Source organism: Triturus cristatus, chromosome 8 (genome assembly GCF_964204655.1).
Source record: "Triturus cristatus chromosome 8, aTriCri1.1, whole genome shotgun sequence".
NCBI classification, from domain to species: Eukaryota; Metazoa; Chordata; class Amphibia; order Caudata; family Salamandridae; genus Triturus; species Triturus cristatus.
This window is the reverse complement of record NC_140591.1, coordinates 1,185,349,854-1,185,926,569: the sequence shown is the minus strand read 5'-3', so window position 1 is coordinate 1,185,926,569 and position 576,716 is coordinate 1,185,349,854. Positions and strand designations below refer to the sequence as shown.

Genomic DNA, 576,716 nt, shown 5'->3' with positions numbered 1-576,716 from the left:
GTGTATCGAAATAATCCAGGGAGTATAGTTTCCCCCTCTCAACTTGATTCAGTGAGTGCGATTCCTTAGGCGTGTATCCCGAGTTAAGATCATTAACAATATTACTTATCTTGTCCTCAAAGAAAATTGCCAGTCTATCGCACAGTGCCTGACTGGGCACAATCTCGTTCTTTACACACTCTGGATTAATCAGAGTGTCTACAATCCTAAAAACATCCTTAGTACTATTTTGTGCCTTCAGGATAGAGTTAGTGAAAAACTCTGTTTTAGCTATCACAATTTCTTTCCTATACTCCACTATGGCTACCTTCCAGGAGATTTTATCCTTCTCAGTATAGGCTCTGTGCCATTTCCTTTCTGCTTCCTTACAACCAAGTTTCAGGGTTCTGAGTTTTTCAGTAAACCATGGGGCTGACAGTCTGCCAAGTTTTTTATGATCTTTTAATGGGGCGATTTGATCTAGCCTGGTACTAATATTATTACAATAGTTTGCATAATTCTCCTCCACCGTCTTGCCAATATCATACATCTCGGCGGATACAAACACCGGGAGGGCCTTTGCTTTCTTTAAAAGGCCCTTCCGGTCTCTACTTTGAAATTTTCGGTCAGTCTTATAGTTTGAATTATTTGATCCCAGATTATACAGCTGGAAAATAATCAGATGATGGTCTGACCAACATACTGGTAGGGCCTCAATAGGTCCCATTAGCTGTTCATTAGAGAACACTAGGTCCAGAGTGTGTCCCCCCCTGTGGGAAGATCCCATAACCCACTGTTGTAGGTTAAGAATTTCACAGGATTGAATAATATTGTAATGTCCTGAGTCTAGAATCCCACTTGGCCATAGGTTAACATGCACACCATGTTGCTGCTGGTTTTGAAAACCATACTTCTAACCAGTGTTGCTAAATGATAAATTCCCATGTCAACCTAGAAATACAACCCAGCAATTAAAACCCGTCAAGAGCGTGATCAAAAACATATTCATAAAAAACAATGGTGCAGCACTCATTTTTTTTCTAAAGTCTAAACATGTACAAAGAAGTTTACATGAAAGAAAACAATGCTCTACGAATATTTGTACAGTATTTAGATGACATGAAAGTGGCTCCCATCGATGCCCTTTATACAGTTCAGTGTTCCCAGATAGTCTTCATAATGATGTTAAGCTGTTCTCAAATCTTGAATTAAAGGTGCAAACTATCACTGGGAGAAGCATTAAAATTATGTGAAGATATGATAGAATGCACACATTATTATAGTGTTGATAATCATAATTTGTTTGGCTTATGCTCTGCCCCAGTAGCAGGTAAGTTTTAAAATTATGCTTATCAACACTATAATAAGGTGTGCATTCTATCACACCTTCACAAAAGGTTTACTTTGCAGTTTAAACAACTGCACACACAGGCTGCAATGCAATGCCTGAGGCGTTTAAAGTGCTATTTAAGTGGGTGGCACAGTCAGTGCTGCAGGCCCACTAGTAGCATTTAATTTACCTGCCCTGGGCACAGGTACTGTCACTTTACTAAGGACTTACAAATAAATCAAATATGTCAATTATGTAAAAGTCCATCTAACGTGTTTTAAAGAGAGAGCACAAGCACTTTAGCATTGGTTAGCAGTGGTCAAGTGTGCAGAGTCCTAATGCCAGCAAAACAAAGTCAACAAAAACAGGAGGTCTGAAGACACAAAGTTAGGGGGAAATCCACGCCAAGTGCTGAGCATGCACATTAATGAGACTTTTACAAACAGCTGACAACAATAAACAGAATCACCATCACACCAGAGCCAGTTATCTTCAGATTATATAAACCCACTCTCTCCTTCAATTAGCTCTTCATAATTGTGACCTCATGCTTAGTCCCAGAAACTCCTGTTGGTTCCTGACTCCTGCTTTCCCTCGTGCTCCAGGCATATGCTATTTTTAACTTTTGCTGTGCTACTACTTGTGCCTCGGTTTTTATTTATGATCAATTTTGATCCAATTCTGCCCCAGTCTACCTGCCATTCTGCTCACAGTTCTAATTGACACATATGAAACTCCACCTCATCCTCCTGCAGTCCTCCTATATTCCATTCTAATCTGGTAATCCGGTAACAGAAACCATTAATTTTACTAGCTTCTGCAGTACTAACAGCTGCTGTCTTTGGCAGTTTTTCATGTACCAGCAGCCACTATCCTCAGCAGATTCTCTACTATAAGATCAACAGCCACAATCTTTATCTGTTACTCCAGGACTATAAGCCACCGTCCTCTTCTGCTACTTTAGTATCTGTGGCCACTGGCTTTTATTATTTGCATCTACAGGAACTCTTGTGGCTGCTTATTCCTTGGGATCCTGGTACCTTCTTATTAAATATATATTTGCGAGATTCAGAAGTCAGAGCAACAGACATTACATATCTCACCTGTCTCGTGTACTAGGCAGATTGTGAAGCCCAACGAGATAGGATGTAGCCTGACGGCTAGAGCGGTTGACCTCAAAGCTGGGGAACTGGGTTCAAGTTTCGGCAACGACGCTCAACATCCTGTGATTCTGGGAAAATCACGTAATCTCCCCGTGCCTAACAAAAATGAATGTGTCCTTCTGTAACGAAACTGGTGCTCATATAAAGCGCTCTAATACCCGATGTCTCTGGTCTAGTTCGCGCTATACAAAACTCTTAAAAAAAAAATAAACTTTTATTGGAAAGATTCCATTGGTTTAGAGAAAAAAGTTACACACTATGCATGACAAATTAGTAGCATTGGAACTGGGTAGTGATACTCTCAACTGAAGCATCAAGGAAATGCACAAATGCTTCTAGTACTTGACCATCTATTCAATTACCAATGTAAATAAAAAATATTAAACAATCAGTGTTGATTGCAACTCATGTTTAGGGCAGAACCTTTTGCAACAGACTTTTCACAAAGAAACACAAACTCTCTGTAGTGGGGATGAATGTTTGACAATGTTTAGCATTCCATCCATCATCTTTTTGTGTTGCTTTAGTCACCCCAAGTGGGAAGGGTACACCCAAACGTGGGTCCCATGCTCATTATGCCATTAGATTCAAGCTAGCCTGGCGGATATTGGGTGATACCCCGAAACCGGTCTCAGGATGCTTGTTTGTAGTCCAGGTAGGACCGGGCCTGGCAGCTCTGGCTGGACTGATGCCATGGGAAGCAGGGTCAAGACTGATTTGCATATGGCTGGTTCCAAATTGGAATGGCATGGTGAGCACAAAAACAATGGGTTTAGGCCCAGATCTTTGTTCTGGGGGTGAATGTTTGACAATGTTAGGCATTCCGTCCAACTTTTTGTGTGACCTTTGACAAAGGCCAAGAGGCTGGCCTTATATGTTGTTGAGATGACCCCCTGACAAATTCAATAGGCCTGGTTTATTTAAAGTGATGACCCCTTTATTGTGATGTGCTTTTTGGTATAGGTAGGTAGGTACTGTGATTGTGGAGAGTCATGACCCATGAGGGGTCGAATGTAACTCACAGTGTCACTGAGGTATTTCTATCATTTGATGTATTTATTTGTGAATTAATGCATACTATTTAAAAGTGTGGGTGCGTGATAAATGTTCTTTTCCTTTTCTAAAGAAGAAGCACTGACTGGACAATCATTTTTTGTGTTACAATATCATGCCAGCAGATGGTGATTACTAGCCCACACCCTGAGTAGGCCTTGGACTCCTCTGATTCTCTACCCTTAGAGAGTCAAGTGCTATAATGGGGGCCTGGCTCCCAGTAAGGGGACATTGTGAACCTATTACTTGTGCAGGTCTCACATCCTGCACAACTAATAACCCAATTTCTTACATATGCCTATTTACAAAATGGTGGTTATTAAATCATATTGTTAACCAGAAGTGTACTTTGGATCTTTAACATGAGACCTCTTTCCCAACTTGTCCAATCTCAGAAGGAGACCTAATTGAGCTCTTGAGCTTTGTGATTCTCCTGCTATCTTGAAAATGGATTTTATGACGGGGAAGTTAATGTTCTGCAGAACATGCTTTCAGTCCTAACATTCCGATTCCAGAGCCAAATCCACCTGTGATGGAGGAACCCGAGTAAGAGGATGATAATACAGTCCCGATTCTGGATCTGGAGGCATCTCACCCACCCAAGCCTTGGATTTGAGCTTTTAACAAAACAGCTGAAGGCGGTCATAAAACACTCAAACTGCGATCTGCAAAATCTACTAACAGAAAATGTTAGACAGACCTGTTCATCAACACTCATACCACCTTGGTTGTATGACGGTTCCACGCATGCAATTACTACGCATGCCTTTACAACGCCACCTGTACAATGCATGTGTCATTGCCACGCATTTATTTCGTACGAAAAATTTTTCAATGTGTGTGCCTTTACCACGATAATATTGCAGTAAAGGCATACTTGAATTTACCAAGCATGCCTTTACTGTGATATTATCGTGGTAATATTATACTATAGTATAGGCATTGTAAAGCCATCAGCTCGGTAATGGCATGTGTGCAATTGGTGCGCTCTTGCATGAGCATTCTAGATTTATATCATTACTCCCTATGTGATCCGTTCACAGTACTTAATCAACACTGTGAACGGACTTCCTTTTAGTGACGGGACAAAGAGGCCAGTTCCGGAGCCCTGCCCGGCCCTGAACCCTAAGTCCAACGGACCAAGAGACAGCCTGAAGGGACCTGGGGGGCACTCTAAAAAACGTCTCCACTCAGTCAGCCCATACATCACATTCAAACAACACTATAGTTTGAATGTGATGTATGGGTCTGACTGCAGCACAAATGCACTTGAGGTGTGACTGGAGAGGGAGCAAGAGAAAGAGAAAGAAAGAAAAAAATATTCACTAGAGACACCAAAGGTTAAAGTAACATTGTGGTTAGGTGAAATGTTCAGTTATAAACTCTAAAAACCACAGCAATTCACCAGTTACAGTTAGAGTTATCTCAAGTAACTACAACTCGCACCCGCCATGCACAGTGATATTATCAATGATGTCAAAGAAGATGTCATGAGTGATGTAATATGTAGGAAATTTAGCAATGCATGGCGAGGGCATGAGTTACTTGCGATAACTATAACCGGTGAATTTTAGTGGTTTTTAGAGTTTAAAATTGAGCATTTCATCTAACTATAATGGTACCTTAACCTTCTCTTTTCCAGTGAATTTCTACTTTTTTTTAAAGAGTAAAGTAATATTTAATTATCATACGTTAATTCAGCTCCTAGCCCCGAATGCAGACAACTCCACCTCCACAGGGAGTTTGGTCCTGCATGGTGAGAGGCTGGCCAAAGGGCCTGGCCTGCGGCCAATCTCCCACATGCAGCCAACCCTAAGCTGTGGTTGGCCGTAAGGCCAGGCCCTGCAGCCCCTGCCCCCCAAAGCCTTTGGCTGTGTGCGGCAGGGGAGTTGGCCCCAAGGACAGTATTTAAAAATAAGAGGAAGCATACCGTGGCCCCTTCCTATGACCCCAGGGCCCAGCGCATTTTTGGGGAGGAAGGAGGCACGTGGCCCCCCTCACCAAACCTCATTAAGCCCTGGGGATCACATTCTCCAGGACCACTATTAAAATGAGCCTCGTTAGGCCCTGGAGACCCCATCCCCCAAGGCCACTATTAAAATTAAAAGGGAGAGGGCCGGGTGCCCCCCATCCTTGGGGCCACTAATTAGAATTAAGGGAAGGGGGAACTTGGCCCCCTCCCTGGGCCAATTTAGGCCCTAGGGTCCCTTACCCCAGGGCCCAAGGCATTTTTGAGGGGGTAGGAATGTGCCCTTCCTCCCTGGGCCGTTTTTTCTCCCCGGGGACCCCATCCCCTTGGGTCCTGTGCATTTTCTTGGGCGGAGGAGGACACATAGCCCCCCTGGGCCGCTTTTGGCCATGGGGACCCCATCCCCCAGAGCTAAGCAAATTCTTTTGGTAGAGGGAGGCACGTGGCCCCCTCCTTGGGCCACTTTTGGTCCCTGGACCCCATTTCCCTGGGGCCAAGGGCATTTTATGGGGGAGGGCGGAATGTGGCCCCCCTCCCTGGGCCGATTTTGGCCCTGGGGAACCATCCACGGGGCTCGGCCAAACAAGGCTTTCCTGTAGTCAAGGAAACAGTTAAAAATCCACTCACAGCGGGCGGGAGCATTTTTCAAGCTCCCACCCACTGGGAGAAGACGTGGTGTTTGTTCCTGCTTGTCAGGAGATTTGAAATTGCTCCTGCCAAGTGAGAATAAAAACAGGTTTGCCTGCCCGTGCCAGTGCAAGTAGGGGAACCGCTATATCCTGCGAGTGGGCTCTTCGGGACATAACCTGCGCCGGCCCTGGGGGTTGGGGTCCCCATGGCCATTAATGGCTCAAAGAGGGGGGCCGTGTGGCCCCCCTCCCATTTGCATATTTGGCCAGGCGTGGGGTTCCTGGGGCCAAAATCAACCCAGGGAGGGGGCTGTGTGCCCCATGCCCTCATCGCCCTTTATAATGTGGCTGAGCCACGAGGGTTGGGGTTCCCAGGGCCGAAATCAGTGCATGGCCCCCCCTTGCCCAAAATATAAATATTTGATCCCCCGAGAACTAGCCCATGGGGTGGGGGCTTTTGAAAAACAAACATGGGAGATCACACTTGTTTTTTATTACTTTTTTGCAACGGATTTGGGGATCCTCCACAAATTTGTGGTAGAATTGTTTAAAAACATGTTTTGCTTCCAGCAGGGTCCCTCTGGGGTCCTATCACAGGCCTAGGGGGTCAAAGCATTCCTACCCTGCCCCCTTTAGGACTCAGACCATGTCCGGTGTCCCAAAATGGCTGCCACCACTTCCTGGTTGAGGTGGTGGCAGCCAATCAGACCTTAGTTTGAGATCTGTTGGGATCCACAGAGTCTCCACATCCCTAGATATACAAAGATTTTGAACATTAATTGCTCAAAGACTACTGAACGTATACACAAAAACACAAAAAAGCACTCTTTCTGGATCTAAATCTGGCATTCTGCCACATTGGTGTAAATCCATTCAGTGGTTTAGGCTGTAGCTGTGTTTAAAGCTCCTATGGGAAAATGAATGTGAAAAATGCATATGGAGACCTCCCACCATATTTTCTCGGCCATCGCTTGATGGATCTCCCTGAAACTTTCCATGCACCACTGGGTTATATATATAGGTGATATGGGTTGAATGGAAAGCCTGAAGGAGCTGTATACATGTATTTACTCTTAAAGAATATATATATGTATATAATGTATGAGTGGATATATGTGTGTGTGTATACATATATATGTGTATAATATTTGTGTCTGTGTGTACTTTAAAAGTAAATACATGTGTACAACTCTTTCACGCTTTCCCTCCATTCCATGTGCCCTTTCTCAGTTTCTCCATTCCTCTGTTTTACTTGCACAGATGACAGGCATTATGACAAGGACGAGACCGCTGTTAAGTGTAATCCTTGATTTGGATTTATAATGTCTACTACTGACACCTTATCATCTCTCCATAGTAACCTCAAATGCCCCTAGGCTCGAAATGCCTGGCTGAAGAAAAACATGAGATATTTATCCTCAGGAGCATTAAATATTTCTGGGGAGCCTTTCTTTGGCAGTGGCAAATTTTGGCCTAACTATTATTTCCACATCGATTTTATTTTGGCCACATGAATTTTATTTTGGCTATGTAACTGTTTTGGTGTCTTAACATTGTCGGATAAGCACCTTAAAGAACAGCAGCTCTCAACAATGCACCTATTAGAGGAATGTAAACGTGCTTTCTTTTTCCCTGCCCTCTGCTTTGATGCAACTGGATGATGTGTAGTCTCACATCATATCCATGTAAATTTTTGGGGCATGGCAAACTGCGACCGAAGATACCCATCTGAACCAAGGTCTCCTTTAGGGAACAACGTATTTTGTGCAAAATATTCTGTCAGATCAGTATTACTATGAGACACATGGTACTTGGAGATGGGGGACTCCTGGCTGTGCTGGGTGTCAATCAGTGCAGCACCTCATTGAAGTATTTCACTGGTGCAGGTTGAAAAGGATGTTGTTTCGGTCTCCTCCGGTACAGCCACCTGGGAGGCCATAATCCGAAAGGGCGCATGAGGGAAGGTCCCCACACCACAATAAAAGATAGCCAAGATTCCAAGCAGAAGGAGAAATACTTTTTTTCAAAGCACTGGTGAAGGCTGCCTCTCTTCATTCTAAGCCAATCCACTCTAATCACGATAACCTTGCTTCCTAAATTTCTGTATTTACTTCAAAAGGCACCATAATGGGTTCCAGAGAAGTGTTTCAGAAATCTCAATGTGAAAATATGTACGTTACACTAGAGTAATGGTTCCCAAGGATTTTACGAACTACACTTTGCAGAGGGGCATCAGCATTACCAGATATCCAGATATACTACTGGGCATGACAGTTGATGGTTGTAAAAAATGAGTTCCACCCATTTAGTCCACCCAAATTTTTCACTTTTGATCACCCAGTTTTTGAACCATTACTGTGGGTGAGTCTCACTACCTGACTTTCAATCAAGGTAATTGCATTGTAATTGACTGTGGGGCAGCAAGCGTAAGGGACATTGGGTTGGTTACACGTGAACATATGTGAACATGCATCTGCATTCAAGTGCAGTAGAGACTACCGTCATGCACAGCCCATTAATTGCGCACAGGAAGCCTAGCACAGAAGGAACTCTGCCAGGGTAGGTGCTGACGTGGGATAGGCATTATAGTATTAGTGTACTTTCATAGGTTGGTCATTAGGGGTTACTGGAATGTCTGTAGTACTTTGCTGTATTCTACACATAGATGCAATTTGCCTTAAAGTACAGGTATGCTTCTCTTAGGGCTACACAGTCCAGTGAGGTGTCAAACTGGGGTGAAACATGCATACAGAGTCTAAATATGCAGGTCCCAATAACCTATCTGTGCATCTTAGGAGTTGTCAAGAGTTGTCATAGTCCTCTGGCTGAGCTCATAATCAGATTCTGGGACTTTTTCCCCACGCTGGGCCAAGTTCATTACTCTGTTCCCCAGCAGAGGGGAAAAAAGGCCTCCCCACACAAACGGAGCAATGTCAGTGATTGACTCAGTTCCTAAGAAAGGAAGGGGTATGGAGGAAATTTACATCTGATTATTAGCTGTCACACTGCACCTGGGTTGGGACAGCTCGGCCCACTGAACAGAGGAAGAAGCCCAGATATTTGTAGCCAACACAAGAGGGGATCAACTTTGAAGTTTTGGTGGGAAGGTAGCTGGCAATGATGTCAATTAGGGGTGGAGCTGAGGCCCTCGGAGGAGCTCCTCACAGAGAAATCTTAATGACATTTTGGATTGTCCAAAAATGCTGTTCATGAGGGTTGGGACAGTGTTGAAGGGATGATATGGCATGATGATGATGACTGGGTCCAGAACTTTCCACCCACACTTATAAACTCTTTCATTGGAAGAGACAGTGAACAAGGCCCTGTACCTGGACAGTGACCACACCATAATCATGGACAGTTGGAAGGAGAAACCACCTGATGCCCCTGAGGGACTAAGGACTTGCCTACAGCTAGCCCACAGGAATAAATGGGTCTCTCCAGGACCTATGGTGCTGGGTGCTTATGCCCCTTGAGGACTGGTTGGGGGTTATCTGGTCTCCACTGCCACCCATGATACCATGCAAGACAGCCAAGAATTTCTGGGCCTTGTGAGTGTGATCGGGCAAGTGCTCTGCTGGCTGGTAGTGGAAGGGCTGCGCAAGAAGCTCCCATCAGCTGGAGAGGAGAACCAGGAGCCAGGAAAGGCAAAGACTGGCACAAGGAGCCAGTAAAACCTGCTCATCACAAAGTGCACCCATTAGAGGCCCAGTGAAAGTGTGCAACTGGTGCTTCTCCACCTCCCTGAGCCATGTCTGGAAGAGGGAGGGCAGGCACACCAGCCGTTCTTTTCCCACCTTCTCGGAGCAAGGGCGGGAGAGTGTCAGGTGGCGGGGTAGCTGGCCAGGTAGCGCAGGAGTGGGGCCCTGTGCTATCCCCAAATCATGCAAGGTTGTGGTACCCCTGTTGGGACACGGGGATTCATTCAAAAACAAAAGAATGATAAGTGAAGTTAAACGCGTGGCACCAAACCATAGAGCGGGTGAGCTCGAAACTTAAATATGCACTGTTACGACATTAGCACACCATAATGCCCTGCAAGGGCTTTTCATTTGCATATTTTTCTCTCTCATGGTGCCCAAAGGAGGGACAGGGACACCACCAATATGTGTATGGAAGTTATGTTATGTTATGTACACTTGTAGCGCGCACAGATACTCCGAAGAGTGTGCCGGCGCGAACCAGACAAGGATAACACAGCCAAAGATAAGAGTGCTAAAACAAGAGGGTTTTCAAATGCTTTTTAAAAATCACAGGGTCTTTAATACCCCTCAGAGTCAATGGCAGAGCATTCCAAGCCTGAGCCCCCAGCCGTGAGAAAGAGCAGCCGCCCAGTCTTAAGCACTTAAAACGAGGAGTCTTTGCCAAAAGTTGAGAAGACGACCGCAGCTGTCGTACCGGGCATAAAAGGCCAGCCTGTTTTGTAAATAGGTAGGGCCCAAACCATACAAGGCTTTATGAGCGATGGATAAAATTTTGAATTTTATGCAGGCCTTGACAGGAAGCCAATGCAACAATCGCAAGTGTGAACGCACACTACATCTGCTTGAAAGGCCAAGCAGAAGACGAGCCGCCGCATTTTGGATCACCTGCAGTCTGTCCAACAGGTAACCCGGAATGCCAGCATACAATGCATTGGCATAGTCAAGGCGCGAGAGGATTAGCGCCCGAACCACAGTTTCCTTTGCAGCTCTGGGCAAAAGAGGAAGAAACTTCCTCAAAGACCTGAGGATGCTAAAACAGGAGCCTGTTAACTTCTTTACCTGTGAGGAAAAAATCAGGTTCTCGCTAAACCAAATCCCAAGGTTCTTGACAGAGTCACCCTTAGAACAAGGAAGTGGAAACCCAGGAGGCCATAGTTTCCTTCTGAAGTCGTCCGGGAAGGAGCCATACAAGAGGATCTCCGATTTCACCTTGTTACATTTAAGCTGAGCTTGAGCAAGCCAGCGAAAAACCGAGGAAAGACACTGTTGAGCAGGGAGGACACGGAAGTGTTTGCGGGGGTGCAGGAATGCAGTAGCCCTCCTTGGTTAACCTAAGTTGCTGAGGTTCTAGGATGCATGTCCTGATGAGACTTTCCATTCCTTTTACGCATTCCCAGAGCTGGGGATTGGTGCTCTTTTGCTCAGCAGTGCGGAAACCCCTTAGTGGTTGGTCGTAGGGCTGTAATATGTGGCCTGAAGTGGTAAAAGAAATACTCTAATACATGGTTAATGTTGGTTTGACAATAGTTGCTTTATTGAAATTGAATATTGTTGAGCATTGTAATGGTTAAATTCACGAGGAATGCATTTTAACATTGTTATTGAGTTCATTAGTCTTAAGGGTGTATCGTAATCTGGGCTTACTGGTTCAGTGATGTGGCGACTCTTGACAAAGCCAATAGGCCTGCTTTGTGTAAAATAGCACCTCATTATATTATGATGTTCCATCTGGTATAGGTGGTGGGTGTATTAATTTCGGGGGGCATGACACAGTGTTCAAATGTGATTTCAGAATGTCACCAAAGGTATTTCTAGCTAAGTGCTATATATATATTTGTAAATTAAGTGTGTGTGTGTGTGTGTGTGTGTGTGTGTGTGTGTGTGTGTGTGTGTGTGTGTGTGTGTGTGTGTGTGTGTGTGTGTGTGTGTGTGTGTGTGTGTGTGTGTGTGTGTGTGTGTGTGTGTGTGTGTGTGTGTGTGTGTGTGTGTGTGTGTGTGTGTGTGTGTGTGTGTGTGTGTGTGTGTGTGTGTGTGTGTGTGTGTGTGTGTGTGTGTGTGTGTGTGTGTGTGTAATAAAATTTCTTTTTCAAAGAAAAAGCACTAACTGGACAGTTACTTATTGAGTGTTGTTCTTGCATGCCAGCAGATGGAGATTTCTAGCCCACACCACCTCCCCTGGGTAGGTCTTAGGACTGCTCTGCTTCACTACCCTGAGAGAGTCAATTGCTACACTGGGGTACATTGTTCCCAGTAAAGAGCCAATTGTGGACCTATTACTTGAACAGGAATCCCATCCCATGCAACTAGCAATCCTATTCCTTACAGTAGTGGTAAACATCTGGGTATTCACTCCACATGAGGAACCATTCCCCCCGAGTGAAATAGCATGCTTTGGGGGACGTAGGCTTACCCTGCACTCTGAATAGAAATAAAAGGTCACCAACTTCCAACTACATTGGGGGAGGTCTGGAGTAGTAGTGGGTTAAAAACCTTCTTGTGCAATTGCACACAGACAACATTCTTGCTGACAGTGTTTTGATAACTGATATGTACACATTCCCTGAATGTACATATGGTCCCCACCATGTCGGTTGAAGAGTTTTCCCCCCAAAAAGGTTATTTTAACATGTTGCACTTCAGGTTCTACACTACAGCAGTCAGATTACACAAGGTACGCCTGAAGTCATGCTTGCCATGCCACTATAGTATAGCACAATAAGGTGCTAAAGTTTACAAGTGGCATTTAACTTCCAGGCCCTGGTTGCACTTCATACGCCATATACCAGGGTGTTGCAGGCAAGTTAAAAGTGTGAGATAGGATGTTTAAAGGGGGGGTACAGGCAATGTACTGTGCCAAATCATTGGTGAAGTGCATTGAGCCAGTAAAGCTAATCGGGCAAAAATCTGGAGGGACATCACACAAAAGATGGTCATTCATTACACATCCCAAACTACAATCGGAGTTAATAGTGGATGTGAGCCCCATCTGCTTAGGAGCATAACTACAACAACAGCAGCCCACATACACCTGGATGACAGTGGTGTTTGCAGTAGAGCACTCCTTCAGATACAGAATCTCAGTATTCAAAAATTGAGAAAGAGGCCCTACCCATCAAGAGGGGTGCATTCATTTTCATCTTTACTTGTATAAACACAAATGTGATGTTATCTGTTTTAAGTTTAATAAACAGAATTGTTTTTTAAAATGTGATGTTATCACAGACCGCAAACCACTTATCCACTTCATTGTAAGATCCTCTCACCTGCCTAATATACGGATTGAGAGGTTGATTCTCCAACTACAGAAGTACCTATTCACAGTGTCCTACCACCTGATGTACTAACCTCATTAATGTCCTCTCCCATCACACTGGAAGTCCTCATCCTCCTCAACAAGATGATGCAGAACAATACATCAATCGAATAAGACAGATGGCGCACCAGAAGGTGATCTCTAAACAAGAGCTGCTGGAGACCATGGAAAATAATGCTTGCCTCCAGCTTGCTCTATGCCTAAAAGTTGTTTATATCACATACAATCCCAATAGATTGATTGGCAATGTTCAAATACAAAATGTGAATCCAATGCAGATGCAGAATATGCCAAATGCAGATACCAAATGCAGATACCCCAGACTCCTAACCTGTCTGAAGCCCCAGTGATTAAGGTTCCTCAAGACCGATGCCCCAACAGAAAATAGGCAAATCTGAGTGTCAATGTGAATCAGGTTCCAAGGGTGAACCATAACCCTTTTCCAAATCAGGCTGCTTCTTAACCGTTGCCAGTTTTCGATGCTCAGATGGTTATGGTTCTGACTTATGACCATGACTGTCCCTGAGGGGGAGAGAAGATTCCGTATTTGGCGGATTCTTTTTAAAAATTACGAACTTTTGGTTTTCTGCCTGGTAGCATATCTGTTTGTATTGTTACGATACAATGCTCACAGCCACCGAACAGGTGATGAGTTGGACCACACTTAACCCAGACCCTGGGGGCACGCCTTAACATAATTGAGTCATATGTTTATTGTTACCAATAATTTGCTGTGATATTCATGAATAAAAATTCCCTCCCATGGGGGTCACTGGCAGGTTTGTGATCACAGCACGCATGATTACATTACCATTACATGAATGGCACTGAGCCTTGGGTACAGATAAAATCTCATGTTGTACCCTACCAAATAACCATCATCAAGTGCCTGATATAAGTCACAAATATATATCTGTCTTGTTTTTTTTTCTCTGTTTCGTTTTCAGAAAATTCCATTGTTGGTGGATGTCATAAGTTACGAAACCACTCTGCACTTATGCACACCTTAGAGTATGCGGACACGATACAAGCTCAGGGCACATTTCACGGACCCTTTGGGCCAGATCGGTAGAAACACTTACCACTACGGTGTTGGGGCAATAAGTTCCCCACACACACCGGTCTTGTATTTTAATATCAGATAATCCACCCTTCAGAATAAAATTCATTCTGGTGATTATACTGATTTTTAAATTCACTCACTATATGGGCCCCCACTTAGCTTTAGAAGTGCCTCCCTGTCTCCAGGTGTAGGCCCACTCTCCATCAAACCGAACTTTTTAGAGAGCGAGGACTGACGATGATGAAGCATGACACCTGGTGATGTGTAAGGACAGTCCTTAACTTTTTGTGAGATGCCATCACTCATCTCACCCAGTGTTTTCTAGGTTTTAGTCATGCCATTTGGAGCAGCTTCTGTTGTGATTTCATGTTAGATTGGAGGCTAGCTGAGTCCAAACGCCCGCGCCTCTTTTTCCCTCCCCTGGTATCTGCTCGGGTTAGTGTGGTACATGAACAAAATCCCAACCTTCAATGTATTGCAGCACAGACTGGTATGCATTCACAGCATTCTAACAAATAGTAACTATTGTCTCTCCTCACCCCTAATCAATCGACACCCCACTTTTACAATTTCTTCCTCAACTTCAACTTGACGACTTCCCTTTAGTGTCTTGCTTGCTCCGTTATGCTTTTTGTCCTCACTTCAGTGTTTCTTTCTGCCTCACCTGCCTGCCCGCCCCTGGAACAAGCATACCTACCTTTCATTCCCCCATTTTCTCCTTACTTTCAGTTGTTCTATTTCCTGTTAAGCCTAATGTCATCTTTAGCCCCCTTTGATTCGCTCCCTGTAGGAAGCCTACCCTGAGCTGTTACTTCTATCTCCCCTACTTCTGGCTGCTAGTTTTGTTTTCCCACCACTTTCCCAGCAGTTCTTTCACTTTTTCTAGGTAAATGCTGTTTTCCAACAATGATAATCATGCTGGAATTATTATGCACAGTCATAGGCTATGTCCTCATGAAACACTACTTTTATTCCCTTTGCCTCTTGGTCACTGGTGGTTTCTTCGCCCTTCTCCATATTCTCTTGTGCATCGAATGTGTCCACATTATCACTGTCTTTTCTTTTCCCATAGTTTCACTATCCCAAAATCTTTTTCATCATATCCGTTCCATCCCCACTGAATTAACCAAATTGTTTTCTCCTATCACTGCAATATCCGGGCAGTGCTGTCTCCCCGCAGTTCCTACAATGTCTGCATCATTTGACCCCACCACATGCCCCTGTCCCATATCAATGACTTCTCCATCCAGTCCCAATTGAATCCCATCCCTGTGCCTTTTGGCCTGTACTCCAGTCCCTTTAACGATGAAGTGTCTGCAGATCCAAACTTCACTTTTCTACTTTCCCATCAGACTGTGCCTTGTCAATAAAATAAACCTATTCTCCAATAGTTTTCCCGCCCTTCATAGTTTGCATATGCCCACATGCAAGCACGCTTCCACTTTTCCAGCCATCTGATCTCATGCTCTTGCTTCTCAAACACGTAAGTGGCTGCTCCTATTTTGGGGGAGTTGCCCAGTTCCTCTCCATTTCATCCCCTCTGTTTTAGGCATAGCCTCAATACTCCAACACTTGATGTGTTGTTACTTCACCACCATCATTATGCACAAATAATGGGCCTTCCCATCGTCCACCACCCATATCCATTTTTCAATGCCCGTATGTTCTTGTCTCTTGTGGCCTTCACAGACCCCATCCTATTTGCGCCTTTTGAGGATCACCCATTCTTCTTTTTAGTTTATCCACACATCTTCCCTTTGCAAGACTCTATAAACTTAGGCCGCCCGACCTCTCACTCCCTGAATGCCTCTAAAAATAAGAGTGTGAACACGGATCTAAACAGGCATAATTCCCAGGTGACTGTATGGCCTGCTCACCCACCTCCTACAATTTCTACCTGGTAAATAGGTCATCTAAGATCACTCTTCCTCCCATTTCACTGGCCCATCCCATACTTAAAGTATTGACTTCATCAACCTGCCTTTCCTAAAAAGCATATCCTGAAATAGGCTATGCCTGCCAGTGTTCCTTCAGTTGTCACAAGTGAGCATCCATCCCAATCTGCAGGGGCGTAGCTTCATGGGGTTTCTTTGGGGTGTTACACCCCCCAATACATTTATTCTCTAGTAAATAGTTGAGTACAGGTGTTTTCAGTCAGGTGTGATGAGAAGTCTGTCGGATTTCATCTGGGATTATTACATACATACACAGACAAAAAAACGCACAATCTCTCGTCTATGTTTTAAATTTCTTCAAATGTTGTGGTTTATTTGACAAAATATTGTGTTTTAAGTCCCCCTTACAATCTGCACTCTGCTCCTTTTCCATCACATCTTAAACTCCCCTTCTGCACTGACCCCTATAAACGTTTTGTAAAATGCTATGCCAGCATGTTTCTCAGAAAACCTGACGCCCACACCACCTAATCTTACTGACCAAGCTACGCCCCTGCCAATCTGACCCATCACAAATCGAACTGGGTCATCTTTTCTGTATTGCAATCCTTCTCCCGACCTTTCTATTTTTTCGTGCTCCTGACATGACACATTTTCTCCAGGCCATCCAATTTGACAGGCCTGTGGATTCCACAAGTGATTTTTCTATCAGCCGCCTCACCTTTACCACACAACGTCCCTCATCTCGGGAGGAACTGCCATCGCTGCCTTTAGAGCCTCACCACTCAAGCTCACTCACTACTCACTGTGAAAGAGACGGTACATCAGCCACCTGGGTTTCGATTCCAAGTATCAGTCTAGCTCTGAACTGTACGTTCCATTGGAAACATAATCCCACTAATTCCCTCAACAAACACAGCATGTGTGGGTCTCTCGTGGTCTGACTGTTCACTACAGTTACCACTGTTTGATTTTCAATCCTGAAGGTCACTTTTTTGTTCCTCAGTTCTCCTTCCCATAGTCTTACCGCCACAACCACAAGAAAGAACTCCAATAAAGGGATGCTATATTACCTCCATTTCCATGACCATGCCTCCACACAGGGCTCTAAGTGGGATGAAAATACTGGCGGCTTTCTCATGGCGTGGCTTAAACATGCAAGCTAAAAATCTGTGTTTGGCATGGTGTGCCGCCGGACTGATCATTTGCTGTCTCTCTCTCTCTGTTACAGATACAATACAACCACTAACACACGCCTAACTTTTATAGGAAAGTGCCGAAATAAAGTATTTTTGATTGACATACACCTGAAACAAGCCAGGACTAATGGCTTTGTCAATGGTTGTTAGTTGCATAAGTTAAACAACAATGGCTTTGTTGTATATAATATTAAAAAATCTTCAGTGCTGATATGATGAGACTGTGAAATACATTAAAGGCCGGTGAAGGGTGGCAATCTGCTGAGTTTTTCTTTGCACTCTGAGGATGAGGGGAAAATGAAGAGCCCGCCATGGATCCGTCTCAGCACATGCTTTTTAGAACTACCGCACCAGCAGGACCCGGCCCACTTAATGCCCTGCCTCCACCCACAATCTCTCTTTCCAATATATTCCAAATACACCTGCATCTGAAGCGTCCAAAATTATTTCAAGTGTACAGGTCAGTTAGTCGTCAAGCTGTCACTGCATTTGTCAAAAATCTCTGCCATGCCTGTAAGTCCTTCTGTAACCTGTCTGTCATCTTTATCCAGTAATGGACCTTCGATGCTTCCTTCATGATAACAGCTAGTTGTCTACAAAACGCCCTTCCCCAGAACACTACCCTACATGTGAAGCTCAAGTGACCTAATAGTTGTTGGGTGAAATGTAGTTCGTATTTCTTTCTACCTACTGCCTGTGTAAGCAAATCCTATAACACAGCCAATTTATCTGCAGCCAGCAGGCGGATCAGGAGCAGGTCCTAGTGCCATCTCCCCCGTGACAGTTCACATGTTCAGCTTGCCTGCAGTCCGCGACCGTCTGCTGTCTACCTGCTTCCCTCTCTTTGTGCCTCCTCTGCTCATTTCTTGCTGATTTTGCATGTTCTGCTTGTTTCTCTTCCCTCTGTTTGGCTTTTATGCTAGTTTTTCTGTGCTCCATTTTGCCTTTGCTGCTCGTTTTTCTGCCCTCTGTTTTGCCCTCTTCTGCTCTGTTTTGCCTTTTCGCCTCTGTTAGGGCTTTTCTGCTCATTTTTCTGCCCTCTGTTTTGCCTTTTGTGCTTATTTTTCTACCCTCTGTTTGGCCTTTTCTACTTGGTTTTCTGCCCTTTGTTTTGCCCTTTCTGCTCTTTTGCCTTTCCTACTCGTTATTCTGCCCTCCGTTTTGCCTTTTCTGCTATTTTTTCTGCACTATGTTTTGGCTTTTCTGTTTGTTTCTTCCCATTTCCTGTCATTTCCCTCCTCCCACCACCCAGCTCCCTGCCCTCTTCCCAGGACCTTCTTAATGGAGGCCACAGCTCGACCTCATTCAGCAGGTCCTCATGCCAGCTCCCCCATCGACAGTTCTCCTGCCCAGCTTGCCAGCAGCCCACTACTATCTGCTGCCTGTCTACCTGCTGCCCTCTGTTTGTGCTTCCTCTGCTCAATTCTTGCTCTGTTTTGCCTTTTTCTGCTAGTTTTTCTGCCCTCTGTTTTGCCTTCCCTGCTCATTTTTGTGCTCTGTTGTGCCCTCTTCTGCTCAGTTTTGCCATTTCTGCTAGTTTTTCTGCCCTCTATTTTGCCTTTTCTGCCCGTTCATTTTTCTGCCCTCTGCTTTTCCTTTTTTCTGCTTGTTTCTTCTCTTTTCCTCAAGACCTGGCTTTTTAACACAGACCTCGCACCCCAGCACCCAGAAACCCCCAGGGGTGACAGTGCTGCACTCTACAAATGCTTATTGATATGACTCCACTACCACTGGGCCAAGCTCAATGCCCAAAAATGTCAAATAAGGGTCCTGTCTTTTCTTCTGCTAGAGGGATGCCTAGGTATTTTATCACCTTCTTGAAAGCCTCCATCAGTCCAGCACATACTCTTTCTCTCTTCTCCGGCCCCATCAGGAAGTTGTTGAGGTACTGCAGCACTTACATAGACCTCGTCACTTCTTGTACTGCCAATTCCACAAAGGTGCTGAACTTTTCAAACGCAGCACATTTCACTGCACAGCCCATCAGCATGGCTCTGTTGAAATATATTGTGCCTTGAAATAGTCTGTTCAACAACTACATATCTTGAGAGTGATCTCCATGAACCTTCAGTCTGTGATAGGCGGTGTATCATTCGGAACTCGCCCTTGCTCGTTTTGGCCACAACCCCTAGTTTGTCAATTGCGTGTACTGTAAATGGTTCTGCCATCCTACCCCATGCCACCTCTTTTTCTAGTTTGTCCAGCATAATTTGTTCTCTACCCCGACCTGATTTTATGTTTTCAGCCTATCACTCACGTCATAGCACATGTGTAAGGTCTTCTGAATACTTCCGTAAAACCCTCCTCTAAGTATCTTGCAGATGTCTGGTCTGGCGACAATCGCAGCTATTTCTGTAGCACTTCTACATTAATTAGTGTAATTGCCTTTTCCTTCCATCCCGTTTTCATCCCTCCTAGCTTTACCCCCTGCTGACTTATTTGGACACTGCTGGGGTGCAATAATTGGTGTTTTATGCAGTATTTTTGCCACTTAGGTTGGAACTTCAACGCCGGTTACCAGTAAGTAGCATGGCCTCATGTTGTAGTGCCAGCAAGCACCAACTGTGTGTGCCCACCGTCTCCTGCGGTGGAATGCCCCAGAAACTGCTGTATGAGAAGTGGAAACATGCTCACCATACGCAGCCTCCTTAGTGGCCTGGTAGGCGTCACAAACTGTGGCCACTGCTCATTGTCCTTTTCTCTCCATGCCTTGGACGGTTTCTAGCTACTGCAAGATGAGAAATCATCACTGTAACTCAGCCAAGAGAGCCTTCCAAATCTTATACTGGCCCATTTAAACATGTCCACATATTTGAACAACCTCACACTGGCCCCAGGCCTCTTTTCACATATGATGCTGGAGTACATAGTGAACAATGACCTCCGCAAGTCGCACCCTCGGTCTTATGGCCAACTTGCTTTCCTCTGCCTTTGACCCTTTACACATTGTCTCCCTAAGAATTATCATGAAAATCTTTTCTTTCACGCTTGTCAGTAAATAGCTGCCCAGGGTATCTTTCACTCGTATGTGTGGGAGCTTTTTTACCATTTCGCTGCCTCCTTACCGCCCCCTGTCCTTGTCACTTATGTCCGTCTTGTCCTGCTTTATTCTCTTCTCGTTGCTTCCATTTGCTCCACCTTTGGTCCCCTTCCCTTCAACGTCTTTCTCCTTGTCTCCCTGGACTGCCTCCTCTCCTCTATAAATCTCTGCTCCCTCCTCATGTCGTTCATTTTCTAGCTCTCTCCTCTCCTCACTGTGCCCTTCCTTCTTCCATTCCAGGTATTTTCCCATTTTTCAAACAAGGACTTCAGAAATTGGGGCCATCTACAGACCTCCCAACTCCTTCACCCCTTTTTTCTGCCCCTTCCCACCTTACTTTGGCTCCTAATACTGCTCCCTCCCCTTCTCATCAATCTTCCTCATACTCAGGGCCGGCTTTAGGGTAGTGTGACCGGTGCGGCCGCACTGGGCGCTGACCTGGAGGGGGGGCACTGACCTCAGGGGGTGCTGTGTTTAGCAATAACTTACTGATGTAAAAGAACCTGCGGCAGAGTTCCTTGTACGTCCAGCTTTCAGGCAGCAATAAAAAATATCAAGATAACTCTTGTGATTAATGTTCCTGCTAGAAAGAGAGACAGGAGTTTTGTCTAGTGACAGTTTTGACTCACATAAAGTAGGGCAGGGGGTTAATATGCCTGCTGCAAAGAACAGATTTGTGTTTTATGTAGATAGCTGAGTGGATTAGTAAAGTCTGCCTTTAACAGCGCTTGAAAAAGAGTAAAATGTATGTGAGAGAAGGGCTATGGAGCGATGAGGAGCACTTTTGCTTGGTGGTAGTGAGGGAACCCAAGGAAGTGACATGGGGCTGGGGGTGCCAAAAAACATTTTGTCGCACCAGATGCCACCAGTGCTAATTTCAGCCCTGCTCATACTCACCCTCCGTCCACTCCGCATCTCCTTGTCCCTTTTTCTCCGTGTCCTTTTTCAACCACTTGACAGCCTCTCTGCTGTGCCGCCCCTAACAACTGGCACTTGTACAGTGATTGGCCCCCTTTTGCCAGTTTGGCAACCATCATCCACCTTCTTCCGCGTAAGCATCCTTGTTTCTAACTCCCTTTTCCTTTTTTCACCTCTTTCCTATGCCCATCCTCTCCTATCTTACTCTTGTCCCTCTAAAGCTGATGTTCGCTGCTCTTCCGCCTACTTCGCTCTCTTCTTTCAATCATCCTTCTTTGTCTTCCTCTGACTCTTTCTATTCCTCCTACTTCTTACCATGCCACACATCCCTGTCCCTTATCTTGTAGCCTCCTTCTTCCTCTGGTGCCCTTCATTTCGTGCTCCTTTGTACCTGGCGTGTGCGCCATCACTAACGCTGAATGTATTGCTTTGCTGCAACTACCTTCCCCGCAGTGCCCTCATTACCCGTGCCATATAGTGTGAATCCTTCAATCTGGTCTCTGATGCTGATGATCTTGGTGTAGCTGAGGGGGCACCATGTCCTCCTCTGCCATCCCTGACACCTGCCAGCCAGCCTCGCTCTGCCGGCTTTCTTTGCTCTGCATATGGGCGGGGAAGGGTCCTTCTTTCCATATTTGAAACACTACGTCACGGACCATCTGACTCCAACGTTAGGGCCTAGAGACTTGGTTCCAGGGTTGACATTCCAATTTAAATGATGGAAAGCACTTTTAGTTTACTGCTGAATTACTGGGCCTGTAGGACAACACACTTTTGGAATTTTTCCAATAGGGACGGCTGTGCTATGCATCAAACAACCATACTAAGGAAGGCATACTTTTTGTAGGATCCCACATACCACTAAGTGTTACGTTGCCTTACGCGGACGGGTTTCCTCCTGTTACTGCATGATGATGCCTCACTTTTGACTCTCATTGGAACCTTCGCATTTACAACGTTTATTTATTAGCCTTGAAAAAGTCACTGCGTTACAAAACACGTGTCAGCTGTTATCCGTTATTGAACATACTGAAGATTGGTTGTCACACTATGAATACATTGAAGATTGTGGATTCCTGTTTTCTTCAATAAATCACGAGTGACTCATGATCCGCTTTCCTACTGTATGGATTTTTGACTATTGATGGACATCTTATAAAGTGCTATGGTCGTCCTTGTTGTCAACTGAAGTCTTCTTTGCCTGTGGACTTGAAGCTGCTCTGGCTCCACTTCTCCGGCCTACAACTTCTGTCCAAGGTTGATTTTATCTGTCACCCTCCATGCTACCCCTACCCGAGGAGGTGGAGACATCAATTCATTCAACAGCGAAGGTCCACCCCTACAGGACCTTCCCCTATGAAGGAACCTCGGATGTGGTGCTTCCACGTCACTGTCACTGTTTGACCTTGTCTGAGGGCCTGCCTGCTACGTATTGGAGAGCCCTCGCTGCTATGTGTTGCATGCATCAAAGGGGTGGTCAAAGATCCTACTATTAATCAGAATCTACTCCGACCACTTTTATGGGGTAAACCAAAACTCTATACTGTGGCCAAAAACCCAGCAGATGCTGCTTTCTTGGGCCTGCCTCGGGGGCACGCACAGTTTTGGTAGTGTGCTTGCAATCTTCCCCAGAGCAACTGCTGTGGCATGAAGCCGGCACTGTGACTGGGTCATTACACCCGCACACTACTCCTACTAAATCTCCTCTGACAGAGAGGGCGGGGCCCTCTTCTCCACCCGGGACCCTACTTGCATCACACCCAGGAAGAACCACTCAGACTTTCTCCTCCTTAAGGCCGATGAATTGGGTAGTATCTTTACATTTACTCATAAGTAGAGCTTTAACTTGGCCCCAGTCCTTCTGTGCCCAATATTCATGTCCTTAACTTTAGTGATAAAAACACTGATGTTTTTGAACAATGCATGTAAAAAATTGCCATGTCAGCATTTTAGTTCCTGTTTATATTTCACGTTGTACTTAAGCTTGCATTCCCAAAGAGTGTTAGCTATTTCCAGGATGTTGTGTTTCTGTATTATTTTGTGCAGCATGCTACTCTTGTACAATGCACGCTCTGAACTGAATAGTCTCCAGGTGCCGTATTATGTATAGGGCGCATTTTCCTTGCTTGCAATGGGCGCACCTTTTAAAAAGGTGCGCCCTGCGCAATCAAGGAAAATGCGCTGTATTAAGATGAAGCAGCACATTCAGGTGAAAAACGAAGCGGTTCCTTTGAAACCGCATTGTGTTTTCACAGTGCAGGCGGCAACCCTCCTGCACTTTAAGGGGGTTTAGAGATCCCCTTGCAGGCAGGTGCAGTAAGTGACTGCACCCACTTGCAAGAGGATGTCTTGGGAGGTCTATGGGACCCCCTTCACCCCCTCCAGAGGGCTGCCATGAGGGGTGCACTGACAGTGCGCCCCCTGACAGCTTCTTTGCCTCTGCGTCCAAGTCTTTAATACGATGTAGGCATAGAAGCAGAGGGATTACCTCATTTGCTTGGGTCACACCCCCATGCAAATGAGGGAACGCCCCGTTAAGATAGCATTGGCGCTTTATGTGCGCCAGCGCTATCAGTATTACAGATGGGGCCACACAAGCATGTGTGGCCCCTTCTGTAATACCAAAGTGCCCCGAGGGTGCACAAAGCGGGTGCAAACGCCGCTGCGCCCCTGGGGCACCTTGTGTCATACAGCCCCAGGTATTCATAAAAGGCCACGATTGAGAGTGCTGGAACGAGGCTAGGTACAGAGTGAGTTTCTAAAGTGGCCGTCAGTAGGTCAAATGACAGTTCAAAATAAATGGTCATTAAATCCTTGGAGTCTCTGCAGAGCAAGCGGAACAATGCTCCCATATTCCAGTTCCAATGATGATAGCATTGCAAATGTGTGTGATGGAGGTTCACATGTGAAAATATTGACAAGGCAAAAGTAAAATAACTGCCATGCTTACGGGTGAGTGGGTGTGTTGTATGTTTGAGGGTTGGTGAAAGCAGTTGGGAGAATGTGCATTCAGGAGAGAGTGACAATAAGGCGCTAAAGAGGAAAGCCATGTGGTGTAATAAATTCAGATGGACGAAAGGTGTAGAGAAAAAGGGCTTGGATGCGTAACTGAGTGAACATAACGGGAGTGATTGAGACCCTCTAAAGACTGTTAACCCTTTCACAGGCTTCGGTAATGTTTCATTCATAGTCGCGCTATTTTAGAATCTAGATATTTTCAATTGTAATTATTCATAACAAGATCGTTGATGTTGCTGTTCATGTCTCCTAAACAGCTAACAACCATTGCCAAAGCCAATAGTCCTGGCTGGTTTGGGGTGTATGCCATTTATATATCGGGGTGCAAAATCAGAAAGCTCAGAGAGGAACCAAAATATGGTTGGGTGGCACACCATGAAATCACAAATATTTAGCGTACATGTTTAAGCTACAGCCTTGATTATAAAGGCCACACTACTTTTAGAGACATAATACCAGCACACACCCCGCTTTTTTCATCCCTGCTTAAAGCTCTGGTCATAAAATAAGTTTATAAACAGGGCTTAAAAGCAAGAAGACGGTAACATTAAGCTCTTTATAAACACTATCACATTTCAAGTGACATTGTCACCACGCACCACGTTGCTGGGTACTGAAATGCACGATATTTGTGTTTTTTACGAAAACATATCATAGGTTCTATTTGCCTGCAAAACAACACGAAAACACAACCGTAAAAACTGACGAGAGCGAATGCAGGTTTTATTAGTTATGTTGCATTTCAGACATCTCCCTCCCCCTGGTGTCCACACTGAAATTCTGATTATCGCATAAATAGGAACTTATACCCCAAATTCCCTGAAGGTGTCACTAGAGGCTTCAAAATTCGTTCTTACACAATTCATAACTATGTTGCTGAAGTGGGCGGAGCACAATGTTGCGGCATAATGAGGAAAAAGAGTTCCCCATGTGCTATAATTGAACTTGGCAAATATTAAGGATTCTACTAACTCGTAGTGTACCGCGTATTAGCAATTTAATAGGCTCCGTTTTAGGCTCGCGGAAGCATAAAATGGTTTATTGCTGTTTCTCGAACACGCGGTCGACAGGGGGCAGCAGCTCAAAGCAGGTTTTCCAAGCGCGGTGCGAACTCGCCGAGGCACAAACCGTACATATAATGCTGTTCTGCAAATAGAGGGCAGCGCCGCAACTGGGGGTCACGTTATGTTTGTTAGACTGTTTCTTTCTTAATATGCTTTTGGCCCAGAGGACCAGACTTGACGAATGATTCATATTAAAAAAAAAATCGTCAAGACGAAAATGAAATTGTCAGTTGAGGTAAGAGCTTTTTCGCTCCTGTAGGCCCGCTGGATACAGAGGCTTGTTGTGCATGTTATCAACTGTAATTGTTGAAGAGCCCTCGCGCCCTCGCCCATGATTCAAATTACAGGAAACCGTTACAAAACTGAAAAATAAATGCTTTCCCCTGTTGACACAATTCTGTGTTGAGGAGAAGAAGCAAAAATATGCCTTATGCAGTGGATGTTAATGTTACACAAGGGCCCCACTCTGTAGAAAAGCACAGTACTTGTGTGTAAAATTCCTCTCAGTGGGAACTGGTAACATACAAATGGCGTATACAATTTCCTCATTAGAAAAAAGCTGTTGGACAATGGGGTTATTAGTGCGATGTGCGTAGCTCTGCGGAAGAACTTAAGTTGCACACCTCACTGCCAAGACAAAAACCGCCAAAATTGATCCGAGGTTGGTTGTATTACGGTCTGAAGTGGGACTTTGCATGGCTACTCATGCGCACGTATACTTTGTAAAAACCAGCGTTTTTGTTGTTTTTGCAGATTCTGTTCCATATTTGCAACGAAGTATTTGTCTTTTTTGGCCGATGCAGAATAGCATTGGAAAAGCCAAAAGTTTGGGTAACACCATTGAAAGGAGAGGCTTTACAAATGCTCAGTTTTTGTTATTGTTGGAGCCTTCGTAATCTAATCTCTTTTGTTTGGATAAACCAGCAATGTCAAGATAATTCGCCCATCCCCAAGGCCTACATGAAGGTGCCTGAAGGGAAATACATTTTTCACTCCAGAATAAATCATCAGACTGTGCCAGATTGCTACAAATGGACATACATTTGACCTTCTTTTTAGGAAAAGAGGAGAGCTGAAATGTAAAAATGTCATCTGGTTAGGGATCTGAAACTCCTGCCACCATAGCTGCCCTTCAGAATTCCCTTGAGAGCAGTCTGACTGAATGCAGACCAAACAAGCATTTCATCACCCCTGTCCGCCAAGTGGCGCCACCAAAATGTATTCATAGCAAGGCGTTTCAGATTAGCCGCCAGAGCATCATCCAGGTGTTCACCTTTTTATAGACATGTTTGAGATCACTGCACGTTTATGAAATCCATCGTACGTTTGTTGTTTAACCACAAGTTCAACCATTTTCATGTGCCATTAGTGAGTTATGGTGACCCACCATGATTGCTGCAGGGACATTACTGAACAATGATATCTTTAGGACTTTTGTGTCTATGCTGAGCACTTTTTAGGAAGAACCTTGAGAAAGCCCATGGACACACTTTCAAGGCCAGTGGAAACACCAGAAAATATGGCTGCCGGAGCTTCCTGTAACGTGGATTGCAAGGACACCTTAAACTGCCAGATTCCCATTGATAGATTTGATGTATCCTTTCAGTTTCTCTCAACTTTCAAGGATCATGGAATTATCGGCAGGAAATGGCATCTTTTAAGTGGTTACAGTTCCTGCCACTCCAAATGCTACACTTTAATGTGGGTTGCTCCTGGTCATTGTACCTTCTCTGTCCCCAGAACCAATTGCAGTGAATCCCGGTTGTTCATTCACGCCTGGATTCTCTGTAAAGTTTGTATACTACTATGATGCACTGTTTCCAAGATTCCTCACACTGGACTCCCACCAGCAGTAGAGAACTTGTTGAAGGTCACACATGCAGCCGATTCTGACCCCCCCCCCCCCCCCAAGTTAAAGTTAACTGTCACTCCTAGGCCAAGAGGGCCATATTTTCAGTTAATGCCTGGTGAGCGATCCAAGCAGTTGTTCAATGAAGCATTCCTCTGTTCCTGTCCTTCTATGCCTAATATCAACTTTGGAAAACCAGTCTCCGGCAAAGAGATACGGTAAAAACGGCATAGGTCTAAATGCACCACTTCCAGCTCCCGGCTCCCAGATAACCCCATCGTTCCTGCAGCTGGTCTGCATGGCAAGCTCCTGATCCTCTATCCACTGCTGTCCCCCCTTGCTCTTTCTCAGTGCTCTTATTCGTCAGTGAGCCCTGGAGGGCCACCTCTACACGACCTGCTGTTAACACGGCTAGTCTAGCAAGTTCACTTTGAGGATGCTCCAATTTATTGTGCAGCTTAACCCAGCTATATTGGCAAACAATCCCATGTAGCAGAGCTAAGGCAGGTGTTAATTGCTGCGTCAAAAGATGTCTTCCTGCCCTGACTCATTGGATCTCCCCTCCTGTGTAGAATAACTGCTCAGCCGCATGAAGATGGCCAGGACCCAAACAAGGGATATTCATATCTCATGGAGAAGCAGACAGTCCCTCTGCCACTTAGCCAGTCCCATCATGGGAGCTCCCCGTTGCTCCTTATTGCCATCCACTTCCAAGAATAGCTTTGGAAACACTGCCCTGATGAAACCTGCCTAATGGATTTGCTTTACCGTTCCCACATTCTTTCGGTGGAGAATGCATAACAGCGGACAGACCCACTGGAATAGTAACTGCAATATCTGCAACTCTTCTCATTTTCCACTGAAGAGTCACCACCACTGGCAGTGGACTGTCCTATAAATTCACTGTTGTAAGGGATGCCTGGTCCCTGTGACTTTTACTAAAGAGGCTTTACGGCAAAGAGTAGACCTAGGTGTCCATGTTCTGCTGGTCATTGATAGCTGTATGGACCACGGTAGTGGGAAACTGAATAGTGGAAAAAAGGGGATGCTTCTGCTGGCACCTACACCTTTGCTGTATTTTCCTTGAAACATAGACACCATTTCTGTTTGGTTGGGTCACAGGTGAATTGTGTTGCCATAGCCAAGAACCTGGGGATACTGGGAATACACTCCAGAGCATGAGGGTTACTTAGAGTGGCTCTTTGTTATTGTCGGCCAGGAACTGTGCCTCATTTTACTGTTCTTGACCAGCACTCCTTGGTGTATAGCTCAACAAACACCATTCCAGAATGCGCTATGCCCTTTATCATAACCAGCTCTGGGATTTCAAAACCATCCAGAGAGCAGTAATTGGCTTAGATATTTGTCTCAGGAAATGAACTTCGCGCCCTCACTTCTCTCAACCCTGCATTGGTTACTGATGAAGATTCTTTCTTAAAACTGGTGAACCCTCATTCTGCTTACCTAGATGTTTGCGATTTGTGGATCCATATACTTTTCTATTTTCGGTAGGGAAGGAAGACCAGTGCTTTGGATTTCAGGCAACAAAGCTTGGGAATTCTCTTTAATAGACTATCACTGTTTTTTTTTGTTAAAGAGCTCTAATTGCTCACCTTTTTGTTTTGGTGTGCTTTTGTGGACGAGCCCTGGTTCAGTCGGAAAACCTTGTTTTCTGATTGTGAGAAACCATTTAAAAGGTAGTTCTCACTGTGCTGACTCCTGTCCAAGCAACACCCAATATTTCAGGCTCAGCATCCTTTTAATAACTCAGGTTACCTGGTAAGTTAGCTTATGAAATTTGTAAAGTGTAATTATTCACCCAAAGAAAGGTATCTTGGCGCTGGGTAAAAATCAAGCATTCCACCACCAATAAGCCATAAACCATAAAGAAGGGCACCTGATCAGGAGGATTGGGAAAGCAGCCATGTCTTCAGAGCCTTTCTAAACTTGCTTAAATCTGACTCATGTTGCAAGTGGCAATTCAATGAGTTCTGTTTTACCCCCACAGAAGAGAGACAGTCACCTAGAGATTTCTGCAGAAACTGTGGAACTTCAAAGAAGAATTGGACCTTGGATCTCAGCAAATGAGCTGGACTATACCACTTGAGATGTTACCCAAGAGGAGACAGGCTATAAATGTGAGCCGCTTTATGTACCAGACATAGCGAGTTAAAAATGATGCGCTCCTTGACTGGTAACCAGTGCATGCATAATAAATAGAACTCTGATTTGAATTGTCAACAGTGTATGCTAGGCGATTCATCTCTTCAGTAAACGCAGTGTGTAAACCCTAGGGTGTTGGAGACAGGACCAAGTTCAGTTTCAGCAGAACAGCAGGTTCCAAGTTTGAAAGCAGATCAGCTTTTTGGGTCAAGAAGAGCATGTATAGAGCTCAGATGTGAGATCCCTCTCACCCTCTGGGAAAAGTATTTGGTGATGTGAGGTATACCGCCACAGGACCCTTGAAATACAGCAGGTCGCACAGATGCCTCCTGGTTTCTGTGATTGCTTGTTGTCCATGACAAACAAAAGTTAGCCCGAGTGCGTTATTGTCGCTCTAACTGGGAGACACCCCATGATGGCATGCATACGCTCCAGTACACGTTCTATGTTGTGTAAGAGCACAGGCAAGGAAGGAGCCTGATGAAAGAAGCAAGTCTTTTCTCACAAGTGATCTCATAAAACACCTTCAACTCCTTCTTAAGAGCAGATCATAACAGGATAAAAAAAAGGCACATATCTGGTTCCAACGTTTTCATATGCAGGCAGCGAGCATTCTTCGAGTGACGTTTTGTTAATTCTGTAACATACATTAATATTCAGTACTGCACTAGATGAATTAACCAACCTGCACTGTCCAGTTTTATTCACATAGACATTCACAGTTGAGTAGGCTTACATCAGTTGATTCCACTCATCCATTCATTTATCCGTCTTACGGATTGTCGGTCCTCCCACTTGCATGCCTGTCGATTTACCTTGGAGTTTTATAAAGCACTTAGACCCCAATATGCGACCTCCAGTGATCACATCCTGCCTCAGACAAGCTCCCTTGAGGATCTAATTGCACCCTATTGATAACATCGAGCAGTAACTATTACAATGAAGCAGATGTTAGCGGTTAAGAAGTATAAACTGTCACCAAAGCAGGCCACTAAATTGGATTAAAATAAAGAAACCAATTGACAGTACTTTATCTCAAAACTTTTATTTTATAAGCAAATATATTTTTCTTTGAGTGAACCAGCAGACACCCACAAAGCCAAGCCAGGCCCTTCCTGATACACATATTCTAAAACTACCTACTGTGACTGAGTGCACAAAACCCGTTTTTTGGGATCCGTTGTGGTAGTGTTCTTGCCAGAAAGTATGATGTGACTCCGAGAGCCACCAGACACCTTTAAAATAGAACTGTGGGTGTCGGAAATAGTATGCAAATTCCTTCAATTATTAAGAAAAAACAAAGCTAGCTACCTGACGTGAAGGTTGTTGCAGACATTATCCACACTTTATGGGCTGTCCAGCTGATGGGCTGTTTCTCATATGGAAGGAGTGACAGAAAAGGAAACTTAATAGCTGCGCCCTGGAACTGCAGCATTCCATCCCGCTTGGTAGCTTGGGAATGCTAAATTATACCCTCCTTGAATACTCGTTTCCTGGAAGATGCCGTCACATTTTAATGTCTAGTACCACATAATTTGAAGCTACTGATGACAAGGTAACCTCTTCACAAAAACCAGCAAAACTCCATGTCCTGCAACGTAATGAGCTAGGTAATAGCACATGTGCAAAATGTGTCCTAAAATCAATAGTGGAATGCAATATAATGGGGCGGGGTCATGGAAGGGGTCCAATAACTTCCTGTCACCTACCATCTTCCAAAATGTGCAACTGTCAACACTTAGCACTAATTTAGGCTACCTCACAGATACAAAGAGACCTTGGATTAAAGAGGCAGTCCATCGGAATGGTGAGTCCGTACTGCACAGCAGGGGATGCAAGCCCTGTGCACACTGCCAACCTTCGAGTAATTTTCAGCATTCGATCGTACCGCGAGTCCTGCTTAAACAGCCACACTTACCTTCTCCACAGCATGAAGGAACTAATCTGGAGCTACCTCTGATGTAGTGGAGAGGTTTTTAACGGAGTCTAGTTGTCCATGGTATTCCTACCTGTACTGGAAACATTTTCTGTGCACGGATTTCCAGCTAACCGCGTGATAGTGGCTCTTCACCGGGCCACCGTGTGATGATTGAAGAGCCTGGGTGTCACATTGAAGCACCGTGTCAGTTGGCCGATCTGCCTGTGGTACTCCACCTTCTGGACTCAGGAGCAGCTGGAGTTTACAATTGACAGGGAAAGCATTATCTCCACAATGATGATTGCAGACATTCAGACCACTTGCTCAGGAGCTCCATTTATTTGGTCTTCCACACTTCAAGTGGCATGACATCATATAGCAGCAAAGCTTTCTTTTATATGTAATGATATACTGAGTTTGTATTTACGGGTAAAGTGGAAACCCTTCATATGTCTGCCCTTTGCATTGCGCATCCAGTGTGTTATTTGTTAAAAAATAAATATGTGCAGGTGCCCAAAGTTTTTCCTAGGAGGCCACTGGCAGTACTGTCAACTACCAGGGTTGCCAAATACCTAGGCTGCTATATCTTGATCAAACCTCATGCCTCTTTCTTCCACCCTACACATCCTGTCTTTCGATCTCTCTCTTGCAGGTTTCTTTTACCCCTGCTTTCTTCGTTTACCATTGTTATTTTATCTTACTCTTCCTTCCTTCTTTCCTTCCTTCCTTTTTTGCCTCTCCCATTGGTGGACCTGGCTCTTTTTGCAAGGTCTATCCCATATTTTCTTTGCCTATTGTTGCCAAGCCCGTTTTGTTGCCATTAGGTCTTTGTGAACGTTTTCCCTGCTAAACAGTGGTAAAGTGCTTCTGCTCTTTCCCTAAAACATGGTACAGTTGGCATATACCTGATTGGTAGATTTAATTCACTTGTATGTCCCCCTTGACTGTCCCCAGTAAATGGTATTAATGTACCCAAGGCCTGTAATAAAATGCTGCTAGTGGGCCTGCAGCACTCTTTGCACTATGCACTAAATTATCCACCAAATTAACCTTTTAAACCGTCTCAGGCCTTCCACTGCAGCCTGTAATGCAGTTTTAAACTACCATCTCAACCTGGCAAAATAAACCATTTTGCTAGGCTTAAACCTTCCTTTTTAAAACATCTAAGTCGTCCCTAAAGTAGGCCCTAAAGCTCATAAGGCAGGGTGCATTGTATTAAAAAAAATAGGACATGTGTACTTAAGTTTTAGATATTCTAGCAGTGAAAAACTCCTAAAGTCATTTTTCACTGTTGTAAGGCCTATCTCTCCCCTTGACTAGTACTGGGTTACCTTATTGCATTTAATAATTGATAACTGTGGATTGGGAGCAGATATAGACACACTGCTTGCACTCAAATGAATTGTAATTTAAAATCTTCTTTAATGGTAAAATCGGATTTTAAGTCCCAATTCTGGCAGTGCCACTTTAAGATTTATTTTTTTTAATACATATTAGGTTACACTTTATACCCTTGTGGGCCTGGGTAATAGAAATTATCAAGTAGAAATGTCTACAAGAGATTTTGTTTAACCACCAATTACATTCCTTTAAACAATCTTTGTGAGTGCCCTAATGTTAGCTTCCTAGCAAATAAATGTTCAACTTAGATGCAACAACTTTATAATGAATAAATCTCTCCAAAAAAAAAGAAACGAAACAGGGTGTATTTCTTTTTTGTATACATTTATAATCTTAGAGGAAGAAACAAAGAGTACATAAATATCTCATATATACAAGGGTGACAGAGACAAAAATCATATTAATTAATTTATCCTAATCACCGATGTTCTAAAACCCATTTTAAATGTAATTTTGATGAAAACAGCCTATATATCTCTCCCCCCACATCCTAAATATAGAGGCTCTCCCCCAGTTACAGCCCTTGGAAGACCACCTACTAATGGGGGACCTTGGTCTACACAAAATCAGACAAATATATCCAACACTGATGACACACACTCCCACCACTCTCAACAAAACCCGCCTGGCCTGGCAGGCAGACATCCCTGAATTAACAGATGATGATTGGGCTGAAGCGATTGCCAGCCCGAGGGGCGCGGCAGTCTCCACATGCTACAGGCTCATCCAGTTCAAATATTTACATAGAGTATATTACACTAGGGTACGACTGTGGCGAATGGGGGTCATTCAGTCCCCAGTGTGTCTACGGTGCGGCAGGGAGGATGGGTCCTTCTTACATACGGTATGGAGCTGCACAGCTCTGCAGCCCTTTTGGAACAGGGTTCAGTCATGTCTTCATGAGGTGCTGGGGTGGGTGCTTCCACTTGACCCATGGCTGTTTTTATTGCACTCCACTGACGACATTGGGGGGAACCGATACAAACAGCATCTGCTGTTCGTTGCCCTTACTATCACCAAAAGGGATATCGCACAGGGATGGAAGGCGTCTTCTCCCCCAACCATAGGCAAATGGAAGAACAAATTAGATACATGTATGGGAGCCAAGATTGCAGTCTTTGAGGCCCGGGGTTGCCCCAGGAAACATCATATGATTTGGACACGGTGGGTGACATATCATGGAATTGAACTGCCCCCCCTACTCGAGGAGGACCCATGAGTGGCACCCTCTGATCCCTGACTTGTATCACCCCATGCTATATCGTTTGATTGTATTATTGCTTTGCTGTGATGTGATGTTTATCTCGAATCTGCTGGATCATGTGCTGTATTACGGAGATTGACAACTGTCTGCATAATGTTTGTATTACTGTTTTACCTGCATGTTTGGCAGGTATTGTTCATTATCATAGAAATGGTTATCGATGCAAATACTATGCCTATCCTTACATGTGTCATTGTAGGGCTTACGCCCGTTATACTGCAAAATTTGTTTTAAAAAAAAAAACAGCCTATATATTAGACATGATTTTCATGAACATAGAGTTTCTTTGGTATGTTGAAAAGTGGGTTAGTGTGTCGACGTTTCGGTCTTTATTTGTTATCTATCTATAAGATCATCATCAGGACATTAGAATTCACAAAAGACTTTGTCTCCTACACTCAAAAAAGGAATATGACAGCAGGCTGTCACCCCAGACAGTTTAGAGCTTTGGACAGTTTAGGAGGGGAAGAACTTTTCAGAACCAGATCTGGGGTTAGGACAGGGAGTCCCCCGTCACAAAGGTTGGCACCAGGTATAGATTATGGACCTCCAGGGCCACTCGGCAGAACACTCCTGGACCTGTTGACATTATGGAAGGACTGACCTGCTGCCAGAGGACTACCTCGCTGTCTGAAAAGGAAGCTTACCTTCATCCCAGGCTAACTTGGGAGACTCTAAGTGTCTGTTGGCTGACCCCCTGTTTGAGCTACAGGGACATGACAAGCTCCAGAGGCCTCCCTGTAACTGCCCAGGTGACCTGCTGTACTTTGACCTGCCTGGACCTGCAACTGGAACTGCCTGAGTCCTGCTGGAGTTAGTTCCTGATCCCCAAGAGGTGCCCTCCAGGTCCTAGACCCTTGGCAGGCATCAGTCTGCTCTCCAAAGAAGAAAAGGTGAAATCCTGAAGTTTAAACTCTGCGTGACCGTGAACGGGCCACTTCGCACCGAGACTCTACCGCTTGCGACAACCGCCAATGTGAAGCTCTAGTGAGACCTAATCTTCTTGCTACAGCAACCACCAGTGACGGCCGGCAACACGACATCTGCACTCCATGCTGCACCAACAAATGCCCACGGTGATGCCTGACCATCTCTTTGGGCTACAGCAACGCCTGGTCTGCTCTCCGCACTACAGAGACAACCATCACGCACTCCCTGCCTCCTCCATAGCGAACTGAACACTTTGCGCTGGACTTTGACAAGGTAACTCCTTCCCCCAGTCTTGCATGACCAGATGACCGTCAGTGGCACTTTGTGCTTTTAATGGATAATTTTACGTAAAACTTCAAAATGTAATATCTCAGGTTCTCATTTTTGGCTTTCTTTCGCTCTGGTATCAATTTGTTCATTAAAATGTATTCAATTATTCTTGTGTTGTGTATTCACTTTATTACTGTTTGTGCACTGCATAACTACTTTACACTTTTCCCCTGACTGCTTTTATGCCAATCTCCCAGAGGGGTCAGCACAGGTTAATCAAACTGGGGGGTGCCCCCTCCTGGGGGGGGGCTTAAGTATTCTTAGTTGGGGGCAGTGCCGGACAGTCCGTAGCTCCATTTTTTTGGTCTTCCACACTTCAAGTGGCATGACATCATATAGCAGCAAAGCTTTCTTTTATATGTAATGATATACTGAGTTTGTATTTACGGGTAAAGTGGAAACCCTTCATATGTCTGCCCTTTGCATTGCGCATCCAGTGTGTTATTTGTTAAAAAATAAATATGTGCAGGTGCCCAAAGTTTTTCCTAGGAGGCCACTGGCAGTACTGTCAACTACCAGGGTTGCCAAATACCTAGGCTGCTATATCTTGATCAAACCTCATGCCTCTTTCTTCCACCCTACACATCCTGTCTTTCGATCTCTCTCTTGCAGGTTTCTTTTACCCCTGCTTTCTTCGTTTACCATTGTTATTTTATCTTACTCTTCCTTCCTTCTTTCCTTCCTTCCTTTTTTGCCTCTCCCATTGGTGGACCTGGCTCTTTTTGCAAGGTCTATCCCATATTTTCTTTGCCTATTGTTGCCAAGCCCGTTTTGTTGCCATTAGGTCTTTGTGAACGTTTTCCCTGCTAAACAGTGGTAAAGTGCTTCTGCTCTTTCCCTAAAACATGGTACAGTTGGCATATACCTGATTGGTAGATTTAATTCACTTGTATGTCCCCCTTGACTGTCCCCAGTAAATGGTATTAATGTACCCAAGGCCTGTAATAAAATGCTGCTAGTGGGCCTGCAGCACTCTTTGCACTATGCACTAAATTATCCACCAAATTAACCTTTTAAACCGTCTCAGGCCTTCCACTGCAGCCTGTAATGCAGTTTTAAACTACCATCTCAACCTGGCAAAATAAACCATTTTGCTAGGCTTAAACCTTCCTTTTTAAAACATCTAAGTCGTCCCTAAAGTAGGCCCTAAAGCTCATAAGGCAGGGTGCATTGTATTAAAAAAAATAGGACATGTGTACTTAAGTTTTAGATATTCTAGCAGTGAAAAACTCCTAAAGTCATTTTTCACTGTTGTAAGGCCTATCTCTCCCCTTGACTAGTACTGGGTTACCTTATTGCATTTAATAATTGATAACTGTGGATTGGGAGCAGATATAGACACACTGCTTGCACTCAAATGAATTGTAATTTAAAATCTTCTTTAATGGTAAAATCGGATTTTAAGTCCCAATTCTGGCAGTGCCACTTTAAGATTTATTTTTTTTAATACATATTAGGTTACACTTTATACCCTTGTGGGCCTGGGTAATAGAAATTATCAAGTAGAAATGTCTACAAGAGATTTTGTTTAACCACCAATTACATTCCTTTAAACAATCTTTGTGAGTGCCCTAATGTTAGCTTCCTAGCAAATAAATGTTCAACTTAGATGCAACAACTTTATAATGAATAAATCTCTCCAAAAAAAAAGAAACGAAACAGGGTGTATTTCTTTTTTGTATACATTTATAATCTTAGAGGAAGAAACAAAGAGTACATAAATATCTCATATATACAAGGGTGACAGAGACAAAAATCATATTAATTAATTTATCCTAATCACCGATGTTCTAAAACCCATTTTAAATGTAATTTTGATGAAAACAGCCTATATATCTCTCCCCCCACATCCTAAATATAGAGGCTCTCCCCCAGTTACAGCCCTTGGAAGACCACCTACTAATGGGGGACCTTGGTCTACACAAAATCAGACAAATATATCCAACACTGATGACACACACTCCCACCACTCTCAACAAAACCCGCCTGGCCTGGCAGGCAGACATCCCTGAATTAACAGATGATGATTGGGCTGAAGCGATTGCCAGCCCGAGGGGCGCGGCAGTCTCCACATGCTACAGGCTCATCCAGTTCAAATATTTACATAGAGTATATTACACTAGGGTACGACTGTGGCGAATGGGGGTCATTCAGTCCCCAGTGTGTCTACGGTGCGGCAGGGAGGATGGGTCCTTCTTACATACGGTATGGAGCTGCACAGCTCTGCAGCCCTTTTGGAACAGGGTTCAGTCATGTCTTCATGAGGTGCTGGGGTGGGTGCTTCCACTTGACCCATGGCTGTTTTTATTGCACTCCACTGACGACATTGGGGGGAACCGATACAAACAGCATCTGCTGTTCGTTGCCCTTACTATCACCAAAAGGGATATCGCACAGGGATGGAAGGCGTCTTCTCCCCCAACCATAGGCAAATGGAAGAACAAATTAGATACATGTATGGGAGCCAAGATTGCAGTCTTTGAGGCCCGGGGTTGCCCCAGGAAACATCATATGATTTGGACACGGTGGGTGACATATCGTGGAATTGAACTGCCCCCCCTACTCGAGGAGGACCCATGAGTGGCACCCTCTGATCCCTGACTTGTATCACCCCATGCTATATCGTTTGATTGTATTATTGCTTTGCTGTGATGTGATGTTTATCTCGAATCTGCTGGATCATGTGCTGTATTACGGAGATTGACAACTGTCTGCATAATGTTTGTATTACTGTTTTACCTGCATGTTTGGCAGGTATTGTTCATTATCATAGAAATGGTTATCGATGCAAATACTATGCCTATCCTTACATGTGTCATTGTAGGGCTTACGCCCGTTATACTGCAAAATTTGTTTTAAAAAAAAAACCAGCCTATATATTAGACATGATTTTCATGAACATAGAGTTTCTTTGGTATGTTGAAAAGTGGGTTAGTGTGTCGACGTTTCGGTCTTTATTTGTTATCTATCTATAAGATCATCATCAGGACATTAGAATTCACAAAAGACTTTGTCTCCTACACTCAAAAAAGGAATATGACAGCAGGCTGTCACCCCAGACAGTTTAGAGCTTTGGACAGTTTAGGAGGGGAAGAACTTTTCAGAACCAGATCTGGGGTTAGGACAGGGAGTCCCCCGTCACAAAGGTTGGCACCAGGTATAGATTATGGACCTCCAGGGCCACTCGGCAGAACACTCCTGGACCTGTTGACATTATGGAAGGACTGACCTGCTGCCAGAGGACTACCTCGCTGTCTGAAAAGGAAGCTTACCTTCATCCCAGGCTAACTTGGGAGACTCTAAGTGTCTGTTGGCTGACCCCCTGTTTGAGCTACAGGGACATGACAAGCTCCAGAGGCCTCCCTGTAACTGCCCAGGTGACCTGCTGTACTTTGACCTGCCTGGACCTGCAACTGGAACTGCCTGAGTCCTGCTGGAGTTAGTTCCTGATCCCCAAGAGGTGCCCTCCAGGTCCTAGACCCTTGGCAGGCATCAGTCTGCTCTCCAAAGAAGAAAAGGTGAAATCCTGAAGTTTAAACTCTGCGTGACCGTGAACGGGCCACTTCGCACCGAGACTCTACCGCTTGCGACAACCGCCAATGTGAAGCTCTAGTGAGACCTAATCTTCTTGCTACAGCAACCACCAGTGACGGCCGGCAACACGACATCTGCACTCCATGCTGCACCAACAAATGCCCACGGTGATGCCTGACCATCTCTTTGGGCTACAGCAACGCCTGGTCTGCTCTCCGCACTACAGAGACAACCATCACGCACTCCCTGCCTCCTCCATAGCGAACTGAACACTTTGCGCTGGACTTTGACAAGGTAACTCCTTCCCCCAGTCTTGCATGACCAGATGACCGTCAGTGGCACTTTGTGCTTTTAATGGATAATTTTACGTAAAACTTCAAAATGTAATATCTCAGGTTCTCATTTTTGGCTTTCTTTCGCTCTGGTATCAATTTGTTCATTAAAATGTATTCAATTATTCTTGTGTTGTGTATTCACTTTATTACTGTTTGTGCACTGCATAACTACTTTACACTTTTCCCCTGACTGCTTTTATGCCAATCTCCCAGAGGGGTCAGCACAGGTTAATCAAACTGGGGGGTGCCCCCTCCTGGGGGGGGGCTTAAGTATTCTTAGTTGGGGGCAGTGCCGGACAGTCCGTAGCGGGCACCGGGCAATCCCCCGGTAGGCCGCACGGGTGAGGGCAGGTTTTGGGCCCCTGGGGGGCGTTTTTGATACAGGGCCGCAAAATCGGCCCTGTAACAAAATCAGCCAAAAACCAGCCCTGGCAAAGAGCTTGGCGGCACCCCTAACCCCCGGGGGGGCAGCCGAGCACTTTACCAGGGCCGGTTTTGGTTCCCAGTCCGGCCATGTTTGGGGGTACCAGGCTCTGGCCAAGAGAATCATTGTGCTTTGTTATAAGTGATAAAAACATGAGAGGCAGTAAGCCACTTTATAATGGGCCATCACAAACAACTTTTGTCATTTATATCCTGATAGGGAGTGTGTGTAAAAGGGGCATCAGAGATTAACTGCAATGTTTAAATATGTTTAGAGATATTTAAACATTGACAATTTATCAGAATCATTGTGAAAAAATGGAGGGGGAAACGATGATTTGGTTTTTTTTTACAGTGGGAGTGCTGCATTTAGAAGTTTAAAGATCACTGGGTTGATTCAATGACTCCTGTGGTTCATGATCCTGACAAGGATTGTGGTTGTTGCCAGAATGGGGCTTCCACCCCCTCAAATAATATAACCTAATTTATTACACTCTCTGTTTATCAGGGTCAAAGACAGATGATGAAAAATAAGTCCTGGTCCCAAAATGAATGCCGTTGCCCACCACCTGTCTTCCCTAACACCAATTGAGCTCCAAGCACGTTGTGTTGTTCGCTATAGAAACCCTTTGAATAGCACTTGCCTCAATTTCTCAGAAACATGTACTATGAAAAGAGGAGTAGTTGGGGATGTAACAGCCTCATCCAGTCTGAGCTACACCACGAGAACAGTTCCATCTGCACACTCGCTGCCTTCGGAAGTCAGGCACGGCTAATGCCCCTAGGCTTGTCTTTTGGTATTGCGCTTAAATGGCATCGTTGGCCAAATCTCCAACACTGTGCTGCACATAACTTACATTATTTATGGATTCCTCTCTCTTTAACACTATGTTGTTTGCTACTTCTTATCCAATCAGTTTAACGAACGCGTTATGCAATTCTTTAATCCCTACAAGCCTAAAATCTGTTTCACGTTCCTTCACATTCCTTTCTGTCTGAAGAAATATTTGGCGTGTGTTGATGTTTTCAGTAAGCCAGTTGTACAACCAACCTAAGTATTCTAGTGTGTTTTTTTTGTTGGTTTAAACCTTCTTTATTGAAAGAATCAAGGAGGATACAAACCAAGAGCATATAGGAACTACATGCTATCGTTTGGTGTTTGGATTTTAGGAGCACGCAAGGAGACTTTTTAGTCCCGATACTGGGCAGCTTCAATACCCCTAAACAGCAATAACGGGGTGCTGCGCCATGTGTACCATCAAGAACCTCTGTTGGAGGGCCATAGCTTCTGTGGTTTAAGCTATATTAAATGAGAATTGAATACTACCAGTGAGGCTTAGTCCCTGATGTTACATATTTTCAAAAACCTGCTAGAAGAATAAAATCAAGAATATATAAGGGAACTTAGTATACGTCCCTGGTTTCACATTCATTGTTGTGTGACCGCATGAAAAAGGAAACGGTCAATAGGGAGAGAGAGATCCCCTTGCACACACCTTTTTATCTGGTATATGTGGAGGGAGATAATGTGTGAAAACCTTAAAGCCTGAAGAAGGTGGTGAATCCAATTCTACCACCGAAACGCGTTGCTTGCTTTGGTTAAGAAAAGCACCCAAGTAGTATTTAATCTGGATAAATAAGTACAAAAGAAAGAGTGTTATCCAATATTATCTTGTGGTCATCATAAAAATCCACATTTATACTTGCAGTGTTGTTATAATCCATTGTGTTTTGAGAATTGGCTTTCATTAGCTTTATGTATTCTCCCTGTTTTGTGCAATGAAACATTTTTAATGTGTGTATATATATATATATATATATGTGTTTTTTTTATTGAAACAAAAAAAAAATGTTTTAATCAAATCTATAAAAATTTAAGAATAAAACATTTATAGAATTTATATTATGATTTTGGTCTCTATTTGGTGCTAACTAAGGAGGGGTTGAAGTGTGTTTTGAGAGTTATGTTGGTATGCTATAAGCAAAAGAGTCCAAAGGGATTGCTTTTTTGACAGAAGTGTTTTTTGTTGGTGTCCTGTCCCTTTGGCCAAGTAGGACCCCTCTCTTGTATTTTTTGAATTTGTAGTTGGGGATGTAACAGCCTCATCCAGTCTGAGCTACACCACGAGAACAGTTCCATCTGCACATTCGCTGCCTTCGGAAGTCAGGCACGGCTAATGCCCCTAGGCTTGGCTTTTGGTATAGCGCTTAAATGGCATCATTGGCCAAATCTCCAACACTGTGCTGCACATAACTTACAATATTTATGGATTCCTCTCTCTTTAACACTATGTTGTTTGCTACTTCTTATCCAATCAGGTTAACAAACGCGTTATGCAATTCTTTAATCCCTACAAGCCTAAAATCTGTTTCACGTTCCTTCACATTCCTTTCTGTCTGAAAAAATATCTGGCATGTGTTGATGTTTTCAGTAAGCCAGTTGTACAACCAACCTAAGTATTCTAGTGTGTTTTTTTATTTTTATTTAAACCTTCTTTATTGAAAGAATCAAGGAGGATACAAACCAAGGGCATATAAGAACTACATGCATAAAAAACAGAGAGCATGACCACAAGCAAACGGTAAACCAGGGTACATTATAAATAAGCCTCCCAGTTTTCCATAAATACTAATTTTTTTACAGGTAAGTACAGACAGAAAAGAATGTGTTTCATGTTTGTATTTATTTTTAAAAGTGAAAAAATATAGAATATTGCACTTTTTGTGAGTGTCACTTCATGCTGCTCTTTATGAATTCCAGGCCACCAGCTGGGCAGACAGACAGCCTGGGGAGTTAACAACAGGATAGGATTCCCTTAAATACAGGCAAAGGATAACATATATGTATATATCATGCTAATATTTACGTGTAGGTGTAGTGTTATATTTGGCCCTCAATATTCTAAAATGCAACAGGCATAAAAGTATGAGTGCCTGTTTATTAGTTAAATACATTTGGAAATATACCATATTATGACTCTATTTATTCCTAAAACATAAAATAAATATGAATAATTACCAATAAGATGATCAAAAAGATAAATATGGATAAATGCAGATGGAAATGTTAAAAAAATAAATACCGGGAGCCCTATTTATAAACCCTCTGAGCCGCCAGGGGATCCAAGGCAGGAGTGGATCCAGAACGAGAGTCCTGTATAGACGTCAGGGCAGGTCTCCATGGCCCATGAAGAAGATGACCAAGGATCCGACTAGCGATTGGCGGCCAGAGTGGGAGTATCTCAGTGTTTATTAGGTTGTGGGCGTACCAATGTGTTCATCTATTGGCACAGAAGCATTAGTACAAATTTCTGCAGCCTAAGCACTGAAGGGATGTAACGAGGTATGCTTTGCACACTGAAACTTCGCCTTTTCTTACCTTGTTTTTTTTTAATGTTTCTTACAACAGTCAAAACAGTCAGTTATACATTGCATATTATTACGTCAATTCTGTGTAAAATGAAATACCAAAAAATATTGTTTCATGTCTTAAAAATCAGGAGAGCAATAACATATGTGAAACAAAAGTACAAGTGAATAAAGGGGTAATAGAATCCACAATAATGAACCATTCTAGATTGCGGTGTAAATAGGGATGATGAAGTAGTTTTGAAATATCACCTACATTGATCTTGCCAAGAAGTACAAAGCCAGGCAGCCAGAATGTGCCTCAACATGAAGAAACAAAAAAAAAAGTGACCATAAATTCCCTTCACTGGATCTTGGTCGGGTACAAAACACAAACAAAAATACAAAGCAGCAAGCAAAAAAAAACAATGCCAATGGATCCATAGAAAACCCGCCTCACCACCTCTACACTACCTTGAAAATCTGCCAGAATAACTTCAATCCCCAAATACATGGAGGCTGGAACATCAGAGAGTCGGTACAATCACTCTGGAAAACTTCAGTTCCTCACAGCCACAACCTAGCCAGCTGCTTTTGAAGTAACACATTGAAACCTTAGTTACACAAAAAAACCTATGCAACCCACCAGGTTACAACAGGTTTGGCTCTTTGAAGGCACTGGCCTATGGGATCTGTCTCACTAGCATTAAGGGTCTTGGTTGACTCAAGATGAGATTGCAACTCGTTGAAGTTAATTTACATTACTTGACCTGCATAACCATGTCGCTGAACTCATTCATTTATTATAAATTATCTTGGAACCTGTAGTCTATTCCTTAAAACATAAATATTACAAAAAATGTAAATGAGAAATAATTCCCCCAGACTGTGCCTGTAGAAATTCTAGCCTTCAGAAAAATAAGCCAGGAGTCTTATTATTCACAAATAAGCAATGCAAAGAGAAATATTACACTTTAAGATATTAGACCAGGAGAAAATTCCCCCTAGAAAACTGCATTTTTCTTAAAGATTGACTCTTAGAAAATTAGCCCAATATTATCTGAATACAAATAATGTAAAGACTGTGACAAAAGAAGTAATGTCCATCAGAACAATATTGAAGTAGCAAAGTATCAAAATTACTTTCAGTACATTCTGACGAGAAATAATAGCCATGTAAATTACGTTTCTGAGGAAATAATGTCCGTACCTTCTTAACTAAAAGTCTAAACAGCACATCTGATAAAGGCACTTTAAAAGATGTTAGGAGGGCATACCCGGATACTCCTACAGGTGACAGTGCTGCACTCTACAAATACTGATTGATTGATACAAGAAACAAGGCCTGGTGTCAGGAGCACAGGAAGCACATAAACAGAGCACAAGGGAAAGACTGTGGCACACCAGAGAGAGGCGTGTGCATTATCCTGCTGTACTTTGATGACACCATTCTCAGCAGCAGGCATTGGCAAGGCCGTGGAGATCGTAGTATGGTGCATGAATGTGATCTGCTGCACACAGTGCACAGTGGTCACAGCAGGAGAATGTCATAATCCTATCCCAGCACCTGCATGAGTGCTCAGTGGTATTTCACTCATACATGCTCAGTTCTCACTAAATGTGGGATGTTCCCTGAGCCCCCCTCCCCAGTGCAACAGTTGGAATCATTCAGGGTATAAAAGTGAGTCCTTTTTAGGTTGAGCATTCAAGACCAGTTGTAACTTCTCATGTGGACTTAAAGCCACCCCCCTCGCTTTTGATTAGTTTGTTTCACTGTCCTTTAAAAATCTTTGCTTGCTAGTGGTCAGTCGGGCCTCTTTGTCCCTCCTTTTTGTCTTCAGTTCCTCCCACGCAGCAGAGACTAAGTACTGTGTCATTACGCTATGGTTCTTTAGCTGTTCTTTGGGGGAAAATTATATTTCTTGGTTTCCTGCTCTGTTACTGTCTGCCCGTGTTCAGCTTTGGTGCCATAGCTGCTTAGATTTTTCAATAGCATTCCTCCTTTCCACCTTCTCTTAATGCCACAGTTGTGTTAGTGCTGCTTCCGCCCCATGCCTCCTGCTCCTTCGCTTGTGTGTTTTTCGCTTATATGCGCTTTTTGATGTCCATCGTCAGTTGAGCTTTTTTTGGGTAGGATATTCGTTTGATTTGGGCTGCTTTAACCTCTTCAGTGCCCATGACGAGATAGTCTCGTCATGGAGCACGGTCGCGCTGTGCCCATGACGAGACTATCTCGTCATGAACCCCACCCACTAATAAAACGCCCGGCACAGGAGGGGGAAAGGGCGTGGCACAGAAGGGGTTAAGGGAGCTTGGACTTGTTGACGTTTTCTTTGTAAGAAGGAAAGAAGCAGGTGGTGGGGGTGTCACTTACCCGAGATCGCACAGCTAAGCAGTGCCCAGGCTCTTGCCTAACGCTGATGGCACATTGTTCTCCCCGGCTGTATCGCATCCCTCCTGCTTGATAAGCCGTGCACTGCCCAGGGTAGACCCAGCCTCCCCAAACAGGCACCTCCCACTTTCTAAACCCCATATGCCTCCCCCTGCCCTGGTCCTGATGTTGCTCTAACAGCGGCAAAAGACAAGGGGGTTTCTTTTCTACGGGGAGCTGCATCTCCTGTAAGAACAGCTTTAAAAATAATATAGTGGCTCAGCCACTATACTGTCCTTACGAGCCCCGGGAGCATCCACTATAAACAACGAGGGGTGGGTGGGACTTAGAAGGGACACACAAGACAGAGTCTGGAGAAAAGGCTTGTTATCCATTGCTGATAAAGAAACAAAAGGGGCTCCGAGGGAAGGTAAGAGACAGTCAACCTGATGAAACATGTCAGATGACAGCACGCTGCAGGGACGCAGTCTGCCAGCAGTATTGCTTCCGTTGCGTCAGTTTAGACTACCAGCGGACAAGGAACACATGAGCCGCAGTTCCATCGCTCTAGCCGAAGTGTTTGTTTGAAGAACCAAGGGAAATTCAGCGCTGTCTTCGCTCTCCTCTCCACAGCAAGGAACATACACACAGGTTTTCTTTGTGAATGACACAGGGCCCGGCAGCCTAGCTAGATCTACACCAAAGAATCAGGCAGGAGGCTCGCAATAAAACCCCATTCTTTTTGCTTGCGTTGTGTGGTTTTCTAAGATTTCACACATTTTTAATTCAAAGCAAACACTTCAAGCCTGCTTTCAAAATAATATAGTGCCTCTGCCACCATACTGTCCTTACGTGTCCCGGGAGCAACCAATGTAAACAGCGAGGGTTGGGCGTGGCTTAGAAGTTGCACACGAGACAGTGCCTGTAAAAAAGACTTTTCATGCGTTGCTGAGAAAGAAACACAGGGGGCTCTGAGAGAAGGTAAGAGAGAGTCACCCTGACAGAACATGTCAGTTGACAGCACGCTGCAGAGATGCAGTCTGTAAACAGCATGGCTTCGGTTGCGTTTTAAATGCCATATTTCAATTTTCTAATTAAAGTCCTGATGCAAATGCCTTATCTCTAGTTATATGTTCCAAGCTGCATAAAAAAGCTTTCCAGCTCCAAGCGGGGATGACAGTAGGCCGTGGTAAACTGAATTTAGGTCACATTGAAAAGGCTTCTCTTGTAGAGTGTATCCTTAGGGTTCCAACCCCTTGAGCACATGCTTGCAAGCATATGAAAATTGCGCACTGCTGGAAGAGCGCAGTGTTTACTGACATTACACAAAACAGCTTTGATTCTTAACCAGCCGATTACCTGGATGAACGCCACAGACAGCACCCTGGATAATATACTGCATTGCTAAACACTTATAAGGTCCCAAAGGCCACTGTGCTGTAAAGAAAAGCACATAGATAAAATACATTGTCATTTACACGGCCAGTAGCTCTAACTTTCGCAAATGCAAGACCTATTTCATTGCAAATGCTAGTTATACACTGTGGTCTTTCAGGCAGATACTTGCTGCATCTTTTAACTCTCTCCTTTGGCCCAGCTGCTTTTCGTCTTTCATGTCTAGCCACCTTCTCCTCTTGTTTCTCCATGTCTTCAACACTACCAATAGTTTGTGATTTCCAGCAGCCTTCCCCTTCATAGATCCGATGCTGCCACTGACTTGATTCACCCAGTGGATGTAACCCTACGAATGTTCCGCCTCCTCTGTGGCCACCTCTGCCTCAAGGTCTCTTTCCACCTCGTGTGCTGATGTCACAAGGGAGTAGGAGACTGCGGCATAAGGCATGCCTGTCATCGGGAAATGTTTTTTTCAGCAGTGTATGTTTTTTAAATGCAGGTATTTTTATATTGCAAAATAAATGTATTCTTAGACCTTTGTAAGCAACCAGATACTAACTTGTTTTCGGCTAAATAAATGGAGTGAAGAAAGGTGTTCGAATTTGTTATTCAGGATTGTTGCTTTCATGGATATTAAAAGGAGGTGATGGCAAATTTCCACAAACCTAGAATCAACCTAACTGGAGGCTCTAGCAGAGACAAGAGGTCTTTCTCCGCAAACCATGCTATTATCTGCTTAGTGTCTCCTCACCAGGCCCTGCCTTTCCCAGTGAGCAGAGCCCGCAAGGAGAGGAGCTCTATTTTCTCTTAAGATCAAAGACAGTGGCATTTAGCTTGACCCTCAAGGGCCACAGCCGAGTAAAAGCCTTCTTCTAAAGTGAGTGTTAAGGTTATTGCTCATTAGTGTTCTTATGCCACATCAAGAGCAGCCACATCTTATAGCCATTTGTTGGTTGTGTCCTTCTATATGACCTCTATGTTAAATCACTAGTTTGACTCATCCATCCATTAACTCATTCTCTCATTTACCAACTCCCGCATGCACACAACCACTCTCAGCACCTCATCCATCAACATAGAAGCATTTCCAGACATAAAAAAGCCAGACCTACTGGCTTCGTCAATCCCAATGTACGCAGGCATATATTTATATGGTATTTCTATAGAGTGACCCTAGCCAAAAGGCAACAGAGTGGTCTACATGGTCAAAGACCAGCAATAGGAAAGGAAGCTGGGTTATGGATGGTTATTGCATTGTGATTTAGTTTACTTTATAGATGTGAGACGTCAACACTTTCCTAAATTAGAGCAGTTTTGGAGTATCCCTGATGGATACAGGAGTACTTTTCTAGATCCTGCATGTATAGATAGAGTTTATCTATATCATGTTCATCCCCCGGGCTAGAGGGAGTCCTCAGGATGTGACCAAAGTTCTCTTTAGAAACAAAGAGATCTCCAGGCTGATAGAAGCACAGCGAGAGTCCCTGGCAGGATGTGACATAAGCCTAAGCAGGCCCATAAAACCGAAGCCACCATGGCTTCTTGCAAACAACATGCCTCGTCTGCACTCGGCTTCAATATTGTGCACCTCGAAGGGCTCGACTTTCTCTCGGCTTCAAGCAGAACGTGTAACTATTTCAACTGACCATGTAGCCAACAAAATAGTATGCTGCCTCACAAGGAACAGTAACTGAAGTTTACGCAATACTCAAGGGGACAGGTGCCTCCAGATCCCTTCGAAACAAATAACCAACGCAGTATTGAATCTGTGTTCATGGAATGTACCAGGCTTAATCTCCCTTCTAAAGGACACCTTAGCTCTTAAGGAAATATGCTTCAAAGATATAATTTGCCTACAAGAGACCTGGCAATTAGCACACAAGTCCTGGCCTGAACGGATACCATGCACTGGCCTCCCCCTCTACATCAGGGGGTCATGCCTCGAGAGGCGTCTCAATCCTGGTCCACAAAGCACTTGAGATGGAGGGGTGAATCATGGCATTTATTCCAGAAACTTGCATTTTTCTCAAGCTTGCAGCTACATCATCCATTGCCCGAAAAATTAGTCCATTGTTAATCTTAGGAAACATACATATAAATCCGAAGCAACCTAAAAAGAAATTAATCACACTGAAGATTTTAAATTTGATCAAGGCTCTACGCCAACAATATACAAACAAATTCTGGATCTTGGCAGGAGATTTTAATATGTTTCTGCTTGGGACATCCCACACGTCTCCCAAGCAGCAATAAGAGGACAACCAATGGAATATTCCGGAGATTGTGCAGGGCCTACAGAAGCAAGACAAACTCGGACAGAAATTTTACTCCTCATTAAACGCCTTGGATTTACAAACCTTAAACGGAAGGGTATGCAAGGATCAACCAGCCAGTCCTACTCACACGGCTTGTTTTTCCACCTCGCTAATTAATTATATCTGGGTTTCTTCCCAGTATTTCACCTGGATTAGCAACTTCCAAGTCTGCCACTCTCCAATTAACGACCACGCTTCCCTTCTATGTTCCATCCACAGAGAGACTTTTAAATGACCGCAACTACATGTAGTTGGCACAAAAGAGGACACCTGTGGGATACAAAGAATAAAATGGTCTGTAAATCCGGCCCAGAAGGTTTGGCAGAACTAAGAAAAGAACTGCAAAGTAAAACATCAATAAAATTAGCTTCCGTGCTGAGATGGCAAACTCTACTGACTAAACTACTACAAAATTGACACACAAGCGACAAAGAACAGGTAGAGCTCAATACGAAAATGAAACCAACAATCCCATATTGAGGCCCTTAAAAAGTGACCTAAACAAATTCCGGAGGCTGGTCCATAGAGGTTTTGCCATGGGGACCATGCTAATGGAGGTCAGGAAGGCCCGGAGGATGCACAGACAAAAAGTCTGGGAAATTGCTATGACAGAGAAGATCAAGCATGGGTGGAATTGTATGAAGTCACAAAAACAAAGAACCCAACAAAGTTTTGGTCTCTTGTTAAGAGAAAAGTAAATCAAAACAGTGGGAAGAATTTTCCATGCATCGAGCAGTGGAACAATTACATCCATAATCTATACAACCCTTATAAATTAGTAGGCAGCCTGGAGACAATATTTTGAAGAGTTCACGGCAGACACCAGCACACGTCGAAGTACATCATTGTGGTCCGGTGCTACATTCACTATGGATTTAATCAAGCTCGCCTTAGCTTCTTTCAGAGCTGCGGGAGCCCCTAGCCCAAACGGCATCCCCACAAAGATCTCCAAAGATGCAGCAGCAGCTTAGGCTGATCTTATCGATCCACTCTTCAAAAACTGTTTAATGGAAAAAACAGTCCCGGACAGGTGGAGAGTTGCCATACTCAACGAAATCCATAAAAATGGCCCTTGTGATAACCCGGCCAACTTCTGACTCATTGCCCTAATGGATGCGGATGATAAATGCTTTGAAAAATCTTAAATAATTAACTGGAAGAATGGTCCAGCTCCATGCTCCTTATCCAATCACCCAAACTGGCTTTAGGAGCGGACGTGGAACTGAAGATAACTTGATGATTCTCGCTGGGCTCATCAAAATTGCGGACGCCGTTAATTCTCCACTACACTATTGATTTTAAAACAGCCTTCGATAGAGTGCATAGAGGGAGGCTATGGAAAAAGTTTCGATGTGGGGTATACCCGAATGCCTTTTGGGAGCTATCATATGCCTATACTCCAACACATGGTTGCAAATAAAAGTAACATCTGATAGAGCCACTACCCATGAAATTAAGACATCCACAGAAGTTATTATTATTATTATTATTATTATTATTGAGTCTTATATAGCGCGTGGTTACCCTTAGGCATCCCAGCGCTCTGCCAGAGTAACAAAACACACTATCAGCGCGACTAAGCGGGGAACAGGTGAGTCTTTTAAGAGTTTGCGGAATCGCAAAGTACACGTTTCAGCACGAAGGGCATACGGAAGAGAATTCCATAGTGCTGCCACGTTGACGGAAAATCTTCTTCCGCCAGTCTTGGCTTTTTTTACTTTCGCCTTTTGAAGAAGATGTTGGTGGTCTGATCGGAGAGCACGAGAAGCCTTGTAGGGTTGAACCAGATTCCGCAAAATCGGAGGCCCTTTTCCCTGGAGAAGTTTATGGGCCATACAATGTGCCTTGAACTTCACCCTCTCTTTAACTGGGAGCCAGTGAAGCGCCTTCAGCGCTGGTCGAGCTGACTGCCACCTAGGAAGGTCCGTCAGAAGCCTGGCGGCAGCATTTTGCACTTGTTGCAATTTATTAAAAGTTGACTCAGGGGCCCCCAGAAACAACGCATTACTATAATCCAGCCGGGAGATAATAAGGCCCTGAATAAGTAACCTCCTGGAGGCCATCGGGAGGAGGGGTAAGATCTTCCGGGCTGACCGAAGCAGGCCAAAGCACACGCCGGCGGTCTTCTTTGCGTGTGTCTTGAAGGATAAATCCTGCTCAAGCCACACCCCCAAACTCTTGATCTCCTGTTTTGGGGTAGGAGGCATTCCCAGACAGCTGGGCCAGCTACCAAGAGGCAGAGAAGGGGACGAATTCCCCAGCATCATTAGTTCGGTTTTAGAACCGTTAAGTTTGAGTGCTGAATTACACATCCAGGTAAAAATCCTGGTTAAACATGTATGCAGCACGTCAGGTTGATTCACCGGCTGGGGAAGGCCAACCACCAACTGGGTATCATCAGCATAACTAATGATCCTGATACCCAGTGGGAGTACTACGCTCTCCAGTGGGGCCATATAGATATTAAATAGTGTGGGGCTCAATGATGAGCCCTGTGGCACACCACACTGGAGGGGAGTCGAGGTTGATTTCTCGGGTCCTTCCCAAACCTCAAACATCCGATCCTCCAAAAAGGACGTGAGCCATTTCAGGGCCAGTCCAGAAATCCCCGCTCCCAACAGTCTCTGGAGTAACACCTGATGGTCTACGGTGTCAAACGCGCACTAAGGTCCAGGAGGATCACTGCCACCGATCCCGCTGAATCCAAAATGCTCCTGGCACTCTCCACAACTGCCAATAGGGCAGTATCCGTCCCCTGACCCGGGCGGAATCCCGTCTGGGAGTCACCTAGGAGGGAATTGGATTCCAAGAAGCCCGAAAGGCGCCTATTCACCAATTTCTCTGCCATCTTGCTAAGGCCCGGGAGCAAGGAGATGGGCCTGAAATTAGCAAGGTCAGCAGGGTCCAGGCTGGGCTTCTTCAGGAGGGCCTTAACTACCGCTCCTTTCCAACTGGGAGGCACAATTCCTTGGGAAAAGGATAAATTCAAAAGATCCGTCACTGGGCCGCCGATGACAGAGGCTACTTGCTTCAAATATTTCACCGGTACCGGGTCGCTTGGGGACCCACTCTTCAAAGTTATCAAGACCTCAAGAGTCTCGTCCACAGTGACTGGGCCAAAAGAATCCAATCCAACTGTCCTCTCACTAGTCTGAGACCCAAGATTACAATCAACTGATGCGTCTTGTACTAACCGAGGGAGGGACACCAAGATGTTCTCTATTTTAGATTTAAAAAACGTAGCTAGTTCTAAACATTTTTCACGCGGGTTATCATGCGTGACCGGAGGTTCAGGGACATACAGAAGTTCACTTATGACCTTAAAAGACTCTTTCGATGACATAGAAGAGAGGCTTATTCTCTCCTCGTAGAACTTGCATTTTGCTGCCCTGATGGCAGTTTTATAGGAGTTAAGTAAGGTCCGGTATTCTCTCCGGCTAGCTTCATCCCAGTCCCTCCTCCAAATCCGTTCCTGTCTCTTACAGCCCTTCCTCAAGGCTCTCCGCTCTGGCGTATACCAAGGTGCTGAGCCCACCCTCTTACCCCTAGTGAGTAATCTTTTCTTAGGGAGGACAACATCGAGCGAGTTGATCAGCCAGGTGTTTAGATTTGCGTCGGCGACTAACGTGTCACACACGGGAGGGGGACGAGTCGCCTCCAAGTGTGCTGCCCATGTGTCCACTGGGAGCCTAGACCAGGCTCTTGCCACCATATGGGTTCTGGGTGTGGGTGCTGCTGGGACATCAAACTGCCATAGGGCCGGGACCATAAAATGATCTGTCCAGGGCAAGGGCAGCGCAGGCAGAGCTATAAGGTGGTCCGAGTTCGAAAAAATCGGGTCAAGCAAGTGGCCCTTCTCGTGCGTTGCACCTGGATTGATCAAATTAATCTCAAATGCTTTCGAATCACATAGAAAGTCCACTGCCAAAGAGTCCAAGGGGTCCTCAAAATGGATGTTAAAATCCCCCAATGCCACAAAGTTAATTGTGGAAGAGGCAAGAAGCGCAACAGTTTCAAAAAAGGAACTGCAAAAGTTGCCCATAGTCCCTGGTGGACGGTAGATAAGGAGGCCTGCCAAAGAAGCGGTGTGCGAAAGCCGTATAGAAAATTGGCAGCTCTCACAATCGCTTATCCCTCCCTCCTGGACCTTACAGGTTAACGTATCCCTATACAGAATGGCCACTCCACCTCCCCGCCCTGTTGGTCTATCTAGGTGAGATATGAGGAAACCTGGTGGAAGTGCTCTAACCATATCTGGCCCAGAACTGGACGAAATCCAAGTTTCTGTTAGAAACAAGATGTCCAGTTTATGGTCGAGTATGAGAGTATGAATTTCTATCGCATGACTGGGGAGGGATCGGCAATTCAACAAAGCTATTCCCAGCGCACAATAGTCGTTGATTGGTACCCGACCCATATTACATACCCCACAGGGCCGAACCACTTGCCCTCCCTTATGCACGTACCTACATGTAGCATGTTTCGGTGAAGTGAAACAAGACTCTGTTTTGGCGCCGTTGCTGTTTAAATTCTATCTGGTTGACATTAACAAAGCATTAGAGGCAGCTAATGCAGTACCCCCGAAGTTTGCGGGGCATCACATACATTGTCTCCAGTATGCAGACACCTCGACTTTTCGATCACACAGCTGTTGGACTGCAGCGTTCATAGGCGACCCTTGTGGGTGACTGTGTGGAGATTAAGCTTGAAATCAATTATAGCAAAACGAAAATAATGATATGTGGTCTGGAAAAAAAAAAGGCCAGCTAAATTCAATTTCAGTATAAACAACCCAGTGTTCGAACAAGTGACCAGTTTACAATACTTGGACATCTATTTCAACTCCCGTGGCTCACATGCTACACACACTTACACAACCTGAAAATATCCGCCTTGTCAATGATGATGAATTTTAAAAGGCTAGCTTAGTCAATTAATGGGCCAGATCTCACGTGCATGTGCAATATAATTAATGCCAAATTCATACCCAGTCTCACATATGGAACCCGGATTTTTAATGACAATATTTCCGTCTGGCTGGACAAAGCCCAACTAATGTGTTACTGACGACTTTTTAACCTTCCTAATGCTGAGCCGTTCTCACAGGTCCATCTGGAACTCGGGCTTTGCAAACCGATATTAACAGCAAAAGCCAGGTTTCTGAGATATTAGGAAACCTGAGCACTGCAGGCCCAGGGTCACTAAAGGAAATGATCCATCGAGGCATTTTTCATAAATCACTTTCATGGGAATGTTACTTGACGGAAGCAATGAAAGCCTTGGAAACGGCAATTGCCCCACTCCCCAGCCTGTCTGAAAAGCTTTAAGCAAAACTTTTAAAATCGGCGAGGATCCACTCCAGTGTCACAGATGTTCATGAATTGTCTTCAAAGGCTCGCGTTAATTTATGCAACCCCCTATATCAAGACACAGGGAGAGCCGCCTACCTAGCTTCCCACATAAAAATCATAATTAAGAAAGAGCTCATGAGACTGAGATGTGAGCTCATCCCTTTAAAGGCCTATAAATTCGGAAGACTAACTGGGTCTCTCCATCAACAATGTCGATTATGTAACTTCCCGAAGTAAACGCTAGCACACGTGATGTGTGTCTGCCCGGTTTTAAAAAAAACCTTAGAGACTTTTGGCTGAAACCGCTGTTTCGTAATTTAGGCCTAAAAGACAGTAACTCCGCTGTTCTTGCCTTCCTGAGTGGTAGGAATGCACAATTTACAGCCCGGGGTGTGAAATTTCTCAAAGAAACTAAAAAACTACTGGCCTGCATACCATCAAATCCCTAAGTATTCTTTTGTGTTTTTTAACTACGGGAAAGCTTAAGAACCTTATCTTTTAGAAATAGTTTTAATTTATTCACAATCAAAGCACTGGCACTTTATGGGAACAGTTCTTCTTTCGAGCTACTGGACTTTTTATCTGTCATGTTACAATGTTTCATTATTCCACTCTGTTTTAGGGTACTGTTTGGAAACCAGTCACTTGTCAGACTTTTAACCTGTCGCTTTTACAATGTATCATTATTTTATTCCACTTGCCACATTGTGATGGTTTTTAATAACTTGAAACAATAAAAATGTATCAATCTATCTATGCATGTATATATGCAAAATGTCTGCTGTCTTCTTTTAATTATTTTGTTTTACACTTTTTGGGTTGCAGTCTGATGGTTTCCTGGCTGTATGTGTGCTCAGAACCAGCAGTGATGGTGAACCTATCTGCAAGACCAGCAGGTTTGCTGTTTGTGATGCTTTTTTATATGATGAGTCTCATTTTGAAGATGGTATGGGCCGGCCAGAGAGCATCTGAAGTTCCGTCAGTTTGGAGGTATGTGATCCTATTTCTTCAGACCCTGGGTGAGACATGATGTGGCATGTGGGATGCCATTAAGTGGTGCTAGTGTGGAGTCAGGGAGGCCATGGAGCAGGGTACTACCACCATCCAGATGGGAGAGCACAAGGGCTTGATCACCAGCAGTTGTGAGGTCGCTTTCTGGAAGAAACTGTTTTGACTTTCTTTAGAAGAGAGCTATTACCAGGCTGTCTTTGTTTATTGGCAATGTGTTCCTTGAGGGAGAGATTGGCGTCCAGAGTGAATCCAAGTGACTTGGCATTCAGTGAAGGTTTGGGTTTGAAGCCATGGTGGGTCATGCCATTGAGCCAGGTTTGTACTTTTTCTTGTTTAGTTGTTCTTGGTAAATGACAGGAATTCTGTCTTGGATGGATTGAAATTCAGGTAGGCACTGAACATCCAGGTTTGGATGATGTGCAATCAGTGCTGGAGGCATTTGATGTCTGAGACAGGGGAGACTTTTATGTAGAGTTGTCTGTTGTGTATCATTGGCATATTGGTGAATGTTGATGCTCCTATCTTTGAGAACAGCACCAAGCCGCTCCATGTAAGGGTTGAGTCTACGTACACAGCTCCTCTCATCACATACGTACAGTTTCTTAGAGAGCTGTAAATAACAGGTGCTTACTGGTGCTGTTTTGATGACGCACTTTGGGTAGGGCATTGTCTAAGGGGGCTGCCATTTTATAGAATAATTTGTGTGTTTTAAGTGCAGAGTCAGACATAAACTCCACTACAGAATACAAGCGAAAAATGCACTGCATTGTGTGATTTAACTAGCTCCACCAATTACCATCATAAATGTTTATAAAATATAAAACGCATCCAACTGATTCCTTTCAGAATTGTAAAACATTCAATTTCTACTGTTACTGGAGAGAGCTGCTGATTGTTAAATGAAATCACTTAACGACTGGCACTGAGAAGTGTAAATCTCTTGTTAAGGTGCCCACGACGCAGCAGTTTGTCAATACCTGCTCCTTGCATGGCTGATGGGGCAAAATCCATTCCCAGCCATGCTAACGGACCTATAAGACTCACATGCATCATCATAGAAAGCCACACAATGGGGGGTGAGGGGAGTCTCCCATTGTCCACACCGAGCGTGATGACCGGCCAGTCTTTTAAAGAAGATATCCTTTCCCCTATACTTTGAACAGTGCCTCAAACCCCGTTGTATAACAATTCCAGTACAGTCGTTCGTGTAGCAATGCTCTTTTCCAGTCCCCGTTTTTACTTTAATTCTTGTACTTAATCCCACATTTATAAAATGGAAAATAGTCAGATTGCCAGAATGCAATGGAAATAGCAAACAAGACTGAATAGAAAAAGCCCAACTCTCCTTTCTTCTGGGCTCTCTCGCACTGCCTTGATTCCCTGCAGCTAGATAGACCCCCATGGCCGCGTAATGCACAATATGTAGAAGTCTTCTAAGCCTGCGGCGACACAATGAAGTTTATGACGACGGCATTGATGTGTGGAGTTTCTGCAAATCCAGGGGCTCTGACATATGCACAAGCTGCAAGGGACTGGGTATATGAACGGTCTTTGAGGTGTGGCCAACACATGCAAGGCCAGAGAGGAGGTTCTGCAGACAGGAAAGAAAGAGTCCCTAGCTGGGAGACTCCAATTTTATGAATTAAATGCCCGAAGCTGGTAAGCAGGAAGCACTATCTATGCCACGACTGATAGTTGCAGCTCACAATGACTGTAGATTGGGCTGACCCAAAATATATGAATGAGACTTCCAATAAGCAACAGCTAAGGGGTGGTGACCCATTGGCTCTTGCTGTATATATTATGTGTTGCTTGCATAAGCTCTGGCTGACAGCTATAGCTGTGTCTTGCCAACCATACGAAATCGTTCATCCTAAACTGCTGCTCCCTAGTATGGTGTATGTGTGTGATGTGGTGTTTGCATGAGTGGTGGGCGGGCTGCTCAAATGTGGAGGAACATTTGATTTATGGTGCTGTTTGAAGACTGGTCATATCCCGTTCGAGGAATGACCAAGCAAGGAGGAGTGCACTCTCCCGGTCGAATTCCTGGAAACACTTTCTGGATTAAATGTGCAAAGCTGGTAAAGAGGAAAACTCCATCAACATGAGTGACAATCCCAACACCGAGTGGATGTAGAGTGACCTGATCCAAAATGTGAAAGAGCAGCGCTACAAACACTGTGCAGAGCAGTGTATAATGAGGTAGGTGGGTGGCACTGCCTAATGTGAGCACTTACTACTGGGCCGCCCAGCTCCAGATCATACATGATTGGGTATTAACCTAGAGCAACTATCCAATGACAAGACTGTAAAGACATCTTATAGCACCATTTGATACAAACATTACATATGTGGGGAAAGGGGGAGAAAAGACTTACTAGCACTGACTCAGACACCACTGGCTGTCTGGGATAGAGCCACTAGAAGCATGGGATGCTGAGGAAAGGTAATGAATGAAACCCAAGTTGGAATGAAGGAATGCTGAAAGAGGGGCACAAACTGAGGGGATTTCAGCATTGGAACCTGGTAGGGATCTTCAAATGGGAGATATAGTGGACTCAGGGCCGGACAGCCCTTTTTTTTCCACCAGGCATTTCCCGGTAGGCAGTGTTGAGAGTCCAGGGCCGCTCCTGGTGCCTCTGTCACTCTCCCCAGCTCCCAGAGCTTAATTGCACCAGGCACGGGAAGTCTGCAAGAGAGCGCGAAATTGAGAGAGGAAGGTCGTAGATAGTGAGAAAACAATCAGAGAGGGAGAAGAAAGAGGACAGAAACAGAAAAGATGGATAGAAAGAGAGAAATTGCATGAGGAGGTGGAGGGAGCGGGGCTGGTTAAAGTATTTTTGCCAGGACTACCCAGTCCAGCCCTGATGGACATTCTCAGCACAACAGGAGGAATACAAATTCTCGAACACCCAAATTTATAAATACACTCAACTTAGACACACCTTACCAACAGAGAGGGTGAACTGGATGGAGGTACCAGACCAAACCCCGTTAGATGGTAGAGAACCAAGAGGGGAAACAAATTGTGTCTATCTATAATACACTCCATAACAATAAATCTGGCAATCTTAAGAAGCTGAAGGAGTCCAAAAAAAGAGATCTCAGCCTGATGGAAGATATTGATTTGGAAGGCACATTGATGCACCAAAATAGGTGGCCATAATATCAAGGTTTAGTTCAATCCATCTAAAAAATGTGTATATGGCTTGCTGCAATAGTAGTAGGCCATACAAAATGGGCAGAACTGAAACGAACATTGCACAAAATATAGCATGTAAGACAGAACGTTTCTGCATATTATCCTGGAAAATGCCAAATACAAAGGTATTGGAGAGCCACAATACATAGCTGACTGCAGTGTAAGAATATAACATACCATGTATCTCTGTTTGGCACATTAATGATTGTGAATGATGTTGACCTCCGCAGACTTAAGCTAAAGTTCTGCATGTTGGGTTTTATAGTTGCCAAGAAGGACATTGCCAGGGAATGGGGCAATCAGCAAGTGCCAAACAAATAGAAATTGCAATCTGGGATGTATATGTGTTTGGCAGCAATAAAATAGTATGTGAGGGGAATACTCAAGGAAATTTCTTTGTAAGACAAATTCAGCGCTTAATTTGAGCTGGGGGTTTCCGGTGCTCAGCACTGGCATTTAATTGTCCGCACTGGCACTTATTACAGTCTGCCATATGGTGGCGCTGTTTGTCAAATTTAAAGATGAGCACAACAATAGCTGTTTATTAATTCAATAAACATTAAAAATGACTACTACCTGCCACCCAAGCCATTCATAAAGCTTTGGGGGCCTGGAATATTCTGAGTTGTCACACCTGTAGGCGTGTGATGTTTAGTAGTTGTATTGGTACTGTCATTGGCAGTGATGGCAGGGTCCGTAGATGGTGCAAGCTGCAGTGGCCTCCTGACAAGGGCCCTGTCACTTAATTGTTTACAAATTAAGCAGTGGACAAATTACTAGGGGATACCTACCCGTTGCCCATCTCTGCATACTTTAGGTGTTGTTTGCATAAACTCTAGTAGACACCTAAAGTTACTTCTAACCACACATAAACATAACGGAGCAATTCAATTTGCGAACATATTTTCAAACTGTGTTTTCAACGATTTGCTTTCTTGTTTCCCTGTGGTGGGGCACTTATAGAGTACAGTCTCTTTTTTCAAGTCATTCAGGGAGTATTTGTGTTTGTTTAAAGCACTATCATAATTTGCCGTCTAAGAAGCATATTTCCACGCATTCTAATCAATTTGGAGTAATTGATTTGCACAGAAGAGCACTTAACACGGTCTTGTAACATGCGTGTCTTTCCTCAATGTTTCCATATAAAAGGCGCAGCAATAATTCTGTTAGAGTGTGTCATTCGATTAAATGGCTGTTCAGTGCTTGTTTTGAGTAACCCACGTTAGCTCGAGCACTGCTGGAGTCCGAATAATTAGATGCATAAAAACATTAAACGCATCCATTTGCCCTTGCTGTGTTTCTTTGGTTATTGAACAGTCCGCCCACTGAGTCGATCGCAGATATCTTTCCCTTACAACCATTATGGCAAGGTTGTTTGTGATGCGTTTTAATGTTTGGGTCTGTACTCCCAAGGCGTACCATGATGAGGGCTCAAGTTGAGGTGTGCGTGAGAGAATGTGAGGTTGGGCCATACCATCCGAAGGGTTCTCATTTTAACAGATCGTTCCAATCGTGGGGTCTAGAATTAACAATCGTCATGCCTGTTTTCTTTGTTCCTTCATAAAACATATACAGCGTGTTGTATTTTGACAAATATTTTAAATGTGCTCTTTTGGGTTCAAAATGTCCTTTTTTAACTGTGATTTTAATTGTTATGAGTTGAGGGCTCACAATGAAAGGTGTGAGAGCCACACCCTCTGACAAATAAAATGACATTGCCTTCATGAAGATCAGAGACACAAGGGCGAATTATAAAGCCAATTTGTCTGTTGACCATTTGACAACATTTGTGCGCCATCTTTGGACAGGAGGAATAACTGTCATAAAGAGAGAACCTTCTAGAGAAGCGAACCTGATGGTGAGCAGTGGGACAATGAGTGGCAGGTTCTGATTGGTGGAGCATCCTGAATGGAATAGTATCAATATGGAACACCAGTCAGGACTTTCAGTTGGCAGGAAAACAAATTCCACCAGCAGGCTACAAAGGGATGCATGCAACACTAGTAATAAGGAGTAAGACAAATAAAATACATTTTACCATTAACCGCATTCCAATGAAATGACTTCAGAACTTTGGTCACATGCTGGCTTCCTTTTGAACTTTCAACAGCCTCTTTATTTGCTACACCAGCCGCCCTGCAGAGAGCACTTAAGTAAACCAGACGTCAGCTGAGTAAGGTGCCAACCACCACAAGGGAATGGTACATTCTTTGTTTCTACTTCATTTTGATGAAATGACAGCTTAATCACTGCAGCCATTACAACCCTAAGGTTCCCCACCTTAGATCAACAGGCGGTCAAAGAAGGAACCAACATAAGGTGAAGGGACAGTAAAACCAATTACATTCTTTAGATTTATCCACAAGAAGGTTATGGTAAAAATTACCACCTGCAGTGCTCCCAATACTCTAAATATGGTGAAGCATGTGATCAGCATGAGAGAAGAAGATAGTGCCCAACCTCCACCACAGAACTGTGAGAGGTTCCATGTAGATGTTAATTAAGAAAGATGACATTGGGAAACCATGAAAAATTGCCTTGAGTACACTTTGAGAAGCTCCTGGATACCCTATCGGGTGATTAGCCGTGCTTTACAAATACTGATTGATTGAGGATTAAAAGGAGAAAGCACGTCCACGACCTGGCCCAGCATTAAAAAATACAAAAACTGAAACATACATGGGCCACCTCCATGATGCCGGCAATACAATGTAAATGATTTAAAAGGCCCAACTTAACTTGGTAAAAGCAAGGTTTTGGTCACTGTTGGGAGTTCCGACCTACAGGCATTACACTTTTGGTACCATTCACTTGCTGTTTGCCCAACACCAGTCAAAATCATGATCATCCAAGGCTTTAAGGTTGATTCAGAACTTCAGCTCCCCTCCCAAATTTTAATCTCTTCTTGTGTTTTTCATCTAAAGCAACTGCACATAAGAATGCCTTATCTTACCGATGAGGACATATGGCAGCAGTTGCATCTGCTATTCCGACAGTACTGGATTATTGCAATTCACTCATCCTAGGCCCAGTCAAATTCCACCTGACACAACAACATATGTTGGAAAATGCCTGGAGAATGAAAATATTGTCATGTTAACCCCATCCCAAACAAATTGCATTGGCTGTGAATTCATTTCTATTCTATTCTAGAGATTTATAGATTACAATAAATCACCCAGAAGGGTATCCTGGCGCTGGAAATCAGTGGTAAACAAGAGGAATTGATTTGGGGCAATAGGCCTTGGGTAGGAAAAATCTAGGCCCTTATAATCTAAATTTAAATCCTAAGTACCCCACTCTAAAATCAATTGAGTAACAGACCCTCTGTTCCTGAAGAAAGCTGTTATTTAAACTCCACCAAGGACCCAGTGAATATCATCTGCTAAAAGTTCCACATTAGAGAAATAAAACATTTAAAGACAGGACCTCTACCCTTTTATTCTGTAAAACATAGAATTCTCTTACAGCATCTCCATTTGGAAACAGAGCTCGGCCTTTTATAAAACTTCTTTAAAACTTCGTACATCCCTCACAGCTATGGGTAATCAGTTACTCTGTAGATTCTGTGTTCTGTCCATGAACTTCTACAGCACCAAAAAACTATTTGCGGGTGACTGTGAAATTTATAAAAGGGAGGGATCTTTCAATCAGTCAACCATGCGATTTACTTTGCCAAAGTAAAATAGACATAGCCATCATGCCTTCGTCACAATGGATAGAAATAGTTCCTGACATCATCTATAAGACATCCAGCAATGTTGCCAGTGGGGAAGAGTGACTACAGACCTTTATGGCCAATGTAATGCTCGCACTACACCATGGTCAAGGGTATTCCACAGGAATTGTTGGGTTGGAAAACTCCTCTTCATTGTAATGGGCATGAACCCCTGCCCTGAGTGCCCCAACTGTATTGATATCTGGATCCCTCATTCTGATTTGTGTTGTCATTGGCAAACTTGAATCATGCGTGTGCGCCAAGACATAGGCCTGTCTCATTGATTGCGGTCTTGTTGGACCAGGAGGGGATCCCATTGCACTAACCTCATATTAGTGAAAGGCTACTGCCTTTATCAGGAAAAAAAAAGCACGAGCATGGTGGTGGCAGCATCCTTTTTAGATCTCGGCCTGACGTCAGCAGCGCATGCGCTGCTCTCGTCTTACGAAGCTTCTTGGAATCGATCTGATTCCAGAAGCCTCGTCCCAGCTCCACCTTCAGTTGTGATTGGTGCGCGTTGTTTGGTGTCACAAATTATGCCAAAGGCAGTGCAATGATTGCACTGCAGGCATGTCACTCACTGCTTGTTGTTACCCTGTCTCCTTTTATCCACGCCCTGCGGGATTGGATCTCCTACCGGCGGCGCAACACAGTAGGTTTATTTTAAGCTTGCTGCACTTTTTTTTTAAGACATCGCATGCGTTTGTTATCGCGGCAGCTTCAACTAGCCCTTTCGTTTGCTGTAAGCTTTACTTCACGGCGCTTTGTTTTCCGTCGGTTTTCCTTTAAATGTGCATCACACAAACGTATCCTTATTAAATTGTTTAGCTTTGTAACTTCACGGCGCTTTGTTTTCCGTCGGTTTTCCTTTAAATGTGCACACACAAACGTATCCTTATTAAATTGTTTAGCTTTGGATTGTATGTTTCAAGCTAATAAGTGTAAGCTTTCACAGCGCTTTGTTCTCCGGCGGTTTCATTTTAATGCCCAACGGGTTGCCTTCAATGCGCACACACAAGCGTATCTTTTCTGGCGGTTTTCATTTTAACGCCCGACGGGCATTTAATGCACCACCATCACGAAGTATTGCTCTCGAGCCTAGCGCTGTTCATTAGTTTGCACAAATAGCGCCATGTCTGTTCGGTGCCCTTCTCACTGTGTAGCGCGGTATAGCCATGGTCGTCACTATGCACCTCACTCTAGTCAAGCTCACCACTGTGCAGTGTGCTGTGCTATGCTAATCGCTGTGCAGTGCACCATCACAGCCCTTCTCGCCTCAGTGCACTCAACACTAGTCGTGTTATCGGTGTGACCCTTCAGCAGCACCTCCACCCCTGAGGGCCCCATTCAGCCCAAGGACAATGAAGAGCTGTGAGATATTGGGGGGGGGGGGCGGGGCTTCTTCACAATCTGCAGTGGCGGGGACATTTGTTTTCGTGACTCCACTGTGCAGTCCATTAGTCTGAACCTCAGTTCTGTTAAGAGTGTGCAGTGCACCCAGGCCGCCTCGTCGTCATGCAGTGCACATTACGCCACTGCAGTGCACTGGTCTGAACCTCGGTTCAGTTAATTGTGCAGTGCACCCAGACATCCTCGGCATTACGCAGTGCACATTACGCCGCTGTGCAGTTCACTGGTCTGAACCTCGGTTCAGTTAATTGTGCAGTGCACCCAGACCTCCTCGTCGTCATGCAGTGCACACTACACCACGGAGCAGTGCACTAGTCTGCTCCTCTAGGCAGGCAGTGCGTCGCAGTTCCGCTCCATACTGTGAAATGCACAGTAGCGCTGCGCACCAACTCTTCTCTTACAGACAGTGCACCCTCCCTCACCCTGCACAGTGTGCACTGTGCTGTCCTCTGCTTTTTACTCTCCAGTACCACGCACTGGCCACCAGATGGCACCTACCACGACCTTCTGCAGTCTTCAGCTAATGCCTCTCTTACAGTTTCTGCTTTAACTTGAGAAAAGTATCGGACAGTTTGAAGCCTTGAAGCTTGTAACCCCAGGGGCAGGATTCTTCCAGCCCCGGCTAATCATTTGTTTAAGGGGGATGGGGGTGGGACGCTTTTATCTGGAAAAGGCCCTCTAACAAGGCCCTCTTCTCATTGGTCTCACCCGACGATGTGGGCCAGTGAATAAACTATGTCACTTGATTTAGGAAGGGCAACTGGAATTATGCGGCACGGGAAGGTCAAATTATGCGCCAATGTCGAGTCAGTTATGCAGCAAGAAAAGGCATATTATGCGGCGTAATGCGGCACATTTTGTGTTAGCATTTCTTCATTGTTTTTTTATTAGGTCTTGGCCTGACATAAGCAGCGCATGCGCTGCCCTCGTCATACGAGGCTTCTTGGAATCATTTTAATGCCCGACGGGCATTTAATGCACCACCATCACGAAGTATAGCTCCCGAGCCTAGCGCTGTTCATTAGTTTGCACAAATAGCGCCATGTCTGTTCTGTGCCCTTCTCACTGTGCAGCACGGTATAGCCATGGTCGTCACTATGCACCTCACTCTAGCCAAGCTCAAAACTGTGCAGTGTGCCGTGCTATGCTAATCGCTTTGCAGTGCACCATCACAGCCCTTCTCGCCTCAGTGCACTCAACACTAGTCGTGTTATCGGTGTGACCCTTCAGCAGCACCTCCACCACTGAGGGCCCCCATTCAGCCCAAGGCCAATGAAGAGCTGTGAGATATGGGGGCGGGGGGCTTCTTCGCAATCTGCAGTGGCGGGGGCATTCGTTTTCGTGACGCCACTGTGCTATGCATTAGTCTGAATCTCAGTTCTGTTACTACTCTCTACTACTCACTCTCTACTACTCTCTACAACTCTCTACTACTCAATCTCTACTACTCACTCTCTACTACTCACTCTACTACTCTCTACTACTCACTCTCTACTACTCTCTACTCTCTACTACTCACTCTGTACTACTCACTCTCTACTACTCTCTACTACCCACTCTCTACAACTCTCTACTACTCAATCTCTACTACTCACTCTCTACTACTCACTCTACTACTCTCTACTACTCACTCTCTACTACTCTCTACTCTCTACTACTCACTCTGTACTACTCACTCTCTACTACTCTCTACTACCCACTCTCTACTACTCTCTACTACTCACTCTCTACTACTCACTCTACTACTCTCTACTACTCACTCTATTACTCTCTACTACTCACTCTCTACTACTCACTCTCTACTACTCACTCTCTACTACTCTGTACTACTCTCTACTACTCACTCTCTACTAATCACTTTCTACTAATCACTCTCTACTACTCTCTACTACTCACTCTCTACTTCTCTCTACTACTCACTCTCTACTACTCTCTACTACTCTCTACTACTCTCTACTACTCTCTACTACTCACTCTCTACTCACCCTCTACTACTCACTCTCTACTACTCACTCTCTACTACTCTCTGTACTACTCTCTACTGCTCACTCTCGACTACTCTCTACTACTCACTCTCTACAACTCACTCTCTACTACTCTCTCTCTACTGCTCACTCTCTACTACTCTCCATACTACTCTCTACTACTCACTCTCTACTACTCTCTACTACTCTCTACTACTCCCTCTCTACTACTCCCTCTCTACTACTCCCTCTCGACTACTCACTCTCGACTACTCACTCTCGACTACTCACTCTCGACTACTCTCTACTACTCACTCTCTACTACTCACTCTCTACTCACTCTCTACTCACTCTCTACTACTCACTACTCTCTACTACTCACTCTCTACTCACTCTCTACTACTCACTCTCTACTACTCTCTGTACTACTCTCTACGACAAACTCTCTACTACTCACTCTCTACTACTCACTCTCTACTACTCACTCTCTACTACTCTCTACTACTGTCTCTCTACTACTCACTCTCTACTACTCTCTTTACACCACTCTGCACCAACACACTTTGTGCCACTGCACTTTATGCAACTGCACTCAACACCACTGCACCCATGCCTCACTACTCTACCCCATACCATTCTACTCTATTTACTCCTCGCCACTCTACTTTACACCACTGTACTCCTCTCTACTGCACTCTACACCACTCCAGTCTAAGCCACACCAATTTACTCTGCACAACTCCACTGTACGCCACTATAGTCTATGCCACTCTGTAATATTGCACTCTACGCCACTGCACTCCTTGCCAATACACTCTATGCCAATGCACTTTACTCTGTAACACTCAACTCTATGCCCCTGCACTCTTCACTAATCAACTGTATCCCAGTCTTATCTACTCTGTACAACCGCACTCTACACCACTTTACTCTACTCCATTACACTCTATGCCACTGTATGCAACTGCACTCTGTCCTGTACCACTCCACTATATGCCCCTTCACTCTATTCTGAAACAATCTACTCTGCACCACTCCACTCTATGCCACGGCACTCTACTCTTAACTACTGCACCCTGCATCAATGCACTCTACACAACTGCACTCTGTCACTGCACTCTACCCTGCATCACTGTAGTCTATGCCACTGCTCTCTTCGCCACACTACAACACTGCACTCTGACACTCTACTCTGCAAAACTGCACTTTTCGCCATTTAACTCTATGCTATTCTACTGACTCTACTCCACTCTATGCTACTCCACTCTATGCCACTGAAATCTATGCCATTGCACTTTACAGCACTATAGTGTACTTTGCACCACTCTATTCTACTCTACTTTGCACCACTCTACGCCACTGCATTCTATGCCACTGCACTGTACACCACTCCACTCTACGCCACTCCACTCTGCGCAACTGCACTCTGCGCCATTGCACTCTACTATGCACCACTCTAATGTATGGCACTAAATTCTATGACACTGCATTGTACGCCTCTGAATTTAATGCCCCTGCACTCAATACCACTGCACTCTACTCCACTATACTGTGCAACACTCTATTCCAATGCACTCTACACTAGTACCCTATGCTACTCCAGGGTATGCCACTCTACGCAACTCCACGCTATGCCACTCCAATACACATCACTCCCTGCCACTCCACTCTGCAACACTCTACTCTACTCTTCGCCATTCTACTCTAGGACACTCCACACCGCTCTCCTCTGCACCACCAACTTTTAGCCATGCTGAACAGTAGCCAAACTTGTGTACAACATGGCTAAAACACATTGGAAAAGCCAATAGCCACTCTCCTCTGCAACACTAACTTTTAGCCATGCTGAACTGCAGCCAAACTTGTGTACAGCATGGCTAAAACACATTGGAAACGCCAATAGCTCTTGCATAGACGAAACCTATTGGCTTTGCCAATGCTTGTTTACCACCACTGCTGCCACCAGGAGACCTGTTGACTATGAACGACTGTGAAACAAAAATATTTTTAAATATTAATCCTCAACGCCCCCTCAAGCTATCTGTATGTCTTCTGATGATAAACCTTTGCTTTTTGTTCTCGGTTTATTTCATTTCGCGTTAAGGGTCGGTCGCATCCTCGCCGTCTCACCTTCCTCCTCACACAATCCCTAAAAATGGAATGCAGATGGCGCTTGCAGACCGATGGGAATCTGCATGTTGTCACATCCTTTGTTTCTCTAGCTCTCTGTACATTTCAATCAACACCTCTCGCGCTCTGCAAGTAGCCTCGTCTCCTCTGTGAGGCATTTCAAAGCCTCAGCAGCGCCCCTTGTTCATTGACGTTTGTCCCTACGTGTATGACTTCTCACAAGACTGAACTCGACGTCAGTTGCTTCTTTCCAGACCACTTTTATGAATGTATTTAAGTGGCTCTTTCTTCACTTCCTTGGGGCTTTTATCCCTGAGCTGGAACAGTTTGTCTTGCGCAAACAGGCACACTTTGCTATCCCACTTCTCAGAAATGCCATTCATTGAGGAGCACGCAGTCCCATGTTGCAAGAGACAGTGAGATGATGAAGTAAGTGTGAGTAAGTAGAAGAAATGAAATTGTTATGAGAGGATTACATAGGAATGGCACAATACTGGGAATATATTTTGAGCGTCCTAGCTCACTTCCGTCATGATGAGAAAAGGGTTCACTGAATAAATTGCTCATCGCTGACATCCACTGTGATCTGGAGGTCCTGAGTTTGAATCTCAGCAAGGTCAATCCAGTCTTCCATTCTTCAAATATCAGTAAATTGAACACTAATAAACTATTTAATAATACCAACTTTTAGCTGCCCTTAGAGCAGTGAGAAGCATGATATTAAAAGTAGCACAACTGTGCCCTTCGGAGAAAATGTCAACCAAAAATGTAACCCTAGATCGGGGTTGTCCATGATACTTCCTGACCTATGCTAAAGTTTGAGAATTATAACTAATTATGTAAATTAGCCCGTTTTAGATTCATTGAATGTAAATTGTGCCTTATCTGGATATCCAGAAAATATGACAAGGATATGGCACTCATAGACCTGCATTGGACATCCCTCCCAAGTCACTCCACATAGCTTAAATATATATATATATATATATATATATATATATATATATATATATATATATATATATATATATATATAATCTCCAGTTAGGACCTAGTTTCCATTGGAAAAACATTTTTTGTTTTGCTAATAACTTTGGCGCCATTTGCCAAATCTTCACAAACTTTTGTAAACTAATTTGCCACTCACCTCAGCTGCAGTCTGGAAAGTGTCAGGGTGATTCGTCAAGCGGGGGCCGAGAAAAAAGGGCGGTCCCAACACACGTTTTCCCCATGAAATTTCCCATAGGGATTTTTGACACGACTAGAGCCCGAACCGCTGAACGGAATTACACCAAATTAGGCAGAAAGCTAGATTTTGGTCCAGAAAGATCTATTTCTGTAATTTGGTGTAAATCCGTTCAGTAGTTTTGGAGTTACTAAAGAAAAAAGATGTATGTATATCTAGAGAGGCGGATCTTATGGATCTCAAGGTGATCTGATTGGCTGCCACCACTTCAAAAAGGAAGTGTTGGCAGACATCCTGGGACTCGGGACTGAGTCCCAGAAAAATGCAAAAAAACAGAAGAGGGCAGAGTAGGGATACCCTGACCCTTGGACCCCACCAGGGGCCAAAAACTTTTTTTTTCTTTAAATTACTGCATATTTGCAGACAATAGGTGGCAAAATGTAAAAAAAAAATTCAATAACAAGCAAGGTCTCCCACATTTTTTTTTTATGGCCCCCGGGTGGGCCAGGTTCTGGGTGAACATTGATATGCATTTGGGGGAAAGGGGCGCACGTGGCCCCCCCCCTCTACATGCTGATTTTGGCCCTGGAGACCTCATCCCTCGGGGTCCAACTGATATTAGAAATGGGAAGGGGGACTGCGCGGCCACACTCCACTGGCCGATTTTGGCCCTGGGGACCTCATCTCCCAGGGCCTGGCCTGTGTAACAAACTGGGAGGGGGGCATGAGCCCCCTCCTCCTGGGCCAGTGTCAGCCCTGGGACCCCATCTCCTGGGGCTCGGCCAAAGATAAACGGGGGAGGGGGATAAGCAGCCCCCTCCCAAAGCCAATTTCGGCCCTGTGGAACCCATTTCCCAGGGCCCGGCCTTTGTAAAAGAAACTGGGAGGGGGGCACGTGGCCCTCCCCCTCCCAGGCCTATTTCAGCCCTGAAGACCCCATCCCCCAGGGCCCAGCCAAAGATGAACAGGGGGACAGGGGCCACGCAGCCCCCTCCCTGGGCTGATTCCGGCCCGGGAACCCTGTCCCCTTGTGCCCGGCCATTTAAATGAAGGGGAGGGGGGCTGCACGGCACCCCTCCCCAGGCTGATTTTGGCCCCGGGGACCGCATCCTTCAGTACCCATCCCCAATTTAAAAAAGGAGCGGGAAAGCTGGATGCGGACTTCAGATCTGTTTCCCTGCCTGCAGTGATGTGGCCAGGGAAACAGATCTGAATATTGCTCCCTCCTGTAGGGAGCAGCATATTTAGCTTTTCCCTGCAGGCGGTAATAATGCCAGCTCACGCTGGATGCAGGGAGCCGGCTGGGGCCGTGGGGGCCTTGGGCCTCCCCCGCGGCCCCCAAGGTGGATATGGTGGGTGCCCAGGGCACCAAACCTTTCTAGGCTAGGTCCTGGGGATGGGGTCCCGAGGCTAAAATAGGTAAGGGGGGGATGCGTGGCTGCCCTCCCCCATTGCATATTGCATGGGCCCAGAGGGATGGGGGCCTCAGGGCTGCAATCAGTCTGGGGAGGGGGGGGGGCCACGCAGCCCTCCTTTATAGATTGGCCGGGCCCGAGAGATGAGGTCCCTTGGGCCGATATAGGCCCAGGGTGATGGGCAGCGTGCCTCCTCCCACTTATTAACTTTGGTCGGGCCCCAGGGGATGGGGTCCCTGGGGCCATATTTGGCCCGGGAAGGGGCCTTTGTGCCCCCTCTCACATTTTAATTTGGGTGTGCCATGGGAGATGGGGCCCGCAGCACCAAAATCAGCCCAAGTAGGAAGGGCTGCATGCTTCCCTTCCACATAAATATAAAGGTGGGTCCGGGTTACAGGGTCACTGGGACTGAAAATGGCCCGGGGTAAAGGGGCCATGCACCCCCGTCCCCTAAACAAAGTGCACTGGGCCCTGGGGGAAGGGGTATCAGGGGCCAAAATCAGCCCAGGTAGGGGGTCACGTTCCCCCACAAAATATGCAGAGCCCCGGGGGATGAGGTCGCTGGGCCGATATCAGCCCACCCCCACTAAAAAATATGCCAGGCCCCAGGGGATGGGATCCCTGGGGCCAAAAGCGGCCTGGAGAGAGGGTCAGCAGATTGGATGCAAGTGGGGGTTGGCCGCAGGTCAGGTGTATATGTAAGTGCGTGTGTGTGTGTGTGCGTATATATGTATATATATATATATATATATATATATGTGTGTGTGTGTGTGTGTGTGTGTGTAATGTGGTGTAATTCGGTTCAGCTGTTGTGGCTATAGTGCTGTTCAAAAATCCCTATGGTAAATGCATGGGGAAAATGTGTTTTGCACCCCCACCGCTTTTCTCTGCCTCTGCTTGATGGTGTATTCTAAAACTTTACATGAAGTAATTAAGATGGATGAACTTTTTGGGAAATGTATGTATTTATGTGAAGATTCGTAAATGCCACAAGAGCTATTAGCAAACCAAACCATCAGTTTCCTATGGTGACTGGGTGCTAACTATAGCTACAACGTGGTGTCTTTCTCGTGGACTGCTCGCTTTCTTTGAAGGACCGGATCAAGAAACTGGCACAAACAGCCTGTTCCAGGTTAAATTGCTGTTCACTGTTAAGCCCTTCCTAGCAACTATGAACTTATGATCTACACTACAGTCCTGGTCCTCATCCTGTAACACATCACTGGAGCTAACGCTCTACCCACTGACCTCCCAGAATCTTCAGTGACGCAAATTAAAGCAATGTGCCATGGAGAAGCTCCACTAATCACCAACCAAAAATGTCTTCCCACATTTCCCCTAGCTTGAAAGATTTGTATTAGCTTCCTTTTCCCTGCGAGAAGCCACTACCATTTATGGTGCGATCTAAAAAGCACTTCACATGAGAAAACCTGGCTCCATTACCTATACATTCAATATATCAGGTGGCACGTGCAGTATTATTAGCACATCCCTTGGCAAGTTGGAAATCGAAGAGCGTTAAGAGTATACAAACTAACAGACTTTTTCAGCATTTAGACCAAGACTCTGTAAGGACCTCCCATTTCACCTCAAACTTTCCTCTTCATTGTTGTAATTGAGGAGATAACTCAAAATCTAGCTCTTCCCAATCTTTGCACTTTCTAGATTATCACGTCCACTAAACCTCTTTTTCTCGCTGAATTTGTATGCGAATTTATGCATTTTTTACTTATATATCACTTGACTTAATATAAACATATCTACATTTTTCCCAAATGTGGAATATGTATTATGTTGATATGTACAGTGCTCCGCTGCCCACCAGGGCTAGGGACATGCTTAAAAATATCCCTAACTCATTAGAAATAAATATTTAGCAATTTATGTTTCAGTTTTTGCACTTAAACAAGTTGTAGATTTTTTTTTCCCGCCTTTTTGCTACAGATTTCTTGGCACAGCGATTTCACCAAACTCCTGGTAGATTGCTTTAATTTTGACAGGCCTATTTATAGGAGTGTGAAAATCCAATAACAAATGAATTAACAAAAAAGCCTAGTGAGAGTGAGAAATGTGGTTTAACTATGCAATAATCCTTTTTTTCTTGAAAGGGGCGTTATGCATTAAAATACTAAGTGTAGCATGATCTTCAGAGCGACCTACGTGACTCATAATACAATGGCCCCCATTCACGCAAAAAAATGCAAAAAGTACGTTAGGAGACTTCCACTTCCGCTTGAATGTACTTTTGCACTTATTTTTTCAAATGCACAAACCATTCCAGGAAAGCACTGGAAAAGCTGTGTCAGTGACCAAGGGGTCTTTTTCAGGCTTCCAAATTTTTCAAAACTGATTTGTACACACAGTGGAATTCCATATTGGGAAAAGCAAGTGCCAATGTGCAATGACATATTATCTTCCTGTGGGGAAACCCTTCCACCCTACTCCCCCTCCAAGAGTTGGAGGTATTGCATTTCCCTTCCTACTCTTGGACATTCACTCCAGCCTTTTTGTTGGGGGGGGGGGGGAATCTCTAATAATTTGTGGCATAATGAAAGTTGAAGGGCCCCCCCTGCAAGGTACACAGAGAGGTCCCTGCTCCGGATTTAATTCACAGCTCTCAGGCCCGAGTACAGTGCTGAGGGGGGACCTTGCAGGTAGGGGGGGGACGCGCCGGGGACCTGTGTTACGCCCATTTCCAGGGTAGCAGGGTGGAAATGGTTGGAGAGCAGGTTCACAAACTTGTAGGAGTTCACAAACTCATAAGACAAACCATGCCTCTACGCACCCACTTTACACCACTAGTGTCGGATTTACACCTGCATAGCTGTTGCAGTTGTGGCATACAGTCGTCAGGTGTTAAAGGATTTTTTGAGTATCCTTTTGTGAGTACTTAGCGGAGGTAGCACCTGATATTTTCATCTATAAAACATAATTTTCAAACCAAGAATTTGGGAGTCTGGTCCAACGTTTCTAAAAACCAGGACGTGTGCTGGAAAACAAAGTGCTAGTTTGCTCACCACTGTTAGACTGCCGCACTAGCACAGTGATTGAATAAGGAATGGAGCAGGCAACTGATGCATACTTTCAAAGATGCTGAGCACGTTCAAATTTAGGTCGAGGAAGGTAAAAAAGATCAACCAGGTAACTACAATGATTTTGTTTTTTCTTTTGTGCAGCTCTATTACCCATGGTGTCTTCTGTGTTTCATAATTTGGATAGGTTATCGAAAAAAGGTCATCTCGTTACACCTTCTGGCTCATTACCTAGCTCAAAAACAATATACAAAAAGTCTTCCCTTTAAGGAGACGTGAGGTTAGTTTACTAACATCTAATTTGAATGTGAGGTATAAATAAGATTAAAGGGTGTTAGTGAGTGAGTCATCCAGTCGATTGACTAGTGAATACACCCGAATGGCAGTCCCTCTGAACTGAAGCACCTGTGGCCACCTGGGAGACTGCAGTATCTATCGGGCTTGGACTGAGAGTTCCCAGCACTGAAGTCCAGCACAGCAGCTCAGGCTTCTTCACACTGCCTGCTCATCTGCATAGGGGTGACCTTTGGGGCTAATTCACCGAAGTATTTACGAGTACCTGAAGTAGTACCACAGGAGTACTCTTTTACATACTCTCATCCTTTTGTGACTCGTCAGGAAACTTTTAACTCCCTGTTAGTAAAAGTGCAGAGAGTGCACAGTCTTCTTGATTTGTACATGACACGGTCCATTCTATTTGCGCATGAACAGTCCTCAAATATTCCCATTTTTGTTCCCATTTTAAATGTTTTGGAGCCAATTCACAAAGGCACGCAAGAATGTATAAAAGAGAACTACAGGCGTGCTACTTTATGTTCTTCAGCATCCCTTTGTATAGCGCCTAAATCAAGTAGCATCCAGACGCTTGAGGTACAGGGGCTTTGCAGGTGGCGGGAAAATCTCCCATGCTTGACTTACTAGCCTAGAGATCACACAGATGGGTCTTTAATCCTTATCTCTAAAGGCTAGACTTGAGACCTCTCTGATATGTCATGGCAGAGTGTTCCATATTTGGCACTTATCCCAAGTATCTTTCCTCCAAATAGACCATAATAGCCTATTGCTGTTGCAGTGCAAGTTTAATCCTTATATGAGTTTGATGCCAAAGTCACCGGTGCCACACTTGTGCTGTAAAGGGATGCCATGAGGGAGCTGGCACTGCAATTCACAACTAGGCATGTCCTGGGGTAATATTATAACCTAGCCTGAAAACCTTCAACACATCCCCACTCTTTGTTTAATTAATATTACGGTATAGTGGCAGCGCCTTGAAGCAACGGGATTTGCTTTGAGCGTTTTTAGGTCACTATGCTCACTCAAGACGCGCAACAGTAAAATTCTGGGTCTTTAGTGATCTTAAATAGGGTTCTATAACAGTCTATTGCATTTTACAAATATAATTAAAAAACAACGGAATTTCAAAAAAATAGAACTAGTGCTAGAACATTATTGAAAATGTAGTTTTACCTGAGTCCTTGTGAAGATTCCCTCCAAATACAGACAGGCACTTATATGTATTCCTGGATGGTGGTGGCAGAGTTGGAGGTGGCACACGAAGACGGGTTGCCAAAAAAAGAAAAGCGAGGAAATAAAAGCAGGGGAGATGGGAGAAGAAAATGGAGAGGAGAGATGTGGCCCAGAGAGCGCTGCCCTGCCTTCTGCGGGCTAAGCTGGCGCCGAACACCAGGTTGGTTAGTGGTTTGTGAATGAAGCTTTGATGTAGGATAAATGGGCTGGTCACAGGGGCTTTAAGCTCAGCAGCCTGGAGCTAGAGCAGTGACTATCACACTGTAGTAGCGGCTGGGCTTCCTCTCACACGCGCACGTACAGTACAGTGCGCGCGAGGCTGGAATTCCAAGAGTGCCGTCATGTGATGGCGAGCCAGTGGGCCAGGTTTGATTTTACACTTGCAGCCGGCCTTGGGGGAGGCGGGGACGGGGTTGTGCTGAGACAATAGTTACACAAGGAAGAGAGGAAAGTCGAGGTGTTCATTTAACTGAGCAAACTCTGACCGACTCATGACTTTTAGCAGCACACTGTTAAAATTAGCCGAGGTGACGGGGGCAGTGGAGCCGCAGAATTTACATAACGAGGATTCGATCAAACACATACGTGTGCATTGAGCAGAATAAAGCAGAGCGTCTTAAAATATGCGGCTGCGCCAGGGTCACTGCAGGTGTCCCAGAGTTCTAGTGATACTACAAAATGCGTGTACTGTATGCGTGCTGTTTATTTATTTTGATAGATTTCTATATCGTGGGCAATCATCACTTAGATTTCAAGGCGCTGTTCAAATGCTATTTATTAAAATGTACAAGGCACTGAAACCCTACTTTTTAGGTTTTTCATTCATTCATTTAAGAAGATTGTGCCTCGCCCGCCCGCCCCTGAAAAGAGGTAAAGAACAGGGCCAGCTTTAGGGCAGTGCGACCGGTGCGGCTGCACTGTGACCGGGAGGGGGGTGGGCGCTGTGTTTAGCAATAACTTACGATTTAAAAACACCTGGCAGGAATCCTTGTACGTTCAGTTTTCAGGCAGCATTAAAAATGTCAAGATAACTCTTGTGGTTAATGTTCCTGCTAAAGAGAGGGATCAGAGTTTTGTCTGGCAGTTTTGGCTCATCATAAAGTAGCATAGAGGGTTAAGATGCCTGCTGCAAAGAATGCGTACTGTGTAGATCACAGATCTGTATTTCATGTGGATAGCTGAGTGGATTACTGCTTTAGTCACAGAGATCCTTTAGTTACCACAGTTCATAAGATACAACCCTAATATAGAATAGCGACTATTATGAACTGCCATCAAAGAGATGCATGCAAACTGCAAAAAATAGGTTAGGACGTCATGTTTTTTCCCCAGTCTTTCATTATCTATTGCAAATGTTGCTGAAATGGGTGTGTTTGGGTAGATATGCATTCATATTAATAAAGGTAGCCTTTAACAGTGCTTCAAAACAAATGAAATGTGTGTTAGGGGCTATGGAGAGATGGGCACTTTTGTCCTGTGGTAGTGAGGGCATCCCAGGAGGAGGTCAAAGGGTGGGGGCGGGGGTGGGAGGGCGCCAAAAGTGAATTTTGCCCTGGGCACCAACAGCGCTAAAGCTGGCCCTGGTAACGAAGTCCAGAAGGATGCTTCTGTGATCAGTGCTGTAAATGGAAATATAGCAGCACCCATACTCACTCTTTAGGATACCGGTTTGTTTATGAGAAGGACCTATTCTCCCATTAAATATATTGCAGCAATGCTGAGAAGTCCAGGTACTCTCTCTTTCAAATGAAAGAAATACAGTTGCTCAGTAGCTGACAACAGTGCCCATTTGAAACACTGACTGTGACAGAAAACATGCTATCGCTCAATCTTGTCCGTCTGAAAGTAGAAACTTAAATGAGATGTTTCATGAAAGATCTTAGTTCATATTCAGGTTAATACCAACTGAGCCACCTGTTCATACCAACTGAACCAATCAGTTAAGGGGATCCTGTGGGACAATGCAACGCTTCCTGGACCAGGCTTAGGGCCAGATGAACAAAAACCAGTCAACAGAATAGAGGTTGCAGGTTGTAACAAGGCCTGGGCTAAAATTCAGTTCTGGTTGCGGAAATTGCGATAATTTGACATTTTCGCGTTCGGCGGAGAGCACGAAAATGTCAAAATTTCCGCAATCCGCATTTTACCGGAAATTTTTTGCTTGCTCGCGCTGTAAAATAATACATTCTCGCGTGCGCGGGATCGCCTTACCTGAATCCCCGCGTTCGCCAACAAGTTTTCCCGATCCGGTCGCGTTCTCCATGAGATGTTGGATTGTTGGTAGCCATTTGCGCTGTCTCGTGACAGTTCGCGTCCGCAGTGACGTCATTCATCGCGCGATCACGTCTTTCTTCTCGCGATCATGCACCGTGAGACAAGTGAAAACAAGATGGCCGCGCCCGCGAGCAACTACATGGGTAAGTTGGCGAGCCGCGACCATGCAGAAAATACCGCGAACGGGCGGGAAAAAAACGTCCGCATCTTCGCGATATTTCCGCGTGTTTGCGGAGATTTTTAACATTTTCGCAATAATTTGCGAAAGTGAATTTCACAAATTCCGCCCACCCCTAGTTGTAACCAGTATTTTTGTGACCAGTAAAGAAATGTAAGTACCAGCCTATGTACTAATTGGTCTGTTCTTAAAATTCTGAATTGTAGTGTGTGGTAATCCAACCCTCCTCATGAATATTAATGAGGTAGGTCACAAATTCTGACTCGCTGCAATTCAAGGCCATCCCAGGGACGACAGCTTGCTAAGGTCAGCTAATCACCATGTCTATCGCTTTTTAATAAAGTAAACTTTTTTTTTAATGTGACCCATTTTTCCAGAATGGAAATGGTGCTGTGCTTGAAACAAACAAAGTTCGCTTTTCTCCAAAAGTTTGTCTGAGAGTTGGTAGTGATACCTTGGACCACCACTGCCTATTCCCCAACAAGTCTTTTTATTTTTAATTCACAAAGGGAAAGGTATCTCAAGGGAACTGGTAGAAATGGGAGTCTCTAGTTGAAAGGTTGTTACCCTGTCCTAGTGGGAACCCTTCTTCCTAGTCGGAACAAGGGGATACAATGCTGAAATAACCCCTGCTCACCCCCTTGGTAGCTTGGCACGAGCAGTCAGGCACATCTCAGAGGCAATGTGTAAAGCATTTGCACGTAACACACACTAATACAGTTAAAACACTATGACGGGACACCACACAAGTTGTAAAAAAATAGCCAATATTTATCTGTGCAAACAAGACCAAAACAATAATAGACCACCATACAGTAATCAAAAATATGCACTTTGTAAGAATAACTTTAAAATGCAGTTCCTTAAAGCCGGTAGCTCCTTCCAACAGAATCCAACAGTTCCAGCCTACCACTTTGGTGCAGACCGGCGTCAGTGTCAGCAGACTCTTAAACAGTACCTTTGGTACTGGCCGACCGCGTCGGTGTGGGCTGGTCATGGTAACCATTGCTATTACGTGGTGAAGCATAGTGATGCGGTGCCCCCGAGTCACAGTGCAGGGAGCGGCTCGGTGATGGTCATCCAGCGGCGTCAGTGAGACCAGGGCTGCAGTGCGAAGCAGGGTGGTGCTCGGTGCTGACCGGTCACAATTCAAGTGGTTGTGCCGGTTGGTGGGAGCTGGCATCGGTCGGCCCAGACTGCGGTGTGGGATGGGGCAGTGCGTCGTGTGACTTACGAGCCGTGCCCCTAATCCATGGTGCAGACACGGGTGTCGAGATCAGTGGGCAGGGAGGTCGTAGGTGAGACCATGGTGCCAAAGTGAAGCGATTCGGTGCGGAGTGCAGTGCCCACAGATTGCGGTGCAAGCAGCGGCTCGGTGGCGGCCACGAATGTCATTGTTGGTGAGACCAGGGTTGCTGTGCGAAGTGCAGCGGTGCCTTAAAGAAACGGAGCCAGCAGCAGTGTTGGTGACAGTGCCGGCTGATTTCACCCTCTGTGGCAACTGAAACCCACGGTTCCAGAGGCGGTACCCAGGGGTAAGTGAAGTCTTTGCTGTCCCTGAAACTTTGTGAACAAGCTTTATTTCAAGCTCTTGGAGATACTCGGCGACAAGTGAAGAAAGTTCAGTCCAGTCCTTTCACGGCCCAAGGCAGAAGCAGCGACTGCAGGCCAACCAAGCGAAGCAACAACACAGTAAAGGGGCAGTACTCCTCCTGGCAGTTCTTCCAGCTCTTCGTCTTGGCAGGTTCCTTAATCCAAGAGAGTTCTAAAGTTCTGGGTTCTGGGCCCCAATATGTATAATCAGTTTCTCTTTGTTCTTTTAGGGAGAGAGTGTCTGTGCTCATCCCAAACCAGTTCTGTCCTCTCTGGTCCAGCTTCCTGGCAGGAGGCAGAGATCGCATTGTTAAAGGCAGACCAGGCCCATTCAGGTGCAAGGAGTTCTCCAGTATTTGGGGTGTCTTTTATAGATTCACATGCCTGAATCATTCCCCGTCGTTGGAGTGGGAGTCCCACGGTACATAAAAAAATCAATAATCATGCATAAAATAACCAAAAAACTTTGGTAACTGAAACCAGGAAGTAAAGTAGCCTAAGCTACCACGAAAAAACACTTCCACACCTATGAGTATCACAGTCATTATGTACAGTCCAAACGGCAGCCAATCAGGCGACAGCACCCACCAGAATGTTCTCCTCAGAAGCTCAGGCTCTTTTCTACCGCACGTCGTGTGAAGGGAGTCTCCCTGAGCTCTGCTCAGTACTTCACAGTTTTTTGCTTACTTCAAGATGTCAACTTTTAAGAGGTCTCTCTTTAGGCCTTGTGAGTCCTGTGGAAAGCTCTGGCTATTCTCTGAAGATCCTCACAAGAAGTGTATCTACTGCCTCTATCCGGAACATGAGGTGAGGGATTGTAAGATCTGCAGGACCTTCCCTCAGAAAACCCTCAGGGATAGAGAAGGGCACCTACTTCTGTGGCTACAGAAGATTAAGGATAAGCATAACCCTCTATCTGAGGTAGAAAGTGCAACCTCTGGGTCCTCTGTATCCTCCAGGAAGAGGATGGCTGAAGAAGAATTATCTTCACCTGGGGCGAAGGTGTTGAGGAAAGGTCAGCCTGCTAAGGGCTCTGGCCAGTCTTCTTCTACTTCTTCAAAGAAGGCTTCTCCACCTTCCAAATCCAAGCCTACTACGCCCCGAGGAAATCCGGAAAGTCTCTGGCACCTAAAAGATTTCCTGACAAAGATTTACCTCAGGTAAAAATGCCGTAGTCGACGGCATCGTCGACAGCTCCTTCGTCGACGATTATCATCGTTGACGCTACATCAACGTCGACGGTTACATTCTCGTCTCCGAGTCCGAAGATAATTATGACGTTGGCTTCGTCTCCATCGACGCTTGTCTCCGTGGCTGTCAGACCCATCTCGTCGACGAAGGAGGTGTCATCTCTCGTCTCCGCACCGTCGACGGTAAGAACAAAGAAGATCTCGTCAACTACTGCTGCGTCGACGCCCACCTCGTCGACGAAGACTACCGCGCTGTCGACAAAGACTCTTTCATTGACGCCTATGCCAAGGGTTCCCATACCCTCTTTCCAATCTCCCAGACCACCTTCTCCACTGCCATCTCGTCATTCCCAGGACGCAAATACAACTGATGATGACAGGGAAGAGGGAGAGGTGGATGACCATTCAGTGCTGTCGGAGTGGGACGAATATCAAATCCAAACTCAGTCACCGACCGCTCCGGCCCCTGTGGACTCTCCTCCAGTGGCTATCGGAAGTTTTCATCTCCTTATGGAGAGAGCAACAAAGAGATTTCTTATTCCAATGGAAGCAAAGAAAGATGACTGCTTTCTTTATGATTTCAAGGACCAACCGAGAAAACAGATCAGAACAATTCCAATAATAGAATTTATCTGGAAAGAAGGCTTAAAAATCATGGCGACACCAAATTCAATCCCAGCAGTCTTGCCTCTGTTGGACAAAAAATATAAAGCACCAAACGACTCACCGGCATGTCTCATCGGCCAGCCTAAAGCCGACTCTGTCATCGCCCAAGCGGCGCAGAGACTGGCCAGGAACCCCTCGTCTCCTATTTCAGCTCCACCTGACAGGGATGGCAGACGATTGGACGCAATTGGGAAAAAGGTCTCCACGATGGTTGCGACGACGGTTCGGGCTGCAAACTCCCTAGCCATATTAGGGAGATACGATAGTCAAATGTGGTCCGACATCTCCCCCTATCTTAATATGCTGCCGGAGCCTTCAAAATCCGAGGCGTTGAAGATCTTGCAGGAGGGGGAATATACCTCGGCTGAAATCATCGACGCAGCCGTGGATGTGGCATCCACTGGATTTAGACAATTGGCGGGTGCAGCAGTATTGAGGAGACAAGGTTGGCTGAAATCAACATCTTTCCGTCAGGGGGTCCAAACAAAGATCATTGATATGCCATTCGATGGAGAGTCTCTGCTCGGACAACATGTGGATGAGGCCCTTCAGGCTATTAAAAAAGATACAGAGATGGTGAGGTCTCTTGGTAGCCTGCAGTTTCAAAAGTCGTCTTTCCGTGGTGCCAAAGGACGTGGATCCTTCACCAACAGGGGAGGATATAATCAACAGCGTTCTTATCAATCCTCCCAAACTAATCAAAGATTCCAACACTATAGGCAGCAATCTTATGGACAGCGAAGTAATTCCTATTCGCAGTCAAGAAAGCAGCAATCCTTTCATGGACGAGAGTCCAACAAGAAACAATGAGGTCAGCCAACTGCCACCATTTCTGCCGTTGCCCCATACAAGAATTGGAGGAAAAATATCCCACTTCTATTTGAACTGGTCCAAAATTACTACAGACAAGTGTGTTTTGGATATAGTAGCCAGAGGCCATGCTCTGGAATTCACAAAGATCCCCCCCAAACTCTCCTCCCAAGGGTCCACCCCCGGCTCATCTCAAGGAGCTTTTTTCCCAAATAAATCTGATGATCCGGAAGGGGGCAATCGAAAAAGTCCCTCTGTTACAAAGAGGAACAGGATTTTATTCGAGATTTTTCCTCATCCGAAAAAAGTCGGGAGAATGGCGCCCTATTCTCGACCTTTGAGCCCTCAACAAATTCTTTAAAAAGCTGTCCTTCCGAATGTTAACACTTCAAGAAATTCTACAATTACTTTCGGCGAGGGATTACATCGCCACCCTCGACCTCCAGGACGCTTATTTTCACGTGCCGATCCTTCCCACACACAGAAAATTTGTACGGTTCAGAGTGGCTGGTAGAGACTTTCAATTCAGAGTCCTTCCTTTTGGATTCCGTTCAGCACCCCGGGTATTTACAAAGGTGATAGCGCCTGTCACCGCACACCTTCGCCTGCAGGGAATTCAAATTTTCCCATACTTATACGACTGCCTTATCAAGGCGAATTCTGTCAAAACAACATCCGAACATGTTCAGAAGTGCCTGCTCCTTTTCCAGTCTCTGGGTCTTTCCATAAATTAAAAAAAGTCTCATCTGACTCCATCGCAAAGGAGACCGTTTCTAGGAGCAACATTGGACACAAAACTGACCCTCGCCTTTGTCTCAAAAGAAAGGCAAGTCCAGATCTGCAACCTCGCGCGCTCATTCCTATCAAAAGAGTGCGTTTCAGTCCGTTTGTACAAGTCCTTCCTGGGAATGATTTCTTCCTGCATTCCTCTGATTCCCAACTGCCGTTAGAGAATGAGGCCACTGCAGGAGGAGCTCAACCTTCAATGGCTCCAGATTTCCGGATCGTTCGGGGATATCGTTTGCATCACTCTTCGGATGCAGGAAGCCTTTCATTGATGGAGTAAGATAAAGAACTTGAAAGAAGGATGTGCATTTCTAGTCGAAATGCCGGATTTTACCATAACCACAGATGCTTCCCTCAAGGGATGAGGGGCGCACCTTCAGGGGATGACAGTCAACGGCAGGTGGACTCTGGAACAAAAAAGGTGGCATATCAACCTTCTAGAGTTATGAGCCATATTCCTGGCTCTAAAATCTTTTTGAACAATCATCAAAGGAACATCCATACTAATACGAACGGACAGTACGACAAGTATGCATTACTTGAACAAACAAGGCGGGACAAAGTCAGCCCTGTTATCTCGGCAAGCTCAAGAGATTTGGGATTGGGCGATTCGTCACAAAATCAGCCTCAAAGCCATTCATGTCCCAGGAGTCACCAATGTTCTGGCGGATTCCCTCAGCAGATCCACAACATCAAACCACGAGTGGGAACTGCACCAACCATCCCTAAACAGGATGTTTCAAGAATGGGGGCATCCCGATCTAGACATCTTTGCAACCAGCCAGAACCGCAAATGCCCATTCTTTGCAAGTTGGGTTCCCCACAAAGATTCGCTCGGAAATGCGCTTTTGATGAATTGGTCACAAATATATGCCTACGCTTTTCCACCGATTCCGTTGGTTCCACGAGTTCTATGCAAGATCAAGAAACAACCTTGCCGCATGATACTCATTGCTCCCAGATGGCCTCGCCAGTACTGATTTACGGAACTTCTCCTCCTCTCGGAGTCTGAGCTCATCCAGTTCCGGCCAATTCCGAACCTTCTGACCCTCCAGAACGGACAAATTTGTCATCCGGACCCAGCATCGCTGAGATTAGCGGCATGGCTCCTCAACACCTTGAATTTGCACACCTAGATATTCCTCCAGACTGTCAGGAGGTTTTAGCTAATGCTCGAGCACCTGCTACGATTAAAACTTACAAACTGAAATGGAAGAGGTTTTGCATGTGGTGTCAGTCTGCCAATATCCACCCTATTCAGGCAAGACCAGAACAAATTCTACCATTCTTTCTACAATTGGCGAAGTCTGGCCTTTCCCATTCTACTCTAAAGATGTTCTTGGTGGCAATTTCAAGGTTTCGGCAGGATGGTGTTAACTCTCTTTATTCAAGTAGAGTCATTCAACAATTCTTTAAGGGGTTGTTCTGGATGTTCCCCCCTATCAGACGTCCACCTCTTTCTTGGCACCTTAATATAGTACTTGCACAACTAATGCGGCACCCTTTCGAACCTATTCACAAGGGGGATTTAAAGTTCCTTTCTTGGAAGGTTTCCTTGTTACTAGCTTTAACATCAACCAGAAGAGTTAGTGACCTCCATGCATTCACTATTCATCCACCTTTTCTACAATTTACATCCAAATCTGTAGTGCTGCGCACTAACCCAAGATTCATGCCAAAGGTCCCGACGGATTTCCACTTTAATGAACCTATAATTTTAAAGACTTTTTTCCAAAATCCGTTCACAGCTGCAGAAAGGGCTTTGCATTCCCTAGACATCAAAAGATGTCTCAAGTTCTACTTCCAACGGACAGCAACAATACGCAAATCAGACCAACTCTTTGTGGCATATGGCAAACCACGCCAAGGACATTCGGTCTCAAAACCAACCATTGCTCGTTGGATCTCTACTGCAATCTGCTTATGCCATGATCAAGCAGGAAGACCATTACAAGCGACCCCAAGAGCGCACTCTACAAGAGCAATCTCGTCATCCACAGCTCTTTTTGCCGGTGTGCCTCTTCACCAGATCTATAAAGCGGCAACATGGTCCAACAGACACACGTTTACCAGACACTACTGTTTGGAAGCAGCAAGCGAAGCAGATGCATCAGTGGGACAAGCTGTTCTGCGCAATCTTTTCAAATAAGGTGAGCCTCTGTTCTCCCTCCTCCACTATGCTTTTCTATAAGACGCTTTTCCTTACTATTTCTATCTTGAAATTGTTCTGCATATGTTGAAACACACATGTATTTCTCTATAGTTATACAGTTTGATAATATATATTATCTATCATACAAAAGCAGCGTCTTATGAGCATGATGTTACGTACTGCTATTTACTCTGATTCAGGCATGTGAATCTATGAAAGACACCCCAAATACTGGAGAAGAACAATAGTTACTTACCTGTAATCTGTGGTTCTCCAGTATTGGTGTCTTTCATAGATTCACATGCAACCCCCCCACCTCCCCTCAGATGCTTTTAGGCTATTATGTATTTGTTCACTCCTGTGCGAGAAAAGCTGAGAGCCTGAGCCTCTGAGGAGAACATTCTGGTGGGTGCTGTCACCTGATTGTCTGCAGTTTGGACTGTACATAATGACTGTGATAGTCATAGGTGTGGAAGTGTTTTTCCTGGTAGCTTAGGCTACTTTACTTCCTGATTTCAGGTTACCAACGTTTTTTGGTTATTTTATGCATGATTATTGCTTTTTTATATACCGTGGGACTCCCACTCCGACGACGGGGAATGATTCAGGCATGTGAATCTATGAAATACACAAATACTGGAGAACCACAGATTACAGGTAAGTAACTATTGTTCATCTTCTCCCACTATTCTAAATGCATCCCAGGTCTATTCAGCCAAGCCCTGACTCGTCCAGGAAAGGCAGGACACACCTCAACCCCTCCAGTGGCTGTCTGAAGAAAATGCACATCCCCAGCCCCTGTCACTCTAAAGCCAGACAGTCAATCCACAACCCAGCAGAGGCACACAGGATGGCTAAGCAAGAAAATACCGACTCTCTAAAAGTGGTATTTTCAAACACAGAAAATAAAAATCAACTTTACTAAAAGCTGCATTTCTACATTTTGAGTTCAGGCATACTAAACTCTATTTCTCTATCTTGTCCCAATGGCAAGATATACTCGTAAAATGTTACCCAGTACTTCTCGTTCTATGCTATGGGACAGATAGCCTTTTAGCAGTGAAAAGCAAAATACACTGTAGTTCACTATCAGGACATGTCATACACACCCGTACATGTCCTACCTTTCAAATACACTGTGTGAGAAAGTGCCCTCTTTCTGCATGGTTGCCCCCATCTTTTGCTGATATGCTGATGTACTTTGACTGAGTGTGCCCTGGGCTCGTGCTAATCAGAAACCCAGGGCCTATGTTCTTTCCCTAAAACTGCTGAAGCCTACACCCAATTGGCATCTCTGGCCACAGGTCAGTCCCTGGTAAATTGTACCACAGGTACCCAGGGCACTGTGAGTAGAGAAGGCCTCTAAGGGCTGCAGCACTTATTGTGCCACCCTTAGAGGTCCTGTACCACTACACCCACACACTGCCTTTGCAGGCTGCATGTTTTGGTGCAGAACAAAGTGAAGAGTCGACATGGCACACATCTCTGTGTTTTCAAAAAACAACAAGAGAGAGAGGGAGGCAACCACTCTTAGTCCCCCTGGGCAATGAATATCGAAACAACGAAAGAGTGTGTGATACAAAAAAAGGGTTTAATCTTACGTGTATAAATGTGTAAGCACATGACAAATCACTCAGATTTAGTAAAAGAACCCTCACTCACCAATATGGTTGGTGACATGCTTCATCATAGGGTTCCACACATCTCTGTGTGCCATGCCTACAAACCACTACCCTGGCATAGATCAGTCACCCCTCTAGCTGGGTGAACTATACCAGTGGTGACGGTAAAGGTGCATGAGCCCTGTACCCCTACAGTGTCTAAGTCCATTCTTAGACATTGTAAGTGCAGTGCTGCCATTAAGAGTATATGGTGCTGGGAGTTTGTCATTACGAACTCCCCAGCACCATAATGGCTCCACTGAAAACTGAGAAGTTTGGTATCAAACTTCTCAGCACATTAAACCCACACTGATGCCAGTGTGGGATTTAATGAAAAATGCACACAGAGGGCATCTTAGAGACGCCCCCTGAAAACTAACCCACCTCTAGTGTCCTGGCTGAGTGGCTGCTTTCAGCTGCCACAGCCAGACATGTTTCTGAACCACTGGGTCGAGAGCCTGCTGCTCTCTGTGGCCTGAAACAATGCACATCCTGGGAGGAGGTGCCAAGCCTCCTCCCCCAGGATGGGCAGGGTTCACGAAGGGGATGCTTCAAAGGCTTGCCTCCTTTGTGAGCTTCACCAGGCCACTTGCTGTTCTCAGCAACTGGTCTCCACTGGTTCTGACCCCCACTTTGGGCGGGAGAACCGGCGGGAAAAACAAGTGAGGGAAAGAGGTGTGCCCACCTCTGCCAACTCCACCCCTCAGGTGGGGGAGGCAAGGTGAAGCACAACTCTCAGTCCCCACCATCTTGCAGATGGGGGGACTCAGCCTACCAGGGACAGGCTCATGCCCCCCCTCCCACTGGAGGGTGGCATAATAGACAGTGTACCCACCGCAGAGAAGAGACCCATTGGTCCCTGCGTTTTACCTACCTATAACACCCCTAAATCTAGTATTTAGGGGCACCCCTGAACCTTGCTTCCTCAGATCCAGACAAGAAGCAAAGTAGGACTGAACAGCCGTGCAGCAGCTAACAAGAGGAAGATGCCCACTGACTTGGTCCCAGACCTACCGGCCTGCCTCCCCCTCGAACCTGCTCCTGCGAAATCCCGGTGTGTCCTGCAACCTTAAAAACCCGGAGGACATGCCTGCCTTCACTTCTAAAGACTGCTTCTCCCGTGAACACCGGATTTGTTCAACTGCAACCTCTGGCAGCAGCCGGAGACTGCAAATCCCCCACACTTTGCACCCGCCATCCACGGCCTGAGCACGAGTGGGCCAAAACCATGCGGAGGTCCACCCGGCGATCCTGAACCGAGATCCAGTGACCCCTCACCTGCCTCAATCCTGCAGCCGACGTCTGCAGTCTAAATCCAGAAGGCCCCCCTAACCGCGACCAGGAGCTGGTAAGAAGATCCGACCTCAAAAGGCACCCCTGCACCCGACGCCCCACTGCCTTATGTGCCCAAACCAACGGTGCTTAACCAACCCCTAACTTCCCAACTTACCTCTCAAAGTGGTGGTCACACCCAGAAGTCCTTCGTCTCCCTGCCTGCAGTGCTTTTGCAAACGGGAGGCTCTCCATTGGAAACAACAGGGCATCCGATGTCGAAACATCACTATGCACCCGGCCACCCTAGTGCCGCTGAAGGTGCACCTTTGGTGCTAATTTATTTACCAATTTGCCCTGAGCTAAAGTCCAGGAGCTTTGCTCCCACAACCCAGTGGCCTGCTTGCCAACAGCCACCAACTGGAGGCCCCCTATCCCTCATTGGATAACATTGGGCCTCAACACTCTGCACCCGGCCGCCGTAGTGCTGCTGAGGATGTAACAAGAGTGCATCACTGACCCTGGGGGACCCCTGAGTCTACCCCCAGAACCTCAACTCCCACTACCGAATACTTACCTAAAATCCGAAAACCATATTTTCCTCCATTGGATGACATTGACACTTTTTCCTGAAAAAGTTTTTAAGTGTGGAGTTTTGAAACCTTAAATCGTACAATTTAAAGAATTTCTTTAACAAAAACGCTTTTACTCAACTGTTTACAGTAAATGTCCCAGTGCTGCATCCAGGCATACAGCACTGAGTAAGAAAAGTAATCCAAAAGTAACTTACCTTCTATTTTACTGAAAATCTCAAGTGTTTGCATTTCTCTGAAACAATACTGTAAGTCAAACCATAGTACATTTACAATTGCAGTTCAACTGTTTTACAATCAGCATTTACTACTGTAAAGAATTTATTGCTTACCTGTGCCAGGCTTGCTTGGTTCTAGAAATAAAATAACTAAAATAATATTTTTATACAAAAACAATTGGTCTGAAGTTCAGTCTTTGAGTGTGTGAATTCATTTGCTGACTGAGTATGTACAACAAATGCTTAACACTGTCCTCTGATACTGCCTTACTGCTCGACCACACTGCCACAAATAGAGAGTAAGGTTCTATCTAATTTTACCTCTGCCTACCTTTGGGGTTCCACTGGACTCTGTGCACACTATACCTCACCTTGGTATAATATATACAGAGCCATTTTCCTACACACTGCACCTTGCCCACAAGGGTACCTTGGGCCTACCATAGGGGTGCCTTACATGCAATAAAAGGGAAGGTTAGGGCTTGGCAAGTGGGTGCACTCACCCAGTTGACATGGCAGTAACAACTGGGCGCAAACAGATCTGAGGTACCTATACAGGGCTACTTCTGTGGGTGGCACAACCAGTGCTGCAGACCCACTAGTAGCATTTGATTTACAAGCCCTGACACTCCCAGTGCACTTTACTAGGGACTTACCAGTAAATCAAATATGCCAATCATGGCAACACCAATCCATACTACACTTTAAAATAGGAGCACTTGCACTTTAACACTGAGCAGCAGTGAGAAAGTGCAGAGACACTAAACCAGAAAACACTGAGTCAAAACTGGGAGGTCAGGAAGCAAAAAGACAGGGGAAACATGCCAAAAGATGCCAGGTCTAACAGGAACTTTTACCTTTTGCAAATGGTTTACCATGTTCTTTGAGGTCTCTGTAACTGTTCACGTTTACCGATCAGATTTCAGACGCAAAAGCTTGCTGAGTTGGTAATTGGAAGGGATGCCTACAACATGCCACTTTAAGATACTGTATTAGTACTATTCTCAACCCCATTTTAGGAGTCCATGTTAGATCTGGGGGTCTCTAGTTGGCAGAGGTAGGTACCTGAGACCAAATAGGGACCCTTGCTTCTAGTCCGGGTACAGGGACACACACTGTGGACAACCCCCTGCTCACCCTCTAGGTAGCTTGGCACGAGCAGACAGGCTTATCCCCAAGGCAATATGCTAGGTATTTGCACTCAATCCCCACAATGACCCCCCCCGTACACCACAAAGGTAGACCACACAGGTATGTATATAAAAAAAATATATCTTTATATAGTGTAGCAGGAGAAAAGATGATCACATATAGGATCTTTGCACATGAACTTAATGGTTGCACTAGGTTACTAGGAAGTTTCTGTTACTTTAAAAAGACGGTCTCTAGTCTCTACTTGTTATCGCAGGGGGTATCACAGCAGGGCTGTGTGTCCCCGTCAGCTCTTCTCACCGTGCGCTTTATGCTGCAGCCTCAGCGTGGGCAGGATCTTTAAAAACAGCCCCAGCCGATCACGTCCGCCCTTCCGCCCGCTCTCGACAATCCAACGAGCGGCGGGTCGGCAGTACGGCCCTTCTCCTCCTTGGCTTACAGGCTGGGGGCACGCTAAATACACTCGCTGCTCCCTCGACGAAGACGGGTCACGCCGACGACTCGGGCACCACTCTTCCGGCTCTTCGGGTCGTCCTGATGTCGCTGGCCAATCCCAGCGCGGCTTCAGCGAGGGGGCTCGATCCTATCAACCAATGAGAGGGCAGCGGCTTCCCAGGATGTTTCGATGACGCTGGCCAATCCCAGCGCGGCGTTAGTGAGGGGGCTTGATCCTCTCAACCAATGAGAGGGCAGCGGGCTCGATCTTCGTTTTGGAGACGCCGGCAAGGTACGGCGAGATTGCGGGGCGAGGTGCGGCCCTCTGGCAGTGCAAAACCCTCACGGCAACAGGGATTAGAGGGTGCCGGTCACGACTAGGCCGCCCTCGGGGCCTCCGTTGAGGGTGCAAGGCAAGGTTCACGAGGGGAGGCCACACAGTCCTCCGACCCTCGCAAAAAGCTGTGTGTCGATTAACACACCGATTGGGATTTTTAGCAGCTGCTGGCAAAGTCACGCTCTCGGCCGGTACAGCACGATCTAGATAGTTGAGTTCAGTTTCTTGGGAACCTTTTAACCTTGGGTTCCAGGACAGGAGGTCAGCTCTTCTCAGGCCCTTGGAGATTCAGTCAGACACAGCACATAGCAAAGTCTTGTTTAGGTCAAGTAGGTAGGGTCACAGCACACAGCAAGACCCCTTCTCCTCCTCAGCTTCAGTTGCACAGCAGAACAGTTCAGCCCTTAGAGCACACAGCAAGGGAATCTTCCTTCAGTCCTTCAGCGGTCCGTCTTTCAGCAGAGGTTCTTCTTGATTGTAGAATCTAAAAATCTGTTGTCAGGGGTCCTGTACTTATACCCCTAAAAGTCTTTGAAGTCTTTGTGCAAGTGGGTCCTGAGCCCGGTCTGATCCAGTTCTGGGTGTTGCTGGAGCACTTTGTTTTCCTGGCCTCTTCTTTCCTTTCAGAGTGAGGGGCAGGGTCGTCAGCCGCCCAGCAGGAGGTGGAGCCAGCAGTGTGGCAGGCAGGCACAGCCCTATTCACTCCCAGGTGCTATCTCCTCCCTCCACTCTACTTGCAAATGCAGTCATTCAGCAAAGGGCTGACTCATCCAACCTCCTGGGGGCTCCCCAGCCCTGTCACTCTCAAACCAGACAGTCAATCCACAAGCATGCCCAGGCACACAGAAGGGTCAGACAAGACAACAGCTACTCTCTAAAAAGTACTGTTCTCCAACTCAGGATTTAAAAACAACCTCTCCTAAAAGATGTGTTATTAAATGCTGAGCTCAGGGATATCAAACACTCATGTCTTATCTTGTTCCTATGAGAAGATAGGCGAATGGCCATTGGCACCAGTCTCCCTCATGTTAGCCTATGGAGCAAGATAACCTTGCAGCAGTGAACACACAAAATGGCCGCTGTTCACTACCAGAGCATGATACCTGCACTAGTACATGCTCTACCTTTTACATACACTGCACCCTGCCCAGGGGGGTACCTTGGGCCTTCCATAGGGATGACTGATGTGTACAAAAAGGGAAGGGTTAGGCCCGGCCAGTGGGGACACTGGCCAGGAGGACATGGCAGTCCAGGGACTGCAGGCAGGCCTGCGACACCATTTTAGGGCTACTCATGTGGGTGGCGCAATCAGTGCTGCAGGCCCACTAGTAGCATCTGTCATCACCAGCCCTGGCACACACAGTGCACTTTACTAGGGACTTCATGGTGATACAAATATGCCAATCAATATGATATTTTACACTGGGAGCATATGCACTTTAGCACTGATCAGCAGTGGTAAAGTGCCCAGAGTCCTATTGCCAACAACCACAGGTCAGAAAAACTAGAGGGGGAAGAAGCAAAAAGTTTGGGGAAAACCCTGCAAAAAGGGCCAGTTCCAACAACTATTCACAACCCCATTTTAGGAGTCAGAATTTTTTTTTGACTTCTTGAATGGGATTAGTACACGTTCACTAACTGGGAGTGTTGGACTCGACATCCAGGTCATGTTTTTTCAACAACTTTTTGCCTTCCATCCTCCTGTTTTTGCTGGCCTTAGAACTCTGCGCACTTGCTAATCAGTGCTAAAGTGTTTGTGCCCTCTCCTTTAAACAAGGGGAAATTGGGTTGCACTCATTTGGCACAGTTAATTTACTTGTAAGTCCCTGGTAAAGTGGTACTACTTGTTCCCAAGGCCTGCAAATTAAATGCTACTAGTGGGCCTGATGCACTCATTGAGCCACCTACTTAAATTGATTTTTTAAACATGTCTCAGCCCTGCCATTGCAGTCTGTGTGTGCAAATTAAACTGCCATCTCAAGCCAGCAAAATCAACCATTTTGCCAGTTCTAAATCTTCCTTTTCAATGCATTTGTTGCCCCTAGTGTAGGCTCTAAATAGCTCATAGAGCAGGATGCAGTGTATCTAAAACTTTGGACACATACTTTTAAGTTTTGCATGTCCTGGAAGTGAAAAACTCTTAAATTTGTTTTTCACTAAAGCAAGGTCTACATCTCCCATAGAATAACATTGGGTTACCTTATTACATTGAATAAGTGCTAACTTTCAATTGAGAGCAAGTAGAAATTTCAAGTTTGGTGTCTAAAGAATTGTAATTTAAAATCCTTTTTAATGGTAAAGTCGGATTTTAAGTCACAATTCTAAAAATGCCACTTTTATAAAGTTAGCATTTTCCTATTTTCTTGTCCTAATCATTTGGTGCCTACATCCTGTGTCACACAACTAGGTGTAGGTGGCAGTTGGCCTTTGTATATTGCTCCCAGACAGTGAGACAAAGGGGGAATAGGTGTTGACAGGATGGGCCAGCTCTGGCTTGATAAGGGGAGTGTAGGAGAGTAGGATCTGCTTCACATGGGTACCCCCACTTTTTGCTGGTGTTTCACTGTTTTTCGACCTTAGTCTGGCTGTGGCCCTGCTAATCAGGACCACAGCCTAGCTGCTTCCTCTCTAAAATGGTTTGCATGTACATTAGGTACATATATAATTGGATTCTGGAGTGCCTTATATGCCCCTAGTATATGGTATACTATGTACCTAGGGCATAGGTACCTCAGAGGCCTACCAGGGGCTGATGCATGTATTATGCCACCCCTGGGACGCCCTCCAAAATGGCACCACAGGTCTGCTACTGCAGCCTGGGTAAGGGTGTGCTTGCACCCCTTACAGTGGTATAGGCTACCTATATCCACATATATATACAGACACATATAAACCTAAAAGCCACTCCTATGGCAGGCCTTGCCAATCTTGAAGGCAGAGTGCTTGGTTTTATGTGAGAGGGTGCCCAAGCATGAGCTGAGACCCTCTGCAGCTTTTGGAAATACTTCCTTATGGCTGTTCTGTGATACAGCCATACCATATACTCTTAAGTGCATTATAACCTCGCTGTAAATGCTAACTTTGGAATGGCTGCATCAAAACATGTCGTGTTTGGTGTCACACATCTTGGAACACTACCCCCGCCAGTTCTGGCGGCGGGGGTAGCATTCCACCCTTCTAGAGGGAGAGACATGTTCACACTGGTCAAACCCGGTAGGACTTTCCTGAGCCCTGGCATCACAAAATGGATGCCTCTGCCACAGACACGGGTCTGGCCTGCTTCTGCTGACCAAAACTCTGGCAGGGGAGGCCTGGACAATAGGTTTCCTGTCGAAGGGAGGTGTAACCACCTCCCCAGACAGGCAGATGTGTATTGGGGCTGGACGGGAGCACTCTCTGGTGCTCTGAAGTCCTGCACTGGGAGGCACGGTTGCTGTTCCTGTGCATAGTCCAGTTCAAACCGGTTGCAGGGGCTACCTGCCCCTGCTCTGGCGCGAAACTGGACAAAGGAAATGGGTGTAACCACCCCCCTTTCCAAGCCCACCCATAGGTGGGGCATTAGAGTTAGTCCATCCCCTAAACTTAGTATAAGTATAGGAATCCAGTCCCTAGGACTTTAGATTACCCTGAACGAAACTCTGCAACATACATCCTGGACCTTCGACATTCTATCCTGACTAGAAGACTGAAGAAATCTCCCTTGGGGTCAAGGAGTGACTCCCCTGCTTGGCAGGCACCAAAGAAGCAACTGACCAATCTGCATCACTGAAGCTCCCGCCGGACGCCGAAGTCTTTGCATCACCAGAGGTGGATTTCCAGACTTCCCCAGGCTACCCTGAGTCCACAGCAAAGCTGAGGCCCGTGGCTATCGTGGGTGATGTGGAACCTTGACCCCTGGACACTGTGATCTTTTGCAGCAACAGCATCTTTCTGGGCATCCTCAAAGTTGTGCTTTGGGCTCCAAGTAGCCCCAGCCTTGAGCACCTCCTGCACCGAAGATTGCTGGCCTCCACTCCACGAGTGACCCGTGGACCAGTTTCAAGTGCAACTGCTCGAGGCTCCTTTGCAATCACTAGTCCGTTGGCTAGCAGGTCTCCACAAAGGCAACTCCTCTTCTACTTGGGCTTTCCTGGTTGCTCCAGATGTGCCCTGACTTACCCTCACTGGGTGAGTCCTTCAGACCTTGCTGGTCTGCACCGCAGTCCTTTCTCTGACTTCCAGTGACTTGCCGTTGCCAAGGCTTGTTGGGTCCAATCTGGTTGCCGACACCGCAACACTCTACAGACTTCATGGGTCAGCTTGAATCCGGCTCGTGGACTTCGTCGACGCCTCCTGGACCTCGTGGCTGAAGAGTCAAGACACCCGTCAACTCACCTGAAGCACCCTACATCTGTAGGCATTGGTCCATCCTGCCCTCGGTCACTGGCTAGTGACCCAGACTCTGTCCCCTCTGCTTTCAGGTTCCTTCCTTCCTAGATCCAGGCTTGGATCTCTTCGGACACTTCTCCTCTTCACGGCAGCAGCAGTTCTTTGCAGGCTTCTATTGAAATCGACGACGCGACCCGACACCAAAAGACACCTATGCACCCGGCTTCCCTGGGTGAGGTAACTCGAGTACTCCGATGCTCCCGTGGGTGCTAGCCCTAGAACTTAAGTCCAAAAGGGTTTGGTCCTGACTCGATTCTAAGTGTCCCTAATCTTTACATTTCCAACCGCGACATTGCCCATAGAAGCTAACAGGAACCCGCGGTTGTGTTTACACACTGCATACAGTCCCTGTGAGTCACCTGTGTCACTACCTTGGGTGGTTCCTTGGGGTCCCAGCGATTCTACAGGCTCTAGGCCTTGTGTCTAGTTCAGTCGTGGTTCTTATACCACTTTTTTGGTATATGGTTTTGTACGCCCCTAGGGCCCAAATGTGTATTTGTGCTATTTCTGATGCTTGCTCACTTGTAAATTAAGTACTTCAAACTCCAGTCTCATAAAGAGACTAGAGGGGTGTGTTTTAAACTAAATACATATTTTGAATATATACCTGGTGTGGTTGTCCTTTCATTTGATCATTCAAGAGATTATAGACTGGTAAAACAAGCTGCTTTACATTCCTCCATTCCTCCATAGCTACCACTAGGATAGCTTTCAATAAAGGTTGTCTTTAACCTATCACCATAGGGGTTGTTTGGACTGATACAAGGTGCCCACTAGAACTAGTGGTCAGCATATATCAGGCCACCTTCTCACAGGGAGGAGCGGTCACCTATCACACGTGCACATCATAAAGCCTCTTCCTGAGCACGTTCTCAAAGGTTTTGACACAAATCTTTTGTGCCACCAGTCAAGCTGGGGCCGGTCCCAGGGAAGCAGGAAATTCCAAGCACCTATGGGGGTGGAAAGATCCAGAACCTTCTCCTACTTCAAAGCTGGCACCAAGTATACATATTGGACCCTCAGACCCTAATCATAAATACACTTCAGGACCTGTGGAAGACTCAGAAGAACTGATGTACTGCTCTGCTGCAAGAAGGCATCCTACTCTGCTGCCCTGATACTCTGATGCCCTGCTGCCTGAATGAAAAGGACCCCGGACCACCAGAGTGGTTCCAAGGGCTAGTTGGCTGGCATTCTGATCAGAGCCTCAAGGACAGAAAAGGCTCTAACTACCTTGAACCCAGCATCTGGACTCTGTCTGATGTGAGTCCTACCCTCCAAATGGTGCCACCCCAGTCCTGGACCCTTGGAAGTGAGCCTGAAGGTGCTCTGCCAGCCAGACTGTGGTCCTGCGGGCAGAACCGACACAGCAAAATGCATCTCTTCACAGCCCCACATCACAGCCGCTGCTGTGCGACGCATCCTTGATGTAGCACTCAGAATCTCAAGCCTTTCTTCAATTGCAAACTCTACGATGACGCAAGTTGGTGATGCAGGACCTTGCAGCTTCCTTGGAACCACTGCTGGGTGATGCATCCTTGATGTGAGATCTCGCAACGCCCAGCAACCAGAATTTAAGGTACTTTGTTCAGCTGGCCTAACTTGATTCCTGTATCTGGCCAGTGCTCCATCGCCGTCGCCCTGAACTTGTAACTTTGTCCTGGTCCGCACAACCAAATAACCTCAGTTGGCACTTTGCGCTTTTAAGCACAAATTTCACTGAAATCTTTACAATTGCTCCTTTTCTAATGATTGGATTTTTGTCATTTTGGTCTCTCATAATGTATTCAATTTTATGCTATTCTTCTAAATTGGTGTGGATTTTTTTGTGTGTCATGTATTCACTTTATTACTGTTTGAAGTGTTGCATAAATAAATTGCACATTGTCTCCAAGTTAAGCCTGAATGCTTTGGTGTCAAGCTACCAGAGGTTTGAGCTCAGGTTAATTTGGGTTTTGCTTGCAACCTCACCCTTGTAGGAACTGTGGTTGCAGCTTGATTAGGATTTCACTTCATCAACCAGTAACCCAAATTCCTACAGGCAGCTAGTGCAGTGACTTTAAAGCATAGAGTGAGACTTAGTAGGAGTCTGGCGGCTATGTACTTCAGGAATTGTAATCTTTGTGTGCCTGTTTTTGGGAAACTAAGGCACACTATGGAGTTAGAGTAGTCCACCCAGGATATTATAAAAGTGTTTTCAAGTACAGCAGTGCATAATCTATTTTCAACATACAAATCTTGACAAAGCTTGAATTTTGAGAGGCCAACTTTCCATTATCACTTCGCGGGACACTTTGCTTGCGTGGAGACACATTGCATGTTCGGATACACCAGACAATATTTGTTGGTCACTGAGGGTAATAGTGATTTGCAGGGCACATTTTAAGGGTTTCATTTAATTAACCAACTCCTCTTAATCAGGCCCTTTTGAAATATATAACTTGAGGTTATTGAGTCCAATTACTATGTTGTACTGCATTTGAGTTACAATCCTCTTTACATTTCCTGGATTAAGCATTAATTGCTCGGTAATGTTGCTGTTGCCGAAACAAATTTACAAAATTAATAACTCTGTTACACAAATAGAATGAAATAGTCTTCACTAAAACACCAGAGGCATACAACAGTATCCTCCACAGGTATTGCCCAGAAAGCACCTACTTCCACAAGACCTAAAGAAAAGGTCTCACAATCTACTTCTGCCTTTTTCCCATTACATGAATATATTGGGTGAGCTCAATTCAGGCAGCGAGTGCTATTCAAAACACATTGCCTGGACCCCTTACATGGTGGGTAATACACTGGGCGGGGCAGACGTCCCCACGACATGCCGTCAAGTGGGTTGCTTTTACAAAAGGAACTAGGAGACTTGACATTCATCTCAGCTTAACCAATTTACCTAAACATGCTGGAAGTATGGCCTGTCTGATAAATCTGGGCAGGGCCCACAAAACATTGACATTTCACTGGGAAGGGTAGTCCCATGGCCTTGCCTTCATACTCACTGTCACCCCAGTAGTAGTCTAATAGGCTAGTTGGAAACTGTGGAACGTGGTGACATGCTTTTTAATCCAGGCCTTCCCATTTGGCCAAGTTGTTTGCAATATTATTGGACAATCACTTTTTGAATTTATTTGCCTGCTCTCGTTGTTTGCTCAGCTTTTAAGTCTTTAGAATTAATATAAAAGCTCCTATTAAGTGCCTGGTTGCAATAAAAATGCACTGAATGGATGGTGGGGGTAGACAGCACCCAGGTTCATGGTCTATTCCCCAAATTGTAACATGCTGATAAAGTTATGTCCTTTCCAGTAAATAGTATTTTTTTGCTGTTTCGGGTCTCCTAATTTACCAAAAAGTTTCATTTTGGGCAAATTGCCCTCTTTGCCTCTGTGTCCTAATTTGACAGTATGTGAGCACTATGAATCAAGCTGATTGGAAGACATAAATACTAAGGATATTTTCCCAAGACTAGCCCTGAGCATGGTTTTTATTCACTCATCCAGAACTGAATAAACTAGAAATCCACTTTCCCCATTAGCATCTCTTAAAACCAATGTGTTCCTGAAGCTGGTTTGTGCGGGACCCCACCTGTGCTGCAATGGCTCCCTCCCAGTCATCACACAGTAAACAAATGCTTGCTGCAGGCAGGCCTCTCTTAACACCTCATACAGGCCTGAAAGAAAAAAAAGCATTTGCAATGCAATAGGTCTCGCAATGTTTTTTATTTATGTGTTGGCTTTTAAAATGAATAAATTAACCCCTTCAGTGCCCATGACGAGCTGGACTCGTCATGGGCCGCGGTGGCGCTGTGCCCATGACGAGTCCAGCTCGTCATAGACCCCGCCCGCTAATGCAACGGCCGGCACTGGGCGGGGAAAGGGGCGGGCACTGAAGGGGTTAAAAGCATTGACATCTACAATGCAAAAAGCTTAAACTCTCGCAATTGCGAGACCTATTGCATTGGAATTGCTTATTTGTAAAAGCGCCCCATGCCGCGCATTCACTTTAATGGCGGCCGCACACCTTTCTTTAGACAAGCCGCGTCTAAAGACAGGGGTGCAGCCTCCATAAAATGAAAGGCAGAAAGGAGCACTTTAAAACAAAAAAAGTTAATAAATAGAAAGAATAAAAAACATGTGGCCACGTTCGGCGCCGCAAATAAACCAAAGGCACGGCTGCCATTATATTAGCTGACGTGCCTGCAATAGGGGAAAATCATTAAAGAAAATAGTTCTCACAGACTGTAGATAAAACAGACCATGTAATAACACAAGTAAAAAGGCCAGTCCTCATGGTGGATTACAAATGTAGACAAGGCAGGACTAAGGAGGGACTACTAAGCGTATTCATGATTCAAAAACAACCATTTAGAAAGGACATTGACATGAGCGAATTGAAAAGATGGGCGGAACTTCAAGTCCATACCACAATATGAAAAGAAACAACAATATCTCAACTGGTATCATTAAGGGAGTCAATTAAACGAGTATGTGCAATACATCACAAGGAAAGAAGAAGGGAATCTCTTGATACGTTTTTGAAATGTGCACATGGCATCATATATTTAAAGTAACAAATGAACAAGGGTACAGTTGTAACAGCCCTATAGGCATAGAATGCAAAGGCAGCCCGAATTGGACTTGGTGCACAAATGTGATAGTGACACAAATGAGTGGCGATGCAAGTGACAATGTGAAATCAGCGAAAAGGCGCAAGGTGACAAAAAATGTGAAGTATGTACAGTGAACTTTGTGGTTCAACGGAGCGATTTACAATATTAGGGTATGTTATGACTGAGTGATTTAATTGAACCACAAGAGGTTTGGCGCTATTAGTTGCGCTGAGGAGCCGACGATGTTTCGATCCTAGTGAGTCAGGATCATCTTCAGGACCGGGTAGCCAGATGGGCAGTGCTGTATAGGGAGGGAAAAAGAGGGATGAGGGTGGGAAAGGGAAGGGAATGGCTGGAAGGCGCACGTGGGTGGAATCAACGCAGGCGGCCGGGTCTACCTGAGGGTAACGCTGGGTGGAGAGAACAGGGTTGAGGGTGGTCGAGAAGTAGCGCAGCGAACAATGTCTGCGTGGGGATACTTCACATTTTTTGCCACCTTGAGCCTTTTAGCTGATTTCACATTGTTACTTGTGTCACCACTCATTTGTGTCACAATCACATTTGTGCACCAAGTCCAATTTGGGCTGCCTTTGCATTCTATGCCTACAGTGCTGTTACAACTGTACCCTTGTTCATTTGTTGCTTTAAATATATGATGCCATGTGCACATTTCAAAAACGTATCAAGAGTCTCCGTTCTTCTTTCCTTGTAATGAATTGCACATACTCGTTTAATTGACTCCCTTAATGATACCAGTTGAGATATTGTTGTTTCTTTTCGCATACCTACCCAGATCTCAACCTGGTCTATGGGTTATACTCCTGTTGTTCTCACAACATACCACAATACAGCATGCCTCGCTCTAAAATGCGAACCCTGCCAGTCAACTTGTGATATCTTGATGGATAGCCCAAATCCTTCTAATGAGGACTCGCCTGTCCTGTAAGTAGTACAAGGAGGGGCGTTTGGCGTCCTAAGAACTGGAATTAGGGGTGTGGGGGTTGCTGAAGCACCTCCAAAATAACCATGCCTGAGTTAAGAGTAAGCCATAAAGATGCCTAATTATGTTTTTCTTGTGGCACTTACTGTGAGTTCAAACACAGAGGTCAAAGTCAAGCTATGTCTTCTACAATCTGCTGCTTGTTCTTTTGAGATGGTGTTTTCTTTTCTTTCTCACTAACTGCAAAGTGAGAATTTTGTAAGGTGAACCGTGCTACAATGGTGCTGGGGTATTCTGGAATGTGAAAGAAAAAGCTTTAGAATGTGATTTCTTTTTTTGACAATGCTAAAAAAAAATTTAAACTCTTCTCAATGATCTGTACAAATATTATAAATAATCAGCAGTTTGTAACTCACAAGTGTAGCACATTTTTTCTGGGATTCAAACAAATCTAGACACATTTCTTGATGATGCAAAAGTGAGAAATATTTGCTAAACCAGATTTCTACACAATATAATGTATGTGGTACATAGTTTTATCAGCAAAACTGCATGTCTGTGCAAATTTAGTGGTCACTGTGCGGTTTCTAAATGACAGTCAGCTACCATACCATGCTTCATTAATAGATTTGCAACAGCTTGCCCCAAAATGCAGCACCTTCTCAGACCACAAACTTACCATGCTCCTGCTGACTGGGCGTGACTCATTTGTTATACTTTGTTTGACGCTTGGGTTTTCAGAATCCCCATGACCAATGATGTAACATTGATGTCAGTACCCCCACTCTGAAAATTGTTCGAGCACCACGTTTTGGTGTCCAGACTAGCTCACAAGAATGTATGTAATATTTTAACAGGCATAGCCATCTGCCAAGACAGTGTACTTCTAAAAAAAACTTCCTGGAGTTGGCTTTTTCTTTTTGAAGTGTTTATATTAATTTACTGTTACCTGCAACGGCCGTGTGTATACAACACGCTCCTTGAAAAAGTAGATGAACTTCCCGGAATTATCTGCCTTCTGATCCTCACTTCTCTGCCCCATGCCGCACTACAGCCCCCTTTTTCGACTGAAGTGCAGCGGTCTCTCCTCCTCAATTCCCCTCTCTCCATGCTCTGCCCCTGGCCTTTTTTAACCTTGCATCTGAGGAAGCCCAGTACAGGCGGGAAAAGGGCAGATAGGTAAACACCCTGGTGAATTGTAGGTTTGGGCCTTTTACGGTCAGATTGGGCTTAAGGCAGCAATTCTGGCACAATTACCCCATTTCCTTTAATTTGGTGCCTGCCCTTGTCCCCGTCATGTTAATTCCATTTCTGGAACCAAAACCATTTTCAATTGGTTTAGTTAATAACCTACCCTTACCCCGGAGCACCCCTTGCTATCGCTCCTGAGTAGACCAATAGATCATATACAAAGGCCGTATGTAGACATACCATTTCTATTTTTATTTATGTATTTACCATTTTTCTATAGCACAATGCACCAAGTGGTATTAATGCACTCTAAATTGCAACAAGGAATAATGTAATGGGTTGCTCTCTGCCACTCCAAAGTAGACTGCTCATAGCACCTATCATGAGTGAGTGCATAACGCAAATTTCTCAAATGCTTTCGGTAGGCAATTCTGGGATACACTACTCAGAGAGGGTACCATGGCTGCTTCATAGAATGTCCTTTCCTATGTGTTTGTCTCTGCCACTCCTGGCAGCCTAAAATGTTTATATAAGTCAAAGGAAGCCTTTATCACCAAGGAGTGCCTCACACTCAAAGTGGTTTACACTGCATGATACACAGAAGCCTCGAACACCAACCTTGCAGCGCTAGGGGCAGGCACTCTAAGGTGGAGCTGAGCGAGGCGAAGAGCAGCATTCTGACCAGGACAGCTGGGCCACCATCACCATCAAAGACACCCTAAAGACTATGATATCCATCTACTCCAGGGCCCCATGGACCTCTGCCCCCACCACATCTACCACAGAGCCGTAGACATCATTGCCCCGAGCTTCGACTAATCATTAACCGTTCCTTCGAGACCGCCTCCTTCCCTGACGACTGGAAACACGCCAAGATCAACCCACTCCTGAAAAAACCCTCAGCGGACCCCACCGACCTCAAGAACTTCAGACCGATCTCCTTAATCTTGTACCCAGCGAAAGGCATTGAAAAAGCCATCAACAGTCAACTCGCCTCTTTCTTGAAGAAAACAACATCCTCGACTCCTCCCAATCAGATTTCAGGAAAAACCACAGCACCGAAACCGCCCTTCTTGCCGCGACAGAAGACATCCGCTCCCTCCTCGACAGAGGAGAGACTGTGGCCCTCATCCTCCTGGACCTCTCCGCAGCCTTCGACACAGTATCACACTGCACCCTAGCTCACAGACTCCACGACACAGGAATCTGGAGCAAAGCCCTCGACTGGATCCACTCATTTCTCTCAAGCAGAAAGCAGCGAGTCAGACACCCTCCCTTCCTCTCGGATCCCACACCGACCAGCTGTGAAGCCCCCCAAGGATCCTCCATCAGCCCCACCTTGTTCAATGTCTACATGGCCCGCTCACATCCATCGGCAGATCACAAGGACTCAACATCGTATTGTATGCGGACGACACCCAAATCATCCTCTTCCTATCCAACGAACCCAACATCTCCAAACACAACTTTCAAGGAGGAATGGAACCAGTCGTCAGGTGTATGAAAAACAGCTGCCTACAACTAAACCCAGACAATACCAAAGTACCCATCATGGGCCCACACCCCGACGCCTGGAACGACACATGGTGGCCCCCGCCCTCGGGAACCCTACCTCCCCCACTGACCACGCACACAACCTTGGAATAATCCTGGACTCCGAACTCAAAATATACTGCCAAATCAACGCTATCACCTCCTCCTGTTTCCACACCCTCCGTCTTCTACAAAACACCTTCAACTGGATTCCCCCAGAACAAAGGAAAACCTCATCAGCAGACTGAACTATGGCAACACACTCTAAGCCGAGATCAACAAGAAACTCACCTGCAAACTCCAGAACACCTCCGTCAGACTAGTTCTCAACCTACTGTGCCACTGCCAAATCACCCAAAACCCAGGGGCGGCTCCTTCACGTGCACGGAGGAGCATCACCCCACTGCTTTCCCGCATAGCGTGAAGCAGAAACATAAAATGGTTTTTTTATCCACCCATTTATGTTTCTGCTCCTCCCACTGCAAGAAAGCTGAAGGCAGGGTTTGTTTGGGGGCGGGCAGGGGGTGGGCGTTCCTGCTTCAGGCAGGGAAGGAGTGGCTATCCCACTGTTGTGGGCGCTGACTGTTTGGTCGGCCCCAGTGCTGACCAAACCAGTCATGCACACTCTGTATTTTCTCTATGTAGGCTGCATGCAGCCTACATAAAGAATATGGCCTCCCCATAGACACCTGTGGGGTCGGAGTCCTAGCCAATCACAACGCTGCCATTGTAGCGTTGTGATTGGCTTAGGTGAGTGGAGGGAGGCTGCCTACTTCCTGTATGGAGAGGAGAGACGAGACACGACGCGGGACCGGAGGAGATGGTAAGTTTAATTTTAAAAAAAAATAATTAATTAACCTCCCCGCCCGCGAGTCATGCTGGCCGCAACTGCCAACACCTGCGGACACTTCACTAGCTCCCCGTAGAAAAGAGAATCACCTTCAAACTTCTCACCCATGCACACAAAGCCTTCCACAACACTAGACCCGCCTACATGAACCACCACCTCTTGTTCCAGGCACCCCAAAGATCCCTCCCCTCAGCCCAGCTCTCCCTTGCAACGGTACCACACATCAAGAAGACCAGAACAGGAGGTCGCTCCTTCTCCTTCCTCGCGGCCAATGCATGGAACACCCTCCCTCTCCACTTCCGACACACACCAACACTCTCCAGGTTCCTGAAGGACCTCAAGACCTGGCTCTTCGATGAATCACCGTGAACATCCAGGAGCTGCGCGCCCCCCCCCCCCCCATCAGCATCTTGAGACACTTCCGGGTGAGTAGTTGCGCTTTACAAACCCCTTGATTGACTGATTGATTGATTGATTGATACAGACCCTTTAAGATGATGTTACAAAAAAAGAAATGCAGACGAAGGCAATCTCACTGCTAATGCCCTAATTTACAGATATAACAGTGTTGATGGGACCAAGTACTCCTTTATTGTTTAGATTTCTTTGTAAACAGAGTGATTTTACCTAGGATAGATTGTTTAGTATTCCATAATATCAAAATTGTCATCCAAGCAGTAACGTGACTATATTGTGCCTATGTTTTACATTCACTTGCATAACCACAATCAGCAGTGCAACCACCCATGGGTTTTGGTCCAGAGATTTGTGCCAAAATCATAAGCCTCTTCGAGGCAGGCACAGCGAGAAGAAGTGTTTCATTTCTTCTAGTTTTTCTCACTTTGCATGTGTACTGCATTTCTCAGCACACAAATATAGACCTTCTAGATGATTTACTCTTTAGTTTATATTATATTCCAGCACTGATCCATTAAAGGTTTCCAGGAACAGACTCAAATTGCACATGCCGTAAGAATCTACACTGTTTTTAGAACATATGTTTATAAACTTCACCAAACATTCTGTAGCCAAGTGCAGACTTATTTAAGTGAACTGGTCAGCCAAAAACTGGTAAATGTCAAAGTCAAGCCCTTTGGAGGAGACATACATAAACTCCATCTGTTTGCAGATGATAATCTATTAACAATATTAGAACCAAATTTATCTCTCAAGGTCGCACAGGAAATTATATAAATATATAAAATCTGGACACATCTGAACTATTAAGCTAAGTCACGAAATGAAACAACGAGTGGGTGGAGTTTCCCATTTCCAATGGGAAAAGGAGAAGATTAAATATCAACAAGTTTACATTGCTCTATCCCTGGGAAAATTAAACGTGGCTAACTACCCCAAACTCTTGTCCACCGTTAAAGTAGACCTGTGCCATTGATTAACTCTATTTCTTGGCTAGGAAGAATAAACACAGTTAAAACAATGTGAAACCCAGATTCCCATATTTATTTGAGGCCTTAGCTACCCTAATACTTAAGAAAAATATGGCTGATCTTCAAGGGGTGATTAACTCCTTCAAATGGGATGGTAGGAAAGTGAAATTTTCTAAATCGGTGGGAGAAGGATGGGAGTGGTGACTATCCTTTACTAACACTACAAAAACACTGCATATATATATATATATATTATCTACTGGCGGTCGCCAGTAGATAGTTGTAGTTAGGACCGTGTTTCCATAGGAAATCCGCAACATTCTATTTGGAACAACTTTGGCGCCGGTCGACGAATCCTCGTGAAATTTTCAAAACTAATGGGGCGCTACGCTCCGCTCCTACCCTGAAAGTCTCGGGGGGATTCGTCAAGCGGGGGCTGAGAAAAAAGGGGGGTCCCAAAACGCGTTTTCCCCATGCATTTTCCCATAGGACCTTTAGTCCGAGCTACAGCCCGAACGGCTGAACAGAATTACTTGAAATTTGGCAGAGAGGTAGTCCTCAGGTCAAGGATGTGCCTTTTGTAGGTCTGGTGTAAATCTGTTCAGTAGGTCCTGAGAAAATAGCATTTAAATCAATATATATATCTGTAAGCGCGCTCCGTGCGCTTACCGTAAGCTTACCGTACGCGTACGGTGCCGTGCGCGAGCTCAATTCTGATTGGTGGTTACATGACTGTAAACATTCGAATCGGTCAAAATCAGGAAGTGTCGGCCGCCATTTTCTGTCTCTCGCACTGAGAAACAAAGGTGGGGAACGTGAAAAGGGGGCAACGAAGAGAGTTGCAGACCCCCTAGTGTTTGTCAGGGGGTCCCAGAAGGACCCAAAAGTACGAAAAATACATTTAATAATTAAAAAAAAAAATCGCTGAGTGCGCGTACGGTAAGCTTACCGTACGCGCACGGGAAAAAAAAATAAAAAACAAAAATAAAGAAGTAACAATCACATTTATTAAATAAATTAAAGGACCCAAAAGGGAGAAAAAACCAAATGTTACTGTGTAAAAAAAGGCGAGGCACGCACGGCATGGACTGCGCAACGTTCGCGCACCGAGCGCCCACAGCGCGCGCACGGTGCGCGAAGTGCACAGTGCGCGCAGGGTGTGCGCACAGTGAAAAACCAGAAAAAAAAATAAAAAATAAATACATAACTTAGCATTTAAAAAACCGTACAAATTCACTGAAAAAACCATAGGTTTCACACACGTTATAGTTAGGAATTATCATTTACAAAACCTTGCAAATTCACTTAAAAAACCATAGGTTTCACACATGTTATAGTTAGCTGTACATTTCACTCGTAAAAAACCAATGAAATTCCACGTTATAGTTAGATCAGGTAACTATAACTTGCGCGACCGCAATCCACAATGTGTAATTTCAGATGTCATCATTGATGTCATGAGTGATGTCACTGACCATGTCATGAGTGATGTAATATGTGACGTCATCAGCAGTTTATTGTGGGCGCGCAAGTTATAGTTACCTGATCTAACTATAACGTGGAATTTCATTGGTTTTTTACAAGTGAAATGTACAGCTAACTATAACATGTGTGAAACCTATGGTTTTTTAAGTGAATATATATCGGGACTATTTCAGTCGTTGATCTTTCTTTCACCCCCACCACGCAGCCAAATCCCCTTTTGATGAATTCTGGGACCTGTAGTATGCTGTCATGAACTACAGTGGGCGTGATGTCAGGTGACCGTGGGGTGGAGCTCCTTAGCCAATGGGAGCACAGCAGGAGGTTAATGAAGGTGTGGGTGGAATCGTGTCTTGATTGCAGAGGCATCTGAGGAAGGCGCAGGAAAGCGCCGAAATGCATTATGCCTGAAGTGTCCAAATAAAGGCTTCCGACCGGACCCCCGTGTGGACTCTTACTTCTCTTGCCTTTGAGGAGTGTGTTTTGGACATTTTGCACGCGGGCCAGTGGCTTGCTTAAGAGGCCCCGTTCAGTAAAGAGACTGGAGTGTTTGCAGGCTTTGCTGCTTTTTCACTTAACCAAGGATTTGGTAACTCCAGCCCGCCTTGAAGTGCTGACGCAGGACAGGGCTTCTGCCATGAGCAGCTCGTGACTGCACGAGATGACGGGAATCATTGCATCCCGCCCTGTGGCCCGCCTGCTGTTTTCACTATGGGCTTTGAACGTTAGCGGGGACCCAAGGAAGCCAGAGGACAACTTTTTCACAAGAAGACCTTCCATCTTAACATCGCACACCTTGCCCCTAATATCGGGACTATTTCAGTCGTTGATCTTTCTTTCACCCCCACCACGCAGCCAAATCCCCTTTTGATGAATTCTGGGACCTGTAGTATGCTGTCATGAACTACAGTGGGCGTGATGTCAGGTGACCGTGGGGTGGAGCTCCTTAGCCAATGGGAGCACAGCAGGAGGTTAATGAAGGTGTGGGTGGAATCGTGTCTTGATTGCAGAGGCATCTGAGGAAGGCGCAGGAAAGCGCCGAAATGCATTATGCCTGAAGTGTCCAAATAAAGGCTTCCGACCGGACCCCCGTGTGGACTCTTACTTCTCTTGCCTTTGAGGAGTGTGTTTTGGATATATATATATATATATATATATATATATATATATATATATATATATATATATATATATGGGCCTCCTAGGCTGGTTCTCATGGGACGTGGTGTGGCTTCATAAAAGCCTCACACCACAAGTAAGCTACGTCTCGGATATTCTCCAGCCGACTTGAAAGACCTGGGTGCAGTAACGTTAAGACTTGATCTTGCATCCTTTCCCTTGCCATTATAACCATTTTTTCTAAATCCTAATTTCTTCTCAGGAGCAACCCTGCAGAAAATTTAGAAAGTGGCAACAGGTTGTTGAGGGGTTTATTCCACTAGGTTGAATTTAAGACCTTCGAGGAATGTAAAAAGGAAGTTTGATCCGATGAATCGAAGTGCATGCCTCATTTTCAGCTCTGACACTGGGCCTTTAAACCAAGGCAGGAGTGAGGCAGCTTTATTGTTTTGTAAAGCTTCTCTCCACTTATACCTCCATGAGTGGATTGGTCTCTAAAATATACTCTGTTTTATCTGTGGTGAACTCTCCAATAGTAATGGCTCTACATGAAAGAATGGGGCTTAGTTTTTCAAAGCATATTTCTACACGTGACTGGCAAGAACTCTGGGATGGCGTACCCAAATGGAGTCATAGCATACAGAACAGATAAACACTGTGTTATACACCATAAAGTCATGTGTATATACCAATTAAAGCAAATACCATGCATAAAGTTCTAGCTTGCATGTATGTGTCCTAGAAGGGGGTATCCTACATATATGGCGGTCTTCTCAAGTGCTGCAAATATTTGGAATGAAATCATACGCCATAAAAGGGGTGTCATGGGGTACCCATTCCCACCAGACTTAGCAGCATTTATACTTAAAATAAAGCCAGTTACATTTAAGGATCTAACTAAGTCGAGTTGGAGATTGATTGTTATCAGAACCCCTTCCAGAGGGCCATGAGACACTCAGGGACTAATCAGGGACTACTTGGTGCAACCTTGGTAGTTAAAACCCATTACTCTTGATGTCCCAGGCTCGACCTACTAAGGGTCCTGAGCAACTGGACCAAGTACTCCTTCTGCCCCTGACTCTTAGTGGTAGTTGTGGTAGAGCTGTCATGGCTCCTTCGGGGAATGTAGACACAGGTCAGTGATTATGACTCATAACTCAAAGTGCAGACAGTATGAATAATAAATCAATGTCCAGCCAAATACTTGTTTTTATAAGAAAAAGTAGTATTTTATTTCTAGCGCTGCACATGCAAAGGAATACAACATTCAGAAGCAACAACACAATCCCCCTTGAGGTCGGGGCTCTAGTAGCTGTCAAGCAAATCCCTGTCCCACCCTCCTTCATGTAACATGATCAGGGTTGTCTCCATTCACTGCTGACTGCATCAGGGAATTTAAACTATTAGGCCACACTCAAGAATCCCCTTAGGACTCTTCAGAATCTCAATATAAAGTGACTATTGTGCCGCAGTAACTTCAGCAGTGAATCCTCCAGGGCTTCAAAAGGCCAATTTCAGTCTTACCAGCTCTGGATGTCTGACAGTTTTCAGCGGTGCACCGAGTACCTTCTCCTCAGGCCCTTCCAAGTCCGTTTCTTGAATGGCAAAGTTAGGTCTCTTGCGATGGACGCAGCCACACCCGGCAGAGAAGATTCTTCCTGCTGAGCAGCAATGCCAGTCAGTTTCCAGTGATTGGAGCGGCTTCCACGTGGCAGATGCAAAAGGTAAGTTGCTCTCCCGTTAGCAAGAGAAAGGGGAATTCTCTGGCTCCCGACTGGAGCTCTGGCGATCTGTCATGTAATGTATTCCTCTCAGGCATACATACATCCACTACATGTACTAACCACACATATACTGCACAGTACTGATCCATCCTTGTGATGTACCTTTCCCAGGCACACATACAAGTACCACAGTACCTACTCCTGTGCTATGCAGCACTCTACAGCTACCTGATGTAGGCCAAGGTGTCATGTCCTTTAGGTTAGTCCCATCATGTACATACGGATTACATACATTGTGTCCCATCCACACGACATAATGATCTTACGCAGCTGAACTTTTACCTAGTAGCTTACTTCTGTCTCTCCAACATCAGGCTCTTGGTACCATATCTTAATCCCTGTACCTGACGTACATAAACATGTCCCCAGGCACGGTAGATTTATTCTGTACAAAGGTCACCATTTTTTTTCATCCATGGCCAACAGCCAGCTGTGCATGATCATATTTGTTTAGAAAGAATTAGCAGGGGATTAGCGAATGTTTTCAAAACATATTGATTGAAGAAAAACCCCAGAGTGACCACTGTAGTATAAAAGACACTCACTCCCCGTTAGACAAGAAGAGGAGAATTCCCTTCCGAGCTGGACCGAGACTCTGCAGGCTGATCTTTCAACAGGCAGAAACCTGACATCCCTTGCGGGGTGCCATCCTTGACGCAGAGACGGGGTCCTTCGGTCAGAACCACCAGCTGAGGGGTTAGTACTTCCCCGGGGAATTCTTGGCTCTTAGGCTCCATTAGGACATAACCTAGCACTTACACATACATGCTTCACCTACACATCTAGGTTAGGCACAGTTAGGTAGGTTACGCATTGTAGGAGTACGCCAGTGCTATTGTTTTATATAATATGCTTTTATTTATCTTATTAGCACTATGGTAGAAATGTATCTCCTATTTACGATATTGGTACTAGCGATCACATTTGTCTGCTCCTGTCTTTTGATTGTCGCAGCTAACATGTTTCATACTAGACTTACGCTTGACCAATAAATAATTATTGAAACCATTCCTACCGTCATTCTATGTATTCTGAGAAAAGCAAGCATGAGTGACTGAACGAAAGATACCGTATTGTTTCCACGATACCCAAGGGATCAGGGTTGTCATGTTCAGTGGTTATCAGAAACTACATACACCACTGTAGAATGCAAGGGGGTGGTAGTGGCACTGTAGAGCTAGCTCGTCTAATGGCTGACTCATCCTGCGGGGGTGTCCAGAGTCTGTCTGCACACCAAGCCCTCAGTTTAGGTCATCCAAAACGCACATGTCCTGGGGGGTCCTAGGAACTACACGACATGGCGCCGGCAACGTTAGTTTGGTTCTTATATTAACAGTAAAATCTGAGTCGTTTAGTCGTGCTTTCTTAGACAGCCCTACTCACATTTTTCAGAGATGTCTGAAGTGGGAAGGTTAATCCGCCTCAGCGGAGAAGGCACACCCTGTATATTTGCTGAAGGTTTTAGACAAGCTTGTAAGGACTAAAAGTTACCTATCGTGCTAAACCCTAACTCTTAAACTACTTACATTCTTATCCTTTCGAAATGACTGAAGCCGCAAATAGTGGTAGAAGCAAGGAAGGAGGCGAATTTGCTAATGCTAAAAACATTACAGAAAACTGCAGACAGGCAGTTACTTTAAATACAATTATTAGAACATGGATTACCTGCAACAGGTGGCCATGTTACCTTCGTGATTGAGGTACATGAGGTGTTCGGATCAGAGGTATTCTATTCCTGGGCGAAATTCCAACCAGCAGATCCACAGACACATTTATTTCACGAATATATTGAAGTGGATCCACCGGAAGAAGACATCCCATACGAGGACATTGAAGTCCCATTAACTTACCAGCAACATAAAAACTCGTTTAAAGGTGCCCTAAAACACGCCAATTCAGTCGTAAGACTAGGTCCGCTCAGTATAGGAGGAGCAACATGGCCGGTCTCAGCGGCTTACACTCCACGTCCTGAGATAGACACATTCCCAGCAGAGGAAGTGCATACACTACACAAAGAAATAGTCAGGCTATACAGACATATTGTCCAGTTAGTCATGCGAACACTCACATTACAACTTGCGAGAACTGCTCCACCTAGATTGGTCCAGACCCAGTCCACACCAATAATTAGTCCACAAACACTAAAGGTAATAATGGGTACGTTCTCATCAAGAAGGGATCCAGTACCATTCTGCATTGCTCAAAAAATAGCACCGTTGTCAGCAGTATTTCCCCAATGGGAATGGTTCCCTCAATTGAGGATTGTATCACCTGGGGAACAATCTATGCTGCAGTATACATTAGAATACACGGTACCCCAACCACATCAGTTATTCCTGAAGAACTGAAACAGATACAGAATGAGTTCGGGGCAGGATCTGCCCTGGACTTGGGGATGAAAATTATGGGTAATTTTGACTAAGTCTTGGCAATTATGCTGAGCAACATCAAGGGGGAAGCAGCAGCGGCGGCTATACGCCAACGCCTAAAGGAAACAACTCCTGCAAATCAGGAGCGTGCATTACCAAAAATGACTGAAGACACCTATGCTTCACTAGGCAGAGATAGTTTGGGAGCCAAACTCTGGAAACCACTAGTGGTGAGTAATTCTGAAAAAGAGAACTCAAAGTAAGCCCCCACTTCTTTTAAAAAGATATGGGATAACAGTCAACCTAAAAATAATAACAGAAACACTTCACATTCAAGGGGTGGGTCTCTCAAACTGGAGTCCTCTGAAAAGAGGTACAACCATAGGAATCGTGATAACATTAGGAAACCTGACAGGTATCAGGATACTGATACACATTCTTTTAGTTCCTTTCAGGGTTCATCATAAAGCTCAGAGAGGCAAGGACAGTCAGAACAAAAAATTGAAGGTCGACCAAAGGGAAAAAGAGAAACACATCGAGTTTCTGATGACAGCAGTATTGAATGAATACATCACGGTGGAAACACCTGATACAAGAGTGAGTGTCCAACACCGTCTACATGAAATTAATCTCCAAATAGAGGGGGACATCTCAAGAAAAATTAAAGGACTTTTTGGGGAAAATTTGACATTTGGATTTGGCATCCTTTTAGCAGAAAAAGATTGGCTGCCTGAATTTAGAATGGATTGCTCAAAAGGTGAAAGCATAATTTTGCCTGCTTTTTCTGACCTTGTTCCTGTTTCCTTAAGACACTCATACGCGTGGGAGTGGGCGCAAGCACCACCCCGGCATTATACAGCAACCATGTAGGGTGGGACATGGAGTCCAAACACCACGAAATACCATTAAAAACGACTCCAACTTCACAGAGACAGTACCTGATTAAAAATGAGGCAAAGAAACAGATCAGAGAAATCTTAGACCAACTAGAATACCAAGGTGTGATTGAAACTTGCACCTCACCAATGAAGAATCCTTTGTTTCCCGTAATGAAACCTGACAACACTTACCTTTTGGTTTTAGATTACAGACACTTGAACACATGCACAAAAACATTTGCAGTTCAGAATGCACATAGTGCCGCATTAATGAATAACATTGTGCGGAAGAAATACAAAACAACACTAGACATCGCGAATGGATTCTTCTGCCAAAATATAGCTCCTGAAAGCCGATATTTGACCATATTTTCCTCCCTTGGCACTCAGCGTTAGTTTTGCCGCCTGCCCCAAGGCTATAAGAACAGCCCGGGCTATTCTCGGCAAGGGTGTCAGAGCTATTACAAACTTGCGATGAAGAGACAGTGTCCTATGTAGGTGATATTTATCTAATGGAAGATGAATTACCTGATCACTTGTGCAGGGAGAACAACATAATTGTTGGTTTTGCCAATTTGGGCTACAAATTTAACTTCAAAAAATCGAAAATTGCCCATCTCAGCATCCTATTTTTGGGATATGAGCTGTCAAGTGAAGGAAAAGCCAGGCTGCAAACGTTTTAGAATAGTGCTCGCTAATCCAGCCTCCAAAAACTCTGAAGGGTTTACAATCCATTTTAGGATTTTAAAATTTCAGCAGCACATTAATTCCAGACTACGCAGAAGGAGTAAAACCTTTCTATGATCTAATTAGACCAGATTTCACCGCAAACAAGTGGACTGAGAAACATACAGACACTCTACGTTCAGTTCAAGCTGACATGATAGCTTCAAAACATTTGCAGACACATGTAAATGTTCGCAACCTAGCAATACGGGTTGTTCCCGGGTTATCAGGGTATACCTACATCACGTTCAACGAAGATGAGACCGTTCCTATCGCGTAAAAATCTCATCTGTACACAAATGCTGAAAATCGATTTGCAGCAACAGAAAAAAATCTGACAGCAGTACAGACTGCTGTAGTGAGATAAAGAGCACAAGCACAAGGAAAACACATCATTTTTGTAACTCCGATACCGACTTTAGAAGTGGTAACTAAAGCCAGCATTCCAAATGCAAAGGCATTGCATCCACGATGGATACAATGGGCTAATTTTCTTACTGCAACAGATGTACAGTACAGATACGATACAAGACTTGGAACACAAGCATTCCTGCAATACAAACAAGATCTCTAGATCAGTACGAATACATCATTTATACTGACACTTCTGTGCAACCTGCTATAGGAAGTAAACAGCAGTATAGCGCTGCATATGCTATGGTGAAAGTTTGGATGTGGGACGGTAAATTTCACCCCCGCAATACGACTACTCAATCTCTAGGAGATTGTACTGCGCAGCTGGCAGAACTAAAAGCCCTGAGACTAGCACTACAGTATACGGATCAGGAGTTCCCCACACTGTGTGAGATGCGTTTTACTGTGTGCAAACTTACAATGAATATCTTCACTACTGGGGCCAGAATGGGTTTAGAGACACCAAGGGTGGCATGATAAAACATAAATTGTCATGGGAATAAGTGGCAAAGCTGAAAGCATGCCTGCCACGGGTTCAAGTTATTCACACCTTGAGTCATCAGCGTGTTGGCATCAGTGAATAACTTCCCTGAGAACTCGAACTAGAACACCATACCTTGTTAACAATTCTGCATGGACCACACATGATGGAACCTGCACCGGGAAATATGCGTCCAACAGTCGTACTTATCGATATCTGTTATTGGTTACACGATGTATGTTCTAAACCCACTGTCTCACTTGTGTACTTGGAAATTGCCGAATAAAATCTGTTTACAAAAAAAACAAAATCAGCGTGTTGGCATACTTGTTGAAGGGAATTCACTGGCTGATGAAGCCACCAAGGTGACAGTGCGAACTGCTGCCGTTGCCGCAATCACTCGTTCACACACGAGAATAGATGGAGATATACTAGTAGCTATCAATGCCTCAAAGAACGATTCACCCGTCCTGCCAAAAGGCTTTCCCCTCAAGTACTCCTACAAGTTAGATACGCATAACACACTGTATGCTCAAATTCCAGAAGTGGGGGATAGAGTAATACTGAACAAAGATCACAGATTAGGTTTTATACCAGCTGCACACGAGGGTCTGGGCTCAGCACACGCAGGAGCCACTGAAACAAATTCATTATTGAAGCCTTGTTACTGGTGGTCAGGACTGACAAAACAAACGAAGGACTATGTCCTGAAGTGCGACATTTGCCAGCAGATGAAGGGTTCCACCATTCTCAGGCCACCACAGACACCGTTACTGGTTTCAGACAGACCACTCGAATGTGTCTATTTGGACCACTGCTGCCCCTTAAATTCAGATGGGGCTTACAAGTAAATCTTGGTGGCAGTGGATTCATGCTCTAGAATCCTATGGGTTTGACCCTAGCGCTCGGCTGATGCTCGAACTGTTATAAAGGATTTGGGAGTCTTCATCGGGACAATACCAATTGGCACATTACATTCTGACCGTGGTCCTTTGTTTAGCTCTAGGACTTACAAGGAAACCATGGAAAGTATTGGTGTGGCCTTGCGGTACTCCTCCCCCTACCATCCCGAAGGACATTCGGTGGTGGAGAGCAAAAACCGGGACCTAAAGCAATCCTTAACAGCAAGGGTATTAGGCGCGGGTGGTACATGCGTCAGTCACCTATACGGGGTCCAGAGGGCCCTCAACAACATGCTAAGAAAGTCCTTGGGAGGCCGTACCCCTTATGAAATCCTGTTTCGGACAAGAATGTGGGTACCTGATCTCGATTGTGCCAGCACAGTGGCGGATACAAAACCATTTGAACTGAATGACCATTTGGCTGTTTTACAGGAACTCAATGAATTCCAAGCGTTACAAAGCAATGTGCAAGTCAAACGCACTGCCACTGGGGAAGTGAAACCAGTTCCGGCAAGACCTGCCTGTGTTCCGAAGGTTGGGGACCTGGTTAGGGAAAGGATCAGCGACAGAAGAGAGTTTGGGCTAGCTTACAGAACAGCTGTACCTGTCCTGGCGGTTGTAGGAACAAGAACAGTACTACTTCAGCCTCTTGCCAGCAAAAAAGAAAAAGATTTGTCTCCATTGATCTGATCAAACCGCATCATGTGGCCGATCCTCAACAGTAGGCCACGTGGTGTCCTGAGTAGCCACAGACCTCCTCTTGCTACTATACAGGAAGTTCCAATGAAAAGACTAATACCATTTCAAGACTCCACTACGCAATGCGAAGGAGTATCGACTATTGGAGTACAAATCACACCAGCTGAAATTGAAAAAGATCTAGAAGAAACAACAATTTAAGTTGCAATTCGGCCCCAAAATGATGTCTACATTAATGTGCCTTCAAACGACACGTGCCGGTTCTACAAAACCTGCGGTACTACCAAAGATAGATCGAAGTGCGTCTGGCTACTTCATCAACTTCGATGATTTCTCTTCAGATCCAAGTGAACCTGATCAAATGCCATCAATTTCAAAGAAAGAAAAATTTTGCCAATTCTATCTTTTGCTCAAAAAGACTTCCTTAGTGCCACCTTGGTTGCATATTTGGTTTGCAATAGGGGTAGCATACCTGTTAATTTGGATTGGCACAGTAACTGTCTTTTTTCTGCTTCTAAACAGACATTATCTCCCAGAACGCTCTGCAGTGCAATCCGTGAACTTAGTCCTGATACCACATACGTTATCACATCTTGAACAAAGAGACTTGTCCCTGGTGAACATTACTGCAATTCCAAAATCGGATAGTATAGTTTGGGATAAGGTTTCTTCTGATGCATAAGGCCCCACTGAACATTTGAAAATGTCACATTTGTTTAAAATGTCTTTAAACTATTTCATTACCCCCAGTACACTATCTGATGAGTGGGACATGGAGACTGTAAATACTATGCTTACAGATTCAGAACAGTCTGCTGCATTCTCTTACAGGGAATTGTATGAAGGTACAACTGATTACAATACCATGTATTGTTACCAGCATTATGGTCATCATTTTTAGCATAGACCAAGTGTACCATGCACTGCTAATGTGTACCATCAATGGGAACATTGCCCAAACATTGCCCAAAAGGTAGTTCTGCCACATTCACACAGAAATTGGCATATTCTTCAGGGTTCAACACCTCAGACCCAGAATCATTTTACTACAAACTTGCACAAACGAATGCAACTGTGAAGAAAATTATGCTGACAAACACAAAGCTGTTATATTCAGCACCTTTTATCTCCCAACATGTCTTTACAGGGTTTCGACTACTGGAGAGATACCATAGACACAAAATCCATCTGGGGACAAGAGAGTGGCAGGTTCAGGGAGCTAAGGCATTATTTAGAGCTTGCCAATTACTGTTACAGATTATTTTCCTGAACAGAACAGTGCAACAGACCACTTGTTACGGGTTTGCAAAAATCAAAGACCTGAAAACACCAAGCATCCTCTCCCACGCACCGATTAAGGGTATTGCAAATAACACACTAACAAGTGAGGGGAAACATGGTAGACATTCATTCAATTCCTCATCTCCAGATTGAAAGGGTTGGTTGGTTTGGCCCATAGACACAAATATGTGTAACTCAAGATTATAGGGTACTACCGAAGGGCTTAGTATCCATAGGCCCGACCCATGCTATGTTCACATAGACGACCCAGGGGTAGTGACTACTTATAGTGTTGGAAAGTTGTGCCTAGATTGGCTAGAGACCTCGACACTATCACAGGTGAAATAACACTTGTCCCTTTTGTCAGACGACATGGATCTTTGGGATTCTTGTTAGGTCCCAAGAAACCATGTAGGAAATGCTTCTTATATACCATTTATAATGAGGTTTGGAAAGTCTCTCAACAGGAAGCTGCAGAGAGACTATGTGAGATAGATAGAATTAACCTAGAAAAGGCTTTAGCTGTGGTAGACAATGGCATGACCACACTTTCGTCTCCTATTTATTCACTGAGCAACATTGTGTCCTTAGCTATCGATATAATGGAACAAGTTTTGTCTATTTTACAACATGGGCAATCACAGCTACGTGCTATTGTGCTTCTAAGCTGGACTCTTCAATCATTAAGTTCTGACCACGTTCCATGGCGATACATTAAAGACAAAAATCTGTTTTTGGCTTACAATCTGACCGACGGACAATTAACCATGGCACACAGATGCGAAGTACGCCATGCTGCTCATTGAAAAACTAGAGAAGTTACCTTTTACTGTAGCAGAGTCACCGTCTACGGAATAGTTAATCCATGGCTATATCACACTGCCAATCACAACATTTCAATTCCAGTACTGCCTGAAATATTACCCAGTAGGCAGGTATGAAGCGTTGGGCGAAGGGTACATATGAGAAACCTGGGAGTTACCGTACACATATAGGTGCAGGAACAAAGACAAGGACATTTTTCTGAGTGGTTCTAACTGCGAAAAGGCCTTGAGTGGGTCTTTAGTGTGTAAAGAAATATTGCTGCACGGTGCATGTAAAGCGTCAATAGTGAACTTGTCCTGCTACCTGAAGGGTTCTCCAGCTGCCACAATCATCTGGTTTTCGAGTTACTTTCAAATGGGAGTTACTTGATGCTGAATGACCAAGGCTGCTGTGGTATGACACCCGGCATTGCTTATCTAGTGACCGTCAATTCCAGGGTTGTTTGGTGTAAGCAACTATTTTGTTTTCCCCAGCTCGCACAGTTAGGGAGGCACCATTGTGGTCTTCACTGAATGTATCCAACAAAGGGTTTGATTCTCTGAGCAGACTGAAAGCCATGCTGTTTCAGCATAATTTGACCTTAACTTCAGCCCAAGAGACTTTTGATCTCCAAGTGGCAAGGACTTTGGCAGAGATACAGGCGTTGGTCCCTACGAACATCCCTTTTCATTTCGGGAAAATGGTCCATCATATCTTTAACATGTCTGATACGAGTGGTATCGTACACTTATTTAAGAGCATTGGATCAGGTCTGTTAACCCTCTTTCAAACCATTTTTGGAGTGATTCCATCTTTCATGCACTTCGTACTTGGAAGCGTTTTTGGAGGGCTTCCTTTGGTACTGCTTTCGGTAGCGGGCATCCTGATTTTACTCCTATTGCTTCGCAATGAATGTCAGCATCACCCAAAACCTGGAAAGAGCACTGCTGGAGCAACGTTGTTGTGAGCGATTGTTGTTCTTAATTCGGTTATCTGAGCTTCAACAGCTGAGTGAGTCTTGGTTCCTGTATTTCAGACTGGCTGGGCTTGATTGCATCCTACCAGTATTCCGCTGCCTCTTTTGCAGATTCGGATGCGTGTTGGACCTCTGTCTGACACTTCCATTGGTTGCACCGCCGGTCATAGACATGCTCCTGGTGCCTTTACAGGCTCATGTGCACAGTTGTCCACAGAGTATTCCCATGCTGATGATGGCGTTCCTAGAGCCTCCACTGGACGCTTCAGCTCCTGTTGGACCAGATAACGGCTCTGCAACGGATATGCAAGCATCATTCTCAGGCACACAGGCATCTACTTCTTCCCCAACGGCTGCCGTGGGAAACAGTGATGACCACCTCTGCTCACTTGCTATCAAACTGCAGATACTGCTTCATGTGGATGCCATGTACAGTGATGTTCAGTCTACAGTGCAGGATTCTTAAACAATCTGGCCTTTCCTGTGCTGGGAACCGTTTGGCAACATTTTAAATGTACCAAATTGAAGGTCGAACAGACTTTGTTTTATTCTTCTCTGCTCTCTCTGCACATAGTGGCTGTCAATATGCTCAGTGAACAATGACATATTCAAAATATAGAGGACCTTTTATGAATGTTTTTTAGTGAAGAATACCTTTCATATAGACCATTTATGGATGCTTTTTAAAGGCTTTTTAGTATGCTTTTAATATAAAGGATTATTTTTAGAATCATGGCTTTTTTAGCATTTACTATCATTACCTAGCTCACCTTGTTGATCTTTTATGAAGAGTGGGTGTCATGTCCTTTAGGTTAATCCCATCATGTACATACCGATTACATACATTGTGTCCCATCTACACGACATAACGATCTTACACGACCTTTTACCTAGTAGCTTACTTCTGTCTCTCCGACATCAGGCTCTTGGTACTATATTTTATCCCCTGTACCTGATGTACATAAACATGAACCCAGGCATGGTGGATTTATTCTGTACAAAGGTCACCACTTTTTTTCATCCATGGCCAACAGCCAGCTGTGCATGATCATGTTTGTTTAGAAAAGGATTAGCAGGGGATGACCACTTTAGTATAAAAGACCCTCACTCCCCCTTAGACAAGCAGAGGAGAATTCCTTCCGAGCTGGACCGAGACTCTGCAGGCTGATCCTTCAACAGGCAGAGACCTGACATTCCTTGAGGGGTGCCATCCTCGACTCAGAGACTGGGTCCTTCATTCAGAACCATCAGGTGAGGGGTTAGTACTTCGCCGGGGAATTCTTGGCTCCATTAGGCTCCATTAGGACATATCCTAGCACTTACACATACACGTTTCACCTACACATCTAGGGTAAGAACAGTTAGGTAGGCTACGCATCGTAGGAGTACGCCAATGCTATTGTTTTATATAATATGCTTTTATTCATTTTATTAGCACTATGGTAGAAATGTATCTGCTATTTACGATATTGGTACTAGTGATCACATGTGTCTGCTCCTGTATTTTGATTGTCGCAGCTAAATGTTTCATACTAGACTGACGCTTAACCAATAAATAATTATTGAAACCGTTTTAATCGTCATTCTATGTATTCTGAGAAAAGCAAGCAAGAGTGACTGAACGAAAGATACCGTATTGTTTCTACGCTACCTGAGGAATTAGGGTTGTCATGTTCAGTGGTTGCCAGAAACTACATACACCACTGTAGAATACAGGGGGGTGGTAGTGGCACCGTAGAGCTAGCTGGTCTAACGGCTGACTCATCCTGTGTGGGTGTCCAGAGTCTGTCTGCACACCAGGCCCTCAGTTTCGGTCATCCAAAATGCACATGTCCTGGGGGGTCCTAGGAACTACACGCACAGGGTGAGTTAAGCACACAGAAGTGGAATATTTAAAAAGGTGAGTGGTCCTGTAGGCCTGACTAAAGTGACACATTGTAAAAGGGTCTTGATCACTACTACTGATCACTGCACGGTATGCTGTCACCACCGCACTAGTGCTGCTCAACTCCTGATGGTAGCCTTGCCCCACTTTAAGGGTAACACTTAGGGCACCCCTCCCGGTCCAACAAGACCGCAATCCGTGAGCCAGACCTATGTCTTGGCGCACATGCAAGATCTGTGTTCGCCTGTGACAAAAAAAATCAGCATTATGGAGCCAGAAAAAAAGTACAGTTGGGCATTCACAGCAGGGGTACACATCTATTACCATGTAGGGGTACACGTCTCTTTCCGCCCCATTAATTGTAAACCTGTTGTTAGTACCTAAACAAATTATAATTTTTAAAATCTCTTTATTCGGTTTTTATAATAAAACCTTTGTTCGTGCTCACATTGGTAGTGAAAAAGTAGATAGAATGGATTGATAGGACTGTCAGCCAGCCCTTCAGAAGTGCATCATTAGCCAGTCTGTAGGTATAAAATCAACCTTGAAAGCAAGGAGAGGGGCTCCAGTAATCCAAAGGGACAGAGCACCTAGGTAACTTAATAGTTAAAAATCTAATTTTCCCTCTGGAAATCCTTTTTCACTCTTATCCACTCATATACTTGATATTCCACTCACAACTCAATTATTTCCTGAAAATTAAAAATAGAAGCTCTACTCAGAGTGTGTAAGCACTTATGTGCATATTTAATAAGTCATACCAAAAGTTAAATAAAATTGTACAATAAAAACATATATCATCATGAACAACAATCTACAAATTGTTAAAAACATATGGGTTATCTCATAACTCCCAATTCATCTGAAAGCAACAGGAAAACTACACGAGACAATACATTTTGTCTTATAACTGTTAATTCGAGACTTGTTGTAGGCAGTGTCCTGCAGGGGAAGAAAAGCTTCCCTGTCTGTTTAATGGCCGCTGACTCTCCTCAAATTTAACAAAGATAGCGTTGACGTGTTTCGGTGGAACAGTGTAAATAAAGCCACCTTCTTCAGGACTAACACTTTTTCTTATCCCAATAGTATGAGATTGTACAAACCTACCACAGAAAGAAAAAATAGATATACATAAAAACGAGGAACATATCCATTATTTAAAAAAAAAAATTTTTTTAACATTCCTACACATTAAAACCATCTCCATTGATTGACTGATAAAAACACACCCTCCTTATGTGAACCCAACATGTATACTGTTTATTAATACATGGCATTTCATAAACCTCTGTGTGAGGAAGTTCCGCAGTTAACCCCCCCCGAAGCCTTGAGGGGCCAATGGACAACTCACCTTGGTTCCCGTGTGTCACGGATGTGGAGGAGAGCCCCATAGCAATCCAGATGCTAACAATGGACTGTCCTTCCCCTTCCCAGGGCAGAGCTACTGTGGTTCCGGGATCGGAGCCAACCCGAAGCGGGCATGTGAGCAAGGAAGTCCAATCTGGAGTCCTGAGGAGAGACGAAAAGGAGCCGAAGACAGTGAGAAGGGACGTCGCGGGAAACCCGTAAGAGGAGACTGACGGGGAAGAAGACGCGAAGGAGGGCTCCTGTGAAACCAACTCCAACAATGGGACTGGGCGAGAAGGCAACCCCCTGCAGAACGCAGATACCAGGGCTGTGGCGGCGGAAGGTGACGAGACCGAAGAAGACGTGTGGTGGGAAGAGTGGTGGACCCCGGGAGATGCGCAGGAGCCGCCGCAACCCAGGAGGGTTGCAGCTTGAGGCGGTACGTGCTGTGGGCACAAGGGTGTGTTGGTGGGTGGAGGGTGGATCAAGGAGCCTCATCACAACCGTGCTAGAGGGGCTCAAACACCGATTCTGGGTGTTGACAGCCCTTGGGTTGTTTACCCTCCTTCCTTTTCTGCTTCACTACTCAGCACTACCCTACCCCTTTTTAGGGAATAGTTTCCCCGACCGGCACGCCCAAGACACAATTGAACCAGGGAGCACTCAGCAAAAGCCCTATAGTCAAAGCGCACCTTATTTTTTTTTATTTTTTTCTTCCTTCGGCATTACTTTATTTCACCTGGGTGTGGTGGAAGAATACCCCCCCTTATTGATTGATTGATATATGTTCCTGGATGACTTCTAATCATCTCAGACTCAACACTGACAAGACTGAGGTCTTATTTTTTAATCAGAAAACCTTTCCTTCTGCCACTCTGTGGTGGCCGAGTGTGCTTAACCCCCCTCCCTCCCCTGTCCAAACAGTTCGCAACCTGGGTTTTCAATTTGACAACGCTCTTTCCTGTAAGGCTCAAATTAATAAGGTTTCTGCTGCTTGTTTTGGGAAACTGCGTATGATTAGAAAGATTTTTCCTTACCTTCCTTTGGATGCCCGTAGAACTGTCATCCATGCCTTGATTACGACACACTTGGATTATGCCAACAGTCTCTATGCGGTGCCCCCTTGTATCTAATCGAACGTCTTCAGATCGTTCAGAATGCGGCGGCGAGACTGATAGGTAATATCCCCTACCGTCAGTCGGTTGCGTCCTACCGTAGGAAGTTACATTGGCTCCCCATTTCCCGTCGCATTCAGTTCAAAATGCTGACTCTTGCTTTTCGGGCCCTTAATGGGTCAGGCCCGAATTATTTGAGAAAGAGACTGGTGCTTTCCCAATCGGCCAGATCCTTGCGGTCAAACAACCTACGTCTTCTTACCGTTCCTCGCTTCCGCCGCTCCAGAATGGGCGGTAGAGCTTTTACCGTAATGACGGCTAAACTCTGGAACAGCCTACCACTTGATCTTAGGTTTCATCCTTCAGAATCTCTTTTTCGCAATAAACTGAAAACCTGGCTGTTTACCACCCCTTAATTTCGCCTCTCTTTCACAGTATGTAGTCTACAGCGCCGGGACACCCCCTTTGGGGGTAGCCGTGCACTCTACAAGCTTCTTAAATAAATAAATAAATAAATAAATTGACAAAAATACTTACCGCTTCCTTTTGTTGTGTTGTTCCATCCCTCAAAACCTCCCAGGATCCCATCACCCAGCAGGGGAGCATCTAAAAGGAAGAAAGAAGAAGAAGAGCATGAAGAAACGTTCTACAAAACTCTCCGGGCAACACTATGTATATGTATATATAGAGATTTCAATCATAACGAACTTGTATGTGTGAAGAATAAAAACAACCACTATTAACCCATTACGGCCTCCTCGCTTCTGTTTCCGCCCATCTCTCCAACAAGTGGTGTCAGAAGTGGGATTGGGGGAAATGGAGGCCGTTGTGACCAAAATGGTGGAAGGACAAGAACGTTTAGAAAGAATCATGGGACGCTTTCTGGAGGTGGCGGAGGCAGACCGGGCGTCCCTGCACAAAACCCTTCAAGAAACTATGATCGGCAAGTTAGCAGAAACTCTTGGTCAACCTAGAGGACACACCTCTTTGCCCTCGGTAGTACTGCAAAAGTATACCCCCGGAGAAGACCCTGACTTCTTCTTTTCGAATTTTGAGAGAATGGCTAGGGCTGCTATGTGGCCGGAAGAAAAGTGGGGACAATATCTAGGCCCACTCCTGACAGGAGACCTACAAGCAGCTTACCAGGCGGCCAATCCTACGGGGACCACCCCCTATCTGGATGTAAAGCAGAGTATCTTGGAACATATGGGCATAGATGAGGAGTTGTATCGGATTAAATTATGACAGATAAAGGAAGGGCCACAAGAAAACCCCAGAGCTCTGTATTTCAGGCTGAGAGACATGGTAGAGAGATGGCTTAAAACAACGACTTCCTCCAAGGAAGAAATCATAGAGAAGATCTGCCTGGGACAGTTTTTGCAATCTCTGCATATAGCTATACAAAGATGGGTCAGGCAACAAGCCAACCTTACATCGGACAGAGCGGTAGAAACAGCAACGGCTTGCTTCCGGGCTCAAGAACTACAAAGAGGAAGAGATGACACTCCATGGAAACAGTCTGGTGGGGCATCTACTAGACCCTCCAAGGCTCCCTCAAACCCCTGAAAGTCCGAAACAGTGACTCTGGCCCCGGGACCTGTGACCATACCACCACGATCCACCCCCACCCCCCCACCCCCCGGGACCACAGTGTTTTCGCTGCGGTGCCTTTGGTCACATTGCCAGGGCATGCCCACAAAAAGAAGAACCCATGGAGGTGGGGTATGCCTGAACCATGTATTGCCACTACGCAGGGAAGGGTCTCCCTTTTCATAGAAGGGTGCTGGTCAACAGGGTACATCGAAATGCTTTAGTAGATACGGGGTGCCTACAAAGTGTTATGTGACCCCAAGCTGTTCCAGGGGGTGTTCCTCAAATGAGAGGAGTAGTTACCATCCAATGTGTCCATGGAGACAGCAAGAAGTATCCTACGGCTAACGTAACTGTCCAACATCAACCAGATAACCCTCCGGTTACCTTGAGAGTGGGTCTAATCCCAAGGCTACCTGAATCTTTAGTTCTGGGCAACGATTACCCTCATATTGACGATCTCCTCCAGGAGACCTGGAAGGAAGGACGTGAATGGAGATAAACAGTTCCTTTCGCCCAAGACCCGGAACCGGATCTCAATAGAGGCAAAGACAGGAAAAGCCGAAAACAAAAGAAAAGAGAAAAGGAAAATGGATATCCAGCAATCCTCGCCACTCCAGGTCAAGATCTCTGGGACCAAGATCGTAACTTTCACTCCGCTCAGAGGGATGACCCAACCCTTCAAGAGGCCTGGCGACACCCCATCAATCAGGAGAATCCTCACCAAGTAGGTCCCCAGTTTTTCACACATCAAGGCCTTTTGTACCGGAAGGGAGAGAAAACAATGCTAACCCAGTTATTAGTACCCCAACCCTTTAGGGAGAAAGTCCTATTCTTGGCACATAGCCACCTCTTGGGGGGTCATTTCGGGGCAGATAAAACAGAGAAAGCTATTTTAGATAGATTCTATTGGCCAGGGATTTTCCAACAGATCCGTCGCTACTGCCAAGAGTGTGCAGTCTGTCAAAAGCATAGTCGATATGTACCCCCCAAGGATCCTTTGAGAACTCTGCCGGTAATCGACGAGCCTTTTTCTCGGGTGGGTATGGATATAATTGGGCCTCTTCTCCCTTCCCGTAGTGGGTACCGATATGTATTAGTCCTTGTGTACTACGCCACAAGGTTTCCAGACGCCGTAGCCCTCCGACACCCAGACACGACACAGATAGCTAAAGCCATGCTTGACTTCTTTTCACGGGTGGGTTTCCCAAGAGAGATTATTACCGATCAAGGAACCCCCTTTACCTCAAGGTTGATGCGACAGGTATGCCATCAACTAAAAATCGAACAAATCCGTACAGCGGTGTACCACCCCCAAACAGACGGGCTAGTGGAATGATATAATTCCACTCTTAAAACGACCTTAAAGAAACTGCTAAATTTGGAGGCAAGGAAGTGGGACGATATGCTTTCCCTGGCGCCGTTTGCCATCCGTTGCAGGCAACAGAAAAGAACAGGCTACTCCCCTGAACTGCTGTACAAAAGACAACCCCAGACTCTCTTGGACATGGCCAGAGAGGAGTGGGAAGAAGAGAGAGATGACTCAAAACCTCTATTAGAATACGTATCTGGTCTAAAAACTCACCTTAATCAGGTGAGAGAAATTGTTAGAAACAACATGGAGAGAGCCCAATTCAACCAAAAAAAGCAAAACGATAAGAAAGCTAAGGAACGTACCTTGGAGGTGGGAAATAGGGCCCTTCTCATGATGCCCACCTCGGAACAAAAGCTGCTAAGTCAGTGGCAAGGCCCCTATACAATCATAGAAAAGATAACCCCAGTAACATACAAACTAGAACTAGACCCACACAAACAAATACACAAATATATCATATAAACAGACAAAAAAAATGGGAGGGCCCCCTTTCTGTTTTAGTGGGAACCTTCTCCTTCGCTTTGGCCGAACAAAGCATAGACCCGGAATTGCCTGACTCACTGAAGTAGGACTTGACACGTGCTCTACAACCATTAAAAGAGGTCTTTTCGTTGATCCCAGGTAGAACAACGGTCAGAGAACATGAAATTCACACCTTGCCTGGTAAGAAGGTGAGGTTACGCCCATATCGTATCCCTGAAGCTAGGAGGGAAGCGATAGACTAAGAGATCCAGCAAATGTTAGCATTAGGGTTATTGAACCATCCAAAAGTGAATGGAGTTCCCCGATAGTCATAGTGCTGAAACCTGACAGGTCCATTAGGTTCTGCATAGATTTCCGCAAAGTAAACAAGATCTCCCAGTTTGATGCATATCCCCTTCCCAGGGTTGATGAAATGATAGAAAGACTCGGGAACGCCCAGTAAGTTAGCACACTGGATTTGTGTAAAGGCTACTGGCAGGTGCCGTTACGAGAACAGGATAGGGAAAAAAATGCTTTTTCCACTCCCAAAGGTCTCTATCAGTTTTGGGTGTTACTTTTGGCTTGCATGATGCACCTGCAACGTTCCAAAGGCTCATGAATATCATACTACAGCCATATGCCGAGTTTGCAGCGGCCTACATAGATGATATCATCATCTACAGCTCCTCTTGGGAGGACCATCTGCAACACCTGACCCGAGTCATCCAAGCACTAGGTGACAGTGGGCTAACTAGTAATCCCACCAAGAGCCGCTTGGCTGCTAGAACCGTAAGAAATCTAGGGTACCTTTTTGGGGAGGGCTTCATTAGACTGCAAGAGGAAAACGTTGCCGCCATCACCCAGATTCCCTTTCCTAAATCAAAAAAAAACCTCAGAGCTTTCTTGGGGTTGTTAGGATATTATAGACGCTTTATCCCACACTTCTCTCAGATAGACTCTCCCCTTACCGATCTCCTCAAAAAGGACATACAAACCGCATACCATCTCCAGCACCCCTGACCAGAAGAAGAGAAGGCATTCCATCACCTGAAACATAGTATTACATCAAGACCGTTTCTCTTAAGTCCTGATTATACCAAAACCTTCCTGTTACAAACCGATGCATCTGAAAAGGGTCTTGGGGCTGTATTATCACAAACAGATGACCAAAATCAAGAACGACCAATTATATACATCAGTCGGAAACTCTTTCCCTGGGAGGTTCACTATGCAGTGATCGAGAAGGAAGCCCTAGCAGTCAAATGCGCCATTGAATCTCTTCGCTATTACCTAGAGGGTAGAGAGTTCCTTTTTTACACCGACCACGCCCCATTAGAATGGCTATCGCGGAACAAAGGACACAACCCAATAATCTTACGATGGTTCCTCACATTGCAGCCCTTCCGTTTTACCATCCTCCATAGGAAAGGAAAGAATCAAGCCAACATAGACTATCTGTCCCGATACCCTTTAGACCCCTTTCTTGTACACAAGAATCTTAGGGGAGGGGGATGTGAGGAAGTTCCGCAGTTAACCCCCCCGAAGCCTTGAGGCGCCAATGGACAACTCACCTTGGTTCCCGTGTGTCGCGGATGTGGAAGAGAGCCCCACAGCAATCCAGACGCTAACAATGTACTGTCCTTCCCCTTCCCAGGGCGGAGCTACGGTGGTTCTGGGGTCAGAACCAATCCGAAGCGGGCACGTGAGGAAGGAAGTCCAATCCGGAGTCCTGAGGGGAGACGAAAAGGAGCCAAAGACAGTGAGAAGGGACATCGCGGGAAACCCGGAAGAGGAGACTGACAGGGAAGAAGACGCGAAGGAGGGCTCCTGTGAAACCGACTCCAAGAACAGGACTAGGTGAGAAGGCGACCCCCTGCAGAACGTGGATACCAGGGCTGTGGCGGCGGAAGGCGATGAGACCCAAGAAGACCCGGACGTGTGGTGGGAAGAGTGGTGGACCCCGGGAGACGCACAGGAGCAGCCGCAACCCAGGAGGGTTGAGGCTTGAGGTGGTACGTGCTGCGGGCACAAGGGTGTGTTGGTGGCTGGAGGGTGGATCAAGGATCCTCATCACAACCGCACTAGAGGGGCTCAAACACCGATTCTGGGTGTTGACGGCCCTTGGGTTGTTTACCCTCCTTCCTTTTCTGCCTCACTACTCAGCACTACCCTACCCCTTTTTAGGGAATAGATTCCCCGACCGCACACCCAAGACACAATTGAACCAGGGAGCACTCAGCAAAAGCCCTATAGTCAAAGCGCACCTTATTTATTTTTTATTTTTTTCTTCTTCGGCATTACTTTATTTCACCTGGGTGTGGTGGAAGAATACCCCCCCCCCTTATTGACAAAAATACTTACCGCTTCATTTTGTTGTGTTGTGCCATCCCTCAAAGCCTCCCGGGATCCCATCACCCAGCAGGGGAGCATCTAAAAGGAAGAAAGAAGAAGAAGAGCATGAAGAAACACCGGACAACACTATGTATATGTATATGTAGAGATTTCCCTCATAACGAACTTGTATGTGTGAAGAATAAAAACAACCACTATTAACCCATTACGGCTTCCTCGCTTCTGTTTCCGCCCATCCCTCCGACACTCTGTCTGTGCCAATCTTATAAGTACAAACACATCTCCTAAAAGAGCTACAATAAAAAATCCCTACATTCATTCATTCACACCAATTTCATACTTATGTTATTCTGTCACAACCGGTAATCATTCCCACACTATTATACAGCACTGGATAAATCGCTGTATTCACCGGTGCTGCAGCACTCGGAGAGGTGTGGCCCCTATAAAGTTTAGAAGGTACACACTACAATGATTTGGTGTCAAACTTAGAATCCTGTATATAAAGGAAAGAGACGGAACAATAATTATTCCACACTTTTTTAAATTTAATTAAAGTTTGTATTCTCTCTCATTCTTATTTCAGGTACTGGCTCTTTATTATTTACCTTTGTCCATTCTTTTTTTTCCCAATTAGATGGTCTGTTTATTTCATTTGCATATGATTTCGACTGAGTCACCCCTTATATGAGTGGAGAAACACCTCAGTCTTCTAATTTGATATTATTACAGTTAAGCTCCCCACCAACCGCAAATATTTCTCTCCCTCTCTCACCTTTCAATTTATGGGATGATTATAAAGACATGTGAACAATCTTGTCCCCAATTCTAACAGACTTTGTCTTGAGTATCCTAGATAGATTGGAATGCATCTATTTGATTATTATAATAAGCGGTTCTAGGTAATAAACAATAAGGCAATTTTTACACAGAAATTTCAAGATTACACAGTGAGTACACTTGATAATTGTCTCACCTTCTTATCAAGTGGTTGAAAAGAGAGCATGCAGTCACTCTTTTTTTGCAGGTCACCCGGAGCACGATATAGATGACTGTAGAGAAATAAACAGAACTTAATATCTCTCTGTTGGTTCTCTACAGGTGCCTTTAATTGCCCTGACTCGTCCTACCACCTTATTTTGATACCCATTTGGTGAGCGTTAACACAGGACATTGTTTAAAATTTCAGTTTGGCAAAAAACATATAACCTTCTACCGCCCAATCTTCCAATCCGTGACCCCCTGTGTCGATTTATACAATACAGGGGATAGTTTAAATTTGTTCCCTTCGTCTAGATAGCAGGACCGTGTGTCTTATGATTTTGTCTATATGTAACAGGATTTACCCCTCATTTTAACACGGACATTATTTAAAATTTTGTTTTGGCAAAAAACATATAACCTTCAATCCGGGACCCCCTGCGTCGATTTATACAATACAGGGGATAGTTTAAATTTGTTCCCTTTGTCTAAATAGCAGGATTTATCCCTCGTTTTAACACGGGTCATCCTCTGGTTCTGACTAAAATTCCCTCTATTTATCCTGGTAAGACATATCACCTAATATCGATAATGGCTCCTTACCTCCGTCTCTGTGTGGGCCTTGCTTACTCCGGGGGCTCTGCTCGGCTGCTTATTTTGAAATAATCAGCTGCTCTCTTCTCTGGCATCTTTTAATACGTTTCGGCGTATTATGATGACATGCGCCTACATAATTCGGTGCATTTCGATGACGTACGTGAGGGTTTACGATCGCAGCCATATTGGAGTGATACCCACTGACACAGCCAATAGTACTGCCCCTTACTATTATTCCTAACAGAGTTTATATCAAGTTTTAAATATATCAACAGATATAGACTGCTCAACACAAAAGGTACAATATTTCCCACTTCAGAATAAAGAAATGCTATGTGGGGACGTACGTGAGGATTAACACTTTTTGCCATCTCAGAGCGGTGCCCAGTATCATACAAATGAGTGCTGCCCCTCACTCTTATTTATAACGATGTTTATATCAAATTGTATATATATATATATATATCTCTCTCCACAAACGTAAACTGCTCAACATGATGGGTACGATAATCTCTACTCCGATATACAAAAGTGATACGTCAAATTGTATGATTGCACAAAAATCAGGAGTCCTTAGTTAGAGAAATGTACACCATCTTAGACGTCTAATCTTAACTCTAAGCATCATGTCCATAAATTTAAAAAAAAGGCATTCAACATGTTTCTTTAGATGCCCAATGCCTCTTAAATTCTAAAATATATGAACAATTGTTAACCTTCAACACCATAGGGGCCTACTCAGTTGTATTAAGGATAACAATCTGTCTCTCAGTGATTTATATATAACCTATTGCTGTAATACTATTAACTAATTAATTTCATCCAGTCCTCTCTTGTGTTCAGTCCTCGTTCTATAGTATCCAGAATGGAAATATACCATTGTTCCCGGTTTTTCCTCTTCACTTCTGTGTTGCCTCCTGTTTTATTTATGGTTATTTTTTCTATTATAAACCACTCAAACTCAGTGTGTTTATGGTTGAGTGCATTATAATGATCCACTAAGGGTGCATTATGTTTGTTTGTCTTGAGAGCTGACCTGTGTTCTAACATTCTGAGCCTGACCTCTTTTCCAGTTTCTCCCACGTACGCTAACCCATAGGGGCAGCGTATCAGGTAGACAACATTGCAGCTCCTGTAATTGTTCAGGCTTCTAGATATTAAGTTGTAACCATTGTAGGTCAATGACTTTGTAACCAAGCAATGGTCACAAATGGAACATGACTCACATTTGTGGTTGCCCAACACTCTACCCCTCTGCAGAGTACTCTGTATGCTAGGTCGGGAAGTTCTGGAAGTGTTCACCAAACTCTTGCAGATGTTGTCATTCCTCTTAAATGCAAAGAGTGGTTTTGGGAGTTTGATCTCATTTCTTTAATTCAGGATACTCCAGTTGGAATTCACTGCATTTTTCTACTTGTTGCTAATATTAGAAAACTGGCTAACAAATACAATTCTATTGTTTGAAGGCATGTTTTATCAACTTCTTCGGGTATCCCCGATCTAGAAGTTTACTCTTTAAAATTTCTGAATGTTTATAAAACTCATCAAAGGAAGAGCAATTCCTCTGGAGACGGAGGAACTGTCCAAAGGGAATGTTGTCCCTCTGTGCCTGAGGATAATAGCTCCTATAGTGCAAAAGTGTGTTCTTATCAGTTGGCTTAGTAAAAAGCTCAATTGCAAGGACACCCTGTACGTTTTTGATGGTGATGTCAAGGAAATTAACTGAGCTGTTGTTATAGTCAGCTGTGTACTTTAGATTCTGGTCCCCCCAAGTTCAGCCACTCATGAAATTGTACGAGTGTTGCTTCTTCTCCTTCCCAGATAAAGAAGATATCGTCAATGAAGCGGCGCCACAAGAGAATATTCTCATAAAATGGCGCCGCCTCATTGAAGATGTGCTTGTCCTCAAAATTACCTACGTATAGCACAGGTGGCTCCCATGCTTGTCCCTTTACACTGAAGGTATAGATCATCCTTAAACAGGAACATGTTATTCTTAAATTTGTATGATACTGGGTACCACTCTGAAAGGGCGGAAAGTGTTAATCCTCACGTACGTCCCCACATCGCATTTCTTTATTCTGAACTGGGAAGTATTGTACCTTTTGTGTCTAGCAGTCTATATCTGTTGATATATTTAAAACTTGATATAAACTCTGTTAGGAATAATAGTAAGGGGCAGTACTGTTGGCTGTGTCAGTAGATATCACTCCAAGATGGCGGCGATTGTAAACCCTCAAGTACATCATCAAAATGCGACGAATCATATAGGCGCATGTCATCATAATACCCCGAATCGTGTAGGCGCGATGCGTCATTACGCACAAGAAGTAAACATATTAAAAGATGCCAGAGAGAGAGCAGCTGATTATTTCAAAATAAACAGCCGAGCAAAGCCCCCGGAGTAAGCAAGGCACACACAGAGACGGAGGTAAGGAGCCATTATCGAAATTAGGTGATACGTCTTACCAGGATAAATAGAGGGAGTTTTAGTCAGAACCCAGGGATGACCCGTGTTAAAACGAGGGGTAAATCCTGCTATTTATACAAAAGGAATGAATTTAAACTATCCCCTATATTGTATAAATCAAAGCAGGGGGTCACGGATAGAAGGTTATATGCTCTTTTCCAAAACGAAATTTTTAATAATGTCCATGTTAAAACAAGGGGTAAATCCTGTTAAATCTAGACAAAATCATAAGACACTGTCCTGCTATCTATACAAAGGGAACACATGTAAACTATCCCCTGTATTGTATCAATCAACGCAGGGGGTCATGGATTGGAAGATTGGGCGGTAGAAAGTTATATGTTTTTTGCCAAAACGAAATTTAAAAAATGTCCCATGTTAACGCTCACCAAATGGGTATCAAAATAAGGTGGTAGGATGAGACAGGGCAATTAAAGGTACGTATAGAGAACCAACAGATATTAAGTTCTGTTTATTTCTATACAGTCATCTATATCGTGCTCCGGGTGACAGGTAAAAAAAGAGTGTGACTGCAAGCTCTCTTTTCAACCATTTGATGAGAAGGTGAGACAATTATCTAGTGTACTCACTGTGTAATCTTGAAATTTCTGTGTAAAAATTGTCTTATTGTTTATTACCCAGAACCGCTTATTATAATAATCAAATAGATGCATTCCAATCTATTTAGGATACTCGAGACGAAGTCTGCTAGAATTGGGGACAAGATTGTTCACACGTCTTTATAATCATCCCATAAATTGAAAGGTGGGAGAGGGAGAGAAATATTGGCAGTTGGTGGGGAGCTTAACCGTAGTAATATCAAATTAGAAGACTGAGGTGTTTCTTCACTCATATAGGGGGTGACTCAGTCAAAATCATATGCAGATGAAATAAACAGACCATCTAATTGGGAAAAAAGAATGGACAAAGGTAAATAATAAAGAGCCAGTACCTGAAAGAAAGAATGAGAGAGAATACAAACTTTAATGAAATAAAAAAAAGTGTGGAATAATTATTGTTCCGTCTCTTTCCTTTATATACAGGATTCTAAGTTTGACACCAAATCATTGTAGTGTGTACCTTCTAAACTCTATAGGGGCCACACCTCTCTGAGTGCCGCAGCACCGGTGAGTAAAGCGATTTATCAAGTGCTGTATAATAGTGTGGGAAAGATTACCGGTTGTGACAGAATAACATAAGTATGAAATTGGTGTGAATGAATGAATGTAGGGATTTTTTTATTGAAGCTCTTTTAGGAGATGTGTTTGTACTTAGAAGATGGTACAGAAAGAGATTTATGAAATAGCATGTATTAATAAACAGTATACATGTCGGGTTCACATAAGGAGGGTGTGTTTTTATCAGTCAATCAATGGGGATGGTTTTAATGTGTAGGAATGTTTAAAAAAGAAACTTTTTAAAAATAATGGATATGTTCCTTGTATTTATGTATATCTATTTCTTCTTTCTGTGGTAGGTTTGTACAATCACATGCTATTGGGATAAGGAAAAGAAAATTGTTATTCCTGAAGAAGGTGACTTTATTTACACTGTTCCACCGAAACGCATCAACGCTATCTTCGTTACATTTGAGGAGAGTTAGCGACCATTAATAAAACAGGGAAGCTTTTCTTCCAATGCAGGGCGCTGCCTACAACAAGTCTCAATTTAACAGTTATAAGACAAAATGTATTGTCTCGTGTAGTTTTTCTGTCCGGGGGGTTGCTTTCAGATCAATTGGGAGTTATGAGATAACCCATATGTTTTTAACAAGTTGTATATTGTTGTTCATGATGATATAGGTTTTTTTATTGTACAATTTTATTTAACTTTTGATATGACTTATTAAATATACACACCAGTGCTTACACACTCTGAGTAGAGCTTCTAATTTTAATTTTAAGGAAATAATTGAGTTGTGAGTGGAATATCAGGTATATGAGTGGATAAGAGTGAAAAAGGATTTACAGAGGGAAAATTAGATTTTTAACTATTAAGGTATAAAATCAAAACATGCAACATTCTCTAAGTATGATGTACTACTGCATAATTGTTAATCTCTGTATTCAAATCCCTATATTTCTGGCGTTATCAAAACATTTTCAAACCAATATTCAATTTTATCTCACTTGTCTTTTTGTCTACAAAACTAAACTTTATTTATTTTTTTAAATGTTTAAACTCACACCATTTTTCCAACTCTCAGAATAAACAGCGGTAGCATGAGGGTTAACATTCTTGACAATTCTCAGATATCATAAAGTTTACTTTCCTACTTCAGTCTGATTGGGGGAGTGGGGTCGAATTCTCTGTCCGCTTTTAGTTGCCAAACAACTGATTGCTCTGAAATGGAAGATGAAAACATCACCAAGTTTACAAGAATGGGTGTTCAAGCTGTGACTAGTTATTACATTAAAATACTGATCTGGGACCTATTGGATCAGGAGAGATAAGGTGGAGAAATTGTGAAATGATGGAAGCCTGTTGCAATATTTAAATGCAGGTTCTTTTCTGCCTTTGATTACTTCGGTCTTTGAGATTAGAGGGTGATTATTGACCAAGAATTGAAAGACTGTTTCAAAACCTCGAGTGGTGCTTGGACACATGCTGGCAGTGAATTATTTTACTCAATTTTGTGCTTGTTTGACATTGTTGACAGTGGCCTAATGTAAAATGATTTGGTCCGCCTGCAGAATGTTAAGAGGGACCCCGGAAGTCTCCCATATCTCAGAGATATTCATAAGGCTTGGGTAGAATGTGGCTCCTCTGAAGGGTTTTGGGGCGCATGAAGGTTTGCCCCTCCCTGTGCTGAAGGGTCTGCAGGGGCCTGTGTTACGACCCTTACTGTTGATGATATTTTTTGAATGGTCCTGAAACTGGCACGTGGGGTGAGACAGACTAGTAGCTACTAAACAGAAGAATCTGTTTGCCATAGAAGCAAACGGTTGCTTGTTGTAATCATTGTTTCAAATACAATATAATGCTTTCCAAATAAAAAAACCTGGTAAATGGCGGCAAAACTACACTAATTGATATACCGTTGCGGGTCCAGACACTTGGTTTGAGATCGACCATGTTGTACTCTTAGTAACCTTAGTGGCACAGAGAGTAAGCTCCAAAGAATTTAAAGAGCAAAACGCTCCAATGGTTGAAGAGTGGAGGGCAGAGATGAGGAGTATTGTCAGCTGAGTAGGATGCTGTCATGTGGTAACTGGCATCTTTATTAAATAAATTAGTAAAGTACATTGAATAAAAAATGTTAATGCAATTTACAATATGTTTAGAAACACAAATCAAGTATGTGGTTCAAAGAAATGGGAGGTTGTACCCTGCAGACAAAAACAGAACTTTAGTTCAATAGAATTAGTCATGAATCAATACCTCCTTTAAGGAAATGTCCAAGTCCTTGTAAAAATAGATGGCGGCACTCCAACAGCAATCAGCCGATGCAATAAATTTCCGGAGATGATAATATCACTTTCAGACTTCAAAGTGAGCGAGATATGAGCAGGAAAAAAATGGCTATTAGGAAGCAAGGTTCTCCAAGGCAAGTGCCTCAATATGTTAGAGTTCACATTTGGCCACCACATTCTTGTTTACATTTGTTCTTATTTGGAATATGACTCTCAGTAGTTGCACGTCATCTTCATTAGGGAAGAATACACCAAAAACTCACCATTTCAGCATCCATCTACAGTGGCATAGCTAGTTCTTTGCCACCCGGTCGGGACGTTTGCTGCCCCGCGACAGCCGCAAGTGAGAGCGGGGAAAGGGTGGTGACAGTCCCGGCGTCTGCAGAGACAGCTGCAGGTTAATGCGGGGCGGGGTCCGCTGCCTCCAAAACTCGTGCCACCCGTGGCGGACCGCCTCCCTTGCTACGCCACTGTCCATATTAAATACATGAAATCAATATTCAAGATATAAATGTTCTTAATTACTAAATGTAAGGAACCATGAATGTAACTAATGCCTGTGTCTTTGTATCTTTTTATTTTTTATTGGCATTTCACTCTTATACATCTTGGAATATATCCTGGAACAATAATATCAGCATACAAAGTGTACTTTCCATCAATTATTGCATTGTGGTGTGTTCTCAGGCAGTTCTATTTGGTAATTACAGAGATTCTATCGTCTTAACATTTCCATCCTATTATGTATCTTTTAAGTGTCCTCGTATAGTGAATCACCAATAAGCATAACAAACTATTAACAAAATCCCCCCCTAAAAACCCCCCATCCCATCCCCTTAAGTGTCGGTCCGGAATCCCAGCCCTATGCAAAGTATTTCCATTTATTCTGGGTTGTGGTATTATTTATGTGCCATGCTTTGTATCTGATGTAGTTACGGGCCTTCTCTTCCTGTGTTCTCTTGGGAGACAGACTCCTGATCTTTCGGCAGATCTAGCAGCATCTTGTTCCATGCCAGTCGGTCCTCTTCAACTTTTTCATCCTTTCCTACAAATTTCATTCGCACCACCTCTGCGGTTGCCCATTCACTCATATATCTCATCCAGTTTATGAATTTCGGTGGTTGAGGATGCATCCATGATATTGCTACACATCTTTTGGCTAGTACTAACCCCAGATTAACAAAGCGTCTGCCTAACTTTTTATTTTTAGGCGTGGGCAATAGTTCAAGCAGGACCTGGTTAATCTTTTTTTGAATAGTCCAGTCAGCGGCCTCTCCTAAGCGGCTCAGTACCTCCTCCCAATAGGAATATAACCATGAACAGTGCCAAATCATGTGGAGAAAATCTGCCCCTCGGGCTCCACATCTAGGACAACAATCTGAACGAGTATGGTATATTTTATGTAGTGTACGTGGAGTAAAGTAAGTTTGATGTACTACATTATATTGGTTGAGTTTAAATCATAAGTGCCGGCTAACAATGATTTCTCCCAGTTTTCATCGGTATCTAACCAGTGGACTGCATGTTGCAGCAGGGAAGCCACGTAATATCATTCAAGTTGGGGCACCTCCAGACCTCCTGACTCCCATTTTCTCTGTAGGGTCGTTAATCTCACTCGTCTGCGTTTTTTCCCCCATAGTAGGTCTCCGACGAGACTTTCCAGTGTGAGGAAGTAAGATCGAGGAACCATAAAGAGGTTGTGTTGTAATGTATACAGGCAACGGGGCACAACAATCATTTTAATGACTGCAATGCGTCCCATAAGGGATAACGGCACCTCCTTCCAAAATTGAATCGATCCCTTCAAACCCTGTATTACACTACTAATGTTGAACTCATGATATGCCTTGGCCATATAAGCCAGATGGATACCTAAGTATCGTTCTCCTTCTTCTGCCCAAGGTAGCTTGATCTGCGGTTGCAATGCTGGTGAGATCTGAGCTGTCTTACCCAGTGGGACCACCCTGTATTTTGCACGATTAATATGGAGCCTTTAGATCATCCCAAAGCTTTGTATTTCTGTTAATAGTATCGGAATGGATCGATCCGGCTGTGTCAGATAGACTAAAGTGTTGTCTGCATATAACGAGTGGTGTCCCCCAACTGTATTCCCCATAGCTCCATCTTGTCTCTTAGTCGAAAGGCCATTGGCTCCATCGCAATTGCAAAAAGTAAGGGCGAGAGCGGGCATCCCTGCCGGGTGCCATGTCGTAGTGCTAGTTGTTTTGATACCATTCTTCCTATCTGCACTCTAGCTGAGGAGGCTGCATAGAGTAGCTGAATCCATTGAAGATAGGTGCCACCCACTACCATTCACCTAAGGACGTGCCATAAATACGGCCACTCCACAGAGTCAAACGCTTGCTCGATATCTAAGAGTACCACGGCACTGTCCATCTCTATCAATCTAGGGGCCTGCCATATGTGTGCCAATCTCCTTAAGTTATAAGTGGTGGTCCTGCCAGGGATAAAGCCAGCCTGGTCGGCATGGATTAATTGTGACACCATCGGGAGGAGACGATCCGCTATAATGCCATTTAATATTTTCATATCCACATTCAACAGTGAGATTGGTCTGTATGAGGATGGCTGGACAGGATCTTTATCTTTTTTATCTATCATGCCACGAGTGCCTCCCCCATTGTAGGCGGCAACCTACATTTATCAAAGCCCTCATTGTATACTTCTAGGAGCCTGTCTGCAAGAAGAGGAGCAAAACCTCTATAGAACTCCGCAGGGAGCCCGTCCAAGCCCGGCTCTTGGACGTTTTGAGACGGCCTATAGCACTAATAATTTCACCTTTGGTAATCGGGGCACTCAGAATGTCCTGGTCCTCAAGCGTTAAGGACGGGAGGTCTACCATGTCTAGATATATCAATGCGTCTGGGTCCAGTCCAGCTCTACTAGTGTATACTGTTTGCAAGTGATGTGCCAGGGTATCAGCTATGGCTTTTTGCGAGTACATTAATACTCCATTCTCATTACGTATTTGTAGCATCCGAGCTACTGGTGTTTTGTGTCTTATGAGCGGGCCAAGAGCGCTCCGGTCCTGTCGCCTGCTCTGTAAAGTTTCTGCCTATATGTCGTGTGAACATGTTTTTCAAGTCTGCGTAGATCTATCATAAGCGCCTCCCTAGCTGCAGTCCATTCGGTTAACTTCTCTGGGGTCTTCGCCAGCTCAGACTCTAGTTTTCCCAAGACAGTCTCATGTCTACTCACATCTCGTTCCAATTGGGATCTAACCCAGATTAGTACAGATTCCTCGTATAACCACCTCCCAGTCACTCGTACGGCATGAGGCTGACCCCCAGTTTTCCTGAAAGTATATGGTCAGTTCTGTCGTGGCTACAAATGGAGGGTCCATGAGAGCCTCACTATTGAGCCGCCACAGGGTTATCTCCAATCTTGTGCCTCTAGCCCCCAATTCCAACAAGACCAAGGAATGGTCCGCCAGGTATCTCAGCATATACCATATCCCCTCCACACTCCAGCCAAGATCTACAGAGAGAAACCAATAGTCTAACCTACTGGAGGTGCCAGTGGCAGGATAGTAACACGAGTACTGTTTTGTAGTAGGATAGTGCATATGCCATACGTCTTGCAGGTGTAACCCTAGGAACAGACTCAGCAATGCTCCAGTCATTTTACATTTAGTATGGAGCCACGGTGGTTCACGATCAAGAGACCCATCGAGTACACAATAAACGTCTCCTGCCAAAATTATTGTGGCTCCCATACAAGGAGAGGCCGCGACCAGTAGGTCAGCAAAAAAGGAAGCGCGATCAACATTTGGCGCATAGACATTGATAATACAAATTTCTGAGCCGTCCATTCTCCCATGGAGGATTACATATCTCCTGTCCGGGTCAACTACATGATGTAAATATTGAAACGGCTCTCCGGGGGCTATCCATATAAGCGCTCCCCTCACAAACGCAGAATATGAGGTAGCGTATATTTGTGCCCTCCATCTCTTCCGTAAGCACTTAATAGAATCCCCCCATATATGGGTCTCCTGGAGACATGCCACTGCCACCTTATATCTATGTAAGTAGACAAAGATGCGTCTACGTTTTTCAAAAGCAGCAATGCCTCGAACATTCCACCTAATTAATTTACTCATGGTTGCCTATCCAACTTGCTTCGCGTGCCCTTCCTTACGATTTACCTGCGTGCGTGAACTGTGATGCACATTCCCATCCTGACTTTCAATGTTTTGACTCTCCCAGACCGACACTCGTGTAATAGGGACCTCATAAACCGTATCGTAACTTCCCCCCACCCCCTGGGCAATAACGCATTTCCCTTGCCTTCTAAACTAAACCTGGCTAAGGCTTGCAGATGTCACCCCATTCCCTTAACAATGTCCCACCGTTGTAAATTCACACAAGTCAACAACAAAAATATGCACTATTGACCATCTCCCCTCCTCCCACCCTCTCAAAAGAAGTGACAGGCTCGCTAGCAAGATGTGAGAACAAGCCTCTTACTCCTTAACCAGGTACCAGCCTCTAGGGGGCACACCCCCGCCATGTATCTTAGTTCATGTAGAATGTCCCATAAAGAATGAGTCTCTTCCATTTCCCTCCCAGCGTTACAACATAGTACAGTGTTATCAATTGTCACCCATCTGGGGTAGTCTGTTGGAGCTACCAGTTCTTGTCTCGTATCTTCGCCTCGTATCTCTGCTAGACATCTGAGTCTTCGTTTGGGTTGCTGTTCAAGGGATCTCTGGGTGAAGTGGGTCTAGAGTCCGGGACGACATCGGACCCCTGCAAGGTGCCTTCTGGACAAACTCTTATTCTGCTCAGGCTACGGCTTTTGGTTCTGTTTTGAGACTGCACACGCAGACCCCGGTGCCTAGGTTGTCTATGAGACCTAGACCCTCCCGGCGTCATCATTGAGGGTACCAAACAGGACTCTTGTGATCCTCTTGCCAGCCAGTCACTAGCTTCCCCTGCCGAGAAGAAGAACAATGCTTTCCCTCCACACTCGACCCTCAACTTCGTGGGAAATAGGAGACTGTACGTTAGATTCAAGTCTCACATGCGGTGTTTCACCACCAGGAAGGAGCGTCTTCGTTCCTGCACTCTTTGTGTGTAATCCGGGTATATAGAAATCTGATAGCCTTCATGTGTTAACGGGCCATGGCGTCGAGTAAGCTGCAGGATAAAATCTTGATCCCGGAAATTGGGAAACCTTGCTATGAGGGCCCTTGGAGGTACTCCCGGCCTCCGGGGGGGGGTCGGGCACCAATGCTCTGTGCACCCTTAAATACCCAGGTCAGCCAATCCTCGATAAACAGTTCTGGGGACGGACCTTCCATCTTCTCAGGAAATCCCACAAAGCGGAGATTGTTCCTTCTAGATGGTCCTTCCGCACCTTCAGCTCGGTCATCTAGGCGTCCTACATTTCTTTGTAGACCAATAACTGTGTCCCTAAAGGTATGGAGTTCCTTCTGGAGCGTGTCCACCGTCTGCTCAGTAGTGGTGACTCCATCCGAGACCTTCTGCAGATCACATCGCAATAAATTAACATCTATGGCAACTGAGTCAATTTTATTTTTTAACTCCTCTGCCGAGGTGCGTATGGCCTCAAGCACCTCCGATATATAGGGGGGGGGGGTCAATCGGAGTCCTAGGGTTGTCCATCCGTATTAGTGGCCATAGCCGGGTTCGGCGCCCTTTGATCCGGGGGGAGCGTCTGTGCGTAATTTGAAATTTTGTTTGCCTGAGCCGCCTTGCCGCCTTTGTCTCTCACCATATTAATAGTGTATGTATGTCCTGGAGAGGGTGTAAGCAAATCTGCGCACCTAATCCACGTTCAGCGTTATTTATGTGGTCGTCATATGGTATAGCAACATGGTTTAATTGGGCTTGAATCTCTTCCGGGTCCGATTTACAAGGGTGTCCGCACACCACTTGTTAGGTTCCTCACTTAGTGCCAGCAGTCTTTTATCACAGCACTTGGCAGGCTAGAATAGTGGTGAAGTGCAGATAAATCTCTCACCTGTGCTCACTGGATCAGTTTGTAATGGTAGTTCAAGTTCCTGGGGGTGTAGCTCCTCTCTGGGGGAATCAGGGGTCTTCCCCATATAGTATACGTCTTGGGGGGTCCTGGCGTCCAGTCAGGAGCCACCAATATATTCCTTGCAGCAGCGCCCCCCCAGAGGCGCCCCACGGCCTTCTCACTGTCCTGGGTACTTGCGTGTATTATATTCCAGGGAGGAGGGTCTCCCAAGGCACGCAGCCACACATCCCCCAACTCGATTCACAGGGGTGGCCCAGGACCCACCAGTCGTCGGACCCCAACGCAGCAAGGTGGCAAATTATGGTCTCCAAGACAGCAGCATGGAAGCAGTGTGTTTTGCTGCCTATATATTGGGATCCTTACTGCCCTGGTAGTCCTTTCAGGCTGTGTTTACCCCCAGTGGCGCCTTGCTTCCAGCATTCATCCAGCCGCCTGGTACTCTGAGACGCAGGCCCGCGCCACACGTCCTCCTGATGACGTGGCTCCTGTATCCCAGAGGCCCAATCGCGTACCCGGCTTCAGACCTAATGCAGTTGATTGAAGGACGATGCAGCCGGCAGCCGTACCTGTTTTTCTTTGTTTTTCTAATTGAGGCAGCGACCGGGATCGGTAACCAACACTGCATGCCACTAATTTAGTCCTGTCCTTAGCTCTCCGGGTGGGGATCGGGACCACCGGCCACCTTCCAGGAAAGTTCACACAGCTGGGTCCTCCGCTGTGGACTCCAAGATGACCGCACAGCTCCGTCCTCCTCGGCTCCACCGCCCGTGGGTCACCTCAGAGCGCCGAGCCCGATCCCAGACACGCATCGAGGGATGTAGTGTCGCGATAGTATCCCTGACGTGACACGCGATGGCGTGCGCGTCAGGTCATGTGCATTCAGCCCCCAATAAATGACGTCACGCGTGCACGTCGGCAGAAGAGCCACGGCAGGGGTGACGGAGCAAACCCTACCACGAGTGTCCAGTGTCTCATTGACCACGTGTGTCGGCCTGCATCACAGGGGCCCCTGGTAGCTAACCTGACGACACCACAAAGTGGCGACGAGGGTGGGCGTTCCCTCGCTCCTGCTCCTCGCGTTCAGCTGGTGTGGCGGCCGGTGAGCGATCCTCGCTCGCGGTGCTCGTGCCCCGCTGGAACGCGCTGCTGTCCCCGCGCCCCTGGCCTGTGGAGGAAGTGCGCGGAAGCATTGGAGCGCTCCCGGTCGGCTGGGTGTTCGCGTAGGGGACGTCGGCTGCATCGGCGCCCCAGCGCGCTACGGTGAGCACGTGTGCCCCGCCCCCCCCCTGGCCTGTGGTGCGCGGAGCGCCTTCCACACCCTGCCGCCTGCCTGAAGCTGCCTAAAATACTGGTGGCCGTAGCCTCTCGCCGCCAGCAAGTCGTGTGGTCGTGTGGACCCGGGGTCAAGTGCTGCCTGAGGGGTAAGGTCGATTGCCCAGCCTATGCCTGCATGAGAGGCCCTAGGTCAAGAAAGCACAGCGCTGAAGGATCCCCATATCCCTGCCATACCGGAGAGCACCGGGGGAAGGTCTCACACAGCCGGGGGGAAGGTCCTGCCACCCACGTGGGAGCCATCACTGTCAAGGGGTGGAGGAGGTCTCGCCCAGCGCAGGAACACACGGGAGCAGGAGGTCTCGCCCGGCGCAAGCCGCGCACGTGCGACATGGCGACCATCCCGCCAATTGAGCCATTCTCTGTTGAGGGGTCCCCATCAGCGGTAGCGGCCCGATGGAGAGACTGGGAGGATAGAGTGCGCATCTTCTTTGAGGCCACGAAGGTCCACAGAGACCAAAAACGCGCAATGATAATTCACCTGGGCGGGAAGGAGATTCACAACATAGTAAAGACGCTTGCGGAAGCTACCCCCAAGACGCACACGACGCTAATAGCGGCGCTCAACGAATACTTCGAACCGATGGCAAACCGCGACTATGAACGTTTCATATTCTGCCAAGCACGCCAACTGCCGGAGGAGTCGCTCGACAAATTCTACGCTCGTCTAAAGAACCTAGCGGCCACCTGCGGGTTTTGGGATGAGACGGAGGAGATAAGAGGCCAGATAATACAAGGGTGCACGTCCGTCAAGCTGAGGGAAAGGATCTTAGAGGAATCCGGTAAGCCCCTAGCTGATATCTTGACGATGGGCCGAACGAAGGAACTGTCCAAAGCGCGCGCTGCGCACATGGAAGCGGCCCTACAAGTGCCAGTGAAGACCGAGCCGGTCAATGCAGTGGCAGTCAAGCCAAAACAGAGGTGGCACCGACGAGGACCAGGCCCGGCCGCTCAAGAGCAACCCAAGTCCCGTGGGTACTGCGGTGGCTCGCCCCACACCCCGTCTGAGTGTCCAGCGCGAGGGAGTAAGTGCAGGGGGTGTGGACGCTTCAACCACTTTGAGAAAGTGTGCCGGTCAAAGAAATTCCGAAAGCCCCGCCAAGCTGTCAACACGGTTGAGGAAGGAGGCCCGGGGGCCAGTGACATGGACGATGATGAAGAGGAGGAAAAGGTCATACACCGGGTACACATGATAGGCACGGCGGCCCGCCGGACTAGGAGACTGCCGCAATGCAGCATCCGAGTAGGGTCACAGGAAGTCACGACGGTGGTAGACACAGGAGCCAGCATCAATATCATGGCCGCTGCGATGCACAGATCCATGCACCCACAGCCAGCACTCCATCCCTCGACGATCACGGTGTTCGCCTACGGACAGGAGGAACCGTTAAAGGTACAAGGAAAGTTCAGGACTGTGATATCCCATGGGACGCGGTCAATCACGTCGAATATCTATGTTACCGAAGACGGGCAAGGCATGCTCCTGGGCTGCTGAGCGGCAGAAGATCTGGGAGTGGTAACGTTCGCATTTGGGGTACACCAAGAATCAGTACACCACACCTTGGAGGAGTTCGAGGAAATCTTTCACGGGATAGGCAAGTTCCGGGGCAAAGAGGTTCACCTACATATCGACCCCACTGTCCAGCCGATAGCACTCCGGCATCGCCGCATAGCATTCCACCTCATGCCACTGGTGGAAGCTGAACTGAAGAAGCTAGAGGCGGCGGGAATCATCGAGAAAGTGTCCGGACCGACCCCGTGGGTGTCGCCAATTGTCGTAGCGAAGAAACCCAAGCAACCAGGCGCTGTCAGAATATGCGTAGACATGAGGCTCCCCAATGCTGCCATCAAAAGGGAGCGACACATCACCCCGACCATCGATGACATCGTCGGGGAAATGGCAGGCGCCAAATGGTTCTCAAAGCTGGACTTACGCTCTGGGTATCACCAACTAGTACTGGACGAAGCGTCCTGGAACATAACCACGTTCTCCACACATGTAGGTCTGAGGCGGTACACGAGGCTGAGTTTCGGGGTGTCGAGCGCTGCGGAAGTATTCCAGAACGTAATACAAGAGCTCATCGCAGGAATCCCCGGAGCGATCAACGTCAGCGATGACATCATGATACATGCCACGACCGTGGCGGAACACAATGAGAGGCTGGTGCAGGTGCTACGACGCATACGAGACGCAGGTCTTACGCTGCATCGGGAGAAGTGCGAGTTTCTGTGCCGGAAGATCCAGTTCTTTGGCTACACCTTCTCGGCAGATGGTGTCAACCCGGATCCGGACAAGGTAAAGGATATCAAGGAAGCGGCCGCCCCCGCCAACATCACGGAGGTGCGGAGTTTCTTAGGGATGGTGAACTACTGTGGCAGGTTCATCAAGGACCTGGCGAACCTCACAGCGCCACTGAGAGAGCTCACCAAAGAGTCCACCCCCTGGACATGGAACAGTGACCAGAATCGAGCGTTCGAGGAAATCAAACAGGCGCTCTCAGAAGCCACGACGCTGGCCTTCTTCGACCCGGCCAAGCTGACGCAAATCGCCGTCGATGCCGGTCCAGTCGGGCTGGGCGCGGTCCTGCTGCAACGGAAGACAAGTGCCGAGGAATGGGCCCCGGTGGCATTTGCCAGCCGGTCACTCACAGAGACGGAGCAGAGATACTCCCAGATAGAAAAAGAGGCGATCGCCATTCATTGGGGGTGTTGTCACTTCCATCTGTATGTCTACGGCAAACCATTTGTTGTGACCACAGATCACAAGCCACTGGTATCCCTGTTTGCAGGCACGTCCACTAAGCCGCCGCCAAGAATCGAGAAATGGATGTTGCAACTGCAGGATTATAACTGCAAGATTGAGTACCAGCCGGGCGCCCGGAACCGGGCGAACTACCTATCTCGCCACCCTCGCACAGCAACTCCAAAAGAGATGAAGGAAGCGGCGGAAACAGAAGAATACGTCCGTTGCATCACGGCGCGGTCATGTCCCCGGCCAGTGTCCATGGCCAGCCTGTCACAAGCCACCAGTGAAGATGAGTGCCTACAAAGAGCAAGAGTGGCGGTCCGAGACAACAGCTGGACCCGCACCAGAGAGGAGTGGAAAAGCTTGACGCCTCGGGCAAAGCAAATAATGGAGAGCCTGTACCATGTAAGAACGGAACTGATGGAAGACGACACAGGATGTTTGTTGAGAGGCCACCGGTTAGTCATCCCGACGTCCCTCACCCAGAGAGTGGTGGATCTGGCCCACATTGGTCACCAAGGTATGGTCAAGACCAAGTCAAGGCTCCGAACCAAAGTGTGGTTCCCTCTCATGGACGAAATAGTGGAGGCCACCGTTCGAGAATGCCAGGCGTGTCAGGTAACAGGGGAAGTGCCCCGGCCAGCCCCTGTCGTGATGGAGCCTCGCCCTAGGAGGCCCTGGTCGAAGATCAGCGTTGATTTTGGCAGCCTGCCAGACGGACGGCACACTCTGGTGGCCATAGATGATCACTCCAAGTATCCCGAAGTGGAAATACTGACTGCTTTGAGTGCCCAGGAAGTAATCCCGAAGCTTGAGAAAATCATGGCAACACACGGCATAGTCAAAGAGATCAGAACCGACAATGGGTCACCTTTTCAGAGCCAGGACTTCGCGGCATACCTACAGACTCTCTGGGTCCATCACCGGCGAATCACCCCCCGATGGCCTCAAGCGAACTGAGAAGCTGAACGCTTCATGAGGACACTCAACAAAGTGATACGAATTGCCCACGAGAAGAACCAATCTGTGGAACTTGCAATCTTTACATTTCTCCGCAGCTATCGCCAAACGCCCCACTCTATCACGGGAGTGGCACCGGCACACCTGCTGATGGGGCGGGTTGTCACAGACTTCATACCGCATCACCCAGAATGGAAGCCCGAAGCTCCCAATGACAGTGCCATTGATGAGCACCGACGCGGAGCCTTTGCTCAAGTCGGCGCCCGACAGCGGGCTGTGTCCTCACCCCTAATCCCAGGTGACAATGTACTGATCCGAAATCGGATGCCAGGGGGCAAGTTTCGTTTGAACTTTGAACCACAGCCATGGACAGTGGAGAAAGTCAGAGGCACGTGTGTGACAGCCAGGAAAGGTACCGAGAAGATAACGAGGAATGTTTCATACTTCAAGAAAGTTCCAGTGCCCCCTGGAGCGGATGAACGACGCCAGGACGGTCCCCCGAGACACACGCCGCGAGAGGAGAGATTCTTAGAACTTGCGGACCAGGCGAGTGGAGGAGCGGAATCCCCAAGTCATGGACTTGACACACCGCAGCAAAGCCACCAGCCAGAGAACACGCCACCCGAGGCAGCTGGCGTGCCAGAGACTGGAGAGAGTGGCGCAGATGGTGACTCCGGGAGTAGAGGCCGGGGTATCGCGTCGGACCGTGGGGGACCGCGATATGACCTGAGGCCGCACCCCGAGCCCTCCTGTCGGTTACGTGACTACGTCAAGTAAGACTGTTTTTGTTTTTCCTTGTTTGAGTTTCGGACTGCAAATGTTGAGTGCAGGGTTGCGGGATACTAAGGGACCTGTCATCCATACTCTAAAGTGCAGTCACATATTTTGGGTTATCGTTTTGTTTTGTGTGTTGGGGAGGAATGTAGTGTCGCGATAGTATCCCTGACGTGACACGCGATGGCGTGCGCGTCAGGTCATGTGCATTCAGCCCCCAATAAATATGACGTCACGCGTGCACGTCAGCAGAAGAGCCACGGCAGCGGTGACGGAGCAAACCCTACCACGAGTGTCCAGTGTCTCATTGACCACGTGTGTCGGCCTGCATCACAGGGGCCCCTGGTAGCTAACCTGACGACACCACAGAGGGAGGAGAGGTACGTCCTCTGCTTGTATGCGTGATAGGTTACCTTCTATCACGAACAGGTGGGATGGCAGGAGCTCTGTATACACACGTCTACTCCGCCATCAAGCTTAGCCACACCCCCTTAAGTCTTTCTATCTTGATTGCCCCCCGATGAATCCTCGCCTACTCTGATCACAAGTAATGCATACTTTGTTGATGTCCTGACAGAAATGAAGCATGCAGGCAGAGACAAGACTATATATGATTTACCTTCCTTAGGTTCATAAACTGCTGATTTTCATTTTGGATTTGGAGGACTGAATGGTATAAACAGAATAAGTATTGATGCATATGTGTAGATGTATTACAAGTAAATTTACTCTTACACTTTTGAGTAACTTGGTTAATCACCATTAACGTTTGTAAAGTTACTCTAAAGTGTAGACTTACATGTCCCCACCCCCTAAAATGGGATATAAAGTTAGTAATAATGTCAAATACAACTGCAAAGTTATTATTAGTAGAGACATTATGACTGTACTTAATGTTCTGCACAAATGACGGAAAACTCCACAGTTAGGGCGAAGATCTCCCTATAATAAAGAATAGGGTACATCCAAAATTTAGGTGGATAGTAACTCCTTCATTTGGAGCACCCTACAACACCACTGCTGCTCTGTATCAGCTCACCTCAAATGTCTGTTTTTGTAGCACACTTTTTTAGCATAGGATTAATAAAATAACCACAGTGTCATCCACCACGACCGTGTTGTAAAGCCATGCGTTGAGAATGTATGCGATGTAACTTCATACATTCTTTTGTAATTGTAGAGTTGTGTTCCCTCCCCTGACATTTGGGGGTATTCTTTTGAATTCTATAAACTGTAATTTACTGCTATGACTCGAGTGATAATCTTTGAAATAGCTTGCTACTTGATACTGTTTTACCTTATGAGTTATAGCTCACATGTGTTCAAGGACTCATCTTTTACTTGGTGAATAGTGCTGCTCAAAATACAATTTATTGGATGTGCATTTTAGCTCATAGACACAAGCTTTTTGTTAATAAAAAGATTTCTGGTAGTATTTGAGACCACACATTTCTCAAAATCTACACTGTATTTACATGCCTTACGCTTTGCACATATTTTAAAACCTTTCTTTTGATTCTGAAATATTTAAAATATGTCTGTAGTGATCAAATTCCTGCACAGGATTTCTTTCAAAGACCCACTTTCTTAAAAGATTTCAAGGGGGATTATCCAAATACTTTGAATTTATATAAGCAGTGCGGAGAATGTACCAATGTTTGTTTAGGCGTTTCCTAACCTCGTTGGATTTGCTGCTAAAGGTTTAAATAACTCTTACAGTTTCACTCTTCTTGGTGACAGGCAATATGTTAGGTAAGTCCTATCTCTTGATGTTATCTACTCTTGCTAATTCTTTAGGCGGGCCTACCTATTTTCCACTATTAAAAGTAATAAAAGCTAAATTGCTGCCCTGTCTCACCTACGGTAGCGAAGCACTTTGTGGTAAAGACTCAGTACTCTTTTTTTTTTCAAATCTTTTTATTAAACAACACATGTCAGAATGGTAGCATGTAGCAAATTGAAATAGTGCACATGAGAGGAAATCAACAAACAATCACAGTAATAATCATAATTTGGGTTGAACTGAGCTGCACCAGTTACTGAAACACTACCTTTATGGCGAGGACAGGTCTTCAGTAGGGGAGTTGCGCGGTGGGCTACAGATCTCCCCCCGGTATGTGTTCCATGCCCCCCATATCAGTGACCATTTCTTCGGGCAGCCCCTAGCAAGGTACACTGTTTTCTCACGGAACATGCACCAGTCCATGTGTTTCTTCCATTCTGCTACGGTTGGCGGGTTTGTAGCTCCCCACAGCTGAGATGTTTCTTTTTGCCACCATGAAGCCTAGAGTGACCCAGATCCTACCCATTCTGCCCAAGTCCGTGGGTTCCCAAACATTCAAAAGGCACCTTTTCGCCTCGGGGCTGATGTCCAAATCCAATACCTCACTAAGGACAGTATGTATTCGACGCCAATACACCTGAATGAGATCACATTCCCATAGGGTATGCATAAATGTGCCCTCATTACCACACTGTCTTCTGCACTCCCCTCCCAGTGCCCTCCCCATGCGAACCAGGCAGGGTCCAGTGATATACACCCTATGCAATATTTTGAGCTGAACGAGTCGCAGTCTAGCCGAAATTGCTACCTCCCGTGAAGAGGCGAGCGCCTCCTGCCATTCCTTATCATCCAGTTCAAGGCCATCCCCTTCCCACCTTGCCCTGATGCCCTGGAGGGGATTTACGGTGTTGTTTATCAGCTTCTTATACATGAGAGAGATTGCCTTCTCTGGCAGGTATCTGTCGAGTAATCTATCCTCGAGGGGTGTGTATTGTGGGGGGGGGGGTGGAATCTTTAGTGAAGTGAGACTGTAGTGCACGTCGGAATAGGAAGGACTCCGTACTCTTGAATAATGTTATTACCAACATTTTGATGTATTTGTTTCGGCTACCTGTTAATGCATCACCTGCACTAATTAGATTAGAATTTACAGTATGCAATCAGCAAATTGCCAGGATGGGTCAATATATTAAAGTATGGAAACAAATAAAAACGAATACTTCTAATCCAATGAGTTGCTTACTCTGGCAAGAAATACAGCTAAACCAAAGCTGACAATTTTGGAAATATCTGCAACCGCACTGAAAGAGCTATTGCCACATGAGATTTGGGAAATGACAACAACACCAACATCTCTTAAAAAGATGATTAACAGAATAATAAAACGTCTGTCCATCCTGAAAGATAAAGAGTAATTTACTATACGAGCACACGCATGGATGATTGTGAATGAGTACAAGATCCTTAAAGTCCAGCCCTATCTAGAAACACCCTGGACTGCGCAAATAAAAAATATATTTATTAAAGCGAGATTTGGCCATCTTCTAGGATTGGTGAATGCATTGCTATGGTTGCGACCATCTAAGTCGATCCCTGCAGACTATGCAACCAATGGGAAGAAAACATTATTAATTTGATTTGTATATGTACAGCAATGTAGGAAGAAAGAAGGATGTATTTAAAAAATTATTTTAATAAGCGAAGAGTACGATCATGTAGACAAGCTCTGGTAGTCTGTTTTAAACCAATGGATATAATCTTGAATGCAAACTTTACAAAGTTTCTTATTTTAACACCAGAAAGAAAGCCAGCTGGTTCACTGAAGACCTCCAGGCCTCCAAGCAAACCTGCCCGAAAACTAGAGGAAAAACTGGCTCCGTGATCGAACACCGGAAAGCTACGCAGCCTACAAGAACGCCACCCACAGACACCATCACCTCATCAGATCCGCCAAAAGGGCCTCCTTCAAAGAACGCCTAGACAATAACGCACACAACAGCAAAGAGCTCTTCAACATCGTGAAGGAACTCTTCAACCCCAGCTCCAACACCAACGACATCCCGCCTTCGCAAGACCTGTGCGACTCGCTGGCCACCTTCTTCCACTGCAAGATCGCAGACATCCACGACAGCTTGACCGCCATGACCACCCCGTCAACCACTGAGAACTCCGCCGCCACGACCACCACCCACACCAACCGCCTGCTCTCCTGGACCAACATCAACGACAACGACACCATCAAGATCATGAACACCGTCCACTCCGGATCCCCGTCAGACCCATGCCCACACCACATCTTCAACAAAGCCAGCACCACCATCACACCCCATATCCGGAAAGCCATCAACATCTCCTTCAAGACAGCAACCTTCCCGGAGAGCTGGAAGCACGCCGAGATCAACGCCTTACTCAAGAAACCCAAGGCGGATCCCAAGGACCTCAAGAACTTCCGACCAATCTCCCTGTTCCCTTTCCCGGCGAAGGTCATCGAGAAGGCCGTCAACAAACAACTGACCAGCTTCCTCGAGGAGAACAGCATCCTGGACCCGTCCCAGTCCGGGTTCCGCAGCAACCACAACACCGAAACTGCTCTCATCGCCGCCACCGATGACATCAGGACCCTGCTAGACAACGGAGAAACCGCAGCCCTCATCCTCCTGGACCTGTCAGCCGCCTTTGACACGGTCTGCCACCGCACACGACGAACACGCCTCCACAACGCAGGAATCCGCGACAAAGCCCTGGACTGGATCACCTCCTTCCTCACCGATAGAACCCAAAGAGTCTGCCTCCCTCCATTCCGATCCAAAGCCACCAAGATCACCTGCGGCATACCCCAAGGTTCATTCCTCAGCCCGACCCTTTTGAACATCTACATGACACCACTCGCCAACATCGTCCGATCACACAACCTAAACATTGTCTCATACGTTGACGACACCCAGCTGATCCTCTCCCTCACCAAAGACCCCGCCACTGCCAAAACCAACTTCCACGAAGGAATGAAGGCCGTCGCTGAATGGATGAAGAACAGTCGCCTGAAACTCAACTCTGACAAGACGGAGGTCCTCATCCTCGGCCCTACCCTCTCCGCCTGTGACGACTCCTGGTGGCCAGCCTCGCTGGGAGCTGCGCCGACACCCCCCGACCATGCACGCAACCTGGGGTTCATCTTGGACTCAGCACTGTCAATGACCCGGCAAGTCAACACCATCTCCACCTCCTGCTTCAACACCCTCTGCATGCTTTCCAAGATCTACAAATGGATCCCCACTGAAGCCAGAAGAACGGTCATCCAGGCCCTCGTCACCAGTAGGCTGGACTATGGCAACGCCCTCTACGCTGGAATCACGGCCAAACTCCAGAAAAGACTCCAACACATACAGAACGCCTCCGCACGCCTCATCCTCGACATCCCCCGCCACAGCCACATCACTGCCTACCTGAGGGACCTGCACTGGCTCCCCGTCAACAAGAGGATCACCTTCAAGCTCATCACCCACGCCCACAAAGCACTCCACTACGCCGGACCAGCATACCTCAACAAACGACTCACCCTCTACACCCCCAACTGCCAGCTTCGCTCCGATGACCTCGCCCTCGCTACCGTTCCATGCATCCCACCGAACGACCACCGGCGGCAGATCCTTCTCCCACCTCGCCACCAAGACATGGAACACCCTCCCCATCCACCTGCCCCAGACCCAGGAACTGCTGACCTTCAAAAGACTTCTCAAGACCTGGCTGTTCGAGCAGTAGCAGCCCCCCTCCCCCCTCCCTTAGCGCCTTGAGACCCTCGCGGGTGAGTAATGCTCTCTACAAATGTTTGTTTGATTGATATCATCTATGAGTCTAAGGAAGCCACTCTTTGCCTTTTACATAGGAGGATACGTTTTGTGAAAAGAATGGTGGAGCAAAACAAACGCAACATGAAATATTTTCCAATAAAGAACCTATAGATGAACCAATAGGCCTCCTGGGTGGATTTCTTGTGTCCTTATGAAGAAGAAGTAGAAAGGGCTGGAATTTCATCATAATTACATCTACGGCGGTGGGACTGCCACAGGACTGTTGCAACTGCCGGGGATCCCTGTGGCGCAGCAGTGTGAGGCTGTTGTATGCTGATGCGGCACCGCCAAGCATATTACAAGTTTATTCACTGTGCCCCTTTTCATGGTGGTGAGCCCACCATGAAAAGGGTGGCAGTGAGAAAACTAAGGGGGCCCTGGAGGGCCCCCTGTTGCCTCTGGGCCTGGGTGTGCATGCAGGGGGGCATATGGTGTGCCCCCCTGTTTGAATGTACCCCATGTTCCTGCACGGCATGGAGTGCACAGTCCACAACTCTTACAGTTTCACTCTTCTTGGTGACAGGCAATATGTTAGGTAAGTCCTATCTCTTGATGTTATCTACTCTTGCTAATTCTTTAGGCGGGCCTACCTATTTTCCACTATTAAAAGTAATAAAAGCTAAATTGCTGCCCTGTCTCACCTACGGTAGCGAAGCACTTTGTGGTAAAGACTCAGTACTCTTTTTTTTTTTTTCAAATCTTTTTATTAAACAACACATGTCAGAATGGTAGCATGTAGCAAATTGAAATAGTGCACATGAGAGGAAATCAACAAACAATCACAGTAATAATCATAATTTGGGTTGAACTGAGCTGCACCAGTTCCTGAAACACTACCTTTATGGCGAGGACAGGTCTTCAGTAGGGGAGTTGCGCGGTGGGCTACAGATCTCCCCCCGGTATGTGTTCCATGCCCCCCATATCAGTGACCATTTCTTCGGGCAGCCCCTAGCAAAGTACAGTGTTTTCTCACGGAACATGCACCAGTCCATGTGTTTCTTCCATTCTGCTACGGTTGGCGGGTTTGTAGCTCCCCACAGCTGAGAGATGTTTCTTTTTGCCACCATGAAGCCTAGAGTGACGGGGGGCGTGGCTTAACACGCGATGGAAGCAGACGTGCCCGGGTAGAGCACCCGACAGGTGGGACTGAGGCCGCCCTGCTGGACGCGTGGCCGCGGACCGCGACTACGCGAACCCGCGGCGTTGCCTGATCCCTTGGGCCTAACTCTGCGGCCTGCGGGGGAGCTATTGCGGCGCCGAGTGGCGGCCCGCGACCACGGTGGGGGTGCCCTGGAGAGGCAGACGCCACAGTTGGGGACACCTTGAGACCCCCCCTCCCTCCTGCAGAACCAACGGAAGGTGGCGGCGAGCTGGGGACACCACTGAGGACACGCGAAAACGCTGCTGGCGGCACCCGGATTCGGGGTGAGTCGAGTGCCTGGGGCCCTGGAGGCGGCCGGGCGGACCCGGAGGGGTGCGGTGCCTGGTCGCTGCCACGCGTCGGAGACAGCCATCGTACTCCTATTGGGCTGAGAAGGACTTTGGCAAGCGGCAGCGGAGGTCTCCGGGCCTGCGAAGGCGCGCACGGGCTTTGCCTTCCCCCCCCGCGCTCTGGCCTGGCTGCGGCTGCATTGGGGCGCCTTTCCCTCTCCGGGATTCCTGCAGGACTTTAGCCGCAAGGGGTGGACTTGCTCTGGATGGAGGCTGCGCTGCTGAACGGCGCACCGGCACATGTTGCCGCCACCCGTGGACCCTGAGGCCACTATCGGAGCGCTGGACTGGGCCTTCTGGACACACACGTGGCACGATCCCTGCGCCCCTGGCTGTTGCGGAGGGCGACCGCGAACGCGACGTGGGAAAAGGGACGCAGGAGCGACACACATCTTGGAGGGAGCCGTCGAGCGCCGTACCGGCTGCGACTGGACCCATCGTTGGTTGGGACCCCTGGACTCACGGCGACTGCGACGCGTAACACGTGGCCTGGCTGACTGAGGCGGCGGAGCCTGGCGCTGCGCTGCGGTGGGGAAGTGCGCCACTCCTCTCCCTTGGAGTGGGATAGGATCCACGACGAAGGCATTGACGGCGCGGTTGCCGCTTCGCTGCGCGGAACGGACCCCTGCTCCTCTGCGACGGGGGGAACACCTTGCGCACGCCACCGGCTCCATGCCTAGAGGGGCGCGAACGCGCTCCGGACCGGGAGTTGCAGCGGAGAGGGGAAGGCACGAGAAAGCAGCACCCACGATGGATGCCGACCACGTAGCGGCGAAACTGGATAGCGTCCTGGCAGCCATGGAGAGGATGGAGGAGTCCCTACAGCAGACGCGCGCCTCCCTGGAGACCCAAATTGACAGCGTGGCAATCGACTTAACTCACCTCCGAGCCGACCATAAAAAATTGCAAACACGCACCAAAACGCTGGAAGACACTATGGCGGATATCGAGCCAGCGACGAAACGGACGGAAACAAAGATGCAAGACCTCCTGAATAGGGTGGAACCACTAGAGGGAAGGGCTGAAGATGCGGAGGGCCGGGCAAGAAGAAACAACATTCGCCTGGTGGGCATCCCGGAGAGATGGGAAGGGGCGAATCCTGTCCGCAGGGTTGAGGACTGGCTGCGAGACCTGCTACCGGACAATGCACTTTCCCCGCACTTTGTGGTGGAGAGAGCCCACCGCGTGCCCACGAGACCGCTCCCCCCGGGCTCTAACCCTAGACCGTTTCTCCTCCGGGTACTCAACTATAGAGACCGCGATGCCATACTGCGAGAAGCCAGGACCTTAGGGGAAATCACCATTGACAACGCAACGGTGATGTTCTTCCCGGACTACACGGCGCGAGTACAGAGGCAGAGACACTCTTTCCTGGCGATAAAACGAAGATTGCGCGAAGCGGCCCTCAAGTACTCGCTACTCTTCCCAGCCAAACTAAGAGTGGTGGCACGTGACAAAACGCACTTCTTCGCGAGTCCCGAGGAAGCGGAGGCCTGGCTTGATGGCGGGATGCCGGACGCGCCGCGGCGGGCGCTGGGAGCTGCCGCAGCGGAGAGGGTGAGAGGATCAAGACGACGGCACCGCCGCAGGTCGCCCATGCCGCCGCCGGCCCGGGGGGCGACGGGCCACTCCCCACCGGTGGACCTCGTCCAGCAGGAACAGCGGGATGCCTTGCGCAGGGTGGCGGAAATCAGCAACTCCCCGGCGTCGTCGGTCCGGCCGGACGCTAGCCCGACGGTGCCCTCAACGGATGATGAGGCGATCTATGGCGTCCCGGACACGCAGGACTCTGGGGGACCCCCGGAGGTCACACCACAAACAGCGGACCTTTTCGGCTGAGGGGGCCCGGTGGTGAACTGCCGCTTGATACGTGACATTGGCCTACCTGAGTTCCTGTTTGGCTGCCCCTTGCACAGCTAGACCTACCTGAGGCCCCCTGCGCCCACACCGTTGAAACTCTGAGGGACTCGCCCACGGAGCTGGACACTGTAAGTACATTCTCCGCTTATGAACACGTGGTTCGTACACCCACTTTACAGACATGTAGAAGTGTCTCTTGGTGCTGCATCACGGGCTTGCTGCCACAGACACCATTCGGGGGGGGACATGCCCATGCCCCACCCTGGCACCCCTACCCACACTGGCCTGACAACTGGGCGTACAGCTGCTACGGCCTTGAACAACAGACACTAGACGCCTGCCGGCCAGCAGCGACTTGCACACACCACCCGGGAAGAATGCAGGGCGCTTCCAAGACTGCACTGTTTTGGTTACTGTTAAGAGATAAACCACACGAACCCCCTAAGACTGTATAGTTCATAAGCTCACTCGAGTGTTTGGACGGCGACCTGTTGTGAAGCCGACCTTTTGGTATTCTAGACTTCGTTGTTGCCATGTTCAGGCTTTCTATGTTCCCTTTCTTCCCTCTCCCCCTACCCTGCTGGAGATCAAGACACTGCGCACACATTACTCAATTTAGCTGCACGATGGGAGTGGGCTGCTGGACCTGGGGGACCCTTGAGGTGGGGGCTGCGCCCTGGGGGAATGGGGGAGATGCGCGCGCACATGACCGCTATGGCTAACATACAAATATGCACCTGGAATGTCAGGGGGATGCACACACCGGCTAGGCTTTATCATATCTATTCGTACCTAAAGCGGCATAAAATCAACATAGCGCTGCTCCAAGAAACCCATTTGAGCGGAACTGAGGTGCGGGCGCTCCATTGTAGATGGCGAGGGCAACTGTATGCTACGGAATACTCCTCATTCGCTCGCAGAACACTGATATGGGTCCGCCCAGGGACCCCGTGGGAAGCCATTGACACTGTAGTGGATAGTGAGGGCAGATATACAGCTGCGCAGGGCAGGCTAGATGGCCAATTTATTACACTGATATCCCTCTACTCCCCAAATGTTGATCAGGGCGGCTTCCTGGCGCGGCTATCAGCGACCATGGCGACTTGGCATGCAACTTCATGGATCATAGGGGGTGACTATAACTGCACCTTAGACATCACGCTGGATCGTTCCTCCCCGCCCCCAGCTAATGCCCCTACCAGGGGAGCCACGAAAGCGCTGTTGGAATGGGCCACACAATGGGATTTGCATGATGTTTGGCGGCAGCGCAATCCATGGGCGCGGACATACTCCTATTACTCTGGCGCCCACGATTTGCACGTCCGCCTAGACCGCTTCATGGCGTTTGCTGACCTCCTGCCCCATGTGACAGACACGCAGTACATGGGCCGTACGCACTCGGACCACAACCCACACTTCATGTCCATAGCCTGGGCCCGCCCACACCCCCCTGTACCTACATGGCGCCTACAGCCAGCGCTGTTACTAGATGCGGCTTTCCGTGCTGCCCTGCTCGAGCGCGCCGCGCAATATTTTGAGGACAACGCCGGTACGGCAACTGATCCAAGGGTGGAGTGGGACGCCTTCACGGTAGTGATACGAGGACACTGCCTACATGCCCAGGGTCAGGTGAGACACCAGCTGGAGAGAGACCTAACTAGGCTGGAATCGGACTTGCTTGCACGAGAGGGGGAGGCTGTGGATGGGGACGGGGGCCCACTACATGAAGCCCACACGGAGCACGCGCGCCTTTTGGAGCGACTTCGCAATGTCAACTACGCTGCGCACTCGGCGAGAACGCATCATCTCGGCGACAGACCGGGCAAACTTTTAGCGTGGCTGATCTCGCGGGACGCCCGCTCCACCCCGGTGACGGCTATACAGGGAGAGGGGGGGGAACTAATGTACACGCAAACTGGCATCCATGACGCTTTCACTGCCCACTATAACGCATTGTATCGCTCTCGCCTCACAGTCCCTCTGATATAACCGACTATCTCTCCCCCCGCCAATACCGCAATTGACTATTGCGCAGCAAGACGAACTTGGCGCCCCGCTGGAGGCAGACGAGCTCAGAGGGGCCATCTTTCAGCTATCCAATGGAAAAACCCCGGGCCCGGACGGGCTGCCGGCTGAATTTTACAAGGCTGGCTCGGACATCCTCGTCCCGAAGTTACTGCGAATGTACGCAGCGGCGGCGGAGGGAGCTGCTTTGCCCCCAACGTTGAATGAGGCCACATTGGTCTCTATCCTTAAACCAGGCAAGGACAGCACGCGAGTAGGCTCTTACCGCCCGTTGGCCCTGCTAAACACAGACTATAAAATCCTAGCCTCTGTGTTGGCTAGGAGGCTGACCCCTCATGTACCCGCTCTGGTGCACCGGGACCAAAATGGATTCGTCCCCACACGCCACACTTCCTACAACATCCGCCGCCTCTTTCGGATACAGGAATACGCCACGCAACAGTGGCCAAGGGCGGGATGTCTGATACTGGACTTGGAGAAAGCCTTCGACTCCGTCGAATGGCCGTACCTGAGGGCGGTTGCAGAGAAATACCGGCTGGGGGGGGGATACAACGCCATGATTGACCTACTTTATGGCAGACCGACTGTCCGAGTCCGTACGGGCCGCCTCCTCTCTGATGCCATCCGGGTCCGCAGAGGCACCCGCCAGGGCTGCCCGCTGTCGCCGCTGCTGTTCTCGCTGGCCATGGACCCCCTGGCTGCGACTCTCAGGACGCACGGACTGGAATGGGGAATTCCATTGGCGGATGGCCTGCACGCGGTATCTCTATATGCAGACGACCTGCTGCTGTACGTCAGGGACATAACTGCCATCCCCGCCTCCCTCACTGACGTCTTCCGCACCTTTGAGGTGATGTCAGGCCTGAGGGTTAACTGGGCCAAGTCGGGAGCTTATCCCTTTGGTCCAACGACGCCTGAATGCGACGTCCGGCTGGGAGGGGACAGGTTGCAGTGGCATCCCACCACCTTCCGCTACTTGGGGATTAGAATCTATAGAACCCCGGCAGACGTTTTGGACGGGAACCTCCTCAGAGCGATCGCATCTGTTCGAGCACAGGTTGGCTACTGGAACACCCTACCCCTTAATGTGCCTAGCCGGGTGGCACAGACCAAGATGATAGTGCTGCCCCGTCTATTGTACTATTTTGCAAACCTGCCCTTGTATGTTCCCGCCAAGCTGTTCCGCGACCTGGAGGCGCTGCTGCGCGGCCTCATCTGGAACAAAGGGAGACCGCGCGTAGCGTTGGCCAAATTATACATGCCCACGGACTCCGGGGGCTTGGCGGTCCCCAATATGGAGCTGTACTACCTCGCGGCGCAGATGCAATGGGTGGCGGGATGGCTGTGCGGCAAGCAGCTAGAGGACACTGCCTCGCATGCGGCTGCCTGGACGCGGACACAAATCAATACACTGTTTCACCCGATGACCCGCATGCCCTGCCCCTCCCAGGTCTACCTGGCAGTGGCGCGCAGATGTTTCCTGCGGTGCCTTCGCCTCACGCGCGCGACCAAACCGTACGCCCCGGGTTTGCCACTATTGGGCATGCCCGGCCCGACGGGACCGCTCACGGAGGCCCACTTGGCTGGATGGGAACAGGCAGGAGTAGACACGCTAAGCGATCTGTATGTAGATGGCGACTTGCTTACGTTCGCCGCCCTGGCTGAAGACACGGCGCTCCCGGCGGGGCAGTTCCTCCTGCATGCCTCCCTCATGCAAACGCTCGCGGCTTCCTGGGGTGACATGGCGGTGGAGCCGCCGACGCATACCTTCATCCAATATCTGCACGTTATGGGCAATGGCGCGCATGTCATACATTGGCTAGCACAGGCACTATTGGCACATTCGCAACCATCCACTTTGGCACTGAGGGAGCGCTGGGCGGCGGACAGGGGCAGAGACTGGACAGACAAGGAATGGGCGATGATACTGGCCAGCCCGACCAACATTCCACGCAACCCCCGCTTTAAACTTATACAATACTACATCCTGCAGCGTGCGTATCTCACACCTGAAAAGATTAACAGATATTTCTTGCGGGCGGACGCACTTTGCCAGCGGTGCTCGCTACCGGGAGCGGACCTCTTACATATGCTATGGCACTGCCCTGGTGTACAGGCATACTGGAACGACGTGCTGTCACTAATTGAGCGCGGTGCAGATGGACGACTACCACGCACGTGGGATGCATGCATATTAGGCTTATACAAGCGCACAAAAGCAAATAAAGCGCAGGCGCGCTTTTGGGACATGGGTCTCATAACGGCCAAACGCCTGCTCACCAAACATTGGAAGGCAGCGGTCCCCCCGCACATCAGACATTGGAGGGCCTCCTTCGTTAACTGGGCGCAGGCGGAGAGTGCGGTGCTTCTCCGTGAGGAAACTGCAGGGCTCCGGAAGTTCCCCATCGCCCAGCTTTGGGATGACCTCCTCGCAGCCTTTCAGGTGGCCTGCCGGGACCGAGGGATAACCTGAGCCTTTGGAGGCGATCGCTGCCCTGCTAGCTGGATGGCGACATCCCTGAGACCATGACAGAGATGGCTCCCGGCCCCCTCTGCTTGCTTGCCCCCCTAGCGCCTCTCGCTTTTGCCCTGCAGGAGGCTGCTGCCAGGCATTGCCTGCGGTGCGTCTATGGCGCGCGCGCGGGCCGCAGTCTGAGGCGGCGCGCGCGGTACCGGGATACAGGCACAAACGGGAAGATATGACCACTCCGCCCTACTCAGGAGCTCCCTCCTAGGCACAGAGGAACACCTCACTCGTACGAGGGGGTAACCTAGGACTGCGGACGCAGACACAGCGGGCTCTTGGCCCTTTTGACAGCCTCCTGTCCCCCCCTCCCCCCCTCCCCCCGGCCTGCTGCTCGGCGCACCTCTCATGTGGCCCAGCTGTGCCCCACTTGACAGCTGCTGTCTCCTCCTACTCTAACGCAGAATGATCTCCACCTCCCCCCTCCCCCCTTACCCTGGACCTCACCCGAGTTTATGACCCTAGTCCTGATCCCTCCAATCGCACTACACACACGGGGAGCAGTTTAGTTGTTGGTTACGCTCCCTGACCGAACCCCTGTCCCACCACAGAGAGCAGTTGCTGGAAGTGTTATCCGACGCCCCCGAGGCGCTGCCCTACCTAGCGCGCCCTGTGTAGCACTGATGAGGCAGCAATGGCGCGCACTACGTGCAGGCGGCGGTTATGCCCGGAAAACGCGGAATGATCCACTCGAAGCGCACAGCGTTGCATACCAGGCTTACACAGGCGCTCGGGGGCTTGGGGAGCACACCGCTGGGGGGACGATAGCGCGCCACGTATCGCGCGTATAGAGCTGAACTGCGAAGCTGCACACTGGGCTCGCCGGATATACACGCTGACATGTATGTCTTTGTGAGCTATACTGCAACCTCCTCGTCGCGCTCCAGCCTACGCCAAGAGTAGGACACCAGGGCTCCGTTGCCCAGAGACCTTGGCATTTGGGGGTAAACCTGGTGCCTTGCGCGATTCCCCCTACGGGCCTAGGTGTTAATCGACGGCGCCGCAATGTGGGCTGGAACACAGCGCCATCCTCTATTGCAGGCAATGCGCTTCAGATGCGACACGACAAAACACAGAAAAGCACCATAGACCCACTTTCACACAATGTACACACCTGATTCCTATGCAAATGTTCAACTGTTTACCGCCGCCGGACCTCCGGGTTGCCGGCTAAATGGCTGTGTCTCACCATCTGGACATGTGTGTCTTTGTCTTGCTGATTCGACGCTCTGGTTAGTGAATGTACATTGTAAGTTGACGCAACTGCGGTTAATAAAGGTTTTAAAAAAAAAAAATAAAAAAATGAAGCCTAGAGTGACCCAGATCCTACCCATTCTGCCCAAGTCCGTGGGTTCCCAAACATTCAAAAGGCACCTTTTCGCCTCGGGGCTTATGTCCAAATCCAATACCTCACTAAGGACAGTATGTATTCGACGCCAATACACCTGAATGAGATCACATTCCCATAGGGTATGCATAAATGTGCCCTCATTACCACACTGTCTTCTGCACTCCCCTCCCAGTGCCCTCCCCATGCGAACCAGGCAGGGTCCAGTGATATACACCCTATGCAATATTTTGAGCTGAACGAGTCGTAGTCTAGCCGAAATTGCTACCTCCCGTGAAGAGGCGAGCGCCTCCTGCCATTCCTCATCATCCAGTTCAAGGCCATCCCCTTCCCACCTTGCCCTGATGCCCTGGAGGGGATTTACGGTGTTGTTTATCAGCTTCTTATACATGAGAGAGATTGCCTTCTCTGGCAGGTATCTGTCGAGTAATCTATCCTCGAGGGGTGTGTATTGTGGGGGGGGTGGAATCTTTAGTGAAGTGAGACTGTAGTGCATGTCGGAATAGGAAGGACTCCGTACTCTTGAATAATGTTATTACCAACATTTTCAAGTATTTGTTTCGGCTACCTGTTAATGCATCACCTGCACTAATTAGATTAGAATTTACAGTATGCAATCAGCAAATTGCCAGGATGGGTCAATATATTAAAGTATGGAAACAAATAAAAACGAATACTTCTAATCCAATGAGTTGCTTACTCTGGCAAGAAATACAGCTAAACCAAAGCTGACAATTTTGGAAATATCTGCAAACCGCACTGAAAGAGCTATTGCCACATGAGATTTGGGAAATGACAACAACACCAACATCTCTTAAAAAGATGATTAACAGAATAATAAAACGTCTGTCCATCCTGAAAGATAAAGAGTAATTTACTATACGAGCACACGCATGGATGATTGTGAATGAGTACAAGATCTTTAAAGTCCAGCCCTATCTAGAAACACCCTGGACTGCGCAAATAAAAAATATATTTATTAAAGCGAGATTTGGCCATCTTCTAGGATTGGTAAATGCATTGCTATGGTTGCGACCATCTAAGTCGATCCCTGCAGACTATGCAACCAATGGGAAGAAAACATTATTCATTTGATTTGTATATGTACAGCAATGTAGGAAGAAAGAAGGATGTATTAAAAAAATTATTTTAATAAGCGAAGAGTACGATCATGTAGACAAGCTCTGGTAGTCTGTTTTAAACCAATGGATATAATCTTGAATGCAAACTTTACAAAGTTTCTTATTTTAACACCAGAAAGAAAGCCAGCTGGTTCACTGAAGACCTCCAGGCCTCCAAGCAAACCTGCCGAAAACTAGAGGAAAAACTGGCTCCGTGATCGAACACCGGAAAGCTACGCAGCCTACAAGAACGCCACCCACAGACACCATCACCTCATCAGATCCGCCAAAAGGGCCTCCTTCAAAGACCGCCTAGACAATAACGCACACAACAGCAAAGAGCTCTTCAACATCGTGAAGGAACTCTTCAACCCCAGCTCCAACACCAACGACATCCCGCCTTCGCAAGACCTGTGCGACTCGCTGGCCACCTTCTTCCACTGCAAGATCGCAGACATCCACGACAGCTTGACCGCCATGACCACCCCGTCAACCACTGAGAACTCCGCCCCCACGACCACCACCCACACCAACCGCCTGCTCTCCTGGACCAACATCAACGACAACAACACCATCAAGATCATGAACACAGTCCACTCCGGATCCCCGTCAGACCCATGCCCACACCACATCTTCAACAAAGCCAGCACCACCATCACACCCCATATCCGGAAAGCCATCAACATCTCCTTCAAGACAGCAACCTTCCCGGAGAGCTGGAAGCACACCGAGATCAACGCCTTACTCAAGAAACCCAAGGCGGATCCCAAGGACCTCGAGAACTTCCGACCAATCTCCCTGTTCCCTTTCCCGGCGAAGGTCATCGAGAAGGCCGTCAACAAACAACTGACCAGCTTCCTCGAGGAGAACAGCATCCTGGACCCGTCCCAGTCCGGGTTCCGCAGCAACCACAACACCGAAACTGCTCTCATCGCCGCCACCGATGACATCAGGACCCTGCTAGACAACGGAGAAACCGCAGCCCTCATCCTCCTGGACCTGTCAGCCGCCTTTGACACGGTCTGCCACCGCACACGACGAACACGCCTCCACAACGCAGGAATCCGCGACAAAGCCCTGGACTGGATCACCTCCTTCCTCACCGATAGAACCCAAAGAGTCTGCCTCCCTCCATTCCGATCCAAAGCCACCAAGATCACCTGCGGCATACCCCAAGGTTCATTCCTCAGCCCGACCCTTTTGAACATCTACATGACACCACTCGCCAACATCGTCCGATCACACAACCTAAACATTGTCTCATACGTTGACGACACCCAGCTGATCCTCTCCCTCACCAAAGACCCCGCCACTGCCAAAACCAACTTCCACGAAGGAATGAAGGCCGTCGCTGAATGGATGAAGAACAGTCACCTGAAACTCAACTCTGACAAGACGGAGGTCCTCATCCTCGGCCCTACCCCCTCCGCCTGTGACGACTCCTGGTGGCCAGCCTCGCTGGGAGCTGCGCCGACACCCCCCAACCATGCACGCAACCTGGGGTTCATCTTGGACTCAGCACTGTCAATGACCCGGCAAGTCAACGCCATCTCCACCTCCTGCTTCAACACCCTCTGCATGCTTTCCAAGATCTACAAATGGATCCCCACTGAAGCCAGAAGAACGGTCATCCAGGCCCTCGTCACCAGTAGGCTGGACTATGGCAACGCCCTCTACGCTGGAATCACGGCCAAACTCCAGAAAAGACTCCAACACATACAGAACGCCTCCGCACGCCTCATCCTCGACATCCCCCACCACAGCCACATCACTGCCTACCTGAGGGACCTGCACTGGCTCCCCGTCAACAAGAGGATCACCTTCAAGCTCCTCACCCACGCCCACAAAGCACTCCACTACGCCGGACCAGCATACCTCAACAAACGACTCACCCTCTACACCCCCAACTGCCAGCTTCGCTCCGATGACCTCGCCCTCGCCACCGTTCCATGCATCCCACCGAACGACCACCGGCGGCAGATCCTTCTCCCACCTCGCCACCAAGACATGGAACACCCTCCCCATCCACCTGCCCCAGACCCAGGAACTGCTGACCTTCAAAAGACTTCTCAAGACCTGGCTGTTCGAGCAGTAGCAGCCCCCCTCCCCCCCCCCTTAGCGCCTTGAGACCCTCGCGGGTGAGTAATGCTCTCTACAAATGTTTGTTTGATTGATATCATCTATGAGTCTAAGGAAGCCACTCTTTGCCTTTTACATAGGAGGATACGTTTTGTGAAAAGAATGGTGGAGCAAAACAAACGCAACATGAAATATTTTCCAATAAAGAACCTATAGATGAACCAATAGGCCTCCTGGGTGGATTTCTTGTGTCCTTATGAAGAAGAAGTAGAAAGGGCTGGAATGTCATCATAATTACATCTACGGCGGTGGGACTGCCACAGGACTGTTGCAACTGCCGGGGATCCCTGTGGCGCAGCAGTGTGAGGCTGTTATATGCTGATGCGGCACCGCCAAGCATATTACAAGTTTATTCACTGTGCCCCTTTTCATGGTGGTGAGCCCACCATGAAAAGGGTGGCAGTGAGAAAACTAAGGGGGCCCTGGAGGGCCACCTGTTGCCTCTGGGCCTGGGTGTGCATGCAGGGGGGCATATGGTGTGCCCCCCTGTTTGAATGTACCCCATGTTCCTGCACGGCATGGAGTGCACAGTCCATGCCGTGCAGCAACATACTTTAGCGCTCACAATGTGCTACCTTTCTAATGCTCACATATGAGCCTTTGAAAGGCACCGCCGCCTCAGGACCACCCACACCAGATTCAACTCTGAATGCCTACGGGTTTGGCAGTGCAGCAGCTGGCGTGGTGCCCCACTGCAGGGCCACCAAACTCGTAATTAGGCCCTGAGTTTTTTAAATCATTAATCATACTTTTTCAAAATACATCAATAGCATTGTAGAGCATGCAAGGCTAAAAAAAACAACAACTTAGGCCTAAAGCCACTGGGACAACTCAGGTCAATGGGATGGCTCATGTCAGAAAGATTCAGTATAACACCATCATCTGGCACAATATTTTCATCAAGGTCACATAATGTGTGTAAAAGATCAACATCACCTATGCTTAAATTTGTACCTACTAGCCTAACCGTGTCTTGTTTTGTTTAGCAGTGTTCTTTCCTTTCATATTGTACTATTTTTTCAACTTACGTTTTCTGGTAAAATTAACCAGGCCTATGTGGATTTGTCTATAGTTCAACTCAGCGGTGGGACAAAAAGATAAGATGCCTGTATTTCAATCTGGGCAGGAGTAAGATTAAAATCACATAGATTCACCACATTTGTTCGCTACTCCATTACTTCTCCGATGTTTGGCCTCTTGTTTTCATTCCCACAAGGGCTGCATTTTCTTCTATTCTGCTTATTCCTTGTTGCGGGATCTTTTTTCTCCTCATCCTCTTCTTCCTAGTTTTCCATGATTTGATTGTTGTTCCCTTACCCCCTTTGTGAGGAGCCGAAATTCCCTTAGAAATGTGTTCCTTTTCGCTGTTGAGTCTGAATCAATTAATACATCACTATCCGTGGCATCGCTTGTCCCCCTAGTTTCAATGTTGCTCATGTTCACTGGATTCACTTCCTGTGATTGATTCTATTATACTTTGATTTCCCATCAAATGTTGTCTTCTTGGAACAAATTTTTTTGCCAAAGGTCAGCCACTTTGGTAATCGTTATAATCACAAATAACCTTTCTCGTTTTTTTTGTCATTATTACTTCTTCCATTTTTTCTAATTTCAAATTCAATTTCTTCATGGCTTCATCAAAGTCTCTTTTTACCCATAAGTCTCAAAAGTTCAAAAGACAGCTCTCTACATGCATATTTATTCAGTATATGGAAAAAAATACTAATGAGCATCCATGAGCGTTCAATGCCCACTCATCCAGCATTGCTGGATCAGGGTCCTGATATGTTGGACAGTTAATGTTCTCAATCCCCTCAGTATCCTTCCAAAGTTGATGTACTTAGAAAGAGGTTGCCTCCCACCATTTGGTTAGCTCTTTTTTACACAGTTTGTCAAGGTTATCCCCTTGTTGTTTCCTTGCTGGAGTTTCTGGGTAGGGAGTGATATGTAATTCTAGGTCTAGTTCCTGTGGTAAAAATAGTTTGTCAGCTGCTGCCTTTCTTTTTGTGGTCCTTGCTGCTGCAATAGTTACTCAATTATCATATTAGGATATAAAGGTATTTTTTCCTATGTTCCCATTTTCCAGATGCCACTATGCACTCCTCCGATTTGGTTTTTATAGTAGATCCGTGTGTCCAAGTACATTTCTTCCCGCTACCTGCTCCAAACGTAGACCGTGCAGTGCCACAAATCTGACCCAGAGAGCCAAAGTTTGGGTACCTCCCACCCGTATGCCGGATGCTCCAAATAGTCAGTGGGTGGTATCCTGGTCTTCATCCAATGGCACTAATGCTCTTCAAGCGGTACAGGAATTTTCTTCCTAAACTGTGTGTTTGTGCAGGTGTATATATCATAAATATCTTGAAAAAAACGTAAGTTAAAACATATTCCATAAAATACACCACACAAATAAATGTATAACCCAAATAAAAGTAAGATTTATATAACACATAAAAGAGGCAACTTTAACCGCCTATTAAAAAAGGTAAGACTATCTAATGAAACATAGGAACAAAAATAAAAAATAATCATTGAATCAATCCCATTTCAAATCACAACAGTTAGTAAATAGAAAACCACAATTAATTATGAAAGGGTATAAGTAGTAGATGCCATAAACATACAGAGTTGGTACAAAGCCTGCCTTAATAAAGAGAAAAACCTTACCGTGCACAACAGAAACAACTACAAGTCAGCATGAAGTATGTGCATATTTATTTCCTTAACATCCGAAATTAGATTGGCTCTAATAACTGCTGCTCACACATAAAAGTTAAATTATTTATACTTTAAACATTTCCCTTATTATATTCACACTAGCTATACCTCTTTTGAAAATATTTCTAACTGCATATTCTTCAACACAAGGCGTTTACGAAGTTTTGCTGAAAATTTTAAATTGCACAACCAAAGAAGAAAAACAGTTAATAGGCATACATTTTAAATTTCATTATAAATAAAAAATAATGGTGATATCTCCACAATTATGCAAACCTATACAAATAAATCTATTTTATTTAAACGTATACCATTTACAGATTCCACAATGTCTTCCGAACCAACATATAGTACATTCCAAAAATGGGTACCGATGCTGACTTGTATGGCATACATCTACCCGACACAAAACATTACAAATGAACAAATACATAAAAAAAGGTCTGATTACGATGCCGGTCGGACTTTAGTCCGACTAGATCTCGGCTGTCCGCTGCCCGCATTAGGATGCGACCGCCTTCTCGGTGGTCGCACTATGTATACTTTGCATTGCGGCATGTGCTGCGGGCTGCAGCACACGCCGCAGTATAAAATATACACATTTCAAACATCCCTGTACTATGTGGTAGGTACCATGCGGTGCCTGGCACATTGTGCAGGGATGTTTAGGGGCTAGGCCCACAGCAGAGGGCCAAGGAGGAAGGGGTCCCTGCTAGGGGGACCCCAAAGTCACTTTCTGCCTGCCATTTCATGTAGGGTTAACCGCCATAAAAGGGCCTGCGGATAGTGACATCCTAAGCCTTACGGCAGTGCCTGAGCAGGCACCACTCCATTGTAGGGAATAGGATTCCAACCGCCGCATTGACAGGATCCTGTCGGATACAGCGGTCTTTCCCCCACCAGCCTAGATCGGACCGCCTGCATCCTAATGCGCCGGTCGGGTCCAATGGGCTGGATGGTGGTGGGCCTGCCACCGACGGCCTGATGGTGGCGGTCTCACCACCATCGTAATCAGGCCCAAGTGTAGAAAACGCTACTCCATTGGCTGCTACAGGTGTACTAGAACCATTAATGAAGCCATACAAAATGTCATTGAGCACAACCACTATCTTTAATGGCAGAAATCGAAATAAGAAGTGTAGTCCATGACTAAAATCTGTTGCATCAACTTCAACAGCATCTGCTGGCACAATAATAAAAGCCTATGTCCTCCCCTCCAAATCCCAGGTGACCTACGTGGCCAAATGCCACCAGTACAGACCCTCCCAAAAAAAAAAAAATGAAAAATGTCATAAAGACATGTCACACCACCACCCTAAACCTTTGAAGAAACCGAGAAACCCCCTTCCTTTCACCCACAGTAAGCAACAGTCCATCCACTATGACAAAAATAGCTGTAAAAAGAGAATAATCGTTTTCTGCACTCAAAGTAACAAACTAATCTAATACTAAATTTGGATAATAGATGGGGCGTTTCAATGCAGCCGCCCCTTTTGCCAAATCTACATAATACATGGCCAATTTCTCAACAACTATATTCTTGAGGCCATATTCCAGACTACTTAGAAGATGTATCATGCTGGCCGCCACTAGATCAACTTCCGAGATTTCTACCGGATTCCGGACACCCTCTCTGGTACACCACTGCTCCATACTGCCCATGACACCACATTCACTTTAGAATCTTGCACCGCATACTCATCATAGTGCTTCCTTACTGTCATGACTGCCCTGTTAACTACTTCTTATTGCCATGTTAGTAAGCCTTGAAAAAAGCCCTAGGCATGCAAAACAAGGAATGGGCAAAAAATGTGTTGGCTTTTGTTTTTCCACTACCTGGAACCACAAGATGTAAAAGCATAAAGAATCCTGAAAAGCGAAGAAATTAACTAAGAAGAAAAAGTCAAATAAATAAGATAACTGAAAATAGCATAAATCCTGATTCGGGCTTTTATTAGTTGCTCTACCCTGGTCCATTGAATTTATGAGTACACTGTGTAAAATACTTTTGATGTAGGCGTTCTATATATTTTTAACAATATTCTCCTAGACTATGCCTTTCTGCCAAACAAATAAGGGCTTGATTACGATGTCGGTCGGAGTTGCTTCCAACGGACACCATCGTGTTCTCGGGACCGACCGACCTTCGGTCAGCGGTCCCGACACAGCAATCACAATGCGTCCACACATGGTGTAGTTACATACTCCCATTTCTCAATGGGAGCCTGTGCTGCGGCCATAAACCGGCTTCCATAGAGAAACGGGAGATTCTGTTAATCCCTGCACCACATGGCAGGCACCTTAAGGTGCCTGCCACCCGGTGCAGGGATTAACAGGGGGGCACCATAGGTGCCCCCTTGGTCCCCAACCGGAGGTCGCAAGGAGAAGGGGGCCCTGCCAGGGGCCGCCCAAACTCTCTTTCCGATAGGCTTTCCATGTCGGAAAGCCTGGCATGGAAAACCTGTCGGAAACCGAGCATTGTAATCCCAGTGGCGGAAACGATGTCCATTGGAATTACGTGCCGTTTCGGACTGGCTGACGGGCTCCTTGAATGACCGGCCGGTTTCAGTTTCGACCACCTGCATCATAATGCAGCGGTCGAAAGTGAAACCCGCAATGAGGTCCTAAGTCTCCAATCACCATGAATATCTGTCAGTAATACACCAACCAATAAATATACATCTTTTATTTCAATCAAGCTATTTAGCAACATGCACTAAAACAAACTCTAAGGCCCTCATTATTAGTTGGCCGTTATATTCTCAAATGTGCATAACTACTGTTACTTAAAATATTGGAGTGATTAGTCTTATGATTAACATAGTATTCCCTTAATACATTCTAGCAAGTCAATCTTTCCAAGATTTATATGAGGAAAAATGCGTGCCAGATAGGGATTTTGGAGCGGTAAGAGCCTAAACTCTCATGTTATTACTCATTATACTTTATCTAATTTTTTCTTAGATAAAATACGCTTGATTCAGGAGACCCTCACTTCTTGCCCTGGTCCTCCCCTTGCCTCGAGGCCCACTGCTCCACCGCAGGGTGTTTTAAAACACGTGCTGTCAGCTTTTGCCCCTGTGGATCTGGTCAGTTCTCTGAAGATCCTCAAGGGTTTGAAGTCCGGCTCTCCCATGGATCCCTGTGCGGCGAGATTGCTGGCAGCAGTAGCGGAGACTATTAACCCTGAGGTTAATGCTATTATCAAAGCCTCCCTTGGTGAGGCCCGGGTTCCGTTGGAGTGGAAACAGGCCAAAATGTTTCCCCTCTTGAAGAAGCCTACTCTCGACCCTCTGATTCCAGGGAACTATCGCCCTATTTCCCTCCTCCCCAGCCTAGCCAAAGTCTGTGAGAAGGTGGTCACCAGACAACTTACTGAGTTTGTTGACAAATCCGACGCTTTGCATCCGGCGCAGTCTGTATTTCGCACCTCTTACAGCACGGAGACAGCGCTGGTTGAGATCTCTGAAGCCATCCGTGACTGTTTAGATGCCGGTGGTAGAGCAGCTTTTGTTATGCTCGATCTGTCGGCTGCATTCGACACGGTCCCGCACTCCAAGCTGCTCACCCGTCTCACGGAGATTGGTGTCTCTGGTTTGGCCTTGGGCTGGTTGAGGTCCTTCCTGGAAGGGCGGGCCCAACAGGTTTGGCTGCCACAGGCTGCCTCTACCTCGCAGGTGGTTACTACGGGTGTCCCTCAGGGGTCTTCCCTTATCCCCCTTCTTTTTAATATCTATGTTACTCCTCTGGTCTTTTTGGCTGAGGAGTTGGGGGCTAAGGTGATAGCATATGCTGACGACACCCAGCTCCTCTTTACGTGGGGTAAGGATGCAGACTCAGTACTGCCTGTGCAGAAGTGTTTGTCTTCGGTGTTTGGGTGGCTTGCTAGGGCACAACTCAAGTGTAACAAAGACAAATCTGAGATCCTTCTCTATGGCAACTTTCCCCCTGATTTCAGAAATATGATTTGGCCTCCTGGATTTCCCTTTCCTTCTTCTAATGGGAAATCTGCTAAAAATGTAGGTGTTTGGTTTGAGGATAACCTCTCTTTTTCTGTTCAGGTGAAAAAGATTTCAGGCTGCTGTTTTGGCCTCCTTAAAACACTCAGGAGTTTTCTCCCTCTCCTCCCTAGGTCTGCCAAATAGACGGTTATTCGGGCATTGGTTCTGTCTCGCTTGGATTACGCTAATGCCCTGTATATTGGCATCCCTGGTTATTCTATGAATAGACTTCAGGTGATCCAGAACGCAGCCATCAGACTGCTTTTGGGAATTGCTTGGAGGAGTAGTGTGCGTGCTCATCTCCTCACCCTGCACTGGTTGCCCGTGGCGGAGAGGGTCAAATTTAAATCGCTGGTAATTGCACACCATGCACTTTACGATCACGGGCCCACCTATTTACAGAAACGGTTCTCTTTTTATGTCCCGCTCAGACAACTGCGGTCTTCTGCCCTTTTGTTGGCGAGGGTGGCTCGCTTTTCCCATCACAAACTGGGTGGCTGCTCTCTTGCTGTCAAGGCCTCTCAGGCTTGGAATGCCCTTCCATTCTTTTTGCGTAATACTCAAAACCTGTTAGTATTTAAGAAACTATTAAAAACTAATTTGTTCCCGTAATTGCTGGCTACTAAGTCAGATACTACTCTTGGCTCCGCACTGGGACACTCTTTGGAGTAGCTATTGCGCGCTATAAAAGGATTTAACATAACATAACATTATTGGGAAAAACTCGTCATTGGGTGGTGATAATCACACTCATTAAATTTGGATGCAACAGAGTCTGATCCTATTGGTTATGATTTATATTAATCCAATTACCGGCCAACTCATTAATGGCCTAAGGGTGGAAAACTCCCAAACAGCAAATTTGATTTTAAGTTTAAAAAAATCAGTTGCTCTATCTTTCATCTCTTCCAATGAAGTAAGTACAATTACACCTGGTCACCTTCACCACCAAGGTCACAGGTGCCAATCTAGGTTCCACATCCCAAGGCAGAGCTTCTGGGTAAGTGTACAAAGAAGCCAAAACAAATGATGCTACTGAAGGGTATCACAAGTCTTTTTTGGGGACCTGGGGAGAAACCACCCTGCCCCTCACCAATTTATTGAAATTTAAAAAAAGAACTTCTTAGCTATCAGGATCTTAGAGAAAAGTAGTCCCTAGTTTAAACACCCAAAGCATCCAAACTAGCTAAACACATGCAGGATATAATAACTACCAAAGTACAGCGATTTGAAAGCATCAAAGGGCAGCCTACTTGGAGTCAATAGCCCATACCTTCATCTAAACTGGTCCACAAACATCAACAATAAACTAACCAACCAAGCCAAAGTACAATACTACTACTGCTACAAACAGAATGATTATATTTGTATGATTTCACTTTAAGTAATTTACCCAGTACAGTTTTTACCTTCCTTTCCAATTCTTAAACACACCCTTGTTTACATTTTTAAAATAAAACTACATGTCCAATATGCATCAACAAAGCCACATAAAGTAATTACAAATGCACAAACACAACTTTACAATGAAAAATATGCTAAAAGTATTACATACACTTCATGGAAGCCATATATAACTAGTGCATATAATAAACAATTACAAAAGTTACATTCACGATGATCAACAGTAGATGTTCAATTAAATAAAAATAAATATCTTATATATTATGTAATTCATTATACAAGCCTTTGTTACATGTATATGAAAACATTAAACCTTTTAAAAAATAACAAAATTAATTATTGCCGTGAAGACATTTAAAAAAAAAAAGGAAATCAGAACAAGCTAACACTCAAATGAAAATAAAAAATAACAGTGCTCAAAGTCCCCTAGCTGTAGAAGACCCAGATAGAGAAAATACTCCACAGCAGATAATCCATAGGATATTACCCCCAATGTGCAAAAAAGAAATATGTCCAAAAAAAGCCCAAAAATATTGTATGTTGCTTATCACATCCATCTATACTCCCCAAAAACGGGCAAATCAGTTAAAAAAAATCACTGTAAACTGGAAAATGAAAAATATTGTTGGAAATACAAAGTTTCAACTCATTTTCCTGAAAGATGTGATGCATCTCCAAGGGATGATCTTCAGGAAACCTCTCCTGTACCTACAAAAATCAAAACATTATATATTCCAACCCTAAAACAATCGTAATCTTACCAACATATACATTTTCTGTATACCCCCACCTTGAAGAGTAACCCCAGTATATACATTACCTACCAAATAGTAATTTCCATACATTAAAACACAAGATCTCATGCTAATCTTATTTATTATTTTTATTCATTTATTTATTTATTTAAAGATTTGTAAAGCGCCTGGTGACCCGAAGGCATCCCCGCGCTGTAAGAGCTTGAATTAGTCAAGAGGGGAGAGAGGACTTATTTTGGGAAAAGTAAAGTTTTAAATTGCTTGCGAAAACGCAGGTAGCAAGGTTCCAACCGCAGACTGCGGGGGAGCGAGTTCCAGCGGGTGGCCGCCTTAACGGAGAAGCGCCGGCCTCCAGTACGCACCTTCCTAAACCTGGGGACAGTCGCAAGTCCCTCATTGTCCGAGCGTAAAGATCTCGGTGCTTTGTAAGGGGTTACCATATCTCCCAGGATCAATGGACCTTGCCCATTGAGGAGCTTGTGGGCGATGCACATTGCCTTGAACTCGATCCTTTCTCGGACTGGTAACCAATGCAGAGCCTTGAGCGCAGGTCTGGCAGAGGTTCTGGAGGGGAGACCCATCAGCATCCGGGCCGCCGCGTTTTGGGCTCGTTGTAGCTTGCCCAGAGTGGCTTCAGGGGCTCCTAAATAGACAGCATTGCTGTAGTCCAATCGTGCCAGGACCAGTCCTTGAACCAGGAGTTTCCTGGATTGAAGGGGGAGCAGAGGAAGGATCTTGCGGACTGACCGCATGAGTCCGAAGCAGGTTCCCGCTGTTTTAGTCGCCTGGGTCTTCATGGAGAGGTCCGGTTCGAGCCAAACCCCAAGACTCTTGATTTTTTTCTTAGGGGCGGGAACCTCACCCATAATATCGGGCCAGACAGATGGTGGAATTGCTGACCACTTCTTCCCCATCAGCATAACTTCTGTTTTGGACCCATTAAGTTTGAGTGAGGACTCGCACATCCAGAGATGAATTTTCTGGAGGCAGTGCAGAAGATTATCTGGGCATTGCTCAAGATGAGAGAGAGAGACGACCAATTGTGTGTCGTCCGCATAGCTCACAGTCTTGATGCCGAAGGGGGTGACTACGTCCTCCAAAGGGGCCATATATGCATTAAAGAGAGTAGGACTAAGTGAGGAGCCCTGGGGAACCCCACTTGTAAGAGGAAGAGAGTCAGAGCGGGAGTTGCCATCCCAGACCTGGAACGAGCGGTCCGACAGAAAAGACTTTATCCAGGCCAGCGCGGTGCCCCCAAGTCCTGCCCTGGCCAGCCGGTGGAGCAAGACACGGTGGATCACTGTGTCAAAGGCTGCACTAAGGTCCAGGAGGATCACTGCCACTGATCCCCCCGAATCCAAAATGCACCTTGCCTCCTCGATGACAGCGAGGAGGGCAGTGTCCGTGCCTTGGCCAGGGCGAAACCCCGTTTGGGAACGTCGGAGCAGATTGTTAGATTCCAGAAACTGGGACAGCTGGACGTTAACTAGTTTTTCAGCGATTTTGCTGATGCCCGGAAGGAGCGAAATTGGTCTGTAGTTGGCCAAATCGGCGGGGTCCAATTGTGGTTTTTTGAGAAGGGCTTTGACTACCGCCCCCTTCCAACTAGGAGGAACGGAGCCTTGGGACAGTGAAGCATTAATCAGCTCCAAGACTGGAGAGACGATCACCGAGGCGACTGATTTCAGGAACCTCATGGGAGCAGGGTCACCGGGGGAGCCACTTTTCATCTTGGCCAGGGTTTTTTCAACTTCGACCAAATCTAGTGTTAAAAGTTAACCAATTACTTTACTATAGCGCATTACGCTCAAATTAATTTAGACTGCATCAAACCCACCTACTTCAATCAAATAGAAGTAAAATTTAAGTTTACTTACTTGATCCAGCTAACCAAGAACCTGCTGATGTTGTCATTGATGTCTGCTGTGGAATGAAATGAAAAAACAAAAAACAAAAATAATTCTTTGTACTGTATTCAATAATTCAATGTTTGAAAATATGTACAAAACTATTTAATGTAAAATGATGTTAAGCAACGTTAAATGGCATAGTTTGTTTATGCAATATATATTAAAAAAATCTTTTTTTTAAAAACTTGCATATAAAAGTTTTATTTTTTTAAATGTTCCGCGCTTTGAAATATGTATTATTTTTTTTCTGTCTCTTGCCATCAAATTTAATGTGAATTAGCAGTTTTATTTGTTTTTTAACTTTGGAACCGGCCTAGTGATGTATCCCTTATAAATTTACACTTTGGAAAAAACTTGAATGCTTTTATAATAAATTTATAAGTACAAATTTGTAAGTAGAAGTAATTAAGATTTTTAAAATTAAATAACTGTACTATTTGTTTTGCACAATGTGTAACTTTTTGTTTACAACTTAAAAGATGTTATAATTATTATCCTTCATTTTTTAATAAAATTCAAATTGAATTGAAAACTGAACTCATTTTATAATATAACAACAATCTTTTTTTAATAGAATAATTAAATAGACAGGTGGGTTAAAAATTAGCACTCTAACATTGGGGAGATTAATTTGGTGGAGGGAGAGAATATACTATTCTAAATCCAAAGCCCTAATCATTGAAGAAAGTGTGCAATTTGGGCCTGATTCAGAAAGGTACGTTACACTTTTGCACATGTTTACACTTTAAATTAGGCTTACTACTTTCGCTATTCACAAATTATGAGTGTAAAGTTACTACAAAGTGTAAGTTCAATGTCTCTACCCCCAGGGTGAAGCAACAGCCTTAATTTTGTGTGTGGGGGTGATGCTACTCCCTAAACCCTTACCTGCCCCTTAACCCCCTTTACTTTTTCCTAATCCCATATCATATAGACTAAGGGCCTGATTTAGATCTTGGGTTACTCAGTCATAACTATGTGACATATTGCGTCCGCCAAAATATAAATTCTATAGTATATCATGGGATTTATATTTCGACAGACAGGATGTCCGTCACTGTTGTGACGGAGTAACCTGTTCGCCAAGTTCTAATCAGTCCCTAAATCTGCCCTGTTCCCACCCACTCCCCTGTGTCCGTCCCACATTTAATGCTAAAACCTATACATATATGTGCGGAGACTCTGCAGTCAGGGTGGAGAATACCGCACTTATAAGTATAGGTAAAACATGCATTTTGTAGGTTTTGTAGTACCACAAAACATACTGCAAAGTATAGTTTGTGAATTAGGGCCATTATATTTATTATTCCAACTCTAGTTCATCAAACATTGGGTAAAGCGTATCGCTGGAGGAGAAAATATATAATTCAAGGCCTAAATCCCCAAATGTTGGATATAGCATATTTGTGAGGCCTTAGTTTTACTGTCCTAACTCCAGTCCAACACCTATTTGGTTACATGTGTATATATATATAGGAAGTGGTTCTTATGCCCTTTTAACTTTGAAAATCCGTATACTGAAGAAAGTCAGAAGGGTTATAAGGAGTTAGAATGACTTTTCTATCTCCAGTCCAACAAACATTAGGAAATGTATATGTGTTGGGAGGGGGGGGGGCAAAAACTCTGTTCTTAATCCAAACCCTGAACAATGAAGAAAGTGCATAGTTTGGAGGGGTTAGATTTACTATTCTAACTCAAGTCTAATTAATATTGTGAAATGTGAATTAATACAGGAGTTGAGAAATATACTAGTCTTACTCCAAAACCCCAACATTGTAGAAAGTGCATGAATTGGAGGACTTAGATTCAATATTGTAACTTCAGTCCACAAAATGTGGGGAAATTGTACTAATTCAGGTGGTGACAAAAATACTATTCTAACTCAAAATCCCCGAACATTGTCATGAGCGATGTAATATGTGAGGTCCTAAGCAGTGCATTGCGAGGGCGTAGGTTTTTGTTAGCTGGTTAGCTCAGTTAACTATAACTGCTGAATTTAAATGGCTTTTGTATGAGTGAAATCTGAGCATAACTAGAATGTCCCTGTAACTATTTTACATATATATATATATATATATATATTCACTGAAAAAAACATAGGTTTCAGGGACGTTATAGTTCGAAATTAGCATTTAAAAAACCTATGAAATTCACAGAAAAAACCATAGGTTTGAGGGACGTTGTAGTTAGAAATTAGTATTTAAAAAACCTTAGAAATTTATCTGAAAAAAACCACAGGTTTCAGGGACGTTATAGTTAGTTGGACATTTTACTCGTACAAAACCAGAGAAATTCGTCCGTTCTAGTTAGTAGAGCTAACTATAACTCGCGCCCCCGCAATGCACTGCTGATAACGTCACATATTACATCACTTATGACATGGTCAGTGACTTCACTCATGACATCACTGATGACATCTCAAATGACATCACTGATGACATCATCCAGTGAATGTGTGTTTCTGTAAAGATTTTTTTTAAACGGGAAGGGGGCCTCGTGTCCCCCCTCCCGAGGCCAATTTCGGCCCATGGGACCCCATCCCCGGGGCTAGCCTTTTCTTTTTTTTTTTTTTTTTTCATTATTTTTATTAGAGGGGAGGGGGACCGCGTGGCCCCCTCCCGGGCCACTTTTGGCCCCGGGGACCCCATTCCCGGGGCCTGGCCTCAGTGATTGGGACCGTGGGGGGAGTCCCAATGCCTCCACGGTCCCCCCGGCTCCCCACCTCCTGCGGGAGCCGGCATTGCTTATGAGCATGGGGAGCTGCTAACATGCAGCTCCCTTTGCTCAAAAGCAATCCTGCTTTGCTTCCTTGAAGCGAGAGCAGGTTTTCCAAAGCAGAGTTCGCTATGGCAGGGCGGGAGCATGGCTCCCGCCCTAGCAAACTCTGCTAGGGCTGGGCGCCCCGGGACATTGCGGAAGCCAGCCCTGGGGGTTGGCGGTCCCCAGGGACATTAAGGGCTCCTGGAGGGTGGCAGTGTGGCCCCCCTCCCATCATTTGCACAACCCCGGGGAAGTGGTGGTACCCGGGGCTCGGGGGGCCCGCTGGCCCCTGCATATAATTGAAGAAAGCCCTGGGGAGGTGGCAGTCCCCGGGGCTTTGGGGGTCCGTGAAGCCTCCCCCTCAAATTTGTGTCTGTGTGCCCCAGGGAGGTGGCTGTGGGGGGGCCACGTGCCATCCCGCATACAATTTGCATAGCCCTGGGGATGTGGCGGTCTCCGGGGCTGGGAGGTCCCCCGCGGGCCCCCGCGATATAATTTTGCAAATTCAGCCTTTTTTTTAATGCTTTTTTTGGCCCCGGGGTCCTTGTGGGACCCCCTGAGCAGGCCTCGGGTGTTTCTACCCTGCCCCCTTTTCTTGTTTTTTAACCTCTTTTTCCCTGTTTTCTTGTGACTTGGTTCATGTGCACGTAAGGTGCTGCCTCCACTCCTCCCCCTGTGACGTGGGGAGCCCAGTATTGCCTGCCTGTCTCCAACTGCAAGCTGAATACAAAAACAAATGAAAATAACGGAACCTTTATTATTTTATTTTTTGTATTCAACTTGCAGTTGAAGCAGTGGGGCGACGCTCCTCCACCTTAACGGAGGAGCTGCCGCTGCTATAAACACAGCATCATGATAAAAGTACAATGCCAGATTTTAGAGACTAATGCCACCATTACAAGTAGCCACTTAATTCCAGTGTAGCAGGCAACAGGGTATTTAGTTTCATTGCATCCAGATTTATGCTTTCAGTTTTCAGTAAGATAGCAATGTATCCATTTTGCAGCTTGTAAATGTACCCCGTGCTAATAGCTAACAAAATTAATCAGTTCTCTAATCGTTCTTTCTAGAGTTTATATGCATATCGCTGCCAAGCAACCGAAATCAGGAGGGTGCTCTCTTAGACGGGTCTCAAGGATGAAAGGCGAAGAAGGGGTCCAGTGAGTAGCCATTGGCCTCTGCGAGAACTGGCGCACCAATTCAGGTATGTAGGGAAATTCAGAGGATTTCTATGGAGGTGCGCAAGATTAAAAAGAGCTAGGATTTTCTAACTATAGTTCGATCTCATGAAATGTGGTGGGTTGATGTTCCTATGTACTTAGTGAAATTCTGTTTGATACAGTTTTCTTTGAGAGTCCTAAGCCTAGCTTTTCTTAGTTGGAATTGCAGAAGCAATGTTCAACCAGAGCATTTCAGTGTCTAGATAACTTTTCACAATCGCTTAGATGCGCCTCAGGTGATGGCCACTGAACAGTGTTGGGCCTTAAAAATATTGAAATATTTACATGTTGCATATTCACCTACTTGCTTGAGAAGGCAAAACAGCAAATACTTAATTATATTTTATGGTAATGGTCACAATGATAGCAATGCCTCTGTCTCAGTCTAACCTTTTTGTGTTATCTGAAGGAATCCGCTGCAACTATTATGCAGGTAAACTGAATTAATATCTGCCATTTTCATGACAGCCCCTTCAGATATCCTCTTCCGAATAGCTCACTGGTGCTCTCCTATATTATCCTAAGAGCAAAGATGGCACAGACGGTGCATAAATAGATTTATAGGATTGGAATCAATTTGTCACTGTGTACAGCAGAACAAGCTCCTGCTGATGCAACGTATATTGGAAGAGAGACCGACACTCACTGAACTGGTGAAAGATTTGCCAAATGCAAAGCAAGAATGAAGCATGAAATCCAGTCCAAGTCCCATTACTGGATTCCAGGGTGAAAGTGTGAGACATGGGATTGTAGGGCCATTACAAGGCATAATGCTCAAGGCCCCACCACTTTTACAGGACCCTGCAGTTCTGCTAAACAATCTATTTATAGATTTATAAAGCATATTTTTGTTATTATGAATGATGAGGCAGATAACATGAAAAAGTCATTAGGTGGTGCCAGGTTCTGCACAAAAACTAGGAATATCTGTTCTCTTTTTTACCTGAGGATATTTTGATACCCATTAAATCAGGTGCTTGTCACTTGGCATAAATGGAAGAAGTGGGGCCCAGGGGCGTAACACAGACCCCCGCAGCTCCCGTGGTGCAGGGGGCCCCCACGCTCCAGGAGGCCCCCTCAGCACAGCACTTCGGCCAGAGAGCTCCTGATAGAGTCTCGACGTAACTTGCAGCGGGCCCCCTCAATTTTCGTTACACCACTGGTGGGGACCCAAATCTAGTTTAACCCAGGCCTTGCAAAAACTTCTTGCACGCCTGAGGGACTGTATTAACATAAAAATGGACCCTGAAAACAGCCATTAGATCCATTCTGCAATCTGGACTATTTGCCTCCTATTGCAGCAGGCATGCATTCATAAGTTGATGTTCTCACATTAGCAATGGGAGTGTGGATACGGGCTTCATGAAAACAAGAACATTTCAGATTGTAATATAATTTAATTCTGCATTGTTAGACACACTTCATATGAAAACCAATAGGACAAATTGAGTTCCCTTGATATGCCAAAAGGTATTCATATAAAAATACATATAAGAACATTGAAACGTTGAGCTCTGCATTGAAGACCATGGAGTAGCTCTGGGCTTCTAATGGCCGGTAAAAGCTCGGAGCTCCATCACTCCAATATTGGTATTTCACAGCAACAGCTGTGAACAAAGGCCTCATGGAGCCCGTGGGGATTTCAACCCCCTCGGGCTCTGTGAGGCTTTTGTTTTACTAATTAGAACATTATGCCCTGATGGGGCGAAATGTTCGAACAGTCTTATAGCCCGCCATAGCGGGCAATACCAGCTATTAAAAGCCAGCTTCCTTGTTAAAGGCCCTCGCCTTCAGCTCAGGCCTTTATCTCTGTAGCGGGTTTTAATGGCCAGTATAGCCTGCTGCGGCGGGCTATACAGCTATATTAGAGCACTGGAATCTTGAAAGCTACATTGAAGACAATGAAGTTGCAGAAATCTGTAATCACTGGTAAAGGCCCTCTGCAGTGAGTGTTCCAGACTAACCAACCTGTAACTGTTTGTTTAGAAAACGAGGTACTTTTGCTTTATATGTTCTGTACATACTTCAAACGGAAAATATAAACAGAAAGTACTTTTAAATGTGTTGTAGGGCTGTGTTAATGAACCCTGGCTAATTATTAAAGTAAACAAAGGCAGAAGAGTACATTTTCAAATGAATAATTACCTGTTTTTTAAAGTCCTATTTAGTATCATGTCTGGGCCATTACAGACTCTTTAAACTACAACAAACAGCTGGCATATTTTCTTGGTAATATGGCAACCCTACTGGTGGCCTCAACAGAAAGAAGCAAGGAAATTGCATACCGTTTTTATTCCACCCACTTTTTTTATTTTTTATTTATTTTTATTGAATTTTCACAATAAACCGAAATAACCACAAATGACAACATTGGCATAATAGATGTGCGAGATATTCGTGTCAAATTTGTGAACTTACCGCATAAAATTTGTGATGTATCAACAGAGTTCCAAAACCTGAATATACCAAAGATAGAAAGAAAGAGAGAAAGAAAAAAGCCCTTAAAAAAGCAAAAGAAGAGAAAGAAAAAAAAAGAAAGAATGAGAAGAAAAATAGATAATAAACAACAAGAGGAAACCTGTATTAAGGGACTAATAGCATTATTATACATCTATTGGGAAATTCACTATAAGCACAAAAAATCCTGAACAAACCATAAAATATTGCATAAATAATATTACAGGGGAAACAAACTCAGCCTGATTATTCACGGGGGTTTGTGTGTATTGAACTGAAGTGTATTGAAGTAAATGTCCAAGGAATTCCATAGAGGTCTAGACCATGGTTTCCATGGAGAGTTCTGTAGCACAATATTGTCTGCACCCCTAAGGTGAAAAACCCAGTTCATCCATCCCTTATATGAAATTTTTTGTGTGTCCTTCCAATTATTAAGTACCATCTTCACTGCTGACCACTTTAAGGTTAAAAAAAAGGCCCAGCTGGGAATTATCTTGTGGTGATCATTTCTTGTTATGAAAGGCCAACATCCGGATATATGTTTTCTTAGTCCTCATTTGCATTCAGTGGCAGCATGGGAGACGAGCAGCGCGCATGCGCACAGTGCACAGCTCGAGCTGTCACTGGATTAAAATACTTAAATTGTAGAGTGACCTCAGGGGCCCTTCTCCCTCACATTACAGGCGGTGCGTTGCTGGGCCAATGCTCTAATATAGCCTTATAGCCCACCATAGCGGGCAATACCGGCCATTAAAGACCTACTCCTTAGGTAAAGGTCCCAGCCGAAAACGCTGGAGCGGGCCAGTATAGCTCACAATGACAGGCAATAAGGCACAGAAGTTCATCCTTAATGTATTTAGTTCTATGACATGTTTCATCCACAAGTGTGCAGAAATTGTTCAAGGCTCCAGATAATAAGGCAAGTAAAAACAATACACAGAGGAACATTTCACACTCAGCACTACCAGGTACCACGCGTCAGAGGTTAAACTAACGCATTTTAATGCTAGTGTCTGCGTCACTGCATTAAAATGCATTTGTCACGCATACAGAGCTCCCTGACTAGCTTTGGGGGATTAGCAGATTTACTCCCACATTATGCTATGCTGCTGTAATAGTACATGAGTGGATGGACAACTGTAAAGTACAGTTTCCTAATACAAAGTGTGAACTTTCAGTTTTTAAATCATGGCAGTCGCAGGTGTAAGTTCAAGTTACGGATTTAAATATCTTTTTCAACTTGGCCCAGCCAGTCTGAAAGGTTACTTCTGCCCGTTATTTCCACTGGGTGCATCAAACCGCCAAGATATCAGCGGTTCTGCAAGGCATTTCAAAGGCAGTCTACTCTCTAGGAAACCTTCGACTTGCTTCCTGTGATAAGATGGGTTTAATGAGTCAAGGTCAGCTGTGGGAATGTGACCTAATTCTGAGCCTTTGAAGGGGCTGACAGAACTGCAGTGGGGGCCTGCTTTCACGACATTTTCAAGATTTAACCAACCCTTCTTTCTCTTGTGTTAGCTTTGCCCACATTCTTTAAAAAAACGGTTATGCAATAGGAAGTCTATTACATGCAATGCACAGGCAAACCCACCCAGCGGCACAGCAAGGGTGCTAAGGACCCAAATGCAAGCAAGGGAAATGGGCCTTCCCGCCCCCAGGTTTGGTAATAAAAGAGAGACATACCTGGGATACAGGGGGCTCTCAAACCTGACTTCACTGTTCCACTGTACCTGCACCTATCTACACCTCTATAAACGAATGTGTAAGACTTTTACGCAGTAGCAGCTGCTACTCAGCGGTGGTGAGAGGGGGCAGCTCGCAGAAGGGGGGATCAACTAAAATTTAAAAATCATTTATCTGCCTGCTATCTGCCGCCTCTTGATTCTCTTCACCCACTTTCAGGATTCCAGAAGCAGGAACAGGAAGCACCCAGGCTCCCAGACTACTCCTGGTCTGGAGAGGGACTGGGAGGATGTGCATTTTCTCCACCCAGGCTGTACAATACAACTTGGTGGATAACATGCAAAGTTCACATGGCTGTTTGGCCGGCCCAAGACGGCCAGCCAAACCATCATGCGCACTTAAGAGATTGCTCACCACTCCTCTCCTGCTCCTGTCACAGCCCAGCCCCGCCCTGCCCCTAACCAGCTGAGCCATGGAAAAATAAAATGACAATAACAAAGAGTTATTGTCATTTTATTTTTTCCTTTTTGACCTGCTCACAGAGCAGTGGGGCGACTCTCCTCTGCCTTAGCGGAGGATGCGCCTCTGCCTTTACGAGTGCTTTGCTTTTTTTAAACCTAATTGCCCGCATACACGTACAAATTTATAGACTCAAACTTATGCTAGAAACTACACGTTCCAGCATGCTGTTGGCTAAATTGGCATGTTTGGCTATGGGTCTCACATTAACACTAGCCCAGCTTTTATTTATGTACATGCACTATAATCCTTAGACCGCTGTGTTCTCTAGTGGATTCAAATGGACAACATTTTCAAAGCAAAATTTCACTGCAATGGGGAATCTGCACTTCTTGGTGTAGGACAGGGATTGCTGTGCCCCCTGTCCTGGCTACTGTACCTCGCCAATGAGTAAGGAACGGGTTAAAACCTGTCCCTGCACACCCCCACCCCCATCCCCACTCTGTCAATGTGCACTATACTATAGATTCTGATATCTTTCCGAATCTAAATAACTGACTAACCTAGAACTGACTAACCTATCCGCCACTTAAAATTTACTTGCATGTTTCACTATACTAATTCAACACTAATCCTCTATGGGTGCCGGAGTAACGTGCTACTCGCCGAAAAAGCGCTTTGACGCCTCGTCAGGGGTCGTAAGGCACTATATAAATGCAATTATAATTACAATACTTAATACTTTATAAGCGTTTACTGGTGATAATAAATTGTTACCTAGCACCTATAGGATGGGTAATTTTAGGAAAGGTGTATGTTGGGGGGGTTGGTAGTGGTGACTTGGGTGGAAATAACCTGTGCAGAGTAGTAGGATTATACAGTGTGCTCTACCTGTGGAACAAATAGGCCAGTAGTCTTTGTGGCTCAGAGCGGGCACTCTGGTGGTTTCACTGGGGGTACCAAAGAGTAGACTATGTATAAAGTATGGTGTGCATTAGGCTCCACAGCGCTGCTGAGGATCACACATGGACCGAGCAACAGAAAGATCCTATCTGCCCCACCTGAAAAATAAACATGAGGTAGTGGGTCAGTGGGGCCTTACTGGCGTAAAAAGAAGAGGTCTATCAATAATGCAAGGAGCAGATCAATTCAATAGGGCTGCCAAGGATCACACAAAGGCAGGACTCTCATGTGTTATCTCAATTGGTTAATGCAATCACTGCAGAGAGTTTGTGTGAAACCAGCAAGAAACAGAATTGACTCCTGCTTGGTGCATTGGGATATAGTGACTTTGTTTTGTAGTGCTACGTGGTCCCATCCTGCAACTGAAACTTTATGAATTTGCACATTGTTTTAAAATTGTATTACACACAATATAAGACAAGCTGATGCAAAACGTGGAGACATTTAGTGTTCTTTAAAAAGCAAGTGTTATTCTTCCATTTCAGGAGTTTTTGAGCGGTTTCTAAATATTTTTTAGACTTCCTCATTGATCAAAATGTTGTTATTTCTGACATTCATCTCTTTCCATGCACTTCATTGCTTGGTTTTACTTGCAAAATAGTGTCACTCTTGGTGTCACACATTTGGCAGTAGAATGTCACTCATACGTGTACTGAAACCATGGAAATGTCACACATAAGCAATCTGGAAACTTGGCAGCTATGTTCCAGTACTCTAAAAAATGCAAAGCGCTAGCTCGCTTCCTGAATTTAGCTCTGCTGTTAGCTATGTGCTGCATACCCCGTCACTGGAAAACCGGTACGCCTCCTCTGGCAGCAGTGTGGCGTTGTTGGGTTGTTTCTTGGGCTGAATCCGAAAGTAAAGCACTTATGTGGAGACAGCCAGGCTTGTCACCACTTTCAAGACTCTACTTAAAGACACTGCCCTGCTTCTGTGGAGTGTAGACAACCAACCCTGGCATGCACTATAAAGCCACACTAACTGTAGTCAGTTTTACCCAATCGTGACCCCTGTCAATAATCCCTGATCGAACGTTATCAATCCACTTTAATAGCTCCAGGTAAATCCAACCCCGTTTGCCCTTCGATGTAACTACATCCAGAGCGTAACCACACCCTCCTCAAATGACTTCGCTACCTACTTCTCTTCTTTGCCTAGCAAAAGCAATACATTCGTAGTACCTCTCTTTGGCCCTTCTAGGATTACACTGAGTTACTATGTTTTAATTTCCTTTCTCACATTTGAATCGTCGATTTCGTGAAACTGACATAATGGTGGACTTGTGGGGTGATTGCATGTAAGTGTCATAACATGATGTTGCACACAACCATGGCCTGGGTGAGTAAAGCCAGGTACATCCCATATGTCGAAATATAGTCTTGCTGGAAGCCCAGTGGGCATATCAGGAGAACTGTAAACTGCATGATGTGCACATTTTTGTGTCAGATAACACAGTAAAGATAAGTTTAAAAAAAAGAAGTGTCATAACCGCTATAACATATAAAACGTGAAACCTCTGCCTGAGAATACCTACATTTGTATTCAGCTTTCTAGACATCAAGCAAGCTGTAAAACCCATGAATGTATAAGAGTAAAAGTTAACTAAAAAATCTTTAAAAAAATATTCATAAAGTGACCCTTGACTAGTAGGTTTGGAGGGGGGGTGGCTTTACATATCTGACCTTTTCATAGAATAAATACATGGCCTGCATTAAGCATCGAGGATTGGAGAAACAGAACTAGGGACATATATGAGGATGGTGATGGGCTTCAGACAGATCCCTTATGCTCTCTCCCGCTCCCTCCTGCTTGTTGCTCGCTCCTTGTCCCCACAGGCACAGAGGGGCCGATTCACAGAACTAATCTGAGACAAAATCCTAAACTTACTACTTTTGGTATTCACAGAAGGCATTTAGTAGTAGTAAAGTTAGAATTTTGTCTTAAGTTAGTATTCTGTCTTAAGACCAAAAATTAAGACAAAATCCTAACTTAAGACAAAATACTAACTTTACTACTACTAAATGCCTTCTGTGAATACCAAAAGTAGTAAGTTTAGGATTTCATCTCAGATTAGTTCTGTGAATCAGTCCCAGAGTGCTCTCTTGATGGCTTTCTCACGCACTCCTCGACTCTAGTATTGACTCAGTCAATCTCCTCTAATGGCCACCAAAACTCTTTAAAAACATGCCACTCTACATTGATGAGCCTATTGGGTACGACCATACTCACAACACCTGCAGGTTACGGAAAACTCTTTCTTGCCGCAGAAATCATTGTTCTGTTGTGTTAAGCAGTTTGTAAAGCGCTCGATTACACGGAGGTGTCTTGGCGCTAAAAGAGACTTGAGCACAACTGGATTTTGGTGGCCCTAAGGACAAAGCTGCAAACTCCCACTTAGTCCTCTTAAATCTAAGGACAACATTTAACAGACAGAATTCCTAAAATTCATCTGGCACAACTCAGGGAAGCCAGGAGCCAGCTACTACAGTACCCAACAGCACCCATCATCAACAAACGCTATTCACTCTTACCCTCTGCCTGGCAGTAGAAGATGTCACAGCACTCAGCAAAGCCCCCAGTCCCATTGCAGCAGATAGGAAGACGCCATACTTCCACAAGTCAATGACCATGGCTCCATCACCTTACCAAGGAACGAACGTGTACACACTCCTCACTAGATGAATCAAAGGTCTGTGATGGAATCCTCAGAAGCGTATCAGGAAGGCTCCCGAACATCGATTGGACTATTTGGCCACAGTAGAATGTAAACACTGCCTATTACAGGACCCAACCTGTTAATGCAGTGCCAGGTCTTGTGGTTGAGGGCCACTGCTTGCAATGCGAACTGGAAGGTATAAAGAGGAAAGGAGATGCCTTGGTCACTCCAGAACCCCATTCTGCAACCATAGAGAGGCGGCCACCGCAGTCAATGAAAGAAGCTCAGCAGCTTGTGGGATTCATCGAAAGGTTTTTCATTTAAATGCAAGAAAAACAAAAACGGTTCTGCCAAGTGTTTGCGAAGGATAGACAGGAGCTTCATAACCACCCAACCGAGCAGACCGTATTCTACAGCTGATTGTCACAGATAAATATCTAAGTGGTCCAGGAAGGGAATACACATAACTACAGGGACCACTCGCAATCATGGTAATAGCCAGAAAAATAAAATACTGAATCAACCCAGGATGGCACAGAGCAAGCAAGCAAACTGAACGAGCCCAGCCCTGCCTAAGACGGTTTGGGGTTGGGGTACTCCCCCCCCCCCCCCCCCAATGTATCTTTTCAAACATTAAGCAAATGGTGAAATCTATAGGGCACTATTCAAATAGTTTCGAAAGAAAGATAAAGTTAAGAAGCGTTTGGAATTGGGTGTGACGAAATACCTTTACATTTTTTGTTAATCTGCAGTAAGCGGATGCGAAACCTTTCTCAATTCTGCACATGGCTGTCCATCGACAGTGCATCTAAACAGGTTCCCAAAAAAGGGAGCACGTCAGTAGCGTAACTATAGCCCAGAAGGCACCCACGGTGAGGGGGGGGGGGGGGGGCAAGCTTCAGGGCCCCTCTGCAATACTGTGCATGTGTGGCATGCCCCTGTCTTGAGAGCTCCTGACTGGGTCCGGAGCATGGGGGTCCCCCTCCATGCACTTTGCAGGGGGGCACCCTCTCAAGTTTCATCACGCCACGGAAGCACATGCTTGGCGTCTGCCCTTTAGGGTGACCCTGTAGGCAGGTGATGCATACAGACTTCCCTACTGGGAAAGTTGCTTTCAAGAGCACTGCCAGGTGTCTGGAGCAATGGAGTGTTAAAAATAAAACGCAACACATTGGGAAGCCTAAAGTTCAACTAGCGTTTCGTCAAAATAGCATGCAGCCTAGCAAAAGATCAAAGACAATTGTCATTTCAACTGACCAGGGCTCTCGATGGAAAATGATCAGCTGGAGCTGAAAAGTAAAATGTATAGAAAATTAGACCAGTGTATATAAGTTTTCTCTTTATACAAGTCAATGGAACTTCGTCATGTGACAGAAACTTGTTTAAGGTAGCCAATTTGCAGGTGGCAGGATTGTGAATAGTACAATACATTGTTTAGATACGTTGAAAAGAAGATATCAAATTTGTGTGTATTTTCATAAGGAAATCAAGAAAAAGTTCATTCATTTCATGGTATTCCAGATCAGTCTGACCCTCCCCAGGGCTGTTAGAGGGGGTTTATTCAATAAGAACATGTATTAAAGAAATTGCATTGAAGCAGTCAAAAAGCAATAGGATTTAGAAGTAGGTCAAGCAATCTTGGAATACAATTTTATATTTGTGCAAGATATATACCATGTTTTTTCCATTTTAACTTCCACTTTCTGTCACTTTCCATATTGCCCTTTCCACGTAGATTATCAGTCATATACTACGGATGACAAAGGGGGAGGGGGGGATGATATAGAAGCTTGAGAAAACAGCTTGTACGTAGATAATGAATTCCACCAGGCAACCGTGTGTTATGTTTTTTAATGAAATTCCTGTCACCCAAATACCACCTTTTCATTAAAAAAAATAATAATAGTTTGGTCCACAAATACCAGCTTGTCATTTTTCATCAAATGCTCACCTGTTCTACTAACCCTCATGGACAAAGCGTGTTTTTCATACCCATGTACGGCAAACCTGTCTCAGATGCACAGCATCTTGTGTTATCCACTAGGAGTTGATGACAGGTGCCCCATGTAAAAGACACAGTCATACCACACACTATGCCTTTGTCTGGCTATTATACATTTTCGCTTCTGGAATGGGAAAAGTAATGTAACAGCTTGGTTTTTCAAACTGTAAGAAATTAGAGGAGGGGTATCCAACCTTTTCTGTAGTGCTAGCTACTTCTGATCACTAAATATCATTGTGAGCTACTGAAGGCTAAGCAACTCGTGCATTGTTACCAGACACCCTCACGTCAAGCTCCCTTGACTTTAAGCCTAAGGTCCATAAAACCAGATACTATGGTCTGAACAAAATACTTTGACTAGGGTCACTATGAGAGGACTGCCACGTGTATCAGTGAGAATATGGTCTTTGGGGATCATGAACATGTGTGAGTATGGATAAATGTGTGGGTGTCTGAGAGCCTATGTTGTATGTACTTGTGGCATTGGAATACCTTTTGTGATATGTGGCACTGTTACATGTGTAATACAAACATATAACCATTTTTTTTTTTAATGGGAGGAATTTAAAGTGCGGAAAACATTCTGCAAAAACGTTCATAGTGCAGATGCCATATGTATAAAAGAAAAAGAGAGCCATTTGTTTACATGGGAGGAATTTAAAGTGAAGAAACATGCTTCATAAAACATTTAGACATAATTGGCTAAATTGAAAGTGGAGAAAAACATTAAGACTTAATGTTTCATCAAAATATTTTTCTTCACTTTAAATTTTTCCCATTTAATGAAAGAGGACTGAATTTTTTTAGTTATAAATTTGGCACAGTGTCTACTGGCTACTGAGAGCTAGAGGCCTGCTGTTTGCAAATGTGACACTTTGAAATGGGGGGAAAAGTAAAATAAAGAGTTAACTTACTCATTAGGTAAATTGTCATTTATTTAAATTTTCTACCATTTAAAAGCACCCAGAAACATAATTTTCTTCTCCACTCCAATATTGAGTTGACAAGGACTTATTTAAGAGTTAAATACCTCAGTGCTTCATTTCTTCACCTCTGTGACCTGGGTCATCATAGAAAACTTTATTCGATCTTTCTTAAATCAGATCATAAAAGCACATAAAAAATACATAAAAGCAAGGTACAAAGGCATTACAAACCACAAGCAATAAAAGAATCCCCAATATTCATACATGAGACACCTATTTCCTTTTCTGTATGCATGCCCACAAACAGAATGCCACCGCGAGACAGACCAACGGGTTGGGTAATGATTCAAAACAAATACAATGCAACTTGACATAAACAAATGTGGTGCCTCTTTAAAATTGGGATAGTAAATCTCTTTCTCTCCTGGGCATACAAACTGCAGAAAAGTACCAAATGTAAATCAATTTGTCATGACTTAAGATCGCATGGGCACAGGGACAATTCTGAGTACTTGAATCTTCTGGCTGAATACCCCAGCATCAATGGGATCAGGTTCAACCAGAACCTCATCAAGACAAACAAATGGTTTGGGAATGAGACCTCTGCTAAATAAGAGAACTCTCCCTCTACCAATGGGGGGGTCAGTTGATACATACGGACCATCTGAGCTCCGTAGTTCCTCTCCCTGCGTTCATATTAAGCCCGCAAGTTAAAAGTCTCAACCAGTCTTTGCTTTGAGAACTTTTTGCATAAAATGAGATCTTTAAAAAGATTTACCAGGCCTAAGGCGTTAAGTTCCCTCTCAACATATTTTAACCATCCACTCTTAGTGTGGTTTTCAAATTTTAATAAATCTCTAATGATCCTTTGATTTAGGGGAACAGTAACTCGACGCCAGATTGATAGCCATAGCAACAGTGGGGCCATGCGAATTAAGTCGATGTATGGGAGACCCAGTTCTATATGGGAAACATAGTTTAAATATGACTGTGGCTGGGAGCCTAATGATTTAAAAATTTTATTTTCTGTGGACTGGAGAGTGTCAATAGGGACCCTCCCCCATACCCATGCCCCATAAGACACAGCTGATACTGTTTTAGCGTGATAAATCTTTTTTATAGGGTCAAGAGGTTTGGAGCCTAGCCTCTTATAAAATGATTTTAGTGCCGCTAACCTCCTGTCCATAACCATAACCCTGCCTTCCACCAGGTGTGTCCACGAAAGGTTGTTATCAAAAAGAACTCCCAGGTAAGGAAACAAGTTTACCATCTCAATTTTTATAGAGTCCATATGGAAGTATGTGATTTTTTCCTTTTTCCCTCCACTTGCTACTAGTATGAAAGACTTTGCCTGAATAACTTTAAGGTCCAAGGTGTTCATAAAAGCTGCATATGCTGTAATAAGGCGTTGAAGGCCCAGACCTGTTCTAGAAAGCAATACGGCATCATCAGCGTATGCCAAAATGGGGATACGTTGGGAATCAAAAGTAGGAAAGTCCAATGTTTCTCCCATCAGCACCTTCTCCACACCGTTTGTGTGGATTGAAAAAAGAAACTGTGCAAGGACGCAGCGATGCCTTACCCCTTTTCAGATGTTGAAGGGGTGGGTTTGCTCCCCATTCTTCCCAAACCAGACTGTTGCAGTGGCATGAGAATACAGTTACCGGATGAAATCAATTAGGGAGTGTTCAATTCCCATCTCTGCCATAATATTCCAGAGCTTTGGGTGGGGCACGCAGTCGAAAGCTGCGGATAAATCCATAAAGGCAAGATATAGCTTCCCACCCTTGGCTCTGGTATATTTAATCATAATGAGGGAAAGGTTCAGGCACTGATCAATAGTGCCCTTCCCTTTGTTGGAATCCATACTGGGTCTGCATTAGAAGATTCCTGTCTCAAGCCCAGTGTTCCAATTGGGACAGGAGGAGACGACCAATCATTTTAGCTGTAGTATCTATGAGAGATATGGGTCTATAGATTTTTGGATTCCCCTTATCTCCCTTTTTGTGGATAGGGACTATTGCACTCGTCCTCCATGAGGGTAATGGGCCTGTTTGCGCAATCTTATTAAAAACATTTGTCAGCACGGGGACCCAAAGATCCTGATCCATCTGAAAAACATCTATGGGAACCCTATCCGGGCCTGGCGCTTTTCCCTTAATGCAAGCCTCTAAGCCACGCTTTACCTCTGAGAGAGAGAACACTAATTTGCCATGAGAGATAGGCCCTATTAGGTTATGGGTGCTGGGCGTGGTATCAATAAGGGAAAAATACTTGAGTAGTGTGCGACCCAATCTTCTTCACCTACGTGGGACTATAGCGTGGGTTCTTCTTGCATCTTAAAGTAGGGGGCATTAATCGCATTCCAAAACTCTTTACTGTTTCCTGTCTCTGAGGTCTCCTTTAGTCTTGTCCAAATCTCCTCCCTTAGTACCTTTTCCCTAGACCTTCTAGCCATTTTGAACTCCTTGCGCAGTGATGCAGTTAATGATGTGTCTCTAGGTTGAGCCCTGAGAGCAATTGCTAGCGCCTTTCTTGATTTTGAACAGGATGTATCAAACCAGCCCTTTGTCCTTTTGGGTTTATGACGTGTTAACGCTCTACTTATGTTTTCTAGGATCATCATGAACCCTAGTAGTGTTACGCAGGGAGAGATAGTCAAATCCAAGCAGGTTTCGATACTATTAAGAGAGTTAGCCACCATTTCGAGAAGAAATTTAGAGCTCTCAATCTGTGCCCACTTTAGCTGGTATCCATTTCTTCTCGCTATGCGTGGTGGGTCATCACCCTGTGTGGTGGAGACTTCTCTCGTGACAGATCGAAACTCGCAGGTTAAAATGGCATGGTCGCTAAAATTGTAAACTGGGTATCAGCGTTGGAGCAGAGCTCATTAAAAGGGTTGGAGACCAGGATAAAATCAATTATTGTTTCACAATCAGACCGTCTAAAGGTTTTTAACAGGTAGTCTGACAGGGAAGAATGATTATTCATAATCACCAATTTCTTGGCTGATAATGCTGGATTTAGACTATTACCGTAGGTTGAGTGGGAGAAATGAGATATCGGATTACCCATTAGGTCCACCAAACCACATACATTCTCTAAGTTAGGTTTACAAGGATGAATATTAAAATCTCCAAGATTTATTTATTTATTTATTTTAGGAGTTTTATATAGCGCTAGCTGGACCCAAGGGCATCAGAGCGCTTCACAACAAGTAACTTATATGCAAACAGGCATTGCAGAGATCATAGTAGAACATAGAGATTTGTGACTAGTAGAGTTTAAACAAAGGAGTAATTGAGCGAAAGGAAACATGAAGAGTGCAGGTCACACAGAACAAGTAGCCGATAAGTTTTCTTGTTCGGGCGGAGGGAGGGGATAGGATTTCCAGAAGAGGTCCGGGCGGTAGAGGATGTCAATGCCATATGACATGTATGGGTTCCTTTAACCTTGGTAGTATTTCGTCCAATTCCCTATTTACTTAATCTACAGCCAGGTGCATGTTAGCCCCGAAATTGTTATTGTAGAAATTAATTAAAAGCCAAATGCCTTGTTTGGCCAGCTCAAGGATGAGGATGTGAAAATGCTAGCTCTTGTCTATGATGCAGCACCTAAAACCCTGGTAACGGGGAAAGCAAAACCCATACCGGTATCCTCCCCTACGTCACAGACCCAACGTCACACTAACTCATTCACACATGCAGTCATTGGTGGGCCCATAACACCAACACTCACACTAACCATTCACCGATCTGCATGCAATTGGAGGGATGAGCGGTTCGAGCGGTCGACATGTGGTTAATTTACAAATTATACATCAATACTCCTTCCTACATACAGATCTCAATCCTGATCATCAAGGCACTCCTCCCACGTGGTCATTGGACCAGAATAGTTGGATTGTTGATGGTGATCTAGAACCAGCTAAAACACATTTCAAGATTTAGATCTTATCCTTCTTAATAAACCACAAACTCAATTCTTGTTCATCAATATTTGTTTATTTAAAATTTCTTGAAAGGATAGGTTTGCATTTTGAAAGTTTATATCAAATTTCAAGTAAATCGCAGAACATCATATTTACCTAATCTGGCTATCTGAAGTCCTCTAAATCTTTAGGTCTGCATACTCAGATCTGTTATTCGTCTAAAGTTCAAAGTTCTTTGCTCAGCACGCTACAGTCACAAAGAATAGGTAAAGACCAGAGACGTGCAAGCATCTGTCAATGTCCATAGAATTAGGAAAAGTTCGCAGTCGTCAGGTAATTGGGTAAAATCCGGACCATCTAGGAATCAGGAAACGCAGCAGTCACCCTAAGTAGTAGAGTTCGCGTAGCGTCGTCGTCGTTGTCATCGGAAAGAACGATTGCGATAAGCATGTGTCCCTCTCTATTCTACTGCATATTTTTATAATAAAGCAAGAAGATACATTTTGTTATTTTAATGCAGTCGTGATTGGTCGGTTGAGATCGTCCGACAGGAACTTTTTTGGGATATTGGTACAGTTCAAGGGGTGATGTCACACGGTCATTTAATGTCGGTCCATTCTGGTTTTCTGTAGACGTCCATTGTCTTTCGTCTTGGCCGTCATCCCACAGTGACCTTGTTTGAGAACACTAGGATCAGGGTTCATGATGAGGTCTGGAAGGCTTTGTTGCTCCTGCGCACTTCACTCCGTGCCTCGTGGGACAGTGGCCACTTCATCGTGTCACGTTGACGGCCATTTTGAGATTTAGACCCAAACGCCAGCTTAAGCGAAACAAACACAAAAGAGTAATTAATGCATAGAAATAATAAATCTAATGTTAACCCCTTACTAATCCCTCTATGTGCTTGTATTTATCTAGCGTATAGCGACATTTAAAGCATTTAAATTCACCCTTTTGGTCCTCCTCTCGGGCAACATTACCAAGACATCTCAAAAGCAACATATATTATGCAGTATTCTATTTATTACATATACTACTGTTAGTATGCGAACAGATTTTAGTCATAAAGGTTATTTAGCCATGCAATATGCAATCCCACGTGTAATTTGGATATTAGTAATGTTGGTTTAATTATTCATGCAAACTCATTTAATAATATTATAATTAATAGATTATTCGATTAGTATTTTCATGCAGAATGGGAGAGGTATACAACATTTTGTGCTACCCGCTCCATCATCTATAAACTGCTTTATCAGAGCTGACGTATTGGGAATCAATGTTAACAAGCCCCCCTTTGACCTCCCTGATGACGACGGTGCAGCCCTAGTTTGAAAAGAGTGATAGCCATTTAAAAAATTGCGTCTGTTGCCCTGGTCTCTTGGAAGGAAATGATATCACAGTTCTGCCAAGTTTTAACCCACTGATCATCACCCAACTTATGTGTTATACCCTCTACATTCCAGGATGCTAACAAATAAGTGCTAGCCTCACCTGACTTCTGCACAGATGCTCTAGGGGACTCAATGATGTCAGGTGGTGCAGTCTGTAATAGGGAAGAGCCCTCAGGTAGCCTTGGGGCCAGTCAGTCACAAAGGTCCAGACCTGAGAGCGGGGTAAATCTATATGACGTAGATATGCCCATATTTCCCAGGGAGTTTCCCATGGAGATAATAATTTGTATGACCCTCTTTATAGTTTCCTATTGGTTCCAGAGTTCTATGAGGGGGAGGGGTATACAAATGACTCAAAGGGAGGGCTACAATCTGGGAGTTTCTAGATTGAACTCTGTGTAACTGAAACCAAAGCGATCTTGGTATTGATGAACTATTAAAATTAAGTACCACACAGTCGCCTTCCAGATTTTTTAGTTGATCCCACCCACCTAACCCTTCTCGCCATAATAATATGGTTAGCAAGGCGTGACCCCCCCCCCCCCCCTCATCCAGCCTGTTGTATGGGTAGACAGCCAGTGAAGAGATTTATCAATTAGCTGGGTTGTAGATTCAAACTGACCTTCCTTCAGGATGGGAAAATTACCTAAGACCAGTACAAGGGGAGCCGCTGAAGGTGGTAAGTGCAGCGGTTCCGACCTAATATTAGCCTGTCCTTCAATGTTTTCCCCCTGATTTAAGGTAACAGCATTGGCCCCCACGGTTTTACTTAGGTGTGAATTACATACAGCCTTATCCAAGATATTACTAGCAATGAGGAGGGGAATAGTTACAAGTTCAGTGCAATTAGAAGAGTTGCCAGTCCTTTGCACGAAGCTGGTTAGGCCCTGCAGAGCAAGGGATGGAGCAAGAGTACTCAAGTACGTGTTTCGACAAGTTCCCTGAGCCTTTTCTCTGTGTGCCCTTTGCCATTCATCCATTTTTACAGCGGGGTATAATGGGTCATAAATCTGACTTAACCACTGCTAATTATCAGGCCTTGCTGGCTGCAGCCTGAAGAAAATAATGTAAACTGGACACAGCCTTCCCTTAACTTCAAAAGAAAAATGTGACCCTATGCTTTTTTTTAAATGAACTTAAAGCTGTGAGCTACTCTGAAAGTGTCAACCAGCTATTGGTAGCTTGCGATCGACTGGTTGGAGACACCTGGTGTAAAGTATTTACACAGCACTCAAACAGTAATATAGTGTAAAATCAATACAAGAAAAAATCCAAACCAATTTAGAAAACACAGAGAGTAATTTACTTAATTAAATGACACCAAAACAATACAAGTCCAATAAGTAGAACCAGGAACATAGATTTTTAATAATTGACCTAAAAATAGTGCCACAAAACACCAACTGTGGGTATCTGGTTGCGTTGGGCTGGGTCAATATCAAGAGTTAAGGCATAATACGATGGCTCACCAGTTGGATACAGGGACCAGGTTCATCCAGATTAAAAGTTTCCCATCTGCCTTAGAAACTGTTCTGGAGAAAAAGCGGTTGTTGACAAGTAGTCAGCAGGAAAGGCTGGAATTTGGATTAGAAGCAGTGCTTGATGACTGCGGCCTGCTGAAGAGCCCGATCCTGGTGTGGTCAAGGCAGGAAAGTTATGAGTGGACAAAGTCCATGCCCAGGAAGGCCTAGATGTCAGACAGTGGCTACTCAACATTGGTCCTGGTGAAGCCCTCTACAGTCAGACTTAGAAATGTTTCTGGAAGACCAGATCTCTTTTAGCTGGGTACACAAGCAAGTTGAGGCCAATTGGCAATGTGGCATAGATGGTGACCCCGGTCCTTGTTGGTTCTCCAGGCAGAAAGTTGGTGAAAAGTTTCTAAGTTCCACTTCTTGCTTTTTGGGATAGGAGGAGTAGCACACTCTAACACCAGCCAAGCGTCCGGGTTTTGGGGGCACCTCTTTGGGTTTAGAAAGCACTCCAACAAAGGCCAGAAGCAGGGTACAAGGAAGGTCCATTTAGAACTGTTCACCTGGACAGTTGTAGAGAGAAAGGTCTCTTGAAGCATATTGTCTCCATGTAGCTTGAACAGGAGGTCAGGCAACTGCCCTCCTGTCTGGGGTCCTGGGTACAAGACACAAGGATCCAGTTGTCCTTAAGGTTTATCAGGGAGCAGGGCAGTCCTTCTTCTGATTCTTCACAGGTCCATGAATGTTCTGAGGAGGTATGTGGGATCTACATTTATGCCCAGTGCCCTGTGGGTGAAGGGCGATCCTTTGTTCACTCCCTAAGCCAGTCTGGTCAGTTCCTCCCCTCCCACTGGCTTTGGAGCCAACCTAACTAGAGGGGCAAAAGGGAGGCAGGTCTAGGTGTGAGATTCACCTGACAATGACAGGGTAGACACCCTTTGAAGCTCACGAAGGGGCTACGTACAGCCCTCGGGCCATCCTGTCATGGAAGGAGATCCTCTCCCCAAACCAAGATCTCTTTGTTCAATCTCTGAAAGCAATACACTTCTCACCACAGGGAGCCATCAGGGATGAGGAGGCAGCTGGACTCTAGCTGGAAACCCTCTCTGTTTAAGGCAGGAAAATGCCAACTTTCTAAAGTGTAATTTCCAAAATAGTAATATAAAATCAAACCTGATCATTACGCGGAGTTGAAATTACTATTAGGATGAGTCCTTGATATATTTTTCTAACAGTTCCTAAACTGAATTCAGCACTTATCAAATGTAATAGGGTTAACTAGTGTTAACCTATAGAAAGCCAGCCTTGCCACAGTGAATAACTACTTTGAAGGATTTTCACTGAAAGGACAAGTAAACCATTGACTATGCATGCCCTGTTGGCTTTTAAGACCTACCTTAAGGGTGACTAATAAGTATTAAAAGGGAAGGTTTAGACCTGGCAAAAGGTATATTTTATTAGGTCGAACTTGCAGTTTAAACATGCACAACCAGGTTATAGTGGCCACCCTGGAGACATGTACTTAATGGGTGGCTTCTTAGTACAGGGCCTCCATTAATCTAAGGATGACCAGTATATTTGTCTTACTCTATTCCTTCTTCCTTTGTAAGCTGTTTTTTTTTCTTTCACTCTTTCGTCCTTGTCATTTTATTTTTCTTTCATTCATTTTGTCTTTTCTCTTTCTTGCATCTCCCTGTTTCATTCTAAGTACTATAGGCAGTGCTGCATATGTGTCTCTGTTCCCAGTGGTAATTCCTCATTTTTAGTCCACCACCCAGTGCTGCTAGCTGCTTCTCTGGTCCCAGTGGTAATTCCTCATTCTTAGTCCTCTAGGCAGTGCTGCTGGCTGCTTCTCTGGTCATGTTGATAATTCTTCATTCTACGTCCTCTAGGCAGTGCTGCTAGCTGCTACTCTGTTCCCATCGGTAATTCCTCATTCTAAATTCTCTAGACAGTGCTACTAGCTACTACTCTGGTCCAGTCAGTAATTCCTCATTCTAAATCCTCTAGAAAGTGCTGCTAGCTGTGTCTCTGTTCCCAGAGGTAATTCATCATTCTTAGTAATCTAGACAGTGCTGCTACCTGCTTCTTTGGTCCCAGTGGTAATGACTCATTCTTAGTTCTCTAGACAGTGTTGCAGCAGCTTCTCTGGTCCCAGTGGCAATTCCTCATTCGAAGTCCTCTAGACAGTGCTGCTAGCTGCTTCTATGATCTCATCGGTAATTCCTCATTCTAAGTCCTCTAGACAGTGTTGCTACCTGCTTCTCTGGTCTCATCAGTAATTCATTATTCTAAGTTCTCTAAAAAGTGTTGCAGCTGCTTCTCTGGTGCAAGTGATAATTCCTCATTCTTAGTCCTCTAGGCCATGCTGCTAGCTGCTTTTCTGGATTCGTCAGTAATTCCTCATTCTTAGTCCTCTACACAGTGCTGCTAGCTGTTACTCTGGTCCCATTGGTAATTCTTCATTCTAAGTCCTCTAGGCAGTGCTGCAGCTGTCTCTCTGGTCCATCGGTAATTCCTCATTCTAGGTCCTTTAGGCAGTGCTGCATCTAGTTCTCTGGTCCCGTCAGTAATTCCACATTCTAAGTCCTCTAGGCAGTGCTGCTAGCTGCTTCTCTGGTCCCGTCGGTAATTCTTCCTTCTAGTTCTTCCAGACAGTGCTGCTAGCTGCTACTCTGGTCACATTGGTAATTCATCATTCTAAGTCCTCTAGGCAGTAATGCAGCTGTGTCTCTGGTCACAGTGGTAATTCCTCATTCTAAATCATCTAGACAGTGCTGCTAGCTGCTTCTCTGGTCCCAGTGGTAATTCCTCATTCTGAGTCTTCTAGGAAGTGCTGCTAGCTGCTACTCTGGTCCCGTCAGTAATTCCACAGTCTAAGATCTGTAGGCAGTGCTGCAGCTGTGTCTCTGTTCCCAGTGGTAATTCTTCATTCCTAATCATCTAGGCAGTGCTGCTAACTGCTTCTCTGGTACCGTCGGTAATTCCTCTTTGTAAGTCTTCCAGGCAGTGGTGCTAGCTGCTACTCTGGTCCTGTCGGAAATTCCCACATTTTAAGTCCTCTAGACAGTGCTGCAGCTGTCTCTCTGTTCTCAGTGTTAAGTCCTCATTCTTAGTCCTCTCAGCAGTGCTGCTGGGTGCCTCTCTGGTCCCATCGGTAATTCCTCATTCGTCTTCCTCCAGGCAGCGCTGCTAGCTGCTTCTCTGGTCACGCCAGTAATTCCTCATTCTAAGTTCTCTACATAGTGCTGCTACCTGCTTCCCTGGTCTCACTGGTAATTCCTCATTCTACGTCCTCTAGAGAAAGCAGCTGCTTCTCTAGTCCAAGTGGTAATTCCTCATTCTAAGTCCTCTAGGCAGTGCTGCAGCTGTGTCTCTGTTCATGCATCCACTACACTCCAAACCAAAACACATAGATAAAAGACATTATTTTACAACGCCAATAGCTCTAACTCTGGCAAATGCAAGACCTATTGCACTGCAAATACTTGTCTCTCTAATGGTTGTCCTGTTGCTTCCCGCACCATCTTGCTAACATCGGTATGTGCATTATGTGGGGAGTATGGCGATATTTTATTTTATTTTTTATTTTCATTTTATTTTGACTTCACTAGTTTCCACCACAACCCGGAGCTAATAGTATGACATTATAAAACACTATGCAGAGTAAGTTTACTCAGCCTGCTCTGTGATGAGAATCTGCGCTCACTCTGCTGGGGGCTAGCATTAAACTATTCCTGTTTCTTCCTCTCAGATGATAATGGTTTGCCACAAAGGCATCACCACCACAACATGTGACATTCAGGCTCAAAGCACAACGCGTCTGTGATGACGTACGATGCGAAGCATAGTGGAGTACTGTCCTGTGGGACTGCTGCTTTACAATGAGAGGCTGAGCACTGGAGGGGGCGGGGCAGAACCCGTGGCGCGGGGCTCACGTTATGCTCCTTTCTCGGCATGTTCTGAATGAATTTAGTTAGATACTAGCACATCAAGGCAGTCCAGTACAAGTTAAGAAGTGCAATTGTTGCTGCTCTGCGAACTGTACAGATTTCTTCTTCTGGAGTTGGTTTGTATTATAATTGTATTTATATAGCGCTTACTGCCGCTGCAGAGGCACTATAGTGATGCCCAGCTAATAGAACGCTACTCCTGAACTCAAGGTTAGTTAGTGGTTAATCCATTATTGGGTTTAGTCTTGTGCACCCAAGGCCACGTTTACTTCAGTTTCTTAGCTATAAATTCACTGAGTTCATACAAATGATGAGTGGTGTGGGCTAGAAGAGATAAGGTATTGTTAGGTTGCAGGCAGGTGGTTGACCGTCGATATTATGATCTATGGAATGAGGTATTTACAATTCATAGAAACGTATAATAGAATATAAGGCAAACGATTATGCGACTTAAATAAAATTATAACCAAGGAAAGTCGATCGGTCAAAGAAACATAGCTAAGGATACCAGTCAACAGTAGGAGAGGAGACACAAACATGCAAAAAGTTACAAATCAAGGTAATTTTTTCATGTAGGATTTTAGCAATATTGTGGGAGGGCTTGCCGAGATTGCATGGCATATTAATTGCGTAAAATGTAAAAACAGGCAACATTATCCACATGGCTTCAGTTGCTGCAAACTATGAACCTTCTGTAGTATCCTGCGAGTACAGGGTGGAACAAGTAAACACGCTGTATTATTAATATTATTATTATTTTTGCAGTTTTATATGGCACGAACTTGACCTGAAGGTATCGGCGCGTTACAGGAGCACCAGTTGCATTACAGACGGAAATATTCATTTTTAGCCTTGGGGTAGATTAAGTGATTTGCCGAGAATCACAGGATGTTTGAGCCTCCTGCCAGACTGGAACCTGGTTCCCCAGCTTCAAAGTCTGCCCCTCTCGCCCTTAAGCCACATCCTCTCCCTGTGGAATCATCACACACACCACAGTGTTCAATCTATAAAAGAGTGAGTGCTGGTGCCCAAAACTCTGCTCTGAAGCTCTCCATCGGTGCTATTAAAAGTTGGTGCACCGAATACCAAGGCTGCATAGTCTTAATTCTACTTTATGCCTTTTAATTCACTAAATGACAAAATCTGCCCCTTTATCTTATGCTTATCATAACATACCATAACATGCATTTTTGTAAAGCGCACGTTTACCCGGAGAAATCTTGGCGCTGAATGACAGATGTTTATTGTTACCCAACTCAATGGCACTCATTTTATCGACCTCAGATGGATGAAAGGCTGAGTGAACCCACCAGGATGTGAAACCTGTGACCATGAGGTCAAACACAGGTACCTGCAATGCACATTAGTCAACTGAGCCACCAGGTTCCTGCTTTCTCCCTTCCTGGAGTTTTTTCCGACTTTCTCCTCCTCCATCTTTCTGCTCTGTGTGTTTTTCCCTCTCCTATCTCGGTAAACGTCTGATACAGAAAAATAAGTGCTGGTCCTCAAAGATGACAACTACCTGCTCAAATTAAGTGCTGCACACGCATGTGTTCACAGATGCACAGGTGCGCCTTTTATGTGCACGAAATCATGCTGCCTGCAGCTCATTTGCTAACCCGGTAGCAAACAGTGCAGCTCAGAAGTGTCATATTTATTTTCATTTACACAGTGCAAGCAAATAACAGGATGAAACCATGCTTCAAGGAATGACTATGAGAAGGATGCACTGTAAATGGCACAGTTTGTCTCAGACGCTCTTCGGATGCAGTGTGCATTGCTCATCATAATTCACCACCATTAAATCGCTCTAACTTGTTCATTGGTGCGCTCTCTGTGCATGTGATGGCGATATGTCACACGCCTTTGTTTAATGTTTCTTCATTGATTTTTTGCATTCACTGTGGAGGCGGCCGATCCATTGAAAGCTCGGGGTCCCCTTTCAACCTCGAGCCCAAAACGAGCCGAGCTTTCACAAACGGCGACATGGCCTGGGGGCTACGGCTGCCCACCATATGACATGAGGACCCAGGTACGAATCATTGCCTCGCCTCAGCATCCTGTGAATCCTGACAATTCTCCCTGTGTTTAAAAAAAGTGTAACTTTGTCTGTTGCGAAGCGCTCTTATGTCCTCATGCACGGTTTGTGCTAAGTAAATCTGCCAATAATAAAATGTGGATTTTGCTTGTCACCCCACCCTGTCTAATCTCATCCTCCGCGAATTAAGCCTACGATCAGTACCGGCCTTCCTGCTTAACCAAACTGTGTGATCCTAGACAAATACTTTAGTTCATCAACCCTCATTCATATTCACATATCAGAGCACTTTCAAATACGTGCATTCAGTATGTGCCGGGTATAAACACATCTGACTTGTGTTTGAGCTCATAGACTAGCATTTTTCCATTTATAGTCAGAATCTAGGCCGCATGTATGGTACACATGAAACAAACTTGCCTCTTTCTTCAATAATAGCATTGTCATCAGGGCAGGAGAGGGCAATGTTTCTCAGTCCAGGTTTAATAACCATTTCATGTATTAAATATTCTCAATGCAGATATATAATCTGATGCACTAAAGTGAAAATATTTCCACATGTTCAAGAAAGAAACGTTTTTTGTAAACTTCAAGGTACCTCAACATTTTCTAGCATGATCTTTGTTGCATGAATTACATGCCAGATGTTGTGAAGGCTCGGCTCATGCACTGGCTCATAGAGGCAGAACTGCCCCTTGACTTGGCTCTGGCTCAGCCGTCTTTCATTGCCACATCGCGCTGTGCCTTACCTGCGCCTGGAAAACGCCGAACTGCTGCTGCCTGGACGGGGTGCCCACGCTGTGTGTCTCCCCCGCCGCCTCCACGACATCGTAGGCCGCCGTTGGGGGAGACTACAGCTCCCGTGAATCACCGCTGCCCCGCCCACTTCCTGGTGTTAGCGCGCCCGGAGGCGCTTCAAAAGCCGCGGCTCCCTCGGTGGAGCGGGGGGTGCCATCTTTCATTGCCACATCGCGCTGTGCCTTACCTGCGCCTGGAAAACGCCGAACTGCTGCTGCCTGGACGGGGTGCCCACGCTGTGTGTCTCCCCCGCCGCGTGTCTCCCCCGCCGCCTCCACGACATCGTAGGCCGCCGTTGGGGGAGACTACAGCTCCCGTGAATCACCGCTGCCCCGCCCACTTCCTGGTGTTAGCGCGCCCGGAGGCGCTTCAAAAGCCGCGGCTCCCTCGGTGTAGCGGCGGGTGCCGTCTTTCATTGCCACATCGCGCTGTGCCTTACCTGCGCCTGGAAAACGCCGAACTGCTGCTGCCTGGACGGGGTGCCCACGCTGTGTGTCTCCCCCGCCGCCTCCACGACATCGTAGGCCGCCGTTGGGAGAGACTACAGCTCCCGTGAATCACCGCTGCCCCGCCCACTTCCTGGTGTTAGCGCGCCCGGAGGCGCTTCAAAAGCCGCGGCTCCCTCGGTGGAGCGGGGGGTGCCGTCTTTCATTGCCACATCGCGCTGTGCCTTACCTGCGCCTGGAAAACGCCGAACTGCTGCTGCCTGGACGGGGTGCCCACGCTGTGTGTCTCCCCCGCCGCCTCCACGACATCGTAGGCCGCCGTTGGGGGAGACTACAGCTCCCGTGAATCACCGCTGCCCCGCCCACTTCCTGGTGTTAGCGCGCCCGGAGGCGCTTCAAAAGCCGCGGCTCCCTCCGCGCCGCGGGACGCGCGCGGGCGGCGCCGGGCTGAGCCCGGGCAGAGGGCGGGCCGTCTGTGGCCATCAGAGGCCAGAGGAGGCCGGGCTGGGCCACCCCCCTGAGGTGTCACGACACGGATACTGGGACAGTGTGTGAAGGTACTGTTATTAATACTATTTGCAGGTCTGTGGCATCGTGTTGGTTGTTGAGGACGGAAGGGGCTCTATCCACCCCTTGTCTTCTTGTGGCACCACCTGGTAACTGGTTACTGTGGACTGAGGGGAACGCGTGAGAAGTGCCAGGGGAAATAATTGTTTATCTTTATTTATTGATTCATAGCAGTGAGGTGTCAGAGTACCCCATGTCTAAAGCCAAACCTCCCACGACTAAATCAACCATGGACAATTATTTGGTGAAGATGGTCGATAAAATAAATCAGGAGCGGAGAAAATCGTTGGGGCGGGTGGAGGCTATTGAACCTATTCTTGTAGATATCAATCCTCCTTCCCAGTCTTCTGCTACAGACAATGTCAATGCTAACTATGAGTTCAGTAATTATGATCGGACCCATGAACCGACAGATCTGAGTGTGGTTGCCCCCGCCGATGACACCAACATAGTTGACCCATCTTCCGAGGACTTAACATGTACCGTAGACTCCTCAACTGCTGTCCCAGCGGCTACCACATCGCAAAGAATATTACGTTCCAGTCGGTCACATAATAAGACATACAATAAGACTGTGCATTCTAGGAGGGGGGGGGGGGGGAAATTACCTAAGAGAATTGATCCTTTAGCCGTGAACTCTACCCAAACCCCTCCCACTGTGATGGATAGTAATCCGGTCATTATTAAAAGCGGTCAGTTGGACCTTCTAATTAGCATGATTGACGCCAAGTTTGACTTACTAATCAAACCTTTAATGAATAAATTAGATATGGCAATTACTGAGGTGGCTAGGCTGGGAGGTCTGTTAGAATCTCACCTTAAAGCAAGCACTGGTGCCCAAGCGATCGCTGAAACCCCAGTAAACAGCCATGCTCTCCGACCGGCCCCTGAGTTAGTTAACCCAGCGGTCAACCCCACCAAGATCTCACTAGACGTGCAAGTTAATGAAAGTAGAAATGCCATTGATTTCCTGCCGATCCCGGACCAACAAGGATTGTCTTATACCCCTGGTCCTGGCGTAAAAAATGTAGGTACCCCCAGGCCCGACCTGCCTCCAGCCTGCGCTCCGTTCGTGGCGGTTCTTACCAATGTGCCACAAGCTAAAGAAATTGGCCGTAACTTCGGTGAAAGCCATGCTTCTTTGAAAAATAAAACTGTGGACTGGCTGCACCGGGAGTGCGGCTTTCCAGTAGCCTTGGCAAAGGATATCATAAGTACCAGAAGAGCTGATTGGATTGGGAGCTCGCGTAAGACCTGTGGGGGTGATTGTATTATAGTTAATTTCCGTAACCCGCACCTCGCTTCTACAGCTCTGCTAAGAGCGCAATCGTCTCCCTCATTGGACCAAGGGATATCCCTTCGGCCTTTAGGTTATTTTTACAGGCACTATAACAACCGCCCAAATACTGTACATACTGGGGTGAGGGAAAGAGATAAGTATGTTGCCCCTGGTCCTATCTTTACCATGGTAAATCGATTTGAAGCATTAAGCGGATTAGACGGGAATGATTGACTGGGGATTGATCTGTTTGAGTCAACTATTGTGGCTAATATCACGGGAGATAAGGGAGGGTCTGATGCTGTGAGGGTTCCAGACCCAGTGAATGTCAGTGGGTCTGTTATTACCGCTGGAAAGTCTGGCCACTGTGAAAGCGAGAATAGTGCCCCTTTGCTCAGTGACCAGCCCTGCAGTCCCACCCCTTTTGACTCCACTAACCCCCCTTCCCGCCTTAGATCCCGGAGCCAGAGTGTCTGTTCGATCGCTAGCTGGAACATTGCTGGACATTCCTCTAAGTTTACTTGCCCAGGATGGGCTGAATTTATTAACACTTTTAACATTTTATGTTTTCAGGAAACCTGGTGTGTAGATCCAATCAATTACAATGGCTATGTTTCTTATAACCTACCAGCTGAGGCCTCATCCTCGGGTAGAGCTAAGGGTGGGCTATTGGTTATGATTGCTGTTGATATACCTGTAAAAGTCAAAAAACATGTGTTGGTTGGCACACATTCTCAGATTTTATGGCTTCAACAGGAGCAGGACAGGAATATGCTTTTAATCAATTTTTATAACAATGTCTTTGATAATTCAAGGTACCAGGTTGTACTTGCATTAGAATCTGCTATGGAAGATATAGTAACTAAGTTTGATATTGTCTTTGATATCATCTGGGTGGGAGACTTCAATACAATGGTGTGTCCTTTTGCCACCCAAAGGGTATGTGGCTTTATTGATTGTTGGGGGGATGGGGTTCCCCATTTCCCCCACAACGCATATGGTAATTCTTTGAACAAAATCTTAATGACATATGACATGGAAATATTGGCTAATCAGACTAATGACTCAGGCGAAGTTGTCCCCACTTATACGGGAAGGAACGCCAATACAGTGATTGATTTTATCTGTTTATCATCCGGAATCGCTCCAAGGTGCTCTACCCCTGTGGTCGTAGACAACATGATTAGCGACCATAATTGTATTACTGCCGAGTTAATTTTGTGGAAGGAACGACCTGTGTTAGCCCCATGTACCATTACTAATATCGAGCCCCATCGCCCTAACGGTATTCGTATTAGATGGAAAGGCAATAAAGCGGACATTCAGTCCAATGCCATTGTGTCAAAGTGTCTCACAGAAATAGTTACTATATTAGAACGGGAGGAGGGAAATGCTGAAATCTTGCATACTTTTATCAATCTTAACCTAATTATAAATAGCAACTTCACTGTACCGCACAAGGGTACGAAATACCAGCCCAAGGGATGGTTTGACCACGCCTGTACTATCGCACTAAAAAAACTTAAAATTGCATTGGCAGATAAGAAGCGAGATATCGGAACCATCAGGGAATTAAGAGGGATTTATCAGATGGCTACCAAGTCCAGGAAAACTGAACTAAGACAAGAGGCTTGGGAAAAATTAGATCTAGCAGCCTCTACTGCGGATTCTTCTCTATTTTGGGCAACAGTAAATAGCCCTTTTTTGAAGGACGAAAAGATCCCAGAATTAACAGCTAATGTTAGTTCAGAGAGCTGGGTTACCCATTTCTCCCAGATCTTTGATTCGACCAGACTCGAAGATCCCCATGATGACAGATGGCCTGTCATATCCTTGGATATCACTATTGCCGAAGTGTGGGATAGTATTAAATCCAGCAAGGGTGGGAAGGCCCAGGGACCTGATGGGGTCCCTATTGATGTATACAAAACAGTACCTGAATTATGGGGCCCGTTGCTCACAAAAGTTTTTAATACACCTGGGAAGAATCCATTATCGTACCGATTTTCAAGAAAGGAGATAGGGGGGATGCAAAGAATTACCGCCCAATATCCCTCCTGGACTCCTCGGTGAAAGTCATGAGCCGGGTACTCATGGTCAGGCTAGAAGAATGGGCCGAGTCCAATAATATCCTTGCTGATTCCCAATACAGCTTCAGGCGGGGTAGAGGAACATTACAACAATGCCTCAACCTAGATTTAATCATAGGCAAATATACCAAGGCAAAAAAAGGATCGCTCTATCTCTGCTTTGCAGACCTGAGCAGTGCCTTTGACATGGTGGATCACAGTACCCTATGGACTACACTATTGGAAATGGGGGCCCCAGAGGCAATCGTTTACTTTCTAGCAAGACTCTATGCAAAATTAAATTCTAGTGTCCGCTATGGTCAGGCTGGGGAGTGTACCCCCAAGTTTAAGGTTAGACGGGGAATCAGGCAAGGGTGTGTGCTTGCCCCTCTGCTTTTTATTCTTTTTATTAATAAAGTGGACGCAGCTTTAAAGGAGATTGTGGCTGACGCACCAAAAATTAAAGATTTCAGCGTCCCCGTACTCCTTTATGCGGACGACGCTGTAATTCTGTCTAGGACCCCTATTGGCCTACAGCGATTGATGGACAGGTTCTTGCTGTTCATTAACGATAGAAAACTGTTGATCAACAAGACTAAAACCTTCATTATGGAGTGTGGGGTGGTATGTAAAAAACCTCATGCTTACTTTTTGGAAGGTCACAAGGTGTCAACAGTGGAATCTTTTAATTATCTTGGCATCACTTTTTCTAAATCAGGCAGCTGGACTAGTGAGATGAATAATGTCCAGGCTAGGATGGCGAATAGCTCGCATGGGGTGTTCAAATTCGCTACAAACATTGGAGATAAACGGATTAAAGATATGTTGATGATCTTTCAAATGAGATGTTTGTCCGTGGCCCTTTATGGAGCTGGAGTGTGGGGGCATACCAAGACAGGGAACCTGCAAGTAGAGGAAAACCTCTTTCTAAAAAGGTTGTTGTGTCTACCTAAATCTGCCACAAATGATTTGGTTCATAGAGAACTAGGTATCTCCCACCTCTCAGATTTACTGGCATTACGGCCCTTAATGTTGTGGCGTTCTGTATGGTTAAAAGAAGAGACCTCCCTAAGCAGGGCAATTATCGGAGATTGTCTCTCCATTGATGGCCATATGAAAATTGCTTGGATTAAATATGTCATTAATTGTTACTTCGAGATTTATGGTATTAGTCTTAAAAACGACTGTAACGCCTCCTCCAGTCTGTCTAAAAAAGTGATGAAATTAGTTTTTATGAATTTTAAACAAGAGCAAAGGGAAAGAACTAGAAGTAATTTAAGTACATGTGTATTTTACAGTAGTTTCTGCAAAGATGAGGGTTTTCAGTTATACCTGAGTCTAGTCACTCGACCCTCCCACAGGTACGTTATCACCAGATTAAGGTTTGGGATAGTTCACCATCTGGTGGCTTACCCATATATTAAAAAACACCCGGTAGGCCCTTGCCCATGTGATAACGTATCAGCACAAAGCACCATGCACTTTCTTTTGTCATGTAATTTGTATGATAATTACCGTCGTGCCTATCTTAAACCCATCTTTTTAAAATATGGAGTAAGGAACAGGAAAGACGCCATGAAGCTGCTTTTTAAACCATATCCCGATGTATGCTTTTTTACTGCAACCTTCCTCCTATTAGCTATCAAAGTAAGGCCTGGTATGCTTTTTTAATTATTTATATTCTTAATCATGTAACCTGTCTACATTTTAACTATGTATTGTTTGATGTATTTGATGTGTATTTTGTCTTGCTTTTATGGACTTGTTTTAAGCTCCGAATAAAGCCTTCTGAACTGAACTGAACTGTCTCAGACGCTCTTCGTTTGTTGTGCATTACTCATCATATTGCGCCACCAGTGCATGTGATGGTGATATGTCACACGCCTTTGTTTAATGTTTCTTCATTGATTTTTTGCATTCACTGTGGAGGCGGCTGATCCATTGAAAGCTCGAGGTCCCCTTTCAACCTCGAGCCCAAAACGAGCCGAGCTTTCACAAACGGCGACGTGGCCTGGGGGCTACGGCTGCCCACCATATGACATGAGGACCCAGGTACGAATCATTGCCTCGCCTCAGCATCCTGTGAATCCTGACAATTCTCCCTGTGTTTAAAAAAAGTGTAACTTTGTCTGTTGCGAAGCGCTCTTATGTCCTCATGCACGGTTTGTGCTAAGTAAATCTGCCAATAATAAAATGTGGATTTTGCTTGTCACCCCACCCTGTCTAATCTCATCCTCCGCGAATTAAGCCTACGATCAGTACCGGCCTTCCTGCTTAACCAAACTGTGTGATCCTAGACAAATACTTTAGTTCATCAACCCTCATTCATATTCACATATCAGAGCACTTTCAAATACGTGCATTCAGTATGTGCCGGGTATAAACAAATCTGACTTGTGTTTGAGCTCATAGACTAGCATTTTTCCATTTATAGTCAGAATCTAGGCCGCATGTATGGTACACATGAAACAAACTTGCCTCTTTCTTCAATAATAGCATTGTCATCAGGGCAGGAGAGGGCAATGTTTCTCAGTCCAGGTTTAATAACCATTTCATGTATTAAATATTCTCAATGCAGATATATAATCTGATGCACTAAAGTGAAAATATTTCCACATGTTCAAGAAAGAAACGTTTTTTGTAAACTTCAAGGTACCTCAACATTTTCTAGCATGATCTTTGTTGCATGAATTACATGCCAGATGTTGTGAAGGCTCGGCACATGCACTGGCTCATAGAGGCAGAACTGCCCCTTGACTTGGCTCTGGCTCAGCTCTCCCTATTTATTTGTTGGCTGGCCTGCCCCTAATTCAACAGCAGACAAATAACCAAGCAGCAATAAAATAACATGCAAGGTTCATATTAATAAAGTGGCATACTTTGCCTACTAGTACTGACACTGTGCAGCACATCAGAATGATGAACAGGCATTTTTAGCTCGTTTATATTATTAAAGTTGGGCATTTGTCAATATGATAGCTTTTTATTGTCACCATGGGAGTTAACCTAATGTTTAAAGCGGCTTGCAAAGTAGTGCACTACATTCATTTGCACCACTTCCACCCTTCTCTTAAAGAGTACAACACAATTGTTTGAGTTTTTCAGATAAGCTGCTGCCCTTTTGCCATACACTTGGACCGACAAACTAGCCAGTCGAGGACTTTTTTTTCAGTAGATTTAATTTGAAAATGTAAATAATATACTCAGATCCTTGTTCTGAGGGGGGTGGGGGGGATGAATTCCGATCCTTCACAAACAAGAGTTTGAGCAGTGATTGGAATTTTGATTTTGCTGTTGACTCCACACCCCTGCAACTTCCCCCGTCAGATCTCGTTCAGGTGGCAACAGGCAGGCAGGCGCTACTAGGTCTTATCTATGGGTGTTGGGATAATTTTTCTATGATGTCCTGGGATCCGGGGATCACAGCTCTTCAAACTGGGTCAAGTGCATCCCTGTGGCAGGGTAGCAAGAGCAAGCACCCAGGGAATCTCAGGGAGGTAGTGTGGGTGAGAGACAGACTCAGGACTCAGCAGTTAATCAACAGACACAATAATGCACTGCCCAGCCCAGTTCTTATCTCAGTGAAAAGAAAGTACTTCAATGTCACATCAAAACGATTTCCTTAAAAATCGATAGTGGTTTAATTATAAGGTTCTGCGATCCAGCCGATGGGCTCTAGCTAATCGTCACACCAATCACAGTGTCCTATCCCAATTCTAGTGTAACACAAAATATCTACGGTGACTTATTAGGGAGAATGTCATAGGCAAACACTAGGCTCAGGTGTGAGTTCAGTAAGCAGTTACCACGTCTGCTAATCTGTAGGACAGTTCTATAAGTTCTTTTCATAAGTTTTTTCCCATACTGGCAAATGTTAACTTCCCAACAGCAGGTTTCTGTTTGCATGTTCAGGTCAAAGTCTCTCAGTCTTTTGATCACAGGCTCCTTGTTATCTTCTCAGTGGAGACATGGCTGGGTGCACCACTGGACCGTGCACTCGTCGGGATCACACCAGCAGCCCCTTCTTAGTCTTGGTGGAACTGAGGGCAGCAGCCTCCGTCCTCACCGAGCAGCTCGCCAGACCAGGTTGGAAGATGCTCATCTTTCGCAGTTGTGGCCTACAGGCTGGTCCTCCGTTATGGTGGCGATGATAGCTGTCACAGGCCACACCAGTTATTGGGCTGCAGCAGCACAAGTCGTGCTGTACGACACACTGTTCTGGCTTGTAGTTTCTTTACACAGTTTGACACATGGACTGCGCAGGGAGACTGGAGACTGGAAGATCACTGACTTTGCATCTGAAGTCAGTCAGTTTCTTCGACATGCTCCACAAGCCAAGAACATGGGTTGGCATTCTCCTCCTGGACAGTTTCTCCTCCTGCAGGGCCAGGTTTTCGTCTCCTCTCACTGAGCAAACAGACAGGCTCCTAGGTAATAGGGAAACCTACAGCTTCTCTAGCAAGTTGGCAGGCTTTAGGTGAGACTAGCTGTCTTGCAGACACCAGCCCTGAATTACATCAGCTCTTGAGTTCTCTACAGAGCACTCTCTCCCTTGCTCAAGCAGAACCTGAAACTGGAACAAAGTGGGATGGTTTGAATCCCACCTTTATAGGCTTTCCCTAGTCAGGGGATGTGGATTCACTGTCTAACGTTTTCAGAGCCAGCTTGGGTTGGTTCTCTTTTACATGTAATTTTCTGGCTGTTCCTCAGACACATCCTTTGTGAAAGGTGATGGATCTCACAGCAGGTAGAAATGCTGCTGGCTCAAACCAGGAGTGCCCAAAACAAGGGTGCAATGGTCTTTGCACCTGGCGATCATCCGCCTTCCTAAAGCAACAATCTGAAACAGGAAAAGGGGCAGGCCCTGCCTAGAAACGTTCTAACCTTTGACAACAAAATCAGCTGACTCGTCACTCTCTGCTCTAGGGTCCATCGAATGGCAGAGCTTGAGAAGGATTAACCTGCAATTTCCTACCAAAAGATCCTCATAGATTATCTAAAGGCAGACTTGTCTCCATCTTTCCTCACATTTGCGCCTGTCTCTCTACCATCTAGCTTTGGAAATGCAGGCAATACACTTCTGCTATCTGGGTAATGTGTATCTACCTTCCATCTCACACACAGAGTTTTTCTACCAGATATGTACCACATATCTACTATGCAAACACACACTCTACATGCACATGTCAGCACAATGGTAAAGGTGTTACTCTAAGCTGAACTTTACCTGTGTGGTGCTGATAGGCCATACTCACCCACCGATTGTCTGCTCAGGACTATTATTTCACAGAAATTGGTACCCTGTCACCACTGCTTCATGTAAACAATCCAGTACATGGACAGAAGTCCCATATCAATAAAAGAGGGAACAGTTGGTGCACTCATTCAAATCACAAAAAAGATTCTGGACTTTGGCTTTAACATGGACAGGTTTAAATCTCAGCACACATGCAAGATTACTGTATTAGCTTGGCTAAGGAAGAGTCAGGATACCAGTTTAGCCCACAGCCTGGTCACAGAGGGCAGGGGCACACACCCATTTACATTGTAGGGGCCATTCCCTTTCCACCATTCCCTAACACATTATTATTGGATCCCTGCCAAAAGTTGGGGGGGGGGGCTGGGTGGAAAAACTACAAAATATACAGAGATATGATTGGTAAGGAATTCTTCACAAGATTCCTCATTTTCAGATGGCAAATGGCTGTGGGTGAAATGTTTCATTCTGGCCACCTAATTGGTGGAATTTTGTTCCCTTCGCATTACTCTTCAACACAGAGTTCCGTCCGAATTCCAACAATAAGTAAGTAAGTAATATGCTTATAGAGCACACAAATGCCGTGGCATCTTGGCGCTATAGCAGGACAATGAATTAGCACCAGGCGGATTAGCTTAATTCTGTCTGGAAAATAGCCATGTCTTCAACAATTTCCTGAACCGAGGTCTAGAGGGTTGGAGTCTGATGTCGTCAGGTAATTCATTCCATAACCTAGACGCACGATATGTCAGACTTCTTCCTCCCCATCTGGCTCTTGGTGTTCTGGGTACCTGGCCAATCACCGCGTGGTGAATTTTTCTCCCACAAGGCTCCAGAAAGTGCAAGATGGTGAGCAAGATTTGGCATCCCTTAGCCTGATATTCTAATACGGGCAGTCGCAGGCAGTCCGGGTCAGAGGGCTGATCCTTGAGTAGATTTGTTTCCGCTCACATAGATTTTCTACTGGATCGGCAGCAAAATCAACTTGAATGGCCTCGCTCTCTTGCACAGCACAAGGTGCCTTTTGCGTTGATCTTTCAGTGCTGCTCGTGCTATCGGCACTAAATTACAGCGCAAGCTGCATATTTTCTGCCCATTGGCAGAATGCCATAGAACCTTGCTGAGTTTTTATGTCACTTAGCAGAATTCAGCTGAGTGAAAGTCCATGAGTTCTGCCCACCCTTACTGACAAACTGATTAATCAGAGGTATTTTCTGCATCTGGTAAATACCCAACCACCGGGAACTGGTATATACTGGGTGCAATAATTAAAGCCCCCTAGTGGTTGCAACCTCCTCTACATCAAAAATGAGAATTAGACACTTAAGATCCCCTGCTTCTTCACACTACCCATAGAGAAACGGGATCTAGGCTATTATGAGAGGAGGAACATGCCCCAGATCTGAAGGACAAAGGTCACAAGGATATGATTAGCTCAGGAGCCAGAAGGATAGTACAGAGAAGAGGCCAGAACTGCCACAAAAATTACCCATAAGATCAAAGGACATGGACCTACTGAATCGTATTCCAGCAATGTAAGTGTACATTATCCCTGTCATGTCTGGTACCATCCCAGACCCGAGAGATCCCACATCTCTCTGTTTCCCAGCCCTATAGTATTCAGCGGTTTGACCCTTGAACCCATGTCTTGGGGTAGAGTTCTGGTGTGTGTAACCTGTGGCTCTGATTCCAAAACCATCTGTGCCTGTAGTTGTTTCAAATACAGCTGCATTTAAAGGCACAGTTGGACACTGACCCTAAATCACAGATCCTAGTACATACTGGAAAATATTGTGGGTCAAGTGGGTTCCTCTGTCCTACAGGTGCCATGCTACATTACAAATTATGGCCCTATTAAGACATGGACCACTGAAGTCCGGTATATCTGAGTCACGTTGTGGGTACTCCATCTATCCAGAACCCAATCCCACTACAATCATTTACTGGAGACTAGTTAAACCTCTAATTGCTCTCTTGAATTTGACAGTTTATCAGACCCCTTAACTACCCAAACCTAATGGTGTTTGGACAACATATTGAGATTTTTATATTGTGGTCTAACCACTGGCAAACTTTCAGGGTAGCATTCCAATCTATTATTCTTTGCCCACTAAACCACCTCAGTTTGGAGCCGGCTATATGCAAATCAATCAAATCACATATAATCCTTGTTCACTAGAACTAATCTACACCCAATTGAAGAGCCCCAATCAGGGCAAAACTGGTCTTGGGTTGCTTGTGTTTGGGTCCAGAAAGAACCTTGGTTGTCAGTTCAGGCTGGACTGCTCCTATTGGAGCAGGGTGAAGACTGATTTGCATATGGCTGGGTCTAATATGAGGTAGCATAGTGGGCAAGAGAATGATGGGTTTGATTGCTACCCAGAGTGATTGCCAATGATTAGACTTATTGCAAGCATCCTCCCATCACCTTTTGTGTGCTAGATGTAATGCCCTAAGTGGCTAAGGGTATGCCCAGATGTGGGTCCCTTGCTCATTGTGCCACTAGAACCAAGCTACACCTGACTGAAGAGCCCGTATCAGCGTGAAACCAGTCTTGAGTTGCTTATGTTCTGGTTCAGAAAGGACGTCTTGGTAGTACAGGCTGAACTGCTCCTATTGGAACAGGGTCAAGACTGATTTGCATATGGCTGGGTACAATATGAGGAGGCATAGTGGGCAAAAGATAGATGGGTTTGAATGCTACCCTGAGTGATTGTCAGTGGTTAGACTGATTGCAAGCATGCCCCCATCACCTTTAGAGCACACTAGAATGTGCATTTTAATTTCCTTGTATTCTTTGGGAGGTGTCTGGCTCCTGACAACACAGCGACATTTCAGGTGTACAACAGCCCGATTTTATTCATTTTATGTGTTATGTTTTTCACATTTAATTTCATTTTACATTATAGTTGCCAGTAGCAACAACCACCGGGGAGCCTAGAGGTGTTGTAGGGGTTGCAGGGCTCCAGTTCAAAGTCCCATTTGATTTTGCCAAGCATTTTACTTTCATGTTCTGACGCTCAGTCAGGACACGCCCCCTCATCTAAGAGGGTATTTAAATATGGTCGGATCGTGTTCACACCAAAGGCATGCCTAAGGCAGCCCCATCTGTGCCCGTCCGTGCCCATATATGACCCAGGGCCAGGACCTCTGAACCTTTCTCCCCTCATCCAGATTCCTGTATCAATACTCGGGGGAGTCTCTCGTCACCCTGCAACTTCTGCGCTCCCCTCATTGTATCCGCCTATGTCTGACTTCACTGACAGACTCTTAATCACTGATATGCCTAAACTGTAACAAAGCTATTTTAAACCCGGCCCTAAGCCCATGTACCAACTCACATGACCAGACCCCCTCCCAATAGTAGGGGAACTAGACTACATCTTGCATTATAGACTCTTAATCACTGATATGCCTAAACTGTAACAAAGCTATTTTAAACCCGGCCCTAAGCCCATGTACCAACTCACATGACCAGACCCCCTCCCAATAGTAGGGGAACTAGACTACATCTTGCATTAATTAATGCACGCTCCCTGCCAAACACAAGTTCGAAATTGCAGACTTGATCAACAACGAACACTTGGATGCCTTATTTATCACCAAAACGTAGGGAGATGAGTCCTGTAGACCAAACTTTGTGGTAGCCGTTCCCACAGGCTACTCACTTTTTAGGTTAGACAGACCGTGGCGACCAAGCTCTAATATATTGCAGTGAGTTGACGGCTACTTGCAACGCTGCCCCTACTAATGACTGCAAGGCAGTTTTGTTTAGCCTTGGCAGTCAGAATCCGCACTTTTTTAAGGGTATACTTTTATATCGCTCACCAGGCACTAAAATTAATTTTAAAAAAATTTAAATTACTAGCCAAATATAGCCTTCAATCTGATAACTTCTCTTTTCTAGGGGATTTCAATTTTCGTCTGGAAGCGAAAGATGATAAAGAAACAGAAGCCCTTTTCTAAATCTTTAGGGCTGAATCAACTCCTAATGGAGACCACACATTTAGTAGGCAAAACATTAGATGGTCTTTTTACCAGGAACCCTTGTATCAAAATTATAAAGGTATCTCCATGTATCTGGTCAGACCATCATCCCATCATTTTTTTTTTTTAAACTCTGTTTTATTAACATTGCCCAGACCATCAAACAATACAGGATCCCATCATTTTTTACATTGATAGACCAAACAGACCACATCAACAAGCAGCAGAGCATGGAATAATTTGAACACAGATACTTTACCCCAAATTCTTGCTCATAATCAACCCATACTCCCTTCTGATGCAGAGTTAGCATCTAATTACTAATCAGACTGGCTTAATGACACTTTCTGCAATTTAGTTTCTCCTAAGTCCACATACCCCAACAGGAAGGAACCTTCAGCCTCTTGGTTTACGGAAGCTGTTAGGCTGGAAAGTAAGCCTGTAGCAGGAAAGAAAGGAGCTGGAGGAAGCTTTACGACACCCACGAACAAAGCTCGTATAATTTAGTACTAACCAAGTATAAAACTCTTCTCATCAAGGGGAAAAGTAATTACTATACACAGCTGATTGAAAAGGTCTCAAACTCTACCAAGGAACTTTATCAGGTGGTCACCAAACTTACCTTTGCTCCTAAGAACAATGAGACAGTTTAATGTCAACTGTTTTGCGATACCTTAGCTCATTGGCATAACAAAAGTTACTTGGAGGTACTTGGAGGGCCCCCCTCAGGACTATATCGGGAGCTTTCTGGCCAGAGTACTGTGGTGAGGGGGTCCCCTTGAGTTTGCCCCCTCACACCGTGGGGGCTGCAGGGGCCTGTGTTATGCCACTGCCTTAGCTTTCACCTTTCAAGAGAAGGCTAATCACATTTTCAATACATTTCCTAATTCCAGCTACACACCAGCTAAGGAGCAGACATCCCAGTTAAAGCAAGACTATCACCCTTTCTCTGAATTCACTCCCACCTCTCCTGGTCAAGTGGCCACTCTTCTTATGGAAGCTAAATCTGGGTCCCATATAACCCCTGCCCCCTAAGATACTCAAACTAGCACCAGAGATAATCACTAATCTGTCCGATATCTTTAACACAATGTTTTCCACTGGTGTTTTTCCTTCGGGATAGAAACAAGCTTCCATCCTCCCTCTTATAAAAAAAACCCTAATCTCAGCTCAACTGACCCCAATAACTACCGCCCTATATCACGTCTTCTCCTCCCCTCAAAAATTATTGAAAAAATCCTGAACTTAGAACTGTCTAAATTTATCCAGGATAATCGCATCCTGCACTCGACTCAGTTCGCGTTCAGACCAGTACACAGTACAGAAACTGCCCTGGTCAAAGCAACGGAAGAGATAAGTACCTTACTAGACAGAGGGGGATCTGCTACCCTCATTCTCCTTGACCTATCTGTCACATTCGATACGGTGGATCATAAAACCCTGATCCCCCGTTTAGATGAGATAGGGATAAGGCCCTTTCCTTGCTTACCTCTTTTCTTTATGATAGGACACAAACTCTGGCTCCAGGCAAATTTAAGTCCACACCCTTCACACTACCATGCAGGGTCCCATAGGAATTCTCGCTGAGCCCAACTCTTTTTAATGTCTATGTGTCTAAACTGGCCCCTCTCATTTAAAGTTTTAAATTGGCTCTTACCTCCTATGGTGACGACACCCAGTTGGTAGTCACAGCCTTCAACAGCGACATGTCTGGACCTCGACAATGTCAAGAATGTATCAGAGCAGTTAGCCTCTGTATGAGCAAACACTGCTTAAGGCTCAATTTGGGAAAAACAGAGGTGATATTATTTGGAAAACTCGCTCCTGCCTGGTCCCCAACCTGGTGGTCAGAACTGTTTGACCCCCCAATTCCTGTCTCTAAAGCCAAAAATTAAGAGGTTAATATTGATGACAAACTCGACCTCGGAGCCCAAGTCTCGTCAGTGGTGTCCTCATCCTATCATACACTTAGAATGATCAGAAAGATTCTACCCTATATTCCAGACAAATCCAGGAAAACTTTTATAGTACCTTGGTATATATGTTTAACAGTCATAAACTCCTACAAAGTACTTACGCTCACTGGATGGAGTCATCAGTGATGTCATCAGGGATGTCATTTGAGCTGTTATGAGTAATGTCACTGACTATGTCATGAGTGATGTAATGTGTCAGGTCATAAGCAGTGCATTGCGGGGGTTAAGTTATAGTTTTCTAGGTTTTTTGGTGAAGTTTTACATAGCGCCAACTAGACTCGAAGGTATCGGAGCACTTTACATGAGCACCAGTTACGTTACAGGCGGACACATTCATTTTTGTTAGGCACGGGGAGATTAAGTGATTTGCCCAGAATCACTGAATGTTGAGCGGCCCTGCTGAGACTCTAACTCGGTTCCCCAGCTCCGAGGTCGACCACCCTAGCCGTTAGGCCACATTCTTTCCCCAAAAGTTAGCTCAGGTAACTATAGCTGCCGAATTTTACTGGTTTTGTACGAGGGACACCTGAGCCTAACTATAACGTCCCTGTAACCTTTGTTTTTTTCAGTAAATTTCTAAGGTTTTAAAAAATTCTATTTGCTAACTATAACGACCCTGTAACCTTTGGTTTTTAAGTGAATTTCAAAGGTTTCTCAAAACCTATTTCCTAACCATAACGTCCCTGTAATCTTTGTTTTTTAAGTGAATTTCTATGTTTTTTTTAACTCGTAGTCGCATTTGCAGAGTGGTGGACAAAGGGGGCGGAGCTTCTCACCAGATCCTACTGTGTCGGACTTACTGGAGGTAACAGGAGGGCTTCTGGGCCCCCAAGAACTCTCAGAATGCAAGAGGACTTCATCCCCCAACCAGCAGGGCTCCAGGAGGCGCATTTGCAGAGTGGTGGAGAAAGGGGGCGTGGCCTCCGAAGACCTCTCAGCAGTTCTGCTGTGTGGGACTTACTGGAGGTAACAGGAAGGTTTGTTGGCCCCTAAGGGCACTCTAGAACCAAGAGGACTTCACCAACCAGCAGTGTGCCAGGAGGTGCGTTTACAGTGTGGTGGAGAATGGGGACATGGCCTCCGAAGTCCTCTCAGCAATCGCACTCTATGGAATTTACTGGAGGTAACAGGAGGGCTTGTTGACCACCAAGGACCCTCAGCATCCAAGGGGAAGTCCTCCCTCAATCAGCAGTGCACCAGGAGGCGCGTTGGCAGAATGCTAGAGAAAAGGGGCATGGCCTCCAAAATCCTGTCAGCAATCACGCTCTGTGGGACTTACTGCAGGTAACAGGAGGACTTATTGGTCCCCAAGAACAATCGGCATCCAAGGGAACTTCATCCTTCCACCAGCAGGGCGCTGAGAGGCGCATTTGCACGGTGGTGGAGGAAGGGGGCGTTGCCTCTGACCACCTATCAGCAATCCCACTGTGTAGGACTTACTGGAGGTAACAGTAGGTCTTGTTGGTCCCAAGGACACTCCGCAGCCAAGGGGACTTCACCCCCCAACCAGCAGCATGCCAGTAGGTTTTATTAGAAAGGAAGGGGTCCAAGAGGCCCCCTTTCCCTGGGCCAATTTTGGCCCTGAGGACCACATCAAAAACACTGGGCGGGGGCGCGCTCTCGAGCCAATTTTGGCCATGCGGATCCCATTCCCCAGGGCCTGGACACAATAGTAGGTGGCCTGGTCCCACCCAGGGCACGCCAGTTTCTCATGTTTGGGACTGCAGAGGAACCTGAAGGCCCCCGCATTTCCTGCCAGCTCCCTGCATCCTGCAGGAGCCAGCATTGCTTTTGGACAGAGGGAGTTGGTGAACATGCAGCTCACTCTGTCCACAAGCAATTCTGCTCTGCTTCTAGTAACTGAGAGCAGTTTTATTGCTCTTGCTTGCTAGAAGCAGAGCAGAGTTTGCAATAGCTTGGTGGGAGCAGTAATGCTAATCCTGAGCAGCGTTTGATTTCTTTATCTCAGCATTGTTTTTCTTGCATGATTATTTTGGTTAATGCTAGTCAGTCTGAAATTATTCAGTCACTTTGGAGAACCCCTGGTGATGTATTTTTAATAATTTGCCATTGCAAATAGTCTATATGACTTTAAGTTTGAGTGTGTAATAAAACTCCCTAACTTTACTCCTGACAGGAGCTTTCTTGTATGGCCTAATGTGTCATACTGTTTACATTTATTGTTGCTGGTGGGTTTTGGTTTATGGTTCCACCACACTCTATTACTGGATCAAAAGATCCATTTGGCCTCAGTGAGCATTTCATGCCCGTGAAGTGTGAAAAAATGCTACAGCAAATCTGGTAGCAGAAGCTGCTTGGCCCTATAGAGGGGGGGGAGAGCCATTTTGTTTAGTGGTAGGGAGGTAGGATTGACCTTATGCTACTGCCCAGTCCAAAAATTGTTTACCCATAATTCTATCATGTTTCATTCCGAAGAATGATGAAGTTCCAGCGTCGTGCCTACAAGTGACGGATGTGTGAGTATTAATAGGGGTTTGCACCGGCAACGCTTTAGGCTTGAAGGTTGCGGTGAAGTGTGATGTTGTGAAGTGTTTTGAGGAGTCATCGTACTTGGATTGAATGTGGCTCTTTGTGCTCCAAAATGTCCATGGTTGTTGTTGTTGTTAATGGGTTTGTCGTGGCCTATGATCCTGGGATAATGCACAAGAGTAGAAGACACTTGGGGGCCTATGCATCAACAATGCCATTTGCGATTCCTTATTAGCGAAAAATAAGGAATCGCTAATAAGGAATAGCAAAAGGCTATGCATGTAGGAATCGCTATTCAAATAGCGATTCCTTAATATTCCTTATTACCGAATCTGTAATACCGAATCGGTAATAAGGAATACCTACCCATTCATTCCTATGGGCTTGGAGGCCCATAGGAATGAATGTAAAGCCAGTCTGTATTAGCGATTCGGTATTACCGAATCGCTAATAGCGGGAGCACTTTCAAGGGTGCCAGGGTGTCAAAAGGACACCCTGTTGCACCCCTGAAAATGATATGTGCACATATGTTGCACACACACATGCTCTAAGGGCATGTGTGTGCTCAACATGAAACTTTGAAAAATGCACAAAAGTGCATTTTTCAAAGTTTTTGCAAATTACCATGCAGTTCATCTTCATGGTAATTTGCTCCCCCTATTAGCGAAATCGCTAATTTTTTAACTTTGATGCATTGCATTTAAGGAATCTCACTTTGGGATTCCTTAAATGCAATCGCTATTTAAGGAATCGGTATTTAAGGAATCCCTATTTAAAGAATCGCTATTTAAGGATTCCTTAAATAGCGATTTCTGCTTTTGGGTTGATGCATTGGGATTGGGTATTTTTTACTTAATACCGGGAGCTATTACCGAATCGGTATTTTACCGACTGGATTTTGGGTTGATGCATGAGGCTGTTGGTTAATTATTGTCTGCAGTGGGGCACTTGTCATGAGACATCGTTGACCGTGCCAATAGTTTTTCTTCAGTGAGTGTGAGTTATTGGTTGGTATTTAGTGAATCCTGAGTGCACATGGAGGATCAGTATCAACCAGAGTGAGAATTGCTGGTCAAGTTTCACTCATGTGTAATTGTGAAAGCTACAGTACAGCTTTGGAGTGTTTGAGTTCTTGCCCATAGTGCGCAGACAGGTTGTCGGTCTTTGCTCGCAATATTTTGCATTTAGGTGTGTGTGAGCGGTTGTGTGAAAGACAATCACGAAGCAGCTGCAATTGTTGAGAGAAGTGAGTGTGACATCATTTTGTGCCACGCTGGCATAGGTCGGTTAGTGTGAAGTAGCGCTGATATTGGTGGACAGTATCACATTGCTATCGGTTGGAAAAGTTTTTCGGAAGGGATTGTGCGATTGAATTTACTTCCTGATTCCATTGTAATTCATTGTGTTTAATTGAATTTGAGTAAAAAATTAAGTTTATCAAGGCATTGAGAAGTGTGTTGAGGGGGGATGTATTAATTCAAATCAGAGAGGATGCAGAAGCCCCACACGAAGGAACCCCAGCTAATCATTGAAGGGAGTTTCTGCGTGCCTGTCGTTAGAACAGTGGTGCAAATTAACTGAGAAAGACGGTGATTTAGCTTTCCCCCGTTATGGAACATTTAACCTGGGAATTTTAGAAAATTTGAGGTTAGTGCTGTGCGAATCTAAACTGCCTCCAAGACCCCAACAATTTGAAGCCCTTGGTATTTAAGGAACTTGTTGTTAGGCAGACAACCAAATTTGAGACAACAATGCAAGCAGTTAGGACATTAAGAGATACTAGAGGGGATGAAGAACAGAAAATGTGGAAAGCAGATATAATGAGAATGAGAATGTGAATGAGAATGAGAATGTTTCCAGCCATTTCAAATGAAGAAGGTGAAAGCACCAAACCTAAAATGAGAAAGGAGCAGACTGCGAAGGCAGAGCAGACAGCAGAAGATGACAGCAAAAAGACAGTGACTCATGAAAATGATTCAGATGATGAGTTCACAAATCACCTTTTGATGAATTTTCCCCCGCGTTATCATGCAGTTGAGACAGGAACAGGTAGCAAAAGAGTACAAAGTGCGCTCCCTAATGTGCAGACAGCTTCAGTCAAACAGACCCCTAACCTGATAGTTCCAGGAACACCTGTTAATCCAGTGACACAGGGACCTGTGGTTTATCCACCTCTTCTTGATGTGTCTACAATTCAGTCTGAATCATGTCTAGCTGTAAACCAAGTCGTGCCAAGTCCAGTTATGAATCTGGCTATGCAAAATCCTAATTTGAATCAAGTTATGCCAAATTGCAATGTGAACCAGACAGTGCAGACAATGCCAAATATTACCCCGAGCCAAACAGGACAGACTTTCAGTACTGTCTTAACAGGAAAGAGCGCAGGAATTGCAATTCCCCAAATCAGGCAAATCGTAAGGGTTCAGATGTATTGACAGTTCCCGTAACTATAGGTCCAGTTGTTCCCTTGTACACTTCAAGTAATCCTGGAGGTAATGTTCCTTTGATTGGTGGCCAGATAGTTCCTGAAACACCAGCTACATTTGTTGGGAAATCACCAATTACTATGCAGGGATCAGTTTGTTCAAACAATGGAGATCAGCTTCTCTCGGTATGCCATTAGCGCCTACCCAAATTGCAGATCCAAATCAAATGTTAAATCAAGCGGGACCTATTTCTGAGGTTAGTTGTCCGAAAGGAACCTCACTTCCTTACATGCTCACACCTGATCAGATTACAAGTTTACACTGCTGTGCCCCACAAGCAGAAGTAGCCTGAGGAATAATATTAATTTACAAGGTCTTCCAGCACAACATGTAAAGTGTTGCAGGGATTCTGCTCATGCACAGAACTATGCACAGTAAACCAGGACCTCAGTGAATTGTGGTGTACCAAAAAACTCACCTCAGTGCCCAGAACTCCTATCCGACCAGCATCAGTGTCCCATTCGTTATCCGTATTATCTCGGAGGTCCCAGTGTATAGACAACCCAGAACAAGCGTCCTAGAGTATTCTCGGGAATGGTGGGAATCAGAAATACCTGTTCGCTATTATTCATATATCAATCCACAACAGAAGTAATCAGAGACACGGTAAAGTTTAAAAGTTTTATTTTATAAACTACGTGTCCTAAGATGCAGTACTTTAGCTAACATAAGCAGACAAACGATTATAATTAAAACCATCAGCATTGTACAATACCATAGAAAATGAAAGGAGAAATCATAGTATAAATGACAGTGGAATGCAGCCACCTTCCTTTCGCTAATAAACTAATATTATTAGGCTCATAGAAGGTCTCTAGGCTTGAATGGGGAACCCCATACCGTAAAGATCAGCTTTAGGTGAATCACATCACAGGATCAGCTTTGCTCTGCGCATGGAAATGTTCTTCACCATAATGTGTTATAAACGGATGCAAACTGTAATATTAAAGGCTCTCGACATTCAGGTATTTGCAGCTGTGTGCATATTATGACTAGAGAGTGGGCCGATCAACCTGGACTCAAAAACATACATTGTCTGGCAGCTCAGAGTGTTTTGCACACAATGTTCAGACCAAGGTCGCAGTGCACGTCTAGGGATGTGAACAACAGACAGTTCTCATGTGAAGAAAAGGCAAGCAAGCAGTTCTCAAATAATAACATGTCTCAGCAGTGTTGTGTGCAAAAGCAGCAAAAGTGGCAGGATGGCTTTCTAAAAGCTAACGCGCTTATGCTAACATAGCAATGTATGCATCTAAATCGCTACTTGCACTACACCCCCCCTTGATCGGACCGCGAACAAATAGGGATACAAAAAGGAACGCAGAGTTCAAGTCCGACAGAGCAGAACCAAGTGCATGTATTGGAAATCAAAATAAAGAGCAGTGAAAGTTCGAAAAAAACGTTAAAAAAAACAAAATGGTGGGAAAGAAAAAAAAAATGGGAAGTCAATACATCATGCAAAAGCTCAATAAGCCCAGATGTAGCAACACACATAAAAAAAATGTGTGGTTTGTGCAAGGGAAGCTGGACGATAATTAATTTAATCCATAAACGTGTAAGCACAGTACGTAGCAACAGCTTCCAAAAGGAAGTCATTGGAACGAGTTGCAAAAGTGTCCGCCATCCAGTCTAACAAGGTAAATGAACATACATGTTCTTCGACCACTGGAGCCTCTAGCACGTTCAGAGGACAACTGGCGTGTTCTTCTAAATAACTTCGTGCCAAGAAGTCATACACTGCCGTTCCGATGTCCCAATTCCCAAGAACTCCATGTGCCGCTCCACCGGCCATAATCCTAACGCCAGAACAGTCCAACTCATGAGCCACTAATGGACTCATTAGTCGATCATAATCCGGGGCAGGAGACACCGAGTTTGACAAGCACAAATCCAGAGCCCATTCGAAAGGACAATCTAGGCAATGAAAAACAGGTTGTACGCATGTAAAGTAGGCAAACCGGAAGGTTAATCCATAGGCTATACTCAGGGTTGCCAGTGGTAAGGTTCCATAGTATTCAAGCATCCGGTTACGAAGATGGAGCAGCCGGGACAGGCCGTTGCGTGACACACAGTGTGCAGCCATTGCGCGGTACGCAAACCAACAGCAGCACGCCAGCCGCGAGGGCGAGAATCAATGGGAGCCCTTCAAAGACGCTGGAAAAAATAGAATGAAAAAAGGCCGGTATCACACCAAAAATAGTTTGGAAGGAGGTCACGAGGCCGGAGCCCACAATTTTGAACAAATGCACCACGCCAGTTGTCGACGAGGCGTTCAATATAGTTTGAATCAGGGCACAAAAATGAAGTGGGAGATCAGTATTTAAAAGTGCCTGCACCTTGGTACGGGTGTTAGCTACGTGAAGGACAAATGTTTCACGGGACGAAGTCGGAGCGACCTCTTTTTGAGACAATAGAGCCCTTATTCTGCTCATCTTGTTGAACTCTGCTTTCAAGGTTGAAATGGAAGGCCAGATGGATACATCTAGCCGCCCATGCGGGGGTGGGAAAAGGACATTTTTACAGCAAACTACTCTCTGGGATACAGTCACAATGTAGGGAATTCCCACTAGCATTCCGCAGCAAGCCTCGTTATTCAAAAGTTAATAACTAACGTTAGCTAGCAACGTGAAAGAAGGTGTAACAGCTGGCACTGGAATCCCTTTCAGGACGCATGCTAAATTAGGCGCTTGCACATTGCAAGAGCTATGCAATTGGATGTGCCTACAGACTACAGAGTGATCAGGTGTGGAAGAACATTCCTCACCCTTCAAATAAACTTCTTTACCTTCTCTCATGCACCTGTATGTAAATGGGAGTGACCATACTTCATGCAGGAAAACAGTACCCAACGGTTCATATCTGCCTAGGGCATAATGTTTCATGCACGAACTGAATTTAAACAATGGAAATGGCAATGTGATTAACCCGCGGATAAGCCACACAGCTGAGTTCAATTCGGCTACTGAGAAAGGCAAACTTTTCAATATGCAGTAATGAGTATGTTGCATCTTTCATGGACATGAATTGTTGTTTCGCAGTTAGATTAAAAGGAAGGAATAATGATGAAGTATTCATATAGTCCCAGGGGACTTTCCCAGCCTTTAACGTTTGCAATGTCCATGCAAACTGTATTATAGAACGCAATTGATTCTGACCATGATATGAAACAGACACATCATCCTGCACGATATCAACAACAGATGAAACAATATTATCTAATATGTAAATTCTGGAAGAAACGGTGTTAATGCTATAATCTATAACCGCTAGCACTTTTTCCATATTGGCTTGATCAATAGCTCTCAATCTGGAAGCAGCTTCAATTTGTGATAACTTCCAAACCTCGTTATAAAAGCATACACCCATCTTTTGGACCTGCCACCCACGGGACCCTTAACAAAATCATTCAAATCTATTTTGTCATGTAATTTAGATAAATGAACTTTAACCGATGCCAAGGTGGAGTGTTGCAGCCAAGACTGGCATAACTTCGCAACGGAGTAGGTAGTAACAGAATGAGAAGATTCAAAGCGAGGGTCCACACGATCCTGTGTATACCCAGGCTTCAGACCTAAAAAACGATGTTGACAGGAATCTGAACTCGTCTGCCAAGTCAACCATCCCTCAGAGTGCAACTTAGAAATATTGAAGGATGAATTAGTAATGTACGACAGCAACGCATCAAGGGACAGATCAGTATGATTATCCAAATTGGGATAAGCACCCAGATCAAGAATAGAGGGGGAATTTAGTTTTTTAGAAGTAGCCAATCCAAAACAGGTGGTCTGAAAAATAGTCGAATTCAAAAATAACATGTGGTTCGGGATGAGGCAGGCACGATGCAAAGCTTCTGTTCCTTGTACCTGCCATGGTTTAGAACCCCAGACAGATTAAAGATCAATAGTATCTTTCCACAGATCATAACCCCTGACCGCTAAATCATCCATGAAGGATTTGGAATATAATAATTTAGTGTGTGTCAGCCTAACCTTCGATGCAGACTTCGCTGCCATTTTAAAATTAAAGGCAGCAGGTTTTGAAACACTGAAATCAGTAAAATAGGCAAATCTGTTCACCAATGTGCTGGAGCTGTCCAACATTGGCGTTGGACAATGTTCCCATTGTGTATAATTTACAAAATTACGAAACGTATTGGGTTTATGTAGGAAATGATTGCCATATTGTTGATAGTAAAACAACTCTCCGTAATTAGCAGTGTCTAAATACAAATCTTCAGCATCAAAAGCGGCATAGTATTTCAAATCAGAAAACAGTGCTTCTATGGCCTGAACGTCCCAATCATCAGAGCGGATGTTTTGTTTGACCACATCACCCATAGAAACACGAAATACATTAGGTACATTGATAACCTCAGTCGGACCATGAATCTGAAATTTAACAGCATCCCACGCGATCCCATCTAACACAGGCCAGGCAGTAATATTCACAAAAGTCTGGTCTCTCTTCATGATGTATGATGAGGAGTGGGGGGCCAAAGTTGCATCAATTAGTCTAATTGTAGATCTTTCTTTTAGGTAGTGTCCGTTCACAAGACGAAAAAATACCACTACAAATCCGATGGACATAAATAAAAAAAATACATATGAGCATCAGCCAAATGTAAGTCCAAGGGGGAATCAAAAAATTTCTTTGAAACCAAACAGCAAAAACAGAAACTTTTGACGGGACCCTGGAAGTCATAGAGGTTGTATCAAAGGAGAAATGTGACTATGCAACAGCGGTTGATTGTAAAACCGGCAATGACACATCTGCGGGATAAGCATACTCAGTATCTTCAGGTAGACCACCAGCCGGTGGTAGCAATAAAGGATCAGTAACTGTATGCATCTCGATGACAACATCAGGCATGGTGGTAGGAGCCGGAGCCAAAACAGAATTTCTCAGCATCGCAGGGCAAGAGACCGCTGGAGTCATACTAAGAAGAATCGGCCACTCGCTGTAGTTTGACATTTTCAATTGAGATGTGCCTGTTATCCTTGCGACCAGGAAGTGGAGGTAAAATTACTGTTCTTGTACCCTGCACCCCAAGCACTGGACCCAGGGCTCGATAAGAGGGGCCAAACTCCTTCTTGTTCTCCACCTTCTCACGGACCAGGTCACCAACTCGCGGTAGCCAGCGGACTACCGGAATCTGAAGCGCAGCAAGTGTTCCTTCGCGAGACTATCTCTAGTCTCTTGTAGACTCTGTAACACAGCACAATGATCATCTACGTCAAAGGGTTGCGGCAGACGCTGCCATGTCTAGACCATCAAGGTCCGGGACAAACATTTTTATGCCAAAGAGCATCATGTATGGGGTCCGGCCACCCAGAGACCTTCTAGGGAGATTATTAAGTGCATGTTGGACGTTATACAGATGGGTTAACCAGTTCCGGCCAGTGCCTAAAACCCTAGCTGTCAAGGATTGATTTAAGTCACGGTTCATCCGCTCCACTACACTATTACCCTCAGGTCGGTATGGAGACGAAAATTTGACTTGGACCCCCAAATTTTTCATGGATTCTTTGTACGCCTTAGAGGCGAACGCAGGGCCCTGATCAGAATGAAAGGTACCACACGCAAAACTTCCCACAAAGACACGCAAATCCCTGATGACAGTATGGGCATCAGCACTCCTTTGTGGCCATACCCACAGAAAACGTGTGCACGAATCCACTGCAACTAAGATATACTTGTACGCAGTATCAGAGGAGAATGGACCGCAGTGATCCAGATAAACATACCCAAGTGGTTTATTGGATATGTAAAACTGAGTTTGTGGTGGACGCGCAGCAGTTGAAGGTTTAATCTGCTGGCAAATGTCACAATCAAGAACATACGTGCGTGCTTGTTTATATAACCCGCGCCACCAGTAACGTTGTTGTAACAGAGAAACAGTTGCTGCAACGCCGGCATGGGCAGACGCCATACCCTCGTGAGCCGCTGATATCAGAGATGGTCTGAAGTCCGCGTTGGGAATCAATCCGTCACCAACGTCGTTAATTCTCACTAATGGGACTTTATCAGGACTTAAGTGATAATGGTAACGAGAAGGGAAACCCCTTGGGTAATTACTTCCCTTCTCTGTAGCAGCAATAGCTGCCAAGATGTCATCATCGATCTTACTTTTGTATCTTGTAACTGCTGCTACTAAATATGTCGCCACTGCTGTTTTCGCTGCTTCGTCAGCTAAGCTGTTACCGACAGCGTAGACACCAACTCGCTGGTGCCCAAGAGTGTGAATTACATTCACGAGAGGCAGATGTTCTTTAAGTTCTGCCACTCGAACCCAAAGCATTTTATGCTTAATTGTGCTACCTTTGGAATCACGATATTCATTTTGAGACCAAAAGAATAGATTGTCGTTGAAGGACTGAACACAGTAAAATGAGTCACTTACTATAAGAGTAGTGACTCGAAGATCAGCAAACTCCAGTGCAAGCACCAGAGCACGTAGCTCCACCAACTGTGCGGTACAATCACCCAATGACTGCGTATGCACAACATCAGATTGGAATTCACCATTTACAAAAGTACCTGCCACAATTGCGCAAGCTGCTGAATAGGCGTGCTTCGATCCCGTCGCCGGTTGCGCCGAACCATAAGTATAAATGACACAATGGTAATCTTCGAGCGGGCGCAAAGACAGAGGAGCCGGATGAACAAATTCATATTGCAAGTACTCCTGCGTCTGTAATGAGGCATCAAAGATATAAGTGACACCTGGCGATGTCAGAGAAGTGGCCCATTGTATCCAACGTGGATGCAAAGCTTTTGAATTGGATACACTGGCTTTCATCACTGCCTTTAGGGCAGGATATGGTGTGACCACCAACATGCGTTTTCCTTGCTACAGCGCTCGTTCTTTAAGAATCGCCATCTGCACCGCAGTCAAAACCTGTTCGACAGAGGAAAAGCGCAGTTCAGCCGAAGTGTACAGGTGTGATTTGTATGCAATGGGGACGGTGTCGCCCTCATTGAACGTTAAGTACGTGAAACCCACTGCGCCTGGCACAATTCTTATTACCAGTTTTGTGTGGTTATCACGTGTCAGTAAGTATTTTGAAGCAAGAAGATCAGCCTGCAATGACTGCAAAATAGCTGAATGTTCTGGCAGCCAGCTTGATTTGGAAAAAGTTGGTTGTACCAAGGCATATAGCATCTTGATACGCTGGGCATAATCGGGAATGTACGTACGACCGAAATTCAGGAAGCCCAGTAACGATTGTAATTTCTTCAGTGTTGTCGGAGCACGCAAGCATGCGCACTTTTCCAGAAAGTGAGGAGCTAATCCTCGACCCTCATTGTTGAGCTCGTAGCCCAAAAACAACACTGTATACTCTGCAATGTGAGACTTCGCAAAGTTGAATTTTTAACCGAAGTCTGCAAACATAACAATAATGCGATCAACGTGACACAGATGCGTCCACAACTCGTCGTCTGTGAGATAGATATCATCAACATACGAGTACGCATTCGGGTCAATGCTCTCTAACAGAGAGACTACACGTGCGGCAAAGACGCCAGGGCTGTTTTTATAGCCCATGGCCAATCTTTTAAATTGTTTTTGCTTGCCGCCAGATGTAAATTCTGTCCACTGACTACTAATAGAGGACAGGTTATGGCTGTAAAAGCCATTTGATATGTCAAGTGTGGTTTTAAACCTTTTGCGCACAAGACTATCAACTAGGGCAGAACTGTGGGTATTCTGTACCGCACACGTCCGGCAATGAGAGTTTAGGTGCCGGTAATCCAAAACTAGGCGGTACAACCCATCAGGCTTCGTCACAGTGACACTCTGATATTCCAATTGCTCAAGGATTTCCGCGACGTGAGATCTAGCTTCGCAGCGCATGGGATATTGTGGTTGTGGTTGAGGCATAGACCGTAAGGTAATCTCATGGCTGGGGATCAATTTATCCCAGCCTACCGGAGTACGATACAAAGCCAGTGCAAGCACCTGAGCCCACACTTCGGCAAACCTTTCAGCATGCTCCTTTGGCACAGTATGCGCAAAGGACGGGAGGATTACCTCCTCCCCTCTAGGAGCATCTAAAATGAAAGTCGGGGGCCAGTCTGCTTCCGCCAAGAGACTGTCATAGGAAGAGGTCAGATTATCCCAAAAAATCCCTTGTATTGTGCGTTGTATGTCACCTTCAATTAAGAGGACTATGTCATATAGTCTGTCAGGGGGAGCCACTCTAGTGTCCGCAGCTTCTACAGTAATGAACGTGTCAGTTGCTATCATCTCTAGAAATGGACGTAGTGCTTGCCTCACTACTGTAACCTCCGCTACGCTGTCGAGCAGCGTTATCGCCTATGTCAGGTTCCGAAGCTGCGTCCGCACTATCTGTGGCATACCTCGCTGTTAGCGCAGCAACCTTCTTCTTCTGAAACGGGGGACGTTGACGTGCAAACTCGTCTTGCTTTCCTTTACCGTCAGCCTGACGGGGTTGCTCACGTCCTTGTTGGGCACCCCGACCTTTGCTACGTTCTCCTCCACCGGACTGCGAGGCCGATGTTTCCTGTGAAGAACGAGGAGAACGTTCAGTAACCTGAAATCTATCAGGTGACTTAATACTAGTGCGATCGCGCAAATCGTATGTGAGCTCACTAGTATGGGAGACGCAGGACGAGACCCCTGTTTCTGTTGCTGCTTTCCCTGTTTCTTTTGTCGCCAATTTTGCTTTGGAAAAGTTGGACGATCGTCTTTAACAGACGAGCTCACCTTAGTTTGTTGTATCAGGTCAGGAATGACTGTAGTTGGTTTAACCCCTAAACTACTGCGGCCAATTGTTCTATACTCCTCCGCAATAATTTTAGGCAACTCTTTCGGCTTATCGAGTTCATCGACGCGGGCTAAGCCATTAGCCACTTGGAATTGTACCGCATCTCCCTTGAGATTACCAAGGACGAGAGAGGCAACTACGTTGAATACTCCGACAAGTCGCATTCCCAACTCAACAGCCACCTCAGGACGGTGGTTATCTTGAACACGTTTAATGACGGAGGGAAGCACAGCCATAGACGGAGTGCCAAAGCACTTCGAGTAGACCGTGGCAAAAACCTTACCCCAGTTGTCACAATCGGACACTTCTGGGACTAAGTCTTTCGGCAAACTAATGGTGAGTATTCTGTGTTTCTCCACTGCTGTAGAGTGTGCAAATACTGCTTCCAGTTGGTCAAATTTCTCGGCAAGCCAATAAGGCAAATCGTCCTTATTCTGGGGGCGCTTGCCCATTAGCGAATTAAATATGACTGGGCTAATAACAACCGCAGGATGACCAGCTGGTAGACCCGCAACAGCAGGTGCCCCCACCTGCACATTGCATGAAACGTATTGCACCAAAGCCCTATAAACTGTAATTAGGGCAGTATGGAGGGTACGCAATTCATCCACCGCAATAGTCAAATAGTGGGGGTGAGGCGTAAATCCAGCCAGCACCGGCCACGTGGCCCGTGGAATTGACTAAGGGCCGAGTCTAGCCGGTGCAACCGCATGGGGAAGGGCGCCATTAAACTATTAGGTTACTAACAGGTAGATGAAATCCGTCACTCCCGCTATCCGTAAACAAGAGTGAGGGTGTTGTGGACTAATATAAGCACTACTAAGGCGTTTCAAATCAAAAGACCAAACGTTAGGTGCGCCATGTTGCAGGGATTCTGCTCATGCACAGAACTATGCGCAGGAAACCAGGACCTCAGTGATTTGTGGTGTACCAAAAAACTCACCTCAGAACCCCTATCCGACCAGCATCAGTGTCCCATTCGTTATCCGTATCATCTCGGAGATCTCAATGTATAGACAACTTAGAACAAGCGACTTAGAGTATTGTCAGGAATAGTGGGAATCAGAAATACCTGTCCGCTATTATTCATATATCAATCCACAACAGAAGTAATCAGAGACACGGTAAAGTTTAAAAGGTTTATTTTATAAACAACATGTCCTAAGATGCAGTACTTTAGCTAACATAAGCAGACAAATGATTATAATTAAAACCATCAGCATTGTTACAATACCATAGAAAATTAAAGGAGAAATCATAGTATAAATGACAGTGGAATGCAGCCACCTTCCTTTCGGTAGTAAACTAATATTATTAGGCTAATAGAAGGTCTCTAGGCTTGAATGGGGCACCCCATACCGTAAAGATCAGCTTTAGGTGAATCACATCACAGGATCAGCTTTGCTCTGTGCCTGGAAATGTTCTTCACCTGAATGTGTTTCAAACGCATGCAAACTGTAATATTAAAGGCTCTCGACATTCAGGTATTTGCAGCTGTGTGCATATTATGACTAGAGAGTGGGCCGATCAACCTGGACTCAAAAACATACATTGTCTGGCGGCTCAGAGTGTTTTGCACACAATGTTCAGACGAAGGTCGCAGTGCACGTCTAGGGATGTGAACAACAGACCGTTCTCATGTGAAGAAAAGGCAAGCAAGCAGTTCTCAAATAATAACATGTCTCAGCAGTGTCGTGTGCAAAAGCAGCAAAAGTGGCAAGATGGCTTTCTAAAAGCTAACGCGCTTATGCTAACATAGCAATGTATGCATCTAAATTGCTACCTTCACTACAAAAGGAATGGTTAAACAATCTGAGCCCGCAAGGTGCAGCAGGTGCAACAAATGGTAGTGTTAGAACATAAGAGACACCAGAGAGACACAGAACCGTGAATGTGTCCAGATTGAAATTAGAGTTAAATGAATTGATTTTAAAAATGCTAGGCATGGCTCAAATTGTAATTCGTATGCAATGATGTTATACAAAGAGCAGGACAGGCTTATGAAAAATTAGCTGAATTGGCAAAGAAATACGATATGGATTTACAGAAGTCAAAACCCCTACAGAAGAGAAGTTATAGATTAGAGTTCAACACTGAAGACCTTATGAATATAAGATCACCTGGAGTAAGAAAGCACATTAAAGAATTGATTACATGCATACATACATAGGGAACATTAGATAAATGGGTAGGCAGAGGGGCAAAGAAAAGAGATCGGAAGAAATCGAAGCACACCGTGTCTCCGACAGGAGCCAATCAAGCTGAAAACAAAGTAAAAATGCTGCCTATGAGAGAGATACCAGGTGGATGTTATGCACATGTCTCTTGGAATAGTAGGAGTGATATATTATTATTCACAAATGATTACCCAAGCTTGAGAGAGATAAGCCAGTGAAACGGTACCAGCAGGCAGAGAGGTTTGTGAAGCTTTCAGGATGCTTGTGGGAAGACTTGAATACCTTGCTTTATAATGTGGTTCCAGCTGACTTGTGGACTGAGTATAAAGGGAGGGCCGATCGGCCTGATCAAGAACCGCTGAGACTTCTGGTTACAGGTGCTCCGTCTGGAGAGGTGATCCTATGGTATGGGAAAAATTGTAGTGGTAAAACTGAATTGAAGTAGAGAAGGTTCAAGAAAATTTATGGTGATGCAAGTGACAGCTTCACAGAAAGTGAATCAGAGCCCGCAGATGATGGTGTAAACAAGTGGAATGCAAGGTGTGCAACAGCAAGTGAACAATGTGGTTCAGTGTAGAGGTAGAGGACGTGGTATTCAGGTAGATCAGAATGGGAATATGGTTGACGTTCAGTCATGGAAAAAGATTAATTCATGTCATGGGTACAGAAATGTAGGCGGAGGGAATGTCAATATCCTAATGTGAATAATTTGATGCAGAATGGTGGTGTTGCTCTGGTTCCCGGCAATGATCAAGTTCAAATTCAAAGAGTTCAGAGACACCGAACTGTTAATGTGTCTTCAGGACAGCAGATGCAGATATCACAAGCCCCGATGACACATCAGCAGGTGACCGTTCCTCTACACAACATGAATCAAATGGCAAATGCTAATGTGAATCAGATAGCATTACAATTTCCCGTAATTGACTTGATTGATGAGGAATTCACAGAAACATGTCATAGTTATAGCTCTGATGATGAGGATTGCATGCTAGGCACATCCTTTGAGGTAGATCAATGTGGTCTCTATGTAAATGCTAACGTGATGGGACATGGTGTGTCATCTTTGGTTGACACTGAAGCTACACGTTCCACTGTCAGAACAGCTGAAGATCCAAATCTACCCCTTTCAGGAACGAGAATACAGGTGGTAGTAGTTGCAAATAAGCAATTGACAAACCCTGTAACCAAACATATTCCTGTAAAAATAGGTTCATTTGGAGATGAGGAACCAATTTCGGGTCTGTGATTCGAGTCCTGTGAATTTGTTAGGACTTGATCTGTTATGTAAGCTAAATTATTCCATTAGCAACACACATCGAGGAATAGAAATTCAAACCAATGAGGAAGAAGATGTGCCTTGGCAAGTTATAGAACAGTACTCACTGTCTTACTGCACCCAATGATGAAATGGAATGATTTGCCCGAAGAATTTCAAGGGACAGTTATCCCTAAACCTTGGGATTTTTCAGGAAAAGATATAGACTTGTAAACGGAGTTGAACCTGTCAAAATAGCAGTGAAGCCAAATGCAGTGTATCGGAGGATACCGCCTTACAATATGACCCCAGAGACAATTGCAGGAATACCACCCTTGATTGAGAACTTGATTGAGCAAGGTGTTCTGAAAGAAAATCTAGGAAGCCGGTGTAATTCCCCTATATTAGGAAATTACTGCATGGTCCAGAACCTGAGCAAGGTGAAAGAGGGTGTCATTCCATGTTATTCAGTGAACCAAATCCAGCGGTGATTTTGTTTAATATCTTTTGTGAAACTGAGTGGTTTACGGTCAGTTCAAGTAAATTGTCCCAAGAAAGAATCTTAGTAATTATGCAGATGAGTCCCCCAGTTACTCATAGGGAAGTCAGGATGTTTCTGGGAATAGTTGGTTACTGTCGTCAGTGGATTCTGAATTTTTCTTTTCTCTCTAGGCCTTTACAGAAGCTGACACACGAGGATGTGTTGGATCTGGTACCATTTGATGACGCATGCATGCCTTCCACGAGCTGAGAGGAAGCTTGTGCCGAGACCTAGCTCTGGTAACGCCCGACTGTAGCAAATGTTTATCATTGTTTTGTTGCAAAAGGGATGCAAGTGCTCTCTCTGTTTTGATACAGTTATATGAAAAGGCAAACAAGCATGTAGCATTCTTTTTGGCCACACTTGTTCATGTGGCTTCTTCATTGCCCGGTTGTTCAATCCCTGCGGCAGCCTTGAGCATCAGTATTGAACAATGCGAAGGCATTGTTCTGGACCAGCGTTTTTGTCCCCCACTCAGTGGAAATATTGTTAACCCCTACCAAGAAGCAATATTTCACAAATGCACCTTTGACCCACTATGAGCAAGTGACACCAAAAGGTATAATGTATTAAATGTGGCTACACTCTTGCCAAGTTCAGTTTAAGATGATGGGGTTGAACTTGATTGTCTTGATGTGACTGAACAGTACACCAGACCAAGACTGGAGTTTCAAAATGTCCCCTTGGACAAAAAAAATGACTGTCACATTTGTTGATGGCTCCTGTATGAGAGACCCAGATGGAAATCTGAGAGCTGATTATGCAATGAGCACAGTCTCAGGTGTGATAGAAGCTTCTTGGCTCCATGAATTTTTTGTGCCGAAGTAGCCGAATTGATTGCTCTTACTAGAGCATGCTGTGTTTCAGAACAGCCTTAAGTGACTATTTTTACTGACTGCCAGTATGAGTTTGGTGGTGTTCATGTTTCCGGACAGTTGTGATCTCAGAGAGGTTTTATGACCTCTTGGATTCCCTTTCTGATACAATGACAAAGCTTATCGGTTGCTGAAAGCATTACAGTTATTTGTAAAAATTGCAGTTGTTAAACATGCAGCACACCAGAAGTTAACTGATTATATATCTTTGGGTGATACCTATGCTGACAAATTTGCTAGGTACTGTGCCCTGCATTGCACTTCCTTTAATGAGGAGTGGAGTTATGGAAGCAACGTTGAGACAAGTCAAAATATCTGCATGACTTCCATTGATACTTGGGAAGAAGTTAAAAGATTTCAGGAAGAGGTGACGGAGGAAGAACAACAGGGTTGGATTAGAGTAGGAAGTGCTAAAGGAGAAGAGAATGATGTATGGGTTTCTAATGATGGGAAAGCAGTGCTGCCAAATAGCTTGTTGTCCCTGATGGCGAGATATTGTCATGTACAGGCACCTATGGGCAGAGATGCAATGATCAGAACGTTCAGGCAAATGTGGTACAATTCAAGATTCAGATTGGTTGCAGAAGATGTGCGCTGCAGACATGTAACGTGTCAGCAGATGGATGTAGTGAAACCCACAGTTGTCACAATGAGTCATATAGACAGAATGCAGCTTGATTTCATTGAACTGCCAGTGAGCAATGGGTTGAGAGATATTTTGGTGTTGTGGGTATTCTCTAATTGGGTAGAGGCTTGCGCAACTCGAAGGAAGGATAGCCTCACTGTTGCAAAACTGTTATTGAGGGAGTTGATATCTCGATTCTGGTTTTTGAATTTCTGGAGTCAGACTCTAGAACTCATTCTTACATGTGCGGCATTAAAAGTTGAGCAACGATTGCATTGCTATTACAGAGTACAGACCGGAAGTTTTAGGATTTGTGGAGCAGATCAATGAAACGCTGAAGTCCAGATTGATGAAAGTATGTTCATCAACAACTTTGAAATGGCCAGACACTTTGCCTCTTGTCCTGATGAGTATGTGCAGCAGCACCCCTGACAGAAAGACAGTCTTGTCACCTCATGAGGTGCACTATGAGATTGTCAGCAGTGCCTGCAAATGGTCTTGTGAACATTACAGATGACTTGGTACTGGATTGTTGCATATGATTGGCTGGTGTGGTTAGTTCTTTGTCTATCCAGGTTGAAGAAGTGACTGCACAACCGCAACAGGAACTGCACCACAACCTGAGTCTCTGTGACTGGGTGCAAGTGAAAAGGTATGTGAGGAAAACGTGCTTGGAGCTGGGTCAGAACAGGCCTTATCAAGTGGGTTCGGTAACCACTACAGAAATGAAATGTGCCAATCTCCCGAACTGGCTTCACGCTAGTCACACGCACAAAGTTCTATGTCCCCTTGATAAAACAACACCTGTTCCCCAAGGGTCGGTCACAGAGAGAGAGAGCGGGTCCAGGTTTGCCAAGCTGTGGGGTTTGGCCAAGTGGCTAATGCAGAGCACATATGATCTGGTGAAATTCTGAGCGAGTCAACCACCGTGGTAGATGTAGGAGGGTCGAGACAGAGCCAGGTGATTCCTGCTCACTCAGATTACGTTAGAAGTCCAGTTGTGCATGAGATAAGAGTTGAGCTCAGAGATGAGTGGCCTAGGAAAACCCCAGAACCAGTGATAAAGGTGCCTCCGACAATAGCTGAAGGAACTGAAAAGTTGTGTCAAAGCGGCAGTGAAACAGAGGGTCATGTAACAAGGAGGCTTAAATGACAAAGAGTGCCAAGTCGAAGACTTATTTTACAACCAGTGATTGGGAGAAAGAGTTTGTTGCTTTTACTTTGCTCAAAATTTAAAGAAAAGACTGAAAAGAAATGGTGGAATATTGACAGCCTCTTTACATTTTTGATAATTTGATATTTTTGATTTTTCTTTGAATTATAATGTGGTCTGAATCTAAGCAAGCCGTAAAAGCCAATGGTCGAGAGTAAAGGAGATAAGAAAATACATTGCAAACCTGACTGAACTTGAAAAAAGGGCCTGAATAGTGAGACAGTCACAGGTGCATGGGAACCTATAGAAAGAGGTTTGTCAGCCATTGGAAATTGGTTTGGAAATCTGCGAAAGGGAATAGTGGGAACCATCATAAGATCCCTTTTAATTGTGGCTTTGTCTGTTTTAATTGCAATTAGACTTTACAAGTATACAAGAAATGAAAAGAGTCAAGACTAGACAAAGGGGGGAATAGATAGAAGTGGAGACGGGGGAAAGCCTCTTTTATTGTAACCTCATGGGAGTGGAGGATTACAGCAGACCTTATCGGAACAAGTCATTGAAGTTTTGAATTGTCTAATTAAAATGAGAATGTGTTCTTTTGTGATGGCATATATTTTGCCATCAAAGGGGGTATTGAAAACGTGTAATTTCAGTGATGTCCCTCGTGCCACAAAAGTTATTAGTACGTGACAGTTTATTCATCCTGAAGATCAAAGTATTAACAGCTAAACATAGAAGCTGCACTGACACACAATTTGAATGTGCATTTGTTTGTATTGTAGAGTTCAAGTTAGGTGGCATTAGTATTAAATTACATGGTAGAGGTATAAAACTGATGTTATAGTATAATTTAGACTCTAGACTAACAGTGCATATCAAAACAATAATGATCAATGAATTAAACATGCATGCACAAATGTGAGAAATTCCCTTCTCTGTTATAATTAAAGAAATGCACTAACACAGCCTTTTCCATTTGAAATTAAATGTATTACTCATATTAATGAAATATTTTACTCCTGAATTCATAAGTTTGCATATTATTCGTGTTTTACCAAAATGTATTAGTTAAATGTGTTGATTCTCTAGCGTTAGTATAAGTGAGGCCTGCAGAGCTGTTTTCGCAGTAACATGAACATGATGAAACATTACTTTTTAACGTGAAGGCTTCTTTCAGATTTCGTTCCAATGAGAAGAAAACTTCTTGTGATAGACCTCATTTTTAAGGCGTAGAGATGTATCCATTGCACTTGAATGTAATTTATTTGTTTCAACCATGCCTGGAGTCACATAGATGGAGGATGTTCTCGTGGAAAGCTTGGGAAGAAGGAGTATGTGTCAACTCAGAGTTGTGTGATTTAGTTTTTTATTAGGTGTTGCCCCTTCAACGTGACACTGACTGATACTTTTGACGAATCAGAATGTTTTACGATTTTGAGATGACAGTGCTCAGTTGGACTTTGCAGAGAAATTCTGCTTACATTCCTGATCCAGATGCTTTTGCTGATGAAGGGTTCCTGAATGCTGCACCCTTTGGAGAGGTATTTTCCTCTCTGCTGGTGACCCTTCAATGCCCTTTTGAGACCTAGAATTCTTTACCTAATCCCATTCAGAAGACTCTTTATCCAGCTTCTGATGTGCTGGCACTCTTTTTTTTCTTTCTCTTCATTTTTTTTGTTGCCTACCTTAGTTAGTAGTTTACACCCCGAGATTATCCTTTTTCCAAATTATTTTTGTCTTTTTTGTGCTTTTTTTAAATTAGCCCATATGACTAATACCCAGAGATATATTATTTGGGTTGTTTATTACCCCTACCTGGATAACCCAGATATATTTGACTTTTTAAGATTAGAATTGCTGGACTGGGCAGGGGAACTGATAGTGATCCAGCGGCGTAACAACAACAGATACTCCAATACCATATACTCACCTGGACCCATATACACACACACAATTGGGTAAAACCGATGGAGTCAAAGTTTGTTTTTTCGGAATTCAAGATTAGTTACCTTTATTCCTAACTAACCATTCACTGATCAAAAAGTTCTTTCCTCTGGTCGATGGACCATTAGTTGAACTAGTTGATGGTGAAATGACATGAATTAATCCTCATACATACTAATGAAATGAGCACAGACTCTGGAAAGGTTTAAATCTTTATCTAAATTAATTTCATGTGAACCACTTCAAAGTACAGTACAGTCACCATCACTCATAGGAGAGAAGATTCAATTAATCAATCATCAAACACGTACTTTATACTTATGCAATGACTTATGCTCAGAAAGGAGAGGACAGAAAGAAAAGAACATCTACAAACTCACAAAGATATATTTACCTACGATGGTGTGAAGACCAACCCCCTGGCCAAAGGGCTGGTAAGGGTCCCCTAGGATAGATCAGGTGACAAAGGCTTTAAGACACGAATCAGGACAGGATAGATGACCTCTCTAACACCGACGCTTGCGACGCACCCCTCTCTGACACTCTCTTCCTCCTCGAAATTCTTCCGCGATCTTCTTTCTAACCTAATTAAATTAGGATAGTAGGTTCTGCGTTTGGTTCTTCATCAGCATCTCACAGCATCTCTCCGACAGCACCCATGGCTCACAGCATCTCAGCATCGACGTCTCTCTAACTAACTAACACTATCTCAGTTATACCTTTCGATCTTCATGTACACCCACTAAAGTTTCAATATCGTTAAAATACTAACTCTGATTGGTCAGGCAAGGGGGAAGATCATCACACCATGCTTACATATCACTCTTTTCAGTTGGCTCTTTGTTAACAAACACATCCCCTTAATTTTTATTCATGTTTTATTTTCCCACCCGCATTCACATCACATTTGCTGCTATTGTGGGCGCCATCTTAACCTGTCTACATGTAAATGTATTCCAACTATTGTTGAGTATGACTCAAATCAAAACAACAGCGACATGAATTGTCACCGATTGCTGTTTGAGCTTGTAACTCGCGATGATTGTTTTGATTATTAAAGGAACCCGATCCTTATTAATTCAGTTATGAAGGGTATATTTTATCCTAGATGCTTTATAGGCTTGCCTTTGTCACTGGGTTGTAGATGGCATGACAGTATAAGTAACCCTAAATGTAATCAATATTAGGTCAAGATAGCTCAATCTCAGGGGTTGCAGATACATATTAAAGGAACCCTTATCACTAACTGTTCACTAGTCAGTTGTTATATTTAATAGCCTGGTCCCAGGGTATTGCTTGATTTAACCCCCATGTGGCCATTTCCAGAGTAAAAATCCAGAAAACTTCCCTGCGTTTTCTTATTGACTCAGTGGTCGTGCCAGGCTTGCTCTTTATTTTCCCAAGTATGTAACACTGTATTTCTTCTGAGGTATGTTCGTGGTCCACATAATGTTGAACAATGGGGGCTGCTAATTTGCAATTTCTAATTGCAGATCTATGTTCCGTCAAACGTATGCTAACTGCCCTGCTGGTTTCCCCTACATATCCCAGTTTGCATGGACAAATAACAAGGTAAACCACATCGGATATTTTGCAGTTAGTAAGACTAGTGGATGATATCAGATGGCCATTGATTTGAATTGAAGGGTGGAGGATTCAATGGCTGAAGGGCACGAATTACATTTATAATTGCCTACCACTGGATTAGGGCTTTCAATGCTCTTTTGAAGGAACGTGTTTGTATGTTTCATCCTTGAACTAACTATGTGGTCCTTTAAATTCTTATTTCGTCTGTATGCGAAAAGTGGTCTTGGCACTGATGGTATAGCACTAGATTTGTTGATATTGAGTATGTTCCAACTGGAACATACCGCTTGTCGAACTCGCTCATTGATCATTGAGTGCTGTGTAACAAAGACAATGGATGGATTAGTTTTAGCTCGGGTATTGTGAAGCAAATGTTGCCTGTCATAAAACCGGGCCCTTTTGTAGGAATTGCGAACAAGTCGCTTGGGATAGCCTCTGGCTAAAAATGTATTTTTCATGATGTCTGATTTGATGTCAAAGTCTTTAATGCTTGTACAATTACGTGCACGCGTAAAAACTCACTGGGAGGTATGCTGTTCATTTGTGTAGATGGATGATAGCTGCCATAGTGTAACAGCAAATTCTTTGCGGTCGGTTTGGTGTAAAAATCCACGGCTAGAGAGCCCGAATCATTTTTAATGACAACATCTAGATACTCCACTTGACTGTTACTGACAATATTTGTAAAGTGAATAGTCTCATCACACAAATTTAGCCAGTCAAAGAATTCTCCTAGTTTGTCCAATGTGTCTGTCCAAATAAAAAAAATATCATCTATAAATCTGGACCTTTTGACCACAGATTCAAAAAAAGGTGCTATTTCATTGTAGACTAATTTTTTCTCAGTGACATGTGTATGTTCACTACTGTCAGGGCGCTGGATGCCCCCATGCTTACACCTTGTTTTTGTTTATATAGTTGAGTGTTGAATTCAAAAATATTATCTTCCAACACTATTTTCAAACATTCCAATACAAAGATGGTTCGACATGAAATCTTATAAGTATTTATGAACCAGTTTACTGCTTCTATTGCTCCAGTAATAGGAATATTGCTGTAAAGAGCTTCTATATCCATTGTAACCATGTACTGCATGGTGGCACAAAAGGGTGTATCCTCGATCAGATTTATGATGTGCTTCGTGTCTTTAACATATGCAGGTGTTCGAGACACGTGAGGACATAGGATTGCATCGACGTATTTAGAGAGAGGTTCCGTAATCGAGCCAATAGTTGTTACAATGGGTCTCAAAGGTGGATTACCCTCATCTTTATGAATTTTTGGAATGCCGTAAATACTGGCCATCTCTGGCTGTTCCACATTTAGAAAAGTCCATTCATTATCACAGATGTCGCCATCCCTCAGGGCTCCATTGGTAAGCCTACGTATTTTTGTGGCAATGCTGGTGGTTGGGTCTCTTGTTATTTTGCTGTAAAAATGATTGTCTCCCAACATCGTCTCAATTTTGGAGACATAAGTGTGGGTATCAAATAGGATGATCCCTCCTCTCTTATCACACGCTTTAATGGTAATAGTGGGAGTCTGTTTAAGTTCTTCTAAGGCTTTGTATTCCTCTCTGCTTAAATTGAATGGCGTCTTTTGTACATGTTTGGTAATGTTGATGATCTTATTGTAGACCACCTGCTCAAGCCATCAGATCTCGGAGTTTGAATATATTCAGACCTGAGTGAGGAGCAAACGTCAATCCTTTTGTTAATAAAGCATAAGCTGAATCCAATAGGGGGAAGTCAATTAAGTTGAAAATAGGGATGGCTTCTATTCCCTCCAGTATTGAGCGTTTCGAGTAACAAGGTAAATATTGTGATCCATCTGAGGATTTCCCTGGAACCTCGGCTGGTACTGAGGTCTCCAATTGGTTCGCCTCGTAAAGCGCCTCCCTAAAAAAGGCTGCGCGAACCGTTGTCTCCTCAAATTGAATCCATTACCTCTGGATTCATAGTTACTGAACAGACCTTCATTGTCCGAGTCTGAGGTATCAGAAAAAGTAGTAATTTTACGACCATATTGTTTGTTCATTGTCTGGTCATAGTACGTGCCTTCTGATTGATTGTAATAATTTTCTGATAGATACGGATAAGTGCCCTCCTTACTAAAAAAACGGATATCTTTTTTTAGTTTGTCCACTTTCCTTTTTGTTAAATACTCAGTGTACGAATGTAGATTTCTTTCTATATCCTCCAATGTGCCTGAAGCTTTGTTTTTGTTTTCTAGATCTAATATTTCGGCTGCCAATTGATCTATGACCTCCTTGGCAGTTTCAACGATAAGCATCATGAAATCGCGGGAGCATCGATTAGCGATCATTGACCATCTTGTCAAAATGTGTTTGATTTGGACAAACAGTCCAGGAATATTTCTCACTCTGAAGCCTTGGGGGATTACCCCTGCCTTGAGGTATTCCAACATGTATTGTCCATGAAGCTCTACCCTTTTGATCTTTTTTCTAAGAGCGAACAGTGATGCTGTGTCTTCACTTTTATTTGTACTGTTTGTTATTTGATGGCCAAAATTGGCTGTACTCCCCACCATACTTGCAAACTGCTCATCTGTAAACCCAAATGTCTGTAGGTTTGCCATAGTTCTAATTAATTTACAGAAATTGTTTTTTGACCAAGGAAATAACTGAAAACAACCTGTGAAATGACTCCACCATAAGTGTCTAAATATATATATATTTAGTAAAGAGCCTATTAGTATCTCTAACCAAGTGTACGAAAGAGTGAAAAGCAAAGTCAACTTAGACACACCATGGACAATGTATATATATATGTGGTAACTGAAAGTATAAAGTTAGTAAAAACTGAAATACTCCTCGCAGACAGGCTGCGGGACAATCATTTTGGAAAGAAGCGGGCCCCTGAATCTAGGATAGAAAGCCCTGACAGGGAATTAAAGCTATAGGGAAAGAGACACCTGGGCACGGTGGATTAAGCAGAATGCAGGCATATCAATACCAGACATTCATTGAAATAACATTACTTTTGAAAACCACATACAAACTGATATTGTATATATTTCATTTATTTTTTCACTTTTGATAAAAATATATAATCTTTTTTTGAATTACAAAAATGTATCTCCAAATGTTAACAAATTGTTTTGGGGAAACTTCCAAAATGTTTTAGTCTTTTTTATGGTTAAATTGATGTACATATTTTCATTACATTCAGGGAGTTGATTTCACAAAAATCTCACAGTTGTCATATTTTTCTATTCATTGTTATTCACAACAACATTGCCATAATATTTATGGTCATATAGTCAATAATTGAAACCATCCATCAGTTTAACAATATAAAAGAGACTGGCAATCTTATCTAACAAATGGTCATACAATCAATATTTTAAAACCATCCTTCATTGTAATGATATGAGGAGACTGGCGGCTGGTTGACAAACTACGCGAGTTTCGGCATAGGCCTTCGTCAGGACTCCGTCACAGTGGTTATTGAATGTGCCTGCTTGATAATTATAATATATTCTAGTAACCAGTTCCACATTTAAGTATTAAGAAGATACATGTCACAGGTGTATCAAGTTGACACAGTACCAATAGATAATTACAGATGGTGCTCAAAAGATCCAAAGTGAAGGCCACTAAGATGGCCCAAGAATAGAACCAAAGAACCCAAATTGTCTTATATCGTGAGTTAAGTTTAAAGAATCTTATTTCAGTTTGCATTACATCTGCATGTACAGGAGAGAAATTTAGAGAGCTAGTGTAGAGTAGGAGAGTGGCGTGCTCTAGGTCCCTCGACCAACCTTTCATTTATATTATGCTGGATAGTCTCAATCTGTATTCATATACCTCAAAGGCATCTACAGGATGAATGCGCCCTGCTCATCCGTTTTGTGGGGGATATTTTCAGCAGTTACCTTGTTTATGCTGTTTAAAACATGAGTAATTATAGTTGTATAACATTATTTATTATATTTATTAGAATTGATTCATTTTTGGTTGGGAGTGTAACTCATTTTGATACCTGTTCAACTTATATTTTCCCTTCTCAGGTGAGTAGCTCATATTCAATTTCTTTCCTATGGTGCCAGAATGGCTGTATATTCAGCGATCTCCAGGCCGCTAAATCGGAGTGTACAGACATATAAAGTGAATGCAGAGAAGATTTATACATACTCCATCTTTTTTTACCAGTCTACTGTATATCTGAATGCCATATGTAGATTTAAGGCGAAATAAATTAACTCATTATACCGAGATATGACGGGTTCATAGAATTACCTGTTAAAGAATGCTCATACTAGTCCCACAGTATAAAAGTGAAAATTGTGAGGTGCTTGATGCGCTTGTATCAGGCTAAGCTAATAATCTGGAAATAAATAAAAAGGAGGGGAGATGGGGGGAAAAAAAACGAGGGGATGACTTTGGTTCGCTGAGAACCACCTATTTTTTGTATATAGTCAGCAATGATCGCAAAGGTTAGGCTATACTAACCCTTAGTTTTGTCGATGCGGGTCTTGGTATCTATGTATTACTACATGATGAGTACAGTTGGTAGAGCGAATGATTGGGTTACAAATACGCCCTCAGACTATTTCTTCTCTTCATCCAATGCTGAAACAAAAAACGATATTGCGCCCTCTATCAGGTCTCCGAAATATATATAAACGTTTGCTTTTTATCGTTATTCAAGGGGTTTACTATAAGTGGCTTTCCCAAACTATGCTGAAGCAGAGTTAGTTCGCTACGATCCTTGTAGTGTCTGAGAGGAGCTCTATATGGCATTCGCTTTACGTGCATGGGATATACACAGTCTGTGTTGTTAGTCAACTGCACAGCCGACTATTCAAAGGCTAATCCGATCGCAGATTTTTTAAATGTTAACAGAAAGTAAAATATATGTGGCCAGGTTTTAAGCTTTAACGATAGAAAAAACTAACCAGCTGACAGTTTATATGTCTAGTAGGCAAAGAAGTTTCTCTGAGTTGTTCTTATTAGTCTATTCTCTAATATCCTGCTTACCTGCCTTATCAGTCGCTGTACTTCACCTTTTGGGAAACGCCGAAAGAACTATGTTCACACCATTAAATACTGAACGTTGGCCCTGACGTTATAGCATGCAACTACTTCCGGGTTACCTCACGTTGTGGGAATTTGCTGCTATCGTGGGAGCCATCTTAACCTGTGTACATGTAAATGTATTCCAACTATTGTGGAGTATGACTCGAATCAAAACAACAGCGACATGAATTGGCACCGATTGCTGTTTGAGCTTGTAACTCACGATGATTGTATTGATTATTAAAGGAACCCGAGCCTTATTTATTCAGTTATGAAGGGTATATTTTATCCTAGATGCTTTATAGGCTTACCTTTGTCACTGGGTTGTAGATGGCATGACGGTATAAGTAACCCTAAATTTAATCAGTATTAGGTCAAGAAAGCTCAATCTCAGCGGTTGCAAATACATAATAAAGGGACCCTTATTACTAACTGTTCACTAGTCAGTTGTTATATTTAATAGCCTGGTCCCAGGGTATTTCTTGATTTAACCCCCTTGTGGCCGTTTCCAGAGTAAAAATCCAGAAAACTTCCCTGCGTTTTCTTGTTGACTCAGTGGTCGTGCCAGGCTTGTTCTTGATTTTCTCAAGAATGTACCACTGTATTTCTTCTGAGGTATGTTCGTGGTCCACCTGATGTTGAACAATGGGGGCTGCTAATTTGCGATTTATAATTGCAGATCTATGTTCCGTCAAACGTATGCTAACTGCCCTGCTGGTTTCCCCTACATATCCCAGTTTGCAAGAACAAATAAGTAGGTAAACCACATCGGATGTTTTGCAGTTAGTAAGACTAGTGGATGATATCAGATGGTCATTGAATTGAATTGAAGGGTGGAGGATTCAATGGCTGAAGGGCAGGATTTACAGGTATTACATTTATAATTGCCTATCACTGGATTGGGGCCTTCAATTCTCCTTTGAAGGAACGTGTTTGTATGTTTCATCCTTGAACTAACTACTTAGTTTTACACAATACGTAATTAATAACATTTTAGGAGTTAAATGAGTGGATTGCTTCCGAGCAAGTCTCTTTTCTATGAGTCCTTGCTCCATCAATCCCCTCTCTGATAGCATTTTGAGCCATCACAAAATTACCCATCCCAAACCAGATGCCAACTTTAGCATATCTCATTTTCTGTTCATCCCTCTTCGTTCTTAATTTCATCTTTGCTTTTCAAATCTTTCATTCTTTTATATAACTTTCCTTTCATTTCCTCCAACTGAATTTCCACATATTTTCTTTTCTTTCCTTTTCCATTTACTTCATATATTCTTCCCTTCCATTTGTTTTTGCAACATTTGCACCATATCATTATTGCTAGAACTAATTATTATACCAACTAATGGGAGAACTATTTGACCTAAAATACCTTTTCATAAATTAGGAAACTAAGTCCCTATTGAAGAAATACTCTTTGTTGGTCTTTCCCATACACTGTCAACCTCCGGTGGTTTAAAATGTTCTTGAAGTTTTTTAATATTCTTAATATACCCTCTAATTTCCCTGCTTTTATCAGGTATGTAAGTGCAACAATGTTGCACCTTCAGCATTTTACAGACTCAGTCTTCCTTTGCCAATAATATATCAAGCGCAAGTCGATTTTGTAAAACCATAGATATAATTGCAACCATTTCTGTATTAATCATCAAGAAACCCCCAGCAGTATCAGTCGAGAGACAATCAACTACTGTTGACAATTGACAGATTCTATGTGAATTTAGAATAACCCCCACTGAAGGTATCAATGCACCAAATATGTCACCTACTATTTCTGAAAAACTAGCTTTCTTTCTTCGTGTTAGTTCATTCGTGTTTTCATTGCTTCCAGTGATTCTTTTTACGTGGTAAATTTTTGGAAATGAAATCCCAAAGTAGCAACTTCTGTACCACCGTGCAGGCAGCTTATAGTAAGCATTATTACCACACACGTAATAAACCCCAGGAAATACTGGATCAGTTCCCCATTTTAGTCCCCAACCTCCCAGAATCAGGGAGTTATGTTCACATTCACTGGAATCAATAAATATGTCATTATAGTCTGTCTTTAATCTATGGAGGCAGGTTTTCCCTTTCTTCACAAAGTCTAGGGACATCGCAGCATGAGCTTTGCCAGCTGTATAAATTCCCTCTTTCTCAGCCCATGGGTTTTCTATTCTGCAGCTTTTCTTTTGAAATCCTGTCTCCTTTCTTCAACTAAATCAAAACACCTTCTCTTCTTCACGTAATGTGCAGGTTAAATTATCTGTGTGTGCCTATACTATATCTATTGACTTCATTGTTAGGAAAAATTCACCCATAAACTGTGCGTCTGCACTACTAAGCACTAGATTCATATTATTTCGAATAGGAATTTCTGAAAATACTACATCTACGTTTGAGTAATAATATTGAAGTTTTCCTGTTCTATAGAATAGACTTGTTAGGACACTACATGAGATACCATATGTTAAATGTAAATGATGGTATGTGACTCCCTCTGACACTGAAGCTGGTAATTTCATACAAACATAAAAATCACTAATCTCCATTGTATCTACATACTGGAATAACAACTTTGTGAAGACATTTAAAGACGTGTCATTATCTGATACTGTGTGATGCAAATCTATCTCATCTGCTGCTTCTAATTCTACTCTATCTCCTTTCATGGTAGCTGTCTTTTCATTAGTATCTGTATCATTCTTCTTGTCTGTTATCATAAGATAAGGAACTGATACTGTTAGGAATAGCCATACTGTGACCACTAATAAAATGCTACATATGCAAGCTCTACAGCATTTTTGAGTGCAACTTCGTTTTGGTCTTTCGGTAACCCTGTCTTTAGCCATTTTAGTCTAAGAAGATTCCTCTTCTTTTCTTTTTATTACTTGTTAATTCAAACTTTTGAATTCTCAAGGAGGTCTCACTTTTCCTTCATCAATCTGTGCAGCATTTACTTCTTCTTCTGTCTCTTCACTCCGATCTAAATTTTCAAATTCTTCCAATATTATGTAGGTCCATTCAGGACCCTTGAACTTATTATTCAAAATTCTCAGTCTTGGACTGAGTGCTCTTAGACTGAGTTTGACTAGTAACCTCATTCACTTGCTCAGGTCTTTCATTTGTTTTTCTCAAATAGTATTTTAGTCTTTTGACTCCACCTGGCCAGTTGTCACCTTTTCTGACCCTTTTAACCTGTACTGCACTTTCACCTTCTTCGTCTTTTTCAAGAGCTCTTTTATTTTCGTTATGTTTAGGCACAATCCGTTCTTCTTCTGCTTCAGAGTCACTCTCTACCTGTTTCTGTTCAGGGCTTGTTATTGGGACTTCGTCTGCCTGAACCTGTTCTTCTTTCTCTATCTGTTCCTTTTCGGGTCTCATTTCATATTGATCTTCTTCTTCCAGAACCTGTTCTTCTTTTCCTAACTGGTCCTGTTCAGGTCATTTTACAGTTTGTTTTTCTGCTGCCTGAATGTGTTCTTCTTCCCCTATCTGTCCCTCCTCGGGTCTTTTGACAGGTTTGTTTGCTTTTGCCTGAGTATGTTCCTCTTTTCCTGTCTGGTCCTGCTCAGGGTCTCGAGTAGCTTTATTCAACTTTTCCTGAGCGTGTTCCTCTACACCTCTCTGGTCCTCCCTATTTTCCTGTCTTTCTAATCTATTTCTGCTTCTTGTTTGTATAACAACCTCAGGTATGTCAACCACTGGTATCCAACCTTCCTGACTTATGCTTGGTTATTCCTCGTCTATTGTTTCAGAATCTATTACTCCAGATTCTTCGTCTTCCCAACCTTCAGCAGTTTCAAGTGGTTCTCTCAGTTGTTGTTCTTTTCAGTAGGATCTGGTACCCTTTTGGTATGACTGGCATGAATCCAATTGGGTAAACCTGCACACTTCACTGCTGTTGTAGTGACCAGTATGACTTGACGTGGTTCATCCCACCTGGGTGCTAGGCACGACTTTCTGGCGTGTTTCTTCACTGCCACCCAATCTCCAGGATTCAAATCATGCGCCTCTGCTGGTTGCCTGGCAACTGCGTCTTCTCCAACCTGATGAGAGACAGAACGCACTAGGTCAGCCAACCCTTTGCAGTAGTCCAGTACCAGATCATCAGTTATATTAAGCAATTTATGTCCAGGAATAAATGCTTGTCTCATTGGCCTTCCCATAAGTATCTCATGGGGACTCAATCCTGTCTTCCTATCAGGAACACTTCGGAGTCTCATCAATACAAGTGGCAATGCGTCTGGCCAACTCAGTGATGTGGATGCACACACTTTACTTAGCCTTGATTTGATTGTGCAGTTTAATTGCTCAGCCACGCCAGAAGCCTCTGGGCGATATGCACAGGGCAGTTTTTGTTCAATTTTGAATGCTTCACAGATCAATCGAAATATTTCATTAATAAAATGAGGTCCTCTATCTGATTCCAAAGTGACTGGAAAACCAAAATGAGGAATCAATTCCCTCAACAGCAATTTAGCAACTGTAAGGCTGTCATTTCTCCTAATTGAGTATGCCTCCACCCATCGTGAAAACAAACACACTATGACAAGGATGTACTTCAATCCGTTGCTTTGAGTTAACGCCATGAAATCAAGCTGTAGACTTATGAATGGTCCTTCTGCCTTTCCAATTTTTCCCCAACTGACTACTGTTTTCCTTCCTGGGTTCTGCTGTTGACAAATTAAGCATCTCTGGCAAAGACTCTCTGCGACTACCCTAAACCTGGGGTTGTACCAATTTTGTCTAAATAGTCTGATCATGGCATCCCATCCTACATGTGTCTCCATGATACATTCTTGCTATTTGAGAAAGCAAACCATCTGGAATGACTGGTCTGCCATCAGTGTATACGCATACATCATCTTCTCCCCTTCTTTCACAACCTGATCTTATCCAATTTTCCATTTCGCTTGCCTCCACTTCATCCTGCAACTGTCTCACCTCATCCCATGTTTCTAAGGCTGAGAATAACATAAGTTGGCAGCTGATTTCACTTGTCTCAATTTTCCTGTTCAATGCCATATTATTTCTCGCACAATATTGAGCAATATGGTCAGCATATCGGTTACCTGCCGCCACATAGTCATTTCCTGACTGGTGTGCAGCACACTTGACCACTGCTATTTTCTTTGGCAATTGTATTGCTTCCAACAATTCTTTCACATTTTTGCCATTTTTGATGGGGGATCCTGAAGAGGTCAGAAATCCCCTCTGCATCCATAACTGGCCGAAGTCATGCACAACCCCGAAACCATATTGACTGTCCGTAAATATGGTTATTCTCCAATTTTTCCCAATTTTGCACGCCTTTGTTAAGGCCACCAATTCAGCTACTTGTGCAGACTAGACTCCCGGTAAACAGGATGCTTCAACAACCCCAGATACCTTGCATACAGCGTACGCTGCACTAAATCCTCCTCCCTCCATTCTCAGGCAAGAGCCATCTACAAATAATTCATGATCTGACTCTTTCAGAGGTTCCTCTTTTATATCAAGGCGGGGCTTGGTACACATCTCAGTCAAATCCAAGCAATCATGATCTGCTTCATCTTTCACTTCTTCACAACGTGGATCTGGTAATAGTGTGGCAGGATATACCATTGTACATCTAATCACTGTCACATTTTCTGCTCCAAGAATTACTCTTTCATACTTAGTCATCTGACTAGGGGTAAGATGCTGTGTTAGAGTTCTTGTCAAAAGAATCTCGACAGAATGTGGAACATAAACTTTAACTGGATGTCCCATCACAATTGGCTCACTTTGCTCCAGAATCAGACAGGTAGCAGCTACTGCTTTTAAGCAGCCAGGTAAAGCTGAAGCCACAGGATCCAAGGTAGCAGAAAAATATGCTACTGGACGTCGCCTTAATCCATGCATGTGGGTCAAGACTGAAAGCGCACAACTCTCTCTCTCGTACACAGAACAGTGCAAATTCTTTTGTCTAATCAGGCATGCCTAAAGCAGGGGCCTCACACAGACAATTTTGCAATTTCACAAAGGCTTCTACACTTTCATCGGTCCAGACAATCAGATCCTTCACTCTTTTTCGTGTCATCTGAATCAATGACTTTGCCAGCAGGGAAAACCCTACAATCCACTGCCGACAGTACCCAACCACTCCGAGGAAAATTCTTATCTTCCTTTGCGTCTGTGGTAACTGCATTTGCTTGATTATTTTAATTCTCTCAGGGGTCACTTTTCTCACTCCCCTTTCTATTCTGTGGCCTAAATATCTAACTTCTGTTCAACAAAATTGCAATTTCTCTGGAGACACTTTGTTTCCTCCGTCAGCCAAATGGTTCAGCAACGCAATTGAATCAGTAACACAATCTTCTCGTGATTTTGATGCCACTAGTAAATCATCGATGTACTTTACTAGGACTGAATTTCTGGGCATAACTAACTTTTGAAGACACTTTTTCAGTATTTGGTTAAAAATTGAGGGACTTTCTGTATACCCTTGAGGAACTTGACACCATGCCAAAATACGGTCTTTGAACTTAAAGGCAAAAAGATACTGGCTTTCTGGGTGCAAAGGAATAGAGAAAAAGGCTTGGCACAAATAAATTCCTGTAAACCAGCCTGCATTCCATGGTATCTGATAAAGAATCACTGCTGGATTTGACACTACAGGACAACAAGGCACTACAATTTAATTGATATTTCTCAAATCCTGCACTATCCTATATTTTCTGCTAGGCTTTTTAAGTCCTATTATAGGCGAATTACGAGGACTGCTCATTATTTCTTTTAAAATGCCCTGTTTAATCATTCGGTCAATTTCTGAAGCTACTCCTGCTTTCACCTCTGGACTCATTTTGTATTATCTGGTGTTGGGATAAACTGCATCTTCTTTTACTGTCACCTTCACTGGGTCTACATTTGACATTAGCCCCATTTCTTTTCCAGTAAAATCCCATACATCTGGGTTCACTGTTGTTTTCAGTTCTTCTGGTAAATCATTTATTGTCATTAAAGAGTACATTTCCTTGCCAGTACAAACTGTGCCTTGTTTAGCAAGCATTATCTAATATACAATATCTTCATCAGGTGTTTGGAAAGCAACACCATCTGGTGTGCAATAGATTGTGCAATTCATTTTACACAACAGATCCCTTCCCAATAGATTTACTGAACTGGAATCACAAACTACGAATCTATGCAGGTCTTTAAAATTTCCGATGTGCACTTCCAGCGGTTCTGTAATTGGGGTTCAAATTTGTTGATTTGATACTCCGACAACTTGGATGGAATCACCCGAGAGGGGTAGGTTTGGGATGTTTGCTGTTCTCACAGTAGAACGGGTAGCACAGTATCCAATAGAAAAGTGATATAATTGCCTTCCACTTTCCCATCAACAATGGACCTGACTGATCTACCGGTAAGGATGCGCCAAGTACGCACTCCTCTTCCTCCTCCCTCAACCACCGTCCTTGCAGGTGACTAATTTCATCATCGTTATTCTGTAAAAGATATTGTGAAACCACAGAATTTTTTTTGCCACTTCCTCCTTGGAAACTGGCGTCCGCACTGTACTTTGACTGGTTCACAAAATTTGGCATAGGAGCTGATGGCACCTGACACTGTGGATTAACTACCTGCTGCGGCTGATTCATAAGCACTTCATTCTGCGCCTGTGGATTTAAAGTTTGATTTGGCCCATTATTATTCTGAATACTCTTACACTCGTTCTTCCAATGTCCAAGCTTTCCGCACCCATGACAAGGAAACTTCTTCTTTGCATCCTCTCTATTCATTCGTCCTCTTACTTTACCACCATTCGTCGCATGATCACTCTGATTCTGTTCTTTCATCTGACCATCAGTCTGACTATTCAACTTAAGTTCCTGTTGTTCTGCCAATTTAACTTGTGCCCACATCATTTTCTCTTGTAGCTTTCTATGCCTCGCCTCAATATCATCCCCACAATATTTTACGTATTTCAAAATATCATCTATCGTTTTTCCCTGCCAGCACAACATGTGCTGCTGAATCATCTGACTAATCTCTGGTTTCAGACCAGACACAAACTGATACACAAAATGTCCCATATCCTTATCTCTAATCTTTTCAAAACCACTATACTGCTTAAATACTCGTAGCAGTCGTTCATAATACGCATGTACAGACTCATTTGGCTCTTGAGTTGTTCTATCTATCTTTACCCAATCTGTTTCTTTTTTGAAGGGATTTTTCTTTTAAGGAAAGTAATCACTTGATGATATTTCTTCATCACCTCATCTGAGGGTGCTCCTGTTTTCGAGTCCCTCGGATATTCCTCACTTGGCCAATCAATTGTAATTTTACACTCTGTCCATAAATCAGCAGGTCCCACTATGTCAAACAACCCATCCAAATCCTTTAACAGAACCTTCAAAACTTTCACAAATCTTTCAACTTGTTTGTACCATTCAACTGTTTTTTCTCTCAATCTAGAGAAATCATTCGTAAATGACAAAATATCCTGTCGGCTCCATGGAAAATGAACATATCCACCACCGGGTACCTCTCTCATGGGACACAATATCTACCTTTTCTGATTCTTTCAACAAGTATGCATAGGACGCTTCCTTCGCCTGTGCTTCCTCCTTCTTTCTTGTCCACCTAGTCCTCCACTTGTCAATGTCTCCCCACTTTTGCAAAATATTCATCAACTCTTTGACCTGTAGTTTCTTTCCAGACACATTCATACTTTCTAAATCTTTATCCGTAAACTCCACATGATATGGTTTCTGTAATACTTTTGATCTCCTTATATCTATTCCCATCTCTGATGCAAGCTGTGTCAATTTCTCATGAAACAATTTTGCATTTCTGGTTATACTCCTACATATAAACAACAACTCTTCCTCATTGTAATGGTTCAATCTCTCTATTCCCACATTTCCAGCTATCATTTCTTCTACTTCTACTTTCAGTTTGTAAATATCTAAAATCTTTGGGGGTGAACTTTGTTTTTCTATTCCCTTTGCCCATCTCTCCAAATCTTCTGGAGTTACTGCTGTTGAACTTCTAGTTCCTGATGGTACGACTGACCTCCTTCTTTTGGGGTTTCACTTACCGATTCTCTTATCGGTAAATCCATCAATGAAATCCCTGAATCACACTCACTGGCTTGATCGTCAGATATTACAATCTCTTTTCTAGGCTTATTTAAAGGAGTAGTTACAGCTTGGGGTTCTGGGTAATTCATTTTGTCTCCATATAATGGAATAACAGGGTCTATAGTCACTGGAACTGTCATGCTTCAGGGTTTAAATTCAATTGCCCTATTTTCTGTATCACTTCCTCTCTGTTTTTACTCAATGCTTCTTTTTATTTCTCTTATGACGCACCCTATTTACTGATGTATCATGTAAAATTTGTGGGATTAAGGGTGTTCCCATTACTGGTGCACTCACTGTGACTCTATTGGGTCCTTCTTGGTACGGTGGAGGATTTTTAGTTAAAATGTCCTCCAATAATTCATCATTTGACTCACCATATCCTGTCATTTTCATATGTTTTGCTTTCTCCTTACACTTGCCCCCTGTCTGTTCCTCAGCCATTAATACTGGATATAAACCTTCTGATACCATTGCTCTTCTCCATTGCTTCATCTGACCTTCACGTGACTCACATAAATATCTTGGAAAAGGTCTTATATATCTCCCACTCCTCCTGTTTTTCTCTAATTCGAATGACTGAGTCTCCCATTCTTCTAAAGCCTCATAATGCGTTAGCCTAGGTCTTGGGTCTAAATCATTCATCCTCATCCTCAAATTTGGAAGAATTCTCCCATTAAATGTACCATTTTCAGGGAAAGCTAGAACACCATCACCTTTCGTATATTCTATCCAATTCTCCAACCATACACAAGTATGATATCCTCTTTCCATCATCATAAATGAAGCAGGCGTTTTTGGTGGCGGAATAGGAATTTCCTCTCTAGTCAACACAGGCTTATCTTTCTTAAAGAAATTCTTAATTCTCTTTATTAATGACATGTTTCTCCTTTCTCCATACATTCTGGATGCTCCATGTAGGAAACAATAATGCGCAAACTCTCGAGCTTTTGTCTCCGGATGACTCACACCAACAGGCAAATCAGAATCGAACATACAAATTTTTACCGACCAATCCTAAAGCAGCTTGTATTCAATCACCCAAATCAGGTTCCGGCACAAGCTTGTGGTCTGACCAATGCCAACGCGGCCTTTTCGATGTCGTCAGTTCTGCTCCTTACTACTGACCCCTCCTTTACAATCTGCTTCTGTCAAACCCCCGCTGTTTCAACCTATCCCAGCGCGGACCTCTGTGATGTCAGTGCAACTCCGGCAACTGACCCTCCCTTCACAAGGTAATGCGAAAACTTATTTCTTAACTTTACTTCTTTTAAATGAAATTCGTTAGTAACAACATAAAAACATTAGCTACTCTGCCAGTTCCGCTAAACAAAGGATAGATTTCTGACTTATTCTGGAGTCTCAGATTTGCTCATCTACCACTGAGAGTAAAAACCTCTGTTTACCCATCATTCAAGCTCAAGAGAGCCTGTTACTCCTTCAGTGTTACCCTTACTAGGTGATATAAGACCAAAGTTTCACCAGTGAACCTTTCCGCTACCATTCACACTCAACTTTTATATGAAATAGTCCCTAGTTTAACACTGCCAGCCCTGCGTAGCTTCTCAGTGCTATTCCAACAGACGAGTAATCTCACTGCAGTGTGGCTTCTATCACACCCGCTATTCATTCCCCGGGAATCTTCCAGACAACATAAAACAAGATGCTAACTCTTTTATTAAACATAAATCATTAATAAATAATTAATACTCATCACCAAACTAGTCAATAATAACCACAACTCTGCTACCAGAAAACGGATCCAGCGGCGTACCAACAACAGATACTCCATTGCCATATACTCACCTGGGCCCATATACACACACAATTGGGTAAACCCACTGGAGTCAAAGTTTGTTGCTTCGGAATTCAAGATTAGTTACCTTTATTCCTAACTAACCTTTCAGTGATCAAAAAGTTCTTTCCTCTGGTCGATGGACCATTAGTTGAACTAGTTGATGGTGAAATTACATGAATTAATCCTCATACATAATAATGAAATGACCACCGACTCGGGAAAGGTTTAAATCTTTAAATTAATTTCATGTGAACCACTTCAAAGTACAGTACAGTCACCATCACTCATAGGAAAGAAGATTCAATTAATAAATCATAAAACACATACTTTATACTTATGCAATGACTTATGCTCAGAAAGGAGAGGACAGAGAGAAAAGAACATCTACAAACTCACGAAGATCTATTTACCTAGGATGGTGTGAAGACCAACCCCCTGGCCAAAGGACTGGTAAGGGTCCCCTGGGATAGATCAGGCTACAAGGGCTTCAGGACAGGATAGATGACCTCTTTAACAATGATGCTTGCGTCGCACCCCTCTCTGACACTCTCTTCCTCCTTGAGATTCTTCCGCGATCTTCTTTCTAACCTAATTAAATTAGGATAGTAGGTTCTGCATTCGGTTCTAAATCAGCATCTCTCCGACAGCACCCACGGCTCACAGCATCTCAGCATCAACGTCTCTCTAACTAAAACTAACTAAGTTATACCTTTCGATCTTCATGTACCACGCACTAAAGTTTCAATATCGTAAAAATACTAACTGTGATTTGTAAGGCAATGGGGAAGATCATAACACCATGCTTATATATCACTCTTTTCAGTTGGCTCTTTGTTAACAAACCCATTCCCTTAATTTTTATTCATGTTTTATTTTCCCATCTGCATTCACATCACATTTGAAACAATTGTATTTGTTAGAACATATAGTTTTATTCATTCAGGTTCTTCTCTGCTGGTTCCCAGGCTTCAGGCAGACCGCAACCGTGTCCTCTTCATAACCTAATCATCATTGTTCCGGGTGGTCTTTCAACGTCATGCGCACAACCCACGTGTCTCGGCTCACTCTGGACATACCTAAGAGTCCCAAATATGCACTAGTGATAAAGTCAGAAAGACAGATGTTACTTTAAAAAATAAAATGTTTTCACTCTATACCACCCATCACTGCTCTACCCCCATTACTTATTAATACCCTCATTAGCATTTAGTAAAATACTTTGATTTAGTTTCAAGCAAGCAGATGCAAAGCACGCGAGACCTTCAAGACTCCATATTAGTATCTTCTGCTCATGCGCAAGAATTTCCCTCCAAGCGACAGCTCGTCATACTGCGTAGATGCAGTTGACGCATGCACGATAAAGATTTCCCGTTTGCAGCCATTTTAGAAATGAGTTTGAGTTACCCACATTAGTAAACACATATGCAAGCTTCTCTAACCCTCAATTTTATGTGGTGCGCTTTAGTTTTACACAATACGTAATTAATATCATGTTAGGAGTTAAATGAGAGGATTGCTTCCGAGCAAGTCTCTTTAATGCGCGCACAACGTGACACTCTCTCCTCCCCACCACTTCCAACATCCATCTCCACCCACTCCCTGCCATGCCCATGAATTCTCATGATCAGGTTATATTGTCCAAGGCGTAGATTTTATTCACATCAAATCGGGTACTTCACCATAAACCACTACGAGAGTACAAGTATCCTACTTGGATATATATATATATCATTATACATGGCATCACACTCTAGCGACCTTTACATGTCAAAGGCACTGAGAAATTAAAATTGTCATTACAGTTAAGCATAGCATTAAGTTGTCCATACTCTTGAACACTTTGCTGTGCACATTGTGCCGGCAGGCCACAACGCACTACAGCAAACAGTTGCATTACTTGAAATCCAGGGCACCGCATAGCACACCGGCCCTCCGAGGTACCTGAACCAGGGCCTCACACTCTAGCGACCTTCACATGTCAAAGGCACTGAGAAATTAAAATTGTCATTACAGTTAAGCATAGCATGTTTGCGGGAAACAACTGAAATAGAGAAAGAAGCGCTGGTAAGACCATGACTGATGGGCTCCCTGGGCATCATTCCTCCCCTTACACAAGACTGGGCCGGACATACCATTGAAAACATGCCGACTGCCAACGACCCACCCTTTTGATTGCTTCTGTCGGCAGATCCATTGCAGCTGCTGTAGTGGCCGCCCCTATGCGAAAGGAATGGGAGCTGAACTGCATTGAATCCTCACCCAGGTATGTTAACGCCTTCCTACACACCTGAGTGAACTGGTATTGTGTCATTGACATACCATCCTCGTGCACTAGAAGCCTCGTTGAGGCCACCACGGGGCGTCCCTTAAGGTACTCCCTCGCCAATTCTACTGGTTAGTATGCTACCTGGTGCGCCACATACAATTTCACCCATGTGCCCCTCCCTCGTGAGTATGTTTTTAACCGCTGGATCCTAAGATGGATCACTCCCACCTCCAGAAGGACATCCGCTAGTCCTAACCCCCCTTCACCTTTTGTGGATGCTGCTACCAATTCAGAGATACGCATAGCCCCAAAAAAGGCAAGCACGTATGCTAGGCCGAATAGCTTTACCTCATATTGGGACCAGCAGACCTGCTGTAGGGCCCCCAAAAGCCTACCCAGCCTCTCTACGTTTATAGGTCGCCTAGTGTCCTGCCCTCCAGGTACCAAACATTCCCAACCCCTGATGGCCTTTCGCACCCTTAAATCCTTGGTGGGATCTCTGACTCCATGCAACCCAGCAAAGAAGGCAATTGCAGACAATTGCCTGGGCACTAATGACAGCGACTTTCCCTGGTCTTTCTGTCCTACAAGAAAACCCAGTACACCTTCAGGTGTGAATCTGTCTTGCTCCGCACCTGCTCTGAACGTTGCGCTGTATACCCCCCAAGCCCTCTTGTACATACGGTTTGTCTGGGGTGCCAGCGCTGCTGCAATTAGGTCTGCGGCAATGGGGCACCAAGCCTCCACAGCTCCTCTGGGAACTCCGCCATCAGTTCGTCCGCTTGCGTCCACCGTGCCCTGAACTCTGCCAACATAGGTCGAGACAAAGCGTCAGTCACTGTATTATCCACACCAGGTACATGTTTGGCAGAAAAATGCACGTTATGCAAGAGACATAGGCGAATAAGAGTCTTCAGCAGCTGCAGCACCAAAAGACATTTCGCGCTCTGATTATTAATGGCCATGACCGCAGACATACTGTCAGACCAAAAAAGTACTCTTGTGTTCGCTAATGAAGCCCCCCAAATGTGCAAGGCGACAATGATAGGAAACAATTCCAGAAAGGTAATGTTGCGTGTGAGCCCAGACGCAACCTATTCCCCTAGCCAATGCTTCGTACACCACCTAGAGCCAAACACTGCTCCAAAACCAATGCTGCCCGCCGCATCCTTATGGAGGGCTAACTCTCTGTTGCTCCGCGCTGGTTGCTGCCATAACAGTGTTCCTTGAAATTATCTAAGAACCCCCTCCGTGTCTCCAAGTCCTCTCTGACGTCTACAGACAACCTTGTGTGATGGTGCTTAGCCCGTAGGCCGGACATCGCTCTTGCTATTTTCTTTTAAAAAAACTCTCCCCATGGGAATCACTCTCAAGGCGAAGTTCAATTGGCCTACCAAGACCTGCAGCTGATGTAAGGTACCTTCCTGGCTGTTATGCAGATGTTAACCGCATCCCTGAATGCCCTCACCTTCTCCTGTGGCAACCTAACACTCCCCTGCTACCGAGTCTATTTCAATCCCCAGGAAACACAAACAGGTCGTGGGGCCTTCTGTCTTGTCTTCAGCTAACGGAACCCCTAACGCTCGAAGCCTTGCAGTGCCCTCTCGCACGCCCGGTCACCCGGGGGACCCATGAACAAGAAGTCGTCTAGGTAATGCACCACATCGTCACATGACACCAAGTCCTTCACTGCCCATTCCAGGAATCTGCTGAATGTTTCAAATACTGAGCACACCATGGAACACCCCATGGGCATACACAAGTCCAGGAAGTACTGTCTCTCAAAAGTGAAAACCAGCAAGCGAGTATCCTCTGGGTGAATGGGAAGAAGGCGGTAACCAGACTCTATGTCTGACTTGGCCATGAGAGCCCCTTTGCTTAATCTCTGCAATTTTGCAATGGCTTCATCAAAGGTGGTTTACCGCACTGTACATAGTGCCTGGTCCAGCCCATCATTTACTGATAACCCAGTGGGGTGAGATAGGTTGTGAATCAAACGAAATTTGCCTGTCTCTTTCTTTGGAACTAACCCCAGGGGCGAACACACCAAAGATTCACATGGCGGAGAACTAAAAGGACCCGCCACCCTCCCCGCAAGCACCTCCCCCATAATCTTGTCCCGGACCAGCTCCCGTTGCTGCAGTACTGACTGGTGATTCTTCAGTGGGACTGCTGAATGGGGTGCGCGGGAAGGAATGCCGAACCCGTCCTTAAAACTGTAATGCAGCATGTAAGCATCCTTGTGATTATTGTATCTACTGAGCAGGTGCGTGAGAACGTGCATGCGAATTGGTGAAGGGCGCTTGCCATTATTGCTTGGGCAGGAGGCTCTTAAAGGGTCTGTGCTCCCTTTGCTTTTTAAAACACTTGAACTCCGGATGGCCCCCACAGAAAGAGCAAATGTGTTTAAACTTACAGGCTACCCCTTTGCTACATTCCTTTTTGTTGTACTGCCAGGAGGCCAGATTTTTGCTTCCAAACTTCTGTTGAATCGAAAGGACTGAGTCGCCCTCCCAGGTGCTTGAAACATATTGAACTCTGCATGCCAAAAATTGATCTCCCTCTGTTCCCATGCTATCTCAGGCCTGACCGGTTTCATCTGCCTAAATTTAGTGTCGTACTGCATCCACGCAGACCCTTGGAACTCGGATGCCGCATCGTGTGTAAGGGACATGTACCCAAACAACTGCGGGGCTAACGGTGGTGTTTTTTCAGTTAAGATCGCCGCATAAATGGAAAAACCTGTTGCCCAGTTCCTCAAAGACCACTCAACCCACCCCGTTTTTGACTTGAACTCGCCCTCCTTAGCCGCTTTGGGCCTACTTGGGACCACCCCTACATTAATCAAATCAAAAACGTTCACAAATTCCCCCCCTGTGAATTTTGTCCCTCGTCTCCGACGGAACGTGCCATGCAATAGCTGAAGGGGGGCCAACACCAAAGATGTAGACCAAAATATCAATGGGTTCACCAATGGAGGCGATTGGACTACGCTCGCCCCCACTGCCATAAGTGTGGTAGAAGGCTGCGCTACTTCCAGGCTAGCTGACGCCGGAGTCCTACCAGTTTGTGCCCACACTTGTGCCGCCACCTCCCCTTGTGCTCCTGTTACTGAAACTGGTCCGGGTGGTGTGACTGGCGCCCCTCCCAATACTACCGGGGCCTGGTGGGCAACAGAGGTCGCTGCCACTTGCAACCCCCCTTGAGCTCCGACGGCACGCCTGGCCCATTTGTTGGCGGCACCATTAACCCAGCCATATTCCCCAGGGGCTGCGGGGCCGCAGCGCTACCTGGCGCTTGTGTCACTACTGGCACACCCCCCACTTGTGGTGCCCCACAGATGCTGTTGTTGTGGAGATCGCCATAATGCTCTGCCCCCCTGCGCCCACCGACATATTAAGTACGGGCCCCTGCGCCGCCTGCTCAGAGCTGCGCGCAGCCGCACCCTTAGCAATTGACTCACCCTCTATAGTGGCTACTGATTCAGGCTGCGTGCGTGGCTTGACCTGTTGCCCCACCCTATATCGAACCGGGACCTTCCTCTGCCGCTTTGGTGCACTGTCTTCTAGCTGTTGCTCTGGCTCACCAGCCAACTTCTGAAACGCTGCCTCCATGCCATGCCGCTTAGCTGCCTTCCAAAGCTCATTCAGGGCATGAAAATCCTCCTGAGTCCCAGACTTCCCGGAAGTGGGGTGTGCGCGCTTAGGCGCCATGTTACAAACCTGCTAGAGAGAAACAAAAACAACATGTTAAACATCCAATCTCACAATACTGAGCCATCCCCCACCACCTGCCCACAGGATGGATATCACCCCAGGCGTCTACTCTTTCCCAACTTGAAATGGACCTATGCCCAAGGATGTTAAACGCATTCATCGCCAACCAGGATAGCAGTGGTGTTTTGCCAGAGTACTAGGTGCATTAAACATGTTATATCCATGCCAGGGCCGGACTGGGAACCAAAACTGGCCCTGGCAAAGCGCTCGGCCGGCCCCCTGGCAGTTGGGGAGTGCGGCCGGGCTGTTTGCCAGGGCCGGTTTCGGTTGATTTTATTACAGGGGCTGATTTAGCAGAATGGCCCCCCAGGGGCCCAAAACCAGCCCCCATGCTTGTGGCCCACCAGGGGAATGCCCGGTGCCCGCTACGGCCAGTCCGGCCCTGATCCAAACACAGGGATATTGAGTGATGTGCCCAGGATCACAGGATACTAGGATAACACAGCATTGGCCCTGACGGCGGAAAAATTGCTTCCTGAAGTTAGACTGCCAGAACATTTTTGACATGTGTGATTGTAAAGCATGTTCAACCGGAGGCAATTTGGCACTGAATAACAAAGATTTATTGGTACCCAACTAGATGGTACTCATTTTTATTGACCTCCGATACATGAAGGGCTGCGAGAACCTGCCGGGATATGAACCTGTGACCAGGAGGTAGAACCCAGGCCCCTGCAGTGGACGCATTAGTCCTCTGAGCCAGCAAGACCAGATATTCAGAAAACACCATATATCATGAGTCCTTTGTAAAGCAGAACTTCTTATTAATTAAACAAGGTCCTCAGCTGCCACGCGCAAGCGACATAAACTCTAAATAAAGTTTACGTTTCACAGATAAAAAAGGCCTGACATATTTTGCTTTAGCCAAGCTTGTTTTACACGTCGTGACTATGCATTTGTGAAAAGATTATAAACCTGTGAGTTGTATTCAAGCAAATCATAACTTTAGAAATGAAAAGAAATGCAATGAAACCACTCGCACGCTGAATACATGACCTGTAAAATAAATCCGTCCCTCGCCCTGAAACCAGTACATCTCTTTTTTCAGCGTCTTCTGTAAGTAATTTACAATTATGAACGTCACTGTTGAAACCATAACTTGGATGTGCAATATTTTCAAGTGGACAATTGAGCTGATTTTTACCGTGTGCTTCGCAGAAAGCGAGAATCTCACAATCAACAACATGATTAAAGTGCACCGCGCTATATTTACAACAAGCATTTGCAATGCAATAGGTCGCGCAGTTTTACGAGTTTGAGCTATTGGCATTATAAATGACAGTGCCTTTTATTTATGTTTTAAAAAAACCAAACTTAAATAAAAAGCATTGTCATTTACAATGCCAATAGCTCAAACTCCTATAAATGCGAGACCTATTGCATTGCAAATGCTTGTTCAGTCTGATGTTAGACTTGTCCCAAATGTGCGCCACCATTTTAGGATGCCAGGCCGATTTGCGACCCCAATCCAAGCCTATATGTATGCAAAACTCTTCAGTGTAAAAGCCACACAAAGAGCATGAATGGGGGAGGAGGAGAAACAATGGTGGAAGCGTCTGCCTAGTTCTTCTTTAATTAACAGAGCGCCTGTGAACCATGAAGCGTGGCGTCCGTGCAGTGGGGGGAGAGGGCGGGTGGTGTCCGTGCAGTGGGGGGGTGGGGGGAGGGGGCGAGGAAAATAGTTTGAAACATATTTAACATACGAAATGGTCTGAAAGTAGCCAAGTATTTAAAACTCATGAGTACACAACATCTTCACGTTGAAGGCAATGAATAGAAGTACTGCAACGTGAAGATGCTGTGTACGCTTGAGCTTTTATTTATGGACGTTGTTCGTTCTTTAGTAGTTCTCCATTTGTGTTATATTTGTAATTCACAAAATGTCCAAGAAATTTGTTATTGCTTGCTACCCGATTGCTGTCTTTTCATGGCTGATGCCTTTAATCTAATTAGATACCCTGCGGAGGGGGCAGAGAACGTGTGTAAACAACAGGAGACAAAATATGGCCCTTCAGAGCTGCCAACTGTGAAGCCAAGTTGGAGTCTTAGCGTCGGCCCAACACCTATTGAATCTTGGCAAATAAATGAATCTACCCGTGCCTAAAAACATTTAATGTAACTGGTGCTAATGTAAAAGCGCTCCGATACATTTGGGTTTGCGCTACTTAAAACTGTGGGGGGAAAAAACATGGGAGTGTCAGAAATCATGAAAGCCATTGAGCAGGGGCTAGGCAGACAAGCGGGGGAAAGAGCAATAGAGGGGAGGCAGAGACAGCTCACGAGGGAGCGCAGAGGAGGAAAAAGCACAGGGGCAAGGAACGTGTTCCTTGTTTTGCGTTCTTGCTAAATCGCTGGAAAGAACTAAGGCACGCTTACCTTGTGGTGTGTATAACACTACCAATGCACCGCCTAAATTGAACGGAATTACTGTAACTGAGAAGTTTTCAGTCTGATGTTAGACTTGTCCCAAATGAGCGCCACCATTTTAGGATGCCAGGCCGATTTGCGACCCCAATCCAAGCCTATATGTATGCAAAACTCTTCAGTGTAAAAGCCACACAAAGAGCATGAATGGGGGAGGAGGAGAAACAATGGTGGAAGCGTATGCCTATTTCATCTTTAATTAACAGAGCGCCTGTGAACCATGAAGCGTGGCGTCCGTGCAGTGGGGGGAGAGGGCGGGTGGTGTCCGTGCAGTGGGGGGGTGGGGGGAGGGGGCGGGGGAAATAGTTTTTAACATATTTAACATACGAAATGGTCTGAAAGTAGGCAAGTATTTTTAAGCAAATTTGTTAATATATTCAATCTAAGTAACAAGCATTGGCCGCACGCGCGCCTCGCGCTTAAAGTTACAAAAAAAAAGAAAGACAAGCGGAGCGTGGCGAGCGCGCTTGGGGCGGGGGAGCGGACCCTTTGAAGTGCTCCCAAAAGCGGAGTGCATGGCGGCACGATGCGCATGATTGTGCGTGTGCTAGCTATGCAATTCGCTTTTGGGAGCACTTTGAAAAGCCCCTTTAAAATAGTCTCGCTTTGCGATCGCTTACGCGATAGCAAGGTCGAGACCTAAAAAGCATTAGCGGGGCCTCCTTGCAACTGTCTGTTCCCCTGCACGAAGCAAGACCAAGGCTATTTTTATAATGACAGGCAAACCGTAACCACGGTATCACTGTCTACGCACATAATTAATAATAACTGCCTTACAAATGTGAAATGTAAATATTATCGGAGCGACTAATTAGCACCCCAAACCAGACACTACGCCGGCCCCCTTAAACCTACCGTGCTGCCCTTCACGAGCCTCGCCCGGATCTCCTTTTCCGACGCTCCAGCAGCTATCTCAAGGTCCAGGGAGACGAAGAGGACGAGACCCTTAAGGCTCTGGCTTAAATAAGCAACCCTTGGGATTCATTTTCGTTTTCTTCCTTAGCACATCCCAAAACCTTAACATCACTAGCCAGTCTCCCTCCTCAGACCAGCCCCCCATGGGATGCTCAGTCCCTTGGCGCTACTAAGGGCGCCCCTCCTCTAGGCGCGGGGGGCGCCTGCTCATTCTACGAGTCCTTGTTCCATCAATAGTAATGGGTGATTTTAATTGTGTTATAGAGCTGATTCTACTAAGTGACAACCCAATATTCGGATGGCTAAAACCCGGGCTTCAATTGTGGAATTGAAGAGGCTACATAGGCTAGAGGATGCAGGGAGAATTTTATATCCTCATTTACCTGGTTATACTTATCAATCTTCTCGCCACAGGCAATACTCACGTATTGACATGATATTTGTAAGAGGGCAGGTGTTAGATGGGGTGAAGATCGAGATACCCCAAGATTATATCTGATCATAATGCCATAATATTTCACTGCAGATCCCGCAAGTAGGGCAGAGAGTTCAACTACTCTTCTCGTTTCTTCGCCATCTGGTCGCCAATTTGTACTATCGTTTGTACTTAAAAACTGTATTGGCTAAATTTATTCGAATTAATAAGGGCACTGCCTCTATTGCTATCATACGGGATTGCATGAAGGCTTATATTAGGGGGATCACACTGCAGTTTATCTTAAATAAGAATAAGTGTAATGAAGTGGAGCTGGCTCAATCGCAGCAGGCATGTTTAGACCTAGAGTTGCAACATGCTCAGGCAATTTTAACATGCATCCCCCTTGAACAGGCTATACATCTTAAGTTAAGGGAGAGGCAACAAATGGTAAACCCCGGGGGTAATTGAGAAGGCGGCGGAAAGTTATCAGAAGAATAGGACATGCCAATAAGAGTATGGTGAACAAGTAGGACGTATTTTGACCCATCATATAGCTGAAGGCATGCAGTGTTGTTAAATGTATTTTGGGAGATGATGGGGTAGCTATACTTGCCCACAATTAATAGCCGAGCAATTTGCTGTTTTTTATCAAAAGGTTTATGGTAAGCCTGATGGTATTGATAAGCAGATTGTAGCCAGCTATTTGGAGGAAAGTAGGATGCCCCGGATAGATCCTCTACAGAGCTCCATGTTAGAAGAGAGGGTGAGGCCAGGGGAGGTGGAGGCATCTGTATGTGCTCTATCATCTGGTAAAGCCGCGGGAGACAATACTATTCGCTTAGAATTCTATAAAGTATTTATGGATATTGTTGCCCCGAACTTATAGAATTGATCAATTATATCTATAGTGGGGGAGAAGCCCCATAGTTATGGGGGGTGACTAACATTGTAGTCTTTTTGAAGAAGGTCAAACCATCTGAAGAGAGGGGGGGTCGTGGTGTCCGATATCTTGTATAAATGCGGATGCAAAGATCTACTCTAAAGTGTTAGCTACACGCTTTGCCCCTTTTATGCACAAGCTGGTTGCTATACAACAGCACGGGTTTGTACATGGAAGGGATACCACGGCGCACATTAGTACTGCAATTGCAGCGTTTGATGTTGCGTGTCAAACTAGGGATCTAATGGGTATGATAATGTTGGACGCTGAGAAGGCATTTGACCGGGTCACCTGGGAGTCACTCTGGACGATCATGGGGAGTTTTGGAATCGGTGATAGGTACATAGCATTAGTGCATGCATTATATATGAGTCAGATGGTCAAAATCTTAACGTGTGGCAAGTCCTCAACTCTATTTTCCAAATATAGGGGAACACGTCAGTGATATCCACTCTCCCCATTGCTGTTGCTCTCTATATAGAACCTTATATAAGGCACCTGATGCTAAACCAGGGCATACAGCCAGTAAGATGAAATGGTGTTTGTTGGACTTGGCCCTTTTGGCAGGTTCACCCCTAAACTTTTTGCATTTATCCTAGCCTTTGTCCCTATGTAGTGTTAGTGGTTTTAGGCCTCTAGGCACTTTAGCACTGTGTCCCAGTGTAAAGTGCATGCGTTCTGTGTTACATTTAGTGAGACTGGCCTGCCCTTCCATAGGAATGCATTGGGGATGTGTGTGTCCATAGTAATTCCTGGTGTGAGAGGAGTGCAGGGTCAAGTTTAGTATGTGCGAACTCGTAAGAATAAATGCTGCGCAATGATGTGCGCGGATTTATTATAACTATCGGAGAAGTGCCACTTCTAGAAGTTGGCATTTCTGTCTGCTGTGTGTCTGCCTGCCTGATGTGGAGTGCATGTCTGGCTTGTGATTGACAGGTGCTGGATGGTGTGGGGAATTCCAGGAGCCAGGGTGAGTCAGCCCAGTGGTGAATATAGAGATCTGCATGTAGATGGGAGGGATAAGTTGCACCTGGGACCTGAATAGGACTGTGTCTTGCCTCCTCAATGCTGGCTCCACCCCCTGTGGTGCGTCTGAGCACCTAGCCCCACCTGAAAAGGAGAGAGGAGTTGAGCACAACAAAGTGCTCCAAAGCTCCCCCAAACCAGTTGCATCTGGTTTTTCCCCCAGCCCTGTGCCATGTCACAAAGGAAAAGGGTGTATAAAAGAAGGGGCTGTGACCCCATGAAAAGGTGCTCTCTGGTGTGCTGTTCTAACTTGAGGGGGGCCTGCTGCTGCTGCTGGGCTCCAGGAGGAACCGCCACAAAGGACTGCCTCCCTGCTGGAGGACCCTGTGTGCTTGCCTACCTGAGCCCAGCCTTGTGATCCCTGAACTTTGCCATTTATTGGGAAGAGCGCTCCATTTTTGTCCCTGGACTTGGGACTTCAAGAGCCTGTGAGCGCTTTATTTTGTCCTTTTGGAGAAGCGCCTGAGAGCGCTTTACTTTTATTGTGGAGAGCGCTTCTATTTTATAATTGGCAGCGCTGAGCTGCACCTCCCTGTGAGGGACTCACCGGCGTAGGGATCCCCCCATGCTTCGTGGGAAACGGGAGCCCACCCAGCGTATTTGCCATTTTTAAATACGCCTAGCGGATGCCCACCCCGCAGGTGACTTTATTAAAAAAAATAACAGGAGCCTACCCCGTATCGAGGAGATCACCGCCGCAGTCCGGGCCAACCAGGAAGTCAGGCAACCCTCGCCGAGACGTGGGCGGGGCCTGGCCCAGGAGAGCAGGAAGTTCCGGCCGGAGGAGAGAAGGGGCCGCAGGAGTAGCGGAGACTTCGCTCCGAGAAGCACGGCTGGCCAGGAAGCCAGGCAGCTGGGGCCTAGTTGTGGGAGTGGCTACCGGCAGAAAAGCAGGAAGTGAAGCCGCGGCGGCGGCAAAGGAGCCTGGGAATCCCTGTGTTGCCTACCAACATCCCAAGGCATAGAGAGAGAGACGCTCCTCGCCCTGCAGGACGTCCAGTCGAGGAAGGAGAGCGGAGGACACCCTCTGGTCCCAGGACCCTCGCCACCGCGTGAGTAAACGGGAAGCCCTCGCGCCTCCCCCAGTGTGCAGTTGGGGAGGCACAGACGTCAGGAGACAGACTGGGACTGATCGAGGTCTCACACCTCCCCCACGAGGGTCTACATAGTGCGCCAGTCCCCGGTAAGGTCCCGTGGTGAAGGACTACAGAGCAAAAGCCCGGTTCTGCAGTATCCAAGGCTAGGGAGCACGGAGGGCATTTATAGTGGTTAGCTCCTCCTTTACTAAGCCTGCTCTGAGTCACTTTGAAGCTGCCCTGTTCGTGGGAGGCAGCGCCGGGGTTATTCCCACAGATAGAAAGATACTTCAAGGAAGGTCCCTGACCGGCGTTATGATTTCCGGCATTGGCCTCCCCTAAGTGCCGCTGCCCCGCAGGGTCGCGGGCAGCTGCGCGCTTACAAAGCATTGGGGGCATTCTTTTGAGGCGACCAGGGTGAGTGGCATCCCCGCTCCCTCGCATTACAGGCATTTGTTCTTGCTGCAACTGCAGCCAGGGGGGCTAGCGGAAGCCTTGTGAAGGGGCACAGAGTTGAGAAAGCCCTCAGTGAGGACGGGGCATTGATGGGTGAGCCCAGGACAGGGCCCCCACTGCCGAATGTCCTGGTAAAGGGGACAACAACACTGAACGGGGATGCGCCTGTTGAGGGGCTGAGGTTCCCCATATGTTACACAGTAATGAAGGGATCTAGTGATGCACAGTGATGGTGCATTGAGATCCAGATGTATTGGCAGAAGAGGTTACATAGTTCCATATTGTGTTGTTGATGCCTAAATGTGGTTTCATAATACGGTTCATATCAAATGTGAGGGATGCATAATGTGTTTTTTGTCTTATGTGATATAATGCTTAGGTCATTATGGTACCAGTAGTTACTAGGTTGTGATTTACATCTACTACGTGCATTTCTAACGGTTCTGACGGTGGCCCAATTGGCCCTGTCTTGTGTAATATAATCCCCTGTGAATATTGCCTAGTGCCAGTTGGCACAGTGTATATTATGTGATTATGATCTAATGTGTTTATTATAATACAAAGGCTATTTTTATATATAACCTTGTGTGGAGTACCTTTTGTGGTGTCCCTGGGGTGTTGTTCTGTGTGCGTGCGCAAACGCTTTACACATTGCCTCCGGGATAAGCCTGACTGCTCGTGCCAAGCTACCGAGGGGGTGAGCAGGGGTTATCTTTGGCGTGTAACTCCCTTGCCCTGACTAGAGTGGTGGTCTCTGCCTGGCTTTAGCGCAAGCCTTAGCCAAGCAGAGATCCCATTTCTAACAGTGTTGATTTGAAAATATCAGATGTAAACAAGGAAAGGAGTGAAGAGGTTCAATAGGTAGTGGACTTCCCCTCCTCTGTAAATTATGAGAAACCAAACAAAGTCCAACCTTTAGCTATAAAAATGTTACTATCCTTATTTCTTCAGTATTAGAGAAAGCTGGTCAGTTTTCCTAAGTTTGTATAGGAAAAACACACTGTTTTGTTAAAATAACCCTCACCCACCAAAAGGTACCTTGGTGGCATGCTTCATCATCAGGTTCTTCCCGCCCCCGCTGAGGGACGGGGCGTGCTACGACCAACGACGAGGGAGCACTTATTAGTGAAGTAATGCTATGTGAGAGTGGAAGGGTCTGAGTGGATATAGTGATATTAAAAAATACCTGGCTGTGTGGGAACGACATTTTTATATTCCTTGTAGCTGGTATTATTAAAAGTGGGGAGTAGAGGTTTGTGTGCTATGATGGGCTACTACCTCCCTAGTCTACATGTTTCGAAGCGATCCTCATGACTTCTCTTCAGGACCAAAAAGTGATCCCTGTACCACTCTGTTAGAGAATAACCTAGTGGTTTTGCCTGCTCAATTTAGCAGATTATAGTACCTATAGATAAACATGCACTGATACAATACCTAACTGGTATGATCATAGGAGTTTTAAAGACAGCTAATATCAAGCTACGGCAATGGCATTGGCTCCCTTTAAGCAATATCATTAAAATGAGCATCTTACCTAAATTCTTATATCTTTTTTGCTCTATACTAATGCGGGTTCCCAATTCATTTTTCAGACTTCTTGAGGGGGCAATTGGTAGTTTTATATGGGGGTACAGGAAAGCTAGGCGAGCCATTAAGTGTATGAAACTGCCTTATGAGCAGGAGAGATTTAAGCTGCTGGATTTTAAAGTATATTTCTGGGCCTCATTTATGGATCGGATTCAAAGCTTACTGATTGAGCGTAAGCCTAGGGCGAATGCAGTTGGGTATCAATTAGCTTTAGACTTAGATATCAAGTACGCAATGCATAAGCTAACTGACCCCGATTATTTTAAGAGGATGAGATTTAAGGTGATAAGGGATGTAGTCCGAGTATCGTGGGAAATCTGTATGAAGTTTTCCTTACCAGATGTTCATTCTCTCACCCCGCTTTGGGGTAGTCCATTATTCCCCAGTATATTCCACGATAGTGTGGGGCAAACGTGGGGGAATATGGGTCTACAAACTTTAGGCCAGTTATATGACACTCAGGGGCTATGATCTTTTACTTTACTTCAGGAAGCATATGAACTTTTGCAACTATCCTTTTTTTTTTTTTTAAATATCTTCAGGTTAGGGACTACTTTCTCTATTACTGGGGATACAAAAATGAGCATAAGACATCTGAAATTGTTGTGCTACTATATCAATCTTCAAAATGTAACATAAGTAAAATGTACCAAGAGTTTATGTCCTATGTTGAAGAAGATAATGCACAAATAGTGCTAAGGTGGAGTCAAAGGCTAGCAACTACAGTAACTATTCCTGAAGTACCAGAAACTCTGTATACACTAGATGGGGCAGTAATATCAGTAAATCTCAAATTGCAACAATTTAAGTCAGTGTATATGCTGTATTCCACACCAGAACGGATTTCTAAGTTGACTTCTTCTAGGAACTCTTCTCGGGTATATTGTCGCGAATGTCAGTTATTTGCAGCACATATAGTCCATATGTTCATCGAGTGCCCGGGGTTAAAATAATTCTGGGGTAGTCTATTTCAATTAATATCTAAACAGCTGGGGCTGGAATTTTGCTTGAGTAACAAAGAAATATTAATCGGTTTAAAGACCGGAGGGAACCCAAGTCTTAGGGCTCTTATCGCAATTATCATAGTTAGTGCACGCCTATGTATTGCTAGGGCATGGGTTCAGTCAGTGTTGCCTAGAGTACCTGAATTCTGGGCCATACTCCAGCGGACTTATGAATGTGAAATGACTGTTGCCAAGGCCCAAGGACCCAGGGCAGTTAAAAATGTGGAGAAGATCTAGTCGAAATTGCACTGGATGTAGCAGTTTGTACTGAGCGCTCTTGCTGTTGATACATGAAGCTCACTGACCTAAAGTATTGCTCACATACAATTAGTGCTTCTTCTGCTTTTCTCTGTCTCACGTACATTCTTTTTCTGTCCCTCTTTGGGTTTTGTTGAATCAATGAACTACTAGTGATGTGATAATGTTTATATAATTATCTGATAAAAAAAATGATATAAGAATGTTGTCAAAGTTCTGATGGCTCTGACTTATGGGATAAAATGCAATAAAATTTAAAAAAAATAAAAAATGAAATTAGCCCACATGTGTATCGCTCTACACCTGTGTTTCCCTGATTTGGTTAGTTTTAGGGTTTTCCACTGCCCAGCCTAAAGTAGAACTCTGCTGGATTTTAATTGACTGATGAATGCTAATCCTTAGCAGTGTTTGATTTCTGTATATCAGCATTATTTTTCTTCCATGTTTATTTTTGTTAATGCTAGTCTGTCTGAAATTATCCTGTCACTTATGATAACCCCTGATGATTATGTATTTTTATAATTTGACATTGCGAATGGTCTATACGACTTTAAGATTGAGTGTGTAATAAAACTCCCTAACTTTATTCCTGACTGGAGCTTTCTTGTATGGGCTAATGTGTCATACTCTTTAAATGTATTTTTGTTGGTGGATTTTAATTTATGGTTATACCACACTCTACAACTGGGTCAAAAGTTCCATTCGGCCTCAGTGAGCGTTTGATGCCCACGAAGGGTGAAAAACGCAACAGTAAGGGTGAGTATCCAACAGAGTCCGAGATGCCTTGCTGATGCAGAGCTGTATGGCAACAGGATGCCCCCATGAAACCTAGTAAATTCCCTTTTGTAAGGAGTAGCCTTTACATCCATATAAACACTACGCTACTTTTCCCAAATGACAGGCACAGGGTCCATACATTATTCATTTTTTCTTGCAATTTGTAACTCCTTTCGGTCTGCTTCTTACTGTGGTCATACTGTAGAACACTCCCCTACCCTCTCCTCTCCCAAATAACAATCACAATATTTTATCAACTTTTCCTTTGCATAGTTTCTGAAAATGTATGTTCATAAATTAGAGAGGTGTTGGTAGAAAGCATTTGATTTACTGTTGCTTCGAATGACTGAAAATCTTGGCATACTACACTGACTTAAAAAGTCACTTTCCAGAACAAGTCATGCTTTTCAGCTGTTAAACTTGCCAGCTCCTTCCCTATGCTGACAAGAACACTTCATACACTTCATCCAAGGAGAATGATTTACTGAGGAAGAGCCTGGATGCAGGCAAGGTCATTTTCTGAAGGGATTTTCAGTCTAGTGAAATATGGTTTGTTATGATTCTAAATAATGGCTTGTCTGCTTGGAGATGTCCTTGATGTGGTGTACTCAGGGCCACAATGTACTCTTCATTCCAACAATCATGAACTGCAGTGAACGTTTGCACAGAAAAGGTGTGTTATAGATGGACTCTGTCAGGTTTTCTAAATGCTGTTATCCACTGCAAGTACGTTAGAGCAGTCTGAAACAAAACTTGTTTCCAACTGCTGTGACGTAGAACGCCTCTTGCTTACAATCGTCTTATAACATTTTTGATCAAAAGTTTTCAATTCTATGAAGGACATGGAGGCGAGGTTTATCCATTCTCTTTCTCATTTTAATTAAATAGCACCCATGTGACAACAATAAACATTCCACAAAACGGCAAAGAAAATTACAATGGCCATAGTTCTTTGCTGAAAAGCTACAAGTCCCATGACAGCCTAGAAACCAATAGTGTGTCAGACAATAGTAAAAGCATCTAAACAACTATGGCTTTGCCTTTTCTTGCTGCGAGGAGTACATAAACATGTCTTGTCTTAGTAATGTTACTCAGACTTCCGATCTGATCCTGAACTTAGAGGCGAAAGTCAGTAATGTACACAGTGTGATATTTGGATCCTTCCTTCCACTTCTATTGATGAAGAAAACTGAATGGTCACCTGTGTAGGCAGAAGGAGGTGAATTTTCTCTGGATGCTCCATGGAATCTTTGCCATCTGGTAGCTCTGTGTCTTGAAGGGAAGAATATGTCTCCCAAATAATCATTCCAGTTTCGCCTTCATCTGGAAAATTCTCTGGAGACCTGTGCATGGGGTGTGGGCATTCAGATTGTAGATGGCTTTTTACTTCCTTCTTGAAATGTGTTCTTCATCTAGCTTGTACATAGGTTGCCATCTTATCTGAGGGTTCCCACTCCAAAAGCGTGTGTGAATTAAGTCCTCTGGGACAGGGGTATCTCTTAGCAAGTCAGAGGGGGCACCCGCATTGGATGGGCCATTCTCCAAATCCTGGTTGTCCCATCTTTGGCATTTGGCCAAAGGGTTTCAAAAGCGGTTCACCTCCCCATCACAGGCATCAGATTCTTCATCGCCTGGGGGTCCAGTAAAGATAGAGCCTCATCTAAATATAATTCTTCATCAGTATCTAGAGTTTTTACAGGAAGGGAATCCAAATAGGCAAACTTTATATTTTCTATGGCGGCCATCTTAGGCAGTCTCTTTTTTTTTGTTTCTGGAAATCATTGGACGGATTGGTAAGGGTAAACCCAGAGGGAAGCTCATATGCTGGGAGCAGGGAGAAAATAAGTTCGATTGTTGGGTCAAGGGACCTTTGGAGGAAAAAAATTAATTTGAGAATATTTTTGTATAGCCCGATCCATGACAGACTTCTTTCTCTCTAAGCTATGATCGTATACACCCTTGGAGGGGAGTTCAGTGGCCGGTGTTGTGGGACACCCATGTAACTTGGTTTCAACATGGAGGAGATATATGTACGATGGCAGCTCTGTGGAGGAAAATACAATAATAATAGATATTGTTCACCCTGATTTTAAAAACCTGATCACTAATTGTTCCAAGCAGCAGCTCTTTCATCAGTCTAGCATCAACAGGAAAAGGCTTGTCAGAGGTTAAACTGAGGATTTAAAAGGAAGCACCACCATGTGAACCGCCTTAAAGGCTCTATTATAGAAGGGAGGGCACGCGAAGCAAAATAAGGCTGACTGGTATGCGGCAAGAGGAGGAATACCACTGAGGAAGAGGCAGTCAGTCAGGCGGACAGAAGCAAGGCAGGATTAAGGCTCTCATGAACTCAGCTTCATGTCAGGTAAAGCTATAAAAATGGTGCTGACACAGAGCAGGTCCCTGACGTACTCCCCGGGAGAAATGAAAAAAGGCACGAAGCATGTCCCACAGCAGAGGGCAAATGAAGGCATTCAGAGACCCAGACAGCGGTCCAGATGGTACCAATCCTGGCTGCACAGAAAATGCACAATTTAAAATAAAGAAATACAATTCAGGAGTAAATTAAGATAAGGCAAGTAAAGTACTTATCATGACTACTGAGTAGCAAGAAAGAGGCAGAGCCACAGTCTGATATACTATTGGTTGCTATACTGTAAAGCAGAGCCGAATGGAGTTTGCACCATGCAGATCCTTGGTCCAAATTCAGGTACAAACTGCACTCGACTGTATGGACCTTTATCCCGAATTAAGGCTTAACTCCAACAGTTCAACAATATCTCAATGACATTGAAGCACCTTTTGCCTGATAAGTACGACAGAAAATAGTAGAATTATACTAGTAAATTTGCAAATTATGAAGTTTTATTAGCAGATTAGCAAAGTTGCCAACTCAAATAAATCAAATTGCTCATATATCAGTAATCACCTCATTAGAGTACAATTTGGCGTAGTCTAAAGCAAGTCAAAATAGCAAATAAGAAGACAGTTTTTTTAAAGAATGCCATAAGTACATCAAGTAAGAATCAGTTTCCCCTGAAGGAAAATAACCTAAAATTAAGTTAAAGAAGGTCGGGGAAGATTTCAAGCAGCAGGTGTTAGCAAGTAAAGCCTCTAAAGACAGAACCAAATTAAGGTTCTATCAGGCAAAAGGAAATAGATTGGCTTGAGAGTTTAACTCTATGAGCAGGAAATAAAATAAGCATAGGGCCTCAAGAGACTGGAAAGGGGTATTTGCTCTCAAAAGAGTAGAGAGGAGCATCTGAAGCTAACTAGCTCAGCAGCACACCAATTAAAACATAAGATTCAGTGAATGGCTATACTGCCCACAGTTCCCAAGAAGTGGGAGCCAAAACGATTCCAGCATTTTGTCAATAAGATGTCATTGCCTTTTTTACTCGAGCATCACACAAAGGAAGCTTACAGCTGCACAGCCTTTAGAAGATATATCCCACAGGATGGTACATCACTATCAGGCCGTCCCCAACATAGGTGCCAGAAATCAGTTATTCAGGTACAGTGAAACTATACCATTTTCTCATGGAAACTAAACTACTGAAACTGCTTATTAGTTCAAACGACAGCAGTTTAACTTATCTACTGGAACAAGAGAAAAAAAATAAGATAACACAGCAGCCAAAAGCACTGTTTTGATGTTAATTTAACCCCTTCCCTGCTCATGACGGAACCACTCCGTCATGAGCCACGGTTGCGCTGTGCTCATGACGGAGTGGTTCCGTCATGCTGCGGCCGTTGGCCGCCGCTCCGCCCACGCGGCGCTAATTCCCCGCCTGTGCGGGCGATTAGCGCAGTGGGCGGAGACGTGAAGGAACCACTCTGTCATGAGCACAGCTCAACCGTGGCTCGTGACGGAGCGGTTCCGTCACAAGCACAGCGCCACCGCGCTGCCCCCAAACCCCCCCCCCCCCAGCGCCGCGGCGGAATTCCTGCCGCGGCGAAGGGGTTAAATTGACAAACTGAGGCCTTCATTTAGTATGACTAACTTAAAAGTCAACACACTTTGACTATAGTCATCTATAGCGGGAAATTCACTAAGGTCAAACTTAACATGCAAATCACACTTTAGATATATGTATGTAATATGCATTAATATAATTATTAAGCAAAACAAAACAATCTGTCGAGGGACTTGTAGATTTTCAGCATCGAACCATGGGCATTGTTGTGTTTGATGTTTTTGAAATGTTTATTGTTGTTGCATAGCTGCCATTCAATGAAAGCAAGAAAGAGAATGAAGCCTCCTGTCCTGTCATAGAATTTGCTTCAACAGAGGCGGGCCGGTGCCCACCCCCTGGGACATAGCTGTTTGCTATGGCTTGGTAAGGCTTTACCACTCCTGCCAAGTAATAGCAAACTGTGCTCTGCTTCTAGCAAGCGAGAACATGAAAAAAATGCTCTCGCTTGCTGGAAGCGGAGCACAATTGCTTTGATAGAGAGGGAGCTACATGTTCAGCTGTTCCCTTCCTGTCGAGCAATGCTCCCACAGGAGGTGGGGAGGCAGCAGGAACCCCAGGGGCCTAGAGGCTCCCCCTGAAGGTCCCCAACATAAGTAACTGGGTGCCCTGGGTGGGAACAATGCCCGCAGAAGAGAGGCCAGGCCCCGGGTTATAAGGTCCCCTGGGATGAAATCAGCCAGGGAGGGAGGCCATGCAGCCTCTTTCCCCATATTTAAAAAATAAAATAAAAAGCCGTGCCCCAGGGGATGGGGTCCCTGGGGCTGAAATTGGCCCGGGGGGCACTCAAGCCCCCTCCCTTTCATCGGAAAAAAAAAAAAGTCTTGACCCCGGGGGATGGGGTCCCCAGCATCGATATTGTCCCATAATTTTTTTTAAAAAATGTAGGACCAGCAAGTCGCCAGAGGCACCGCCCCCTTTTTCCATCACTCTTCATACGTGCCTCCTGGCGCACTGCTGATTGGGGGATGAAGTCCTCTTGGCTGTCCTTGGGGGGGGCCAACAAGCCCTCCTGTTACCTCCAGTAAGTCCCACACAGCGGGATTGCTGAGAGGTCTTAGGAGACCACGCCCCCTTTCTCCACCACTCTGCAAACGCACCTCCTGGTGCCCTGCTGGTTGGGGATGACGTGCTCTTGGATGCTGAGGGTTCTTGGGGGCCCAGAAGCCCTCCTGTTACATCTAGTCAGTCCGACACAGCAGGATTCCTGAGAGCTGGTTGGAGGCCCCGCCCCCCTTCTCCACCACTTTGCAAACGTAACTACTAGTTAAAAAACCTTCGAAATTCACTTAAAAACCAAAGGTTACAGGGGCATTATCGTTAGGAAATAGAATTTGAAAAAAACATAGAAATTCACTGAAAAAAACAAAGGTTACAAGGATGTTCTAGTTAGACTCAGATTTCACTCGTACAAAATCAGTGAAATTCAGCAGTTATAGTTACCTGAGCTATACCTATAACTTGCGCCCCCGCAATGCACTACTTATGACCTCCCATATTACATCACTCATGACATGGGCAGTGACATCACTGAGAACACTCATGACATCACTTTAAAAAAAATTATTTTTATTGTTTTTAAGGTATGGGTAAGAATTCATTCACAATATTATTTATAGAGATATTCAGAAGTCATTAATAATCATATCATATTACAATAAAATTCACCCCAAAAATTGATTAACTAAAGCACCATCCATATAAAAACAGCTTAATATCAAAACATACAATAAGAGGGGTTAAGATAACGGCATATGGTACAATAATAATAAGGCAGTATAATAGCGACATAGTAACCGTCCCCAGTTTGAATTCTCCTGATATAAAGTGTTTGAAGGACATTAAAGTGCATGTAGTGATTGCCACTAGCCCTCTGAGTGTTATCCGACCTTTGCCAGGGGTTAGGGTTGCAGCATACAGAACAATGACACCACAGCCATTTCACAGCAGCATAATAGCTCAATAGAGTTACACTCTACTGGAATAAAGTGCTAAAAAATACAAACCCTTTGAGTACTTTCTGAGGCCTTAAAGTGACATATGTATAAATATAACTACTAAAACCCCTAAAAACATCTGAATACATCCCTTATTTAAACCCTATCCCTCCGACATTCCAGGGTTAGTCGCTACATTACCATCCATACCTTCCATCCAATCCTCCACTGATGCCCATATCAATCTGTGCCCTGCTCCCTTTTTTATATCGTTTTTCTCCATGTTGTACATACCCAAGAAATGTGATCTCCACTTCATAAAAGTTGGGGGGTCCTGCCTGATCCATCCGGATGCCAGACACATTCGTACCATAGCCATTGCGAAAAAGATTAAATAGACCCCCATCTGGGTAGTTCCTCATCTTCACTGACCTCAGAAAGATTACCTAGGGTGTCTTATTCACACGCTGTTTTAAGATCTGGTCTACGAAGAGTGCTACCTCTTGTATAAAATTTGCCAGCCAAGGACACGTACTAAACCTATGTACTAGATCGGCACTTCCCATGCCACATCTATGGCATTTTGAATCAGCCCTCTTTCCCCATTTAGATAACTTCTTAGGTGTATAATATAGGTCAAAAACTGTCTTCAAATGTTGGCTCCTGAGACTAGCAGTCAGAATTAACTCATTATAAAGCTCCAAAGAGGTCTCCAGTAGTAGTCCCTTCATCCCCGACCTTGACTCCCACTTATCATTCTGAAGTTCCATGTCATCTGGGAGATCCTCCATCAGGGCCTTATAGATCTGCCCAATCCGGCCACCCTGATCCACTATATCTATTACTGGGTATTTGACAACTGACGATTGTTTTATATCTAGCTTACCAAGGTAATCCTGAATCTGAAGGTATTTGTAAAACTTCTCCTTGGTTAGCCCAAACTTTTCCTGCATCTTTACAAAAGAAACGCAGTTGGCCATTATCAAAAGAATCTCCCAGCTTTAAGACTCCACAGGCCTGATATCGGTTGCACATACCATCTTGGAATATGTCTGGTAAAAAAGAGGAATCCCACAGAGGGAAATACTTATTTATTTTAGTGATATGAAGTCTCTTTTTAATCTGGCGCCAAATCTTAAAGACCCCATCCACTGTCTTAAACTCAGTCTTCTTGTAATAGCTCTTCTTTAGGTTCCTTAAAAAACACCCCTTTACATCAGAACCTAACGCGAGTTGATATATAGATGGTGCTATGGCCAGATTCACATCTTGAGTTTTACCAGTTAACAACACAGCAAAATGTTGCATCGTACACGCCCAGTAGTATAGTATGATACTAGGAACCCCCTGACGGCCTCGATTTTTTTGGTAAGATCATAAATTTTGAGGCCCGCCTTGGTTTCATAAACTGCCACATAAAGCTATTACACAAACTATCCAGTTAGGCAGCCAGCTCTTATGTATCTCAAGTGGGATGGTTCTGAATAGATACAATAGCTTCAGGTGTACGGTCATTTTCAATACATTGCACCTCCCATCCACCGTCAGATGCAGATTATCAATTCTATGCAAATCCAGCTTGATTTTGCTGAAGAGTGGTGCTAGATTTAATTCTACTATCTTCTCAATATCAGGTGTGATAACCATCCCGAGATAGGTCACCTCCTTTCCCCAGCGATGGTCGCCAGAATCAGTGTCTTCCGCACTTATCACTTGGGTCTTTCCCTCATTGAGTTGATATCCTGAGATAGCCCCAAACCTGTGCGCTTCCTCCTCAATAAATTTTAAAGCATTTTTAGGGTCTAGGGTTATAATGACTTCATCATCTGCATATGCCAATACTTTATGCTGTACTTGGGACACAACTATTGGCTGAATCGTACTATTACATTCCAATTGTATTGAAAATGGATCAATATATAGAGCGAATAATAGAGGCAAGCAAGGGCATCCCTGTCTTGTTCCTCGGGTGATACTGATTTGATTCGACCTCTTGCCCATTATCTGCAACCTCGCCTTAGGAGCCTGATACAAAGTATTGATCGATTTGATAAAACCCCGACCGTGTCCCTTCCACCTCAATACCTCCCAAAGGTAGTCCCACGAGACTCAGTCAAAGGCTTTCTCTGCATCCAGAACCACCAGCCCAAGCAGTGATTTATCTATTTCTGCTATATCCAATAGAGTGATCACTCTATGCACATGATCAGCAGTGCTCCTCCCTGGAATGAAACTGTACTCGTAAGGAGACACCTGCTTCAAAATAACCTTACTAAGCCTCATTGCTAGAATTGTTTAATAGATTTTAGCATCCGCATTTTTCAAGGATATTGGTCTGTATGACCCTGGGTTCAGAGGATGGGGTTGCCCTTTTTTAAAAATATCACAATATTGGTTTCTTCCCACTATATTGGTATTACCCCTTCTAGCTGTGCTGCTAAGAATATAAGGGACATAGCCTCCAGGAGCTCGGGAAGAAATACTGCATAACATTTCAGAGGAATTTTGTCTGGCCCAGCAGCTTTGCCCCTTTCCATAACTTTAACTGCAGTGACCAGCTCTTCTGCATAGATATGTATTTCCAGAGATGCTTTATCCTCTTCCTCTATTGGGTTCCCCTTAATTGTGGTAAGAAAATTAGGAACACCTGTTTGGCTGTGGTTCTATATCTTCTAAAAACAGGTCAGCATAATACGTGCAGAAAACCTCTATGATCTCAACAGGCACAACCGTTCTCCTCCCCTGTTTACCACAACTAGCCTTGATCCCTCTGGCTGACTCCTTCTGTCTAATGTGACGTGCTAAAAACCTGCCCAGACTGTCCCCATATTCGTAGCACTCTGCCCTATAATTCTGATATCTAGCAGCCACTAATGACATCTCAAATGACATCACTGATGACATCATCCACAGAACCACACACACACCAACTCACACCCCCATACAACCTCCATTCGCCAACTCCCACACAACCACTCACATATCCATTTACAGACCCATACCAGTACTCACACACCTACTCACTCCTCCATAGAGACACTCACTCACCTACTCATAAAGCCACTCAAACAACCATTCACTCACTCAGACAACCAGTCACTCACCCATACAGCCACTCACATAGCCAAACACTCACCCATACAGCTACTCACACACCCACTTATTTACCTACAGTCACTCACATACTACTCACTCACCCATGCAGCCTATCAACACAGCCACTCACTCACACATCAAGCACTCACACTCACTCATTTACCCACACAACCACTTACATACCTATTCACACATCCATACAAGCACTCACACATCCGCTCACTCACCCATACAGCCATTCACACAGGCACTTACTCTCCAATACAGCCACTCACACAGTAACTCACTCAACCAAACACCCACTCAAACAGCCACTCACTCACCCATACAGCCACTTACACACCCACTTACCCACCCATAGAACCACTCACACAGCCATTCACTCACCAATACCACCACTCACACAGCATTTCACTCACTCACACAGCTACTCACACACCCACTTATACACCCATACAGCCACTTACACACCCATACACACAAGGATACATACAGTCACACAGCTACTCACTTAATATATGTTAGAAGTAGTGTCACTCAGTAGTAGTGCACTTAGTATACTAAAGCTCCAAAGTTGCCCACTGGAGAAGATGCACTCTGGCAGCAGCAAATCCCCAATAGACTCTGCCAAACACGGGATGCAGCCTGACGCGTTTTCGAAATAATATCTTAATCATAGGCTTGGTTCTGTGTGATGCACAGCCTTTTACAGCACACCTTTTATTTAAATCTTCTGCCTCCTGATAGGCTTACTCGAATGAGCACATTTGTAGCAGTCCCCCACAGGATTGTGGGATTCGTAGTGAGGCCGATTTCATCCAAATGGGTGCTGTCTCACCTTGGGTCCCTGATTCATGACCCACCAATGGGCCCCGTGAAGAGCACAGTCTTTAATCACAGCGCTGCTCCCCTCGTTAGGAACTGGACATGATTTCCAGCTCTCCGACCTGCTTTCAATCTTCGCGGTGGTGCATCTTCTACGGCAGGGCCTGCCGCATGCAAATTAAAGCTCCAAAGTTGCCCACTGGCGAAGATCCACTCTGGCAGCAGCAAATCCCCAATAGACTCTGCCAAACACGGGATGCAGCTTGACGCGTTTCGAAATAATATCTTAATCATAAGCTTGGTTCCGTATGATGCACAGCGTTTTACAGCACACCTTTTATGTAAATCTTCTGCCTCCTGATAGGCTTACTCTAATGAGCACATTTGTAGCAGTCCGCCACAGGATTGTGGGATTCGTAGTGAGGCCGATTTCATCCAAATGGGTGCTGTGTCACCTTGGGTCCCTGATTCATGACCCTCCAATGGGTCCCGTGAAGAGCACAGTCTTTAATCACAGCGCTGCTCCCCTCGTTAGGAACCGGACAAAGCAGTGCGTTTAAACTCATAGGAGTTTGCCCATCTGAGGGCGATTAATTGTTTAAATAGTGGGAGTGTCAAAGCGCCAAAGAAACTCAAGTCAAGTCTCTGAAGACGAGCGAAGGCTCAGAAACGCGTCAGGCTTTTAATCAAGACATGAGAGCGGCAGACCGGCATGCGGTGATGTCTTTTACGCGCTTGAAACTGTAGTGCTGCTGGATGAGTGCAACCTTGCCTGTGGGCACCTTGGAGCTTTCACTTAGTATACTAATTTAACTTTTGTAGTTGGTTAGTATATATGTTTAACACCCATAAACTCTTAAAGTCTCTTACACTCACTTGATGATTTTATCAGTGATATCACTGACTATGTCATAAGTGATGTAATATGTGAGGTTATAAGCAGTGCATTGCAAGGGCGTAAGTTATAGCTCAGGTAACTATAACTGCTGAATTTCACTGGTTTCATATGAGTGAAATCTGAGCCTAACTATAACGTCCCTGTAACCTTTGTTTTTTCCCCCAGTGAATATATATATATATATATATATATATATATATATATATATATATATATATTCACTGAAAAAACCATAGGTTTCACACATGTTATAGTTAGCTGGACATTTCACTCGTACAAAACCATTGAAATTCCCCCGTTATAGTTAGTTCAGCTAACTATATCTCGCGCGCCCACAATGCACTGCTGATGACGTCACATATTACATCACTCATGACATGGTCAGTGACATCACTCATGACATCACTGATGACATCTCAAATGACATCACTGATGACATCATCCAGTGAATATGTGTCTTTCTGAAAAATAAATATTTTTTATATATGTATATCTAAAGGTTAATGGAAGAATAAATGGGTAAATAAGTGTCTAAATGTATGTTTTTTTTTTGTAAAATTAATTGTACAACTGACTTATTAACAGTATCTTAGTGAATACAGTGATGTAATATGTGACGTCATCAGCAGTGGATTGCGGTCGCGCAAGTTATAGTTAGCTGAACTAACTATAACGGGGGAATTTCAATGGTTTTGTATGAGTGAAATGTCCAGCTAACTATAACATGTGTGAAACCTATGGTTTTTTCAGTGAATTTGCAAGGTTTTTGAATTGCTAATTCCTTTTATAACGTGTGTGAAACCTATGGTTTTTTCAGTGAATTTGCAAGGTTTTTTAAATGCTAATTCCTAACTATAACGTGTGTGAAACCTATGGTTTTTTCAGTGAATTTGCAAGGTTTTTTAAATGCTAATTCCTAACTATAACGTGTGTGAAACCTATGGTTTTTTAAGTGAATTTGCAAGGTTTTTTAAATGCTAATTTATGTATGTATTACTATATTTTTTATATATTTATTTTACAATAAACTACCTATGTATATAGTTAAAGATTGACTGCATCCTGTAATATGGAATGGCTCAGCTCTTTTTTTTTTTAATTTGGATAAAGTTGAACAGCATAGTTAATATCTTCTATAAACTTAGAAACAGTTATTTTTTTAAGGGTTTTTCACGCGACATGCAACATGCTACCCAGTAACATTCAAAAGAGACCGATCAGCTCATGGTTGAGTAGAAGGGACGGTTTCATCAAATGCCTTAAGTGCAAGGCATGTATGTTTGGAAAAAGCACTACCAGTTTCCCAGTAGGCTTTGCTCAGAAGTCTGAACAACAAATTAAGGGACAATTATCTTGTAAAACAGAATATGCTGTCTACGTGCTCCAATGCCCGTGTGGCTTGAAATACGTAGGCTCTACCATCCTTCCTGTACACAAGAGAGTGCTGCAACATTTGCGTGCCATCAAAAATGGGGATAAATCTTACCCCGTGGCCCGACATTTCGACCAGTACCACACCAAAAATGCTGAGGGTCTCTTCTACTTTGTTATTGACGCTATTCCAGTCAATAGCAGGGGAGAGAACCGGGAGAAGAAACTGCGCAAGTTAGAATCTTGCTACATTATTAGACTTAACACTAAGATCCCACATGGTCTAAATATGGAAGAAGATCTACATACTCACCTGTAGGTTCCTCCTGTCTTTGTTCAACCTTTTTCAGGTTTGTTATTATAATTTTTATTTTGGCACTTATTGGACAATGAAAAATTACAGACGATATGTTGTGCATATGGGTTTTTCAATTTAATTCATGTTGTACATTTTGCCCACTGGGGCAGAATTATATGCATTGTCTACTTGGCTAATTATTGTATTGGGTAATTGACTATTTGGTCAAACCAATATAATGTTTATGTCAATCCATGTTGATCTAATACTGATTTTGCAAACAATTTTGTTGAATGCAATAAGTACATGCTGAGAATGGACCACCTGGGTCAAAATTTTGGTTAGCCTTATTCTACCAACAAGTGTACGATAACAACAGATTGTACAAATCAAATTGAATTTCAAAATATAGTGTAAGGAATTTATGTTGTTTTATTTTGCAACAATTCTGACTAATTATGCTTGTCAATTTGGTATTCACCGTTAATTATTTCAACCCGTATGACACACTACATGAAACTACTAGTCTGTTGTCCAGTTTTATTGTTGTAGTTCACCATGTGACTTGTTCACATTCACAGTTAAAAAAGCCATGGAAACTTTATTGAATTGCTAGTGAACAAGCCTGCAGGACAGGCGAAACGCGTCTAGCACTTTCAGCTGGCATTAAATAATTTTTTGCGCACAGACACGGCGTCGATTGCTTTTGTTGAGAAAGTTTGGTGAATTACTTATGACCGTGTTTGGGAGGTCTTTACTTCGACGCGCCCTTTGGTTTGGAGGCAACGGGTGTTCCCATCCATCTGTGGAGTGTATATATATATATATATATATATATATTACCTACTGGCGGTCGCCAGTAGGTAGTTATAGTTAGGACCCTGTTTCCATAGGAAAACCGCAACATTCTATTTGGAATAACTTTGGCGCCGGTCGACGAATCCTCGCGAAATTTTCAAAACTAATGGGGCGCTACGCTCCGCTCCTACCCTGAAAGTCTCGGGGGGATTCGTCAAGCGGGGGCTGAGATAAAAGGGGGGTCCCAAAACGCATTTTTCTCATGCATTTTTCCATAGGACCTTTAGACACAGCTACAGCCCGAACGGCTGAACAGAGTTCCTTGAAATTTGGCAGAGATGTAGTCTACAGGTCAAGGAAGTGCCTTTTGTAGGTTTGGTGTAAATCTGTTCAGTAGATTCTGAGAAAATAGCCTTTAAATCAATATATATATCTGAGCCAGCTTACGGTGCGCTTACGGTGCGCTTACCGTACGCGCACGCCGCCGTGCGCGAGCGCGATTCTGATTGGCTGTTAGATCTTAGTAAACATTCGAATCGGTCGAAACCAGGAAGCGGCGGCCGCCATTTTCTCTCTCGCAGTCTGAGAGGGGGTTAAAAAACAAAGGCCAAAAACATGTAAAGGGGCTGTTTAGACAGCTCCTAAGCACCTAGTCATGTTGAGGGAGTCCTCAAAGATCCCCCAAGGCCAAAAACGTAATTTTAATTTTTTCGATAATTTCGCAGATTACGCTTACCGTACGCGTACGGTAAAAATTAATTAAAAAAAAAAATTATCCATACTCTCTCCACCCAATGTGCAAATGGTGCCCGAAGGGCACCATTTGTGCATGGCATATAACAGATGTGAAAAATTAAAATATTACCTTTCACAACGAAGCGCATCATATGTCCTCCATGTGCGCACGGTGCGCGAAGCGCATCGTGCGTACATGGCCCATGTAGCATAACGTGGGCACGCGGTGCGCATAGCGCACCGCGTGCCCACCGTGCGTGCACGGCACTAACTGCGTAAAGTGGGCGCGCGGTGCGCGAAGCGCACCGCGTGCTCACTGTGCGCGCACGGTGCGCAAAGCGCACCGCTCGCGCACGGAACGAACTGCGTTAAGTGGGCGCGCACGCCACGAATGGCGTAAAGTAACTTAGCATTTAAAAAACCGTACAAATTCACTGAAAAAACCATAGGTTTCACACACGTTATAGTTAGGAATTAGCATTTAAAAAACCTTGCTAATTCAGTGAAAAAACCATAGGTTTCACACATGTTATAGTTAGGAATTAGCATTTAAAAAACCTTGCAAATTCACTGAAAAAACCATAGGTTTCACACAAGTTATAGTTAGCTGTACATTTCACTCGTAAAAAACCAATGAAATTCCCCCGTTATAGTTAGTGCAGGCAACTATAACTCACGCGACCGCAATCCTCTGCTGATGACATATGTGTCTTTATGAAAAAAAAATATTTGTAATATATGTATAGCTAAAATTTAATGGAAGAAGACATGGGCAAATAAGTGTCTAAATACAGTATTAGCATCAGCAGAAGATTGCGGTCACGTGAGTTATAGTTGCCTGCACTAACTATAACGGGGGGAATTTCATTGGTTTTTTACGTGTGAAATGTACAGCTAACTATAACATGTGTGAAACCTGTGGTTTTTTCACTGAATATATATATATATATATAAAATATAGATAGATGTGCGTGTGTGTGTGTATATATATAGTGCACGTGATCTGTTCAACCAACTATGTAGTCTATTGGTTTGAAAGCATTATATGGTGGTTGGCATTCATAATGTAGTGGTAGATTTAAATAACTGCATGGTTTGTATCCAAAATGCATTGCTTTTGTGAGTGTAATATATTGGTTTTAATATACAAATTGGTTTGAAAGCATTACAACCTGGTTTGCATTCATGCCATACTAGTTCCAATGCATACATGGCTGGTTTGCATGAATACTATACTGATTTGCATGTGTAGTATCCTGGTAGACACACAATTATATGGCTCATATACATGATATGTCACTTCATTCTCATTCTTGTAATGGTTTCTGTGTGTGATATATTGGTTAAAATGTATAACCATTGGTTTAAAAGCATATCATGCTGATTTGCAAGCATGATGCGCTGGTTCTCATAGGAAATCTACTTATTTTCTTGTTTCCCATATTGGTTTGCATGTATAAAGTACTGGTAGGCAGGCATCATTATGTGACACAGATGAATAGCACATTGTTTTGTAAGTACAATATATGTGTTTCTATAAACAATAGACTGTTTTCTAAACATCACATAATGATTTGTTTTCAAAATATAAATAAACACATTTTTGGTATGCCCTCTGCACACTACTTATCACGTGCCAGTCACACAGGTTAATGAACAGCAACACCGTTGTTTGAATCGGTTTTACATTGAAGCCTGCACATTATGCATTGGTTCCCTTGCATTAGAATATGGTTTGACTCAGCAGATTTGAGGGGTGGAGACAAATTCAGGGGTCACAATGTCTCTAAGTTGGAAGCTCAGTTTTCTCAAGTCCTTCTAGAAGCCACTTCCTTTGAAGCTGAGAAGCACTTGCTGTTAGCACTCAGAGGTGAATACTTTGGATATTTTGCTCATCTGTTCACAGCTGAAATGTTATGCTTTTAAAAATAATAGTTCACATTTTAAACTGCTTTGGATTTTCCATTTGAAGTTTTATTTAGAAGATTATAAATAGTATTTAAACATGATTTTAAAGATTGTGCTGATGGCTACCATGTTACCAGTGTGTTTGTATGTGAAACTTCAGTCATTTGACCCTTTTTCATGACTGAAACAGGGCAATTATGTCTATATAAAGAGACTGTTTTCTGAAATGATCATCTTTACTTAAATGTAATGGGATCGAAGTAACCTTAAAAGGCTGCAGCAATATGAGTTAGTGATCATGATGAGGAATATAGGGCACATCAGAACTTCTTTCTACCATGACATAGACATTGGTACCTACAGACCGCATGGTACGCACACGCTGACATCTGCAGCTTTCCTTGCTGCATCTCAGACTGTAAAAAGTGAGTCACAGGGATAGTGCACAGAGGCAGTCCAGAGCAGCAGGCTCAACAGCCTGGCACCATGTATCGTCAAAGTCTGACACTGAGAGTCCACTATTATTATATCCTACACGATAATAGCCCTACTGTGAAAGAAATTTCCCCAGTGGGTTCATTTCAGTATTTCAACTACGCTTCAGAAATTGTAGGACACTCCATAATCATCCACCTTAAGATCAAGCTCCTAGGACGCTGGTCCAAAAGGAAACTAAGGTGGTATTCAGGAGACATTATCCATCCTTCAATTTTTACACATCAAGAAACTCCTACCACACTCTTGCCTTCCTCTACTTCCTTTGCCAATCGCTATTCCCACCCTCCCTTTCCCACTCTCTACCATACCTTGCTCTCTTCACTCTCTCACCTGACCCATTGTCCTACTTCCCCTCTACTCACTCTAATCTTTCTTTTTCGTCCACTTACTCCCTTTTCCCACCCTCTCCCCTGCCTTTCTCTTCTCCTTTTCTCCCTCATGTCTTTGCTTCTCTATATTTCTTCTACTCCTTTGGTCTCTCCCTTCGCTTATCAATCCCTCTTTTAGTTTGCACATCCTGCTCCTTTTGAGTCTTGCCTTTTCTCAAACTCCTCTTCATCCTTCTTGTCACTATCTTCCTGTCACCCTCCTCCCATTTTCTTACCCTCCCTTCTCCTTCTCGACCTTTTGTCTCTTCTACCACTTTTAGCCACAACCCATCCCACCTCTTTTTGTGTCACCTTCACTCTCATCGCACACTGTTTACCCGTTTATTCTCTCTTTTTCTCTTACTATGTACTCCTTTCCACTCTCCCCCCTTTTTTTACCTTCTCTCTTCCCTTTCATTCCTTTCTTCCTTTTTTCTGTCTCTCTCCTACATGCTCTTGGGAATTTTTGTACATATACAGTTAGGCCTTGTGCAGTCCGTGGTGGTCCCTCCTTCTGCCGCCTGTGGCGGCGGAATGTAAGAGCACGGGGTGCTGGTGTTTTTCTGCATTTGCCACCCAACGGCCACAGGTAAGAGCGGGGGTTGTAGGCCACCGCCCCGGTTCCCCTTGCTACGCCACTGTACATATATGGTGTTCCGATGCGCTGTACTGCGCTTTCATACAGTGTTCCATTTCCATTTAGCTCTCTACATTGTTACACACTATGGTATGGCTTTTTATACAACATCATATTGCACTCTGGGCAGACAGATTTTCAGTGACTATAGGTGTGTATTTGTGAGAAATTCCAGTAATTTGCTTTTGCGCAGATAGTTGAGATTCTCCCAAAATTGTGCAAAAATATGCAAAACGCAAAACAGGCACTTAGCACTATATTTTAGTGCAAAATGCAGCCTTGTGTCCATTTTGTACGAGAGGACACATTTTGCACTAAAACAAAGCATACAATGTGGCATAATATCGCGATTTGGGGAAATTTGCACACAAAAAACCATAACGAGAAATTTGTGAGGCTATGCCAATATAACAGAAATTCCACCCAGGCCTATTTGTGACATGAAAATTGTGAGTCACATGGGAGTTCCATGCCAGTACAGTGAACAAACACACAATTGTAGATTTTATCAAGCATTGGTAGTGTATTTTTCAGCACATCTATGACTGACTCTAAACTTACACCTACATCATGTAGGCAGACATGATGTAGTGTAGTGTAGTAAAGTAGTCTAGGCTCTTGATCTAAAAGTGGGTGTTAAGAGTGTCCTACAATTTCTAGAGGGAGGCTGAAAACTTAAAGTGAATCTACTGGTGGAATATCTTTCACCATAGGGCTATTATTGTGGAGTAAATACCACTAGTTGAGTCTGATTGTCAGACTTTGACTGTCCATGGTGACAAGAGCCAGGCTCCTTCCAGACTCACCTCTAACTTCTAACTTCTAACTTCTGGGCTCTATATACAGTATTCTTAGCCTGCATGCACCAGTCCATGCCTCCCCTCCACTACTCAAGCACTGCTGGCTCACCACTTCTCTAGAGGCAGACAATGTCTCTCTGGCCACTGCAGGAGCCACATTGTATGATAGTCTAACATATTTGGACCCCATCTTGTACCCCAGATGCCCAGAGTTGCCAATTTTGCCCCGATGATTAAGGTCTCTTTTACAACCTCCAAAGCACTGACCCACCTGGAACCAGTAGTCCTCCAGGCTGGGCAATCAATCAGCATATGTATCACTGTCCCTTGGAACCCACAGCCTTGTATACAATTATCATATTTGGGGTCACATGCATCAACCTAAAAACTTATAGCAAACTGGCAGATCTGCAGAATCTGCCCCTTTGCAACCAGTATTTTTGCATTCGGGATGAAAAAATAGCAAATTAAGTAATCGCAAAAATTGCGATTTCGTAAATTGCGATTGCATTTAAGAAATCGCAAATTGCGATTCCTTAAATGCAATGCCTTAACCTAAAAAAAAATGCGATTTCGCAAATAGGAATCGCAAATTACCGTCAATCTCAAGTTGATGGTAATTTGCGATTTCTATGAAAAATGCACTAAAGTGCATTTTTCAAAGTTCCATCTTACACACACACATGCCCTTGGGGCATGTGTGTGTGCAACATGTGGTAAAATGGAAATTTCAGGGGTGCAACAGGGTGTCCTTTTGGCACCCTGTCACCCTTGAAATTGCATGCACAATATGCGAGTACCTGTTGGGTACTCACAAAATGCGCATGCAATTCCCATTCATTCCTACGGGCCTTTAGGCCCATAGGAATGAATGGGAAGCCATTCCTTAATTGCGAATCGCAAGTGTCTAGCTTCCATGTGGCCCATCTCTGCCCACCCCTTGTGTGCCAGCTGTATGCAGATGGGTGTGGCTATATATGCCCCAGGGTAGGTATTTGGTGTTCTGGAAATAGCCCCCTTGCATACAGGGAACTAATATGTAGTCCAATTGTGACCTGGACCCGTTGGTCCCGAAGCATAGGAGTATTGTCAAGTCATGGAGTGGTCCTCCCTCCGGCAGTCCTAGGGCTTCGGAGAAGTAGCATAGTGTAGTATCCGCTTTCGGTTGGCACCCCCCGTTCCACAGAGATGATCTAGTTCACCCTCCATGGTGAGGCTTAGATGAGCAACAAGCTCTCGTTAGGGCGATTAATTTTGCCACTTGCACTGATGTTACATTAGGTAAGGAGGATGCCTCAAGTGTCTGTAATGGAGCATACTGCATAAGCAGCTCTTAATCCTCCATATTGGTCACTTAAACAAGAACCATCAATGTGTCAAATCTGCCAATTCCAATGGAACTTCTTTTATGGCTGATCTTATTTTGTGCAGAATTCGGTCACCTATATACAGTTATGGTCCAACTTACAATCATTTTCAACTTCCCTGTCTTCGCAACCCTTGTCCGAAATCAAAAGTAATGTTGCTAGATTTAGGAAATTACACTTTCGAATTGAGATATTCTCTGCTGAAAGAACAGTTTGCTCATAACACGTCAATCTACTGTTGTCATGTCCTGTGTTCTGGTCCTTGTCAAAATGATCTCAACTAAATGTGGAACATACTCTTTCCTTTGTTCAATTGCCAGACAAACTGTTGGAGCCAATTTTAAACATCCTGGAAGACTAACAGCTACAGGATCCAGTACACCTGAAAGATATGCTACTGGCTACATAAGTCCTCCATGTTCCTGACTGAGAATTGAAAGTGCACATCCATAATTTTTATGACAAAATAGGAAAAACATCATATTGTATTCAAACATCCCAAGTGCGGGTGCGTGACGCAAATTCTCTTTCAATTCCTAGAATGCAGCAAGGCCCCCATCATCAAATGGTACCAGATCCTGTACATCATTGCATGTCAAACTTTCCAATCGAGGAACAATTTGTAATCTACAGACAACAGTAGCCAACAATTCCAAAAAACATCCTAACCTCGCTTTGGATGGTCGGTAGGCTAAATTTCAGAATTGCAGAAATGCATTCTGTGGAGACTTCCCTCGCATCCTCTCGATATGGTGTCCAACAAAATGTACTTCTTTTTCACAATACTGCATCTTAGTTGGGGAAACTTTATGGCAATTTTCCAGTTTACAGTCCTCGTTTGTCTTAGATACAAATTATAAATATATATATATATATGTATATGTGTGTTCTGCTCGATATGGAGTGTCCCTCTGTATGTGGGGCGCTGGTCATGGATTGAGGGAAGGTGCGCCTATCGGGGCTCATGAGGAGCTTTAATGTGTATTTTATTTCAAGAGAGCATCCATCTGAGGATACATCACGAACTCCATTTCCCAGAATGCCACGTATAGACTCATACAGAGCCTTCCAATCAGGACATACAATATTGCTACAAAGGAAGGTGAAGCTCGAATGCTCTCTGTGACTGCATGGCCTTTGAAGAAGGGAGTTTCCCGAAACGCGTCAGGCTGCGGTCGGATGCCGTAATTGCTGTAAGGTGTTCCTTTCCATGCCAATAAAGTGTTTTTGGGGAAAGCAGACCCGCGCTCAAGTGCAGCTGGTTTTTTGGACACTCCCCATCGAGCAGAACATGTTAAGCGGCCGTCCTGCCGCTGAGTATGCACCACCCCAAATTCAGGGGGTCACTGAGCCTGAGGATTAAGGAGCTCAATGTGGGGCGCTGGTCATGGATTGAGGAAAGGTGCGCCTATCGTGGCTCATGAGCTTTAATATGCATTTTATTTCAAGATAGCATCCATCTGAGGATACATCACGAACTCCATCTCCCAGAATGCCACATATAGACTCATACAGAGCCGTCCAATCAGGACATACAATATTGGTACAAAGGAAGGTGAAGCTCGCACGCTCTTTGTGACAGCATGGCCTTTGAAGAAGGGAATTTCCCGAAACGCGTCAGGCTGCGGTCAGATGCCGTAATTGCTGTAAGGTGTTCCTTTCCATGCCAATAAAGTGTTTTTGGGGAAAGCAGACCCGCGCTCAAGTGCAGCTCGTTTTTTGGACACTCCCCATCGAGCAGAACATCTATCTATCTATCTATCTATCTATCTATCTATCTATCTATCTATCTATCTATCTATCTATCTATCTATCTATCTATCTATCTATCTATCTATCTATCTATCTATCTATCTATCTATCTATCTATCTATCTATCTATCTATCTATCTATCTATCTTTGCCAGTAGATAGTTATAGTTAGGACCGAGTTCCCATAGGAAATCTGAAAATTCTATTTTGAATAACTTTGGCGCCGGTTGACTTATCTTCGTGAATTTTCAAAACTAATGGGGCACTCCGCTCAGCTCCTATCCTGAAAGTCTCGGGGTGATTCGTCAAGCGAGGGCTGAGAAAAAAGGGGGGTCCCAAAACGCGTTTTCCCCATGCATTTTCCCATAGGACATTTAGTCGAAGGTACAGCGCGAACGGCTGAACAGAATTACTTGAAATTTGGCAAAGAGGTAGTCCTCAGGTCAGGGATGTGCCTTTTGCATATATGGTGTCAATCTGTTCAGTAGTTCCTGAGAAAATTGGAGTTAAAAGTACATATATATCTATATGCGCGCACCGTGCGTGCACGGTGCTGTGCGCGAGCGTAATTCTGATTGGTGGTTAGATGTCAGTCAACATTCGAATCGGTCGAAATCAGGAAGTGTCGGACGCCATTTTGTGTGTGGCAGTGAAAAACAAAGGTGGAGAACGTGAAAAGGGGACAGGGTAGAGAGTTCCTGACCCCCTAGCCTTTGTCAGGGGGTCCCTGAAGGACCCCGAAGGGTGAAAAAAACATTTTATTTTTTTTCCCAAAAATCGCGGGGTGCGCGCATGGTGAAAACCCTTAAAAAAAAACAAAAAAACATTTTAAACGAGCCATTCCATATTACAGGATACAGTCAATCTATATCTATATACATAGGTAGTTTATTGTAAAATAAATATATAAAAAATATAATAAAAGATACATAAATTAGCATTTAAAAAACCTTACAAATTCACTAAAAAAACCATAGGTTTCACACACGTTATAGTTAGAAATTAGCATTTAAAAAACCTTGCAAATTCACTTAAAAAACCATAGGTTTCACACACGTTATAATTAGGAATTAGCATTTTAAAAACCTTGCAAATTTACTGAAAAAACCATAGGTTTCACACATGTTATAGTTAGCTGGACATTTCACTCGTAAAAAAACATTGAAATTCCCCCGTTATAGTTAGTTCAGCTAAATATAACTCGCGCGACCGCAATCCACTGCTGATGATGTCACATATTACATCACTGCATTCACTAAGATACTGTTAATAAGTCAGTTATACAATTAATTTTACAAAAAAAAACATCCATTTAGACACTTATTTACCCATTTATTCTTCCATTAACCTTTAGATATACATATATAAAAAATATTTATTTTTCAGAAAGACACATATTCACTGGATGATGTCATCAGTGATGTCATTTGAGATGTCATCAGTGATGTCATGAGTTATGTCACTGACCATGTCATGAGTGATGTAATATGTGACGTCATCAGCAGTGGATTGCGGTCGCGCGAGTTATATTTAGCTGAACTAACTATAACGGGGGAATTTCAATGGTTTTTTACGAGTGAAATGTCCAGCTAACTAGAACATGTGTGAAACCTATGGTTTTTTCAGTGAATTTGCAAGGTTTTTAAAATGCTAATTCCTAACTATAACGTGTGTGAAACCTATGGTTTTTTAAGTGAATATATATATATATAGATATCTCACCAGACAATGTCCATTCATTTGGATACGCACTCCTCCAGCCGGTGATTTGTCAAAATCTTTTAATTCAAATATATATATATATTGTAATACAAGATGGGTTACAGGTAAATTGCCCGGCGCCCCATAGTCTCAGACACTGGTCCCCACCAGTGTTATTTATATATAATCAACACAAACAAATCTGAGAAAACCGCATCTTCATAATCGAGGTATTGAAAAAAGATTCATCTTCTTATTCATTCATCTTTTGATGTTTTATTCTTATTTTCTTTGAAGTCAAATTTACAAAGAGGTATCACAGTAATGCCAACATGTGTTTCGCGCACACTGCGCTTCTTCAGGGCTGTCATACAAACAAACATTGATATACTTTAGAATCATAGAAAAATTAAAACTAATTACTGTGGCTACACATATACACGTTGCTATTGTATTCGTATCCAAATTTACAGCTGAATGAGTCGATACATTTTTCATCTTATTCAACACTAAGAACATCATTCTTGACTTCATTTTATAGAAGTTTCTCTTTTTTGTTTATATATCGTCAAAGAATATATTAAACAAATTAATCAGTCAAACCCCCACAAAAGGAGAGGGGTTGCCTCTCTATTAGATCTTAGGTTTATGTAACCTTTCCATTGTTCCACATCCGTGGCTCAAAATTAAAATTAAAATTGCAATATTGACTTAGGCTGGAGCATTTTTTACCTCTAATCTGTTGCTAGTCCCATTTCTTGAAATGTATCTTAAAGAAAAATCCTCCGTACAGATGTTGAGTCCCCTTTATAGGCATAGGTTCCTAAAACAACATATACTGATTTAAACCAAATTTTTTTGACTTTTACAGGTTTTCACTATTGATATTTAAATTAAAATGTCGTCTCACCTTAGTATTAAATATATTCCACAGTGCTAGACAGGTCTTCAAAGTAAATATTTATTCATGATTAGTCTTCAAGCTAGCGTTCCTTGATAAGATCTGAAATAGTCCAAAACCCAGTGTTTACACAATATTTACAGTTCTGATCAGAAGTTTAGTGTTTTTAACCCCAGATTTAAGGTTAACATGAAGATACCTCAAATTAACCCTGCGACATAGATCTTGTTGATCTTTAAACAATTGAAATCCTCATATAGAGGCAGTCCTCTTATCACTAGGTATATCAGATTTACAATAGATGGTAGAGTACCTATCTGTATTTTAAGGCAAGACTAACATCCAGGAAACTAATGCACAATTCTGCAACGGTTCTAATAGGATCAAAATTCTCGTACTGAGGCCAATTTCTTACCACTAGGCAAACAGCGTCCGTCTGTCCGTATCTCCTACAAGTACCGCGGGAGGCGCATCGATGCCTACTTCCGCTTTATATACTCCGCCCCTAATTACCGTGTTACTTTTTGGGCGGGAAACGGAACGTCATCTACACTCTATCTTAGTATTATATCAAGAATTACAAAGCCATCATATTGATATATGTTAATTATAAACACCATTTATATATAGACAGAGTAAAAAATCGAATTAAATCTAAATAGATAGTTCATGAAATTTACACAGTTTAGAAAAATAAAAAGATATTTTTATATTTATTTATTAGTTTCCATGTCAGGACCGAACCCCCAACGCATACTCCTTGGTAGTTGCAGGTTATAATGCAGTGAGCTATCTTATTTGTCGAATGAGTGTAATTTACCAGCACATTTCTATTCCAATGTTTTACACAGTACTAATTTGTTAACTTAACACACATTTTTCAGATCCTACTTTGTAAATGTATTCATGAACTCGTTTATTTTAGTAGAAAAGATTTGATTTTAGTGATTACAGTGAAACTGAGAAAGAAAAAGATTTTTGTGTATTCTTTTAGACATCTCTGTTGAGAATCGAACCCTGGGTAGTTTCTTGTGCTATCTTGAGCTACATACTTAACAATGCATTCAGATAAGTATTATATGCAATATAGTTTATTAGTATTGTTTAAATACATTATTGGTCCTAATCCTTTAATCCAAGTTTCTTATAGTGCACTGAAGATGTACTTAAACATCTTTTTAGTCACAGACAAATCCTAGTGCAGTCTTCCATTATGTGTCCAATACTTACTTTAAAATTTAGTATTATTTACGCTATATCTCATTAGCTAGTAATTAATTAGATTTACTCACTGTTCCTCAATATATATTTTCGAACCTAGAGTTTGTTTTGATGGTCCATCAACTAAATATAAGAATATACCCAGGGAGTTAATATGCTGCTGTAGCTATTTCTTTAATAAGATCATTTTTCGCGCTATCTTATTAATTCTTTTGTTTTGATAAGAATGCTGTGCCTAATTATCTCCATCTCTATTATAGTTTAACAGGAGGTGGTGATCAATGAGAATCATTTAAATATCACGTTCATAGTAAGGCTAAATACCAATGTGAATAGAAGTATGTTTCATATTCTATCTGTCATGTGACACATAGTCATTATAAATATCAGATTATTAATATCAGGCTTATTGTATATGTAATCTTCTATTTAAGGATGTTATTATGGTACCAATTAACCCAGCAATGTGTATATTTCGCGATCCATGTTTAACCCATATTGTACTGCCTGTAGTCTGTTAATCCAATAAGTTTCTCGAGATCTTGGTTTCGCTTCTAAATCTCCACCTCTTCTGTTGATGTTAACTTGTTCTATACCCATAAATTGAATGTCTCCTAATTCAATCAGTTTATGTTTTTCTTTAAAATGTACTGCCATAGGGTACTCAGGATCACAATTTTTGATTGCTCTAAGATGTTCCATCCACCTAATCTTCAGTTTTCTCATAGAGGAGCCCACATATATTTTACCACATATGCATGTCATTGTGTATACACAGTGACTTGTATTGCAGTTAATAAAGGAATTAATTTTATATGTGTTCTCGTGGGTTTGGTCATAAAATATTTGAGTTTTGTCTACAACGTATTTACAACAAATACATTGATTGCATCTGTAAGATCCTGGTGTTAATGTATTCCTTGTCCTTATCTGTTGTTCGTTATCTTTACTCTGTACAATATATGTGCATGTATCACTGGGACTTAGTATATTTCTAAGTGTTGGTGCCTTTTTGTAAACCATTTTTGGTTTATTGCCTAGAAGTTGTCTAAGGTTAATATGTCCCAATGTTTACAAAGTGATTTGAAAACCCTATTGTTCCCTTCACTGTATGTAGTGATATATCTAATCACTTCTTTTTTATCCTCTCTAGGTCGAGATCTGTCATTCAATAGTTCATCTCTAGTCACTCTCTGAGCTCTAATTCTAGCTCTGTCTACAATTCTATTGTCATATCCTCTCCTTAGAAATCTTTCCGTTATATCTTGACTCACAATTTGATATTCCTTATCCTCACTACAGTGTCTTTTGGCTCTTAAAAATTCCCCATATGGAATATTGTCAATCTGCCTTTTTAAATGTCCTGATTTAGCATGTAGTATTGAATTCGTTGATGTTAGTTTCCGAAAAAGTCTTGACTCTGTGTCCATGTGTGACATACATTTCCACATCTAAAAAAACTATCTTTTTCATACTATATTCAAGAGTGAGGGTTATATTGTAGTTATTAGTATTTAAATGATTATGAAAAAGTTTCAGTTTGTCTTCACTACCTTTCCCAATCCTAAATAAATTGTCTATAAATCTACCCCAGTAGATAATATTTTCATCATAAATTTCACCTAACTTCCATGCATGTTCTCTTTCATAGTGTCCCATAAATAGATTGGCGTATGATGGTGCGAATTTCGCCCCCATAGCTGTTCCTGTTTTCTGGTGAAACAAATTGTCTCTATAATAGAAGAAGTTGTTTGTGAGGACTAAGTTTAAAAGGTCTAGTATCATATTTGAATGTTGTAGGTAACTGGCTGACTTGGTGTATAAAAAATATTTAACAGCTTCAATTCCTTTATCATGTTTGATGCTAGTATAGAGACTATTGACATCCATAGTTACTAGAATCATTCCTTTCTCCCAATTGATATTTCCCATTTGTCGCAAAAAATCCTTGGTGTCTTTGATGTATGAGACAAGTGTTTTAACAAATGGTGTCACAAACATATCAATATATTCTGATATGCGTTCTGTCATGCTGCCTATACCTAATATAATCGGTCGTCCCGGTGGTGTTTTCCCACCTTTGTGTATTTTTGGGAGAAAATAAATTATAGGTGTTTTTGCTTTGGTCACCAATAGATAATTATATTCATCCATATCAATCAGTTTTTTGTCAAGATAGGCCTTGAGTGTATTTTTAATGGTCTCTTTTGAATTTGTTAACTGGGATGAGTTGGCTTTACCATAGCTCTAACGATCTCTAAGTTGTTTCAATGCTTCATTATGATAATCACTATGGTTTAAAACCACTACATTCCCCCCTTTATCTGCTTGTCGAATAATAATACTTTTATCATTACTCAAGTTTTGCAATGCTTGAAATTCAATTTTATTTAAATTATACTTGCACTTGCTTGGTATATCTTTATCAAAATCTTTCATAACAAGATTAGTAAACACGTCAATCACATTCTCTCCTTTCATAGGAGGTACAAACTTTGATTTTGGTTTTAATTTACTTGGTACACTATAGTCAGTTGCCATGTCTAATTCTGATGCAATGTCTTCAATATCACAGTTTGTTTCATCATCCAAATTAGCAAGACATCCAATGTCATTTAGTTCTTTTATGAACATTTGACTAATATCTTTCTCTATACATACAGTTTGTTTCAAATCAGGTTTGTTCAAAAAATATTTCTTCAGTTTCAACGTACGTGCAAATCTATTGACATCAACTTTAGCTTTCAAGTCGTCCCATTTGTGTGAAGGTGCAAAACTTAAACCCTTATTCAGAACACTTTTTTCTGCTTCTGTCAAGGTTTTGTTAGACAAATTGACTATCAAACTTTCTATATCCTCATTCCTATCTTTCTCTGTAGTTGTGACCTGGTTCTTACTCCGTCTCTGTTGCTGTCTTCTACGGAAGGCCCTAGTCCCCCCACCTTTACTGCCTCTCCTCCTCTCATTTCCTGTTCTCGATCTCTCCCTCCTGTTTGAAATTGTACTCTCCGCATCCTTTTGAGTTCCCTTAAAAAAGAAGAGGTTCTTGCCCCAGCTCCTAATTCCTCTCTATTAGATCTGAAAAAGTCCATATTTGATATTATAGTATGATATCCTGCTTTAGAATACAGAGAGGCACTCTGCTATCTACGTGAGAATCACCAATACTAGATATAGAAACTACTTATGCTAGAAAAATCTATCCTTACACCGGATTTCAATTGTTTAAAGATCAACAAGATCTATGTCGCAGGGTTAATTTGAGGTATCTTCATGTTAACCTTAAACTGGGGTTAAAAACACTAAACTTCTGATCAGAACTGTAAATATTGTGTAAACACTGGGTTTTGGACTATTTCAGATCTTATCAAGGAACGCTAGCTTGAAGACTAATCATGAATAAATATTTACTTTGAAGACCTGTCTAGCACTGTGGAATATATTTAATACTAAGGTGAGACGACATTTTAATTTAAATATCAATAGTGAAAACCTGTAAAAGTCAAAAAATTGGGTTTAAATCAGTATGTTGTTTTAGGAACCTATGCCTATAAAGGGGACTCAACATCTGTACGGAGGATTTTTCTTTAAAATACATTTCAAGAAATGGGACTAGCAACAGATTAGAGGTAAAAAATGCTCCGGCCAAAGTCAATATTGTAATTTTAATTTTGAGCCACGGATGTGGAACAATGGAAAGGTTACATAAACCTAAGATCATATGTATTATAATCATGCAACCCCTCTCCTTTTGTGGGGATTTGACTGATTAATTTGTTTAATATATTCTTTGAATATATAAACAAAAAAGAGAAACTTCTATAAAATGAAGTCAAGAATGATGTTCTTAGTGTTTAATAAGATGAAAAATGGATACTCATTCAGCTGTAAATTTGGATAAGAATACAATAGCAACTTGTATATGTGTAGCCACAGTAATTTGTTTTAATTTTTCTATGATTCTAAAGTATATCAATGTTTGTTTGTATGACAGCCCTGAAGAAGCACAGTGTGCGCGAAACACGTGTTGGCATTATTGTGATACCTCTTTGTAAATTTGACTTAAAAGAAAATAAGAATAAAACATCAAAAGATGAATGAATAAGAAGATGAATCTTTTTTCAATACCTAGATGCACTGCTGAGGACGTCACACATTACATCATTCATGACATGGTCGGTAACATCACTGATGACATCACTGATGACATGATGACATCCTCCAGTGATTGTGTGTTTCTGTAAAGTTTAAATATGTTTTATATATATATAGATATCCACACAAGTTCTCCCCCTTTGGAAAGATGTAAGCCGCACTCGCAACACTGGCAATTTGTTATTTATTTAACAGCTGCAGGCAGTCCTGACGCGTTTCGTTCATCACTGAACTTTCTGGAAGGTAAGCTTTGGCAACAGGAACCAATTACCAGCCACAATGAACAATTGCAATTTGAATAATTTCGGCCCTCTAGTGGACATCCTGATAGATGTTTTGCTCTTGCATGTTGGGATTTGTAGTTTGGTAATTAGTCAAAATGAAACCCTCCAGTGGGTTGTGCCAATGATTTTTGCTGTATACAGGGAACACTTTCTATTCCCGTTCAGTGTTGCCCCCTGTGCAGTCCTATTCTCGAGGCTGCAGGGAACCATGCCTTATCCAGTAAAAGGCAGCGTCCGTTACCCTGATCGTTTTCACGTTACACACAAATTTGGTCCAAACTCGGGTAATGATGGCGCACTTAATATATATATATATATATATATATATATATATATATATATATATATATATATATATATATATATAGGCCAAGGTGTATTCAAGAATGAGGGGTGTATAAGTGTCTGAATTGATGATTTAATAGGTGCGTGACTGACTGTATAAGTGAGTGATTAGATGTGCCTTACTGAATGCATGGGTTAGTGATTGATACAGACATTCACACAGTTTAGTTTGTCAGTTGGTGTGTAAGCAGATGCATGGGTTGGTGAGTAGCTAAATGAGGGTCTATATGGGTTATTGATTGGTTGTCTGAGTATCTGTATGGGGGCCTGAGTGTCTGTGGGTGGGTGGGGGGGTGTGACTCTGTACATAGGTGTGTGAGTGGGTGATTCACTGGGTGTATGGGTTCAAGAGTGCATCTGTGAAGGGCTGTATGGGTGGGTGAGTGTGTGTATGGGTGTGTTGGTGAGTGAATGGATGTCTCAGTGATACATGTGTGAATAACTACATATGTGAAAGGCAGTACATGTGAGTGTTGGAGTATATAAATTACTATATGTGAGAGGGAGTGATTGTGAAAGTGGCTGTATGGACGAGTGTGTGCTTGTATTAGTGATTGTATAAGAGTGTAAGTGTGTGTTACCAGTGGCGGCTGGTGACATTTGAAAGTGGTGAGCGGAAAGTTATCGTGGTACTGCACTGAGGCGAGCGAGCATAGCGAGCGAGCCCGAAAAACCTACCGGGGTTTAGAAAAAGAAAAAGAGTGGATAAATGGAGCATTTTCAAGCAAATTTGAGAAAGCAGGATGGTTGATAAAGCACTTGCGAAAGTGTTATGAAATCAATAGTAGAGATTTGACGTAGGTAGCCAGCCGCTTGTTCAGTATAATCAGAGAACTTCACTTTTCAACCCCCAAAAACACAACGCACTGACTCACTTGTAAGCACTGTATTTTCCCTTACAATTGCCTTCTCAATAGTTTGGCAACTGTGTACCTCCTTCACACACAGTTGCACAGAATCACAATCGCAACTTAAATAAGTGACCTTAGCTTTGATTGTTCAGCAGAGAGGCCAGGGGTTGGATGGCTAAGTTTTCTGAACACCTTTTTGACCAACTGACAGGCACTGTGAAAAATTGACACAGCCTTCAGCCTTTGCTCTAAAGCTCTCAATGGTGGCCCATTAAAAATGCCTGAATGCAACTCAGTTCAAAGTATGCACTGTACAATAAATATGCTACACAACAAAATACAGAAATACAGCATCCTGGAAATAGTGGGCACTCTTAAGGAATGCAAGATTAAGTAAAACATGTGAAACATAAACAAAAACGATATCACTGACATGGAATACCTACATGTTTTATGCATTCATTGCTCAGAAATCAGTAATTTCCCAGTTGTGGAATAAATCAAAGACGTTTTAAAACATGGGCTAAGTGGGCAATTGCCCAGGGCCCCCGCCGTTAAAGGGGCCCACTGAGAAGGTGGGGCTCTCACTTCCATCTATTTCTTTATCTTAACCTCTTCCCCTCTCCACTATCATCATGAGGATTTTTGGGGTGCCTAGGAAAGATATATTTCAGCTGTTTCTCCTGATCCCACTTCTGAAAGTTTAATGTATACATACATTCTTGTAGGCATTGAGTGGATTTCAATTTGTTTGCACAAATGGGTGCTAAAATTCAACATTGTTCCAAACAGCGCGCAACCAAGATGGACGCGTAGGCACAGAGCACCCGAGACCCTCGCAGCCTCTCACTATCCTGTTATCTTGAAGGGGCAACACGGGTGAACTGATGCTGAGGTGGCTCCCGTTCTCGGAATTTCGATCGGACTTCGGGAACTGTGCCTATGTGGCTTCCAAGATTGAGGCCAACACCGTGACGCCGCCCTGAACTCAAGTTGGCATTGTTCCGAGTTGCAGTTGAACAACAACGGGCCTGGATCTTTGAGTTGGCTCGCCACTTTAGTTTCACTTTCGGTCTCGGTTCTCCTCCGCGAGTCCAGCAGCGGATGTGCGCAGAGGGTCTGTAACTAGACTGGACGACGATCGCTGGCCTGAGGGGACTGCCAACCACTGCTTGGTGCGACCTCCCCAAGGAGATCCCTGCGCCTCACAGCCTGCGCTGGATTTTGCGGTCCCGCTGAGTAATGACAGGCCGATCAGACAACGACATGCAAAAGTCTAGAGTGACCCGGAGAGGCGGCTATGTTCAAACCAACACCATGGATCGCTACGCACAACAGAAGGGATCCCCCGGTTTATCGAGTGGACCTCCAGACGGGACCAAGGAAGGCTCGTCTTCCTCGACGGAATTGACACTACAGGACGTCATGGGTGCCATTGATGCCATGAAAGCTGCTGTCGGCCAACAATTTGATTCCTTGGCCCACAAACTGGACACCGTGTTGATCGATGTCAATCTGATTAGAGCGGACTTGTTGAAAACTAATGAGAAGGTCAAATCGCTGGATCTCCTGACTTCAAGCCTGACTACTGATGTGTCTGGCCTCCAGACCGAGGTCCACAACCTGCGGACCTCCAACGATCTCTTTGTCAAGAGACTGGAGGATTTTGAAAGTAGGGCCCGACGGAACAACGTGCGCATCATCGGGGTGCCGGAGTGATCGGAGGAGGATTCGACCGCTCTATTTGTGGAAGACCTGATTTTGAATAAACTTGCGCCGAAAGGACTGAGTAAATATTTTATGGTTGAACGGGCCCACAGAGTTCCGGGAGGTAAACCGAAGCCGGGGGCTCCACCGCGGCCTATCATTGCCAGGATCTTTAACTTTAGGGACCGGGACGCAATTCTGCAGACCTCCCGTGTGAATGGCCCGACGAAGTACGAGAATGTGGATATTAGCTTTTATCCAGACTTCGCACAATCGGTCCAAAAGCAAAGAATGGGCTTTCTGTCTGTTAAGCGGCGACTGAGGGACATGGGCCTAAAGTACTCTATGCTCTTCCCGGCTAAGTTGCGTGTTGAGTTAGCAGAACGGACCTATTTTTTTGATCGGCCCGAGGTGGCTGGGGACTGGCTGGGCACTTTGCAACGTCGCCGTAATAATGAGGAGCGGACCGCGGACGAGGGTAGCGGACCGGAAGGACGACTGTGAGCGCTCAAGTGCTGATTCCTGGACGGGATCGTGTTTCACCTCAGACTTTGGTTTGATGTTATTGTATTGTATTGTGTTCTCTTTCCTTCATAAACTTGGGGGCTGCGGGGTAACTGGCGAGACTCTTCCTCCTAAGGGGGTTTTTCTTTTCGTAGAGTAGGTTTGATGTTGGGGCGACAGGCACACTGCAAGTTGGGGGGGCTGATTGGTCTTGTGCAGGGGTGCAGGGTGGGGGGTGTGTGACGGGAGTTGGGTGGGTGGGGGTGGAGTTGTGGGATGGGGGTTGTTTCAGTTTAATACAAGGCAATTAGTTTTCTGTTTCGTGTTCTCGCTGTAGATGGGGGAATCTTTGCATCGGGGATGGGGGGTAGGGGATTACGTGTGTTGACGTGGAACGTCAACGGGTTAGGGGATCGATTGAAGCGGGGGGTGGTGCTGCAGTACTTGAAGCGTCTTTCGCCCGATGTAGTGTTACTGCAGGAAACGCATTTAATAGGACAGTCCTGCCAAGCCATGAATAGGAGGGGCTACCGTTTGGTCGCTCACTCTGGTTTCAATTCTGGCTCTAGGGGAGTGGGGATTCTGGTTAGAGCTTCTCTCCCACTAGAAGTTGATGACGTCATACACGATGTAAGGGGACGCTATGTTGCGTTGGTGGGCCGGTGGGAGGGAAAGGTCTTATTGCTGGTCTCTGTCTATGTCCCCCCTGGGCTGCAAACTACCACCTTTGCCGATTTGGGGCGGTTGTTACTCCTCCTGCTTGTGGGTGGCGATTTCAATTCTGTGGTTTCGGGGAGAGAGGATCGGTATCCACCCAGGGACCTCCCCGGGGCGCACTCTTGGTTGGGTGGCTTTCTCAGCACTATGGGGCTTATGGACTGTTGGAGGTTGCTGCACCCGGGGCTAACCCAATATACGTTTCACTCTGGTGCCCACGGCTTTTTATCTAGACTGGATTATGTGCTGATGCCGGCTGCCCAAGCTCAGATGATTAGGGAAGTTACACACCTTGCCCGAGGCATTTCAGATCACTCCCCACTGTTCCTACACCTGGAGGTTGCCTTGGGGGCGGCGGGGAGGGTGGCGCCGATTAACCCCCGGTATTTGCAAAACCCCAAAACTCGTGCTCTCCTGGTTAAGTCACTGGACCATTATTTTACAGAAAATATGGGGTCGGTCACTTCGGCTGTAACCTTATGGGAAGCCTTGGGGGCGCTAGAGGGCGCACAGCGGAATGGCTGCCTTCTGAGACAGCTCCGCCGGACGGGGGAAGAAAGCGATGCGACGGGCGCGATGCACGCGCCGCCACTGCCTATAAACAGCACCACGGGCGTCGGAAGGTGGCCGCTACCTGTGGAGTGGCTGGAAATTATATAAGCTGGCCGGTTCCCCTTGATACACGGCGCTGACCGCTCCGATGCAGGCGCGCCTAACGGCTGTCAAAATGGCGGCGCCCAGGGAGACGACAGCGAGCTGAGCCTGGAGGAAATCGCGGCGGGCTGTACCTGCGGACTCGGAGACACCGAGTGATGCCCTCGCGGGCGGGAGTGAAGCTGACGGCCGGAGGGCTCCAGAGCGGTATGCGACACGAGAGGCGATGTGGCGCGGAGTGGGGGCCGAGGCCGGAGACTGCCGTTGAGGTAGAGCTGACCCGAGGCGCCGAGCTGAGCGCCCCGCTGGCGTGAGAGCAGTGTGAGTGCAACGGAGGTCGGCGGTGGCATATAGCACTATCCCTGATGGCAAGACGACGAAACAGCGAGACTGCGAGGACGCTGATGGCCTGATTGCTCGACGGGGAGCGGGGAAGCTAGACAGCCCCAGGCTAACGTGGTGAGGGCGTGGGAGCGACTGCCTTTCCCGGCGCGACGTGGCATACCACCTGAACCAGGAGCTGCGGGAGTGCCACGCACCTGGGGCACAGGAACTGCGGCCTACGCTGGCACCCGGTCGCTGATGCTTGCTGCAGACGTGGTGGCGCATATAGGGTGTGGAGTGGTGGCATAGGCGCGCCTACTTGAATCGGGCCGTGAGGCCCTGACGCTGTTGCCCCGCTCCCCTGAGCTGCATCACCGCTGTGCGAGGGTCGCCGCGGCTGGGTGACCCTGCGGGCGGATTCATCGGTAAACAAGGAGGAATAACGCCACAAGATGGGGAAACCAGACAAGACGCAAGCTAAGCTCCACTTCGAAGCCAAGAAACAGGCCAAACGTGCCACTGTGTCGTCGGACTCTGCCACTGAAGCCGGGGAGGCGACACCCCTGGGCATGGAGGGGGCTCTGAGGGCCATCCAGCAAAGCCTGCACGACATTCATGGAAAACTGGACACTATCACGCTACGCGTGGACAACATGGCGGCCAAGCTGGATGGGCACGGTGAGCGGCTGACGGAGGCGGAGACACGAATCGGGCGATGGAGGATGCTTCGCTAAACACGGCCAAGCAATGCGCAGAGGCTGAGAAGTTGCTGGAGGCGCTGCGGAACAAGACGGAGGACTTGGAAGCGCGATCGCGGCGCAATAATGTGCGCATAACGGGGGTTCCGGAGTCCACCAACACCGGCAGGATGGAAACCTACGTTGAGGAGATGATACGCAGCGTCATCGGGGCGGATCAGCTATCTCCGATGTTCCTGATCGAAAGAGCGCACAGATCGCTAGCCCCGAGACCGAAACCTGGAGCGCCCCCGCGACCCATAGTCGCTAGAGTCTTGAACTATAGAGATCGTGATGCCATCCTCAGAACAGCGAGAGAGAAGAAAAAAGTCGCATACCAGGGCAACACGTTAGAATTCTACCCGGACTTTACGATGGCAGTCCAGATGGCCCGTAAGGAATTCAATCCGGTTAAAAAGAAACTTCGTGATCTCGGTGTGGACTATGCCATGTTATACCCGGCCCGGCTTCGGGTCACACATGGGGGCCGGGTGACGCTGTGTCACACGCCGCAGGCGGCACACGAACTAGTTAAAAAAATCGGAGCCAGACACAAAGAACGACAGAGGCAGGAGCAGGCGACGGACACCGACTAGAGGATGGCCAAGGAGAAACGTTTGAGATGCGACCTTAGCACTGCCCAACACGAGCTGATGTCATGGTCACGGCGTGGGCTACAGATGTGTGCTGCTGCAAGCGGCCCCCCTACCCTGGTGGGGGTCGCATAGACGGATGTCATGATTGAGACGGCCCGGGCTCGGGCCAAAGCAGTACCTGATAGCCCTTATGATGCACTCGCCCTGGTGGGCCCACGATGGCTTTTGGTTCGGGACTACAGAGAAGGTACTGTGTTAACTAACCGGGGCCTGCCTGGGGACAATTAATGACAATGTGCACTGTTACTGCCCGCAGCTCAGGGGATGGGGACAATGCTAGAGTACGTCCTGGCTGGGACAATGGAGCCTGGGGGAAATGGCTGGGACCTGAGCCACTGAGTCAGTTGCGAAAGGGCTGGGTGCGGGCTGGTACTCTGATGGGCGGGGTCCATTACATAGCGGGCACTTACTGAGATGGCTGTCGGGAACGGGTGGCGGACCGTGTAAACGTACGTCTAGACATGAGGCCAATGGACCTCACACGTAAATATCCCCCGTCCACATCCATTGAGTTGGATGGAGAGGTGTGCTCTAGGTGGTCCCCCAAAGTGGGTGATCCCCGAATTCAGTTGAGTTAATGTTTGTTGTAAATTGTGGGGAATGTCTTTGGCATGGTTGGGATGCTGAAGTGGGTGGGGGGAAGGGGGTCGGGGCTGGGAAGTTAACAAGTTGGTCACTGTGCATAAGACGCATCGCTGAAATCCAAGTGCTATTAGACGGGACTATTAAAGTTCCCCTGTGTCTAGCTGGTCGCGGAGACGCACCCACTAACAGCGGGCTGCAGACTACATTGCCACCATACATGGTCCATGACTGAGCAACGCTTAGGAGCTGAATGTATCCGACTGCTTACATGGAATGTGAGGGGGCTGGGTAATCCCAAGAAAATTAGGCAAACACTGGCATACCTAGACAGGCTGCGCGTAGATATTGCACTCCTGCAGGAGACACACTGCGCGCCGACGCGCCCAATCACTGTGGGGCGTAGGTGGGCTGAATCGATACACCACTCCTCATACTCATCATATGCGCGGGGGTATTGGTACTGGTTCGAAAGGGACTGAATTACGTGATAGACAAGGTTGAGGCTGACGACATGGGGCGCTTCGTAATATTAACAGGCCTCTTACGAGGACAAATACTAGCTATTGTCAATACATATGGTCCTAATGTGGACGACCCACAATTCTATCAATCACTGTGGGGTAAACTGCGTGAACTCCAAGTCCCCCACGTGATATGGGGAGGGGACTACAACATAGCACTCAGTGACGACATGGATAGGTCCGGAGCGACAACGGAACCGCATAAACGCGCGCTGCGCGTCCTGCGGGACGCAATGGTAGACAGGGGACTTACTGACGTTTGGAGAAGTAGACACCCAGAGGACCGCGAAGCCACACACGTAGCTGGTCCCGCATAGACTACTGGCTGGTGACTGGGGATATCGCCTTGTGGACGCGTGAGGTCCGACATTTGCCCCGCACGCTATCGGATCACAGCCCAGTGCTCCTTGTCTTGGCACTCCCGAACTATACACCACCTCCCTTTAGCTGGAGATTTAACACGAAGGCGTTACTGGATCCCATATACGCTGATGCCATTGGGCAGGCGATACAGGAGTATTTCACTGACAATGAGCCTACTACTGACGACCCGGGCTTACTCTGGGAGGCCTTTAAGGCCACCATACGCGGCGTTTGCATAAGCACGAATGCTGGGATCCTTAAGGACATACGGCAGCAAATACAGGCAAAGGAGGAGCGGCTACGGCAGCTGGAACGGGATTACATTGACACACAGCACGCTCACACCCTAGGGGACATTAGAAAAACACTTTCTGAATTCCAGAGACTGGCGGACGATGAACTAAAGTATACCGCGAAAAGACAGGTAGCGAGGGCGTACGGGGAGGGCGGCAGGCCGGGAAGGCACTTGGCAGCTAACATCTGTGCGGCACGCGCCCCGCAAAACATACAGATGATCCGAAATCAGCAGGGACAGAGGAAATGTGGGGAACGAGACATACTGGGGGAATTTGTAGACAGCTATGGAGCAATGTACGCCTCCCGGCCGACGGCCGTCACAGCCGAAATTGTAGAATACCTGGACGATGTGGCGATAGCGTGGCTGTCAGACACACACAGGGAATACCTGTCGCTGCCCGTAACGGTGGAAGAGGTCTCAGAGGTGATTCGCTCACTACCGAATGGTAAGGCCCCGGGCCCGGATGGGTTCACGTGTGAATTCTACAAGGCCTTTGTGGACCAGTTGGCCCCTCGCCTGGTGGCGATGTACGGCAACGCTCACAAACAACAACACCTACCGCCGACTCTACGTGAAGCCATACTACTGGCGCTGCTTAAACCACAAAAGGATCCAGAGCTCTGTGATTCATATAGACCACTATCCCTAATAAATGTGGACAACAAGATCCTAGCCAAACTACTTGCTGCCAGGCTTAACCCCTTGATGCCCAAGCTCGTACTACCCGACCAATCTGGGTTCATACCATCGCGTTCCACTATGCACAACACTCGAACCTTGTTCGCGCTCTCGCACTACCTAACACCCGAGACGAAGGCGGCGGCGGTCTTCCTGGACGCGGCCAAGGCCTTCGATTCACTGGAATGGACATACCTGAATGCGGTGCTGCGAAGGATGGGATTCCCGCTCAGGTTCCTCCAGTGGATACAATTACTGTACGACGCTCCGGTGGCGCGGGTCCGGGTAAACAAATATCACTCAGACCCCATTGCTATTCAGAGGGGAACAAGGCAGGGATGCCCTCTGTCCCCCCTCCTATTCGCACTGGCGCTAGAGCCCCTGGCGTGCAAAATCCGACAGGGTCACCACCACTCGGCTTTGCGGTTTCCACAAAGGCCGCTGCATATATCACTATACGCCGACGATATGTTGCTATATGTGAGGGATCCGGAGGACAACCTCAACCCGTTGCTGCGGGAATACATCAAATTTGCGCGCCACTCTGGTATCAATATAAACTGGGCCAAGTCCATGATTATTCCTCTGACGGACAGCACGAGGCCACACACAATGGACTACCCGTTTGAGTGGAGAACTGACCCGATCAAATACTTGGGTGTATGGTATCACAGGGACCCAGACATTGTGATCCGAACTAATTATGGGAGGACCATTGACGCACTGGAGGAGAAGGTGGGGAGGTGGATCCAGTTGCCACTGTCTCTGGCGGATCGCATCGCCATCACTAAGATGGTGGTGCTGCCCAAACTCCTATACCTGTTCAATAACATCCCTATCCATCCTCCTGCAGAGGTGTTCAGACGCATCACATCGCTGGTCCTCCGGCTTATCTGGGCGGGGAAAGCAGCACGGATCAAGCTGAGCACGCTCACGTTGCCATACAGCCGGGGGGGATTCGGAGTACCCGATTTTTTCCTTTACTACCTCTGTGCACAAGCGCAATTTGCGCACTTCTGGTACCACAAAATTCCATTCCTCACCCACACGGCAATTGAAGACGGGGACGCTTCGCCGATCTGCCCTGGAAGCAATTATAACTCACCGTAGGCCTCCCCTACACAAGAACGACATTAATACAATAGACGCTACAAATAAAGCATGGCACACTATGGGGCGGAAGGCTAACAAACTACCGCTGTATGCCCCGGCGCTCCGGCTTCAGTGGCACCCGGGCATCTCAGTCACACAGGAGGAGAAGGGGTTGGAGCTTTTGCGACAAGTGGGCATTGACACCCTGGGGGATCTGCACGAAGCAGGGACGTTCAAAACACTAGATCAGCTGACGTTCATTAGTAATATGTCCGCGCTGTTCCGCTTTAACTATCATCGGCTCCAAATAGCGGTGAAACAACTGTACCCAACATACCCGGTGGAGCCACCGGAGCTGACAGCCTTGCAGTGGTTGATCACCACACCTGCGGCCAGACATCTGGTGTCAACACTGTACACGAAAATACAAACAGATATAGCAGCGGACACAAGTACATCCATGGAACAATGGAATAGCTGCCTGGACACTCCGCTAACGGAGGAGGAATGGGGTACTGCTTGTGCACTGACTGGCATGTTGACGCCTAATGGCAATCTCCGCATCCTACACTTCAAATACTTACACCAGACGTACCACACGCCTGCCAGGCTACACAGATACGGGCTGCGCGAGGATTCTAGATGCGGGCGCTGTGGGGCGGAGGGAGCGGATTTCATTCACCTGGCATGGGCATGCGGAGCGGTAGGAGAATACTGGATGCAAGTGACGAAACTTCTGGGAACTATGGTGGGCGATGAGGTGCGTTATGAAGCAAAAGCTTGCTTGTTGGGTCTACTTCCAGACATTAGAGCCTTAAAGCGTAGATTTTGTGTTATAGCGCTGCTAATGGCCAAGAGGAGGGTCTCAATCTGCTGGAATGGCAGAAAGGTCCCGAAGCTTAAAGACTGGCTTGTGGATTTAACGCACTGCAGGGACACACTGAAGATATACGAAGAAGAGCTTCCTGCCAGGTCAAAGCCAAAAGACTACTGGGCGTACCTGACACAATACTTGCAATCGCAGTAAAAGAGTGGAGTGCTGCTGTCGCCTGTGACACATGGCGGGGTGCGTGAGGGGACCCTCCGATTCATACTGGGATACTAAACTTGGACGATGGATGCTGTTGTACTGTGACCTGTATGTTATGGTTGTATTTGGTTGTATAAACTTGAAATGCTAATAAAAAAAAAAAAAAAACCTTATGGGAAGCCTTCAATACGGTCATACGTGGGCAGGCCCTCTCTTTTTTGTGTTATAGCGCTGCTAATGGCCAAGAGGAGGGTCTCAATCTGCTGGAATGGCAGAAAGGTCCCGAAGCTTAAAGACTGGCTTGTGGATTTAACGCACTGCAGGGACACACTGAAGATATACGAAGAAGAGCTTCCTGCCAGGTCAAAGCCAAAAGACTACTGGGCGTACCTGACACAATACTTGCAATCGCAGTAAAAGAGTGGAGTGCTGCTGTCGCCTGTGACACATGGCGGGGTGCGTGAGGGGACCCTCCGATTCATACTGGGATACTAAACTTGGACGATGGATGCTGTTGTACTGTGACCTGTATGTTATGGTTGTATTTGGTTGTATAAACTTGAAATGCTAATAAAACAAAAAAAAAAAAAAAAACCTTATGGGAAGCCTTCAAGACGGTCATACGTGGGCAGGCCCTCTCTTTGATTTCTTTAGCCAAGAAACGTAAAAATGAGGAGGTGGTGCGCCTTGAGTCTGACATAGCTGAGTTGGAGGATGATCTGGGCCGGGGTGTCACGCGTGACAAGCTCCATGCCCTCCGCTTAAAGCAGTCGGACTATAGGGCGCTGGTTACTGATGCTGCTAAACACATGAACCGCGAACAACAGGGACGCCTGTATGATGTTGGCGACAAGGCCGGAAAGTTGATTGCGTGGCTAGACAGAAGGGAGAGTGCTAACCGAGTGGTTCCGGTGATTGTGCGTGCCGATGGTGTGAGTGTGACGGAACCTGCGGAGATTGTGAATTGTTTTGCGGAGCACCTTTGTGGGGTGTACTCTCGGGTCTCTGATAGACCTGAAGAGGACTCTCACCTACTGCTGCGAGATATCACGTTGCTGTGTCTCTCTGAAGAGGATAGGGGCTTGATGGATGCCGCATTGACAAGTGATGAGATAGCTTTGGCGATTCGCTCTGTTCGCTCCGGTAAGGCTCTTGGTCCCAATGGCCTTCCGATCGAACTTTATAAGCTTCGGCCTGATAAGTTGGCGCCGTATCTCCGGGAGATGTTTATTGCGTCCCGTGATGTCGGCTCCCTTCCCCGTGACCAACGCCTTGCCACTATTGTGGTGATTCATAAAGAGGGAAAGCCACGCGATCGCTGTGCGTCATATAGACCTATATCGTTTCTGAATGCTGAACCAAAGATACTCGCCAAGGTGTTGGCTAACCGCCTGATTAAAGTTATCGGAGACCTGGTTCACCCGGATCAGTCTGGTTTCATTCCACATCTTAACACCGCTCTGAACTTGCGGCGCCTCCACGGAGTTTTAGCGAGAGTGGATTCTTTACAGGAGCCTACCATTTTGGCGTCTTTGGACGCCACAATGGCGTTTGACACGCTGGAATGGTCTTATCTTTGGGCGGCACTGGCTAAGTTTGGTTTCGGGCCTGGATTCATCGGATGGGTGAAGTTGCTATATGAGGATCCGCTGGCGCAGGTGGTGGTGAACGGTAGAGTGTCTCACTCCTTTGTGCTTGGTAGAGGCACACGACAGGGCTGCCCCTTGTCCCCACTTCTTTTTGCTCTCGTGTTGGAACCCCTTGCAGCATGGTTGCGGTGGGAGCCCTCTTTGAAAGGTATTCAATGGACACCGACCTTTGAGGATCGCGTGTCACTCTATGCAGACGACATTCTGCTCTATCTTACATCCCCACTAAGGTCCTTGATTGTATTGTTTGATGTGTTAAATTCCTTCGGTCGCAATTCTGGGCTCATTATTAACTGGTTGAAATCCTGCGTTTACGTGCTTGTCGGCGATCCCCCTCTTCTCCCCCGCGGGTGTCCAATCCCGATATCGCATTCCGGATTCAAATATTTGGGCATCTCTATGTCATTGAACCCCGCGGTTCGTTACGCTCGGAATCTATTGCCCCCGCTCCAACGGCTGAAGGCCGATGTTGCTCGCTGGCGGAAGCTTCCACTTTCGCCGCTCGGCCGGGCGGCCTTATTCAAGATGATGTCTCTTCCGCGTTTCTTGTATGCCTTACAGAATACGTTAGATGTGGTGCCTGCACGGTATTTTAGTGAGGTAGAGAGTCTACAGAGACAGCTGATCTGGGGTGGAAAATCGCGGATTGCTCTCGCTAAATTGACCCTCCCGTGGTATGACGGGGTCATAGCTCTCCCAGACATCCGGAGGTACCACTGGGCATCCCAGCTGGTGGCGGTGAATCATGGGACGTACGGCCCGGCTGTGAATCCTGCCTACGAGATGGATAAACTACTGTTGCCAGGCGGAGATTACAATAGAGCGCTCTATTCCGCGTCTGGCGGTGTCAAGTTGACGGGTCCCACGAACTCAACGGTACGTGCCTGGCACTGTGCCACCGCCGCTACTGGCTGGAAGGGCCGTCTGTCTCGCGCGACTCCACTATATGCTTCGGACAGGCTGGGCAGCCTGTGGAGGACGAAAGGTTTTGAGAAATGGGATATGATTGGTGTTTCTCGGGTGAGTGATCTTTGGGCGAGGGGTGCTTTTAAGACGTTTGAAGAGCTTAAGGTGGAGTACAAGCTGCATGACAGGGAATTCTTTCGTTATGCGCAGATTCATCATGCATTGCGCTCGGCTTTCCCGACTCCGGGGGCTATCCCTGAATCCTCTCCGTTAGAGGACCGCATACTCGATGGTATCTCCCTGATAGTACCATCACCCTGATTTATAAAAAACTGATTAACACTCGTGCGGACCTCCTCACGCATCTGAGAGAGGTCTGGATCGCCGATGGACTGGAACTAGACGACGAGGATTGGACCGCTGCTATAGCTTCACCGAGGGAGGTGGCCATACCGGCTCGCCTTCGATTTGTACAGTTGAAGATACTACACAGGGTCTATGTTACTGGTCCTCGATTGCTCCATATGGGGTATTCCGTTGATGGTTTGTGTAGACGCGGCTGTGGTCTTCTCGGTACTTTTCTTCACATTCTCTGGGAGTGCCCGATGGTGGCGCGTTTCTGGGCTGCGGTGCATGCAGTAATGGAAGAGGTGACGGGGGTGGCGTTGTATCCCGAGGCTCGGCGATGTGTGTTGAATGTATGGGAGCCAACTGATTGCAGGGTGGAGCAAGAGCGCTGGGTTACTCTGGGCAACATGATTGCCAAGAGGGACATTGCACAGTTGTGGGGCTCCCATAGGCCACCCACGGTGTCGAAATGGAAGGAAAATATGGACTGGTGTATGTTCAGAGAGAAGACTGTGTATGTGGCTAAAGGCAAACCTAAGGCATAGAGCAGGATGTGGGGCCCGTGGAACTCCTATCGCGGGGACATTTGCACCCCCCCCCTTGGTGGTCACTTTAGACATACCATTGTCCTCCTAGCTGTGATGTTCCCGGTTCTTACTGAACTATACGAATGGTAGTTGGCCTTCTTCCTACCCCCCCCCGATTTCCTCGACGTGAGTTGGGGTATAGTAAATTGCGTCACTGTTACTGTCCCCCGCCTGCGAGGGCACATGCCTGCAATAGCGGAATCTTTGCCTTGTTATTGTTTCGTTTTGTTTATTTTGCTTTATCAAACAGAAATGAAACCTTCTTGTTGATCTGATGGGTATTGGGGAAGTTCGCACCCTGCTCATGTATGACCCGCCCATGTCTTCATTAGTGAACTTGATATGTAATTTGTGTCATTGGTAATCTTGTTTACACTAGCGGCTGGCCCCTGTGGTTGTAGGCCCATGTTTGTACATATTTCTTGTGTTAAATAAAGGGTTTTTTTTAAAAAAAACACACAAAAAAAAACATTGTTCCAAACAGGGGGCCTCAAATGTGTCATGCCCAGGCCCACTACGATGACACTGAGTGAAATGGCATTGACAGTTCACAACCCCGCCTACCTAGGTCCAGGTAAACAAGGTCTGGTTACAGACAGGGTTACCAGGTGACTCCATATCACCAGGACATTTAGTTTTGAGGTTTACGAGTGCGTTCTGGGAGTTGTAGTCTAATTTTAACCGGACTAGAGTGCCTGATAATATATGCAAAGGTTTGGACTGGGAAAGTGGTATGACAGTGACATTAGGCCATCTGGAAACTCGTCCTAGTACCCCCTGATAAGAAAGCATGGCTACACCACTGCTTTATACCCCACCCTTCTGGGTAAATTGCCTAACAGTATTAGGTCAATCAAGCATTTGTTTTTTCCATTAACTATAACTAGAGTTTCTACCCCAGCATGCAATAAATATGTAAGTAGTTAGATTTGGGTGGGATTTGAAGTAGATTTGATACAATTTACAACCGAGTTAGAATAATTAAGGGCGTAATAATGTTGCGGACGTTTTAGATCCTAGAAGGTAAAAAACCACAAGGCTGGTTCCTTTGTGCCAATATAAAGGGTACCCTCACAAATAAAAGGCAGCCATCAGTTGGCAAAGTCAGTTAAACACTGGGGAGCAAAACGGGTTTGTCTTTGAGTGCCCTGTGGAAGGAATAGCGCTTGATCTGTGTGAATCCCTGACTCATGAGTCTGGAGGTGAAGAAGGCAAGTCCAAGCACAGCCTTGGCCTTGAAGCGAGAGACAAGACAACCAAACACAGGCCTGCGACAGACGGTGACGTCACAGCACATTCCACGGCTTCAAAGAAATAATGGTCTATTCCTTGATCCACAGCGCCAGAAGGCTGCTGCCCATACAAATGAAACACTGGTGTGCCGCAGGGAACCCCGTCTCCGCGCAGGAGGAGCGGTTCAGCTCATCCACTCAGGTCTTGGCCTTGTGCTTTTAGGCACTACAAATCCACACGCTAAGTAAACAAGCAGCTTCTTATGCACAAGTGCGCGAGTTGCCACAGCTGTTTTGTGAGCCTGTGCCCTGAAGCCCTTTTACCCGTCAGTAGCTCCACTCGCATCACTGCAGAGCAGTGAAGAAGTTTGCATCAGTGATCTGGTTTCCTGATTGCCACGGACCGGGCACGCGTCACACTAGGAAGAGGGTCTCCACAGGTACAAAACTGCAACATGTCACAACAAGCAGCGGTGCTCCAGCAGGTCTCTGCAGGAGGCGCTATACACGGTGAACTCTTAATAAACAAACTCACTGGTACTTTCCAAACCAGGGCTACTTGTAATGATGAATTTGCAGTTCTTTACACACCTGAGCAGTCAGGCACCATTGGATCCTGGTGAAGGGAGCAGGTCTGCATTGTAAATATCAGGGTGGGTTGACCTCTTGGAATGTGCCCCGATGGAAAAGGCCTGTGCTGTGTCGGGTGCCGGGCTCTCTGACAACTGGGAGCAGTGAAGCCGGCCTGAGTGCACTGCCTCAAACACACATTAGAAGCAGAGTTACATGCCTGAGTGCGCTGTCACACATACACATTAGAAGCAGCGTAACATGCCTGAGTGCGCTGCCTCAAACACACATTAGATTAGAAGCAGTGTAACCATCCTAAGCTTGCTGTCACACATACACATTAGAAGCATCATAACCTGCCTGAGTGCGCTGCCTCAAATACACGAGAAGCAGCGTTACCTGCCTGAGTGCGCTGCTTCAAATACACATTAGAAGCAGCGTATCCTGCCTGAGCGTGCGGTCTCAAATACTCATTAGGAGCAGTGTAACCTGCCTGAGCGCGCGGTCTCAAATACTCATTAGATGCAGTGTAACCTACCTGAGACATCCACATTAGAACCAGTGTAGCTGCCTGCCTGAGACATACACATTAGAAGCATTGTAACCGTCCTGAGCTCGCTGTCACACAAACACATTAGACGCAGTGTACCATGCCTGAGCGCGCTGACAGTGATTACCACAGCGCGTCATCTTGGGACGTTATATAGCCAGGGGAGAAGGAAAACGCATTGGCTTTCAGCGCCAAAATAAAATAATCAGGCACCTTTCAGACGGCTGGTTTTATCGTGAGACTGAAAGGGGTCACTCTCACGCAGTCGCGGCTCGCGGGGGGGGGGGGTCACGCACGGATGGGAATGAAATAACAAAAAACGTACCTTAACCTCACAGCCGGTCTGGGTCCACGCCACCTCTCAGACCTCTGCTCCCCTGGGCGCCTTCACGAACGGCACTGGAGGGTCCTGCCAACCCCTCTCAGCCAATCCTGGTGCTGCCAGCAGTGCCAGGATTGGCTGACGGCACAGCTTACGCTATGCCCGCCGCCTGCCCATTAGGAGACCGAGGGGCTCCTAATGGGCATGCGCAAGCCGGTGCAAACACAAGTGCGAATGACTGGGCACGGGTGAAAATTCGCTCACCTTCCCCACTCATGCGCACTTGTGCTGCTGCCTGTTGCGGCGTTGCCCCTGCTCTGACAATCATGTCAGTCAACATGACGCTGGACCGCCCACCCCCTTCAGACTCTGAAGGGGGTGGGCGGTCCGACGTCATGCGGACTGACATATTTGTCAGTTGGTTCTCCCTCGGCGTCTTTGAACTTAAGTAAACTGATTCAGTTTACTTAAGTTTAGAAATGCCGAGGGAGCTACGGGCAGGGGGGGCTGCGCCCCAACGCCCCCAATGGACGCACCGCCACTGTGTGTTACTATATTGATGGAATAATTGAGGTGAGTGTGTATAACTGTATCGGTGTGTAAATGGGAGTGTGATTGATTCTTTGCATGACTGACTCGGTGTGTGAGTAACTCCATGGATGAGTGGTGGTGTGTGAGTGTCTGTATAGATATGGGAGTGCATATGATAGTGCTGTATTGATGGTTGACTGCATTTATGAGTGACTGTATGGGTGAATGAGTGGATGTTTGTCTAGACCTAGGAATTAGTGAGTGGGTATGTACTAACTGGTATTGGTGTGTCTATGGTTTCGAAAATGGTAGTTTATATTTTAGAGTGGGTGTATCAAAGGTTATATTAGGGTATGAGGAGGTGCATCAGATTATCACGTGGATGATGTCATCAGTGATGTCATCAGTGATGTCATTTGAGATGTCATCAGTGATGTCACTGACCATGTCATGAATGATGTAATATGTGACGTCATCAGCAGTGCATTGCAGGGGTGCGAGTTATAGTTAACTGAACTAACTATAACGGCTGAATTTCTCTGGTTTTGTACGAGTGAAATGTCCAACTAACTATAATGTCCCTGAAACCTATGGTTTTTTCAGTGAATTTGTATGGATACATATATATATTCACTTAAAAAACCATAGGTTTCACATATGTTATAGTTAGGTGGATATTTCACTCGTAAAAAACCAATGAAATTCCACCGTTATAGTTAGTTCAGATAACTATAACTCGCGCCCGCAATCCTCTGCTCATGACGTCACATATTACATCACTCATGACATGGTCAGTGGCATCACTCTTGACATCACTGATGACATCATCCTTGTGATAGAGTGGCGGTCGCGTGAGTTATAGTTATCTGAACTAACTATAATGATGGAATTTCATTGGTTTTTTACGAGTGAAATATCCACCTAACTATAACATGTGTGAAACCTATGGTTTTTTAAGTGAATTTGCAAGTTTTTTTAAATGCTAATTCCTAACTATAACGTGTGTGAAACCTATGGTTTTTTCAGTGAATTTGTACGGTTTTTTTAAATGCTAAGTTATGTATGTATTATTACTTTTGTTATATATTTATTTTTCAATAAACTACGTATTAAAAATTCTTTTTTTTTTAATGGTTTTTCACCATGCGCGCACTACCCTGAAAGTTTCGCGGTGATTCTACAAACGGGGGCCGAGAAAAAAGGGGGGTCCCAAAACACGTTTTCCCCATGCAATTTCCCATAGGATCTGTTGTCGCAGCTACAGCCCAAACCGCTGGACGGAATGACACCAAATTTGGCAAAGAGATAGTCCTCAGTTCGGACTTGTGCCTTTTGCATATATGGTGTGAATCCGTTCAGTAGTTCCTGAGAAAATTATAGTTAAAAGTACATAAATATCTATGGCCGCGGACCGTACCCGCACCGTAAGCGCACCCTCCCGAACCGAGCGCGCACCCTCCCGATCGCGTGCTGAATGCTAATTGGCTGTCGAGTGTCTCTCTACATTCGAAACCAGGAACTGTTGGGTGCCATTTTCTGCCTCGGTAGAAGCGAGGCTGAAGAAGCAAGGGGAAAAAGTGTGTAAAACATATAAAGGGGGCAGAGTGGAAATACTCTGACCCTCTAGTGGTGCTTAGGGTGTCCTAGAAGGACCCTTGGGGCCCCCCTTTTTTTTTTTTTTAAACGGCGAAATGCGTGCACGGTGCGCGCATCCTATCGCGTTGGGTGAGCGGTTCCTAACGCGTTGGGTGCGCGGATCCAAAAAACATGGAAAAAAATATATAAAATAAAGTTTTGAACATGTAGTTAAAAAAATATTTTGAAAAATATAAAAAAAATATGTTTGAAAAACCCATTAAGTTCAAATAATATTTTTTAATTTTTAAAAGAATTAATTGAAAAAATAAGTTTAAAAAATGGTGATAAAGTTTTTTTAAAAAAATGTCATTAATGAAATTGACACACTGAAATTGAAAAATATAGAAATCCAATCAAAATCATTAAACATGATATCTTCAGAGATAAGTTATAGATAGGAATTAGCATTTAAAAACCTTTGAAATTCACTGAAAAAACCATAGGTTTCAGGCACGTTATAGTTAGGAATTAGCATTTAAAAAACCTTAGAAATTCACTGAAAAAACCATAGGTTTCAGGGGCATTTAAGTTAGCTGGACATTTCCCTCATACAAATCCCTAGAAATTCCCCTGTTATAGTTAGTTCAGCTAACTATAACTCGCGCTCAAAATGCACTGCTGATGACGTCACATATTACATCACTCATGACCTGGTCAGTGACATCACTGATGACATCACTGATGACATCTCAAATTACATCACTGATGACGTCAACCATGTGATATATTAGTGCATCTTCTCACACCCTAATATAACCTTTGATACACCGACTCAAAATTTCAAACGGCCATTTTGACAACCATAGATACTCCAATACCAATAACTACACACCCACTCATTGAATTTTAGGTCTACATACATGTCCACTCACTCACCTGTACAGTCACTCATACTTACAGTCACTCTGTGCACTTGTACACCTATATAGACACTCACACACCGCCAATCATCCATTGAGGTACTGACACATCTAGTCAGTCGTGCAAATAATTAATCACAGTCCAATTTACTCTCCTATACAGTTAAACACACTCAAGTTCACTTACTCATAAAAATACTAACAAATTCTGTGTCTTCCTGCAGAAAAACAAACAGCACATGACACAGATATCCTTGCACTATGGCGCATACAGCCACTCCCAAAATCACACACTCTCACATATAGATAGTTATATACTCTTACACACACATACACTGCATTTCACATATGTAGTTACTGACACATGTACAACTGAGATATACATTCAATCACTAACACACCCATACATACACTCACCCAACCATACAGTCCATCACAGATGCACTCTTAAAACCATGCACCCACTGAATCACCCACTCACACATCTGGTCATAGTCACACACACCCTACCCACACAAACACTCAGGCACCCATACAGATACTCAGACAACCAATCAATAACCCACATAGACACTCATATAGCTATTCACAAAACCATGCAGCCACTTATACACCAACACACAGACACACACAAACATTCACACAGTTTAGTCACTAGTCTGCAGTAAGATACATTTAATGACTCGCTTATAGAGTCAGTTACGCACCTAGAAAATCATCCATTCACACACTTGTACACCCACTTATTTTTCAACAGGCCTTTCCCTATATATATTAAACATATTAAAACTGTTCAGAAACACATACTCAGTGGATGATGTCATCAGTGATGTCATCCGTGATTTCATTTGAGATGTCATCAGTGATGTCATGAGTGATGTCACTGACCATGTCATGAGTGATGTAATATGTGACGTCATCAGCAGTGCATTGCGGGGGCGCGAGTTATAGTTAGCTGAACTAACTATAACAGGGGAATTTCTAGGGTTTTGTACGAGGGAAATGTCCAGCTAACTATAACGCCCCTGAAACCTATGGTTTTTTCAGTGAACACATATATACCCAACAACACCAAACACAACTTCCAAGAATGGATGAAAGCCATCACCACCTGGATGAAGAACAGCTGCATGAAACTCAACTCAGAGAAAACAGAAGTCCTCATCCTTGGCTCCACCCCCTCCACATGGGACGATTCATGGTGGCCCCATGCCCTCGGAAATCCCCCCCCCCCACAGACCACGCACGAAACCTCAGAATCATCGCTCACAACGAACCGCCAAATCAACGCTGTATCATCGACCTGATCAACACCCTCCGCATGCTTTGAAAGACGCTCAGATGGATCCCAAAAGAATCCAGAAAAATGTCACACACAATCATCAGTAACAGCGTGGACTACGGCTACGCTCTCTATGCCAAAATCAACAAGAAACTCCTTCGCAGACTCTAGACCGTCCAGAATGCCGTAGCCAGACTGGTCCTCGGCATCCCCCACCTTAGCCACAACACCCAACACCTCCCCAATCTCCACTTGCTCCCAGTCAAAAGAAGAATAACCTTCAAACTCCTCACCCACACATACAAGGCCCTTCACAACACCAGACCAACAAACCTGAACAGACGCCTCTCCTTCCACGCACCCGAGAGCCACCTCCGATCAGCCGACCTCTCTCTGGCCACCGTCCCACACATCTACAAGGCCAGAATGTCAGGAAAATCCTTCTCCTACCTCGCAGCCAAGGCCTGGAACAACCTCCCCCTCCAGCAAGCTCCCACACTGACCTCAAGACCTGGCTGTTCGGATGATCCCAGTACTCAATGGAGCCGCCCCCCCAGCGCCTTGAGACCCTTGCGGGTGAGTAGCTGCGCTTTACCAACCCTGATTGATTGATATATATATATTCACTGAAAAAACCATAGGTTTCACACATGTTATAGTTAGGTGGATATTTCACTCGTAAAAAACCAATGAAATTCCACCGTTATAGTTGGTTCAGATAACTATAACTTGCGCGCCCGCAATCCTCTGCTCATGACGTCACATATTACATCACTCATGACATGGTCAGTGGCATCACTCTTGACATCACTGATGACATCATCCTTGTGATAGAGTGGCGGTCGCGTGAGTTATAGTTATCTGAACTAACTATAATGATGGAATTTCATTGTTTTTTTACGAGTGAAATATCCACCTAACTATAACATGTGTGAAACCTATGGTTTTTTAAGTGAATTTGCAAGTTTTTTAAAATGATAATTCCTAACTATAACGTGTGTGAAACCTATGTTTTTTTTAGTGAATTTGTACGGTTTTTAAATGCTAAGTTATGTATGTATTATTATTGTTGTTATATATTTATTTTTCAATAAACTACGTATTAAAAATTCTTCTTTTTTTTATGGTTTTTCACCGTGCGCGCACTACCCTGAAAGTTTCGCGGTGATTCGTCAAACGGGGGCCGAGAAAAAAGGGGTGTCCCAAAACACGTTTTCCCCATGCAATTTCCCATAGGATCTGTTGTCGCAGCTACAGCCCGAACCGCTGGACGGAATGACACCAAATTTGGCAAAGAGGTAGTCCTCAGTTCGGACTTGTGCCTTTTGCATATATGGTGTGAATCCGTTCAGTAGTTCCTGAGAAAATTATAGTTAAAAGTCCATAAATATCTATGGCCGCGGACCGTACCCGCACCGTAAGCGCACCCTCCCGAACCGAGCGCGCACCCTCCCGATCGCGTGCTGAATGCTAATTGGCTGTCGAGTGTCTCTCTACATTCGAAACCAGGAACTGTTGGGTGCCATTTTCTGCCTCGGTAGAAGCGAGGCTGAAGAAGCAAGGGGAATAAGTGTGTAAAACATATAAAGGGGGCAGAGTGGAAATACTCTGACCCTCTAGTGGTGCTTAGGGGGTCCTAGAAGGACCCTTAGGGCCCCCCTTTTTTTTTTTTTTAAACGGCGAAATGCGCGCACGGTGCGCGCATCCTATCACGTTGGGTGCACGGATTCTCTCGCCTTGGGTGAGCGGTTCCTAACGCGTAGGGTGCGCGGATCCAAAAAACATGGAAAAAAATTTATAAAATAAAGTTTTGAACATGTAGTTAAAAAAATATTTTGAACAAATATAAAAAAATATGTTTGAAAAACCCATTAAGTTCAAATAATATTTTTTAATTTTTAAAAGAATTAATTGAAAAAATAGTTTAAAAAATGGTGATAATAAAGTATTTTTAAAAAAATGTAATTAATGAAATTGACACACTGAAATTGAAAAATATAGAAATCCAATCAAAATCATTAAACATGATATCTTCAGAGATAAGTTATAGATAGGAATTAGCATTTAAAACCCCTTTGAAATTCACTGAAAAAACCATAGGTTTCATGCACGTTATAGTTAGGAATTGCCATTTAAAAAACCTTTGAAATTCACTGAAAAAACCATAGGTTTCAGGCACGTTATAGTTGGGAATTAGCATTTAAAAAACCTTAGAAATTCACTGAAAAAACCATAGGTTTCAGGGGCGTTATAGTTAGCTGGACATTTCCCTCATACAAAACCCTAGAAATTCTCCTGTTTTAGTTAGTTCAGCTAACTATAACTCGCGCGCCCACAATTCACTGCTGATGACGTCACATATTACATCACTCATGACCTGGTCAGTGACATCACTGATGACATCACTGATGACATCTCAAATTACATCACTGATGACATCACTGATGACGTCAACCATGTGATATATTAGTGCATCTTCTCACACCCTAATATAACCTTTGATACACCGACTCAAAATTTCAAACGGCCATTTTGACAACCATAGATACTCCAATACCAATAACTACACACCCACTCATTGAATTTTAGGTCTACATACATGTCCACTCACTCACCTGTACAGTCACTCATACTTACAGTCACTCTGTGCACTTATACACCTATATAGACACTCACACACCGCCAATCATCCATTGAGGTACTGACACATCTAGTCAGTCGTGCAAATAATTAATCACAGTCCAATTTACTCTCCTATACAGTTAAACACACTCAAGTTCACTTACTCATAAAAATACTAACAAATTCTGTGTCTTCCTGCAGAAAAACAAACAGCACATGACACAGATATCCTTGCACTATGGCGCATACAGCCACTCCCAAAATCACACACTCTCACATATAGATAGCTATATACTCTTACACACATATACACTGCATTTCACATATGTAGTTACTGACACATGTACAACTGAGATATACATTCAATCACTAACACACCCATACATACACTCACCCAACCATACAGTCCATCACAGATGCACTCTTAAAACCATGCACCCACTGAATCACCCACTCACACATCTGGTCATAGAGTCACACACACCCTACCCACACAAACACTCAGGCACCCATACAGATACTCAGACAACCAATCAATAACCCACATAGACACTCATATAGCTATTCACAAAACCATGCAGCCACTTATACACCAACACACAGACACACACAAACATTCACACAGTTTAGTCACTAGTCTGCAGTAAGATACATTTAATGACTCACTTATAGAGTCAGTTACGCACCTAGAAAATCATCCATTCACACACTTGTACACCCACTTATTTTTCAACAGGCCTTTCCCTAAATATATTAAACATATTAAAACTGGTCAGAAACACATACTCAATGGATGATGTCATCAGTGATGTCATCAGTGATTTCATTTGAGATGTCATCAGTGATGTCATGAGTGATGTCACTGACCATGTCATGAGTGATGTAATATGTGACGTCATCAGTAGTGCATTGCGGGAGCGCGAGTTATAGTTAGCTGAACTAACTATAACAGGGGAATTTCTAGGGTTTTGTACGAGGGAAATGTCCAGCTAACTATAACACCCCTGAAACCTATGGCTTTTTCAGTGAACACATATATACCCAACAACACCAAACACAACTTCCAAGAATGGATGAAAGCCATCACCACCTGGATGAAGAACAGCTGCATGAAACTCAACTCAGAGAAAACAGAAGTCCTCATCCTTGGCTCCACCCCCTCCACATGGGACGATTCATGGTGGCCCCATGCCCTCGGAAATCCCCCCCCCACAGACCACGCACGAAACCTCAGAATCATCGCTCACAACGAACCGCCAAATCAACCCTGTATCATCGACCTGATCAACACCCTCCGCATGCTTTGAAAGACACTCAGATGGATCCCAAAAGAATCCAGAAAAATGTCACACACTCATCAGTAACAGTCTGGACTACGGCTACGCTCTCTATGCCAAAATCAACAAGAAACTCCTTCGCAGACTCTAGACCGTCCAGAATGCCGTAGCCAGACTGGTCCTCGGCATCCCCCACCTTAGCCACAATACCCAACACCTCCCCAATCTCCACTTGCTCCCAGTCAAAAGAAGAATAACCTTCAAACTCCTCACCCACGCATACAAGGCCCTTCACAACACCAGACCAACAAACCTGAACAAACGCCTCTCCTTCCACGCACCCAAAAGCCACCTCTGATCAGCCGACCTCTCTCTGGCCACCGTCCCACACATCTACAAGGCCAGAATGTCAGGAAAATCCTTCTCCTACCTCGCAGCCAAGGCCTGGAACAACCTGCCCCTCCAGCAACCTCCCACACTGACCTCAAGACCTGGCTGTTCGGATGATCCCAGTACTCAATGGAGCCGCCCCCCCAGCGCCTTGAGACCCTTGCGGGTGAGTAGCTGCGCTTTACCAACCCTGATTGATTGATATATATATATATATTCACTGAAAAAACACATGATTAAGGGTCGTTATAGTTAGGCTGACATTTTACTCCCACAAAACCATAGAAATTCAGCCGTTATAGTTAGCTGAGCTAACTATAAGTCGTGCTGCCGCAATGCACTGCTGATGTCATCACTTATAATATATCAAATAACTTCACTGATGACATCATCCAGTGAGTGTGAGTGTTTCTAAAAAGTTTAAGCATGTTATATATATGTATGCCAAGGTGTATTGAGGAATGAATGGGTGTATGAGTGTCTGTATGGATGATTCAGTGAGTGTGTGACTGACTCTAAGTGAGAGATTATATGTATCTCAGGGACTGACTACTCTGTGTGAATGTCTGTATCAGTAGGTCAGTTGGTGTGTAAGTGGCCCCATGGGTTGCTGAGTAGCTACATGAGTGTCTATATGGGTTACTTATTGGTTGTCTGAGTACCTGGTATGGGTGCCTGAGTTGCTGTGTGGGTGGATGAGGGGGTATGCGACTCTCTGCATGGATGTGATTCACTAGCTGTATGGGTTCATGACTGCATCTGTGAGAGGATTTATGGGTGAGATTCAGTACCCTTGGGGGACCTAGGATTCGGTATCCCTCGGGGACCCTTCAGATAGTGCCCCTGGGGGACCTAGGGTTCGGTACCCCTGGGGGACCCTTTAGATAGTACCCCTGGGGGACCATTTAGATTGTACCCCTGGGGTACCTTGGGTTCAGTCCCCCTGGGGGACCCTTTACATAGTACCCCGGGGAACCCTTTAGATAGTACACCTGGGGGGCCTTTTAGATAGTACCCCTGGGGGACCGAGGGTTCAGTACCCTTAACCCTAAGCCCTACATCCAATAGAATCACTAACCCAGAGACCAATCAGAAACCTAGACTTACAATTCATTCAGAACACTAGCTCTAAGCCCAACAGAAACACCAGATACAGCCACCAATCAATGCACAGATGTAACTTCTAATAGCAGCTTACATAAGGTGCGTGTGACCTCAAGAACAGGCTACTGGGCATGGAGCTGGAAGCTGTTCTTCAATTCAGAATCCCCTTGGAGACAGAAAGGCTCAATCCACACTCTGGAGTTCTGCAGGTAAGGGCCTAAACTAGGCCTCTAACAATACTGCTTTTCAACACTTAAACAACTCACTCGCCTAAGCCAAAAAACAAGTGCTACAATCACTTTTCAAACACAGTTTATACACTAGGAGCAGATTACTGCATTCTCAAAGCACACTCTGCTTGGCCTCTGATGTATAAAATTTTTTTTTTTTTTAGGGAGGTGGGAAATCTTGTTTCACTCATTTGCTAAGACAAAAGGGAGGTGGGGGTGGATTGCTTACACACAGGTCTGAGCAGATTCGGGACAAAGTTGGAGGGAAAATCAGGCAGGTGGAATACAGATTTTGAACTAAAAGAGCCCACACACAAGTGAAATTGAAGCAGTCATTGGCAGGTGCAAAACAAGGGATTTTAAGCTACAGATACATTTGGGCAGTCACAGGCAGGTAAAACGAAAAAAATATTAACTGTGAAGCGCACAAACAAAACAGCTGAAAATGAAGCAGTCACAGGTAGAGGAAAATCGCTTTTAAAGTTTCACGAAATAGACAGCAAAAAGTCTGTCTTCTTACTATCTTTTGGTCCTTGGTTCACAGCAATGTTGGCCACAGGGAAGCTGAAGCTCATAAAATCAGCAAGCTCAGGCTGCTAGGCAGGGAGCTGGGAGCTACGCCTGAGTTCAGAAGCTCCTTGGAGACAGACAGGCTCAATCCACACTCTGGAGTTCTGCAGGTTCTGCAATGTTAGAAATTAGATTCCTGGTTGGCTAGGGTCTGCACCTCTGCCAGGCAGAACCCACCACTCGAGTCAGGATAAGGGAGTTACACAAATATCTCATAAATTATATATTAAACAAAGACCACAATCACATAAATCACTTTGCTAGTACGCCATTGTCATCAACCTAACATTTAGGGCAAGACAGTAACCATGTTTCTGGATTGCATGAATTCTCATAGGTCATCTATGTCATAAAATGTTAGGAAATAGGCCGACCTTAAAAATGCGGACATTGACGGTAAAGAAACAATTTCGTAAGGTAGGCCAGGCCGCAGGAACACCTGCACGCGACCACCAGTGCTTTAAATGGGCCGGTACTCACCTAGGCAGCGCGCATGCGCTGCATAGGAGAGAGACCTAATGCCATCGTCACAGCTTTGGGGGCAAAAACGTGCACGCGTTGCATTGCTTGCAATGTCAACGCGTGCACATCTGGCGATTTCCCTGCGGGAGCGAGCGGAGCCATATGATCGCACGCTCCCGCAAGGGAATCGCGCAGGACCCCTCCCCCTGCTGCCGCGCCCCTTTTTCTTCTCTGCTCTTTCCCTCGCCCCTGCTCTCCCGCCTTGCTCTTCTCTCTTTGATGCTGGTGTCAGCTCTCCTTTGCTCCTCAGTCCTGCCTCGCTTTCCCATGTTGAACACTTTTCCTTGTTCCCTTCTGAATCTCTTTATATTCGTCCTATGTCTGGCCACGCTACACATCTCGGCCAGAAACTGTAAGCCTGCCAGTTACTAGTGCAGTAGTCCTCTCTCGAACCTCTGCGGTCTCATAGTGGCAAGATCCAGCTGCTTGTGTGCAGTACTGCCCAAGCAGAGGGAGACTCCAGTGGGCAGTGTGGGTAAAAGCCCTCACCCGGTCCTTGCCGCATTCCTCAGCTGTCTGCGAGCGTGCAGGGCAGTGAAAGCAGTCTTGCCCTCTTGCCGGTCCGGTGGGAGCTGCCGCGAGTGAGGATGGCCTTCCCAGTCTTCAGAGCGTGTCCTCTCTTCGGCACAGTGCCTTTCCTGCAGGAGGGGCCCCACTCAGGGTTTCAAAATAGCAGCGATGCTGGATGGCACTTCTCCCCAGGTGCTGTACGTCACGGACCCATCGCTGGATGAGCCATAGCGGGAATGCACCACTCTCTCTCTATGCGACCCAGAGCGTTCAGATCCGCGCTGTCGGGGGATACCAGCCACGCTCACCAGGCGCTGGCTGGGAACTTCCTCCTTTTAATGCCCGCACCTTCCTCACCAGATTTTTTAGGGCAAAGCGAAACGCGGTCCGTTGCTCTCTTTCCACCGCCAGCCAACTATAATGAAAACCTGGATACAATTTACATTCAGGCCGAACACGTTTAGTTTCATTAATGTAACTGAGTTAGTTTATCTGATGCAAAGCTAATCAAACATAACTCGTCGCCAGCAGCTCTCTCCTGGCACAGCTGTCAAGTAACTGTAACAAGGTCTGTTTGTGCGCCTACGGATTCATTTCCATTCCGAGGCACTGCTCCATGAATTCATGCACCTCGGATAACGGGGCTAAATGTCAAGCAGAGCACCACGGGGGCCCACAGACCTGCTCCAGCCCTGAGCATGTATAATGCTTTGACATTGGTTCCAAGGTGCGTTCCGGTTTCAAAATGTTGTTCTTCAGACACTATATAAACGCACGTGAGAGGTTTTGTTTGCATTCTTGTTTGTGCTCATGAACTGCAACAGGGCCGTGTTTTGTGTGTTCGGCAATTTGAAACATTTAAGCGCCATGTTCGTTATGTATGCATTTATTTGTTACTGTTTGCATGGTGTTTTATTCATGTGTGAATTTCAGTTGTTTTTTGTTTTGGATAAGGGTGTGTGTGCGCGCGCGCTCGCGTGCTTATGTAAATAAAATAAAAATCACATCCCTGGCTTCATAAATTTTCTATGAAAGTACACACACATGTGCCCCACACCGGGTCATCTTGGTTGTAAGCTTTCAGTGAAAGACTCGTTTAGACCTAGCAGTGCACTAAATTTGCATTGGTGTTTGTTTCAAGCTGACTTATCCAACTTAAACAAGCATTGGCATAGCCAATAGGTCTCGCTTTTGAGACCTTATAAGTATTTAGTTAAGCAGCACAATATCCTTGGTGCAACAACATCAACCGCTGCATGGCGAAACACTTATAAGGTCCCAAAGGCGAGACCTATTGGCTCTGCCAATGCTTGTTTTTATCGCTCTGAGTACCGGCACTTCTCTGCTGCCAAGGAGAGTACCGGTACTCATCAAAGGTAGGCTCATTGCTAGTGCTCACAAGCACGAATGAGGCTGTCTGACAGCCAAAGCGCCTCTAGCCCAAGCTGAGCCACCTCTAAACAATTCAGCAGGTCTCATTTGCATAATGTCCGGTGTTCACCACCACGCTGTGTTTGACAGAGCAGGGTCCATTCAGTCCCTGTGCTGTCAATCACATTCACGCCATGGTGTGCATTTGTGCACACATTCGAATCCAGGAATCCCGCTGACAGCAACAATAGCAGCAATTAAGAAAACCTCGGGAGATAAGGAGTGTAAAATGGCCTTTATCCCACCTGAGTCTTTTGTGTGAGTGTCTGTCTGCTTGTGTCTGTGTGTTTGCCTACTTTTGTGCGCATGTTTGTGTGTGTTTGTGAGAAAAGCGAGTGAAGGAGGGAGAGAATCCAGACACTAGGGAGGTATTTTAAAGGACATTCTTGGAATGCTTTGCGTGAGCATTGCTGCTTGTTTCTGTGAGTGGCAGTCAACAATATATAAGTATTCAGCCACATAGTAGAAGTGTCTTGTATGTCTTGTCCTTAGCTCCGCCCCTAGCCCCGTCCACTTGCTACACTCATAGCTCATTTTAAGAGTACCTGCACTCATTTTTTCCCATTTAAAGCACTGGGTAATACTACATCAAATACCTCCACACAATAAGTAAAATCACAGCTGGCAGCACAGCTGGCAGCACAGCGGCGAGTGACTTCAAGAAAGAGGTGGGAGGAGGGTGTTCACTCGGTCCCCAGTAGGTACCAGCTGCCAACTTGCAGCGAGGCCTCTCCGGCTGCACAGAGCGGGAGCCGCAGTGGTTTGGGAGACTAAGGGGGGAGGAGGGGCAAGCCGACACCATACCACTTACTGTGTGTGAAAAAGGCCGCTTTATTGAAACAGGTGCATATCACAATTTTAACTCCTTGGCCACTGCCTTACAAAACTAACGCCTCGCTATACAATAACTTCCTGACCCCTTGGTCTTTCCCCCCACCCCTACGATCCCCACATCAGTTCCCCATCCCCCAAAATACAACATAACATTCCATAACCAACATATAACCCAATCCTACACCATGTAGCCTTTCCAACTCCCAAACTCCCCTGACCGTAACCCCTACCTGCCTTCTGTGCAACTGTAACTATCCAACCTCTAATCTAAACTTATCCAAACTGGTTACCCTTTCCCTGTTCCTGGACCCAAACTACCAAACCTATAACAACAAACTCTAGCCAATCCCGGCCAACTGTCAACCACCCCGCCTGCACCTGTTCCAGCGACAATACATCACTTGCCCCTATGTACCTGTTCCAACAAATGCTGCCCGCCAGGTTTCCCCTTTTTTAACCCCACCCCAAGGACCTAACACCCCTTCCACCCCTAACATTAGGGTGGGCGGGAGGGGACACATTTTCTACACTCTACTGCTAGCGCTCCCAGCCACCAGGTCACCAAACCTAAAATGGTGGCTGGGAAAGCGCGTAACCGCTCTATATACCTTTGGGCTATATTTTACGAAAATTGGGCTACATTTGGGCTATTCCCAAATGTAGCCCAAAACCTACAAAATGGCCGCTTCGGCCACGCCCCCTCCTCCCCCCTCCCAGTCTGCCCGGGGAGCAGACCTCGCTGTGCTCGTCCACCCCCCAAGCTCCCATTGGGAGACTAAGGGGGGAGGAGGGGCAAGCCGACACCATACCACTTACTGTGTGTGAAAAAGGCCGCTTTATTGAAACAGGTGCATATCACAATTTTAACTCCTTGGCCACTGCCTTACAAAACTAACGCCTCGCTATACAATAACTTCCTGACCCCTTGGTCTTTCCCCCCACCCCTACGATCCCCACATCAGTTCCCCCATCCCCCAAAATACAACATAACATTCCATAACCAACATATAACCCAATCCTACACCATGTAGCCTTTCCAACTCCCAAACTCCCCTGACCGTAACCCCTACCTGCCTTCTGTGCAACTGTAACCATCCAACCTCTAATCTAAACTTATCCAAACTGGTTACCCTTTCCCTGTTCCTGGACCCAAACTACCAAACCTATAACAACAAACTCTAGCCAATCCCGGCCAACTGTCAACCACCCCGCCTGCACCTGTTCCAGCGACAATACATCACTTGCCCCTATGTACCTGTTCCAACAAATGCTGCCCGCCAGGTTTCCCCTTTTTTAACCCCACCCCAAGGACCTAACACCCCTTCCACCCCTAACATTAGGGTGGGCGGGAGGGGACACATTTTCTACACTCTACTGCTAGCGCTCCCAGCCACCAGGTCACCAAACCTAAAATGGTGGCTGGGAAAGCGCGTAACCGCTCTATATACCTTTGGGCTATATTTTACGAAAATTGGGCTACATTTGGGCTATTCCCAAATGTAGCCCAAAACCTACAAAATGGCCGCTTCGGCCACGCCCCCTCCTCCCCCCTCCCAGTCTGCCCGGGGAGCAGACCTCGCTGTGCTCGTCCACCCCCCAAGCTCCCATTGGGAGACTAAGGGGGGAGGAGGGGCAAGCCGACACCATACCACTTACTGTGTGTGAAAAAGGCCGCTTTATTGAAACAGGTGCATATCACAATTTTAACTCCTTGGCCACTGCCTTACAAAACTAACGCCTCGCTATACAATAACTTCCTGACCCCTTGGTCTTTCCCCCCACCCCTACGATCCCCACATCAGTTCCCCCATCCCCCAAAATACAACATAACATTCCATAACCAACATATAACCCAATCCTACACCATGTAGCCTTTCCAACTCCCAAACTCCCCTGACCGTAACCCCTACCTGCCTTCTGTGCAACTGTAACCATCCAACCTCTAATCTAAACTTATCCAAACTGGTTACCCTTTCCCTGTTCCTGGACCCAAACTACCAAACCTATAACAACAAACTCTAGCCAATCCCGGCCAACTGTCAACCACCCCGCCACCCAGACAGAAGGGGGAAGTGTCGGCGGATACGCCCCTTCCTCCCTTTTGTCTGCCTCCCCTTCCCCCCAAAAACCCTGTGGAACCGCCTGTTTGCCTTAACGCCGGTAAACCCCTAGCAACCGCGCCAGGACCTCCCTCGACTCCAACAAATAAAGATCCATCCCCATCCGGGACAAGTGTACCCCATCATCCCGAAAGAGCTCCCGCGCATCATATCGGAGGTCCTTATGAGCCACCCGTCCTAACCTTACCTGCCGACAAAACCGCACCATCTCCGTGTTGAGCTTCCTCCTCGCTTTATCCACCGCCCCAGGGTTTACCGCCCCCCTCCAACTCCTCCGCGGAACAAATTCAGTCCATACAATGGAACACCCTGCCCATCTTTCCTTGATCAAGACCAAATCCTTTTTCATCACCCGCATCAGCGCCAAACCTGTCTCCCTGACCATGTCATTCTCCCCCAAATGTAAAACCAACACATCCGGGCACCCCCCCCCCTCAAAATCCCGTTCAATACTGTCACCAATTCCTTCCATCGCATGCCACCCCTTCCCCGCCATGCCACCGAAAATAACTCTTTATTAAACCCCAGGCTCTCTCCAAAGTAACTCTCCCGGACCTGGACCTGCGCCCGCGTCACAAACGAGTGCCCCACAATCCAAATGGCCATCTCCCTGGCGAGGGGTCCCATAACCGAACCTGAAAAGAAAAACAAGAATGAAAACCAGGAAAACACCCGTTAAAACCCCTCCTCTCTCTTTATTTTACAGCAACCCACCCCCCGTTTCGCTGCGCACATACCGCTGATAACAATTCGATGACCACCTACCCAAGTGCATGATGTCCCCACTCTCCCAACCCCTCGCATGAGCCTCAGACGCCGCCCCAATTCGGAAGGAATGAGTTCAAAAACCCTTCTCCTCTACCCCCAATCTCCTCAGCGCCTTACGCAGCACGGCCAGTAACTGTGAAGCCTTAACGCCGCACCCCTGCCGATGCAAAAAGACCAAGTCCCCCCGCCCCCCCGAGCATGCCTTCCACCGCAAACCCCACCGAAACGGACAAACCGACGGCGAGCTCCCCTTCTTCAAAGCAACCCACTTCCCCCGGCTCTTTTGGTCCGTTTTAGCCTTCCTGAGCCAAATACTAACCACCTCCACCCCGAAAGAGACCTCGCCCCAGGCCAGACCCCGATTCCCTTTGGAGCCCAACAATTCCGACACCCGAAAGGCCCCGAAAAACATCCAAGACATGATTGTGGAAAAAAGCATGGCCTCCCCGTCGTCCAGACAAACCCCGGGCAGAGCCCCCATCACCCCTTCCAAGAGCTCCCAGGATAGTGGTTTCCTCACCCGAGCCTTGCTCCCACATTCCCGCGCCCACCCTTCCAGAATCCGTGCCCCTAGTTCCCCTGCGGAGGGGGCGTAGCCCCACAACAGCTTCCCGACAAAACCGATCCCCGCTAACTTGCCCCCAATCGTCACCTTCGTCAGGCCTCGTTCCACCAAATCCAATATGAACTGCACCACATCCTCCTGTCTGGCCGCCCCGGAAGCCCGCCACCTCGCCCCTGAACGGACAAATTCCTCCCATGCCGCCCGGTATGCCAACCGTGTAGACTGAGCTAATGATCCTAAAACCAATTGTAGCATCCTGTGTTGCCTACTTCCCATAGTTGGTGCGGCATTCTGTCTGGATTCATGTCCGCGTCCTTGGCGAGCCCACGGAATCTCCCCCACTGCGAACGAGACAAAGCATCTGCAATGTCATTGTCCACACCTGGCACATGCACCGCGCGAAACGCCATATCATGTCTCAAGCACCCCAGCACAAAAACCCTCAACAACTTGAGCACCTGCTCGTCCCTTGCCGACTGCCTGTTGACCACCTGCACCACAGGCATGTTGTCAATCCTGAACGTGACCCTCTTGTGCGCCAACAAAGCTCCCCACAACATGACCGCCACTACCAAGGGAAAGAATTCCAAGAAAGCAATACTCCTGCCGCCCGCCAACCAGTCTGAAGGCCAGGGTTCTGCGCACCACCTCCCCTGCCAGTACAGCCCAAAACCCTTGCTCCCCGCAGCATCTGAGAAAATCTGCACGTCCCACACCATGTCCACCTCTTTCATCAACGGCACCCCGTTAAACTGCTGCAAGAAAACCTGCCACATCCGCAATTCTTCCCTCACCCCGGCGGACAGCCACACATGGTGGTGCGGGGGCCTCTGCCCCTCCAATGCTCTCCCCAGTCGCCTACAGAACGTCTGCCCTACTCTGACCACCCTACAGGCGAAATTGAGATGTCCCAGCAACACTTGTATGTCCCTGACCGTCACTTTTTGTCGTGCCAACACACTTGCCAGCAGCTCCAACATGTTTTGTTTCTTATCCGCCGGAAGGCGCGCTTCCATCAAAACGGAATCCAGTTCAATGCCTAGGAAAGCTAGTGCCGTGCTAGGCCCTTGTGTTTTCTCTGGGGCCAGCGGCACGCCCATGTCCCTCGTGATCTCTTGGAAGCTGTCCAGAGCCTTCTGGCAGTCCGCGGAGCCCGAGGTGCCGACAAAAAAGAAGTCATCCAAGTAATGCGTCACGCCTTGGTGACCCGTCCGTTCCGTAAACGACCATTGTAGGAACGTGCTGAAACATTCAAAAAGTGCGCAAGACATGGAGCAGCCCATCGGCTATGCCTTGTCCACGTACCAGTGCCCGCCGAATTGTATGCCTAACAGATCCCAGTCATCTGGGTGAACTGGCAGCAGCCGGAAAGCTGACTTTATGTCGCACTTTGCCATCTGCGCTGTTGCGCCCGCGGTCACCACCAGTGACATAGCCACGTCAACAGAGGAGTAAGATACAGTGGCCGCACTTTCCTCAATAAAGTCATTGACCGACCCACCTTCCGGCCATGACAGATGCTGTATCAGGCGAAACTGGCCCTGCTCCTTTTTGGGCACCACTCCAATGGGTGACACAATCAAATTATGCAGGGGCCAATCCTGAAAAGGTCCCGCCATGCGGCCCTCCTGTACCTCCTTATCCAGTTTCGCTTGCACCACCTGTGGGTGCTCCCGTGCCGATCTCAAGTTGTCTGCCCATCTACGTCCCCTTGGACCCTCATACCCCATCCTGAACCCGTCCAGAAATCCCCCCCGTAGTCGCTCCGCCGCTGTCCTGTCCGGATACCCCCCCAGAGCCCCCAACAAAACCTCCACCTTAACCGGAGTATGAGCCCTTTGGCCCAGGCCCCTTAGCCCCCCTCCCACCTCCCGTCTGTTGTGACTGCTGCTGTCCCCCTGCCTTAAAGGCGCCTGACTGCCACTGCTGACCCCCGGGCCACTGTCCCTGGGCCCCCCAGCACTTGACCAATGCATGCCGCTTTCCGCAGCCTGAGCATTCGTGCCGAAAACTGCAATATTCCCGCGTGCACGTTCCTTTATTATAGTCCCAGCACGCACCTTTCTCTCCTGTCGAACCTCTCCCCGCTCCTCCCACCCCCCCCGGGTGGGACCCCCTCGAAAGGGCTGGTACACGAGCGGTAGCCCGCTGGCCGTAAAAATGGTCTTCCCCGACCCCGCGGGCCCCATCGTATGCTGCCACAGATCCGTGTCCAGCTCTCCCCACTTTGCCTCCGTGTCCCATGCCATGCGCGCCCTGAACTCTTCGTCATACTGTGCCCATGCGTATCCACCCCCCTGTAATCTGTGCCTTCCGAATTACGTCCATATATTTAAACATGGCCACCGACCTCTCCGGGAATTTCTCACAATACACACTAGCGTAAATGAGAAAAGCCGCCGTCCAATTTTCGATCGTCAACGGCACCTTAGGCCTCTTTGCCAACTCAAACTCCTCTTCTTTCGAGCCCTCCTTCGCCCTGACCTCCCTGTGCAGAAGTTTGAGCATCTGCACATATTCCCCTTTCCAGATCCTCTCTTTAGTCGTCACCATCAGATGCGCCCCCAGGGGCTTTGTGACCCACATATACGGCAACCGCTTTATCTTGAGCTCCTTACTTTCCAACTTCATCTCCCCCTCCCCTGCCTTGCCGTCGCCTGTCGCCTTCTTATCCGTCACCCCCGTGTCGCTCTTCCCTTCGTCCCCTTTACCTGCACCGTCCGTGCCCACAGACACATCCACCACATACGCTCCCCTTCTCAACCTCCCCCCTCCCCTCCCTCCCCAACAGTCTCACCCACTCCTCTGGATACCATCACTGGGCGCCCGAGCAAATGTTTATTACCTGGCGCCAGTGTCTCTGTTCGCCGCTCCTGGCGTCCTGTCCTGAAGGCCGAGTTGGTCTCCCACCTCGATGTCCGACCCGTGGGCCGCGTCTGGCGTCGTGACACCTGCAAAAGACTAGTCACAGCATTACTCGGCCCCCCCGCCCTGTCGTCGGCATCATGCAACTCCCCCTCTTCCATGCTCTCCTCCTCGTAGTCTAGCTCCTCGTGTCCTACACCCCCAGCACTCCCCACTGGAGGCGCCAACTGCCTGTTCAGTAACCCAACATCCTCCGTTGCGTTGCTCTTCTGCCGCTGTCCCCCGGGGCGCTGTGACTCCCTGGGTGTTGGGGCTGGCGAGCCCGTATCGGGCCTACTTATGCCAGCCGCGCCGTGATCCCCGCTGGTACAGGATACGCCGCCCAAGGCTCCACCCTCCCTTCTCCTTGGTGCCGTCGGGCCGCTCCCAGCCCTACCAAGTCCGGCACCCCGCGACGGTCCAGCTGTCGTTCCCCCGCCTGCAAAGAAAAGGAATGGTCTGGTGTGCTGGGCCTACCTCCTTTCCGCCTACCATCCCATCCCCGCTTACCGGTCCCCCACTTACCCGCTACCCATGCCTTCCCCACCACGCTCAGATCCACCGCCTCCCCCCCCGCACCGTCCCCTTCCTCCCTGTCGCTCCCATCCCACGCCCCCGACCCCCCCACCCCTTGCTCGCTCGGCCCAGCTCCGTCCGCGTCCCCCGACCAACCCCCGTAGTCCTGCCCCTCCGTCACCCCCCCTCTCCCTGCCCCACCCCATTCCGAACTCCCCCCAACCCCGTCGCCTTCCTCCCCGCCCCGGACGCCCCCCCTAAACCCTCCGCCCAGGACTCAAAAATGTCCAAGCCGTCCCAATCCCGCTCGCTTCCCTCCGACTCGAACAGCACCGGGGATTCCCCCCCTGCTGCACACCCCACCCCCCCCGTCGTCCGCCTGCTCCCCCACCCCACCCCCGACGTATGCCGTCAACCCCGCGCCCCCGCCCACCCGGTCGAACCCCTCCGCGCCATGTGCTCCCCCACTCACCCCCCCCGCCCCTGGGCCAGCCTCTCTGCCCGCCACTTTACCATGCTGCCACACACCCCCTCTGGGGCCAGGGCCGTCCCCCTGCCAGCGGTCCCCCTTTCCCGCCTGCCCCACCTGAGAGCCCCTCCGTGCGCCCCCCCCACCTCGCCGCCCTCCCCGGCCTGTCACGGCTGTCCCCCGCCTCCCCCACCCTCTCCCAGTCTCCCCAGGGACGGGGCCGTGCTCCTCCACCCTGCGCCGTCCAGATCCGCCGCTTCCATATGCCCCCGCACCGCCGCACCGCCCCCCCACACCCTCTCCCTGATCCAGCCCAAACGGGGCAGCGCTCCTCTGCTCTGCGCTGCCCCGAGATATTGCCGACCGGCTCATTCTCCCCTGCCCTTCGCCAAGCATCCTCCCACACTCCGCCCCCTCCCACCGACCCGGCGCCTCCAGGGCCGCTCCCCTGTCAGAAGAGCCGCCCTGCCACAAATGTCCCCGCGCCCCCACTGCCGCTCTCGTTACGGCCGCTCCCCGAGTCCGGGAGCGGCCTTCCGATACAGACTTCGCCCGCAGCGGGAGAGCCCCAGACGCGCTCCCCCGCCGGGGCGCTCGACCCCGCCCCCGCACCAGCGACGCCCCAGTCGGGCCCACACACGCGACTCCCGGGGCGGCGCGCCTCACAGGGCGCGTCGAGACCGCCAACGGCGCCTCCGGGATCAAGAGATCCATCCTCCCCGCCTCGCTCAGCAAGCGAATCGCCTCCAACACCCGATAGTCGCCGCCATTATTCCGCCACTAGTCTAACAACCTGAAAAATTTTCTACACTCTACTGCTAGCGCTCCCAGCCACCAGGTCACCAAACCTAAAATGGTGGCTGGGAAAGCGCGTAACCGCCTTATATACCTTTGGGCTATCTTTTACGAAAATTGGGCTACATTTGGGCTATTCCCAAATGTAGCCCAAAACCTACAAAATGGCCGCTTCGGCCACGCCCCCTCCTCCCCCCTCCCAATCTGCCCGGGGAGCGGACCTCGCTGTGCTCGTCCGCCCCCCAAGCTCCCATTCCCCTCTGCTGGGTGCGAGGATGCTGCTCCTCTTTTCTTCTGCGAGCGTTCTCACTCTCCACTGCAGTCCGTCTTCACTAAGGATACGCTGGGGCCCTCGGCGCTGAGTCTCCCTCGGAGCGGGGCTGCAACGAGCAGGGATCCTTCTTCCAGACACTTCTCCGACTTCGGCTGCTGTTTGCCAGGCAACACCTGATACTCCTGCAGCGCTCGCTCCTCTGACGAGTGGCCGCACGGATTCAGCAATCTCTTGGGCTCAGTGAAAAGCGGGTGGGGGGGCTCAGCCCAGAACTCAAGCTCAAGTCTTTGTAACGGGCGGGTTGCTCTCAGGGAAGGACATGAGAGCCTTCCTCGGGATGGAAATCATACAGATTTCCTATGAAAGCACAGCACACAGGAACAGCACTAGGAAGTTCCCAAGGATAACGTAAAGCACAAGGAAGGTCCAATATGCACGAGGAACTTCCAGGAAAGTAAAAGCACAAGGAAGTACCAATATGCACAAGGAACTTCCAGGAAAGTAAAAGCACAAAAATCACCAGGAACTTTCAGTAAAGAAATAGCACAAGGATAAGTAGTCACGGGCAGGTGCAAAACAGCAGACTTTGAACTACAAAACCCACAATGCAACAGGTAAATTGAGTCGGTCACTGGCAGGTCAATTCAATTTTTAAACTATAAATCCTAAAAACAAAACAAGCGAAAAAGAGGAGGTCACGGGTAGAAGAAAACCGCATTGAAACTTTCAGGAAATAGACAGCCCATGTGTCATTTGAAAGTTAAAAAGTCGTGTTATATACCACACTCCAGCGTAATGGGATTTACCACATGTGGTAAATTGTTCACCTATTCCTCCTAATTTGAAATGCAGGCCGCAGAATAGGAGCTATTTACCGCACCAGGGAAATATCTCACTCACTTCCGGCTCCCTCGTAATTAGGGCCGAAGAAACGTCTTTGTGACTTAGTCCCACCGTAATTTCAGTCCGCTGTTCAAGCTGATATTTAAGTGGATGCTTTCAGTGAGTAACCATTAGGCAGGCGAGACTCCCATCCTGCGTTTCCTTGGGGTGTGCAACATTCAAAGGCTGAGTGACTTGTCCTCTCTTGTTAGCTGCGGCCTGGTCGCCACTCTGGTGTTCGCTGTGCAAGCAAGGCAAGCTTCGTCGGCATACACACAAATCCTCAACGAAAACTTTTAAGATCAAATGACTTGCCCCTCGCCTGGAACATAATCCTGCGCGGCATGCAGTCAGAGGCCATGGGCTGACTCGCATGAGAAGCTGGGGATCCCGGCCTTCAAGTCTGCCGAAAATCTGTCAAGTTGACCTGATTAAAGCAGTCGTGAATCGGCCCTAATGAACGATGTGGGAAAATTCAGCTGCAACTTTCGACAAAAATATGTGCATTTGCTAAATATTTTGGCTCGTTCATACAGTTGTCAAACTGCTGTAAGGTGGCCGTTTATGGAACTGCCTTATCTGTGTCTCCTAGACTTTTCACCTTACCCCCAGCTTTGAGCAGGCCGGCGGGGCTGGGGCTGGGGCTGCTGCCCTGCACAAAGTACTGGATCTCCAGACTCCCCAGTCATCGAAAGGTGCGGGTGAGAGAGCCGTGTGCTCTGGTGCCCACTGAAGCCTTTAAAAATATGGGTCTTCAAGCTGTGGCACTTATGTGTATTTCGGAGGTTACTGACATTAAGGGTGCATGTTTAGTATGTCTTATGGTGTGTCCGAGTTAACGAACTGTCCCTGATACCTGGGCAGAGAAAAGAACCAAACTAGGACATCCAACAGAAATTCTGGGTGCAAGGAGCAAAAACCAAGGAGAAAAATAGTCAAATAGCCATGAATGCAACTAATGTAATAAATGCATTGTGATGCATCCTTCACTTGTCAATGTCTTCTTTATACATGGTTCAAAGACTAACTGAGATCACATGAAAAGGTTCAACTTCATTTTAGATTGGGAAACTCGCACAGTAATCCCTGAATGGACCACCATCTTGTAAGCAGTATAAGGTTTAGCCACACCTCTTCTTTCAACAGAGGGACTTGGCGGGACACAGAAAGAAGAATCCCAAGTTTGCCATCTTTCTTTTGTCCAGTGTCAACCTCTGCAGTCCCACCACTGCTCTTCCTGCCTGCCACTCCTTGCAAGGCAGATGGCTCCCCTTCAGGCAACTCCAACCACAGAAACTCCATGCGGTCTAAGCAGCGACAACACCCAACCATGCAGTGAGCGTGGAGTCCAGGGATGTGTTGCATCGCTGCACAACAAGTGCACCATCTGCTCCTACAAGCTCACTGCCTCAGGTGAACTCCCTGAACAAATGTAACAAAAGCCTGATGAGCCCCAATGCTTTTGTCCTGTCGAGTCCCATGGACTTCTGGCCATAATTACCAAAATGTTGAGAATCTTCAACCCCACATGACTGGATCTGTAGGAACATTATCTGAACAAGCTTATGACATATGGGATGTTTATTTGGATGCAGCTTGGGCACATTTGATACATTTGGCTCAGTCACAACTGTCTTTTTGCACTCATTTGTCCTGAATCAGTCCACTGCCCCGTCAGCACTTGATTTCATTGTTAGGAATTGATTAAAGCCGGATGTTTGAAGTTAAATGAGCTATGTTATACTGATTTGAATTTGAATTTAAAAACATTTCTATAGCGCACTTTTACCATGCGGTTTCTTGGCGTAATTAGTTACACCCGTAGTCAATTTCAAGACCTGTGTAGAATATGTGAACGACCCAACAGTGCTGCATTTGAAGAGTGATGCAAAGTTTAGGCTCTCTTTTTCAATTTGTTCTCTTGCTGCTTGCATCCTGTGGCATCCACGCAATTTGTGAATAGCTCTTTGTGAATACAATAGTCTCTGATGAAAGAAAACCGAATATTATTTTCTTTAGTTATTTGTATAGTGTGTGGGCTAAAGAGTACATGTACCACTTCTAATATATTTCAACAAATGGATGGGAACCACTGTTCTTAATTGTAATGTATGAAACCAAGGTTCCCTCTCGGAATAAGGGTTGACCCTTTGTTTGAGAGGGATCATTGTGTGCAGTGTTAGCACATACATTGCCTACCTAAATTCCATGAACATTAAGTTGTGAATGAAACTGTTATATGAAGTTGCAGTCTTGTCAAGAGGGAGGTCACAAGTCCATGGATTAGAAAGTGCACTCTTTTCGTTTACTTGGAGTGAGTGACTGCTTATGTCATGCTGTACGTTGCAATTGAGAACGTAGCTGCCCTTGTTGAATGTTCTTCTGAGTTGTAAACTTGGAGAACAAAAAACCTTATTTCTCCACAGGAGTCACAACTTTTGTTAACAGCTGATCCTAGTTTCCAAGTTGTTAAATAAGCAAATTGTGTTATATATCCTGAGGTGTGAATACATTCATGGCAATGATGTAATTTGAAACGTTACTAGCCCCTTTGTATGAGGAATGGGCAGATGGACCTGTTTCTGGTGTGCAGTTGTGTTCTTGGTCATATAAATCTGGTGGCCCTGTGGAGTTGTAGGTCAGGTAGTGTGTTTTTTTGTATGTTGATGCCTTTTGGTCCCGGATCTCTGGCTGCAGGACTCAGGAGGACCAGTTGCTTTGGAGTCAGCAGTTTCTCCACAGGATCTATAGGAGCGGTTAGAGCAGTGAAATGTAGAATCTATGGGATGGCTGCAATAAGTAAACAAGCCCTGGGAAAGCCAATAGTTCTCGGCAGTGCCCGAGCTATTGGCCTTGTCAATGAGAATGTCTTTTAGCCGTGCTGTCTAGCAGCACATCTGCTGTTCTGCATGGCTGAAAGTTACTGAAAGCCCAGAATCACAGGATGTTGAGCCGATGCCAAGTCTCTCCGCCCCCAGGTTGAGTTTATTATCCTACCCCTCCTAATGCAAAAATAGCTATGAAGTGGCCTGTGCTGCCCGCATCATAGTGATTTTTTTAGTGTCTGTCAGCCATGCTGAACAGCAGATGTGCAGCTAGACAACATGGCTAAAAGACATTCACATTGACTATGCCAATAGTTCGGGCATTGCCGAGATCTGTTGGCTTTGCCAATGCTTGTTCGGTGTTGGCAGGGTCTTGCTGAACAAATGTGGAAACGGTTGTGAGAAACAGTTGAAGCACGGATGTGGCATAACGGTCAGAGTTGCTGACAGGGAAACTGGGGAAACAGGTTCAAATCTCAGGGTCGGCTGAACAGTTTGTGATTCTGGACTAATCACCGCCACTTCTCCTTGCCTTTGACTATGAATGGCTCACCGTGAAATGCAAATGTAATGTAACTCCAACACCATCGGCGGGTGTTATCACTATGGCAAGATGGAGGACGAAACAAGTGTTCCAATACCATCGGATCATGCAAAAAAAAAAAAAAGCAGCAGCGATGAGGGAGATAGTGGGGAGGATGGTCATGCAGGGAAAGAAGAGATGGGCAAGAAACAATGGGAAAAAAACCTAAATTGAAGCGGGATCAGCGACAAAAATGAATGTGTAATTGTTCAATGTAACTGGTGAGCACTTAAAGTGCTCCAATACCATTGGCTTGTGTTTGTACTATAGCAAGACGGACGACAAAGCGAGCACTCCAATACCGTTGGATCGTGCGAAAAAAGAAACAAGTGCTGCTCGCGGTTGAATAACTTTTTAAGAAATTAATTTGTTTGTGTGCATTTTAGTGGTATGTGTGTATTTGTGCAAAGGAGACGGCCTGAAAACACAAGTACTCCAATGGAGTGCTTGAAAATGAAGAAAAAGAAATATCTCAACAAACTGGGAGCAGTGTAAGAAGACATTCGCTACGGGAGAGCCAAACACAGGAAGAGGGCATTACGCCCACATGCAATGACGAATGGCATCAAAGAAAACTAGAGCGACGCTGAACTTTACCAATGGTAGGAGATGGGTGGCCTGTAAGCCCACAGATAGAATACAACAGGTCTCTTTGAGACAGCGCAAGCATTGTCTAGCCAAGACCTAAAAAGGTTCCTGGTTGGTAGGTCAAAAGACTGAAATGTTGCAGCACACCTGTTCTTTCTGACTCCTGTGGGCCCCCACTAACTCATTAATGGATGCCAGAAAATACACACATTCTGAAATATTTTCTTTAATTAATTACCACAAAAAAAGCAAAAAAATTGAAATTTAATTTTAAAAAGACAAACCAATTTCGTAGACTTTAGGCACTTTTATCTTTTTTTGTTGGTGTTGCTCCCAACACATGCTCTCTTTTGTTGGCGAATACCAGTGCTTTAATAGAGGCCGCCAATTGTCAATCCTAGTTTCCGTTTGCTGTACTTGCGCAGCTCCCATACATCAAAATTAGGGCTCAAGGTTTTATGGTATTTATTTTTTTGACATTTCCGTCTGTATTTATCCATATTTATGTTTTTGCTAATTTTATCTGTATTTATCCATGTTTATTTTGGGTTTTGTGAAAAAATGAAGCTAATATTAGTATATTTCCACATTTATTTAACCGGTAAATATGCACTCATGCTTGAATGCCTACTAGGTTTCCCTCGCCGCTCCCGTTCCTGCTGCTGCATCCCCTGCGGCCCGCCCCCTCACTGCCCATTTGCTGCCCCTGCCTCCCGCCTCCCAGCTGCTCCTCCTTCCCACCTCCCCATATATGGCGGCCGCTGCGCGGTGAGGAGAGCGAACCTTGACCTTGTTAGGTAGGTCGCTCCCCCACCACACAGCTCCGCCTGTGTGTCCTGACCCTGCCCCAGCTGCCGCTTCTGTAGAAGTTGAGGCCCTTCTCCACCCGCAGGCTACCAACTGCGCCTCATGCCTGGTGGCCAGTGGTAGGCCTTAGGTTTGTATCACTGTCGCTGTCTGTCTGTCTTTCCCTGTACTGCCCATACTGTCTTCTGGTGTCTGTGACCGCTGTTGCCTGTCTCCCCCCTGTGCCTGCATTCTTTTCTGTGCCCGTTTTCTTGCCTTCTGTTCCCCTCGTTGCCCCTTCATTCTGTGCCCTCTTTTGCCTTCTGTTCCCCTCGTTGCCCCTTCATTCTGTGCCCTCTTTTGCCTTCTGTTCCCCCTCGCTGCCCCTGATTTGTGCCCGGTTGACTTCGGTGCCCTCGCCGCTCCCGTTCGCGCCGCTGCGTCCCCTGCTGCCCCGCCCCCTCACTGCCCATTCGCTGCCCCTGCCTCCCTGCCTCCCGCCTCCTGCCTCCCAGCTGCTCCTCCCTCCCACCTCCCCATATATGGCGGCTGCTGCGTGGCCGCATGCAGCGGGCGCGCCTAAGGCAAGCCCGTCTGCGCCCGGACCGTGCCCAGCGCCAGAACCCCTGGTCCCTGCACCCGCCACGACGACCACCGCCGCTACGATGCCAGCACACTCCACGCTCTCAACCCCGGACGGACCCACACCTGTTTCAAGGCCGCCCCAAAACGCACACACGGTCCCTTCACCTGCCGGAACTGCAGCTACACCACCCTCAGAGCCGCCGAACAACCCGCCAAGAAAGACCTCAACCACCTCCGATGCATCCTACTGAACACCCGCTCCGCACTCAAACACGCCGTCGAGCTCTGGGACCTGCTCGACACACCATCCCCAGACGTCGCCTTCCTGACAGAGACTTGGAGGAACGACTCCTCCGCACCCGACATCGCCATAGCCATCCCAGATGGCTACAAGATCACCCGCAGAGACCGCGCCAACGGAGTCAGAGGAGGATTCGCTATCGTCCACCTGAACAGCATCAGGGTCTCGACCAGCACAGACGACACTCTCAGCACCGCCAAACACACGCATTTCCAGATCCACACAGACCCCAACTCCACCCTCAGAGGCACCCTCGTCTACAGACCCCCTGGACCCGACCCCTGTTCAGCGACTCCATCGCCGACTTCATCAGCACGCACGCCCTGGTCTCCACCGACTACATCCTCCTCGGAGACCTAAACTTTCACCTTGAAAACAGCTCCCCCGGAAATGGCAGCAGGTTTGGGGAAAATGGAATACATTCAGGGGTAATATATGTGAACCCCCTCTGCCCGACTCGGAGTCGGAAATGAGCGAATAGAATCTGGGCATCATTACGCTATAAGGGATAGTGGAACCAGGGAATGGGAGAGGCTCTACGATGTAACATGAGGTGTGTGGAAAATGTTAAACATCAATGCATAATGGTACTATCAAGAGTGTTATAATTTGAACTATGTGGTTACAAACTGTATCTTCGGGAGTGAAGCCTGTATTGGCAAGAGGAGTACAATTACTGTTAATAAAAATTGTTTTAAAAAAAAAAACAATGACAGCAACTCGCTGTAGGAGAGTAGGGTCTGCTATCCTATGGTCACCCCAAATTTTTGCTTTTTGCTTCACTGGTTTTTGACATATTGAGGCTGTGTGCCTGCCAATCAGACCCCCAGCCTGCTGTTCTCTCTACTAAATTGACACTGTGCACCCTAGGTGCATAACCTATTGGAATTGGATCACCCTGTGAGCCCCTGTACCAGTGTACACTCGGTACCCAGGGCATTGGTGTATCTAAGGCCTACCAGGGGCTGAAGCATGTATTATGCCACCCCTGGCCTGGCCTAACAAATTTGACACAACTGGCTGATCACTCAGCTGGGGTAAGTTGGCGTAACCACCTCTTACTTAGGTGTAGTATACCTATACCTAACCTTAAATGAAACACATGTTAACCTATAAGTCACTCCTATGGCAGGCCTTAACAATCCTGAAGGCAGAGTGCTTGGTTCCATGTGAGATGGTGCTCTGGCATGAGCTGAGCCTGTCTGCAGTGGTCGGAACAACTTCCTTCTACTGTTTCCAGATATCGTCATACCATATACTCTTAAGTGCATTATGAACCTCGCGGTTAAATGCTAACTTTGGTTTGGCTTTATCAAAACATGTCGAGTAAGGTGTCATACAAATTGGAATACTAACCCCTCGCCAATTCTGGCGACGGGGTTAGCATTCCACCCTTCTAGAGGGACACGACATGTACAGTACCTGAAACCCGGGTAAAATCAGACATAGCCTCAGCTCCACAAAATGGATGCTGCCACCACAGACACAAGTCTGCCCTCCTGCTGCTGGGAGTCCTTCCAGCTTGGGAGGTGTGGACAAAGGGTTTCCTGCCAGGGGAGGTGCGTGCACCACCCCAGACAGGATTTTGTGTATTGGTCAGGTAGGGCTTGAAAGAAACCAGACATGCCTGAGGCTCACAAGGAGCCTCGGTGCATATGCCAGTTCAAACCGGTCCTGGGGCACACCAGTCCCGGGCCTGGGGCGAGCTGGACAAAGGATTGGGGGTGTAACCACCCCCCTTCCTGGTCCCACCCTTAGGGAGGGACCTAGCAGGTAGTCCGGCCCCTAGAATCCGCTTAAAGGTAGGAGCTGTGTCCTAAGACTTCAGACATCCTGGAATCAACTTGAAACTAAGAAGAAGACGGGAACTTCGACGCTCTGCCGCACAGAGGACTGAAGCCAATCTCCCCTGTGGTCAGGGAGTGACCACCTTGCTAACGCAAGCACCATCCAGCGAATCAACGTCTGCTTTGCCGCCGCCGGAGCCCGAGCCCAGAGACTGACAAGACCTGGACCTCCAGACCTCTCACCGACCGATTCACAGTCCCTGAAAAGAAGAGACCCGTGGAGGCACCGAGACACGTGGAGCCAGCCATCTTGGAACGACCACGACAAGTGGACAAGTGCAACAACCGAGGCTCCCTTCAAGTTGTGCTTTGGGATCTGAGAAGCCCAACACCCGAGCAGCATCTGCACCAAAGGTGAGCCCTCCAGCATCTCCACGATCTGCGTGGGGCCCTTCTGCATTTTGCCACTCGACGCGCCTAACCGGTTGCTGGCCCGCTGGCTAGTGGCCATCTTGGCAACGAACTTCAAGAAATACACCACTGGTCTGGTTGCTCCAGACTGGCCCTTGCTCCCCTCCAAAGGAGCAGTCCCTCTGACCTTGCTGGTCAGAGCCATCAGCTTATTTTGTTTTCCACAACAATTGCTTTTGCCAAGGCTTGTTTGCTTTGATCAAGTCGCCGACACCGCCGACAGCGAGAGCCTGCGTGGGACGGCTCGTGAACCGACTCCTGGACGTCGTCGACCTTCAGGGACCACGTGGCTGCAGAGACAAGCTACACCTTTCTTCCTGTTTGCACCCGACATCGCCTGGTACCCACCTGGTGCCACGCTGGTCACTGGCTAGTGACTGTGAACACTGTCCCCTCTGCTTACAGGTCTTCAACATCTCCGATCCACTCTTGGATCCACCGCATCTCTTCCAGACCGACCGCCTGCAGCATCTTTGTCCACAGGCTCCACGGAACAGATAGAAGAAACCCGACGCACTTCGACGCCTATGCACCCGCTTCCTGTGGGTGAGGTAAAGCTGGCACTCCGGTGCCCAAGTGTAGAGAATCATCTCTAGTGTCTGTGTTTCCAATCTTAAGTTCCTAGTCCATCCGGAAGATCCTCTTTGCAGTAACTTTGTACTTTTTACGCACCCATTGAAACCTATGGGAGCCCGCGTGTGACTATTTGCTCTGCACACGCAACCCGTGGACCTCCTGTTCACTAACTGAAGTTAGCTCCTTGTAGGCCCAGCGATTCTAGAGGCCCTAGGCCTTTTCCCTTTCCTGTTCGTGGTACTTATACCACTATTTTAGTATATGGTTTGAGCGGCCACCAGGGCCTATCCATATAAAGTGCAACTTCTGTGTATTCTACTGTAATCTTGTTTGACGATTTGTGCTCCTGTGCTCATAAAGAGACTAGGGGTTACTTTGAGAAATAAATACATATATATTTTGAATATATATCTGTGTGGTGTCCTTTCATTGGTATAAAAGGGGGTTGCATTTGGTAAAACAGCTTGCTTAACACGTTTCACGAGTTTAGCCTCAAAGTCTGCTTAGCCTACGCTACCACTAGGGCAGCTAGTCTGAAAAGGTTGACTTACAACCACACCATAAGGGTTGCTTGGCATGGTACAAGGTGATCACTTTAACTAGTGAGCATCATATACCAGGCCAACTTCTCACACTCGCCAACCCTAATCGATAACCTCGCCAACCTCGGACTGAGGCAACTCGACACAACGCCTACCCACTCCGCCGGCCACACACTCGACCCCATCTTCTCCGCAAGCCCCCACGTCTCCTTCAGCCATACCACCGAACTCCTCTGGACCGACCACGTCTGCATCCACTTCGCCTTCCAGAAACCCACCACACACCCCCGCACCCAACAGATCCCTCGCCGCTGCTGGAGAAAAATCACCGAAGACCAACTACACGCAAACCTCGCTCTCAGCCCACCCACCGAACCCTCCAACACCGACGACGCTGCCCACAGCCTCAGACGCTGGATCGACGACTGCGCCAACACCCTCGCCCACTGAAGAAACCGCCCCCACAGAGACACCAGCAAGGGGGCCAGCTGGTTCACCCCAGAACTCCTAGCCTCCAAGCGAGCCTGCCGGAAACTAGAGAAGAAATGGCACCGCGAACAGACTCCGGACAGCCATGCAGCCCACAAGGACGCCACCCTTAACCAATATCACCTCATCAGGACTGCCAAGAGGACCTTCTTCAAAGACTGCCTCGACAACAACACACAATAGCAAGGAGCTCTTCAACATCATGAAGGAACTCTCCAACCCCAGCTCCAACACCAACAACATCCTACCGTCGCAAGCCCTGTGCGACTCCCTCGCCACTTTTTTCCACTGCAAGATAGCAGACATCCATGACAGCTTCAACACCCAGACAGCCCCAACAGACAGCAACACAACAGACTCTCCGCACACCAACGACCATGACCCCCTGCTAGCCTGGGCCAGCGTGAGCATCGATGACACCATCAAGACCATGAGCACAATCCACTCCGGCTCCCCGTCAGACCCATTCCCGTACCACATCTTCAACAAAGCCAGCAGCTCCATCGCACCCCACCTGCGCAATGTCTTCAATCTCTCCATCGACACCGCGACCTTCCCAGAGAGCTGGAAACACGGCGAGATCAACGCCCTACTCAAAAAACCCAAGGCAGACCCTGGAGAACTCAAGAACGTCCGGCCCATCTCTCTGCTCCCGTTCCCGGCCAAGGTCATCGAGAAGATCGTCAACAGACAGCTAACCCGATACCTCGAAGATAACAGAATCCTAGACCCTTCCCAGTCAGGGTTCCGCAGCAACCACAGCACCGAGACCGCCCTCATCGCCGCCACCGACATCAGGACCCTGCTGGACAAAGGTGAGACCGCAGCCCTCATCCTCCTGGACCTCTCCTCGGCCTTCGACACCGTCTGCCACCGCACACTACGCGCACGCCTCCACGCCGAAGGGATCCGAGACAAAGCTCTGGAATGGACCACCTCCTTCCTCTCTGGCAGAACCCAGAGCGTCCGCCTCCCCCATTCCGATCTGAAGCCTGCGAGATCATCTGCAGCGTACCCCAGGGATCTTCCCTCAGCCCGACACTGTTCAACATATACATGGCCCCGCTCGCACACGTCGCCCGACAGCACGACCTCAACATAATCTCCTATGCTGACGACACTCAACTGATCCTCTCCCTCACCAAGGACCCCATAACCGCCAAAGCCAACCTCCGCGAAGGAATGAAGGCCGTCGCCCACTGGATGAAGACCAGCCAACTGAAGCTGACCACAGACAAAACGGAGATCCTCATCCTCGGCTCCAACCCTTCAGCCTGGGACGACTCCTGGTGGCCGACGGCACTGGGGGCAGCCCGACACCCACCGACCACACACGCAACCTGGGAATCATCCTCGACTCACCGCTCTCCATGACCAAGCAAGTCAACAACAACTCCTCCTCCTGCTTCAACACCCTCTGCATGCTCACCAAGATCTACAGGTGGATCCCAACAGATACAAGAAGAACAGTCACCCAGGCCCTCATCAGCAGCAGACTCGACTACGGAAATGCCATCTACGCGGGAGCCCCGACCAAACTCATCAAACGACTGCAACGCATCCAAAACGCCTCGGCATGACTGATCCTCGACGTACCACACCACGGCCACATCACCGCCCACCTGAGAAACCTGCACTGGCTGCCCGTCAACAAGAGGATATCCTTCAAGCTCTTCATCCACGCACACAAGGCACTCCACAAGACCGGCCCAGCCTACTTCAACAGACGACTTTCCTTCTACATCCTCAATTGCCAGCTCCGCTCCGCCGACTTCGCACTCGCCACCGTCCCGCGCATCTGAAGAACAACCACCGACGGGAGATCCTTCTCCCACCTCGCCGCCAAGACCTGGAACACCCTCCCACTGAGCCTACGACAGACCCAAGAACTGCTGACCTTCAGGAGGCTAATCAAGACCTGGCTGTTCGATCAATAGCACCCCCCCCTCCCAGCGCCTTGAGACCCTCAGGGGTATGTAGTGCGCTCTACAAATGTTTGTTTGATTGATTTGCTCTACAAATATTTGTTTGATAGGTTTCAATTCTGTAAACACCAGCAGAAGATAAATTAATGCACTTTTAAGAAAATATGCAAATTTCAGTATCAACCATGTGCATATCTACTGCTGTTAAATGCACTTTACTAAAATTCCTTTCTTTTTTAGCCCTCATACCTATCAATCCACACAGCTATTGGCCTGGCAGTCATGGCAGACAGCATTTAGAATTAATCAAAACCCAATTTCCGCTTTTATCTACATTTAAAAATAAATACAGACAAGAAAATAAATGTTTTCTGTCTGTATTTATCTGTAAAAATCAGAAAAAACGGAAAACAGGGAGCCTTAATGAAAATGAAGATGGCAACTTAATTTTTAGCCTCCAATTCCTAATACCTTAACTTTTGCAGTGCGTTTTAAATTTTTCAATTTTCGCGGAGAAGACCATCTGTGCAGGCATCACTTGAGAAAAGAAAGTACCATAGTCCAAAAAAAAATGTTCATCAGGTTAGCTCCCTCCGAAGATCTACAGTATCCTGCTCATGACAGGTCCGGACCACCCACATCCCAGGCTTTAATCATTCTCAGGTCTACAAAGTGTGCATCTGATCCTTCAGCACAAGCAACACGTAATTCAAATGCCACAAGACAACTTATTTCATGATGCTCCCTATGTATATACTGACGTTATTGTCGATGAAAAAACTAATAAAATAGATTAAAGTAATAACGCAATACAAAAGCAAGGAGGGTCTGCAAGTGTGTGCATATAAGGTAAAGGAAAAAGAGGACGAGTCAGCCAAGGCGAGCTTTTATCTAAATACACTTCACCCAAGAAGGAAGAACTCCGATGCCAGGGTAAACAACGCCCTGGCTCCTACTTGGATACACACTGTCTGCCCTTGGCAGCGGGCCAGGCATATAGGCGCCAAATCTATTCCATGCTCCACAAAGTGTCTGCAATCCTTTACTTGCTCTAAACTTTCTTCTGCTGAACTTTACATGTTCTGTTGCACGTAATTATCTTTATTTGATTTTTGTGATTTTCTGGTGCACAAGATTGTGTAAATGTAAGGTATATTCTATAAAGTTGGAGCTCTGAGATGTGGTCTGGTGACCATGCCTTCATCCGTAGAACCGGGAGACTCCGGTCCCAAACGTGACCGAAGAGTGATGCGAGGCCACCGCTCTAACGCCATGTGCCTCGAAGACCCTATCTGCATTGTGAAGAAAACAACGAGCCCGAATAGCAAGCACTTAATAAAAATAAATAACCAGAGCGTGGGGTCCCTGAAGCGGGCGCCGCGCTCAACTTCAAACTTATAAAAATAAAATGTAAACTGAGCGCGGGGTCCCTAAAGCGGGCGCCGCACTCAGCTTGCACATACAACAACAAGCTGTTCCTCTCCCAGCCACCACCAGAAGGGGGAGCCAGAGCCGCCAATCAAGCCAGGATGGGCTTGTGCAGGCCAGAAGGGAGTGAAAACAAGCATTGGCATAGCCAATAGGTCTCGCTTTTGGGACCTTATAAGTATTTAGTTATGCAACTGTTGCATGGCTAAACACTTATAAGGTCCCAAAGGCGAGACCTATTGGCTATGCCAATGCTTGTTATGAAAGGCACACAAAAACAGAGACTACAATTCTGTTTTTTGTTGTACATTATCAAACCGCCAAAAATGAAGTGCCAAAGAGACCCGATTTAGCCAGATTGTCTTCTATTTCAAAATAAGGTAACGGGGAAAACACATTCCCCTACTATCCTACTTGCCTGTTCTATGTCGGCATGTATTCATACAAGGCTTGTTTGTATTTTCAATCGTCCCTACTCTGAAACATAACCGGAAGACTGGCTGCCCTGGGTGTCATGCCGCTGTGCATGGGTAGAGGGCAGTAGTGTTCAAGCAATGGCGCCAAGAAGCCGCAGAGCCGGCGACAGAGGGGAAAGGCAGCCGAGCTCTGGGCCAACTCTTCCTGGAAGGAATGAAAGGTGGACGCCGGGTGATTTATCTAGCTTGGGGGAGGAGGACCGCTGACGCGTCCTGCTCTCTTGGCAATGCTTGGCACTGAAAATTGACCTCTTTTCACATGAAACGAAAGAAACCGTGACACTTCCTGAGAACATCGCCCAGCATTCCCAACAGGAGGACGACTGTACTCTGATAACACCGCTTTAAAGTGCCTGGAGCCGGGCCAGTAAGTGCTGGAAGTGTTCTTCTGAGAATGTCTGTTTCTTATTACCCCAATTTAATATAAACCACATATGCTAACTTTAACATTTCTTCGACGTTTCAAGCTTTTTGTCTCCATGCCTGCTTTATTGAAGATTTTTTTTTTTATTTGATCGCATCATGTTTGTGCTTGGAATCCAATTCCGTGTCCCCGCGCCGTTATGTGGTGAATGCATTAAAGTTAGTTCTCCATTAGCTGGAAAACAAGGGCGTTGGTAGAAGACGATCTCACCGGAGATTTTTATCCATAGTGTAACAGGAAAACATAACCTTTTGTTTCTATAACAGGATTCACATTTCCAAACATAATTTAAACAACATATGTTAGCATGGAACGGGTTTACAGATCCATGTCAGAGAGGTTGCTTCGAAATGGAGTGTGTAGGGAGCAGTCCTTTGAGCGCGTGCATGGCTTGAACATTCGAGGAAACTGCACCGTCGCCAAAGTACTTAACAAGACAAGCCCGGCGGAGCGTGGCGCGCGTGCTTGGCGGGGGCGGGGGAGCGCATTCCAGGCGGGGGAGCGGACCCTTTGAAGTACGATGCCAAACGGATTGCATAGCGGCACGATGCACGTGATTGTGCGCGTGCTCGCCATGCAACCCACTTTTGGGAGCCCCTTACTATAGTCTCGCATTGCGATTGCTACGCAATAGCTAGGCGAGACCTAAAAACGCTACTCCATGGGGTAATGCTCCGTTGTAATAATATTGGTATAGCACTGCCAAAAGTTTTAAGATGGTTGCTTATGCAGTTATTCCCGCATCACTAAGTATTAGCACAAATTGCGGAATCTCCCGAGGGGTGTATTTGGATAGAACCTCCACGTACCTTTCAGATCCGACGGCATGGTCGCCCGCGCTGCTGCATGCTCTGCAGTTCCTACAATTGTCTCGGCAAGATCTCGGCCTGTGCTCTCTGCCTCCCCCACCCCCCTGTCTCCATCGCACAGAGTGGAAACTCAACCAGGGGGGCAGACACAGGCACACACAACAAACAAGATTGGAGCACTTCCCCGCCCAGGGAAAATAATGTTTTTCAAAGGAAAACAAAAGTAGCGCTTCACTGGCAAACTCTGTAACATGGCGCTAATGTTTTGGTGTGAATCAAACCAATCTGGCCACTTTGTGACCCCTATGTCTTGTTCTACTTAGTTATTTCTTTCTTTCTCATATTTTGAACCTTTTTCCGAGGCTGCACTTTGTAATAGAAAAATGTCAGAAAAGACGGCATTTTCAGCAAAAGTGTTTTTCTTTTTTGGATCCATTTCACAAGGGAACAAATACACGAAAGGAGAAAAGAAAGGGTGAGAACCCTGTTTGTTGAAGTCACGGTTTTCACTAAGTGAGAAGGAGCTAGACAGAGAAGGAAGAAGAGGAACAAGAAAGTGAACGAGTGGTGTGTGCTTGCTGGGCAGCGGTAGCGAAGCCACGAAAGTGAAAGCATTTGTAACCTGACCCAAAGCAGATGGCAGGCTGCACACCCTGAAGAAGCTGCTCACTTTGGAGCTGGAGAACATGGTTCAAGCCCCCGTGTGGGCTGCATTATTTAATTATTTAAAAATAAACAGCGATCTCAGAGTGGGGGTGGAGAGAGACAAATTAAAAAAATAATACACATGGAGGTGGAGACAGGTACAATTAAAAAAAAAAACAGGTTGAGATGGAGAAATGTAGCATCTGAAACCAAGTATAATAAACGGAGCGAGGTGGTAACTCAACAAATAACGCTGCTGACTTTGGAGCAGGAAAACAGGGTTCGAGCCTCAGTGTGGGCTGCATCATTTAAGTGTGAATTAATTATGAATAAATTAAACGTAAATAAATAAATAGGGTCGGGTAAGTGCAGGAAGCTGCTAGATGTGGAAATGGGAGCAGCAAAGAAAAAAAGTAGTCCCTAATTAAAAAGATAACGGCCAGCCGCGCAAGTTAACTGTAGTTAGTCCATGCTGCTTCCTCCAGAAAGGGAAGAAAAAGGACCACAAGCCAGCAATGAGCAAGATAAGAACAGCGATGCCAGATTCCACCAATGGCAAGCAACAAAACAAAGACAAATGCAATGGGTGGAGTTTCAGTAGTAATACTGATTACTTGATGCCTCGTAGTGGCAACGCATGCGCTGCTCTATGCGAGACCTAAAAACGAGTGAAGGGAGTATAATTTGAGGTGCTTGGTATGAGAGCTTTGGGAAGTTCTTATTGGCTTTAAAATGGTAAGTGACCTCTCAATCTTTTGAGATTTAAGGTAATCTGACAGGCGTAATGTGTATGCCACAAACGTCTACAAGCATAGATGTTTATATTTGTATATACAGATGTATACAGATAGACCTATACATACATCTATCACCTTATAACAGCTCACTCTCTCCTCCTTTGAACTTAGGAGGTCCAGAGATAATATCCAATACGTCCCCATGTACATCATTTGCTAGTCACCCATTCCAAAGCTCCTTGATTGGAGTATATTAGTATGTATACTAGTGACCTATGTTCCCTCTAGCCGCGCGCTTTCGTGTCCTGCACATACCTACCTAATGCTAAGCACTGAAATGCCTTTGGTGAGCAGACAGACGCTGAAAACAGATGTGCAAGCCACCTATTCTTCTCTAAACAAATAAGGAAATGCGGTTCAGTCCAAATGTGCATGAACAGTTTCATAAATGTAAGAAACAAATAGATTCATAAAGGACCATGGGATGCAGATGTTGCTCAGCAACTTTTAGCGTTACACACCCTTAGTCCCAAACGTAGCATGAAATTCCCTGGGCCAATGAAGAAGCACTGTTTGATGGCTGTGGCACACACAAACGGTTCTTAGAAACTTGCCTCTTCATTGTATTTTAACGCTGGCAGCTTAAATCGTGCTGCGCTGCAACCAGGGCCTAATTTGAGCAGGTGGTTTCCGGTGCTCAGCACTGGCACTTAATTGTCAACACCGGGGCTTGTACCAGTCGGCCACATCGTGGCGCTGCTAAAAATGACAATTGAATGCCGCCCAAGCCATTCTTATAGATTTGGGGGCCTAGAGTAGGCTGTATTGTCACACTTGTAAGAGTGTGATGATTAGTAATTGTGTTGGTACTGCCATTGGCAGTGCTGGCAGGAGCAATGGGTGGTGCAAGCTGCAGTGGCCTCCTGATGAGGGCCCTGGCACTTGTTTACAAATTAAGCCCAGGCTGTAACTGTATCCTGTATTACGCCTTGTTATGGCAGAATGAGTGAGGCCGGCGTGCCTTGAAATCTTGGCAACTCTTCGCAAAAGCTGTGGTCAGCTAGGAACAGAGGCACCAGAAATCCAAGCAAAGGCAGGGACGAGACACCAGTACCACAGTTTCTATTGTTTCAATACACACTGCTTGTGCTGCAAAAGTGACCACAGCAGGAGGTTCACTTTCTTTCAAGACTGAAACCCCTTGTTGAGTCATTGAACTCCTTGATTACATTGGGCTTCTCAACCCCAGCAGTGTCATTTTCCTCAGCAAGAATATTTTTAATCCTTCCTTTTGTATGAGATGTTTGTCAATGTTTACCCATTAGAGCTGGGTGCGAACAGGAGGCTGCACTTGTAAGGCAATCTCTACACTCCCAAACTGGCTGATTAATCTTTAATAGCCCCAAGACAAATTATGCAAAATTGCAAACTGAAACCTCCACTGCATTTTAAATGATAGCAATTGATGTAATCCACTTCAAACACTGTGAAGGCTGTTACAAGTCCAAAATAAAATGGAAACCCCAGTGCTACTAAGTGAGCCCATCCCATGTGTAATATCTTCAGACAGCTTTTTCTAAGTGCATTTTGAGCGCAGGGACTTGTATTATTGTCATAATAAGCATATGCCTAAAAATCTCAGAATGCAAGCTATTGTCCTGTGATATCTTCTCTTCTTGTTCTTGTCTTCCTCTTGTTTCACCTGCATCTCCATTGCCCCTCTTCTCTTACTCTTCCTTTCTCCAAAACTGTTCTTTGTCACATTTCCTTCTAACTCGCCAATACCCAATCCTACTCTTTCTCTTGTCTCTCATTTTATTTCCTTCTCATTGCCTTCCTTTGTTTGTGACAGTCATCCACCCGTCCGCATTTCTGAATGAGATTGATATAAAGAGAGAGTAAGCACTTCAAATGAATTTAGTAGTAAGTGACCATAAATAACTATCACTATTTCACACGTCACATATTTAGTACTTTTGGTTCAGTTTATGCTGATTTTAGGTGTGGTGTTTCCCCCTCCCTTGCTGTTCAGTCGGTTCCTCTTGGATAAAGTAAACTCATCCCTTGCGATCGAACCATCGGGGTTGCAATGATGGGTTCAGGGCTGACATGTATCAGCGATAAATGCTTTTAGAGTCTTGTCGATTAGCCTACAATAAGCATCTACACTGTACAAATGGACCATACCTACAAGCAGAAGATGACAAAACAAAACCTATGTTGATCCTGAATGGTCACCCCGTCCTCAAACCGCTGATCTTCTACATTGTGGCTCACTGTTCTACTCTTCTGCTCGGAGCCTCGACAAAGAAGCACCTGAACACACAGGGAACATTGCTAGTGACCTTTGTTTACATCCGCAATAACATAATCCAATACATACAACAGTGCCGGCCCTATATACCCAACATACATCACTTGCCATTGGGATACTGGAGGGTTCCCTGTCTAGAAACATGTTTTGCAGACATACTTCAAACATTAGCTGGGAAGACAACCTCTCTTTCCCCTTAGGGCACACAGCTTTTTTGTGCTAATTTATCCAGGCTCTTATTTGTTCCTGTAATGTGGATAATAGTCTGTTATAATTGTATGCCTAGTTTGTGGTGACTTCTCTTACACTAAGGATGCGAATGGGCTATCAGAGTAGTATGAGTGGTTAGCAACTTCACTGGTGTATTATATATAGGTCTGAGACAATGATGGCGTGTCTGGTGCAGGACTTCTCTCTTGACTGGCTGTTTATGAGTGAATGGTGATTTGTATATTGTAGTATTGCACGGATTGGGTGTTACAGGTTAGGCAAGGTTAATGGAGTATCTTACACAAATCCTTTTAGAAGATGATACGTTAAAAGCCCATTCCAGTGTATAAGTTATCTTTGTTTTGTACTGTGTTATGTTTCAATGATTCTAATGCTTGTAGATATGATTTTATCTCAAATATAAATGGGCAGTGAACATTAACTCAAGGAAGACCGCAAATGGAATTAGAGGAGTTGGAAACCAATGTGAATTTACTCCACCTACAGATATTTTAGGAGAACGCGACAAAGCTTACAATTTGATGCCGTAGAGGCTAAAGATCAATAGGCAACATGTTAAGCAAATAGAGATTTCTGAGTCGCTGAAACTGGAAGTGTTTAACAAACTGTATTAAGGTTAAGAGTGTCCCTGAAAAGTTTAGGCCTGATAAATCATCTACCCTCCCATCGAGAACTTGGAGGACCAGTTGCCTGTTTTGTCCAGAAAGACTGACAAGGCTCCAGACCCTGGCACACTCATGGGCTACTTCATACTATATTATGGCTATCCTCCCGGGTGATAGTGTTTGCTACAATTCTGCATTTTAGAAGCAGCTGATATAGAAATGTAAGTCTGTGTACAATTCATCACTGTGCATGAAATTATGTACTCCATGGCGGAAACAGATATTGTTGTAATTAATCAGAAGGGGAAAGACTCAGCTCTCTACTATAGATCAATACTATTAATTATTGTAGATAAATGACCTTTATGGGAATCATATCTAATTGGACTAAGAACATAAGGCAAAATGAACAGAGGCAGGTCGCAAAAAGTGGATGCAAATTGTGTACCAATGTTTTGCAACCTGTCTCTGATTTTGCGATGCAACCTATGTACTAAGAGGTTGTGTTGCAAAATCTTCGGTTTCAGGATTGTTACAGAACAGCCTGTTTAATGAATATTAATTAGACAGGTCACTATTTGAGACCGTCTGTGACTGGCACATAAACAATCAATAATGGCGATTTGTTACTTTTATGTGTGCTGCAGAATGCTGACATCAAAATGCCATATACATGCAATTACCATCACAATTACATAACATGCAGAATTGGTATGTAACACACCAAGTTCCACATGTTTTGCCTTTTTAAAGGCATGATACATTTTGGAAAATTTGACTTGCCTGAATGTATGGGGGTGGGGGTGGGGGGAAATGCAGGGATTCTGCGTAAACACAGAACTATGCGTAGTATTATGGGACCTTGGTATATAGGGACTGAGTCATCCTACCACCCTAGTACCCATGAGCCCTGGACGACTTGTAATAGTGTCTCACTTGCCCTTCTACTCACTCACAGAGGAACAAGTGATTAGACACAGCAGAACACAACACTCCCGACTCTCTCAGGAATCATGTTGCAAGACGCACCCTTTTGCTCACACTTGTTCACAATAAGTTCTGACAGAGACACGAACAACGTTTAAAATATTTATTTTAACTATCTAACATCAAAGCACAGGTGCACCACAGGAGGAAATTAAAGTTCACATTCAAAAGATTTGCCTCCAACAATGCGGATTCTTCAAAGTTTTTTCATTTATTCCATTTTCATAAAGCGTTGAAAAAACAACCTTCGGTTCTTGTTAATCAACCAACAGAACAGCCAACGCGTTTCGTCCTGATACAGGACTTCTTCAGGGCTGTTAATTACAAACAAATAACATACATATATAAATACACTGTACACCACAAAGACAGACCAACAGAATGCGAGGACCATAGGGTCAAGGCCTTGTCCACAAACATGTTACCAAATTACATAAATTATTTACATTCACATAGAAAATGACAGACCACATGTTACAAAACTTATGAATAATTTCATTAAACATGAAATAACGAACGTTTTTACACCTGGTGAGCTAATCAAACTGAAATATATTATTAATTTTTATTTTTGTTATAATTTTTTGTCCTAGACGCCTATATTTATTTTTTATATTATATATATATATTTTTAAAATTGATAATGAACTTTATTATGTAATAGAGGGTAGAGAAATTCATTAAGACTGCACACATAATTAGACTAAAAACCGCATATAAAAAGTGGAAGGAGTAATATTCCTCCACTTACTAGATTTCTAAGAACATAACGGAGAACAGGAAAAACAAGAAGGGCTATGAGTCCGAAAGAACACCCAAAGGAATAACAGGGAGAAAAAGGAAGAAGATGATACAAATTAAGATAGGGAGACGCAAGGGCATCAGGAAAGCCTAATATTCAGAAGAAGAAAGAGGAAAGGAAATAATCAAATACCCACCGCTAGTAATTGATGGTGAGTAGAATTTTACTGTTCTTGAAAAGCCTAATAGGGTTTGTGTAGAAAATATTCTGCCATCCAGTAAAATCTAAAAGACGAATAACAACAAGGAACATCACTAAGGGCAGTTTTAACCGAAATGGCATTGAAAAACTGGGAGTACATCAGCCAAACTTTAGTGGGTGGAATCTATATATTTTGTCTAGGCGGAATAGAGTTGTGTAGGCCTAGAAATGTCCTCCTGTGACTGGAAAGTCAATTCCTCCATAACAAAGTCGAGGATAACCACACAAAACTGCCTATCAAGGGGCAGAAGATACATGTTTATATCTAATAGTAAGTCAAACTGTCGCTCACACTTAAATAATTCGAGCAAAAACCTCCCTCTCTCAGGACGTAAGCTGGAAAAGTGAAACAAGGACGTGTATACCAAACTAGGGAAAACAAAAAGGCCATATAAGCAAAACGGCATATGTAAAGCCCTTACCTTTGGAGGATCCAGAGTCAATATTCACATCAAAAGTAATATTATTTCTGTTTAAACATCAATTAAGGCCAAGTCCAATGCTTTCTGAGAAAAGGAGGAAAACATAAAGGCTCAATGTAGGGTTTCTAACATTGGAAAATTCCATAAATAAAATCACACTCCTTTAAAACAAGACGACGGTACCAACCCCCAATGACAACGGCCAGTATTCCTATGTTTCCCTTCCTGAGTAAAATAACTCTCATAAAGACTAGTAATAACTTGTAAATAGCCACCAACTGGCGCTAAGAAAATAGTCTCTGCGTCATATAACCAAGGCTATCACTAGAACAGGCAACACTATGGTTGCGTAGAGAGAGAGAGCGTATAGGGGTAAAGAAACAGACAAAAGACTAACTTCAATGATTAGCTATAAATGCATCGTCAGGTCCACAGTTTAGTTCCAATTACCCATCACTATCTAGATGTTAGATAGCTCGTATGCTACAATTCATGCGCTGACTTCTTCATAGATATTAAAATAGAGGCAATCGCCCGGTCCAAAATTTGTATCTCATTGCCCCATATTATTGTGCTATTAGATAGCATCCGCGCTGCCATTAATGCGCAGAGCACTTCATGAAAGTTAGAATACGAGGGAAAGAGAGACCCTCTCCACAGAATGAACCCCCTCAATCATGGGGAGATGAGACACCCGACAAGGACACCCAGTGCCGGTTTCTTAGCACAAAACTTTGCCCCGGAACTACGCGAAAAGATGGCATTCCTTAACCATGGAACTTACCGCAATATAATATTTGCGGGCTGCAGCGGTATACATAGATCTCCGTCACGATCCGAATGCCAAAGTAATGAACCTGAGCCATCATTTAAGAGCGGTTTAAATAGCGCGTGCGTTCAGGAAAATTCATAACACCTGTCTGTAGAGCGTAGGCGTAGCCCTTCCCCCACGTTCCCTACGTCGCTCTCGCGGCGGCCATCTTTTAGTGTGCAATGTTCCCACCATCTATAACCATCAAGGTATTATACATCCATTATATAAAGCGGGTGTCCTGAATGCACGGGGATTTTTTTCTGCATTAGAAACCCAATGTCTTTACAGACTCTGAGCTGGGGGTCGCGTAACTAATAGTGAGACAATCAAGGTTATACTCAAAATTAAAAATGTTTCCGACTACGGTATGCCACACAGACACGACATATATTTGAGTAACCTGATTATACATCCATTATATCACGTAAAGTGTCCAGAATTCCTGTTTGTCAAGTGTAAGCGAAGTCCTTCCTCAGTGGTCCCTGGCATCACTTTCTCAGCGGACATCTTATGATGTGCAAAGTTCCCATCGTTTATAACCATCATAAATGGTGAATATACATGCATTATGTCGAGTAAGGTATCCTAAGTACACGGGGATTTACAGCATGAGAAATCCTATATCTCTATGAACTCTGGATAATAAAACGGTCAGAATTTTATTAGTATGATTAAAGATGTTTCCGACTATGGTATGCCACGTAGTCGGGACGTATAGTTGGATGACCTTAAGATCAATTCCTGTCTGGACAGGCGGCCTCAAAAAATACGCCATAGAGTTCAAACGCCTTAAGAGCATTTAATGCCATGATAACTATACTCCCCTAATATTATAAACGAGGAGCATTTTAATGCTCGTCACATTCTGGGACCCTAATTGTCCAAATCATCCCGACCTGCTCACCCTCTCACAACAGCGCAATCGGGTTTTCTAGTAAAATGGTGGGGAATGAGATCTTGACAGTCATATCTAAATTGTGCTATATTGGAGAGCCCCTCAGATAGAGCACAAGATTGAAGCCAAGAAAGTCAATGAGAGAGAATGCAACTAAAAAAAGAAAGCATATAGAGTTGTTAGAAAAAGAGAATCGGCTATGATGTGATTCCCCACACCCGGAAGACTCCTGCTATTCAGCAACTTCCCTGTAACATACTGGCGACTGAGCCGTTAGAGTACGCGAAGGCGACTCCCCCCCGTATCCGAGCTGAAATTCATCATATCTGAAGCCGCCATTATAGCAGCCCTTGTCTCCTCGCCCAAGTTCCCCCATTCTGGAATTGCGGCTAATGAGGCTTTATTTAACAGGCATGTTATTTAAGTCCTGATGATGATCCGCTCATCCTTCAAACGGATCGAAACGCCGTCGACACCCTAATACACCTTATACGCAAAAAACCTTTAGTTCATTCCGCTGTAAAGGTGCTTTGTAGTGATTTGTTCTTGTAACACTGTATATCCTCTTTGTGTAACAAACTTTGCCTGAGCCCCCTGTTGTTCGTTTTTTCCCTTGTTTATGTACTCTACTGGCTAAGTAGGACACAGGATAGTGTCCCATTTTATGTATTGTTTTGTATGATTATATCCTAAACCTACAAGTAAATATCAGACCTCTGTCCGGCTGGACAAGTCCACTAAATATAGCTACGATTGAGTCTATATTCATTCCTTTGGTTTCCATTTCACTTTCTGGGGACCACTGTTGCTGAAAACTACTGCAGATTTGGCTGCCTCATCAGCCATAGAATTACCAATAGTGTGTGCACCCACACGCTGTCTTAGTGTGTGGATAACATGTGTGAGTTGCAAACGGTCTTTAAGAGCGGCCACTCAGGCCAGAAGCGTTTTATGCTTTATTGCACTGCCCTTAGACTCATGAAAATCATTCTGTTTCCAAAAGAAAGGGTTGTCATTAAAGGATTGTACACAGTAGAAGGAATCACACACTATAAGTGTAGGCACTTCAGGATCAGAAAACGCAAGAACAAAGCATGTAACTCAGCCAATTGTGCCATGCAATCCCAACAAATTGTGTGTGAACCAAGGATTCTTAAAGTCACTGTCCACTATCGTGCCTGCCACAATAGCGCAGGCTGCTGAGTAAGCATGTTTAGAACCAATCGCTGGTTGTGCAGACCCATCCGTGAAAATTATACATTTACACTGATCAAGAGAAAGTAGGGACAAACGAAGAGGATGAACATGTTCATATTGTAAAAACTCTTGTGTCTGCAAGGAAGGATCAAAGATGAAATTGACATGAGCGCTGAATTCGGCCAAATCACGACTTTCTGGAGCCAAATTGTGACTGAAAAACCCATTTGAAATATCTAGTGTAGTTTTCAATTTCTTACGAACTATGGTATTTGCCAACACAGAGCTGTGTGTGTTCTGTACTGCAAAGGTATGAACATGACTGTTCAAATGTCTGTAGTCTAAAACTATGCGATATGAACCATCCGGTTTCAATATCGGAAAAAGTGGGTTATTCATGGATGAGACACAGGGCATCACTGAATTAATCATGACGGGACTAATCACAAGACCTCCGGCGTGTACATGTGCCAGAGGTGCAGCTTCAGGTGGAGCCACTTGAAAGGAACGAGAAACATATTATATGACTCGTCTATAGAGTTGAGTAACCTGTGCATAGAGCTGACAAAGCTCTGCTATATTAACATTTAGATAGTTTGGATGTGGTGTAAAGCCAGCCAAAACTGGCCAAGCAGCTCCATATATACTTAAGTGGCCCATACGAACAAAAGAGACTGGGCAAGGAAGGGTGCCATTAAACCAAATAGTATGCTCCCAACACATCAACGAAACTCAAGCATTGCATAAGGACGATACACCGCTGGAGGAGCAGCAACCGCGTTAGCATGAAAAAACTTATCATTTGCATCAACTGCAGGAAATGTAATCCAGGAATTAAAGACCCCGAAGAGGTAGGCTGGATCCGCCTCGACCACCATGATCACGTTAGCCCCCGCATTGGGGACCCCATGCAGTGTCAAATGTTGTGTAAGCGCTGCGCGGCAATGTGCTGGAATCGCACTGGTTGTGACATATATTATGGAAGTGTTAAACAAAACGGTAGCGCACTACGGGTCCAAAAAACCTTTTAGAATTCAAGCTTGAAAAACCTACACAAACAGGTGTACCCTGCAACTGCAGGAGGCTAAGCCCTACCACCACGGGCATCCCCAGGAACTGGTGAAAGTGTATTGTAGACAAGCACAAGCGCTACTCAGGGGTCTTGTTAATTAGTACCAGAACAATCATTGGCGGCACCATGTTGCAGGGATTCTGCGCAAACACAGAACTATGCGTAGGATTATGGAACCTTGGTATATAGGGACTGAATTATCCTACCACCTTAGTACCCATGAGCCCAGGACTGACTGGCTATTGTGTCTCACTTGCCCTCATGCTCACTCACAGAGGAAGAAGTGATTAGACACCCCAGAACACAACACTCCCGACTCTCTCAGGAATCACAGTTGCAAGACACACCCTTTAGCTCAAACTCTTGTACTAATTCACAATAAGTTCTGACAGAGACACAAACAAGTTTAAAATATTTATTTTAACTAACATGCTCTAGTATACATTATACATGCCATGATAAGCAGAAAAATGCAGAACACAAATACGGTCACCATAGCAAGTATTCCGTAAATCATAAAAGGGCATGTCATTATATACAACAGAGTAGCCTAACCTCCCTCCCCTTGTATAGATAATTATATATTAGAAGATCTCTGGGCATTAGCTGCAGACCCCATACCTTAGTCTATAGATAGTAGATCTACATCATATACATCATGGGCGCTGTCATGCTCTTCTCCCTGGGAAGGTTCCTCTCCAAGTGTACCCCACCTATTTGTGTATTCCAATAAGACCAAAGTACGTATTCCCAAACACAAGCGGCATCCGTATATTTTGTCTAGGTGCTAGGGCCTGACCAGAACAGAATACCAAGGGGCATTGTTGTTCGACCTTGCACACAATGTTCCGACTAAATCCTAGGAACCCGTAAAGCGTGAAAAGTAAGCTTGTGCAGTAACGGGTGCAAATCAGCGGACAGTCTGCAGCGTGCTCAAGCTAACATAGGGAAGACGGCAATATCCCCATGTGCCATGTGACAATCTCGTAATTGTGATCCCTGTGCAAACGTGTTTGCCTAAGTGTGAGGAACTGTGGTGCATTATATGTTGTGGTTGTGCATACTCACAGTGGAATACACTCACAAAACAAACTTTAGTCCAGTCAGGATTGTTTGCTAAACCTTGGCTCAACCCTGGGTAGCTGTGGCTTTGAGCAGTCCGGTTTAAAAAAGGAATAATTGTAAAACCTTTAGAAGTACCATAACCATGGAACACTTAAATCACACATCACAAAAGAAATCCAACACCAATCTATAAAATTTGATTATATTTTTATGACTTTTTAGACACCAAAATGAATACAATCCACTGGAGAGGTCTAGAAGTATAGATTTTTAAGTAAAACATACATTTCAGCTTTTTACTCCAAAACATAAACAAGCATTGCTAAACACAAAGTTTGGAAACTTTGCAAAACATTTAAAGAGTTGTGTTTGACTATTCCGTCCTGCATTGGGTGACCAACTCTAACAGAAGGAAGGCCAGGGGGGCTAGTGAGGAGTAGTAAAATAGTTTACTTGACACCAAAGCAGTCACCAGTCCAGTTCCAGACTATGTGGGCGAATGCCATTGACTTCAATGGTGTGGTCCTGATGGAAGGGATCCTGGATGCTGAAGATGCATCAAGATGTTGAGGATGCTGTGCGGTTGACGGGGGCTTCCTGGGGCTACTCTTTCTACGTGCAGGCAGGGGACTTTCACTGCAGGGGTTGATGTCCCTCAAAGTCCTCTTTGGTCCAGCAAAAGTCCTGTTGCTACTGGACTACTGTTCTCCGGTCACGGTGAAACCAGTGGTTCCATTTGGTGAAGGCTAATGTCCATCTTGGGGGACCAAACTGCACTTTGATGAGGCTCCAAGGTCCAGCAGTCTCGGAGGTAACGTTTGAGCTTTGGGACTTGGTTGTCCAGGCTATTGACTGGCCAGAGGAGGCTACTTCAGCTTTTAAGGCCCTGGTGCTGCAACAGGAAGTCAGCCAACCAACTCTTGGAGTTATCTTCTCTGTCTGGGGCTCTGGCATGACTTATCCATTAGCCAGGATCCACAGGCACAGTTCTCGCTTTGCTAGCACCAAGATCAGCCAGTGCAGTTCAGTGGTTACTGGAGCCTCTTTTGCATGGTCCAGGGAACAGAAGGGCAGTCCTTCTTCGGTTCTCTGTCTAATGCAGATGGGATCTTATCTCTGTGTGCCAGGGTTGCCATATTTATGCCCACAAAAAGCCCTCGGAGATTGTGGCTGTCACTAGCTAATGAGCTAGTAGGAACTTTCCCGCCTGATGATTTCCTGCAAAGTATACCATCTAGCTATTTCAGGGTGCTCTATTCTACCCACCTCCGAGATGGCAGTGCCCCTCTCCAAATATGTGGAGCTTGGCATCCCACCTTAGAGCTGTGGCTACCTGAGGGCTACATGCCCACGGAAAAATCTGTTTGGTAATTGGTCTCCCCTTTCTGTCCCCGACGCCAACCCATCTACTTCAACAAAAGAGCAGCCCCTATTGTGTGTATGCTTCCTTTTGAAGCTCGCTTTTTGGGATCACACATTGTGTGGCTTCTTGCCAGGGAGAGGTGACATCTCTTTCAATGGCAGGACTCTATTTTTCTGTACTCCTGGGAGTAGTTCACACTGATTCCCTTTTTCCCTCATTAACCTTTCGTTATTTCCATGGTTTGTGCAAATTATAGCGACACTTGCTATTGTTACACAGGCATGATTATTCAAATGTCCTGATGATGATCCCGCTATTTGTCCTAGGGATTGAAACGCCGTCGACACAATGTACACCATATGCATATAATATATTGTGTCATTTAATTGTGTAATGGTGTCTATAAGTTACTAAAAGTCTGCTGTTCTTCTACAACCTCTTGCAGACATCCCCCCTTGCCTGAACCCTTCTCTAACTGTTGTTTTGTTTTATGTCAGTAGGACGCTGGCTGTGTCCTCACTTGTATTTTCTGTGTACTGTATGTCATACATTTACTGAGTATTAAAATTCTGTCCGGCTGGACAAGGAATATATATCGCTGATTGAGTCTATATTTACCATTGATAATATCATGACTGTCTAGGGACCTCTGTCTTTAGAAGTCATATACGCACCCAAGGTCCCTGACCAATTGCCTATTGGGTTCCCTTGTCTCTCTTAAAAACATGGCTGGTGTAGGGATATTTCTAAGCATCATTGCAAGCCATTTCTCATGCACTGTAAAATAAAATTTCCTGAATTGCTCCTCAACATTTCTTTGTTTACCAAGTGGCAAGAATTCTAACATGGAACATGTTGCAGTGCCTAAAACAAAGTCTCTAAAAGTGTCCCCCAGCTTACTCTCAAGGATATGTTTCACATCTACACCAATTACGCTGAACAGTTGGTAGGCAAGGGTGTTTTCAGACTTTAGTATTTTTATTATGTCCACTACAGCAGTCATGTTTTCCTATATAAATCTAAGAATGCAGTAGTGTATTTTTTTCACACTATCAATTTGCAACCAGAGAACCTCACATTTCCTCACATGGGTTGCCACATGGATAATATAGCATTCACAGCCTCCAGGACAGAGAACCACCCGCTAAGTACCACAGTTGGGATGACTTCATTAACTCTGAAGATTGTAAATGCTTTTAGTATACCATTTAACAAGTGGCAAGGATTTCTTACAGGGAAGCACTTCAGCTCAGGTATCGATTTTGAAAGGTCATCACACAACTTTTTCATATACGTAGCTGAATTACAGCAAATACAAACGATATAACTCCAATCTTTGTTGAACTTTATAAGAACATTTTACAGCAGTATTCCAAGTGACACTCCGTTCCATGTTTTGCAAATGTCTGGTGTCATGTTTTCACCACCGTCCCAGATGCTTGGTGACACTACTCTTTTCACATACACCTTTCACTACACCTTGCATTGAATATTTAAAGCCTGGGGTGTTTGGCAATTCACCTACTATCAATGCTGACTCACTAGAAAAGGGGGATGATGTATCAAAAGGTTTCACCCATTCTCTGTCTGTGAGTAAATGTGATGGTTCATATCGGGAAATATTCTTATGAAACCAGCCATTTTACCTCCAAAACAACACAAGCAGAATACTGTTAGCCCAGTCTTTCTTGCTGCTGCCTTGTATAACATTGTTAGCCCAGTCTTTCTTGCTGCTGCCTTGTGTAACAAAGTTAGATTGTATTGGCCCCTTCAGGAAGAAATAAAAATGTCACTTTCAGTCATATTTTCTGTTCTTAGAATGCCATTTAGTTTGTGGTTGCTAATTAGTTTTTTCAGTGTTTAAATGTTTACACTGGTGAGGGCTAGTTTTCTTCCGGTGGGGTTTTCTCAGTTATTATAGGATTAAACCTAAATAGGATAGCCTAATTATGGTATTCACTCTGGTAAAGTGTTCCTCCAGGTATTCATCCGCTAGATAAATATCATCCACATAGGACAATGCCTCTTCATCCAGATTTTGAAGTAATTCAGTTACTCTGGCTGCGAACAACCGCGGGCTGTTCTTATACCCCTGGGAGAGGAGACAGAATTGACTCTGGGAGCCTAACGCGGAGAATGCTGTTAAATACCTGCTTTCAGGCGCTATATTTTGGCAGAAGAATCCATTCAAGATGTCTAGAGTAGTTTTGTATTTTTTACGCACAATGTAATTCATTAATGCAGCACTGTGTGCATTTTATACTCCAAATGTTTTTGTGCTAGTGTTTAAATGTCTGTAATCCAAAACTAGACGATGTGAGTTGTCAGGTTTCATTAAGGAAACAAAGGATTGTTCATTTGAGAGGTGCAAGTTTCAATTACCCCTTGGTATTCAAGTTGATCTAAGATCTCCCTGACCTGTTTTTTAGCTTCTTGCTTTATTGGACACTGTCTCTGTGGAATTGGAGTAGTTTACAATGGTATTATGTGGTGGGTTGAATCCTCATCCCATTCAACATGGTTTCAATATAATACAGGTGCTAGGGCGATGGCCCACTCCTGTGCATATGTGTATTTTAGATATTTGGGAACAGGGTCAGAAAAAGGCTGGCAAAATTACTGTTTCCCCCCTAGGGCAATCCCTCACGAATGCTGGCGGCCAATCTTGTTCAGCTAAAGGAATGTCATAGCCAAACGTCAAGTTCTCCCAAAAAAGACCTCTAACTTTCCTAGGCTTGTCCCCTTCCATCTGGAGTGTTATTTCATATAACTTTTTTATGGGGCACTTACTCTAGTATCAGGTGTTTCCACCATGATATAATCATTCAAGTCCGCTGTCACCAGAAATTCCATCAGGTTCTGGTGAGCTATTGTTACTTCTGCCGCACTATCTAGCATTGTCAGAGCCCATTCCCCGTTCAGTAGTTGAGGCCTCAGAATTCTGGGCATGTCTGATCTTTAGACCTGCAACTTTCTTCTTTTTGAACTGAGGTTTTGTTTTAGGTTTTTCTTCATTTTTTGGAAGTGTAGTCTGGAGTGTGTTGCTTGTCTCTGGACTTTGTACATTCTTCTTGTCTGTCTGACCGTCCTTCCCTCTCTGAGTTTTTCGTTGAACCCTGAAAGGAACGAGAGGAACGTACATCAGTATCCTGATACCCGTCAGGTTTTCTAATATTGTCCCTATTCCTAAGGTTATACCTTCTTACGGAGGGTTCCTGTGGAGGAGACGTACCTCTGGATTGAGATATTTTTTTTTTTTTTTTAATTGTCCCACTTCTTCTTAGAAGAAGCAGGTGCCTGCTTGAAGGTGTCCTTTTCTGGACCACCCATCAGCTGAGGTTTTACTGCTTTTCCCCCAAAACTGTCTCTGCCTAATTCTGCATATGCAGTCTCAATTATTTTGGGTAATTCACGTTCCTGTTGTAAAGGACTAAACTCCCTTAGTGATTGAAGGATTGCCACTGATGGTGCTTCCTCATTACCAAGTAATTTCATCCCTAAGTTTAGAACAGATTCTGCTCTGTACTCATTCTGTATTTGTCTTAATACATCTGGTATTACTGCTAACGACGGGATACCATGAGTCCTGGTATATATGGCAACGAAAACTGTACCAAAAGAGGGACAATCCTCTACTTGTGGTGTTCTCCCCATGGGCAAGCAGATTATTAACATTCTGAGTTTTTCAAATTGGCTTGTATTCGGGAATACTGCTTCTAGCTGTGTTATTTTTGAAGCTACCCAGATTTGCATTTGTTCACGTTTTGCGGGCATTTTGCCCATTACTGCGTGTAACATCTGTGGTGTAATTCTGAACTGGTCTTGTTATTGTAGCCATTGCTGGCTGAACCGTGAGTGAACTCATCACAAACTGTGTCATATTTCTGTTCAGTTTTATTAGTTCTTTATGAAGTGTGAGTAAGTCTCCTCCTGGCATCGTTTCATTGTCAGGATGTGGTGTGTAGGTGACTAGTACCGGCCATGTTGCTCCGTTTCTCCCAAGCGGGCCGAGTCTTACTCTATTTCTCGTATGGGGGAGGGTGCCTTTAAACCAGTATAAGTGTTCCTGGTAAGTTAGTGGAACTTCAGTGTCCTCATAGGGACAATATTCGTCGAGTATTTTACCTTCTGTGTAGTAATGAAATGTTTTAGTTATTGCATTCGCAACTGGGGATGTAACCCATGAATACAATGCCTCTGTTCTATATGATTCGTGTGCCTCAATCACTAATGTTACTTCTCCACCCTTGGCTGTTAAACCATGTGCACCTAGTTTTATGGTGTCGGCATTCCTAACATTTTCTGCAATGTGAATTGCGCCTGCATCTTCTTCTCCGGTTGAGAGGTTTAGATCTTGTACTACGTTATCTCTTTCCTCTGTCATTGTTTTAGTAAAGAAGAGTTTTCCAAGGGAACTAAGATAAGGTGTTATGCACGATTTACGAACAATGTGTCCTTCAAGCTTGATTAACCAACAGCCAATAAATAGGATTTTTCCTACTCCGCTGCGGCGGATTTTGTACCTTCCCACTCCAGACGTCTCTGTGGAAATGTGAGTAGGGGTCTCTGAGAATAGCACGACTGAACTACTCAGATTGGCAGTTAAATAAGTACCCAACCGACGTGCACCAGGTCGTGTAGTTCCTATAAAACGTATACAGGATCTGCGCGTTCGGACAACATACACTGTAGGATTGGTGTCATACTGACTCTAAACTTCCCCACCGGGTATGTCGGCCTTTTTGTATCAGCTAGCTCACAGTGCCACTAGAATATCCTCTTACCAAGGAGAGAAAAGTTCTTGGCAACCATTGAACATGACAACACTGATCCCTCAGGACCGTGGAAACAGTGTACTACTTTTCGCTCAGTCACTCGTGCTCACTTAGTCTCTGAGAGATATACGAAATAAACAGTCTGGACGTTTTTCAATAAGCATTTATTGAACAGTCGTTATTCTAGTGTAAAATAGATGAGCTGCAACAACCACTAGACAGTAACAGCTATAAATGATTAGAAGCACTATGAAAGTAAAAGGATGATAGAGTTCTACCATCTTGCAATAATCATGACTACATACAAGTATATAAAATAAATGATAATAAAAGGTGCATACTCCTACGATGCCTCCCTAACTAGATGTACCTAAGTGTACCTAGCATGTGTGTAGGTGTTAAGCCAAGAATCCCTCTAGGATAAAGTCAACCCCATTACCTGGACTGTGGGACCCCGTCCTGGTCTCGGTTTGGACACCCCGCAAGGGATGTTAGCCCACTGCGAGCTGGAGTACCTGCATGCAGGAACTTCAGTGTCTTCGGTCAGTGTGTCGGCCGGGAAGTCCTGGTCTCCTCTGCCTCTATTAGCAAGATGTAATGTATATATACCCATAGGTGTCCCCGGGAGTTCTACCTCTCTCTATTACTTTGTCGGACTTAGGATGACGGCGGGAAAGAACTTTGTACATAGATATTATACAGGAGATGGTAGTCCTGCTGTGTTTCCAAGACTCCTCATGCATAATGTATGAGGCTTTTAAAGGGAAAATCCTGCGTTCTGTGTGCAGTGTCGTATCTAGGTAAAAGGTCAGTCCCTAAGAACCGTTATGTATGTAATGTAGGGGAGAATATAGGTGAAGGGTTATGATGTTACCTGAGACTATATTAGGGTACCTATATGAAATATAACAGCACCAAAAAAGTGACAGTTTTCACCCAGATCTCCAAATCCCTCTCCACATTCTCATCCATTCCCTCCTCACACAGGCAATGGTTTTCCACTATGGCACATTCAGTCAGGTCAGCCATCCAGGACTGATACTTAGGGACCATAGAAGAGAGCCAGTGTATTCTTCTCCTAGCCAAGAGCAGTCCCAACGCTGCACACCTACTTCAGATAACTCTGCAGACTTAAAAGTTAGTGATAGTTGTAAAAACGTTGAATTTTCCTATCCTTTCTCTCATTCAAGCCCGTTTTAAGTGATATTGTATGGGATTTGGAAGGGAGAGGAAGAGAACATTCAAGGCAATGCAAAACAGAAGTAAAGGAAGGCATTTAATACATTTTGGAAAATAGTATTAGGCCTTGTCATACTGCATACTTGGATTACGGTCGCTCAGAACTATCTCGAAAACCTATGCCATTTTAAAGTAGGTTCTTTGTAAAATTCTGCTCCAAAATTAGGCCCTTTTTGACAAACTTTCCTCATTAAGCGAGAACCATCACATGCCCAAATTGTGAGGGGTGGACTCACTTATAATAAGTAATCTAGACAGAGTAAGTATGCTCCTCCTGTGTGTAAATTCACCAGCCTTCACCAGAGGGGATGTCTGATAGAATATTAATGACAAACATATAGTGTGGACAGAATACAGAGTATAGATTTACTGTTCTTAACTTCACATTTATGTACCATGAAGATATATAATATATCGAGTTACCAATCCAGGTGCTTCCAGCACCGGGAAGAGAAACAGACAACTGCAAATAGCTGGTTTGTAATGCCGTGATAGCGTTTTATTTTTCAAATAGCGGTGCAATTCGGTCAGACGCGTTTCGGCCAAAGCAGTGGCCTTGATCACATGAGCGCGTTGCGAATGAGTGAAGAGTATATAGGAAACCCTCAAACCATGTGACATTGCATCTGTGTGCAGCATAGACATAGAAAAAATACTTGGCGGGTTATAGACTTGAAAATACACTGACATTCATGCGCAATGTTGTTACAAAATGCAAATTGGAAACCAGGAAAAATAAATATTCATGAATGGATCTAAACAAGGAATACAATGATGAAAATTCATAATAATGTGTTGGAAATTGTGACACGTTTGATATACTCATATTGGAGAGACCTGCAATAAAAACATATACTATAAAGTGCTCCAATGCAGATATAATGTATGTTTAAGCTAAAAACTGGGCAGTGAATCAAACAAGAGGTAAAATCCAATTATAGAAGTATATATCCAAGTTATTCATATAGAACGTATTCAGTGCAAGCATGAGAAAGCTATTGAACGTACAAATACTGCGCAGTGCATTAATGATAAAAAGGAAGAAATTCAATCTAAAATGTTGTATGCAGACAATGTTATAACAAAACTGTGCAAATACGCCAAGGATAAAGTGCAAAAGTGCAATAGGTGAGAGCTAAAAAGATAAAAATTAATATGAAAAAGCAATGCACTATCTCGAAAACCTATGCCATTTTAAAGTAGATTCTTTGTAAAATTCTGCTCCAAAATGAGGCCCTTTTTGACAAACTGTCCTCAATAAGCGAGAACCATCACATGCCCAAATTGTGAGGGTTGGACTCACTTATAATAAGTAATCTAGACAGAGTAATTATGCTCCTCCTGTGGGTAAATTCACTAGCCTTCACCAGAGGGGATGTCTGATAGAATATTAATGACAAACATATAGTGTGGACAGAATACAGAGAATAGATTTACTGTTCTTAACTTCACATTTATGTACCATGAAGATATATGGCGTAATGCCACTCTATATGTCGTAATGGCTGCTTCACTGACAACCCAGGAGAATGGACTCCGTAGGCTGCAGGGGTGTCCTGCTCATGCACTGGCACCCTCTCACATAGAACCAAGCACCCTGCCTTCAGGATTGTTAAGACCTGCTATAGGGGTGACTTATAGGTTTTAAGTGCACTGACCCTTAGATATAGTAAACCTATATCTTTAGTAAGTGGTGCATGCACCAACTTACACAGGCTGCAATGGCAGGCCTGTAGTTCCATTTTACATGACCTCTCATAGGTAGCATAATACATGCTGCCCATGGGGTACGTATGCCCTGGGTACATGGGTACCATATACTAAGGACTGACAAGGGTACCCCAGTATCCAATCTGGAGTGTACCTAAGTACATAACATAACAGTTTAAGGAGAAAGCAGATAGACTGGGATCCTGATTAGCAGGATCCCAGTCAGGCTAGTCAAAAACAGTATTACATTTAGCAAAAAGTGGGGGTAACCATAAGAAGCAGATGCTACTTTCCTTCAACATCATACAGGCTTTGTCTTTCTGCCTTGAGTGACTGAAACTCTAGCTCTTCTTGAGGGCCTTTGTGGATGTAAAGTCTCTCCAGGTCATCTCAGGGTCCAGGTTTAGCGCATAAAGCAGCTTCAGTCTTCATAGTACAATGGACAAGATTCGACAAATATTGTTTACAAAAATGCCCAAATTAGAGTTGATATTAGAAACTTTAGACTGAATAGGGTGATATGTTTGCGAACTATATTTAGTACGCAATATTCATGTCAGAAAATATTTCTGTATACAACATTCTGATATACAACAAAGGCTTGGGAGCGAGCCTAGGCAAGGGGTCAACTAAGTAGTTATAATAAAAAAAAACTGCTGTCATTTGTTCCAATTGGATGATGCACTCTCTATGCCTCAGGCCTGCAGTCATATTCGCTCTGCAGATCAAGCGATTGCAGTGTTGATTCAGGCAGACATTGCGCTGTAATGTTTTATCTATACTCAGAGGCACAAATACTAGGGCACTTCACATCTGTCACTGGGCCTAGACCACTTTAATGTACATTCTGTACCCTGAACCCTAGTGGCAGAAAATGTTTGGTAGATAACTTCTGTAGTTTGCCCAATAATTCAAATGTTTTCACTGGGTGCTGAGTTTTTTGGACAGACTTCCCGCAAGTTGGGCGAACCATGCCTTGGCTTCTTCAAATTCATCAGAGATGCCTTCCTTCCACGTTGCTGCTCCATTATCCGGTACAAACGGGCAAGGCAAAAACACATCTTCTCCTTCCTGTGGGCAAATGGCCTGCTTGCCATTTGCCCACAGGAAGGAGAAGATGTGTTTTTGCCTTTTTGAGCTTTAAGCACAATTCCTCTGCTTAAAGCTCAGCCAGAAATTATGGGGAACGAGAAGCTCTGTTCTGTTGTAAGGTTCACCAGCTTTTCCTTCCAGAGGCCATGGTTTTTCACCTGCTCACAGATTCTGTTACACTTTCATTATGAGCAGAATGTGGTGTTCCCGTCCCTGGGCCTCAGAGAGGTAAGAGAAGGTAATAATCAAGGTCTCCTTCTTGATGATGCACATGCATTGAAGATATATTTGGCCCATACCACCTCAATTAAGGTGGATATGGTACTTGTTTATAGCCTTTGGTGTTGGACATATGGCTATACAGTCCTAAGTAGCTACCTTTGCCAATGGCTCAGGAAAACTCTCATTCTAGCACATGATCAACTAATCTCACCTCTCCCCCAGATTATTCATGATCACTCTACTAGAGCTATGAAAGGACATTGGTTGGACAGATGTGGACAGGGCGTCCCTTACTGACATTTGCCACACTGCTACATGGGCATCCCGTAAAATGCATGAATTACTATCATTTAAAGGTGGGTGGGACTTACAGCCACTCTTTGGTAAGTCAGTCCTGTTTTTAGGTCTCACCTAGGTATCGCATGCGCTGTCTCTTTGAGACATGCTGTATCTAGAATATGCTACCAAGAACACAATGCCAAAACTGACTAACCCTTTTCGAATGTAATTAATTTGTGACTGTTTTATTCAATAAGAACGGTCACCATTTATTTTTTGATTTTATGCAAACATCATATAAAATATTATTGATATTGTCACATACACAAATTCACACACAAAAAACAAATACAAACATTGTTCCCTCTCACCAACATAAATCTCAACAAAACAGTGACTATTTACACAGTTTAAACAAAAACAAACTTAATACAATACAAATTAACAGTTCACATTAGTTACAACCCAAAGAGAGCTCAAAAGAAATCTCATGTAAAAATTTTAAATGAGAATTCTAAATCAATTCAACTGCTTTCATGTAAATGGACAGGGGACCTCTGTAAGAGCATAATTTTTGAAGCCAGGTAATGATTATTTTTAAAAAAACAATAGCAAGTCATGTTTCCCTGGATACAAATGGCACTCTATTATCACACACAAATGTATGCACAATAAGCGCACAAATGATGGTCGACGTGTTTCGAACCCTCTGAAGTATCTTTTGAAGGGTTCTCCTCAGGACATGGAACTGTAATCCAATTCTAAAAAAATCATATATAAACAAAAATTAGACAAACTATTGTCTCTATAGACCTTCATAAATCTAAAATACCTCAAAGTTAACAATGAGATTACCTCACAAAACATGTAATATCGATATCAATCAGCTGATTCAATTCTTTTTACCTACAACAAAATTATAAACAGTGTCTCAATAACTATATAGCTAATGCAGACGCTAATATTCTGCCCACCCCGTTTTTTAATAAAACCACTTCCAAGTAGTACTCACTAGATGCTGAGCTAATCAAGATCCTTCCAGAGGCAACCTCCAAAATACACTCTGTGTGTGTGCACAAAAGAACAATCTACAACAGAAATATATAAATTACTGAATCCACATATACAAGACTGAAACACTTGTTAACTAGACACCACATGTTCACATTCGAACAAGGGAACACATGAGTCATAACATTCGGGTCAAACCAATATGAGTTGCGGCAAACCTCTGGAACGCGTATAACCATATTCAAGATCCTTAGGGGATATTTTACGACCCATAATCTAAAATACAATGATCTCCAAGCCATCTGACCCTTCTCAGATGGAAAAGAACTTACTTTATTAGTGTTCAATCCGCTCATGCCATGGCATTGCCTCTGGCTCACTCGCAGTTCTGCAATAAACAGCAGTTTGTTCACAATACTGCATGTATCTATAAAATGAACGTGATTGGGCCATGCGTCAAACTCTGGAATTCTGGGATATGTAGTATGAAATATCCAAGGCCAGGATGAGTATCTAGAATATGGGCTTTAAGCACTGCCCATCTTTCTAATTGGCCCATTTTACTGTCCCTCTTAAAGGCTGCTTTTCATTGGTTAATCTGCTCGGTAGTCCCTCCTCTTCTACTTTTGTAACCTCCCATGACAACTGTCCCTGTTTCATGTTATTTATTACTTTCTGAGCACTGTTTTTTCTTTTTGCTTGTTTAGACCCAGGAACTCCCTTGCTCCCTCTTTTCGGGCTAAAGCTGCCTCCTCCTACTCCCTGTTTGCTCCCTCTCATCGGTTGCAGCTGCCTCCTCCTCCCTCCTGCTTGTTTTACATTAACACCGAGCACTTCCAGTGTGGCACGCCGCGACATCACGCTTTATCTTTAAGTATTTATCTACCGCTCCCGCTCACTCAGGCTTTGTTCGGATGCGCTGTTGTTGTGATCCCGCTGTCTGTGTGTGTGTGTGACATTTATTACGCTGAAAGCCTCCAAGCTCTTGGCGGCGGTAATTGGCTGCCTCCTTCAGGGTGCTGGCCTGGCTCCTGACCGCCCAGCATGGCCCTCGAAACTGCTAATAATGGTGCAGCACCCTCGCGCTACCGTGCTTACCTGATACAGCCTTTCACAAGAATAACCATAATTGTCCTTTCACTCTGTGTGTAATATCAGTGAGTGAAGCATCGATTATTTACGATGCATGCAATTTTCTGCAACCAACATTGTCTTTTTACTTAGTTCAAATTAGTAATGGGTAAAGCATCAAATATTCACGATGCATGCAATCTTGGTAATCTTCCCATCAGTAGTTCTGCACAAATTGTTATAACAATAGACATCGGCTGTGCACATAACTAGCCCGCCACTACATTAGGCATCGCCTCTGTCAACATGGCGCTTACACTTACACGCCCCTCCACACTAGGAACAACTTTCTAGTGTTCCTGTTCCAGCACCATTTTCATCATCTGATAACATCAGGACTCGAAAAATCCACTTGCCCATTGGCATTTGGGTACCAGATTTAATTAGGACAAGCTATTTTCAGGTCCTACTTGCCCTTTCTGGCAAGTAGGAAGACGTTTGACCTCTGTCTCTGAAAGCAGAGCAAATGTGACAAGATGGCAAGATTTAAAGGCATCTTTATTGCTCACAAAGTGAAAGAGCAATAAAAATGCCTTTACATTTTGTTAACTTGTCACATTTGTTCCACTTTCAGAGACAGAGGTCAAGTGCATTACAGTTAGGTCAAGTAGATATTTTAAAGTTACTAGACCTGCAGGTCTTGTAACAATTGTATGATTTTTTGAGCCCTGAATATCAGCCACAGCCGTTTTTTAAAATCCTTCTTAACAAGCAAAGAGGAAGCATTAATCATTGGTGTAATGAGCTTTGCCATATGCCGGTTTGTGGATCTACACCACGACCCAAACCTATGTCCGTCCATCCTACTAGTTGCCACGTCGCTGGAATTTTAAAGTAACTGTTTGAAAGTGGCAATGCAGCAGTTATCGCATTTATTTTTATTTATTCTTTTGTTTATGGTGATTTAGCCCACAGCTAACGCAATTCTTCTCTTCGTCCTTGCAGGCTAGTTTAATTAAGCCAGTTTGATTAGTTGGTCTGCCTCCGCGACACCTTCCTTGACATTTTATAATGCGGGCACTGACTTTCAAAGAAGGGACGCTATTGATTACATTCAAGGAATACACAGTTTCTTCATGAGTGGTGACGTAAGTCGCAGCCCCGTTTTTTCTTTAAAACGTGGTCCACAATGCAGCTGCATTACATTTTATAGCGTTTCTTTCTCCTTAATTAATAGGGCAAATATCTAACCCAGTGTCGCCAACAGAGCCCTTCTGTTCACTTATTGTACGAACCAAAGTGGTAAGCCTTAACTTATTAAATCCTGGCCCGCTGAGCCAGCTTTCGCTGTAGATTGAATCCCGCCTTTTTGTCCTTTTCTTGATTCTAATTGAATTTTTTAATTGATGTACTGTGTTTACTTTTAGGTCCTGCGAGAGTTCTGTGGGCTTTAACAGCTGCATGTTTGATAGGGTCTGATGTGTTGAAACTGTGCAGGATTCTTAATTCTATTGAGGTTTAGTACATAAGTGTACGCTAGGATTTTGGGACCCAGTTCGTTGGCGGTGTGCGGTGCAGTATGCATACCCATGCCACGTCTCCCTACAGCTTCATGTAAATGTGCAGCTGTAGTGTAAACCCCTTGGCTCTGGTCCGAACCTGGAGAGCGTGGAAGGTGACCATTGCTCCATCTGTTAGATTGTGATGGTTTCATTATTTATTAGTGTAAACCTGACCTATGTTATGTTTGGAACATTTCAATGCATGTTTTGTAATCTGAGCATTACAAGCAGATAGTGTAATTGTTTTTGTGCCAGGTGGTGTGGTGGCCTTTGTATTTCGAGCTACCCCCTTCGTCTCCTCTTTTCTTATCCTTCGGATAGGTGCTGGAACACTTCTACCTCTAACCACCTTTACGGGTCCATGTTGAGTACTGTTCCATGGGGCTCATTCAAGACACCTCTGCAACATTGTGCTTTTTCCAAACTTTTAGCGCTTATCTCACTGCACTGACCATTCTCTTTCTTCACCAAAGACTTGTGACCTTAGTCCTTAGACATCTTAGTGGGACACAATGTTTTTATTGATCATAGAAGCCAGATGTGTTCCAAAATTAAAAAGTCTTTTTAGCTTTTTTTCTGATCCCTTTAATTTAAAATGCAGTCAGTTGCATCTTTTTCAACAGAGTCTGGACAACACATTACTTTTCCTGTTGGCTGATTTGTGCTGGATCCTAGCAGCCACTCGTATGTTCCTCCTTCAAGATGATTCTTTTATCTCTCCTATTCATGCCACCTCCGATAAATGTTGTGACACAGTAGAGCATTGTTACCTAGGTCCAGTCTACTAGTTTTGTGCTGGGCCTTGGCCTAGAGTTCTACGTTGGACTCCAAAAAGGCAAATCTATCCACGCAGTTCCACGCCACACAATTTAGCTCCACACATTTCCAATCCACACAACATAATTCAACACCAAACCACATAATACAACTCAACACAATTGCACAACACACCACAGACTTCAAATCCACACCACGCCACAAAGTTCAATAGCATACCACATAATTAAACTCCTCTACATACCACTCTAAAACACAAAATTCCATTCCACATAATTACACACCATAACACACAATCCCACTCCACATAATTCCAGTACACTCAATACCACATAATTACTATCCATATAATTCCACAGCGCACCATGCCACATAGTTCCACTACACAAATCCACTCCACACCACATAATTCCATGCCACACAATTCCACAACTAACACAATCCAATCTACATGATTCCACTACACACACAAAATACATACACTCCATAACACATAGGTTAAAAGAAATTTCCATTTACACGGCCAATAGCTCTAACTCAAACAAATGCGAGACCTATTGCATTTCCAATGCTTGTTTATATACCTTTTTACGGATTTCAATTAATTTCAACACAACACAACATTTCATTAATGGCAGGTTACCAGATGACTGGCACAAGCTAAGCGGATCATCATTAATAATTAAATCGAGTGCATACCCAATATAGTGAGCAGTAGATAACCTATGACATTAGGATTGGCTGTGCAGGGCAGCCAAGGGCCCCAAATCTTTTGATGCTTATTTGCACATCCCCCCACCCTGTCTATTTGTAGATTGCTTTTCCTGCTGCAGTACATTTGTCCATTCACTCATCGGGGGTGAGTTCTGTTGCCAGTGATGTGCATTGTCTCTTTAGCCACTAGAAAGCCAAGTCCGGACAATGCCCATGACACCCTTGAAGTAAAACAAACCTCTATTATACGCAAGAGGGCTACCCTAGGGTCAGAGTGCACAATAACGTGGCGAGGGACTCCTGCATCTGGTGCCATCATAATTGAATTTGTGAACATTTCCAAATTACATGATAAAAAGTACCTGCAGGGTTTATTTTTATACTCATTTTCAAGACCCTTTCTGGACTGTTGCAAGTCCTATGGAAGTTGCATAATTGGACCATCCTAAGATTAGAGGGAATGTCCCGCCCACAAGCAGCCATCTTACCTCTTGCCATTCATCATCATCCAGCTCTCTCAGATCCCTCATGTCCTTACTAGCTGGTTCGGGTGTTTAGGACCAGGGAACTATATAATCTAGAGATACCTTTGCAGCCTAGTGGTTCCATTATCAATCAAGGTTCGAGCAGGTTAATAAACTTATCTTTAATGCAGCAGAGCTTGGTGGAGCTGCAGGTTGCTATAAAACTGGGAATTACACAACTCAAAGTCTCTCAGTAGTTGTTCGAAGGCTTTGGTATGGTCACGTTCCCAATCCTCCCAAATTCCACTAAGATCCCATGGCCTGTGTTGCTTGCATCAACCTTGTCCCAGACCACAAAGAGGTGAGGTTTGTGAGTTTATCCAACCATTTGATGTGTTTAGGGGCCTCAGCCAACACAAGAGTGGGATTACTGATTTGACGTGGGAGAGAGTTCGGAGGGGTCCACCATACAGCAAAAATTGAGACCCTGGTTCCTCAAGGGTGTCCCGCTCCAGCCGCATGGCGCATTCCTGTCTATGGCCAAACAGCCGGTCACCAACCAGGGCCAACAGTGCAGCCAAGCAGTAAAGCCAGAGGTCAGGATTCCCCTTTGTATGTCGACAGGGTAAAGTCAGAAGATGAGATAACCTTTACTTCAGTCAATTAAAATCATAAAGGATTCAACTGTACAATACAACAAGAAAAAAAGCATTGTCCAACTTAATAGCTTAAAGCTGCAAAACGGTCATAACATAGTTCACAAGTAAAACTTCAAAGAGCGCATAAGCTTAAAATAAAATAGCCTTGAAAGGTCAATGCACGATAAAACATAAATAAATTCATTGTTTTGTCAGTCTGCTATAAATAAATGCTATTCATGGACCAATTAAAATCATTTTTGAAATACCAAATGTAAGCTACACTTTGATTAAGCCTAGCTCAGCCTATGGAACCACAGTTCACCAAAGAGTGGACATCTTGTTAAACCTACCTTCTTCCTTGGCACCCTGTAAATTAATAACCAAATTCATGTACTTGACCAGGCAATATGACTTTTACACATTTGTGCCACTCAGAGCATAACTCATGGGCTCTTTTGCGTGTTGGCAGCCAATTCTCAGAAAAGATAGTCTGAGCCATTTTATTCTTTCCCTTACCAAAACAGGGGAAGGCACATTGAATATGGGTTAAGGATTCAAATTTACTAACCACACAAGCGGCAGTTTGTTGTAGAGTATTTATATTCTGGCCAAGCATGACAAAATACTAAAAGTGGCTTTAACAAAAAAACTAAGTGGAATAAAGGAGTCTCTAGCTGACTCAGACATTCAAGTGAACATATAGCAGGGCACCACATTTTTTGAATATGTAGGAGCTATATAGTCAGGATGTTTTTCTAAGCTTAAGAGAGTCCAGATCCATGGTATAAGATAGTGCATTCAATTGATTTTTGGCCACCTTTTTCAGCTGCTTAATTGATATTGGTAGAGACCATAGAACTTAGACAGAAGGGTATTTTTGTGTTATTAAAATAGACCTTTCACGAATCAGACCTGGCTCAGTTTGATGATAAAGCTGTACAAATTCCTACTTTAAGAAAAATATCCCTGGCATTCGGCCTCCTATAGCAATTAACTAGCAACAACTAACAAACGTAACCTCCGCAGAAACGACACCAAACCATAGTCCATGGTGGCCAGAAAGTTTGCTTGTATCACTGTTTATAGATTATTTTAGAGCCCTTTCATGGCATAGGTAACAGAGGCAGCGTTAGACTTTAAATGTGCCAGATGTCCTCTAAGGTAGCATTTATTATCAAACAAAATGCCCAAGTGCCTGTACTCGCTTTGTCTTTCTACTATCTCCTCCCCAATCGACCACAACAAGTTTGGGGGGATGGGATCCTTGAACCTTAATGACATCTGGCAAACCTGCTGCATACAAATTAAAGGCAGAGAGTGCCAACACGTAGCCCTGTTTTAGACCTCTATTATTTTTTTATTTTTTCAAAATGTGCCCATTGTGTGCCAGTTTGACTTGAACCCAAGTGGTCCAATATAGTGACTGAGTGCTTCGCAGAAGAGGTCGGAATCCCCCAACTTTGAAGCTTGGACCAGATAATTGAGTGGTCCACTTCCTCAAAGGCCACTCTATAATCTATAAACCAAGCAAGCAGGCTACTCCTTTTTACCTTACATGTTGAGTGTATTAATTGTGAAGGACACATAATATTACCTGTTGTATTGCAGTCCCCCCTAAAGCCTGTTTGATTGTGTGACTATTGGACTTGGCCCTTTCTGCAGGGTCATCCCCAAGCTTGTTGCCTTCTCACTCTTGTTTTCTGAACCCGTTTTCGTTTGCCTTAGGGCTCTGTGCACTTGACTACTGCTAACCAGTGCTAAAGTGCTTATGCTCTCTCTTTTAAACAAGGTGAAATTTGCTTACACCCAATTGGAACATAAAATTTGCTTGTGAGTCCCTAGTAAAGGGGTAATATATGTATCCAGGGCCTATAAATTAAAGGCTACTAGTGGGCCTGCAGCACTGATTGTGCAACCCAATTGAGTAGCCCTTTAAACAGATCTCAGGCCTGCCATTGCAGCCTGTGTATGCAGTTTTAAACTGTCATTTCGATCTAACAAAAAAAATGTTTGCCAGACCTAAACCTTCCTTTTTAATACATATAAGTCACTCCTAGGATAGGTCCTAAATAGCAGTGTATTTCAAAAGTTGTACATGTACTTTCAAGTTTCACATATCCTAACTTATGTGGATGAGGTGGCCCATGGCTGCTGGAGATGTATGCAGAAGTATATGATAATGGACATCTCCCGCCCACTCTCACAGAGGCTTTGCTGGTGACCCTCCTGAAGCCTGATAAACCTGCCAATCGATGCGAATCATACCGTCCTCTCTCTATAATTAATATAGACGCCAAGATACTGACAAAGATGATAGCTTCTGGGATGCAGCCGCTTATTCCTCTTCTGGTGCTGCCGGATCAATCGGGCTTTGTCTAAGCTAGATCCACTGCCCACAATCTACGTATGGTATTTTCCACACTTCATTACTTTGACCCAATTTCCCAGCAGTTGCTGTGTTTTTGGACGCAGCAAAGGCATTTGATTCCCTTCAATGGGAATATATGTTCACCGTGTTCACTAGGATGGGATTCCCCCCGTTCTTCCTAAAATGGATACGGGTTCTGTACACGGAGCCGCTGGCAAGGGTGCCAGTTAATGGGTGGATCTCCTCCTCCTTTCCCATAGAGCGGGGTACGCGCCAGGGCTGCCCCCTGTCACCAATGTTATTTGCGCTTGCGCTGGAGCCGTTGGGCTGCAAGCTCCGGCAGGGCCACTCAGCGGCAGCCCTGGTTTTCGTCAGCGGCCATTAGTGGTTTTCCTTTACGCAGACGACATGCTGCTGTATGTTAGGGAGCCTGCCACCTACCTCCCAGTGTTGCTTCGGGAATACGTTAAATTTGAAAGGTACTCAGGTTTGGGAATAAATTGGACGAAGTCTACTGTGTTTCTGCTCACTGCTGGAACCCTAGAAGTGGACACCGAGTTCCCGCTGGCGTGGACTCAGGACCTGGTAAAGTACTTGGGGATATGGTTGCACAGGGATCCAGATCAGGTGATCACTGAGAATTATGGTTGGGCGCTAACGCGGATTACTTAGCAGTTGGAGCAGTGGACGCGCCTGCCTCTCTCGTTGGCGGATTGCATCGCAGTTATTAAAATGACTATGTTACCCAAGCTGCTCTGTCTATTTGTTATTATCCCTATCAGGCTAAATATTGCATTGTTACGAGCTTTCCAATCTGTGTTACTAACGTTTGCATGGGGTGGTAAGAAACCCAGATGTAGCTGAGATGTCTTGGTGCAGCCCTTTGATTGAGGTGGCTTTGAGGCTCCGGACTTACGGCCTTATTATCTTTGCGCACAAGTGCAATTTGCGCATTATTGGTACTTCCGACAGCAGTTTCAACCTCATACTGCAATAGAGGCAGACGCTGTACTCCCTTTGCCTCTCCCAGCCGCCATTCTATCTGGGGTCACGGGTGGCCCCAGACCAGAAATAAATCCTGCTCTTTGCACGGCGTGGGCATGGGGGGCACTAGCCAAAAGGTCTCGGCTTCCCTATCTATATGCCCCGTTGCTACCTATTGCAGCGTATCCGGACATTTCGGCTGCACAGGAGAACCTCGCGTTACGGGAGCTGACTGCTGCAGGCATCACTATTATGGGAGATTTATATACAAAGGGGCAGTTTTGTACTTTGTAAAATGTACAGGGAGATCGCCATGGCAGCTTTCTACTCTGGTTCATATTTGTCCGTGTGCGGCAGGCGATTAGGGACATATACCCGTACTTTCCGGCGGAGCCTAGGACAATGCGAGCATTGCAGGCGGTGCTGGCTGTATCCGCGACAAAGGGCCTAATTACTAGACTATATAGGGCCTCTCAGAGGGAGAATGAGCTAGAGGATCACCCTTCATATCTGAAATGGAATACGGTACTAGGCGATACACTCACGATTGAGCAGTGGCAGGCCTGCTGCGCTCTAACCGGGCGCCTTACATCCAACTGCAATCTCCGTATGATACATTTTAAGTTCCTGCACCAGCTGTACTATAGCCCTTTGCAGTTGTGTAGGTTTTGATTGCGTGAAAGTGCTGCATGTGTTAGATGTGGGCGGGCGGACGCTGACTTCCTCCATTTGGCTTGGACATGCATTCTGGACTAAGGTGGTGAAGGTGTTAACAGATGTTGTTATGGAACCTGTGCATTGCGCTCCGGAGGTGTGCCTCCTGGGCAATGTTGGGAGCCTTAAGCCCTGCAACTGGCGCTTGGTCGCAGTGTCAACTTTATTGGCATTGAATTGGGGTGCTAAATCTGTTCCCACTGTCAAGAAATGGATGCATGATCTACTCTATTGTAGGGATCAGTTGGAAGCTTATGCTGAGGAAATACCTGAGACTTCCAGACCTAACGATTTTTGGGCCCCACTGACTTTCTATCTGCTAACACATCACGATCAGGGTTGAAGTACATGTGTGTTTATCCACAGGATGCTCTGTGCCTCGCACTTGACGACATCAAGACTGCTACTGCCACTGTAATATTTCTCATTTGCTTATTGTGTGCCACTGTACTCTTGTTATGCTGTACCTGTCAGTGTACTGCTGGATGCTATCTCATTGCCATGCCGGGTTGAGGGTGGATGGGACTGGGGGGAGGTGGGTGTTGGGGATGCAGTGCAATACAATGTGTTGTATTTTGTCATTCAAAATTTAATAAACAACACTTTTTTTTTAAAAGGTTTCACATGTCCTGGTAGTAAAAAATTCTTACATTTGTTTTTCACTACTGCAAGGCCTACCTCTCCCATAGGATAACATTTAGCTACCTTATTACTTTTAATACATGATAACTTTCAATTTGGAGCAAGTGGGAATATTGAGTTTGTTGTCTAGGTAATTGTAATTTCAGGGGCGGCTGGTATTTAATGGCAGTGGAGGGTGAGTCGCAGGGGGGAGTGGGAGGGAATGAAAAAAAAATTAAAACATTTACCTGTTGCCGCCGCAGCCTCCCTTTCCTCTTCGCCCACTTCCAGGGCAGGTAGCAGGAAGCACCCGGCTCCCAGGCTCCCCATAGCCAATCACAATGCTGCAATGCAGCATTGTGATTGGTCTGAGTGCCATAGTTCGGCTCTCAGCCAGGGAATGAAAGGCTGGGCATGTTCTGCACCCAGGCTGTAATGTAGCCTGGTGCAGAACATGCAAAGTGCGCATGACGGTTTGGCCGGCCGTCAAAGCGTCTTGCGCCCTTTGAGTGGGCAAATGACTCCTGCCCTGCTCTGTGAGCAGAGCAGTCCCGCCCCTACTCAGCTGTGGAAGGACTGCTCAGTGGGGCGATGCTCTGGAGGAGCCACCACTGTGTAATTTAGAGCCCTCTTTAATGGTTAGGTCGGATTTTAAGGCATAATTCTGAAAATGCCACTTTTAGAAAGTTGAAGACGCACAGATGATGGACGGAATGCAGAGCAAATCAAACATTCACCCCAGTCAACAGATCTAGGTTAAATCCATCATTCTTTTGCTCACCATGCCACCCCAGTTTTGACCCAGACACATGCAAATCAGTCTTGACCCTGTGCCCTATTGGAACAGTCCAGCCCAAACTGCCAAGCCAGGTCCTCCCTGGACAAGAAACAAGCATCCTGGGACTGGTTTCAAGGGATCACCCCTCATCAGCCAGGCTAGCTTGAATCCAGTGGCACAGTGAGCCCGGGACCCACGTCTGGGCATACCCGGCGCACCTAGGGCGATAAAGCAAAAGACACACAGATGAGGGACGGAATGCAGAGCAAATCAAACATTCACCCCCAGTCAAGTGATCTTGATTAAATCTATTGTTCTTTTGCTTACCATGTCACCCCAGTTTAGACCCAGCCATATGCAAATCAATCTTGACCCTGTGCCTCCTGGGAACAGTTCAAGAAGAACTGCATAGCCAGGTACTCCCTGGACCAGAAACAAGCATCCTGGGACCGGTTTTGGGGCATCACCCCTCATAAGCCAGGATGGCTTGAATCCAGTGGTGCATTGAGCCCGGGACCCACGTCTGGGCATTCCCGGCACACTTAGGGCGAGAAAGCATAAAACACACAGATGATAGACAAAATGGAGAGCAAATCAAACATTCACCTCAGGTAAGAGATCTGGGTTAAATCCATTGCCCATCATCTGTTCTTTTTGCATTTGTCGCTCTAAGTGGGAAGGGTATGCCCAGACGTGGGTCCCATGCTTGCTACGCCACCAGATTCAAGCTTTACGGAGGTTTACTGGTAAGTAAACATATAAATTAATAAAAATGAATTTCGTTGCACGCACTGCATCCCCTAATGACCCTGGCAACTCCACAGCTGCGGCTGCTGTCAGTGCTCACTCTCCAGGGCCCTGCAATCTCCACAGCCCCTAGTCTGGTCCTCCCACAGCTGTACAAACCTCAGCCTCAGAGGGGGACTCCCTTCTCTCCACTTTGGCAGTGCGTCACCTCCGATCCCCAGGGTTTGCCCACCTGAAAGTCCAGGCACCGCCCCTGTCACCTGATGCTTGACTGCCTCTGTTTTCTCACTACTGCAGCAGAAGTCTCAGGGCCATCCCTATCGCCAGGCTCGTCTTGGGCCTCGCTGTCGCAAATTGGGTCTGACATTCAGAGCAGCAAGCCTAGCTCAAATGTTTCTCCCCCTTTACAGATGCTGTTGCAGTTATTGCCCATTGAAGTCTTCTGTTTTATGCCTTTGTTGTTTGTTGCATTTCTTTGGCGGCAGTATTAAGCAGGATGGTAGGTGTCAGTGTGGAAGCGCTAAAGACTGGTGTCCGCCATCTTGCACTGCCTACCACGCTCCCTGGTAAAGCAGATCTCGGCATAGGCATCTGTTTTCAACTTAGATGTGTCAGTAGTGGATTTTGTCTCATTGTCAGGCAAAGCTTTTATTGCTTACTAGAACATCCTCACTAATTAAGGATTGAGTCTAGAAAGATGGGTGGTGGTATAGGTACTGCACAAATTACTTGCCAATAATCATCATTACACAGCATCATCTTTTCCTTTCCCCAGCCCTGCTCCACACTCAGGCGCTGTCTTTCCCTGATATTGGTACTCAGTGGTGGGATTTAATAGGATATTCTGGGGGACGATCCAGAGATGCTCGTGCTTTCTCAGCTTCAGAGGGGTTTTCTGTGTGAAAAAGTGTTTTAAAGAGAAAGGCTCCGTGAGATGATAGGTATACAACCTGGTTGTTGTTTTTACTATCCTGTCATATGTTTTTAAGTCCAAGCTGGTAAAAACATTGGGAAAAGTAGTAAAATCTGGTATTTTTCACTTCTGAAACATAAACCTAATACAGCAAATACATAAATAAATCAGTTAAAAAGTATTAGAGCTGTCTAAATCGTTTCTAAATAATTATTAGTGCAAGTAGAGGGCTAACTTTCATGTTACAAAAGAATCCTGCCAATTTGACACACATTATTTTTTATGTACCGACTGTTGGCTATTTCAGAATAGGAAAACGAAAACAAATGTACACATGTCCAGTATTTTATGCTAAGAAAGATGGCAACCCAGGGGATGATGATGCATCATGATCTCATTTAATAATTAAATATTGGCGCCTGGAAAAAACACTCGATGCGTACAAGTACTTAATCTGGACATAAATGCTTTAATCTGTCACGAGGTTGAGGATTCCGCAGACGTCGAGGCCGGAATCAATATACGTCTCGCACGCGACTCGGCTCGACCTCTGACAGCACGCTGCGCTCGATTATATGGGTGTCATGAATTTGACCTGCAACCTAACATCACGTGATCTTGAAAGTTTATTTGAGGAGTGTGTGTCTGCTGTCGAAGTTCACCATGTATCTGTACATCAGCGGGATGCTTAGGTCCCCAAAATAGCGTGAGAGTGAGCAGCATGGGAGTAGCATATTTACCTGGTGCTGTAAATGGCTCCCATTCCTAATAGTTTGTGGAATCAGCATTTAAATTAAACACATTTTGCCTTTTTGGGCTGCTTCCTCTTAATTCATTTCTGTAGGAGTTTAACCCGCTACTTGTAATCAGGCCCTCGAGTCAATCACTCCCACTCCCGGTTGACAGACTCGGGTGTAGTGTCAGCTCTTTCAAATCAAAGGAGCTTTGAAAAATACCCGAGTAGCCGAGTGAGTTGGTGCAGGAAATGAGTCAATCTTTTTTCTCTGAAGTGTGTCGGGGTTACGGCGGAGGATCCTGAAGACACTTGTGAGGAAAACAAAAACTAACTACTCCAGTGGTGCATGTTGGAGTTAATATTCCATAATATATGTAAAATGTGGCATAAATGCAGTATAATAGTGTCTATTAATTTACAGTGGACATTTTCCAAATAGAAACAGCCACTATGTTGCCTTCAGTCTCCTGTGCGGGTAATAGTTGCACATGCAGTTTTAACCCGAGACAGCTTTCTGCCCTCCTGGGGAGACGAGATAAGGACTCCCAGGAAGGAGAACAATAGGTGTCTGAAATGGAGTGTTATGTTATGTTATGTTAATAAAGCTTATAAAGCTCACTGCTACCCTAAGGTGTCCTGGCGCTGGGAGCTGCCTACTTAGTTACTGGAGAGGAATGACTGATTTTAGGAGAAAAGCCAGGTATTCAGCCCCCTTCTAAAAGAAAGGAGCTCGGTTGCACTTCAGACTAGAGGTGGGCGGGAAGGCCGTTCCAAGACTTTGCGGCACAGCAGAAGAAACTCCTGCCCCCCAGCTGGCTGTTTTGACCCGTGGGATTTTTATTTGTTTTGCCCCGGCCGAGCGCAGTGCTCTGCCGGGAACATACCATTGAAGGTGTTGACTCATGTAGGCAGGGCCAGATCCTTTAAGGGCCTTAAAGACCATACAAAGGGCCTTGAATTTCACGCGTTGTTTCACCGGAAGCCAGTGGAGGTTCCGAAGTCCCTTCTTTACTGAAATAAACCTTGGGATGCCTAAGAGGACCCTGGCTGCTGCATTCTGCACGGCCTGTAATCGGTTAAGATGTCTTTTTTGGATGTTGAGATAAAGCGCGTTGAAGTAATCCATGCGAGACAAAATGAGACCAGTGATTACTGTCCTGAGGCCATCTTCAGAAAGAAGAAATTTAATTTTCCTCATGATTCTGAGAAGATGGAAACAGGAAGAAACGACTCGGCTAATCTGATCCCCAAAAGAAAGTTTAGAATCCACGATCACCCCCAAGTTCTTCACCTTGATGGTAGGGACTGGGGGCGGGCCCAAAATTTCAGGCCACCAATCGGGTGACCAGAGATTCGGAGAATTACCGAAGATGATCACTTCGGTTTTCCCTGCATTTAACTTAAGGCAGTTAGCTGACATCCAGCTTGCGATGGCCTGCATGCAATTGTGACGGTCACGACCTGTCTCAGCGTCTTTGCCCTCCTGTATTGAAAGTACTATCTGTGTGGCATCGGCATAGGAGGTCAGCTGGAGCCCAAATGATCGTATAAGGGCTGCCAGCGGGGACATATACGTGTCCCCGCTGGCTAAGGGCTAAGCGCTGACCCCTGTGGAACCCCACAGGGCAGGGAGAAAGGTCTCGATCGATCCTTGCCATGGTCCACTGTTTGGGTTCTATTGGTAAGAAAAGATTTTAGAAGAGCATCAGCCTTGCCTAGAACCCCACTTTCGACTAACCGGTCCAGCAGCACTTCGTGGTGGACCGTGTTGAAGGCCACCAAGAGATCCAACATAATCAAAATTGCAGCTCCTCCCTGATCTAATACCTCTCTGATTTCTTCAGTAGATTTAATCGGAGCCAGCTCAGTGCTGTGTTCAGCACGGAAGCCAAATTGTGTTGGGTCTAGTAGGCCATTAGTCTTAAGGAAGGAGCTTAATTGAGAATTCATTTCCTTTTCAATCATCTTAGCCGGTAGGGGAAGGCGGGAGATAGGTCTATAGTTGTTTGGCTCCTAAGGGACTAGATTAGCTTTCTTCTGGAGTGGAAGGATCAAAGCTTTTTTCCAGGCCTTAGGAAACAGACCCGACTTGAAGATGGTATTAAAAACCGGGGCAAGGGCCGTCCCGATAGTATTCAGGACGAGTTTAACCACTGATGCTGGGCATGGATCTAGAGGGGAGCCAGATTGGATTGCCTACGGGAGCTTTGTAGCATCTTGGGCCTCCAATGTCACAAAGCTGTCTAAAGTAGGGATTGCCTTGATGTCATTTGACGGGCCCCATGCACCCATCTTAATGCCCTCCTTTGGCAAAATGCTGAAGTATGAGAAAATGATGTCCACTTTTTCCCGAAAAAAAGAGGCTGGGGTTTCACAGAATTCAGGGTCACTCCGTGTTTTGGCACTAGTGGGAGTTATACATTTTGAAATAGTTTTAAAAAGTTCCTTTGTGGAGGATTTAGCATTACTAATCTGTTCCCTGAAGTACTTCTTTTTTGTATCACAAAGCACTTTTTTGTAGAGGGAGAGACTTTCTCTATAAGCTTGTTTAGTGATATTACTGTAGCCTCTCCTCCAAACTCGTTCCAGCTGCTTGCATTCAACTTTAAGCAATTTTAGGCTGTCAGAATACCAGGGGGCTGAAGGCGATGCCTTCTTGGGAATACACATTTTAACAGGGCCCAGTGTTCTGCAGGCTGAGTCTAGCTATTTAGTATATTCATTCAAGGCCTCTTCAGCAGAGGAAGGCCAAGCGCCCATCGTTGCTTTCAAACGATTGTCTAACTCCGAACTATTTATATTTTTCCAGGTACTTGATTCAACCTTAGATATGGGCTCTGGTTTAGGTTTGTGATGCCTGGTAAAGGTGGTGTTACCTGCCTCCTGCAGGAAGTCACATGGGGGTTGACCCAAAAGGGGAGCTTCTAAGCTGAAGCCACCTTTGAAGGGCAAATGGGGAACACTTGGGAGAGGGCAAGCCCCATTGTTTAGGCAGACTAGCAGGCACCTGTGAAGGAGAGAGGAAACTGTTGTCAAACCACTTTTCTAGAGGCGTGTAGCCCACTTGGTAGCTAATCCTCTGGTTTGGGCTCGGTAGCTTTGGACGCTAAGCGAGGGATGCTGCCATATTGGGAGTAGGCAGAATGGTACATCCTGGGATAGCCAGATGCCGGGCTTCCCAGGAAGTGGTCATCCGGAGGGAAAGAACCTGCTAACTCCTTGGCTACCAACTGCATCTTAATCTGGGCGCATTTTCTGTACATAAATAGGGCACCCCTGGCAGCCAGAACTTCGATCTCAACTGGACTGGAATAAGGGCCGGAGAAGGACTGCCCTGCTGCACCAAGTTCCCGGAGAAGAGATGGCGCACCAACGTAGACTGCACCTGCTGCACTTGGTGGCTAGCAGTGTCCAGCTCAAGAAGTAGTCCTCTCCAGAGCCTGGTCAAAGTAAAGAGACTCCAAGGGTCAGCATACTGCCCTCCGGTTCGCAGCACAGGGAAACAACAGCTAATGAATCCTGCTACGGGCAAGTGGTAGCCCATACCCCAGATAACCGCTCCCCTCCATTGCTCAGTATCAGGGAACAGAACCCAATGCTGAGAAGTTGCACACGGTAGAGTTGTCAGCGTGCAGCTTGGTCACCCAGAAGGCAAGCTACATCCTGGAGAAGGATTTGGCTGTGACCAAACACCAGGCGACTGGTAATCCAGTGGCGACTGGACTTTGGCCAGACCACAGAGGATCTCGTGGGATGTCAAACCCTGTGCCCAGGACTTACTCAGCACCTTTGTGGACTGAGGAGTCCCGGCAGGAAGAACCCCATCGACTGCATCACATCCACAGCATCTTTAAGCTTCTTGCATCCTCAGCATCAGGAATTCACTGAACAAGCATAGAGTGACTGTAACTGCTGGGAGACTGCTTCTTCTGAGGAAGTAACTGTTTCTAAGGGCCTTGCTGGTCCCCCTCACTGGTTCCCTGCTGGAGAGGATCTCTAACCAACCACATTACAACTTACCCAGCTTTCTACTGAAAATGTTTCTAAGTGTTAAATCCATAGAACATGCCAACGCTTGTTCGCGTTTGAGTGAAATGCTTTGATTTATTATACCTTATAAATTCTATATCTCTGGAACTCTCTGGTGGATCTTTTTAATTGCGGTGTCTAAAAATATATAAAAATATAGACTATTTTTATAAATTGGTGTCAGATTTCTTTGGTGTTTGGTCGTTTTCTTCTTCAATTGTATTGGTGCTGTTTAAATGACACTTGTTCGTTTGAGTAAGTCTTGCTGCTCAGAGCCACAGCTACCCAATGTTGAGCTGAAGATTTCACAAACGAAACCTAAGGGTCCTAAAGGGGTTGGTAAGTGTATTACATAGTGAGGTCACACAAGCACACCGTATAATACACCCAATTTCCTCACAATTTATATGTCTATCACTTATATTGCGTCCAGTTAGAAACCTCAATAAACTTCTGAAAATGTTTGTACAAACTGGGTCCATCCAAAACAGCCATAGCTCAGGTAAACCCCCTACAAAATATGACATTAAGAAAAATAATGGGCATCGGAATATAATGTTACGGTAAACAGAATCAGCCTAGTGAATACAGTCCCAAGGACATCTGAAATGCTTTATCTTCAGTCGAAATAATGCCCAAAGTAATAATTCATTACAGCCCTCAGATTACCATTGCTGTGGAAAGGGATGACGGTACTAGAAATATTGGATCCAGACTGGGCCTTGGTACTTGCCTCAGAATGTGTCATGATGAAAGAAAGCCCTCATCCAAGGTATCTGCAGACAATAGTATGATAGCATTTGCAACACACATTTCATCAAGCAGTTATTGCTACCTGAAAGTAGTTACAGCAAAATTGAAGGATGGGCTTATATGGGAAGATTTTACCTCCCTGCTTTACTTATGTAGGCTTAGAAAAAATAGGCAAAACTTTCCCAGTGCATGTATGATGTGCCATTCTTCTCTTTGGCTAAAACACAGTGCAATCCCTGAAATCAGAATGATACCCAGCCAGACTCAAAGCAATCACTGTAATGCCCAGCCACCTGCAGTGCTCTACTCTTATCACAAGGTTTCTTAGCTCTTCATGCCAGATCTTTATTAGTGATAATGTATCTGTTTTTATTAGATTTGTCCATGTATACATGAGTCATGCAGTTATTCAAGCTGTTCCATTTCGTAGTTTCTTATTACAGAGTATTTCTGACTGATGACTAGACATTATGTATACACTTAACAGTTTCATCATTGAGTCGCCATGAGGTTTTCAGTCATAGCGCGCTTCGTATACCATCGTCTACAGATAAGAGGCTACAACAAAATTATTGTTTAAATCAATTCTTCAGTGGTTGTCGCAGCGTGTGCCATGAAACAGCGCTTAGATTGTGCAATGTCTGATACATTATTAATTATGAAGGCGTGTTATAACGAAACAGTGACAAATCATTACATAATGGGGTATTGTGAAACCTTAAAATCTGAATCTCTTGTTTTCTAATTTAGCTGTGCTTCATCCATGCTCACCTTTGACCTGTTTTCAGCCTGACTCTATCCTTGACACCACACTTGCATAAACATTAGGTCAGGAATCTAAGTTGAGACATTGTAGGCTGCGTAAACATTCAAAGTCAGCACAAAAAAACAGCTGATGTCTGCACTGTGGGTTTCGTAAGTATTCTAAACAATGATAAGGCCTTAGACAAAGTCTTTTCAGATAAGTCTATCTTGTTATGCAGCTTCAAGACGCGACAGTTGCACAAGGCACTAAGGTTGTTGATTCTTACCGATGGTCTCATTTGTGTGTTCTTCCCAAAGCTCTATTTACCTCTGGGCGTTCCGAGTCTGTGATTTTCCCTATATAAACCCATGTAACCATCGTTCAGTGTGTTCTATCCTTGGGTATCTTGATGGTACTTGTCGGATGGAGACCCATTCATGAATGATTGAATAAACTATCCATGGTTTGACTTCACTCCCCTGTCGATTCCTCCTTACTTGATAAGAACCTGTGGCGAAGTGGTGGTCCCTGCACCAGCAGGTTATTAATTAATATGCTCCACAAATTGGTGCCCAACGTGGAGCCCCATCAAGGGCTTGCAGTCGGACCTGAGGAGGAGATCCGGTCAGTAAGATGAACTTCACTGATGGGCGCACCACCTGATGAGATTAGTGTTGCTCGTGGTCCAAGGCGATTTTTCAGCTCTCCAACTCTGATCTTCCTGGCGGCTGCTAGCCTTGACTGGGGCCTTCGGCCGGTGATTTTCTTTGGATCAGGGAGGATCGACAGGTGGGAGGCGAAGTCTATGCATGAGGTAAATCTGTATTGAATCGGTTCATTTGATTTGGATCTGTTTGATCTTTGCTTGACTTGGTATTCGTCTTGACTTGGTATTTGATTGGTAATCTGTTCGGAATTTGGTAATCCGTTTGGACTCTGTTTTGAATTTTGAAACCTAGGTTCTGTTTAGTATTTCGAGATCTAAGTTTTGTTTTGAGACTTGCTATTTGTTTTGACTAACATTTTTTCTTACAGGTAATGTGAGAATATTTTTTATTTCTCTCTGTTTATAAGTTTTTTAAATCTTATATAACATGCCTGTGTTTAGCACCCTTTGGAAGTTTTGTTGTTGCTGCTGCGATAAGCAGAGCATTTTGGAAGCAAGTCAGCCAGTGCCACCAGAAGGTACGCCAAATTTTGAGATGTACATCAAATATGGTATTTGTCCCATCATGTATAATACATTGTGGAACAAATATACGAAAGGGGGTCCCCAGCTGAGATGGCCATTAGAGGGAACTATGGACCCTCACAAACTCGAGTATTTAGAGAATCAATTGTTTTTAAAGAAAGTTAGGCCAGCTATGTTTGACAGTTTGCGTATGTGGAGGAAAGAAGTGAAAGAGCAGCAGCTCAAAGCAGAGAAGATACAAAGGAAACAGGAAAGGAAGACAGAGTATCAGAAGTATAAAAAATTGAAGGATAAGGAAGTTCAGGAGAAAAAGGAATGTTTAGATAGAGAGCATAGATTATTAATATCTAAAGAATATATAGTTAGACCAACAGTAGCAGTAGAGGTCCACCAAGAAGATGTGGACTCAGATATTGATGGATTATTGATAGAACAACCCCCGCCCCCATATATACCCTTAACACCTCTTCCCCCAGGACCTCTAAATATCGCTCCCCTTGTACCCCCGGCTCCCCCTCCTTTGCCCGCAGTTGTCCAGCTCCCTATTTTCCAACCAGTACCGGTACATTCTTTACCCCCTCCAACCCTGGCCACTGCACCCCCACCCCAAGCCTCTGCGCCTCCACCTCAGGCCACTGCATTTGAAATGACTAATGATTCTGTGGTTCCTGCATCTGTCCTGACCCATTGAGTTCTTCGCTCTACTGTACCTCAGTTTCGTCATGATGCGATAAGGTTGATGGTATTAAATTGGTTAAGTGATCTAGAAATGGAAGTAGAACAAATGATAGCTCAGATTCAGGATTTTTCTGAAGGAGAGCTTCTTTGTCTTATAAATAAGCTTTCTCATCAACTTATGGTACAATGGGAGATGACTACAGGGCGAAATGGCCCAGATGATGTTAGAGCAATTAATAGACAGTGTCAGATAGGGGCCTTCCCTGTAAAAAGAATTAACACTGCCATAGCAATGATAATTGGATACCGTAATGAGCTCTCTTCCTCTCCCCGAATAAGACCTATGAGGGAAGCTGCGCCACAGTTCATTCCTGGAAGAGGGAATGCACACCCAAATAGTGCTAATGCTAGAGTCCATTTTTTGTACAATTTGATATATGCGCCCTGGAAAAGGATGGATGTACTCACTTTAAAAGCCTCTTTACCTGACATACGGAAAAATCCTAAGGGATTTTATGAAGATGTACAGGCAGCCATTGATTCTTGTATCATGACCTTAGCAGATATTGATATGTTTTTTGGTATGATCCTACCACCTGATATGTGGCGACTTACCCGGAAACAGGATCATGCTGTTGATTTGGGAGAAGATTGGACTGCCATCTTAGCATCTGATAGGGATAGGAAACCTGGTCAGAAACCTAGTCAGCTTATACTGGATCTGCCTGGTAACATACTTACTTACATAAAAACGATAGTCCCAGCCAGAAAAATAGATTAGGCACTCCTTACAAACAAAAACAGGGAGAGGCCATCTCTGATTTCTTTATTCGCTTTGAGGAAGTGTTCCATGATTTTAGTGGACAAGATACATCTACCCCTACAGGTGCACATTTATTTGTAGATAGATTTGTGGGAAATTTGCTTCCTGAGATATCAGTTCGCTTAAAGAACTCTGAAAGCACATGGGCTTCAGTGACTCCAAAAGCTATATTAGATATGGCTCAGTATTATCAGAATCAGGTTACCACTGAGCAAGAACGAAAAGAAGGAAAATTAAAAGAATTGAATACCAAGGTGATGATGGTTCAGGCCTATGGACCCCAAGGAGGAGGCCGTGGCCAAAATTATGGTCAGAATTATAGACAAATGCCTCCAGTAGGGCCACCGCGTAGATAAACTCCACTGGGACTGGATCAATATGCCTATTGCAAAGAGAAGGGACATTGACGTTCTGAATGCCCTGTTTTAGCTGCTGGTGGGAGAGGAAGGGGACAAGTGACTAGTAATCGAGGGACTTCAGCTCCCCGACAACAGTCACAGCAGGTTCAAGCTCCAGAGAGGAATAGGTCAGGAAATTATTTTGATCAGCGAAATAATCAATATTCTATGGAGGACTGGGAATCGGAGGAAACCATGGGAACACATTTTGCCTAGGACAGCGTAGGACAAGGAGGACCAGTTGAGATACCTGTAGATCAGTCAGGGTCCTATATAACAGCCACCATACTTGGGCAGGATCAGAAATTGTTTGTGGATACAGGGGCAACACGTAGTGCGATATCTCAGAAACTGGTCCCTGGGACACCCTTGTCTGGCCAAGTGATCACATCGATAGGGTTTGAAGGAACACCAATTCCTAGCTCTGTGTCCCAAAAACTACCTTTGCAGGTTGAAAATGTTATCACTACAGCCCCCTTTTTACTTCCCCCACATGCTCCCGATAATCTGATGGGACTTGATCTTTTGAAATATTTCCATGCTACTATACATTGTTCCTCATCTGGAGTACGTGTCATTTTTGGGGAAAAGGCATTACCTAAACAATATAATTTTACTTTATGTCCGGACCTTGATTCTGTCCCTTCATGTGTTTGTACTGCTATTGACACAGATGTGGGAAGAATGGATATTTCCCCAGTACATATATAGGTTCGGGAGGATGCTTCCTTACCAAGGGTCCCGCAATATAAAATATCAAAAGAAGGTGAAGATGCATTGATGTCTATCATTGAGGATATGATACGTACAGGAGTTGTTGAGGAAGTTTCCTCTAATGTATGCAATAGTCCCATTCTCCCCAGCCTAAAACGGGGCGATGGAACAGGGGATAAGATTTACAGATTTGTGATTGACTTGAGAGAAGTCAATAAAATAGTTATCCCTCAATATCCTGTTGTCTCAGATATTAAGACTTTGTTGACATTAATTCCATCTACAGCTACTATATACTCTGTCATTGACCTTAAGAATGCCTTCTTCTCTATTCCTATACATCAAGAGAGCCAATATCTTTTTGGATTTTCATTACGGGGTCGCTCATTCAGATTTTGTAGGGCTCCACAAGGCTATACAGAAAGCCCTACCATTTACAGTCAGGCACTTAAGCGACAGTTGGATGAACTTCTTTTGCCACCAGGAGTAACACTGGTGAAATATGTTGATGACATTTTGCTAGCCGCAGACACAGTTAAGCATTGTAAAGAAGCCACTCTCTCTCTATTGCATCATCTTGCTGTCAAGGGACATAAGGTCTCTAAGAATAAGTTACAATATTGTCAATCTGAGGTCACTTATTTAGGTCACCTCTTGTCAAAGGAAGGTCGCACTCTCACTAAAGACAGGATTCAAACTATCCTAAAAATTCCTATTCCAAGTACCCAAAAAGAAGTCAGGGCTCTTATTGGTATTACTTCCTACTGTAGACAGTGGATTCCAAATTTCTCCCTTATTATCAAACTTCTTTTGTCCCTTGTTACCAAAGACTCTCCCTCTCCTCTACCATGGACATCTGAATGTCAAGAAGCATACCAGCAGCTCCGTGCATCCCTTTGTTCTGCTCCAGTGTTAGGCACTCTAGATTATGCAAAACCTTTCACACTATAGATACACGAGAGAGAAGGATGTGCATTGTCAGTTTTGACACAATCATATGGTAATAAGCATCGTCCCTGTGCTTATTTTTCTGCTGTATTAGACCCAGTGGCCAGACGACTCCCAGGTTGTCTCAGAGCGGTTGCTGCCACAGCGATTTATATACGCCAATCTGAGGGGATAGTGTTGAGCAACAAGCTTATGGTACCTCATTTGGGAGATGCACTCCTGAATCTGACTAAAACACAGCATTTGACTAGCGCTAGACTTACAGGCTACGAACGTACACTTTTGGCACCTCCATCACACTCAAGAGATGTTTAACATTGAACCCAGCTACATTGCTACCTTTGCCAGCTGAACAGGCGCATGATTTGCATGATTGCATTTTCCTAACAGACTAAGAGAAGAATAGATCTAAAGGATACACCTTTGTTAGACCCTGAGGGAGAACTATGGGTGGAGGGCTCTTGTTTAAGATTACCTGATGGCACCACCTCTGCATCCTATGCCATTACCACTTTACAGACTGTGGGAGAGACAAGCAGTTGAATTCATTGCGCTTTTGAGGGCTTGTGAACTTAGTGAAGGATTAAGAGTGAATATTTAGACAGACAGTCAGTATGCATTTGGTGTAGCACACAATTTTGGCAAGCTCTGGTGTAGGAAGAAAAAACCTTTTTAGGGGTTCACTGACGCACCTGGTCCTTAAACCAACAAAGAAGAGATTGGCACGGAAGCTGGAATATTAAAACAAGTATTTATTATTTCTCATGAGTGGAACTGCGTCTCTACAGAGAACATGGGTCTCATATATACATTTGTTGCATAGTCAGTATGAAACCAAGGGGAGGTACTGGCACATACAGGAATAGTTATTGACTAATATGGGTATACAAAAATTACTTGCTCAACAAAGTGGGAGGGGAGACATTTCTCCTTATATCAGTAAAAACAGCCTGACAGTTATATACTAAGAGCAAGTGCATTCTGGCAGCTACAGGTCTTTATGAGCATGTGCAAGGCTCTGGCTCAGTGCTGAAAGAGTTAACTGTAACAGATGACACAAGCAGAATACAAGGGCAGGCAATAGTGAAGAGGGAGAAAGCACATGGCGAGCACAAGGCTAACTAAAATGGCTGCCACAAACAAAATGGCTTCCGCTGATGCTAACAGCCATTGCAGCTAGTTTCCACAGATGGCCGTTTTAGCATTAGCTGAAGACATCCACTATGATCTAGAAGGAATATAGGAGATATTGTGCACATTTATTCTCATAAATTAATATCTTGATCCATTGCTAGGTGGGCATTTACATTTTAAACATTGTTAAGCGGGCATATATAAGGTATAGACAGGAGCACAAAGGGAACAGAGCATTGGGTCATAATTAACATACAGATAGCAGGAGAAAATAATGGCTATTGTTACAAACAGAACTATCAATATTTTCCAACCCCAAACAGAAAGCAAATCCCAAAACCATCCAGTCCAATTCTAAGTTTCAGCGCTCCTATGTAATTCAGTGACCATCTATTTCAATTTCAGAATAGCCAACAGCACATATCTAACATAATATCTTAATAAAAAACATTTTCAATAGACCTTTCCAGTGTTCCTTTTACGAGGGCTAGAGTACACCAATTAATACGCTCAGGGAGAGGGCAAAGAAGAATTTATCAACTGTTCAACAAAACGTTTTTCTTGCAGAATAAACATTCCTAATGCAAATATTAAAGAAAATACAAGGATCATTACAAAAACTATCTTGGCTGCAGGGGACCAGGAGGACCAAACGGGGCCATGGGAATTAGGACTAAGAGCCGCAAAGGGCTGCTCCTCCTCAAAAATGGGACAACCAAAGGGGTGCATTGCTAACAAAAAGTACTTGGGGAATTGAAGCCGCTGTACAACCAGCCAGAGAGGAGTCTTCTCCCTGTGTCCATCTGAGCCTCACAGGCAGTCTCCTATTGTTCATCCAACGGTGGAGCTGCACAACTTGCAACTCAAGAAAACAATCACGGCCCAATTTTAAGGGAAAGCTTTCTTCTTTCAGGATAGGGCAATCACCCTCCGGGGAAAATGCCCTCAGTGATTCTATCCAGTGTCTCAGGCAGTGCACCAGTTTTCTTCACTTTAATCTAACAGGCACCAAAGGCACAGCACCGGTACCCTGAACTCAAGTCCTTCCCTAACTCCTGTGTTGCTCCGCTGGTGCACTGCTCTTTTGTTGGGGCCACAGATTGTACCCAGTGTGCTCGGGCATTCCTTGATCAACAAACAGAGGTGCAGACTTGCATTCACTTAGGGACCATGATTCAAAGGCCTGAAGCAACCCTTGTTTCAAAAGGGGTCACCTCAAGCAAAAGCCTCCTTGCCGTCCTTGTCGGTCTGTGACTCTATCAGCTGGGCATCAAAAACTGGATCCACAAAAGGATCACTTCTCCATTCTGATTTGTGACCCCGTCTTTCTCCCAAGACAGTGGCAAGGGTACACACTTCACGTCCCAGTGCTTCCGGCCTTCTACCTTCACTGAGGTCCTAGTTGCCAGCAATGCCTGTGCTGGTTCCCTTCACCTTGGCTTCAAGCTGGACTGGTGCTGACTCCCCAGGCTGGATCTGATGTCCGGGCCCCTTTGGCAATGGTTGTAGAGCAGCAAATATCTATTGGTGGACAGAACAAAAAATCTTTAGACAAGGCATAAAAATAATCTATCAACAGAGAGGATAGTCTATTTCCAAATACTTTTTTTAGGCTTGGGGCTTGGGCTTGGGACTTGGGGCACCCCATACATTAGTAAGGCACCCAAGAACCACTTCATCTATCTGAGAGTAAAAAAAACCTGGACCTATTAGCGAGTATAAAAGGAACTTTTTGGTGAACTGACAAGAGTAAAACGTTACACTATTTGAAGCAGCCAAGGAAGTCTATGTTTATTTACTCAATTCTGAGGGAAAAAAGAAAAACAATACAGACATACTCTAAATCCTTACATTTGTGTATTCCTATATTATTCATCTGAAGAACCTCAAGAAAAGGACGTTTCAGAACAAGCATTCTTTTGTGCTTCTTGTCTTAACAAGCTTGTGTTTCATAAGTCATAACCTGTCACTACTTGTACAGGACTGCAGACACTTCTAAAATGATTTTTCTTACGTAAAAGCACCTACATTTTACGCTTAGGACCATGCTCTCGTGTTATAGGCGCAGCGGGAAAATCTAAAACTGCTAATTTAACAGGGATTCTTATTACATAAATAACTAACAAAACCTCACTATAAGGGCTGTCAGCTCAATTACACAGACTAGTAATGCCTTTACAAAACTGTATGTAGCATGAGAATAACATAAACAGTAATGGTGTTATCACCTGAGAATTTTAGAACAAAAACTACCCACATATAGTTCTCCTTTAAAGGTCAAATAAGAGAACAGCAACCTAGACTACTCATCCTTTCCTAATTTGATCAGACAGGATGGGCAGTAACATGGCATATTTATTTATTCATTTTATTATTTCTAACAATTAGTAAACAGTATTACTGAATAGCCAATTAAATGTCTCATGGCCGTTCCTAGACAGCTTAGACAGGCTCAAAAGAGAGTGAGAAAAAGAGAGAGAGAGAGAACACATAAATCAAGAAAAATGACAATGTGTAACTTAATTTTGATTACCCTTAATTTGCCCAGGAGCTAATCTCCCTTAACTCCTCCACCATGCGACAGCAGGGAACCTGAAACAGGTAACCTTCTGTCGACACTATCTACCCCTAGTTTTGGCACGTGGGCACAAACAAACTTGTAGGAGGTAAATAGCACATTGAGCTAGCTAGAAAACATTAAAAACCAACTACCAAGTCCTTTAGCAATTGTACTAGTGTAAAAGGAGGGTGCAAGAATGCAAACTGAATTTCATTGCCTCCTTATTGTAGCCCTTGCACAGTAATCTTTAAACTAAAAGCATTAGTGCTATATACATGGCAGAGCTATTCTCTGTATATGGCCTACAGACGCTGCTATCCCTTGATAATGTCATTCAATAGGATAAACCCCTCCTGCATATCTCCTACACTTGTATTATTGCGCAAGAAGACAGTGATATCCCCATGTGCTCCTAACAGAATATGTAATATTTCCTATAGCTAATGTTACCTAAAACATTACTTGTAGTGCTTTACCCTACAATGTGAGAATCAGGATATTTAATTAATACAAAGAAATCAGTTAATCAAACTACTCTTCAACATTACAAGCCTCCATAGTGTAATGTAGAAATCACATACTGACAGTGGCTCCCTGCGTGGAAATTTCACGTTCAGTAGGGCTGCTCAGTTCTAAAAACAGACCTTGGCCTCTAACCCTTAAACCTGTTGTCCCTTGTCTAAGCAAAAGCTATTTCCAGGCAGCCTTTCCAATTCAGAGTAACTCTGGAGAATCACAGCTGAAAGGCAGTCCTGTTCCGTACCTGTGTGCTAATAATTTTAAAGGTAGGATAATAACTTCTGCTTTTTTTATACTTATTTTTATTCATATGCAGTGTGTGGTGTGCTTTCTAGCAGTTTAGAGGTCAGCTGCGTGTTCTATACTTGCATGTGTGCATTGCTGAAGCCTGAGATCAGTTTGAAAACAGCCCTTGGGTGCCAGAACAGCTTTTAAAAAGTAAATTGTGCCCAAACTTGACTTTGGTGATAGGGGCTCTTAAAAAGGGATAACCTACAATGTTTTGGCATATTAGGGACCCCCAGGGTCTCCCCTAGATATCCCAGGGGTGGGGGATCAGAAATGTATACGGTACACCCTTATAAAATGAGTTTTTATACGCCTGGTTAAAGCGAAATTTCACATTTCACTCCCCACATTGTGGTAAAGTGCTTCTCAAATTCAACTTTGATGCTAGGAACTTATATATTGTTCACAGTAGGATTATTAGACATTAAAAATACAAAAACGATTTTAGTGCAATTATTTTTAATAATGTTTTTTTTCATATAGTCAATTTTTTAAAATAATTATCACTAACCCTTTTGATTTTTCCACATATGAAAAGCAAGCCTCATTCCTTTCCTTTTGCCTTTAAATGCATTTATTTATAACACTAAGCACAGGAGCTTTACTAAAACATAAAATAGTCTGTGTCACTTTTAAAAGCCAATAATGATTTACCATCAAAATCACAAATGTGCTTATGTAAAAAGCAACAAGAAAGAAAGTCCTTACTTTTAATCCTTTCTCTTTTATCCAAAATAAGGAAACTGTATTTCCAACTTTTCAAAATCAGTAGTCTTTTAACGGACGCCTTCATATCATGCTGTACTAATGTAAAACCCTAGTTCCCACAGCCTGATCTGTAGCGTTGTGGCCAGCAATGTGTTGTTTACTCAGCTGTGTTTTTACGACCAGCAGGCGTCAACTTCTTAAGCTTTTCCAGGAGAAAACCCCTTTTGCTGTATTGTAATGTCCAGAAAAAGTTTGCAAACCATTTCTAACCTCTGCTGTTCAGACAGCTTCCTATGGTACAGACAGCTTTGAACAGCTGTTTAAAAGCTCTCTTTTTTTCTAGCGCAGGGAATGAGCACAATGCAGTCTATTTAAAACACAGGTATTCCAAGCCAGGCAAAATCTATTGTCTTGTGATGTGGTACAAAAGAGGTGCTTTTATTTGAGCAGCAACTAATTACTCAGATAATGTGAATGCCTTTTAATATTAATATCTAAGGATAATGCTGTAATATTTTGTATTGAGTTCTAGGTGTGTAAAGCACACTTTTTTTTCCCCCTTTCTATGAGGCCTATTTTTTTTCCTATTGAGTGTTAATTCTAATGTTTTTACCATTGTGGCAATTGTCACACATCTATAGTGTGTTACTGTTACACTTTTAATGGTAGAGTGCAGCTATTTAGCATATGTTACATAATTCATTCCTTGAATTTTAAAATGTAGTTCTTTCAAAGACATTTGCATAACAGAATGACAACAACAAACAAATTGAGCTCATTCCAGACATTTTCAAGAAGGTGGTCATACACTCAGAACACACAACACTGCTGGTTAAAGCAAGCCATTTTCACACAAAAAACATAGTCTACTTCACAAACCACGTAAACACTTTAAAAAGAAAACAATTAACCCACAAACAACACTTAGGACAAAAACAAGAGACAGCCCAGAGACTGTACTCAAACCATTTGTAAATACAAATAGTCACACATTGACCTTGCTAAATTGGCAGGGCAAGAAACATGGAAGATAAACATGAAAAACACCGGCCTGGTCTCAATGAAGATAAATGACAACGCATTGTATCCTGCACCACAGTTTTTAAAGTGCCTGAATGTGTTCCCGAGTGCAGCATGGCCCACGGACCACATCCTCTCCCAATTAAACCGATACACTGTCTACCGAACTCCCCCTTGCGAGTGCGCTCCACTCAAATCCCTGAGGTGAAGAGGGGGTTAAAAGGAATCCACAGCACGCCCTCGTGACTGCATGGTTAACACCACCTTTTCGACATCAATATTTACCGAAGAAAGCTAGGCGAGATTTTCGCTGCAGATATTAGCAGGAAGGCAGTGTGCCGGCGGCGCTGGTAGGGGAGCATGAGTGACATCGCTGCCGAGCTGGGAGATCACGTCAAGGACAATCAGAAACCAGAGAGCAGACGCCATGCGCGTGCACATCGCTTGTCCGTGCGCGCACATGGTTTGTCTGCCTTCGCTAGCAAAACCGACAACAATAGTCTCGCCAAGGCAAAGCAGCGCATGCGCTGCGTTCGCTAGGCAAGACCTAAATAGGCTCAAGCCTCAGACCTTTTTCAAAAGTACACCAAATTAGTAGTTGGGCTGGCAGAACACTCAAAAGCGCTCCATATCACCACTTATGAATTTTACCAAGTGCACAGATCAGGATCCTTTTTATATATATATATATTTATTCCATAGCGTACTATACATCATGGAAGAAATACCATTTTTAATATACCTAAACCAATTTAGGTATGCCCTCTAGGGGAATCAGCTGAGTACTTTCTAAATACATATTGGTACCTCCAAGACACCAACACTTTCTACGAAGTGTGCTAGAAACAGGCATGCTAAGAATATTGTAGCATATACAATATTATTCGCCAAGTGACACTTAACACAATGGGTGCCGTTCAAGTTTTCAAAATTTAGAGAAAAATCTCATTACCTGCCTTCATTTGCTGCAGCAAACAAACAAACAAACCAAAAGCTTGGCCAAGTCATTCCAAAAAGTGTTGCTACAGCAAACTTACCAAACCAAAGTCACCAACCTCCACCTGCCAAGTTCTGAGTGACCTAACGGTCGTTTTAAAATACTCACGCCAAAGAAAATCTCAGTCAGGAGTGGCTAACACCTGGAGAGAACGGGAAAACCGGAAAACACGTTGGTCTGCAAAGACAAAGAGTCTCCTTGTGCACCTCCTCAGTAGATTCCTGTCCTGTCCTCCTCAGTAGATTCCTGTCTTCCGTCAAGACCACTCCCTTGAATAGCTGCTTCTCCGATGAGGCTCATGTTTGGGCGCCAATTTGTAGAAAGAAAAACACTTTTTAGGGGTTCACTGATGCACTTGGTCCTTAAACCAACAAAGAAGAGATTGGCATGGACGCTGGAATATTAAAACAAGTATTTATTTTTTCTCATGAGTGGAACTGCGTCTCTACAGAGCCCTCAGGCAATGTAGGAGGCACCACAAGGAGTACAGAGAACATGGGTCTTATATATATATTTGTGGAATAGTCCGCATGAGACCAAGGGGAGGTACTGGCACATACAAGAATAGTTATTGACTAATATGGGCATACAAAAATTGCTTGCTCAATAAAGTGGGAGGGAAGACATTTCTCCTTACATCAGTTAAAACAGCCTGACAGTAAGAGCAGGTGCATCCTGACAGCTACAGGTCTTTCTGAGCATGTACAAGGCTCTGGCTCAGTGCTGAAAGAGTTAACTGTAACAGATGACAAAAGCAGAATACAAGGGCAGGCAATAGTGAAGAGGGAGAAAGCACGTGGTGAGCACATGGCTAACTAAAATGGCTGCCACAAACAAAATGGCTTTAGCTGATGCTAACAGCTATTGCAGCTAGTTTTCACACTGGAAGGAACAGGGATTCCTAACCTCCCGTGGCTCTAAAATACAACATGGTGAATTGGTAAACAGTCTTCTTACTGCTTTGTCATTGCCAAAGAGTGTAGCCATTATCAAATGTAGTGCCCACAAGAAAGTTACAGACAGGGTGGGACAAGGAAATGCTTTTGTTGACGAAGTTGCACGAGAAACCGCAAGTGCACTCGCTAGTAAGATGTATGTACTACGATCCCAAGTTGAAACATGGGAAAATGTATACAGAGATTAAGGACATACAGCAGTCAGCCACTGAACAGGAAAGGGCAGAATAGGAAAAGGAAGGAGAATTATATGATGAGGGATGTTGGAGGTCAAAAGACATGTTAAAATGGAAATTGCCCTATGCCGATGTATTGCCTTTTGTAACTATGGCTCATGGACCTGCTCACGTAAGTGCCAAAAATATAATTTCCCAATTGAATCCAATCCGGGATAGTCCACTCACCTGGAAAACGGCTGAGCATTTGCTTAAACATTGTATGATCTGCTTACAGCACAATCCTGGGAAGGGAGTATCAACCCCTACTGATGGATTTTCTCCACCTCAGGTTCCCTTTGAAGCACTCCAAATGGATTATATTCAATTAGGACGATTCAACAATTTAAAATACGTACTAGTTGTGGTTTGTTCCTTCAGTAAGTGGGTGGAAGCCTGTCCCACCAAAGATAACACAGCCTTGACAACAGCTAAAGTTCTATTAAAAGAGATCTTCCCCCGTTTTGGGGTTTGCAGAGTTTTATGGAGCAACAATGGCCCCCACTTCACTGGCCAGATAATCGAATACCTAATGATGGGTTTGGGGATAAAACAGAAGTTTCATGCTGCTAATTATCCCCAGGCAGCGGGTTTAGTAAAAAGATACAATGCCACCCTGAAACTCAAATTGGCAAAAATTCCAGCAACAACGGGCCTTAAATGGCCAAATGCTTTGCCACTTGCTTTGCTATCTGTTCGTTCAATCCCACACAGTAAGATTGGACTTTCTCCCTACGAGATAGTCTTTGGTAGACCTATGAATGTATGGGGACCCCCAAGACCAAATATGATTAAAAAAATACAGTACCCTGTTTTGAGTGACTATCTTAGAAACTTGACTGAAAAATTGTTTCTGATTCATCAGCAGGTGCATGAAGCTATTCCAGACAAATCAGAGGGTTCGGCTCATGGTCTCCAACTTGGTGATTTCGTGCTCCTCAAGAACTTCCAGCGTTCTAAGAATCTGGAACCTCGTTGGAAGAACATCGAGCGAGTGCTGCTGGCAACCCGAACTGCTGTCCGTGTCACCAACAGACATCACTGGATACATGTATCCCACTGCAAACGAATTACAGCAACTGTTCTCCAGCCATAAAGCAGAAGTGATCTAAAGGACATCTTGCAGACTCAGAAAAGCGTTGCTCCTCTGAACGAAGACACCCTGTTCCTAGATCAAACTGTGCCGTCGGCATCAAGGTACGATTTACGACCAAGGAAGGGAAGGAGCAGATAGAGATACCGGAGGGCCGATTTCAATTAGTGGAACGGTTCGGCTGCGACACGGTGGGATCACAGAATCGGCTGAACTAGGTTCAGAGGGGGTTGTGATATGTGTTCAGTGTTGCCTGGATCTCTCTCCGACCTGTAGTGTATCGATACCGAGAAGGAGACATGCAGAGACTGGGATCCAAGTTGCAGTTGCAAAACAAAGACAAGCCTCTGTGTATGGTGACTCTGATCATACTCTTGATAATCTTGGCAGCAGTTTTTTGGACAAAGGAGAAAGTGATTCCGGCCCAAACCCTATTGCCCGTTACTACTCCTGTCCCCACAGAACACGTGTACTATACCCTTCCCTATCATGAACAAAAGCACCGCATGTCCTACCTCAGCAACACTTTCATTCAGATGTTGCATCATACGCACAACACTACGAACACCACCAACTGTTGGGTGTGCGGAATGATGCCAGCTCACCAGAGAAAGGGAGGAACGCCTTTCATTTCCTTGCCATTTTCACATAACGGCTCCTGCAGAGCCTGGTTTGCACTGTTGTGGGCCTCTGATATTGCTAACATTACTGACTATGATGTAGGAGGACTCAATGCAAAGCTGAACAGAATGTGTTACCCCGATGAAGAAGGAGATCTCCAAGCCAAAGGAACTGTATGGGAAATGGAGGAATATCGCTGAGGGAATTCCTCCACCAGATATGTTTTCCCCAATACCCGAACAGCCAAGGGTAATGGACCTCCTATTATCGCTGTAACCAGAGCCCAAGCAGAACTTTGTGTGAGCAGTATTGGCTGTATGCCTGTGGGAAAAAGTGACTGTACAACAGTACTAAACATTACTGGAACAAATAACAGTAGTTTTTTGTCCTCACATAATACCTACTTTATCTGTGGAAACAAGGGATACTATAATTTGCCAATTGGTTGGTCTGGCATCTGTTTCATGTCTTTCTTACTTCCCCCTGTGTTTTTAGCACCTGCCTCTTATCACAAAGACTTGAAATTATTTAATGACATCTCTTTAAATAGGTTAAAACGGACCATAAATATTGATGAAGTATATCAGACCGATACAGCCTTGCAGCAATATGTAGATTTTAATTTGGGAATCTTTTTCTTCGTTGGTGCAGCCCTAAACAGTAGAAAGATTAGATGCCTAACCCGAGTAGTAGAAGCAGTAACTAATCATACAGCAATGGCTCTAGGAAACATTACTGAAGAACTCCAGATTACACGAATTGTAACTCTTCAAAATAGAATGGTGCTCGATGTAGTGCTCGATGATCGTGGTGGAGCATGCCGCATCATAGGGAGTAGCTGTTGCGTGTTCATTCCTGACCACGCCCTTCTGTCTATGATGCCATTTCTAAATTACACAAAAAAGCTGCAGAAATAGATCAAGACCGAGGAACATGGTCCTGGTCTGACTGGTTACAGGGACTTATCTCTACTTGGGGTTGGAAATTGTTAATGGGAATAGCAATCATAGGGGCCATCTTTTTAACTTGTTGTTGCTGCATTCAATATGTACAGCCTGTATAGCCATTTGTAATAGTATTAAACCTTCCTCAGTCAATGTTCATGAATTGAATAGAGAAATGATTATGCACACCGAAATTCATGAACTAATGAATATTAATGTACATGATTAATATATGTACTTTCTAGAATGTATTCAGCACAGCTGAAAAGGAAGGACTGTGAAACCTTAAAATCTGAATCTCTTGTTTTCTAATTTAGCTGTGCTTCATCCATGCTCACCTTTGACCTGTGTTCAGCCTGACTCTATCCTTGACACCACACTTGCATAAACATTAGGTCACAAATCTAAGTTGAGACATTGTAGGCTGCGTAAACATGCAAAGTCAGCACAAAAGAACAGCTGATGTCTGCACTGTGGGTTTTGTGTGTATTTTGAACAATGATAAGGCCTTAGACAAAGTTTGTTCAGATAAGCATATCTTGTTATGTAGCTTCAAGACGCGAAAGTTACACAAGGCACCAAGGTTGTTGATTCTTACCGATGGTCTCATTTGTGTGTTCTTCCCAAAGCTCTATTTACCTTTGGGCGTTCCTAGTCTGTGATTTTCCCTATATAAACCCATGTAACCATTGTTCAGTGTGTTCTATCCTTGGGTATCTTGATGGTACTTGTCGGATGGAGACCCATTCATGAATAATTGAATAAACTATCCATGGTTTGACTTCGCTCCTCTGTCAATTCCTCCTTACTTGATAAGAACCTGTGGCAAAGTGGTGGTCCCTGCACCAGCAGGTTATTAATTAATATGCTCCACAAATTGGTGCCCAACGTAGGGCCTCATCAAGGGCTTGCAGTCGGACCTGAGGAGGAGATCCGGTCGGTAAGATGAACTTCACTGATGGGCGCACCACCTGATGAGATTAGTGTTGCTCGTGGTCTAAGGTGATTTTTCAGCTCTCCAACTCTGATCTTCCTGGCGGCTGCTAGCCTTGACTGGGGCCTTCGGTCGGTGATTTTCTTTGGATCAGGGAGGATCGACAGGTGGGAGGCGAAGTCTACGCATGAGGTAAATCTGTATTGAACCGGTTCATTTGTTCATTTGATTTGGATCTGTTTGATCTTTGCTTGACTTGGTATTAGTCTTGACTTGGTATTTGATTAGAAGAACCCGTGGCTAAGTGGTGATCCCTGCACCAGCAGGTTATTAATTCATCTGCTCCACAGTATAAATCTAAACAACAAAAAACTGGCTCCTGGTCGCCTCGGTTTATTAGTGATAATTTATAATACAATTTGTAGAGAGTTGTCATTCAGTACATGTTTTGAGTAAGCTTTTTGAAAAAAACTATATTTAAATAAAAGTCTCATATCTTTCATAAACACCTATTAAATTGTAGACACTCATTTTAGTTTTTTATCGGTCCTGTATTTAATTAGCATAATAATTTTTACTGTCATCATATAAATGTTGAGTGTGTCTAAGCAATGTACAAAGATCTATTTTGGCTGTATGTGCTACATAAATGTAGACAGTCAGCTGATAATGTCAGTCAGAATGAGAGGACCAGGAGAGGACTCCTGCTACATAGATTCAACAATACCTCAATAAGAGGAAAAGGCCAATGATTAAATCCCACATTTTGCCTCAACCTGGATTAATACATATATTTTTACACAGCTTTTTATTTAAAAATACGACAAGAAGTCATACAGCAACTGGTGACATTCTGATGTATAAGGCGAAGACACAGGCGTACATAGATAACTGGTCAACATTGCAGAAACCTGGCAATAATCCACTGTATTTTCAACACTCCCCATTGTAACGTCTGAATCAAGATCCCTTCTGTTACAGAATTCCATGAGTTGCATCCATAATAGGTTCACATAGTTCCCCCATATATGTAATCCACTTTCCCCATATTTTAGTCCATGTAGACGGACACTCTCTTCCCTCGTAAACCACTCTCAGCCTGCATACACCAATCCATGTACCTCTTCCAGTCCCTTAAACTCGGGCTCAAGCGCTATGTTCCATTTGGCCACCATTATCGCAAAGAAAGGGGACCAGGGGCACTTGTAGGTCCATCAAACACTCCCCAAAAATATCAATTATGTCAAAAAAAGTAGGCAGTTCTTTTAAAAAGTTGTGAAGGAAGGGAAAGATTAGCAGGTCGGTCAATGTCCAAGTAAACGTACACAGGGTCCATTCCTTTTGGAACTGAAGCTCTCACACGCCCATGTGGGTGTCATGCTTCATCATAGAGCAATGCTCCTCATCGGGCCAGCCCTGCAATGCCTGATGGCCCCCCGAAGGGGCTCTTTATCGGAGATCTTTTAGTCCCAAATGCCATATGTGAAGTGAGGTGTAGTGCCAGTAAGTGTAGATTGGTGATGTAATTGAGTGTATAGAAGCATGGTGATGTTTAAAATAGACTAGGTACATCTCTAACTGGAATTTTAATAAGTGAGTCTACTTGTCTAGTTAAAAGTTGTGACTAGCAGTGGATGCAATGATCTCTGATAGATAAAACTTGAGGTCTACGTGTTTCTTGCTAAGTTAGTCTGGGGAGATCAAGTGGCAATTCATCAGGACCAGAAGGAGTCTAATCTACACAATGGATGGAATCCAATGCTGGTCCAGGATATTTAATGGTAAGCCTAATTGAGGTGTACCATGATGCAATGCTATGTAAAAGGACCAACCTGGAATAAAATGAAAATAAAACATACAAAACATAAATAGGCGAGTCGCAACTAAAGATATAATTTCTTTGGAGTGTAGCATGTGAAGAATTCACGGCATGCTACGGAGGTGATAGATTATCTGGGTTTCTCTGAATTCATAATGCATGGGAAAGTTGAAATCGTGTAAACGGTGACCAATAAAATATAAGAAGCAGTAGTGCTCATGGAAGTGTGGCTTGGAATTGTATAGAGTGGAGCAGGTTGATTCTGGTGTCTCATCCATTTTATATTCAGAGTAGCCCTTATTAAGTAATTGGCTTATGCCCGTTTGGCAAAACACGTATTGGAACAGCTAGATCAGGGTATATTTGACTACACTGGAGTAAAATAAGTCTTGTTTTGATGGAATGAGAAGAATGCCTGCTGTCTCTTTGGTGTACTTGCAACTACATTTAAAGTAAATAGTGTAGCTTAGCAGTATACACTGAAAGAATGTGGATTTTTTGCAGCTCAAACTGCTATATTTAGTTTATGGAAGCATGATGATAATTGGTACTGTTTGCAAGTAATATAGTTATCTTACCTGTGATATGAAAAAAAGCTTCTTTGTGGCTCAATGAGCGTCAATTTCATGTAAAAAACGATATTTACAAAGTAAGAAACGAAACGATAAGTCACATATAATTGATATTTTCCTCATGTGCATTGCACAAAGTAAGATCAACGTGCCTTGATTTGTTCTTAACTCCGCTCTGATTATGTGTTCCCATCACATCCCACATTAAAAGGCACTGTGCCACATTTTTACATTGTGAGGAAATACAGTTTATTATTCGGTGTGGTTGTGTGACCTCACCCTACAATAAACATACAAACCTTTTTTGGGAACAGTCCCCAGTCGGTCTTGTTTATAAAACCTAAGTTAAATCCTGGGTAGCTGTGGCTTCGAACAAGTGTAAAGCATTTAGAAGTACCAACATAATTGAATAAGAAAGAAATGTGCCACAAAGGAAAATCCACACCAACTTATAAAAATAGATCTTATTTGTATGAATTTTTAGACACCTTAATGAACAAAATCCACCATAAGGTCCCAAAGACATAGATTCTTAAAAAAATATAAATCACTGCTTTTCAGTCAAAATGCAAATAAGTATTGGCAACTACCATGGTTAACAATTACTATAAAAATAAATAAAAAACATTTTAGAAAGTTGTTTTCAGGTACTCCGGCCCGCTTTGGACTGCCAACTCCAGCAGGGAGCAAGTCATAAGGGCCAGCAAGGCTTAGCAGGACAGTTATCTTGCAGTCAAAGCAGTCTCCAGTCCAGTTCCAACCTCTATGGGCAATCTCCTATCGATATCAATTGAGTGGTCCTGGCTACAGGACTACAAGACGTTGAAGATGCTGAGGATGCTGATCCGGTCGACAGGGTCTTTCTGTGGCCACCCCTGGACCGCAGTTGCCTTGCTCCTTACATACACACCGAAAGAGATGAAGGCCCATATTTATCATTCATTCACGCAACGCAACAAGATATCTTGCTGCACTGTGTGAACGACAGTTTGTATAAACAAAGTAATGTGCGGGAACAAATTCAACAGGCCATTCTCATAGTGAAAACATTAATTAATCTCTATAGCTGGGTATCATTATCCCAACCACCTGTATTGGTTTATTTCTAAACTCACGAGCAGACACCAATTCCATATCTCCAAAATTATTTATTTTGTGGACAAACATTTAAATACATTGATAAAACATAACAACATATATCATATACATAAAGATTTTCTCTTCCATACACAATGACTTTTTAGATATATATGGCTGCAATATTCAATGGTCCATAGAAGTCCATGCGGAAGGTCCTCCACTATTAAAATACACACGAGGGAACAACAGAGCCCTTAAAATAAATTTTATGTGTATTCAAATCATATGCACCCTGTAATATTTAGTTGGACCATTCTAAAAGGCCAATGTGTTTTAGCCAAACCCTTCAGGCCTCTTCAGTATGAAGGAAGAAGAAAAACAAAATCGTTGTTATTTAATTGTGCTCCCATCATGCGGGGAAAGCAGGAAGAAGCCCTTTCGCCATCCAATGCTGCAAATGTATTAATCAGTGCGCAAACTATTAAAAACCGAACGGTGCCACAGGTTTGGCTTCAGTTGCAAATAAGTCAGCGAGCCTTCGCACACACAGCTGTCAGTTGATTTTATAATTTTGAAAACCCGTCTCACAGTGACAGTAATCGCCACAATCCTTGGACCTGAACAGGTCAGACGAGAGAGGGCAGGGATGAGCCATATCTATCAAGATATGGCACATTCCTGCTCTCTGTTGGCGCACATACTGCTTCCTTGTGCCAACGCAGGCACCCTTGCACCATGGTGCAGACTGCAGCATACGTAGAAAGAGATAAAAATGAGGAGAAATAAAGATATTTCTCCTTGTTATGCTTCTCCTGGGAAGGGGTAGCATTCTGATGCATTCCCAGGTCTACCAGTATTGGTAAATCTGGGAATGCTTCAGAAACCCTGGGTGGATGCGTTGGAACACCCACGCTCCACCCTCTGGAATGCATCCATGGGCAGAGTAACGTGAGGCAGTGACTTGCCCTGCCTTGCATTACTGCAGATTTACCAAGCCACGTAGGGCCACGCAAGGTGGCCCTGCATGTCTTGGTAAATTTCGCTGTAGGTTTTGGGTCGCCTTGCGCCCCCTTGCCTGGCACAAGGGCAAAGCAAAACCCTTGATAAATATGCCCCTAAGTCACAACAGGAGACTTTATTACTATAAGCACTCTAACACTTGCCAAACCCCCCCAGTTGATACAAACTGTATTATGTACTAGCTAGTCAATCTGGACTGTGGCTGGAGAGGTTTAACTAGACTGACCCTACTCATCAGCTCTCAAAACTGCCAATAACCCAGTCCTCCTGTCCATACTTTACCAAGGAGTCATATCATAAATAGCCTGTCAGAGTGAACAATGCGAAACAGGCATTTTGTCAGAGATAGAAAATTCCTTCCTCTGAAACAATTCAGAGGTGGCAGGCAGATGGCAGCTCTGGACATATTTGCTTATTACAAGTTCAGGCACACAACTTCAAACCTGTAGCACTCTTTCCCTGAGGACTGTCAGCGTCCCCACTCTTCCCAACACAACTCATAACTAGGAATCTGGCTCTCTATATTGTTGACCAAAATGAGGTACACTGTGTAGAGAGTCCAGGCAACCCTAATTGGTTTACAGAGGCAAAAATTATATTACTAAATGCGCTCTTTTGTGGTAGTGTAGGTGAGCAGTTTAGGCTTATCAGATGGGCAGTGCTAAGCATTTGTTGTAATCAGAGAGGCAATAAATGAGACACACATTCAAGAATAAATCTGAGACCACTCTAAAACCCAACTTTGACGCACCATCTGCAAGAGATTTATTGGTGCCATTAGAGATTGTTTTAAGTCTCGTCTTATGCGCTATAAAACGGAAGGTCTACACTGATGTTGTGTACTGCGGATCCTCTGAAATATTAGAGGCTTTCGAGGAATATTTTCATCCACTGCTCTAGGAATACTTTGTGAGCCTTGAAAAAGTCGTATTAAACGACGAAACACGTGTCGGCTGTCTGCTTCTACAATACGTACTTCGAGTCAACTGAATCAAGACTCTTAAAGATTTTCTACTTTGTGTTAAATTGCTATGAACATTTGCTTTATATTACTTATATTGTGCCAATGTGGGTTTATTAAAATCATACTGACTACAAGGTCAGTCATAATACATATAAGTGGCTGTGCTCTGTAATTTGTATATAGCTATATTATGTATGGGGAAGTTTTCTTCATATAAGACAACACTGATTAATGGCACAGTGTCTTACATAGAGCACGCCAAAACAATTCTTTATCCCTGAAATATGGTTGGAAGATTTTTACGGAGGTGCTGACTAGGTCTTTCTTTGCCACTGCCATTTTTTCTAGACATTGTTAGCCTGATAGGTAACAAACCTCCTAACTACCTCATTTTCCCACCTGTCCTGGTGCCAAATGGGCCCCGGTGGTATTTCCTCTGTCTGGGGAAAAAGCCTGGGTCGTATATCAAAGGTGGCAGATGCCTTTGAAGCCTTCTGCCTTGATATGCTGATTACTTAGCCATCCTGCTTGGAAGAGGTGACTAGACCTCCGGCCGGAGAAGGCACTGTTTGTATTTTCAGAGAGCGTGGGCTCTCACCTGTAGGGAATCAAAAGCCGACCTGTGGTGGCAGGTTAGGCTACACCAGTCAGCCAGTATACCAGAGATCTGTAGGTTTTTATGGGGCACCTCTAAGGTGCCCTCTGGGTGTATGTACTAATAAATCCATCACTGGAATTAGCGAGGGCTTACCAAACATCTTTAGTTTCAGTGAAGCCATGTAGCTGGGGAACTCTGAATCATCAGTCCCCATTTCTTATACTTCAAGATGGCTTTCTCGTTCACTGGCAGTGTCCAAGAATCAACATGGATATCACAAGGGCATATTCTGCTCATGCAGATATGTCCTCACATGTAATATAATGCACCCTGCATTAGTGCTGTAAGGCCTGCTGTAGCAGTGACTTACTTATATTACATGCAGTGTCTGCTGGCATGGCACACATGAGGTGTGCCATGTCGTGGCTTCACTTTTCTCTGCACCATGTCACGCAGTCTGAAATGGCAGTTTACATGAGTATATTGAGGAGCCCCTTAAGGTGGCACAATACATGCTGCAGCACTTAGGGTCCCTCTTTAGCCTCCCTGCCCTGGGTACCAGGGGTATCATTTACTAGGGGCCTTGCAGGGGATGCTAAAGATATTGCAAATTGGTGGATCAATTGCTCGGTTTTTGGGAAAGTGATCTGTCTGGCATGGCACTGGAGACCTGGATAGCAGGAACCCCAGGCACTTCTGTCAAAATTGCATCAAATGCCAAGCAAAAAGTGGGGTTGACCATGTAAAAACGGGGCACTTTCCTACAATAATGACACCAACCACTCGACGTTGGTTATCTAAACTGTACAAGTTATACACTGATAGCATCCCACATACAGACAACGTGGTGCAATCTAAGTGAGAGTGGGACCTAGACGAAGACCTCAGCAACAAGAATGGACATACTGCTGCTCACAAACCAAATCCATCTCAATAAAATATGGACACAAACTGTTTATTATTTGTAGAATCTATTACACTCCTAATCTCGTTCATACCATAGACTCTAACAGGCTGTCTCAATGTCCCTGCTGTTCCAGCTGGATTGGTGGATTTCTCCACCTAGCATGGGTGTGCCGACCGATGAAATCCTACTGGGAGGCCATATCAAGAGATGTGGGCCTGATAATCAGAATTCATTTTGGCGGCTCCCACAGGCTGTTGTTGCTAGGTTATGTCAAACCCATCCCTCGATTCATAAGAAGGATAATGGGTATGGTACTGCTGCTGGCCCAGTGGCAACTTTTATGCTCATGGATGAAGGGTCCAACTCGACTATAAAAGATTTACTTAAGGACGCTGCTTATTGTGGCAACACGGCAAGGACATGTGGAAATGTCCCTCAGCTCAGACCGATAGATATCTGGGGACCCCTCAGGCAATACCTGAACGGTGTCATATTATAACTTGGTCAATTATGAAGGGCTGATTGTACACATGTCTCCTATATAACATGTTGAGAACAGACTATGATTTATTATGTGGTGTATAGCTATATTTGATATATGTATTGGAGTTCCCTACTGTGACATAACATCCCAAGTGTTTCTTCTAAATTTTTTGCAAGATCCTGCCCTGTTGATAGAGAAAATATTATAACCAGTATATGTTCCCAGCCCTCACTAATATTGGCTGTGCTTGTTAACGCACGGCTATGATACTTGTCAACCCATGTACCACCAAGATCATAGAATTTTAATTCCTGTGTACTTTGGTGAATGTTTTTATTTTAAAGCAAAATAAATAACTACATTTTAAAAAGATCTGTGTGGTTTATGACATAACTCTGAGAACTTGAAAGTTTGTAAGGGCTGTATAAAGTTTTATTTTCCTATCTTTTCACATTCAGGCCCATTTGGAACGGTCAGGAAGAGAATATTGAAGAAAATGAAAGAAGGATCTGAAGGAAGGTATTTCATATATTTTATAAAATAGGGGAAGCACTTGGATTATTTGAACTGCCTGTAAAATGTATGTTTTGTTTTAGAAAATATCATCAGACAATTGTGCTGAACATTGTGCACTGCAGACACTTTTTTTTTTCAACACTTTCTTGGGGGGGAAACCCCCACCACCTGGACTTGTATTTAAGACCATAAACTAATGGAACGTTTTACTACTGCTCCCAAGAAGTACATGTAAATCTATAGCATTTTAGGTAGCTTATTGTGAAAGCTGTGCTCCACAAATAAGCCCCTTTTTTCAAACTTTTTTGAAAAGCAAAAATCTACACCATGTCCATTTTGGGGGTTGGAGTCACCTGTAATAAGCAACTTAGACACAGTATGTATGATTTATCTGTGTGAAAGTTCATCAGCTTTCACTAGAGGTGTACACATGCCCACCCTACTTAGAAGACAGGATGAGTTACTTCACAACAAATCATCACACCATATCAAAATTACTCAGATTTTCAGTTGAAAAATTGACATGAAAAAGATCTACCTCTGAGCAAACCCAAATCATACAATTACTTGGGGCAGCCTTTAGAACAAACAGACCAACGTATATCTGCCTTGAGTCAGGACCCCTGACACTCTAGCTCCTTTTGAGATTTTGTTTTTGTTGGGAAGTCTCTCCATATCCTCTCCAAGTCCAGGTTAGTGGATATGGCAGCTTCAGTCTACACAGTACAATGAGTATGATTCCAAGGGAGTCTTCTTATTCACCATATGGTCTCTCAATGTCCTCCAGACTCTTGGATCTGGGAAACCCTTGTCCTAATGACATCTTGCCTGATTCAGGAAAGGAGAAGCTCGACAAGTGGCATCGCTGTAGATGAATCTTCCGGATCAACTACAATCTTCAGTTCATCACCACAGATGCCAGAAGGAATTTGGTACCAGAATGCTGTTGCCAGAATATCGCCTGAGATAAACATTGTGTCCTAAATATTATTTACAAAAATATCTCATTGGAGTTAATATTAGAAAGTCTACACTCACCCAGACAATATCTTTGTAAATCTATGATAAAGACACAAGGTTTATGTGGGACAAAACAAGAAAGGTTCGGGAGTGACCTTTGGCAGGGGGTCAACTCAGACTATATACTCAAGAAACAAGGCTGTCATTTCTTCCAATTGGAATCCACTCCCCATGCCAGGGGATGTAGAATTGATTCAGACAGACAAAATTGTGATGAAATGTTTTATCAACTGTCAGGATACATACATTCTAAAGCCTGCCTAATCTGTTACTGGGCTAATATCAACTTTGTGTCCTTTCTGGCATCCTATATCCTACTGGTAGAGAATGATTTGGCAGATATTCTCTGTTGTTTTCCCAATGATCACAAATGTTTCCCTGGGCAATGAGGTTTTTTGGCAGACTTCCTACCAGTTTGCCCAGTCATGGCTTCACTTGTTCCTGTTCATCAGAGATACCGGCTTTCTACTATTGCTCCAGTTACAGGTACTAACAGGCATGGAATAAGCTTCCTCATCTTCCAATGGTCAAATGGCCAGATCGTTTTACCCCCTAGTTCCAGTGATTTTCCATGTTGGCACATTCCTTCCTGATAACTCGTGCCTGATAGAATGGGGTGTGACTCTTCCCCTCCCCCTTGCAGAGACCAGACCTGCATTTCAAGACCCTAAAGAGACCATGACTTGCAGGTTGGAAACTGAAAGGATAGGGCTGATCACCAAAAGTACATCTGCAAAGATGACATTGATGCTGCATCCGGCTCTTTTTCTACCTGGTACCTGAATAAGGTTCTTCAAACATTCCCATTCAGACGTATAACAATTCTTTGCTTCCTGCAAGAGAAGTTGGGGGGGGGGGGGTTTTATCTGTAATCTAGTCTTATGCCCGCAGACTTCTTAAACGTTTATCAATCTCTTTACCACCTAATACCTCTCTCCTTCCTCTCTGGGCCTCCCATTGGTGTGAAAGATCCTCTTGCTCCTCAAATTGGCACTCCTAGGTGCTGCCGGAATGCTTTCTGAAGGTCCTCTTCTAAAGTTATAGCGACAACAGCTCAGCCAGACACAATGAGGAACTGAACCCTATTATGTTGTGATGTCCAACAACTTTGCCTTCCATGGTCAATGGTTATCCTCCGCTCCCAGATTCTATTCCACGTCCATTATAAGCAGAATGTGGTGCTCCCGTCCCTGGGCCTCAGATAGGTAAAAGAAGGGGATAATTGTGATATCCATCTTGATATATTTGGCTCGTACCATCTAAATTAAGGTGGATAGAGTATTTCTTTATAGCCTTTAAGGTTGACCATATGGCTACTAAGCCCTCTGTGGCTACCCTTAGCCAATGGCTTGGGAAAAATATAATTCTTGCACACAAGCAGCTAATCTCACCTCTACCCCAGATCATTCGGGATTGCTCTATTAAAGATATGGAGGAGATTTGGATAGATGTTGGCAGTGTGTCCATCACACACATTTGCCATTCAGCTACATGGGCATCCCCGCACACAATCATGGTTCACTTTTTTTAAAAGGTGAGCAGGACTGGTGGGCCACTCTTTGGTAAGGCAGTTCTTACCACATGAACCTTTTTTCCAACTTAGACCTGTCAGCCGTAGTTTTGGATCAGCGTCACTCAAAGCCTCTCTTACTTCCTGGTACACCCTCGCGAATTAAAGACTGTGTCGAGAAAGAGAGGTGAAGGGGAAATGTATAGATTACTTATCAATAATCATTGTTCAGTCATCTTTTTCTTCTCCTAGTTCTGATTCTCACTCACAGGTGCTGCCTTCGCCTGACATAGGTACTGCCTTGCGGGAAGTACCTAGGAATCTGGAAGATGGTACAGAGGTGCATATGCTTTCTCTGTTGGACAGGTTTCCTCACTGAACAAGAAAGTACTTTCACCCCTGCCAAGTACCACGCATTAGGGGTTAAACTAACGTATCTTAATGCTAGTGTCCGCATCACTGCATTAAAATGCATTAGTAACGCTTATAGAGCTCCCTGACTAGCTTTGGGGGATTAGCAGATTTACTCCCACATTATGCTATACTGGTGTAATAGTACATGGGTGCATAGACAATTGTAAAGTACAGTTTCTTAATACAAGGCGCAAACTTGCATTTTCAAATCATGGCAGTCGCAGGTGTAAGTTCAAGTTACACATTTAAATATCTTTTTGAACTTGGCCCAGACAGTCCGAAAGGTTACTTCTGCCTCTTATTTCCGCTGGGTGCATCAAACCGCCAAGATATCAGCGGTTCTCCGAGGCATTTCCAAGGCAGTGTGCTCTCTAGGAAACCTTCGACTTGCTTCCTGTGATAAGATGGGTTTAATGAGTCAAGTTCAGCTGTGGGAATGTGTCCTAATTCTGAGCCTATCAAGGGGCTGACAGAACTGCAGTGGCTACCAGCTTTCATGAAATTTCCAAGCTTTAACCAACCCTTCTTTCTCTTGTGTCAGCTGTGCCCACAGTCTAAATAACAAGCATTTACAATGCAATGGTCTCGGCATTGGTAAAGTTAGAGCTATTGGCATTGCTCATGACAATGCCGTTTCTTTAAATGTTTTAAAAACAAAAACATAAACAAAAATAATGTCATGAGCAATGCCAATAGCTCTAACTTTACCAATGCCGAGACCATTGCATTGTAAATGCTTGTTCTCTCCTCGTGGGCGCGTTCTTATTGTCTCTCCCTCTTCCTTTACTCTTGTTCCTGGCGAGCTGACATCTGCTTCTTTCTCTCAAACTCCCTGGCCTTCTCCTCTTCATGGGTCTTAGCTTTCAGGACAGCCAACAGCAAGTTTGGAGTCTCACCTTGTCTCACCTTGACTGAGACGCATCGGATGTATTTGGGGGAAAACTGTGCTAAGTGACTAAGAGTGACTGCCACCACAGCTCCCGCTCACTTGTGTAAAGTTGTGCTTCTATGCACTAATCAGATCCTAGCACGAAAGCCCCAAGCGTGTGCTATGCATGTTTCCCCTTGTGGCTTGAGTGGTACATGTATGGTGTTTGTGAGTGAGCCAGAGAAATGGAGGCCGGTGGGATCCATTGTGGAGTGAGGAGAGGTGGAATGGGGGAGCCAGTATGCCTCCACTTAGTGCTTCATTTGAGCCGGTGGTTTCCAGTGCTTGGCACTTGTCAACACCAGCGCTTTTGGCAGTTTGCCACAAGGTGGCGCTGTCTGAGATGACCACAACAACAGTTTAATTATAAATTCAATATATATTAAAAATGACTATTACCTGTCACTCAAGCCATTTTTAAGGCTTTGGGGCCTGGAATGGTCCGAATTGTAAAACTTGCAGTAGTTGTGTTGGTGCTGTCATTGGCAGCATGGCAGGGGCAATGTGCGGTGCACGCTGCAATGGCCTCCTGACGAGAGCCTTGGCACTTGTGTTTTTTTAAATGAATTAAACACTGCCTCCACAACAGTGACAGAGAAAAGAGGGTCTTGTCACAACGATGCACCCCTCCGTCACGTGTGTGAGGTGACAGGCCCAGGCTTCTAGGCACACAGCAGATTAGAGCAAGGCTGGGGCAACATCAAAAGCCGGATGTCAAGTCCACGCATCCGGGCACTCAGGGCAGGGGGTCACGACTGTACGCAAATCAAAGGACCCGAAACCATTTAGAATGCAACACATCGCAGTACTGCCTGTTTGTTTAGTACTAAACCCCCTTAAGTGCTCTTTAAAATCTGTCAAATTGTAAGCGCTATGACTGGCCCATTTCGCCTAGAATGCACTGTTTGAAAGAACCCCTTGGGAATGTGAGATTTCTACATGAGAAGCACATGCTTGATCATACGTGACACCACCTTACAGCAATATGTCGCAAGACGGACCTCCCACCACGAAAGGCGCCCTGATGCCAGAATAATTGCACACTGAGCGCTACAAGAGTGCTACGCAACAATAACAATAATTACAGTACTGTATTGTTTCGTATTCTGACCTCCCCGTGCCCTCCCCAACCCACCCCGTATGTTGACGTACCCATCTTTTGTGACTCCGCCTCGCCGCCCCCTTGCTGCCTCCTCTCTGCCTCCTTGTGTTATCTCCCCTTCCTCTTTTGTTTCCCAGCTGCTCCCCCACTGTATTTGTGATTCCCCTCTAATTTGCCCCATCTCTTCCTTTTGCACCCCACCATTTTTCAGTAGGCGCCCCTGCCCTCTTGTTACACAGTTTGTGAGTGCGCCCCCTTGTCATTGTGTCCCACATTCACCTCTATGTTTCCTCCCCCCGCCGGATACCCTGGTCTCCCCCTCTGCTTTCGCCCCTCCCCCCTTGCAGTCTGCGCCCCACCATCTTTGCCTTAAACCACAAGAGTTTGTAGCAGACAAAAAGTGCGGCAGCCCACGGTAAGCGAATCCTCCCGGGAGATGTGCGTGTTCAAAGGGTCCGTCCCGTCCTGCAGTTACCTCCCGGGGCCAGAGGCCGAACCTGGACCCCCACGTCGCCCTGTTAAGTGTCGTGGGCCCCGGCTGTCCCTTTCCAAGCCCAGCCCCGCTCTCCCACGGCAGTTCAAGGTCCGCGGCGCTGGGAGCTGCAGTGCTGCATGGCCTGACTCCGGGATGGGAGGGACCTCGACTTGTCAGCCTGAATCAGCATTCCACGTTGCCTAGCAATTACTCCGCGAACCCGATCGGCCTGCGGTTTAAGGAAACCGGAAATACTTTCCAAGATTTTATTGCCAGAAAGAATAAAGACTATAAAAAAATATTTTTTTTTTAAAAAGCAAACCGGGGTGGGGGTGTATGTTGTGGCTAATGAGAACTTACTCGGATTCACTTGTACCGCTATCTCAATTTCCGAGGCCTATCATGCGTCACGGAAAACTACACACACAAGGAGCAGTCGACGTGTCTCACAGGTACGAGATGGTAAGTCGGTGCCAGCGTTTTAGTCCCATTACTCTTTTCTGGCACTGGACACGCAGCTCCCGTCCACCGTTGTCAGCAGACAGCTAGTGATGCGCGATTAAAAGAAAAGACAGGAACGGCTGCACACTTCACACCCGACATCCCAGCAATACAGTGTAACACCCGTGCCCTGCCCGAGCTCCGAAGCCACTCGAGCCGAAGAGAGCGGTGTTGCCTGCTAATGAAACAAGTCGAGGGCACCGGAAGACACCACCGCCTTTCTCCGAGGCAGAGCAGAAATGCCTCGGAGAAACGCAGCGTCATTTTCGGATTCGGGGGCGTGTTTGTCTTTTCTCTCCTCCAGCCATTGGCTGGAGGAGAGAAAGAGACTTTCTTTAAAAAACACGCCCCCGATCCGAAAAGGACGGGGCCTGATCTGAGTGACGGACCTCTTCTCCAATGGCTGGCCAGCATTCAAGAGGCCAAGAGGCCAGCCAATGGAGAACAGGGGAGAAGAGGGGCGGGTTCAAGCCCCTCTTCTCCAAGTCATTAAATCTCTCGACTTCCGGTTCTGCCTTCGGCACCTTGTCAACTCCAAGGGGGTTTGAGAGGCGTGGGTGATTTTGAGCCCTACCACCCTGGGCTTTTCGGGCGGGTGGTGTGTCAGTGGTCCAGTGACCACAGGGGCTGCCATTGGTGGGGAGGTTAGACAGCTGGAGCCAGACTCTTCAAAGGAACAGGAAGTTAGGACTGACCCCTCCTTTGTTCTAGTGAAGTACAGCCTATAGTCAGCAGGGGCAGTGACACCCCCCCTTCAGTCAGCAGACTGTAAGGGTTTGATTTTACTTGGTTATTGATGGGTCTTGTTTTGATGAGACAGGGCGCAACTGTGTATGGAAATGGTTATATTGTTGCCGATTAGCAGGTGTGCAGGTAGGGTGGCTTTTTTTAGACAGGATGTCAAGATTTTAAGGGCATTAGGGCCAGATTCAGATCTCGGCGGACGGGTTACGCCAACTATGACGGTTATACCGTCCTCTGGAATATAAATCCCATTATTTCCTCTGTAATTTGTATTTCAGCGGACGGAATATCCATGGACGGAATATCCATCACCGTTGTGACGGGTAACCCGTCCACCGAGATCTACATCAGACCTCTGTTGAGACTCAGGTTGAAAGTGCCAGGGGTGGCAGCAGGATGGACATATGCAAGTCCTAAACGTAGTGATGTGTGGATGAATGTAGGTTTGGCGAGATGAAAGTTTTTTGATGTTCTACAAGGTTATGATTAACGCTTATTACAGGAGGGGAAGGCGGATGCTTAGTGAGGCTGTGGCTTTAAATTATTCTGAATGGCACATTGCCAAGGGTTTGTCTACCTACGGATTGAACCTGCCTCATTAAAGTAGCCTTTTTCACATTCTATATGACTCGTGGCTTCCAGGCTGCACTGTCCTGGCCGAAAAGAGTTGGTTATTCGCACAACATAAGTTCTGAAAAGACCCCAGCAGCTAATATCACTAGTAAAAGGAAACGCAAACCCAACCCCCAGGCTCCAAGAACGAGATTCAGCCCGGGCATAGCATGTGTTCAGAAATACACCCAGCTTCCAGACTGTAACTCTGAGAGTACCAAGTGCACATGATTGGCAGACAAAGATACCAAAGACAGGCCAGCATAGAGAGGTGCTCGGACAGACAGACAGAGCTACCCATAGACAGACACTGGGATAGACGCAACAGATGTGTATGACACACAGGTACACCTTGGACGCGCAGTCACGAATATACAGGGATGGACATATACAGATATATATGAATCATTAACATAACAAAAAAAACATGAGGGGGGGGGGCCTATAGAATATGGGGAGGGGCCCATGAGACTCATATCAGATAATGTATCCTTGAGATAATCGGGGACCCCCAGAAGGGTCCCCACCTCCCGTACCCTAAGGGCTGCCTCTGAAATAAATGTAGCTAGTCTTTTTGCGCCAACCTAGTTCAATAGCACGGGCGGGAGGCCTGGGTGCTTTCATGGAATGTTTAAAGTGAAAAGAGGAGTGAACTTATACACAGAAGAACAGACAGAAAGAGTTGGGGTAAACAAGCACTGAGATTTGTAGGAACAGACAAAGAATAATTTCTATAATTTGTGTAGCGCTCTCTAAAGTTTCTCTGATCTCTAGGCGTTGAAAACAGTTGTTAAACACGACGAGGGCCTCTGGGATTATGTAGTAGGGAAGGACCAAATTATGTTGCATGTGCGACTAAATTATGCAGCAAGAAAAGACAATCAAGCAGCATAACGCAGCACATTTTACGATAGCTTTATGTTGACATTTTTACAGGGGTTAACACTATCTGGACAAAGGTTTCACCTCATTTGAACTAGTTTAGCACCCAAATTCAGCAATAAGCAAGAGGCAACAAGCTACTGTGTGTTTAGTAACTTTTGATCAGTTTGAGCTAGAAAGATTTTCTTTGTACACATTTGCAGATTAGTAGCAGATGATGGATTATGTGGCAAATGCCGCAAATCCATAATAAGGCAAAAAAACGTCAGGGCGAAATAAAATGCAGATTTCCAGGAGCCCTGGTGATGACCCAACTCGATAGTACTCATTTTACCGACCTCAGAAGTATTAAAAACGGAGTGACAGCAGCAGGATTGGAACCAGTAACCATCATGTTAACACACACCATTGAGCTTTTATACTAAGAAACACAGAGATACACAGCTATAGATTGACAGAGGCGCACACACTGGGACAGTCACCGACTGATATACACACCTAACAGTCAGTGTTGTAACGCAAACTGTTGGGGCCCTCCTGCAGATTGTGGGGAGCCCCCCCCCCCACCCTCCCATAACTCACAGATATTAATTGGTCGTGGCTCAATAGGGGGGACTAGAATGGGATGGGGCTCCCTAAATGGCTTTCCCCACACACACGCACCGCAGGGACCTTAGAGGCTTGTGTTACGCCTCTGAACAGTCATACTGACATAGTGCTGATCAGTGAGAGCACATTTATAAAATGAGCTAAAGAGAGAGTGGAGGAAAGTCGGGGCGACAAACAGCCATATGAACATGCACTCATGCATGACAGTGACAGAAGTAGTTCAGGGAGAACACGTAATTGGAGATACACACAGCGACGGCCAAGTGAAGATACGCAAAGACAGACGGACGGACAGACGTTCAGAGCCTCACCATGGCGAAGCCAGAGAGCAGCGCCGAGGTGCGGCTGGAAGCCTTGAGCTTGGCGCGGCTGAGGTAGAGGCGCCTCCAGTTGAGAGCGTGCACCGAGTGCTGGTTCACGCTCATCAGCTCCACGTAGCTGCGGCTCACGAAGTCCCGGTAGGTGACGGCCGGCTCCTCCGTGAGGCTCGGGCTGCGCTGCTGCTCCTCCTCGCCTCCGGCGTCGTCTTTGTTCCCGCCACCCCCCTCTGCCGCGGGCTGCATGGGCGCGCAGGTACTCTCCGCCCCGCCACTGGGGGGCGCGGCACCGCTTCACCGGCCTGAGGCAGCGCCCGGTCCTTGAGGCGAGTGTCGGGACAGCTGAAGCAAGAGCACACCCTCAACGGAAGAGCCCCAGCGGGCAGCCGCTGTTACAGCGAACCGGAGGCGCTGGGGGAGCCGCTGTCATCCAGAGCGCAGGGAGTAAGTGGTGCCAAGGAGGCGCTGCAGCCGGACGTCCTGAGTGCGCCCTGGAAAGAGGGCACTGACGGAGCGGTCACGAAGAACACGTGAAGGACCCGCGCAGGGGGCACTACCACAAAGGGGGCTCTGTAGCGGAGGGCTCCAGAGGAACTCTCATGATGGATCGGTGAGGGAAAGTCCCGCAGGCGTGTCACTCTGACAGCGAGGAATCCTCCCTCTGTAGGCCCCCAGGCTCAGGCTGGAGAATCGCTTTAAAAGAAACTGATCTCTGCTGAGCTGCGGGGCTGGGCAGCAGGGGGCCGACAGCTAGTGATGCGCGATTAAAAAAAAAGACAGGAACGGCTGCACACTTCACACCCGACATGCCAGCAATACAGTGTAACACCCGTGCCCTGCCCGAGCTCCGAAGCCACTCGGGCCGAAGAGAGCGGTTTTGCCTGCTAATGAAACAAGCCGAGGGCACCGGAAGACACCACCGCCTTTCTCCGAGGCAGAGCAGAAATGCCTCGGAGAAACGCAGCGTCCTTTTCGGATTCGGGGGCGTGTTTGTCTTTTCTCTCCTCCAGCCATTGGCTGGAGGAGAAAAAGAGACTTTCTTTAAAAAACACGCCCCCCGATCCGAAAAGGACGGGGCCTGATCTGAGTGACGGGACCTCTTCTCCAATGGCTGGCCAGCATTCAAGAGGCCAGCCAATGGAGAACAGGGGAGAAGAGGGGCGGGTTCAAGCCCCTCTTCTCCAAGTCATTAAATCTCTCGACTTCCGGTTCTGCCTTCGGCAGACCGGATGGTCCCGAGACCTAAAAAGGACCCAAGTGCAAGCAAGGGAAATGGGCCTTCCCGCTCTCAGGTTCGGTAATAAAAGAGAGACGTACCTGGGATCCAGCGGGCTCTCTCAAATCTGACCCCACTGTTCCACTGCACCTGCCGCACCTATCTACACCTCTATAAATGAACACTGAATATGATGTGTAAGGCCTTTACGCAGTGGCGGTTGCTACTTAACAGCAGTGGGGAGGGGGGCAGGTCACGGGGTGGGGGAGGGAATTAAAGAAATTCAAAAGAATCATTAATCTGCCTGCCATCCACCGCCTTTCAGTCCTCTTCGCCAGCTTTGAGGACTCCAGGGGCAGGAAGCAGGAACAGGAACAGGAAGCACCCAGGCTCCCATAGCCAAGTATGACGCTGCTGATAGCAGTGTTGTGATTGGTCTGAGCATCGTGGTTCGGCGCTCAAAGAGGGACTGGGAGACTGCATGTTTTCCTCCCAGGCTGTACAACACAGCCTTGTGGAGAGCATGCAAAGTGCCCATGACAGTTTGGCCGGTTCATGCGCACTTAAGAGAGTGCTCACCACTCCTCCCCCTGCTCCTGTCACAGCCCAGCTCCGCCCCTAACCAGCAGAACAACGGAAAAATAAAATGATAATAACAAAGCGTTATTATCATTTTATTTTTTCCTTTTTGATCTGGTCACAGCAGTGGTGTGATGCTCCTTCTCCTTAGCGGAGGAGCTTCCCCTGCCTTTATGAGTGCCTTGCTTTCTTTAAAACTAATTGCAGTGTACACGTACAAATTTATAGACTCAAACTTATAATAGAAACTACAAGTTACAGCATGCTGTCGGCTAAATTGGCATGTTTGGCTATGGGTCTCTCATTAACACCAGCACAGCTTTTATTTATGTACACGCAAAACAATCCTTAGACCCCTATTTTCTCTATCAGATTCAATTGGACACCATTTTTAAAGCAACTTTTCACTGCAATGTGGTATCTGCAGTTTTTGATGTAGGACAGACACCCTGTCCCGGCTACTGTACCTTGCCAACAAGCAAGGAACAGGTTAAAACCTGTCCCTGCACATCCCCCTTTCAGTTACAGCCAATGTGCCCTATACTTAATACTTAATAGTGTTTCCTGGTGATAATGAATTGTTACGTAGCACCTATAGGATGGTTAATTTTAGGAAAGACACATGTTGGGGGGGGGGGGTTGTGGCGCTTGGGGGAGATAACCTGTTCTGATCAGTAGGAATATACAGTGTGTTCTACCTGTGGTACAAGTGGGTAGGTCGTCTTTGTGGCTCAGAGTAGGCAGACTAGTGGTTTCACGGGGGTGCCAAAAAGTAGACTATGTATAAAGTATGGTGAAAGTATGGTGTGCATTAGTCTCCGCAGCGATGCAGAGGATCACACATGGACAGAGCCTCAGAGTGATTCTATCTGCCCCACCTACAGAATAAAGATAGGATAGTGGGTGAGTGGGGCCTTACTGGCGTAAAATGAAGAGGTCAATCAATAATGCAAGGAGCACATCAATTCAAAAGGGCTGCCAAGGATCACCCTGAAGCAGAAATCTCCTGTGTTATCTCAATTGGTTAATGCAATCACTGCAGAGAGTTTGTGTGAAACCAAAGAGAAACAGAAATTACTCCTGCTTGGGAAATAGTGACTTCTGTTACATAGTGCTACGAGGTCCCATCCTGCAACTGAAACTTTATGAATATGAACATTGTTTTAAAATTGTATTACACACAATATAAGACAAGCTGCTGCAAAACGTGGAGCTATTTAGTGTTCATTAAAAAGCAAGTGTTATCCTTCCATTTCAGGAGTTGTACAGCAGTTTCAAAATGTTTTTAGAACAACCTCGTTGATCAGAAGGGTGTTATTTCTGATATGTATCTTTTTGCATGCACTTCATTGCTTGGTTTCACTTTGCGAGAAAGTGTCACACATTTGGCAGTAGAATGTCACTCATACTTGCACTGAAACCATGGAAATGTCACACATAAGCAATCTGGAAACTTGGCAGTTATGTACTTTGAAGGAGAAAGTCTCCGTCATGAGACTACACATTCTAATTTCACAACATAATTAAAGATTGGAACGAGGAATAGAGGTCTGAGTTAATGGTGTTTAGGTAATCTGGGAATTAGTGCTTTAGTCGGGTCAGCAGGTTAGGGGTTTCAGTAGCCACGAATGCATACGCTTCTTTCTTACTCCGAGCATTCGAATCAATCCATGACCTCTGACCTCACGCTGAGCACGATTATGTCGCAGCCAGGCACCCGAAGGATTTACTCAATTTGATCTGCAGCCTGACGTCCCTTTATCTTAAAAGTTTATTTAGGGAACGTGTGCACGCTGTCGAAGAATACCGTGCTATGGGACATCTGTAGGACGCATAGGCCACCAAAAGAGAATGGGAAAGGTCGTAATGAGGACCTGAGCTCTGTTATGTTGTGACGTCCAATGGCTTTGCCTTCCATGATCAATGGTTATCCCTCCCATCCCAAATTCTATTCCACCTACATTATAAGCAGAATGTGGTGCTCCCGTCCCTGGGCCTCAGGTAAAAGAAGGGGATAACTACGATCTCCTTCTTGATATATTTGGCTCGTGCCATCTCAATTGAGGTGGATAGAGTATTTGTGTATAGCTTTAAGGGTTGAACATATATGGCTGCAAAGCCCTCTGTGGCACCCTTAGCCAATGGCTTGGGAAAGCTATCATTCTTGCCAGGGCCGTTTCTAGGTGTTTTGCCGCCCTAGGCGAGAATTGAAAAATGCCTTCCCCCTCCTGTGTCCAGAATTTCTTGCTTTAAAATTTTTATAGCAAAAGCACAGAACAGTATTGCGAAAAGTCTGGGAAAATTCACAGGATTTGCCTCCCTGGGCACATCCTATTTCCGCTGTTCTTGCGCTTTGCTGGGGTCAGGGATTCGTGTACAAACAGCTGCAATATGAACCCAAAACACGTGTTTACCAAGTGGAGCCCCAGGGCTAAGAAACACTACATGGCTTGGAGGGGGCAGTGAGAGGAGGGGGTGAAGTTGACCTATATATGTACCAAATGCTCAGAAACACTTGTTAAACACAAATGAAGGACCATCAAATATAAGCTTTATGTAACTGACATTAACTCCAAATTGTTTCATCCAGAAGTCCTAGCTTGGGAGCGCCATCAGATTAGGCGTGCCTGCTTCCTCGGGATCGGGCAGGTGCATTTTGTAGATCTGTCCACTTTAGCTGGCCCACACTTCAAAATAGCGCCCGTGAGGATTACAGTTTTGAGCTGCCTGTGCCAGGGTGGGAGTGTAATTTTCTGAACACCTTTGGAGTCACGTGGAAGGGCCTAAAGCGAGGCCAGATTTGTACCCAATGCACGTTTACTTTTTGCAGTTTTATATAGGCAAACTCGACCCAAAGGTATTGGAGCACTTTACATGAGCGCCACTTATGTTACACAAGGACACATTCATTTTTGGTAGGCATGGGGAGGTTAAGTGATTTGCTCAGAATCACAGGATGTTCAGCCGACGCCGAGACCCGAACCTGGTTCCTCAGCTCCTATGTTGGCATCTCTGGCCCTTACCCCACATCCTCTCCCCTTGGCACCAGGAGCAGGGCTAAAAAGGGGGAGACGTTGATCCAAAAATAAAACAACTGATCAGAAGAACATTTTCAAGACAATGCCATTAAAAATAAAATTTTTGGTTGAAATAAACTTCATATTGTTTACCACAGAAGCCCTAGGCGGCGCTAAGAAATGAAGCCTGTCTTAAGGGCTTTCTCAGGACCAGGCACATCCATCTTCTGCAGCGTTGCACCGTTACTACCTAGAAGGGGCCTGCGGGGATGACAGCGTCGAGCTGGCGGTGCCATGGGAGGATTGTGGTAAATAATTTAATTACCGGGACTTAATTTGATACAGAACATAATAAGAATAGCTCAATAAATAAGAGGCAGAATCCGTGGTATTAGAGGTTAAGAACGGGCTTTATTCCAATAAACGATTTCGAAATCGTGGACTCCAGGTTCCATCACCACGGAGGCTCAGGAAGTGAAGGACATACATTATTGATAATTAATTACTTTTATACAATAGGCATTACAGTGGAGCAAATGCGAGAGGCGTAACAATTGATAGCAAAGATAACATTTCACATGCGTAGCTGAAGGAGGCGTAATTGAGAGTAACAAGGAAACGTCATTGGTTGTGATGTTACATATGGGTGGACCTATGAAATAATTTCGCAATGTCAGCAGAAATACTTTGCAGAGATGCGCGCGCAGCAGCATGACGTGTGATTGACGTGCAGCTAGGGGGTGAAGGGGACTTGACATTTAGCTCTACATGTGGCGACAAATGTCTGGAGGGTCAAGTCAACCTAATCCCAAATCATATCTAACATCCTATGTTTAAAGAACTATGTTATCCAAAAGAGAGGCCTTCTTGGAGTAGAATCTTATTCTATACTGACTATGCTGACTGTTAGTGCGTGTACAAGCGTCTAAGTGTCTACACTAGATGCGAGGGCAGGAATCTTCCATAGTAACAGGGCTATGAATTACTTGCATAAAGACAGAGAAGCCGGGCCTTTGCTCGGTAGCTGGCAGAATGTTTACTTAAACTACTAGACAGGAATGCATTGGGCAGGGAGCGGAGCAGATAATTTCCGAAGGTGAAATACAGTTCTTGGCAGGCAGCAAGCTGATGTCAGGCATCGTGAGCCGCGCAGAGGATGAGACAAAGTTCATGGTCACAGATGCAGGCTCGGACTGGAGCTTCAGAGACAGAAAGCAAGAAAAGCTTGATGACAGAATCAGGGCCTACTCGTCTGAACTGTAAAATGGCATAAGTGAACCATATAAAGGCGGTGGCCTTTCGTACTTAGGAATGGAATATCCGGCCCATTCATGGCGGATCTGAAAGAGGACATGTTAACGGTGGACGCACATGTATTTGCGTCTTCATAACTGGAATCGGAGGGAACATACATGTACTTGTAACATGCACATAGAACCGTTGGGGTCCAAGATAGGGGACATAACTGACCAGAAAAATCCATATTTCCACATTCCCTCCTTGTCCCCTACTTGCCCGTCAAGAGATATCAATCTTCATTAATCCATTGATCTGTTCATATAGCATCATTTGTTCTTCTTTCTTCTTCCGGGATCTTGAACGAAAATCTTGATGTGGAATGCACGATGTGGCACACAGACCACAAATCGCTGGTCCACATTGCAGGCATAAGCAGCAACTGAATAGTATGAGAAGGCCAATACCTAGGAAGGATAGAACTCTCCATCCCCAGGCTGATAACACGCTCCAAAACCAACCGGACCAAGTCCAGGTGCCTGGATTCTGGTGTATCTGGCTTACAATCTTATGAAGGCGCGTTATGGCTTTATATACAGAGGGCGAATTTTCTGGTATGAATACGCAACAACTTGATCCGATGACCCTACAAGCTCCGCCCCTATCGGCCAGGATGACGTCAAGGACAAGACGATTTTGAAGCACAACAATCCGCATAGCAGACTGCTCTTCTGTTAAATTGCCTAAGGCGGAAATAGTTTCGTTCACTACTGCTTCAAGGGTTCTAGTTAATCTACGTATCAGCTTACTATTAGTAACGGTACCTATATAGGGAAAGAGACCTTTATTGAAATCTGTGTATTTTTCCCATGCTGTTTCAGTGTAATCGACTATTGGGAGATCTCTCCTTTCTCTATTGTGTACTAAATGAGTATTTCTGTGATAATCAGGAGGAGCTAGAAAAACAGGTGGCAAAAGGAATCCAATGTAGCAGGTACCATCCCAGTCTAGAGGCAAACGTACATATGCCGTCTGACCACATATAAAATAGGAATGGCGGGAAGCTCTAAATGTCGACTTGCCTTGATCACTGAATTCTATTACAGTGGTGCATCTACTATGGCCCATATGTATGGAACCATTCTTTCTTACACATAATTCACCTTTTACTGGAAATACTGACATGGCGGACAAACTTGGATTAGCTTCGGATTCGACATTCAAGATCAGGAGATTAAGCGTAAAATTACCTAATCCATATACTTCATTTTCTAGATCAGTTCCTGTTCTTTTGGGAAGTCCCTCCTTGTTGGGGTGGCAGACTTTAAGTAAAACTAAGTTCAGATTTCCCCATACCCAGTTGTCTTGATAAACTGCGGAATTTGAATCTAAGGAATTAATTAAGCTAAACCATGCTCCACAGGAGCCGTTGTGTGTGAACGGGTATGGAAAAAGAGGTAGAATTCCTTTATAGTTCTGATAGGGGGGGAGTCGGCCACATATCCAACAATTTGTAGCATTGCTAACCTGATGGGAATGATGTAACATACTAATAAAAGTGTTATTGCGCAGCGCAAATCTGTATGACAATTCATGCGGGGGTAATTCGCTAAAAGAATGTTCAGCAGTAATATTATAAACATGTCTAGAAATAGGATAACATATGTGCAACAATATACTTGCAGTAATTATTAAAAGACTTAGGAAAAACAAAATCAATAACGTCACTGTGCAATGACTACGCAGTGATTTACAGTATGTATGTCGTTTCAACATTTTTCGGGTTATTTCTCTATTCAGATCTAAGGGATACATGTCAGAGACAAATTCGACCGCTTCACCTTGGAGAGGACTTAAACAATCAAATTTCCTGACTGATTAGATCGGAGTTTTAGTTTATAATGTTCGTGACTACCTGAGTCAACCAAAGGAAGTTTTGAGTCAATGGGTGAAGACACGCGAGGTGTAGTTTTTATATCTGATGGTAGTCCATAAAATTTCTTGATATGACTTGAATGTACCCAGCCTTTTCTGCCTTCGATCTTCACGGCTGTCCTTGTGGTGAGTAAGACCAGTTGAGGCGACCTCCACCTAGGATCCAGCTGAGTCTTTCGATCAAAGTTCCTCACTAAAACGAGATCCCCCGGAATTACGTCATGGGGTTTCACCTCAGTGTTGTCAGGAAAAGCTGCAGCTACCTGTGAACGACAAGATTGTAGTGCAGACATCAAGGAAGCCAAATAATCTGTCAGCATATTACAGTCAATATCAGTTATTTTACGTGGTATAGGCGTCCCCCACATATTTGGTGGTCTGCCAAAGATCACCTCATACGGGGATAGCCCTGTTCGAGAGTGTGCTACCATTCTCATGTAAAAGAGTGCAACTGGTAATGCTACTACCCAGTCGACACCTTTCTCCCTGCATATTTTGGACAGTCTGATTTTTAAAGTTTGATTATGTCGTTCCACGAGACCTGCTGCCTCGGGGTGTCGGACACAATGAAACTTCCACTGATATCCTAGCAGAAGTGAAACGTGTTTCATTAGTTCGGATGAGAACGGCTGGCCGTTATCTGAGTAGACAGCACGTGGTAAACCGTATCGTGGGAAGAATTCTCGAACTAGCTGCTTGGCAGTGGTCGGGGCAGTGTAATCTGATACTGGGTACGCTTCGGTCCAACGGGAAAGAGCACAGACAACTACGAGAACATATTTGAATCCTCGACATCGTTCCATCTGGATATAATCCATCTGGAGGATTTCAAAAGGGTGATCAGGAGGCTGAAATCCACCCTGCTCTACGGGAATGCTTTTTCCTGGGTTAAACTGACAACAGATCATACAGGTACGGACTTTTTGTTTCGCTGCTGCTCGTAAATGTTTGTTGAACCAAATGTTTTGAATGCTGTCTAGCATAGCTTTCTCTCCTAGATGCGCTGGACTATGGATAGTGTTAATAATGACTTGGACCATTGAATCAGGAAGGAACCACACAGATTTTTCCTTCGTCATCCATCCTTGATCCGTTTGGATCCCTCCTAATTCAGTCCATTTCCTTATTTCGTCTGGAGTAGCATGTGTCTGTATGTCAATTACATCAAGAGCGGGATCCTTAACCATCATGCAATGTGTTGGTGTCTGGACTATTGTCTTTGTCATGTCGGATGTTTGAGTTTGAGCAGTCTGTTTAGCTGTTCTGTCAGCTAGATCATTGCCTTGAGAAATGGTATCAGTAACTTTCGTATGAGCTTTGCATTTCATAATCGATATTGCAGTGGGTAAATGTATTGCATCTAATAAGGCATGAATGAGGGGTCCGTGCTGAATGTGGGCACCGTGAGAAGTTAAATAACCTCTCTCTCGCCACAGCACGCCGAAGTCATGTACAACTCCGAATGCATAACGTGAATCAGTGTATATGTTGACTCTTTTATTTGTGGCTTGAATACAGGCTTGTGTCAGAGCGACGAGCTCTGCTGCTTGAGCGGACAAGGTATTTATACACTTGGTTTCAATAATTTCAGTGTCTGTTGTGACTGCGTAAGCGGCCACTAACTCTCCTGTACCTGTTCTCATACATGAACCATCTACATACAATGTCAGGTCTGGATCTGACAATGGGACATCTGTCAAGTCTTGTCTGGGTTTCGTCGTTATTGTAATAACATCAATACAATCATGAGCTAGTGGGTCTGTTCCATTTACAGGTAAAAGTGTGGCAGGATTCAATGTGTTACAACGTCTGATTTCTATATGTGGCTGAAACAATGTTAATTCGTAACCTGTAAGTCGTGCTATAGTCAAGTGTTGTGTTTGCGTTCGATTCACAAGAACCTCTACTGCATGTGGTACTTGGACTGTCAATGGATGTCCTAACACTATGGCATCGCTTTGTCTGATTGCTAAAGCTGTCGCTGCCACTGATTTCAGGCACGCAGGCAGAGCCTGAGCTACGGGATCTAATGTACTAGAAAAATAAGCACACGGTTTGTGTGATCCTGCTTGTTCCTGTGTGAGTACTGACAAGGCAGTACCTTCTCGTTCTGTAACAAAGAGTGTAAAATGTTTTCTGTAACATGGTGTTGCTAAAACAGGTGCTTGGCATAGAGCTTTCTTTAAGCTTTCAAAAGCTAGTGTGTGTTCCTGAGTCCAAGGGAGGACAGTCGATGTGGCTGTCTCCTGTGTTGTTAATTGAATGAGTGGTTTTGCTAGAAATGCATATTGAGGGATCCACTGCCTACAATATGAAGTGAGGCCTATGAAAGCCCGCACCTCCTTTTGTGTCTTGGGTATTGGCATATTTGCAATTAGCTGGATACGATCTGGTGTAAGCTGCCTTCCCTCCTTGGACAGCGAGTGACCTAGGTAAATAACTCGCTGGACACAGAATTGCAGCTTAGAAGGGGACACCTTGTGCCCCTTTTCGGCTAGAAATTGTAAAACCGTCAGTGATGCTTTTTCACATTCAGGTTCGCTTCGGGCGGTGATCAGCAGATCATCGACATACTGAAGCAGAGCAGTGTTGACTGGCATGTGTATACTGTCAAGTTCTCGTTTCAATGCTTGGCTATAGATGCTGGGGCTTTCTGTAAATCCTTGAGGTGCGCGTGTGAATTTAAAGCTACGTCCATTTAAACTAAATCCGAACAAATATTGGCTTTCCGGATCTATTGGGACGCTGAAAAAGGCATTCTTGAGATCAATTACAGTAAAGAACGTTGCTTCGGAATCAATAGCTGTCAGTAATGAAGAGATGTCTGGAACTACGGGGTATTGTGGTACAATACATTTATTTAATTCGCGCAGATCAATAACCAATCGATATACTGGGGGAGCCTTTGGATCAGTTCGTTTAAGAATCGGAATTATCGGTGAATTACATACATTGGAGTCGGTCTCCACAACCACTCCTTGGCCAATAAGCTAGTCAATGTTTTGCAGTAAAGCCATTACAGCATCTGGGGGTAACTTGTATTGTCGCATTCGTGGTAGTACCACTCCTGCCTTTAGTGTGACTCGATAGGGTGTAATGTTCATACAACCAACATCTGTAGGGCCTTGTGCCCATAAATGTGTCGGTAAAGTCTGCCGTCGGGAATCCACATCTCGAGACACATAGTGACCTTTGAAATCACGTAAAAACAATCTTACTCCTTCCGGAGAACAACATATTATAGCTCCTAGAGCTTTCAGTGTTTTTATACCTAACAAGTTTTCTGGACATGATTTAGTAAGCAATAAATCTGTAGTTCTGGTCAAGGGTCCTATCGTAAGTGGAAGAGGCTGTGATACTTCATTAACAATAGGTTTTCCTGAAAAACCAAGGGAAATATTCTGTGAGCCTGAGAGGGGTGCCCCTGGAACTTCACTACGTTTTATAGTTGTTCGACTTGCCCCTGTATCAAGTAAAAATTTTCTATCTTGGCCTAATAATTCACTCTGTACATAAGGTCCTTCCTGGTCTACAGGGACCTCGATAAGGGGTAAGTCAACTTCCCTCTCTAGGCTGGTTCATGCATATCGTTGATAATCAGGATAGTCATACTGTGCGGTCTGGTACAGCTGTCGTGTCGTGGTTTGTGTGGCAGCAGCCGGCAGCGCTGGTGCGGCTGGCACAAACTGTATAGACTGTTGTGGAGCTGGCATGGCCTGTGCATGCTGCGGTGCTCCTTGTTCATTCTGATCCTGTCTAGGTGGCCGTGGTCTTTCTTTTGTAATGCCTGTGGCGATATTACGCTTCAGGACTGGGCAGTCATGTATGTAATGTCCTGGCTGTTTACAATAGTTGCATGTCCCTTTTACAGGTCCTGCTGAATCACCGGACTGTGTCGTACCCTTTTTATGACCTTCAGCTGGAACTGTCTGGGAGACTAGCATTTTCATTTTTGTGTCTTTCATGCGTCTTTGTTCATGTTCTTGTTCTTCTCTAATTCTATTGTAATGGTACTGTAACATTTGTAACATTTGTGATGGGGTATTACCTTGCCAGGTACTCTCGAATTTTAATACTCTATTCTTCACTTGGGGCAAGGAATTTTCAACTAATTTTGTCACAAACAGATGTGGGTATGACTCGCTACTTGCTTTTATACCACTATTTATACCAAAACATTTTTCGAATCGGGCATAGAAATCACTAGTGTCTTCATCTTGCTTTTGTTTACAGGCTGAGATTGCACCCCAGTCTTCCTTTTTCGTGGTTAATAAACGTGGCAGTACCTGTACTAGTAAACCTGGTAGTGCTTTAGTTTTGTCCCCAAGCCCCGAACCTGGACCTCGGGCCTTTTCTTCATTTTCTAATGCTGTCCAATCTATCTTTTGGTCTCCTACCTCCCACTCTTTTTCCTTGAGTTTTTCATAAATGCCAGCAGGCATTAATACCTTTAATATTGTCATAATGTCGGGATAGGTATACTCTCCCATGAGTAACATGTCTTTAATTTCTCGGTGGAAACCCGCTGGGTCTTTGTCATGACTGGGTACCACTTTCTTCATTTCTAACAATTCTATTTTCGATATGGGCGTATATACATATACACGTTTAAACTGATTGTCCTCGCCCTTTATTGGGTGCACTTCTCGTAAGGGATTCTGTCTGTCCATGTAATACATCGGTCTTTCCTTGATGGGCAGTGAATCATGTTCTGGACATACAAAAAGAAAGTACTGCTTTCTGGATTCTAGTATTTCCTTAATTAACTTAGTACCTGAACCTCTCCATCTATTCGTGAGTAATTCAGTCAATATATCAGGTAAGGGACCAGGATCTGAATGTTGGCTTTTATATAGTATAAGAAGTTGTTGAATCATATAAATCCCAGCTAAACGCTGTTCATCTGGGGTGAGGTTCAAAAATGTGTGTGCTACTGTATCATCACCATATTTTCCGGGACTGTCAACCCAATGAACGGCTGACCTGGCTAATTCTTGTTCATCCATAGAATCGAGTAAATGATAACCCCTTCGTTCTCGCAGTAATTTGTCAGCGGCTTGGAACGAATGCTCGGGGGACCTTATATTTATTATAGGTGTTTGGAAATTCCTGTTATTATCTGGACATATCGGACGTATCGGGTCAGTAAAATATCTAGTACTATTACAAGATCTTCCTCTACCTACATAGGCTATGGTGTCTGACTGTCCTGTGGACGGTCCTGATCCTTCCTCCTCCTCGTTTTGTTCAAACTGATCTACCGCTAATCTTTCTTCGTGTAGGCGTTCTAATTCTTTACGGATCTTTCTGCACATGGCTATTATACATTTTTGCCTATCATGTCTCCCTTCTGATATATTCTGGCTCCATCTGGTAAGAGTTTGCATTATTTCCGGATCTACCCCCGGTCGGTCTTGATTTCTGATCACACAATTTATGAGGAAACGTAACAGTTCCCCCTGTATCTCCACTTTCTGGTATTCCATAGCTCTATTAATACTTTCAGAATCTCGCCCTGTTTGGACATAATGATATATATTGTCTAGATGCATAGTCATTCCTGGTAACTTCCCTAAATACACCGCGGCTCGTCTGATACGTAATGATGCCATGATCATTTCGTCCTCTTTGCCGGGCACAGGGTCATATCTACAATCTATAAGAAGTTCCTTAAGCGTGCGGGCATTTATGAGTTTGGGGGTACGCGGATGTGCTGACTCTTGAAAGGTAAGTTTATTTACTCTGGGTGGCGTAGAAAAAATGTTGGTACCACCTCCAGTAGCCCCGTCTGGAGTATCGGGCGTGAAAGGATTCGTAGAACGCGATACAGCAACTATAGGTGTGGACGACACAGCTATAGAAGTAGCTGTAGGAACAGATGTAGAAACGGACGTGCTTGCCGGAACTTGTGTCAGGATTTGATGCTGTAAGGATACAGATACAGGATCTTGGCGTTGAACCTCCCCGGCCAACGGTCTATGTGGGGCGGGGTTAGCATACTCGGGAGCTGCGTCATCTAAATATGAGGAAAGAAAAACATCTTCTGCGGTTCTAGGATGCCCCTTAGGATATACTTTTATTGGAAATAATGGGGGTGGCAAGTCTTTTGGTATCCCCGGAGTAGCCTTAGGTAATCCCTCGGCCAGAAGGGGATACATACCCTTCATAAGGGCATTTCTTTGTCTGTCTACTTGTTCTGATTTTACTCGTGTACCTTCTTCAATTAATAGATTTTCTCGAACTTTATTTGAATTCTCTTTACTCTTCTCTTCCTGTCTACGTGCTTTTTCTGTACGTCTATACGATTCTTTACGCCATAATTCAATGGCGTCTTTCTGTGATTGTCTAGCTTTCTTTTTCCATAATTCTTCAGTCTACCCATAGATCGAGAAATAATATAGCGTCTAGGCCGTGTTTATGATACATGAAGTACCCTGGAGTGTCCCTAGGAGGAATGGGAACAGCTTCTTCGAGTACCCCTTTTCTAGTTGTGATCTGTCTTAGTTTCGAAAAGAGCGGCATATTGAGAACTGGTCTGCTACTTGATTTTGAACAAACTTAATACAATAAAACACAATAATGAACAGTCATTCACACCACAATATGCAGGACGTATTAACACATTTAACATTTAACGTTTTTAAATGAGCAACAATGATAATGACGATCTAAGAAAACTTAATCATAAAAACATAATTCTCAACATTAACGGAAATTATTCTGAACTTATATACTTGATATACTAGATATACTGCTAAACAGTACAGATACACTGCTGAAACAGTGCAGACCGGATTTGTGTACCCAAACCCGTCTGGACCGGCACAACTTATGTGCACGCCAGAACGCCTCCCCAGTAATGGTACTCACCGGGTAGCTCGGAACGGAAGGCCTCGGAACGGAACTGAACTGAACTGGACCGGACTGGACTCGACTCGACTCGAAAACTTCGGACACGTCGGGACATCGGAAACCTGGTGGGCCTCTGTATACCTCGGATCTTGCTCTCTCAGCTAGGCTCTGGTCGGGATACTTCGCACTTCTCACCGCCTCGTCTGGGTGTTGATCGCAGCCTCAGTCGCCCCCGCTTGACCGGAGGGAGATACAGGAAATCCTGCTGGTACGCGTTGTTGTCCGTCCAGCTGTGGCAGGAGACCGGGCCTGCAACGCACCGCCGGCGCGTGAGATGAGAAAGTGTCCCTATTCGGGCGCCATTTATGTGGTAAATAATTTAATTACCGGGACTTAATTTGATACAGAACATAATAAGAATAGCTCAATAAATAAGAGGCAGAATCCGTGGTATTAGAGGTTAAGAACGGGCTTTATTCCAATAAACGATTTCGAAATCGTGGACTCCAGGTTCCATCACCACAGAGGCTCAGGAAGTGAAGGACATACATTATTGATAATTAATTACTTTTATACAATAGGCATTACAGTGGACCAAATGCGAGAGGCGTAACAATTGATAGCAAAGATAACATTTCACATGCGTAGCTGAAGGAGGCGTAATTGAGAGTAACAAGGAAACGTCATTGGTTGTGATGTTACATATGGGTGGACCTATGAAATAATTTCGCAATGTCAGCAGAAATACTTTGCAGAGATGCGCGCGCAGCAGCATGACGTGTGATTGACGTGCAGCTAGGGGGTGAAGGGGACTTGACATTTAGCTCTACATGTGGCGACAAATGTCTGGAGGGTCAAGTCAACCTAATCCCAAATCATATCTAACATCCTATGTTTAAAGAACTATGTTATCCAAAAGAGAGGCCTTCTTGGAGTAGAATCTTATTCTATACTGACTATGCTGACTGTTAGTGCGTGTACAAGCGTCTAAGTGTCTACACTAGATGCGAGGGCAGGAATCTTCCATAGTAACAGGGCTATGAATTACTTGCATAAAGACAGAGAAGCCGGGCCTTTGCTCGGTAGCTGGCAGAATGTTTACTTAAACTACTAGACAGGAATGCATTGGGCAGGGAGCGGAGCAGATAATTTCCGAAGGTGAAATACAGTTCTTGGCAGGCAGCAAGCTGATGTCAGGCATCGTGAGCCGCGCAGAGGATGAGACAAAGTTCATGGTCACAGATGCAGGCTCGGACTGGAGCTTCAGAGACAGAAAGCAAGAAAAGCTTGATGACAGAATCAGGGCCTACTCGTCTGAACTGTAAAATGGCATAAGTGAACCATATAAAGGCGGTGGCCTTTCGTACTTAGGAATGGAATATCCGGCCCATTCATGGCGGATCTGAAAGAGGACATGTTAACGGTGGACGCACATGTATTTGCGTCTTCATAACTGGAATCGGAGGGAACATACATGTACTTGTAACATGCACATAGAACCGTTGGGGTCCAAGATAGGGGACATAACTGACCAGAAAAATCCATATTTCCACAGGATGTCTAGTTCTGGCTTGGACAGACATCCCTTCTTGCCAACCAATATCCTCAAGCCACTGCGGGAAGCGGCCCGCGAGGATGCCTTCCCTGAGTGCCGGCTGGCTGTAATCAAAGGCAAAGATCCTTTCTTAATGGGAGATTGACCCCATTCAGCTCTGTGGAACGGTTGAAATGCGGAGCTAATGAAAGGCTCTGTGGGCCTGGCCAAGGCTTCCTGGGCCTGCCTGTCTCACATCTGCATCCACGTGCCGGGTGGGAGCGGCAGGTGTTACTGAAGGAAGACTCGAGCTTCTATTAACGCTCTCACTCCCTCTCTGAAATAACCGCTATCTGCCCTGCTAACGATTGGCATGAAAGGGCAGGATTAACTCCTCATAGTGTGTGTTATAAACACAGACAGTGCAAATCTCCATTATCAGTTCAGAAAATGGGAAAGTATTTTATGTGAGTATTTTATGTTTAAAAAGAAACCAATGTGACAAAAATTGGATACGGCACTTCAAAGTTCCGAGTAACGTCTTCAACTGCAGTTCGGCATGGACGTTAATGGAAATATTTGTGCATTGCCCACAGCTGGCAACCTGAGGCTGTCCAAGCGCCTAGAGGTGGGCACTGAGAGGGAGGTGCTGCTAAATGCCGGAGCCGCGGGCGGGCATGTCTCGGCACGTTCTAACTAACGTCCTTCTGAGCAGAGCCATGGACCCTACTGGATGATGCTCCCCACCCGCCCGTCTAGCTTCTCTGCTGCTCCTCGGGGACTCAAGGCGCCCTCCCCTGTGATCAAGACGGGGGCACAGTGCTGTGCATGAGGCATCCTCGGACAGGACTCTACCAAAGTGCGCCGGCCTTCCAAGGGACCCCGACCTTCACGCACACATGTCTTTTGCAGCCCTTCCCCTTTCGCCGCCCTAGGCAGCCGCCTAGTCTTGCCTAATGGCAGAAACAGCCCTGATTCTTGCACACAAGCAGCTATTCTTACATCTACCCCAGATCGTTTAGCATCCCTCTACTAGAGATATGGATAGATGTTGGCAGGGTGTTCATCACACACATTTGCCGCCCAGTTACATGGGCATCCCCGCACACATTCATGGCTCACTATTTTTTAAAGGTGAGTGGGACCGACAGCCCACTCTCTGGTAAGGCAGCTCTTACCACATGTTCCTTTTTCTCCACTTAGACCTGTCAGTCGTGGATTTTGCCTCAGCGTCACTCAAAGCATTTCTTACTTCCTGGTTCACCCTCGCGAATTAAGGAGCTGTGTCGAGAAAGAGAGGTGAAGGGGAAATGTGTATATTACTCAGGGCACGAGTCGGGGGTACACGCAGGTGCACGGCGTCCACCCACTATTTTCGCAGGGTGGACGTCGTCCCCCCTGCCAAAAAGTTGGGCCCCACAGAAATATGCTGAACTTGTCCTGGTGTAAGACACCGGGACACGTTCAGCAGCGCCTGCACGTTGTCTGCTTTCCATTTCCAGCAGCACCGTGCAGGCAGCGTGGGGTGTTTTTTTAATACTTCCAGAAGGCGGATGTTCAGGGTCCATCGGGCCTCCTGGTCTTTGAATATCTTGACTGGAGGCGGCCTGGAACCTCACACAAATGTAAATGCCACAGAGGGAAACAAAGGCACACAGCTTGCTAGCTCTTCACAGGTACTTAAGAGATGCATGCTTTTGCCTTTGTTCTGTCCCTGTATATAAGTGCAGACACTGTAAGACTCAGATGGGGGGGGGTCTGGCCCAGTATTTACACAAATAATTTAAATAGCACTATTTTATTTCTTTGATAGCACTGCATCGTTACCTCGTGCTGTGATGGGACGCGTCATGTTGTCACTTGCATAGTGTCTAACTTGGTCACTCCCCCCACTTCTTTTTGGTCGGCCCTGAGCCGACCTTCAAAGGCAGAGGTCAAATGTCAGGCTACCTCTTCTGACAAATTGCTGCTTATTTTTTTTTAACAAGGAGCTTGATGTTTACTTTTCTTTAGTTTGACTACAAAGTTAAAGAATTTTATAAAGTGAACTACATGTAAATCTTTCTGGGGCACAGAGAGTGTGAAAGGAAAGGCTGTATGGTGTCAGTTTTTTCTAACACACAAAAAATATAAATCCCAGTAAATTAACTCTACAAATATACACAAGCAGTTAAGAAGCACAAATGAAGGACATTTATGTGTAATTCTGAAGTGTGATGGAAACAATGATTTTTATAGGCTCAAGTCAAAGTCACTTTACTTGTTCAAATTATTAATATTAGCAGAAACCCAATTTCCACACATTATTGCTTGTGCACTATATAGTTTTAACAGTAAAACTGTATGTCAGGGCAAAGCTTATGGTTTTTTCAATGAAAATGTGCTGTCTGTAAAAGACGTTGTGCTACCACACCATGCTTTAGTAATATATTTGCGATAGTGTGCGCCAAAATGCACCACTGGCTACATACCACTCCTTGAACACTCTACTGCTGAACGGAGGTGGCTCATTTGCTGTACTTGTTCTTTGCAAAATGCTTGTATTTTTCATAATCCCTACGCCTTCAATGATGTAACATTGATGGCAGCACACCCACTCAGAAAATTGTTCCAATGCCACTGGCAGTTGTGGTCTCAGGACAACCACAGCCAGACTGAGAATGCAAACCAGCCTTGGCAATTCAGTTGGAAGGGTATTGGTGGGGGTGGGAGGTGCTGATGGGCAACACTACTGCTGCTTTTGTTACTGGGGGCCTATATTGTAGCACTGCTGCAAAACTGGCCCCCACCGCTCCAAAGCCGGACCCCACCCTTCCGGCACACCAGGAAAACGCCCGGTAGGCGCTATGGCCAGTCCAGCCATGAGGATAACTTGCGCTCTGAAGCCAGCCTGCTGCAATTCTAGACGTTATCCATCTGGTCCTGACGTTCTTGACAACTTTACCAATTGTCAGAAGCAAGAACTAGTTCTGCACTTAATAGGGTCAAGAGAATTCATGTAAGGATATTCAAGATTCTCGTAACCACCCATTCTTTTTAAGACTATGGGACTATTCAAGGAAAAATACAAACTTTTGGTTTTGCTTGGCATGGGACAATGTGAAAAGAATAATTCCCAGCATAAATAGGCATCAATTTCGCTCTCCTTGGCCCTTGCTCCAAACACATGTTCCGGCAAGTTTTATCAAAAATTGCATGCAATGTCCATGGCTCGAGTATAATTAAGTTTGCACTGTGATTTTCAGTAGGATTTTTTCTGGTGCACACTGTAACAGCGAGTGGTGAATTAAGTGAATTCAAGAGAAAGATGTGATCTCAGGTTTCAATCGACATGTCTGTGTTTCCTGGTACATTGTGCTCTATCGCCCCTCGTGCCTTCTTGTCTATTCCAACGCATTTTATGCTACTTTCTGTTTGCCTCTCATGTCCATTAGGCCTTTTGTCAGTTTTCTGCCATTTCTTGTCTTGTTTGCATCTCTTGCGCTCGCTTGAACTCCTTTGTGCCAGTGTTGGGCCTGTTCTTGCCTTAATGCCCGTTTCTTTTGTGCATTGTTTGTGCCAGTTTTTTGTGCCTTTTTTCACCATTTTCTCTCTGTGCCAGTTGTTGCCCAATTCCTGCTCCCTTTCCCACTTCCATCGACTGAGCAACCTTCCCAGAAGTCTGGAAAATGCAGCGGTCAAGGCACTCTTAAAAAAAAAAAAACCTTGGCAGATCTAACCTAGTTCGCGAACTACAGACAGAGATCCCTCCTACCCTACCTAGCCACGGTCATGGTAAAAGCTATCAACAGATGCCTCACAAACAACCTCACCAAACACCAGTTTCTAGATGCCACACAGTCAAGCTTCCAGCCAAACCTCAGCACCAAGACCACCCTCATTGCAGCAAAAAACAACATCCGGATGATACTAGATCAGTGAGAAACTGTAGGCCTCCTCCTGCTTGACCTCTCAGCAGCCTTCGACACAGTCTCTCACCTACCTTGATCAGAAGAATGCCCAATACCGGCACCTTACCAGACCTCCACCGCAGAGCCATCAAGCGCCCCACACCACAGTTGGAACAAAGTATCCAAGATCCAATGGGCCGACACCCTCAGCACATCATGCCCTAACACTAAATCAAACCTGGACCAAGCTGTCAAAAATGTCAACTCCTGGATGACCAACTGCACCGACATCATCGCTCCCATCAAGACCACCAGACACAGGAGCTCCACCAAGCAGGCAAGATGGTACACCAAGGAACTGAGGACAGCAAAACTCCTCTGCAAGCAACTGGAAAGAAGATGGTGCACAAGCAAGGACACCTCAGACAGAACCACTTTCAAGTCCTCTCTCAACCTATACCCCAGGCTAGTGAGAGAGACAAAGAGGAAAGCCTTAGCTAACAGCATCCAGTCCAGCTCCAACCACAGGAAAGAGCTCTTCTGTATCATCAGAGAGTTTGAGAACCCTGCAGCCACAGCAAACAGCATCACCCCCTCTCAAGAATTATGTGACAGACTCGCCGACTTTTTACACAACAAGATCACCACCATCTATAAAATCTTCGAACCCAAGCCCTCAAACGTCCTTCAGGTACTCACCAAAACCAACACAGACCACCAACTGACCGCATGGGACCAGCTCATCCCCCAGGGCACCACCACCATCATGAACTCCATTCACTCAGTAGCCTCCATGGACCCATGCTCGCGACGCATTTTGAACCTTTGAAGCCATAGTATCAACACCCTCTTCAACTCCTCAGTCACCAAGGCCACCTTTATCGAAGACTGGAAACATGCAGAAGTAAAACCACTCCTCAGAAACCATCTGCCAACCCGAGTGCACTCAAGAACTACCACCCCATTTCCCTTCTCCCATTCCCTGCCAAAGTCCTGGAAAAAGCGTTCAACTGACCACTCACGAAATAACTGGAGCAGAACCTTCTCCTAGACACCTCCCAATCCGGATTCTGCACCAACCACAGCACTGAGTCAGCCTTGATCATGGCCACCGATGACATCAGAGACTTCCTCGACCAGGGAGAAACAGCAGCTCTGATCCTCCTCAACCTCTTTGACACCGTATCTCATCCCACCCTGATCATAAGACTGCATCACAATCGTATCCAAGGTAACGCCCTCAAATGGATCACCTCCTTCCTCACCTGAAGGTCCACCTACCTCCATTCACCTCTGAACCCAAGGAAATCATCTGCTGTATCCCTCAAGGATCTTCCCTCAGCCCCACCCTCTTCAATAGTTACATTACCCCTTTGGCCAACATCATCAGATCCCACAGACTAATATCATATTTTTTGCAGACAATACTCCACTAATCCTCTTGCTCTCAGAAGATCCCGGCAACACAAGAACGAACTTCAACAGGTGCATGAAGAGTATCGTCAAATGGATGAAGGACAACTGCCTTAAGCTCGACATGGACAAAACAGAAGTGCTAATCTTCTTCAACACCACCACCCCTTGGAACGACTCCTGATGGCGCTCGGAACTTAGGACCACACCAGAAACCTCAGCATAATACTGGACAGCAAACTGACCATGAAGACCCAGATCAACTCACTTTCGTCTGCCTCCTATTTCCGCTGTTGTTGCGCTTTGCTGGGGTCAGGGATTCGTGTACAAAACAGCTGCAATTTGAACCCAAAACACGTGTTTACCAAGTGGAGCCCCAGGGCTAAGAAACACTACATGGCTTGGAGGGGGCAGTGAGAGGAGGGGGTGAAGTTGACCTATATATGTACCAAATGCTCAGAAACACTTGTTAAACACAAATGAAGGACCATCAAATATAAACTTTATGTAACTGACATTAACTCCAAATTGTTTCATCCGGAAGTCCTAGCTGGGGAGCGCCATCAGATTAGGCGTGCCTGCTTCCTCGGGATCGGGCAGGTGCATTTTGTAGATCTGTCCACTTTAGCTGGCCCACACTCCAAAATAGCGCCCGTGAGGATTACAGTTTTGAGCTGCCTGTGCCAGGGTGGGAGTGAGCCCTACTGTAATTTTCTGAACACCTTCGGAGTCACGTGGAAGGGCCTAAAGCGAGGCCAGATTTGTACCCAATGCACGTTTACTTTTTGCAGTTTTATATAGGCAAACTCGACCCAAAGGTATTGGAGCGCTTTACATGAGCGCCACTTATGTTACACAAGGACACATTCATTTTTGGTAGGCATGGGGAGGTTAAGTGATTTGCCCAGAATCACAGGATGGTCAGCCGACTCGGAGGCTCGAACCTGGTTCCCCAGCTCCTATGTTGGCATCTCTGGCCCTTACCCTACATCCTCTCCCCTTGGCACCAGGAGCAGGGCTAAAAAGGGGGAGACGTTGATCCAAAAATAAAACAACTGATCAGAAGAACATTTTCAAGACAATGCCATTAAAAATAATATTTTTGGTTGAAATAAACTTCATATTGTTTACCACAGAAGCCCTAGGCGGCGCTAAGAAATGAAGCCTGTCTTTAGTGCTTTCTCAGGACCGGGCACATCTGTCTTCTGCAGCGTTGCACCGTTACTACTTACTAGAAGGGGCCTGTGGGGATGACAGCATCGCGCTGGCTGTGGCCATGGGAGGATGTCTAGTTCTGGCTTGGACAGACATCTCTTCTTGCCAAGCCAATATCCTCAAGCCACTGCGGAAAGCGACCCACGAGGATGCCTTCCCTGAGTGCCGGCTGGCTGCAATCAAAGGCAAAGATCCTTTCTTAATGGGAGATTGACCCCATTCAGCTCTGTGGAACGGATGAAATGCGGAGCTAATGAAAGGCTCTGTGGGCCTGGCCAGGGCTTCCTGGGCCTGCCTGTCTCACATCTGCATCCACGTGCCGGGTGGGAGCGGCAGGTGTTACTGAAGGAAGACTCGAGCTTCTATTAACGCTTTCACTCCCTCTCTGAAATAACCGCTATCTGCCCTGCTAACGATTGGCATGAAAGGGCTGGATTAACTCCTCATAGTGTGTGTTATAAACACAGGCAGTGCAAACCTCCATTATCAGTTCAGAAAATGGGAAAGTATTTTATGTGAGTATTTTATGTTTAAAAAGAAACCAACGTGACAAAAATTGGATTAGGCACTTCAAAGTTCAGAGTAACGTCTTCAACTGCAGTTCGGCATGGACGTTAATGGAAATATTTGTGCATTGCCCAGAGCTGGCGCCCTGAGGCTGTCCAAGTGCCTAGAGATGGGCACTGGGAGGGAGACGCTGCTAAAGGCCGGGGCCGCGAGCGGGCAGGTCTCGGCACCTTCTAACTAACGTCCTTCTGAGCAGAGCCATGGACCCTACTTGATGATGCTCCCCACCCACCCGTCTAGCTTCTCTGCTGCTCCTCGGGGACTCAAGGCGCCCTCTCCTGTGATCAAGATGGGGGCACAGTGCTGTGCATGAGGCATCCTCGGGCAGGACTCTACCAAAGTGCGCCGGGCCTTCCAAGGGACCCTGACCTTCACATACACATGTCTTTTGCCGCCCTCCCCCTTTTGCCGCCCTAGGCGGCCGCCTAGTCTTGCCTAATGGCAGAAACAGCCCTGATTCTTGCACACAAGCAGCTATTCTTACATCTACCCCAGATCGTTTGGGATCCCTCTACTAGAGTGTTGGATAGATGTTGGCAGGGTGTTCATCGCACACATTTGCCGTCCAGTTACATGGGCATCCCCACACACATTCATGGTTCACTATTTTTTAAAGGTGAGTGGGACCAACAGCCCACTCTCTGGTAAGGCAGCTCTTACCACATGTTCCTTTTTCTCCACTTAGACTTGTCAGTCGTGGGTTTTGCCTCAGCGTCACTCAAAGCATTTCTTACTTCCTGGTACACCCTCGCGAATTAAGGAGCTGTGTCGAGAAAGAGAGGTGAAGGGGAAATGTGTATATTACTCAGGGCACGAGTCGGGGGTACACGCAGGTACACAGCCTCCACCCACTATTTTCACAGGGTGGACGCCGTCCCCCCTGCCAAAAAGTTGGACCCCACAGAAATATGCTGAACTTGTCCTCGTGTAAGACACTGGGACACGTTCAGCAGCGCCTGCACGTTGTCTGCTTCCCATTTCCAGCAGCACCGTGCAGGCAGCGTGGGGTGTTTTTTTAATACTTCCAGAAGGCGGATGTTCAGGGGCCATCGGGCCTCCTGGTCTTTGAATATCTTGACTGGAGGCGGCCTGGAACCTCACACAAATGTAAATGCCACAGAGGGAAACAAAGGCACACAGCTTGCTAGCTTTTCACAGGTACTTAAGAGATGCATGCTTTTGCCTTTGTTCTGTCCCTGTATATAAGTGCAGACACTGTAAGACTCAGATGTGGGGGGTCTGTCCCAGTATTTACACAAATAATTTAAATAGCACTATTTTATTTCTTTGATAGCACTACATCGTTACCTCATGTGCTGTGATGGGACGCGTCATGATGTCACTTGCATAGTGTCTAACTTGGTCACTCCCCCAACTTCTTTTTATAGGACTTGTGCCCTGATATTACTTGCCAGTAATCATCGTTCAGTCCTCTTTTCCTTCTCCCAGTCCTGTTTGCCACGCCCTTAATTACATTGACCACGCCCCTTTGAGAGACCCCCCCAGTTTTTTCATCCCACTTAAAGCCCTGCTAAACACAGATTTTTAGCTTACGTGTTTTTAAGCCATGCTCTTAATTAAATTGGCCACGCCCCTTTAAGAGACCCCCTAATTTGTTCATCCCACTTAAAGCCCTGGGCTCCGTCATGAGACTATACATCCTAATTTCACAATTTAAAGATTGGAACAAGGAAGAGAGGTCTGAGGTTAATGGTGTTTAGGTAATCTGGGAATTAGTGCTTTAGTCGCTCAGAGGGTTGGGGTTTCAGTAGACCTCAAGCCACGAATGCTTCTCACTCCGAGCATTCGAATCAATCCATGACCTCTAACCTCGCGCTGAGCACGACGATTATGTCGCAGCCAGGCACCTAATGGATTTTTTGAATTTGATCTGCATCCTGACGTCCCTTTATCTTTAAAGTTTATTCAGGGAACGTGTGCACGCTGTCGAAGAATATCGTGCGAACGGGACATCTGTAGGACGCGTAGGCCACCAAAAGAGAATGGGAAAGGTCAAAAGACAGGCCCCCGAGCGCTGGGAAGGTTATACAGGACACTTCTCGATTTTGATCGCTAGGTAGACACGTCACTTTTATTATGGGCAAAAGTGACGCAAGGGCCTTGTAAATAAGCTGTGTCTTGTATGAGACTCCTACACCGAGCTTGCCTGGTACCATTCATCCACCTAATTACCAGCCTGAATAGAGGAGGCCGGGAAACGCATAACTTGATGAGCGCCCTTCTGATTTAATTGTAGAAACGTGTAATCCTTTTAGCTTGGACTACCAGAAGCCTCACCCTAGCACCTCCTCTCCTGGGCGATTTTTTTCTTTTGTAGAATAAAATGAATAGTTATTTTCAGGATTTCATATCTATATATGTGTGATTTGGACTTACTTGCACCCACTGGGGTGAACCACTCAAGAACTCCATCAGAGATCATCAGTTCAACAAGTACTTACTTGCACCCACTGGGGTGAACCACTCAAGAACTTCATGTACCAGCTTCCCTTGGGGCGACCCGGAGGAGGAGCTAGCGGAGTGCGGTCCATTGCGGTTGTTTATGTGTGATTTGGATGTTGTAGTCAATTCACTGCAGTGTTACCCCCGGAACTGGAGTTTCTGTGAAAAAAATGAAGGCAACATGTCCCAGTTTCCACATAGCCAGCTCAGTAGTGACCTTTTCTTGTGTTAGATCTGCACGTAGAGCTGAAATTGAGAGCAGTAGGGTCTGTTCTTGTCATTCCGACCGCACCTGTGGTTGTGCATTTAGGGCCTTATTTATGAAGTCCTCCGTCACATTTACGCCACCGTTGTGTCACTTTTAGGACGCAGTGGCGGCGTAAATAAAGCGCCCCGTTGCTCCATATTTACGAAGCGACGCATCTAGGCAGATGCCTCCCTTTATGAACCCCTGCGCTATATTATACCTGCGTCAGGTATAATGTATGCAGGGTGGGCGTTCCTCCGTGGAAGTTGCGCATTGAAATCTATAAGATTTCAGTACGGCACTTGTAGGACGCCATTGCATCAAAACCTTAGGCCTGCCTCGTGGCAGGTATAAGGGTGACGCAGGCCCTGTCAGGACACATACCTGGAGTTGTGTCACTTTTGCGCCTACAGATACGTCAGCAATATTGACATATCTGTAACTCCTTGCGACATAATGTGCTGTACTGTAAATACGGTGCATCCATGGTGTCGCTAGGAGGGCGCACTGAGAAGTGTTGCATTGCTGATTTGTCACAGCGATGCGGCACTTCTCAGAAATAAGGCCCTCAGAGTTTCCACTTCACCTGCCTTCTTATAGATGTAGGGGAGCCTTTCAGTAGTGTTTTATAAGTAGCTTCCCAGAATTCCACGAAGACACTGGCTCCTTACATTGATTTCTCGTGGACCCCTCATCGTTGGGCCTATCAGTGAGGTGATCAGCTCGATGGCAGGGCAGGTCAGAGTGCCTTAGCTGCCCCAGTGTTATAGGGGAACTGTCCGTCAACTAAAGGGGTGAGTTTTCCTATTCTTCCTAGCTCCTCTCTTTGCCCACTCTGATCTTCTCTGTGTCTTATCACATGTTAGCAAATCAACTTTATTGGTAGGATAGCCATGCCATTCCTTAAGACTATGGGGAACTCTAGTGTTAGCACTGACACATGGGACCTATGTGATATGAAGAGTTTAAAAGAATAATGAGATTATTAAATATAAATTCAAAAATAGACTGAGGAAAATACATTGTATTTTTGTGTTAATTGATTAGGCCTAGATTGTTGCCCATAGCAAAGTCCATTATTATACTAACCAGAGTCGGGGGAATGTCCAAGGGAAAAGGACGAAAAGATAACACTCCTTGAGATCATATTTGTATTAAATAACACATGCAGTCTTGTCGGATTTTAGTGTAAGACCATTATATTTCATCCATTGATGGATGCCCAGTAAACAGTCAGAAAAGTAGTGCAAGTTGATAGCATTCCTATCCAGGTGGGGGCTGATCTATATATTACAAAAGTCTCAACCCAAAGGATTAGATTGGAGGGGCTCACAGATGCATGCACAAATTAAACAAGACAGGCGCCAGGGCGGATGTGCAACCAGTTGGAGCAGAAAAAAGCGGTGCCCGGTTTGATCAGGAAGTAAAGCCACCGAGAGCTGATGCAGAGATAATGGTTGGCGTGAGATGCTCGATTAAAACTATTTGGTTAGTTCACTTGGTCAAATGCTGCAGAGAGGTTAAGAGGACCGAAGCTGCAGCATTACCACAGGATTTGGATAAGCAACATCATAAAACTGTGGCAGTTGTCATAGGAGATGGAAGTAAGGGTGCAGAGTGTGCAGCAGCCCCAAAATAGCCATGCTGGAGTTCAGAAAGTGAATGAGCAATAAACATGTCTTTTAAATAGTTTTTTATCTTGTCACATTTGCTGTGCCTTCAAAGGCAGAGGTCAAATGTCAGGCTACCTCTTCTGACAAATTGCTGCTTATTTTTTTTAACAAGGAGCTTGATGTTTACTTTTCTTTAGTTTGACTACAAAGTTAAAGAATTTTATAAAGTGAACTACATGTAAATCTTTCTGGGGCACAGAGAGTGTGAAAGGAAAGGCTGTATGGTGTCAGTTTTGTCTAACACACAACAAATATAAATCCCAGTAAATTAACTCTACAAATATATACAAGCAGTTAAGAAGCACAAATGAAGGACATTTATTTGTAATTCTGAAGTGTGATGGAAACAATGATTTTTATAGGCTCAAGTCAAAGTCACTTTACTTGTTCAAATTATTAATATTAGCAGAAACCCAATTTCCACACATTATTGCTTGTGCACTATATAGTTTTAACAGTAAAACTGTATGTCAGTGCAAAGCTTATGGTTTTTCCAATGTAAATGTGCTGTCTGTAAAAGACATTGTGCTACCACACCATGTTTTAGTAATATATTTGCGACAGTGTGCGCCAAAATGCACCACTGGCTACATACCACTCCTTTAACACTCTACTGCTGAACGGAGGTGGCTCATTTGCTGTACTTGTTCTTTGCAAAATGCATGTATTTTTCATAATCCCTACGACTTCAATGATGTAACATTGAGGGCAGCACCCCCACTCAGAAAATTGTTCCAATGCCACTGGCAGTTGTGGTCTCAGGACAACCACAGCCAGACTGAGAATGCAAACCAGCCTTGGCAATTCAGTTGGATGGGTATCGGTGGGGAGCGGGGGGGAAGGAGGGTGCTGATGGGCAACACTACGGCTGCTTTGGTTACTGGGGGCCTATATTGTAGCACTGCTGCAAAACCGGCCCCCACCGCTCCAAAGCCTGACCCCACCCTTCCGGCACACCAGGAAAACGCCCGGTAGGCGCTACGGCCAGTCCAGCCATGAGGATAACTTGCGCTCTGAAGCCAGCCTGCTGCAATTCTAGACGTTATCGATCTGGTCCTGACGTTCTTGACAACTTTACCAATTGTCAGAAGAAAGAACTAGTTCTGCACTTAATAGGGTCAAGAGAGTTAATGTAAGGATATTCAAGAGTCTCGTAACCACCCATTCTTGTTAAGGCTATGGGACTATTCAAGGAAAAATAAAAACTCTTGGTTTTGCTTGGCATGGGACAATGTGAAAAGAATAATTCCCAGCATAAAAAGGCATCAATTTCGCTCTCCTTGGCCCTTGCTCCAAACACATCTTTCCAAGAGTGTTCCAGCATGTTTTATCAAAAATTGCATGCAATGTCCATGGCTCGAGTATAATTAAGTTTGCACTGTGATTTTCAGTAGGATTTTTTCTGGTGCACACTGTAACAGCGAGTGGTAAATTAAGTGAATTTAAGAGAAAGATGTGATCTCAGGTTTCAATCGACATGTCTGTGTTTCCTGGTACATTGTGCTGTTGTTTGTTTTCCAGGAGGCATGACAATTGATTAAGCAGGTGACAGCCCAGCCCCACTGGACTTACCTGTGATCAGTCCTCCAACTGTTTTAGGCCATCCCAGACCCGGCACCTCTCTCATCCTCTAGCTCTTCTGTCGTGCGCTCTATCGCCCCTCGTGCCTTCTTGTCTATTCCAACGCATTTTATGCTACTTTCTGTTTGCCTCTCATGTCCATTAGGCCTTTTGTCAGTTTTCTGCCATTTCTTGTCTTGTTTGCATCTCTTGCGCTCGCTTTAACTCCTTTGTGCCAGTGTTGGGACTGTTCTTCCCTTAATGCCCGTTTCTTTTCTGCATTGTTTGTGCCAGTTTTTTGTGCCTTTTTTCACCATTTTCTCTCTGTGCCAGTTGTTACCCAATGCCTGCTCCCTTTCCCACTTCCATCGACTGAGCAACCTTCCCAGAAGTCTGGAAAATGCAGCGGTCAAGGCACTCTAAAAAAAAAAAAACCTTGGCAGATCTAGCCTAGTTTGCGAACTACAGACAGAGATCCCTCCTGCCCTACCTAGCCACGGTCATGGTAAAAGCTATCAACAGATGCCTCACAAACAACCTCATCAAACACCAGTTTCTAGATGCCACACAGTCAAGCTTCCAGCCAAACCTCAGCACCAAGACCACCCTCATTGCAGCAAAAAACAACATCCGGATGATACTAGATCAGAGAGAAACTGCAGGCCTCCTCCTGCTTGACCTCTCAGCAGCCTTCGACACAGTCTCTCACCTACCTTGATCAGAAGAATGCCCAATACCGGCACCTTACAAGACCTCCACCGCAGAGCCACCAGGCGCCCCACACCACAGTTGGAGCAAAGTATCCAAGATCCAATGGGCTGACACCCTCAACACATCATGCCCTAACACTGAATCAAACCTGGACCAAGCTGTCAAAAATGTAAACTCCTGGATCACCAACTGCACCAACATCATCGCTCCCATCAAGACCACCAGACACAGGAGCTCCACCAAGCAGGCAAGATGGTGCACCAAGGAACTGAGGACAGCAAAACCCCTCTGCAAGCAACTGGAAAGAAGATGGTGCACAAGCAAGGACACCTCAGACAGAACCACTTTCAAGTCCTCTCTCAACCTATACCCCAGGCTAGTGAGAGAGACAAAGAGGAAAGCGTTAGCTAACAGCATCCAGTCCTGCTCCAACCACAGGAAAGAGCTTTTCTGCATCATCAGAGAGTTTGAGAACCCTGCAGCCACAGCAAACAGCATCACCCCCTTTAAAGAATTATGTGACAGACTCGCCAACTTTTTACACAAGATCACCACCATCTATAAAAACTTTGAACCCAAGCCCTCAAACGTCCTTCAGGTACTCACCAAAACCAACACAGACCACCAACTGACCGCATGGGACCAGCTCATCCCCCAGGGCACCACCACCATTATGAACTCCATTCACTCAGCAGCCCCCATGGACCCATGCCCTTGCCGCATTTCGAACCTTCGAAGCCATAGTATCAGCACCCTCTTCAACTCCTCAGTCAACAAGGCCACCTTTACCGAAGACTGGAAACATGCAGAAGTAAAACCACTCCTCAGAAACCATCTGCCAACCCGAGTGCACTCAAGAACTACCACCCCATTTCCCTTCTCCCATTCCCTGCCAAAGTCCTGGAAAAAGCCTTCAACTGACAACTCACAAAATAACTGGAGTAGAACCTTCTCTAAGACACCTCCCAATCCGGATTCTGCACCAACCACAGCACTGAGTCAGCCTTGATCACGGCCACCGATGACATCAGAGACTTCCTCGACCAGGGAGAAACAGCAGCTCTGATCCTCCTCAACCTCTTTGACACCGTATCTCATCCCACCCTGATCATAAGACTGCATCACAATCGTATCCAAGGTAACGCCCATAGATGGATCGCCTCCTTCCTCACCTGAAGAACTCAGAAGGTCCACCTACCTCCATTCACCACTGAACCCAAGGAAATCATCTGCTGTATCCCTCAAGGATCTTCCCTCAGCCCCACCCTCTTCAATACTTACATTACCCCTTTGGCCAACATCATCAGATCCCACAGACTAATATCATATTTTTTGCAGACGATACTCCACTAATCCTCTTGCTCTCAGAAGATCTCACCAACACAAGAAAGGAACTTCAACAGGTGCATGAAGAGCATCGTCAAATGGATGAAGGACAACTGCCTTAAGCTCGACATGGACAAAACAGAAGTGCTAATCTTCATCAACACCACCACCCCTTGGAACGACTCCTGATGGCCCTCGGAACTTAGGACCACACCAGAAACCTCAGCATTATACTGGACAGCAAACTGACCATGAAGTCCCAGATCAACTCACTTTCATCTGCCTCCTATTTCCGCTGTTCTTGCGCTTTGCTGGGGTCAGGGATTCGTGTACAAAACAGCTGCAATTTGAACCCAAAACATGTGTTTACCAAGTGGAGCCCCAGGGCTAAGAAACACTACATGGCTTGGAGGGGGCAGTGAGAGGAGGGGGTGAAGTTGACCTATATGTGTACCAAATGCTCAGAAACACTTGTTAAACACAAATGAAGGACCATCAAATATAAACTTTATGTAACTGACATGAACTCCAAATTGTTTCATCCAGAATCCTAGCTGGGGAGCGCCATCAGATTAGGCGTGCCTGCTTCCTCGGGATCGGGCAGGTGCATTTTGTAGATCTGTCCACTTTAGCTGGCCCACACTCCAAAATAGCGCCCGTGAGGATTACAGTTTTGAGCTGCCTGTGCCAGGGTGGGAGTGAGCCCTACTGTAATTTTCTGAACACCTTCGGAGTCACGTGGAAGGGCCTAAAGCGAGGCCAGATTTGTACCCAATGCACATTTACTTTTTGCAGTTTTATGTAGGCAAACTCGACCTAAAGGTATTGGAGCGCTTTACATGAGCGCCACTTATGTTACACAAGGACACATTCATTTTTGGTAGGCATGGGGAGGTTAAGTGGTTTACCCAGAATCACAGGATGTTCAGCCGACGCGGAGGCTCGAACCTGGTTCCCCAGCTCCTATGTTGGCATCTCTGGCCCTTACCCCACATCCTCTCCCCTTGGCACCAGGAGCAGGGCTAAAAAGGGGGAGACGTTGATCGAAAAATAAAACAACTGATCAGCAGAACATTTTCAAGACAATGCCATTAGAAATAAAAATTTTGGTTGAAATAAACTTCATATTGTTTACCACAGAAGCCCTAGGCGGCGCTAAGAAATGAAGCCTGTCTTTAGTGCTTTCTCAGGACCGGGCACATCTGTCTTCTGCAGCGTTGCACCGTAACTACTTACTAGAAGGGGCCTGTGGGGATGACAGCATCGCGCTGGCTGTGGCCATGGGAGGATGTCTAGTTCTGGCTTGGACAGACATCTCTTCTTGCCAAGCCAATATCCTCAAGCCACTGCGGAAAGCGACCCGCGAGGATGCCTTCCCTGAGTGCCGGCTGGCTGCAATCAAAGGCAAAGATCCTTTCTTAATGGGAGATTGACCCCATTCAGCTCTGTGGAACGGATGAAATGCGGAGCTAATGAAAGGCTCTGTGGGCCTGGCCAGGGCTTCCTGGGCCTGCCTGTCTCACATCTGCATCCACGTGCCGGGTGGGAGCGGCAGGTGTTACTGAAGGAAGACTCGAGCTTCTATTAACGCTTTCACTCCCTCTCTGAAATAACCGCTATCTGCCCTGCTAACGATTGGCATGAAAGGGCTGGATTAACTCCTCATAGTGTGTGTTATAAACACAGGCAGTGCAAACCTCCATTATCAGTTCAGAAAATGGGAAAGTATTTTATGTGAGTATTTTATGTTTAAAAAGAAACCAACGTGACAAAAATTGGATTAGGCACTTCAAAGTTCGGAGTAACGTCTTCAACTGCAGTTCGGCATGGACGTTAATGGAAATATTTGTGCATTGCCCACAGCTGGCGACCTGAGGCTGTCCAAGCGCCTAGAGGTGGGCACTGGGAGGGAGGCGCTGCTAAAGGCCGGGGCCGCGGTCGGGCAGGTCTCGGCACCTTCTAACTAACGTCCTTCTGAGCAGAGCCGTGGACCCTACTTGATGATGCTCCCCACCCGCCCGTCTAGCTTCTCTGTTGATCCTCGGGGACTTAAGGCGCCCTCCCCTGTGATCAAGACGGGGGCACAGTGCTGTGCATGAGGCATCCTCGGACAGGACTCTACCAAAGTGCGCCAGGCCTTCCAAGGGACCCCGACCTTCACTCACACATGTCTGTTGCCGCCCTCCCCCTTTTGCCGCCCGAGGCGGCCGCCTAGTCTTGCCTAATGGCAGAAACAACCCTGATTCTTGCACACAAGCAGCTATTCTTAACTCTACCCAAGATCGTTTGGGATCCCTCTACTAGAGATATGGATAGATGTTGGCAGGGTGTTCATCACACACATTTGCCGTCCAGTTACATGGGCATCCCTGCACACATTCATGGTTCACTAGTTTTTTAAAGGTGAGTGGGACCGACAGTCCACTCTCTGGTAAGGCAGCTCTTACCACATGTTCCTTTTTCTCCACTTAGACCTGTCAGTCGTGGATTTTGCCTCAGCGTCACTCAAAGCATTTCTTACTTCCTGGTACACCCTCGCGAATTAAGGAGCTGTGTCGAGAAAGAGAGGTGAAGGGGAAATGTGTATATTACTCAGGGCACGAGTCGGGGGTACAAGCAGGTACACGGCGTCCACCCACTATATTCACAGGGTGGACGCCGTCCCCCCTGCCAAAAAGTTGGGCCCCACAGAAATATGCTGAACTTGTCCTGGTGTAAGACACGGGGACACGTTCAGCAGCGCCTGCACGTTGTCTGCTTGCCATTTCCAGCAGCACCGTGCAGGCAGCGTGGGGTGGTTTTTAAAAAAAAAAATACTTCCAGAAGGCGGATGTTCAGGGGCCTTCAGGCCTCCTGGTCTTTGAATATCTTGACTGAATGCGGCCTGGAACCTCACACAAATGTAAATGCCACAGAGGGAAACAAAGGCACACAGCTTGCTAGCTTTTCAGAGGTACTTAAAAGATGCATGCTTTTGCCTTTGTTCTGTCCCTGTATATAAGTGCAGACACTGTAAGACTCAGATGGGGGGGAGGGGGGGTCTGTCCCAGTATTTACACAACTAAATTAAATAGCACTATTTTATTTCTTTGATAGCACTACATCGTTACCTCATGTGCTGTGATGGGACGCGTCATGATGTCACTTGCATAGTGTCTAACTTGGTCACTCCCCCACTTCTTTTTATAGGACTTGTGCCCTGATATTACTTGCCAGTAATCATCGTCCAGTCCTCTTTTCCTTCTCCCAGTCCTGTTTGTCACTCACAGGCGCTGCCTTCATCTGATATAGGACGGGCCTGCCTGGCTGGAAGTACCTGGGATTCTGGGAGATGGTAGAGAGGTGCTGACGCTTTCTCTGCTGGACAGATTTCCTCACTGAAAAAAAGTACTTTAAAGGGGAAAGGCTCTGTCGGCTTTAAGTGGGCCGGGTCTCACCGGTGCTGAGCACCAGGCAGTTTTTTAAAGGGGGCCTCGAAACGTGTCTCTATCGGGCTGTTTTGTGCCCTGGCACAGGCAGTCCGTTTTTTTCACGGACTTCAGTGACATCGATGTGCGTGTGCTCACTTCTCACTGGTGGAGAAGTTACGGCATCACGTGATGCCACGTGAGCATTGTCGGGGAAGGGAAATCCTTTAAAGAGTCATTTTCTCTCTGGATTTCCCTTCTTGAAACTCGGGAGCAACAACATCGTCATGGTGTCACCAGGGCTTTAAATGGAAGCTTTTTCAACGATATATTTAACAACCCATAGTTGCTGCTTAGTTACCTTATGCAACTAACAACCATTGATAAAGCCAATAATCCTGACTTGTTGTAGGCATGATATCACTTGTTGTATCATATATCTAGATGCAATGACAGAAACAGCAAAATACAAGTCGGGCGGCACACTATGGTAAACACCAGGGCTTTAAGTGGGCCGGGTCTCACCGGGTCTGAGCACCAGCAGTTTGTTTAAGGGGGCCTTGGAACAAGTCTCCATCGGGCTCTGTTTTGTGCCCTGGCACAGATGGTCCGTTTTTATTTTCCGGACTGCAGTGACAGCAGGCACATCGATGTGCGCGTGGTGAGCATTGTAGAGGAAGGGAAATCTTTTAAAGAGAGTCGTTTTCTCTCTGGATTTCCCTTCTCTTTGAAACTTAGGAGCAGCAACATTGTCTGATATCACAAGGGCTTTAAGTGGAAGCTTTTTCAATATTATATACAAGCCATAGTTGCTCCTTATTTATCTTATGCAACTAGCAACCATTGACAAAGCCAATAGTCCTGACTTATAGGTATGATGTGACTTGTTGGATCATATATCTGGACGCAATAACAGGAACAGCAAAATACAAGTTGGGTGGCACACTGTGCTAAACACAGATTTTTAGCTTACGTGTTTTTATGCCACGCCCTTAATTACATTGACCAAGCCCCTTTGAGAGACCCCCCAGTTTTTTCATCCCATTTAAAGCCCTGCTAAACACAGATTTTTAGTTTATGTGTTTTTATGCCACGCCCTTAATTACATTGACCAAGCCCATTTGAGAGACCCCCCAGTTTTTTCATCCCACTTAAAGCCCTGCTAAACACAGATTTTTAGTTTACGTGTTTTTAAGCCATGCTCTTAATTACGTTGGCCACGCCCCTTTAAGAGACCCCCTAGTTTGTTCATCTCACTTAAAGCCCTGGGCTCCGTCATGAGACTATACATCCTAATTTCACAATTTAAAGATTGGAACAAGGAAGAGAGGTCTGAGGTTAATGGTGTTTAGGTAATCTGGGAATTAGTGCTTTAGTCGGTCAGAGGGTTGGGGGTTTCAGTAGACCTCAAGCCACGAATGCTTCTCACTCCGAGCATTCGAATCAATCCATGACCTCTGACCTCGCGCTGAGCACGACGATTATGTCGCAGCCAGGCACCTAATGGATTTTTTGAATTTGATCTGCAGCCTGACGTCCCTTTATCTTTAAAGTTTATTCAGGGAACGTGTGCACGCTGTCGAAGAATATCGTGCGAATGGGACATCTGTAGGACGCGTAGGCCACCAAAAGAGAATGGGAAAGGTCAAAAGACAGGCCCCGAGCGCTGGGAAGGTTATACAGAACACTTCTCGATTTTGCGCCCTAGGTAGAAACGTCACTTTTATTATGGGCAAAAGTGACGCAAGGGCCTTGTAAATAAGCTGTGTCTTGTATGAGACTCCTACACCGAGCTTGCCTGGTACCATTCATCCACCTAATTACCAGCCTGAATAGAGGAGGCCGGGAAACGCATATCTTGATGAGCGCCCTTCTGATTTAATTGTAGAAACGTGTAATCCTTTTTGCTTGGACTACCAGAAGCCTCACCCTAGCACCTCCTCTCCTGGGCGATTTTTTTTCTTTTGTAGAATAAAATGAATAGTTATTTTCAGGGTCTCATATGTGATTTGGATGTTGTAGTCAATTCACTGCAGTGTTACCCCCGGAACTGGAGTTTCTGTGAAAAAAATGAAGGCAACATGTCCCAGTTTCCACATAGCCAGCTCAGTAGTGACCTTTTCTTGTGTTAGACCTGCATGTAGAGCTGAAATTGAGAGCAGTAGGGTCTCTTCTTGTCATTCCGACCGCACCTGTGGTTGTGCATTTAGGGCCTTATTTATGAAGTCCTCCGTCACATTTACGCCACCGTTGTGTCACTTTTTGGGACGCAGTGGCGGCGTAAATAAAGCGCCACGTTGCTCCATATTTACGGAGCGACGCATCTAGGCAGATGCCTCCCTTTATGAACCCCTGCGCTATATTATACCTGCGTCAGGTATAATGTATGCAGGGTGGGCGTTCCTCCGTATCAAAGCCCCGTGGAAGTTGCGCATTGAAATCTATAAGATTTCAGTACGGCACTTGTAGGACGCCATTGCATCAAAACCTTAGGCCTGCCTCGTGGCAGGTATAAGGGTGACGCAGGCCCTGTCAGGACACATACCTGGAGTTGTATCACTTTTGCGCCAAAAGATACGTCAGCAATACTGACATATCTGTAACTCCTTGCGACATAATGTGCTGTACTGTAAATACGGTGCATCCATGGTGTCGCTAGGAGGGCGCACTGAGAAGTGTTGCATTGCTGATTTGTCACAGCGATGCGGCACTTCTCAAAAAGAAGGCCCTCAGAGTTTCCACTTCACCTGCCTTCTTATAGATGTAGGGGAGCCTTTCAGTAGTGTTTTATAAGTAGCTTCCCAGAATTCCACGAAGACACTGGCTCCTTACATTGATTTCTCGTGGCCCCCTCATCTTTGGGCCTATCAGTGAGGTGATCAGCTCGATGGCAGGGCAGGTCAGAGTGCCTTAGCTGCCCCAGTGTTATAGGGGAACTGTCTGTCAACTAAAGGGGTGAGTTTTCCTATTCTTCCTAGCTCCTCTCTTTGCCCACCCTGATCTGGCTCTGTGTCACTCTGCCACGGTTCAGGACTACCACAGCCCTCTTTTGGGAATACCCCTCCTGATCCCTCCTCTATCTTCAAAAGTGCTCCGGAAGAGTTTAGCTGTGTACCTGCCACATTACAAAAGCAGACTTCTCATGCACTCTTCAAAAATATTCCTTCAAAAAGCAGATCAAAAATCTTATCACATGTTAGCAAATCAACTTTCTTGGTAGGATAGCCATGCCATTCCTTAAGACTATGGGGAACTCTAGTGTTAGCACTGACACGTGGGACCTATGTGATATGAAGAGTTTAAAAGAATAATGAGATTATGAAATAAAAACTCAAAGATAGACTGAGGAAAATACATTGTATTTTTTGGTTAATTGATTAGGCCTAGATTGTTGCCCATAGCAAAGTCCATTATTATACTAACCAGAGTCGGGGGAATGTCCAAGGGAAAAGGACGAAAAGATAACACTCCTTGAGATCATATTTGTATTAAATAACACATGCAGTCTTGTCGGATTTTAGTGTAAGACCATTATATTTCATCCATTGATGGCTGCCCAGTAAACAGTCAGAAAAGTAGTGCGAGTTGATAGCATTCCTATCCAGGTGGGGCTGATCTATATATTACAAAAGTCTCAACCCAAAGGATTAGATTGGAGGGGCTCACAGATGCATGCACAAATTAAACAAGACAGGCGCCAGGGCGGATGTGCAACCAGTCGGAGCAGAAAAAAGCGGTGCCCGGTTTGATCAGGAAGTAAAGCCACCGAGAGCTGATGCAGAGATAATGGTTGGCGTGAGTCGCTCGATTAAAACTATTTGGTTAGTTCACTTGGTCAAATGCTGCAGAGCGGTTAAGAGGACCGAAGCTGCAGCATTACCACAGGATTTGGATAAGCAACATCATAAAACTGTGGCAGTTGTCATAGGCGATGAAAGTAAGAGTGCAGGGTGTGCAGTAGCCCCAAAATAGCCATGATGGAGTTCAGAAAGTGAATGAGCAATAAAGATGTCTTTTAAATTGTTTTTTATCTTGTCACATTTGCTGTGCCTTCAAAGGCAGAGGCCAGGCGCACAATGCCCATAGGGCTCAAAGGGCTTCAGTCCCCCCGTCGTGTGTCAGCCCAGGCTGAGACAGCTTCCGAAATGTGGCTCCAGTTGCACCTCTGTTTCCGGCATACCATATATTGTGAGGAATGTTGGTTACTGCCTTAGAGTCATAAATGAATGGTTAAATGGTTACTACAGGTGGGTTTTGAACTTTCGTGGACACAGTGTTGCCAGTGGTGAACGTGACCAGATGCCGGGCATGGGGAGCGCGTGTTCACTATGTGTGCTAGGTCCTCATTGGCTATGTGTTATTAACTCATGTGACATCTGACTTTATGGTGTTTTCCAAAGCGCATGTACCCCCTCTGACCATGTGAAACTTATTGGGGCAATCTCCCCTGACCATTATAATGTTGCTGCGCCTATCTGTGGGATTGATCAAGAGTTTCCTTGTCAAGTGTTTGCCTAGCAGCTACGCACCCTTCCACGTGTGACCCATCAATCAATAATCCCAGGCCTAGGTCGCAGGGCCTGCCTGACTACATACTTGCGTGACGAGGTAGATGTGGAGTTCCGAACAAGCAATTTTATTAATAGGGACGATAGTTCTTTTCTAATGATAAACTCATCGATATTCATATTAACACATCCACCGAAGCAACAGTGGAAGACACTCCTTCTCCTATCTCGCAGAAAAAACCTGAACCGACTTCCCTCTGCAGCTATGGACCTCCATCTCTGTACTGGAATTCCAGAGTGCACTTAAGACCTGGCTGTTCGATTGAGTCACCTGAACCATCATGGCTCTCAAGTGCCTGGATACCCTCTCTGGTGATTAGTTGCGCTATATAAATTCACTGATTAATTGAAGAACCTAAACGCTCCACATGCCCCTGTATGCGTCAAAAGTCCGGAAACTTACCGGCAGAGCTCCCAAGGGATCCTCACTCAGCCCAAACCGCTTCAACATCTACATGATCCCACTGCCTATCATCCAGACACACAACATCAATATACTCACCTACACCAACAACATGCAACTGATACTGACCCTCTCAGACAAGACGTCCACATTGAGAAACAGCTTCACTACTTGCATGATAGAAGTGGACACCTGAATGAATTCCAACTGCCTCAAGCTCAACACAGACAAGACTGAAGTGGTGATCTTCAGAAAGGAGAACTTGTTGTGATACTACGCCTGGTGACCATCCGGGCCTCTATCTGTACCACCATGACCCTACTCTAATATAAGAAAGATCTGAAGATACACTTATTTAAAGAATATTAAATAATGATAAAGTAACAGCTTGTGTCCACTTTAGGAACCCAACCACCCCTCCCACACTTCTTGTTATCTTTGCCTCTGACCTGTACATCACTCTGTTGCCTTTTGACTACATTTGTTCTAAACTAATACCACTTACATGCATAGATACAGTTATCCATATTTTGATCTCAACAATACCTGACTGAGTTTCAAGTTTCATCCTCTTTTTAGTCCCACAGTTAATCTAACTGAAGCGCATCTTAACATCTCCCTTATGTATGAATTGAATCGGGCACACAACACTCATTGTGCTAAAAGGGTTCCAAGTCCCCCATATGTCTTCTTCTGGGTGGCTACAGCTTCCAGGACACCCACAATTCTTTATCTGATGTATGCTGGGATACCCCGTAGATTAGTCCTTAATGGCAGCCTTGTAGAAAGTTATGTTTAGGTCAATCCAAGGCTTAAATGCATCAAAAGGTATAGAGCCTGTCATCCATAGTGCAATGGGGACAGGGCCAGAGACGTGGCTAAAAAGAACAAAATATTCTGCTACCATTTTGTTCGCCTTTCACCTTGAGATAAATATGTATAAAATATAACATACACACCGTAAATTAAAAATAAATGAAAGTTGAAGAAATCAGTGGGATATGCATTCTTTTATGTTATGTAAACTCAATTGGTTTATGTGATCAGCGACGTGTATCTGTATAGATACATTTGTATTTGTATTTGCAGGACTATGGGGGCCCGCCCTGCCTGCCTGAGTCCCTGAGAATGCAACACCCACATGTAGCTACCATCCTCTCGATGCACATTCTTAGAAATGTATTCTTTGTGGATAGAACTATATATACACAGCCACAACATTGATGGCAGGTTTTGTCTTGTGCTTAGAGATGTAGAATTTGCTTTAACTTATGCCCTGCATGGATTTTCTCCAGAATGGCGTCAATGCAGCAGTAGCCCACCTCTACTCCCCTTGTGTAAGCATTGCATCCCTGTGTCCTACTTGTGTCCTACCTGTCCAAACTAGTGAAGTTCAAACAGGAAGGTGCACCTTCTTGCACAAAAATTATCTTAAAATGGCGATTTGTAACTTCTATGTGTGCTGCTTTGTGCAGCACACATAGAAGTTGCAACTCATAATTATTAAAATGATTGTTTATGTACAGGAAGGGACACCTTCCTGCACATAAACAGTCATGCATGGCGTTTTGCTGTTTCTATGTGTGCTGCACAATGCTGCATCCATAGAAACAGCAAAAACGAGGAGAAATAAAGCATTTCTCCTCGTTTTGCCATGTTAAGACCAGGTGTTGTTCGTCTTCATTTTGTTGCTGCCTCCTATTTATGCCACCCTTGTAAACAGGGGGCAGTGTCAAAATGAATGAGTGTTGCGGCGGAACACCTACTGCAACAACCATTGCCCTCCCGTTTCATGCAAAGTATAGCATGAAAGGGTGCCTTATTTACAAGGCAGCGTTAAGTCACGTTAAGTGGCTTAACAATGTCTTGTAAATAAGGTGAAGCCCATATCGCCACAAGAACGCCTTTAAAAGTAACGTTCCTGTGGCGATAGGGGCTTGTGAATATGCCCCCAAGTCGGATGACAGACCGCCTTGAGCATATCAATAGGTGAACATCTCATAACTTAGCATACGATGTGATTGTTAGAGGGGAGAGACGCAAAGATCTGTAGATGAAAGGGAGCCTCTATGCAGGCAGCTAGGATGATAGCAGTCTCGCGAGGGATGCTAGCAGTTGGGTTTCGTTGCATTCGCTTAGTGACATAAGAGGGCGGGGTCAGGGTCAAATTTTGTTTTGGTTCTAATATATAATTTCGGTTAGGAGCTCTGCTCACTTCCCAAATTAAGTTGGCATGGTCGTATGGGCAGCAGCAACAATGTGAAGCGGCTCAGGATCAAGGACGCACAGTCTGCATTGTCATTACGGTGGGGTGAGGATTGCCATCTGTTTACGATGATGCTCCAGTTGTAAAGTGTTGATGTGTATGCATGTACAAGGCTGTTGTATACTATAAAACCAATAAAGAGCTATTCAAAAAATCATTCTGCTGGCTAGCTAATCCTGGATCTGTCAAAAGCAGGATAATTTTGATGTTGTGTATAACAAATTGTCAATACAAAATCATTGCACAGGCTGAATGCTATTAATTAGTACAGACATTTAGGAACAACCATCATAGACTATATGGTCATTCTTCTCAAGGGAATTTTGGAAAATGTGCTAGCCAATGTTGCATTTCATAATGCACATTGCCCTTGTAGGATTTTAAAACAACATTAGTATTTTAGTGGATTTGACACTTTATGTGCTGGCGGCTCTAGAACAGAATTGAAAGCATGGTTGTTTATTAAGGCACTATTTCCGTTGGCATGGCCTCTTTGCAGCATATTATCCATCAGCCCACACATTCTATATGTGTGCTGGACCTTGAAGGAATACTTGTTTCCTTTGCATGCAAGAATGCTATTCATTACAAAGTTATTTCAAGGAAATTTACCAGTTCTTTAGGCTTGCATGTATGTAGCTCAGTCATCTCAGATCAGACCCGCGCAATGTGAGTTGCTAACAGCAGCTTTATTATTTTGAGTTAGAATTGTGCAGATTCTTGCACAGTAATTAAAATGCATTAAGATTGCTAACTGATTGGCACTCAGGTATTCAATCTCAGATGAATGGAAGACATATTAAGAATCAAGCTTCAGACTTGCCAGTCACACATCCCGAAATCAGGTGTTACCCAGCATGCTCAATATTCTGAGACAAGTACATGTGTGCAGCTTCAAACAAGCATATGTTGCAACGTCCTCATGATAAATGAAAACAATCCTTTTGGTTAATGATCAAGCAGGACTGTCTCTCTGGTGATGGAATTAAAAATATTGCATGAGTTCATTGTCATTGCACTGAAAGAATTTTCAGAGAACTTTCAAAAAGAGTCCTCAACTTGAAATATCCTTCCGTAAATGATTCTAAAGTGTTTTGTATCAATCAATCAATCAAAGATAAAGTTTATTTAGACCAATTGATCTATAAACCACAATACATATTTTATCATCTAAAATCAACATAACACAAATTCTTTCCAATTGCTATAAAAATTCTACTATCATACACCTACATTTATACAATTAAAACCAAAATTCATTAAAATTAAAAAAAACTTTGGCCTTTTCATAGGTCTCTACTCAGTTTAGAAATTTATAAACCCCCTGCATAAATTTCCCAATGGCTATCGCAATGTCAAGATTTTCCATTTCCACTAAGAGATCACGTGCTTGCGAGCGCTCATTGACATCATATTTTAAAAATATCGGGCGAAGAAACACTTTACGTAGATTTAAAAACAGATAACAGTCCAATAAAAGGTGCAAAATATCACACTTCATTCCTATTTTACACACACATTTACCATCCGGATGTGAAAGGGCAGCTTTTATTCCGCTATTTGTAAATAGCGGGTTAGTTCCTATTCTTAACTTAAAGACTTCATTCCTTAGCCAACGGTTAGGTAGGAAATCCATATATGAAAAACTGGAGTCTTTCTCCCATCCTGCGCTCATAAACTTTACAGAATCTTTTTCTCTCAGATACTTTAGATCTATTGCCCTCGAACATACCTTACCCTGCACTTTAAGCACTTTCTTTATCACATTAATTTGGAGTGTTATAGGGTCAATGTCCACCATCAGGAGATCACAAATGGTCAGGAGTTTCCTTCTTGTTGCCTTCGCCCACTTTAACTCACTGGATTGAATTTCCTTCATACACCATTGTGATACCTTGGTGACTTCCCCCAGACCCAGGCGGTTCCAGAATCTAAGCAAGCTTGACTGGACCTGGACATTCCATGAAGGTTGGTCCAATTCCAATCTAATTGCCTGAATCATCGCCGACCCTGGAAGGGACAGCAGGGATTTTAGACATTTACCCCCCTCTTTGTCCCATGAGCTTTTCCCATCGATGCATAGAATCTCTGCCCCATATTGGAATTGTGGCGGAACCATAGCTTTAAAGGCGGTCAATAGAGGTTTATGTGACATATCACCATAGCGATAGTCAAATCTTTTCAACCCACATACCGCTAGATGCGCTTTTAGTTTCTGTGCTTCCAGATGGGTATCCCATTTCAAAGACCTTGTAAACCATATTCCGAGGTATTTATATTCATTTACAGTATCTAACTTGGTTTGGCCCAAGTACCAGCTAAACTTCTTACTCTTCTTCCCAAAACAAAAGATTTTTATTTTATCCATATTTACTGTAAGACGCTTTGCAGTGGTGTATTCATTAAATACATTCAACTTTCTCTGCAACCCTACCTCTGTTTGGTCCATTATTACAAGGTCATCAGCATACAGCAGGCACGACAGATGTTTACCATTTATTTTCGGGCTTGCACCTCTGGCTGTATCCAGGAGAAGGGGCAAGTCTGCAAAAAATATGGCGAAGAGTAACGGGGCCAGTACACAGCCTTGCCTCAACCCATTGTTTATAGGAATTTCCCTTGTAAGCCCACCAGAAGTATCTTTGATTACACGTGCCCAGTTATGGCTATGCAGTTCTTGAATTACCAACAAGAGATCAGCAGGCACCTCATACTTCCTCAATGCTTCCCAGAGACAATCCCTATCCACCAAGTCAAAGGCTGCACGTAAGTCCACGAAGCAGCAAAACAATTTGCCCTGCTGCTCCATGGACTTCCTCGCCACCGCCCACAGTGCAAAACAGTGATCAATAGTTGAGTGCCCCTCCTTAAAGCCACCCTGCTCAATTGGAACTATTGACCGCTGCTCTACCCATTCCTTCAACTTGCCCAGGATTATTTTCGAAAACACCTTAACCCCAATATCTAATAGGTTAATTAACCAATAGTTCTTGGGGTCCTTTTTTCCCCCTTTTTTGTGCAAGGGTCTAATTGTGGCACCTTTCCAGGTCTTAGGAAATTTACCTGATACCAGAATTGCCACAAACATATGGGAAAAGAAACCTGCCCACCAGTCCATCTGAGTTTTAATTAAAATAGCAGGGAGGTTGTCTGGGCCAGCTGCACGTGATAAGTTCAATTATTTGATGGTATCCTTTACTTTCTCTACAGAGAAGTCTGGTATTAAACCTTCTACTCCCCTTATCCAGGTTGATCGATTATTCTCGATTTCCGGGGGCCTTTTGGCATTGTAAAGGTTGCTTAAGTAGTTTCCCATGCTGCCTCCTCCACAACACTGCTCATAGTACCCGGTGTTCTACCTGCAGCCTCCTGTATCAGCCTCCAAAACCCTTTTATATTTTTATTTTCAATTGTCTGTAAGAGGTTTGCCCAACATTCTTCTTTGAAAATCCCTTTCTGTCTCTTTATTAGGGAACTATACTCTTTTTTCAACCCGCACAACCGTTCCACATTCCCAGGGTCATAATTGGTCCTCTGACGTCGCTCTAGTTTCCGTATCGCGCTTTTTTTGCTTTGACATTCCAGATTAAACCACTTTGACTTACATTTCATGGTTTGGGTATTTACCTTGCCCCGTTTCTTATCTTTCAGGTACACCCTTATACACTGCACCGCCTGTGCTATTACATCCTCGTACCATGCTACCTGCTTCCCTTCAATCCTTTCCTTCGATAAGTTTTGTTGGAAACAAGCTAATTTCTCAACGTACTCATCCGTCAGTTTTGTGGTCATACGCTTAGGATATTCCACATTTTGAGGAAGCACCCTTTCACATTTACCTAATGACTCACCTACAATTTCACAGAATAACGCATTGTGATCGCTATCCCTGCGCTTAATTACATGGAATTTTTTTACCAATGCATAGTTCCATGCCAGGGTAAAAATATAGTCTATTGGACATTGTTGATTTCCCACTCTAAAGGTCTGGGAGGCTGGCCGATCTGTATCCTTCCTGCCATTTAAACATATTAAGCCCTTTGAACCCAGGAACTTCCCAAGGGCTTCATCCTGTCTGGTGGCTAGACACAGTGGAAAAACTGCTGGTCCAATACTATAGGCACTCATCATATCTTCAAACCAATGATCTAGCTTTTCAAAATGTAATTTATGGTTAAAATCGCCCATTAGCACCAGAGTATTCCTCCTATACTTTTCTGTCAGATCAATTATCTCCTTTTTAAAGAGGCTTAATTCTCTCTCATATTCTTTTTGAGACCCCATTGAATATATACATTTAAGATGATGAGATGGACGTCCTTGCCTTCGATACCTTTGTAACATACATTACAAACCAACAGCCATTTGCATAATGAACTGATTAATTTTGACTCTATTACGAACTTGGTTGAAGCAAGAATCAACAATCCCCCTGAGGGGCGTCCAAATTTTGTATTTTTATTGACTGGTTTATACACATGAACAAACCCTTCTACTACCTGAGTGTTGCCGCATAGCCAAGTCTCCTGTAACTGGTTTAAACTATCCGCCTTTGATGTTCCACCCAGCCCGTTTATGTTCCATGAAATCAATTTCAGGCTATGCGGCAACTCAGTAACCTAGTCGATATCACTGAGGCATCCTGACTCATTCAAACCCCATGAGCAGATACTACTGTTCCAATCCCTACATTCCTCTTCCCTACTGGGTTTGGAGTTTTCTACAGCTATGGTGATGTTGGCCGTCTCACCCCACCCCCCAGTTAACCTCCTCACCTGCCTTTCCCCCAGACCCGCGTGAAATCTCAGGAAGCCTCCCTTTCGCTGTTTCCCTGCATCTACTTCTTCTTCTGAAATAATCCTTATCCCCTCTTTTAGGATTTATTCTGGATTACCGCTTTAACAAGTCTAGGGTAAACTTGCACCTTTGTGTACTCTACGCCATTATTATCACAGCAAAACCCTATCTGTTTCAGATCCTTTGACCCAATTTCTTTTAGGGATGGGCATTTTGCCAATGAAAATAAGAGATGGGAACAATTCAGCGGGCCTAACTTTCTTTGTTTTTTCCCTCCTGTACCTGTTCATTGTGTTTAAAGTAAATCCACATTTTATTACTATTGCTTTTGTCTGGGGTTTCTAGATCACTGCCACCTCTTCCCATCTGTGTATTCGTTCTTGGGCGAGTGTCTGCTCTACTACCTCCAGCATCTACACTTCTTATTTGTGTCTTCCCTCCACGCTTGTTACAAGATTTTTTTAGCGAGGGGTTATACATGTTTAACCGTGGTACCTTTTTCCTATCCCTTTCAACCTCAGTGACCGCGCCTGCAAAGTCTAGTTGTCGCCCAATTACCCTTTTTTCTCTTATCTGATTTTTCCGCTGGGTTTTTTCTTTTAGGTTTGTCCTGGACTGCATTTCTTTGCTCTTCTCTTTTTTTTGGGCCTTCAACTTGCCCTGGACATGAGAGGGTCTTTTACGTGGGTACCTTATGGTCTGATGTCTCAAGAACTCTCCCCGCCTCTTTACCAATATAGGCCACCTAGAGATGTAGACATTACTCTTAGAACCACCCTCCACTGCTGGCTCTACTTTCTCTTCCCTTTGCTCGACAAACCCTGGAGCTTGTACAGTTCTTACCATTGTAGGCATCAATCCCCTTATCCCTTGCAGTTCTTCTATCAGTTTTTTTAAACTGTAGTTCGTGATTATTTAACAGAGTATTATTTAATACCGAAACCTCCAGCAAGCCTTGCAACATTTTTTGGAGAATTAGCATAATGTCCAACATCGAGGCTGAAGATGAAGTTGTAATGTCCATATCCAATGTACCATTCCGTAGTATTTCATTTAAGGAGTCCAAAGGTTTCGGGCTTTGGAACCCGGCTTGATCCAGGCTTTTGTCCAACAGAGATCTTGCCGAAGAATTTAACAGGTTGGAACAGTCCCCCACATCACTGGGCCCCAAACCTACATCCACTGCTCTTGGTGAAGGGAAAATGCGTGGGGAGGATGAGAGTCTTGGTTCCAAGAGCGGTATCCTTTGGCTTAAATCATTTTGTGAAAAGGAGGTATCCATAATCTCCACGACATCCTCTACTTCTGCCTCTGCTTCAGCCCATGGTATCTCATTGTTAGTCTCAAGGATTTGGACTATGGTTTGAGCTTGACTTTTACCTGGGGTTAGTATTCTTTTAAAGTGCTTCCCCACAAAGTCCTTTATCGATTTAGACACCAAACCTCCATCTTTCTCACTACTTGTTAGTGTATTCTCAGTAATAGCCTTCTTTGTAGTCCTTTTCTTCTTATCATTTTTATCACTAGTAACGCATGGCTTCACAGTGGTCTCTTTGGACCCTTCTGCAAAAAAAGACGCTTCGGACACATCAGCATTGTCCAATGACCCTATGCATGTTTCCTTCTGCTTTGCCTTTCTTGGCGCCATAACCGCGTTTCGCACCTGCTCCCCTGAGTATACTCAATGCGTATTTTACCGCCCTTTATTTTTCTTTTTATTACTCTCCCACTAGGTCAATAAGCAAAACAAATTTAAAATAAAGTTTAAAACTAATTTGCACAATTAACCATCGTTTGCGGGACTTAAGTATAAACAGGAGCAGCCACTTACCTCTGTTGTGCCAACCTGCGTGACCTTGACTTATGCCGTGCCACTACTTTACCACCCAAGTTCCTTCTTACGGCGTGTTCTAAATCCTGTGTTGGGTTTTGCCCTTAAATCTTCTTCACAGCCGTTAAATCCTTTAAAGTTCTCCAGTGCACTTTCTCACCGCCTCGCAGCCTTTCACTCGGCCAGGGGACTCTTATCAGTGCACCAGCTTGTCGACGCTCTGCTCGCCCCCCCAGACCCACGACTGAGCCTGGGGAAATCAATATAATACAAACTATAAATAAAAAATTTCCTTTCTGTGTTCCCTTTCGTCGGGCGGCAGCGATGGCCCGGGCTCTCTCTCTTCTCGTGCGCGCTGCTCTGCGTAGTGTCCGTCAGACGTCTGGCGTTACGCAGGTGGGCGTGGCAGCAGCAGCGGCAACGGCAGCAGCGCTCAGCGACGGTAGGATAGGCAACAACAGATAGGCAACAACAGAGGCAGTGTGTCACTTTCACTATTACACAAGTGTTTTGTATCGAAATCCGTAGCAGCTTCGTTTTAGTTACTAAATGACTCATTCACCTTTTTAAAGATCTCGGTCAGTTGCCTAGAGACATCATCAAATCCACTAAAACATGTTTATTGTAATCATCTGGGTTTGACCAATATGTTTAAAATCCACAATGAATTATTCTATTCTTGTGTATTGGCTCTAAAAATAGACCCCCCATTGTTTGAAGTGTTAGCCCTCCACCACCCTGAAGTTCTGAAGTGGGCAGCTAGTCCACAAGTCATGGAAGCTGTCTGGTGTACCCCTGTGTTGGAAATGCCCACTCCCACACCGGAAGGGTGGTGGTGGTCTCCCCGACACACTGTGGTAGCTTGGCTCGAGTGGTCAGGAATCAGGCACCGTGCTAAGCATACGATATACTCATACAATAACCATGCGTGCATCCGTTCCAAAAACGACTCTACACCGTAAAAATTATGAAAATATCTTTCTTTATCTTCTTTTTCTCTTAGTTGCTGATTAGATAAATAAATAAGACAATCACAATATACAAGGCTTTTTAAATAGTGCAGGTCAAATAAATGCTGTCTTAATGATTCAATAAATAGGGGTGATCATAAATAATTAAGGCATAAATATAAGTGCAATACATACAGGCAATTAAATATTCTGAGGCAATAAATACTGCAAACCAATAAATATTGTGCAACAATAAATACTGTGGAACAATAAATACAGTGAAGCAATAAATAGGTTAAATACAATAAATACAGTGCTCTCAATAAATAATTAAAAGCTGACAGTGACACTCATAGAATCAGATCACATTTAGATTTCTATGGGCTGATTTGGCCCAGGCACAGCTTGTGGTTAGGTGGATGGCTTGAGGGTGTCTACTCCCTGGCTTGGACAAGGCTGAGGCCTAAACTGAGGTAGATTAAGGGGGGATTCTAGAGATCTGGCTCTCCCACTCTACACAACCCCACTGAATTAGTCTCAGCTCACCCCTGGCACAGTCCAGCTGGTTCCAGCACCTCCCTAGCCCCTTAGAGTTGTCTCTCAGGTCTCCACAGGGCCTTAGGCGCCCTCTACTCCACTTACTGCCCTTTTTCTGAAGCTCCGACGCCGCTGGAGTCGTGTCGACGCCGTGAGGCGGTTACGGTTCGATGTCGGCGGCCTCGGCGCAATGTCAGTTCTCGACGACGCCGGTAGGCGGTTCCGGTTCGATGTCGGCGGCCTCGGTTCGATCTCGACCTCCGATTCGATGACGTCGGGCAGTCTTGGCTCGGTGTCGACGTCGGGCGGCTCCGGTCCGATGTCGACCTCAGGTTCGATGACGTCGGCCGGCCTTGGCTCGATGTCGACTTCCGGCGGCTCCGGAGTGCGATCTCCACTCCCGACCTCCGGTGCTCCTCTCCTCAGGTTTCCGGCGACTCCGGAGTGCGACCTCCACTCCCGACCTCCGGCACGATTCTCCTCAGGTTCCGGCGACTCCGGAGTGCGATCTCCACTCCCGACCTCCGGCACGCTTCACCTCGGTCTCCGACGACTCCGGAGGGCGGACTTCACTCCTCCGATGACGCCGCTCACTCGACCTCGGGTGACTTCCTCCTCGACCTCTGGTACTCTCCACGACCTTCGTCGGCACCCTCTCTCGACCTCCGGCGGCTCCGGGTACGACGTCTGCTTTCAAGTCAGCGCCGCTTCTCCACCTCGGGCTCCAGGTCTCAGGCTACTCGACGTCGGACTCCAGGGAAACCAGTATCCAGGTCAGGATCTTGCTGTTCTCTGTTTCTAAGGCCTGTTCCTGCTGTCCAGGTCCTTAGGATGGTTTTTCTTGCTTCTTCCCACACAGGGCTCCAGGCTGGGCTCAGTCAGTAGGGACTAGTATCAAGGGTGGGTTTCTGGACCCCACTCCAGGCACAAGTTTCCACCCCTGCTGCTTCACTCCTTCCTCCTTCAGGTTTCTGCTTCTCTCTCTTCACCAGTCAGGTGCCAACTGCCAGCTCCAACTGCCAACTCTCTGTCTTAGCTTCCCAACATTCTAAACCGCCTCCAACTGTCACAGGGCTCCAGAATGTTGCAGAAGGTTCTAGTAGGTTCTGATGATGTCACAGGTGGCCACCATTTTGTGCTCCAGGCCCTCAGGCAGAAGTTCCAGGGGTAGAGAAAATGGCTCCCTGAATCTGCATCAATACTAAAAAGTCTGTAGGTTCCCAAAAAGGAAAAATACTAACAGGGTTTGAGGCAAAAGTGGGACAAAATAAATAATGATGAGGAGGGACCACCCAAAGGGCTGACAGGTCTAACACCCTGCATGGCCCTGGATCTGCTTCTTTTAGTTTAACCAACGCCCATTAAGGCTTCAAACGGATTGTGGACGTTCACTGACTACCACTACTATTAAAGATGTTAGAGATTCTTCTCGACTGACATAAACTAAAGGCACTCTCTTATTTTTTTTAAACCACAAATCAGGATCACACGGATATCACCAGCTAGCAGTTAACTTAAGGGCCATCTTGCCAGTAGTTCTCTAATCTAATGTTGGTCTGACAATGCAAATTTTCCAAGGAGCTTACAAATGGGTGATGCAGACCTGACAAATGAGCGCCACTGGATGTCACACTATATTTGCACACTTTACTCAGTCACCCTGTGAACTGCCGCTATCACAGGGTGAGCAGGGGTTAGAATGAAACTGCTACACAGAGAAGGTTTCCAGCTCGCTTGTGGATGCACTGCCCTTTTCAAATCCATTACGGATTTTGAAACCTGCCTAGAACAGAAAAAGGGCCTCAAAAGTCTTAATCTGCTATTTTTAGGTCTTGCGCCTAGTGATGCAGTGCACTGCAGTGCGCAACACTGCTCGCGCAGCGAGAGTCCTTTTGTCCAGGGTTTCAAAACAGAGCGTGGAATCGCACACGCTCGTGTGTGTGCTTTTCATTTTGGCTTCCGCAATTGGCCTTTGCGTGCGTGTTTTTCACAAAGACGGCACGCAATAGGCCAAAGGCGGGCGCATTGCTCCGCCCATGGCCTATTGGTGTCTTATTACGTGCACTGACTGTTATGTGGTTTCAATTATCGTGCCCAGACACGGGTGCGATAATTGAAACCACATGGCTCGCAGTGGCGCGCGCGTGCACCACTCGCGGGCTTGTTCTTTTTTTTTTTTTTGGATCCATTTCTCAGGGAAGCAATTAAATGAAAGAAGCCGTGTTTTGTTTGGCGCCACTTTCACACCTCCCACGATAGCGATGTTTATAAAACAAAATCTACCTATATTTATGTGGTTGGCAGACGGTGAAATCGCTAAGCTTCACAGCAGACAACATTCGTAGCATATACATTGTCAACCATGGAGGTTGCTTTGGTCAGCGCCTGGCTTCCTTCCAGAATCACCTGTAGCAGATACCCAGACTGTGTCCGATTCCTCGGAAGGCAGATCTACTCTTTAAGTAAAGTCAACAGCAAGGGCTTTTCAAAATCTGCAGGAAGACAACAGGCAACCGCAACAGGCACCACATTTCAGTGTTTTCAAGACCTGTTCTAAGTGAATGGGAGTAACCTTGATGACAATGGGACTAGTGCCCATGACAACAATGAGAATAGCACTGATGATACCAATGGGACTAGTGCCCATTACAACTATGAGAATAGCGCTGATGATACCAATGAGACTAGTGCCGATGCCAACAATGAGAATAGCGCTGATTTTAACAATGGGACTAGTGCCGATGCCAACAATGAGCATAGCGCTGATGATAACAATAGGACTAGTGCCCATGCCAACAATGAGAATAGCGTAGATGATACCAATGGGACTAGTGCCCATGACAACAATGAGAATAGTGCTGATGATACCAATGGGACTAGTGCCGATGCGAACAATGAGAAAAGCACAGATGATAACAATGGGACTAGTGCCGATGCCCACAATGAGAATAGCGCTGATAATAACAATGGGACTAGTGCTCCTGACAACAATGAGAATAGCACTGATGATAACAATGGGACTAGTGCCCATGCCAACAATGAGAATAGCACTGATGATAACAATGGGACTAGTGCCGATGCTAACAATGACAATAGCATTGATGATAACAATGGGACTAGTGCCGATGCCAACAATGAGAATAGCACTGATGATAATGAGACTAGTGCTGATGTCAACAATGAGAATAGCACTGATGATTACAATGGGACTAGTGCTGATGACAACAATGAGAATAGCACTGATGATACCAATGGGACTAGTGCCCATTACAACAATGAGATTAGCGCTGATAATACCAATGGGACTAGTGCTGATGCCAACAATGAGAATAGCACTGATGATAACAATGGGACTAGTGCCGATGCCAACAATGAGAATAGCACTGATAACCATGGGACTAGTGCCGATGCCAACAATGAGAATAGCGCTGATGATAACTATGGGACTAGTGCCAATGCCAACAGTTAGAATAGCGCTGATGATAACAATGAGACTACTGCTTCTGACAACAATGAGAATAGCACTGATGATACCAATGGGACTAATGCCGATACCAACAATGAGAATAGGGCGGATGATACCAATGGGACTAATGCCGATACCAACAATGAGAATAGCGCTGATGATAACTATGGGACTAGTGCCGATGCCAACAGTGAGAATAGCGCTGATGATAACAATGGGACTACTGCTTCTGACAACAATGAGAATAGTACTGATGATAACAATGGGACTAGTGCCGATGCCAACAATGAGAATAGCACTAGTCACCATGAGACTAGTGCCCATGACAACAATGAGAATAGCACTGATGATAACAATGGGACTAGTGCCCATGACAACAATGAGAATAGCGCTGATGATAACAATGGGACTAGTACCGATGGTAACAATGAGAACAGCACTGATAATAACATTGGGACTAGTGCTCCTGACAACAATGAGAATAGCACTGATGATAACACTGGGACTAGCGCCAATGCCAACAATGATAATAGCACTTATGATAACAATGGGACTAGTGCCAATGCCAACAATGAGAATAGCGCTGATGATAACAATGGGACTAGTGCCAATAACAACCATGAGAATAGCGCTGATGATAACAATGGGACTAGTGCCGATGACAACAATGAGAATAGCGCTGATGATACCAATGGGACTAGTGCCTATGCCAACAATGAGAATTGCGCTGATGATAACAATGGGACTAGTGCGGATGCCAACAATGAGAATAGCACTGATAACCATAGGACTAGTGCCATGACAACAATGAGAATAGCACTGTTGATAACAATGACTATAGCTCTGATGATAACAGTGGGACTAGTGTTAACGAGAACAATGAGAATAGCGCTGATGATAACAATGGGATTAGTGCCGATGCCAACAATGAGAATAGCACTGATGATAACAATGGGACTAGTGCCCATGACAACAATGAGAATAGCACTGATGATAACAATGGGACTAGTACCGATGCCAACAATGAGAATAGCACTGATGATAACAATTGGACTAGTGCCCATGACAACAATGAGAATAGCACTGATGATAACAATGGGACTAGTGCCTATGTCAACAATGAGAATAGCCCTGATCATAACAACGGGACTAGTGGTGATGATAACAATGAAAATAGCTCTGATGATAACAATGGGACTAGTGCTGATGCCAACAATGAGAATGGCACTGATGATAACAATGGGACGAGTGCCCATGACAACAATGAGAATAGCACTGATGATAACAACGACTATAGCTCTGATGATAACAGTGGGACTAGTGCTAACGAGAACAGTGAGAATAGCACTGATGATAACAGCGACTATAGCTCTGATGATAACAGTGGAACTAGTGCTAACGAGAACAGTGAGAATAGCACTGATGATAACAATGACTATAGCTCTGATGATAACAGTGGGACTAGTGCTAACGAGAACAGTGAGAATAGCACTGATGATAACAATGACTATAGCTCTGATGATAACAGTGGGACTAGTGCTAACGAGAACAGTGAGAATAGCGCTGATGATAACAATGAGACTAGTGCTGATGACAACACTAATGACAACAACGAAAATAGAGCTAATGATAACAATGAGACTAGTGCCGAAGACAACGAGACTAGTGCCGATAACAACGAGACTAATGACGATGACAACAATAAGAATAGCGCTGATGATAACAGGACTAGTGCAGATGGCAAAACTGCATGATTAAGAGACTTTTACTCAGGGTGTGCACTGCTCATTCATAGGAGACACTGTGCTAGACTCACATGCCTCTCATCAGTGTGCACACTGGTCTTTAACCATATTCCTCCAAAAGATGCTAGCACATTATTACAGGTTAATATGTTCCTTGTGAAGCCTCCTAACTCCTGCCATTGGGATTTAAGTTCTGCCCCTATGTTGATTATAATTCCAGTGCTGGAGCATTATGCTTTTGATAACATGAAGCCATCTCGTGCTTGACCTGTACTTGTTTGTTTTTGTAAGTACCGTTAAAAGAGCCAGTAGGCGCTGTAGAAAGGGCTTTTTGGTAACAACAAGCATTTGCAATGCAATAGGTCTCGCATTTACGCGAGTTTGACCCTTTTGGCATTGTAAATGACAATGGCTTTTATTTATGTTTCAAAAACCAAAACATAAATAAAAGGAAATGTCATTTTCAATAAAAATTGCTCAAACTCTCGCAAATGCGAAACCTATTGCATTGCAAATGCTTGTTATAGGTATTTGTGGGGAGTTAGGAGTAGCAAGATGAGCCAGGGCCTCACTGGCCGTACTGGGGATCTGGCGTTTCCCTGGGAGGCAGTTTTGCAGCAGTGCTGCAATATCAACCCCCAGTAACAAAAGCTGCAGTGCTTCACACTTGCACCCCCTCCCCTCTCCATAGGGGCTGGTCTGACAAAATTGCCAGGGCTGCTGTAGGAAAGTAGGATCTGCTTTCATAGTTACCCCCACTTTTTGCTGGTGTTCAACTGTTTTCTGACTAGTCTGACTGGGATCCTGCTAACCAGGACCCCAGGCAATGTGCTTCCTCCCTAAAATGGTTATGGTAAGTACCTTGGTACATTCCTATTTGGCTACTGGGGTACACTGGTAAGTCCCTAGCATATAGTACTAAGGTGCCTAGGGCATGGGTACACCAGAGGTCCCCTGTGGGCTTGAGCATGGATTATGCCACACAGGGGGGACCCTCGAAACTGCCACTACAGGCCTGCCATTGCACCCTGTGTGAGTTGGTGCATGCACCAATCACAAGAGATATACGTTTCCTTATATCTCCCCTCCCAGCACTTGAGAACCATAAGTCACCCCTCTAGCAGGCCGTCCAGTTCTGAAGGCAGGGTGCTCTGTCCTAAGTGTGTCCCTGCATGAGCAGGACATCCCTACAGCCTACGTAGTCCATTCTCCCAGGCAGTAAGTGCATCAGCCATATAACATATTGAGGGTCATCACATCATTATGCGATGACCATCTCTAAACTGGCCGGAAAGAACCTGGGCATGTTTGGTATCAAACATGTTGCCGGTGTTGCAGGTATGATTCCATCCACGGTAGGGCCCCTCTAGGAGGCCGTCCATGCCACTCGGGACCGATCTAACAGAGCCTGACAGCAACCTAGGGCTGCTGCCGACCACAGACACGATTCTGCTATCCTGCTGCTGGGCCGAGCGCGAGCAGGGAAAGGGAGGACAATAGGTTTCCTGTTGCAGGGAGGTGTGATCACCTCCCAGACACGACTTAGTGTATTGGGCTGGGGCGGGAGCGCTTGCCAGCACCGCATAGTCTCCTAGAAGGGCACATTTGGTACCCTCCTTGGATACTCCAGTTCAAACTAGCCCAGGGAGCCATTGGCTCCACGTGTGAAACTGGACAATGGGCATGGGAGTATCCTACCCACTGTCCTACCCCTCCTCTAGGAGGGACCCCTGAATCATCCCAACCCTCACCTTAGGGTACTTAAAGGCTTACCAGTGGGTGGGTCCCTGGATTCATCGTGGGATTTGATTCAGATCCATCTCCACTTCTTCTTTGACCGTCTGGACATCTTGGCCGAGTCATGCTGACCGCGTCAAAGTGATCGCAACGTCCTTTTGCTCCCGGACCAAGACTGCAATGGAAAAGAGTTTGTGGACTTCTCAGCTCGTCGTCCTGCAAGCTCGCTGCAACATCAGTGTCCATGTTCCATTTAGGTTCCGTCTGGGGCCTGTGGACATCTAAAGACATCCAAAGGAATCTCCCTTGTAGTGAAGGAGTCACTCCCCTGCATCTGCAGGCACTGCAACAAGATCAACTGGTTTGCCAAATCTGGGCTCCCAAGGACTCCACAAGGCTCTGCAACACAGGTGGTGGTTCCGCGTGCCCTTGAGGCCTGCTCGAGGCCTGAGCTGTCCTCTCGTCAATGTTGAGGCCAGCATCCTTCGTAGAACGCCCTGGAACCAAACCCATGTGCACCGTGTCGCTGCATCACTTCAATCACCCGGTGACAGCAATGGTTACCCCACCGACTCGTGCCAACAGAGTTGTAAGCATCTGGAGGTTCTGTCGACGAGGCTGTTCCCGCTATAACTGGCCCACGCGGTTGGTTGAATGGACTGACTGCTGTCCTCAGCATCCCGGTGTCTCAGCTAGAGCTACCGCTTCGGTGTACCCAAGCTTGAAGTCTCTTCACTTAACTTGTCTCCTTGAACTCGAGTGGCCTTCGTCTTCCGTGCCTCTTGGACGTGCCGGTGTGGCATAGACTCTGTCCCCTCTGCTTTCAGGTACTCTTTGACTCAAATTCACCTCTGAGTTCCAACAGACTCTGTCGTCCTTCTTTGGTAAGACTGCAACCGCGACATACCCACTGATCAGTATTGAGTATATGGTTGGGTATTCCTTCACAGCCAACCATTGGGGTATTCCTTGGCTCTCACCTTGGGGGGTTCCTTGGGTTCCCTACGTCTCCTAGGTCCAGTCTCGACTTAGGTCGTGGGTCACTTCCCATTAATTTGATATATGGTCTGTCTCCCATCTGGGGACCACTGTGTATTGGTGGTAACTACTGTTCTATGTCCAAAGTATTGTGCGCATTATGACTATCTCTGGGTAGGAGATATTGTAACGTGTTAGTGAGTGATTGTAATAAATATCTATTTTTCTAAGTACACTGTATAGTTATTTTTCATTTAGCCTACACTAAACGATTAGATACTGGTAAACCGAGATGCTTTGCATTCCCCCTAGATTAAGCCTGAAGGCTTCTCTCCACATCTACCACTTAGAGACCTTTCTATAGTTATCTAAACCCCTAAAATCACCATAAGGGTTGCTCAGATTAGTGCAGGATGCTACACTTACACAAGTGAGCACCATATACTAATCCTTTGCTGGGCTTGGCCCTTTTTGCAGGGTTCTCCCAGAACTTTTTGCCTTCCTCCAGTATTTTTTCTGACCTGTTGGTTGTTTTAGGACTCTGTGCACTTTATTTCTGCTGATTAGTGCTAAAGTGCATGTGCTCTCTATGGTAAACTTGGTAAGGTTGGTCTACACCTGTTTTGCATATTTAAATTACCTGTCAGTCCTTTGTACAGTGGTATCTCATATACCCAGGGCAAGTAAATTAAATACTACTGGTGAGCTTGCAGCGCTGCTTGCGCCACCCACCAAAGTAGCCTTTCAAACCTGTCTCAGCCTATTTTTTACTCACTGCTGTGAGGCTGCCCTCTCATAGGGATGCAGTGGGGATTCCCTGATATGTGCTTCAGTGGTAATTCCTGACATGAAAGGGGTAACGTGATCAAGTTTGGTATGCTTGGAATAGTGTTGATAAATGCTTCGTATTGGGGTTCGCGGATTTATTATTACTATTTTAGAAATGCCACTTTTAGAAGTGGGCATTTCTGAGTGCTATGTGTCTTTATGCCTGTCTGTTGTGTATTGACTGTCTGGCCTTGGAGTGACAGGGGCTGGGGAGGTGCAGTGGCTCCAGAGAGTCTGGATGAGTCCGCGTTAGGCTGAATAGGCCTGGTCTGCGTTTGGAGTGATGGGCGGAGTAGCACCTGCACCTGAATAGGACTGTGCCTGCCTTCCACAATGATTGCTCCGCCCCCATGTTGTGTGTCTGGGGCCAGGGCCTACACTTACAATGGGGAGTGCAGGGCCGGCCCCATTTGCCTGAGCCCTCACTTTTGAGAAGGGCATTGCGGGGAGAGCCCAGGACAGGGTCCGAGTACATTCACGCATTTCCCTAAAGGGGGAGGTGAGACTTCTGTACTCCACACTGAGAGAAGGATTGCGACCTCATAAGGTAATGTGGCCATCTGGCAAGTTATAGGTTATGCCCTGATGTGCTACAGGAAGTCTGTGGGCTAATGTAAATTACTTCAAGTGTTTACTTTGGTACACTATGCTAATTCTGTGTATGCGTAATGTACTATGCTCAGTTTCGTTTTTTGGTTTGTGCCTGATGCTTTGTGCTAAGGGCCATATTACCAGTAATTACTGGTCAGCCTGATATATTGTTATAACAGTGGCCTGATTGGCATAATATTTTATGCAATTCCTGTAATGTCCTGACAAGTGCCTGTTGGCACAGTGTATCTATGTGATCATGTTCTAAGGTGTTTTCTGGATAATACAAAGGCTATTTTTTATATAACCTTGTGTGGAGTTTCTTTTTTGGTGTGCCTAGTGTGTCGCTGCTGTGTGTGTTGCGCAAACTCTTTACACATTGCCTCTGGGATAAGCCTGACTGCTCTGCCAAGCTACCAAGAGGGTGAGCAGGGGTTATCTTCAGCGTGTAACTCCCTTGCCCTGACTAGAGTGGTGGTTTCTGGTTGGCTTAGTCGCATGCCCTAGCCAACCAGACCTCCCATTTCTAACACCTGGCTTCTCACAGCTGCTTTGAATTCCCAGTCCGGGCATCCCACTCCCGTGCCAGATCTCGGCCCCCCAATGTCTCCATGGATTTGAGCAGTGCTTAATTTGAGCCAGTGGTTTCCAGTGAGCACCGGCACTCACTCATCAACACTGGTGCTTTTCATGAGCACTAGTTAAGAATACATTCATTTACGGGAAATTATGTGATTTGCCCAGAATCACAAGATATTGACCCCACATCGAGACTCGAACCTAGTTCCCCAGCTCCAAAGTCTGCAGCTTTGCCCAAACGACACATCCTCTCTCTACTTTAATGATCAGTAGTTGGTTCTGTTTTAGCCGGCGATAACAGGAGAAATGGACTGGTGCATGCTGCCTCCTGACAAGAGCCCCGGCACCATTTTTTCTTTTTACAAGTTAACTACTGGATGTGAAGGTTTCAAAGCCCCACCCTCTACTGGTGGCCCATCCCTCTAAGCCACCACCTCCTTACTCTATCAGAGTATGTTTTATAAGTTGGCTAGTCAGCACATGTTAAACACGCTCTAAGTTTTTCCTTGAAGAGCATATAGGGATTGTATAAAATATGCCAATAACACCACTCCAGAAGGACATAATCAGCTCAACACATGGTGACCATGCTTGTTGGAAAAATTATGATATGAGGCGATATTGTCATTGTTCAAATGATTTTGGTGGTAGTTGAAATGTCCAGAGGATAATAATTCAACAATGACATTATATATGACTGTCAGACCTTGAGAAATGCTTTTATTATTTTCAAGTTTCTGTCAGGAGAGGTCATGCACCTGTCACCCTGTAGACACATTCCAAGATCAGAGCATGTGGTTCCTGCTCATAGATTCCAGTTGGCTCCCTGTGCTCACCCTAGTGTTGGATGCATGAGGGCAGTGTGGAAAAAAAGGTGCAGCAAAGTATGTATATTATCACCATATCGCTTGTAGATAGTATGCATACTTTAACTCCTAAGCAGTACCCTCTCTTTCTAAGCGTTCAGGCGCTTATTTAAAAGTATAATGACATATAAGGTGGATCAGAGGTAGGTGGTGCAGTTAGAGCCCACTACCAGTTGCTGAGTCCATGAAAGGCTTTGAGGGCTGAGAGTAGTAGCCTGGTCTCTGGCTGAGGCAAGAAATCCCAGCGATGGTGAGCAGACGCGTTGCCGGTGGACAGACCCAGTGAAGAGTGAGGACTGAAGCAATGCATGCATCTTGGAAGCTGATGAGAGATACATTGCTGGACAAACAAGCAATACACGCAAGCATTTCAGCAGTGTCTAATCCAGGTGTGAGAGCAGATTTAGTGCTGGGGTACTGGATCTCCAGTAATAGTCACCAGGCGTTGGAGTCAGTCTCAAGGTCTGGGCAACAACTTGGGAAGTCTATGAGGCAGTCCTAAATATCTCTTAGACACCTCAAGAGGAGACTCACCACTGCTCGTGGGCTGAGGATCCCCCCACAACAGTACCTCTTGTTCTCCAGGTCAGAGTAGGAGGCCATTTCAAGAAGAGGGTCACAGAATGTGGGTGGCACACCATGTGATAATTAATCAGTGGTCTCTGGGTTCACATTACTGAGGGGGTATGACTGAGTGAGGAAATGCACTGTCTGCATCCAAAGCCCTAACCTCAAAATTCAAGAAATTTGGCTGCGGCAGGTAGTGCTCTGCCCAGAAATTGCAAATACAGTAGCTCTCTTTGGAGGTTGTTTGACATGGCTAAACCATGCGTGCCTCTACTACGCTGTCCTAACCACAAATGTGTCTAAAGCACAAGTTACTTACCTTCGGTAACGATATATCTGTAAGAAACATTAGTTAGTTAGATTCCTTACCTTAGAATATCCCCAGGTGTCAGGCTGGATCCGGAAATATTTTTCGTCAGCAATACCCTTGCACGTCGCTAGGCGTCGTCTGCGGCTCCGCGTCCGTCGTCGGCGTCTCGATCGCCGGCATGACGTCGTCGGACTACTTAGAAGCCGCCCTCGCGCGCTGACGTCAGTTCTGTACATAGCTTTCTGCGCCAGGAACGCAGAGCCATGCAAGAAACCGACACTGGTGCCATGAAACTATGGCCCTGTCACGGGTTGAGCGTCCCGTGTACCGTAAGTAGAGACAAGAGACTAATGAATGTTCGTGACCCAGGTTTAATAATCTTTAACAGAAGGGAAGGTCGGTTAATGTCCTGGAAATAAGCTTTGTTGGGGTACTGGCGCTGCAGCTGTTCCAGTGGGGCTCCAGTCTTCTATGGTCCCGAGGGTCACCAGGTTACTTCACCGGTAGGGACTCAGGCGGCATATATAAAATAAACAAAAAGAATTCCGTTTTAGTGCCAGGGACACTTCAATGATTGTGGGGTAGGGTTGTGTGGGACACCGTAGCAAGGAAGTTGTGCACGATTTTAAGCAGAGCCACCACCGTTACGTATTCAGCTGGGTAGCAGCAGCAGATGAACCGTCTACTCGCTACAAGGAGGGGTCCCCCTCTTTTCCTAACACCCGCCGCCCTGATCCCAGGATACGCTCTCGTACCTATTGAAGCCAGGAACCTCCGGGGCCCTGGCAGGGCGCTGCATGTTTCCAGCCTCCTGGCTCGTCCGTCGTTCGCTCTCTGCCTTCTCCGGTCAGCACTCTCTCGTCCTCCTCCTTCCGCTCGTCTCCCGCTCCGCACGTTCCTTCTCCTCGCGTCTCCGGCTCCTCCTCTGCTTCCCGGTCCGCTCCTCTTTCCGCCTGCCTCAGCCAATCCAGATTGACGGTGTCATAGGGGGCGTGTCCTTCGCTCGAAGAGGAGGCTGTGTCCTGAAAGGGCCAGTGCTGTAATACGGCTTCCTTTGGAAATGGTGATGGTCCCGTCCTGGCCTCCGGGGGCTGTGGGGCACAAGAGGGAGGTGACACGGGTGAGTCCGGGGTCAGTTTCCAAGGTCTAGGCAGCACCTCCCGACACACCCCTCCCCAAGAATGGTCCCGCTCGGGGACCGAGTGCACTCGGGAGAGGAAGTCGGCGTTGGAGTTTTCAGAACCTTTACGGTGAAATATGTCAAACACAAAAGGCTGAAGGGACAAAAACCAACGCAGAACGCGAGGGTTGTTAGACTTGTTGCGACACATCCAGATGAGCGGGGCATGGTCCGTATAGAGCTGAAAGCGTCGGCCTTCTAGATAATAACGCAGTTTTTCCACCGCCCACTTTACGGCCAAGCATTCTTTTTCGATAACGGGGTAATGTCGTTCTCGGGGAAACAATTTTCTGCTGATAAACAAAATGGGTCTCTCTATTCCACCCTCCGTTACTTGAGAGAGAACGGCACCAATGCCGGTCTCAGAGGCATCAGTTTGCAGTATGAAGGGTAAATCAAAATTAAGGCTCCCGGTTTTCCGTTTAAACGGATTTTTACATATAAATACAGACGGAAAGCTTTTTAGAGTTTGTCTGTATTTATATATAAAAACGGGAAAATACTGACAAAACCAATGCTCCTCCTGCCTCTGTGCTGCTCCTCTGTAAAATCCGAGTCAGAGGTGCACAGGGGCGTCCAAAAGAAAGGGGAAACTGCTGCCCTGAAACTGCTCCAGAGATGGGGTGGGGGGGACTGGGAGCTCCGTGTCTGCAGAGACACTCCAGCACCCCCTCAAAGCGGTAGTTCACGCAAGATAATTGTTGGAGCAGTGGCAGCAGCAGATGTCCATTAAGAGGTGTGAAAACACCCCAGGATATCGGCTGCAGCTCCAGCAACCTTTTGTTTTGCCACAAATCGGAGTGGGCCGGTGAGAAGGGTGGGTTGCTTAATGAAAGGCAGGACGTTTTTTGAAAGAGGTGGCCGTGGGTGTATTCGATCTGATCTAAACTGAAGCTAGGGAGGGGCACTGCATTTAAACATAAGAAAGGAGGATCACGTGTAAACGGAGGCCTGGGGACATAAGCGAAGTGTCGTGGCACATACAGGGCCGGCTTTAGGGCGGGGCAACCGGTGCCACCGCACCAGGTGCTGGCTTCCTGGGAGCGCCGTGTTTGAAAGATTAAGCTTTTGAAGCACCTGCTGCAGCGTTTCTTTCCGCCTGCAATTACCAGGCCTCACATAAATGTCAAGAAAACTCGTGTGATTAATTATCTTCCTGGAGAGAGATCAGTGTTTTGTATAGTTGAGGTTTTGACTTGGGTGAAGTTAGTGCAGAGGGTTAATATGCCTGCTGCAAAGAACTTGTATCAAGTAGATTACATATGATGTAAACAGGTCAGCAGATTACTGCTTTCAAAAGAGACATCCTTTTGTTACTTGCAATTTATAACTTAAAGTCCTAATATACAACAGTGAGCTATTAACTTTCATCCCAGAACTGCATACACACTTCAAAGTATACATTATTAGAACATTGATTAATGTTGCAAAAAGGGTTAATTTGGCTAGAAATCTATTCTTATTATTAAAGAAAACTCCCAACTATGCTGTTTCTTTTTCGACTCTGCGTTTGTGCTTCTCCACACCAAGCACTCTTAAACTATACTGCCTACCAGTATGGGTGACATGTGACTCCTACACTTTCAGTCCTTTGGCTTAAGTAACATTTCCTATACACTGATTTACACTCGTATGATTGATTGTCTCTGTGTAATGTGTGTGTGATGCAAAGTGCTCGGACACCCTACACTGGTATGAGTGGCGCTATATAACTAATTCAATGCATCTGAGAGAGTGTGGTTATGGTGACTTGGTCACTGTTAAAGGGTGCTAGTGAGAGAATCCGTGGTGGAGGTGGTCATTGGGGGGGGGAAGAGGCGCCAACAAACATTGTCGCACAGGGCGCCACCAGCACTAAAGCCGGCCCTGGGCACATAGGAACTAGAGGCAGGGAAGAGCAAAGTTAGGTCATCGCCGTTTGACGCAGAGATTGGGAGCTAGAGCTGCAAGGGGTGATGTGCCATGGGAGAAAAATCCACAGGGGTTTACATATGCCGTAGGAAAGAGATTCTTAGGAACTGCGATGTGCACTGGGAGCAATTTGCAAAATATGTCTTGGGAAATATGCACTGTTGTGCTAAATAGTTGGAGAGAGTTTTACAAGGTGAATATGACACGAGAGCGAGCGCTAACACAGCAGTGATAGGTTTGAGGGGGTCGTTCATTTGATGAATGCTTCACGAAGGGAAAAAAAACAATGACCTTTACAATGCCAATAGCTCAAAATAATGTCATTGCGAGACCTATTGCATTGTAAATGCTTGTTGTTGTATGGGAGGGTGAAGGAGGTTGATGTGGCAGGGCACAGGGGCAGAAATGCCTCCAACAACTATTAGCTGCATCTCTCTGTGACTATGCACGCTGTTGGGCAATGAGGCTGAGTGAGTGGTGAGAAAGTCAGTTAGCATGACTTCATTTCTCCATTTAATGTTTATTTAAGCGCTACTTAAATAAAAAAAAAACAAGAACAGAAATGACTGTTGCACCACCTCTACATTTTCTCCATAGTGTCCATATCAAAGCACTATTCTGTACAGATGAAGATGCAGGATTCTTTAGATATTTGGGCGATTTACAATGCCTTGTGGGGTAGGTCGTCTTCTAATGCACACTAAGAATGATCTGATATTCTTTGAGCAGACACTCTCTGTGATGGCTGATTAAATGTGAGTAAAAGAGGTAGTAATGCGTTGACATTTTGCAAGACAGCTGCGCAAATGAGACCTACTCACAATCACTAATTCACGCAGCTTTTCTTAGAGGACAGGGAAGAAATTTTCTCCCAATATGTAAAGTGCACTTAGCATAGGCTCCATTTTAAAAAAATAGCTATAACAACCTAGTGCAAGTGTGCATGCCAACTTAAATAAATGTGGAAAAATACTAGCTTTAGCGGTTTTTTTCTTGCGTCAAAAATAAATGTGGATAAATACAGATAAAATGACCAAAAAATAAATATGGATAAATACAGACGGAAATGTGAAAAAAATAAATACCATAAAACCGGGAGCCCTAATCAAAATCCAGAGAGGCTAACACCGGTCTGCTAGTGATTACCTGTTTTAAACGAGAAACAGCTTCTAGGACTTGGGGGGGGGGGGGGGGGGGTTGGATGCCGCACTGTCCTGTCCGATGTAGATTTCTTTAGAAGCTCGGTCAAAGGGGCTGCAATTTCCGAGTATTGGGGTATAAAACGTCTGTAATATCCCAATAGGCCCAGAAAAGCCCGGACTTCCCTTTTGGTGGTAGGGACGGGGGCCTCTGTGATGGCTCTAACTTTTTCCTTTTGGGGCTCAATGCATCCCTTTCCCAGAAGGTATCCCAGATAACGTACCTGGTGGAAAGCCGCAAAGGATTTTCCGGCATTGATATGGAGCCCTGCGGTTTGCAAGTCCTGTAATACTCGACGGAAATGATCGAGATGAGAAGCCCAGGACGGGCTGAAGACCACTATGTCATCGAGATAGGCCGAGGAGTATTCAAGATGAGAGTGAAGAATAATTTTCATTAAACGCTGAAAGGTTGCGGGAGCCCCGTGTAAGCCAAAGGGTAGAACTGTAAACTCGAACAGACCCTCGGGGGTGGAAAAAGCCGTTTTCTTCTGATCGCTGACACGCAGGGGTACCTGCCAATAACCCTTGGTTAAGTCAAAGGTGGTGATGTATTTAGCTTTTCCTAACCTTTCAATCAGGTCATCTACCCGCGGTAGGGGATATGCCTCTAGGGAGGAGATGGCGTTGATTTTCCTAAAATCGATACAAAACCTGATGGACCCATCAGGTTTGGGTACTAGAACTATAGGGGACGACCAGTCACTGTTTGAGGGCCTGATCACACCCATTTGTAGCATTTTGTGAACTTCTGCTGACACGGCAGCTAGTCTGGCCTCTGGGATTCGGTAAGGTTTCTGTTTTATCGGATCTCCGTGGCGAGTGTTTATGTGATGCTCCACCAGGGTAGTTTTAGCCGGACTGTCCGAGAACAGATCCTGAAAGGAACAGAAGAGCTCCAGAAGCTCCTTGGTTTGAGTGACAGTCAGCTCGGGGTTTACTGTTAATTTCTCTAGGGTGCATGGTCCCTTCAGTTCCGGTTGTGATAAGTGTATGCTTTTTGGAGGGGGGCCTAACCACTTCTTTAACAGGTTTATGTGATAGGTTTGGGTTGTGCGGGTGTTCATTTGAAGCCTATAGGTGGTGTTCCCTATGGTCTCTATAACCCTGTATGGGCCCTTCCACTCCCTTTTTATCTTGTTTACGCTTTGTGGAAGCAGTACCAAGACCCAGTCGTTTACACGTAGGGTACGTAGTTTTGTCCCCTTATCATAGTGTTTCTTTTGTTTTACTTGGGCCCTTTCAAGATTATGTTGAGCCAAGTCGCGAAGTTTACCCAAGGTGGACCGTAAATGTAGGGCATACTCTAGAAGTGTCTGGGTGTTATCCTCCTCGGCTTCCCAGGTTTCTTTTGTCATTTCTAGCAGTGTACGAGGCCCTCTGCCATATAGGAGTTCAAACGAGGAACCGCCTAGACTGCTCTGTACCTGCCCACGAATGACAAAGAGGGCCAGAGGCAGAAGACGATCCCAAGACTTTCCTTCGCTTTCCAACATTTTTCTTAAGGTTAATTTCAGGTTGCCGTTGTACCTTTCGACTAACCCATCGGTTTGTGGATGATATACCGAAGTTTTAAGGTGTATTATGTTCATAAGGCTACAAACTTGGGACATAAGTTTTGATATGAAGGGGGTTCCCTGATCCGTGAGTATTGGTAAAGGGAACCCCACCCGGGAGAAATACTCCAAGAGTCTGTCTGCGATGCAGGCAGTCGTAATACTCCAAAGGGGGAAGGCCTCGGGGAACCTGGTACAATAGTCAACTAAGACTAACACGTACTGGTAGCCTTTGGAAGAGCGGGGGAGTGGTCCAATGAGATCCATACCCACTCGTTCAAAGGGTTGACCCACGATGGGGAGGGGTTGGAGCGGCACTCACGAAGGTTGATAAGGATTCTTGAGCTGACAGACCGGACACGTCTGACAATAGGACTTAATTTGCGCGTAGATACCAGGCCAATAGAAGCCTCTCAATATATTCTCGGTGGTTTTGTGGGCCCCCATGTGACCGGCCAAAAGGTGACTGTGTGCAAAAAATAATACTTGTTCCCTGAAAGCCTTAGGGACAAGAAGTTGGGAGGGAGCGTTGGCACTAGGTATGCGATATAACAGACCCTTTTGAATGGTAAAGGTGGGGTATGCCACGTTCCCTTTCGTAGGTTGAGTTCTAGCCTCTTGCCAGGCATGAATGACCGTGACGTCATTGGTCTGAGCCCAGTGAAAGTTTTTGTCAATTGTCCACGGTTCCTGTGCCAGAAGGGCCGAAACCGGTTTAGGAGGTGGTTGGGCGGTCGTCCAAAAGAGGGACAAGAAGTCAGGATTGTCTGTCCCTAGGATAAGATCTTCAGGCAGAGTGTCTAACAGTCATTACAGTAACATAGATAGCACCTGGTTTCCCTGGCCAAGAAAGGAGAACCCTGGCGGTGGGATAGAGGCGTACGTCTCCATGTATACACCTAATAGCTACCTGCCCCCCAGGAATCCTCTGCTTCGTGGACACAAAACAACTTTTGATCATAGATTGTCTACATCCTGAATCCAGTAATGCTGCTACTGTGACTGTGTTTACCCTGAGACTTACATAATAAGCGGCGCCCATCTCGGTGGAATATAGCATGTTACGGGGCCCGTAGCTGACGTCCATGGGTTCATCTGCTTTTCTTCGGGGGCAAACCCGGGCAATATGACCCCATTCCCCACAGTCAAAACACTGGGGCTGTCTAGGGAGGAGGGGTTCCGGCCGAGTGCTTTTAACATTTTCTGGCCCCTTGATGGGACGGAGAGGTCTCCTTTGTACAGTGGAGGTATGTAGGCCTTTTTCTGGTTCCCACATTAAGGGGCAGGGTTGCGCTCTTGCATACAAGGTGGCCATTTCCACGGCCTTGTCAATTGTTAAGCCCGCATGTTGTTTTAGCCAGTGCTGTATGGCAAAGGGCAACGCTTCCAGAAATTGCTCAAGTATGACAGCATTCATTATGTCGGCTTTTGTAAGTTCATTGGGACGTAACCATTTCTCTGCGGCCATCTTAAGTTTGATTATAGAGTCTTTGGGGTATCCCCGGTAGCGCCTTTCTCTCTACGAAAGCGCAGCCTATATGCTTCGGCATCAATACCTAAATGCTCTAGAATCACAGCCTTGATGCCATCGTATGGGATCTCGCCCCCTGCGTTGGCCAGTTGGTATGCAGCTTGTGCCTCCTCCGATAACAGTGGGGCTAAGAAGAAGGGCCACTTCTCTACCGGCCAACCTGCGGCTCTTGACGCTCTCTCTAAATTAATCAAGAATGCGTCGGGATCCTCGCCAGGAATGTATTTTTGCAGGGCGATGGTGGGGAAAGCACTAGAGGAACGGACAGTCCCATGACCAATAGGAGCGGAGGGAATCTCGTCGACTACGCGAGTCAGGGCATCTAGTTGGGCCTTCATTTGATCTTTAAACGTGTCCCTGTCAGCCTGGGCACTAGTGAGCTGTCTCTCGACGGCCCATTCCAACTTTCGCTGCCCCTCCACCAAGTGCTGAATAAGCGCTTCCATCAGGAATCCGGCACCTGCGCTTTATGCCCGCATTCTCCACCATATGTCGCGGGTTGAGCGTCCCGTGTACCGTAAGTAGAGACGAGTGACTAATGAATGTTCGTGACCAAGGTTTAATAATCTTTAACAGAGGGAAGGTCGATTAATGTCCTGAAAATAAGCTTTGTTGGGGTACTGGCGCTGCAGCTGTTCCAGTGGGGCTCCAGTCTTCTATGGTCCCGAGGGTCAGCAGGTTACTTCACCGGTAGGGACTCAGGCGGCATATATAAAATAAATAAAAAGAATTCCGTTTTAGTGCCAGGGACACTTCAATGATTGTGGGGTAGGGTTGTGTGGGACACCGTAGCAAGGAAGTTGTGCACAATTTTAAGCAGAGCCACCACCGTTACGTATTCAGCTGGGTAGCAGCAGCAGATGAAACGTTTACTCGCTACAAGGAGGGGTCCCCCTCTTTTCCTAACACCCGCCGCCCTGATCCCAGGATACGCTCTCGTACCTGTTAAAGCCAGGAACCTCCGGGTCCCTGGCAGGGCGCTGCATGTTTCCAGCCTCCTGGCTCGTCCGTCGTTCGCTCTCTGCCTTCTCCGGTCAGCACTCTCTCGTCCTCCTCCTTCCGCTCGTCTCCCGCTCCGCACGTTCCTTCTCCTCGCGTCTCCGGCTCCTCCTCTGCTTTCCGGTCCGCTCCTCTTTCCGCCTGTCTCAGCCAATCCAGATTGACGGTGTCATAGGGGGCGTGTCCTTCGCTCGAAGAGGAGGCTGTGTCCTGAAAGGGCCAGTGCTGTAATACGGCTTCCTTTGGAAATGGTGATGGTCCCGTCCTGGCCTCCGGGGGCTGTGGGGCACAAGAGGGAGGTGGCACGGGTGAGTCCGGGGTCAGTTTCCAAGGTAATGTAATGTAATGTAATGTAATGTAATGTAATGTAATGTAAAATGTATTTCTATAGCGCCATTATCACTCAGAGAGTATCATGGCGCTCAAGGTCTAGGCAGCACCTCCCGACAGGCCCTGAAAGGGATGACCTTAACCCTAGATATCAGTTCGCAGAACGGGGAGGATGGGTGAGGTGGTAAGTAATCTAACTAACTAATGTTTCTTACAGATATATCGTTACCGAAGGTAAGTAACTAGTGCATCTGAAAGAAACACGTTAGTTATATTCCTTACCTTAGAATAGATATCCCAGCAATACCAACCCCGGTGGTGGGTCTGCGAACCAAGATCACACCAGGAAGTCCTGGAGAACGGAACGGCCAAAGAAGCCGTCTCTCTGGACTTGGCTGTCCAGGCAGTAATGCTTGGCAAACATGTGCAGCGAGGCCCACGTTGCTGCCTGACAAATGTCCTGTAGGGGGACTCCGCGTCCCAAGGCAGTAGTAGCCGCTGTGGCCCGAGTGGAATGGGTGCTCAGCCTCACCGGAGGATCCTTCTTAGCCAAGGAATAACAGGTCTTAATGCACAAAACGACCCACCGAGAGATGGTCCGCTTGTGCACTGCCCGCCCCTTCTTAGCGCCCACGTAGCCAACGAAGAGTTGGTCGTCCACCCGGAACTGCTTTGTGTGGTCCAGACAGAAGGAGAGCGCACGTTTTGGGTCCAGACGGGGGAGCCTCTCTTCCTCTTTCTAGGGATGCGGAGGCGGGAAGTAGGTGGGCAAAGTAACAGACTGCCCGATGTGAAAGGCAGTAACCACCTTAGGAAGACAAGAAGGGTGAGTCCTCAGAACAACCTTGTCTGGATGGACAGAGAGGAAAGGAGGTTTGGAAAAAAGAGCCTAGAGCTCACTCACTCTTCTGGCAGAGGTGATGGCAACCAGGAAAGCAGTCTTGCGAGTCAGAAGACGAAGAGGACAGTTATGAAGTGGCTCAAAAGGAGCACACATCAGAAAAGTAAGAACCAGATTCAAGTCCCACTGAGGCATCACGAAAGGAACTGGAGGAAACATGTGCGTGATGCCTTTCAAGAATCTATTGACAACAGGGGACTTGAAAAGAGAAGGCTGATCGGGAAGCCTCAAGAAGACTGAAACAGCTGAAAGATATCCCTTGATGGTGCCCAGAGCAGAGCCCTGCTGGGCCAGGGAAAGAAGAAAGAGGAGAACCTCAGAAAGAGGGGTGGAAAGGGGATCCGCAGCCTTTGCTGTGCACCATGCCACAAATTTGTTCCACCTGCAGGCGGATACCGTTTTAGTGGAGGGACGCCTGGCTGCCAGAATGACATCACAGACTTCAGGAGTCAAGTCAAATGGCATCAACTGCCGCCGCTCAATCTCCACACTTGGAGGTGGAGGCTGGACAGGTTCGGGTGGAGGACCGTCCCCTGCTGCTGCGACAGAAGGTCCTCCTGAAGAGGCAGTCGAATCGGGGGATCGATTGACAGACTGAGTAGCTCGGGATACCAGCATCTTCGTGCCCAATCCGGAGCCACAAGGATGACTTGGGCCCGGTCACACCTGATCTTCTTCAGCACTCTGGGCAGAAGTGGTATAGGCGGAAAGGTATACAACAGACCGCAACTCCACTCGCGACGAAAAGCGTCTCTGAGCGAGTGCCGCCTTGGAAATTCCAACACGCAGAACTGATGGCATTGCGCATTCTCTTCCGTGGCGAATAGATCTAACCAAGGCTCTCCTAATTGCCAAAAGAGGCCTTGCGCCACGTCCGAGTTCAGACGCCATTCGTGATCCATCATACACCGGCGGCTGAGTTCGTCCGCCCTGGCATCCAGAGAACCCACCAGGTGTTGAACCACCAAGGTGATGCCCTGATGTTCCACCCATGTCCAGAGGCACAGAGCCTCCTGACAAAGGGTCCACGACCCCACCCCGCCCTGCTTGTTGCAGTACCACATGGCGGTGGTGTTGTCCGTGAACACCTGCAATACACTTCCCCGGACAGAGGAAAGGAATGCCTTCAGTTCAAGCCGGATCGCCCGCAGCTCCAATAGGTTGATATGGAGCCGGGACTCCGCCGGAGACCAGAGGCCTCTGATCTCCGCCTCTCCCATGTGGCCCCCTCAGCCAAAGAGGGATGCATCTGTCACCACTACGTGCTCCGGTTGGGGTAGGGAGAGGGATCTGCCGCTGGCCCAATCGCGGTCCGTGAGCCACCACTGCAACTGTCTTGTAGTGCCCTCCGAGATCAAGACGTGGTCGGACAGGTTGCCCTGATGTTGAGCCCACTGGAACTTCAGGTCCCACTGCAGAGCCCGCATCCGCCACCTGGCGTGATGTACCAGCAGGATGCAGGAGGCCATCAGACCCAGCAGCCATAGGACCATCCTGACCGAAACTCGGGATAAAGGCTGAAAGATCGGAATCAGAGCTTGAATATTCCGAACCCGCTGTTCGGGAGGAGAGACCCAAAACTGCGCCGAGCCCAGAACCGCTCCAATGAAGAGGAGCTGCTGGGAGGGACTCAGATGTGACTTCGGCACATTGATGGAGAACCCCAGCGAATGCAGGAGGTTGGCCTTAGTCTGGAGGTGGAAGATGACTGCCTGGGGCGATCCCGCCTTCAACAGCCAGTCGTCGAGATAGGGGAAGACTGGAACCCCTAATCTGCGCAGATGAGCTGCGACCACCGCCATCACTTTCGTGAACACCCGAGGGGCACTGGTAAGGCCGAAGGGGAGCACGGTAAATTGAAAGTGCTCTTGGCCCACCGTGAACCGCAGGTAACGCTGGTGGGCCGGCAGGACGGGGATGTGAAAATATGCGTCCTGCAAGTCCAACACTTCCATCCAGTCTCCAGGGTCTAGGGCAGCCAGAACCTGAGCTACAGTGAGCATCTTGAACTTCTCCTTCCGGAGGAAGGCGTTGACGCTCCTGAGGTCCAAGATAGGGCGCAGGCCCCCTTTGCCCTTCTTTGGAACGAGAAAGTAGTGGGAGTAACAACCCCGTCCTACTTCTGGCCCAGGAATGCGCTCGATGGCCCCCTTTGCCAAGAGGGCCGTAACTTCCACCTGCAGAAGTAACAACATGCGGTGGTACTGCGGTGGCATGGCTGGAGGGGTCGCCTCGAAGGGGAGGGAGTAGCCCCTTTGGACGATTTGCAGCACCCACCTGTCCGATGTGATGGTACGCCAGTGGAGCAGGTGATGGCGAACTCTGCCTCCCACTGGCGTGGAATGGGCCTGAAAGGTTGGACTAGGAAGGCTTTGAGGCAGATGCTGTGGGAGCAGATGTGGGCTGACCGGTTCTCTGTCCCCCTGCTCCGCCACGGTGGAATCCACGTCCGTAACCGTGTTGAGGCTGGTACTGCGGCCTGTGGCTAGACGGACGTGCGGGGGCACCCCTTCCTTGGCCACGAAAGGGGCAAAAGTGGAAGTTTGCGGCCCAAGGACTTGGCCGTAGCCCTGGAGTCCTTAAAGCGCTCCAACGCACTATCCGCTTTGTCGCCAAAAGGCGACTGCCATCGAAGGGCATATCCATGAGTGTGCTCAGGACATCCCCCGAAAAATGTGTGGACCTCAGCCAGGCGTGACGACGAATCGCCACAGTCGTCGCAATCGCTCTACCTAGTGAGTCCATGGTGTCAAGCCCACATCGAATGGAGTACCGTGCTGCATCTCGCCCCTCAGCAAGAGCCTGGGCGAGCCGTGTCCTGGCCTCCTCCGGACACTGGGGCAGCACGTCCGCATCCCACAAGGAGTGGGTATAACGATCCAAAAGGCACGCAGTATTGATGGACCACAACCCCAAACTGAGGGAGGAAAACAGTTTCTTCCCAAACTGCTCCAACCTTTTGGATTCCCGATCCGGAGGAGCGGTCAGAAAGGCGGTCTGGGATGTAGAGGCCTGGATAACCAGACTCTCGGGGTGGGGTGAACTGACAGAAAGCTTGGGTCGCCCGGAGCAGGGCGGTGGCGCCGGGCCACGTTCCGGTCCACAGGAGTGACTGTGGAGGGCTTGGACCAAATGCCCATCAGAACATCAGTGAGGGCCTCATTGAACTGCAGTAGAGGCTCCGAAGAGCTTACTGGCGGTTGAAGCACCTCAGTGAGGAGGTTAGTCCTCACTGCCGCTGATAGGAGCTCCAGATGAAGGGCCTCGGCAGCCCTGCGCAGCTCCACAGAATAAGTTGCACCCTCCTCCGTAGCCACGGAAGGAGGAGAGATGAAGCCAGTGTCAGGCGAAGTGTCGACACCACTGCCATCCCCCAGCTCTTCAGACCAGTCCTGACTTAACTGGCACTGCTGTGCCAGAGGGTCCTCAGACCCCTCCCAGTCCTCCCCTCCAACCGTCTCCGACGGAGCCGGGTTGTAGATGAAACGCTCATCGATCGGCGCCTGAGACGGCGCTGGGCGGCGCCGTTCCGATGCCGGACCCGGACCGGGGCTGAAACTGGGGACGGCGTCGTCTGAAGACTGCGCCGGGGGCAGCACCATAGGGGTCAGCGCCGGTGGAGGGGTTGTAAGGTCAACCAGTGTCGACCGGGATCCAGGCCTGGATCCCAAGGGGACCTGCGGCATCGGGACCGAAGTCGACGGCGGCGCTGGAGCCGGAGCCGCCGGCTCGCTAGGCCTCCCGGGCAGACCTGCGGTGCCCGAAGGCACGCCGACAGGCCGCGACGGCAGAGCGAGACTCCTCATGGCCACGAGGAAGTCCCGAACCTTGTCCGGAGTCGCATTAGGCCCAGGGACCGGAGGGTATGGGGCCGGACGCGACTCCTGCGGCTTCCGACTGAGCCGCGCAGGTGATGCCACCCAAACCCACAGCAGAGTCGCGCGACCAGTGAGGGGAGTCAGAAGAGCGACGTCGCCTCTTCGACTTCTTCTTACTGTGCCTAGACTTACCTGAATGCGAGGACTTCGAACCCGACAAGCGGTGATGACTTCGGCTCCGCAACCGGTCCCTCGACCTCCTCCTTGACCGGGACCTCGAGCAGCACGGAGCCGACTGCCGGAACTCGAGGAGCTTGCGGGACCGCTCCCGCCAGCCTTCGAGGTCAAGGCCCGGCAGTCGGGGCACGACTTGTCATCATGGTCGGCCCCAAGGCAGTAGAGACACCGACGGTGGGGGTCGGTTACCGACATCAGGCGGTGACAGGCGTCACACGGCTTGAACCCGGGCATCCCTACCGGCACCAGGAGTCGAGGTCGACTCGAAAGAATAGACCAAAGAAGTCCAAAAAGTTAGTAAAAAAATGACTAAAGGGTATGCTCTTCCCGGATCTGCGCTTACTGGCGCGGAAAAAAAAAGAACTGACGTCAGTGCGCGAGGGCGGCGTCTAAGTACTCCGATCACAACGCCGACAGCGGACGCGGAGCCGCAGACGATGCCTATCGACACGCAAAGGTATTGCTGACGAAAAATCTTTCCGGATGCAGCCTGACGCCTGGGGATATTCTAAGGTAAGGAATCTAACTAACGTGTTTCTTTCAGATCCATGCATTCCTATACCATGCATGCCTTTACCAAGCAATTTTGTGGTAAAGGCATGATTGTTAAAGGGATATGCATGGTAAGGATTACCACTACCCCAACCCCTCCTCCCTGCCCGAAAATCCTATCCCCCTACCCCTGCCCCCTCCCTCAAGCCTAAAACCTACCCTTCCCTACCCTTAAAACAATCCTTCCTCTCCCCCGTCCTGAGGCCTAAAACCCTGCCACCTACTGTAAACTACTCTGAACCCAGTCCCCCCGCCCAAGTCCTAAAACATACCTCTGCGCTGTCCTTTAAACTACCCCTATCCCTTCCACTGCTTTGAGGCCTAAAACCCTGTCCCCCATTAAAAAAACTACCATGATCCCCCCCCAGCCTGAGCCCTAAAACCTACCCACCCTGCCCTTGAAACTGCCCATTCCCCTCCCTGAAGCCTAAAACGCTGCCCCTACCGTAAACTACCCTGACCCCAACTACTCTGCCCTGATTCCTAAAACATACCCGCACAGTCCTTTACACTACCCCAACCCCTTCCACTGCCATGAGGCAGAAAACCCTGCCACCCATTAACCACCTCAACCCAGTCCTTAAAATACCCCAACGCCCTCCTCCCACCCTGAGCACTAAAACCCTAAATACCCTGACCACCCCTTACACCTAAAACCAAACCCCACTCCTAAAAACAACCCTCCCCCCAAACCCGACCCCAGCCCCACTTACCTGTCCATGTCCAGAGCTTCCTGTTCCGATGCTTCTCGCTACCCATCTGAGTGGTTACGCTTGCGGGGAAATGGCACGCGTGGCTTAGCCCGTATTGTAAAGGCCATTTCCCCTTTAGGATCTTCAATCCAGGTGCACTAGCAGAATAAGACAGAAAACCTTTCCCTGGAGGATGCCCATATACCACCTTCTATCCCAGGAAGTTACAGTCCCAGGGCAAAATACTGTGAGGTTTGAGCATGATGCCTGAGTGCCTCCTGATTTCCACAAGATCACAGTGAGATCAGCAGATCACCTAACTCCTGAGAGTGGTGTTCATCCTCTGCTCTGAAGAATTCCCTGAGGTCACTACCTTCAAAGGTTAACTGAGAAAATGCAGCCCTTTTCTGTCCCAGCAGAATTCCAAGTGAGACCTAGCACTTCTGCCCTCATGAAGCTAAGGCCAGTGAGTTCTCCTCCAGTTGGGCATTTTCAGAACCCCTGAATCAGGAACGTAACATTACGCTGTGGCGTAACGCAAAATGATGCCATCCCCACTTCTGCAGAAAGTGATGAGGGACTATGAGTCTCCCATATCTCACAGATATTCATTGACTTTGGGCTGAATGTAGGGTCCTTCAAGGGTTTTGGACCCCTTGAAGGATTGGGTGCCCCCCTGTGCCACAATGGGATTCTTCTCAATTACAGCAGGCATACTGCTCAGACCCCAGGTGCCCTGCCTTGGATGAGTGGACAGGAATCCAGTAGTTATAGTGAGGGCAGCAGTCACAGTCTTGCTAGCCTGGCATGATTATGATACCAATCTTGATGTTAGTTAGATATTGAGGCCCAGATTTAAAAAGCCTTTCCTTTTCCTCGCGTCACACAAAGCAATACAAGAACAACACAAAGGCTTCGGTAATATTTACAAAGCCACGCAAGGGGCAATTTGCACTGCGTTACGCAACATTTCAACTAAGGAGGCATTTCATGAGTGGAGCATAAGCCTTCCCATGCATCCACCCATGGATTTAGGTGCATTCCCAGATTTACTAAAGCTAGTAAATCTGGGAATGCATCAAAATGCTATGCCTTCCCTGGTGAGGTGTACTGAGGAGAAATATCTATTTTTCTCCTTATTTCCTATTTCTACTTGTGCTGCATTCTGCAGAACACACAAAAAGAGTATTTTTGACTCTAAGGATTGTTTTTGTGCAGGGAGGTGTTTCTTCCTGCACAAAAACAATCCTGCCTGTAATGCAGGAACCTTTGTCCCTGTGTTGGCGCTAAGCAGCACACAGTGCGCCAGTGCAAGGAGAGAGCAGAAAGTTCCATATCCTTGTGGGAGAGGATGTGGTTTAACAGGTAGAGTGGTTGGTTTTGAAGCTGGGGACCTGGGTTCCAATCTGGCGGGAGGCTCAAACATCCTGTGATCCTGGGAAAATCACTTAATCTCCCCATGCCTAAAAATGTATTTGTCCATCTGAAATGCAACTGGTGCTCATGTAAAGCCTCTGATACCTTCGGGTCGAGATTGTGCTATATAGAAAACTAACAAAAAACATTATGGAGCAGTTCTGCTCTCTCCCTTTCACGCAACGCAGCCCAGCAACTTTGCTCTGTGCCCTGCGCTGAGTGAAAGATTAGTAAGCATGCCTCTAAGGGCCTCATTTATGACCTGCACTTTTGTGCCACCGGAACGTCACTTTTTTGACGTTCCAGTGGCGCAATGTGCCAGTAGCATATTTGTGAGGCCACGTTTCATAACCGTATAAATGTGCCACTTTCACGCCGAAAACTGTGTGATAGGAGTATTCCATGGATGTTGATGGGGGCGTTCCAAGCAACATCCATGGCTTTTTGACACTGCCCCAGATTTACGAGAAATCGTAAGTCTGAGGCAACACCAAAAACGCATGCCTCCCCAGGGGAGGCGTAAGGGAGGCACAATGAGGAGAAATATCTTTATTTCTCCTTGTTTTCCTCTTTCTATGAGTGCTACATTCTGCAGTACACACAGAAAGAGGAAAAAGCCTCTTGTGATTGTTTTTGTGCTGGAACGGAAACCTTCCAGCACAAAAATAATCATCTCCCAACGCATGCACCCTTGCACCATGGTGGAAAGGTGCCTGCATTGGCGCCCGGAAGCCCATTGTGCGCCGGCGCATGGGAAAAGGACACAAATCTAGCATAAGGTTCAACATCCTGTGCTCCTGGGCAAATCACTTAATCTTCCCGTGCCTCGGAAAAAAAGAAATAGTAATGTAGTCTTGTGTAATGCAATTGGTGCTCATGTAAAGCGCTTTAATACCTTCTAGAGGAGTTCTTACTATATAAAAACTTCAACAACAAAAAAGTGTAATTCTGCGCATAATTAGTCCGAGGTTCCCAAAGCTGCTTCTTGGTGTGTGTGAAGGAAGGGATCACAGCCTCTCTCTCTCACACTCACTGTAACGAGGTCACATGCAGCTAATGATCCGACTCGGCTATTCATGTGTACTCATATGAAGGATTTTTACAGCAAGAGTTCACTGTGGGGGTCATGGGAATTAACTGTACAGCATAAACTCAAGCCATGTGAGAGAGGAGTAACAAATCCATGTGCCCACCACAATGGCACACGTGTTGGCTCGGAGTGACAGCAGCACTCCCAAGGCCTCTGTCGCAGGATGCATGGCGCAGCGAGTTAAACGCTCGCCGCTGAGACGTTCTAGTCCAAGCAATGTTGACTCATCCGCCCATCTTTCTGCGTACCATTACATTAAGCAATAGAAAAGCCTTTTAATTACAGTGCTTGGACACGACTGAAGGGCACTATAAAAAACACAAATACAATCGCAGCTGATACAAAAGAGCGCATAAGGTGCTAAAAATGTGGGTTCTGGTTTAAAATGTGTTACACTACCACCCCAGTATTCACACTGAACGATGGCTGGACTTTCTCACCACAGCAATGGTGCTGGAACAATTTTCAGAGTGGGGTGCTGCTATTAATATATCACTGAAGTCATATGATTGTGAAGAATCGAAGCGTCACACAAAAAACAGGGCATATTTACAAACCCCTCTCCCCACCAAAACGTCACTTTTCAGGATCATAGAGGTGATAGGGGCTTCACCTTACTCACAAGGCAGCGTTAAGCCACTTAACGTGGTTTAACGCTGCCTTGTGAATAAGGCCCCATTTCATGCTAGACTTAGCGTGAAAGGGGAGGGCAATGGGTCTTGCGGTGGGCATTCCACCACAACGCCCATTGATTTTGATGTTGCCCCATATTTACAAGGGCAGTATAAATATGGGGCAGCAACAAAATTAAGACCTGGGTAAACCTGGTCTTACACAGGTGCAACGAGGAGAAATGATTAATTTCTCCTCGTTTTTTTGCTATTTCTATGTGTGCTGCGTTGTGCAGCACACATAGAAACTGCAAAAGGTCATTGATTGTTTATGCACAGCAAGGTGACCCTTCCTGCACATAAACAATCATTACATTTTTTTTTACATTTTGTATCTTTTATGTGTGCTGCATTAAGCAGCACAAATAGAAGTTACAAAACGCCATTTAAAGATTGTTTATGTGCAGGAAGGGGGATCTTCCTGCACATAAACAATCTTCCCCTCAATGAAGACACCCTTGCACTATGGTACAAGGGTGCCTGCGTTAGCACTAGGCAGCTAAATTTAGCGCCAGCGCAGGAGGAATCGTAGGGCTGCACCATATTGTTGTAAATATGGTGCAGCCCTGCGTTTCTGAAGTGGTGGAGGATGGCTTTAAGCCAAGGAGGCTAACACCGCGTTCTGCCACTTCATAGTAAATTTGCCCCAACATTTGCAAACACGCTACATCCATTTAGCAGGAGAGTGGAAAGGGAGTGGTATATGGCCGGTTTTACAATTTGGAGCACTGGTGTGGTAACACACTGTCATTTTCAGACAACACATTTTCTGTTGAATTGGTCACTAAATATGCATAGATTTGGAGTTTTACTGATAAAAATAGTAGCACACAAATGTTAATGTGTGGAAATAGGATGTCAGTGGCTATGTGTAAATTGTCATTTCCATCACATTCCAGAATTACAAGAAAATGTGCTTCATTTGTGCATTCTTAATATATTCTGAAATGTGTATAGTTAATGTACAGGTATTTACATTTTGTTTTGTGTTAGACAAAAAATACATTCTACATGCTTTCCTTTCACACTCCCTGTAACCGAGCAAGATTGTCACTTAGGCCACTCTTCCAAAATCGTCCCATTTTGCAGTCAGAGAAAGAAAAGTGATCACCAGTTTCTTTGTTAAAGGGGTAAGCGGCAATTTGTCAGAAGATATAACCTGACATTTGACCTTTGCATTTGAACGCATAGTCAATGCAACAAGATACCCACAAAGCATAAAAGCATTGTTTTCGCTCATTCACCTTCGCTGGAGCACCCACCACATCCCATTTCCAGCGCCTATGCTGAGCAGACGATTACCTCCTGTTTTTAAAAACCACCTATATAGTTGCTATGGTTCAGTGATGAAAGGCGTGGTATTAGTTATGTTATAGAATACAAATTGGAGCAGCTGTCTCCTTTTCAGAGAGTTTCTTCTACCTGTTTAGTGTACTCTTGAGAGAACATTGTAATGGTATTTAATTTGCTTCAGTGCACCTTTTCCTTTGATTTATGACACCTACTGTTTTACTTTCAGGTTACTTTCATGTAGTACCTGGAGGTTTACTACCTGATTGTTTTGAGCGAACTCGGATCACTTTGTTACTTTAACAGGGCAGACTTTCTGCTTCCATGTTTGCTGTCATCGAGTTGGGGTTTGTTCACGTTGACGAAATCAGGGTGATTTGCTTTGCTATTGATACTCAGTGAGAAGAAGCTAATTTTTCTATTTCAGGGTGTTTAATCTCCTCCCCTCAAAGGACCTTTTCAGTAGACTGTGTAAAGCATGAGGGCTAAAGGATGCCTTTAGGCAAAGGATTATTGTTTTTTGCAGCCACTTCTTAGGGCCTCGATTAAAGTTCGGATGTCTTGGTCATTACCTCATGCACCTGCAGTTGCCTTTAGTCAGGGACACTGGAACGGTGTGGCAGGGCAGGACCATATTATGTGGCAGGTATAACTAAATTAGGCGACAAGAAAAGGAAAATGATGCAGTTTAAGGTGGCACACTTGTTCTTCCCCTGTTGCATAATTGCAGTGGCCCTCGTGAACGTGATCTTTACATAGTGTGTGTAATGTGGTTGCAACCGCATTCCTTGTAATATTTTATTCGATTTGTGTAATTTGAATTGTTTGGTTTGCTATTTTTACTGTACATGAATCAGGGAATCAAAAACGTACGCTCTTTTGATACAAAATAACAACTCTGTCCGTATTGCAAGTGTGATGACTGTGGTATAATGGACCTAGCATCAACCTTCACTCCACCTCCTGTGGGATAGGCATGGATTGCTCGAGCAAGCTACCCCGGAGAGGGAAGGAGGCGGGAAGCAAACTTTTCATCTTAGACATAGTATACAGAGGAAACACCCCTAGTCCCACCACTGACACTTCTATGTGGACCATGCTATAGCAAATGCGGTGAGAAAAAGCCTGACAGAAAGAAGCAGGCGTACAGCTCTGAAAAAGAAAGTGTGAAAGAAAGGCCGCTTTAAACTAATTTTTAAAAAAAGCAGAAGGCACAAGCAGGGGTTCAAGGTTGTGTTTGACAGGTCGAACAAACTAGAACCGTGTTAAAACTGTTTCTGATTTGTCTGAGAAACGGAGGGCCACACTGAGGAAGCAAACTAAACCTAAACAAGCATTGGCATAGCCAATAGGTCTCGCCTTTGGGACCTTATAAGTGTTTAGCCATGCAACAGTTGCATAACTAAATACTTATAAGGTCCCAAAAGCGAGACCTATTGGCTATGCCAAGTGAAAGTGAAAGTGATCGCGATCAAACATCAAAGCGGCCATGCAGCCGCAAAAGTGAAAGTAATTGCGATAAACCGCGGCGCGCGCGCCCGCGCACATGCACTGTAGCTCTAGGCTGGCCTGGTAGCACTTTTTGGAGCCCTCTCAATAAGTCTCGCCAGACCAGCGCATGCGCTGGGTCAGGCGAGACCTAACCTCTCAATAAGTCTCGCCAGACCAGCGCATGCGCTGGGTCAGGCGAGACCTAAAAAGCAGTCACATTTTTAACAGTGTTTTCTTTACGCCTCTATGGTCAAGGCAGGACTGACAGAATGGAAGCAGGATAAATGATTATTAAGACTGAAATGGAGGTTTTTCAGAAGCCTGCTCTGGTGGCCATGAATTATACTAAGATTACTAACCTGGACAAGAAAACCACTGGGAAGTTATCTTATTTGTTCTGTTAAAAAATGTATTCTAACAAAGTTCACGTCTTTTGAAAGATACTCTTAATAGTAACCTAACCAGTCAGAGGGTCAGTGAAAAATGACAAGCAGAGCTTGAGGCCATATTATAACAAGTACAGAAGAACAGCTAAAGAGCAAATTAAACCTTAATTTGTGTAGTCACCATCGAACAAATGTTACTACATACAGGACTAATTAGAAGCCCGGATTGCTGCTGCACAGATGTCACAAAATGAAACTCATCTCACGAAAGAAGAACCCACTGCCACCATTTGGTGGTATCATCGTCCCCTTGTGACATCAGACCCCAGCTGCAGAAGCCCCTGTGCACGGTCGCCATCTTCAGATTCCTTGTTACCATTGGCGACATTGTGTCCGTTTTTGTTCGGGCTTTTTATTACCGTGTGAACAGTTTTAACCCCTCTGCATGTTTTTGTACGGTATTTACTAGAGGGGTGAGAGGGTTGCATGTGAATTCAGAAAGTTCTTCAAGCTCCAAAATTACACCTACAGGTAGGTAACCATTTTGTTATGCAACGTGAATCTTTTCTGGATTCACATGCTGTGCATTGATTTTGTAGCAGTATCTTTTTCCTTTTGGAGGCTGGGTTGAAATTTGTAAAGGTGTGTATGGACAACCAAGTGGCTACCATTCCTATGTTGTTAATGGAAATGTTCACTAAAAATGCAAGGGCCATCCCCTTTTTAGGGCTCACGCCCTGCGTTGCAGGGCGCAGCACTGCTCGCGCAGGCGAGAGCCCTTTTGTCTGGGTTTGAAAACAGACCCTGGAATCGCACACGCTCGTGCGTGTGCTTTTCCTTTTGGGTTCTGCTATTGGGCTTTGAGTGCGTGTTTTTTTTTAAACAGAGCACGCAATAGGCCAAAGGCGGGCGCATTGCTCCACCCATGGCCTATTGGTGTCTGTTACACGCACCAAAGCCCATGTGGTTTCAATTATCGTGCCCAGACGCGAACGCTTTCGGTGCCGCAATAAATGCTTTCTTCCTGTGGCGAAAATTACATTTAGACGGCGCCTTCTCTTGACATCCCGCAAGTTTCTAAGCCTTTTGAATATGTTGACAAACAGGTGTACATGTCACAAAAAAGTAAAGGTGTTGAGAGCACTCTAATTCACCATCTGTGAAAAATCCTACACAGAAATAAAGCTAAAGCAGGTCTTTGCTGTACTGTGTTTGAGAGCAGACTCGAACACTCGTCTATCTAGTTTCCTGCTAACGCGCAAACAACACAGAATTGACCCTTCTGGCTTTCCCTCTCAGTACAGAAACGGTGACTAGAGGAACACATTCCTCTGTGGTGGTGGGATAAATATGAGCGCTTTCTGTTAGACCCGTACTCACTGCTGGATCTGCTCCATGCTGTGAGGCTTCTGTCCCGTCATGTGTGCTCCTGACTGCCCTTCTGAGCCTTCTTCTACTGTAACGCTCAGTCCTCAGGGGCGCGGCCATACTGATGACGTAGTGAGATGAGTGGGCGTGGCAAAAAATGTGTAATGCCGAAGCCGCGTTTAAGACTGGAGCACGTGCGCAGCTGTCTTCTTTAAGAACAGCGTATTTTTCACTTGGAAGTTGGAACGTAGCGGATCGCTTAAGCCACCCGCGTTTTAATTTAGAACTAGAATGCCAGCTTTCTCATTTCATTATTGAAAAGCGAGGACACTGTGGGCGACATGTTGCTATGCTATACGGAGAGAGGACTTAATCACATTCTTATTGAACAATCATCATTTGCAATGCAATAGCCAATAGGTCTTGCACTTTCGCGAGTTTGAATTATTGGCATTGTAAATGGCAAAGCCTTTTATTTAAGTTTTGGTTTTTAAAACATAAATTAAAGACATTGTCATTTACAATGCCAATACTATCGCAAATGCGAGACCTATTGCATTCCAAATGCTTGTTTTCAAGTGGAGTGGGCTCTGGGTTTCTTATGTAGCTGTAGTTCTGATTTTTGTTTTTAACACATTTGGATTGTCTGGACTGTCCATTGTGCAGTGGTACCTTTGGTCACTGGTGTGCCTTTGTTTTCCAGTGCAAAGGAAACAAAGAATTGGTTTCCTTTCCTGATTTGCTTAGTCTTGCACTGATAGGACACATATGATCTACGAACATCAGGTATATGGAATGCCCTTTCTGCATGTGGCTTTGGATGATGAAAAAAAACAGGAGCAGTTCACATGGAAGTGTGATATGAACTTGGGCATTAAATGTGGGTTTGTTTGCATGTCCACCCTGTCTTTGTGAATTTACAATTAGGATTCCTGTGTCATAACTGCTTGTAGTTTGCTTACCCTGAGTAGTGAGTTTAATGCTGTATTTAGTGTTACATTTTGTATCCTGCTTTATACAGCAGTTTGAGAGGTTTATTCATTAACTATGCCGCACCAAATTTAGATTTTATATCGGTGTAGAGGTTGATCTAAGTGGTGCTATCCTTTTTGTTCATTCTAGATTCTTTTGATGACGGGCGTATTGGAAAAACCTTTACATATGTGCCCCCTCGTATATGCTGCTATGGCTGACAGGTGGACGTTTAGCAAAGTGTAGGCTAGGTGTTCGTCTAGCAGCATTATCAGGGATCTAATGACTGTGGTGTCCTGTGTTCTACTATCCATGAGACCCTCCTTATTGCACCTGTGGATATATCTCTTCCACTTTGCAGCATATCATCTTCTTGTACCTGACCTTCATGCCTTCCCTCTGGATGTCTGTGGTTCTTTTTGGAAGCCCCATATGCCCAACCTCTAGGTATTCAGAAGCCAAGCTGACAGCCTGCGGTTGGTTGATTCCGGATGATAGACCTGTCACATTTGCATTGACAGGAGGTCCTGTAGTGCTGGTAGCTTTATAACATTTCCTTGCCAGTCTCCATCAGGTCAGAGAACCATGATTGTTTTGCCTATTGTGGTGGTATCAAGATTAGCATCATGGGGGACTGTTTTGCATTTGTTTATCACCAGCAATCTCAGTGGTATTGCAGGAAAAGCGTATGCCAATTTCTTTGACCAGTCTATAGATAGAGCATTCCCCTGGGAGAGGTAGTGTGGGTGCCTGGACGCTAAGAGTTGGCATTTTGCATTTTCAGGGGTTGCAAACAGGTCTAATTATGGTGTATATCATACTTGTTGTCTTATTTTCCATTCGTGCAGGACAGTTGCTTGTCTGCTTAGTCTGTCCACATCTATGTTTTGCATGTAGGTGTTTTGAAATCAGGTTTATGTGCCTTTGAATATCCCATTTCCAGATGTCTTGGGCTAGCTTCAACAGCACATATTACCTTTCCCCCCATTGCTTGTTGAAGTAAAACATTGTGGATGTGTTGTCCACCTGTGCCTGAAATGCCCTCAGTGACAGGCAAAGTGTCTCCACTTGCAATATATGCACATGTTTTATTGTGTCCCTTGTATTCTTCAGAGCCCTGCACGAGGGATGCTTTGGCATCCCTGGAATGTAGTCTTGATCCTAGAAAGATGTATTCCTTCTCCAGTCGAGAGGCAGAGATTTTTTCCAGTGTATGGAGAACCCCAGTTAATGCAGTGAATGCATGACTGAATTATTCACCTTCAGCATTGTGTTAAAGAGCTCAATTTTAGTAGCTAGGCGTCTAGGGGTATACACTTATTCCTTGTCTTCTAAGGTGTGCTGTTACAACAGACAGATATTTTGTAAACTCCTTGGGTGCTGGCTTTATACTAAAAGGAAGAACTTTGAATTGATAATGTACCTGGTTCATGCAGAATAAGGAATCTTTTGTGCTTCTTGTTCATTGGCACGTGAAGATAGGGATGTTTGAGGACTTTGGTCACCAGAGAGTACTCTTTCCGTAGCTGCAGAGCTCCTGAAGGGGTGTCATTTTGAATTTTTTTTTGTGTCTTTAGGAATTTGCTTAAGACCTGGAGATTCAGAACTGATCTTAGTGTTTTGTCTGGTTTTGGCATCAGGAAATAAACTAAGTAGATTCCCTGGTTGATTTCTTCCATTGGTACCTTCCCTATTGCTTGCTTTTGAAGGAGTTCTCCTACCTCCTGTTGTAAGTGTTGTAGCTCCTTCTTGGTATGTGTTCTCTTTTTTGGTCTCAAACTTGGGAGGTTATTTTTAGGAGTTAGGTAACCATAATGTTCAGTAACCATTTGTGGCAGGTGACTCACCTCTATTCTTGGAGGAATATGCCTGTTCTACTCCCCTACTGGTATTATGTCGCGTCTTTTCTTCTTTAGAGTCACTTGCTCAACAAGCCCCCCTTTTTGTGGGTTTTCCTTACCGCGAAAGGGCTGGCAAGATGCTGAGTAAAATTGCCACTGTAATGGCCCTGACTGATGCTTGTTTTTTGGTATGAAGTCCGTGGCGCAGCGGTTTGAAAACCTCTTCTTTCTGACGGTCTTCTCATTGGATAGACCCCCCCTTCTCATGTGTCCATGGAATTGCAGTGGCAGCTGCCGCCCAGTAGTACGGGTGGGGCTAGAAAAATAAATAAAAGTGGCTTAAGTGTCTTAACTGGCTGCCGCCTCGCCGCTGTCCTCTTCTGTTCCTGCCGGAAGCAGGAAGCACACATAGGCTTCCCTTAGCCAATCAAGACGCTTATGTCACCAGCATGATAGCAGCGTTGGGATTGGTCTGAGCGCTGTGGTTCAGTGCTCAGACAGGCAGTGGGAGCCTGTGCATGTTCTCCACCCAGGCTATGCAATACAGCCAGTGGAGAACATGCTCAGTGCGCATGACAGTTTGTCCGGCCTAACTATCATGCGCACTTAAGTGCCCCAACCACTCATCCCCTGCTGGCTGTGACGACAGCCCAGCCCCGCCCCGTTAACCTGCTTCAGTATGGAAAAATAAAATGAGAATAACGTGTTATTATCATTTTATTTTTCCTTTTTCCACTGCTCAAAGAGCAGTGGGGCAGCGCTCCTCCGCCATAGCAGAGGAGCCGCCGCTGCTGAACTCCAGGGCTCCCATGGCCTTTGCAGTGTTGTTATCCTTCCTTATCTGCTAGAGAACTTCATCCACTGCTGCTCCAAACAGCAGTTCTTCTGTGAAAGAAGTGTTTATAACAGTTGATTGTATCTTGTATTTACAGCCTGAAACTAACAACCATGCGTGCCTTCTAAGGGTGGTGCTGATACACAGTTGTCTGCTAGATGAGTCTGTGCCATCCACTGCAGATTTAAGGCAGCCGTTTGAAATACCCTTGCCCTTTTCTATAATGGCATTCTGTAAGAAAGTGGCTCTGTGTATACTGCACCAAAGTAAGGATCAGTGTGCACAGAGTCCACAGTTCCCAGAGGTTTGGCGGAGGCTAAAGTTAGATATAACCTTACTCTCTAAAGTGGTAGCTTGGTCGAGCAGTAAGGCAGTATCAGAGGACAGTGTAAAGCATTTGTTGTACACACTCAGTCAGCAAATGGTCTCACACACTCAAGAACTGAACTCTAGGCCAATGGTTTGTATATAAAAATATAGTAGTTTTATTTTAGAACCAACAATAGGTATCAAAATATACTTTCTCAGAATGAGTTACTTTAGTTAAATACTTTCAATAGGCAATAGACTTTTGAATGCAATAGTTACAGTTGTTGCAATAGGCAACACAATTAAAACCCAATTATAACATTGAGCTCAATGGGACTTTTTAAGTAAATGCAATTTCAGTTACTTTACGTATGATTTTCTTACTCAGGGTTGGATCCTGGATTCAACCCTGGTGCATTTCCTGTAAACAGTTGAAAGAAATCGTTTTTGTTACACAGGCGATTTTTAAGGAATATTTGTAAGTTTCAAAAATCGACACAGAAGAATTTCTGGCAAAAACCAGGCAATGTTATCCTATGGAGGAAAATCAAGTTATCGGTAAGTACGGTTGTAATTACTTTTCAGGGTCAGTGCTGGGCACCAAGATCCAGCACTGGGATCTCTCCTGATAGCAGGTAAGTAATTTCATTTTCGTTGATCGGCTGATTTTTAGTGAATATTTTAAAGTTTCAAAACTCGACACGTAGAAGAATTTCCAAGTGAAACCAGTCAATGTTACCCTATGGAGGAAAAGTGAGTTATAGGCTTTTGGATAAGTACTCGACTGGCAGAGTTAAGGTTCTGGGCATAGACTCAGGGATCTCCCAGGGTCAGGTGGTTAGTAGCTGCTAGCAGGCAGGCCACGCGGCTGTGGGAGCTGGGCTCCTGGTCACTTGCTCAGGGCAAGTGGGGAAGAAAAATAGGACAGAGGTTGCACTCCCAGGGGCACTTGGGTGGTTGAGTGCAGGGTGCTTTTGAGCCGTCGGGCGCTCAATGGATTACAATGGAGAAGCTACAAAACAAATAAAGGCTGCAAGCTTGGTGACGAAGATTCTTCAGGTGCGACCACTTCGAGAGGTAAGTTGGGAAGCTGTAGGTTAGGTAGGCACCCAGGAGCTGAGCACAGGGGGCCGCAGGGCACCGGGTGCAGGGGTGTCTTTTTGCATCTGGAAATCTTACCCTCAGCTGATCGTGGTTGGAGGGGTCCCTGATTCTGAGGCTGCAGGCGTCGTCAGGAGCGTCGAGGTGGGTCCTTGGGTGCTGGATTCGGGGTCACAGTCTCCGGGGGGACGTCCTCTGAGTCTTTGTCCACTCAGGCACAGGCCAGCTTGGCGGGTGCAGAGTTTTCAGGAGTCGCGGTTCCTGGTCGGCACCAGGGGCTTGTTACTTGCTTTGAGCAGAACCACTGCTCATGGGAGTCCCAGTCTTTTAGAGTCACAAAGCAGTCAGGTCCTCTGGGGTTTACGAGGTTGCTGACCACTGGAGATGCCGGGTTTTAGCAGGAGCAGGTTCGAGGGTCAACGGGCCTGAAGGGCTGGGGCCAAGTCAGTTGGTGTCGTCCTCTTGTTAGCAGCTGCACGGCAGGTCTTCTTTCTTCTTGTTTGTTTCAGATTCCGGATCTGAGGAAGGAAGGTTCAGGGTAACCCTAAATACTAAATGTAGGGGCTTTACAGGTAGGTAGAGAATAGGGACCAATGGGTCCCTTCCCTGGGGGTGGGTACACCCCCTATCCTGTCACTCTCCAGTGGGAGAGGGGCAGGAGCCTAATCCTGATTGGGCAGGGCTCCCCATCCTCAAGATGGCGAGAGCCCGGAGTTGTGCATCACCTCGCCTCCCCCACCTGAGGGGTGGGGTTGGCAGAGGCTGGCACACCCCCTTTCCTCACTTGGGCTTTCCGGCCAGTCTTCCCACCAGAGTGGGGGTCAGAACCGGTGGTGGCCAGTTGCTGAATACAGCAAGTGGCATGGAGAAGCTCACAAAGGCGGCATGCCTTTGAAGCTTCCCCTGCCCATCCTGGGGGAGTAGACCTAGCACCTCGCCCAGGATGTGCATTGTTGCAGGCCCAGGAGAGCGGATGGCTCTCTACCCAGGAGTCCAGCAACATGTCTGCTGGGTGGCAGCCTAGGCAGCCTCTCAGACAGGACGTGGATTGTAGGTTAGGTTTCAGGGGGCAACTCTAAGTTGCCCTCTGTCGTGCATCTTACATTAAATTCCACACCGGCATCAGTGTGGGTTTAATATGGTGAGAAGTTTGATACCAAACTTCTCAGTCTTCAGTGCAGCCATAATGGTGCTGTGGAGTTCCTGATGATGACCGCCCAGCACCATATACTCTTAATGGCAGCACTGCACTTACAATGCCCAGGAATGGACCTGGGTACTGTAGGGGTACAGGGCTCATGCACCTATACCCACACCACTGGCATAGTGCACCCAGCTAGAGGGGTGACTGAGGTATGCCAGGGCAGTGTGTTTGTGGGCATGGCACACAGGGATGCGTGCCATGTCGACTCTGTTTTGTTCTGAACCAAGACACTCAGCCTGCAAAGGCAGTGTGTGTGTGTCAGGGTACAGGGCCTCTAAGTGTGGCACAATACGTGCTGCAGCCCTTAGGGGCCTTCTCTGGTCACAGGGCCCTGGGTACCTAGGGTAGCATTTACCAGAGGCTGACATGTGGCCAGAGATGCCAATTGGGTTTAGGCTTCATGCAGTTTTAGGGAAGGAACACAGGCCCTGGGTACCTGATAGGCAGGAGCCCAGGGCACACTCAGTCAAAGTACATCAGCAATTCGGCAAAAAGTGGGGGTATACCATGCAAGAAAGATGGCACTTTCTCACACATTCACCCTCTTTCTGTCCTTTAAGGGGAGGTTTGAAGAAACGTTGCCATTTAAAGCAATTACAGAACCCAAACATCTCGTTTTAGTATATACACTAACCCCTCTAGCAGGCCTATCGAGGCCTAAGGCAGGGTGCAGAATATGATAATGTGTTCTTCATGTTCCAACAGTAAGAACTCGCCATTGTCATTTTTACTGTAAAACAGGCTGGTAGCCCTATTGGCAAGTACAGAGTTACAGACTGACACTTCAGCCCTGCTAACATCTGATTGGGCCTACTGGGGTTGGTACTTCAAGATATCAAAAGAATAAGTGTATTAAATCTGATTTAATGGTTAAATCAAATGTAATGTCACTGATGGGCAAAGTGCAACTTTAGTAAGATGCCACTTTGGTTGCCCTAGGTTGCCAGTGCCCGTTTATGATTGTACACAAAGACATTCCTTCCAGACAGCCTTCTTTTCTCCTGGAGTGACGTGTGAATGACTGCCAAGAAGCGTAAAAATAGAGGCCTGCCACTGAAGGAGGTGTTAGTTCCTCCTGGCAGGAAGCCACATGGGGTGTTGGCTCAAAAGTCAAGTTTCAAAGGGGAAGTAGCCTTTGAAGGACACGTGGTACACTCACACGGGAAGAGCTACTCTATTGTTTAGGTAGGCAGACTGGCAGTGGGGACAGAGAGGGGGAAAACAATTCGCCAAGTCGGTTTTCCCATGGGCTTATAGCCCAGAGGTAGCTTCACCTCTATGGTGGGCCACCAAGCTCCACACACTGAGAGGGGTTCCGCCGTCATGGGAGTGGGCCGAATAAACCACTTTGGGATAGCTAGATGCCGCAATTCACAGGAAGTTGTCATCAGGTGGGAGGGATCCAGTTAGCCTAATGGTTAGTGACCGCGCCCTCCCCTAATATCACTTTCTGGGCATAAAAAGGCACCCCTGGAGCCCAGATCTCGCTTGGATTGGAGAAGAGGACCAAAGAAGGACTGCCCTGCTGACCTTGGACCTGGCAAAGATAGGCTGCACTGAAGTCGGACTGCACCTGCTGCTCCTTGAGCTAGCAAAGATAGGACTCTGCCTGTGGCATCCTGCTCTTGGAGAAGTCCAGCCAGAAGTGGAGGCTACAAGGGGTATATTTACAAGAATTGCTGCGAAGCAATTTTTTTACCGCTGACTATCGTCGAAATCCATCGCCATGTAAGCAACGTATTTACAATACTTCGCAACATGGCAATAGTATCAGCTAGCCGCGGCGAAAACTGCTGCTAACACTAGCGTCAAGGCAATAAAAATTCTGATGAAAGGCCAATTAGCGGCACAAAATTCATGCTAGTCAGCCCAACATCACTTTTCAGCCTCCAGAGGTAAAAGTTGCCTATAAATCCACCTCTAATAAAAAAAAAACAATAGAATGGAGCAGCCAGGACCAAGTACAGCACGGGTCAACAACAACCCCCCCCCCCCAACAGCCAGGATGCCCAGCCAGAATCCCAAGGGAAGAGGAAATGCAGAATCAGGGTCTCATATATGAAAAGTGGCGCATGACTAGGAAAAACAGTGATGCATGACTTTTCAATGCTTCATCCTTGCGATAACATGTCGGCCGATGCCTGAAAGCCCGGCCAGTCCCCTGGGCCCGCTGGGCCTGCGTCTAAGAGCCGGAGTGGGAGGCATCGGTGCTGTGGTCTTGCTGCGGCCTGACGGTGGAGGCAGTCCACGTTGTGCACTAGCCTGTGGGCCGTGGTCGTAGACATTGAGCCACCGGCGATCGCCCTTACCTGGTGGCGTAGTCTGGCAGGTAGAATGAAGACACGTTGTTGAACTGTGTCAGAAGACTGGCTGGCCCCCCTTGGAGCTGTGATCAGAAGAGCTCTGCTGTGTACCGACATGGGGAGATCTGCATTTCATAACATGCGCCACTACTACACCGGGGTGTACGGAGGAGAATGGCAATGGGGGCTGAGCTTCTCTGCATCACAGGCCGGATGATGTTGCGCTGGTCGGACACTGTGGAGGGTGAGGCCCTTGAGCTGCGCAGAACTTGTGTGGCGGGAGCGCCACAACTTCACGCCTAAGGGGGCCCTGTTGCATCACCTGCATCGGGAGGCTCCTCAGCAGACTTGGCAGTGACAGCTGTACCCAGAATTGTGAAATCTGGCCTGGCTGAGTCACAGATTTTGAGAGAGCGCAGTAGATTGATCCCCGGTGTCCATGTCCAGGTGAGGAGAAGGTGGAATGAGGAGTGGAATGAGGAGCGGAGGAGGGCCGGGGGTCGACTTGGGCCCAGGCCTAGCTCCTGTTGTGGCACACACCTCACCCCGAACTATTCCTGTGCTGTGTCGGACCTACATTGCCAAAGGCACCGCACAAGACTGGTGGGGGACTTCACTAACTGGCTATAGTTGCTGATATCGGCCGTTGGTGCTGCTGGGTGCAGGGGAACGAGGTTGTTCAGGCACCGGCCATTGGGCTCGCTGTTTGATCTGCCCTCACTCACTGGGACACTGGGGAACATGGAATCTAGTTGCCACTGTTAGCTCGGAGGAGGCGACCAGGTGGTGCTGCCTTTCCTTGTCCCCTGGTAGTGAGATCTTGGGTGTACGGGAGCTTTCCAAAGGTGCTGCCTGATAAAAGATTCATGGCTAGCGTCCACCTGACTGGAGGAGAGGGGCCAGCTGGCCACATTGCACTGCACCACATGTCATACATAGTGCATGGGTGTCTGGCGCAACAATGTCCCGCCTGCAGATGGAGGCGACGTCGACATTTGGCTGCTACTCCGTTTCGGTGTACCAAGCGGCTGGGGTATGCTGTTCGGCGGGGCAGGTGACAGAGGACAACCTGGACTCCAAACTAGACTCTGTACTTGTAGCAGGTACCTCCCTCGAACAAACACACGCTTCCTTTGTGGACCACATAGACAAAATCACAGTCGACTTCACACTGGAGAACGCAGATCATCACAAGCTGAATTACAAGGTACACAACATTGAGCACGAAATGGCCAAAGTCCCCCCTCTTACCATGAGCGCCGCGTTGGAGGTGCAGCAGCTAATGGCACGTGTGAAGTCACTGGAAAGAACAGTGGATGATGTGGCGGGCCGCTCCCAGCATAACAACGTGAGGGTGTTGCGTCTGCCCATAGGGAGCAGAAGGTGCTGATGAAGTGGCATATAATGAGACCTGGTTGCGTGACCTACTGCTAGCAGGTGCACTCTCCCCATTCTCTTTTGTGGAGTGGGCCCATCGAGTGCCGGTGAGCCGTCTGCTGCTGGGGATAAGTCTTAGACCCTTTCTCTTCTGCCTCCTACAGGGATCATAACGCTGTCCTGAGTGAGGTAAGCAAGCTGGGGGAGGTGACCGTGGATAATGCCACAGTTATTTTCTTCCCTGACTATGCCACGGGGGTGCAGAGGCAAAGGGGCTCGTCTCTAATGGTTAAGCAATGCCTCCGAAAGTTGGGCATCAAATACTCCCTCTTCTACCCATAAAGTCTGCAAGTGATCTCAGAAGTTGACATGCCAATCCTTGATGCTGCTGAACAGTTCTTGACCTGGCTGCAATCTGCTGGTCGCCAGGCGCTGCGGATAGGGAGTGACGGATCTGCGCAACAAGCTGTCTTTGTGGAGCCGGTCACACTGGGAGGCGTACGAGGAGCAGGCATCCCCCGCCACAACTACAAGCCCCCCCAATCTGCAGCAGGTTATACAAGAGAGGCGGAAGGTGCTGCATGCGGCGGTGATGAGGCACAATTGCACTCAGAGACAGAATCCCAAAACTTACCCTGAACTCTCCCCCAGCGACATGGGCTCAACTGTGACGTGGTCATCCGGTGCGGAGTATGTGCAGCCACGGGATGTGACTCCTCAGTCGGCAGATAACCTAATTTAATGTTGACTGGTTGTGCGGCTCTCCATCTTTCATGGTTACAGACAGCTCCGGAAAGTCTCTGGCTTTCTGGGGTTCCTGGTCTTCAGCTTCCTGTTGCTGAAGTTCCAGCGTACCGAGGTCAGCACTTGGAGGGGATCAGGTCCAGTTGTCACCCAAAGGGAACGGAACAGTTGTTCAGGTGACAACCGCAATGGACCGCACTCCGCTAGCCCCTCCTCCGGGTCGCCCCAAGGGAAGCTGGTACATGAAGTTCTTGAGTGGTTCACCCCAGTGGGTGCAAGTAAGTACTTGTTGAACTGATGATCTCTGATGGAGTTCTTGAGTGGTTCACCCCAGTGGGTGCAAGTAAGTACTTGTTGAACTGATGATCTCTAGACCCGATACATGTCCCGGGTTTTAAAATATCGCCCGAGACATGGCTCGGGTTTCGGGATAACTTCCCTCCTCAGTAGAGAAAATAGTTAGGGGTGGAAGAGAGGGCCGCCAAGCAACCGTCAAAGGCCTCAGTGCCCGCACAGGCACGCAGGTGCGTCGTCCAGGAGCTCGTCAGCTCAAAGCTCGAGGGAGCCATTTTTAGAAACAACCGCAATGGACCGCACTCCGCTAGCCCCTCCTCCGGGTCGCCCCAAGGGAAGCTGGTACATGAAGTTGTTCAGGTGAGCGATGCATGTCAGGGGTGGTGTGGTGGTCTCCTTGTTGCTGCAATGGCTGGCGGTCCATGACATTGACAAGGATATGAGTTCATCTATTACACAAGGGCCCAATTTATGAGGCCCTAGCGGCACTCTTGCAACGCTGTAACATCACTTGTTTGATGTTCCAGTGGCGCAATGTGCCCCAGCATCTTTACAAGGCCACGTAAAGCCGCTTTACATGGCCTTGTAAATATGTGCCCCTTTCACGCATTAAACAGTGTGAAAGGAGCGTTCAATGGGTGTTGCTGTGGACGTTCCCACGCCGAAACAATGGAATCTGAAGCATTCCCAGGTTTACGAGAAACCGTAAACCTTCGGAATGCTTCAGAATTTAACATCACCGAAGGGTGGCATTTGGGAGGCGCTACAGGGATAAATGTTTTCATTACTCGTCTTCTTTTCACTTTTTCTATGTGTGCAACATTCTGCAGCACACAGAGCAAAAGCAATACCCTGGATTGATAGGTTTATGCAGGTACATGTCCCTTCCTGCACAGCATCAATCAACACCGCAACACAGTTACCCTTGCACCATGGCACAAGGGTGCCTGTGTTGGCGCATGGCAGTCATTGTGCGCCAACATAGGGGAAAAAGATCGGGGGCTTATTCATGAGCCCCTTCCAACAGTTTAACACTGCTGGTGCATCATTTCCTTGACGGACTTGCAGCATGAATTTCGCACCACTTTGCGCCGTATTTGCCGAGTGACGCATCCAGGCATATGCGTGACCTTGTAAAGACCTGTGCCACATTATACATGCATCAGGTATGATGTATGCAGGGTGAGCGTTCCCACGCAACAAAGCCTCATAGAAGTGGTGCAGTGAAATCTATCAGATTTCACTGGGACAATTCTAGGACGCCACTGTGTCTCATGGCAGGCGTAAGGGTGACACAGTACCATAGGTATAGGTTGGCCCCATGTATTGCTGGAATTGCGTCATGCCTGCGACACAACCGCAGCAATGCATGACTTTTGCGCCAACAGATATGTCAGGATTCCAGACGTATCTGTCATTGATTGCAACATGGAGGACCGTACAGTATATACGGCGCATCCACGGTGATTCAAGGAGGGCGCAGTGAAAAGTGTCCAATCAATCTTTTATCGCGGTGACGCAACACTGTTCATGAATGAGGCCCAGGAATGCGTCCTATCTTATTGATAGCTCGCATTCCTAACCTTTAGTTTTGGTGCAGGGCAGCGCAGCAGTATTCCTTGCAGCGGTGTCCAGGACTCAAACATCTTATATGTGGGCCCAAGTGTTTGCACCAATTTTAAGACCAGCTATTTTTTAGCCTTAAAAAACCTGCCTCTAATTGGACTTAGCAGCAGTATTTTGGGTTTATCGAACGACTGGGATTTCCTTGTAAATGTATTTTGTGTTTCGTGTCAGTTTTTTCACGGGTTGCATCTAATTTTCATTTAACTGGAGTTAGCGGCAGCATGTAAATAGTCTGATAAAAAAGCTGCCATAATGTAAACAAATTGATGCTCCGGCGGCATTAAGCTCTTGTAAATATGCCCCCAAGTGTCAGTGAGCTTATCTCCTGTTCAAAGCACTGGGCCACAAAAGCTGAGGAAGCTTGCCTGGGGAGTAGGTTGCCCAGAACACTGGATCATCGCTCCTCACCATAGCACAGCCTGGTAGACCGAAACCCGACACCTAAAAGTTGCACCCCAGTCTGCTGTCCCTGCAGTGACATCGGAGTGCAATATGGTCATCCAGAAGGAAAGTTATCTGGAGGACTTTGAGGGTTGTCGACCCATGTGGCCAAAGGTGCCTCCCCAAGGCAGTGGACCTTGGAGTAGCCCCAGGAAGACCCACATCGACCCCACAGCTTCTTCAGCATCCTTGAGCATGCTGTATTCCTTACATCAGGACCGCTCCATTGGAGTTAATGACAACTAGCCACTAACACTGGAACTGGTCTGGCTATTGCTTATATTACAAAGGTAAGTGTTTCTTCGGACCTTGCTGGTGTCCTTAACTGGTTCCCCATCAGAGTTGATTATCCAAAGTTGTAAAATTTTGGGTGTCAAGTTCATTTAATTTGCTAATACTTGTTTGTGGTTGAGTGAAAAGCCTTGATATATTGTTTCTTTGAAAATCTATTGTATGACGCTGGCTTTTTATGTAGTGTACCATTGTTGGGTAAACCATCCAAAAAGTCCAGCTGACCCTTATTGGTTTACTTGGGCGTAATTTAATAATTCCAAGTGCTCTATTTGTGGTAGTGTGGTTGAGCAGTTTAGACTTATTAGAGGGGAGTGTTAAGCATTTGTTGTACACACAAAGTCAATAAATGAGATACACACTAAAAAAACAAAAGAAATCCAAGAACAATTAAAAAAAAAAAAATTGTATATATTTTTAGACACAAAGTTCATTGGAATTGGGTAACTACTTGTGTAGATAGGATTTTTACAGTAAGACAGTAAAATACTCAAATAATGGTTTATGAGTCATGAGCCTCGAACGCTGTAATGTTATCCTATGGGAGAAACATAGACTACATACATATACTTGCAAGCGTTTCTTGAGGGTGCATTTTTAGGACTTAAGGTGCTTAGGGGCCAAGGTCCAAGAAACCACCAGCAGTTCGGTTTTACCTGTTCTGGTGAGTCTGGGTACAGAGGTGCCGGTTGTGTTGGTAACCTCAAGCGCTATGCGTTAAAGGAAATAGCAGGGTACCTGTGAAATAAAGGCTGCAAGTGGGGACTTGGGGACAAGTCCAGCAGAACCCAAAGAGGGGCTTGGCTCTTGAGGGTCTCTGGGGCAAGGGTACACAGTTGGTTTATGTGAACTCTGGCTGTGGGGTTCAGGTGTTTTGTTTGGCGGTTTACTTTACTTGGGTTTTCCTGGAGAGGGGAAGAAATCAGCAGGGCCACTCTCAAAGTAGGCCTAATTGTCCTGAAGACCCTCCTCGGCAGGTCGACTTTGGCGTCGGTGATGTCCGGGCTGGACACTCAACCAGCCTTGGTTGCAGTGAATGAGCTGGTACCCAGGAGATCGGTGCTGTAAGGCTCCTGGATGAACTAGCATCTCAAAACTTGCTGAAAAGATGGGGCTGACCTCCTAGAACCAAGGTGTCCTCCTCCTGCCGAGATGCTCCTTCGGTGGACCTGGTGATCAGCAAAACGGAGTACCGGACAAGTGCGGTCAGTGCCTGCAGATGCAGGGGAGTGGCTCCTCCAACCCAAGGGAGATGCTGCTTAGTTCTTGAAGTGCTGGGTTTGGGGAGGGTGTTCAGCTTCTGGGCGAGTCGGTCTTCTTGATGGTCGTGGTGCAAGCAGCCAGGCAGGGCTTGATGCCAGTTTCAATGCAGGGCCTCTGTTCTCACTTCTTCAGCTCTTCTTTGTCCTCCTTCTGTTCCCGGGTAGACAATACTGAATTTAGGGAAGTGTAGGGTAGTAGCCAATGGGCTACGTACCCCTGGGGTGACTACACCCTGTATATGTGACCAATTCCTGTGGAGAGTGAGCATATTCCTGACCCAGAGTTGTTAGTTTCACCAATTTCTTGGCAGCCCACTTCAGGTGGCCAACCTTAGGGGTGTGCCTAGCCTGAAAGTGTAACATGATTACTGACTCCCTAATTTCCCACCTGCTCTAGTACCAAATGGGCCCCAAGGCAGGGGATGGCATTCCACAGGCCTGGGAGGTAAGCCATTGTCACATATCAAAGGTGGCAGAGTCTTTAAGCCCTTTGGCTTTGACATGCTAATTCACTAGTCATCCTACTGGAGGAGATGTGATCACCTTTTGCTGGAGCAGGCATTGTTTCTGAACTCCAAGAGCATGGGCTCTCACCTACAGGGGGTCAGAAACTCACCTGTGGTGGCTGGCTGAGACACAGTCAGTCAGCACACTAGAGGACTAGTAGGTTTTCAGGGGGGGCCTCTACAGTGCCCTCTGGGTGCATGTCATAATAAATCTTGCGACACTGAACACATGGGAGCCCACTGCCCCAGGGAATTTTTCCTCCAGGTTTAAAATTCACAAAGTGCGGGCACGCTTTGCCAATCTAGCCCTCCTGCCTGCTAAGCGTCTCCTCACCAAACACTGTGTAGCCCAACAACCTACGATGCTTCCCCAGTGGCATATGGCACTTGTCGGTTGGGAGGATGCAGAGAGGACTGCATTTCATTGGTAATAGGCCCATCTGCCCCAGAAATGCCCAATAGGAGCAGCCTGTGACACCATGCTCATGCAACGTATAGAGCTGACTGATGGTGATCCTTTCCTCCTCCCCAATGTTCCTACCAATTCCCAATTCTCTGGCACAATCTCATATGCCTTATCTTCACCTTCCTGTGCTATCGGGACGGAAGGGTCTGAGAGTTCACGCACTCGTCGCTCCGATTTTCCCTCCTCCCGTGACCTCAGCCCACATTCACCTCTTTTCCCCCTTTTGCTTTTTAAATGTTCTCCTGGCTGAACACCTGCCAACATCGCTCATACCTCCCCTTCCCTTGTTACCTCTTACATTTCACGTTTTATCTTCCCACAATTTCCCTGCACCCCCCTGTTAGCGCAAGAGATTTCCCCCCACTCTTTCCTTCATGTTGCATTCATCTGTATGGAGTGCCTGGGAAGCTTAACCTTGGACCCTAAACTAATTGCCTCCACACGAATGTCTGTACTGGAACTCACCATTTAGTCCACTATGTAATGTACTCTGGAATACGTATGTTTATCACCGATTATTGACATCTGCCTGTTTAACATATGTACTATACATGCACTCAATACTTATTATCTCCTGGTTATGACTTAAAAGCTGTCTGCATTTTAGTTTTCTGTACCTAGCGAGATATGCTGTAACCAGACTCTCTTTGAAAATATTAAGCCCTCAATAAAAATTATTTTCAGTCATAATAAATCGAGTATTGGCATCAGAACTCATTTATTAAGACAAGGTGTTTGATGCCAAACAGCATTAGTTACAGTAAAGCCATCATGTAGCAGCGTAACTTGCAATGGCCAGTACATGTTCTTAAGATGGCTGCCTGACCACTTGGAATATCTAGCAATGGAACAAGACATCAAAGGGACCTATCTGCTCATGAAGCGGTGCCCTTACAGATTATATAATGCACTCTTCCTTAGGGCTCTAGGGCCTGCAGTAAGAGTGACTTACATATTGTATATGCAGTGTACCTTGACATGGCACACAGTGAGTGGGCCATGTCATGTTTTCAGAATGGTTTGCACCATTTCACGCAGCCTGCAATGGCAGTCTGCATGCTGATTAGGTGTGGGTCCCTTAGGGTGGCATAATACACACTTCAGCCCTTGGGGAACCTCTTTATTACCCATGCACTAGGTACCATTTACTAGGCAATTACAGGAGTGCTAAAGCCCTTACTAATTGGGTTACAATTAGTCTTTTGCCTTATTTTAAGGGAAAGAGCATTGGCACTGGCTGCCTGTTTAGCAGGGACCCAGTGCACTTTGCCAAAAAGCATCGGTAGTAGGGCAAAAAGTGGGGGTGACAATGTAAAAAATGGCACTTTCCTAAAGCTATATCTCCAGAACCCCTCGGTGGATGTTTTTGGTTTTGTGAATAATACATTCATAAAAATACAAGCTACTTCTTTATAAATTGGTGTTGGATTTCTGGAGAGTCGTGTTTCTTCCTTCTTCTGCTGTTTTGGTGCTGGTTAAATGCTTTAGATTTGCTCCTTTGTTAAACCCAGACTACTCAAAGCCACAGCTATCGGAGTTGAGCCAAGGTTTGACAAACAAAACCAGACTGGTCCTAAAAGGGTTGATAGTGTATTAAATGGTGAGGTCTCACAGTCACACCATATACTACCCCACATTTTCTCAAAGAAGGTGTTTCATTGTCTCCCCATCCCCCACCCAGTGTTGGTGGACATATTGATTAAGGAGTGTGGCAACTACTCTCTCTCCCTTGCGTCCCACCATCCTCTCATTTTTGTTTTCCTTTTCCAGTGGATGCCCCATTGATATTGGGACATTGGCTCTATTTATGGCTTAGCAACAATTATAGGGTCTGCCACTGGATTGATCTTTATGTACAAGGGGTCCTTTGAGGAGTGCTTGTATTTTTATTCTCCACCCTTGGATTTACAGCTTTACATGATGCAGGGTCTCTAAATGCCTCCCTAGCTTGATCAAGAATGATCAGGAGCATAAGAAGGTATTAGCGAACAAGGTGCTTAGCTTCCATAATGCCTTATTTTGTAGACACTCTACATAGCCCCAGATTCCTTATCTTAGAAAAATCCCCAGGCTGGATCCGGAAATTCTAGGCAATTACCCCTGCACACTGGTAAGTGGCTTTGAATGGGTCAGCATCGTAGGCGTCGTCCGCGCCTGATGTAACGTGGCGGTGTCTATATAGGCACCGCCCTCGCTGTCATCAGTTACTTTTCATGACTATTTCCACGCGTAGAGCCACGTCAGAAGGCTGATTGACTAGTGTTCATATTCTAAGGGCTAACAAGGACCTTTTAGTCAGAAAAGCCTAGGTTGCAGAACTGGAAAAATGGAAGGGTGGTAAGGAATCTGTGGCTAGATAGAGTCTCTATCATATACGGTGTTACCAAAGATAAGTAACTTTTTCATCTGATAGAGGCTTCTAGCCGTAGATTCCTTATCTTAGGCTAGATGCCAAAGCAATATCTCCTGGGAGGTGGGTCTGTGAACTGGTTTAGACTGAAAAGTCCTGGAGGACTAAACGGGCGATGTGCCCATCATGACGGACCTGACTGTCAAGGTAGTAGTGTTTGTTAGTGTTTAGCCCTGGTAGAATGAGGCCTTCAGCCCTCAGGGGGTTGCTTCTTGTATAATGCATAGTAGATCTTGATGCAGAGTACAATCCATCTGGAGATGGTTTGTTTCTGCACTGCTTTCCTCTTCTTCGTAACAGTGAAGCCTACAAAGAGCTGATCATCCACCTGGTGTTCTTTGGTGTGACTGATATAAAATGTCAGTGCCCTTTTATGAAGCAGATGGTGAAGTCTCTCTTCCTGCTTAGAGGGGTGAAGGGAGGGAAAAGAAAGTCTGCAGTGGGATGTTTTGGCTGTCAATGAAAGGTATGTCCACCTTTGGTAGAAAAGAGGCCCGGATTCGAAGAACACGTTTATCTGGGAAGAAATTGGTGTATAGAGGTTGAACAAAATGAGCCTGCAGCTCGCTCATTCTCCTGGACGATGTGAAGGCCGCCAAGAAGACTGCCTTGATTGTCAAAAGTCTGAGGGAACAGCTATGCATGGGTTCAAAGGGAGAACCTATCAAAAAGGTTAACACCAAACTAAGATCTCATTGGGTATAATGAAAGGTTTAGGAGGAAACAAATGTTAAAGAACTTTCGGTAAACATGTCACATTGGGCAACTTAAACAGGGAGGGTTGGTCCGGCAACTGCAAGAATGAAAGATATCCCTTAACTGTGCCCAGAGCAAGACCTTGCTGGACTAAAAAAGAAAAGAAAACTGCAACACTTCGGACAGAGGTGCAGAAAGTGGGTCAATGTGTTTCTCAGCTCACAAGCCACAAACTTGTCCTAACAGCAGGCATATACAGTTTTTGTTGATGGACGCCTGGCTGCCAAGATGACGTCACAGACCTCGGGAGGAAGATTGTTATGTTAAACTTTATTTGTATAGCGCATGTACACCAGGTTGGTTTCTTGGCGCTTCTTGGTTGAATACTCTCAACTGTTGCTGCTCAATCTCCACGCATGAGGTTCAGTTGCAGGAACCTGCCCTGTTGCTGCAACAGTAGACCCACCTGAAAGGGCAGCCTGATTGGAGGACAGATGCTCAGTACTTCTGAATACCATACTCTCCTCACCCAATCCAGAGCCACCAGAATGACTTGGGCCCGGTTGGTTCTGATCTCTTTCACAATTCAGGGAAGGAGCGGTATCGGCAGGAAGGGGTATAGGAGTCCTCTATTCTAGTCTAGTCGGAGTGTGTCTCTGATCATGAGCCGCTTTGGAAACTCAAGCAGGCAGAAGTGCTGACATTGCTTGTTCTCTGCAGTGGCAAATCAATCTACCTAGAGTTCCCCCCAGTCCTGAAAGAGATTTAGAGCCCCCTCTAAATGCAGATGCCATTCGTGGACAGCAAGGCATCGACGGCTGAGTTAATCTGCCCTGGAGTTTAGAGATCCCACCAGGTGCTGCATAACCAGAAAAATGTCCTGATGTTCCAGCCATGTTCAGAGGCACAGAGCCTCCTGGGACACATGGTCCACAACCCCACTCTATCCTGCTTGTTGCAGTACCACATGGCGGTAGTATTGTCCATGTACACCTGGACCAGAATCCCTTTGATGGAAGGTAGGAAAGCTTTCAGTGCCAAGCGATTGCCCTAGAAGACTGATATGAAGCTGAATCTCTGCCGGAGATCAGAGTCCTCTGATATCCACCTCCCTCAGATGGCTGCCGTAGCCCAGAAGCGATGCATCGGTCACCATTGTCAGCTCTGGGAGGGAAAGGGAGAGCAGTCTGCCACTGACCCAATCGCAGCCCATTAGCCACCACTGAAGATGAAATCTGAAACAGGTTGGAGAGATTCCCTTGGTGCTGCGCCCCACTGGGACTTGAGATCCCACTTAAAAGCCTGCATATGGCATCCGGAGTACATTGCTAGCAGGATGCAGGCCCAAATGTCCTGGAATCTCTGCTCCGGAGGGTAGGTGAAGGATTGCACTGTGTACAAAATGGCTTCAATGAAAAAGAGCATCTGAGAAGGAGTCAAGTGCTAATTCTGCAAGTTGACAGTGAACCCTAGGGATTGCAGGAGGTCCGCCATAGTCTGAAGGTGGGTGACGAGTGCCAAGGTGAGCCCACCTTCAGTAGCCAGATGTCAAGTAGGGAATGACTGGGACCCTTGACCTCCACAGATGATCTGCAACCACCGCCATCAACTTCGTGAACACCCCAGGAGCAGTGGTAAGACCAAAGAGGAGCAGAGCAAATTGGAAATGCTCCTAGCCCACCCTGAACCATAGGTAACGCCGATGGACTTGCTGGATCGGGATTTCAAAACATGTGTCCTGCAGGTCCAACACAACCATCCAGTCTCCAGGATCTAACACAGACAGGAGCTGAGCAACAGTTAACATCTTGAATTTCTCCTTCCTCAGGAAGGCGTTGAGAGGGTGCAGATCTAAGATAGGGCAGAGGCCTCTGTCCGTCTTTAGCACTGGAAAGTAGCGGAAATAGCAACCACGACTAACTTCTGCTGCTGGCACCCTCCCGATGGCTCCTTTGGCCAAAAAAGTCTGGTGCAACAAGAAGAGGTGGTCCTCCGTCAGCTTATTTGAAGAAAGTGGCATGGGCAGCAGGGTCTCTAGGAGTGGAAGGGCCTAACCCTATCGGAGAATCATCTGGAGCACCCACTTGTCCCAACTAATGGCTTGCCATGGGGGGAGGAGGTGCCTGATCCTGCCTCCAACAGGGTTCCCTTGTTGTTGCGAGGGCATGATAAAGGGGTTTTGCAAAGTGCCATCGAAGGGCATGTCCATAAGGAATGCACACATTTTCCCCTAAAAGCCAGATGCCTTTAGCTAGATGTGGCGGCAGAGCATCACCGATTAAGTAATGGCACTGCCCAGTGAGTCTGTCATGTCCAGCCCGCATCTGCTGGATTTTTTTGCTGCGTCCCTGCCATCAGCAAAATACTGGTTCAGGATGGCTCGGGTCTCCTCCGATAACATAGGCAGCACTTGTGCAACCGAGTCCCACACAATATGGCTATGTCATCCCAAGGGGCACACAGTGTTCACCGACCAAAGTGCAAGGCTGAAGAGAAAATCCTCTTCTCAAAGATATCCAGCCTCTTGGATTCCCTTTCCGGTGGAGTGGTAGGAAACGTGCCGGGATTCACTCTGGATGTTGAGGCCTGGACCACCAAGCTGTGAGGGGTAGGGTGCTGGGTAAGAAAATTGGGTTCCTGTCAGCGGGGTGGTAGGGAAGTGCAATTGTCCTGTGCACAGTGGTGCTCATGCAGGGCTTGTCCCAGGCTCCAATCAGGACATCAGAGAGAGCTTCATTGCAGGGCAGTAGGGGTTCAGTATGGGATACCCCAGTCTGAAGCCCCTCTGTCAGGACATTAGTCATGACTTCCGCAGAAGGCAACTGAAAGTTGAGTACCTCAGCTACCCTCCTCACCACCGTAGCAAAAGAAGCTCCCTCTCTCCCACACTAGGAGGAGAGCACAGGCTAGTGTCTGGTGAGGTAGTCAGGCCACTGACATCCGCCATCTTCATACCAGTTGTCATCATCCAGTTGGGCCAAAGGGTCTTCATGGGGGTCAGGGTAACTATAAGGATCTTCAGAGCCATCCCAGCCAAAATGCCTGCAGGGCCTGCCAAGGAAAGAAGGCAATGTCTCCGACTCAGACAGACGTTGGTATCCAGTTGGCGTTGATGTCGGATGATGCCACTCCAGCTCAGAGTTGGAAATGAATATCGGTTTGGCGCTGGACCTAACTTCGGCAAAAGTTGTGGATTCACGACCTGAGTCAGTCCAGCTTCAGGAACAAATCCAGAGGGCCTTAACCATTGTCAAGGGCGAACGCGCCAGAAAAGGTCCAGTTGGTGTGCCTCCCAGACCAATGGAGGCTAAAGGCCCCACAGAGGAGTCCACACACCCAAATATGAGGTGCATGGCCTCACAAAACTCCTTGAGTTGGGCAGGGGCCGCTCCAGTTCCATAAAATTCAGAGAGGTGTGGAGCAGACCCAGACTCAGGCTCTGCGGATGGAGTACAGGAGCTGGGCCTTGATTTGTGGCGTTGCTCCTGTGCCTCGTCCGATGACTTGGACTGGTGAGGTAAAGTGGAAGTGCTCTTAGATTTCTTGTGTTTGTGGGACTTAACCAATGATGCCTTCAACCGCGACGATGACCAACGGAACCAACTCAGAGCAGGGCCAGTACCTTCCATTCGATGGGGACCAAGAGCGGTGAAGAGTCTTCCAACGTCGACCAACCAGGAGCTTAGTTTCCCGTTCCTGATTCACCTTCAGATTCATGGTGTGGCAGTCGAGACAGTTTCTGGGGGGTCCAGCTCCAGGCACCGCAAACTGCTCAAAAAAAGGGTGAGAAAAAGTTTTTAAAAAAAGTAACAGAGTTAGCTCTTCCGGATCCACGCTGTTGGTGTGGAAAGAAAAAAACTGATGTCAGTGTACTGGAGTGGCATCTATATAGGCACCGCACACCTCACATCTGGTGCAGACGACGCCTTCGACACAGACACGGAGCCGATTTACACTTGTGTTGGGATGGGTGAATACGATGTCCATGGATGTCCTGATATGTGCAGGCCCGACAACAACAATGTCAGTAAATGGAATGTGAACGTATGCCACCACCTGCACCTGCACATTACCAGTCATTGCAATGTCAATGTATACCGTAACTTGTGCTCGCACAGCAGCGTTAAGTCAGCGATAATAATACTAATGTATTCAGTGATCCATGCTCATACGATAATATTATTGTTGTGAATAACAACAATGTCCACGTGTGTTCAGACCAGAGCAAACATAATCTCGTTAATACCAGTACAAATGATTTCAATGTACAAAATGACAACTGTGTGTGTAGGGATGATAATGTTGGTAAACGCGACACCAGTGGCAGCCATATTACTTTTAGGAGATCTGATGAACTCGCATCATTGCTATCGGATTCAACCAAGGGGACCTCTCCATCAAACCAAAGTCAGTGATATGTGGTCAGGCAGGTCCTGCGACCCATGCCCGAGCCTATCGAGTAACAGGTCACAAATAGGGTCCCCTATAAACCAAAGACAAACACACACTCAGGGAAAACCCTGATCAATTCCACAGATAGATAGTTGCACCACAAACAAGTCCGAGATAATTGTCCCCAATAAAACCTGTTTGGCCAAAGGCTTGCGTTCCCCAGAAATACCACAAAGCTATATAACACATGTAGATAGGCACGCTGAACAAATCAGAACACCACATGTAGTGATCACACGCTCCTCATGCCGGATATCTGTACACATACCCTGAGGTCAAGAGCCATCTGTGTCCTTATCAGAGGATCGTGTTTGTTGATTTAGAACTGAGATGTCTTTTTGGAATGTAGCAAAGTGTTTTATTGTACCTCATGAACCATATAAATGGACAGCCAAAGCTTTGTACATCGAGAGACTGAGCAGACGCATTCTGCCCAGGCTTTCCTGGCCGCAGAGTTTAATTAAACCAGCCTGTTCCTGTTTTGCCAAACACCTCTTGTCTTTTCATTTATTTAAGGAAAAGTCATTTCCGAGCAACACCAGCACCGGGTGCATAGGGGTACTGCTCAAGATTTTCTGGATGTTGCCTGACACCTGGGGATGATTTTAAGGTAAGGAATCAGCGTCTACAAGTCTCTATCAGATTCTTTTTTTGTAATTATAAAACAGTTTTGAAAAGAAAACAATCCTGCAACAGTTTTTCTGACTGCACCCCATGTTTGTATACAGCTCCTTTTAACAAAGCATTGTACATTGCAAGGTAATTGGGGCTGAAAGCCTTGAAGGTTATGATTCAATGTCCTCCTCTGGTGAATCAGTGTCAAGGTTTTGCCATTCTCCTTCTGTGCTCTCAAAATCTTGAAAAATCCCTTGCTGATACATCTCTTCCTCCTCAAAGAGGGGTTCAGGCGTAGTTTATGGCTGTAGATCGACACGTTACTCCCCATGTCCTTTTTCTCCGACTGGTTTTGCATAGATTTGAAAACCTTTCAAGGGCTTGTCGAAATGCTACTTCTTCTAGAGTGTTGCTGCCATTTCGGCCTCAAGACGTTGTTCTTTTGACCTTGAACACTCTTTGTTTGGCATCGAGGGCAGGCATTGTCTTATTCTTTAGAGTTTGCACATTTTGCTTCGACTCCTTCTCCCTCTCTTGGACTCAATCACTTCTCTGTGTCAAATCTGTCTCCATAAGACATCCTCCAATGGTGTCCCTATGTTGGGGACCCATGCGGTTCTTTTTGTTTGAACCTCCCTTTGGTTGTCAAGGGTTTCGGAGTCAAGGGTGTTTTGGGGGACCTTGAGTCCAAATGCTTTGGCCTACTATGCTTTTGCATTGGCACCGGAACACGTTCTCTCTATCATGGTATCTCTCCAGCAGTTCTCTTCCTGTCTCACTGACTTCTTCTTTGACATTGGACTCCCTCTCTTTGTCCGCAAAGTTTTCTTCATCATCTTCGCTCTACAGACCGAGATGCCTGAGCGAAAGTTGATCTTTCTTCTGATTCATAGTGTCTCTAGTTGGAATTCAGCACTGCGTCGTAGCCTTTGGTGCTGTAATCTCTCAGCAAACTGAGATTTCGACCTTATGATTGTCTTTCTGCAAGCATAGGATGGCACTTGGGGCAAAATCTAAAGGAGCTGTTCTCCATTTCCTTTGACGATTCAAGTCCTCCAGAGGCCCCTTCTTCAATCTTGCACTCAACAAACAGCGTGGCAGACCTACTTTATTTGGTACTAGATAATTATTGAACAAGTTACTCACTTTCGTTAATGCCTTATCTGGTAAGGACTCTATCTAGCTATGGATTCCTCATCTTAGAATATTCCCTAGGCATCAGACTAGATCCAGAAAATCTTGAGCAGTACCCCTGTGAGCCGGTAAGTGGTATAAAGCAGATTTGCGTCAGAACTGTAGGTATCGTCTACGTTGCAAGTGACATCCACGGTGCCTATATAAGGCCCCACCCCAGCGTGCTGACTTCAGTTTGTGACTATTTCCGTGCTAAAAGCACGGAACCACGACTGAGGGTCAATGAACAGTGTGATTATTCTAAGGACCTACAAGGACCTTTTTAGGTGGAAAAGTCCGGGTCGCAAAATGGGGAGGATGGGTTGATAAGAAATCTGCAGCTAGATAGAGACTCTACCAGATATGACCATCATGACGGAACTGACTGACAAGTGTTTTGTAAACATGTGCAAAGATGCCCATGTTGCAGCCTGACAGATATCCAGAAAAGGAACACTGCGAACTAACGCAGTAGACACAGCCTTGGCTTGGGTGGAGTGAGCCCACAAGCCCTCCTGGGGTCGCTTCCTGGACTATTTATGCATAGCAGATGTTAATACAGAGTACTATCCATCTGGAAGTAGTTCATTTCTATACTGCTTTTTTTTTCTTTTTTCAATCCAGTAAACCCTACATAGAATTGGTTGTCCACCCGATGTTCCTTGGTACTGTCTATATAGAATGACACTGCCCTCTTAGGGCCCAGGACAGCGAACTTGCTCTTCCTCCTTCGAGGCATAAGGCGGAGCAAAGGTTGTCAGCGTGATGGTTTGGCCAACGTGAAAGGGTGCCACAACCTTCAACAGAAAGGAGGTACAGATTCGGAGAACCAGTTTGGGAAGAAGCTGCTTTATGGAGGTTGGACTGATGAGCCTGTAGTTCACTGACTCTCTTGGCCAATGCGATAGCCACCAGGAAGACGGTTTTTAGTGTCAAAAGTCTGAGAGAACAGGTATGCATGGGTTCAAATGGAGAACACATCACAAATATCAAATTAAAGGTCCCATGGGGACATAACAAAAGCGGTGGGAGTAAACATGTGCGAAAGACCTTTAGGAAAATGTGTCACAACAGGTGATTTAAACAAGGAGGGTTGATCTGGGACCCGCAAAAAAGCTGAGATGCCCAAAAGATGTGCCTTAACTGTGCCCAGAGCAAGGCCTTTCCACGCTAAGGACAAAACAAACAACACCACTTCGGACAGGGTTGCAGAAAGTGGGTCAATGTGTTTCTCAACTCACCAAGCCACAAACTTGTCCCAACTGCAGTTTTTGTTGAAGGACGCTTGGCTGCCAAGATGAACTCACAGACCTCGGGAGGTGGGTCGAAGACCCTCAATTAGCGCCGCTCAATCTCCATGCATGAAAGGGGAGTGTGCACAGGTTCGGGTGCAGGACCCTGCCTTGTTGCTGATCCTCTTGACAGTGCAGCCTGATTGAAGGACAGATGCAAATGCTCAGGAGTTCAGGGTACCATTCTCTCCTAGCCCAATCTGAGGCCACCAGGAAGATTTGGGCCCAGTTGGTTCTGATCTTGAGAACCCTCTGGAGGACAGATATCCGCGGAAAGGTGTATAGGAGTCCTGTATCTCATTGTTGCCGGAATGCATCTCTGAGTGAGAGCCACTTTGGAAACTAGAGCATATAAGTGCTGACATTGCGTGTTCTTGGCAGTGGGAAATAAATGTAGCTAAGGTTCTCTCGAGTCCTGAATGAGACCTTGAATTACCTACAGATGCAGCTGCCATTCGTGGTTCGCGAGGAATGGACGGCCGAGTTTGTTCACCCTGGCGTTTAGAGATCTCACTAGGTACTGTACAACCAAGAAAATGTCCTAACGTTCCAGCGATATCCAGAAGTGCAGAGTCTTCTGACACAGGGTCCATGACCCCCTCCACACTGCTTGTTGTAGTATCACATGGCGGTAGTGTTGTCCATGAACATCTGGACCTGTTTATCTTTCATGGAGGACAGGAAAGCTCTCATGACCTAGCAAATCAGCTTCAGCTCCAGAAGATTGATGTGGAGCAGTCTCCACCGGAGACCAAAGGCCTCTGATCTCCACCTCTTCCAGATGTCTGCCCCAGCCCAGAAGTGATGATCGGTCACCACTGTCAGCTCCAGGTGTGAAAGGGTGAGGGGTCGGCCGTTGACCCAATTGTAGTCCTGTAACCATTACTGCATATCCTTTGCAGTCTCTCTTGAGATCTGGACCAGGTCGAAGAGATTTCCCTGATGACGCACCCACTGAGACTTCAGATCCCTTTGTACAGCCCACATATGCCATTGAGCGTACCTCATCAGCAGGATGCAGGAGACCATCAGACCCAGCAGTCCTAGAGTCAGTCTCACCAATATCCCAGACTGAGGTTGAAACAGTGAGATCATAGCCTGCATGTCCTGTATTCTTTGCTCCAGATGGCAGGTGCGGAATTACACCGTGCCCAGAATGGCTCAGATGAAATGGAGAGTCTGAGAAGGAGTCATGTGTGACGTTGCCATGTTGATAGTGAAACCCAGTGAATGCAGGAGGTCTGCTGTAGTCAGCAGATGGGTGACGACTACCTGGGGCAAGCCCGCCTTCAGCAGCCAGTCATTGAGATAGGGGAAGACTAGGACCATTGACCTTTGCAGGTGTGGTGCAACCACCATCATTACCTTAGTGAGGGACACGGGTGTGCCCAAAGGGGAGCATAGCGAACAGGAACTGCTTCTGGCCCACTGGTGAACCACAGGTAACGCCAATGGACCTTCAGGACGAGGATGTGAAAATAGGCGTCCTGACGGTCCAATGCTACCTTTCAGTCTCCAAAGTCCAACGCAGACAGGACATGAGCAAAAGTTAACAACATGAGTTTCTCCTTCCTCAGGAAGGTGTTGAGAGGGCGCATATCCAAGATAGGGCAGAGGCCCAGGTCCTTCTTGTGCGCCAGAAAGTAATAGCATTGATGACCTACCTCTGATGCTGGGGCCCTCTCAATGGCTCCTTTGGCCAAAAGAGCCTGCACTTCCTGGTGGAACAAGAAGATGTGGTCCTCCGTCAGCTGATCGGGGGATGGTGGCGTCTCTAGGTGTGGAAGAATGTTAACCTGTCAGAGAATAAGGAGTACCCACTTGTCTCAAGTAATGGCTTGCCATTAGGGGAAGGTGTGCCTGATCCTGCCTCCAACAGGGCGGTTGTGATGGTGAGAGGGCATACTAAAAGGGTTTTGAGGCTGTGGTTATCAGAGGGTGGCAGACTTGGCATATCTCTGGTCTTAGTTCTCACAAGACTTGAGGGAGCTGCATCTGCAGCCATGAAAAGGCTGGGAAGCCTGTTGGCCGTGGTGGCTCAATTGAACAGGATGAGGCTGGTAGCCCCTACTGTAGCCACGGGAATGTGGCTGGCATGTGGCCATGGTGAGCCCCAATGACCAGGCAGTGACCCTTCTCTCCTTTAAATGCTCACACACTGAATCTGCCTTATCGCTGAGCAGGCTAGTGCCATTGATGGTCATGTCTATAACGGATGCCTGAAAACACCCAAGAAGCCAGTCTATCTTGCTCAGGTGTGGTGTCACAGCACCACAGATGAAGCAATGGCCCTGCCCAGTGAGTCTCTTGTGTCCAGTGGCATCGTAAACTTAGCTGTGTTCCTGCTGTTGGCAATAGCCTGGGACAGGATGGCTCGGACCTCCTCTTAGACTATCAGCAGCACTTCTGCAACCACATAGTATGGCTGTATTGGCACAAGAGGCAGCGTTTTCACCTACCGCTGTTCAAGACTGGCAGAAAAGATAATCCTCTTCTCGAAGGTTTCCAGCCTCTTGGATTCCCTATCTGGCGGAGTGGAAGGGAAAGTGCCATGATTCACCTCGATGGATGAGGTCTGCACCACCAGGCTCTCAGGAGCCGGATTCTGGGTGAGGAAAGCTGGGTCCCCAGGAGTGGGACAGTGGCCACATGCAGTCGGCCTGTGCACAGGAATGCATATGCTGGACTTGGCCTGCTCGAGGCAGGACATTAAAGAGGGCTTCATTGAATGGCAGAAGGGGCTCTTTGTGGGACACCCCTGGTTGAAGCACCTCCATCAATACACTGGTCTTGATTTCTAGTGAGGGTAGCATGAGGTCGAGGCCCTCAGCTGCCCTCTGCACAACCATAGCAAAGGAGGCCCCTTCCTCTATAGCCACACTAGGAGGAGAGACCAGTCCAGTGTTTGGTGAGACGTCCAGACCATCACATCAGCCAGGTCCTCATACCAGTTATCTTCAACCAAAGGTTCCTCAAGGGGATCAGGGTATTCATAGGGATCCTCATCCTCAGTTCCAACCCAGTCATACTCCCCACAGGGCCTATCATAGAAAGGAGGCACTGTCTCTAGATGGTCTGTTTCCAGTTGGAACCTTTATTGACGCCAGCGACACAGATCAGGCTCTGTATTGGAGTCGGCAATGACAATGGGGTTAGTGCTGCTGAAGGGCGTCTGTAGTGCTGGGAGCCGCGCAATGGGACCGAACCCCTGTGAAGGTTGTGGATTTGTGAGTGGAGTCAGTCTGGATCCAGGTGGCCTACCTAGCATTGGCATCGAACCCGCCAATGGAAACCCAGTCAAGGCACCTCCTGAATCCATGGGGCCTGAAGGCGCTCCATAGTGGTCCAGTCATCCAAATAGGAAGTGCATGCCCTCATAAAGCTCCCAGTTGCGAGGGGGTCGCATCACTTCAGGAAATTCAGGGAGGCGCAAAGCCGACCCTGACTCAGGCTCTGCAGGTTGAGTGTGGCCTAGACTTGTTGCATCATTCCCGTGCCTCACTCTGTTGACTTGGACCAGCGCTATGAAGTCGAAGAGAGCTTTGACTTGTTAGTCTTCTTGTGTTTGTGGAACTTACCTGACATCAAATGCGACGTCGACCGACAGGAATGATGCCGAGAGCAGACCAAGGACCTTTCACATGACCGAAACTTGGAGCGTTGCAGATTCGCCCAATATCGAGCCACCAGGAGCTTTATTGGCTGTTCTCTAATCGCTTTCGGATTCATAGTCCAGCAGTCAGGACAGGCCCTGGAGTCATGGTCCGGCTCCAGGCACCACAGTAAATCACTTACAGGAAATCGTTTGCAGTGTGCATGTCTGACATCACAAAGGGACGGCATGCCAACAAATGGTGGCCAACAACACCCACGAAAAAAAATGAAGGACGCAGAAGGAAGTGAAACATTTCATACCTAAACACTAGATGGTAGAATAATGCACAGCATGTGAATCCAGACAAGGTTCATTCTGCAAATATGTGTCATTTTATGATATAGTTTTCAAGCTATAAAAGTGTTTGTAAATTAAGGATGTGCTAATGATGTTTAAGATTTACTTACATGTATCTGAATGATGTTTACGATATTTCTGCCTCACAGCCATCTATATGTTAATGTTTATTACTGATGCTTTTGCTTAGAAATGATTAGAATAGGTTCACGTTGTGTCAATAACATGGGAAATTCATAAGCTGCGTGTGTTGCCTCATATACGTAGACGCACATCACTTTATATTCTTACACACAACCTCGGAAATTTTCACATTACTTTGTACACTTGTATTTCCGATGCAGAAACTTGTCAATAAGAGTTAGGTCATGTTTTTTCTTCAGCCTTGGAATTCTGAGAAACTAAGGTCACACTTTTTATGGCCACTTTGGCAATGTATAAAAGCCTAAGCAGCTTGAGGAAAGCTCATCAGAAGCCAGCGCTCTACAAGTTGGCTTGATGAGCACTGTTCCCATAAAATTCGAACAGTGGAGACAAACAGGACTATCTCTCCCCAGCTAGCCAGAGTAAAGGTATGAGAAGACTGGCAGAGAGCAGCATACAGGCTTTTACTAGCTCCTAATTAAAATGCTAGGAATATTTTCCCATTCCTAATAAATGCCTGTGCTAGTTCTTAAATTATTTTTACTATAATTGCCTGTCAATTTCTAAGCTCAAGGCTAGTGTGCAATAAGATTTCTAGCTATTTTATTGTGGCATTTCTTGACCTCTCAGAACCGAACGGGTTAGGCCAAAAAAATACAAATAACCCTGCAAATGTTTTTGGCAAGTCTGAGGCAGTCATCAAAAAAGTGATATATGGCAGATGAACACGGAGAGCCTGAAGCTCACTCACATGCCGTTTTGAAATTTTGGCAACAAGGAACACTGTCTTCTGTGTGAAAAGTTGCAAGGAACAGCTGTGAAGCTGCTCACATGTAGTGCACATCAGAAAAGTGAGGACCAAGTTAAGGTCCCGCTGTGGCATGATGAAGGTAAGGGAGGAAACAAATGTAATCCTTTTAGGAATTGCTTAACAACTGGAGACTTAAACCAAGAGGGCTGATCTGGCAACCGCAAAAAAGCCAAAAGGTACCCTTTAACAGTGCCCAGAGAGAGGCAATGCTGAGCTAGGGAAAAAACAACTAAGTATCAGATAACTTGGCTTGGAGAGGGCCTATCTGCCGAGTACTGCACCAGGCCACAAATGTGGCCCAATGACCGGCGTATTCACTTTTTGTTAAGGAACGCCTGGCTACCAAAATAACATCAACCACCTACAGAGAAGGTTGGAGGTATTCAGCTAGCACCGCTCAATCTCCAAGCATGAAGGTGGAAACTGTGAAGGCCATGTGTAGACCCCAGCCCTGTTGCTGTGACAGCACAGCCTCCCGGACGGCCATAGTTTTTGGAGGTCAGATGCTTGTGCTCAGGAGTTCTGGAACCATACCCTCTGTACCTAATCCGGGGCCACTAGGATGACTTAGACCCGGTCGGTCCTGATCTTCTTGACAACTCCAACGTACAGAAGTGCTGTCATTGCATGTTCTCAGCAGTGGGGTACTGATAGAGCGAAGGTTCTTTCCATTTACTGAGAAGACCTCACGCCCCCTCCTGGTGTAAGTTCCATTTGTCATGTGCTAGGCACGATGACTGAGCTCGCACGCCATGGCGTTCATTGAGTCTGCCAGGTAGTTCACACCAGGAAAATTCCTTGCTGGTCACGCCACTTCCAGAGGAACAAGGACACCTGGAGAGGGGCTGCGACCACACCCCACCTTGTTTGTTCCAGTTATACATGGCAGGGGTTTTTCCGTGACCACCTGTACCAGCCTCCCCTTAATGAATGTAAGGAAGGCTTTCAGTGTCAATCAGCTCTAGATGGTTGATATGGAGCTCTTCTGCAGACCAGATGTCTCTGAACTCCTTCTGTCGTAGATATCCATCAGATCCCAGCAGCGATGCTTAGGTCACCACTGTCAGCTCTAGGTGGGGACCCAATTGTGGTCCAGTAACCACCACTCCAGGTCTTTTGAAGTCTCCTCTAAAAACAGAACTTGATTGAACGGCATGAGGGACGACTGGACATCATCTGAGAAACCAGTGGACCATAACCAAGTGTTGTGGTGAATGGTAACACTATTGCCAATGTCCCACCCAATGGAATCAGTGGTGTCCAAGCCACAACCAACTGTGAACTTGCCACGTCCGGACAGTGCTGTATGGCCTGGGCTAGGACAGGTCAGAGATCTTTCAGGACACCAGGGAGGACTTCAGACATAAGTTTCAAAGGGTGTAGGAATAAAATCCCAGGAGACAGATGGCATTTATAGAACAAAGTACCAGGCTGGTGAAAGAAAAAACTTGCTTCCCAAACATCTTAGGTCACTTGAATTCCCTATCAGGGGGAGTGGTTGGAAAAATGTTGGGGTTAGTCCAACTGGTGGATGCCTGCACCACTAAAACTTCATGGGAAGGCTGCTGACACAGAAATGTGAGGATGTCCAGGGAAGAGCAATGACTTCTTGTTATCTGGCTGTTGACTGGGGGCCCAGAGCAAGGTCTGGCCAAGGCACCCAACAAGGTATCTGTCAGTGCCTCATTAAATGGAAGAAGGGGGCTCAGAAAATGTGTACCCCAGCTGGAGGACTTTTGGTAGCACATTAGTTTTAACCTCCATGGTTGGTAGGTGGAGGTCAAGGACTTCAGATACACTACACATCACCATAGGTTAAAAAACAGCATGTCCAGTGGTTGAGAAAAGTCCTAATTCAGGGAACGTATTGAGTCCACTGGAGTCCTTCAAGTCGTACCAGTAGTCACCATGATAGGGCTGAACAAACTCATCAACCATGTAATGAAAAGCCTCTTTTTGTATGGTCACCCTTATTTTTTTGGGACTGATTCTGCTGTTTTTATGTAAGGCATGTAAGTTAGAGGGGGCACTTCAGGGATTGCGGCACTGGTTGTGCCACCCTCAATATATGACCCAAGCAAAACATATGAACAAGTCTGCCCTTGTAGACTGGAAGAGCAGTTTTAAACTGCTAGCCCAACTATGCCATTTAAAGCAATGGCAAAGCCAAACCTTCCTCTGCAATATGCAGAATTCACCCCCTAAGGCAGGCCTACAGAGCCAAGGCAGGCTGCAGCATATTTCATGGGCAGTAAATGTAGTTTACAGGTTTTGGCAATAAAAACTTGAAAACTGTTGTTTTTACTGTGGAAAGACTTGGTTGCCCCACTGGCGTGGATAGAATTACACACTGACCCTCAGCTGTGCCAACTCTAGAACAGTGTGACCATATTGACACTCCAAAGTATCAAACAATTTGTTACATTATGCCAGACTTGATTCTCAAGTTGAAATTAATGTAACATGCTGTGTGCAACTTTCATAAAGTTGCCACTTTATTGCTTTTAACTCTACTGTGCTCTTGCTCCGGATTTGTCCCTTAGACAGCTTTCTGCCCTCCTGGGGAGATGTGTCAACAACTCCCAGGATAGGAGACAATAGAAACTTGCATGGGAGAGAGGTGTTACCTCTCTCTGACTGTAAGCTACACGGATGTTGTCCCAAAACGCGAGCTTCAAAAGTGAAGCTGCCTTTGAAGAGCAAATGGGGAACACTTGGGAGATGGGCTGTCCTGTTGTTGAGGTAGAGACGCTGGCACTTGGGAAGGAGAGGGGAAACCAGTTGCCAAACTGGTTTTCCCGGGGCATGTAACCCCTTGGTATCTACATCTCTGGATTGGTAAGGGAGCTCTGGATGCTGTGAGAGAGGTTTTGCCATATTCAAAGTAGGCAGAACGGTACATCCTGGGATAGCCAAATGCCACACTTTCCAGGAAGTGGTCATCAATAGGGAGGGAATCTAGTATTCCATTGGCTAATTACAGAGTCTACCCTGAAGGTTTTTTATGGACATAAATACGGCACCCCTGGAACCCAGAACTCGGATTTTGTCTGGACTGGAAGTAGGACTGCCCTGATGCACCACAGTACTAGCAAAGAGGCTGCCCTGGCATGGACTACATCTGTTTTAACCTGGTGCCTAGTAAAGGAGAGAGACTGTGCCTGCTGTGTCCTTGCTTGTGGAGAAGTTGTCTCCGGAACCCAGCTGAAGCAAGAGACTTCAAGGGTCAGTAGGATGACCTTCTGTTTGCGACACAGGGCCATAACAGCTCAAAATGCCTGCTGGAGTGAGTTGGTAGTCCAAATCTTCAAGCTGCTACTTCTCGTCACCATACAGCACCAGAGACCAGGAACCAACACTCAGAGTTGCAGTAGACTTCACTGAACACAGCAGAGTCATTGGAGTGCAGCTTACCTTCCAAGAAAAGATTCCATTGTGACTGAGATACCAGGCGGCTGGTAGCTCAGCGGCGAGTAGACTTCTGCCAGGACCAAGAGGACTTTGAGGGCTGTCGACTCCTGTGGCAAGGACTGCCTCACCAAGCTCAAACAGAGAAGTAGCGGCAAGAAGACCCTCATTGACGGGATCATATCTACAGCATCCTTGAGCATCCGCTGCATCCTTAAATGAGGACCAGTCCATAGGAACCTACAGCAAAGGGATAAAAGTGGCTGAAACTCACTGAAGACTGCTTTTACCTTCAAAGTAAATGTTTCAATGGACCTTGCTGATCCCCCTGACTGGCTCCCTGCTGGAGTTGATCACTTAAAGTAACTTTCAGTAACTTCATTGACAAATACCCAAAGTTTTCCTTGAAAATAAAGTGTCAAATTTGTTGAGTTTGGTAATGCTTGTTCGCTGTTAAGTGAAAAGTTCATTTTTACTATGACTTGTAAATACTGTATCTCCGGAACCATTTGGTGGATCTTTTTCGTTATGGTGTATAAAAATATACTCTATTTTTATAAATTGGTTTCAGATTTCCTGAGTGTCTAGTGTATTTCTCCTTCAATTGTTTTGGTTCTGTTTAAATGCTTTATACTTGTTCCCTTGTGTAAGCCTTGCTTGCTCAGAGCCTCAGCTACCCAGGTTTGAGCTTAAGGTATGACAAACAAAACCTAGGGGTGCTAAAGGGGTTGGTAAGTGTAATACATGGTGAGGGCACACAACCACACCATATAATACACCCCATTTCCTTGCAACCCACTTCATGTTCTTTGTCAGATTATGCCAAAAAGAGAGTGTAAGAAGTATGTTCTCCCTTGTGGAGGTGGCAAATGGAGTGGGGGAAGTGACATCTTGACGGTAGGTGGGCGCGGCTCAGTTGAGGTTGACCGGCGCACACAAGGAGAGTAAAATTGGTATCACCTTGCCCGTAGACGATGGATTCGGGACCGGCGTTAAAGGCAAGGTCTGACTTGGAGCTGGAGACATCGTGATGGACTTGGAGGGCAACCCCGTTGGTGCTGCTCCAGAGGGAGGGCATCTCTGCTCGTTGGGGCCGGAAGGAATGCCAGAGGGAGGCAGCAAACATCCAGAGAGTCAGAGCATCACCTCGCTGTACTCTTCAATCTGGGAGTGGCGGGGGGCCTCGGAAACTCCTATTGTGCCAGAACCAGTTGCAGGATCGGCTCCGAAGTGGATGGACTCCGGGGGTGAGATCGAGAGCCGTGGTACTGCCTCCGTGCATTATCAGGTGAAAGCAAGTGGCGAGAGGGCAAAGAGTCCCACTTCAATTTCTTAGGCTTCTTTTTTTAAACTTACCAGAATATTTGGACAAAGACTGACCTCTGGAATGGCTTAGTTGACTCCTAGAGCGAGGATGGGTCTAAGACCACACCTTCGACTGCGACTTAGACCAGTCCCAATACAGGGTCTTTCTAGATTTGGTGATGAGGAGATTTGCCTCACGGTCCTGGATTGCCTTTGGGTTCATCGATGTGCAGTGGCTGCTGGCCTTAGAGTCAAGGCTCAAACACAGGTACACCTGATGGTAATCTGTCACCGACATCTGTTTGCGACATTCCTATAGGGCTTGAAACCTGTTGTTTTTGGGGGTGACATTCCCTCGAACACTGTGGGATTTCCAAAACATTTTTGCAGGAAAATGTCTCTGAGAGACGAAGAAGAGAGCTGCGGATCTGCGTCAGGTGGAGCGGAAAAAAAGGAACTGACGCCAGTGCTCGGCAGTGGCACCTTTATAGGCCTGACAACATTTCCAGAGCAGAACGGCATTAGTGCGGGCTACACCTACAGGTGCAGAGTTACTGCTGAAATGTTTTCAGATCAATTCGGACGCCTGGGAAATATCCAAAGGGTGAGGAATCAGCAGTTAGAAGTCTCTATCAAAAAGGACAATATGCAGATACCGTCAGGTACAGATGAACAGCTACCTACTGCCACATTAATAAATAACCTGTCTGATAATTTAAGGTCTAATGGTAGTGCAAAATGATAGTGCTCTCAGCATAGTTCAAAAAGCAGAAACTTTGGTGAACTTATTTTTATGAGTACATGCAAGCAAATTTACTGAGTGTCCAGACCCACACAATAGTCCTGATTCAGAAAGTAATCGAGTACCTTACTAGAGAGATGATCGTGAAAGTCTATTCTCATGGGCATTTGAGATAATGCAAATCCAACATAGGGTGGGGCACTATGCTCTTGTTCTTTTTAGCTATCTTAAAATATGTAATGTTGCACTAGGATCAACCGAAAGGCTGCTGTGAAGCATTTTTTTCAAACCTGTTTTTATTGATTCAATGCACAGTTATTACGGTACATGCCCATCATATGATTCATGACACTGATTGAGCACCAGGATTGGTGGCCGTTTACATGTGGTACATGGGGCTTGCCCCCCCCTCCCCCTTGACAGTCCTGTGCAACAATTCTTTCCTTTGATAACATTGAAAAACCGTAAACTGTGTGAACCAATAGAACCATGGCAGCAATGTTGGCTGTAAGTCCTCACTTTGGAGGCAATGGTGAATAATCTGACATGGGATTTTTGTCGCTCTATAATGGGAATCGTGCCGGGAGCATGAGAGGGGTTCACCACGCTAGTCTTCGGTGTGCTCTCTGCTTATAAGTGGAGTGGTTCGAGGTTCCTATCAGTCTCCTGGGTTTGTGTAGTACTTGCACTGCTGTGTCAATGATGTGTTCCTCTCATTGTTGCCTTGATTCTCCAGCGTGTGCATTCTCTCAAGCATGTATCCCCACCCATCAAGGTCTCGCTCTGCATTCTCATCCGTGAGTACTGCTGGAGGCGATATTCTTCGGCCACTCCCCATTCCCTTCCATCTGCTGAGCCTAGGGGGGTAGCTTGCGTGCCCAATGTATTGCGATACGGCGCTTGGCCACGACTAGGCCCAAGAGTGCGCACCTGTGTCGTATGCGTGCCACCTTTTTTGCTGTCGGGAATACCCCCAGAAGGGCCTGTTTGACCTCTGTCACACCTGTGGCCACCCGGAGTCCCTGTATTACTTGCTGCTAGTATGACTGCAATCTGGCATAGTATCTACTATCGGTTCTGTAACAGAGCCAGTATCAAAATTTCTAGACAGTAAAATAAGACCATTTATATCTGAGATTCCCTCCTTTATCCAGGACACACGAGACATTATTAATAAAGTTGAAAATCTTCAGTTTAATCCAGCCACCGACATCTCAGTGACTCTAGATGTAGAATCACTTTATAGTAATATACCTCAAAAGGAAGCATTGGAGTCAGTTTTATGGTTTATTGATGAATTTCAAATTCCCTGTTCTAAATCTTTTTTTGCGAAATGTCTCTCTACAGTACTTACAGAAAATACCTTTGAATTTGACCAGCAACTATATCGCCAAACAAAAGGAGTAAGTATGGGAGCTTCAGTAGCTCCAACAATAGCCAACATTTATATGGCTTTGTTTGAGAAGAAATTCATCTACAATGAAGTCGCTCCTTTCTTTGAGTCTGTTTCCCATTGGTCCAGATATATTGATGACATCTTTTTTATCTGGACCAATGGGGAAGATACCCTAAAGGAATTTTTAATATGGATAAATCTTGCAGATGTCAACTTAAAATTCACAGCTCACACAAGTGTACAACAGGTTGAATTTCTAGATATTTTCATTAAACATAACTCTGGAATACTAGAAGTAGAGCTATTTACCAAACCAACTGCTAGAAATACTCTCCTGCATTTTAAGAGCTACCATCCGCGGTCCCAAAAAGATAGTATTCCTTTTTCACAATTTTTAAGGGTACGCCGCAAACGTACAAACTTGTCGGACTTTGATCAACAAGCTGAAAAAATGAAAGAAAAATTCTTACTACGTGGATATCCACGCAGATTAATAAGAGAATCGTATAAACGGGCACGTTATTATGATAGGGACCATCTTCTTACTAACAACACACGTAGAAAGACAGATCAACTGGTCTGTGTGACCAGACATTCTACCCTAAATGCCATAGTGAAACAGATAATTAAAGCTAATTGGCATATTTTAAATAGCCAGCCAGAAGCAGTGAACAAGATGGCTAAACCATTATTTGCTCACCGCAGGAATAAAAATTTGAAAGACATGTTAGTCCATTCGAGGTTCAAATCTGATGACGGTTTTATCCAAAAGACCATTAATGGTACTAACCCTGTCAAGGGTACAGTCAGATGTTCCACTTGCAAGTCATGTGACCAAGTTCTAAAAGGTGAAACCCTTATACATAATGGTTACACTATTCAAGCTCAGCAACTTTGGAATTGCAAGACACAAAATGTTATTTACCTTATTCTGTGTCCCTGTAAATTAGGGTATGTTGGCGAGACATCTAGAGCGGTACATACTCGAATGGCAGAACATCGTTCTGCCATTCGCATTGAAAAAATGTCCGCACCTTTGGTCAAACATTACCTTGATGCGGGACACAAGCCGGAGGATATTCAATGGCGTGTCCTTGAAAAAATCAACACTGCAGAAAATAATGGTGGATGTAAAATCCGCAAAAAGAGAGAAGTCTTTTGGATTTTTGTCCTCAACACATTTAAATGTGGGCTAAATAACGAATTACCTTGGGAGAACGCCATCTAACATGTTACTCGAGACCGATGTATATATTTTATACTATAGCTATATCACACTAACAAATATTGGTGGCTATTATGTGTTTTGAAAAATTACACACTTTAAAAGAAATATTGTCCGCCTTGTATGAATATATAGTAGGTCCCAAAAGATATAAATGCACTCCTTCTTTTTTGACTTTCAATAACATAATAAAACAAAAAGAATCTAGGTCTAGAACAGTGATATAATAGGACAAGCCTTAATATATTCCTCTAGACATAAAGAGATACTCTTTATACAAATTCGTATAATGAAAAGACAAAAAACAATAAAAGTTTCACTGGGCCATAAGTTTAATAATTAAAAAAAAAACCCTAGCCTTTGTTTGTTTTTAATAAAAAAAATATAAAAAATACATTTGCTCTTGTGAACGTAGCAACACGTGATGCTCTTTGCCTACGTTCTGTCGTCTCATGCGCAGTTGCATCATTACGCAATAGCACATGACCGTTTTACGTACGCAGATAATGATTTAAAAGCACACAGCGGTGCGAGTTACAATGTTTGTTTTCGGAAATCTCTCAAGCCCAGAAGAGATGAACTTGTGAGGCGCTTCGTACCCATACGAGGAACTTGAAGCACCAGGTTAGTAAAATAGGAATTGCTATCCGTTAATATAGCATTAATTTCGCTTTCAATTAAGCTTGTTTTCGAACGTATTGACATTCTGAAACGCATTTATTGATAAAAATTAATCAGTACTGAGTCTCATAGCGATAAAGGTTCCAAAGTCTCTCTGTTTATAGGATGTTTGCCACTAGGGTCTTTTTAATATCGTTATCGGCAAAAAATAATCAGAACCGAGCCTGGTAGAGATAAAGATGCCAAAGTTTCTCTGCTTATAGGATGTCTTCCACTATGCTTCCTCAACATACGGTGACATTATAAGATATGCATAGATGGAAGAAATAATTTAAATAAATCCACCTGTAACAAAAGTTCTTAGCTACATAGGCTATATTTTTTAGAAATTCACACAATGGAATTACTGATCTGAACGGATAGGTTATATAATTTGTTCTTAAATTGATCGCAACCGATAAACTTTGAAATTTATGTGTTGCTTTTCCCTTTGACAACTTACAGACCAATTGTGGGAAAGAATAAAACATTGGATCTCTTTTATAATCAACAAAAAGAAAAAGATAAACTTACATCATATTCGTCATTATCACAGTTAGGTAGGTAATATCACGCCCTCCTTTTTATTTGTATCATTGAACATTATAGGCAATAATTTAACAAAAACAGTTGGATAGTGACTAACAACAGATACTATATATATATATTGTTTCAGATAACATTGGGTTCTCTCGGCTGCCTCTTCATTTGGTTTTTATATATAAAAACCGCATACGACCAAGATGATTGGCAATTAATTACGCCGTCATAAGGTACATACCAAAGAGGCCCCAATTGTTTATAAGAGTTATATATATAAAAGAACATTTATTAATTTTTTGCTTTTTTTCCTTATCTTTGAAACTTTTTCTTCGCTATCTTACATACTTCTGCCAATAGAGGTTTTCTGAGAAAAAAACACGAGAATTTACTCTTCAGTTATCAGTAAGTTTTTTTGAATCGGTTAGTTTTTTTTCTTTAGATCTTTTGTCCTTACCACTTCCTCTGATTAGGTTTTGTGGATATACCTGTTTTTCATTAATCCTATTCTAAAGAAAACTCTACATCCGGGGATCTTCTTTTTGATTCTCTCTTTTTTCTTCTTTGCTTCTCTACTATCTTTTCATCTTAGTAGAATACTATGGTTATCTGGAAGAGCTGATTCTAATTTGAAATATGTCAATGTAAATCAAGTATTGTAAACATAACCCCAGTGTACCTCTTAATTTCAGGAAAAAATTGTGTGGCTTTCCTGACGAAGGCGCCAGTGCGCCGAAACGCGCGAAGACAATCTACTGCCACATTATATTTTAATGTACTGTTTGATTTTTTGTCGTGTTATTGTTTCAATAATTTAATTTTTGAGGTTGTTATACACAAATTTAATGGTGTATCAATGTAATAATAGCAACAATATTAACCAGAGAAAATTGGATTTATTTTTACATTTTGGAAAAATGTGTTCCTCTTTTTAACCTATGATTGTTTCATGGACAAAAAAAATAAATATATATATATATTTTTATATAACAAATTATCATTTCTTTATAATAAAGAAAAAAAGTTTATTTTATAATCATCTACTGTGGTACACTGTGTTTTTTATGCTTCTTTTAGACAAATTTTGGTTTTGTCTTCTAAAATAGACATTATTGTGATAATTATCTTACAACGATTGCCTTGGAAGTTATTACTCACCATGCTTGTTGCCCTGTCCTAGGAATTGACGCATATATTTTACAGGGGGTCCTTGATATTTTCAAAGAATTTACCCACAGCTTGTCTGTGTGGGACTGTGTGTTTTATCTATATTGTTCACCAATCGTCTTTATTTTTAATTTTCTGTAAATAATCAGTTCTTCCTAGCAAATTAATTCCTCTATATCTATTTTTTCTATTGTAGTTGTCGGATTCACATCTTCCTTAATCTATTTCAGACTTATAAACTTCTGGAAACACATATAGAGTCATATTTTAAGTCATTATGGATAAACTCAGAACATTTGGGTTTTCTGATGAAGATTTCGCTGCCCTTGTTGGCAGTAGTAGTTGCTTTAGCAATTGTACAAAAACGAACATCCAGAATAATGATGACTTCTTATTGGTATCTAATCTAAAGAAAAAGATAAAAAGAATGGAAGCCCACGGAGAATTTATGATAGAATATCTGAGAGCAGGCGTTATCCCTCAAGGGTTACGTGTTCGTAATATTCCTGGACTTTTCATTCAACATAAACCATTTTTAGAAAAATGGAGCATGATTGCAAGTAGGTGCTCAAGAGATTTAATGATTCTCATAATAGAAACAGCAAAAGAACTAGTCACATCTCTTAAACTTGAGCTTTCAGAATTAGAGGATAAAATTAAAAAATCAAATAGTGTGGAAGAAGCAAAAAAGAAATTAGAAGAATCTGAAAGAGAACTAGCGTCTTTTGCTGGATATTTAAATAAACGCAAAACAGAAAAATTAACAAAGGATAAACGTTTTTACTCCATAGAAAGAACGTATCATTATCTCAGTGAGCATTTTTACAAATCCAATCAGTATATGAATGACTATACATCTAAAAGCCAGAAAGTTATGACCTTTTCTGACACATCAGATTCAGAAGGAGAAAGTAGCTCCAATTATTATGAATCTGATGGAAGATACAATCCCTCTAATCAGAATACACGTAAACCTTTTTTAGGACAACGTGGAACCAACAGAGGATGTCAGAGAGTAAGATTCCAGCCACAGTCCAGAGAGACTTACCAAAATTACCATCACCAACCAGACTCTCCACACTTCCTGGAGACTCGCAACAAACAGTATTGGAGATAAAAGATACTATCCCTATTTTTAACCTTTCGTCACATGTATTAGATACAGTTACTAGTACGCTTTTGTCAAAAGGATTATCCTTTGTTCCTCATACTTATGTTAATAAATTTGAACTGTACCAAGACATATTTTCCTTTTTTCGTAAGATTAGATTAAAAAAGTTTTTAAATGAAGATAGTAGTATGACATCTACATCTGACACCATGCAAGAATTATCATTACCTTCTACGTTCTTGCCATCTTTAGATCAAATTGGTGCAGAAGTTGCTATTTTCGAACATGTGGTTTTAAAACGTTTAGACCAGGCTACACGATTTATTCCAAAACCTTTGTAAAATCTCGATAGAGAAGAATTTCAGTCTCTACAAGCAATAGCCAAAAATAAAAATATCATAGTAAAGAGCTGTGACAAGGGAGGAGGAATTGTCATTACTGACACAGACAAGTATAAACTGAAGATGCAAACAATGCTTAATGACCAAACTTTTAATAAAAAAATAACATCTAATCCCATGACTAAAGTAGCCCAGGAAATACAAATCTTTACTAATGCTGCTTTAGAAGCAGGTCATATTAATAGGAAGGAATATGAATATCTCAACCATTCAGATAGGAAGACACCCTGCATTTATGGAATTCCTAAAATGCATAAAAATATTGATGACCCCCCTTACAGACCGATAGTATCTACTATCGGTTCTGTAACAGAGCCAGTATCAAAATTTTTAGACCCCAGTAAAATAAGACCATTTATATCTGAGATTCCCTCCTTTATCCAGGACACAAGAGACATTATTAATAAAGTTGAAAATCTTCAGTTTAATCCAGCCACCGACATCTTAGTGACTCTAGATGTAGAATCACTTTATAGTAATATACCTCAAAAGGAAGCATTGGAGTCAGTTTTATGGTTTATTGATGAATTTCAAATTCCCTGTTCTAAATCTTTTTTTGTGAAATGTCTCTCTACAGTACTTACAGAAAATACCTTTGAATTTGACCAGCAACTATATCGCCAAACAAAAGGAGTAAGTATGGGAGCTTCAGTAGCTCCAACAATAGCCAACATTTATATGGCTTTGTTTGAGAAGAAATTCATCTACAATGAAGTCGCTCCTTTCTTTGAGTCTGTTTCCCATTGGTCCAGATATATTGATGACACCTTTTTTATCTGGACCAATGGGGAAGATACCCTAAAGGAATTTTTAATATGGATAAATCTTGCAGATGTCAACTTAAAATTCACAGCTCACACAAGTGTACAACAGGTTGAATTTCTAGATATTTTCATTAAACATAACTCTGGAATACTAGAAGTAGAGCTATTTACCAAACCAACTGCTAGAAATACTCTCCTGCATTTTAAGAGCTACCATCCGCGGTCCCAAAAAGATAGTATTCCTTTTTCACAATTTTTAAGGGTACGCCGCAAACGTACAAACTTGTCGGACTTTGATCAACAAGCTGAAAAAATGAAAGAAAAATTCTTACTACGTGGATATCCACGCAGATTAATAAGAGAATCGTATAAACGGGCACGTTATTATGATAGGGACCATCTTCTTACTAACAACACACGTAGAAAGACAGATCAACTGGTCTGTGTGACCAGACATTCTACCCTAAATGCCACAGTGAAACAGATAATTAATGCTAATTGGCATATTTTAAATAGCCAGCCAGAAGCAGTGAACAAGATGGCTAAACCATTATTTGCTCACCGCAGGAATAAAAATTTGAAAGACATGTTAGTCCATTCGAGGTTCAAATCTGATGACGGTTTTATCCAAAAGACCATTAATGGTACTAACCCTGTCAAGGATACAGTCAGATGTTCCACTTGCAAGTCATGTGACCAAGTTCTAAAAGGTGAAACCCTTATACATAATGGTTACACTATTCAAGCTCAGCAACTTTGGAATTGCAAGACACAAAATGTTATTTACCTTATTCTGTGTCCCTGTAAATTAGGGTATGTTGGCGAGACACCTAGAGTGGTGCATACTCGAATGGCAGAACATCGTTCTGCCATTCGCATGGAAAAAATGTCCGCACCTTTGGTCAAACATTACCTTGATGCGGGACACAAGCCGGAGGATATTCAATGGCGTGTCCTTGAAAAAATCAACACTGCAGAAAATAATGGTGGATGTAAAATCCGCAAAAAGAAAGAAGTCTTTTGGATTTTTGTCCTCAACACATTTAAATGTGGGCTAAATAACGAATTACCTTGGGAGAACGCCATCTAACATGTTACTCGAGACCAATGTATATATTTTATACTATAGCTATATCACACTAACAAATATTGGTGCCTATTATGTGTTTTGAAAAATTACACACTTTAAAAGAAATATTGTCCGCCTTGTATGAATATATAGTAGGTCCCAAAAGATATAAATGCACTCCTTCTTTTTTGACTTTCAATAACATAATAAAACAAAAAGAATCTAGGTCTAGAACAGTGATATAATAGGACAAGCCTTAATATATTCCTCTCTAGACATAAAGAGATACTCTTTATACAAATTTGTATAATGAAAAGACAAAAAACAATAAAAGTTTCACTGGGACATAAGTTTAATAATTTAAAAAAAAACCCTAGCCTTTGTTCGTTTTTAATAAAAAAATATAAAAAATACATTTGCTCTTGTGAACGTAGCAACACGTGATGCTCTTTGCCTACGTTCTGTCGTCTCATGCGCAGTTGCATCATTACGCAATAGCGCATGACCGTTTTACGTACGCAGATAACGATTTAAAAGCACACAGCGGTGCGAGTTACAATGTTTGTTTGCGGAAATCTCTCAAGCCCAGAAGAGATGAACTTGTGAGGCGCTTCGTACCCATACGAGGAACTTGAAGCACCAGGTTAGTAAAATAGGAATTGCTATCCGTTAATATAGCATTAATTTCGCTTTCAATTAAGCTTGTTTTCGAACGTATTGACATTCTAAAACGCATTTATTGATAAAAATTAATCAGTACTGAGTCTCATAGCGATAAAGGTTCCAAAGTCTCTCTGTGTATAGGATGTTTGCCACTAGGGTCTTTTTAATATCGTTATCGGCAAAAAATAATCAGAACCGAGCCTGGTAGAGATAAAGATGCCAACGTTTCTCTGCTTATAGGATGTCTTCCACTATGCTTCCTCAACATACGGTGACATTATAAGATATGCATAGATGGAAGAAATAATTTAAATAAATCCACCTGTAACAAAAGTTCTTAGCTACATAGGCTATATTTTTAGAAATTCACACAATGGAATTACTGATCTGAATAGGTAATATCACGCCCTCCTTTTTATTTGTATCATTGAACATTATAGGCAATAATTTAACAAAAACAGTTGGATAGTGACTAACAACAGATACTATATATATATCGTTTCAGATAACATTGGGTTCTCTCGGCTGCCTCTCCATTTGGTTTTTATATATAAAAACCGCATACGACCAAGATGATTGGCAATTAATTACGCCGTCATAAGGTACATACCAAAGAGGCCCCAATTGTTTATAAGAGTTATATATATAAAAGAACATTTATTAATTTTTTCCTTTTTTTCCTTATCTTTGAAACTTTTTCTTAGCTATCTTACATACTTCTGCCAATAGAGGTTTTCTGAGAAAAAAACACGAGAATTTACTCTTCAGTTATCAGTAAGTTTTTTTGAATCGGTTAGTTTTTATTCTTTAGATCTTTTGTCCTTACCACTTCCTCTGATTAGGTTTTGTGGATATACCTGTTTTTCATTAATCCTATTCTAAAGAAAACTCTACATCCGGGGATCTTCTTTTTGATTCTCTCTTTTTTCTTCTCTGCTTCTCTACTATCTTTTCATCTTAGTAGAATACTATGGTTATCTGGAAGAGCTGATTCTAATTTGAAATATTTCAATGTAAATCAAGTATTGTAAACATAACCCCAGTGTACCTCTTAATTTCAGGAAAAAATTGTGTGGCTTTCCTGACGAAGGCCGAAACGCGCAAAGACAATCTACTGCCGCATTATATTTTAATGTACTGTTTGATTTTTTGTCGTGTTATTGTTTCAGTAATTTAATTTTTGAGGTTGTTATACACAAATTTAATGGTGTATCAATGTAATAATAGCAACAATAATAACCAGAGAAAATTGGATTTATTTTTACATTTTGGAAAAATGTGTTCCTCTTTTTAACCTATGATTGTTTCATGGCCAAAAAAATATATATATATATTTATTTTTATATAACAAATTATCATTTCTTTATAATAAAGAAAAAAAGTTTATTTTATAATCATCTACTGTGGTACACTGTGTTTTTTATGCTTCTTTTAGACACATTTTGGTTTTGTCTTCTAAAATAGACATTATTGTGATAATTATCTTACGACGATTGCCTTGGAAGTTATTACTCACCATGCTTGTTGCCCTGTCCTAGGAATTGACGCATATATTTTACACGGGGTCCTTGATATTTTCAAAGAATGCAATCTGGCACATGTCCATGTCATGTGTATGACTGTGGCTGGGTCCGTCCTGCAGCGTGGGCATGCCGCAGAGCGGCTGGCGTTAAATCGTGCCAGGCTCTGTGGCGTTAAGTATGATGCAGGTAATAGAATTGGGTAAGCTTGAACGGTGCATTGCTGGACACCTATCATCCTAGCGCAAACGCTCTCCTCCATTCACCGTCAGTGAGGGGAGAAGGTAGGTCCGTCTCCCATCGGTCTTTGGTTGTGGAAGACTGCAACTGTGTGATCTTCTTTCAGGGCTTTGTAAATCCGCAAGATCAGTCCTCTAGTGGACCTCTGGTCTAACAGTAACACTAACGTATGAGACTCTCTGGCTCATCTGGGCAGAAGGGCTAAATCTCACAAACTGTGCGTGGTATTTTGGCGTATTGAAAAAAGAATTCCTTCCGGCACCTGAAACCACTTCCCCACCTCTTCAAGAGTTAGGAAGGTCCCGTTCACGAGCAGGTCTTCCACCGTCACGCATCTACCCCGTACCATTTGGTGATATCCATAACCAAATGGATTCAGAAGAATCCCTTCAACCACCGAAGCGGGATATGGCATATGGGGCCCTGCGAATAATCTGTGTAACCGCCTGCTCCCATGCTTCTGTTAACAGTCTATGTATGGACATTCCATCGGTGTCTTTGAGCCCATCATGAGCCATCACGGTAGGTCAGCACCTCTGCTCAGATCAGCCAGCAGTGCCTTTTCTGTGTTGTGCCCGTCGGCGCACCACTGCACTGCATACTATAGCAGCACAGCATAATAATAGAGTCTAAAGTCTGGGAGTCCCAGCCCTCCTAGCTCCATGTTCAGCTTCAGCAATTCTAGTTTTACCCTGTTTTGTCCCCGGGCCCACACTAACGAAACTAGGAGGGTATTCAGGGTAGCAAAAGTGGATGCGAGGATCTTGCAAAAGGAGTTCTGCATGGCATATAAGCATCGGGGAGCATAACCATCCGGGCGATGGCCACTTGTCCAATGACTGAAAGCGGGAGCCTGTTCCAGAACCAAACTGATTCCTTCAGACCAGCGATCACCGCCCCCATGCTCAGGGCGTACCGAGCTTCTGGTGTGTGTGCCACCTGTATGCCCCGGTAGCAAAAACAGTCCCTCTTCCAGTTGAGTTCCACGTCAGGGAGGTCTGTGGTGCTTCCCGCTACCAACGAGGCCAATGGGAATATGACCAATTTTTTACTATTTATGTGCAGACCTAACACAGTCCCGAAGGAGGTTAATACCTCTAGGAGTACCGGTATTACCTCTGGTTGCTGGACATATAGGGGTGCGTCGTCTGCATATAGGGAGATGACAAGTGTACGTTCATCAACTGAGAATTCCCATCTATTCATGTCGTGCCTCAGCCGGCTCACCAATGGCTCCGCTGCCAGGGTAAAGAGGAGCGGTGATAATGGGCAGTCTTGTCTTGTGCCCCTTTCGGTGGGTATGGTTCCGGATGCTAGGCCCCCGCTGCGGACTTAGGCGCTAGGCTGGTAGAGAAGCTTGACCCAATTTATGTATTCTCTCCCGAATCCCATTTGGCTGCTGTGAAGCATTAATGGAATAACTTCTTTTAACATGTCCAGATGATAGGGGTTGGAGGTGATCACTTTCAATGCCAACACTAAGGATGACTCCTGTCCTTTACGTCCTTTACTTGAGTCTTAGTCAGCCCCAAGACGACAGCATTAAAGAACAAGTTACTTACACTTGGTAAAGCCTTGTTTGGTAGAGACTCTACGTAGCCGCAGAATCCTTACCATAGAATTATCCCCAGGCGTCAGACTGGATCTGGAAATTTTATGTGAGAAGTACCCCTATGCGCCAGTAGGTGGCATTGTTCAGCTGTATGCAGAGGCAGAAGTGACGCATGCGCTGCCTATATCGGCACCACGCTGATGTCAGGTTCTTTTCAAGACTTTACACACCAGAAGCGCGAAGCCTCGAAGAACACTAACCATTGGTGGGTGAAAAGTAGGGCCCTAAAAGAGGAAACAGCCCTAAGTCTATAATCAGTTCGCAGAGCTGGGAGAATGGGCGAGTCGGTAAGGGATATGCAGCTATAGTCTCTACCAGATATGACGTTACTGAAAGTAAATTGTTCATCTAATTGAGACTTCTATCCGCAGATTTCTTACCTTAGAATAGATACCCAAGCAATATCTCCCTGGAGGTGGGTCTGAGGAACAAATTCACACTAGAAAGTTCTGCACGACCGAGTGGGCAAAGTGCCCATCCCTGCAGACCCGACAGTAGTGCTTGGTGAATGTGTGCAGAGATGCCCACATTGCTGCCTGGCAGATGTCCAGGACCGGAAATCCTTATTCTAACGCAGTAGTCGCAGTCTTGGCTCTGGTGGAATGAGCATGCAAGCCAGGAGGAGGTTGCTTCATGGCCAATGCATAGCAGATTTTGATACAGAGCACGATCCATCGCCTTCCCTTTATGGGCTCTCAGCGTCTTTAAGGAAGTGTACATCAGAAAAATCAACATTAAGTTAAGGTCCCACTGAGGCATGACGAAGGGAGAAGGTGGGAACAAGTGTTTGAGACCTTTCAGAAACCTAAGTAAAATAGGGGAATTGAAAAGGGTTGGCTGATCTGGCAACCGCAGAAATGTAACCTTTTAAGGTGCCCAAAGCAGAGCCCTGCTGGGCAAAAGATTACACTGGGCAAGAGATTGAATAAACAGAAGGAACTGAGAAAGGGGAGCACACAGGGGATCAACCTGTTTTCCTGCACACTATGCCAGAAACTTGCCCCAACTGCAGGCGTATACCGTCTTGGTGGAGGGACACCTGACTGCCAAGATGACATTACAGACTTCGGGCGGAAGGTCTAAAGCTGTGAAATGTTGCCACTAAATCTCTACGCATGAAGGCGGAGCATTGACAGATTTGGGAGGAGAACTCTTCCCTGCTGTTGCGACAGAAGATTCTCCCAAAGGGGCAGCCTGATCAGAGGACCGATGACCATGCTCAACAGCTCAGGATATCAGATTCTCTGAGCCCAGTCCGGAGCCACAAGGGTGAATTCGGCCTGGTCATTCCTGGTCTTCTTGAAAACTCTGGGCAGGAGTGGTATGGGCGGAAGGCATATAGGAGGCCTGAACGCACGCTTGAGACGAAAGTGTCTCTGACCGAGAGCCGCCTTGGAAATTCCAGACCGCAGAATTGCGGACATTGCACATTCTAGGCAGTGGCGAACAGACCTAACCAAGGTTCTCCCCACTTCTGAAAGAGACATTGCACCACCTCCGGATGGAGACGCCATTCGTGATCCGCTAGGCATCTTCGGCTGAGTTTGTCCGCCCTGGCATATAAAGAGAACTCGCCAGGTGTTGAACCACCAGGGATGTCCAGAAATGCAGGGCCTCTTGACAAAGAGTTCATCCTGCCTAGTTTGTTGCAGTACAGCATGTCAGTGATGTTGTCCGTGAACACCTACTCTAGCCTTCCCTTGATGGAGAGTAGAACGGATTTCAATGCCAGCCGGATCGCTCAGAGCTCCAATAGGTTTATGTGGAGTACAGATTCCGCACGAGAAAAGAATCGTCTGATCTCCACCTCTCCAAGATGGCCGCCCCCATCCCAGGAGTGATGCATCTGTCACTACTTTCAGCTCTGGTTGTGGAAAGGAGAGGGGTCTGCTGCTAACCCAATCGCGGTTCGCTAACCACCACTGTAGATGTTTTGCAGTGCCCTCTGAGATCTGGACCATGTCAGAGAGATTCCTTGGATGCTGCGCCCACTGGTACTTCAGGTCCCAGTGCAGGGCTTGCAAATGCCAGTGGGCATGTGTCACATGCAGGAGGCCATGATGCTCAGCAGCCTCAGTCAACCTCAACGAAATCCAGGATAGAGGTTGAAACATCGGTATCATAGCCTAAATATCCTGGACTCGCCGTTCGGAAGGATAGGCCCGAAACCGCACTGTGTCCAGTACAGCTACGATGAAAAGGGGCATTTGAGAAAGGGTCAGGTGTAACTTCCGCACGTTTATAGTTAACCAGAGCGAGTGCGGGCGGTACGCCATTGTCTGGAGCTGGGAAACGACTGCTTGGGATGAGCTCATCTTCAACAGCCAGTCCTGATCTCAGCAGATGAGCTGCAACCACCACCATCACCTTGAGGTATTTGGACAATAGTACGAGTTACTTACCTTCGGTAACGATATATCTGGTAGAGACGTTGTCTAGCCGCAGATTCCTTAACTTAGAATATCCCCAGGCGTCAGACTGGATCCGGATTTTTTTTTTGCAGCAGCACCTCTGCGTGCCGGGGGACGGCACCACACGACCCGGCCCTGACGTCGTCCACGTACGTGACGTGAGCAAGGTCATATAAGTCTCTCCCGGCACGCTGACATCAGTTTTCTTCGGAGAAACTTTTCTGCGGTGCAACGCAGAGCCACCAACAAAAACTGTGAAAGTATGGGAACAGTGTGCGAGGGATAAAAAAAATCTGTGAATAAAGGAGGATGGTGTAAGACACCATCGCAAAGGACAGAATTAGACACTGCCTACATGTAAGTGAAAAGGCTGAGAGAAAGAGCCCCGTCAGCTAAGCGAAGACCGTTCCCTAGTGCAACCAGGGAAAAAATATCTCAACAGATAGAATAGACTGTTATTACCTTGTAGAACAACAGACAGAAATAGACTGTCATTATCGTGTAGAACTGTGTTGCCTAGCAAGAACGGAGCACAGAGAGAACAACAGGTCACCGCAAGAAGGTATGAAGCACAAGTTACTTACTTGTGTAACGATACATCTGTAAGAGACATTAGTTAGTGATAGATTCCTTACCTTAGAATATGCCCAGGAGTCAGACTGGATCCGGAAAGTTTTCGTCAGCAGTAGCCCTGCGCGTCGGCAGGCGTCGTCGTACGGCTCCGCATACGTCGCTGGTGTCGTATCCGCTGAGATGACGTCATCGGAGCTTCTTAGACGCGCTGACGTCAGTTCTGTACTTTTCCGTGCCATGCCAGAGACTGACTACTGGTGCAATAGAACTAGGGCCCTAAAAGGGATGACCTGAACCCTAGAGAACAGTTCGCAGAACGGGGAGGATGGGCGGGCGGGCGGTAAGGAATCTATCACTAACTAATGTCTCTTACAGATATATCGTTACACAAGTAAGTAACTTGTGCATCTGAAAGAGACACGTTAGTGATAGATTCCTTACCTTAGAATACATACCCAAGCAATACCAACCCCGGTGGTGGGTCTGCGAAGTGAGATTACACCAGAAAGTCACGGAGAACTGAACAGCCAAAGAAGCCGTCTCTCCGGACCTGATTGTCAAGGCAATAGTGCTTAGTGAAAGTGTGCAACGTGGTCCAAGTGGCCCCCTGACAGATGTCTTGCAGGGGGACACCGCTTCCCAATGCTGTAGTAGCTGCTGTCGCCCTGGTAGAATGAGCGCGCAGCCCAACCGGAGGTTCCTTTTTAGCCGGAGAGTAACAGGCTTTAATGCACAAGACAACCCATCGGGAGATAGTACGCTTGTGCACAGCCCGGCCTTTCTTGGCGCCCACGTAGCCAACAAAGAGCTGGTCATCCACCTGGAACTGTTGTGTGTAGACGAGATAGAACGAAAGCGCACGTTTTGGGTCCAGACGGTGGAACCTCTCCTCTTCTCTTGAAGGGTGCAGAGGCAGAAAGAAAGTGGGCAGTGACAGTTTGCCCAAGATGAAAGGCAGAGACTACTTTTGGTAAAAAGGAGGGACGCGGTCGAAGCACAACCTTGTCCGGATGAATCGCCAGGAAAGGAGGTTTGCAGGAAAGAGCCTGGAGCTCACTCACCCGCCAAGAAGAGGTGATGGCCACCAGGAAGACAGTTTTCAAAGTTAATAACCGCAAAGGACAGTTATGAAGAGGCTCAAAGGGAGCGCACATCAAGTATGTGAGAACCAGGTTCAAGTCCCATTGAGGCATCACAAAAGGGAGAGGAGGGAAAAGGTGAGTAATCTATTGACAACTGGGGACTTGAAAAGAGAGGGCTGATCAGGCAGCCTAAGAAAGGCTGAAAGAGCAGAAAGGTAGCC

At 45.4% G+C, this 576,716-nt stretch overlaps 1 protein-coding gene and 1 long non-coding RNA gene across 2 annotated transcripts in view; one reads left to right on the top strand and one right to left on the bottom strand.

Moving 5' to 3' along the window:
• Positions 1-74,994, bottom strand: part of OCA2 (OCA2 melanosomal transmembrane protein) — a 1,032,003-nt gene extending 957,009 nt beyond the window's left edge. The window contains exon 1 of the mRNA XM_085622873.1: positions 74,800-74,994. The gene's annotated coding sequence lies outside the window, so the exon portion shown is untranslated. The remainder of the gene's footprint in view (positions 1-74,799) is intronic.
• A 106,223-nt stretch (positions 74,995-181,217) lies between these two features.
• On the top strand, positions 181,218-564,706 carry LOC146805590 (uncharacterized). The gene is made up of 4 exons (XR_014967860.1): positions 181,218-181,353; positions 429,840-429,900; positions 547,136-547,229; positions 564,575-564,706. It is a non-coding gene; the product is annotated as an uncharacterized LOC146805590 (long non-coding RNA).
• Positions 564,707-576,716: the final 12,010 nt, after the last annotated feature.